Source organism: Rhodamnia argentea, chromosome 1 (assembly GCF_020921035.1).
Source record: "Rhodamnia argentea isolate NSW1041297 chromosome 1, ASM2092103v1, whole genome shotgun sequence".
Lineage (NCBI taxonomy): Eukaryota > Viridiplantae > Streptophyta > Magnoliopsida > Myrtales > Myrtaceae > Rhodamnia > Rhodamnia argentea.
In genome coordinates, this window is record NC_063150.1 from 26547630 (window position 1) to 27060689 (window position 513060).

Consider the following 513060-nt stretch of genomic DNA (forward strand, 5'->3'; position numbering starts at 1 on the left):
GATGGACTGTATTGGCACAAATGCAAAATGTTTAAAATGAATTGACGCAAATACAAAAGGTTTAGAACTGAAATAACAAAATAAGAAATTTAAGATTGAATTGACGTAATTGCAATATGCTTAGAACTTTTTTGATAATTTTTCTCATTAAGGTTTTCGTACAATACCTTGTGACTAAGAAAAATGGAAATTTGAAGGTACAAAAAAAAAAAAACACCCACCATGTGCATGGCGTAGTTGGTGAGAATTAAATCCTTTGGCATTGGTGTAAGCCATAGTCAGGAATTCGAATCTCTCTCAACTTGTTCCGCAGACTTAAGTGGGGGGCCCTTGTTGGTGGGGTGCGGGGCCAGAGCCCCTCCACGTATAGTCGCCTTCGTCCCTTTCGAAGGGTGGTTGGTGAGTTGGCGGATCCTGGATTATAAAAAAAAAAAAAAACAGAAGTTCATGTGATAATCCGTAGTATGTACCTATTAGTAGAGGTTTATAAAAATAGGTTAAGAGTAAAAATGAATAGAAGTCAACAGGGGCCACGTATGGGGAGCAATAATGCGCTTGCATAACCGACTTTCGTCTCGGCATGTGAGAAAAAAGACATGGAGGTGGGGAAAACAAGGATAAGCTTTCCGATTTATCCGCAACTTCGTTGATTAGATCTAACAAAGAGCCATCATTTGGTTTTAGTTGATGAGATTGATGACATGGACGCGGCCATATGACTAAATCAGCATATCAATTTCTTTAAATTTTTCTAATCTTTCTTAATTATTTCTGTTTTTCGTTTTTTTTCCTCTTTTACTGTTAAAGACCGGCAGGGGCCACTTGCCACCAACCGAGGCCCAATGACCTGTCTTTTCTTTTTGGTATTCACCATTATGATTGATTCCTTGAGATTATTCCCAGATAAGCATCGCATTGACTCGAGGTGGAGGTCCAGGAGAAGGCAAACGACTATAACGCATCCTCACCGCTCCCGGTCAACAAAATAATAATAATTATTATTTTTTTGTGGGAACAAAATAAGTAATATTTTTTTTTTGGTCGGATGAACAAAATAATTAGATTTTTTTTTGGTCGAAGAAAAAAAAATAATTAGTTGATTAGTGGACATCTGCGTACGAAGAACAGTTTAATCAAAGATAAATGCCACTATGTCATATCGCCAAAGTTTCAGTAGACACCGAAAATGCGAGGACCGTCAGATCAAAAGGGGAGTAGATCTCATCTTCTGATATCTCATCTTTTGATGTCATGAGATTTGCAACCACGGGCTCCCTATAGATTAGTCCATTGACAAGTGCTTAACCATTACTTCGTCTACACTCCCCCACTAACCATCGCACAAAGAGTGCATCAGGTCGCCATAGGCAATTCTTTCTTACACCAACACCACATGCTTATTTTGATAATTTATCAATTTAGCCATGTTTCAATTTAGTCATAAATTTATTGACGTTTTGTCGATTTAGTCTTAAATCATTTCATGGTTTTTCAATTTGATTGTTCTGGCAAAAAATTACTGACATGAATGTGCTATGTGGACGTCGGCATAAAAGTACGACCACCGTATGGAAGATAACATATTTTCTAGACCATCAGCTATAAACGGCTTATTATCTTTCAAATAACAACTGTCAGTTCCCTACCATGTAAAGAATCACAAAAGTGACTTTGATTATTCTTCCCTTTTCAATATCTCCATACAGATTTCAGCTGCAAACCAATAAAGATTAAAAAAAAAATTGAGATAAACCTTCCTCGGGGTTTTAAATTATCACACCATCTACTCTTTCTTTGGACAACCCCGTCTCTCTGAATTTCCCGTGTCTTTGTCGACTTGTAAAGTAGGCCACCTATGTAGCATCATTCTGGATGAATTTCAAATACGAGCAAATGCAAACGTTAAGGATGTGGATAGCAATACTTCTGTTTTAGAAATTAACTTTTATTTAAAAGTTAATTTCTAATCAAAGAAAAATATTTGATAACAGGATAAAATTTCTACTTTTGGAACATAAATTCGTTTGGTAACTATAGAAAACTTCTACTTCTAGAACATTATTAATACAAAATCTTCTACGAAAAATTATTATCGGCGGCCAAAAATATACACTTCATTTTTGAATTTTTTAAAATTTCTTTTAAAAAATAAGTGTTATTATTAAAAAAATTGTTATTTACTTTTTAAAAATACAAGATTATTATTTATTTTTTACTCCGATGGTCGAAGATAGCTACCCGGTGGCAGCAGAGTGCGGTGATCGGTGGGGGGTGGCAGTGGTTGGGATGACGGACGGCTACGGAGGGTGGTTGGTGAGGGGCGGCAATGGGTGGCCACCGCCGGCGATGATCACGACGGCGGTGGACAGGGGCTGCGATAGGCGATGATTGACATCGGTCGGCAGGGGGTGGCGGCGAGCGGCGGTGGGTGGCCGCGATCGGTAGTAGTCACTACGACGGTCGGTGGCGGTCGGCGAGGGACGACAATGGGCTGTGGTGGGCGGCGATGGGAGGCAACGACGGAGGCGTAGTTGGGAGAGAGAGAAACGTTGAAAATGAAAAGAGACCGAAGTGAGAGAAATATTGATGTTGAGAAATTTCAGCTTCCGAAAGAGAAGTAACTTTTTTTAACTTTTGGAATTGGCTCAAAAACAACTTCAGAAGTAAAAATTACTTCAGAAGTAGAAATATAATATTGCGTAACCAAACGAATTTTTGCTTTAGAAGTTGCACTACCAAATGTATTTACGCTTCCGAAACACTTCTGGATCATAGAAATTCACTTTTAGAAATGTTATCATGCACGCTCTAAAATAGTCCGCAGAGGTTACATCACATATAAAAAAAAAAGTAATTTCGAAGGACAATTTGGAATTTTACAGAGTGAATTGTCACATCAAAAATAGCAACCACTCCCTCATGCCAAGTCCACAAACATGATAAATGATATCACTTGTAGTGCGATTAGGGGCAAGCATGGTTTCAAAGTAGAATTTGAAGTTCAGAACAAGACTAGTGGGAAACTGGTTTGGTTCCAAGTTCCATATAATGCAAGGTAGGTTTCAAATTCTAAGAATTGGATAACATATTCCAATATGTAGGTTCTAGGTTCTAAAAATTGAAAAATCTATTCTGATTGGTAGGTTTTAGGTTCTAGATAGGTGGAATTTGAAATAAGTTTTTATGTTTTTCTTAGTATATGTTTCTATGCGATCTTGCGGTACTTTATGACATCCGATGATGAGTGCATAATTGGAAACAACTAGTCCGAGTTTTCATATGTAACGATATTTACGATAGAGACTTTATATATATATATATATATATATATATATATATATATATATATATGGGGAATTTGAGTAGATCTTGAAACCTACAACAGAGTAAATTTTAAATTTAAAAAAACGAGAAACTTATTTCGATGGATATATTTCAAATTTCAAATAAAATCTATACGAAATCTGGCATCGCTCATCTCTAGCGCGGTTGTGGGGTGACATGCCCTCAACTATAGGATGAACCTTGGGCGTGGCCGTGCAACGACATCCCATTTATCTTCTTGCAACGTTACATCCGGACCAGTTGCCTGTCCCGACGTGTCGATGGACTGTACTCGAACGTAAAGGGGAGGGAAATTCAAAAGTACGTCCCGTGTCTCTGGTCGAATTTGTCAAGAAAGCTTTCGAACTTATTGGAAAGCCACCTAACGATAGCTTGGAAATTAGCGGCCCCTCCCCCCAAATCATTGAATAAAGAAAGACTTCAATTTGGTCAAGTCGTTGCAGCGGGTCAAGATAATTAATTCCTTTGCTTTCCGAGTACAGTAATATAATACGTGCAACGCCAGATTTCATGCGCCAACGTGCTTTTCATAAGATACAGTTGAACTCCCAATGACTTTATTTTTAGATTATTATGTCATCATTTTGCCTATTCATTTGAAATATTGTTGAATCGGCGAATGTTGCCGGAAAAAAAAAACTTCATGGTATCACATAATAATTTTTCCAGTAACTATCTCGTGACAATAATCGTCTTAACCTGATAATTGGATGACAATTCCCATTGTCAAGATAATGACTTTTTAAATAGCATGGTTGGCCGTCTGACCACCACACACACACACACACCCCCCACCCCCACACCCACCCCACCCCCCTAAAAAAAAAAGTATGGTTAGCCGACCAATAAAATTGCTAGAGGTCAATGTAACCTCCATTCATCTGTCTTTCTCCAATTACATCTTGGATTTTTCGTGAGGACAACACATTAACATCCTATATTAATATTTGATTTGGTTTATGCAGAGTGAATACCGAGAGAAGATATTTAGGATACGAGCGATAACCGTTTGTTTCTCTATTTCTGTTTCAAACTTGTTTCTGATAGATTTGGAACGGCAATCCGCTTGGCAATGCAATTTCATTTTTCTATTTCTAGAATAAAAATTTGTTCCGTAAATAGGTTTGGAACAGAAATGAGAATTTAAAATTTTCAGCATTTACGTTTCTGGAACATAAATAAGAATTTTTCTCATTGCTCACTCCAACTCTCTCGTTCCCCATTGACGGTCACAAGCCACCATCCTCCAGCCTGCCATCTGCCGATCATCGATCCACCGTTCCTCTAGTCGCCGTCCACCCGTTTGTCGTCCGCGAGTCATGAGCTCTTTGGTTGCCCATCCACGAGCCCATCGATTGTCGGCAACCTAGAAAGTTTATAATGTTATCAAACGAATTTCTATTTCAATAGTAAAATTTTGATTATTAAATGCGTTTATCTGCTCAAAAACTCATCCATAATAGAAAGACAAAAAATTAATTCAAGTAACAGAATAGTTATCATTCGCACTTTTAGCATTCTTTGCGAAATTTTGGGAAATATCATGCGGCATAAAGCGAGCTCTCTCTATGTCTCTCTCATACTATATTTGCCTCCTCTTTCTTACGCTTGAATTCTCCGCTACGGATATAGTGAAACCGATGATTCTTTCATTCTAAATGTTTCAAAATCATCTTGGCAATACTTATTTGAACAGATGAAATGCATATTTCACTTGTCGGTTTACTCCCGCTCTGCATTTATCTTTGGCGACTTCTCCTTCGAGAGATTGAAGCAATCTCCTAAAGGAGTGTTTTTGGGCTTTGCATTCTACATTCTAAATCTGTCCAATGCCATGTCAATGTACTTCTTTTGAGACAATTTTACCAGTTTCTTATTATCTATCTCTCGTGATACTCACCCAAGAATCTGGTTTGCTGCTCCCAAGTCCCTCATTTCCCTTTAATAACATGAGTTTGCTTTTGAGGTAGTAATAGTAAATTATTACTGAGGTTCGACTTACGACTTAATGTGATGGCATGTTACAACTGAAAGTAAAAATATAGCTCCGCTTTTAAGCTAACAATAATAAATTATTACTTGACAAAGTAATTTACAATGCGACTTACCATGCTAATGTAATATTCATGAAGCTTTTTTTTTATGAACTTACTAATCAAAACTAAATCCTAGCGATGTAAATAGTAAATTGCCACTGAAGTCAATAACTTACCAACATCGCTATGCTTTTAAGTCAATGTGATAGAAACTTATGAAACCTTTCCTAAGTTTACTAGTCAAAACTGAATCTTAGCGGTGTCATAGGAAGTACCATTGAATTCAATAACTTACCAACATAGCTTTGCTTAAAGTAATAATATTAAGTTATCACTAGAGTAACTAATTTATGATTCAATGACGACATCAATGTAATACTAACTCATGCATCTTTTGTCATATATATTTACCTACTCAAAACTAAAGTTCAGCGGCGTGAATAGTAAGTACTGAAATTAGTAACTTATCAACATAGCTTCGCTTTTGAGATTATAATATGGAGTTAAATCTAGAGTGATTGATTCACCATTCAACTTACGATGTAATAGTAACCGTAACATTTGAAGCTTTTCATAAGTTTACTAGTAAAAGCTAAATCGTAGCAGCAGAGTACCAAGTTACTACCAAAATTATTAACTTCTCAATGTATTTCCACTTTTGAGGTAGTAAGTTATCTCTACGGACCAGGGGAATTAGTAACTTTACCGGACCAGTGTATGCTAGCAATGTCTAATTGCATGGTGAGTTATCAAGCTGTGTAGAAATTTGGCACTAATATTAAAATCGTACCTTATTAGGACAAGAACAAGATATAGCAAAGTGAATAAATAAAACAAATTTAAAAAAGGACAGGCAGAGTATCCCCATCGCTTTGTTGACGGGCAAACAAATACATAAAATCGATCCACCTAAATATGTACCCACTTGACAGTTCCATATAAGATGTTGGTACGTTCCTAACAAATAAACGTTCATACGAAACGATGCTAATAATCTATAAAGCTGTGATTTAGCTATTGCTTTCGAAAGTTACTACCGTTAACCGATTTACTAGAAAAATATATAACCAACACATAATCTACTAACGTTCATTCACTTCTAAAAGTAAATGATTATTGTAATCTTCAAGAATACTTAGCACGATAAATCGATTATTTTGTTAGTACGTAATCGATAAATAAACATTGCTACTCGTACAATTGAAACAGATTTAACAATCTACTAAGAATTCATAGCGGGAATCCTTACCAAAAAAAAAAAAGAATTCATAGCGGGAAAAGAGTCATTTCGTCCATGAGTTATAGTTGTTAACCGAGACTACATAAACGTAAGCACCTCGTAATGTCCTAGACAAAATACTCGTTCCCTTATAAAAGCAAATGTTTGGTCCAAAGAGCGAGAGTCGATTTACTTAAGTCCCTTGTTCCTCGGTAGTTCGGTAGTAGAACGATCGACCGTTAACCGATTGGGTGAGGTTCAAATCATACTTGGGGAGATTTGTTACTTATCGCTTTTTTGACCTAGCGACCCCTGTCCTTTTCCTTAGTTTCTAAACTAGCAGAATTGTGGGACATCCAAAGTGAGAAGTTGATTGTTGTTGTTGTTTTTTTTTTTTTACTCTCTCGTATAGGTGAACTTGGTTCGTTCAATTCTTAGGGAGAAGAAAGATTCACTAGGAATGAATGGGAAGACTGGAGTAGTATCTTCATTAGCCGGAAGGAATTTCTCTCTATTAGAGTCAATCGAAGAAGGAACAAGAACAATGTTAATATTTACTTAAGACTTTATAGTGGTAAAATAGTAACGATGGTTAGTCAAGGCTACTCATTCACTACTTCAATTTACACTATGCGGATCAAAACTCGATTTTGGTGAATGAAACTTTAGAAATGTGCAAGATCTCAAATTATGAATATCCCGTAAAACAAGTAAATTTTAATCTTCTAAGAATTAATATCATGAAAAAAAATCCAAAATCTATATAATTACGACAAATTTATCCTAAACTAATTTTTGAGTTACAAAAACTCCAAACTAGCACCCCCTGATAAATTTACCTAAAATTGATATGAATTTACACATGGACTTGCCATGTTAATTGAGATTGCTATCGGAGATGGCAAAACGGGTCAAGAACCCATATTTTAACTCATATTTAAGAGTGCGAGTCAAAATAGTTGCTTAATAAACTCAAATGGATCATAAATGGGTCACTAACATCTTAATGGGTCTTAAATAGATTTTAAATGGATCATAAATGAGCTGGCTAACTATCTTATAAAATTAATATTTTATTTTATTTTTTAATTATAACATTGTCAACAATGCTTTAGTAATATAATATTTTTTTTAACAATTCTTGAGTTTTGCTAAATTAAATTATATATGGAAGTATTTTAGTAATATGAGTTGGGTTGAGTATGTGTCGGGTATGAGTCGTTAAATTAGTATTATATGAAAATAGGTAAAAAAGAATTGAACCATATTTGACCCGATTAAAACCCAACTTAATTCACTTGTTTGACACTTCTAATTGCTATCTATCATCCAGTCCAACCATTTCATGGTAAATATTGACGGATGTATCATGTCTATTGTAGTTTGGAGTTTTGGGTGACCAAAAAAATTAATTTTAGATAAATATATTATAAATGCATCACTTTAAGGTCAAATTTATCGTAAAATATATGGTTAATGCCATGGACAATTCAAAACTAGTACGCCTATAATAAATTTACTTCAAATTATTTTTTTCCATAAAAAATCATAAATTATTATACTTATGACAAATTTATCCCAAACCGATATATCCGTGACAAATTTACCCTCCGTTAGTTTCGTTAAATCTAACTATTAAAGTGTTAAGTTGTATGACACGTGGCAATTGACGGGTGTATCGGTTTGAGATTTTTACCCTCTATTTATCGTATGTGTATCCGCTTGAAATTTTTCGTGATATTAATCAAATTTAACGGAAGGTAAATTTGTCACGTGTACATCACTTTGAGATTTTTTGTGCTCAAAAAAATTAATTTAGGATAAATTTAGGATAGATATATTAGTTTAAGATTTTTGATGATAAAAAAATAATTTAATATAAATTTATCACAATTATATCAGTTTAAAATTTTTCGTGATAAAAAAATGTTTTCATGGTATAAATATTCAAATATATGGGCAGGGAGTATTAACTTTTCTTATTCGATATAGGGAAAGGGAAGGCTCATATCTCGAGAATTGACGTCAGGAAAAAAATAAGTTTATGTTCTCGAGATTCGGAAAGAGTCGGAACTTTTCTTTTCAAAAGCAAAAGCAAAAGCAAAACCCTGTAACGTGCTACGTCAAATTAAACACGCTGCCGGTCTCCCGTCGACGTTTGAAACACCCCGGCGATAATTTATAGACAAAAATATTGGCGGTCTAGTAGTACCAACAGGGCGTACCCAATCCATTAATCAGTCGACACGTTTCAGAGTGGGACCCACTATTCAGAAACTCATTTCCCTTCTCTTTCTCGCTGCAGCAGACTGGGTCCCATCCTCTGAAACGCATCATTGCAGTTCCCACTACATCTGTCTCTTTCCTTTCAACTTCTTCCTCGTTCAGACAATCCGCATCAAATTCGAGAACTTGAAGCGGTTGTCTCTCCCAAATTTTTAGCAACCCTTTTGTGTGGATTTCTTCAATTCGAGATGAAAAATCTCAGCTCCTTTTCCATTTCCGTTTAGTTTCTCTAAGGAGTGTCCTGGTCCTGACCCAAAAACAAACGTTGGAGCTGAGCAGGGGGAGACCTGTTTCGGAGTCGAAGCAAATCAAGTTCTGGTTTCAAAACCGAAGGACCCAGATGAAGGTGAACCCATATTTTTTAAGTCTCAATCAGTCTTTTTTGTCTTTAGGAAAAAAGAACTGCTTTCTAGGAATTTGACTGAGATGTGTTGTTGGTGATTTGAACCAGACTCAAACGGTAGCGCCGGGAGAATATATAATGCTTGTATTTGACAGCCTGGAAGCAACGAGTCGTTTTTATTGATCAGTTCTAGCAACCTGGCCTGACGACTCGTTGCATATTTAGCCAATTGCTGGCTTCTTCACGACTTCCAGAGATCTCCATTTCTAACTATGGCTTCTGAACTTTTTCCATCGCTGGCTGCCACTGCTTTTGCCGCTATATTATTCAATTTTCTTTTGAAGAGAAGGTCAAGTCAGATCAGGGCAGCTGCAAATGATGCGATGCACCGAGTTGCTGCTTCAGGATATGACTACGAAGTATTCTTGAGCTTCAGACGACCTGATACTCGAGCAGGTTTCACGGACCTCCTTTATACCAGTCTGGTAGATGCAGGAATCCGCACATTTAAGGACCTCCTTTACACCAGTCTGGTAGATGCAGGAATCCGCACATTTAAGGACGATGAAGGCCTCCGCAGGGGGGAAGAGTTCAGCCCAGAACTTCTCCAAGCAATTAAGCGGTCGAAGATCTCAATACCTATATTTTCCAAAGGTCATGCCTCTAGCGCACGGTGTCTCAAGGAACTGGCCCAAATGGTGGAGTGCAAGAAAACTGGGGGACAGACGATCATGCCCATTTTTTATGATGTGGCACCCTCAGAGGTTCGACACCAAACTGGGGTATATGGAAAGGCATTTCGTTCACTTGTAAGTAAGCGGCGTTCACTTGTAGGTAAGCGGCGATATGACGAAGAGACAATACATGAGTGGAAGGCTGCTCTCGAACAAGTATCGTTTCTAGACGGATGGGACCTGCATAGCATGCCCAACAGGTGACTGCTTTTAGCATTCCATCTTATGTGCCTTGGATTATTGAAACTCGTTGCATTTCATATGGTTTCGTCTCTAGATTTGTGTTAGCCTTGTTGAAATTGAATTCTGTGTTATTGAAGTTATTCTTCTCTAGATCTGTGTTAGCCTTGTTTAAATTGAATTCTGTGGCATTGAAGTTATACTGTAGAAAACGCGCTCAGTAATGGCACAATCCCGATTTTGTCCATTCTTATTCCAAGCAACGCTTTTTTCCGGTTCAGTTCATTCATTTACTCTAAGTACTAATCCATCTGCAATGGAAAAAATCCTTGAAGAACACACTTCGAATTCATCCTGTCAGAGCATAGTTCAAGTCAACACAGTTTTCTAACTCATTGTCTTTTGCCTCCAACAAACACTAGGCGAGAAGGTGAGTTCGCAAGAAAACTTACCCAGAAGGTTTTCAATAAGTTGAAAAAGGCTTTTCTGGTGGTATCAGATTGCTTGGTCAATGTCGACAACCATGTGGATGCAATCATGGAAATGATAGGTGCTCGGACAAGTGAAACACGGATTATAGGAATCCACGGGATGGGTGGCATCGGAAAAACGACTATTGCCAAAATTATCTACAATAAGCTTTCACACGACTTTGAGAATTGTTGCTTTCTTTGCGATATTCGAGAAAGGTCAGAAACTAATGGCATTCGATGCTTGCAGAATCAGCTCATCTCTGACATCCTCGAAAGGGAATGCATTGATATAAAAGATATTGATGGAGGGATACAGACAATTAAAGACAGGTTGTCTAATAAAAGAGTCCTCCTCCTCCTTGATGATGTGGATAAAGGGAATCATATTGATGCACTTGTAGGTAAGTGTGATTGGTTAGGAAGAGGGAGCAAAATTATTATTACTACAAGAAACAAAGATATTCTTGGTTTTCCCGAAGTGGACCTTAGGTATGAGCTTAGCGGCATGGATCATGATCAATCTCTTCAACTATTCAGCAGACATGCCTTCAGAACAGATTATCCTTCGTATGTGTACATCGACCAATCCAAGAGAGCGATAGAAATTGCTAGAGGTCTTCCGCTAGCTCTTGAGGTCATAGGATCACTTTTATGTCGCACTAAAAAGGAGAAGTGGGATCTCACATTGAAGAAGTTGGAAAATGTTCCACATGCAGTAATTCAGAGTGAGTTGAAAATAAGCTATGATGCATTAGATGTTCAGCAACAACATATATTCCTCGATATCGCTTGTCTTTTTATTGGATATGACAAAGATATTCTGGCCCATTTTTGGGATGAATCTAATTTTTTTATGGAAGATGCCATGGAAGTTTTGCAGAACATGTCTTTGATTAAGATTACAGAGGATAATAAAGTGTGGATGCACGACCAAGTCAGAGACTTCGGAAGAGAAATGGTTCGTGAAGAAAGTAACATGAAAATAAAGAAGCAAAGTAGGGTGTGGGATCATAAGGAAGGATTGGATTTGCTGAGGAAATATAAGGTAAAATACCTTGTGCAATAAATCTCCAAGTTACTTATGGACATTTTCTTTTCAAAAAAAGGCAGTGACCTTTTGTGTTCTGTACTACCATTGTGATCTACTCAACCAATATTTTTGCTCTTTTATGATTAAAGGAATGATGATACTCAACTCAACCCCTTAAAATGGCGGACTTGAATAAATGGGTTTCCCTTTGGCTTTTTTTGTTTTGAAATGTTTCCTTTGGGCAGGGAAACAAAGAAGTTGAAGCTCTTCGTCTCAAGTTTGACCATGAGAGGCACTACTTTTTTACCTGTGAGGGCTTTATGGGACTATCAAATCTAAGGTTTCTTGAAGTTGACGGTTCGCTGGAAAACTTTCATGCAGAAAAGAGGCTTCTTTGGGACGAATTGCCATCAAATGTTCTTCCAATTAATGAGAATTCAGATCTCCTTCCACGATTACGATGGCTTTCTTGGCATAAAATTCCCCCAACATTTAATATTACAAATTTTTCCATGGAGGATGTGGTCATTCTTGATCTATCCGAGAGTGAAATTACGCATGATTGGGAGGGGTGGAGCCACATGAAGGTGTGTTTATATGCTAGACAACACTTATTATTCCGTCTTATTTGATGCAAAAGTAATCTTTGCATGAATTTTGTTTTACAGGTGATGAAAAATTTAAAAGTTCTGAATTTGACCGATTGCCATTTATTGGAGAGAACTCCCAACTTCTCTGCTCATGTAGGTTTAGAATGTTTGATCCTACGGGGCTGCAGCGAATTAGTTGAAATCGATCGGTCGATTTGTCAATTGAAAGGCTTAAATTCCTTAGATTTAAGGTATTGTAGGCGTCTTTGGAGGCTGCCGGAAGAGTTTGGTGAACTTGAAGCTCTGAAAGAACTTCAGATTGATCACACTGCAATTGAGGAAATCCCTAATTGTCAAGGAATCAAGAATTTAAGGATTTTCAGTGCATCTTTCTGTGAGCAAATTGCACTTCCCCCCACAATCGGAGATCTTGCAAGCCTTGAATACCTATCTCTAGTAGGATGCAGATCGTTGGAGAAACTTCCGGATACATTCGGGAATTTGGAATCGCTGATTGAGTTGGATATATCTAGCACGGGCATCAAAGAACTACCTGATTCTATCGGAATGTTGAAAAATTTGAAAGTAGTGAAGATGTGGAATAGTGACATAAGGAAAATACCTGATGCCTTTTGGACGATTAAGAAGCTCGAAAAAATAGAAGGCGAACGTACAACATTGCCTGGAGTCCATGTGATAATTGGCAATTGCATCTATAGGAATCAATCCCTGAGGAGCTTGAGATTGAAGGGGGTGGATATACACGCACTGCCGAGGCTTCCTGAAAGTCTTATCACTCTGGAATTGTCTAGGCTGTTCACGCACACATTTCCAGATCTCTCAAACCTTGCTAATTTAAAGGAATTATATCTGTGGTTTGGCCGACCTGTTTATGATGTGAAATCTGATGAGCCTGTAGAAGAAGATCCGATGCCACGGTGGATTGGGAATTTAAGCAAACTAGAGACTCTGGACCTGACCACTGATTACATGACCACCTTACCGACAGATATTAGTAGTCTCCTCCCTCGACTCCAAAAACTTGCCCTCAACTGCCGTAATTTGCATTGCCTCCCAAGCCTTCCCTCAAGTTTATTATCCTTAAGTTTGAATTCTTGCAAGTCATTTTGTTCCATGGATCTATCGAATTTAAAGAAACTATCATCTCTTGTGATTTGGTGTTCTGCAATTTCAGTGATTCCAGGCCTTGATCTTTTGGAGAACCTACAAGAATTGAAGCTTGGGAACCTTCAGCGGGTGGAGATATTACCTGATCTCAGTAATTTCAACAAACTAAGAAGTATTCAAGTACATGATTGTGACAATCTGATTGAGATACAAGGCAAACTACCACAATCTTTGGAAGGATTGGAGATTTCTTCCTGTGGATCTTTACAAAAGTTGCCTAATTTGTCAAGCTTGAAGGGACTGCAAAGGTTTGAATTACATAAATGTGGATCCAACTTGAACTACCACAATCTTTGAAAGAATTGTGGATTAATTCCTTTGGATCTTTACAGAAATTGCCTCATTTGTTAAGCTTGAAGGGACTGCAAAAGATTGTCATAAGTAAATGTTGTAATCTGGTTGAAATTCAATGGGAACTGTCACAATATTTGGAAGAATTGGGGATCTCTTCCTGTGTGTTGTTACACAAGTTGCCTGATCTGTCAAGCTTGAAGGGACTGCGAGATGTTAACATAAATCGTTGTGGGAAATTGAATGTGGAGGCCATTTCTTGGCTTTTTTCAGAGAAGTGAGTCAAATCTGAGGGAGAAGATGACGAATGGTAATCTGAATCTGAGGGAGAAGACAACGAATGGCAGGGTGAAGATGAGGAATAAGTGCACGTTCTTTTGAAAGCTTCTTGATCCACGACCACAAATTGTTCCGCTGTGTTCATACTTCAAAAAAATTGAGGTAACTTATTTCATCTGACAGCCAATGTTTCCCTTTTTAACAATTAAACTCTTTTCACAGATATGAACAGAGAAGTTTCTGCACTTTTTATTAACCTTTTTATGAGTTGATGTCTGAAAATCTAATGAAGGTGTTGGAACTATGGTACCTCCGTATAACCAGACTGTTCTTAATTTTGTAAAAATATTTGTTTTCTTTTAAAGTTTGGTTTGGCTTTTTCAGCTATATTTTCTTTGGATGGTTTCCCCTTGCTTTTATGTTTCCCAGCTGGAGGTAAGCATGTTGATCGCATCATTTTTTTCTATTATGTGACAACCTATTAGAGATCCCAGTCGATTTGCGGCTTCACATATTTTGAAGTCGATAACCTCGCTTCGCATTGGAGATGACTTCGTTATACTGTAAACAATTAGATGGAATGTGTGTTGGAAGGTCATAGCACTAAGGTTCTCATCCTGGAACTTTGCGGCATAATCAACAGATTGTTGCAACTATGAAGACAGATACTATGTATCAATATGCTTATGTTCAGAGCATTTTCCAGGAAAGTTGTGCTTCTTAGTGTGATTTACATATGTTAAGGAGAAGTTATAAAATGGAGAAAGAGGAATTTCACTTGGGTAGCAGCATCAATAGTTGGTGCAGCAAAACTTCCATCTCCAAGGTATCATAAATCATCTTATAGTCAAGGTTAAGTTTAGTAATATTGGTGCCTAGGACATATCATAAGTCTCACTTGGGGTCTGAAATAATGTAAATCGACCCTCGTGCGATCTCCGTTATTGCCTCCATTTTCTCCAAAAGGTTATGCCTAGGTGGTTATCTGCAATAGAAGACCTTTCATTCACCTCAAGTTATACTAGATGACTCTTTTAGGTGAATGGATTGACAAGAAGTGCTAAGGGAGACATCTCAAACACCAGCTTTTGCCGGTTTCTAACGTTGACGAATTAAGGTTTAAGAAACTTACAAAAAACTTTCTGTGCAGGAAGCTGTGGCTAATTGGGAAGGTGTATAGATGGAGACTGAAGAAAGGCATGAATGATGAAATTTGATGTTGACCGTTTTCCCTCACAATCTTGGGGCGGTAAACCCTGTATTCGTTTGATGCGAAAATGGTGTTCAAGGTAATCTTACTCATGAGCGTGATAGGCACTCAAACACAAGAAACAATCATTGTCGGAATTCATGTATACGTGTCCCACATTTTGATGCTGTACTCTGGCTTTAACTGTAACGTACAAACGCCAGCTTATTATACAGTGTCAAGGACTTAGCTGGTCTCTTGCACAATGAGATTTGAATGCTTGTAATTGCCAGTCTATGCTTTAAAATGACGAAGGAATTTCAGTTTTTCAAGTTTCCGCTAATGTTGATTCCTGCATGTCAGAAATAGAAGGTAAAAGCTTACAGCTTTCGTTTCCAAGACATTCAGATCATTCTAACATCTCTATGCCAAGATGACATGAAATTATTTACCTCTTAAAAGTTGAAATTCATCAGAGGTTGCCAATTGAAATGACACAAAGTTCGGACAAGATCATCATTTGTTTCCAAGATGGCTTGATTTAACTGTTAATCTGCATAATTTCCTGCCAGGGGACGGTTGAAGAGCTTGGTTGCGCTGAGAAATCTCTTATGTGCCAATGAGCCGGCAGTAGAAGGTAGGGTCACCGATTGAAAAGTGGTCTCCCTAGACGGTCTCTGTTTGAACCCGTTAATTGCCAAACCGTGCAAGCCTTACAGGTCCAGAATTCACGCACAGCTGCTAAATATGTGCAGTTCAACACGAGTTCAACCCCCAAAAATGTATAAAAAAATGAAGGAAAAAAGCAGCGTGATTCAGCTATGGATGCCTTAGCTCAGCATTGCATCCACACATCCTTGTTAGGTTTTATCAAGTCTGGTAAACAAAGCCACGGGCCCCAAATTAGATTGACAGGTAAACTTGCGAGCACATTCATTCAATAGGTGTCACAGAGTTTTATTTGCAAGGACGATATATTCAACTTCATGCTATTTGCATTCCAAGTGAATTTCAGTAGAGATCCTATGCATCTTGTGGTGGACACGGTAAACAGATTGATAGAATGTGTTACGTGGTCCAGAGCTACCTAATGATCTTCGAGATATTAGCTGCTGACTTAGGAGCATTGTACTTTAAGTTGCTCTTGGCATCGGACTCTTAACGCAGCCTCAATGCAGAAGCAGAAGAATTCCTGGAAAGTATAAGATTTACTTTTGTCTTCGCTTCCGTATTCCTTCAATAATGTGTCCATGACGACTGTGCACAATCTGCATGTCTCCGCCATTAATTCCATACCATAGTAGACTAATGGTCTGCGAGGCTGTTACCATTTCCCAATTTGCAGAAACACACTGATCTTAACAAATCCACAAAGTAATTGCTTGTAACGGGCTGCTACGACTGAAACTACCGCCTTACCTGCTGCACGTTGGATCTTCTGCAGATCCATCACAAACATCCTCAACCTGACATTTCACATAAAGAAGGTTAACAATAAAACAGCCCTTTGTCTCCATGAGGGTTGAAGGTCTAGCGTCCCTCTGTCAAGATCCCGTCCATAACTTCCCCAAAACCAAACCCCACAGCCACAACAAAACCAACCCCACCCTCACCCCCAAGAAAAGGTGTTAATAATATGGAATGGTGGGATTGGGGCTGAATTTACAACCAGGGCACATTTTAATTCTTCCAGGAGAAGAATTTTGGATGTTGGTGGGATGAATCACATCCTGCTAATGACATTAACGAAAAATTCCAGGTTCATGGTGAAATTGCCCCTTGAACCCCAAAATTCATTAATAGCGAAGGAGAAACTAAATCATAAAAAGAGCCACGACTCATGGGCATGATGTCACAATCGGCTCAGGACATTTTTCAGCAAGAAACCAACAAACAAAAATGACATTTTAAATCACCCAAGTGTTCAGACAAGATGTCAGAGTTGCTATTGATACCGTAGGCCACTTGAATGTCTGTATAATCTGAGTCCAAGACAAAGTTAGACCACCAAAAATCACGACTTGTCATGGAGAAGAGAATCAATAGGACATGACTTTGGGGTGGTACCATTTCTGGTACCAGTTCCACAACAGGTGCCTAGAAAACTCTGCACCACTCTGTCCAGCTAAGACAAAAAGCATAATTTAGACATTTTAGAATTGGCTACAGCCTACAACATATCTGGCCTCGTAGGATCAATATACCTGTTTCAAATGCATTAGTACTTCAAGATTAGATGCCATAAAATTTGAGCTTCAAGTGCTTGCAAATGAAAGTATCACTAATCCCATAAAGTTTCCAGCAAGTGAACTTCGTAATGCTTAGCTGGAAGTCTTTATCCACTATATGTAGTTATCCAACCAACTTGAACCTCCATGGCTTAACACGTAACAGTCAATTCACACAATTAAATACATCAACCATAGGTGGTTCAGGTAAAGGGTTGTTTGCAACCCATTCTGCTTGTGCTTGGTTTGCAGGGGGATTTACCAGAAAAGAGAAAAAAGGATGCTGACCAACTGTAAATATAAATATGAAGCCATAGGAAGTTCAAGATATTCAGAGTCTCCAGAGTCTAGACTCTTCAAGGCAGAGTTGTCAGAGAATTCCAGTTAACTCTTGATAGACCAAAACTGAATAAATGGAAGATCTCAATAGAGAAGCACCAATATCCGAACCACGATTGGAGATAGACGGTTTAGCGGGTCTGAATCGCTTAGCCTTGCTTCTTTTGTTACGCATAAATATTGAGGCTATATACGGTGAAAACCCTAGAGACACCTCATAGAATTAAGAAAGTCTTATTCCGAAGGAGAAAAATACAGAGAATCGTTCTTTATTCTTAGATCTTTGTGAGAGTCTCAAAGATCAAAGGCAATCAAGCAAGATGAGCTTTAAGATCCGTAAGCTAGCACTTGGATCGTTAGAGATTTCAGTTCATGTGTGTGGATACCAATAGAGGTGCAACACTTGGGGCGCTAATTCGGACATAACCGATTGTCAATTTATCTTCGATTCGCAAAAGGTACGTCTTGAACTTCTATTGATTTTAATAGACGTATGGATCTTGTCTAGAGTTTTGGTTTATAAATATATTCCGTTGCGTTTTAACAATCCTAAAACCCCCACACCTCGAGCAGAAAAAGACCATCATCCAATCTCCTTTTCCGTTACTAGATCCTGGAAAACACAATAAGAAGGAAAAAAAGGTTACTTTACAATTTAAGTCTTAAGTCAGACTACTAATAGAAAGGAGATTAGTAGGGAATGATGGGATATGTAAAACAAAAGACAACGGAAGAGTGGAGGAACAATGGATGACCCCTATTCTAGCAATGGAAGGGGGGTTCCATCAGCTACGCGAACTTTGTCTCTATCGAAAGTGGGGTTATCTTGATGAAAGAGACTAGAAGAACCTGTCATGTGATCCGTAGCCCCCGTATCAATGATCCATGGGTTGGAAACAATAGATGTATTAAACCTCCCGAATAAGATATCTAAAGTGGCTAGGTTTGAAGCAAAAGGAGAAGACGAATTGGCAACCGTGGAGGAGGCAGCAGCAGTAGAAGCTTTCGGTAGACGTCGAAATGCCCGAAGTTTTTCTTGGGATAAATTGATATCGGTAGTAGGTGCAGCACGGACAATTTCAATATGATTTGCTTTGTTTTTTGCCTTTCTTTGTACTCATTTTTGCCTCAAAATTTGCGGGTTTTCCATGTAACTTCTAGCGGGTAGCCTTAGTATGATACGGCCTATGACAATGTTCACACTTCACCACCTCTTCAGAGGCAACATCCGCCACGCCTCGATCCTCGCGCACACGGCATTCCTACCGGCTCGTTCCTTAGGTTGTAAAGGATAGCGTTGCAAGCATGCTACCGACCTACGATCTTGTACTAAGCATGTAGAAACATAAAATACTCCCGGACAACAACATAAGACGGGGATAGAAAAACAAGAAATCACATCAACTCAGAAACATCGTTTCAATTATAGATACGTCTTAACCCAATAGAAATACTATGCTAATCAGCTCCATACTTCGGAGCGAGGTAGGGTTAACCTCATCTCTACTTCAAATAAGGGATTACGTCACTCTCGCCTTTGAACATCAACTCCAAAGAATTACTAGCTCCTTTATCTTGAACATGAAATGGTTTAACGACGGGGTGAGAAATAAATCTCGGCGAGTCAACGCCTAAGCTCGGCTAGGGCGTTAATTCGCGCATAATACCGTACCAAGCAATCACACTCACTAAATATATGTCTCAATCACGAGCAAACTTACCATCGAGAACTACACATAATGCGAGGCGTAACATGACATGACGGTCATATCAATCAATTCCTGGTAAGGCACAACATGACATGATAGTCATAATGATCAAACCACTGGCAATGCATAACAATCGATATGCATACTCAAGACACCACACGAAATCCATTTATTAACGTTGGCCCACGCATCTAGCGTGATACCGACTCACATGACTGGTGTGGTCCCACACTACGACCGGTAGTGTCGTCCGGCAAGACCGGGCATCGTCTCATAGCCTCTTGGCGATAGCGATTGAAAGCTATGTATCTAGCGCGACTAGAGCGGCATAAGAGAAAGGCATTCCAATAAGGAGCATCGATCCATCACAGTCTGCGACCGGCATCCGATAATTTCTTAAATCCGTACGACCGGCACGGGGTATGGATTGTCGTGCATTTGACAAGTCGTGTGGATTCGTGCTATAGGCACGGTCCGGACTTGGTACAAATTTTTCAGGAATCCCAAATCCATTTCGTCATATGATCACTCAACTCATCCGACAATCAATCAATTCTTATCTTTACGTACGGTCGGATGCTCACGCAATCGTGCCTAAAGACTCGGCTCTCGGCCATTTTCATGCTAAAATATGCGGTTGAACTTACACGCGGTCATATGAATGCAAAATATTATCAACCGGACTTTGAAAGCAATTCATAGCGATTAACTCCCAATTGAGCATCCAATCGATCAATGGTCAACCAAATTGTTCAATCGGATAATCGATATAGACGATTGAGTCTAACAAACAAATCAATTCAATCACAAACATTTGATTGGATTATGCGCATTTAAATTTAATTCAAGTGACGATTCAATAATAGTCAAGCTAATTACTCAATCGATCGTACGCTTGTCTCTAGCTCATCGCTCGCTCGTGATCAAGCAATAACAATCATTCAATCAATCAATCCAATCCAAGTAGTCACAGAATCCTGGTTAATCAAACTAACTTAGCCAATTAGAGCCATTAAATCTAAACCAAGTTTCTAACCTAAGCCGGCCCTAATCGAACTACCTAAACACTTGTTAATCTCAATAAACTAATCCAAACATAATCGGCAACCTAACCAAGGATTAGAGGTCGACTCACAGTTAACAACACGAGACAAGTACGACAATGGTCCACGGAAGCTTTGGCTCAGGCAAGGCTCTCGGACACGTCCGGACACGAACTGGGACACAGCCGGGCGCGGACTAGGATACGGCCCGATCACACGGGCCAAATTTCTCGGACATGGCCTGGCGCACGGCCTAGGCTCCCAGCCAATTCACCCAGACAAGGCCCAAGATAGGCTAGGACATGGCCCGGGCTAAAATGGGCCACAACCTAGTAAGTTGGCCCACGAATCAGGCTCGAACAGGGCACTCACAGACAGAACATGGCAAGCATGGGCAGGAGGCTGAGGCGGTTGTTCTTGGGCCCAACGGACGGTGGGCAGCTCCTGAGTCAACGCTGAAGGTTTGAGGGGATGTCGGAGGACCTATGGGTGGTCGGAGTAGCGACAGTAAGGGTGGGATAGCAAGCCTAAAAGCAGAACAGGGAGTCGGGCAGAATAGGGGAGGCGGCACAGCTTAGGTTTGATGGCTGTTCAGGGTTCCAATGGTGTCGGGGCTTCGTGGTGTTGTCAGTGGAGGTCCGAAAGGGTGTTGGGGAGTGTGTGGTGGTCGGAGGTGGGCGGAGAAGTGAGCTGGAGGCAGCGCAAGGCACTGGTTCGAAGCAGAGCAGGGGAGGAAGTAGAGTCGGGGGCAGAGCAGGGGCTGTCGTGGGACTTTCGGGCTCCGGGGCTGCTCGAGCTGGCCCACGATGGTCGGAGGGAATCAGAAAGGAGGTGTGGTGGTGGATGAGGCGGCGCTGGTGGTTGGGCGCCTCTACAAGGGCAGAAATCCGAGCAGGACAGAGGTAGGCGCAGAATAGGGGAACAGGGGGTTCCCGGCTGCTGTTCTGCTTCTTGCGGCGGCGTACCGTGGTGGTAGAGGTTTGACGGAGTTGTGGATTAGCGAAGGAGGTGAAGGCGATGGTCTATGGGTGAAGTTGGCGCACAAAATGAAGAAGAAAGGAGGAGAAGAGTCAGTGAAGTGCTGCAACAAAAAAAAAAAAAAAAAAACAGAACAAGAAATGGTAGGGGGAAAAGTTGGCGTGAAAGTTGAGGAGAGAGAGAGAGAGAAGATAGGGTTGGCCGACTGACTTTTGGGGCTAAAGAGGTAAGGTGGGTCCCACTTTAATAATTTTTCTTATCTCGTGCTTATAAAAACCCTAGGAGCAAAATTGTAATTTCACAATTAGGTTAGGGGCATTTTGGTAATTTTGCATTAAAGGGCAATTCGGACATTTGGCAAGTCAATAGAGGGCATTCTAGTCTAATCTCAAGTCGATTCGATCGGAACGAGGCTCGTACTCGAGAATTTTCAATTCTAAAACAAAGCGACCAATCGATTGAAACTTAAACTAATTCGATTGACGACTTAGGAATATCCAATTTCTAACACCTAATTCCTTCAAATCCAATTCTAAGCAACAAATAAGAATTCACAATCACCTTATAAATTGAATTCCCCTCTTTCACAGTAGCCGAGTTTCCAAGGAGTTACATCATTAGAATGAAAGGATGAACTTGATTTGGCTATAGTGCCAACATTGGTTTGTAGAGCAGATCGATCATAGTAAAGGGATGAAGCATTGCTGTTCTACGGCTTTCTTCAATAGAGTAGGGAATGGGGACCGGTTAAGGACTTGAACACGTATTTGATCATATTCAACATTTAATCTTGCCAGGAAATCATAAACGCCGATCTTGTCCACATGCCTCTTGTAGGCAACAACATCTGCATCATTGGTTGGGTGATAATCAGCATAATGATCTAGATCTTGCCACAAACTCCGAAGCTTAGCATAATATTGAATATAGTTTTCTCCTTTTGAGTGGTGTCATGAATCCTTTTCCGAAGTTCATACACCTATGCATCATTCCGGAGTTGACCATAAGTATCCTTGCGGCCGTCCAAATTTGTGCCGTAGTATCAAGAAGCAAATATCTATTTGCTATTTGTGGTCGCATTGAGTTAAGCATAAAGGACATTATCAAAGAGTCATTCGAGATCCACTTTTCCTGAATAAAACCCGATGTAGTCGGCATCGCAGAAATGCAGTTGATATGTCCCGTAAGCCCACCGCCGGCAATGGTCAAGAATGTTGATCGAGACCATATCAAATAATTTGTGCCGTCAAGCTTCACGAGGATTGCGGTAAAAGTAATATAGTGCGTACGACCATCTTTAGTATGTGTAGAGCCCAAACCCTCAAACATTGTGTCTTAGAAGTCAACTTAAAAAGTGTGAAAGGAATAATCAAACCACCAAAATCTTGCCAGAAAAGGCCAAAAACTTGGAACAAAGTCCTTTGGTAGTAGTCCGAATCTGTCATCCAAAACTCAGCCAAATCTGATCAAGCGAAGGCAAAAAATCGATTTTTTTTCAAGGTTTTGAAAACCCGAAAAAGAAATCGATAATCTTGATTTTTCGCACATAATCTGTAAAAAATATGGTAATCCACGAACTGCAGTACTTTGGTCTCACACACGAGATAATTCTAGGCCGGCGACAAGGCAGAAACAATCTTAAATAAGAATATCCAAAAAATCGTGGACTGCAAAAAAGCTTTAATTTATCTCATAGAGGTGAGATTTAGGGCAAACACTAAATTCAAAGAATCACCTCATAAGTGCTACCGTACATTGTGAAAGAGAGCAAATAAGAAGGTGAGATGGAACTGCGGTGAGAGAGAGAGAGAGAGAGAGAGAGAGAGAGAGAGAAGCGCTTGTGTAGAGAAGAGATTAGGGTTAGGGTTTCGGTTCAGCCCTTGCCCCGATACTATGTTAAGAGAAAAAAAACTGAACTGAATGCTTAGTTAGGTCAATATGACCCTAAGCTATCTATTTATAATAAAGCCAAAAGGTCAAGAATTACAATATTGCCCTTATTGCTGCTATTCAGAAAATAATAAAGAAAATAGGCAAATATGCCCCCACCGGCCAAATACTCTCAACATTTTGGCTTTCTCAACTGTATTTTGTTTGGATGATTCTCCTTGCTTTTATGTTTCCCAGCTGGAGGTATGCATGTCGATTGAATCGTTATTTTTTGTGTTATGACATTTCATTAGAGATCCTCGTCGATCAGCGGCTTCACATATTCCGAGGTCAATACTCTCTGCTTCGCATTGGAGATAACTTTGCTATACTGTAAACAATTAGATGGAATGTGTGTTGGAAGGTTATAGCAGTATGGCTCTCATCCTGGAATTTTACAGCATCATCAACTCATTGTTGCGATTGTGAGAAGACAGATTCTGTATTGATATGCTTATGTTCAGTTTATTTTCCATGAAAGATGCGCTTCTTAGTGGGATTTCCAAATGTTATGGAGAAGTTATAAACTGAAGAAGTAGGAATTTCATTTGGGTGGCGGCACCAAAAGTTGATGCATCAAAGCTTCCATCTGTGACAGGAGAGGAGAGCTATTAGCTTCTCCGAGGTATCATAAACCATCTTATAAACAAGGCCAAATTTTAGTATTATGGGTGCATGGGACATGTGATAAGCCTCACTTGGGGCCTGAAATCATGTAAATCGACCCTCGTGTGATCTCCACTATTGCCCGCACTTTCTCGAAATGGCTATGCCTAGGTGGTCATCTGTAATAGAAGCCCTTCCATTCACCTAAAGTTATACTAGATGACTCTTTTAGGTTTTAAGATTGACAAGAAGTGCTAAGGGAGACATCTCAAACGACTGTCTTTTTGCTGGTTTCTAATGTTGCTGTGAGGAATTGAAGTTTAAGAAACTTACAAAAATCTTTCTGTGCTGTGAGCTATGGCTAATTGGGCAGCTGTTTAGATGGAGACCAAAGAATGGAAGATGAGGGTTGAAATTCGATGTTGATCCTATTCGCTCTCACAATCTTGGGGTGGTAAACTCTGTTCATCTGTTTTGGGGGGTAAGGGGGCAAACTTAAAAGATTTAAGGCTGGATTGACAAAAGTGTGAAAGGATTAGAACTTTTTTGACAATTTTCCTGCTCCAACCACATCCATGGAACCAACAGTAGAGATCAAACAAATAAATCAAAATCCTCAGCCAAAAACGGATAAGAGCGGAAGAAATCATGGGGCTCCACCAAATGGTAGTGACGGAGAGAGATGCACATCTAGCCGATTTCTTAAGCAAAGAGAAAGGCACACTGAAATACACCTGAAGTCACACACAGAGAGAGACAGAGAGAAGGGAAGAAAAGAAGGCACTTCAAAGATTGGAGCTAGAAGAATGTCCGTGACCAAACTCCATTATGTCTTTAGAGAAAAACGGGGAAATTTGTCAAGAAAGTCCTAAATTTATTGCACTTTTGTCGATTCGGTTTTAAACTTTTCAATTTTGCCAATTCAGTTCTAAACCTTTTCATATTTTGCCAATTCGGTCATAAACTTTTCAATTTTGCTGATTCAGTTCTAAATCTTTTCGCCTTTTCTTGATTCAGTTTTCCGGCCAATTTAGCTCCCAGAAAATGCTTATATGGATTCCTAGTTAGCACGGGCCGTCCCACGTGACCGGTTCGGCACCGACATGGGCGGCGAAAAAGGAAAACGATGACATTTTTCTTTAATTGGGTAAATTGACCAAATCAAAACACGCCCAAATTCAAAAGCCTAAAGCCCTTGACTCCTCGACGCTAAAGCCCCTCACTCCCCCATGACGGAGAGACAGGCAACGGCCGTTGGATGCTCGACGGCGTTCCTCCCTTCACGGCGATTCTTTTTGGCGGTAGCCCCCGACTCCTCAACGACGGGTGATGGGCGACGACTCTCGACGATGTACCGGGGATATTCGCGAGTAGTTCATAGGGACATCGATGACGACGACTTGGCGGAGAGGATGAGCCTCGGTCGCACGATTCATTGAGACCCGATTCATCCATACCCAGTTCCTGGCGAGTTTTTGTCACTTGGCCTTAAGGCAATCTATTTTGCTCTGGTTGTTCTTCTCTCGTTCTTTGACCCAAGAGAGTTATCATATGTGAATTTTCAAAAAGAAAGTGTTTGCTCCATGTTTCTCTTCCTTCCGTTTCTCCGGTTGTTACATGTGAAATGTGTATTATTGGATCTTTCATTTGAGTTTTTAGGTATCAATTGTCCTTTGGGATTGTCAAGCAATTGTTGTAGGATGGAGAACTCAAATGATTTAATTTGTTATCTTGCAAAATAAAGCTTCGGTAAAGTTAGGGGCTACCGCCGACGAGAGTCGCCATGAAGGGGAGGAGCCTTGTCAAGCATCCGACGGCCTTTGCCCGTCGCTCGCTCATGGAGGAGCAAGGGGCTTTAGTGTTGAGGAGTTAGGGGCTTTAGGGTTTTGAATTTGGACATGTTTTGATTTGGGCAATTTACCCGGGAAAAAAAATAAAAACGTCATCGTTTTCCTATTCCGGCACCCAAGTCGGTGCCGGACCGGCAATGTAGGATGGCCGGCGCTGATTAGGAATCCACGTAAGTATTTTTTGGGAGCTAAATTGGCCGGAAGACTTAATCGACAAAAGACGAAAATGTTTAGAACTGAATTGGCAAAATTAAAAGGTTTAAGATTGAATCGGTAAAAATGCAATAGGTTTAGGATTTTTTCGATAATTTTCTCGAGAAAAATGATTTTCAGTTTTAATTCGGAGGTCATTTTCAAAGTAATCGAACTAAAGTTTTTCGCCCAGCGATATCTCTTTCCCGGATGAATTTATTTCACACCAAACAAACAAAAGAAATGAAAATAATTCTTCGTGAATTTTTTTCGAAACAAATGAAGCCGTTCCATTATGAAGTGGAGGGCCCCCATCTCTGGAACCAACATCAGAAAGAGCCAATTGAACGGCCTTAGATACCGGAGGAGTCGTTTCTTTTGTCCTTGTCAAAGTGTATGAGCTTGGAGGCCTGTGCTAATACGTTTTTAAGAATCATTCCCCTTGGACATCTTTATTTCTGAGATGCCCGACGGACAATGTGGGTTTGTGCCTATCCTAATTTTGATATGTTAATTATGTAGAAAGCTGATGTTTTTGTGTCCATTCTTCCCCGGATAGAACGGACTCACAATCACAGCGATTAGATTATTGAAAAAGTAAGTTATATCGGAAGCATCCATGAAATTGTTGATGAACCTTGGTCTATGCATTAGATGCTGAATAATACAAAACGACGCTACTTTTTTTGCGCAATGAAGACGATGGAAAGAGTTTTCTATGCATTATTGACTTGAAAAATGCTTGCATAACTGTCCATTGCTCAATGACGATGTGACGGTGCTATGCAAGCCACAATTGGCTTGCATAGCACCGTCACACTTGTCCCTTTTGTTTATTTATATATTGTAGCTTGCATAGCACCGTCACACTGTCATTGAGAGAGAGAGAGAGAGAGAGAGAGAGAGAGAGAGAGAGAGAGAGAGAGAGAGAGAGAGAGAGAGAGAGAGAGAGAGAGAGAGATTGCCTATTTCATCTCTTTATGCATTTACATTCTAAAAGGAAAACTTTTTATTTAACGAATTTGAAATTTAACTATGGTTGTTATTTCATTGCTTCAACTAGTCCCCGTGTTCTTTGAATGGATCTCTTAATTCTTGAGAGGGTTGCCCAAAAGCAGTATATATGGGGTACCCAATAAAACTTACAAGTAAACCGGATATACAGATGACGACTAGGTTTGCTGTTTCCATTATTACATGAGGCGAACCCAGTAAAACTTACAAAATATGTTCATGAACATCGGTAATAGCACTTGATGAAAATGGATATGAGGCAACAGCACGTGCTTTCAAATAGATACACATACATGGAACAATCGATCAAAGGCATGGTTGGAGCAATTACGGAAAGAATTCCTAGTTGATTTGGGTGCAAGTGATTTCAATGCATTTCGATATCAGTTAAATTTTACATGCGAGCCATACCTCTAGCTTGTAATCCCCCAAGTAAAGACGTGGTTGATGTCCAATTAGGAAAGTGCACGCATCTAGAGATAAAAGATGAAAGACAGCCTGTACATGGCACTGCTCCAAGTCAACTACTTTCAATATTGGAAGACTCGTTCACTAAATATTTTGCATTGGGGAATCTTTCATAAAGATATGCCTTTCACCTAGAAAGCGTGTGCCAAAGCGGGAACCGGTTCAGAGTGATAGAACCGGACCGAACTGGGAAAACCCTAATGATCTAATCTCTCTCCTGCTCTGCTGCCCGTCGCCTGTTTACTTTCTCTCTCCTGTACTTCGATCTATTCAGCCTCCATTCGAGCGACGACTCTCTGTCGAAGTCTCTTTCTCTCTCGTTCGTTTCTCGCTCTTCCCCAGTCTCCTCCTCTCCGGCGACTCACTCCCTCCGGCAACGGGGACTCACTCTGATAGGTAAGCTCAAGTATTTTTGTCGAGTCTGAGAGCTCTGCTTCGTGTTTCTTTGTTTGATTGACTCGCAAATCGCAGTTTCTGCATCACGATAAAGTTCTCTTAATTTCAACGTGTAAGCTCAACAGGGTCTCTCTCGTTTGTTCGTTTGTTTGTCGAGGCTGAGCTCTCTCTCTCTCTCTCTCTCTGTCTCTCTCTGTCTCTCTCTCAATTTGAACGTTTTTTGCTTGGCTTTTAACTATCGGTCCCGGGGGATTTATGTGGAAATGACCTCGATCCAGTTTAGAGAGCAGCTTTGTGAAAGGCTGAAAGCATAATTCAAAACGGTCGCTTAAAATTAAGAAAGATCATTTTGACTATAGGATGAATTGACTCCCAGGTCATGCCATCTAGTGGAAGTTTGCTTTACTAGCTTTGTACTGCATCGCAGTGTTTGTGTTCTTGCTTTAATGTTTCTGGCTTCTTTGAATCCGTTTCACAGAGAACAGTGACAGATTGTAATCTAGAAGCTATGGCTTGGTCCATTTAATTTCTTAGAACCTTTCTGCCCTTTAAAAGTTGAATGTAACTAACAGGAAAATTTTGTCCTTTGAAGGAATAAAAGAATGAAACACTCACAAAAATAAGAAAGAAGGAATCAGCCGGTTCTCGGGTAGACTCTTGAGCCAGACCCGATGGATAGAATCGGTTCCAGAGATACTACAGGGTAGTTTTCAGATTTCAAAAATTGAGAATTGGTCCTGAGAGGATAGATTTCAGGTTTCACGTATGGAGCTTACCCAATTTGGAATCGATCACCCTAGAAGATATCTTCTATTCATTAAACATTTTGTCTTCGGAATCACTTAGAAAACATGTGCTCTTCACCCAGAAAGCATGTGCTCTCCATCCAACCTTTTCATTTGTTTATCTACATCTTTTTTGTGCAGTAGGAAGGCATCCTCTTTTCATCTTTGCCTACCATATTAACATGGAGAAAGGAAAAGGCCGGGGCAAGGCAAACAAGGGAATGCACTGTCTCGTTTCAGGTCGTTCGTTTGCGGTAATTGTTGCGCCAATTCTTCTGACTATGTTTGTAATCAATCATCTCATGAAGAAGAAAAAGAGTGCAACAAAAGAGATCAGGGAGCGAGCATCTGCTCCTTCTTTCAGCACTGAGGGTGAATACGATGTATTCTTAAGCTTCAGAGGCTCAGATACCCGTAAGGGATTTACTGATAACCTCTGCCAGAGACTTCTGGCAGAGGGTCTTTGCCAATACACGTGTTCAGGGACGATGATAGCCTCTCAATTGGCGAGGAATTTAGTTCACAGCTCCTCAACGCCATTACACGGTCTAAGATTTCGATCCCTATCATCTCCGAAAATTATGCTTCGAGCAAATGGTGCCTCCGTGAGCTCATTCATATGATGGACTGCAAGAAGAGCACGTCACACATTGTGTTGCCCATTTTTTACAAAGTGGATCCATCGCATGTGCGGCATTTGAGCGGAAATTTTGGGAAGGCCTTTGATTCACGTAAGAAGCGTTTTGATGAGGAGGATATTCAGGAAGGGCGACGAGCACTTGAAGACGTGAGTTACTTAAATGGATGGGAATCTGAGAAAATTGCCAACGGGTACTTGCTTTCCACCTTTTTTTTTTATTTTATAAAAAAAGTAAGTTCTCTTATCAATGCAAAAATGATGAAATGTGGCTGACTTACTTCCATAACAAGCTCAGGAATTTCCAAACCAATGAGCAACCATAATGCCCCAAAGACAACATACGCTCCCCAACCTGTCCCCACTACTAAAACCAACGTATCCCTGAGCCCGAAAACTTTACAATTGTCCCAAGTACAGGGCCAAAAACAAAGAAACGACAACCCCCTCCAGCCAATAGTATTGATCACGAACAATATGCCTCTCCAATGCTCAGTTCTCCAGAGCTTGATCATCACCAAATAAATTATCCTCCTATTGCCAACGGTGGTTAGCTCAGTTGATATGGATCAGACATTTTGCATTGACCATGTCTAGGTTCGATCCTTGCTGCCAATGACTCCCCATTGGTAAGCGTCTGTAACTTTTAAGCCCTCAATATAAGCCTGTGGGATGCCCAACCTTAGAGTAGGGTAATCTTCCCTCCTCCTTTCTGAAAACAACCCCCACCCAAACACCCCAAAAAGAAATAAGAATAAAAAAAAAACCTCCTACCCTTCAACTAGCAGCGACCTTGAGCCTTGTAATAGTTGATATACTTCCAAAGACACTTAATGAGCCAGGTGCACCACCTTACTTTTTTTCATCAAGATCTATCTAATGGCATAAAAGGAAGAGGCGAAAAAATGAAATGACTGCTGCACCATCATCCTCCATTCTTATTAATAAAACCAAAACATTAGGTGGTGTCATTTGACGAGATTAAGTATAATCACAAGTTTATCATGAGTTTTGTTGTTCGACAGGCATGAAGGAGAATTAGTGGAAAGAGTTATCAAAACAGTTCTGGGCACATTCCACGACTCAGTAGCCATTCGGAGGGATGAATCCAGCCAAGCCGAGATGAACTGGAGGTTTGAGAATGCGGCAGAGCCTGCGAGCTCTGGAGGCGGCCTGCATAGCTTCGACGCGATCGAATCACGAGCCGCCGACGAGTTCTCGAGCCCTAAGGTTCCCCGTCGTTGCTGACCGAGGTTTTTGGCTGCTCAGGGCTTTTCGAGGAGGGAGAAGAAATGCGGTAATGTTCTCCTGCGGCAGCGTCCACGGCCACTTACGGTGTGGAACTGCAAAATTCTTAAATGTTTAGAAATGCTTCATTTTTTTAAGCAAAATAATTAATCCTTTCCATTTTCATTTATATAAATGTAATTTCCTACAAGATTATGTGTAAACAATTCCACGTTTGATAACCATATAAAAATATTGGTTCACGAGATAGATTGATACTGGGAAAATATCAAAAACAGGTCTAACTTTTTTTGCCGGACAACTTGTTACATATCTCATATTTTGAAAATATCAAATATAGACCACTTGCACTCTCGCATCAATTAGTCTCATGTTCCTATTTGTGAAACGAAATGTCATTTTCTCTGTAATGATATCTATCACCGAATCCTAAATATTTATGCCAATCGAAAAAATGCTAAAAACCAGGAAAATTAAATCACCCAAAAGTGGAGCGAGAGGTTAAAACGATTTTTCAAGGAGGGACGATTTGGTCTTTTCGCTATTAGGTTTTGCTTAGAGATGTATGCGAATGTTAATTGTTAAAAAGAGAGGTGAAAACGGTCATCAGACGAATAGTTTTATGAATCTTAAGTAAGTTTTCAATCAATTCAAATTTTGAGAGGAGGAAAATTTTGGGAGGAAATTTTTTTTTGATCGATGCGATTGATTATTGACCGTCCGATGGGAAATAAACGGCCCGATGGGAGGTTATGTCACCTCTAACATGGCCCCCTAATGTTAGGGGATCCGAATCAATGTCGTTTTCTAGATTCAGAGGCCCCCCTTTTTAACTGAAGCTGCAACTGTCTCCTCTCCACCCTCAATCCACAACAGAAAGAAAAACTCCTCCCTTTTTGTCAACCGCTGAGCAAACCGCTTAAGCAAACAGAAAAACAAACCCGCTTAAGCAAATCAAACACTCCAACAGACGTAAGAAAACAAAAGCCGAAACTTCATTACAATAGCGCATAAAGGGAGAGAGAATCAATCCTTCGATCTAATTCCTTTCGATCGACAGTCCTTTCTATAACGAAAATGGGTTGCCGGAAGTCGAAGCATGCTGTCGCCACCAAAAACACCATTACCAAAAGCAGGAGTTCAAGCTCCAATCCTGAGACGAAAAGCGCCAATCCTGAGGAGAACAAAGGAGTAGCACGAAAAGTTCCTCAGATGGAAGCAATTGGGAATGGCACGGCATTACTTGTGCTGCAAGAAATCAACCAGGAGGTGAGCCAGGATCCGGGAGCTGCAGCTGATGTCAAGGACATAAGAGAACATCCCGAGCCCGAACAAGAAGAAGACAACGACGAAGAAGAAACAAAAGCCAAGGATGAAAACAGGGAGGAAGAGCAGCATGTGGAGGAAGAAAATGGGGTCGAGCTGGAGCAGGAGCTAGAGCCGGAGACGGAACCAGTAGTAGAAGAGGAAGAGGCAGAGGCAGAGCCCAGGAGATTCATATCCCATGACTCACCAGTTCATTACTTCTCTGACGAGGAATTACTGGAAGGGATCTTGTCCGAGGGGCTCTCCTCCGAGTACAACTCTCCCAGGCATGAACCGGTCAAGGAGGCCGAGCACGGTGAAGCGGTGGTGGAAGAGAAGAATGCAAGTGGACTGGCAAAGGCAGAGGAATTGAGGGAGAAGGAAAATGACCCTGCTCCTGATGAGGTACTTGAATGAATCTTTTACTGAGAATTTTGCTGCTGAGTTCTGACAATAGCGACGTGTATTCAGGATCATAAGATCACGCGTGCAGGTTCCGAGACATATGTCTTGAGGCCACGCTAATCCACACAACCCGTCCTTTTCCCTTGATTTTGCCACATTTACTATGCATTTGAACATTGACGAGAAGACCAAGAAGTACAAACATCTCGGACTGACTGTTTGAGCTTGTTTTCTGATTGAGATGGTTAACTCTTCCCAAAGTTGACAGAACTATGTTTCTGTGCAGGAAGTTGCCGCTCATTTAGCAACTAGAGAAGTAGCGAAGAGCAACTGAATCGAAGAAGCAGGATCGCAGCCTTTTATGCCTTAGTTACTTAAAATTACAGTGATGCAGTTCCGTTCTCGACGCCAAGAATTGTCGAACAGAGAACAGACTCAAGGGTTGGAGCCTCGGTCGTAATGTATAGGATTTAATAGTGTGCATTGGGGTTGAAGAGATGATCAGTATTCCTATATATCACTCCTCGAATTGCTGTCACCTTGCGGTTTTACACTCTATCAGAAGAAGTAGTTGAAAATAAAAGGATCCTTGAATCACATAAGGTGATCAAATCATAATCAGTCATGGAGGCTAGATTTAAAGTGCTAGAAAAATACCCTTGTGCAAATGCAATTTAAACGTGGAGCTAAACTTGAGATAATAGCAGTGTACCTTGTCAACAGATAGTGAGGCAACGAAATCTGAATAAATACCTATAGCTCTTATCGGTGGAAGGATAGAGATGGAAACAAATAACTCTCGTGGCCCAAAATGCAAAAAAATGAGAGTATGGAACATTAAGTTACTTGTATCCATAGGTCATTCTGCGTAACCTAGATAACAAATAAATAGTAGTTAATGTCATTGCAATTGCCATTACAAAGGATTCTTGTAGACTAATGGTCTTACATGTCTGCAACTCTTGGCAGAGAAAATTAAGGTTGGTAGTTTCTAGGAAAGTGGAGGGCCGCACATCTCCAGAACCAACATCAGAAAGAAACAAATTTCGTGCTTAGATATGAGAGGAGCCATTTGTTTTTCTTAATCGTAGTCTATGAGCTTGGAGCCCAGAGCTATTACTTTTTTCGGAATCATTCAATGTGGGCATGTTCATCTTTAAGATGCCTAACAATGTTACCATGTGTCTGTCCTAATTTTGATAGGTTAATTGCATGGGAAGCTGATGTTTTGTGTCCATTCGTCCCCGGATAGAGGGGATTCACAATCACCGCGATCGGATTTTCAAAAAAGAAATTATATTGGGGATTCACAATCACCGCGATCGGATTTTCAAAAAAGAAATTATATTGGGATCATCCATGAAATCGCTGATGAGCCTCGTATTATGCATTAGATGCTTAAAAACACAAGACTACATTGGAAAAGAATGGAGTGTGCATACTGTGCATTGTTGACTTTGTCACAATCAACTAACGTTGCAATATTCTATTGAAACAGTATCAGCGATTCAGCGTGTGTAGCAAACTAGCTTCTAATTGGTCATATCTGGTGATTTTCTGCTCATCTTTTCAAGGATTTCTCCAGGAGAAGACTTTGAGTAGGAATCACCAAAGATGATGCTACTTACAAATGAAGCAGCTGCAAACAATGGAACAGTAGACCCGGCTACATGCATATACACTCGAAAAGAATTCAGGAAATGACGGTTTCATCAGGATTTTTTTGACTACGAGGTGTTCTTGAGCTTTAGAGAACTGGATAATTGAGCAGGTATTACCAACTTCCTTTATATCAGCCTGATGTAAGCGGGAATCTGTGCTTACAGAGATGATGGAAGAGATGTGCATTGGGGAAGAGATTGGCCCAGAGCTTCTCCAAACAATCAAACAGTCATGTATCTCCATACCCATCTTCTCAAAACAACTTATGCCTTTAGGAAAGGTGTCTCAAGGAGTTGGTCTCATGCTAGAGTGCAAGAAAACCAAGGGCAAGAAGATCATGCCCGTTTTCTATGACATGGGGCCTTACGAGGTTTGGTACTGCTGATACGAAAAAAAGTTTGTGGAAAAAGTACACTAGAAGTGCCATAACTTTTGTATAGCGTTCACTTGAGTGCCATAACTTTCAAAACGTTCACTTTAAGTGTCATAACTTTCAAAAATCGTTCACTTAAATGCTATGTTGACATAGATGCCAAAAAAGCTGACGTGGCAGCCGGAAAGCTAACGTGGCACGCCGGAAAAGTTACTGCAGCACTCAAGTGAATGATTTTGCTCTAACGTAGCACTCAAGACAAATACTAGAGCGGGGGTAGGACACAAGTGTGGCCCGTCGGGACTATCATATAGTTATCAACCTATGGAAGATGCTCGTGGCCACGTCGACGATGGCATCTATTAATGCCACGTGTCCAGTCCTCGAAATACGGCGATGAAATTGAAATAGTTGTGGATTCCAACGCCAAAAGCATGTGATGCTGCCAAGAATTTGAAACATCTCTTGAGGTACGCCGCCAAGAATTTGCAATACACATACAATATGCTAGTCATTACTACACATATAAATTAGGTTATAAAAGGATTTATATTATCATAAATATTTGTAAGTAAACACTGTAATATGCAGCTAACTTGTGATATACCTACGATGTGCTAGTCATTCCTACATATATAAAGCAGGTTATAACAGCGTTTATATTGCATTAGGTGTAGAACTACTTCACAAAGCAAGTTTCTCGTAATATATGAACTGATTGATTTTGATTATTGACATCCGGCGGAAGGATGACCATCAACTTTTATATAAGGCCCCTATACTGCCGCATGAAGACCTGCTTGGGAATCGTAATGAGTGAGAGACGTAGAAGTGATTGATAAAAGGCCAAAAAAGAGAAGGTTCGAGTTGCTCCAAGCCATGAGAGGGTTATCGAAGGTTACATGACCATTATATACGGTAGAAATAACTGCCCAAGGACGTGGTCAAGCAGTTCATGAAAAATTGCAAATACTGAAACTTTCGGATTCTCGTCGTCGAGTCAAACTCTGGCGTTTATTTTTATCCTAGACATTCTGACGTTGAGTCAAACTCCAGTATAGTGTTGAAGCGTTCTCAGGCCTTGTTGTTGAGTCAAATTCTGTAAAAGCTTGTTTACATTGGTTCATTTGTAAAAAATTGTACTTTCTGAGCCTTTTCGTCAAGTTAAACTCCGGTTCGATTTACGTTTGTAAAATTTTAGTAAGGTTTCTTTCATTGATTTCTTATTTTTGTGGATCACCCCTGTCAGGAATCGCTACAGTACCCTTCTCACACATTTAAAAATCAAAGAACTACTTTTGATAAAAGGTATTTCGACATGATAGAAATTCCGGCGAATCAGGTACCAAACGGGCGGATATGGACAGGCCTTCCTCGAGCACGAAAACAAGAGGCAATACAACCATGGAACCATCAGCGAGTGGAAGGCCACTCTCGGCGAAGTCGGAGCCCTAAAGGATGGGACCTACGAAGCATGCCCGGCGGGTGATTACTTCTAATATTAGGACTATTGCAATAGCCTGTATCCTCACGATACAACTTAGTTCTGATTGCGTCCAAGCTGAATTTGTGTTGTTGCGAGTATTGAAGCTGAATGTATTTCTAGAGAAATTAGAAATCATCCATAAATCATGAAAAGTGGCATTGTTCACCAGGATTTAACTTTTTCTAAGCTTAATTATATGTTGTAAGTCCATTTTCATCATTTTCTTGTCGAAATAGTTATTTCTAGAAAAATGCTGATAACATCATTCATTGTCTATGAAACAAACGAAATCCAAATGCGCCTTATAAGATCAACATATTGGTTTGAGGGAAACAATTTCCTTCTTGCTAAAGAGAAAATCGTTTTCCTCAGTCTAAACTTGTATCTTTCAGCCTATGGGAAAACATTTTTCATTGCTTGAGTAGTTTTCTGTCATTCAAATGCTAGAAAGTCCAAAAACAATACCCTAAAAATGACTCTTGGTCAATCGAGACTCTAAAAATAATTCCATGTAAACATCTTTATTTTTGAGATGCCGACGATGTTGCCATGTGCCTACCATCATGAATAAATTATTGATATAGAATTATATGGGAATCATCCGGGAAATTGCTGATCAACGTTATACAATGCAGCTTTAGTTTAGCTTTGGAAGACAATGGAGAGTGCGTACTTTTCTTTTTAACAAGAAAACTCGGCAGTGTGCTATGTAAGATGGGAACACATGCACGTTCTCCCCTTGAGATTCAATTTTTGGTCGAACTTAGGCAAGTAGTTTTGCCTATATTAGAGGATCTCCAGCTATGATATTATGAAATATTTGATGAGACCACAATCAACTGTTCTAAAAGCTTAAGTTATTAGATGAAAGCGTGGTTTAAGATTTAATTACTCTAACGTATGCATATAAACTCAAAAAAGAAGAGTGGCAGGTCAAATCTACGGAACCAAACTTAGAAAGGGACGATTTTTGTTCAAGAGATCTGAGAAGAGACAACGTTCAATCGAAGCGCATGTGCTTGGTTGGTCTTGGAGACCAACTTATGCATCACAGCTCGTGAGATGTTGCTAATTGTGAACTTTGTTTAGGAAATGCCAGATGAAGGACAGTGGCCTTTTCCAATTTCGACAGAATATTCTTTCAGAAGCTTTTATGAAATTGCAGTTGAATGTTATCAACTTAAAAGGCATTCCGAGGGGAAAACATGTAGCAGCAAAATTCAATATGGCGATAATATAAATGTCGTGAACAGTATACAAATTGATAACGTAGTAAAATTGAAATTAGAACAGTACAATCACGGAACCGGAAACAAATGGAATTGCAATAATAATATTGAAAAGAAACGGTGTCGATACAAATAATACCGAGGCCCGTGTTTGACACGGTTTCCTTAAAACAGATTCGTCCCCTCTATTACGTGCTCGAGGTTTGTGAACGTCTGTCTCCCAGGATACAACGGCTGGCGGCGAAGAAGCAAGCACGCACTTCAAGGCTATCGGCGAACCTGAACAAAACGAAACCGAACACTATCGAAAACAATGCAAATGCTGAGAGCAGAGAAAGAGAGAGGATTTTTTCGGACGAGACAAAATTTTGGATGGGAAGCCACCTACTTCTAGGGTCAGCGGGGGACGTTTCGGAAATTGAACTATATAACGGCCAATTAAATCTGCCGTTACATAATAACGACAGAATCAATTCAGCAACCGGCCAATTAAATCTGCCGTTATTATGTAACGACATAATCAATTATAACGGCTGATGAATTAAATATGCCGTTATTAGCAACCGTTTTCAACATTAACTTGCTAATGAATTATAACGGCTGATTGAATCCGCCGTTATAATATCGATTTCGGCAACCGTTACAAAAAAAAATTGTAACAATTTTGAGTTGGAAAAATAAACCGAATGCCAAAATTGGGCCTTCCGCGAGGCCCACCTCTCGGTCTTGCATTCGTGTACGCAGGTCGTGCGCTCGCGCCCAAGTTTCAACTCGTTGGGCCTCCGTCGGGGCCTGGGATTTGCACCCCCCTGCGCCCGTGCGCGAGGCATAGTACTTGTGTTGTGACAGTTACCACTCAAAAGGAGCGTAACTATCTATAAAGCACTCTAAAGCCTTCTTCATTTTCAATGTGGGACTAGTGTTTTTCCACTTCCCACTTCCAACTCAAGGGTGTTCTTTGAGCATCAATTTCTCATTCATCCACCCTTCAATTTGTCCCATATTTCCAACAAAACAAATAGTGTCACAACACTTGCACATTCACTCCTTGAGTTTTGAAACTGCCTGAGCTTCTTGTACTTACTCCATACTGATCATAAGTGCTGCCTCTCATCTCTGCTGTTCCACTATTCGCCTGTATATCAAACTTAAATCCTTCTCGTTGCCAACTCTACAAAATGTTTTGAGTACTTGTGGTTGCCCTGTATGGTGACAGTTGCTGCCCTCACTCTCTCAGCTATCCTGTTCAAAGAACTCCTGAAGAAAAGAGCAGGTCAGATCGCTGTGGAGGGCACTGCAGATGATGATTCAGCTATAAAGAATGGAACCCTAGAGCGGGCTGCTCATACTTGCACTTCGCCACGAGTTAACGAAACGACATCTGCAGGATATGAATCCAGCAAACACCACCATCTGGGCGAGGGCTGTGAGCCTCGCGGGTGGCCTCCTGCCGGTCCTAAACCAAAAAAAGAAAAGCAAAGGAAAAAGAACACAAAAAAATAAAATAAAAATTCTAAAAGTATTAAACTATTATCATATATTTGCCACATTAGCGCTAGCCAGCAAAATGCACCGAATTGACACAATTACAAAATGTTTTAATATTCAATTGACAAAAAAAAAAAAAAAGAACTGAATTGGCACAATTGCAGTAGGTTTAAGATTTTTTTGGTAATTTTGGGTAGTTCATTTTTATTTCAACCCATTAAATGAATAGTGGGAAAAGTGTCAAAAAAGTCATAAACCTATTGCATTGGTTATAATTCAGTTCTAAATCTTTTGTTGGTGCCAATTCAGTCCTAAACCTTTTATTGATGCCAATTCGGTCCTAAACCTTTTGCATTGCTAATTTAGTCCTAAACTTTTTGCATTTATGTTAATTGAATCCGGCCAATTTTGACCCGAAATTCACTAATGTGGACGTTGTTGACATATGTGGCGTGGCATGGCCGGCAATGTGGATATTTTTCTTCCTTTTCTTTTCTCACTCATTAAAAAAATTAAAAAAATTATTTACAAATATAAAAATAATATTCAATAATATTAAGACAATCCACCACGACCACGACTACCACCACTAGCCACAAGTGCTGAATTGTCTTTAGATAATGTAGAAGATGGAGGGACAATGCGTTGAATCCGACAAAAAGTTTCATTCATAGAAAGAACTTTCTCTCTGGCAAGAAGTAGGCTCTTGACAGGATGCAAGTCAACATTCAACACATATAAAAACTTGGCCACTTGAAATTCATCTCGTTTCGACCAAAAAAAAAATTCATCTCGTTGTGTCTTTAGTCTCTCAAAATCAGTAGTTGTGTGTTGATAAAGATTGAGTTCTTCCCACATGCCTTTCAAAGCACTATAATACTCTCCAAGAGAGTTGTCCCCCTGTTTAAAATTAAAGATCTTCTCGTATAATTCATAAACTCTGGACATGTTTTTATCTTATGAGTAGCTCTCCATAAGATCATCACACACTCCTTGGCAATTGTGTGGAACATGACACTAGCAGCAATAGATGGTTCAATGCTATTCCATAAACACACCAAAAGTGTGTCATTATCTCTCATCCAGTCACCATATTCTTTAGCATTTGCATGAGTGGGTCAGTTGTAAGATAATTGAGCTTCCCATTAGCATTAATATAGACTTTGATAGCTTGAGTACATAACAAGTAATTAGAGGCCCCATTTAATTTAATAGAGGTAATATGAACATTAACACTATCTGTAGAAGACTTACTAGTACTCATGGTGATAATCTCGAAATAATGCATATCTACCACAAATCATGAAGACTGAAACTTCAACACAAGAAATAAAATAGCCCTTTGCTTGATATAATCAACACCAACAGTAATGTATTTTTGATGAAACTCATACAATACTAGTCAACCATAATCAACCAAATATTCTGATCCTTGAATCCGTTGATTTGTAAGTGTTGCAATCGACAAACAAATCCATAGCTGCAAAGAGAACCGGATGAATTTGATTTCTCTTGGTCTTATACGAATTAAGACTAGGAGAGAAAATAGATAGAAATTGCAGCTTCAAGTGATTGCACACCGGAGAAGGAAAAGAGGTATTAGGGGACTCTCAAACTACCAATAGGATCAAAGAATCGGGTAGTCAAATCTGCTCCGATACCATGTCATAAAGCTGATTAGAGAATCTATGATAAATAGGCAAGATAGAAGAAGGAAAAGAGGAGAAGAAGAGAGGAAAAAATAAACGTAAAGCCAAAAAACGGCTCTATGTTTCCATGAATTCTTTACTCTACACCTATCTCAATATATTATAAAATTATACAATGACCATAATGCACCCATGTATGTAGAAAGACATAAAACCTAGAAAACTATTGCACTTTTGTTGATTCAGTTTTAAACCTTTCAATTTTGTCAATTCAATTCTAAACCTTTTCATATTTTGACAATTCAGTTTTAAACTTTTCAATTTTGCTGATTCGGTTCTAAACCTTTTCGCCTTTTGCCGATTCGGTCTTCCGACCAATTTAGCTCCCGGAAAATGCTTATATGGTTTCCTAGTTAGCACCGACCGTCCCACATGAGCGGTCCGACACCGATGTGGCCGCCGGAAAAGGAAAACGATGACATTTTTCTTTTATTGGGTAAATTGCCCAAATCAAAACACGCCCAAATTCAAAAGCCTAAAACCCTTGACTCCTCGACGCTAAAGCCCCTCACTCCTCCACAACGGAGCGACAGGCAACGGCCGTCGGATGCTCGACGGCGTTCCTCCCTTCACGGCGACTCTTTTGGCGGTAGCCCCTAACTCCTCAACGACAGGTGATGGGTGACGACTCTCGACGATATACCGGGGATATTCGCAAGCGGTTTGTAGGGACATCGATGACGATGACTTGGTGGAGAGGACGAGCCTCGGTCGAAGGATTCATCGAGACCCAATTCATCCATACCCGGTCCCCGACGGGTTTTTGTCACTTGGCCTTAGGGCAATCTATTTTGCTCTGGTTGTCCTTCTCTCGTTCTTTGATCCAAGAGAGTTATCATATGTGAATTTTAAAAAAGAAAGTGTTTGCTCCATGTTTCTCTTCCTTCCGTTTCTGTGGTTGTTACATGTGAAATGTGTATTATCGGATCTTTCATTTGAGTTTTTAGGTATCAATTGTCTGCTGGGATTGTCAAGCAATTGTTGCAGGATGGAGAACTCAAATGATTTAATTTGTTATCTTGCAAAATAAAGCTTGAGTAAATTTAGGGGCTACCGCCGACGAGAGTCGCCATGAAGGGGAGGAGCCTTGTCAAGCATCCGACGGCCGTTGCCCGTCGCTCGGTCGTGGAGGAGTGAGGGGCTTTAGTGTCGAGGAGTTACAGGCTTTAGGGTTTTGAATTTGGACATGTTTTGATTTGGGCAATTTACCCTGAAAAAAAGAAAAACGTCATTGTTTTCCTATTCCGGCACCCACGTTAGTGCCGGACCGGCAATGTAGGATGGCTGGCGCCGACTAGGAATCCACTTCAGTATTTTTTGGGAGCTAAATTGGCCGGAAGACTTAATCGACAAAAAGTGAAAATGTTTAAGATTGAATTGGCAAAATTAAAAGGTTTAAGATTGAATCGATAAAAATGCAATAGGTTTAGGACTTTTTCGATAATTTTCTCGAGAAAAATGATTTTCAGTTTTAATTCGGAGGTCATTTTCAAAGTAACTGAACTAAAGTTTTCCGCCCAATGATATCTCTTTCCTGGATAAATTTATTTCACACCAAACAAATAAAAGAAATGAAAATAATTCTTCGTGAATTTTCTTCGAAACAAATGAAGCCGTTCTATTATAAAGAGGAGGGCCCCCATCTCTGGAACCAGCATCAGAAAGAGCCAATTAAACGGCCTTAGATGCCAGAGGCGTCGTTTCTTTTGTCCTAGTCAAAGTGTATGAGCTTGGAGGCCTGTGCTAATACGTTTTTAAGAATCATTCCTCTTGGACATCTTTATTTTTGAGATGCCCGACGGACATCGTGGGTTTGTGCCTATCCTAATTTTGATATGTTAATTATATAGAAAGCTGATGTTTTTGTGTCCATTCTTCCCCGGATAGAACGGACTCACAATCACCGCGATTAGATTATTGAACAAGTAAGTTATATAGGAGGCATCCGTGAAATTGTCGATGAACCTTGGTCTATGCATTAGATGCTGAATAATACAAAACGACACTATTGTTTTTGCGCATTGAATACGATGGAAAGAGTTTTCTATGCATTATTGACTTGAAAAATGCTTGCATAACTGTCTACGGCTCAATGACAGTGTGACGGTGCTATGGTCCTTTTCTGTTTACTTATATATTGTGGCTTGCATAGCACCGTCACACTGTCATTGAGCAATGAACGGTTGTGCTAGCCATTGAGAGAGAGAGAGAGAGAGAGAGAGAGAGAGAGAGAGAGAGAGATTGCCTTTTTTATCTCTTTATGCATTTACATTCTAAAAGGAAAACCTTTTATTTAACAAATTTGAAATTTAACTATGGTTGTTATTTCACTACTTCAACTAGTCCCCGTGTTCTTTGAATGGATCTCTTAATTGCTGAGAGGGTTGCCCAAAAGCAATATATATATGGGGTACCCAGTAAAACTTATAAGTAAACCGGATATACGGATGACGACTAGGGTTGCTGTTTCAATTATTATAGGAGGCGTACCCAATAAAACTTAGGAAATATGTTCATGAACATCGGTAATAACACTTGATAAAAATGGATATGAGGCAACATCACGTGCTTTCAAATAGATACACATACATGGAACAATCGATCAAAGACATGATTGGAGCAAATGTGAAAAGAATTCTCAAACGATTTGGGTGCAAGTGATTTCAATGCATTTCGATATCAGTTAAATTTTACATGCGAGCCATACCTTTAGCTTGTAATCCCCTAAGTAAAGGCGCGGTTGATGTCCAATTAGGAAAGTGCACGCATCTAGAGATAAAAGATGAAAGACAACATGTACATTGCACTGCTCCAAGTCCAACTTTCAATATTGGAAGACTCGTTCATTAAACATTTTGCATTGGGGAATCTTTCATAAAGATATGCCTTTCCCCTAGAAAGCGCGTGCCAAAGCGGGAACCGGTTCAGAGTGATAGAACCGGACCGAACTGGGAAAACCCTAATGATCTAATCTCTCTTCTGCTCTGCTGCCCGTCGCTTGTTTACTTTCTCTCTCCTGTACTTCGATCTGTCCAGCCTCCACTCGAGCAACGACTCTCTGTCGAAGTCTCTTTCTCTCTCGTTCGTTTCTCGCTCTTCCCCAATCTCCTCCTCTCCGGCGACTCACTCCCTCCGGCAACGGGGACTCACTCTGATAGGTAAGCTCAAGTATTTTTGTCGAGTCTGAGAGCTGTGCTTCGTGTTTCTTTGTTTGATTGACTCGCAAATCGCAGTTCTGCATCACGATAAAGTTCTCTTAATTTCAACATGTAAGCTCAACAGGGTCTCTCTCGTTTGTTCCTTCGTTTGTCGAGGCTGAGCTCTGCTTCTCTCTCTCTCTCTCTCTCTCTCTCTCTCTCTCTCAATCAATTTGAACGTTTTTTGCTTGGCTTTTAACTATCGGTCCCGGGGGATTTATGTGGAAATGACCTCGATCCAGCTTAGAGAGCAGCTCTGTGAAAGGCTGAAAGCATAATTCAAAACAGTCGCTTAAAATTAAGCAAGATCATTTTGACTATAGGATGAATTGACTCCCAGGTCATGCCATCTAGTGGAAGTTTGCTTTACTAGCTTTGTACTGCATTGCTGTGTGCCAGTGTTGCATTCTATCGTCAGACCATTTCAAGATATGGTTCTTGCAGGGTTTGTATTCTTGCTTTAATGTTTCTGGCTTCTTTGAATCCGTTTCACAGAGAACAGTGACAGATTGTAATCTAGAAGCTATGGCTGGGTCCATTTAATTTCTTAGAACCTTTTTACCCTTTAAAACTTGAATGTAACTAACAGGAAAATTTTGCCCTTTGAAGGAATAAAAGAATGAAACACGCACAAAAATAAGAAAGAAGGAATCAGCCGGTTCTCGGGTAGACTCTAGAGCCAGACCCGATGAATAGAATCGGTTCCAGGTTCTACAGGGTAGGTTTTAGATTTCAAAAATTAAGAATTGGTCCTGAGAGGATAGATTTCACGTTTCACGTATGGAGCCTACCCAATTTGGAATCGATCACCCTAGAAGACATCTTCTATTCATTAAACATTTTGTCTTCGGAATCATTCAGAAAACATGTGCTTTTCACCCAGAAAGCATGTGCTCTCCATCCAACCTTTTCATTTGTTTATCTACATCTTTTTGTGCAGTAGGAAGGCATCCTCTTTTCATCTTTGCCTGCCATATTAACATGGAGAATGGAAAAAGCCAGGGCAAGGCAAACAAGGGAATGCACCGTCTCATTTCAGGTCGTTCGTTTGCGGTACTTGTTGCGCCAATTCTTCTGTCTATGTTTGTAATCAATCATCTCAAGAAGAAGAAAAAGAGTGCAACGAAAGAGATCACGGAGGGAGCATCTGCTCCTTTTTTCAGCACTGAGGGTGAATACGATGTATTCTTGAGCTTCAGAGGCTCAGATACCCGTAAGGGATTTACTGATAACCTCTGCCAGAGACTTCGCAGCATAGGGTCTATGCCAATACACGTGTTCAGGGATGATGATAGCCTCTCAATTGGCGAGGAATTTAGTTCACAGCTTCTCAACGCCATTACACGGTCTAAGATTTCGATCCCTATCATCTCCGAAAATTATGCTTCGAGCAAATGGTGCCTCCGTGAGCTCATTCATATGATGGACTGCCAGAAGGGCACGTCACACATAGTGATGCCCATTTTTTACAAAGTGGATCCATCAGATGTGCGGTATTTGAAAGGAAATTTTGGGAAGGCCTTTGATTCACGTAAGAAGCGTTTTGATGAGAAGGATATTCAGAAAGGGCGACAAGCACTTGAAGACGTGAGTAACTTAAGTGGATGGGAATCTGAGAAAATTGCCAACGGGTACTTGCTTTCCACCCCTTTTTTTTTTATATAAAAAAAGTAAGTTCTCTTATCAATGCAAAAATGATGAAATGTGGCTGACTTACTTCCATAACAAGCTCAGGAATTTCCAAACCAATGAGCAACCATAATGCCCCAAAGACAACATACGCTCCCCAACATGTCCCCACAACTAAAACCAACGTATCCCTGAGCCCCGAAAACTTTACAATTGTCTCAAGTACAGAGCCAAAAACAAAGAAACGACAACCCCCTCCAGCCAATAGTATTGATCACGAACAATATGCCTCTCCAATGCTCAGTTCTCCAGAGCTTGATCATCACCAAATAAATTATCCTCCTATTGCCAACGGTGGTTAGCTCACTTGATATTGATCAGACATGTTGCATTGACCATGTCTAGGTTCGATTCTTGCTGCCAATGACTCCCCATTGGTAAGCGTCTATAACTTTTAAGTCCTCAATATAAGCCTGTGGGATGCCTGACCTTAGAGTAGGGTAATCTTCCCTCCTCCTTTCTGAAAACAACCCCCACCCAAACACCCGAAAAAGAAAAAAGGAAAAAAAAAAAAAGACCTCCTACCCTTCAACTAGCAGCGACCTTGAGCCTTGTAATAGTTGATATACTTCCAAAGACACATAATGAGCCAGGTGCACCACCTTACTTTCTTTCATCAAGATCTATCTAATGGCATAAAAGGAAGAGGGGAAAAACTGAAATGACTGCTGCACCATCATCCTCCATTCTTATTAATAAAACCAAAACATTAGGTGGTGTCATTTGACGAGATTAAGTATAATCACAAGTTTATCATGAGTTTTGTTGTTCGACAGGCATGAAGGAGAATTAGTGGAAAGTGTTATCAAAACAGTTCTGAACACATTCCACGACTCGGTAGCCATTCGGAGGGATGAATCCAGCCGAGCCGAGATGAACCGGAGGTTTGAGAATGCGGCAGAGCCTGCGAACTCTCGAGGCGGCCTGCATAGCTCCGACGCGATCGAATCACGAGCCGCTGACGAGTTCTCGAGCCCGAAGGTTCCCCGTTGTTGCTGACCGAGGTTTTTGGCTGCTCAGGGTTTTTCGAGGAGGGAGAAGAAATGCGGTAATGTTCTCCTGCGGCAGCGTCCACGGCCACTTACGGTGTGGAACTGCGAAATTCTTAAATGTTTAGAAATGCTTCTTTTTTTTTTAGCAAAATAATTAATCCTTTCCATTTTCTCTGCAATGATATCTGTCACCGAATCCTAAATATTTATGCCAATCGAAAAAATGCTAAAAACCAGGAAAATTAAATCAACCAAAAGTGGAGCGAGAGGTTAAAACGATTTTTCAAGGAGGGACGATTTGGTCTTTTCGTTGTTAGGTTTTGCTTAGAGATGTATGCGAATGTTAATTGTTAAAAAGAGAGGTGAAAACGGTCATTAGACGAATAGTTTTATGAATCTTAAGTAAGTTTTCAATCAATTCAAATTTTGAGAGGAGGAAAATTTTGGAGGGAATTTTTTTTTTTGATTGACGCGATTGATTGTTGACCGTCCGATGGGAAATAAACGGCCCGATGGGGGGTTATGTCACCCCTAACATGGCCCCCTAATGTTAGGGGATCCGAATCGATGTCGTTTTCTAGATTCAGAGGCCCCCCTTTTTAACTGAAGCTGCAACTGTCTCCTCTCCACCCTCAATCCACAACAGAAAGAAAAACTCCTCCCTTTCTGTCAACCGCTGAGCAAACCGCTTAAGCAAAAAGAAAAACAAACCCGCTTAAGCAAATCAAAAACTCCAACAGACATAAGAAAACAAAAGCCGAAACTTCATTACAATAGCGCATAAAGGGAGAGAGAATCAATCCTTCGATCTAATGCCTTTCGATCGACAGTCCTTTCTATAACGAAAATGGGTTGCCGGAAGTAGAAGCATGCTGTTGCCACCGAAAACACCATTGCCAAAAGCAGGAGTTCAAGCGCCAATCCCGAGATGAAAAGCGCCAATCCTGAGGAGAACAAAGGAGTAGCACGAAAAGTTCCTCAGATGGAAGCAGTTGGGAATGGCACGGCATTACTTGTGCTGCAAGAAATCAACCATGAGGTGAGCCAGGATCCGGGAGCTGCAGCTGATGTCAAGGACATAAGAGAACATCCCGAGCCCGAACAAGAAGAAGACAACGACAAAGAAGAAACAAAAGCGAAGGATGAAAACGGGGAGGAAGAGAACATGTGGAGGAAGAAAATGGGGTCGAGCTGGAGCAGGAGCTAGAGCCGGAGACGGAACCAGTAGTAGAAGAGGAACAGGCAGAGCCAGAGCCTGGGAGATTCATATCCCATGACTCACCAGTTCATTACTTCTCGGACGAGGAAGCACTGGAAGGGATCTTGTCCGAGGGGCTCTCCTCGGAGTACAACTCTCCCTGGCATGAACCAGTCAACGAGGGCGACCACGGTGAAGCGGTGGTGGAAGAGAAGAATGCAACTGGACTGGCAAAGGCAGAGGAATTGAGGGACAAGGAAAATGACTCTGCTCCTGATGAGGTACTTGAATGAATCTTTTACTGAGAATTTTGCTGCTGAGTTCTGACAATAGCGACATGTATTCAGGATCATAAGATCACGCGTGCAGGTTCCGAGACATATGTCTCGAGGCCACGCTAATCCACAGAACCCGTCCTTTTCCCTTGATTTTGATACATTTACTATGCATTTGAACATTGACGAGAAGACCAAGAAGTACAAACATCTCGGACTGACTGTTTCAGCTTGTTTTCTGATTGAGGTGGTTAACTCTTCCCAAAGTCGACAGAACTATGTTTCTGTGCCGGAAGTTGCCGCTCATTTAGCAACTGGAGAAGTAGCGAAGAGCAACTGAATCGAAGAAGCAGGATCGCAGCCTTTTAGGCCTTAGTTACTTAAAATTACAGTGATGCAGTTCTGTTCTCGACGTCAAGAATTGTCGAACAGAGAGCAGACTCAAGTGTTGGAGCCTCGGTCGAAATGTATAGGATTTAATAGTGTGCATTGGGGTTGAAGAGATGATCAGTATTCCTATATATCACTCCTCGAATTGCTGTCACCTTGCGGTTTTACACTCTATCAGAAGGAGGAGTTGAAAATAAAAGGATCCTTGAATCACATAAGGTGATCAAATCATAATCAGAGTCATGGAGGCTAGATTTAAAGTACTAGAAAAATACCCTTGTGCAAATGCAATTTAAACGTGGAGCTAAACTTGAGATAATAGCAGTGTACCTTGTCAACAGATAGTGAGACAACGAAATCTGAATAAATACCTGTAGCTCTTATTGGTAGAAGGATAGAGATGGAAACAAATAACTCTCGTCGCCCCAAAATGCAAAAAAATAAGAGTATGGAACATTAAGTTACTTGTATCCATAGGTCATTCCGCGTAACCTAGATAATAAATAAATAGGAGTTAATGTCATTGCAATTGCCATTACAAAGGTATTTTATTCTGCATGGAATTCTTGTAGACTAATGGTCTTACATGTCTGCAACTCTTGGCAGGGAAAATTGAGGTTGTTAGTTTCTAGGAAAGTGGAAGGCCGCACATCTCCAGAACCAACATCAGAAAGAAACAAATTTCGTGCTTAGATATGAGAGGAGCCATTTGTTTTTCTTAATCGTAGTCTATGAGCTTGGAGCCTAGTGCTATTACTTTTTTCGGAATCATTCAATGTGGGCATCTTCATCTTTGAGATGCCTAACAATGTTACCATGTGCTTGTCCTAATTTTGATAGGTTAATTGCACAGGAAGCTGATGTTTTGTGTCCATTCGTCCCCGGATAGAGGGGATTCACAATCACCGCGATCAGATTTTCAAAAAAGGATTATATTGGGATCATCCATGAAATCGCTGATGAGCCTCGTATTATGCATTAGATGCTTAAAAACACAAGACTACATTGGAAAAGAATGGAGTGTGCATAGTGTGCATTGTTGACTTTGTCACAATCAACTAACGTTGCAATATTCAATTGAAACAGTATCAGCGATTCAGCGTGTGTAGCAAACTAGCTTCTAATTGCTCATATCTGGTGATTTTCTGCTCATCTTTTCAAGGATTTCTCCAGGAGAAGACTTTGAGTGGGAATCACCAAAGATGGTGCCACTTAAAAATGAAGCAGCTGCAAACAATGGAACAGTAGACCCGGCTACATGCATATACACTTGAAAAGAATTCAGGAAATGACGGTTTCATCAGGATTTTTTTTACTACGAGGTGTTCTTGAGCTTTAGAGAACCGGATTATTGAGCAGGTATTACCAACTTCCTTTATATCAGTCTGATGTAAGCGGGAATCTGTGCTTACGGAAATGATGAAGAGATGTGCATTGGGGAAGAGATTGGCCCAGAGCTTCTCCAAACAATCAAACAGTCATGTATCTCCATACCCATCTTCTCAAAACAATTTATGCCTTTAGGGAAGGTGTCTCAAGGAGTTGGTCTCATGCTAGAGTGCAAGAAAACCAAGGGCAAGAAGATCATGCCCGTTTCCTATGACGTGGGGCCTTACGAGGTTTGGTACTGCTGATACGAAAAAAGGTTTGTCCATCGACACACGTGCTTGAGGCACGAGAGAAGAAGTCAAGGCAAATACTAGAGCGTGGGTAGGACACGAGTATGGCACGTGGGGACTATCATATAGTTATCAACCTATGGAAGATGCTCGCGGCCCTGTCGACCATGGCATCTATTAATGCCACATGTCCAGTCCTCGAAATACGACGATGAAATCGAAATAGTTGTGGATTCCAACGCCAAAAGCATGTGATGCTGCCAAGAATTTGAAACATCTCTTGAGGTACGCCACCAAGAATCTGTAATACACATACATTATACTAGTCATTACTACACATATAAATTAGGTTATAAAAGGATTTATATTATCATAAATATTTGTAAGTAAACACTGTAATATGCAGCTAACTTGTGATATACCTACAATGTGCTAGTCATTCCTACATATATAAAGCAGGTTATAACAGCGTTTATATTGCATTAGGTGTAGAACTACTTCACAAAGCAAGTTTCTCGTAATATATGAACTGATTGATTTTGATTATTGACATCCGGCGGAAGGATGACCATCAACTTTTATATAAGCCCCTATACTGCCGCATGAAGACCTGCTTGGGAATCGTAATGAGTGAGAGACGTAGAAGTGATTGATAAAAGGCAAAAAGGAGAAGGTTCGAGTTGCTGCAGGCCATAAGAGGGTTATCGAAGGTTACATGACCATTATATACGGTAGAAATAACTGCCCAAGGACGTGGTCAAGCAGTTCATGAAAAATTGCAAATATTGATACTTTCAGATTTTCGTCGTCGAGTCAAACTCTGGCGTTTATTTTTATCCTAGACATTCTGACGTTGAGTCAAACTCCAGTATAGTGTTGAAGCGTTCTCAGGCCTTGTTGTTGAGTCAAATTCTGTAAAAGCTTGTTTACATTGGTTCATTTGTAAAAAATTGTACTTTCTAAGCCTTTTCGTCAAGTTAAACTCCGGTTCGATTTACGTTTGTAAAATTTTAGTGAGGTTTCGTTCGTTGATTTCTTGTTTTTGTGGATTGTAAAATTTTAGTAAGGTTTCGCTCGTTGATTTCTTGTTTTTGTGGATCACCCCTGTCCGGAATCGCCATAGTACCCTTCTCACACATTTAAAAATCAAAGAACTACTTTTGATAAAAAGTATTTCGTCGTGATAGAAATTCTGGCGAATCAGGTACCAAATGGGCGGGTGTGGACAGGCCTTCCTCGAGCACGAAAACAAGAGGCAATACAACCATGGAACCATTAGCGAGTGGAAGGCCACTCTCGGCGAAGTCGGAGCCCTAAAGGATGGGACCTACGAAGCATGCCCAACGGGTGATTGCTTCTAATATTAGGACTATTGCAATAGCCTGTATCCTCACGATACAACTTAGTTCTGATTGCGTCGAAGCTGAATTTGTGTTGTTTCGAGTATTGAAGCTGAATGTATTTCTAGAGAAATTAGAAATCATTCATAAATCATGAAAAGTGGCATTGTTCACCAGGATTTAACTTTTTCTAGGCTTAATTATATGTTCTAAGTCCATTTTCATCCTTTTCTCGTCGAATATCGTTATTTCTAGAAAAATGCTGATAACATCACTCATTGTGTATGAAACAAACGAAATCCAAATGCGCCTTGTAAGATCAACATATTGGTTTGAGGGAAACAATTTCCTTCTCGCTAAAGGGAAAATCGTTTTCCTCAGTCTAAACTTGTATCTTTCAGCCTATGGGAAAACATTTTTCATTGCTTGAGTAGTTTTCTGTCATTCAAATGCTAGAAAGTCCGAAAACAATACCCTAAAAATGACTCTCGGTCAATCAAGACTCTAAAAATAATTCCATGTGAACATTTTTTTTTTTTTGGAGATGCTGACGATGTTGCCATGTGCCTACCACCATGAATAAATTATTGATATAGAATTATATGGGAAGCATCCGGGAAATTGCTGATGAACGTTATACAATGCATCTTTAGTTTAGCTTTGGAAAACAATGGAGAGTGTGTACTTTTCTTTTTAACAAGAGAACTCGGCATTGTGCTATGTAAGATGGGAACACATGCACGTTCTCCCCTTGAGATTCAATTTTTGCTCGAACTTAGGCAAGTAGTTTTGCCTATATTAGTGGATCTCCAGCTCTGATATCATGAAATATTTGATAGGACCGCAGCCAACTGTTCTAAAAACTTAAGCTATTAGATGAAAGTGTAGTTTAAAATTTAATTACTCTAACGTATACATATAAACTCAAAAAGAAGAGTGGAGGGCCAAATCTACGGAACCAAACTTAGAAAGGGACGATTTTTGTTCAAGAGATCCGAGAAGAGACAACGTTCAATCGAAGCACATGTGCTTGGCTGGTCTTGGAGACCAACTTATGCATCACAGCTCGTGAGATGTTGCTAATTGGGAACATTGTTTAGGAAATCCCAGATGAAGGACAGTGGCCTTTTCCAATTTCGACAGAATATTCTTTCAGAAGCTTTTATGAAATTGCAGTTGAATGTTATCAACATAAAAGGCATTCCGAGGGGAAAACAAATAGTGTCACAACACTTGCCCATTCACTCCTTGAGTTTTGAGACTGCCTTAGCTTCTTGTACTTACTCCATACTGATTATAAGTGGTACCTGTCATCTCTGCTGTTCCACTATTCGCTGTATATCAAACTTAAATCCTTCTCGTTGCCAACTCTACAAAATGTTTTGAGTACTTGTGGTTGCCCTGTATGGTGACAGTTGCTGCCGTCACTCTCTCAGCTATCCTGTTCAAAGAACTCCTGAAGAAATGAGAGGTCAGATCGCTGTGGAGGGCACTGCAGATGATGATTCAGCTATAAAGAATGGAACCCTAGAGCAGGCTGCTCATACTTGCACTTCGCCACGAGTTAACGAAACGACATCTGCAGGATATGAATCCAGCAAACACCATCATCCGGGCGAGGGCTGTGAGCCTCGCCGGTGGCCTCCTGCCGGTCCTAAATCAAAAAAAGAAAAGAAAAGAAAAGAAAAGAAAAAAGAACAAAAAAAAAAATAAAAAAATTTAAAAATTCTAAAAGTATTAAACTATTATCATATATTTGCCACATTAGCGCTAGTCAGCAAAATGCACTGAATTGATACAATTGCAGAATGTTTTAACACTCAATTGGCAAAAAAAAAAAAATTAGAACTGAATTGGCATAATTGCAATAGGTTTATGATTTTTTGGGTAATTTTGGGTATTCATTTTTATTTCAACCCATCAAATGAATAGCGGGAAAAATGTCAAAAAAGTCCTAAACCTATTGCATTGGTACCAATTCTGTCCTAAATCTTTTGTTGGTGCCAATTCAGTCCTAAACCTTTTATTGATGTCAATTCAGTTCTAAACCTTTTGCATTGCCAATTCAGTCATAAACTTTTTGCATTTATGTTAATTGGATTTGGCCAATTTTGATCGAAAATTCACCGATGCGGACATCGTTGTCATATGTGGCATGGCTGGCACCGATGTGGATATTTTTCTTCCTTTTCTTTTCTCACTCATTAAAAAAAATTTTAAAAAATTAATTACAAATATTAAAATAATATTCAACAATATTAAGACAATCTACCACGACCACGACTACCACTACTAGCCGCAAGTGCTAAATTATCTTTAAATGATGTAGAAGATTGAGGGACAATGTGTTGAATTCGACAAAAAGTTTCATTCATAGAAAGAACTTTCTCTCTGGCAAGAAGTAGGCTCTTGACGGGATGCAAGTCAGCAATCAACAAATATAAAAACTTGGCCACTTGAAATTCATCTCGTTTCGACCAAAAAAAAAATCATCTCGTTGTGTCTTTAGTCTCTCAAAATCAGTAGTTATGTGTTGATAAAGATTGAGTTCTTCCCACATGCCTTTCAAAGCACTATAATACTCTTCAAGAGGGTTGTCCTCCTGTTTAAAATTAAGATCTTCTCGCATAATTCATAAACTTTGGACATGTTTTTATCTTGTGAGTAGCTCTCCATAAGATTGTCACACTCCTTGGCAATTGTGTGGAACATGACATTAGCAGCAATAGATGGTTCAATGCTGTTCCATAATCACACCAAATCCAATCACCATATTCTTTAGCATTTGTATGAGGGGGGTCAGTTGTAAGATAATTGAGCTTCCCATTAGCATTAATATGGAATTCGATAGCTTGAGTACATAACAAGTGATTAGAGGCCCCATTTAATTTAATAGAGGTAATATGAACATTAACACTCTCTATAGAAGACTTACTAGTACTCATGGTGATAATCTCGAAATAAATGCATATCTACCACAAATCATGAAGACTGAAACTTCAACACAAGAAATAAAATAGCCCTTTGCTTGATATAATCCACACCAACAGTAATGTATTTTTGATGAAAATCATACAATACCAATCGACCATAATCAACGAAATATTCTGATCCCTGAATCTATTGATTTGTAAGTGTTGCAATCCATAGCGACAAACAAATCCATAGCTACAAAGAGAACCAGATGAATTTGATTTCTTCTGGTCTTATATGAATTGAGATTGGGAGAGAAAATAGATAGAAATTGCAGCTTCAAGTGATTGCGCACCAGAGAAGGAAAAAGGGTATTAGGGGACTCTCAAACTAGCAATAGGATCAAAGAATCGGGTAGTCAAATCTGCTCTGATACCATGTCATAAAGCTGATTAGAGAATCTATGATAAATAGGCAAGACAGAAGAAGGAAAAGAGGAGAAAACGAGAGGAGAAGAAGAGAGGAAAACATAAACGTAAAGCCAAAAAACGGATCTATGTTTCTGTGTATTCTTTACCCTAGACCTATCTCAATATGTTATAAAATTATACAATGACCATAATGCACCCATGTATGTAGAAAGACATAAAACCTAGAAAAAACTCAAGTAACATAACAAGTACTACGAACTTCCAGATAATGCAACTTGGTTCAGATTGAGTCCTAGCTGAATTTGTGCTGTTTCGCGCATTGAAGCTGAATGCATTTCTAGGAAAGTTAGAAATCATTCATAAATCATGCAAAGTGGCATTGTTCACAATAGAATTTAACTTTTTCTAAGCTTAACAAGATGTTGTAAGTCCATTTTCATCACTTACTCGTCGAATAGCATTGTTGACTTCGTATAATTTTAGATGTATTAAATTTCCTAATTTGGTTTGCCCTGACCATTTGTTTTTCAATCGAAATTTCTAATTCCACGCATTTTTCATACTCTAAAAACAGCAGGCAAGAAGGTGACTTCGTGAAAAAAGTCATCAAGAATATATGTTGTAAGTCCATTTTCCTCTTTTACTTGTCAAATAACGTTATTGGCTTTTGTACAATTTCAACAAGGCATTGTCCACACAGGGTGTTAAATTTTCTAATTTGTTTCGGCCTGACCATTTGTTTTTCAATCCAAATTTCTAAATCTATGTGCTTTTTAACTCCCAAAACATCAGGCAGGGAGGTGACTTCGTGAAAATAGTCATCAAGAAGGTTTTTAGAGTGGCATTGTTCACTAGAATTTAACTTTTTCTAACCTTAACTATGTTTTGTAAGTCCATATTCATCATTTTTTTCTCGAACAGCATTATTGACTTCGTATGATTTCAACAAGGCATTGTCGTTAAATTCCCTAATTTGGTTTGTCCGGACCATTTGTTTTTCAATCGAATTTTCTAATTCCATGTGCTTTTCAACTCCCAAAACATCAGACAGGAAGGTGACTTCGTGAAAGCAATGTTCAAGATGGCTCTTAAAGTTAGTTTTTTTAAGCTTAACTATTGTTGTAAGTCCATATTCGTCCTTTTCTTCGCAAATAGCATTATTGACTTCGTATTATATTAATATATCACTTCCCGAATTGCTGTCACCTTATGGTTTCACACTCTATCAGAAGATGAATTAGAAAACAAACGGATCCTTGACTCACATAAGGTGATTGAATCATAATGACACAGTCATGGAGGCCATTTTTAAGTCACTTAAATAACTACACTTGTTCAAATGCAATTTTGGACGTCGAGCTAACTTGAAATAATAACTAGAACATTGGCACTTCATTTTTATTTTGACACACCAAATGAATGTTGCCGAAAAGAGTTTCTTAGCCGATGGAAGACTCACTAATGATATCGTAGCGCTTTTGCGAGAACTTGGATTGGTATTTTATTCTGAATCAGAGTTCCTATGGACTAGGTCTCACAATGCCTGCAAGTCCTTGTCAGAGAAAAACTCGAGACATTTCTATTTCTTTGAAAGATAAAATGACAGCAATCAGAAAAATTTCTAGCAAGTCATTTTTATGGAAAATGGTCATGTTTTCCTATGTTTGGCGAAAACTCAATAATAAGTTGGAAAATGATTTTCGCTGTTCGAAATACAAAACCAAATTTGTGTTTTTCGTTAGGGAATGAAATATCTTTTCTGGTGCACTGAGTTGCATTGCTTGATTTTTATGCTGCGTTTGATAGTTGTGTGTTGAACTTATGCGTCTCCAATTTATAGGAATAACTATTTTAGCAAGGTCACCATGATTGTAAGTGAGAGTTCCTTGAAATTTTTTCACAAGCAGTTGGTGGGCTTGTTATAACAACCATCCCAAGTCCAATTTGATCTTCCTGCTCCAACCAGGAAAATTGTCAAAAAAGTTCCAAATCTTTCACATTTTACCATTTCAGTCCTAAACCTTCTAAGTTTACCTATCCAGTCCTAAACCTTTTCACCTTTTACCGATTGAGTCCTATTGGCCGAAAATTAATGACGTTGATGTTAATCGTCTTACATGGCACCGCCAAGATTGACATAGATCATCTTTAATGATATTTTAACAAATTTATGAGAAGATTTTCATTTTTTTTTTGTCTAGAGATCGGCGGCAAACTTAAGAGATTTAAGGCTGGATTGACAAAAGTGTGAAAGGATTAGAACTTTTTTGACAATTTTCCTGCTCCAACCACATCCATGGATCCAACCACATCCATGGAACCAACAGTAGAGATCACACAAATAAATCAAAATCCTCAGCCAAAAACGGATAAGAGCAGAAGAAATCATGGGGCTCCACCAAATGGTAGTGACGGAGAAAGATGCACATCTAGCCGATTTCTTAAGCAACGAGCAAGGCACACTTAAATACACCTGAAGTCACATACGGAGAGAGAGACAGAGAGAAGGGAAGAAAAGAAGGCACTTCGGGAAAAGTACATTAGAAGTGCCATAACTTTTGTACGACGTTTACTTGAGTGACATAACTTTCAAAACGTTCACTTAAGTACTATAACTTTCAAAAATCGTTCACCGGAGTGTCACATTGATATGGACGCCGGAAAAGCCGACGTGGCAGCCGGAAAGCTGACGTGGCACGTCGGAAAGCCGACGTGGCTGGCCGGAAAAGTTACTGTAGCACTTAAGTGAACGATTTTGCTCCGACGTGACACTTAAGTGAACTATTTTTGAAAGTTATGGCACCTAAGTGAACGTTTTGAAAATTATGGTACTCAAGTGAACACCGTACACAAGTTATGGTACTCATGATGTACTTATCCTAGGCACTTGGGAGATTGGAGTTAGAAGAATGTCCGTAACCAAACTCCATTATGTGTCTTTAGAGAAAAGCGGGGAAATTTGTCAAGAAAGTCCTATATCTATTGCACTTTTGTCGATTTAGTTTTAAGCTTTTCAATTTTGCCAATTTAGTTCTAAACCTTTTCATATTTTGCCAATTCGGTTCTAAATTTTTCAATTTTGTTGATTCAGTTCTAAACCTTTTCGTCTTTTACCGATTCGGTCTTCCCGCCAATTTAGCTCCCGGAAAATGCTTATAGGGATTCCTAGTTAGCATCGACCGTCCCACGTGGCCGATCTGGCATTGACGTGGGCGCCGAAAAAGGAAAACGACAACATTTTTCTTTTATTGGGTAAATTGCCCAAATCAAAACACGCCCAAATTCAAAAGCCTAAAACCCTTGACTCCTCGACGCTAAAGCCCCTTAGTCCTCCATGACGGAGCGATAGGCAACGGCCGTTGGATGCTCTACGGTGTTCCTCCCTTCACGGCAACTCTTTTTGGTAGTAGCCCCTGACTCCTCAACAATGGGTGATGGGCGACGACCGTCGATGATGTATCGGGGATATGCGCGAGCGGTTCGTAGGGAGATCGATGATGACGACTTGGTGGAGAGGATGAGCCTCTGTCGCACGATTCATCGAGACCCGATTCATCCATACCCGGTTCCTGGCGAGTTTTTGTCACTTGGCCTTAGGGCAATCTATTTTGCTCAGGTTATCCTTCTCTCGTTTTTTGATCCAAGAGAGTTATCATATGTGAATTTTCAAAAAGAAAGTGTTTGCTCCATGTTTCTCTTCCTTCCATTTCTCTGGTTGTTACATGTGAAACGTGTATTATCGGATCTTTCATTTGAGCTTTTAGGTATCAATTGTCCGCTGGGATTGCCAAGCAATTGTTCCAAGATGGAGAACTCAAATGATTTAATTTGTTATCTTGCAAAGTAAAGCTTCAGTAAAGTTAGGGGCTACCGCCGACGAGAGTCGCCATGAAGGGGAGGAGCCTTGTCGGGCATCCGACGGCCGTTGCCCGTCACTCGGTCGTGGAGGAGTGAGGGGCATTAGTGTTGAGGACTCAAGGACTTTAGGGTTTTGAATTTGGACATGTTTCGATTTGGGCAATTTACCCCGAAAAAAAAAGTGATTGTTTTCCTATTTCGACACCCACGTCAATGCCGGATCGGCAAAGTAGGATGGCCAGCACTGACTAGGAATCCACGTAAGCATTTTTCGGGAGGTAAATTAGCCAGAAGACTTAATCAACAAAGGTGAAAATGTTTAGGACTGAATTAGTAAAATTAAAAGGTTTAGGATTAAATCGGCAAAAATGCAATAGGTTTAGGACTTTGTTGATAATTTTCTTGAGAAAAATGATTTCCAGTTTTAACTCGGAGGTCATTTTCTAAGTAACTGAACTAAAGTTTTACGTCCAGCGATATCTCTTTCTCGGATGAATTTATTTCACACCGAACAAACCAAAGAAATGAAAGTAATTCTTCGTGAATTTTCTTCCAAACAAATGAAGCCGTTCTATTACAAAGTAGAGGGCCCCCATCTCTGGAACCAACATCAGAAAGAGCCAATTAAACGGCCTTAGATGCCGGAGGAGTCGTTTCTTTTGTCCTAGTCAAAGTGTATGAGCTTGGAGGCCTGTGCTAATACGTTTTTAAGAATCATTCCTCTTTGACATCTTTATTTCTGAGATGCCCGACAGACAATGTGGGTTTGTGCCTATCCTAATTTTGATATGTTAATTATATAGAAAGCTGATGTTTTTGTGCCCATTCTTCCCCGGATTGAACGGACTCACAATCACCGCGATTAGATTATTGAAAAAGTAAGTTATATTGAAAGCATCCGTGAAATTATCGATGAACCTTGGTCTATGCATTAGATGCTGAATAATACAAAACCACGCTACTTGTTTTTGCTGTGCACTATCCATTATTGACTTGAAAAATGCTTGCATAGCACCGTCACGCTGTCATTGAGCAGTGAACGGTTGTGCTAGCCCTAGAGAGAGAGAGAGAGAGAGAGAGAGAGAGAGAGTTTGCCTTTTTCATCTCTTTATGCATTTACATTCTAAAAGGAAAACTTTTTATTTAACGAACCCGTGTTCTTTGAATGGATCTCTCAATTGCTGAGAGGATTGCCCAAAAGCAATATATATGGGGTACCCAGTAAAACTTACAAGTAAAACAGATATACAGGTGACGACTAGAGTTGTTGTTTCCATTATTATATGAGGCGTACCCAGTAAAACTTACGAAATAAGTTCATGAACATCAGTAATAGCACTTGATCAAAATGGATATGAGGCAATAGCACGTGCTTTCAAATAGATACACATATATGGAACAATCGATCAAAGGCATGGTTGGAGCAAATACAGAAAGAATTCCTAGATGATTTGGGTGCAAGTGATTTCAATGCATTTCCATATCGGTCAAATTTTACATGCGAGCCATACCTTTAGCTTGTAATCCCCTAACTAAAGACGTGGCTGATGTCCAATTAGGAAAGTGCACGCATCTAGAGATAAAAGATGAAAGACAACATGTACATGGCACTGCTCCAAGTCAACTACTTTCAATATTGGAAGACTCGTTCACTAAATATTTTGCATTGGGGAATCTTTCATAAAGATATGCCTTTCACCTAGAAAGCGTGTGCCAAAGCGGGAACCGGTTCAGAGTGATAGAACCGGACCGAACTGGGAAAACCCTAATGATCTAATCTCTCTTCTGCTCTGCTGCCCGTCGCCTGTTTACTTTCTCTCTCCTGTACTTCGATCTATTCAGCCTCCATTCGAGCGACGACTCTCTGTCGAAGTCTCTTTCTCTCTCGTTCGTTTCTCGCTCTTCCCCAGTCTCCTCCTCTCCGGCGACTCACTCCCTCCGGCAACGGGGACTCACTCTGATAGGTAAGCTCAAGTATTTTTGTCGAGTCTGAGAGCTGTGCTTCGTGTTTCTTTGTTTGATTGACTCGCAAATCGCAGTTCTGCATCACGATAAAGTTCTCTTAATTTCAACATGTAAGCTCAACAGGGTCTCTCTCGTTTGTTCGTTCGTTTGTCGAGGCTGAGCTCTGCTTCTCTCTCTCTCTCTCTCTCTCTCTCTCTCTCTCTCTCTCAATTTGAACGTTTTTTGCTTGGCTTTTAACTATCGGTCCCGGGGGATTTATGTGGAAATGACCTCGATCCAGTTTAGAGAGCAGCTCTGTGAAAGGCTGAAAGCATAATTCAAAACAGTCGCTTAAAATTAAGCAAGATCATTTTGACTATAGGATGAATGTCCCAGGTCATGCCATCTAGTGGAAGTTTGCTTTACTAGCTTTGTACTGCATTGCAGTGTGCCAGTGTTGCATTCTATCGTCAGGCCATTTCAAGATATGGTTCTTGCAGGGTTTGTATTCTTGCTTTAATGTTTCTGGCTTCTTTGAATCCGTTTCACAGAGAACAGTGACAGATTGTAATCTAGAAGCTATGGCTGGGTCCATTTAATTTCTTAGAACCTTTCTACCCTTTAAAACTTGAATGTAACTAACAGGAAAATTTTGTCCTTTGAAGGAATAAAAGAATGAAACGCGCACAAAAATAAGAAAGAAGGAATCAGCCGGTTCTCGGGTAGACTCTAGAGCCAGACCCGATGAATAGAATCGGTTCCAGGTTCTACAGGGTAGGTTTTAGATTTCAAAAATTGAGAATTGGTCCTGAGAGGATAGATTTCACGATTCACATATGGAGCCTACCTAATTTGGAATCGATCACCCTAGAAGACATCTTCTATTCATTAAACATTTTGTCTTCGGAATCATTCAGAAAACATGTGCTCTTCACCCAGAAAGCATGTGCTCTCCATCCAACCTTTTCATTTGTTTATCTACATCTTTTTGTGCAGTAGGAAGGCATCCTCTTTTCATCTTTGCCTGCCATATTAACACGGAGAAAGGAAAAAGCCAGGGCAAGGCAAACAAGGGAATGCACTGTCTCGTTTCAGGTCGTTCGTTTGCGGTAATTGTTGCGCCAATTCTTCTGTCTATATTTGTAATCAATCATCTCAAGAAGAAGAAAAAGAGTGCAACAAAAGAGATCACGGAGGGAGCATCTGCTCCTTTTTTCAGCACTGAGGGTGAATACGATGTATTCTTGAGCTTCAGAGGCTCAGACACCCGTAAGGGATTTACTGATAACCTCTGCCACGGACTTCGCAACATAGGGTCCATGCCGATACACGTGTTCAGAGACGATGATAGCCTCTCCATTGGCGAGGAATTTAGTTCACAGCTTCGCCACGCCATTACACAGTCTAAGATTTCGATCCCTATCATCTCCGAAAATTATGCTTCGAGCAAATGGTGCCTCCGTGAACTCATTCATATGATGGACTGCAAGAAGAGCAAGTCACACATAGTATTGCCCATTTTTTACAAAGTGGATCCATCGCATGTGCGGTATTTGAGAGGAAATTTTGGGAAGGCCTTTGATTCACGTAAGAAGCGTTTTGATGAGGAGGATATTCAGGAAGGGCGACGAGCACTTGAAGACGTGAGTTACTTAAATGGATGGGAATCTGAGAAAATTGCCAACGGGTACTTGCTTTCCACCTTTTATTTTATTTTATTTTATAAAAAAAGTAAGTTCTCTTATCAATGCAAAAATGATGAAATGTGGCTGACTTTCTTCCATAACAAGCTCAGGAATTTCCAAACCAAAGAGCAACCATAATGCCCCAAAGACAACATACGCTCCCCAACATGTCCCCACAACTAAAACCAACGTATCCCTGAGCCCGAAAACTTTACAATTGTCTCAAGTACAGGGCCAAAAACAAAGAAACGACAACCCCCTCCAGCCAATAGTATTGATCACGAACAATTTGCCTCTCCAATGCTCAGTTCTCCAGAGCTTGATCATCACCAAATAAATTATCCTCCTATTGCCAACGGTGGTTAGCTCACTTGATATGGCTCAGACATTTTGCATTGACCATGTCTAGGTACGATCCTTGCTGCCAATGACTCCCCATTGGTAAGCGTCTATAGCTTTTTAAGTCCTCAATATAGGCCTGTGGGATGCCTGACCTTAGAGTAGGGTAATCTTCCCCCCTCCTTTTTGAAAACAACCCCCACCCAAAAAAGAAAAAAGAAAAAGAAAAAAAAAAAAAGACCTCCTACCCTTCAACTAGCAGCGACCTTGAGCCTTGTAATAGTTGATATACTTCCAAAGACACTTAATGAGCCAGGTGCACCACCTTACTTTCTTTCATCAAGATCTATCTAATGGCATAAAAGGAAGAGGGGAAAAAAATGACTGCTGCACCATCATCCTCCATTCTTATTAATAAAACCAAAACGTTAGGTGGTGTCATTTGATGAGATTAAGTATACTCACAAGTTTATCATGAGTTTTGTTGTTCGACAGGCATGAAGGAGTATTAGTGGAAAGAGTTATCAAAACAGTTCTGAGCATGTTGCGACCTGATTTTCATCTTGATGTTACCAAGCACTTAGTTGGATTTGGTGATCATGTGAAAAAAATTAAGAGTTTGGTAGACGCTTCTACTAGTGATGCTCAAATGATTGGAATCTATGGCATGGGAGGGATCGGTAAAACAACTCTTGCCAAGATTATCTACAATGAGTTGTCAAATGACTTTGTGCATTGTAGATTCCTTCCGGATATTCGAGAAACAGCTCACCACGGGGGTATCACTTATCTACAAAAGCAACTAATTAAGGGAATACTGTCAATCGAAGATGAAGTTTCGAATGTTGATGATGGAATTAGATTGATCAAAACTAGATTCAAAAGAAGAAAGGTTCTCATTCTTTTGGATGATATAGATAAGAAGGATCACCTAAATGCTTTGGCTAAACAATGCGATTGGTTCACTTCAGGAAGTATCATCATTGTTACCACTAGAAATAGAGCCATTCTTGATCAATCTGAATTCAAGGTAATCCACAAGCATGAATTGAATAAAATAGATGAGGAGCATTCCCTGATTTTATTTAAGAAACTTGCATTTCGTGAGGGCGATTCTTTGATGGGCTTTAAGGGTATCTCTCATAAGATCGTATCCACTGCGGGTGGACTTCCCTTGGCTATTGAGGTTATAGGTTCGTACTTGTGTGGAAAAAGTCAAGATGTATGGGATGATATGCCGAAGCAATTAGAAGCACAACAACAAGATCAAGTCCAGGAACATGTCCAAAAAATATTGCAAATAAGTTATGATGGATTAAACGATTATCAGAAGGAGATTTTTGTTGATATTGCTCGTTTCTTCATTGGCAAAGATAGCAAATTCGCCATTTGCATGTGGAAGGACCATCGGTTTGGTGCAAATCAAGCAATTGAAGAGTTGAAATTGAGGTGCTTAATAAAAATCGTAGATGATGGTATGATATGGATGCATGATCAACTCGGAGATCTTGGAAGGAGCAAATGGCAAGAAAAGGAAGCCTCCAAAGTGCTAATTGAACAAAAAGGTAATATATGGCACTCCCTTTTCTTTCCCTCCCCCTCATATTTTCATAAATTTCATCTGGTCTATTTTAACAATTATCTTGTATGAACAGATGCCCCTACTTTTCAGGAAAAGATCTATTTAAAAATCCACGCATGCCCATACTGGATTAAGTGTGACAGCTAATTAAATTATAAATATTCCACGGATGAAGAAGTTGTACTATTTAATTCAAGTTGTTTGATATAAATTACATTTGTCAAAAATCTAATTCACAATCAATTTAAGATCCTTTAACTATGATTTTGCACTAAAAACTTAGTTGAGAAGACTAAAGATGAAGTGTAAACATCGTAGATAGACAAATGAATACATCTTTGTTAAAAAATAGATAATATTTGCCAATTGTAATATTAATAATTTCCCTGAACAGTAACATTGAAAGAAAATTTTACACTTGTCACGTGTGATTGCTTCTAGTACGGCCGAATGTATCGTGGACCTTGTGGTGCTCCTGTGATTTACGAAACCAGTGTTTGATATGTTTATTTCTCCACTTTGATTTTGAAGATATCGGGCCTCCTATTATAGTTATATGTATGTGTTTTCATTAGTCTTTCTGGTTAATAGATACGGTAGCAAAAACACCCTTAACAATTTTATTCGAAATATTTACTATTTTTTTTAAAGATTGTATCATGTCAACCTTGTTCATCTCATGGATTAAGTTAGGTGTATGATAAAGAGTGGGTTTTCTCATTTTCCCTTCATTGCCGTTGTCTTTTCCTTTTCAACATCTCTCAATAAACATTTCGTTCCTCTCCAAGTTGTTTTATAGTGTGTTTATATTTTGGGCTAATACCCTTTGATGCCAAAAGCCACTGGACAAACTTGACTATTTAGAGGAAATTACGCGCTTATTATCATATCGATACCTTTTTATTTGTTGTATAATCTTCAGCGTGAAGTCAATTTTTTTTTAAGTTTATGTTTTACTTAAATTGTCATTGTACATAGTCCATTTGGGGAAGCCTCATTGTTTCATGACTAATCAATGGAGAGGAACTAACCTAGCAATTAACCAAGAGATGTGGGGAAAGCAAAACGCTTTATATTCTTGATTTTATCCGAAATAGTACATTTCACAAGATTCGATATCACACTCTTTCGTTGATTCAGTAACTACCATAAACATTAGCAAAAACAGCACATCATATGGGTGCTTAAAATATGAAAAAAAAGTTAAATCTGTTTGAACAAAGATAAGTGTTGGAAGATGCTAACTAGTTTAGGAAACAATTTATATGATTGCAAGATTGAGATATTACGATTCAATTATGGAAAATAAAAATTTTTTGGGACTGATTTCCAATTATCTTGACTTTTAAAACTATGTTTATGCGTATTTTGTTTTATCTTACGTCTACAGTACATTTTGGTAAATTATATGCTCATTGATGTGGAAACTTTTGACGAAAGAGTGAGGTTTGAAATCCCCTTTCAATATAGTAGAGTTTTTTTTTTCCATGTAATATACTCCAGAGATCAATGTACATTGAAAAATAATCAAAGACAGCGTGAGATGATTATTACAGCACGATTTAGTGACTTTTCCTACAAATGAGCTTGAGGGTATGTTCGATCTAAAAACTTAAGGATGCGTTTGTTTGGGAAAAAATAAAAACTCCATTGGAAAAGGAAAATGATTATCGAAAAATTATTTTTCAGACAAATGGTTTGTCTTTCTTTATTTAGTAATTTGTGACCAAAAACATTTTTTGGTTTTCAAACCTTACTTGAAAAATGATTTCAACGAGGCTAAAAATAAATCAAATTTTTAACTAGTTAACTTATTTTTTATTATATTATTACTATTTTTTCGACCAAAAAAAATATTATTACTATTTTTTTTTCTTTTTCTTTGTTTCTTTGGCGACTAGCCACACGATGATCGAGCTTGCCAAGCATGCCAGGCCTCGACGATGGTCGGCAATTGACCACATGAGGTGGAGCCTCGTCGGGATCCGGCGAGCTCGAGCTCATTGGATAAGGTGAGACTCGACCACATGTGGCCAATTGCCGGCCATTGCCAAGGCCCAGTGACCGGCGTAGGAAGAAGAAAAAAAATAAAAAATTAAAGATTAAAAAGTTCGAGATGAGTAGTTCTAGAAAGTGTTTTCATTTCTTTGGATTTAGGAATTTTTTTTCTAAAGTCTAAAAAATCAATTTCTGAAAAACTCTTTCACTTAAACAAATGCAGAGAGATTATTCGGGCAGATTTTTGCCTAGTTAATATTTGAAGTACAGATAACGCGGAACGAGTCAAACCACAAAATTGAACCAAGAAAAAAAAAATCATCTTTGGTTTCACAACGGTCTGTAGAGTTCATATTTCGCAAGACAAACCTGTGATTTGGTGGTTCTCTGTTCTCAATATTCCCAAGAAACTAACGAAAAAAGATGCACTTTTAAGTTATGTTGATAGTTAGACCAAAAACAGAAAAGTTCTGCGGATGGATCGATAATTTTAGCTTTTTCTTTTTTACTATATATCTCCTGCCCATTGTCTCTTTTCTTCTCTTTTATGATTGCATTCGGCTGATAAAAAGCATTCTAAGAATGGGAAACAAAAGAAATCTTTATCCTATTTTAAAAAAAAAAGGGATAATTCTTTCAATTTGGAGGCTATATTGTCCTACCAAAAGTTAACGTGAAAGTTAGAAAGAGTTAGAAGTGTTGTGAAATAAGGATCAAATAGTCGTGAACCCGTGCTATGTTAGACACCAAAACTAGAAATGAATAAAATTAGGCACAAAGATATTAATATAGTATCCGAATCTATCTTTGTTATGCACATATCTATAGACAAATATCATTTTCTTTGGAAAGATAGTTATAAATTGACACTTCTTAATCTTTTATAATGGAAAAATTCAGAGAGTAAGCAGCATTCGAAAGACATTCCTATTTTTTGCATAATAACGCATACGAGTGAAACTGATTTGTGGATTCCCACACCATAACCAATTAGACAAAAAGGCCAAAAATGATCAACTAAGCAAGAGAGACGACAAAGGATATTATAAATGAGAAAATTACTGTTGAACAAACTACTTAGTGAATGATGATACCTGGACATAGTTTACTTTAGAAAGAAAACAGTATTCTTATTTCTTTCAAATAACTGACATGTCCTTTTTTTTTCAGGAGTCTCGAGTTCCTCAAACAATTGTTTGACTACTCAATACTCATGGCATTTAGAGGATATAAAGTTCATTATGGCATTCAAGAGATCCACTTAAGAGTTATTGGGTTAGGATTAGTTAATGCGCTAACATGAAAACAAACCAAATGGAACTAAGATAATATTATATGACAGTCTTTCCTTTGCGTTAGATAATCACACTAATTAGACAAAAAAGGGAGAAATGGGAGAACCATTTCACCTTAAACAGAAATGCAACAATGTAGCTAGTGTTGTGTTCTCTAACTTTCAATTACACATATCATTCTTACATGAAAACTAGGTCGACCGACTGCGCCGAACTTTAGGCGATTGGAGAGAGTGACCCAGATCGCTCCATGGTTCCTCAATGGAGCGCAAATTCCATGACCGGGGGCTTGGGTGGAGGGCAAATTCTATGAAACTAAGTGTAGCAAAAAGATAAATGCATTGAAATTGAACTGTAAGGAATTGAAAAGACATGAAAAAAATTTGCGACGACACGGAAACTTACAAGTAAAGTGGGAGATAGACTTTGGTGTGTTTTACGTTTTTTATTTTGCCTTTAAACGCCCCTTTCATGTTAATGCCTATTGTGGACAGTACTGGTTTTCTTGTAAAACTGCCCATGGATAAGGCTTGCTCCACTTTCCGAGAACTCCTACTTTGTTGGCTATAACTTATAAGCTCCACTTTGAGACGTTTCAAACTTCCACATGCATCATCTGTCACATGCATCAATTGTCTCCTTTGTTATTTGCCACATATATTCTATGACTCTTGTCTATGCTATTTTTTAAGGGAGATTTTGCTTTAAGTCTTTCATTCTAAATTACATCAAAATCAATTTAATAATTAATTGAATTAATTTTGAGGAGAAATAATACTAATGGTATCTAAACTCTGGCGCATTGTGTAATGTCATCCTTGAACTCTTAATTAGTTCAATGTGGTGCTTGTGCTTGAACTAATCCTAAATGTCCAATCTAGTTCCTGAATTTTTAATTGATAGCACCAATAATCTCAATAGTTTCTCGATTGCCATAATAAAGTCAAATCAGTCATTCAACAATATTCACTACTGTAAGTAGGCCTAGATTTTAGATTAAATTTTCATTGCAAAATCCATATACCAAATTAACTGAAAATATGCTATCTCTTTTATTAGTTTTTTTTTATACATTTTTTGGTATTTAAAATTGCTACGATAGTTCCATTTAGGATATAGTCCTTCGACAATATTCTCAAGTCCTTTGATGACGTCAAGTCATCATGCCCTTACGTGCTGGGCAAAACAAGTGCTAGAGGAATATCGTATTTCGATATTGCTTTCATTTTAAGAATTATGTGCTTTCAGAAGGATAACTAAGAACGATTTTACTTCATCTATAAATATTAGCACTTATATCAATCAAAATCTTGTTCCTATTATTTTATAATAAATAAAACCTTCAAGTTTTTATGTTTCATGTTTTCTTAATTTTAATTTCGTTAAATCTATAAATTGGAAATCAAAATAGCAGGAATATCAACACGATACAACCTGAGATAAGGTTCTACTCTTACTATTATAATACATAAATGGAACTATTGGATATAATACATAAATGGAACTATCGGATTATTTACAAAAATCAGAGAGTTAGAAGATGATAAAATATATCATTATATTTATTGAATGGATTGTAATGAAAATATATTCCGGGAGTAGTGTAATTATGAAAACTTGCAAATAGAAAGGACTGATTTGACTTTGTTTTGGAAGTCGAGGGACTAAACTGAATAAATTAAAAGTTTATGGACTAGGTTGAATATTTACGAATAGTTCAAGAGCAACGTTAAAATGAATTAAAAGTTCAAGGATAATTGTACATTGGGCCAAAGCGTGGGGACTAGTAGTGTGAAAATTCCCTAATTTTAAATGAATACACGGCCTATTTTCGTCATTTAGCTCTTAAGCCTTCAATCTTTGAAATTGGCTCAAGTTAAGTGCATACTTTAAAAGAAAATTTTCTGTTTCAAAGCAATGATTAAACACTCAACAAATAAATTGCAAACGAGGTGCTTCCTTAACTACTTAACGAGTAAAAGGTAAAAACATTGAGGAGCGCATCTTTTAGATTTTCTAAAGCAAGAAGCACTTTTCTTTACATTTTCATGTCAAAACTTACTATATTGTTGAAATTTCAAAAGATTATCATTAAATTAAATGTAAGTTTGAACATTTACATATGGCAAGGGTAGAAAGATGACAATTGTGTGAGTTCAAGATAAAGAAAGCAAAAACTAAAAGTTTAAAAGTCGATTTAGACGTTCAGTTGATTAATTTGATATAGAGGGAACTGAAAAAATCCAGCTAATTTGTCTCAACCACTACACAGATGGACAGTTTATGAACTTACAGAGCTCTGGGTTCCTTCAATTGAGAGGACCGGCTTCAAGTGGAGACTCTGACAAACTGTATTCTGAATTGAGATGGCTTCAGTGGCTTGACATTGACCCCGATTTGTCTTCTTGGACAACCAATTTGCGTCTATCGACATTATTGGTGCTGCAGTTGTCATGCAACCGGATAACAGAGGATTGGAGTGGATGGACTTTAATCATGGTAAGATGCGAAAAGACATCCTCTGTGATTTTTTGTTTGTTTTGTGCTGTCAATCAACTCATTTTTTGACAGCTCATTCTCCTTTGTATAGGCAGAGCGGCTAAAAGTTCTCGATCTTGCATGTTGCGAATATCTGACATGCACTCCTGATCTCTCAGTTTTCACAAAGTTGGAAATTCTCGTCTTGAAAGGATGTCAGAGGCTGGAGCAAGTCCACCCTTCTATTGGCAATGTTAAGAGCCTCGTTTCCTTGGACCTGAGTGGATGTGGTAGTCTCAATGAGTTACCAGGAGAATTGGGCCAATTAGAAGAACTGAAAGAACTTATTTTAGATTATGCTGGTATTACAAAGATTCCTACGTCAATCGGTTCTCTGAGGAAGCTGAAGAAACTGAGTGCCCGAGCTTGTCAGTCATTGAGAGAAATCCCTAGCTCAATTTGGGATTTACAGAGTTTACAATGTCTTGATTTTAGTAAATCTGCAATTGAAGGGTTACCTGCTGTTGAAATGTTGAAAGAACCCGTTCTCACAGCTTTCACAGAGTTGGAGATTATCATCTTGAAAGACTGCTACAGACTAAAGCAAGTCCACCATTCTATTGGCAAAGTCAAGAGCCTCGTTTCCTTGGACCTGAGTGGCTGTGGTAGTCTCGAGGAGTTACCAGGAGAATTGGGCCAGTTAGAAGAACTGAAAGAACTTATTTTAGATTCTGCTGGTATTACAAAGATTCCTACGTCAATCGGTTTTCTGCGGAAGCTGGAGAAACTGAGTGCCCGAGCTTGTCGGTCATTGAGACAAGTCCCTAGCTCAATTGGGGATTTAGAGAATTTGCAACATCTGGACATTAGTGATTCTGCGATTGAAGAGTTACCCAGTGCAATTGGAAAGTTGAAAAAACTACGGAGGCTAAGTCTTGAGTCCTGCAGCAGTCTTGAAGGGGAAATTCCAAGGGAAATCGGTAATTTGTCTTCACTTGAGATTCTCCAACTCACTGGAACACCAATACTTGACCTGCCAGAAACCATCACGAATCTTTCCTCTCTCAAACATCTTAGCCTAGAGGAATGTCACAAGCTCAGGTCGCTCCCAGAGCTTCCTTCTGGCTTAAAAGTTCTGAGGATCTCTAGTCGGAGTCCCATGTTGCCACAGGGTTGTTGCCCAATGCACCTAGAAACACTTCATGTTTCATGGACGCGATCGTCATCTTCTTAAATACATCCCAGAGCTTCCCTCAAGGTCCTTGAAACTTTGTGGTGCCTTAACTCATTCATATATGCGGCAAAGCGGCAATTATAAGGTATTTGTCGATCAACTCATTTGTTGACAGCTTATTCTCCTTTGTATAGGCTGCATTCAGTTCTCTGAGGAAGTTGGAGAAACTGAGTGCCAGATTTGTTGGTGATTGAGAGAAATCCCTAGCTCAATTGGGGATTTATGGAATTTGCAACATCTGAACTTATTGAATTCCTCTTTACCCATTGGACCAAAAAAAAAAAAGAATTCCTCTTTACCCTAAAAAAAAAAAAACTTGTTGAATTCCTGGAACTCTTTAACGTGTCAAATTTGACTTATGCCAGATATTCTGACGAGCAAACACCTTTATAATTCTCCGTGACGATTGTGAACCCTGTCAAGTTTCTTTTTGTTCCCTCGAGCATGAATCCCCAGTAAGTAAGAGAGCCGAGCTAAAATGAAAATCAAGGTTCAAGTCTTTCTGGTGGGTGTGACTAAATAAAATGGAAAGTGGTTCTGGCTAGTCTGTCATATATGTGTAGACCAGCTTTCTAAAACGAGTAGTCAGACTGTCGTTTTGAAAGATCAGGTGAGGTAAAACGGTGGTGCGTTTGTGACAGGTCTGGTTGGTCTATGTAATGATCAAGGCTTACTTTTGGAGTTCAATTCACCGAGCTGTATCGATGACCTGTTGCGTAATTTGCAAAGCTGGGGCGAGGAGCTCAGGAATTTGCTCATTAGTTTGCTTCCCTTTTGATCCTTGTCATGGAATCATTGCATCACGTGATTGATCTAAGTGCAGCTAACTTGGCTGAGGAGCTTCAAATTCCGTACCAAAGACCGATCAAAATGAAAGAGGGCCATCTTGCATGCAAATTTTGAAGAGGCTGGTAGGCCAACTGAAGTGTCCTGAGGAAGTTTTGATGCTTGTGAAGATCCAAACACTTGATCTGGTCTCACCAGCACATACTTGAATGGCAGAGGAACTGCCAGTTGTTACATAACTATGAAAGCGTGACTTGTGTGAATTTCAAGGATGCAATAATGCACGAGGACAACCTCCTCAATTGCTATCTGTTTGTTAATGTGATGATATATCCTTTGAGTGTTATCGTTTAGGTTTCTGATCTTTTTTTTTAATTATCGAAAAACTGAGAATTTTATTAATTCAAAGTAAGTTTGTCAACCTCAGGAATTAAAATATCCAACATAGGTTTCTGATCTGATAAGCTCAGTTCTCATGCGTGTGTTGTGCCACCAGAGGGTAACTGAAATTCCCGAGTGGTTCGGACGGACTGTGGTGCTTACTCTTGGCACGTGCTCTCCAAGCCTTTACTAGAACTTGATTTTCTCATTAATTTTTTCATATGACTTTAAAAGCTGGCACTAATCTATTATGGGTTGGTTAGAGGTCAAATAAAAACGCAAGAGTTAATTTTACTTTCATGAAGCAGAGATTTGGGCATTCAGACATAGTTGTTGTTGACACTAAAATGTTCGCTCAAGAATCTTTTTATTTAGGATCAGGACTTTACCCAAAACAAAAATATTTATATGACATGTTATTGCATTATAACTTTTTTTTAGGCATTAGAATTAACGCATTTGCGTTGAGCAGGAGGCACAATTCTTAGATGAGATGAGGGAACTGGGATTTGAGTGTCATGAGACCACTTAGTGAGTAGCGACTCAAAGGAACAGGGAGCGCTGGATGGTCAAGATCATATCATCCAAATTGGCACCACTTTGGTCAAAGATAGATAGAGGAGGATTAGGGCTTGTTTGATAACACTCTTGTTCCTCTGATTTCTGTTCTTTTAGTTTCGGGAACAGAAAAAGAACATAAATCAGTTTGGTAATGTCAGTTAACTTTTATGTTTCGGAAACAGAGTAAGTAGCTACTCAAAGGAATAAGGAGCGCTGGATGGTCGAGATCATATCATCCAAATTGGCGCCACTTTGGTCAAAGATAGATGAGGAGGATTAGGGCTTGTTTGATAACACTCTTGTTCCTCCGATTTCTGTTCTTTTAGTTTCGGGAACAGAAAAAGACATAAATCAGTTTGGTAACGTCGGTTAACTTTTATGTTCTGGAAATAGATTAATGGCCAAGGAACATATTTGAAACAGAAATGAGAAGCAAAAAAAAATTCTATTTCTCTATTCCCGGAACGGAATTAGAATTACAAGTTTTCTTGAGAACAGAATTGTTGCCAAATAGGCTCTTAAAGAAGTCATTGGATTTATTTTTGTGGATCATTCAATCAAGATTGGAAAACCGAGTTGGAATTGTATTAGGATACAAATATGAGTTGTATTAAAAAAATCCAACATTGAAAATTAGTGTGGTGTTTAGCAGTCAATAATTGAGTTATAACTCATTGGCTTAAGTTTTTCAAGTGAAGGTGGATCAAATTGGTTGATGTGCTCAAAATTGGATTCTCCCTTGGCGATTTTCTCATATGAAGATATTGGGCTTCTTCTGCACACTCCAACAAATGGTGTTAGATCTCTCATGGTTTGGGTGAGCGTCGGCCGTGCTACGTAGGATGACTTGCACCGATTGGATAGTTGGAAAGACTAAATTGGCAAACCTAAAAAGATTTAGGATTAAGGTGGTACAATTTAAAGTTTTATGACTAAATTGGCAAGTCCTAAAAAAATTTAGAAAATTAGCACAACCGAAAGATTTAGTATTTAATTGGCCACTGTCTAATATGTTTACAACTTTGAACATGGATAGTTGGAAAGACTAAATTGGCAAACCTAAAAAGATTTAGGATTAAGGTGCTACAATTTAAAGTTTTATAACTAAATTGGCAAGTCCTAAAAAAATTTAGGAAATTAGCACAACCGAAAGATTTAGTACTTAATTGGCCACTGTCTAATATGTTTACAACTTTGAACAATTTTATTATTTATAGGCACTTGCATAGGGAGAATTAAAGGATTAGACAGAGGTAGGCTCAGAGTCAATTTATTATTTCATCTTTGAACGCGTTAAGATGTCCATATCTTTAAGACCGGGAGAATTATTGAAAAAGTCCTTAATCTATTAGTCATATTTTTTTTTTTTGTGGCCAATTCAATCCTAAAATTTTTTCATTTGTACCAATTCAATCCATCATGTCAATTTTGGCATAGAATTGCTTTTTTCGTGGCAATGCCAACACCGAAGAGGGATTTTATTATAATATTTTGATATATATTTTCAAAATTTGTGGGATTGAATTGGCAAACAAAAAAGTTTTAAGATTGAATTGGCAAAAAGAAAAGTTTAGGATGGCGAGTCGCTTGCCCTCGCCTGCGGTCGATCACCGGACCTCGGTGACCGGCTAGAGGTTGAAGAAGATAGGAAAAAAAAAAAAGAAGGAAAAGAAATTTGAAAAAAAAATTAAAAAATCGCCACATCAACGATTTTCGGCTAAGTTGATCGGATGGACTGTATTGGCACAAATGCAAAATGTTTAAAAATGAATTGACACAAATATGAAATGTTTAGAACTGAAATAACAAAAGAAGAAATTTAAGACTGAATTGACGTAATTGCAATATGATTAGAACTTTTTTGGTAATTTTTCCATTAAGGTTTTAGTACACTACCTTGTGACTAAGAAAAATAGAAATTTGAAGGTACAAAAAAAAAAAAAACAGATGTTCATATGATAATCCGTAGTATGTACCTATTAGTGGAGGTTTATAAAAATAGGTTAAGAGTAAGAATGAATAGAAGTCAACAGGGGCGACGTATGGGGAGCAATAATGCGCTTGCATCACCTACTTTCGTCTCGGCATGTGAGAAAAAGACATGGAGGTGGGGAAAACAACGACAAGCTTTCTGATTTATCCGCAACTTCGTTGATTGGATCTAACAAAGAGCATCGTTTGGTTTTAGTTGACGAAATTGATGATATGGACGCCCGCTGTCTTATATGACTAAATCAACATATGAATTTTTTTACATTTTTTTAATCTTTCTTAATTATTTCTTTTTTTCGTTTGTTTTTATCCTCTTTTATTGTTAAAGAACGGCAGGGACCACTTGCCACCAACCGAGGGCCAATGACCTGTCTTTTCTTTTTGGTATTCACCATTATGCTTGATTCCTTGAGATTATTCCCATATAAGCATCGCATTGACTCGAGAAGAAGGCAAACGACTATAACGCATGCTCACCGCTCCCTGTCAACAAAATAATTAGTTTTTTTTTTTTTGGTCGGAACAAAATAATAATTATTATTTTTAGGTCGGATGAACAAAATAATTAGTTTTTTCTTTTTTGGTCGGAACAAAATAAGTACTATTTTTTTTTTGGTCGGATGAACAAAATAATTAGTTGATTAGTGGACATCTGCGTACGAAGAACAGTTTAATCAAAGATAAATGCCACTATGTCATATCGCCAAAGTTTCAGTAGACACCGAAAATGCGAGGACCGTCGGATCAAAAGGGGAGTAGATCTCATCTTTTGATGTCATGAGATTTGCAACCACGGGCTTACTATAGATTAGTCCATTGACAAGTGCTTAACCAATACTTCGTCTACACTCCCTCACTAACCATCGCACAAAGAGTGCATAAGGCCGCCATAGGCAATTCTTTCTTACACCGACACCGGATGCTTATTTTGATAATTTATCAATTTAACCATGTTTCAATTTAGTCATAAATTTATTGACGTTTTGTCGATTTAGTCTTAAATCATTTCATGGTTTTTCAATTTAATTGTTTTGGCAAAAAAATTACTGACATGAATGTGCTATGTAGACGTCGGCACAAAAGTACGACCACCATATGGAAGATAACATATTTTCTAGACAATCAGCTATAAACGGCTTATTATCTTTCAAATAACGACTCTCAGTTCCCTACCATGTAAAGAATCACAAAAGTAACTTTGATTATTCTTCCCTTTTCAATATCTCCATACAGATTTCAGCTGCAAACCAATAAAGACAAAAAAAAAAAAATAGATAAACCTTCCTCGGGGTTTTAAATTATCATACCATCTACTCTTTCTTTGGACAACCCCATCTCTCTGAATTTCCCGCGTCTTTGTCGACTTGTAAAGCAGGCCACCTATGCGGCATCATTCTGGATGAATTCCAAATACGAGCAAATGCAAATGTTAAGGGCGCGGATGGCAACACTTTTGCTTTAGAAATCAACTTTTATTTCAAAAGTTGATTTCTGATTAAAGAAAAGTATTTGATAACGGGACAAAATTTCTACTTCTGAAGCACGAATTCGTTTGGTAATCGTAGAAAATTTATATTTGTAGAACATTATTAATACAAAATCTTCTACAAAAAATTACCATCAGTGGCCAAAAATTTCTACTTCATTTTTAAATTTTTTAAAATTTCTTTAAAAAAAAACTATTATTAAAAAAAAATTTATTTACTTTTTAAAAATACAAGATTATTATTTATTTTTTATTTCGGTGGTCGAAGATGGCTACCCGGTGGCGGTGGAGTGCGGCAGTGGTTGGGATGACGGAACACTACGGAGGGTGGCCGGCGAGGGGCGGTAATGGGTGGCCACCGCCAGCAATGATCACGACGGCGGTGGGCGGCGGCCGTGACGGGCGATGGTTGACAGAGGTCGGCAAGGGGTGGCAGCCAACGGTAGTGGGCCACCGCGACCAACGATAGTCACTACAACGGTCGGTGACCGTCGGCAAGGGGTGACAAGCGGCTACGGTGGGCGGCGATGGGAGGCGACGACAGAGGCGTAATTGTGAGAGAGAGAGAGAGACGTTGAAAATGAAAAGAAGCTAAAGTGAGAGAAATATTAATGTTGAGGAATTTCAACTTCTGAAAGAGAAGTAACTTTTTTTAACTTCTAGAATTTGTTCAAAAATAACTTCAAAGTAAAAATTGCTTCGTAAGTAGAAATATAATGTTGCGTAACCAAACGGATTTTTGCTTCAGAAGTTGCATTACCAAATAGATTTTCGCTTCAAAAACACTTTTGGAGCATAGAAATTCACTTTCAGAAGTTTTATCATGCCCGCTCTAAATAGTCCGCAGAAGTTACATCACATATTAAAGAAAAGCAGTTTCGAAGGACGATTTGGAATTTTATAGAGTGAATGGCCACATCAAAAATTGCAGCCACTCCCTCATGCCAAGTCCACAAACATGATAAATGGTATCACTTGTAGTGCGGTTTAGGGGCGAGCATGGTTTCAACGTAGAACTTGAAGTTCGGAACAGGACTAGTGGGAAACCGGTCCGGTTCCGGGTTCCATATAATGCAAGGTAGGTTTCAAATTCTAAGAATTGGATAACATATTCCGACATGTAGGTTCCAAGTTCTAAAAATTGAAAAATCTATTTTGATGGGTAGGTTTTAAGTTCCGGATAGGTGGAACCCGAAACAAATTTTTGTGTTTTTCTTAGTATATGTTTTTGTGCGATCTTGCGATACTCCATGATGTCTGATGATGAGTGCATAATTGAAAACAACTAGTCTGAGCTTTCATTTCTGACGATATTTATGCTAGAGACTTTTACTTTGTTAATGTTTCATAAATATTTGTGCGTCTAAATATGAGTTGTCAAGTAAAGGTTCACTACAATCGTTTAATTACATATATATATATATGTGTGTGTGTGTGTGTGTGTGTGTGTGTGTGTGTGTGTGTGTGTGTGTGTGTGTGTGTGGAATCTGAGTAGATCTTGAAACCTACAATATGGTAAATTTCAGATTTCAAAAAATAAGGAACTTGTTCCGATGAATATATTACAAATTTCAAATAAAAGCTATACGAAATCTGGCATCGCACACCTCTAGTGTGGCTGAGGGGTGACATGCCCTCAACTATAGGACGGACCTCAGGCGAGGCTGTCCAACGACATTACATTTATCTTCTTGCAACGTTACATCCGGACCAGTTGCCTGTCCCGACGTGTCGATGAACTGTACTCGAACGAAAAGGGGAGGGAAATTCAAAAGTACGTCCCGTGTCTCTGGTCGAATTTGTCAAGAAAGCTTTCGAACTTATTGGAAAGCCACCTAACGATAGCTTGGAAATTAGCGGCCCCTCCCCCCAAATCATTGAATAAAGAAAGACTTCAATTTGGTCAAGTCGTTGCAGCGGGTCAAGATAATTAATTCCTTTGCTTTCCTAGTACAGTAATATAATACGTGCAACGCAAGATTTCATGCGCCAACGTGCTTTTCTTATGATACACTTGAACTCCCAATGACTTTATTTTTAGATTATCATGTCATCATTTTGCCTATTCATTTGAAATATTGTTGGATTGGTGAATGTTGCCGGACAAAAAAACTTGATGGCATCACATAATAATTTTTCCAGTAACTATCTCGTGACAATAATCGTCTTAACCTGATAATTGGATGACAATTCCCATTGTCAAGATAATGACTTTTTAAATAGCATGGTTGGCCGTCTGTACCCCGCCTCCATCTCCCCCCCCAAACAAAAAAAAGTATGGTTAGCCGACCAATAAAATTGCTAGAGGTCAATGTAGCCTCCATTGGATTCGTCTGTCTTTCTCCAATTACATCTCGGATTCTTTGTGAGGACAACACATAACATCCTATATTAATATTTGATTTGGTTTATGCGGAGTGAATACCGAGAGAAGATATTTAGGGTACGAACGATAACCATTTGTTTCTCTATTTCTGTTTCAAACCTGTTTCTGATAGGTTTGGAACAGAAATTTGTTTGACGATGCAATTTCATTTTTCTATTTCTAGAATAAAACTTTGTTCCATAAATAGATTTGGAATAGAAATGAGAATTTAAAATTTTCAGCATTTATGTTTCTGGAATAGAAATAAGAATTTTTCTCATTGCTCACTCCAACTCTCTCGGTCCCCATCGCCGGTCGCAAGCCCCCATCCGCCAGCCGCCATCCGCCGGTCATCGCTCCATCGTTCCTCTTGTCGCCGTCCGCTCATATGTTGTCCGCCGGTCATGGGCTCTCGGGCTGCCCGTCTGCCGGTCCATCGATTGTCGGCAACCTAGAAAGTTTATGATGTTATCAAACGAATTTTTGTTTCAAAAGTAAAATTTTGATTATTAAATGTGTTTATCTACTCAAAAACTCGTCCGGAATAGAAAGACCAAAAATTAATTCAAGTAACATAATGGTTATCATTCGCACTTTTAGCATTCTCTGCAAAATTTTGGGAAATATCGTGCAGCATAAAGCAAGCTCTCTCAATGTCTCTCTCGTACTATATTTGCCTCCTCTTTCTTATGCTTGAATTCTCCGCTACGGATATAGTGAAACCGATGATTCTTGTGCTTTCATTCTAAATGTTTCAAAATCATCTTGGCAATACTTATTTGAACAGATGAAATGCATATTTCACTTGTCGGTTTACTCCCGCTCTGCATTTATCTTTGGCGACTTCTCCTTCGAGAGCTTGAAGCAATCTCCTAAAGGAGTGTTTTTGGGCTTAGCGTTCTAAATTCTAAATCTGTCCAATACCATGTCAATGTACTTCTTTTGAGACAATTTTACCAGTTTCTTATTATCCATCTCTCGTGATACTCACCCGAGAATCTGGTTTGCTGCTCCCAAGTCCCTCATTTCCCTTTAATAACATGAGTTTGCTTTTGAGGTAGTAATAGTAAATTATTACCGAGGTTCGACTTACGACTTAATGTGATGGCATGTTACAACTGAAAGTAAAAATATAGCTCCGCTTTTAAGCTAACAATAATAAATTATTACTTGACAAAGTAATTTACAATGCGACTTACCATGCTAATGTAATATTCATGAAGCTTTTTTTTATGAACTTACTAATCAAAAGTAAATCCTAGCGATGCAAATAGTAAATTGCCACTGAAGTCAATAACTTACCAACATCGCTATGCTTTTAAGTCAATGTGAAACCTATGAAACTTATGAAACCTTTCCTTCGTTTACTAGTCAAAACTGAATCTCAGCGGTGTCATAGGAAGTACCACTGAGTTCAATAACTTACCAACATAGCTTTGCTTAAAGTAATAATATTAAGTTATCACTAGAGTAACTAATTTATGATTCAATGACGACATCAATGTAATACTAACTCATGCAACTTTTGTCATATATATATATTTATTTACCTACTCAATACTAAAGTTCAGCGGTGTAAATAGTAAGAACTGAAATTAATAACTTATCAACATAGCTTCGCTTTTGAGATTATAATATGGAGTTATATCTAGAGTGATTGATTCATCATTCAACTTACAATGTAATAGTAACTGCAACATTTGAAGCTTTTCATAAGTTTACTAGTAAAAGCTAAATCGTAGCAGCAGAGTACCAAGTTACTACCAAAATTATTAACTTTATCAATGTATTTCCACTTTTGAGGTAGTAAGTTATCTCTACGGACCAGGGGAATTAGTAACTTTACCGGACCAGTGTATGCTAGCAATGTCTAATTGCATGGTGAGTTATCAAGCTGTGTAGAAATTTGGCACTAATATTAAAATCGTACCTTATTAGGACAAGAACAAGATATAGCAAAGTGAATAAATAAAACAAATTTAAAAAAGGACAGGCAGAGTATCCCCATCGCTTTGTTGACGGGCAAACAAATACATAAAATCGATCCACCTAAATATGTACCCACTTGACAGTTCCATATAAGATGTTGGTACGTTACTAACAAATAAACGTTCATACGAAACGATGCTAATAATCTATAAAGCTGTGATTTGGCTATTGCTTTCGAAAGTTACTACCGTTAACTGGTTTACTAGAAAATTATATAACCAACACATAATCTACTAGCGTTCATCCACTTCTAAAAGTAAATGATTATTGTAATCTTCAAGAATACTTAGCCCGATAAATTGATTATTTAGTTAGTACGTAATCGATAAATAAACATTGCTACTCGTACAATTGAAACATATTTAACAACAATCTACTAAGAATTCATAGCGGGAAAGAGTCATTTCGTCCATGAGTTATAGTTGTTATCCGAGACTACATAAATGTAAGCACCTCATAATGTCCTAGACAAAATACTCGTTCCCTTATAAAAGCAAATGTTTGGTCCAAAGAGCGAGAGTCAGCTTACTTAAGTCCCTTGTTCCTCAATAGTTCAGTAGTAGAGCGATCGATCGTTAACCGATCGGATGAGGTTCAAATCATACTTGGGGAGATTTGTTACTTACCGCTTTTTTGATCTAGCGACCCTTGTCCTTCTCCTTAGTTTCTAAACTAGTAGAATCGTGGGACATCCAAAGTGAGAAGTTGATTGTTGTTGCTGTTTTTTTTTTTTACTCTCTCGTATAGGTGAACTTGGTTCGTTCAATTCTTAGGGAGAAGAAAGATTCACTAGGAATGAATGGGAAGACTGGAGTAGTATCTTCATTAGCCCGAAGGAATTTCTCTCTACTAGAGTCATTCGAAGAAGGAACAAGAACAATGTTAATATTTACTTGAAACTGTATAGTGGTAAAATAGTAACGATGGTTAGTCGAGGCTACTCATTCACTACTTCAATTTACACTATGCATATCAAAACTCAATTTTGGTGAATGAAACTTTAGAAACATGCAAGATTTCAAATTATGAATATCCCATAAAACAAGTAAATTTTAATCTTCTAAGAATTAATATCATGAGAAAAATCCAAAATCTATATAATTACGACAAATTTATCCTAAACTAATTTTTGAGTTACAAAAACTCCAAACTAGCACCCCCCGATAAATTTACCTAAAATCGATATGAATTTACACGTGGACTTGCCATGTTAATTGAGATTGCTATTAGAGGTGGCAAAACGGGTCAAGAACCCATATTTTAACTCGTATTTAAGAGTGCGAGTCAAAATAGTTGCTTAATAAACTTAAATGGATCATAAATGGGTCACTAACATCTTAATGGGTCTTAAATAGATTAAATGGGCATAAATGAGCTAGCTAACTATCTTAAAAATTAATTTTTTATTTTATTTTTTAATTATAACATTGTCAACAATGCTTTAGTAATATAATTTTTTTTAATAATTCTTGAGTTTTGCTAAATTATATTATATATGAAAGTATTTTAGTAATATGAGTTGGGTTGAGTATGTGTCGGGTATGAGTCGTTAGATTAGTATTATATGAAAATAGGTGAAAATGAGTCGGATCATATTTGACTCGATTAAAACCCGACTTAATTCATCCGTTTGATACTTCTAATTGCTATCTATCATCCAGTCCAGCCATTTCATGGTGAATTTTGACGGATGTATCATGTTTATTGTAGTTTGGAGTTTTGGGTGACTAAAAAATTTAATTTTAGATAAATATATTATAAATGCATCACTTTAAGGTCAAATTTATCGTAAAATATAGGGTTAACGTCACGGAAAACTCCAAATTGGTATACCTATAATAAATTTACCTCAAATTATTTTTTTATCCACAAAGAACAGTAAATTACTATACTTGTGACAAATTTATCCCAAAATGATACATTTGTGACAAATTTACTCTCCGTTAGTTTCGTTAAATCTAACCATTAAAGTATTAAGTTGTATGACACGTGGCAATTGATGGGCGTATTGGTTTGGGATTTTTACCCTTTATTTGTTACATGTGTATCTGCTTAAAATTTAATGAAGGGTAACTTTGTCACGGGTACATTACTTTGAGTTTTTCGTGCTAAAAAAAAATTAATTTAGGATAAATTTATGACAAGCATATCAATTTAAGATTTTTGATGGTCAAAAAATAATTTTATATAAATTTATCAAAATTGTATCGGTCCGAAATTTTTTGTGATAAAAAAATATTTTGATGATATTAATTTTAAAATATATGGGTAGGGAGTGTGAACTTTTCTTATTCGATGCAGGGAAAGAGGAGGCTCAAAACTCGAGAATTGACGTCAGGAAAAAATTAACTTTGTGTTCTCGAGATTCGGAAAGAGTCGGAACTTTTCTTTACCCTGCACTGTGCTACGTCAATTTAAACACGCTGCCGGTCTCCCGTCGACGTTTGAAACACCCGGGCGATAATTTATAGACAAAAATATTGGGGGTCTAGTAGTACCAACAGGGCGTACCCAATCCATTAACCAGTTGACACGTTTCAGAGTGGGACCCACTATTCAGAAACTCATTTCCCTTCTCTTTCTCGCTGCAGCAGATTGGGTCCCATCCTCTGAAACGCATCATTGCAGTTCCCACTACATCTCTCTCTTTCCTTTCAACTTCTTCCTTATTCAGACAATCCGCATCAAATTCGAGAACTTGAACCGGTTGTCTCTCCCAAATTTTTAGCAACCCTTTTGTGTGAATTTCTTCAATTCGAAATGAAAAATCTCAGCTCCTTTTCCATTTCCGTTTAGTTTCTGTGAGGAGTGTCCTGGTCCTGACCCAAAAACAAACGTTGGAGCTGAGCAGGGGGAGGCCTAGTTCGGAGTCGAAGCAAATCAAGTTCTGGTTTCAAAACCTAAGGACCCAGATGAAGGTGAACCCCATATTTTTTAAGTCTCAATCAGTCTTTTTTGTCTTTAGGAAAAAAGAACTGCTTTCTAGGAATTTGACTGAGATGTGTTGTTGGTGATTTGAACCAGACTCAAACGGTAGCGCCGGGAGAATATAATGCTTGTATTTGACAGCCTGGAAGCAACGAGTCGTTTTTATTGATCAGTTCTAGCAAAACTGGCCCGACGACTCTTTGCCTATTTAGCCAATTGACGACTTCCAGAGATCTCCATTTCTAACTATGACTTCTAAACATTTTCCACCGCTGGCTGCCACTGCTTTTGCTGCTATATTTTTCCATTTTCTTTGGAAGAGAAGGTCAAGTCAGATCACGGCAGCTGCAAATGATGCGAGTCGACGGGTTGCTGATTCTGGTTATGACTACGAAGTATTCTTGAGTTTCAGAGGACCAGATACTCGATCAGGTTTTACCGACTTGCTTTACACTAGTTTTTGTAGAGCAGGAATCCGCACATTTAAGGACGATGAAGAGCTCCGCGTTGGGGAAGAGTTTGACCCAAGACTTCTCCAAGCAATTAATCAATCAAAGATCTCAATTCCTATCTTTTCGAAAGGTTATGCCTCTAGCGTATGGTGTCTCAAGGAGGTAGCCCAAATGGTCGAGTGCCAGAAAATCAGTGGACAAAAGATCATACCCATTTTTTATGATGTGGAACCTTCAGAGGTTCGGCATCAAACTGATGGTTATGGTGAGGCCTTTCGTTCACATAGAAACACGCAGCGATACGACGAAAACGATATATGTCAATGGAAGGCTGCTCTCACTGCAGTTGGGGCAATAAACGGTTGGGACCTGCATAGCAAGGGGGAGAACAGGTGACTGTTTTTGGCATTTCATCTGATGTGGCTTATATCTTTACAATTATATGCATTTCAATTGCTTTCTTTTTCTACATATGTGTTAGATCGGTTGAAATTGATTTTTTTTTTCTTTTAAAGATTATGTTGCAGAAATCACGCTAAATAATCGCACAGTCCTGAATTTGTCCCTTTTTCATTTCAAACGACATATTTTTAGTTTACGTCACTCATTAACCCATAGTACCAGCGCTAATTCATGCACAATAAAAAATAAATCCTCGAAAAGCACGTGTCGGATAGGTCTGTAATTTTCAATTTGGTCTTGTCAGAATATAGGATGGTTGAACCCAATTTTCTAACTCGGTACCTTTTGACGTCATACAAACACCAGGCGAGAAGGAGAGTTTGCAAAAGAACTCACCGATGAGGTTTTCAAAGAATTGAAAAAGGATTATTTGGCGGTATCATATTACTTGGTCAGTGTCGACGACCACGTGGATGCAATCATGGAAATGATGGGTGCTCAGACAAGTGAAACACGGATTATAGGAATCCATGGGATGGGTGGTATCGGAAAGACAACTGTCGCCAAAATCATCTACAATAAGCTTTCAGACAAGTTTAAGAACTGCTGCTTTCTTGGCAATATTCGAGAAAAGTCAAAAGTTAAAGGCATTCAATTCTTACAGGAACAGCTCATCCGTGATATCCTCAAAAACCAAGAGGTATGCGTGGATATAAAAGACATTGATGAAGGGATTCAGACAATTAAAGAAAAGTTGTCTAATAAAATGGTCCTTCTTCTTCTCGATGATGCCGAAGAAGAGAATCATATATCCGCACTTATAGGTAAGCGTGATTGGTTTGGCAAAGGGACCAAAATTATTATTACTACAAGAAACAAAGGTATTCTTGATGTTCCCGAGGTGGACAACAGATATGAGCTTAGCATTATGGATCCCGCTCGATCTCTTCAACTTTTTAGCAAACATGCCTTCAGAAGAGATTCTCCTTTGGACGATTATATCGACCAATCCAACAGGGCAGTAAGCATTGCTGGAGGTCTTCCACTTGCTCTTGAGGTCATTGGTTCACTTTTATATCGCACTAAAAAGGATAAGTGGGACAACAAATTGAAGATGCTTGAAAGAGTTCCTGATGATATAGTTCAGAGTAAACTGAAAATAAGCTATGATGCATTAGATTTTCGGCAAAAGCGTATATTCCTCGATATAGCTTGTCTTTTCATTGGATATGATAAAGACATTCTGGTTCATTTTTGGGATGAATCTAGTCTTTTGCTGGAAGATGCCATGGAAGTTTTGCAAAACACGTCAATGACCAAAATTACAGAGGACAACAAAGTGTGGATGCACAAACAGTTCAGAGACCTCGGAAGAAAAATAGTTCATCAAAGAAGTGACATGCGAATAGAGAAGCAAAGTAGGGTGTGGGATCCTAAGCAAGGATTGGATTTGCTGACGAGACATAAGGTAAAATCCAACCCAATATAAATTGTCAGTATTTATGGATTTGTTTTTTTTTAAAAGCTAGTTACTTTTTTCTGTTGTCTAGCACCATTACGACTTCCTTAACCTAAATTTGTACTTTTCCAAGATTACATGAATAATAGTACTGAACTCAATCGCTTAATATAGTGGGCTTGAATAATTGTGTTTCCCTTAAACTTTTATTTTTTTTTAAATTTTCATTGGTGCAGGAAGGAAAGGAAGTGGAAGCTCTTCGTCTCAAGTTTGACCAGGGGAGACAGTACTGTTTTACCTATGAGGGCTTCGTGGGACTATCAAATCTAAGGTTCCTTGAAGTTGACGGTTCAATGGAAAATTTCCATGTAGAAGAGAGGCTTCTTTGGGACAAATCACCGTCAAATTTTGTTCAAACTAAAGTTTTCCAAGAGAATTCACATCTCCTTCCACGATTACGATGGCTTTCTTGGCATAAAATTCCCACGACACTCAATATTACAAATTTTTCCATGGTGGATATGGTTATTCTTGATGTATCTGAGAGTGAAATTAGGCATGATTGGAAGGGGTGGAGACACATAGAGGTATGATATTATCGTTGCCATTATTTATTATTCGGTCTTATCGGATTTAAAAGTAATTTTTGCATGATTTTTCTTTTACAGTTGGCGAAGAACTTGAAAATTCTAAATTTGACCGATTGCCATTTGTTGGAGAGAACTCCCAGCTTCTTTGCTCATGTAAAGTTAGAACGTTTGATCCTACGGGGCTGTAGTGAATTAGTTGAAATCGATGGGTCGATTTGTCAGTTGAAAGGCTTAGTTTCCTTGGATGTAAGGTATTGTCGGCGTCTTAGGAGGCTGCCAGAAGAGTTCGGTGGGCTAGTAGCTTTGGAAGAACTCCAGATTGATCACACTGCAATCGAGAAAATCCCTAATTTACAAGATATGAGGAATTTAAGGATTTTCACTGCATCTTTCCGTGAGAAATCTTATGGGCCTGTGGAAGAAGATTCGATACCACAGTGGATTGGGAATTTAAGCAAGCTGGAGACTCTGGACCTGACGTCTGATTATCTGACCGCCTTACCAAAAGATATTAGTAGCCTCCTTCCTCGACTCCAAAAACTTGCCCTCGACTGCCGTAATCTGCGTTGCCTCCCGAGCCTTCCCTCGAGTTTATTATCCTTAAGTTTGAATGCTTGCAAGTCATTTTGTTCCATGGATCTATCGAATTTAAAGAAACTATCATCTCTTGTGATTTGGCACCCTGCAATTTCAGAGATTCCAGGCCTTGAACGTTTGGAGAACCTACAAGAATTGGAGCTGGGGAACCTTCAATTGATGGAGAAATTACCTGATCTAAGTAATCTCAACAAACTAAGAAGTCTTCAAGTACATGATTGTGGTAATCTGGTTGAGATCCAAGGCGAACTAAGCCTTCCCTCGAGTTTATTATCCTTAAGTTTGAATGCTTGCAAGTCATTTTGTTCCATGGATCTATCAAATTTAAAGAAGCTATCGTCTCTTGTGATTTGGCACTCTGCAATTTCAGAGATTCCAGGCCTTGAACGTTTGGAGAACTTACAAGAATTGGAGATCGGGAACCTTCAACTGATGGAGAAATTACCTGATCTAAGTAATCTCAACAAACTAAGAAGTCTTCAAGTACATGATTGTGGTAATCTGGTTGAGATCCAAGGCGAACTAAGCCTTCCCTTGAGTTTATTATCCTTAAGTTTGAATGCTTGCAAGTCATTTTGTTCCATGGATCTATCGAATTTAAAGAAACTATCGTCTCTTGTGATTTGGCACTCTGCAATTTCAGAGATTCCAGGCCTTGAACGTTTGGAGAACCTACAAGAATTGGAGCTCGGGAACCTTCAACTGATGAAGAAATTACCTGATCTAAGTAATCTCAACAAACTAAGAAGTCTTCAAGTACATGATTGTGGTAATCTGGTTGAGATCCAAGGCGAACTACCTCAATCTTTGGAAGGATTGGAAATTTATTCCTGCGGATCTTTACAGAGGTTGCCTAGTCCGTCAAGCCTGAAGCGACTGCGAAAGTTTGAACTACATAAATGTGGATCCAACTTGAACTACCATAATGTTTGAAAGAATTGTGGATTAATTCCAATGGATCCTTTCAAAAGTTGCCCGATCTGTCAAGCTTGAAGGGCAAGGGACTGCAAAAGCTTGTCATCAGTACATGTGATAATCTGGTTCAAATTCAAGACAAACTACCACAATCTTTGTGTGAATTGGGATTTCTTCCTGTGAATCTTTATGGAAGTTGTCCGATTTGTGAAGCTTGAAGGGACTGCGAGAGTTTAAAATAAATCATTGCAGGAAATTAAATGTGGAGGCAATTTCTTGGCTTTACTCAAAGAAGTCAGTCAAATTCGCGGGAGAAGATGGTGAATCTGAATCTGATGGAGAAGACAGACGAATGGGAATCTGAATCTGACGGAGAATACAACAAATGGGAGGGAGAAGACAGGAATAAGCGCATGTTCTCTTGAAAGCTTCTTGATCCACGACTACAAATTGTTCCCTCCTGTTCAAACTTCAAACAAATTGAGGTAACTAATTTCATGTGACAGCCAATGTTTCGCCTTTTTGCAGTCAAACTCTTACACAGTTATGAACGGAGAAGTTTTTACGTGCACTGTCCAATTACCTTTTTTGCATGGTGATAATTGAGAATCTGATGAAGGTATTGAAATTATGGTACCTCCGTACAACCAGAGGGTTCTTAAGATTGTTTGACTGTTTTTTCTTTTGCAGTTTGGTTTGGCTTTTTAAGCTATATTCTGTGTGGATGGTTTCTCCTTGCTTTTATTTCCCCGGCTGGAGGTATGCATGTTGATTGCATTGTTTTTATTTTTATTAGAAATCCTTGTCGATCTGCTGCTTCACATATTTCGAAGTTGATAGCCTCGCTTCACTTTGGAGATAACTTTGTTATACTGTAAACAGTTTGATGAATGTGTGTTGGAAGGTCATGGTTGTCATCCTGGAACTTTACTGCATAGTCAACTCATTGTTGCAACTGTGAAGAAGACAGGCACTCTGTATTGATGTGCTTAAAATTTAAGAAACTCATTTTTTGCCGGTTTCTGAGGAATAAAAGTTAAAGAAACTCACAAGAAAATTTCTGTGCAGGGAGCTGTGGCTAATTGGGCAGCTATACAGATGGAGACCAAAGAAAGACAGATGAAGGATGAAATTTAATGTTGACCGTATTCCGTCGCACAATCTTGGGGTGGTAAACCCTGTATTCATCTGTTTTGGGGGATGATAGGAATGTTTGGCAAACCGGATTGTGTTTTTTCCCCCTTTGTGGTGGGCCTACAAAAATGATTTTTAATTTCGTGAAATGTGTGCTCTCTTCATTGTTATGCGACAGAACTTGCTTATCAGTTCAGATGCTCTTTTACTAGGAAATACTGGAATGGTTTGTCTAGACCTGGAGAAAAATGTTGTATGCTTAAAGTGGTGCTCCACTCCTGCCAAAACCAGTTCATGGACCTCTCCATTTGAAAATGACGTTGTTCATTTTATGTGGTTCTCTTACTTTTGACACAACCAGTTCATTCTCCTGCTCAAGGTGGTTCTCTTACTTTTATCAACCGTACACATTGGTCACTTATGTGAGATCCTCGGAGCTGCTGGTCTGTACTTTAAATTTGAAACTTATAACCGTGCCCTGTAAAACTTAACTTTGTTTTATGTTACACAATGAGGCATATAGTCAAATGTGTAGGTTTTAATTCGTGACATAAGCTCTCGTTCACTTTTTGGTCATCCTAGGAACGGAACTTTAGGTTTCAACATTGATTAAGGATAATCGCTAAACGACAAAAGAGTCCCATATGACAGTTTGAGCTCTTTCTTTCGGTAGTAAATAAGCAAGACTCTCGGGGTTCTTTTTGTAAAGGTAAGTTGTGGTTAGCTAAGTTAATGCGTAAAATTCATGACAATATATCTTTCCCAACGTTTTGGTGCTATACTCTTACTTGTAATGTACAAACTCCAGCTTAGCTGGTCTCTTGTACAATGTGCTTTGAATGGTCATAATTGGTAACTCATGCTTTGAAATGATGAAGGAATTTCTGTTTTTCGGGTTTACGCTAATGTTAATTCCTGCATATCAGAAATGGAAGGTAAAAGCTTACAGCTCTCGTTCCAAAGGCCAATCAGATCATTCTTACATGTCTAAGCCGAGATGATATAAATTGTTCTGCTCCTAAAATTCGATATTCAGCAGAATTGCCAATTGAAATGGTGCAAACTTCAGACAAGATCATCATTTCTTTGGAAAATGGCCTGATTTAAGTGTTAATCTGTACAATTTCCTGCCAGGGAACACTTGAAGTACTAGGTTGCGCCGATAAAACTTTTATGTGCCAATGAGCCAGTAATAGATGGTAAGGTCACCGAATGAAAGTGGTCTCCCTAGACTGTCATTGTTTGGGAAAATTATCCAAAGAATCCTAAACCTATTGCACTTATGTTGATTCAACCCTAAACCTTTTAGTTATACCAATTTAGCCATAAACTGTTTGACAACTTGCCAAACTAGTCCTAAATCTTTTAACGAATGATCAATTTAAACCTTCTTGTCAATACTCAAATAATAGGTTTAGGACTAAAATGACAAAACTTCAAAAAATTTAGAACTACGGTGAAGCTATATATATGTTTGGTCTCAATCGGTCTTTCCCTCAAGAAAAAACAAGCGCCTTCTAGGAATTTGACCGAGATGTGTTATTGCTGATTTAAACCGGACTCAGATAGTCATGGCCACGGGCCGGGAATCGGCGGTTCCATTTCCAATTTAGGGGGAACCGAAACCGAGCCCTTAAGTGGCAGTTTCAATTCCGATTTTGAACCGGCGGTTCCGAGCCGATTTTGAGCCTCATTGCGGTTCAAAACCGAAAATGGAACCTCTGGTTTCGGTTTTTGAGTTTAAGAATTAAATTGTAATGAATTTGTAATAAAATTGTAATCAAATTATCAAATAATGAATTATGAAATAAAATAAAATAACGAATTATGAAATAATGAATTATCAAATATAAATTGTAATCAAATTTGGGGGAAAAAAAGGGGGGGGGGAGGGGCTTGAACTTAATGAATTATTATTAAGCGTCTACATATCTTCTTGGGGATAAAAAAATCAAAGCCCATGTAGTTCTCTTACCTTTGATAATCCTATACTTACCTCATCTTCAATTATCGCTGTCCGTTTTGATAATGGTACCGGTGCCGATGGTATCTCCATCATCAAAGAATTTGGCTTCATTATTGTGATCTATTTCTTGTTGTCTATATTGAGCCTTTGTCCAATCATCAACACAAGCTTGAGCCTCCACCGAATCGAGAGTTAATCTTGAACGTTGTTCATCCAAAATATTGCTTCCAACGCTAAATGCTTGTTCTACCGTAATCGTCGAGCGAGGGGTTGCTAAAATTTATGTTGCAATTAGAGCAAGAATTGGGTAATGGGTGGAATGCCTTTTCCATCAATCCAATATTGTGAAATCTGTGTTGCCTTCATATTCATCAAACTCAAAAGAAACGGTTAGATAGCTCTCTATTTCAGAATTACTTCCTATTGCTCCCTTTTGCTTTTTTTGCTTATGCAATAGAAGTTGGTGCCTTCTACTAATTTACCTATGTTCTCACTTTGTATTTCATTAGATTGAGAAGATCCACTATCACCTAAATTATATGTACTACAAAATTCATTATATAATTCTATTATTATGTTTTTAACCCTTGTTTGTATAGTTCTAATATTTACCACATCAATTAAATGTAAACATTCATAATACATATTCAAATAATCAACTATACCATCTAATTTACAGCGTGGATAAAAAACACAAGCAACTAAATAAATAATAGGAATTTTCCTATAATAATGTAGCCATTATGTTCGCATTGCTATAATAGTGTCACTTAATTTATCATTATTTTCATTTTCTTCAAAAATTCCAACAATATTAATACATTCTATTAAAAATAAATACGTAGTAGGATAATAAATACCGAACAAAGTATAAGTTGCATCATTAAAAACTTTTAAAAGATCTATTTTTTTTTGGGAAATATCCCATTCTTGTGGGTATAAATTAATTTGAGTTATATTATTTGAAATAAATGTACATAATAAATTTTTATAAGCAAAAGATTCATTAAGCAACTCGTAAGTAGAATTCCAACGATTTGAAACATCTATTGGAAATCTTTTTGGTTTTTTTCCATTTGCTCTACAAAATTTTTACCATTCTTTCATTTTTTGAGAATGTTTTCATAAAAATTGAATTGCTATTTTTATTGGGCCGAGAAAAATATCAAGAGTTTTTAAATCATCTTATACACATAAATTTAAAACATGACAAGCATATCTAATGTGAAAAAATTATCCACCAAAAACGGGTTTACAAATCTTTTCTAATTCAACAATTGAAGCGGTATTTGTAGCAGTATTATCAAAACTAATCGAAAAAATTTTATTAAGCAAAAAATTTCTATCAAAGAAAAATGAGAGAGAGAATTTTTCGAGCAAGTGTTTTTGAACCAACCCTTTGAAGACTATTTATATTAGTATAGAAATGAACGTCGATGAAGAGTCACGAATCTGTACGGTTTCGTTAATGAAGGATTACGAACCTTCACAAATCCGTACGATTTTGTTGATGAAGGATCACGAACCTTAATGAAGGAACACGAACCGAACAGCTCTATTTTTTCGAACAAACATGTTCGTTCAATCAAAGAAAAAATTTCCGACCAAATATACTTGTTCGGACATGTCCATTCGAATTGTGTCCGTTTGGTTTTAAAAAAATAGAATAAATAAAACTGATGGGTATATAAAAAAAATAGGAACGTGCGGGCCCGAGCTGAGCTGCCGGCGGCGGCCCGTGTACATGTGGGCCGACCTAGTTTTGCGTAGGTCCTCTCCCTTCCACACAAGTAGAGTGCCCCTTGGGGCTCAAACCGATTTGTGAGGTTCCAATATTTAAACCCATCTCTCATATACTCTTTTTCTAATGTGGGACTTTTCATCATTCATTTCTCATTCAACTTTTTATGGGACTTTGAAACCAAAATCCCAACATAAACTTCTCGAGGAGTCTCTGAAAAATACAATCATTGGACGAATGATAACGAAATTGAATCGAAGGATAGTTGAGTTCCTGAATTCTGATCAAGGACTCGGAGCAAGAAAGCAAAATAAGAGAGCGAATGGGACCATACCTGCGAAGAAGATGAAGAAGAAGAAGTGCCGTCCAAAGGAAGACGGGGATCAAAGAGAAGAAGTGGGTGGAGCCTGAGCAAAACAGAGACTTCGTCGTCTATGTCACGCTCGCACTTGCAGTCCGATTTGAGCAATGATCCTGATAGAATAAATGATCCCGGGAAGACAGCCGAGTATGGTCAGCAGAAGGCAGATCCAGAACTCAATTTGTCGACCATCACAACCCACTAAACCAGTTAGTGCTTTCACCACACAAAAAGGAAAAAAGAGAGAAAGAAAACCAAAGTGGGTACAAAACATGTAATTTCCTAAATATGGAAATTGTCTCCTGCCCATCATAGTTTGCTTAAAGAGACAGAGGCAAACGTGCTTACTAATTGATTGCAAAAATGCAGTTTTTCACTTTTCTTAAGCTACCCTTCATACAAATAATCCCAAACTTATCAAATCTATTAGTTATTAATAATTCATGATGGTATTTCAAACGCACAATGATATTTCAGGTACAGCAAGTGAGGATATTTCAAAAGCAAAATGATATTTCCAGTACCGCGAAGTAGCAAATCAACCGAATTACTCGCAAGCAAACACATTGTCAATTGACCGCCCTCCATTTGACCAGATGGAAAACCAATTTGTGAAGAAGGGTTTGCTCGAACCAGCAAATTGGATGATTTCGAGTTTCTGGAAACTCTGCATGAAACAAGGCCACTTGGATTTTAATCATGAGGATTAGCTTGGATGAAAACATCAATCTCGGTACATCCGCAAAGCGACTTAAACTTAGCGCAACATCCACTTTCTAAAAGTCAGAACTCTAAATGAATGTGTTAAGTCACGTGGCCTTTTCCCCTCTCTTTCTTTTATTTTATTTATTATTTTATGGTCGTTTATTGGTATTTTGGGCTTGGCCCATCTAATGTAATAAGCTATTATCTGTTATAAAAAAACAAGCTATGTAACCAATCTAGGTACACACGGTTTTCTCCTCATTCTCTCTCTATCGTCGCTCTGTCTTCTCTCTCTCTTGTCCGCCAATTTCATGGTATCGGAGCGGGGATTTGTTTCATCCCTTGTTTTGATCGGCCCTCACCCTCTTCTCCTCCTCCTTTTCATTTTCTCTTTTCTTCTATAACGGGCACACATCAGCATGACTTCGAAGCCATAGATTTCTTGCCAAGCCCGCCTGGCGGTGTAGGCTGGTCTTCCGCTTTCAGTCCTAAGGTGCTGGTATTGTTATCTTCTTGTTCTGGTCCGGAGGTGCTGGTTTCTTCGTGTAGAGACCTAGCAGGTGTCTCCCTCTTTTTTTTTTTTTTTTTTGGCAACAACAATGGCAAGAGATGATCCATAGAAGGAGGTAATCACGCTTGATGGTTTTGGAGTAGCGCAGGCTGCGGGTTTTGTGGGCTCTAACAGTATCGAGGGTGTTGTCTCTTTCCCAACGAGACTGTCTGATGAAAAATTGGAAGGAGCCATAAATTTTCAGATTTGGCGAAAGACTACTCTTATATGTTTAAAAGGTATGGGTAAGGCTAAATACTTGACTGATTTGCCTCCTAAGTCTACCGATCCTAATTATTTGAGTTGGGAGATTGAAGAGAACCGTATCTTCGGACTTCTCTTAAATTCCATGGATCACAAAGTTAAGGTTATGATTGCTAATTGTCCAACGGCTCGAGATGTGTGGAATCATTTGACTATGTTATATTCAAACACCAACAACAAATCTCATGTGTGTGATGTGTTGAAGAGATTATTTCAACTTAATTAGGAGGAGCGGTCTATTCAACAGTTTTATGCTAAGTTTTAGGCCCTGTTTGATGAACTTGATTTGTTGTGGCCGATTCCAATTAGTCCCGATGAGATGATTGCACAAAGGGAGCAACTCGGTGTTATGTGTTTCTTGTTGGGTCTTCATCCCGATCTTGAGTTAATTAAAAATCAGCTCCTCTCCGAGAGCGTTCCCATATCTATTCCCAAGGTCCGTAATCGGCTAAGTAGCATTACCATTGGGGCTCATACTCCATATGTGCAACTAGAATCTAGTGACAAGTCTACTTTATTCTCTTCTTTTGGGAGTGGTAGATCACGTGGTGGTCGTGTATGCCGAGGTGGCCGTGGAGATCGTGGTGGTAGTAAGGACCAGCGTGTTTGTCATCATTGTGGTATTCCTGGTCATCTAATGAGCAACTATTATAAGTTGCACGGTTATCCAAGTAGTAACAAAGTGGCCAATGCCTCGATACCTGCATCTTCTGAAATTCGGGAGACTTCTCCTACTTATGGGAGGAGAATTATTGCGATGATCGATGAGGAGTTTGCACAGTATACTCAATTTTAGGTAGACGGGTAGGCTTCTCTACGCTACCTATGCACATATAGGTAATCATACGACACATGTTTCCACGTGTTGTGGCAAATGGGTTGTTGATTCTAGTGCTTCAGATCACTTAACAGGGACAATAGGTAATCTCACAACCTATTCGTCTTCATCACATGTTAGTGCTATTACTATGGCGGATGGCCCTTCAGCAATTGTAAAAGGGAGTGGGAATTCCTATTTTACATCGAATTTAACATTGTCTTCTATGCTTTATGTTCCGAATTCACCTTTTAATCTACAATCGGTTAGTTAGATCACAAAACAATTGAATTGTTCAGTCTCTTTTTTCCTTGATGGTTGTGTTTTTTAGGATCTTTTGACGAGGAAGGCCATTGGTAAAGGAAGGCTCGAAGGAGGAGTCTATGTTATTGAAGCTACACCACCGTCGGTAGCCTATTTCGCCACATCCCCAGTCCATATGAGATTCACTGTCGTCTCAACCATCCAGCTTCTACCACCCTCCATAAGTTATATCCTCATTTTAAGAATGTTTCCTTTGAATGTGAGTCATGTCGGTTTGCTATGCATCATCGTGTGCCTTATTTTTCTAGAGTCAATAAAAGAGTATTAACTCCATTTGAGTTATCTCATTCGGACGTATGGGTCCTTGTCATGTCGTATCAAAGCTTGGTTTCAAGTATGATGTAACCTTTGTTGATGACCATTCACCGATGATATGGGTTTATTTAATGAAAAATCGTTCTGAGGTATTTCAAATTTTTTGTGAATTTTTTGCTAAAGTTCGAACTCAATTCTCCACTTATGTTAAATGTTTGCGCAGTGATAATGGTCGGGAATATTTATCCTCTCAATTCATGTCCTTTCTTTCCCGTAATGGTGTTGTCCATCAAACTTCTTGCCCCGACACACCTCAACAAAATGGTGTAGGAAACGCAAGGATATGCATCTGTTAGAGGTTGCTCGTGCTCTCTTGTTCCAGCACAATGTTCGAGTCATTCCGGGCGGATGCGGTTTTGACCGCTTGTTATCTTATCAATCATCTTCCCTATGTTATTCTCAATGGAGAAATCCCTTCCCGTGTGTTGTTCCCTATTAAATCTCTATTCCCTCTCTCTCCCAAGATATTTGGGGGGTGTGTGTTTCGTTCATGATACACAACCTCGGGTTTCTAAACTCGACCATAAGTCTCTTCATTGAATTTTTCTATGTTATGCTTGGCATCAGAAAGGTTATTGCTGTTTTTCTCCTAATTTAGGTTGCCACGTTGTCTCTGCAGACGTTACCTTCCATGAGTCTCAATCCTATGGCACTTATAATGATTCTTCATCTACTTTCTTGGAGGATGTCCTAGTCCATCTCCTTTGTCCGATCTTACCTACGGGATACCATCTACACCCACAACCTAATCCACTGACGTGTGGTATGGTTGTGTGTATCATCGCCGGCCGGTTCTTGTGATTTCTTTGACCCTGTCCAATGTGCCTTCTAATGACTCATTAGATCCTCCTCCGGATGCATCTTTGCTAGTGCTACCTCCATTAAATACCTCTCCATTAGTGCCGGATCTCCCCTCAAATGATGAGCCTATTGCTCTCCCTAAATGTATTCGTGCTTGTCGTGATAGACCCGTTTATATTGACTCTTATAAGGGTTTATCTATTCAGATACAAGCGTTGATTCCCACTTTGGATTCCATCTCTGTTCCATGGTCGGTTTCTGATGCCTTGGCTCATTCCGGTTGGCGTGTTGCTGTGGTGGATGAGTTGTAGGCCTTGGTTTAGAGTGAGACACGGGAACTTGTTCCTCTTCCCATAGGTAAGCAAGCTATTGGTTGTAAATGAGTTTATACTATCAAGGTTAACCTGGATGGCTCGCTTGCTAGCTTGAAAGCTCGTCTTGTTGCTAAGGGATATGCTCAAGAATATGGTGTTGATTATTTTGAGACCATCTCCCCGGTGGCTAAAATAGCGTTTGTTCGGTTATTTATTTCTCTAGCAACCTCCCATGATTGGATCCTCCATCCGCTTGATGGCAAGAATGCTTTCTTGAATGGCTATCTTGACGAGGAGTTGTATATGGAGCAACCTCTCGGGTTTGCTGCTTAGAGAGAGTCTTGTAAGGTCCGTCGCCTTCATCGCTCTTTATATGGTTTTAAGTAGTCACCTTGTGCATGGTTTAGCAAGTTTACTATAGCTGTTGTATGGGATTTTGGCATGAAGCATAGTATTAAGGATAGTTCTGTTTTCTATTATACTTCTCCTGCGGGTTGTATCTATATGGTTATATATATGGATGATATTGTGATCACTGCTAGTGATTAGCAGGCATCTCCAGGCTCAAGGAGTTCTTGCGCAGTCAATTTCAGATCGAGGATCTTGGTCTTTTGGGATACTTTCTTGATATTGAGGTTTCTAAATGTAAGAATGGTGTTTTTCTATCTCGGAGGAAATATGTCTTAGATTTATTACGGGATACATGGCTTTTTGGGGCAAAATATTGTGAGTCCCCCATGATTCCTAGTGTAAGCTCATGTTGCAAGAAGGGCCCCCGATTCCAGAGCCCGAGAGGTATCGTAGATTAGTAGGAAAACTCAATTATCTCACCGTAACCGGACCCGATGTTGCCTTTCCGGTCGGTGTTGTTAGTCGGTTTATAGCCGACCCTCGTGTTCCTCATTGCAAAGCTGCTCTGTGCATTGTAAAGTATCTGAAGAAGGACCCCGAGAAGGGTGTTATCTATCAAAATCACAAACATTCTCTCATCGAAGCATTCCGTGATGTTGATTGGGCTAGATCTCCCGTTGATAGGCGATGTACATCTGGTTTTACTATATTTATGGGTGGTAATCTAGTCTCATGAAAGAGTAAGAAGCAAGATGTGGTTGCTTGGTCTAGTTGCAGAGTAGAGTATCGCTCAATGGCAAGTACCACCGCTGAGATTATGTGGTTGCAGCAACTTTTGACAGAGATAGGCTATTCTATTGATTATCCTTCTAAATTATAGTGTGATAATCAGTCAACCCTACATATTAGAGATAATTTAGTTTTTCATGAGAGGACTAAACACATCGAAGTTGATTATCACTTTGTTAGAGATTCTTTGCTCGGAAATGTCGTCGAGTTCGAATATATTCGGACCGGTGATCAACTTACAAACATCCTTACAAAATCTACTATTGGAAAGAGGATAGAGTTCATTTGTAACAAGCTGGAGATGATGAATATCTATGCTCCAGCTTGAGGGGGAGTGCTAAGTCACGTGGTATTTTCCCCTCTCTCTTTCTTTTATTTATTTATTTATTTTATAATTGTTTATTGGTGGTTTGGGCTTGGCCCATCTAATGTAATAAGCTATTATCTATTATAAATACAAGTTATGTGACCAACCTAAATACACATTAGGGGTGAGCATGGGCCGGGTCTAGACCAAGACCCTAAAACCGACTCTGTTATAACCGGTTCCCAGTTTTTGGAACCGAGAACCAACCCTATTTGTCTTGGAACCTGTTTTGGAACCAACCCTGTTTTTCGGTCCGGTTTCGGGGTCTACCCGAAAACTTGTTTTCCTTTTTTTTCATCAAAATAATATGAGCATCGATGAAATGAGCAACAAAAATTATGATACACCAAAAGAAACAATCCAAAAAATAATAATAAATAATAGCATGATCCACCAAAAGCAACAAACCCCGATATAAAAAATAAAAGTTACAATCCATCAAAAGCAACAATGATCCTCCGTAACGCTGAATTAACATAGTGCAAGAATCACACTTCAATTTTCGTTGTACCCATTAAAAAAGAACTGAAATTGTAAGATCCAAATAACATGCTAAAAGACACCACATTAAGCGCGCATGAATCAGCACTAGAAAAATTCAAACACCACGAGCATAAAACCAAACTCATAGTTATTTGGACACTGCATTAGGGTTTTTTTTTTTTTAAAGTAACTAAAAATCGGTTCTAAAACCGCTCTAGGTGGGTCTTCACCTAAAACCGAGAACCGGACCGGTTTCAACCGGTTCCTAAAAATTGGAACCGAAACCCGGACCGGTTTGAGCAAGAACCGATTCCCGACCCTGTTTTTCGGGTGGGCCGATCCGGGTCCGGGTAAACCCGGTCCAGTTGCACACCCCTAGTACACATGGTTTTCTCCTCATTCTCTCTCTAATGCCGCTCTTTCTTCTCTCCCTCTTCTCTACCAATTTCGGAAGGAATCAGGTCGATCATTTCAAACAACTAGTCGGGAGCATTCGATATCCGGAGAAGTACCCAATATAGATGCCTACCGGAGATCACACATCACCACACGCACATTTGTCTTCTCTGGTCATAGCACTCGTTTCACACAAGGGACTTAAGCCCTACGCGCTCCCTCACCCCCAAAGAAAAGATTAAAAATGAACCTCCAGCTCGTCATATAAACAAACACTCGAGCAAACTCTAGACGAAGCCAACAAAGCTAAATAGGAAATCGGAGATCGGCTTCGAGGCACGCGGGACAACGTCGATTACCGTAAGAAATCCTAACCGAGATGCAATCGGCGCGGGGCGTTGAGAACCGAGGGGCCCGAGTAGGTCTAATGGCACCAGCCCTTATTGGAACATAACCAAGGTCCAGCCCGAAAATTCTCTAAATTTTAGAGCCAGGCTAGGTGGGGCTGGGTCGAGTCGTGTTGGGCCTTTTTAACACCCCTAATTGAAGTTATGCCGCGAGAATCATGCTAAAAAATGGCACAAACCAAAATTGTCCTTTTTCATTTCAAACAACATATTTTTCCACTTTAGGTCATTCATTAACCCCGAGTACCGACGCTAATTCATGCACAATTAAACAAATCCTCAAAGAACACATGTCGGGTAGGTCCGTAGTTGTCAATTTGGTCTTGTCAAAACATTTTATGGTTCAACAAAATTTCTAACTCATTTCCTTTTTACCTCCAACAAACACTAGGCGAGCAGGTGAATTTGCAAAAAACTCACCGTGGAGGTTTTCAGAGAATTGAAAAAGGCTTATTTGGTATAATCGTCTTCCTTGCTCAGTGTCGACAACCATGTCAACCATGTGGATGCAATCATGGGGATGCTAGGTGCTCAAACAAGTGAAACACGGACTATAGGAATCCATGGGATGAGTGGCATTGGAAAGACGATTATCGTAAAAATCATCTACAATGAACTTTCAAACAATTTCAATCATTGTTGTTTTCTGTCCAACATCTGTGAAATGCCATAACACAAGGGCATTGAATGATTGCAGAATCAGCTCATCTCTAACATCCTCAAAGTTGAATGCTCGGGAATAAGAAACATTCATGATGGTATTAAAATCATCAAAGATAGGTTGTCTAATAAAAAAGTAGACCTGTCAAAACGGGTGAGTTGGGTGGAGTTTGGGTCGGGTCATAAATGGTCCGACCCAAATTGACCCATCAACCCATTTGTGACCCATAGTCAGTACAACGCATGAATCTATGTCTAGCTGCAATGCTTTGTGATGGGCAATTTATAGACACTAATCAAGGTTAAATGCAATGGATGGTCCATCCCGAAATAAACGTGATTCTTTCTATATTCGATCGATGGCTATGTAAGTGCTTCGACGAAGATCAAGCCCAATTTGGGATTCCAGCCCAATTATTCCACCAGGCTTTGTGTTTCAGAGTTAATTCGGGCCTGGGCCTGATCAGGCCATTAAACTGGACCGCCTAGAGTTTTGTTTTTTTGGGGAGTCGAAGACTGCCCGGAGTTCACCTCCCCGAAGATAGGGGAAAAAAACTTAGATAATAACCTGTATCCGTAGAACATTTGGCATGACATAGACAATAAATAAAGAGGAGTTAATATTGTTCCAATTTCCATTACAAAGGTATTTTATCCTGCATGGAATTCTTATAGACTAATGGTCTTACATGTGCAAGTCTTGGCAGAGAAAATTGAGGTTGTTAGTTTCTCGGAAAGTGGAGGGCCACATCTCCAGAACCAACATGAGAGGAGCCATTTCTTTTTCTTAATCGTAGTCTATTAGCTTGTAGCCTAGTGCTAATACCTTTTTAAGGAATCATTCAATACGCATATCTTCATCTTTGAGATGCCTGACAATGTTACCATGTGCCTGTCCTAATTTTGATAGATTAATTGCGTAGGAAGCTGATGTTTTGTGTCCATTCGTCCCTAGATACAGGGAGTCACAATCGCCTAGATTATATTTTCGAAGAAGAATTATATCGGAATCATCCGCGAAATCGCTGGTGGACCTCGTATTATACATTAGATGCTGAAGAACACAAGACTAACACTGCCATTTGGCTGTACATTGGAAAAGAATGGAGCGTATACTGTGCATTGTTGACTTAGTCACAGTCAAATTACGTTGCAATAATATTCTATGGAAACTGTATCACCCCGTCTGGCAAACGAGCTTCTAATTGGTCATATCTGGTGATTTTCTGCTGATCTCTTCAAGGATTTCTCCAAGAGAAGACTTTGAGTAGGAATCACCTAAGAAGCACGGACGTGTGAAGAAGGCATCCGGGTCTGTGTGGAACACGTGTCGCATACCGACACGCGTTCGACACACTCTGACACGCGGTCAACGCGTGTCGGGAATTTGACACTTGGTCAACAGCCGTCGACACGCGTGTTGGGTACGTCGGACACGTAGAATGCGGACGGTGCAGAGGAAGATGATGGAGATGGCGGCGGGGAGCCACGCGATAAGGAGGAGGAGGGGCTCGGAGCGCTCGCCGTAGGAGGCGTGGTAAAGCTGGGCCAGTATGGTGTCACTCAGGTTGACGAAGCCCTTGAGGAGGTTGTTCTCTGGAAGAGGGAGAGAGATAATTGTAATGAACAACTCTTCCCGTCAGCTGAAAGTCGCCGGCCTCCGAACTTGGGCCACGGCTGCCTCTTCGCGAGAGAGAGAGAAAGCGGAAGAGGAAGTGATGATAGAAAGACGAAGTTTGAGAGAGAGAAAAAGGAGGAAGCCCAGTGCTGATTGGGGTTCGGAGCGGGAAGGGAAAGGGGAAGGGGTGCGTGTGTGGTGGGGTTCAATGGAAAAAACCTTTGGGAATAAAAGAAACTCTCGGGAGTTGTAACTTGGAAGAGTAACTTGACGTTGACAAGACTCCGTGGAGGTGAAAAAACCACTTTGAAGATAAAGAGACGGAGAGGAGAAATAATGAATATTTTTCATTTAAAATTTTAAAAAACAAAACAATTTCGCTTAAAAATGAGGTTTTTTTTTTTTAACACTATTCTAAAATCTTTGCATACCTAACAAAATAATTTTTTGTAGACATGTATATATAAAAATATATATTTAAAATACAACATGTCTCAACGTGTCAAAATTTTTTATTTTTTAGAAATAACGTATCGACGTTTCGTGTCGTGTCGTGTCGCGTGTCTCGTGTCCGCGTTTGTGCTACTTAGAGAATCACTAAAGCTGGTGCTATTGAAAAATGACGTAGCTGCAAACAATGGAACAGTAGACCACGCTACATGCATATACACTTGAAAAAAATTCAAGAAATGACGGTTTCATCAATTTTTGTGACTACGAGGTGTTATTGAGCTTTAGAGAAACGGATAATCGAGCAGGTATTTCCGGCTTCCTTTATATTAGCCTGATCTATGCGGGAATTCATGCTTACAGAGATGATCAAGAGGTGTGCATCGGGGAAGAGATTGGCCCAGAGCTTCTCCAAGCAATCAAACAGTCAAGTATCTCCATACTCATCTTCTCAAAACAACTTATGACTTTAGAGAAAGGTGTCTCGAGGATTTGGTCTCGTGCTAGAGTGCAAGAAAACCAAGGGCAAGAAGATCATGCCCATTTTCTACGACCTGGAGCCTTATGAGGTTTGGTACTGTTAATATCAAATATAGTTTGTCCATCGATACACGTGCTTTAAGGCAAATACCAGAGCGTGGGTAGGTCATGTGTGTGGCACGTGGGGGCTATCATTTAGTGATCAACCTACTGGAAGGTGTTCACGCCCCTGCCGACGATGGCATCTATTAACGCCACGTGTCCAGTCCTCCAAAGACGACGATGGAATTGAAATAGTTGTGGACTCTGACGCCAACAAAGCCAAGAATTTGTAAGATACATACAATATGCTAGTAATTACCACACATATAAATTAGGTTATGAAAGGATTTTTGTATCACAAATATTTGTAAGTAAACACTATAATATGCAGCTAACTTGTAATATACCTACAATGTGCTAGTCATTTCTACATTTATAAAGTAGGTTATAACAGAGTTTATATTGAATTAGGTGTAGAACTGTTTCACAAAGCAAGTTTCTCTTAACATATAAATTGATTGATGTTGATTTTTAACGTCTAGCGGAAGAATGACCATCAACAGTTATATAAGCCCCAATATAGCTGCAGGAAGAAAAGCAAATATGGAAGCAATCGATAAGGATCCTTTGAAGCTGCAACTGTTAAAGAGTAGTGAGCTATTCAACCATTATAAATACCACCAAGAATCTAACAGGAAGGCCCTCGATAAATCAAATAGATTTATTTTTGTCTTTACTTCCCGTGATGCACTTTAAATTCCTTACCTATAGCTTTCAGTTATTTGTCGTCGAGTCAAACTTTGACATTTATCTTATCCTAGACATTCTACCGTTGAGTCAAACTCCAATATAGTGTCGAACCCTTCTCAGCTCTTGTTTTTTTTTTTTTTTTTTTTGGTAATCCAGGATCCGCCGGTCGTAATCGGGTCAACTCACCACCACCCAAAGGGCCTTCTCGGCTCTTGTTGTTGAGTCAAACTCCGTAAAAGCTTGTTTACATTGGTTCATTAGTAAAAATTGTACTTTATAAGCCTTCTCGTCACGTTAAACTCCGGTTCGATTTACGTTTGTATATTTTTTTAAGATTTTGTCTGTTGATCCTATTTTCGTGGATCACCCATGTTTAGAATTGCCACAGGACCCTTCTCACACATTTAAAAATAAAAAAAATACTTTCGGTAAAAAGTATTTCGTGGTGAGAGAAATTCCGGCGAAACGGATACCAAATAGGCGGGTATGGACAGGCCTTCATCGAACACAAAAACAAGAGGCGATGCAACATGTAACCGTTAGCGAGTGGAAGGCCACTCTCAGTGAAGTCGGAGCACTAAATTGTGGGACGTAAAACGCATGCCCAATGGGTGATTACTTCTAAGATTAGGACCATTGCAATAGCTTGTATCCTCATAATACAAGTTAACTCTGATCGAGTCCAAGCTGAATCTGTGTTGTTTCAAGTATTGAAGCTGAATGTATTTCTAGAAAATTTAGAAATCATTCATAAATCATGAAAATTGGCATTGTTCACCAGAATTTAACTTTTTCTAAGCTTAAACTATATGTTGTAAGTCCATTTTCATCCTTTTTCTCGTCGAATATCATTATTTTTAGAAAAATACTGATAACATCATTCATTGTCTATGAAACAAATGAAACTCAAATTCAGCTTGTAATGTCAACAAATTGGTTTGAGGAAAACAATATCCTTCTTGCTAAAGAGAAAATCGTTTTCCTCAGTCTAAACTTGTTTCTTTCAGCCTATGGGAAAACGTTTTTCATCGCTTGAGTAGTTTTCTGTCATTCAAATTCTAGAAAGTCTGAAAACAATATCCTAAAAATGACTTTTGGTCAATCGAGACTCTAAAAGTCATTCCATGTCAACATTTTTATTGTTGAGATGCTAACGATGTTGCCATGTGCCTACCACCATGAATATTGATATAAAATTATATGGGAAGCATCCGTGAAATTGCTGATGAACGTTATACAATGCATTAGATGCCGAAACACACAAAACCACGCTTTCGTTTAGCTTTGGAAAACAATGGAGAGTGTGTACTTTTCTTTTTAACAAGAAAACTCGGCATTGTGCTGTGTAAGATGCATGGGAACACATGCCCGGTCTCCCCTTGAGACTCAAAACTCCTCGAGAAAATTTATGTTCTTGAGAAATGAGAAAAGTTGAACTTGGCCCTAAGTATCCTATAAGTGCCAAAATTTATGTACGGCGCTCACTTTAGTACTAAAACTTTCAAAACGATCACTTAAGTGCCAAATTTTTTAAAAAACGATTACTTCAAGTGTCAAAACTTTCAAAATGATCACTTATGTGCCATTTTTTTTGAAAAACGCTTACCTTAGTACCAACTCCGGCGAGCCACATTAGCTCAAATATTAATAAAAAATAGGCCACATCGGATTTCCGGAGAGCCATGTTAGCTTAAATCGGATTTGGTGTTGAAATGAACGTTTTTAAAAAAAAATTGGCACTTAAATGATCATTTTGAAAGTTTTAGCACTAAAGTGAGCATCGTACACAAAGTTTTGACACTTGTAGTGTAGTTTAGCTGTTGAACTTGCCTTATTAAAGGAAAACACTGCTAGCAAAGTACCTGTCGCGACCTAAAAGAAATTTTTAGCCTAATGGATTATCATGTTAATTTAATGACTAACCTAATACGGACTCTCCCATGTCCTACCAACTCGTAACTTTGGTTAATTCAAATGATTTTAACATTGGAGTCGCCGCTAATCATTTTGGGTAGGTTGATTAGAAATCTAAATAAAAATAACGGTAGAATTGGCAACCAGCTCACTAAGTAAAGGAAGACGTGAATGGGAGACGACAATATATCTTTCCCCACGCTTTCGTGTTGTACTCTGGCTTTTACCATAACGTACGAACTCTTAACTTATCATGCGGTGTCAAGACTGAGTTGGTCTCTTGCACAATGTGCTTTGAATGATCATAATTAGCAATATATCCTCTGAAATGACGAAGAAGATTTAGATTTTCAGGTTTCCACTAATGTTTTTTTTTTTTTTAATGATCGAGGTTCCGCGAAGCCGGCGAGCTTCGTTCAACACAGCGGTGGAGCACGACTAGTCCTCGGGAGGGGCTAGCGCAGGAGCCAACCACCACGACCCCCCACTTAAGACATCTAGGCCGAGGAGTTTTGAACCCGGAACCTCTTGTGAAAGGAACTAAACTCAAACCAACTCGGCCACCGATCGGTGGGTAGGTTTCCACTAATGTTAATTCCTGTATATCAGTAAAAAGAAGGTAAAAAGTTTACGACACTCGTTGCAAATGCTGATCAGGGTTACATGTCAAAGCCAAGAGGAAATGATGCAAGACAAGGTCATCATCTGTTTCCAAGATGCTTGATTTAACAGTTAATCTGCACAAGTCCCTGCCACGAAGCGGTTGAAGTACTTGTGCAGCCAGCACTAACGCCAATAACACTCTGTCACCTTAATACTCACACTTGCTAGAAAGCTCAACCAAAATACCTATTAAGTATTGAGGTGTGATTCGTATTTCTCTGCGACAAGAAAGCATGTGCGTCCCGCTCTGGCGGGGGTCTCAAGAGAGCAGCACCCCCTGGACACCAGAGGATTTTTACAATTTAAATCCGTAATTTTTCATTAGAAATTTGAGTTTAGGCTAATGAATAGCTATTGCTATATATTCTCTTTTTCGCTTGTAAAGTAAGGGCCTGCGTGACAACTATTCTGATTCGAAAAAGTGATTATGATTAGAATTGGTTTTTCTAATTCTATTACGTGGATGAGTTTTAGAGAATCAGAATGTGTTTGGTAATTGTATAAAATTTCTGTTCTCAGAGCAAAAACGCGTTTGGTAATCGTACAAAATTTTTGTTCTCGAAAATAATTTCTCTTCCCAAATTTTTGTCATTTAAGTAAAATAATTACGTAGTTACTTCGTGAAATTTAATCCTACATTTCGAATTAATTGAAAATTAATTCATAGTGATTCTTTTATATAACGTATCGCATATTGCATATAATATTTTTTCGTGCTATTCCGTCTAATTATCGTGTCATAACGATTCATTTTAAGCTTAAAAAAAGGGATAGACCGCGTTGAGTTAGTGTGTGATTTCAGATTAGCTTGGGCCTTTGCAGGCCTATACCAAATCACAATGAAGGAATATCAAATTCAATCTTAGAGTGATCGATAGCATCTATATGTGTACATGCAAATGGAGTCGCACCGGTCTTTAAGGAAGGTAAATCGGAAACCTTATCGAACGGTCGGGAGAAACTGTTCGATTCTACGCAACCAAAGAAATCTAGGGTCCGGGGACTTGGTCATGTCGGTGTTCCCACCGACGGCCTTTCAGCACCGAAGTTGAGTTTTTTCTAAATGTTTTTCATACAAAATTTTAATTAATTTTTAAACCTATGAGGTAAGCTAATGCTAAGTGTTCACGCCGGTTGTTTTTGTCTTTTTCCAAATTTTATAAAACTAGACTAAGTCTAAAGTACAACCAATGAAGTCAAGTGCGCAATCAAGGAATCATGACATTGATAAATTGCATCATAAAATCCTAATGAAACCCTATCGGCTTAGAGAAATGTGATTCGGGTTTAATTTCAAAATATTTATGATTTTCCTAAAAAAAATAAAATCTATGAAATCTAGGGAATCTAGGCCCAAATTCATGAAAATAAGATCAAATTAGCTTAATCTAAGCTTCTTCTATTTTTAGGGATTTTTTGAAATTTTTATGATTTTTTAGAATTTTTTTAGAATTTTTTATTTTTATTTTATTTTTTATGATCTTAAATATTTTTCTTTGAAAATGAGAGCTCGTTATATTTGGGTAGAGTGAAAAGTGATGAGAGAAGCGAAAGGGAAAAGTGAGAGATGTTGGACTTCATTCTATTTTATGATTCTCAAAAGTGATTTTTTTTCTAGAATCAACTTTATTTTGGTCTTGTTTTTGCTCCAAAACTATTGATGGGAATAGAATCAACAACAAAATCATTTACGTTACCAAACATGATTCTCATCCTTTTTTATTTCGGGGAATAGAATCAGAGAACCATAATCGTTGCCATGCAAGCCCTAAGTGATGTAACGAGAGGTGCGAGGTACTAATTATAGTGGAATCCTCTCTCGAACGAAGCCATAGTTTAATGGTGAATCGGGATAAAATCTCGTGTCTCAATTTTTTCATTCTCGCTCGTTTTACTTCGTTGCGATTGCGCGCCGAATCCTAACATTAAGTACATTGGTTTTCTGGTGATTTGAAAACCTTGGGCAAGAATTCAAACAGCCACCGTAGTGCAGATTGTAATTCTAATTTTTCCTATCTAGTGAAAAGGAGACTGAAGGGCCAAATCTCCAAAACCAACCTTAGAAAGGGGTAACTTTCGTTCTCGAGATGTGAGAAGAGTCGACCTTTTATTGAAGCGGACGAGCTCGATCGGTCTTGGAGACCGACTAACGCATCACAGCACGTGAAACGTTGGTAGTACCAATACTAACTTTTCTACCGAAAGCTAGTGTCAGTGCGAAAATTGTTTAGGGGAGCGGAGTAATTGTTCTTTCCTAACCGTAGTTCAGATGAGTTTGGAGCCTAGTGCTACTACTTTTTCAAAGATCGTTTCATGTGTACATCTTTATTTCTGGGATGCTTGACAATGTCGGCATGTGCATGACCTGATATTGATAGATTAATTATACAGGAAATTGACTTTCGTGTCCATTCCTCCCGGGATAGATTAATTGCATTTTGAAGAATCATTCCATGTGAAGATGGCTGACAAAGTTGGCATGTGCCTACCCACCGCGATTGAATTATTGAGCAAAAAGTTATATAGGAAGCATCCAATGAAATTGCCGATGAATCTTATATAATGCATTAGATGCTGAAACACACAAAACCACACTACTGTTTAGCTGTACATTGGGAAACAATGGAAGGTTGTACGGTGCATTGTTGATTTTGTCAACGTCTAATTACCACGCAATTTCATACTGAATTCACCAACATCCCAATTGAGTGGTTAATTACCAGCTCTTGTTATTGGTATCGTAAATAAGTTGCCAGCACGTTCAAGAATTTAACGCCATTTTTGATGAATTAGTAAATTAACATATCCCTAGAACCAACTGTAGAGTGATCAAACAAACTAATAAAAAAAATTCATATATAAATTGTCCTCGACCAAAAATGGTCAAAAAATTTAAAACCGAAAGCACTTGAGTGCTCCCATCCTTTTAATATTTTACTTTAGCCACCGAAAGCAGTCGATTGCTCCCATCTTTTTAGAATTTCACTAGTTTATTTACACAGACACACACACACACACACACACACACACCCCCCAACCCCCTTTTTTTTTTTTTTTTTTACAATTGTGTTATGACGGTGAAGATAAGGGATAAGGATTGATCGAGTTGGAAGGGACCACTTTCGGTGTTAAACTTTGACTTTGACAGGCTGTACTGGATCATTGACCAATTCTAGCAAAACTGGCCCTCGACCCTCTGCAAATTGAGCCAATCCTGTCTTCTGCGGTTTACGACCCACAGAGATCTCCATTTGTGGTTCTCGTACACACACTTGTGATCATGGTTTCCCAACTTTTTTCATCTCTTGCTGCCCCTGCTTTTGCTGCTCTGCTGTTCCTTTACTTCTTGTATAGAAGATCAAGGGAGATCAATGCAGCTGCAAATGATGGAACTGCAAGAGGCGATTCTGGCACTCCGACTCCAACAGGAGTATCTGAAATGGCTACTTCATCAGGACCAGCTAAGGATGCAGCTGCAAACGACGGAACGGCAGGAGGCGATTTTGGTGCTCACACTTCAATGGCTACTTCATCAGGAGCAAATAAGGATGCAGCTGCAAACCATGGAATGGAAAGTGGCGATTCTGGTACTCATACTTCAACAGAAGTACCTGAAATAGATACTTCGTCGAAATATGACTATGAAGTTTTCTTGAGCTTTAGAGGACCGGACATTCGAGCAACTTTTACTGACCACCTTTACACTAGACTTACAGAGGCAGGAATCCGCACATTTAAAGACGATGAAAGTCTCCGCATGGGGGAAGAGTTTGCACCAGAACTTCTCCAAGCAATTAAGCAGTCGAAGATCTTAATACCTATCTTCTCGAAAAATTATGCCTCGAGTCCCTGGTGTCTCAAGGAGTTAGCCCAAATGGTCAAGTGCAAGAAGAATAATGGGGGACATAAGATCATCCCCATTTTTTATGATGTGGAGCCTGCAGAGGTTAAGCACCAAATTGGGGATTATGGACAGGCCTTTCGTTTACATGAAAGCAAGAAGCGACATGACGAAAAGATTATCACAGAGTGGAGGGCTGCTCTCAGAGCAGTTGGGGAAATAAACGGACACGACATTCGAAACAGGTGACTGCTTTCAACGGTCCATCTCATATGCCTTGTATCATTAAACTCAATGCATTTCAATCGGTTTCTCTTATAGATTTGTGTTAGTTTTGTGGAAATTGAATTGTATGCAATTAAAGTTATACTGCAAAATCACACTAAATAATGGCACAATCCCAATTTTGTCCCATTTCATTCCCAGCAACATTTAAAGTCAGTTCAGGCCATTCATTAACCCCAAGTTCCACCGCTAATTCCTCTAAATGGAATAAATTGTTGAAGAACACGTTTATAATAGGTCTGTAGTTTTCAATGTGGTCTTGTCAGAGCATAGTTTTTTTCAACTCAGGTTTCTAACTCGTTGCCCTTTTGACCTCTAACAAACACTAGGCGAGAAGGTGAGTTTGTGAAAACATTCACGCAGGAGGTTTTCAATGAGTTGAAAAAGGCTTCTCTAGGAGTATCAGGCTACTTGGTTAGTGTCGACAACCATGTGGATGCTATCATGGAAATGATAGGTGCTGAGACAAGTGAAACACGGATTATAGGAATCCACGGGATGGGTGGCATTGGAAAGACAACTACGGCCAAAATCATCTACAATCAGCTTTCAGAAAATTTTGAGAATTGTTGCTTTCTGTCCAACATCCGTGAAATGTCAAAAACCAAGGGCATTGAATACTTACAGAATCAGCTCATCTCAAACATCGTCAAAAACAAATGCATAGATATAAGAAGCTTAGATGATGGGATTGAGCTCATCAAAGACAGGTTGTCTAATAAAAGAGTCCTCCTACTTCTCGATGATGTGGAAGAAGAGAATCATATTCATGCGCTTGTATGTAACCGTGAATGGTTAGGCAAAGGGAGCAAAATTATTATTACTACCAGAAGGATAGATGTTCTTGATGTTCCAGAAGTGGACTATAAGTATAAGCTTACAAGCATGAATCCCGATCAATCTCTTCAACTTTTTAGCAAACATGCCTTCGGAAGAGGTTCCCCTTTAGAAAATTATATCGACCAATCCAACAGAGCGATAGACATTGCTGGAGGTCTTCCGCTCGCTCTTGAGGTCATAGGTTCACTTTTATGTCGTACTAAAAAGGAAATGTGGGATGCCACATTGAAGATGCTAGAAAGTATTCCTCATGATAAAATTCAAAGTAAGCTGAAAATAAGCTATGATGCATTAAATTTTCGCCAACAACATATGTTCCTCGATATAGCTTGTCTTTTTGTTGGGTATGACAAAGACATTACGGTTCATTTCTGGAGTAAATCTGATTTTTTCCCGGAGGTAGCTATGGAAGTTTTGCGGAATATGTCTTTGGTGAACATTAGTGAGGATAATAAATTATGTATGCACGATCAACTCAGAGACCTTGGAAGAGAAATGGTTCGTGAAGAAAGTGGCATGCAGATGGAGAAGCAGAGTAGAGTGTGGGATCCTAAGGTAGGGTCAGATTTGCTGAGGAAACATAAGGTAAATCCGCCCCGATATAAATTCTCAGTATTTATGGGCATATTTTTTTGAAAAAAGCCAGTTACTTTTTGTTTTGTCTTATACCATTAGTACTTCCTTGACTTATATTTTTGCTCTTTCAAGATTAAAGGAATGATAGTACTGAACTCAACCACTTAATATAGTGGACTTGATAAATGCGTTCCCCTTTGATTTTTTTTTTTTTTTGTTTTAAACTTTTCCTTTGGACAGGGAAAAAAAGAAGCCGAAGCTCTTCGTCTAGACTTGGACCATCTGAAGCAGTATCGTTTTACCTATGAGGACTTTGAGAGCATAGCAGATCTACGGTTCCTTCAATTGCACGGTTCAATGAAAAATTTTCATGTAGAAGAGAGGCTTCTTTGGCGCGAATCGCCATCAAATGTTCTTCCGATTAGCGAGCATTCAAGGCTCCTCCCAAAATTACGATGGATTTCATGGCCTGGTATCCCCCCAACACTTAACATTACAAAATTCTCCATGGAGGATGTAGTTATTCTAAATCTATCTAAGAGTGAAATTACGGATGATTGGAAAGGGTGGAGCCACATGAAGGTATGTCATATGCTAGACAACACTTAATATTCTGTATTGTTAGATTCAAAAGTAATCTCGACATGATTTTCCTTTTACAGGTGATGAAGAGATTGAAAGTTCCGGATCTGTTCAAATGTCGGAATCTTCAAAGGCTGCCAGACGAGTTGGGTAGAGATTTTGCAGACCTTGAATACCTATCTGTAAGCCAATGTGATTCGTTGGATAGGCTTCCGGATTCATTCGGAAATTTGAAATCGCTGATTGAGTTGGATATATCCTTCACACGCATCAAAGAACTACCAGATTCCATCGGAAATTTGGAAAATTTGAAAGTAGTGAATATGTATGGTACTAACATAAGCGACATACCCGACGCCCTTTGGACGATTGGGAAGCTCGAAGAAATAAGAGCCAGCAAAACAGGTCTTAGCCAGTATCTACATGGGAACATTGGCAATTGCATCTACCGGAATAAATCCCTGAGGATCTTGAGATTGACGAGTGCAGAAATATTCGTGCTACCGAGGCTTCCTGAAAGTCTCATCGAATTAGAACTGGAGAAGTTGTGCATGGACACATTTCCAGATCTCTCAAACCTCACTAATTTAAAGGAATTGGATCTGTGGTTTTGCGACCGTGATTCTAATGGGCTTGTGGAATGTCCGTTGCCCCAGTGGATTGAGAAGTTAAGCAAACTGGAGTCTCTGCGCCTCACCTCTGACTGTGTGACTACCTCCTCACCAGCAGACCTGATCCTCCCTCGGCAACTCAAGTCACTTCGCCTCTGGTGCCCTAATCTGCGTTGCCTCCCGAGGCTTCCCTCTAGTTTATCCTCCTTCCATTTGGACCGTTGCAGCTCACTTTGCACGATGGAAGATCTGTCCCATTTGAAGAAACTATCATCTCTCCGGATTGGGAATGCTGCAATTGCAGAGATTCAAGGCCTTGGTTGCTTGGAGAACCTCCGAGTTTTGCACATGTCTGACCTTGGACAGGTGAAGATACTACCTGATATGAGCAAGTTAGACAAACTGAGGAGTCTTCAAGTGTGGCATTGTGCTAATCTGGTTGAGATTGAGGGCGAGCTACCACGGTCTTTGGATGAATTGAAAATTCGTGTCTGTCGTTCGTTAGAGAAGTTGCCAGATCTATCAAGCGTGATGGGTAAGGACATAGCCGGTTGCGATAAATTAAACCTGGAGGCAGTTGTTGGATACGCTCGAAAGAATCCACGAGAATTGCGGCTTAGACACATTGAACAGCTGCGGATGCTACCTGATCTATGTACTCTAAGAAACTCAAGCGAACTTAGAGTACTTCACGTAGCAAATTGTGGTAATCTGGTTGAGATTCAAGGCCCACTACCACAATGTTTGGAAGGATTGACGATTTTTTCCTGTGAATCTTTGCGGAAGTTGCCAGATCTGTCCGGCTCGATGGGACTGCGACAGGTTGTCATACATGACTGTGGTAATCTGGTTGAGATTCCAGGTAAACTACCACGATCTTTGGAAGAATTGACTATTTGGTCCTGTGAATCTCTAAAAAGGTTTCCTGATCTATCCAGCTTGATAGGACTGAGAAAAGTTTCCATACTTAAATGTGCTAATTTGGTTGAGATTCCAGGCGAACTACCACCATCTTTGCAAGAATTGACTATTTGTTCCTGCAAATCTTTACAGAAGTTGCCTGATATGTCAAGCTCGATGGGACTGCAAAAGATTCGCCTAGGTGAATGTGATAATCTGGTTGAGATTCAAGGCCAACTACCACAATCATTGGAAAATTTGAGGATTTCTTCCTGTAAATTTTTACAGGAGTTGCCTAATCTGTTGAGCTTGAAGGGACTGCGAAAGGTTGAAATAAATCGTTGCAAGAAATTAAATGTGGAGGCAATTTCTTCGCTTTGCTCGGCGAAGTCAATCGAATTTGTGGGAGAAGTGGACAAATCTGAATCTGAATTTGAGAGAGAAGAGGATGAATTTATATCTGAAACGGAGGGAGAAGATGAAGAATCTGAGGTAAAAGACGAGGAATAATCGCACATTCTCTTGAAAGCTTCTTGAAGCTTCTTGATACACGACCACTAATTGTTTCCTTGTGCTCAGACTTTAAACAAATTGAGGTAACTTATTTCATCTGACAATCAATGTTTTCCCTTTTCTACAATCAAATTCTTTCACGGATATGAACAGAGAAGTTTCGCATGCACTTTTTATTTACCTTTTCAATAGTTGATGACTGAAAATCTGATGGAGGTAAAGAGATTATGATTCCTCTGTACAACCAGAGGGTTCTTAATTATGTAGAAATATTCGTTCTCTTTTCCTAGTGTTGGTTCGGCTTTTTCGGCTATAATTTCTTTGGATGGTTTTTCTTTACTTTTATGTTTCCCAGCTGGAGGTATGCATGTCGATTTTCTGCTGCACATATTTCGAAGTTGATATCCTTGCTTCGCAATGGAGATAACTTCGTTATGCTGTGAACAATTAGATGGAAGGTCATATAACTATGGTTCTCATCCTGGAACTTAACAGCATAATCAACTCATAGATGCAACTGTGAAGAAGACACAGTGTATTGAAATATGCTTTTGTTCAGTTTATGTTCCAGGAAAGGTGTCTTTCTTACTGGGATTTGCAAATGTTATGGAGAAGTTATGAAATGAAGAAAGATGAATTTCACTTGGCTAGCAGCGTCAATAGTTAGTGCAGCAAAACTTCCAATGTGACAGGAGAGACGCGCTACTTAGCTTCTCTGAGGTATCATAAATCATCTTTCAGTCAAAGGTTCATATTTCAGTATTGCCTGTGAGTAGGACATATCAGAAGTCTCACTGGGGTCAGAAATCATGTAAATGGACTATTGTGTGATCTCCATTATCCCCTACCTTTCCATTCACCTCGAGAGATGCTAGAGTACTCATAGGTTTTAAGATTGACAATAAGTGCTAAGGGAGACATCTGAAATGAGCGGCTTTTTGCCAGTTGGTTTCTAATGTTGCTGAGAGGAATTAGAGTTCGACAAACTTACAGAAATCTTTTTGTGCAGGGAGCTGTGGCTAATTGGGCAGCTACACAAATGGAGACCGAATAAAGGGAAATGGAGATGACATTTAATCTTGACTAAATTCTCTTTCACAATATTGGGGTGGTGAACTGTTAATTCATCTGTTGAGAGAAATGAAGATTAGTGAGGGAAGGCGTTGCCTATTGATGAAATTGTTAAATCTGTTGACCTCAATGTGAAGTTTCAGTTGAATGTTTGGCCCTTTTGTTCCAGAGAAGAGAAATCATTAGAGCAGGGCAGAGGGATTCGTTGTGCAATTTGGGGCATCATGTAATGTTTTGGGGGGGTAAAATTGCCATTTAAGCAAACCTGATAGTTTATGAATCTTTTATTTTGGGGCCGTAAGAATGAATATTGCACTTCATCTGCTTGTGTGTTCTCTTCATTGATAGGCAATAGAACTTGCTTATCTGTTATCCAAATATTCCTTTACGAGGAAACACTTGAAGGGATTGTCTGGACGGGGAGATAAATTGTGTGCTTATAGAGATGTTCACTTGTTCTAGTTGCTCCTGCCAAAACCAGTTCATGGACCTTTCGATGGGAAAATGGTGTTCAAGCTAGTCCTACTCATGTGCATGATAGGCACTCAGAACACTAGAAACACGAATTGTTGGGATTCTATTGAATGGGCGGTGTTTCAAAGTCCCCTCTAGCCAAAATTATCTACAAACATATTTCAGCCAAAATTATGTACGATGATAATTCAGAGCTCAAGGGCATTCAGTACTTGTAGAATCTCTTCCTTTTCATGATGTTGACTAGAAGAAACAATTAAATGCGCTCGTGGGAAATATTTATGATATTCAGGCATTACTGAATTCTTCAATGCTAACAATGAAGAGTTGAAGGATCTTGAAATTCTTTGTGTACTCCGCACTGTTCGTCATTGAAGATAATCTCTTCCGATGGTCATTTGACATCTCTACCAAGGCTATTGTGATGCCCTGAAAATTCAACTTAGAATTGCTCTAAGTTGCAAAATGACCAAATTGCCCCCAGCGAAAATGCGAAATGGGCTTTATTGATGCCAAGACGAGGAATTATGACCATGGGACCCACGTCATCTCATCCCCTCCTAAGTCAAAGTCGGCAACCCCTCCCCTCCTCCCCTCCCCCCCGCGCCCCTCTCTCTCTCTCTCTCTCTCTCTCATTTTGGACGTCCACCGCCTCTCCTCTTCTCCTTTTCTTCTTTTTTTTATCTCTTCTTGGGTTTCGCTCGTTGCTTTCTTTCATCACCCGAACACCTCCACCTCCTCCTTGCTCCGTCCACCACCATGTCGGGCCACCATCATCGTCACAATAGCCCCGGGAAACTCGAACAGCCCCTGCTCGCTAGTCCCCTGTCCTCTGCTGCCCGACGTTACTGCTGCTGCCTCTCGTTGCAGCCACTACTCGGCCACCTGCCCCGGCCTTCCTCAGCTACCACACCACCGGTATGACCCCTTTCGACCACCGTATGTCGCCATACGGCCGCCAGCAGCTGCCGAGGGAGCTGCGAAGTCCAGCGCCTCCCCTGCTCTGTTTTCCGACTCTGTTTCTACCCTTTCGCTTCTGTTTGGCCTCTGTCCAGCCCCCTCTGCCGCCTCCAGCTCGCTGTCCCGACCACCTCCGACCACTCTGCACCGCCATATAGCCATCCAAAGCCCCAAGACCCCGCAGACCAGCCCCGCAAGTCACAAAACTTCCTGTTCTGTTCACCGACTGCCCCGTTCTTCCTCCACCAGCCCTGTTTTATTCTGGTTGTTGTTGCCCGAGCTTCCTCCGACCACCCTAGACGACCTCAAACGACCCCAGCCCTTCCTGGTCGAAGTTCAGCCATCCCAGCACCTGTCCGAACACCCTCAGCCCCAAGAACAGCCGCCTCAGCCCCGACGCCCTGCTGCCTCTGTTCTTTTCTTGGTGTGCCCCGTTTCGCGCGGGCTGTGGCCTATCCGAGACCGGGCCGTGCCCTGTTTTGACTCGGCCCATGCGCCTGTGAGCCTGGGCTGTGTGCCAGTTCGTCCCGGGCCGTGTCCTAGCCTGTCCACGGCCATGTCCGGGAAAGTTGGCCGAGTGTCAAGGCCCGTGTGCCGAGATCGCAGGCCAAGTGTCCGAGAATTGGAGCCCAAGTGTCCGGTCCCGTGTGCCAGTTTCCTGGGCCGTGTGCCGAGTTCGTGGGCCAAGTAGGCCGAGATTTTGGGCCGAGCGGCCAAGCCCGTGGGCCAAGTTTCCAAGTCCGTGCCGAGAAATTTTCAAGGACCGCCATCGCACTTACCTTGCCTATTTGACGGTGAGTCGACCTCTAATTTTTGGTTAGGTCATTAATTACGTTTGGATTAGTTTATTTAGATTATTAGGTGTTTAGATAACTCGATTAGGGTTGGTTTAGGTTAGAAACTTGGTTTAAGTTCAATGTCCCTAATTGGTTAAGTTAGTCTAATTAGCTAGGATTTTTATGACTAATTGAATAAGATTGATTGATTGAATGATCGTTATTGATTGATCGGGGGTGAGCGATGGATCGTAGACGCGCATACGATCGATTGACTAATCTAATCGGCTAATTTTAAATTGTCTCTTGAATTGAGCTTAAATGTGCATAATCCGATCAGATATTCGTGATTGAATTGATTGACCTGCTTGAATCGATCGCTTGTACCAATTGTCCGATTGAATACTTTGATTGGCCATTGACGGATTGGATGTTCGATTTGGGGGAAAATTACCCCGTGATGCCTGCAGAGTTCAGTACATGATTTCGTTCATCCGTATGACCACATTTGGCGTCAATTGCACATATTGGCATGAAAACGGCCTTGGGCCAAGTCACAAACATATCATGTGAACATATGGCTAAAAATGAAATTATGAATTGATGGATTGCCAAGTGTGCTTGAATGGTCATATAATGGATATTCCCCGACAATGTCGTGCCGTGTTGATTGGAATTCCACAACTTATTAGATGCACGCCTTTCCGTGTCGTCGGATTGAGCGGATGCCTGTCCCGGCTTGTGACGGACCGAAGCCTTTACGGGGATTTCTAGTAGTTCTATGCCGTGTCGATCGGAATTACACGGACTATTAGATGCCGTCGCCGGAAGTAAGGGACGATGCCTAGTTCTGCCGGAAGAGCACCAACTGTCTAGTGTGCAAGGCTAAACGGCCCTTAACAATTAAACCGTATGCAATTGTGATGTGTTCATGGATGAGTATGTGTGCATCTTGATTATGAAATCTGGTATGGGACGGATTGAGTAGAACGATAGAGACACATATTCGCACATGTCCGAGTTATCATTGTATTTTATGTGATATCCTAGCGGATAAGTTGCATGTGGTTGACATATCTACATTGAGACGCGTGATTTATTGATAAGACGTTCGGGACGAGTTGATGTGATGCCTGGCTTGTGAGTTGATTGATATGATTGTCACGTCATATTTTGTATTATATTAGATGTGGCTTCTATCGGATAAGCCTGCATGTGACCGAAAGATTTACACCATGAAACCGTGACTATTTAGTAGGGGTCCTGAGTGAATCAATGCCCTATCCGGGCTTAAGCGTTGACTCATTGATATTTATATCTCATCCCGTCGTGGTTACTACTTTCAGGTTATAACTAATGAAGCTAATAGTTCTTCGAGAAGGCGATGAGGATGAGGGTGACGTAGCCTTATTTGGAGTAGATACAAAGTTGATCTTACCCCGCCCCGAAGTATGGGGCCAATTAGTGTGTCACCTCGGTTGGCTTATGACGTGTCCGTAATTGAAATCATGATTTTGAATTGATGCGTTTTCCTACTTGCCTATCCCTTTCCCATATTATTGTTCGGGAGAATTATACGTTTCCGCATGTGCGGTTAATCTCAAGGGTTGGTAGCGTGCTTGGGACACTATTCTTTTAACCCGAGGGACAAGTAGGCAAGGATGCCACGTGCTCAAGGATTGAGGCGTGATAACTATCTTTCAGAAGCACCATAATTGCACAACTTCCCTGTCGATTGGAGCTCTTCAAGCCTTGAATACTCATCTTTGAAGAAGAATGTAGATGTACACAGAGGCTTCTGAACTCGATTGGCAATTTGCAATCACTACTTGAGTTCGATATCTCCTACACGTGCATTAAAGAGCTACCCGACTCAATGAGAAACATGAAAAGTTTGGAATTGGTGATGGCGAATAATTGTTCCATTAGAAAAATCCTAATGTCTTATGGTTGCTGTAAAAGCTTGAAGAAATAAATGCAGCACTCGTTGAAAGCTTGCAACTTGCAAATATAAATGACACTTGCATATATTGTCTTGAAATTGACTCTAATTGAAGCATGCCGAAGTACCAAGGCCTCCAGAAAGTCTCGTCAATTTACACATTGATACATCCATGACAACATTTCCAGATTTCTCAAACCCGACAAGTTTGATTAACTTGTATTTGGCCATTTGACTAGATGCTTACCCCGTGATCAATTGCCATAGTGCATTGTGATATTAAATAAATTGGAGTCTTTGACTTTGTTGTCTGCTGTTGCAACTACCTTATTAACAGATATTGATTAGCTTTCTCAACAAAAAAGACTAAAACTCCGGTGCGCTAATTTGTTGTGCCTCCCAAAGCTTCCCTCGAGTTTTTCTGTTGAATCTTGCTGGTGGATGAGAACAGTGATGGATCTCTCAAACTTGAAAAGACCGTCAGAATCGAGAATGGAGAACTTTGCAATAGCAAAGATTTAAGGCCTTGATTGTTTGGAGAATCTATGAATTCTGGAGCTCTTCAATCTTGAAACTCATTTGAAAAAGTTGGAAGTTAGTTGCACTAGATTATTGTCGTAATGTGGATTTTGCTCGTCGCAAACTACTAGAATCTCTGGAAGAATTGTTGATTGGCAATCTGCAATCGCTACTTGAGTTCAACGTCTCCTCCAGGACCTCGCTTGCCGGTAGGGGTTCGCCGGCCCCCGCTTGGGGCCGGGCAACCCCTTTTGACCATACCCCACCACCGCTAGCCATTGCCGGCACCGGTTACAAGCCCTTGCTGCTTGGTAACCCAGAAGGTTTTTTTTTTTTTTTTAATTTTCAGATTGTTTGTTAAATTTTAAGCTTATTTTAAAATTTATTTTAAATTAAATCTATATTTAAAAGAATTTTTTTAGCTAATTTTTAAATTTGAATTTATTTTTTTAATTTATTTTAAAGTGTAAAATCCACATGGACTTATTATTATTTTTAAATGCTATTTTTCATTAAAAAATAATTATTAATGACACGTGGCAATCTTGGCAGGAAATTCTCGCCGAAGGTACTAAAGTGATCCTTTTCTCCGACTTGGTATTAAAGTGATCCGATTGAAACTTTTGACACCAAAGTGATCTTCGTATACAACTTTTGACACTAAAAGTGTCCTTTTGCCCAGATTTGGCAAGTTGACTTGAAACTTGGACCTTGTCTAGTTAGTTACTGGCCGTTTTTGCAACCACTTTCTACCTTAAGATGGGTGGCTATAAACTGCTTATGAAATGGGACTATGATATCTTTTGATCTATTCAAAAGCACGATTTGCTTTGGAAATATTCTCTTTTGATGGTTTTGGTTGGTGAATTAAGTTTCTCACAAATAAAAAAGGGTCAAATTGATGCTAGTTGTACTACATTCAAGTGCATTAATTTTGTCAATTTACGCGTTGGTCTTTTAAGTAAGATCCTCGACACTTGCTGGGTTGTACTTTAAATTTGAAGCTGATATCCATGCCTTGTAAATATTAAATTGCTGGGTTGTAAACCTTAACAATGAAGGTCATATTCATATATGAAGGCTTTAATCGGGGACAGAAACTCTGTCATTCACCTTTTGGTTATCCTAGGAATGGACCTTTAGGTTTAAACATTGATAAGAAGAATCGCTCCCTGACAAAAGTCCTATATGACAGCCTGGGCTTTTCATCTCGATAACAAGAAAGAGAATTTATGGGATCTTAATCTGCAGGTTGTTTTTTTTTTTTTTTTGGTAAAGTCTTTATGTGCGGGTTGTTAATACGTACAATTTACAACCAACTCATCAAGTAGAGGAAGATATAAATGACGACAATATATCTTTCCCCAACACTTTGGTGTTGTACTCTGGCTTTTACCTTAACATGCAAACTCTAACTTATCATACGATGTCAAGGACTTGGTTGGTCTCTTGCACAATGTGCTTTTTTTATTTTATTTTTTGTCAAAGCACAATGTGCTTTGAATGGTAATAATTACCAATATATCTTTTGAAATGACGAAGGAAATTTAGTATTTCAGGTTTCACTGATACTAATTCATGCATATCAGGAAAAAAGACGGTAAATACTTACAACTTTCATTCCAAAGGCTGATCAGTGTTACATGTCAAAGCCAAGATGACATCAATTGTTTACCTCCTAAAAGTTGAGATTTAGCAAAGGTTGTCAGTGGAAATGATGCAAGACAAGGTCGTCATCTGTTTCCAAGATGACTTGATCTAACAGTAAATGCACATAACTCCCTGACAGGAAACAGTTTGTGGAGGGTAAGGTTACAGATTGAATAGTGGTCCCCCAAGGCACTCTTTGTTTCACCTTATAAAAAACTGGTTAATTGCATAACCGTGCAGCTCTCACAGTTTTGAAGTTCACGCATCTGCCAATTTTGTGAAGTTCAGTACGAGTTCAATCCCCCAAAAAGAAAAAAAATAAAGAAAAGGAAAGTAACCGGTGATTCAACTCTGATATCTCAACTCAGCATCCACATCCTTCTTAGGTTTTATCAAGTCTGGTAAATAAAGCCACAGGCCCAAGACTAGATTGACAGGCAAACTAGTGAACGCATTCACTCAATAGAAATCCTGGAGTTGTATTTACAAGGATGACATATTCCACTTCATGCTATTTACATTCAGAGTGAATTTGAGTAGAGAGCTCTTATGCATCTTGTGATGGATATGGACAACACATTGATGGAATGCATTTTATGACTGTCACACAGAGGTCCCTGAAGATCTTTGAGAGACCAGGTGCTGACCCAGGATCAGTTTAACTGAAGTTGCTCTTGGCATCGGAGTCTGAGGCAGCCTCAATGCAGAAGCAGAAGGATTCCTCGAAAGCATAAGATTTCCTTTGACATCTTTGCCTCCATATTCCTTCAATCGTGTGGCCATGATGATTTCGCACAATCCCCATGTCTCAGTCATTAACCCCAAACCATAGTAGACTTTCTTTGAGGTATCATAAATCATCTTATAGTCAAAGGCTAATTTATGAGTATTACTGGAGCAGAGGACATATGATAAGTCTCACTGGGGTTAGAAATATTGTAAATGGACTCTTGTGTGATCTCCATTATCACCTGCATCTGCTAGAAATTGTTAAGCCTGGGTGATTATCTACAATAGAAGCCCTTTCATTCACCTCAAGTTGTACCAGAGGATTCTTTTAGGTTTTAAGATTGACAAGAAGTGCTAAGGGAGACATCTCAAACGACTGGCTTTTTGCCTGTTTCTATTGTTGCTGAGAGGAATAGAAAGTTAGTGACACTTACAGAAATCTTTCTGCGCAGGGAGATGTGGCTAATTGGGCAGCTGTTCAAACGAAGACCGAATAAAGGAAAATGAAGATGACATTCAATGTTGACTAAATTTCCTCTCACAGTCTTGGGGTTGTGCATTCATCTGTTGAGAGACAGACACATGAAGATTAGTGAAGAGAAGTCGTTGCTTATTGATGAAATCATTAAATCTGGTGAAATCGATGTGAAGTTTCAGTTGGATTGTTCGCCCTTTTGTAAGAGAAATCATTAGAGCAGGCAAGAGGAATTCAATTTGCAATTTGGGGCATCGTATGTAAGCAAACCTGATTGTTTGCTATTTTTTTTTTTTTTGGTGGGGCCATAAATCTGAATACTGTATTTCATGTAAATGCTTGTTCTCTTCATTGACATGCAATGGAACTTGCTTTCTTTTACGAGGAAACACTTGAAGGGCTTGTCTGGACGGGGAGAAAAACCGTGTGCTTAAGGTGGTGTTCAAGGTACTCTTAGTTGCAACTGCCAAAACCAGTTCATGGACCTTTCCATGTGAAAATGGTGTTCAAGGCAGTCTTAATCATGAGTACGATAGGCACTCACAACGAGGAAACACGAATTGTTGGAATTCATGGAACATCCAGCGTTGCGGATGATCTACAATCAGCTTTCGCATGGTTTTGAGCACTGTTACTTAGGAACATCGGTGAAACTTCAGAGCTCAAGGGCATACGGCACTCGCAAAATGAACTCATTTCTGATGTCCCCAAAATAAAATTGACAGAGAAAAGTAATGTTGAAGTGAAGCGATCGAGACAACAAAAGATGGGCCGTCCGTACGAGAGTACTCGTCCTTTTTTATGATGCTCACCGGAAGAATTAATTGACTGCACTCATGGTAACATCAATGATGTTCCGGCAATACTGAACTCTTTAGTGCAGAACATCAAGCAACGAAGAATCTCGAAATTCTCGGTGCTTCTCATTGTTCATCATTGAAAATAATATTTTCCATTGGTCATATCGAGTCTCTCTCTCAGAAGCACCATAATTACATAATTTGCCGTCAATTGGAGCTCTTACAAGATTTGAATACTTGTCTTTGATAGAATGTATAGTGAGGCGTCTTAATTCAATTGGGAATCAGCAATTGCTCGCTCGAGTTGGATATCTCCTACATTGCATGAAAGAGCTACCCGATTCAATTGAAAATAGTCACAATCGGCTCAGAACAATTTACAACAAGAAACCAGAAAAAAAGAGAGTAGAATTTAAATTAGTTAAGTGTTGGCACAAGATGTTGTACTTGCTACTAACACTTCGAGAAAAGGTATAGTCAAAAGTTCATCCAACCCATGATCCTATCATTACGCTTGTATAATCAGATTCGGGATAAGTACACTATGAGTGCCATAACTTGTGTACGGCGTTCACTTGAGTGCCATAACTTTCAAAACGTTCACTTAAGTGCCATAACTTTCAAAAATCGTTCACTTGAGTGCCGCGTCGGAGCAAAATCGTTCACTTGAGTGCTACATCAACTTTTCCCACGTGCCACGTCGCCTTTCCGGCGTGCCCCGTCAGCTTTTCGGCATTCACGTCGCCTTGACACTCAAGTGAATGATTTTTGAAAGTTATGGCACTTAAGTGAACGTTTTGAAAGTTGTGGCACTCAAGTGAACGCCGTACAAAAGTTATGGCACTTTTAATATACTTTTCCCATCACATTCCAAGATAAAGTTTTGATCTAAAAACTCACCACTTGTCATGGAGAAGAGTATCAATGGAACAAGATCAAGTCCGCAAAGGGATGCCATAGCCCCTCCCATACAATGCCCTGTCACCGTGATATTGATGTCTCCATATAAATCCTCGGCTTTTATAACCACATCCAAAATACGAGGTCGAATTATCGTATTGTGTTAAGCATAATAAAGTCCATGATGAACCTAAGCAATAATCAATAGAGTAACTTTGTCCGAATCAGAAGTATTTACAGCTTGCAAGAGGCTTATCATCTCTAGAACTCACCATGGCCACAGGCATGCCAGGCTAGTTCGTGTCAAGCTGTTTCCAGTAGAGATCTTCAACTCAATTCTGTATGCTGCAGACGTAAATAGAAGTGACCACTAACTGGAAAGCTTAAACAATAGAAAGATGACATAATTTCACAGAACAAAATTAGTGAAGAATGTGTTCACCTCATGACTCCATCTAAAATTACAAGCCCATAACTTTCGTACCTTGGTGGACACGATTTACCCTTCTCCCTTCTTATGGACAGCGGACCCATTTGCCTTATGTACGAGTTCAACGGAGGCTGCTCTTCTTAGCCTGAATTTTCATCAAGTCCTTTGCATGTCAAATGTTGGGGTAGAATTGCTTAAGTAAACACACGTACCTATGTGCTTGAGTACCTCTGAAAGCTATAACCACGGCATTAAGGTCTTTGGCAACCCCAACATGTGCCTACAAACATATATATACAAATATATAAAGGCGTCACAAGCATCGCAAATTGGTAAGTAGCAGGGATGTCAACGGGCCAGGTCGGGCCGAGTCTCGGCCCAGGCTGACCCGGCACGAACCCTCTTCGGGTCGGGTTCAGTTTCTTTTTTATTTTTTTAATTTTTTTGAATCAAAATCACTTGACATGTCCATCGAATGAAAGAATATAAAAAATAAAAATGAAAATAAGATAAATTAAAAAGAAAATGTGGGTGAAAAAAAAAATGCGAGAACCGGGCCGGCCCGATCCTAACAGTACCAAGCCGGCCCGAAAGGCCCGAAAATTAGGGTGAATTTTTGGGCCGGGACGAGTCGGGGCACGGGCTTTTTTGACCCCAAGTAAGCAGTAAGTGCAAAAAAGTGCAGATTTTTTTTACTAAGGTAGTTATGACGCCCTGGATTTTTTACCACCGCAAGATATCTGAATACAATAAAGGATTTGATATTGAATATCAGTTCGTCACGAAATATTGGATTTTAAAGAATTAAGTGACGATATTTGGATGTTTCTCGAGGTGATGATCGAAATAGTTTAGGTTTCGATCGTTTAGTCATCGCGCCTTAGAATTGAAACCGTAGCACTCGAGCTTCGTTATGATCAAACCAGCCCGAGATTGGACTAAATTACCCTTCGTCGGATAGTCGAATATCGGAATTACCCTTGGTTGCAAAAGTACCAAAATAACCTCGGCCAAAGTTGGAAATTACGAAAATACCCCTAGGATTTTATTTGCTAGAAGACAAGGAAAATTATGAAAGTGGGCCCCATCTTATCAATAAGCCCTCCAAGTCAAACATCCTTTTTATATATATATATATATATATATATATATATATATATATCTCTCTCTCTCTCTCTCTCTCTCTCTCTCTCTCTCTCTCACGACCGACTCTCTCTCCCTCCTCTTCTTCTTGTCTTCCTTTTTCATGTTGGTTCTGTTGTTGGTCGAGCCAAACCCCCATGCCTCACCACAGCCACCACCACTAGCAGCTACCCGCTTAGCCTCTATCCACCGCTCAAGACCACCACTTTGACATTCTAAATTTCCCGCCATTTCGATACTAAGGAATGAGAAGTTATCTAACGATGTATTTCGGTCTTATCTTGCTCGGACCCGATCGGTCTTGAGTTAAGTTATCATGAAATGGGATCTCAAAATTGGATAATCGACAATGAAGCATGTCAACATTTGACACGAATTGGATGTCATCTCATCGAGGGTAATTTCTATTGGAAAAGCGAAAAATATGGACTATCGGTGCGAAATTACCATTTTGCCCCTGGGAGGTATAATTTGGTATTAAGAAAGGATGAAGGGCAATTTAGTCATTTACAATTTCAGCATGTGGTGGCCGAAATTATGGGAGTATTATGGTCATTTTGCATGGATAATTATGAAGAGAAGCCAAGTGCCAATTATTGGAAATTAGCCAAAATTGACCAAAATTGACCCATTTTGAATTACTATTCACTCTTTGACCACACCAATAATAGGTGGATTAACACTTTCTCTCTCGTCACTTCAGCTGAACATGCTCTCTCTCTCTTACTCTCCACGTTCTCTCCTCCTTTTTCTTCAATTTCCTCACGAACAGAATCTGTTCTGCTCGACCAGCCGCTGCCTGCCCCGATGCCCTTTACTGTTCCAGCCATAACTTCTTCGTCCGACGTCGCCTTGAGGTAAGACTACCACTATTTGAAAGGTTATCGTCTTATCTTTCTAGGGACATATTATAAGCTCGATTTGGCTCCGTATTTTTTCCCATAGGTCTTTTTGAATTGACAAAGGTCTAGACGAGGCAGAATCTGACCCGGTTTGAGAGAGAGCCTTCTTGCATCGGTTTCTAGAGCTCATTTGGCTTCCAACTTGTGGTGAAACCTTCCATACATGTTGTACTTGAGTTTGATGAGTTAGGATTGCAAGTTTAGTTGAGATTTGAAGAATTTTCATGGCTGATTTGAGGTGAATTCTGGAGGACAGAATCTGACCATTTGCGTGCCTAAAGAAATCGGACTGATTGGAGGCCTTAAAGGCATCATTTTGACTTCAAATTTTCGGTGAGACCTCTATAATCATAAATTGAGAGGTTAGCAAGAAGATTATGGGATAATTTGAAGTTTAGAGGAAGTTTAATTGCTGATTTAAGTTGGTTGTTATAAGAACAGTTTCTGGTTAGCTGTTGCCCTGTTCGGGTTGAAGCTGTTGGAGGCTATTTAAGGTGTAAATTGTCTTTGAAATTCTTGGTAAGAAACCTTAGGATATAGTATAATGTGTTATTATGGAGTACACGAATTGGATTGGAGTTTTGAAGTGGTTTCATGGATGATTTATGTAATTGAACTCAAACCATATACTACCCTATTTTTGGACAGAATCGAAGTTGGACCTTGAGGCTTTATTTGGTGGATTGAGCTAGTCCAATTTGCTTTGTAAGTGACCCTTAACCCTTTATTAGGAAGTTAGTGTACTAATGAAGGAATTTGACCTTCAATTGATTGATTTTATAAGGTGAAATGTACTTGCAATGAGCGAGGTCCAATGTGGTTTATGATTGCCGAACAATGTGTGTTTACCTTAGAGTAAAATTGTGTTTTCATGGCCATATGATATTTGATTGCCATAATGTGTAAACTGTTTGCCATGCAATGAAAGTGTTTGGCCATGGTGTTTCTCATGTTAATAGCATTGTTGATTGCTTGAGTTTGATATACTCGATCATGAAGTCTGTGAAAAGATAAGAACGGCTCGTGAGCCCTTGATAATGAGATACATAACATGAATTGGCTAGTGGATGGAAACGAGATATGTGAAATCCTGGGACTTGGCCATGTGGGGACGAGTTTATTCTGGGACTTGTGCCATGCGGGGAGAAAGAAAACGAGATATGTTAAACCTTGGGACTTGGCCATGTGGGGACGAGTTTACCCTGGGGCTTGTGCCATACGGGGAGAAGCTATAGCCCGAGTCTTGGTCATACGGGGTAAGTTTGATGCGTGTCGACATGGGCCATTGAGATGGCATTGGGAACTTGATGCGTTGAAACGCGGGTCCCGGAAATTGTTATAGCATGAGGTGTAATTTTACTAGGGCATGGCCGTGGAATTGAGATTGAATGGTGAGCCCGAGGCGTATTTACACGGGCCAATTCACCGAGTTGAGAAATTATGGTAAAATGAGAATTAAACTATGATATATGAAATTGTTTTCATGCTAGTACGTAAAACTTGGTCATCCGATGAGCTATGCCTTGAAACCGTGATTGTTATGACATGCATGTTGGCATGCGTTGCTATTTCATGCTACGTGCTTTGTTTATTGGTTTATTATAAAAATAAAATAAATAATAATGTCTCTAGAGGTACTAGTTGCCCGATCTAGGTTTAGGGTTAGCTTACCGAGATGTAAATCTCACCCTGTCATGGGATTAACATTTTTAGGTCCCAAGTGATGGATCATGTGATTACCATGGAGTGATATTGGAAGGCATCATTGGGAAGACTTAGATATTAAGCTCTATTCGGATGTAACCCTTTGTAGCCTTAAGAAATTGATAATTTTGTATTGTCCGCTTTGACTATGTAGCTAGTTTGGTGAATACTAAAAAAAGTACCATCCTTCGTCCTAAGTCAGAATTGGTGATTAATGAAAAGGAGTTGTTTGCTCGCTTCCTCAAGTTGAATTCATTTGTTTGAACTTATAACTTGATGGCCAAGGAATCCTAGGAGACTAAAGAAAGTCAAATGGCTTGATGGGATGTTTGCGTGCCTGCTGGGTTCGGGGCGTGACAACCACCACCGCCACCGTTGTCGCTGCAGCAGCGCATAACAACCGGGAACTTCGGTCTCCTCTGTCTTGCACCTATTTCGGGGCCCCGAGGCTACCGCTTCGGTTTGCTCGAGCCAGCCCCTCCACCACCTCCACCTTGCTCCATCGCCTCCGTCCCGACGCGCACAACCTCCTCCGATGTCATTCCTCCTCCTACAGCTGCCGCGAAGCCACAGGAGAGCCCCGAATAGCCCCAAACTCTATACTCTGCTCTACCTCCCCTATTTCACTCCCGAGGCTTGTTTGGCTGCTGTCCCACCTCTTCACAGCTTCTTCCAACCACCACGGCCTCCCTCGGACCACTTCGACTACTTTGAATCGCTACTAGCGGTTCCACGAAGCCCCGACGTCGCTGGAGCCCCGGAATAGCCTCGAACCAGCCTCCCTTGCTTTCGGTTCCCCTATTTTTCCCCTACTACAGCCTTCGTTTACTGCTGCACGAGCTCTCTCTGGCCACCGCGAGCCACTTCTGACCACCCACACCTCCTTCGACATCCCCTTAAACCGCCACCGTTGACCCCGGAGCCATTCACCGCTCATAGTCCGTTGAAACAGCCAACATAGCCCCCGATTCTACCCTGCCGTGCCTGCCCTATTTCTTGCATGAGCCCCCTGTTCATGGGCCAATTTCTCCAGCTGTGTCTTGGGTCGTTGGGTCGTGAGCCCATGTGTCCGGGCCTATCTACCACTATTTTGGCCCTTGCGCCGGGCCCGTGGGCCAAGTTGGCCTAGAGTTTTGGGTCCTTAGGTTGAGGAATTGGGCCAAATTGCCCGAGAATTGGAGCCCGTGATCCGGTTAAGTCCAAGTTCGTGTTCGAAGGATTTTCAAAAATCGCCGTCGCACTCGCCTTGAGCAATTGATGGTGAGTTGACATCTAATCCTTGGTTAGGACACTAATTACGTTCGGATTAGTTTACTCAAATTATTAGGTGTTTAGGTAGCTCGATTAGGGCTGGTTTAGGTTAGAAACTTGGTTTAAGTTCAATGACCGTAATTGGTTAAGTTAGTCTAATTAGCTAGGATTTTATGGCTAATTGGATGAGATTGATTGATTGAATGATTGTTATTGTTTAATCGGGAGCGAACGATAGACTAGAGACAAGCATACGATTGATTGACTAATTGAATATGCTAATATTAAATTGTCTCTTGAATTGAGCTTAAATGTACATAATTCGATCAAACATTCATGATTAAATTAATTGGTTTGCTTGAATCGATCGTCTATGTCGATTGTCCGATTGAATGCTTTGATTGGCCATTGATGGATTGTATGTTCGATTTAAGGGTAAATTACCCCGTTATGCATGCAAAGTTTAGTGCATGATTTCATGCATTCGTACGACTATTGGCATCAATTGCATGTATTGACGTGAAAACGGCCTTGGGTCGAGTTTTTGTATACGTCTGTGCGAGCATTCGCCTATAAGGAAAGTTGATAAACTAGCTTGATCGATTGGCATGCTTATGTGGCTATATGATGGTTATCGTCGGCCCGAGGATACTAGGAGACGATACATAACATATCTAATGTATCGGTCTCAAGGGTACCAGGGGAATCATTATCGTTGGCCCGGGGATACTAGGGGACGATACCTAATATATCTATTATATCCATCCAAGGGGTACCAAGGAGATTATGATTGTCGGCTCGGGGGTACTAGGGGACGATGTCAGACATGTCCGTCCGGGGGGTACTAGGGGGACTATCGGCTGCCATGACCGAAGAAATGGAACGATGTCTTGTCCCGCTAGAAAGAACACCTACCGACTAGCGTGCCCGATCGAATGGCCTTGATTGTTAATGACCGAACTACGTGTCGTGTTCTATGAATGCAAATTGATACGGCACCTTATTTGTGAGTGATTGATGTGACTATCATGTAGAGTCATCGTTGCATTTATATGGTATTCTGGCGGGTAAGTTGCATATGGTTGAGATATCTATATTGTAGTATGTGATTGATTGATAGGACGTTCTGGATGAATCAACGCCCTAACCGGGCTTAGGTATTGGCTCACCGAGATTTATATCTCACCCCCTCGTTCTTAAATATTTTCGGGCTCGAAGTGATGGAGTTTAAGTCTCGTTTGGGGTTGATGCTGAAAGCTGTGTTGGCATAGCCCCTTACCTAGAGTATATACAAGTTGACCCTACCTTGCTCCGAAGTATGAAGCTAAATAGTGTATTGTCCTTATTGGGATAAGATGGGTCTGTCAATGAAATGATGTTTTTAAAGTTGAAATGTTTTCCTACTTTTCTATTCTTATCTTATGTTAATGTTTGGGAGTATTATACGTTTTTGCATGCGTAGTTAATCTCGAGGGTCGATAGCGTGCCCGAGATGCTATCCTTTACGACTCGAGAGACGAGTTGGTAGGGGTGTCGCGTGCTTGAGGATTGGGGCGTGATAGTAGTCGGTGCAGAAAAGTATGAATGATGTACAACTAAGTTGGTTCTAAAGAAGCATGGGAAGTATTCACCAAGTGGGAGAATTTTGGAGTGTGGTTCATACTCTTCTGCGACGGGAAAGCATGTGGGTCCCACTCCAAGCCGAGCGGGCGGGGGTCCGAAGGAGGTGTGAATAGCTACTACTACTCTCTCTCTCTCTCTCTCTCTCTCTCTCTCTCTCTCTCTCTCTCTCTATATATATATATATATATATACATACTTTTTTTGTTTGCATTTGAGTAATGTAACAATAGGTGAGAGGTGTTAATTATAATAAAATCCTCTGCTGGACGTAGCCCTATTTTAAAGGTAAATCAGGATAAAATCTTGTGTTTCGACTTCTCTTTCTCGCTTTACGTTCTACTTCCATTTGATTGTGCGCCGAATCCTAACAAGCGGTGCTGAACATCAACTAACAGTTCAATGGCTTTGAACTGTACTTTCAGATCAAAAGCCATTGATAATCAGTTCGGAAGCTGCTAAGAGCAGGTAGCATATGCCCATAAAACCTCATCTCAACAATTGGCCATTTAGTACTGAGGATCTATTCTTAACACAGTTCATGCAACCTTAGCAAAAATGTCATACTAAAACATATTAAATTACCTTGGTCTTTCCCTCACATCTAGGACATGCCCAGCGAAAAAGTTCTATCAAATCTGACATGTAAAAATGCAAAATACAAGCCCCGCATCAAATTACAATTTTATTTTTCTGAAATTCTGAAACGTGAAGGTAATGAAGACAACAAGCTCTAGGTAAGTGCAAAAATCTTTATAAAGAGCACTTACGGCAGATGCATACTCCACCAGTATCGTCGCAAGAGTGTGGTTGTAAACAGCTTTACGAGCCTTGGGCCTCACTCTATGTTTTGCATTTACTAGTTGAGAAATTTTGAGATTGAAAATGCAGTCACAAGCTCGTTCAATTTCGAGCAACGAAGCAAGTCTCTTATGTCTCTTGCAAGCTATTTCGACAAACCAAATTGAGGGGATCACTTTGAGGAAACATCAACTCAAAACAATATTTCAGTACATTTGCGCCTTCCTTCTCCGTGAACTTGAAGAACTATATGCACAACGCAATGTGACGGAAGGGGAGTAAGTAAACAACAGAGGGATCATTCAGCTGTAATTTTGCGCAGGCACTATGATTTCCCCCCAACCCTGAAATGCCTGATTCCCCAAATTCACAATACATATCTCGCTGTCCGAGTACAGGTCTGGCATACTCAATCCTAGAGCCTGTTTATCTTAAACTCCCATCCGAATCAAGTCAGAGGATCAGAGAATCAATTGATTGAACTACTCAATCCTAGAGCCTGTTTATTTTCACTACTGCACAGACCACTAATTACAAGTTATGATCATGTGGGATAAGGATGATCGTAGACCAATGATAGTTCAATCGAGATCAAGAGGTTGTAAAAAATATACATTTGGCTTGTTCAATATGGTGTTGCTTTCTAAATCACATATTTCCTTGACAATACTATAGTTGAAGAGGCTTTTAAGTTCCTTGATGACTAGCCTCTTTCATCTTTTGTTGCGTGGCATGGTGAGGCAACCTCCAGCTCGGCGGGAGAGAGTAACTACCGGAGAGGGTGACTAATACTTACTGAAGAAGTCAAGAACTATTTGGACCAACGGTTGTCGATTCCAGTCCAGTCTTGCAATTATGTACGAGGAAACAAGGTGCTTTTCTTTCAGCAGCTCACTACTCCATTCTCTCTCTTTTCAGTTCCATTCTTCAATCCATTATAGCAGCACTGCAACAACGGCAAAAGGCCTGTTTGACTTTAAAAGAAAACTGTTTCCTGTAACATATGCCTACTTTATCTCAATTTGGCTTGACAAACAGTGGAAGGGGAGAGCTCGATTGAACCAAAGTAGTTGTGCCTTCAGATTATAGAACCATTAGTCACCCCGGATGTAGAGACATGTCGAGTTTGATTAAAAATGTGGTTCTTAAACAAAGTTTCTGAATATGCAGGTGAGGACTGTTGGCGTGAAGGATGAGAAATTACACGAAATGGAAAAAGAGGCTTCTACGGTGGCGGAAGCAATAGCAATGTTGATCCTCAAGATGTACTTGAATCTAGGAAATGTTTGCGAGTCTGAAATGGCAGGGGATGCAGAAGGGAATGATAAGATCCGGATTGGGGCTCAGGACCATTGTTATAGGGATTCCATTATGCTAATCTTCATTAATTCCTGTTTCTCCAAAGAAATGCACCCTGCCTAGGTGATTGTCGATGAATTAACACATTTCATAATTCATGTCAAGTCAATGCAAAGACTCTGAGTCATACATTAGTGTTGTAACTGTAAAACGAGACGTTCCTAGATGATTTTCTGGTGAACTAGAAGCTCCTCCAGTGAATATTGATAGAAGCATGTGTATGTGCAGGAGGTTGTAGCTCATTCTGAAGCTGAAGTAATTAGAAGAGTGATAAATTGAAGAGTCAAGATCGGATTGGATCTTTTCTTACATAATCATAAGGAGTCTCTCGGGTGCTGTCAATCTAGTGTCTCGTTCTCTTCTCAGCACCTAACTTGTTGAACGGCATTATGTGTCGGATATTTCGATTCATCCAGCATATGAAATTCATGGAATTCGCCAATCCAGAAATAAGGATCCAGTCGTTCCCCTGGTCGCCTAAAAAATGAATCTGGTAAAAAGTGCATTCTTTTCAATGATCAGATGAGCAAATAATAGTTTATACACAAGATTTAAACGAGGCTTAAAGCATGGGTTGGGCTAGTCAATCAAGTTGTACAAATGTCGCTGCAGATTCGGCCCACAAACATGTTTTATTTTCTCATGTAAGCAATCTCAAGTTTAAACATTCTACTTGAAATTATCTTGCATTGTCCATTCACCACTCCATCCCTAGTCCGGCGCACACTCGACAGATTCCTGAATTGAGTCCAAAACCATGTTAGTAAAGTACATGGAAAAGAGAAACCACCCCAGAACCGGCCCACAAACCAAATGCGCTTGTTCTGACATTAAATTAATGTTAGCTGAATCTGAAAAATGACCCAAAACATTAAATTTCAAATGAAAAGAAGTGGAGCAAGTTCTTTTCTTTTCGCCTTGTTTTTTCCTTTGTAGTATATATTCGAGTGAATTAACCATTGGAACGAGAGCTGCATCTTTGAAAAAAAATCATCTAAAGGAGAGAATTTTCGTACTTGAGATCCGTCAGGAATCAAGTCTGCTATCAATCAAAGTCTGTAAGCTTAGACCCTTGTGCTAATGCTCTTTTTAAGACTTAAACTTATGCAATGTGAACAAATGTTTGAAAGAAATGCGCGACGATGTTGATCTGGGACTGTCCATATATTTTGATCGATTACATGGGGTCTCTCAACCACCGCGATTAGGATAGCAAAGGAAATCAAGGAAGCATCGTGGAATCACTGATGAACCTTATTTTATGAACCACTTGCTGAACAACTTGGAAGAATCCATCCATATTATTTCACTGATCAACCTTGTTTTGTCGATTAGGTGTTAAAAAAAGTGCATTATCAACTTTGACAGGCTGGAGTGATGTTGCAATGTTTTTAGTGGCCAATCCTAGCAAACTAGTCCACGACTCTCTTTATTCAATTCCAAATTTCCTTGTATCTTCACATTTGCATCCCATTCTTGTTCCCTAGCTATTGTCGCAAACATAAAAGCTGTCCACGAGTGGAAGGCTTCTGTGCAATATCTATGGAATGAATGGTGTTGGACGGACAGCTATTACCAAAATCATTTACAATTGGCTTTCACATGATTGAACATTGTTGGTTTCTCTTCCAATATCCGAGAAACTGCAAAAATCAAGGGCGTCGAGGGCTTGCAAAATCATTTCATCTCTATCATCCTTATAAAAGAAATTAACATGTATAATGAATATTAATGAAGGGGTTAAAAACTAAAAATAGGTTGTCTATGAGTGGGGAGCCGCATCTTTGAAAACGTCATCTGAAAGAGAGAAGAACTTCATGAGATTCGATAGGAATCAAGTCTTTTTTTAATCAAAGTCCATGAGCTTGGGGCCGTGTGAACAAACATTAGAAAAGAAATGCCCAACGATGTTGATTTAGGACTGTCCAAAAATATTGATAGATTACATGGGAAGCATCTTGCAATTGGGATGAACCTTATTCTATTCATTAGGTGTTGAAAAACTTGCAAGAATCCATCCATATTATTGCACTGATGAACCTTATTTTATGCATTAGGTGTTGAAAAACTTGCAAGAATCCATCCATATTATTGCATTGATGAACCTTATTTTATGCATTAGGTGTTGAAAAACTTGCAAGAATCCATCCATACTTTGACAGGCTGGAGTGATGTTGCCATGTTCTTATTGACCAATTCTCTGCATATTTAGCCAATCCTGACTTTCCTTGTATCTTCTTATTTGAATCCCATTCTTATTCCCATGGTATTGTTGCAATAATGTAAATTAATATAGAGCTATCCACGAGGGCAAGGCCTCTCTAGAATATCCTTGGAATGTGTGGCATTTGGACACATGGCTATTGCCAAAATTATCTTTAATCAGCTTTCACACGATTGAGCGTTGTTGCTTTCTTTTCCCATATCTGAGAAACTTCAAAAATACAGGGCATCGAGTGCTTGCAAAATCATTTCATCTCTCGCATCTTTAAAACGGAAATTTGCAGATATCATGGTTATTAATTAAGGGATTAACAATTAAAGACAGGCTGTCTAATAAAAGAGTTCTCTTTTTCTCGAGAATGTGGATGAAAAGAATCATATGAATGCACTTGAGATTAGGTACAGGGAGAAAATTACTTTACTACTATCACTTGAAACAAAGATGTTCTCAATGCTTCTGAATTAGATTGCAGAATAAACTCAATGGCATTAATCCTGAGCAGACTATTCTTCAACTCTTATTGGGAAGCTGTAGAAATGAAAACTGTATAAAGGAAAATGAAGGATAAGTCTGACTCTAGTCGATTTCACAATCTTGGGGTGGTAAACCGTGTATTCATCTGACTCTAGTCGATTTCGCAATCTTGGGGGGGTAAACCGTGTATTCATCTGTTGAGAGCCAGAAACTTGAAAGACTAGGGAGGGGGAATCTGTTGGAAATTGATTTGAAGTTTCAGTTGAATGGTTTGCCTTTTAAGAATTTATTTTGCAATTTGAGGGGAAAAGTGTCAGTAAAGTCCTAAATCTATTGTATTGGTATCTTTTGAGTCCTAAACCTTTTACCTAGAGCCAATTTAGTCCTTCAGGCTAATTTTGACCGAATATTGATGACGTGGACGCCGGACGGCTTACATGGCACGGTCTACGCTGATGTGGATATTTTTAATAATATTTTGTCAATTCTCAGATACAAGAGTTGTCGATATTTTGTTTTGAAGTTATACGGCGAAAATTTTCAGAGTTTGCAAGGATTTGGACAAAAGAGTGGCGAGCCACACGCCGAAAACATCATCTGAAACACTTTCTTAGTTGAGATACAAGAGGTGTCGATATTTTGTTGATCATCCTAGTCATTGAAGCGGCTTTGCTGAACTTTTGCAGAATCATTGGAGTGGGTTCCTCGTTTGATTGGTGAGGATGAATCAGAGTTCGGTGCGTCTTGGTTGAGGGAGAAGCTCGAAGAAGATATATTTGGAAGTGGAAGTACCAAATTGACGGTGCTCGAAATATAATATTTAGTTTTCAAAATATAATGTTTAAGGAAACACATTCGTAAAACTCAGATTAAATATATTTTAGTTATAAAATTAGGTTAATAATTAAAGTTGGAATTTGAAGTTCGCGTTGGTGGAAGCCGGGTGCCAAAGAAAAACTCAAATTAAAATAATCTTTGCTGGAAATGGCGTGCAAAGTATAAAATGTGTTAAGATAAAATAAAACAATATTAGACCATCTTTCAAATATTTATGTCAATAAGAGAACGCAAAATGGTCATACGTTTTCAAAGACTTACATATAAGCTGCCCACAAGTGGAAGGCCTTTCTGTAATATCCGCATAATGGATGGGTTTGGATAGATGACTATTGCCAAAATCATCTGCAATCAGCTTTCACAAAATTGAGCATTGCTACTTTGTTTGCCTATATCCAAGAAAGTTCAACCATCAAGGGCGTCGAGTACTTGCAAAATCATTTCATCTAGAACATCATTATAAAGGAAATTGACAGGTATATTGTATGTTAATGAAAGGGATAACAATAAAAAATAGGTAGCCTAATTAAAGAGTTCTCCTTCTTATAATGTGGACGAAAAGGATCATATGAATGCACTTGTGAGTACACATGATTGGCTGGGTACACTATCCAAATGCGCTTGCCCTGACATCAGCAAATGTTGAGCTAAATCTGAAAAATGACCCAAATCATTTAATTTCAAATGAGTAGAAGCGTGGCAATGTGACATCCACGTTTTTCCTATATGATGCACTTAAAAATGAGTCAATTTGCCTATGTTATTTTTTCTTGAATAAATCTTGTCTAGGAAGCCTCCCTCAAGCTTGTCTAAGAAGCTCTCCCTCAAGCTTAACCACGAAGGCACCTTCTAGCTTATCCTACAAAGCACCCTTTGATGATTGATAAGATTAACTCTCATCCATTCATTTTACATGGCCTACAAGAAGCCATTTTTCATTTGAATCAAAATATATATTATGGAACCACGAGTTTCAGACATTTGTAACATTTTTATTTGACCACATCTCCTTAAAATTTTCACCACATGTTTTTAACTCAAAGTCATGATTACATTTAACCCTTGGTCAGTTGATCTTATTCTTTAGCCATCATTGCCTTGATGACGTCAATGCTATTGCATCACCATGTATTACATCATCACCCTGATCATTGGCTAGTCATTAATACAAGTGATGACTCATGCACTACTTGGCCGATGGAGAAGGCTTCTCCCAAAATTTCATTGCTCTTGGCCAATATCATTTAGCCACAGGTGCCCTAGTTATTAAGATAGGGCCATATGAAGCAATTATAACTTTAACTCTATGAAAATTATTACTTTAAATCTAGTTAAAGCTAATCATTACCATCCCTTTTCACCTCCTATATAAACCGATCGGAGGACCATTTGAGGGACCACAAGGCCCCACTTCACTATCTTCAACCCCAAGTTTCTCTCTCCAACTTTCACATTAAGACCAAGAATGAAAGCGAAGGTCAAAATCTCTCGAGTCAGATGAGGTGGTTTAAAGATTTACGTTACCTAATTTTTCTGCAATAAGTGAAAACTCTAGATGCTAAGTTAGAATAATCTACTTAGTACTCTTGACTTGGATGTTTGATGGTCATTGATTTTAGTTTAAACTTTGATGATTAAGTGGGGAAAAGTTATGATGATTGCATGTTGTTGTGTTCATTTGACTTGAATCAATGAATTTCTGCATGTCGAGGTTGTGAATAATCGACTCCAATGTGATTTGGTAGTATAAGAATTGGAAATGATGAAATTAGACTAGAAGAAGATATTTTGTTATCCGACTAAGTTACCGAATTATTAGCTAAGTTCTACGGATGTTCACGTTGTTGATTCTTTGAGTTGTTGATTATTTGAGTTATCGACGTTGACATTGTTAGTTGTTTGGGTAATTGATGCGAGCATGGAAAGAGGTAAATACACTATTACTTATGAAGATGATATTGGCATTTAGTATCGTTACAAAGATAACTATGTGATTATCATGTTTTGCATGCGTGCTTTTATAATTAAAATGAGAAAAGTAAGTTCCATTCTCCGTATAAAATCAGCGACGATGCCTCGGGAGATTCGGGATGCCCCTGCTGTGTGATCTGCGATGTCCCGTGGAGTTTATGGGATGCCTCGGGAGTTTCGGGATGCCCATATTGTGTGATCTTGGATGCCCTGTGTATCGGAATGCCCCAGGAGTTTCGTGATGTGGAATAATAAAGAAACAATGCATGTACTTCTATGTATATACTTACCTATTCACATAACACTAGGTGATATTTTTGCATCATAATGTGTGCAACGCATGATGTCTTCCACCAATCAACGAGAAGGTAAATGCATGTGATATCATTATCGGTGTGTGAGACTTTGCAACTATGCATGCACAGATATACTTGTCCACGTTGTAATGCCTATTTGCATACTAGGTTGAGTGGTAAGATGATCTTCTACCTTAAATTTGGAGATTTTGTTTACTGGGCTTGGGCTCAACCTTTATTTTTATCTTTTCAGATTTGTAGGATGGATCACTTGAAGTTTCTAGTACTTTGAATGTGAATGGCCAGATGAGCTTGTACACGAATCAACTGTCGTATATACTAGGTGCAGTTCCATTGTTAGGATCGACAGGGAGTTGTTGGACCACTTAGGGGTATCAGCGGTATGGATGATCCCCTTGGTTTCGACAGACATGGCTTGTCAATGTGTAAGGATGTTGATCTATAGAGAATAATGGTGATAGGATACCCTAACCCTTTCCTAGGTGTTATATATTGTGTGTTTTATTTGAAATCTATGTTGTAAAACATATGTTTAATATTGTAAAGCATCATATGCATATTAGTAAACTCATGCGTTATTTGTTAGGGATATTGCGAAAATTTTTATTGTGCTTCCGAATGCATAACTTATTCGAAAGCATTCGTTAATAGAGTTGAGAGACACATCTTATGAAAGAGAGAACTTCATGAGATTCGATAGGAATCAAGTCTTTTTTTAAATCAAATCCTATGAGCTGAGAGCCTTTTGCTGATGTTTTTTTGAAGACTTAGATTTTATGCCATGTGAACAAACACTAGAAACAAATGTGCAACGATGTTGATTTAGGACTGTCCCAACATTTTGATCAATCACATGGGGGCTCTCTACAACCGTGATTAGGACAGCAAAAGAAATCAAGGAAGCATATTGGAATCGCTGATGAACCTTATTATATGCATTAGGTGTTGAAAAACTTGGAAGAATCCATCCATATTATTATTGCAGCGATGAACCTTATTTTATGCATTAGGTGTTGAAAAATCTGCATTATCAACTTTGACAGGCTGGAGTGATGTTGCCATCTTCTTAGGGCCTACATGGCCATGATTATGATTCTTTGATTCTGTTTCCCAGAACAAAAAAGGACAAGAAATATGTTTGGTAATGTAAATTATTTTCATTCTGATTCTATTCCCGAGAACAGTTTTGAAACAAAAATAAGAATTAAAAAATAGTTGATTCTTTAAAAACGAATTACTTTTCAGAAACACAAAATAGTATGAAGTCTCACATCTCTTACTTGTCCTTTTCAGTTCTCTTATCACTTTTCCTCGACCTAAAATAGAATGAGATCTCAGTTCACTTCCTCATTCGCCGCTCCCGTGACCTGCCAGCTCCCCTAGTGCCATCGCCGTCCTCGTTGCACAACTATGGTGAGTTTTGCGTGACTCGGTTATGTCCCTCATCTCCTTGAACGAGCCTGATTAGGGCAGTCCTCGCCCACATCAGCGAGGAAAATTAGATGGAATACAACGAAAAAATGTTGTATGCAATATGGTATATAAGAAAATCAATATGCATTAATTGAGGATGAAATTTCACAAAGTAACTATGTAATTATTTGACTTAAATAAAAAAAATTGAGAAGAGAAATTGTTCTAGGGAATATAAATTTTATGTAGTCACCAAACACATTTCTATTCCAGGAACAGAAATTTTGTGCAATTACCAAACATGTTCTGATTCTCTAAAACTCATCTAGGTGAGAGAATCCGAAAAAATCATTTCTAATTAGAATTACTTTTTTGGATCAGAATTGTTGCGGGGCTTTATTGACTAATTCTTTGCATATTTAGCCAATGCCGACTTTCCTTGTTTCTGCTTATTTGTATCACATTCTTATTCCCTTAGTATTATCGCACACATATAAATTAATAGATTAATGCCACGAAAAATCCTAAACTGTTATACTTGTGATAAATTTACCCGAAACTATTTTCTTGACCAACCAAAATTACAAATTGATGTGCCTTTAACAAATTTACTCAAACCGATACACCTATAATAAATTTACCCTCCATTAACTTTCTTTAAATTTTGTTGTCTAATTGCTAAGTTGGTTGACATGTGGCAATTGCGGGATGTACACGTTTGGGGTTTTTACCTTCGTTTGTCACGAGATGTATTAATTTGAAATTTTTCGTGATATTAACCCAATGTAACAAAAACTAATGGATAGTAAATTTGCCACATATATACCAGTTTGGGATTTTTGGTATAAAAAAAATTAATTTAGCATAAATTTGTCATAAATGTACCAGTTTGAAATTTTTGGTGGTTGAAAAAAAAGTTTGGGCTAAATTTATCACAAATATACTAATTCGAGATTTTTCATGTTGTTAACCCTAATTTAATATAGAACCATGTAGAAGGGGAAGGCTTCTCCACAATATCCTTGGAATGTGTGGTATTGGATGGACAGAATTGCCAAAATTATCTTTAATCTACTTTCACACGATTTAGCATTGATGCTTTCTTTTCCAATATCCAAGAAACTTCAAAAATCAAGGGCGTCGAGTGCATGCAACATTATTTCATCTTTTACATCCTTAAAAAGGAAATTTGCAGATGTAATGATTATTAATGAAGGGATTAACAATTAGAGATAGGCCGTCTCAAAAAAACAATTTTCCTTTTTCTCGAGAATGTGGATGAAAAGAATCGTATGAATGCACTTGTGATGAGGTACAGGGAGCAAATTACTTATCATTACTTGTCCTTCAACAAAAGCATAGGTGAAAATATATAGGGAAAATTACCAAAAAAGTCATAAACTTATTGCAATTATGTCAATTCAGTCTTAAAATTTGACATAAGCTAATGGAGGGTGAATGTGTTACGCATCTACTAGTTTGGAGCTTTTAGTTGCTCAAAAATTAGTTTGGGGTAAATTTGTCACAATTGTATCAGTTTGAAATTTTTGGTGATATTAACCCATATACGAAATTTGGATTTGATTACCAATTAACGTTGAATTTAAATCCACATTGGTGGAAAGCGGAACTCAAATTAAAATTATCTCCGCTAGAAATGGTGTGCAAAGCATAAAACGTGTCAAGATAGAATAAAACGATAGTCTAATTTGAAAATTAAAATTTTTTCCAGGAATTGGCATTGGACAATCGTTCAAATAATTTATGCCAATAAGAGAAAGCAAAGGCGCGTACGTCTTCAATGACTTACATTGACCAAATGCAATACGATCAAATAATTTGCAGGCTTTTGAGCTTTTTGTTCGAAACTGTGGTTCAATTGCAATAAGATAAAGCTAACGTTTGAAAGAAATGCCAAAAGATGTTGATCGAGGATCGTTCTAATGTATTGGTTAATTAGATGGGGAGGTCTCAACCACCGCGATTAGGATAGCGAAAGAAATCAGGGAAGCATCTTGGGATCGCCTGATGAACCTTATTTTATGAGGTAGGTGTTAAAAAAGGGCCAATGTCCACTTTGACAGGCAGGAGTGATGTTGTAATGAATCGTTCTTAATGACCAACTGTAGCAAACTGGACCACGACGCTCTGCATGTTTAGCCAATTCTGGCTGCCAAGTTTAATGACCTGCAGATTGTGCCTTGGGTTTTTCCTATTGAATTAAGACCCCATAAGTCTCGCTGAAAAAGCTAAGAAGTCTTCAACTAGGTACAAAGGCTTTTATCAATAATTGAATGCAATTATTTAGGAAATTCATTTCGCATGAGTTTGCAGTTTCTGGTCATGTTGGAACATAGTTTGGTTCAACACAATCTTTTAATTCAGGAATAAATAAAAATTTTATTTTTCTTGTTTGATTTTCCTTTTATCATTAGAATTCAAATATGATTCATATTTAATTGTTATTTTAGTTTATTACATGAGAAGTTTGTTATTTGAGAAAAAAATTATATCATAAACATAAGAAATCCTATCCATCTTTATCTCACATTCCCCATGGGATAATTTTATCCATGCTATATCCCATTTATATCCCACTTTATCCTATCCTGGGCGGGAGTCAAACATGGGATAGGATATAATTAATCCTATCCTGATTTTTATCGTGACTACTAAACGCAGCCTATTAGTCTTACTCATTGTTTTGCACCATTAATTTTAGGGACAAGTGCTCTAGAGCTCCTAAAACTTGTCATGAAAGTGTAATCGTGTTTTAAAACTTTAAAAAATAAGCAATCAAGTCCTAAAACTTGTCACAAAAGTGCAACTGAGTATTAAAACTTTTAAAAAGTGCAATCAAGTCTTAAACTTTTCACAAAAGTGCAGCCGAGTCTTAAAACTTTCAAAAATTGCAATCAATGAAAGGATTTGACTGCATCAATTTGACAAGTTTTAGGATTTGATTGCACTTTTTGAAAGTTTTAGGACTCGATTGCATCTTTTAACAAGTTTTAGGACTCAATTGCATTTTTAAAAGTTTTAGGACTCAGTTGTACTTTCGTGATAAGTTTTAGAACTTCCAACACTCTTATCCTTAATTTAGTAGAGTCATATGACTGCTCACTGAACAGGAGCATCATGTCTTTTGTTCTATCTCCTAGTTTTGTCTTGTTGTAGTTATTCTCTTTGATGGTTTTGCACTTCGCTAATTTACTAGTTTTGTCTTGTTGTAGGACTTAATTGCATTATTGTTTTTTTTTTCCAATTTTACTACGTGGTGCTTTATTCGAGTTCATTGTAAATTGTTTCCTGTATATAATTTGAAGCTGTGACACCTATGCTTTGAGCAGGGTAAAATTCTAAACTTAAAAACTGGAAAATTCCCCTGCTGATGTAATTTCAAAGTTGCTGGTAATTATTCAATTTTATCGATAAATAAAATATCACCAGTAACTTGCTTGTCGTGTAAACCCCTAATGAATTACCAACACTATTAGAATTTTGTCCACAGTCTAATGGAGTAGCAAATCACCGTGAAATCTTATCATTGCCGTAAGTAAATTAATGGCAATAATAAGAACTTATCAACAGTCCGATGAAGTCATGAATTACTAAATAAATTACCATTTTTATCAGGAGCTAAAACCACTATTATTGTATAACATGATACTTCCCAAAAGTAGAAATGATTGGTCACCGAAGGAACAATATCACTAATTTTGTTCAAAATTTAGCAACATTCCAATGAAATAGTAAATTAGCCACTCATCTTGAAATTTACCATCATTCTAATAAAGTAATAAATTACCAACTCTTACGAAATTTTATTAACGTGGTAGGTAAATTACCAACGCTATCGAGAATTTACTGACATTCCAATGAAGCAATGAAGTACTATTTTCCTCTGAAACTTTTACCAGTGCCATAAGTGAATTGCCATCAGAGGACCAGGTTGTCTATGACCCACCATGCTAATACCTGATAATCTTGAAAGGGGTTCTCAAAAATGGAAAAGGAAGCATCGAGGAAACGGCTGATGGAACCTTATTCTATACAATAAACTACATTTTTATCACGTCTCATCGATGAAAATTTATGCCATAAATTACGTGCTCAACCGATTTACCATTAAAAAGAATTAGCTTCCTGCGATGAGGGCATTGGACTAATTGATGATTAACAGATTTCAGAAAACGACGTGGTTTTGGCCATTTGGGTTGGGTGTGTGCGTGTGCAGGGGACCAAAAACGTCATATCACACCCCACCCCGCGATTATAATTTTTTTTTTCCTATTTGCATTAGGGCAGTGGAGATAAAAGAGAAAGGATTGAGTTGGGAGTGGCCACTTTGGTGTTAAAAAAACCTGCGTTTGTCAACTTTGACAGGCTGTAATGAATCATTCTTATTGACCAATTCGAGCGAACTGCCCACGACTCTCAGCATATTAAGCCAATCCTCGTTTCCAAGTTTAATGACCTACAGAGAGATCTCCATTTGTTAGTTTTGGCATCTAAACTATACTTGGATTTCGCAATGTGCTGTACTGAGTTTGCTGCTATCCTGTTCAATTTTTTCTTCAAGGGAAGATCAAGAGAGATCGATGGAGGGGAGACAACTGACGATGCAGCTGCAAATGATGAAACAGCAAGAGGCGCTTCTTCTACTCACACTTCAACCGAAGGTCAAGGAATGGCTACTTCATCGGGATATGACTATGAAGTATTCTTGAGTTTCAGAGGACCAGATACTCGATCAGGTTTTACCGACTTCCTTTACACTAGTCTTGATAATGCAATAATCCGCACATTTAGGGACAACGAAGAGCTCCGCGTTGGGGAAGAGTTTGCCCCAGAACTTCTCCAAGCAATTAATCAATCAAAGATCTCAATACCTATCTTTTCGAGGGGTTATGCCTCTAGCGTATGGTGTCTCAAGGAGGTAGCGCAGATGGTCAAGTGCTGGAAAGCTGGAAAACAAAAGATCATGCCCATTTTTTATGATGTGGCACCTTCAGAGGTTCGACACCAAACTGGGGGCTATGGAGAGGCATTTCGTTTACATAAAAACAAGAAGCGATACGACGAAAAAGATATATGTCAATGGAAGAAAGATCTCACTGCAGTTGGGGCATTAAACGGATGGGACCTGCATAGCAAGGGGGAGAACAGGTGACTGCTCTTAGCGTTCCATCTCCAGTGCCTTGTATGATTAAAAATGGATGCATATCAATCGGTTTCTTATTCAGATTTGTGTGTCTTGTTAAAATTGAATTTTATGCTATTGAAGTTATCCCGCAGAATCCCGTTAAATAATGACGCACTCCCAATTTTGTCCTATTTCAATCCAAACAACATTTTTTCTGTTCAGGTCCTTCATTAACCAACTGTACCTACGCTAATTCATCTACAATGGAATAAATACTTGAAGAACGCAATATGAATATCTCTAGTTTCAATTTGGTCTTGTCTTGTCAGAACATAATTTGGTTCTGCACATTTTTCTAACTCATTGCCTTTTGATCTCCAACACTAGGCAAGAAGGAAAGTTCGCCGACACAGTTACCCAGGAGGTTTTCAATAACTTGAAAAAGGCTTACCTGCAGGTATCAGACTCCTTGGTCAGCGTCGACCACCATGTCGATGAAATCATGAAAATGATAGTAGGTCAGACGAGTAAAACACGGATTATAGGAATCCATGGGATAGGTGGCGAAAAGTTGACTGATGCCAAAATCATGAAAATGATAGGTGGTCAGACAAGTGAAACACGGATTATAGGAATTCATGGGATAGGTGGCGTTGGAAAGTCGACTATTGCCAAAACCATCTACAATCAGCTTTCAAACATTTTCAAGGATTGTTGCTTTCTATCCAACATCCGTGAAATGTCAAAAAGCAAGGGCATGCAATGGTTGCAACATCAACTCATCTCTGACATCCTCAAATTGGAGTGGATAGATATAAAAAACATAGATGAAGGGACTCAGACAATTAAAGACAGGTTGTCTACTAAAAAAGTCCTCCTCCTTCTCGATGATGTGGATGACAAGAAACATATGGATGCACTCTTAGGTAAACGTAATTGGTTTGGTGAAGGGAGCAAAGTGATTATTACTACTAGAAACAAAGAGGTTCTCAAGGTTCCCGAAGTGGATGATTGTTATGAAGTTAATTGCATGGATTCCATTCAATCTCTTCAGCTTTTTAGTAAACATGCCTTCAGAAGTGATTCTCCTTTAAACGAGTATATCCACCAATCCAACCGGGTGATAGGCATTGCTGGAGGTCTTCCACTAGCTCTGGAGGTCATAGGCTCGCTTTTATCTCTCACTAAAAAGGAAATGTGGGATGAGACATTGGACAAGCTGGCAAATGTTCCTCATGCCGATGTTCAAAGAAAGCTGAAAATAAGTTTTGATAATTTAGACGGCCAGGAACAACGTATATTCCTTGATATAGCTTGTCTTTTCATTGGATACAACAAAGACATTGTGGTTCATTTTTGGGAAAAAATTAAATTTTTTCCCGAAGTAGCCATGGAAGTCCTGCAGAACATGTCTTTGATAAAGATTACGGAGAATAAAGAAGTGTGGATGCATGATCAACTCAGAGATCTTGGAAGAGAAATAGTTCGCAAAAAAAGTGAGATGGAAATAGAGAAGCAAAGTAGGGTGTGGAATCCTGAGGAAGCATTGGACTTGCTGACGAGACATGAGGTAAAGCCCCCAACAACAATATTTCCAGTTCATTATGGATATAATCTGTCCAAAAAACCCAGTTACTTTTTGTGTTCTGTACCACCGTTGTGACATACTCAATCAATAATTTTACGATTTTAAGATTAAAGGAACGATGGTGCTCAACTCAACCTCCTAAAATAGTGAACTTTAATGAATGTGCAGGGAAACAAAGTGGAAGCTCTTCGTCTCAAGTTTGACCATGAGGGGCCGTACTGTTTTACCTATGAGCACTTTAGGAGACTATCAAATCTAAGGTTCCTTGCAGTTGACGGTTCGAAGGAAAAATTTGATGCAGAAGAGAGGCTTATTTGGCGTGAATCGCCATTGAGTGTTTCTTCAACTAACGAGAATTCATATCTCCTTCCCCGATTACGATGGCTTTCCTGGTGCGATATTCCCCTTACATTCAACATTACAAATTTCTCCATGAAAGATGTGGTTATTCTTGATCTATCCGGGAGTGAAATTACGCATAATTGGAAGGGGTGGAGCCACTTGAAGGTATCTTATATACTAGACAACATTTATCATTTCGTCTAATTAGATTCCAAAGTAATTTTTGGAAGATTTTTCTCTTACAGGTGATAAAGAATTTGAAAGTTCTGAATTTGACCGGTTGCCGTTTCTTGAAGAGAACTCCCAACTTCTCTGCTCATGTAAACTTAGAACATTTGATCCTACGGGACTGTGGTGAATTAGTCAAAATTGACGGGTCCATTTGTCAGTTGATATGCTTAGTCTCTTTAGATGTGAGGGGATGTCAGAGTCTTCGGAGGCTGCCAGAAGATCTTGGTGGACTAAAAGCTTTGAAAGAACTTCGGATTGATGGCACTAGCATCAAGAAAATCCCTAATTGTCAAGGAATGGGGAATTTGAGGATTTTCACTGCATCTTCATGTGAGAGAATTGAGCTTCCCCCCACTATCGAATATCTTGCAAGCCTTGAATACCTATCTCTAGAACACTGCTCACACTTGGAGAGTCTTCCGGATTCAATCGGGAAGTTGGAATCGCTGATTGAGTTGGATCTACGCGGTTCGAGCATTAGAGAACTACCTGATTCCATTGGAAACTTGAAAAATTTGAAAGTAGTGAAGATGCCCTCCGAGCCCACAAGCAAAATACCCGATTCCTTTTGGACGATTGAGAAGCTCGAAGAAATAGAAGTCACAGAACTATGGCAACGGCGTATCGCTATCATGGAACGCTGGGTAGAGGGTGGTGGTTTCCATGTGAAAATTGGCAATTGTATCTACAGAAATCAATCCCTAAGGATATTGAGATTGCGTGGGTCTGAAATACAAGCAGTACCGATGCTCCCTGAAAGTCTTGTCGAGCTAGAATTGGAAAGATTGGAGATGAAGACGTTTCCAGATCTTGGAAATTTGACTAATTTAAAGACATTGCGACTGGTTTTTGGGGGATCTGATGGGCCTGTGGAAGGAGATCCGATGCCACGGTGGATTGGGAATTTAAGCAAACTCGAGACTCTGGAGCTGGACTCTGCTTACGTGACCACCTTGCCTGAAGATATTATTCTCCTTGATCGACTCCAAAAACTTGACCTCCAATGCTCCAATCTGCGTTGCCTCCCGAGCCTTCCCCCTAATTTGTCATCCTTGCGTTTGACCCCTTGCGAGTCATTTTGTTCCATGGATGTATCAAACTTGAAGAAACTATCGACTCTTGTGATTGTTGGCTGCGCAATCTCAGAGATTCGGGGTCATGATCGTTTGGAGAACCTACGAAATTTGGAGCTTTGGTGCCTTCAACAGATGACGATACTACCTGATCTAAGCAATCTCAGCAAACTAAGACGTCTTGAAGTAGAGGGTTGTGGTGAGCTGGTTGAGATTCAAGGCAAACTACCGCAATCTTTGGAACATTTGGTGGTTATTTCCTGTGGATCTTTACCACAGTTGCCTGATCTGTCAAGTTTGAAGAGACTGCAATATATTTACGTAGGCAAATGTGGTGAACTGGTTGAGATTCAAGGCGAACTACCACAATCTTTGGAAGAATTGAATATGTCTTGCTGTGAATCTTTAAAGAACTTACCTGCTCTGTCAAGCTTGAAGGGACTGCGAAAGGTTGCAATAACTGGTTGCGGAAAATTAGATGTGGAGGCAATTTCTTCGCTTTGCTTAGAGAACTCAGTCCAATTTGAATTTAAATCTGAATCTGAGGAAGAAGACGAATGGAATGGAGAAGACGACGAATCTGAGGGAGAAGAAGACGACGAATCTGAGGGAGAAGACGACGAATGGAATGGAGAAGACGACGAATCTGAATCTGAGGGAGAAGATGAGGAATAAGTGAAAGTCGCACTTGAAAGCTTCTTGATCCATGACCACGAATTGTTTCCTTGTGTTCAAACTTTAAACGAATTGAGGTAACTTATTTCATCTGACCACCAATGTTTTGCCAATTCCACAACCAAATTCCTTCACGGAAATGAACATAGAAGATTCACATGCACTTTTTAATTACCTTTTCCTGTGCTGATGACTGAAAATCTGATCATGGTATTGAAATTATGATACCTCCGTACAACCAGAGGTTTCTTAATTATGTACAAATATTTGTTCTCTTTTCCTAGTTTTGGTTTGGCTTTTTTATCTACAATTTCTTTGGATGGTTTCTCTCTGCTTTTATGTTTCCCAGGTATGCATGTGGATTGCATTGCTTTTATTTGATATGTAACAAATTATTAGAGATTCTTGTCGATTTTCTGCTTCACATATTTCGAAGTAGATAACCTCGTTTTGCATTGGAAATAACTTCGTTATGCTGTAATCAATTAGATGGAATTTGTGTTGGAAGGTCATATAACATGATTCTCATCCTGGAACTTTACAGCATAATCAACTTGTTGTCGCAAGGAGACAGACACTCTGTATTGATGTGCTCGTATTCCTTTTATTTTCCAGGAAAGGTGCGCTTCCCAGTGGGATTTGCAAATGTTATGGAGAAAGTCGAATTTCACCTGGGAAGCGGCATGAATAGTTGGTGCAGCAGAACTTCCATCTGTGACAGGAGGGAACCATTCAAAGGCATGCTTTTCCATGGTATCATAAATCATCTTATAGTTAAAGCTAAATTTCAGTAATATCAGTGCCTACCACCTGGGACATATGATAAGTCTCACTGGGGTGAAATCATGTAGATGGACTCTTGTGTGATCTCCATTAATGCCTACATTTTCTAAAAAGGGTTTTGCCTAGGTTTTAAGCTTGACAAGAAGTGCTAAGGGAGACATTTCAAACAAAACTACCTTTTTTCTGGTTCCTAATGTTGCTGAGAGGAATTAGAGTTTGAGAAACTTACAGAAATATTTCTGTGCAGAGAGCTGTGGCTAATTGGGCAGCTGCACAAATGAAGACCGAATAAAGGAAAATGAAGATGACATTTTGTGTTGACTAACTTCCCTTTCACAATCTTGGGGTGGTAAACTGTGCATTCATCTGTTAAGAGACAGAAACTTGAAGATTAGTGAGGGAAGGCGTGCCTATTGATGAAATTGTTAAATCTGTTGAACTCAAAGTGAACTTTCAGTTGAATGTTTGGCCCTTTTTCCAGAGAAATCATTAGAGCAGGGCAGAGGGATTCATGGTGCTATTTAACCAAACCTGATTGTTTATTAATCTTTTTTGTGGGGCCATAAGAATGAATGTTGCACTGCATCTGCATGTGTGTTCTCTTCATTGACATACAATAGAACTTGCTTACAAATATTCCTTTACGAGGAAACAATTAAAGTGCTTGTCTGGACAGAAAGAAATATTGCGTGCGCTTAAAGAGGTGTTCACGGTAGTCTTAGTTGCGCCTGCCAAAACCAGTTCATGGAACCTTCGATGTGAAAATGGTTTTCAAGGTAGTCTTACTCGTGAGTTTGATAGGCACTCACAACACGGAAACATAAATTGTTGGAATTCATGGAATGGGTGGTGTAGTGAATTTGAATCTCGCCAAAATTATCTACAATCAATTTTCACATGGTTTTGAGCATTATTGTTTTGTTTCTGGCAATCCTGATACTTCAGAGCTCAAGGGCATTCAGTACTTGCAGGATCATCTCATCTCCTATGTCCATAAAAGGGAATTGACTGAAATAAGTAATGTTGATGAAGGGATCAAGACAATTAAAGATAGGCTATCTAGTAATAGAGTTCCCAGGCTCGTGGGAAATATCTATGGCATTCGGACAACACTGAATTCTTCAATGCTGTATATCAAGCATTGAAGGATCTCGAAATTCTTAGTGCTTCGCATTGTTCATCATTGAAGATAATCTCTTCCATTTGTCACTTGACATCGCTATGGACGCTATCTTTCAGAAGCACCATAAATATGCGACTTCCCCTGACAAAGGGAGCTTTTACAAGTCTTGAATACTTGTCTTTGAAAGAATGTAGATGTATAGGGAGGCTTCTGGACTCGAATTGCAGTGTCAGGGGAGCTTTTACAAGCCTCGAATACTTGCCTTTGAAAGAATGTAGATGTATAGAGAGGCTTCTGGACTCGATCTGCAATCGCTACTTGAGTTCAATATCTCTTACATATGCATTAAAGAGCTTGCCTGACTCAACGGGAAACACGAAAAGTTTGAAAGTAGCGAGGAGGAATAATTTTGTTCCAATTGAAGATACCCAGTGCCTTATGGTTGCTGTAAAAGCTTGAAGAAATAGATGCAGCACATGGTGGAAGCTTGCAACTGGAAATTCCAAAAGATTTGTATTTGAGGATCTTGAAATTGACAAAGATTGAAACATGCCAAGTACCAAGGCTTCCAGAAAGTCTCGTCAGTTTACACATCGCACATCCGTGGCGACATTTGCAGATTTCTCAAATCTGACAAGTTTAAATGATTTGTATCTGGCCATTTGACCAGATACTTACCCCGTGGAAGATCCAATGCCATGGTGCATTGTGAGATTTAATTAAACTGGAGTCTTTGACCTTTGTCGTCTGCTGTCGTAACCACCTTATCAACAGATACTGGTTAGCTTTCTTAACTCAAAAGACGAACTCCGGTGTGCTAATTTGCTGTGCGACCCAAAGCTTCCCTCGAATTTATCTTTTTTATGTTTTGAATCTAGCTGGTGGATGAGAACAGCGTGGATCTCTCAAATTTGAAGAGACTGTCAGAACTGAGAATGGAGAACTCCGCAATAACAGAAATTCAAGGCCTTGACTGTTCAGAGAATCTACAACATCTGGAGCTCTTTGATCTTTGTCGGTGCTTGAAACAATTTTGTCTTCTCATTATTATGGAAATGTGGATTTTGCTCATCGCAAACTGTCTGGATTTCTGGAAGAATTGTTGATTGAAGTCCCTGCCATCCTTGATGTAAGTTGATCGGGTCATATACTACACAGAGAGGGGCTAACATGTGTGAGGCCTTTGACCGTTTCAACTTGAAGAGCTTCAAATGATGATATGTCAGGCAGTGCCTAGGAGATTTGCCCATTTCTTGAAAAATTTAGAAGTCATGCTCAGCAATGTTTAATAAAAAGTGCATGTCGTTCTTGAAAGGTCCTGCATCCACAACCAGGTCTGTTGTCAAGGAACAGCCCTTTCTGGCCACAAGGGTTGATGGTCAAGCCTTCCTCTGTCAAGATCGCAACCATAACTTTCCAGACCAATTGTTGATGTACCTAGGCATGCGAATTGAGTCTTCAATGTAAGCTATGGAGCTTCAAGTTGGTTGATACCTAATAACTGGCCATTGTAAGATTTAGTTTCTCCTTCGCTACTTATGACAGCAAGTTTTGGAATTCAAGGAGCATTTCACAAGCACTTTCCCTGTCCCCACGCAAGAGTCGGCTTGATTTACCCAAAAAGAAAGAAACATGATGCTGTCTATGCCGAATTATAAATACAACTATCAGAGCCATGGAAATGTTTAAGATATCCACATGAAGAGTCTAGACTTTGCAAGGGAGATATGGCAGAGAATTCCAGATAATTCTTAAAGAGATTATAAAATCAATAGTTGGAAGAACACAATCGAACGAAAAAAAAAAAAAACCAATAATATTCACAACTTCCGACCATAACAGTTCTTTAACTATCTTACCACAAGATCAAGTCCACAAAAGGATGCCATAGCCCCTCCCATGGAATGTCCTGTCACCATAACATTGATGCCTTGTTATAAATCCTTGGCTCTCATAACAGCATCCAAAATACCAGGCCAAATTTTCGTATTGTAATAAGCATAATAAAATCCATGATGAACAAAAACAAAGATCAATAGACTAAGACTGTAACTCAATCCACATCGTAAACATGCACTGCTTGGAAGAGGCTTGTCATCTCTAGAACTCACCATGGCACCAGGCATGCCAGGGTTGTTTATGTCGAGCTGTTTCCAGTGGAGATATTTAACCCAATTATGTATGCTGTAGACATAAATAGAAGTAAACAGTGACTCAAAAGCTCAAACAACAAAGAGAGTTGACTGAATTTTTTGCATAATGAAATTAATGAAGTATGTGATCCCCTCATGACTCCATCTAAAATTACAAGCCCATAACTGATTTCTCTCGGTGGAACTGATTAGCTCCTCCCTTCTTATGGACAGCAGACCCATGTCCCTTGTGTACGCATTCAACGGCTGCTCTTCTTAGCTTAAATTTTCATTAAATCCTTCGCATGTCAATTGTAAGGGGAAGAACTTATAAAATTAACATGCATATTTATGTTCTTCAGTACCTCCGAAATCTATATATCGAGTCAACTGGTAGAGTCTCAATCTATAATGTCATATGTCGTATATTGCGTATTCAATTCAATTAAGAAGCCCGAAAAAGATAGCCCTTATCAACCAATGTTGCCTGAGTGCTCAAAATCTTTGCTTTCTCCCAGGCTGGGGCTGCTTGCTAATTTTGTTGAGTGATCGCCAGGCCGGTGGCAGCCATTTTCCTAAAGAGTCCAGTCCTATCAAGTCTCCTGCTCGATCAAACTACCATTCTCTCTGACGGCCAGGTCACATGACCTGCACTAAGTTGGTGGCTGTCTGGGTTTAGGGCTCATCTCATATGTCTGATTCAGGTATCCATCTATCTTATTGACTTACAGCACTTTTTCACTAAAGGCTAGCGCGCAATGTAACCTTTTAGCCCTTTGATCGAATAGACAAGATCGGGGCTCGAGTGAGCCTAGAGTAGACGAAGACTCCCTATTCAACTCTCACCTTAAAAAAAGGAATAGGTTTGTAAAACCTTTTAATAAAGAGTCCATATGCTAGTCTCTTCAATCGGAGGTCATTGCAGAGCAGAGCCATCTACTTCTCTCACATACCCATAAAAAGATCATGTTCAGAGAATAAGAGGACCCTTTCTAGTCTAGTTGGGACCTAGCTGCTAGTGAATTCTTTTCTGGGTCTTCAAAAGTCCATTATTTCTATTGTATTCGTTTGAGGGGTAGGGTATATAAGTTATGATGATACCCTTGCCTCATAAAACTTTGTTACACCTTAAATAATGAAGGATATATATGAATGTGTAGGTTTTAATCAGTGACACAAGCTCTTTCACTCACCTTTTTGTTATCCTTAGAATGGAGAATCGCTGACCCAAAAATAAAAAAAAAAGTCCTATGTGAGTAAGGTGGCTAACTCCGTAAATGCATAGATTTTTACGGGATCTTTTTCTCTCAATAATAAACAAAGAAATTTACAGGGTCTTTTTCTGCAAGTAAGATGTGGCTAACTCCGTAAATGCATAGAATTGACGGCAAAGTGACAATGTAAAGGCAGATATGAGTGAGATGACAATATCTCTTTCCCAATGATTTGCTTTTACCATAGTGTAAAAACTCTTGCTTATCCTACAGTGTCAGGGACTTAGCTGATCTTTTGCATGATGTCTTTGAATGGTCATAATTGGTAATTTATGCGTTGAAACGCTGCAGGAATTTCAGTTTTTCAGGTTTCCGGTAATGTTGATTCCTGCATATCAAACAGAAGTAAAAGCTTACAACGTTAACTCTCATCCAAAGGCTGATCAGATCATCCTTACATGTCGAAGCCAGGATGATAATAATTGCTTACCACAAGCTGAAATTTAGCAGAGGCTGCCAGCGCAAACGATGCAAATTTCAAAAAATATATTCATACTCATAGCATTATCCGCATGCAAATGTCCGGGAGCAACTCTACAGTGATCCTCATGCAAATGCAGAGAAGAAATTGTAACAGTGAAGAAATATGATTTGCAATTGACAGGTCCTGAAGCATATGTTCCTGCTGCAACAGGAGAGCAGAACCATTTAGCTTCTCAAAAGGTACTTTCAATTTTCTGAGGAAGTTAATCCTAGAGTTTAGTGCTCTACATGCAAATGGACATTATAAGATCCAAACTGATGTTTGAAAATTATAGAAACGATTTGACTGTGATTATATACCGAATTGCATGGTTTTCAAGCATTTGGGTATGCCTAGTTGACCATCTCTCTGTAATAGTAGCCCCTTCATTCACCTGTAGTAATCCAAGAGACTGGACTTCCTGCAACAGGATTTTACACTTAAAATGATAGCACAAAAACTTAACCAGCAACTAGAAACCATCCGAAAAAGATATAGCTAAACCGAACCAAGCCAGGAAGATTAAGCAAAGGAGCAATCCTAGTACCAAACTTAAAAGCAAAAGAGGGGTGCAAACCAGCAAATAAGATGGGTAACTCCATCAGATAATCAGACCTCGACTCTCAAAAGTGTGATCTAAAGGCACTCATGAACCATTTCTGTTCATATCTGTATTGCAGAGGTTAAAACAAGGAATAAATTGGTTGTCAGATGGAATAGTTTACAATGATTGGTTAAGCGATTCAAAACGAGGGAACCATTGCTGTCACGGATGAAGAAGCTCCAAAGGACAACAATCGCCTCTTCTCCGATAAATTTTAAGATATTTACTCTTTTGGCATAGCCCGGAATTGCCTCCACATTTAATTTCACGCAAGTGTATATTTCAACCCTTTCCAGCCCTCCAAGCTTGACAGATCAGGCAACATCTCCAAGGACTTGCACTTCTCAACTGTCAATACTTCAGAGATGCCAGTATTTTCATTGAATCTCAACAAGACACTCACATTTTTCTTATACGAAGTTCCCTTAGTCTCTTTAAATTATTCGAATCAGGTAATACCTCCACAGATCCAATGTAAAGCAAAACAACAAAGTTCGGCGAATGTGGCGAAGGTAATTGTAAGTTTCGGTAGTTTCTTCAAATTTGATAGATCTATCTCATGGATCGACATGCAATCCCGGAGATTTGAGGATGATGAACTCGAGGGAAGCCTCGGGAGGTAATGTAGATTCTGGAAATGGAGTTCAAGTGTCATGAGCACGTGTCATTTTCAAGATCCTCTGAGATAAACTTCTGTAGATGTCATTTGTTTCGACCTCCTTGTAGGATCAAATGTTCTAAGTTTGCCCGTTCAGACAAACTAGGGAATTTCTTCTAGCAATAGCAGCCGGTCAGATTTAAAATTTTTAAATTCTTTACCTGTAAACACTATGCATTTTCGATTTAAGAAAACCGGGTGATGTCCTCCTGCATAATAACTTTAGCTTCTTGTAGCTCCACCCCTTGCTAATCATGCATAATTCCACGTCAAGAAAGATTGAGAATGACTAGACTGAGCGAGGGAAAATTATCTATGCTAAGCATTTGGGGGCAATTATTCAGAGAAAGCCAGCAGAACTTTGGAAAGAGAATGCAAAATACTTCCGTGGCAGCACTGTCGGGGATGGTACACGGGAGTTGGTACTCAAATAATCGTTTTTAAAAAAAATGGCACTTAAGTGATAAAAAAAATACTAGCGCTAAAGTAAGCGCTGTATACAAATATTGACACTCGAGATATCATTTTACCGATTTTACTTGATAACGCTTTTATCTTAATTGCTAGCAATATGTGGATTTTTTTTTTTCAATCTTGTTCTCCATCATTTAAAATTTAGCGGATATATCATGGTTATTCATGACTATGGGTAATAAGTATACTAAAACTGATATATTAAGTGGTATGATCATATTATAATTAACATTTAGAGTGAATAAATAGATTTATGAAAATAGAAAATCTGGACACTTCTCATTTTAAAAAATCATTTTTGGAAAAAGTGAATTTTCCTAGTCTCTTTAGCCTTACATTCTAGAGAATTTTGAACTTCCCACTTGCTGTTGAAAATGTCCTGAACAACTTTATCATGGAGACAATAAAGTTTCAGTTTTCTATTAAGATTTGAAGAAATCTTAATTTTCATCGGGAATGTCCGGTTAATTCAGATATTGCAGGAGGATGTCTATGACAAATAAGTTCAGTAGATAAATTCGGAATTTATATCTTGGTCCCTCGGCTGACATATACAATAATTCTGAGATGACTATAAGCGCTATCAATGAGTTACCAATTTAAATCTTAGCATGATAATTTTGAATTATTGGGTGCAATTCTGGTTGCTAACTGCTTCAATAAGATAAATCAAACTACTAAAGAAAGACTTGCCATGCCTAGACAATGAGGTCTTCTAATCGACACCAGCAATTTCCTTTTTCTATTTTGGTGGGCCATAGGAACAAGACCCAATTTACTTAGGGCATGTGGTAACACTTTTGCTTGAGAAACAATTAACTTCTTGTTAGAAGTTGATTTTTTTACTTCTACTCTAGAAATTGATTTTTGATCGGAGAAATTCGTTTGGTAGCGATTAAAAATTTCTACTTCTGGAACATTATAAACACAAAATATTCTACAAAAAATTATTGTCGACGGTCGAAAAATTTCTACTTCATTTTTAAATTTATTTAAAAATTAATTTTTATTATTAAAAAACGTATTCACTTTTTAAAAATAAAAATTTATTATTTAATTTTTGCTCCGGTGGCCGGAGACGACGACTTTGTGGTTGGTAGTTGGTGGCGGCGACGGCTAGCGACAGAGGGCGGCTAGCAAGCGTTGACGAGCGGTGGTGGCCGCAACGCCGTAGCTATGGTAGACAGCAACAGCGGTTTGCGGTTAGCAGAGGGGGCAGCAGTAGCAGCAAGGGCGGTGGTTCATGATGGGCAATGCCCGGCAGCGGCGGTGGACAAAGGTCGAGGTTGGGCGGCGATAGTGGAGGCGTGGTTGAGAGAGAGGTGCTGAAAATGAAAAGAGGTCGAAGTGAGAAAAATATGGATGTTGAGAGATTTCCACTTTTTAAGGAGGAGTAACTTCTTTAAACTTCTAGATTTAGCTATAAACAACTTCAAAAGTAGAAATTTACTTTAGAAGTAGAAATGTAATGTTGCGTAATCAAACAGAAATTTACTTTAAAAGTTACGTTATTAAATGGATTTCTACTTCATGAGCACTTTTGGAGCAGAACTTCATTTTCAAAAGTGTTACTATGTGCGCTAATACTTTTGAAAATGGCTATTTCCACAACCAAAACTGATCCGACCGTAGCATTTTCGTTGAAAAGACAAGACTTCCGTAGTACGAAAAACCCTTATTGTTGCAACTCATCCTTTTAGATATAGAAAACTACAAGAAATTTCTGAATTATTTGAAATGAAAGTAGTTTTTAGAATCATAGCAATTTGAAGGATTAATTGGGCGATTATTGGTACTAAATAGATAAGAATGTAGCTTTTGCAAACGTCTAGAATTAAAATTCTGGAATTTCTATGGTTCAAAAAAGTTCTATAGAAGTGCTAAAAGTTATCTATTTATATAAATGTAAAGCCAAAAGCTTGATTAAGGTGTCCTATCTTGACCAATACTATTCTCTTTAGGAAAAAAAAAATTACAAAACGCCCCAACCTATACCCACTGACACATTTATTTCGAATTTTATTTATGACATCAAAAACTCTAAATTATGCCCACCATAGCACGTTTACCCTCAATGTTTTCTAATGACATAAAAAACCTCAAACTTCTACGTATATGACACATTTATCATCCATCAAGGTCCCATTAGATAATCTTTCAATGAAAACAACATCATTTTTATTTCACTTAAGCCGCATGGGCGCCAAGTCAATACTATTTTCTTATGGCATCCATGTAGGTAGATTTTTAACATTCTCATTAACCGAACTTTGACAAAGAGTAAATGTGTCACACATATGCAAGTTTGGAATTTTGGTGTCCACAAAAAATTAAGGTACATGTTTACAATGAGCATATTTTAGGATTTTTTGTGGCATTTACCATTCTCTTTGATGAGTAAGACGAAGTAAAAACATTATAATGGATAGATGAAAAGAAGACCTATCAAAATGGGTCCAAAACCCCTTCATGAACCCACATTCATTGAAATGGTTTAAAATGGGTCATATAAAATCTAGCTAATTATAAATGGGTTCTAAATGAAAGGGCTAAAATAAATGGGTTATAAATGGGTCATGCTATTATCCCATTTAAGACCAATTTAATCATTTCCATAGAAGGCCATGCTCTACCCATTTAATCTCTTCTTCTGCAGGCACTTCTTCTTCTTCTTCTTCTTCTTCTTCATCGACTGAAACCTATGTAGCACCGACATAATATGACACGCCAACACATTTGGGCATGTTATATATTAAATGTATATCCTTATACACATGATAAATTATCAGCGATGAGTTTTTTTTTTTCTTTTTCTTCCGTTAGGGATTCACGATTAGATTTTTTTTTTGCTGGCTAGGTATATTAATTTTGAGATGACTGGATATATGATTTAAGTATAAATATTTTTTGATAAATTTACATTTTGACCTTTCATTTATTGAAAATATTTAAAATTGATCCCATGCGTGTCGAAGTGGCATGTCCGGAGTCACAGGTTGCTGGCATGTCTGCAGTCTTGAACACGTGTTGATAGTGTGTCGGAGAGTGTCAAAGAGTGTCCGACACGACACAACACGATACGTAAGCTCTCAGAGAAGCTTGTGCTTCCCAAACTAAAACTAGATATGGAAATCAATCGAACTTCTGACAATCGTTTTCTATATTCTCTTATTCTATCTGGAACTTGATCGAATTTCGTTTCTCCATCGCCGATTTTGCATTGTTGTATCTTTTCGTTTCGACCAATCTCAAGCCGCTTTGGCCTTTATGGATCAACGAGACTTGGGGTTCTTCGATGGATGCGGGCTCTCCACCACTTCGTCCCCGACGTTGAAGACCACGTATCTTATAAAGCTTCTTAACTGCGAAAGCGATTGGAATGTTGGGACTAGCAAATGCACATGCGCCTCCGGGGACGTCGGGGGTCCAGATTCGCGATGCCTGAACTATCCAGGCATGATTTCAGTTGGCTTGAGCATCTTCACCCGTGCGTTGAAGCCCTTAAAGTGCCTCCTGATCGTAAGGGAACTCGCCGATGACAATCTCTCGATCGGCGAGTTCATTAAGTCCCGCTTTTTTTTGGGTGATCCGCGACTGTTTCATCTTTCCGGGATTCCCGGAAAGTGACTCTGTCGTTGCAGAATTTAATGTTCAGGGGTCTCTGCGATCATGAGTTGTATGCACAAGTAACGTTGGTTTATGGCAAATGTCAAAGTTTCGGTTGCCCATCGGACAACTTCGCTCTTTCTCTTGTGCTCAAGGCTTGTTCCGCTCTTGGCGCCCTTGATGTTGGAAAGGAGTTACAATGTGTTGCTTTGAGAGCTGGGTTCAAGGCCAATGTCGTGGTACGACTGCGTTGTTGGATTTCCACGCAAAAACTGATCGTCTGGAGGTTGCAGCCAAGCTGATTGATTTAATTCCTGAGCCAGACTTGGTTTCTTGGATTGCCCTGATTTTGCTGGATTACGTAAGAAAAGAAAAGGCCAAGGGAAGAAAGAGAAAGAAAAAAGAAAAATAAAATTATAACAAAAAAGGAAAATAAAAAATGATTAATTATTTTTTAAAAAAAAATTATAAAACTTGTCACTAAATTTGTATTGTATGGAATTGTTTTAGTAATATATTTTTTTTCAAAAATTATAAAAAGCGAGTTTTCTTATAATGAGATAAATATGAAAGTGTATTAGCAAATATAGATTGAGTTGGATATGAGCCAAGAAATTTGCACTACTAATAAATGAATCATAAGCTTATTAATGGATCAATTTGGATCGGACTATTTATGATCCCGACCCATCCATTTGAAAAGCATTTTCTGTATTTTTTGCGCACCAATACGATTGAAGATGGGCAGAGGAAATAGAAGGAACTAATGACAACACCTCTAAACGTGGGAGTGGAAGATGTGAATCACAGGTTGCTGCAAAAGCAAAAACAACTCAGATTCCTCGTAAGGATGCGCATGGCGCACGAGGCGCTCCTCTTTTACGGTTCCTCAAATATTCTATGGGGAAGGAATAAAGGTTTTGGTCGTGGGACCCGCATCTATACAAAAAAGTCCCGTCTTCCCCTTAAAAAAAACTCTGCAACGAGACTTCTGGACTTTCGATTACTGAAACGAAAGTTCAGTGGAGTATAATGAAAGCAAAGCTACTGGGAATTTTTTTTTTTTTTTTTTATCTTTCACTGGTCCCAATTCAAGAGTCTTTTTGACTGATCGAGTCATCTCAATCTTATTATCATTTTTTTCTTCGCGTTAGGGTCTATGTCTAAAAAGACTAAAGAATTTATGAGTTCCAAGATGGAACTGAACATTTGTACACCTACGGATCTAGCAAGATTTTATTTTTTCTCCTTAGTTCCCACGAAATGCGCTTCATATTGTCCTTCCTTAGTATCTGTAGTTTCGCATTAATCAACATCGTTACCGATCGATATCCGAAGGTGTCACTGGTGTTGGCGCATTCATCGCTCATGCACTCGCCGGCAACTTTGAGGAGGTCAGCTCATCAGCCACCGAGAATGACCTTGGGCATGGGGTTAGGGTTTTGGAGGCGTGGAAGCAGAGTACATTGTGTATCTTTTGGTCTATCCTATTGATTGATAGAAATGTGAGTGCTGACTAGTCCCACAACATGCTATATTTTTCTTGCACTCTTATAAGTCAGCCATCTCATGTTTGAACTCTCTACTTGAATTTGTCTTGCAATCTAGTCTATTTCCCCGTACATTGGGCTAATTCGCTAGAAAATCCAAACTTTAGATTCAATCCTAATTATGTCCGAACTTTTTTTCAAAAAAAAAAATCACAACTTCCGCTCTAGTTTCAAATCTGGCCATGCATGCAAAAATTGCCATTGATTTCCTCATGATAATCAAAACTAAGAGGATGTTGTTATTCCATACAAAGGTGGAGATATTGATGACGATGCGTCTTCTAATAATGAACTTCTAATTGGCTCTGATGCTAATAATTTTGAAGAAACGAATACCGATTTTTTGATGCACGGTTAGATTTGAAACTAGAGCGAAAGTTGGGGTTTTTTAGGGATAGATTGGGATTAGACAAAAAATTGCGGGTTTTTATAGGGAATTAGGCCCCAATGCATTACTCATCCCTCACACAGTCGAGAAAATTTTTGAGCTTACTATGGAAAAATGACCCAAATCATGTAATTTCCAATAAAAAAGAGCGTAGCAAGTTATCTTCTTTTTTGCCTTTTTGTCCTATACATAATAGATATCCGAAAGCATTAGCCAAACGAGTGAAGAGCTGCATCTTTTGAAAACATCATCCAAAAGAGAGAGCTTTCATACTTGAGATCGGTTAGGAATCAAATTTTTTATTAATCAAAGTCTATGAGCATAGAGCCTTGTGATAATGTATTTTTTTTTTTTTGGAACTTAAACTTTATGCTCTGTGAACAAATCGTTAGAAAGAAATGCCTAAATATATTGATTAGCCACTGTCCTAATACTTTAAAGGATCACATGGGGGCTCTCAAGCACCGCGATTAGGATAGCAAAGGAAATCGAGGAAGCATATTGGAATCGCTAGAAGAATCCAACCATATTAATTAACTAATGAACCTTACTTATTGCATTAGGTGTTAAAAAACGTGCATTTGTCAACTTTCACAGGCTGGAATGTACCAATAAACACAGAGATGCTCATTCACAAGCTCTGTATTTGTGCTAATTCAGTCCTTTCCGACAACTTTGGCCTACCAGGTGACATATTTGTTGTGTCTATCTAGTGGTATAGGCAGCACAATTCATTTCGTGTTCGCCCAGTGAAACAGGTGACATGATCTCTCTCATCTGTTTTCCTAGTGGAATAAGTGACATATTTCTTGTGTCTACCCAGTTGAACAGGTAACACAATCCATTTCGTGTTCGCCCAGGCAAACCTTTCGATGTGCAAATTGTGCTGTTATGTGCAATATTCAGTCACTTACTTACTTTTGCCAGCCTTGGTCCGTTCACTGGTTAACCTTCCGCTAACATCCCGCCACTTTAATACTCACACTGGCTAGGAAGCACAGCTGAAGTACTTATTAGGTACTTTTATTTTTTGGTAATATGAAAACCTTGGGCAAGAATTCAAACAGCCACCGAAATGCAGGATTCCCATTCTAATTTTACCCATCCAAGTAAAAAGGCTGTGTCAGTAATCAAATATGAAGTCAAAAAGGAGAGTGGAGGGCCAAAACTCCAGAACCAACCCTAGAAAGGGGCAATTTTCATTCTTGAGATCTGAGAAAAGACAACCTTTTATCCAAACGGAAAACCTTGGCCGGTCTTGGAGACCATCACAGCACGTGAAACGTTGCTAACTCTCTCTCTTTTTTTGCCCCCTTCCCCAAAGCTAGCGCAGCGTGGACATTGTTTAGGACATTGCTAATCCTTGAGATTTGAGACTAGCTTCTTCTATAGGTATTAACTCCATGCTAATCTTGCGCGCTACCCTCAATCTCTGCTATTGCGCCATTCGCGCGCGTGTTTCAAGCTTGAAACCTGCTGGTTCCTAACTCACAAAGTATTTGTAAATGAAAAAAATCACCAAAAATCCTAAATTATGCCCACTCTGACACATTTACCATATAAAAAAACTCAAACTTATACCAATGTGATGCATTTACCTCAAACTTTGACACCAAAAACCCTAAACTTATACTCGTGCGTCACATTTACTCTAAGTTTTTTTTTTGTGACACAAAATTCCCAAATTTGTGGGCATGTGACACATTTAGCCCAAAGTTTAGGATTTTTAGTGTCACAGAAAAAAAATTTGAGATAAATGTATCATATGGATGCAAGTTTGAGGGCTTTTATGCCACCAAAAAATGTTTGAGACAAATGTGTTACAATGGGTATAGTTAAGATTTCTAAGGTCTTTTTCCCATTTGTAAATTACCAATTCTTCTGAAATTCTATTGACGCAGTAAGCAAATCATGAAAATTTTACCAACATTCCACTAAAGTAGTACATTAACTCATTTGAAATTTTACCAGTTCTGTAAGTAAATTATCGCCATAGCTAGAAATTTACCAACATACTGGTAAAGTAGTAAATTACTGACTCCTACAAAATTTTACGAGTGTGGTTAGTATATTGTCAACATTTCATTGAAGTATTACATATGCCAACTCTGAAATTTTACCAGTGTGTGAAGTAAATTACCAGCACTATCAAGAATTCACCAACATATCAATTAAGAGGTTAATTACCAACTCTTAATACCATTATCGTAAATAAATTACCAGCACTACCAAGAATTTGCCAACATTCTAATGAATTAGTAAATTAACATATCCGCGGAACCAACAGGAGAGATAAAAAAAATTAATAAGAAAATCTATGTATCTTGTCCTCAACCAAAATTGGATACGAGCGTAAGAAAAATCATGGGGCTCAACTCAATCGGCTAATTTGTCAAGCAAAGAGGAAGGCACACTGAAAAATTCTTATCGCTGAAAATGTTTTCAAGAAAATTCAATTTTAAAGAAAGCAAACCATTTTTCAGTGTTTTCTTGTGCCGAAAAACAAGTTGAAAAACTTGGTTTCATGTAATTGATAATAAGCGAATCTACCACCGTGCTAGTTAAGTACATGGAAAATAGAAAACTCCAATGATGGAAATATAATCCGGAATGGGAAGAAATGGAATGACATCTTGAGGTGTTGTAACACTCTTTTAAGGAATTATTTACCCCACAATATTGCTAATGTTTGCTAGAAAAAAATCCTTCAAGATATAACGGAGTCTCGACATGAGAATATTAAATATAATTCTCCAAAAACTCTCGAAGGGAAATAATTAGAAAGAAATGAAAACCGACGTTGTTTACCGAACAAAAGGTCGAAACGCGAATATCAGATATAATTCTCCAAAAACTCTCAAAGGGAAACAATTGAAAAGAAGCCGTATCTCTCTATGAAAGAAATGAAAATGGGCGTTATTTATTGAACAAAAGGGTTGAGTAATTAATATTGAAAACACACCATTTCAAAAGTTGTAATTAACATTTGGAATAAATAATGATATAATAATTGCAACTTTTTTATGAACGGTCACATTGTTTCAACAAGACACAACAGTTATTTTAAAATTTTAATAAAACATGTAAACGTATTTATTGTAAGGTTTAGTTCACTAACCCATTATCTTCGTTCGTGAGAGAAGAGGACCTTTACACTTATAAGGTGACCCACACACTCCCATCTTTTCTACGTGGGATAAAGAAAGGCACCACTTGGCTTTACAGAAAAAGTCATCCGACAACCAACACCGGCCCAGTTAACAAATATGGTTTCATACTTGATATTAGACTGGAATCAAGTCTTTTTTTAATCCAAGTCTGTCAACTTTAGAGCCCTGTGCTAATGCTTCTTTTAAGACTCAGGCTTTATGCTATGTGAACAATCGTTAATGAAAGAGATGCCTAACAATGTTGACCTAGGACCTGCCCTACTACTTTGATAGATTACGCGGGGGCTCTCAGCCACCGGGATTAAGGATAGCAAAGGAAATTAAGGAAGCATCTTGGAATCTCTGATGAACCTTCTCTTATGCATTAGGCGTTTGAAAAATTGGAAGAATCCGACCATATTATTTCTCCGACGACTCTTATTTTGTGCGTTGGGTGTTAAGAAAAGTGCATTTGTCAACTTTGATAGGTTGGAGTGATGTTGCAATAATTTTTTTTATTTATTATTGACCGATTGTCGTGGACTGGACCACGACTCTCTGCATGTTTAGCCAATTCGAAGTTTAATGACCTACAGAGTGTGCCTTGGGTTATTCTATTGAATTAAGACCTCATAAATCACGCTGAAAGAGCAGCACGGTTTGATCTTAATTCGAGTTCTTCACAAGTCCACGTTGAACCTTTGCATTCCAAACCACATTTTTCTAGTACAGGTCCATTCATTAGCATTCGGTACAAAGGCCAATTCATCTATAACTGAATTGAAATATTTTCAAAAATTCATTTCACGTATGTTCGCAGTTTCTAATTTGATCTCGTAGGAACATAATTTGGTTCAACACAATCTTTTATTTTTCTTTTTACCTCCAATAAACACTAGGCAAAAAAGGTGAGTTCGCAAAACAAAATTGCCCGAATGGTTTTCAATGAGTTGAAAAAGGCTTATCTTGCTAGTAACAGATTACTTGGTCAGTGTCGACCAATTCGTGGCTGTGATCATGGAAACGATAGGCGCTCCGACAAGTGAAATATGGATTGTTGGATTTCGTGAGATGGGTGGCATTGCAAACAAACTATTGCTGTCTACAATCAGTTTTCACACGATCATGAGGATTTTCACTTTCATTCGAAAACATTCGAGAAACTTCAAAACTCAAGGGCATTGATTGCTTGGGAAAGATGGAAACCGGAGTCCAAAGCTGTCCTCTGCTTTCGTGACGGCCTTATTATCCTTTCTCGACTCAAGGCCTTTATTGTTTGGAGAAGCAGGGAGAGTTGTGGCTTCGGGACCATCCATGGGGGGAGATATTACCTAATCTAAGTAAGTTGAACAAGCTAAGAAGTCTTAAACTAGGAAATTATCATAATCTGGTTGAAATCCACGGCCAACTACCTAAATCATTGCAAGAAGTGGAGATTTTGTACAGCGAGTCTTTGGTAAAGTTGCATAATCGGATTTAAATGACATTTAGACAAATCATTGTGATGTGGAGGCGATTTTTGAATTAGATGCTCCGATATTCGAGTAAGATAAATCATTGCGAATTTGCAATGTGAATCGCACCTTTATGGATATGAACTACGAAAAGTTGTATAGGTAAACTTTATTTGTCTAGCCTTTATACACTGTTAGTCTTGCTCGCTGTTTTGCACCATTAATTTTGTAAGGGCCATATGACTGCTCACTGAACGAGAACATGTTGTCTTTTGTTCTATCTCCTAGTTTTGCTTTGTCACATTTATTCTCTTTGATGGTTTTGCACTTCGCTAATTTACCCACCAAAAGACTAGTCAAACCAATTTCAAGGACATTACTGTTTTCTCCAATCTTGCTAAGTGGTGCTTTATTCGAGATCCTTGTAAATTGTTGTTTCCTGTATGATATCTGAAGCTGGGCACTTATTTGCTATGAGCAGGGCAAAATTCGACACTGAAAAACTGGAAATTTCCTTGTTGATACAATTTCACTGTTGCTGGTAATTATTCAATTGTATCGATAAAGAGAATATCTACAATAACTTGCTTTTCGGGTGAGCCCCTAATGAATTACCTACACTAAATGATGAACTCGTGTAAAATTTTATCGGTGCCGTAAGTAAATAACTGGCGATATTAAAAACTTATCAACAGTCCAATGGAGTCATAAATTACTAAATAAATTACCACCATTATCAGGAATTGAAACCACTATTATTGGATTACAATGATACTTCCTGAAAATAGAAATGATTGATCGGCGAAGGAACAATATTACTATTTATGTTCAAACTTCAACGACATTCCAATGAAATAGTAAATTAGCAACTCCTCGCGAATTTTACCAATGTAGTGAGCAAATTACTATCACTATTAGTGATTTTCCAGCATTCTAATAAATTAGTAGACTACCAATGTGAAAAGTAAATTATCAACGCTATCAAGAATTTACCTACATTCTATTGATTCCAATGGAGTAACGAAGTACCAACTCCTTTGAAATTTTTACCAACGCCTTAAGCAAATTACCATCATAGGACCACTGACAAGGCTGCGACCCATCATTTTAAGAAATACCTGAAGATGTATTAGGATAGGTCGAAAGGGATACTCGAGAAAGTCAAAGGAAGCATCAACGAAACCGCTGATGAGCTTTATTTTATAAAATATGGTTTTAGTGCGTGTCATCAATCAAATTTCTTGCCATAAATTACATGCTCAACCAACTTATCATTAATTAATTTTGAGCAAAAAAAAAACAAACTTATCATTAATAGAAAAAATTAACCTCCTGCCATGAGGGCATTTGAGTAATTTGGCAGCAGCAAAATAGACATAGGATAGATGATGATGATGGACGGATTCTAGAAAATGACGGGGTTTTGGCCATTTGTGGGGTGCTCGTTCGCTTGTCGGAGCCCAAAACGTTAAGTCAAGTAAATATGAGTATAAATGGATAAATAGGCTTTGTTAACATAATTTTTTTTGTTGCAAGAATAACAGCATATTATGGATCATAAATTCTTAAAAGATTCGACCGTATAATAATTTTTATTTTTTATTTTATTTTTTATGGCTTATAATATGTTATCAATCTCACGGTAAAGAAAAACCTATCATATAAGCATATTATTAGATAAATTTCGAAAGCTATGACCCAAAAAAAAAAAACAAAAGATAAATCTCGAAATGTGGAGTGGCATGACTCAGAAGTCTTGACATACCCCCTTGTTCCTCCCCCTGCATGAAAACCACTCGCCCACTCTCCACTCCTCTTCCAGACACCCAAATCGTCCTCTGCTCTCGGTGGCCGCCCACCACCACCACTCTAACTCTTAAACCCTAACCTCCTCCTCGCGCCTAACCACCAAACGATGGCATCGTCTGCTCCTCCCTCCGATGTGACCGCCAGCCCCACCCTCAGCATCATCAACCAGCGCCTCCGCGCCCTCCGCAAGAAGCACAACCGCATCGTCCGGATGGAGGAGTCCATCGCCCAGGGAAAGCCCATCAACAAGCAGCAGGAGAGTGTCCTCCACTCCAAGCCCTCCGTTCTCGCCACCATCGAGGAGCTCGAGAAGCTCCGCCCCCAGCTCTCCTCCGCCCTCCAGGAGGAGCTCTCCCTTGCTGCCCAGCGCCTTCCCCACGACGATGCCGCCCCCGCCGCCCCCAAGAAGCCACAGCAACAGCAGGAGCTGGGGGACGGCCACGATCTGGTTGTGAAGGATGTGCTGAACCTGCTCTACTTTGGGTCGATGTTCGCCGTAAGCTCTCAGAGCGATTACACTCCCATGATGCTGACGACGAGGCACGAGCGGGGTTGCTGCTTGACTGGTGACCACGTGACAGACGAGGCCACCGATCTGTTAAAAGAGCGGGACTTGGACTTGGTTGCGACTTTGAGCAGCCTCTTGATCTCTAGGTCTGCTGACTCCAGCTTGTGGCACAAGGACGCTCTGCAGAAGTGGGTGCACCACGCCAAACAATGGATCTCCAATTCCAATGAGCCGATCGAGCCCAACTCTTCTGTTACTTGTACATCTTTTTGGCCTAATTGTATCTTTGATCATGAGTTTATCGCGTTTTTGTTTTTGTGTATCTTATCAGTGAAGTTTGAATTACAGATGCGTTATTGAGGGAGTGTTTGAATAAGATAATGGCCTCCGGTTACTCCACGACGACACTAGAGATGAAAGCTCTGGTCGATATGGCTGCTGCTGCTGCTGCTGCTGCTGATTCTGGAAATGACGTGCCTTTTCAGGTCCCAGTCACAGTGTCTGTCCAGGTAGAAAGTGAAGAGCCTCTGTACGAGCAGAAGGTAAATGCATCCTTGGAAAGAAGATCAAGCGAGAACAGCCGAGGGGAGGCAAACAACAATGAAGCTGCAAACGATGGAGCAGCAGGAGGCGCTTCTTCTACTCACACTTCAACAGACGGTCAAGGAATGGCTACTTTATCGGGATACAACTATGAAGTATTCTTGAGCTTCAGAGGACCAGATACACGATCAGGTTTTACTGACTACCTTTACACTAGTCTTAAAGATGCAGGAATCCGCACATTTAAGGATGATGAAGATCTCCGCAAAGGAGAAGACTTTGCTCCAGAACTTCTCCAAGCAATTAAGCAGTCGAAGATCTTAGTACCCATCTTTTCCAAAGGTTATGCCTCTAGTGTATGGTGTCTCAAGGAGATATTTGAAATGGTTGAGTCCAAGAAAACTGGGGGGCAAAAGATCGTACCCATCTTTTATGATGTGGCGCCTACAGAGGTTCGTCGCCAAAATGGGGTTTATGGAAAGGCCCTTCTTTTACATGAGAAGAAGATGCGATATGACCAGAAGACTATCGGAGAGTGGAAGGCTGCTCTCACTACGGTTGCGGGAGTGAATGGATGGGACCTACAAAGCATGCCCAACAGGTCACTGTTTTTAGCAGTCCATCTCATGCACCTTGTATCTTTAAACTCGATGCTATTCAATTGGTTTCTTTTCTAGATTTGTGTTAGTTTTGTTGAAATTTGACTGTATGCAATTTGAAGTTATAACATAAAATCCAGCTAAATGATGGCAGAATCCAAATTTTGTCCCATTTCGTTCCCAGCAACATTTTTTGTAAGTTTTAACCATAAGGTTCTACCGCTAATTAATCTAAATGGAATAAATCATTGAAGAACACATTTAGAATAGGTTTTTAGTTTTCAATTTGGTCTTGTCAGAACATTGTTTGTTTTGACTCTGTTCTCTGACTCATTTGCCACTTCGACCTCCAACAAACACTAGGCGAGAAGGTGTGTTCGTGAAAAAATTCACACAGATGGTTTTCAATGAGTTGAATGCTTCTCTAGTAGTATCAGACTACTTGGTTGGTGTCGATGACGATGTGGATTCAATCATGGAACTGATATGTGCTGGGACAAGTGAAACACGGACTATAGGAATCTATGGGATGGGTGGCATCGGAAAGACGACTATTGCCAAAATCATCTACAAGAAGCTTTCTCCCGACTTTGAGGATTGTTGCTTTCTTCGTGATATTCAAGAGAAGTCAAAAAGTAACGGCATTCAATATTTACAGAATCAGCTCATCTCCGACATCCTCAAAATGAAATGCACGGATATAGAAGACACCGTTATGGGAACTCAGATAATTAAAGAAAGGTTGTCTAATAAAAGAGTCCTCCTCCTTCTCGATGATGTGGAAGAAAAGGCTCATATTGATGCACTTGTAGGTAAGTGTGATTGGTTAGGTAGAGGGAGCAAAATTATTATTACTACGAGAAACAAAGCTGCTCTTTATGTTCCCGAAGAGGACGTGTATGAGCTTGAGCGCTTGGATCGCGGTCGATCTCTTGAACTTTTTAGCAAACATGCCTTCGGAAGAGATTCTCCTTTAGACGAGTATATCAAACAAACCAACATGGCGATAAGCATTGCTGATGGTCTTCCACTAACACTTGAAGTCATAGGTTCACTTTTATATTGCACTGAAAAGGAGTACTGGAATAACACATTGAAGATGCTAGAAAGTGTTCCGCATGATAAAGTGAAGAGTAAACTAAAAATAAGCTATGATGCATTAGGTATTCGGCAAAAGCATATATTCCTCGATATAGCTTGTCTTTTCGCTGGATATGACAAAGAAATTGTGGTTCATTTCTGGGAGGAATCTGATTTTTTTCCGGAAGTAGCCATGAAAGTTTTGCAGAACATGTCCTTGATAAAGATTAATGAGGATAATGAAGTGTGGATGCACGACCAACTCCGAGAGCTTGGAAGAGAAATAGTTCTTGAAGAATGTGACATGCAAATGAAGAAGCAAACAAGGGTATGGGATCCTAAAAAAGGGTTGGATTTGCTGAGGAGACATAAGGTAAAATTCGCCCCCATATAATTCCCAGTATTTATGGAAAAAAAATTTCTAAAAATGAAAAGCCCGTTACTTTTTGTGTTCTTTAGCACCACTACGATTTGGTTAACCTATATTTTTGCTCTTTTAAGATCATAGGAACGATAGCATGAACTCAACCGCTTAATAGTAGACTTGTACATGCGTTTCCCTTTAACTTCTTTGTTTATAAAATTTTACTTTGGGCAGGGAAATAAAGAAGTTGAAGCTCTTCGTCTCAACTTTGACCATCGACCGAAGTATCGTTTTAACTATGAGGGCTTTGAGAGTCTATCAAATCTAAGGTTCCTTGGAGTGGGTGGTTCGAAGGGAAATTTTCTTGCAGAACCGAAGCTTCTTTGGCATGAATCTCCATCAAATGCTCCTCCAACTAATGAGAATTCAGATCTCCTTCTACAATTACGATGGCTTTCATGGGTTGATATTCCCCTAACATTTAACATTAAAAATTTCTCTATGGAGGATGTGGTTATACTTGATCTATCTGGGAGTGAAATTACGGGTGATTGGGAGGGCTGGAGCCACATGAAGGTATCTTATATACTAGACAAAACTTATGATTCCGTCATATTGTAATTGAAATTAATCTTTGCATGGTTTTTCTTTTACAGACGATGGAGAATTTGAAAGTTATGGATTTGTCCAATTGCCAACGCTTGAAGAGAACCCCCGAATTCTCTGCTATTTCAAATTTAGAACGTTTGATCCTACGGGGCTGTAGCGAATTAGTCGAAATCCATGGGTCGATTTCTCATTTGAAAAGCTTAGTTTCCTTAGATGTAAGGGAATGTATGAGTCTTGAGAGGCTGCCAAAAGCTCTTGGTGAACTAAAAGACTTGAAAGAACTCCGGATTGATGTCACTAGGATCCAGGAAATCCCTAATATTGGAGGAATGAGGAATTTAAGGATTTTCACGGCATCTTACTGCCGAGGACTTGCACTTCCCCCCACAATCGGAGATCTTGCGAGCCTTGAATACCTATGTCTGACAGAGTGCAGCTCTTTGGAGCGGCTTCCGGATACCATTGGGAATTTGGAATCGCTCATTAAGTTGGATATATACCCGTCCAACATCAGAGAACTACCCGATTCCATCGGAAGATTGAAAAATTTGAAAGTAGTGAAGATGATGAGCGATTCCACAAGCAAAATACCTGATTCCTTTTGGGAGATTGAGAAGCTCGAAGAAATACAAGTCACGCATCCAGGGGGTAGCGAGTCCGCCCTTGCTGAAATTGACAATTGCCTTGACAGAAGGACGATGGAGATTGTCAAAATAGCACTATCCTCGGATATAGAGGTTGGCGAGGGATTCCGTGTTAAAATTGGCAGTCCCATCTACAGGAATCAATCCCTGAGGATATTGAGATTGAGTGGTGCTAAAATAGAAGCGCTACCGAAGCTTCCTGAAAGTCTTGTTGCTCTAGAATTGGATAAATTGCATATGAAGACGTTTCCAGGTCTGTCAAACCTGACTAACTTGAAGGAATTGCGGCTGCGGTTTGGCCCGTGCGACGATGATGGGGGGTCTGCAGCGCCTGTGGAAGAAGATCCGGGGCTTGGGAATTTACGCAAACTGGAGTCTCTGAGCCTGACCTCTGATTATGTGACCACCTTACCCACAGGTATTAGTCTCCTTCCTCGACTCCGAAAGCTTGAGATCCGCTGCCGCAATCTGCATTGCCTCCCGAGCCTTCCCTCCAGTTTGTTATCCTTGTTTTTGGAGTCCGAATGCTTGACCACCTTACCCACAGATATTAGTAGTCTCCTTCCTCGACTCCAAACACTTGACCTCAAATGCCCTGATCTGCGTCGCCTCCCAAGCCTTCCCTCCAGTTTATTATCCTTAAGTTTGACCCCTCACAAGTCATTTTGTTCCCTGGACCTATCGAATTCGAAGAAACTGTCAAATCTTCGGGTTGCTGACTGTGCAATCTCAGAGATTCGAGGCCTTGATCATCTGCAGAACCTACAAGATTTGCATCTTAAGGAACTCAAACAGGTGAAGATGTTACCAGCTCTAAGTAATTTTAACAAGCTAAGTTCTCTTACAGTACACGATTGTCGTAACCTGGTTGAGATTCAAGGTGAACTACCACCATCTTTGGCAACTTTGGAAATTTCTGGATGCCGATCTTTACGGACGTTGCCCGATCTGTCGAGCCTGATGGGACTGCTACTGGTTGAAATAAAACGTTGCCGGAGTTTAAATGTGGAGGCAATTTCTTCGCTTTGCTCGAAGAAGGACGTCACATTTCTGGGAGATGAGGACGACGAATTGGGATTCCCATTTGAATATGAATCTGAGGGAGAAGACGACGAAGGGTTCGGAGATATGAACAGAGAAGCCATACAGGCATATTTTAATGACCTTTTTGCGAGTTTTGGGCTGCAAAACTGATGCAGGTACTGAAATTAGGATACCTCCATACAACCAGAGCGTTCTTATCTACATATATTGCTTCTCTTTTCCTAGTTTGGCTTTTTCAGCAATATTCTCTTCGGATGGTTTCTCCTTGCTTTTATGTTTCCCAGCTGGAGGCATGTATGTTGATTGCTTCGTTTTTATTTGATAGGTAACAAATTGTTAGAGATCCATGTCCATTTGCTGCTTCACATATTTCAAAGTTGATACCCTCTGCTTCGCATTGGAGATAACTTTGCTATACTGTAAACAATTACTAGATGGAAGGTGTGTTAAAGTCATATGACTATGGTTCTCATCCTCGAACTTTACAATATAATCTACTCATTGTTGCAACTGTGAAGAAAACAGAACCTCTGTATTGATATGATTAAGTTCAGTTTATTTTCCAGGAAAGGCGTGCCTCCTAGTGGGATTTGTGAATGTTACGGTGAAGTTATCAAATAAAAGAGGAATTGCACTTGGGTAATGGCATCAATAGTTGGTGCAGAAAAACTTTTCCAAGGTCATTTGACCAGTCTCCGGGGTCAGAAATAATGTAAATGGACACTTCTGTGATCTTGATGATTGCCTAAATTTTTCTAGAAATGGTTCTGCCTAGGTGATTATCTGTAATAGAAGCCCTTCCATTCACCTCAAGTAATACTAGAGGATTCTTTTAGGTTTCAAGATTGACAAGAAGTGCGCAGGGAGACATCTCAAACCTCTGCCCATTCGCCGGTTACTGATGTTGCTGAGAGGAATTGAAGTTAGAGAAAACTTATGGAACTATCTGTGTGCAGGCAGCTGTGGCTACTTGGGCAACTGTGCAAATGAAGGCCGAATGAAGGATGAAGGATGATATATTTAATGTGGCTGTAATCCCTTTCACAATCTTGGGGTGGTAAACTGTGTATTCATCTATTGAGAGTCAGAAACCTGAAGATAAGTGAGGGAAGTCGTTAGCATTTTAGGTCTGAAGTTTCAGTTGGATCGTTCGCCCTTTGTACAGGGAAATCGTTGGAGCGGGTCGGAGGGATTTATTTTGCAGCTTGGGGCATCATAGGTATAATGTTTTGGAGGCAAACCAGATTGTTTATTAATCTGTTGTGTGGGGCCATAAGAATGAACGTTGCATTTCATCTAATTGTGTGTTCTCTTCATTGATATGCAGTAGAACTTGCTTATCAGTACCCAAATGTTCTTTTACGATTAAACACTCGAAAGGCTTGTCTGGACAGGGAGAAAAACTGGTGTGCGCTTAAAACGGAGTTCAAGGTAGCCTTGGTTTGCACCTGCCAGAGCCAATTATAAGAACCTTTCGCTGTGAAAATGGTGCCAAAACCATTTTTAGGTGGCTTGGTGATGATTTACTTTCGCCTGAGAAAGTTAAGAGCGTGAATCGCTCTGTATAGGCCCAGGGTCCCATTGACTAGTCATATGACTGTCCACGTGAACTCTGCTTCTGAGAGTTTTGGCTAATTTTCTAGCGTCCGTCTCATTATTTCTGTTCTGTTTCGGGCATGCGGAAGCGACAGAGAGGTTGGAATTGCACTTGTGCCGATCCGGAAAGCATGCCCGACAGATAATTGCAACTTGTTGCTGTTGAATGTGTTCATCTAAGGTTGAAATTCAACTTATTATTATGTCTAGGCCCCGTAACAGATGATACACAAAGTGGAATGATTTGCCTAGCCTTCAGCTTAGATGTTTTACCTCTGTCCATGCACAATTGATTTATTTATTTGTTTAAGCACATATATACTTTTCTCTCTCTCTGATCTAGGATTAAGTGACTGTTAAAATTACACACGCCAAGTAAAATTGTTCGATATGATAGTCGGAGTTCATCTAGAATAGAGTTAAGCGGAAAAGAAATGAGAATACCCTAGTTAATACTCAGAGCGCATGCACGAGGTCAAGGTGCATGATTTCTCTTCCCATGTCTGTGTAGAGACTCTCACCGAGAGAGAGATCCATTACTCCCGAAATTGATTCTCCTTGGAAGTTTGTGAAAATAAGATGGTTCTCCCTATTGTGTCCACAGATTTTGAAAATTTTCGCTAATGAATAAAACTATCATTAAAAATATTTTTAAGTTCGTTGATTACTATGCCTCTTTTCATCTTTTGTTGCCTAGCATGGCGATGCCACCTTAAGCGCGGTCGAAGAGAGTAACTGCGGGAGAGGTCGATTGAACAGCGGCACGGTGGTGGCAGAAGGGAGGGGCGGAGACAAAGGGGATTACGGTTATTTGTCAGTTTTGAGGGGTACATATTTTCCTAATTATCATGGTCTTATTATTATTATTATTATTATTATTATTATTATTATTATTATTATTATTATTATACTGTTGGTGAAATTGCTCAAAAAGCTTTTCATGTTTGCTGGGCTGGGGATAATGGCATCAAGTCGGAGAAGCCCATTAAGTGACGGGCTTGAGATCCGCAATAACCAATGAAGTCGAGAGCCGCATCCTTGAAAACATCGTCTGAAGGAGAAAATTTTCGTACTTGAGATCCGACAGGAACCGAGCCTTCTATTAATCAAAGTTATAAAGTTAGAGCCTTGTGTTAATGCTTCTTTGAAGACTTAGGCTTTATGCTATGTGAACAACTTGGAAGAAATGGCCAACGGTGTTGATCATGGACTTCCCAAATAATTTGATAGCTTACATGGGCGCTTTCAACCACAGCGATTAGGACAGCAAAGGAAAGAAAGGAAGCATTTCGGAATCACTGATGGACCTTATTTTATGCATTAGCTGTTGAAAAACTTGGAATCAATCCATATTATTCCACTGATGAACCTTACTTTATGAAATAGGTTTTAAAAAATCTGCATTATCAACATTGCCAGGCTGGAGTGATGTTTGCAGTGTTGTTAATGACCAGTTCTAGCAAACTGGTCCACGACTCTTTGCATTTTGAGTTAACTCATTGAAGAACTAATACTTACTGAAGAATTCAGGTGACCATTTCTGTGTGCATCTTTTCATGCACCAGAGCCTCTTGGTGAATCCCAATTTGAATGCCCATCCATAATCCATGATATGTTTCCCTTATTTATTCAAGAGACGGGCTCCAAAAATAAAATAAAAACGCTGAGGGTTGTAAGCTGCGATTTATACCCTTATGCAGCGATCTAAAATAATCACGTTTAGATACACGAATCATAGATTCATAGAGTTAAAGCGTTGACGCACCTTGTTTTGGATCCATCGTTCTTGATGCGGAATTTGCGACGATCCGTTGCTCAAGAGTTTCTCCTCTATGAACCCCCTTTCACACTGGCTTCAATGAGACAGCCCCTCACGTATCGTTACCGACGACTCTTGATGTGAGGTTGTGTGGACATCGGGGTTTAGAGGAGGGACTTGAGCTCTATTTATAGAGATTGAAACCTTATCCTCTCATTATAGATAAAGCTTATCTCGGCCCATATTTATCCAGTCCCATATCAAATTTGAATTAGGATTTATCTATCTTTATTAGACCAAATTATATTCACAATAACAATTAATAAAGCCCATATTGAATATTTGAAATATATTCTAACATTCTCCCACTTGGGCTAAATTAATTGAAATTGTACTGTATATGCGCATCTTTATATTGGTCTAGAGATAATACCCAATAGTCAATCCGATCCCATAAAGTCTTAAGCACCGAATCATAGCAAGAATCGCATCAAAAGACACAGAGCTATCCATGGTCACAAATGCTCTTAACTTTACTGATATGGATTTGATATGGTAGTATGGCAAACGGATAACATCTCAAAAGAGACACCTTATATGTTATCCTCTTTGTCAGTCACCATTCTCTTACTTTATGTGTCACGAAACCCGATGTGTCACAAGAGAACATCCTTATGGTTCCAACGAACCCACATATATCTTACCTTTATAGTTAACTATACTTTATGTGTAACAAGACATATGCACATGGCCAAAAATAAATGCCCCAGCCATTACTCAAGGTGTACACAATACCTTGAGATTTTAACGAATATGTATTCAATAACACATTCATAAATACTCAATTGAATGTAAAAGAATCAATACATATCAAAACAGTTACTAAAAGTAACATAATACAAATGCAAACTTTATTAGAGCAAAAATAGAAAGCTCCCACTAAACAATGGCATCCCACGATGCTTCTAAGCCCATGCTAATAACATGTCGTTCAAATACGCAAGGACGTAGACCTTTAGTTAGTGGATCGGCAATCATAGCATCCGTAGTAATATGCTCTACTGCAACGTCACCATTCTATACGGATTCCTTTATGGTCAAAAACTTGACCTCCATATGCTTAGACCCCTTGAGACCTCTGTTGTTGTTAATGAACAACACCGCAGAGTTATTGTCATAATACAACTGTATGGGTCTATCAACAAAATCAAACACGGTCAACTCCCTAATGAGATTCCGGAGCCAAATAGCCCGAGTAGCAGCTGAAAAACATGCTATAAACTCCGCTTGCATAGTAGAGGATGATATCGTTTTCTGTTTCTCACTTTTCCATGATACTGCACCACCCGCTAGCATAAAAACGTACCCCGTTGTCGACTTCTTGTCATCCCGACAACCAGCATAATCCGAATCTGAATAGCCTATTAGCTGCAAGTTTTGAACATGTCTATAAATTAGCATATAGTCTCCGGTCCTCTTTAAGTACCTCAAAACCTTCTTGGCAACAACCCGGTGATCGTGTCCTGGATTTGACCGATATCCGCCTAGAAGTCCCGTTGCAAAAGCAATATCCGGTCTAGTACAAACCTGTACATACATGATACTACCAAGTGCACTAGCATAAGGTACATTCTTCATCTGTGCTTTCTCAATATCTGAATGAGGACATTGTGAAAGACTCAATTTATCACCGTTGCACACAGGAGCAATTCCTGGTTTGCACCGTTGCATATTGAATCTCTCCAAAATACGATCAATGTATGCCCTCCGAGATAAGCCTAATATACGACGAGAACGATCCCTATGGATCTCAATTCCAAGAACAAAAGACGCTTCTCCAAGATCCTTCATATCAAAGTTCTATGACAACATTCTCTTTGTCTCATGCGGTAATTCAATGTCGGTGCTAGCAAGCAAGATGTCATCAACATAAAGAACGAGAAAAATAAATTTCCTCCCACCGACCTTGCAGTAAATGCACTGATCTAACTTGTTCTCAATGAACCCAAAAGAAGTAACAACACTATGAAACTTCAAGTACCATTGTCTAGAAGCTTGCTTCAAACCATAGATAAACTTTTTCAATCTACAAACTAAATTACCAGTATCATCTGCTGCAAAACCTTCAGGTTGTGCCATATAAACTTGTTCATCAAGGTCTACATTCGTAAAAGCGGTTTTAACGTCCATCCGGTGAAGCTCCATATCAAAATGAGCTACTAAAGCCATGATTACTCTAAACGAATCTTTAGAAGAGACTGGAGAAAAAGTTGCTTCATAATCTACTCCTTCTCTCTGAGTGAATCCCTTAGCTACTAATCTGGCTTTAAATTTTTCAATCTTTCCTGTGGAGTCTTTCTTAGTCTTGAATACCCACTTGCAACCGACGGGTTTATATCCTTCGGGTAATTCAACAAGCTCCCAAACACCATTATGTTTCATAGATAACATCTCATCTTTCATCGCATCTAACCATAAATCAGGCTGAGGACAAGAAATATCTTACGCATAGGTCACCGGATCAGCAACACAACCGATATCATAATCTTGCTCACCTAAATAAACTATGTAGTCTGGCGGTATAGCTGATCGTCTTTGTCTAACAGATCTCCTTAGAGGAGCATCTTCAACCTCATTCTGTTCTTGAGAGGCTTGAGGAATTTCATCAGAACCGCTTGCAATGTGAGGTTCTTGAGCCTCAACGGGTTCGGTTTGTGGAGTAGGAACTTCCACAATTGTCTGCATAGGTATAGAAAACGACATAGAAGTACTCACCGTACCACTGTCTTCAATAGTCTGCGAACAATCACATTTTTCTACCACATCAAGCTCTAAAAACTTCATTTGTCGTGAATCTACAATTCGTATTCCTCCATTGGGATTATAAAATCGATACCCCTTTGAATGATCGGGATAAGACACGAAATAACATCGAGTGGTCTTGGAATCCAACTTGCTCAAAGTCGGATTATACAATTTTACTTCTACGGGGCATCCCCAAACTTTCAGGTGATTCAAGCTAGGTTTCCGTCCAGTCCATAACTGGAATGGAGTAAGAGGCGCAGATTTCGTAGGAACACGATTCAAAATATAAAGCGCCGTTTTCAAAGCTTCACCCCACAAAAAATCAGGTAAATTAGTGCTGCTAATCATACATCTCACCATATCCATAAGTGTACGATTACGCCTTTCTGCTACACCGTTACGTTCGGGACTACCGAGCATAGTAAACCGAGCCACAATCCCGGAATCCTCTAAGTACTTGGCGAATGGCCCTTTAAGCTGTCCAGCATCGCCATGTCGACCATAATACTCACCTCCACGGTCAGATCTAACAATTTTTATGACTTTTCCCAGTTGTTTCTCGACTTGATCCAGGAAAATCTTGAACTTATCAAGAGATTCAGACTTTTCCTTAATCAAATACAGATAACCATATCGGGAATAATCATCTATGAATGTGATGAAATAAAAATTTCTACACAATGTTGCTGTATAGGGTCCACTTATATCCGTATGGATGATCTCTAATAAATGAGAACTACGGATTGTAGTTTTCTTCTTTATTTTGGTCATCTTACCCCTACGGCGATCTACGCATGCGTCTAGATCACTTTTGAGAGTGGGCGGAATGTACGCCTTTATTAGTCTTTCCACTCTTTCCTTAGAGATGTGACCAAGACGTTTATGCCATAATGCGTAAGACTGTTCCTTAGGTAGAGGTCTTTTAGAAACAACATTTTCAACTGTATAAGCGACGTATATTTCGTTGGGAGACAAACATAATCTGTACAATCCATTGGACATAGTGCAATACCCAACTTTATTTGAATTAAAAGAAATAGAAATTGCATTGTTTGAAATCTCAAAAGAGTAACCACATATGTCCAAACTTGATACGAAAATTAAATTCCGTCTAAAGGAAGGTACATAAAATGTATTCCTTAACATCAAATTAAAACCAGAATCTAAAATTAAAATGACATCTCCCACGAACTCGACGTCAACTTTCTTGTTGTTTCCTACGGTGAGCTTTGATTCTTCCTTATTTGGCTTCCTCCGGTTTATGAATCCCTGTATGGTAAACGCAACATGATTAGTTGCACCGCTATCTAGCCACCACGACCAAGATGGGGCTTCTGACGGATTAGATTCACAAACCGGTGCCAAAGAATCATTACCTTTAGGCTCACGCTTAGACAACCAATTTTTATACTTAGCGCAGTATTTCTTTACGTGTCCTCCCTTTTTACGGAAGAAGCGGAGACCATCCTTACCAGCTTTACCGTCCCTTTTAAAGGTCGGCTTCTTTGAACCCAAGTTGTCGGATGCACCAGCAGATGAATGAGTTTCTTTGTGAGCACGATTTTTGTGTCCCCTACCCTTTTTGACACCAGAACTAGAAGCAGCGTACATAGTAATATATGCTTTACTTTTCTTCAGCTTAGTCTCCTCTGACACTACCCTTGCAATCAAGTCATTGATTGTCCATGGTTGATCAGCCGTATTGTATTGTGTTTGGATGATGCCAAATTCAGGTGAAAGGGAGTTAAGTGCAAGATGCACAATACAAGCATCGGGGATAGCAACATTAAGAGCCTTAAGCTTTGATTGCAGATCAACCATCCTTAGGACGTAATCCCTAACACCAGCAGAACCATCATACTTCAAACTGAATAATCCCGACATATGTGTGCCTACTTCAGCATTAGGCGAGTCACGATTTCTAGCCACCAAGGCCTCCATCATCTCCCTAGCGGTGATGTCGGCATCAAAATCACTTCTAAGATGTTCCTGTATGGATCGCTTCATCGACAGTAAGCAAATCCTATTGCTCTTTTCCCAAGCAGCAAACCGTGCTTTACGGGCATCCGTACTAGCATCGGTGGGAGCTATCGGTCTATCCTCATTAAGAGCGACATGAACATCCGCTAATTCCATACCAAACAGAAAATCCTCTCTCCACTTCTTAAAATTAGAACCAGTAAGAATCTCAATAGCTATGGAGTTGCCGTTCATAGAAAAGGTGACTGAAAAAATCAATATTTATAATTAGCATAATGTGAAAATTTACCTTGAGAGTTTCATACATCATCATATAATCACCTTTGGGCAGAAGACATGATATGCCGTTGTATACTCTCCGCATTACAGCAGCCATGAGAATTTATTCTAATCTTCGTTAATCACCACCTTTGGGTGTATGAAATCACTTAGACCAACCAATTCTCAACCATATGCTGTACATGCAATCCTCCATGCAACAACACGCAATTACCTCATTTGGGAGTATAACTATGCGTTAAAGCGGGAGACATCCCAATACTTTATAAACCTTTATTTATTTAAATCCAATCAAGTGTGCCACTTTGGCGATCACAACCCAATTAGATTTTTTTTCTGAAATTGGGACATAATCTTTATATTTCACATTAACCGTATGCATGTAGTTTCTGAAAATGGGGGCAATCATCCATAAAATTACATGCCGTGCTAATTCACTCAGCAATACATGTTAAACTATATACATGTAATTGATAAATTATGCTCCACATATCTGTATGTGGTACTTACATGTGAGATTACACCTGTATTTCACGAAACCATATAGAAATACATTGAAATATGCCAAAAATACCCCAAACAATACACGTATTTGGGATTCTATAGGTATTTTTTATTCATAAAAACATCAAACATGTAAAATAAATATACCACAATGTAGAGCATGAGAATACGAGCACGTCGGTACCTGGAACACCTGAATCGGACCTCTCACGCTCCCTCACGCGCCGCCTGAAGCTTCGGCGCGTGAGGCCCACGCGCCGACACGTGCGAGTCACGTGTTCTGTATCTCGGCCGGTTCTGAAACCGGTCCGACCGGTTTGTCCGGTCCGACCGCTCGCCTAACCGAACCGGCGAACCCGGTCGGTCTTAACCCGGTCTGACCGGTCAACGACCGGTTCGACCGGGAAGTCCGAGTCAACGGTCAACCGGAGCGGGTCGGGTCCCGGGTCGGGTCGGGTCGGATCTGCCCCCCGCCGAGGTGACGTCCGGTGACGTCGGCCTCGCACGTGCCGAGCACGTGCGGGGCCGTGGTCGGCGCGTGGCGCGTGGCCGTGCGTGGCAACGCGTGCGGCGGTCTCCGGCGACGATCTTTATATGGTTTTTCTCGTCTCGTTGTGTAGGTTCCAAATATATAATTTTCTTTCAATTTTGACGAAAATAAAATTTCGAAAATACACCGGAACATAATTCGAGATCTAGAACGAGTTGGCTACGATACCACATGTAAGCTGCGATTTATACCCTTATGCAGCGATCTAAAATAATCACGTTTAGATACATGAATCATAGATTCATAGAGTTAAAGCGTTGACGCACCTTGTTTTGGATCCATCGTTCTTGATGCGGAATTTGCGACGATCCGTTGCTCAAGAGCTTCTCCTCTATGAACCCCCTTTCACACCGGCTTCAATGAGACAGCCCCTCACGTATCGTTACTAACGACTCTTGATGTGAGGTTGTGTGGACATCAGGGTTTAGAGGAGGGACTTGAGCTCTATTTATAGAGATTGAAACCTTATCCTCTCATTATAGATAAAGCTTATCTCGGCCCATACTTATCCAGTCCCATATCAAATTTGAATTAGGATTTATCTATCTTTATTAGACCAAATTATATTCACAATAACAATTAATAAAGCCCATATTGAATATTTGAAATATATTCTAACAAGGGTATGTACAGTGATCGATATGGTGAGTTTGGTGGTAGAAACGTATAATGACTTTACCTCTATTAACAGTTTTCGTTGTGCCCAGTTTGCACATAACCGCTTAAGCACAAATCAGAAAATGTCTGGCTTGGAAGAAAGCGAAAGTCCATTCATCTACCATCCTTTGTATCCCGACGACTCCCACCTTTCTTCATTTATATAAGCAATCCTAACTGGACTAGCGGATATCGATTCCAGTCCAATCTCGTCGATGGTTTTGCTTGCATGGTCAAGGCATCCTCTACTTTGCAAACCAAAGTGTCTGCTTTACTGGAAACGCTAGAATGCTCTGATATGGTGCCCAACTAGAGCATTTCCGCCCTTTTAGGAGGTAAGTCTACTTAGCAAGAAAGCCTAAGCATAGTTGAGTCGCTTTTCAGATTTAAGAGTGGCCTATCGTATCAGAGAAGCAAATAACGTGACGGACTGAGTTGCCAAAGCCCATCGTAGAAAAGCCTTCCTTGTAATGGATTTCATATCCCCTTCAAGTCCTTTGGCTCTTTTTTGTTGTGAAGTTCCACATATGTGTGGTCAGACAATTTCTTACTGAATGGATGTTATTTAAAAAAAAAAAAAACCAAGGTCGTTTTCTTTCACAGACTCACCATTCCATTCTCTCTCTCTCTATTTAGTTCCTCTTCAATCCATTGCAGAAGCACTGTAACATTGGTGAAATGCCTATTCGACTTTAAAAGACAAACGTTTTCGGAATCCAAGACAGATTCTTGCATAAGAGTCCGTAAGCGTGCTAGCTATGTACATGAAAAAGAGAAACGCCTTGAACCTGTGCAGTTACCAAATGCTTGTTTTGACATCGGCTAATGTTGAGCTAATTCTGAAAAATGACCCAAATCATTTAATTTCAAAAGTAGCAAGTTCTTGGGCTTTTTTTCAAATTGCATGCAAAAATATTTTTATTTACCATTTTAGGGGAGAGAAAACATAATTGCCGTTTTGGGGTCTGCTCGGCATTTATAGTGCCGAGCAGAGCTGCTGCTTTTTGCAGAGCAACAGCTTTGCTCTGCTCGCCACGGTGGCGAGCAGTCCTTGCTCGGCACTCACAGTGCCGAGCAAGGACCTCTATGCAGCGTGCTTTTTGCACGCTGCAGAGAATTTGTGGCTCCCCTACCCGCTCGGCATTTAAACTGCTGAGCGGGTAGGGGCCCCCTCCCTTGCCGGCGCCTTTACTCGGGCGCTGGCGGGCGACGTGAAAGGTGCTGCAGGCACCTTTCACGCGCACTACTGAGCCTTCGGCTCCGCTTAAAGCAAAGCCGAAGGCTCTCCCCTCACAGAAGCTTTGGCCATTTCCTTATTTCACTTCACAGAGGCTCTCTTTCGACCTTCATCCACAGAAGCTCAAGTCTTTCGCCCCTCCTCCACAGAAGCTCAAGCCTTTCGCCCCTCCTCCATAGAAGCTCTTCTTCCGTTCGTATTGCGCTTCCATCCTCTGTAGAAACTCTTCTTCTGATTTTAAGTGATCTGGATATTAAGTGAACAGAGTGTGGAGTCCATTGGGAGCCCTCCCCTCGCTTTGATTAACTTCGGCGAGATTTGTTCTTAATATCCCGACCAAGTTTTAATCGGACTCTCCTCTTATACTGACATAGCTCGGGAAGATTTTTTCATATCCTCCTCTCCTCGGGTGCCTTTATTGATGTTAGTGTTTTTATTTTATTACAAATATTTTCGTCATGTTTTAATTAAATTGTGACTTTTTTATTTTTGCGGGAGTTGAGACAAAAGTAAAGCCGACCTTCTTACTCGGTGCTTCCTCTTGATAGTTCGAGCTCTACATTCGGTGCATGATTACGCTCAATAGTTTGAGGTAAACCTCGTTATAGCTATTTTTTGCGGTTTCGTAAGTATTGTTTTATTTATTTGATTATTATTTGTACACTGAATAGTTATAATGTTTACGAGTTGCGGTAAAAAAAAATTACCATAATAATACTTACAATATAGATATGGTTACGATAGTCAAACCATTGACAGAGTTTTAGATGTTACATTTAAAACCATTATATGTCATGTTTTTAATAATTCCAAAATTCGAGTAATAGAAAATTAGAAAATACAAAATTGATAAAAAAAAATGATAGAGACTTCCAAAAAAATGAAGGAAAAATATTAAGAAATTTGGAAAAATAGGAAAATAGCCACAATGAACTCGTAGAAGACTATTTTGGTCGGTGACTTAAAAAAATGACGATTTAGCCCTTCGGGCAAATTATATCCAATTTTTTTTTTAAGAAATCCTAAAAATTATGAAATGGCCACAATCAAGCGGCCATGGACAATTCAGGGTATTTTGGCCGACAAATTATAAAAAATGACGATTATGCCCTTCTGGCAAATTGTCTCCCAAAAAAATTTTAAAAAATTCCAAAAATTAGGAAATGGCCACAATCAATCGGCCATGGACGATTCAAGGTATTTTTGCGGACGAATTTTAAAAAATGACGATTTTGCCCTTCTGGCAAATTGTCTCCCAAAATTTTTTTAAAAAATCCCAAAAATTAGAAAATGGCCACAATCAAGCGGCCATGGACGATTCGGGGTATTTTGGCCGACAAATTATAAAAAATGACGATTTTGCCCTTCCGGCAAATTGTCTCCCAAAAAATTTTTAAAAAATCCCAAAAATTAGGAAATGGCCAATATCAATCGGCCATGGACGATTCAGGGTATTTTGGCCAACGAATTTTAAGAAATGACGATTTTGCCCTTCTGGCAAATTGTCTCCCAAATTTTTTTTTAAAAATCCCAAAAATTAGAAAATGGCCACAATCAATCGGCCATGGCCGATTCAAGGTATTTTGGCCAACGAATTTTAAGAAATGACGATTTTGCCCTTCTGGCAAATTTTCTCCCAAAATTTTTTTTTAAAAATCCCAAAAATTAGAAAATGGCCACAATCAATCGGCCATGGGCGATTCAAGGTATTTTGGCCAACGAATTTTAAGAAATGACGATTTTTCCCTTCTGGCAAATTGTCTCCAAATTTTTTTTAAAAAAATCCCAAAAATTAGAAAATGGCCACAATCAAGCGCCCTTCTATTACGGGAGCCGCAATGGGTTCAATGGTTCGTGCAAATACTTTCAATTTAATTCATTAACTATATTTTTACTAACATAAGTTATTGTAATTTTATAACATTTGTTGCTTGTCATATCATTACCGGGGTGATGGCATGGAACAAATCTTACGTATATTAAATTCACGTCCATCTCGTCGGACTTTGGGAGATGTGGGGAGGATAGCTAAGGCAATGCTATACGCCCAGCATGAGGAGAGGCGTCTCACGATGATGCCACCACCCCAACTAGCAACTACGGCGGCAACCGTTGGCCCTCACGATGACGATCCGCCTGAGCCTGTTCGGTCGACCCGGAGGACTCCTCGAGGTCATGTAGTTGGCGATGCCGTCCCTTACACCTTCAAGTATCATACGACGGATTTCGCTCCGGGTTTCACTTGAGGATTAGACCAGACGGGTTTCAATGCTGGATTCACCCATTTTGCCGCCCCATTTCCCGAGGGATCTACTTTTGCATTTCCCGATCCGCAGACTCCAGCTCCTTCTCCTACTTCGTATGTACCCGATTTCCCTCCTTTTTATTCAAGCTTCTCTCTGAGATATGTACCGTCCGGGCGGGGCATATTTTCACAAGATATGCCTTCATCATCTACACATCCTCCTCGGTCGGATCCTCCTCCTCGGCCTCCTCCTCGTCCGTACAATACTAGAGCGGCCGAGCACCGAAGAGAGCCACGTTGCGGAACGGAGGTCATGTAGGAATACGACATCGTTAGTACATGTAATTGCGACAGTCCGATTATTATCTATTATGAAAATAGCATGTTTTTCATATATCTCAACACTTTCATTTTATCAATATTCTGAATTAATTACACTAATAAAATAAGCTTCAAAAGAAACAATTTATAAATAAAATAATAATTATTAAAAACTTAACAAAAATAATGATTTCCTTTTTAAAAAAACTCCGAGCGGAACAAAACGCCCTGAATCGTCCATGGCCAGTTGATTGTGGCAATTTTCTTTTTACAATTTTTTTGGGAGACAATTTTTTGGAAGGGAAAAATCGTCATTTTCTAAAAGTCGTCGGCCAAAATACCCTCAATCGTCCATGGCCAGTTGATTATGGTCATTTACTAATTTTTGAGATTTTTTACAATTTTTTTGAAAGACAAATTGCCGGAAGAGAAAAACCGTCATTTTCTAAAAGTCGTCGGCCAAAATAACCCGAATCGTCCATGGCCGATCGATTATGGTCATTTACTAATTTTTTAGATTTTTTATAATTTTTTTGAAAGACAAATTGCCAGAAGGGCAAAACCATCATTTTCTAAAAGTCGTCGGCCAAAATACCCCCAATCGTCCATGGCCAGTTGATTATGGTCATTTACTAATTTTTGAGAGTTTTTATAATTTTTTTAAAAGACAATTTGCCAGAAGGGCAAATTCGTCATTTTCAAAAGTCGTCGGCCAAAATCCCCCAATCGTCCATGCCAGTTGATTATGGTCATTTACTAATTTTTGAGATTTTTTATAATTTTTTTAAAATACAATTTGCCAAAAGGGCAAAATCGTCATTTTCAAAAGTCGTCGGCCAAAATACCATAAATCGTCTATGGCCAGTTGATTGTGGCTATTTACTAATTTTTAAGATTTTTTACAATTTTTTTGGAAGACAATTTGCCACAAGGGCAAAATCGTCATTTTCTAAAAGTCATCGGCCAAAATACCCCGCATCATCTATGGCCAGTTGATTGTGGTCATTTATTAATTTTTGAGATTTTTTACAATTTTTTTGCAGACAATTTTCCAGAATGGTAAAACTGTTATTTTCTAAAAGTCGTTGGTCAAAATACCCCGAATCGTGCATGACATGTTCATTATGGCCATTTTTTACATTTTTTACAATTTTTTTCGAAGACAATTTGCCAGAAGGGCAAAATCGTCATTTTCAAAAGTCGTCGGCGAAAATACCCTGAATTGTCTATGGCTAGTTGATTGTTGCCATTTACTAATTTTTGTGAGCTTTTATAATTTTTTTAGAAGATAATTTCATACTAGGACGAAATCGTCGGGCCGGGGTCGGGGCCGGTGGTGGGGAGGGGCGGCAGGGGAGGGGGGGGTGGCGGGGCCGGCGGTGGGGGTGGGCCCCGCTCGGCGTTATGACTGCCGAGCGGGTTCCGCTCGGCGATAAGATTGCCGAGCGGACCCCAAAACGGCAATTATGTTTTCTCTCCCCTAAAATGGTAAATAATTTTTTTTTTTTGTATGCAATTTGAAAAAAAGCCCCAAGTTCTTTTCTGTTCGCCTTCTTTTGCCCTTTATAATGCATATCCAAAAGCAATAACCAATGAAGTCGAGAGCCGTATCTTTGAAAACATCATCTGAAGGGGAAAATTTTCTTACTTGAGATGCAACAAGGAATCGAGTCTTCTATTTATTAATCAAAGTTATGAACTTAGAGCCTTGTGTTAATTTTTTTTGTTTTTGTTTTGAAGACTTAGACTTTATGCCATGTGAACAAACCCTGAAAGAAATGCCCAACGATGTTGATCTTGGACTGTCCAAATAATTTGATGGGTTACATGGATACTTTTAACCTCCGCGATTAGGACAGCAAAGGAAAGCAAGGATGCATTTTGGAATCGCTGATGGAATTTATTTTATGAAATAGGTGTTGAAAAACGTGGAATCAATCCAAATTATTTCACCAATGAACCTTATTTTATGTATTAGGAGTTATAAAAAAAAAAAACCGATTATCAACTTTGACAGGCTAGAGTGATGTTGCAATGTTGTTATTGACCAATTCTAGAAAACTGGTATTTGACTCTGCATTTTTAGCCGATCCCAATTTTCCTTGTAACTTCTCATTTATATTGCCCTCTCGTCCCCTCGGTATTCTTTCGAACATATAGATTTATATAAGTGGAAGTCTATCCACGACTAGAAGGCTTCTCTACAATATTCATAGAATGGATGGCACTGCACGGACGGCTATTGCCAAAATCGTCTACAACCTGCTTTCACACGATTGAACATTGTTGATTTCTTTTCCAATATCCGAGAAACTTCAAAAAGCAAGGGCGTTGCGTGCTTACAAAATCATTTCATCTCTGTCATCCTTAAAAAGGAAATCGACGGGTATAATAAGATTAAGGATTAGCAATTAAAAACAGGCCGTCTAATAAAAGAGCTCTGCTTCTTCTCGATAATGTGGACGAAAAGAATCATAGGGATGCACCAGTGAGTACACACGATTAGTTGGGTACAGTGACCAAATGCGCTTGTTCTGACATCAGCTAATGTCTAGCTAAATCTTAAAAATGACCCTAATCATTTAATTTCAAATGAATAGACTTGGAGCAAGTTCTTTTCTTTTCGCCTTTATGGTACATAATGAAAGCATTAACCAATAGAGTCGAGAGCCGCATCCTTGAAAACATCACCTGTAAGGAAAAAACTTTATGAGATTTGGTAGGAATCAAGTCTTTTTTTAATCAAAGTCTATGAGCAGGCAGCCTTCTGCTAATGCCTTTTTTAAGACCTAGACTTTATGCCAGTTCGGACTTTCCTAGTTTCTTCTTATTTGTATCACATTCTTATTCCCTCGGTGTTGTCGCAAACATATCAACTAATACAGGACCAACCATAATTGGAAGGCTTCTCCACAATATCCTTGGCATTGGAAGAACAACTATTGCCAAAATTATCTTTAATCAGCTTTCACACGATTAATTGTTGTTGCTTTCTTTTCCAATATCCGAGAAACTTAAAAATTAAGGGCATTGAGTGCTTGCAAAATCACTTCATCGCTTACATCCTTAGAAAGGAAATTGGCAGATATAATGATTATTAGTGAAGGGATTACCAATTGAAGATAGGCTGTCTAACAAAAGAGTTCTCCTTTTTCTCGAGAATGTGGATGAAAAGAATCATATTGTTGCAATTGTGATGAGCTACAGGGAGCAAATTACTTATTATTGCTACTATAGACGAAGATGTTCTCAATACTGCCAAATTAGATTGCAGTAATGTTATGTTAAAACGTAGACAAATTACGTTGGTCTTTCCATAGCATAGAGGACATGTCCAACTAAAAAGTTCAGTCAAATCTGACATGTAAATTGCAATGTTATTGTATAGGAATGGTGAAAACTGATGTGTAACAACAACAAGCTCTAGGTAAATGTGAATTTCTTTTTGAAGAACACTAATCGTAAATGCATGCTCCACCAATATCGTGGCAAGAGTGTGATAGTAAACAGCTTTATGTGCCTCGGACCTTACTCTAAGTTCTGCATTTGCCAGTAGAGAAAAATTTTCAGATTCGAATGCGGTCACAACCTCATTCAATTGCAAGCCTCAACTTTCCCACAAAGCTACTCCGCTAAAACTGACAGGCTTTTCAGCTCATTGCCCAACTGGAGAAAAGCTGAATCACCGATATTCAATCACTGTGGGCACTCAACAAATTATATGCCCAAAGTAGAAACAGCAGAATTTGAGACTTGTATCGAACAAATATAAGGAAATTCGATCAATCTGACCAGATTCCGGGTGTCGCATTGATCCAAACTCGGCAATGTCTTGTGCTGTATTTTAGCCTTGATAGAATGAGATGTGCTTTTGGACAAATTTGGGTTCTATCTTCTCCAAGATTAGCATTTTGTCTCGGACTGGTTCAAGAATTGTGAGAGCTACTGGTGTGAACTCCAGACTAATTGGTAAGCGGTGCATAATTCTGGGGAAAGTTATGTCAACTACCTTGCCTGACATTGACTTTGTTTGATTAGCATGCTGGTTTTAGCGGACAAACATCAAGATGGAAGGGAAAAGTGGACATGAATTTCTTCCTTGAAAGGGTTTGCAGTTTGGCCTCAATTCATTTAGATCAGGTGGACCTTTCGATGTGAAAATGGTGCTGTTAGATGCTAGGTTTCATTTGAGGTACATGTGAATATAGAAAGATTGATCCTAGAGAAATGCAAATTCTTGGTCCAGATTGATAGGTCTATCGGTCAGTTATGGCACTTGGTATTGTTAAATTTCAAGCATTGAAGAGTCTACGAGTTCTCAGAGCTTGCCATTTTTCCTCGCTGACGCTAAATCCTTCAATCAGTCACCTAACTTCCCTATCGAGGCTTTCTCTGCCAAGGACAGCTGGGATCATGGAGCTTCCCAACTCAATTGGATCCCTCGTGAGCCTTGAACACTAGTCTTTGAGAAACTGAAAATCGATGAAGACGCCACCAGACTCAAATCAGGAATTTGGAATCACTTGATGAGTTGGATATGTCGAACGAGGACATAGAAGAGCTGCCTGGTTCAGTCGGGAACATGAAGCATTTGAAAGTACTGAACATGAGCTTCTCTGCTATAAGCACGATCTAGAGTGCATTATGGAAACTGGAAAACGTAGAAGAAATAGATGCGGAGCTTAGTGAGAATTTGCCAATAAACTTAAGATATCTAGAGATATTCATCTTGTCCGATCTTAAAAATTATTATGTCAGAGATACACCAAGTACCTGGGCTATCAGAAAGTCTTCTCTGTCAGCATATTCATAACTAGTAAATGATGGCCTATTTGGTCTCTCAGACTTTAAAAGCTCGAGAGATTTGTCCTGGGAAAGCCAAAACTCTCTTAACCAAGTTGTCCCGGAATTTGAAAATCTTGTGAAAGATCCTAGGTGCATCGATAGGTTAAACAAACTGGAGTCTTTGGAGTTGTCCTCTCCGATGATGGCCACCTTATCACCAGATATTGCGCAGCTTTCTCATCCCAAGGGACTTGAACTCTCTAGTGAATGTCTGTGGTGCCTCCCAAGGCTTCCCTCAAGTTTACCGTCCACATGTATCGGACATTTTCCGTCAATGCATACATCGATAGACCTATCAAAGTTGTGAAAAAGTATGAGAACTTCTAATTGAGTATCACGCAGTTACAGAGATTTGAGGCCTTGAAAGTTCAGAGAATTTGGAGCCGAACGAACTCAACCGACTGGACAGATTGGCCAGACTGGGTGGCTTGAAGAAACTAATGGCTTTTCATTTGCATCATCGTGGTAATCTGGTCGACCGGAATCCCCAGACAATTTGCCTATCTTCTCCAGCAACTTTATCCTGAAGTTTCTAATGTATCAATGCGGATGAAATTAAAATGAATAGGCATTCGCCACAGTAGATCTGGAAACTGAGCACATCAAGGAGTTGCTTGATCAAACTTGGCAATTTTCTGCGAACCGAACAGGAATGGACACCTGTTCTGTTAAGACCTTTTTTTTTTTTTTTTGTGATAAGAGGTGCTTCCTATTCTGTTATACATACGAATTACAAAGATGTTTATGTGAATCTTCTTCTTACGTGCACTTTGCATGTGGACTAGTGATATAGTTCTGCAAGGACCCATGTTCATGATATATTTAGAGAAGTGAATAATGGAATGCTTAATTTACAATTAGGCACAAGGCCAATATAAGTATACATACAAAGAAGGTTATAAACGTAAATGCATACACTAAAGGAAAAACCCTAGTCCTAATATATACAATATATCTAACAGATCCCCCCTCAAACTAAAGGTGGGTCAACCAACGAGAGTTTGGAAAGAAGAGCAGCAAATCGTTGTGACGTAAGAGATTTGGTGAATAAGTCGGCAAGTTGGCTGCAGATGCTACAAAGGGAAGAGAAATGATACGTGCTTGGAGCTGATGATGCGTGATATGACAATCAATGTCGATGTGTTTGGTACGCTCAAGAAAGACCAGATTTGTAGCAATGTGAATAACATTCTTGTTGTCACAATGAAGAGGAATAGGATTAGAGGAGGAAACACCAAGATCAGCAAGGAGACAACGAAGCCAAATAATCTCAACTGTAGTGTTAGCCATAGCACTATACTCAAACTCAGTAGAAGAGAGAGACACGACAGGTTGCTTCTTGGCAAGCCAAGAAATTAGAGAATCACCTAGAAAGACACAAAATCCCATAATGGACTTGCGGTCAGAAACATCCGAAACCCAATCAGCATTAGAGTAAGCATGAAGAGCAAGTGAGGAAGTTGATGGGAGAAAAACTAAGCGCGTCAGAGTACCACGAAGATATCACAGAATCTAGAGTACAACAGCATAATGAACTGTACGAGGAACCGCTAAAAACTGACTAACAAGATGAACATCATGGGCGATATTAGGACGAGTAGTCGAAAGATAGACAAGACTGCCAACAAGAGCCCAATAGCGAGTGACATTAGACAGAGGCTCGCCATCATCCGGACGAAGCTGTAAATGAAGTTCAACGGGAGTACCCGCAATATGAGTATCAAATAACTCAGCACGAGCTAGAATGTCAGCGATGTACTTCTGCTAGGAAAGAAGAATACCACGTCGATCGCGAGCAACCACAATACCGAGAAAATAATGTAAGAAACCCGGATCATTCATAGCAAACTAACGATGAATATGTTGCTTAGTATAAGCAATATGCGTAGAGTCATCCCCAATAATAATCATATCATCAACATAGAGTAGCAGAATAGTACAACCAGCGGGAGAAGTGTGAGTAAACATAGCATGGTCATTCTCACTCTAAACAAAACCAGCTGACCGAACAACATCTGCAAAACGTTCAAACCAAGTTCGAGGAGGCTGTTTGAGACCATAAAGGGCCCGATGAAGACGACAAACCTGACCAAGAGAATGAGCCGGACCAGGAGGTGGTTTCATATAGAGTTCCTCCTAAAGGACCCCATGAAGAAAAGTATTCTTCACATCAAGCTGAAAAAGAGGCCAATTACGATTGCAAGAAAAGTACGAACGGAAGCCATTTTGGCAACAGGAGCAAAGGTCTCCTCATAATCAATCCCATACCCCTAATCAAAATCACATGCAACGAGACGCGCTTTATAGCGCTCAATACTTCCATTAGAGTGAATCTTGATTTTATTGATCCAACGACAAGATATCAAGAACTTCCCTAGTGGAAGAGGCACAAGATCCCACGTACTAGTGCGCTCAAGAGTAGACAATTCCTTAGACATACCATGACGCCATTCGGCATATTGTACGGCCATACAATAATGTGATGGTTCCTACAACGTGTAGACAGCAGCCATAAAGGAACCAAACTCATCGGAATAACTTGTAGCAGCCACGTACCTAGCCGGAGGACGGTGATCTCGCAAAGGATTCCTCCAAGGGGACGGTGGGCAAGAATCGTCAAGAAACATTAAAGTGGCAGGTGCAGAAGACGAGGAAGGAGGCATGACGGGAGAAGGTGGTGGCACCGGGTCTGATCGAAAAGATATAATAGGAGGAACAAGAGATGAATCAAGAGGAAAATCCATAAAAAAAGATGGAGAGGATTGTGAAGAAGTAGAGGCGGCGGAAAAGAACGGTAGGTGCTCAAAGAATTAAATACTACGAGAGATATGAATACATCGTGAATAAGGATCACAGCACCTGTAGCCTTTATGTTACGTGTTGTAGCCCAAGAAAGCACACCGAACCGACCTTGCAGAGAGTTTGGTATGCTCGTGAGGTGGAAGAAGCACATAACACGTACAGCCAAAAACACGAAGTTGGTGATAAGTGGATGGTTTCGAGAAAAGACGTTGGTGAGGGGTGACTTTGGAGAGGACAAGAGAAGGAAGTTGATTTATGAGATAGACAGCAGTAGAAAATGCTTCAGCCCAAAATTCAGTAGGAACAGAATTGGACAACAAGAGAGAACGAGTAGTATCTAGAATATGACGATGTTTTCGCTCAGCAAAACCATTTTGAGCAGGAACACTGGGACAGGACAACTAAGGTAAGGTTCCCCGAGAAGTTAAGAAAGAACGAAAAGATGTAGAAAGATACTCCCCACCCGAATCAGAACGAAAAACTTTAATAGTTATAGAGAATTGAGTAGAGATCATGGTTGTAAAGTTTTTATAGATAGAGAGAAATTCATCATGAGAGCGCATGAAATGAACCTAGGTATAACAAGAATAATCATCAATAAACGATACATAATACTTGAAGCCACTTTTAGAAATTGGGGGGCGGGACCCCAAACATCCGAATGTACTAAATCAAAATAAGAAGTGAAAACAGAAGAACTAATAGGAAAAGGACGTGCATATTGTTTAGCTAAAGGGCAATTAGTATAAGGATGCATAACAGTAGATGAAATAGGCCCAAGTACACCCTGGCGACACGGAAAAGACAAACGGGAAGCTGATATATGACCTAGACGCTGGTGCCAAGAGTCAAGGTCGAAGATAGCGAGAACATGTTGAGGTGAGGGAAGCTGGAGACGCTGCATCGTATACAATCCTCCATGTCTACTACCCCTACCAATTGTCCGGCCACTTGTACGATCATGTACAACACAAGAATCAACAGTAAATGTCACCATACAACCCATATCAACAAGTTGCCCAACGGATAAAAGATTCGGGGCCAAATTCGGCATATGCAACACATTAGGCACATTAAAGCTGCCAAGGATAGTAAGATGGCCTCGCATAGTAGTAGTAATGGAGGAATGCATCAGCTGTAAAGAACCCTTATGGATTTTTTAGTGTAGTCTGCTAAGTGAGATGATGAGCAGAGGCGATCATGTGATGAGCTAGGGATGGCCGATTCGACGGAACCGCCGGTTCCGGTTCAAGAACCGGCGGTTCCGGTTCCGGGTTTGGAACCGCCGGTTCCAAAGCCCAATTGTTCTTTTCACCCAACTTACTTCCTTTTTTTTTTTTTTATAAAACCGGGTTGGAACCGGCCCGGAACCGGTTCCAAAGCCCAATTGTTCTTTTCACCCAACTTACTTCCTTTTTTTTTTTTTATAAAACCGGGTTGGAACCAGCCCGGAACCGCCGGTTCCGGGCCGGTTCCAACAATTTACAAACCGGAACCGGCCCTTGAGGGCCGGTTCCGGTTCCGGGTTGGAACCGTGGGCCCGGTCAACGGGCTGGTTCCGGGCCCACGGGTCCATTTGGCCACCTCTATGATGAGCAGCCCAAGAGTCAAGAATCCAAAAAGAACTATCACTTGAGGATTGCGTAGCACTGCATGTAGAGCGAGTAGAGGATGCACTAGAAGAACCAAGATGAAGCCGACCTAAACGACAAAACTAAGACACAATATTAGCAAGACTATTATCTAAAGACGAGGATGGAGTGGCACGATCCGCGGATGGAGAAGAGACAGGTGCAAGCGAGCGCAAGGGTGCATTAGGAAGATCACGCATCTTTTGAAAACATCGATCCTCGGTATGTCTATTTTGCTTACAAAAGTTACAATAAAAACATGAACCTCGGCGAGAAGAGGCACGCTGGGAGCCACGCACAAAACCGCGCCGAGAACCACGTTGAGAACTATGCTGAGAATAGCAAGCCCGAAAACCACGTTGAGAGGAGGCGGACCGGAAACCAAATTGAGAGGAGCCAGGCTGGAAATCGGGCCGTGGGATGGCTAATACTGCAGAGGGATCTAGAGATGGAGGAGCACCAAGAATTCCTTGTCCGGTTTCCTCAGGCTGAAGTTCTTTGACCGCATCAGAAAGAGATGACGCAGGATAACGATAGAGAATCTGACTTCGAACTCCCTCAAAATCTGGTGAGAGTTGCATCAAGAATTCGTAAAGACGATTCTTGTTTCGATCTTCAAGTTTAAATGCAGCACAAGTAATACAACCAGCACACGTGGGACATGCTGGACGAGCCAATACATCAAGTTGGGACCAAAGAGATGTCATATAATTATAAAATTCACGAATTGATCGTGTACCCCGAGTGGCACGACGAAGTTCCTGCATAAGCCGATAAATACGAATAGAACTTGTTTGTGTAAACATCTCGGTAATTTGATCCCTTAACTGTTTTGCACCTACAATCCGAGTAAATTGGGGGCGAAGATCGGGGCTAATAGAACCAAATAATATTAACCATGCTTTCCGATCAGCAACATGCCAAGCCCTAATTTCATATTCGTGTCGCATAATCCGATCCGTACTAGGTTTAGGATCAGCAATATCGGACAAAGATGTAGGACAAGAATGAGTACCATCAACATGCTCATATAAATCACGATAAACAAGAGCAGCCATCACCGAGGGTTTTCAAATAACATAATTAATGCCATCCAACTTAACATCAATGCGATCAATCTAATCAAACATCAATGCGATCAATCCAATCACTATCAATCATTAATTCTGATATCAATAAATCAAAGTGGAAGCAAATATATATATGAGTGAAGAAGATAGAACCCTAGGTCAATCGCGAGAACAAGGTGAAAGACGAAGAAGATCGGGCGAGACAAAGTCGGACAATTGCGAAGTCAGATCGATGAAGACAACGTCGGGTGGCCCGTGCTAAAACGAAGGCGCAATGAAGAAGATGAGCAAAAAAAAATTTCTTGGGGGCGCTGCCCCGGAACCCCTAGCCTGCTCACCAGCAAGCGGGACCGCCGTAGTCGTAGGTTAGTGTACAGTACTCACAAGAAAGCAAACCCTAGCTCTGATACCATGATAGATTTAGAGAAGTGAATAATGGAATGCTTAATTTACAATTAGGCATAAGACCGATATAAGTATACATACAAAGAAGGGTATAAAAATAAATACATACACTAAAGGAAAAACCTAGTCCTATTATATACAATATATCTAACAATTCAGATCTTCTCTGTTTTAATTTGGTTTGGTTTATATACATTCCCAAGTGCATTATTTTATCGATTGTCACTATGTGGTGATTTATGTGAAATAGCTTATAAATTACTGAATTTGAACAGGTCGTTGTGTTAGAACCAAAACAATAGTAATTACTTTGGAAATTTTGGAACAACAGACACAAATGCAGATTGGAGGGAGAAAATATTCTTAGAATGCTTTCTGATGGGTTCTTACTACAGTACTCAATCTCTAGTCCTCATGTAAAAACCGAACATGTGAAAATAGATTCGATGAAGACACATTTGTTGACACTACGTTTAATGAGGATATGCGTAGAAATCTTCTGAGCACTAAAGTCCACAAGGAACACAAAAAATCCACAAAATTGAAAAACATCTTTTGACAAAAACTAAATGCACTAAAGTCACGCGTAGCAATCCAGGAGGGAGAGGTCGTTTGTCTTCAGGCTTCTTCAGTCTCCTTCATTAAATGCTTGTGGTTCCTTTTGGTATTCAAAGGCCTATCATGCATCGAGCTCAACCGATTCGTTTTTATTCTGCCTATGACACCCACCATAAATCAAGGCATGTCTCAACCAACGTGCTCAAATATTTAGCAATCAATTTTTATATTATTCAAACACGATTGCCATGCTTTTCGTTGGAGAAGGTTAACTTTCATCATACCGTATTCGTTAAAGCAGCTCTTACGATGTGCATGAAAGTATCTTCGCGCTTATTGCATCACCTCTACGGCTCTACGGCAATAACCGACACAAAATTGTGGCATGAAAAAAAAAATACTTTACATCTTTAAACGCATGTCTAGTTACGTCCAGTTGTTTTTCCGGCCGGGTAAAGCATGGCTCTTAAGTTGGATTCCCAGGAGTTGAAGAGAAGGCGTTAATTAAGAAATGTTGCAGTTGCAAATGGACTTGGTCTGACATTATCTAATATTGAGGTAAATCTCAAATAATGAGCCACACCGTTTAGTTTCAATTGAATAGTAAGTGTGGCAAAAAGTTCTCCAATTCTAAAGGTTTAACGTGGAAGAGTCCTGCGCTTTGCAAGTTCAGCTTGATTAAGATATGGGAAACGAACTTGGTTGGAAGTTTGATGTCGCCATTGTTGACTTGACTCCACATTGAGTTGGGGGCAAAAGTTGATTCTAATCCCAAAATTTCTGCACCACATGTCCGTTGATTTTCCGTGCTGAGAAACGCGATAATTGTCAACTTTGATAGGCTGGAGTGGGGCTGCAAGGAAGCATCCTTATTGAGCAATTTTGCATCAAAACTGGCCCACGACTCTCGGGAAAAAAAAAAGGTAAGAGAGAAAAAAAAGGAAAAGGAAAAGGAAAAACGAAAAAATGAGAAAGCCTTTTTATGACTCACTTAAAATAATAAGGTAATCTATTTAGGACTCATTTAAGCTCTCTTATGTTGTTAAGCGACTCGTTTATGACTCACTTAAATTTGTTAAGCATTCAATTTATGACTTACTCTTAAATGTGGGTTTTTTTTTAATCAAATTCTTAAATGTGGATTAAAATATTAGTTTTTGACCCATTTTGCCACCTCTATCAAATAATCAACATATGTACATATCGAAATCTGCAGGTCTTGCTGGCGTTGACGCTTTCATCACTCATGCACTTGCCGGCAACTTTGAGGAGGTCAACTCATCAGCCACCAGGAATGAGCATGGGCATGGGGTTTAGGGTTTTGGATGGTGCGAGCAGAGCAGTGGTAACGAGGGAGGATCAACGATTTGGAGCAAAGGAAGAAATGTGCAAAGGTCAAGGTAGGATCTGGAAGAAGTTGTCGTGGAGTTTAAACGAAGTTTACCTAGAAAAGAAAGTAGATTAAAGGAAAGACATAAATTCTAAACCTGGGTATGTTGAATTTTTTTGGTCTCTCCGTCCAAATAAAGAGATCAATAGATTCTTTCTCGTCCGGAAAAGGAGTGACACCAAAAGTGAAATGCTAAAAGGAAGGTGGACGAATGTAAAAGTCTCAAGCGCGTACCGGAAAAGGGTAAAAAAGCAAAGCAAGAGTATGTTCCATTCCAGTTTTGTTATGAGTTAAAATTGCAGCTCTTCTACATTTTGAGCTTCAAATAAGCTCGTTTTATGGATCATTTCACTTTTAGGACTCTAGAAATTGCTGTGTCCATGAAAGTCACGATCGACGGAGGTCGCTAGTCTCGCACGGCCACATATCTATTATTGCATGGCCACTGTGTCCAGGCTTGAGTCAATTCATTCACGCGAGTTTTTGAATAACGAAGAGAGGCTCTCATACATGTTTACCATTACAGTCAAGAGATAACACGACGAAAAATCTCAAATCTATACATATATAATAAATTTATCCAAAATTAATTTTCTGGCAATCAAAAACTCCAAACTGGTATAAATGTGATAAATTTACTCTATGTCAATTTCCATTAAATTGGATTGATACCATGAAAAATTCTAAACCGGTACACTTGTGACAAAGAAATGGCAAAACCCTAAACTGTACATTGACACGTGTCATCCAACTCAATAATTTGACAGTAAAATGTAACGGCGAAGGGTAAATTTGTTTAGTGGTAAAAAATTCAAGATAAACTTTGTCATGTATACTGATTTAAAATTTTTCGCAATATTAACTTTAAAATCAATACCAGAAAAGAGGGAAAAAAATCCTTGCATGAGGGCATTTGGGTATTTTGGCAGCGGCAAAAGACAGAATGCAATTGATAGGGAAGAGAGGAGCAGAGGAACAGGACGCGTCGTGAATCTCGAGAATATGGTCGGTGGAGCACGAGCTGTCAGCCATGGTTAGATGGGAGGGTGCTGAGGGGTCATGATTGCTGATTACGGATGGAGCGCGTGCTGTCACCTGTCCGTGGTCACATGGAGGAGCGGTGACATCATATGTCCGGGCTCACGAATAAAAATGGATGAATTCACCTAATTTATTGGTGAGTGTGAACTCAATCACATGAAAATTAAAAAGATTGATATGTCACAAAAAATCTCAAATTAATACGTTAATGGTTTATTTATCTCAAATTAATATTTTGACCATTAAAAATTTTAAACTGATATATTTGTGATAAGTTTATCCTAAATTAATTTTTGAACACCAAAAACTCTAAATTTATACAGTTGTTATAAATTTTTCCTCCCTTACTATCCGTTAAATTACGGACCCCAAACTAAGATAAAACTGCAAACCGGTACACCCGTCAGCTGTCACGTATTACCAAACTCGGTAATTTAACGGTAAAATTTAACTTAAATTAATAAGTGGTAAATTTATCATAAGTGTATCGGTTTGAAATTTTTTCATGGTTAAAAAAATTTATCACGGTTATATCAGATTGAGATTTTTTGTGTTAAAAAATTAATTAGAATAAATTTATCGCATCTTTACCAGCTTAGAATTTTTCACTATATTAACTTTAATTAAAATTCCATAATACAAAAAGAACGAGCAAGAAAAGAAATTCAGATGGGTTACGATGGTTCAGAGAAAAGAGAAGAATGGGGTTGGGAAGGGCCCACTCTGTCTTTTTGCTGTGTTGAAAAACCTGCATTTTGCCAACTTTGACAGGCTGCAATCAATCTTTCTTATTGAACAATTCGAGCAAACTGGCCCTCGACTCTCTGCAATTTTTTAGCCATTCCTCGTTTCCAAGTTTAGTGACCTACAGAGAGACCTCGATTTGTTAGTTTTGGCATCTAAACTTTTGCATCTCTGGCTCCCGCTTTTTTTGCTGCTGTCTTGTTCAATTTTTCTCTTGAAGGGGAGATCGAGTGAGATCAATGGAGGGAAGTACAAAAAAACGACGCATCTGTGAATACTATGGAACAACAACAAGCTCTTCTTGTAGTCACGGAATGGCTGCTTCATCCGGATATGACTATGAAGTATTCTTGAGTTTCAGAGGACCAGATACTCGATCAGGTTTTACCGACTTCCTTTACACTAGTCTTGATAGTGCAGGAATCCGCACATTTAAGGACGATGAAGATCTCCGTGTTGGGGAAGAGTTTCCCCCAAAACTTCTCCAAGCAATTAATCAATCAAAGATCTCAATACCTATATTTTCGAGGGGTTATGCCTCTAGCGTATGGTGCCTCAAGGAGGTAGCCCAGATGGTCGAGTGCCGGAAAGCTGGAAAACAAAAGATCATGCCCATTTTTTATGATGTGGAACCTTCAGAAGTTCGATACCAAACAGAGGGTTATGGAGAGGCCCTTCGTTCACATGAAGAGACTGAGCGATATGACAAAGAGACTGTACGTCAGTGGAAGGCTGCTCTCAATGCAGTTGGCGATATAAGCGGATGGGACCTGCACAACATGTCTAACAGGTAACTGCTTTTAGCGTTCCATCTCGTGTGCCTTATATCTTTACAATTATATGCATTTCAATTGCTTTCTTTTCTACATGTGTTAGACCAGTTGAAATTAAATTTTTTTCTGCTAAAGTTATGCTGAATAATCGCACAATCCTGAATTTGTCCTTTTTCATTTTGAATGACGTAGTTTTAGCTTAGGTCACTCATTAACCCATAGTACAAAAACTAATTTATGCACAATAAAAAATAAATCCTCGAAGAGCACTTGTCGGAAAGGTATGTAATTTTCAATTTGGTCTCGTCAGAATATAGGATGATGGAACACAATTTTCTAATGCGTTGCCTTTTGACCTCATACAAACATCAGGCGAGAAGGAGAGTTCACAAAAAAACTCACCGAGGAGGTTTTCAAGGAATTGAAAAAGGCTTATCTAGAGGTATCGGATTACTTGGTCAGTGTCGACAACCATGTGGATGCTATCATGGAAATGATAGGTGCTCGGACAAGGGAAACACGAATTATAGGAATCCACGGGATGGGTGGCATCGGGAAAACGACTATTGCCAAGTTGATCTACAATAGGCTTTCACACGACTTTAAGGATTGTTGCTTTCTTGGTGATATTCGAGAAACGTCAAAAAGTAAAGGCATTCAATTCTTACAAAATCAGCTCATCTATGATATCCTCAAAATCGAATGCACAGATATAAGAAACTCTGGTGATGGGATTAAGATCATCAAAGAAAGATTGTCTAATAAAAGAGTCCTCCTTCTTGATGATGTGGAAGAGGAGAATCATACTGATGCACTTGTAGGTAAGCGTGATTGGTTAGGTAGAGGGAGCAAAATTATTATTACTACAAGAAACAAAGATATTCTTGATGTTCCCGAAGTGGACCACAGTTATGAGCTCAGCGTTATGGATCCCATTCGTTCTCTTCAACTTTTTAGCAAACATGCCTTCGGAAGAGATTCTCCTTTAGACGATTATATCGAGCAATCCAATAGGGCGATAGGCATTGCTGGAGGTCTTCCGCTTGCTCTTGAGGTCATCGGTTCACTTTTATGTCGTACTAAAAAGGAAATGTGGGATGCCACATTGAAGATGCTAGAAAGCGTTCCTCATGATAAAGTTCAGAGTAAACTGAAAATAAGCTATGATGCATTAGATTTTCGGCAAAAGCTTATATTCCTCGATATAGCTTGTGTTTTCATTGGATATGACAAAGACATTCTGGTTCATTTCTGGGATGAATCTCGTTTTTTTCCAGAAGTAACCATGAAAGTTCTGCAGAACATGTCTTTGATAAAGATTAATAAGCATAATGAAGTATGAATGCACGACCAACTCGGAGACCTTGGAAGAGAAATGGTCCGTCAAAAAAGTGACGCTCGGATGGAGAAGCAAAGTAGAGTGTGGGATCCCAAGGAAGGATTGGATTTGCTCACGAGACATAAGGTAAAATCATTCCCCTCCCCCACATAAAAGTTTATGGATAATTTTTTTCGAATAAAAAGGGCAGTTCCTTGTGATATTGTCTAGCACCATTACGACTTCCTCAATTTTTTTTTTTTTTTGCTCTTTTAAAACTATGGGAATAATAGCACTGAACTCAATCGATTAATATAGTGGACTTAAATAAATGTGTTTCCCTTCAACTTTTTTGTCTTTTAAATATTTCCTTTGGGCAGGGAAAAAAAAGTGTGAAAGCTCTTCGTCTCAAGCTTGACCATGAGTGGCAATACTGTGTTACCTACGACGACTTTAAGACACTATCAAATCTAAGGTTCCTTGAACTTGGCGATTCGAAGGAACATTTTTGTGTAGAAGAGAGGCTTCTCTGGAACGAATCGGCATCAAATGTTCTTCTAACTAATGATTTCCCCGAGAATTCAAATCTCCTTCCACAATTACGATGGCTTGCTTGGCATGATATTCCCCCAACATTTAAGATTACAACTTTCTCCATGAAGGATGTGGTCATTCTTGACCTATCTGATAGTACGATTACACATAATTGGAAGGGATGGAGCCACATAAAGGTATGTTATATGCTAGACAACACTAATTATTCTGTCTTATTAGATTCAAAAGTAATCTTTGCATGATTTTTCTTTTACAGGTGATGAGGAATTTGAAAGTTCTGGATTTAGCCCGTTGCCTACACTTGGAGAGAACCCCCATCTTCTCTCCTCCTTCAAATTTGGAACGTTTGATCTTAAGGTACTGCAGGTCATTAATCGAAATTGATACATCGATTTGTCATTTGAAAAGCTTAGTTTCCCTAGATATAAGCTATTGTGAGAATCTTCAGAGTTTGCCAGATGAGCTGGGTAGAGGACTTGCAAGCCTTGAGTACCTGTGTCTAAATTACTGCAAATCGTTGATGAGGCTTCCAGATTCAATTGGAAATTTGGAATCACTGATTGAGTTGCATATGTCCCACACATCGTTCAAAGAACTACCTCATTCCATCGGAAATCTGAAGAATTTAAAAGTAGTGAATATGTGGGGTTGCAGAATAAGCGAAACACCCAAGGCCCTTTGGACAATTGGGAAGCTTGAGGAAGTAGAAGGCTTATTTTTTCCTGAAAGCCATGTGAAAATTGGCAATTGCATCTACAAGAATCAATGCCTGAGGATCTTGAGATTGAATGTTGCGCATGTATACGCGCTTCCGAGGCTTCCTGAAAGCCTTGTCACTCTAGATTTGGAGTGGTTGGACATGGACAGGTTACCGGATCTTTCAAACCTCGCTAATTTGAAGGAATTGCATCTGAGCTTTGACCCACCACCTGGTTATGATTGGAAATCTGATGGGCTTGTGGAATATCCGATACCACCTTGGATTGAGAACTTAACCAAACTGGAGTCTCTGCATCTGAAATGTCATTTTATGACCACCTCACCAACAGATCTTAGCCTACCTCCTCAACTCAAGTCACTTTATCTCCGGTGCTCTAATTTGCGTCGTCTCCCGAGGCTTCCCTCAAGATTAACCTCCTTGAATTTGGATGAGTGCTACTCACTTTGCTCAATCGAGGATCTTTCGAATTTGAAGAATCTGTCATATCTCTCGATTTGGTCCACTGCAATTATGGAGATTCAAGGCCTTGGTTGTTTGGAGAACCTACAAGATTTGCGGCTTTGTAGCCTTGGACACGTAAAGATACTACCTGTTCTAAGCAATTTAAACAAACTAAACAGTCTTCGAGTAAGAGGTTGAAATAAACTGATTAAGATCCAAGGCGAACTACCACAATCTGTGAAATACTTGGAGATTCGTTCCTGTAAATCCTTACATAAGTTGCCTTATCTGTCGAGCTCGATGGGGCTGCAAGATGTTGTCATAAGTGAATGTGGTAATCTCGTCGAGATTCAAGGCCAATTACCACAATCTTTGAAAACATTGCAGATTTCTTCCTGTAAATCTTTACAGAAGTTGCCTTATCTGTCAAGCTCCATGGGGCTGCAAAATGTTTGGATAGATAATTGTGGTAACCTGGTTGAGATTCAAGGCGAATTACCACAATCATTGGTAGCATTGTCGATTCTTTCATGTGAATCTTTACAGAAGTTGCCTAATCTGTCAAGCTTGAAGGGACTGCAAACGGTTGAAGTAAATCATTGCAGGAAATTAAATGTGGAGGCAATTTCTTCGCTTTGCTTGGAGAAGTCAATTGAATTTGTGGGAGAAGTCTGACCAACCTCAATCTGAATCTGAGGGAGAAGAGAGAGGAATTTTAGTCTGAACCGGAGGGAGAAGCATACGAACCTCAATATGAATCTGAGGGAGGAGTCGAGGAATAATTGCATATTCTCCTGAAAGCTTCTTTATCCACGACCACAAATTGTTTCCTTGTGCTCAAACTTTAAACAAACTGAGGTAACTTATTTCATCTCATAGCCAATGTTTTCCCCTTCTTTCACGGATATGAATAGAGAAGTTTCAGATCCACTTTTCAATTACCTTTTCATGAGTTGATGACTGAAAATCTGATCCCGATGAAGGTATTGAAATTATGATAGCTCTGTACAACCATAGGTTCTTAAATATGCACAAATATTCGTCCTGTTTCCCTAGTTTGGTTTTTTCTTTTTTAGCTATATTTTCTTTGGATGGTTTCTCCTTGCTTTTATGTTTCCCAGCTGGAGGTATGCATGTCGATTGCATTTTTCTATTTGATATTTAACAAATCATTAGAGATCATTGTCAATTTGCTGCTTCACATATTTCGAAGTACCTTGCTTAGCATTGGAGATAACTTCATTACACGGCAAACAATTAGATGGAATGTGTGTTGGAAGGCCATATAACTATGGTACTTATCCCGGAACTTTACAGCATAATTAACTCATCGATATTTAGACCAAAAAAAAGACAAATTCATTGATGCAACTGCGAAGAAGCAGACACTCTGTATTGATATGCTTATGTTCAGTTCATTTTCCAGGAAAGGTGTGCTTCTTACTGGGATTTGCAAATGTTAGGGAGAAGTTATAAAATGAAGAAAGGCGAATTTCACTTCGGTAGCGGCATCAATAGTTGCCGCAGCAAAACTTCCAACTGTGACAAGAGAGAGGAGCTACCTAGCTTCTCCAAGGTATCATAAATCATCTCACAGTCAAAGGCTAATATTTCAGTATTACTGGTGAGTAGGACATATGATAAGACTCATCTCCATCATGGCCTACATCTTCTAGAAATGGTTATGCCTAGGTCATTATCAGAAATAGAAGCCCTTCCATTCACCTAAAGCTATACTAGAGGAATCTTTTAGGTTTTAAGATTGACAAGAAGTGCTATGGGAGATATCTCAAATGACCAGCCTTTTTGCTGGTTGGTTTCTAATGTTGCCGAGAGGAATTAGAGTTCGAGAAACTTAAAGAAATCTTTCTGTGCAGGGAGCTGTGGCTCATTGGGCAGCTGCACAAACGAAGACTGAATAAAGGGAAATGAAGATGACATTTAATGTCGACTAAATTCCCTTTCACAATCTTGGGGGTGGTAAACTGTGGATTCATCTGTTGAGACAGAAACGTGAAGATTAGTGAGAGAAGTCATTGCCTGTGGATGAAATTGTTAAATCTGTTGAGCTTGATGTGAAGTTTCAGTTGAATGTTTTGCCCTTCTTTTCCAGAGAAGAGAAACCATTAGCGCAGGGCAGAGGGACTCGTCGTGCAATTTGGGGCATCAGGTAATGTTTTTGGGGGTCAAAGGGCTATTTAAGCAAAACTGATTGTTGATTAATCTTTTTTGTGGGGCCATAAGAATGAACATTGCACTTCATCTGCACGTGTGTTCTCTTCATTGATATTCAATAGAACTTTCTTATCAGTTCCCAAATATTCTTTAACCAGGAAAAACTTGAAGGTCTTGTCTGGATGGGGAGAAAAATTTGTGTGTGCTTGAAGAAGTGTATAGAGAGAGGCTTATCAGTTCCCATATGTTCTTTGTTGCGCCTGCTAAAACCAGTTCATGGACCTTTCCATGTGAAAATGGTTCTCAAGGTAGTCTTACTCATGAGCATGATAGGCACAAATTGTTGTAAAGTCGACCATCGCCAAAATTATCTACAATCAATTTTCACATTTTGAGCACTGTTGCTTTGTTTCTAACAATTTGATACTTTAGAGCTCAAGGGCATTCAGTACTTGCAGAATCAACTCATCTCCTATCTCCAGAAAAGGAAATTGACTGAACAAGTAATGTTAATGAAGGGATCAATTTGACCAAACAAAAAAATGAGGGGTTCAAGACAATTAAAGAGAGACTATCTAGTAAAAGTGTTCTCTTCCATTTCATGATTTAGACCAGAAGAAACAATTGAATGCACTCGTGGGAAATATCTATGATATTCAGGCACACTGAATTCTTCAATGCTAAATATTGATCACTAAAGGATCTCAAAATTCTTAGTGCTTCACATTGTTCATCGATGAAGATAATCTGTTCCATTTGTCATTTGACATCTCTACCAAGGCCATCTTTCAGAAGCACCATAATACACAACTTTCCTTGTTGACTGGAGCCCTTACAAGCCTTGAATACTTGTCTTTGAAGACAAATGTAGATGTGCACAGAGGAATCCTGACTCGATTGGCAATCTGCAATTGCTACTAGCGTTCGATGTCTCCTGCACGTGCATTAAAGAGCTACCTGACTCAATGGGAAACATGAAAAGTTAGAAACAAGTGAGGGCGAATAACTGTTCCAATGGAAGGATACCTAGTGCCTTATGGTTGCTTTAAAAGCTTGGAGAACTAAATGCAGCACACATTGAAAGCTTGCACTTGAAATTATACATGACATTTGCAGATTCTGCCTTGAAATTGACTCTGATCGAAACATACCGAAGTGCCATGGCTTCCAGAAAGTCTCGTCGGTTTACACATTGATACATCCATGACAACATTTCCAGATTTCTCAAACCCGACAAGTTTGAATAACTTGTATTTGGCCATTCAACCGGATCCTTACCTGTTGAACAATTGCCATGGTGCATTGTCATATCAAATAAATATGGTGCATTGTCATATCAAATAAACTGGAGTCTTTGACTTTGTTGTCTACTATTGCGACCACCTTATCAATAGATATTGATCAGCTTTCTCAACTCAAAAGACAAGAACTCCAATGCGCTAATTTGTTGTGCCTCCCAAAGTTTCCCTCAAGTTTTTCTGTTGAATCTTGCTGGTGGATGAGAACAGTGATGGATCTCTCAAACTTGAAAAGATTGTCAGAACTAAGAGTGGAGAACTTTGCAATAGTAGAGATTATTGTAGTAATGTGGATTTTGGGGAATCTATAAATTCTGGAGCTCTTCAATCCCGAAAAAGGGTGATTTTCCCCGATCCAACTCGTTTGAAAAAGTTGGAAGTCGGTTGTACTAGATTATTGTAGTAATGAGGTTTGCTCATCGCAAACTACCGGAATCTCTGGAAGAATTGTTGATCGAAGGCCTTCACATCCTCAATGTAAGTTGATCGGGTTGGAGTACTTAGTAGAGAGAGTATAACACGTGTGAGGCCCGACTGTTTCAACTTGAAGAGGTTCAAATGATGCGATGTCCGGCATTGCCTAGGAGAATCAACCATTTCTCAAAAAATTTAAGATGACAAGCTCTGCAGAGGAGTGCAATTTCAAATAAGAAGTGCATGCGATTCTTAAAAGGTCCTGCATTTACAACCAGATATGTTATCTAGGAAGCTTTGAGACTTAAAAAAATTGCTTATTGCCCTATGTCATTTCAGCAGACATTCGTTATTGCCATTCCTGGAATCCTTTTTTTTTTTTAATACTAAATTAGAATCACAATTTGGTAGGTCAACTTGAGACTTGAACCCTTGCATAGTTAGTTACTCACCATGTTTGCAACCACTTTCTACCTTAAGATGGATGGCTGTAAACTACTCATGAAATGGGATCATGGTTTCTTTCGATCTATTTCATGAGCTCGATGTGCTTTAGGTATATTCTCTTTTGATGGTTTTGGTTGGCGAATTAAGTTGCCGACATATTTAAAAAAAAAAAAAGGTCAAATTGATGCTAGTTTTACTACATTCAAGTGCATTAATTTTGTCAATTTCCATGTTGATCTTTTATGTGAGATCCTCGGAATCTGCTGGGTTGTACTGTAAATTTGAAGCTGATATACATACCCCGTTAAATTTGTTACGCCTTAAACAACGAAGGGCATACTCAAATGAGTAGGCTTTAATCGGGGACAGTAGCTCTATCATTCACCTTTTGGTTATCCTAAGAATGGAGCTTTAGGAAGAAAAATCTCTCCCTGGCAAAAGTACTATGTGATGACTTGAGCTTTTCCTTTCGATAAAAAGAAAGAGAAATTTACACGATCTTTACATGCGGGTAAACTGTGGCTAACTCAGTTAATGTGTAGAATTGACAACCAAACTCATCAAGTAAAAGAAAATATATAAATGTGACGACAATATATCTTTTTCCAACACTTTGGTTTTGTACTCTAGCTTTTTTACCTTGACGTACGAACTCTTTAACTTATCATAAGGTGTCGAGGGCTTAGCTGCTCTCTTGCACAATGTGCTTTGAATGGTAACAGTTACTAGCAATATATCTTTTGAAATGATGAAGGGAATTTAGTTTTTCAGGTTTCTACTAATGCTAATTCCTGTATGTCAGAAAAAAATAGGTAAAAACTTACAACTCTCGTCCCAAAGGCTGATCAGTGGAAATGATGCGAGACAAGGTCATCGGCTGTTCCCAAGATGGCTTGATTTAATGGTTAATCTGCATGACTCCCTTCTCTCAAATGAAACCACCCACGACGAGAGCACTACCAATGCACGCAATGACTAACCATGTTCGATCTGACGAGGTCCTGCTTCGTCGCTCTTTCACGACTCGTGCCCCTCGATCGAACGCCATCATCATCGTCCGTCGGACCAATGCTAGACGAGATGAGACCCGCGATCGTCGAGGACGTCATCGATCAGGTTGTGCCAATAAACAACACCGCTCCACCGCGGCAACGAGAAAACAAACACAAATGAAATGAAACTGTACAGCCCCGTGGAATACAGATGCGGCCCATGTACGAGAGAAGCTGGACTTATGGAGCAAAGACAAAAACCAGCATGAGGCGCGACGCACGTTGGGACAGAAAATTGACTCCTCCGTACGTTTATGTGGGTTTGATTCAGCATCTAAAATGAGTTGTGGAGAAATACAAATACATTCGATCTAAAGGAATTTAGGAAAATACTAATTGTATTTGGTAAGATCACATTTGAAAATGAGCTTTGGGCTAAATGACGTTTGGTAAAAACAACATTCCAAAAGGACTTTAAATGTAATTTTTTAACTTTCAATTAAAAAATTACCCATACCAAATAAGAAGATAAACAGTGAAAAGGGAGGCAAAATCGAAAAATATGGAATTTTTTTTTTGGTCAGATAAAAATATAAGGAATTGATGAGGTTAGTTTTGAAAGGAAAAAAAACTTTTAGCATTTGGTCAAATCTTGGCTTAAAGCTGAACCAAATACTTCAACATTCTTTTAAGGGGCTTCGGGGGTAAAAGCCCTTTAGGATTGCTAAATCAAAGCCACTGAACAAGCCAGCATCTGTATTCCATGTGGGGGCGGGCGGAGGGAGGTAGAGATGGGGGCGGTCAAGTGCCGATGGAGGGCGGTAGTGGCGGGCAAGCGACCGGAGGCGAGTAATAATAAGAAGTTTTTTTTGTGAAAAAATTGATTCTTTTAGAAAAATTTAAAAAAATTAATTGCTTATTTCAGTAATATCATTTTTCTTAATAAATTATAAGAAACAAGTATTCCATGATTTGATTAAATATAAAAACATTTAAGTAATGTAGATCGAGTCGGATATAGATCGTTAAACTTATACTATATGAAAATGGGTCAAAACGGATTAAATGGATCAATGTAGAACGACCCATATTCGACCCGTCCCAAATCTGACCCGACCCACCCGTTTAACACCTCTAGATTTTATCGAGTCTGGTGAGCAAAACTACAGGCCTAAGATTAGATTGACAGATAAAGTTGTGAACGCATTCATTCAACAGAAATCACAAAGTTGTATTTACAAGTACTACTCGTTCAACTTCGCGCTATTTACATTGAGAGTGAATTTGAGTAGAGAGCTCTTATGCATCTTGTGATGGATATGGACAACAGATCGATTGAATGCATTTCACGGCCGTCATCACAGAGGTCCCTGATGATCTTTGAGAAACCAGGTGCTGACCCAGGAGCATTTTAACTGAAGTTGCTGTTGGCATCGGAGTCTGAAGGCAGCCTCAATGCAGCAGCAGAAGGATTCCTGGAAAGCATTAGATTTCCATTGACATCTTCACCTCCATATTCCTTCAATCGTGGGTCCGTGACGATTTTGCACGATCTCCACGTTTCAGCCATTAATCCCACACCATAGTAGACTACATGGTCCGCGATGCTGTTGCCAGTTACCGATCTGCAGGGACGCGCGCGCACTCATCAGTCATCAATATATTCCTGGTAACAAAGGACTGATATTCTCAAAAACAAGCCGGTCTGTCTCATGGCTTATTGCTGCTTAGAATGACAAATCTACAAACTAATTGCTTGAACGAGTAGCTTCAACTGAAACTACCTCATTACCTGCTGCATGATGGATCTTCTCCAGAGCTATCACAAACTTTCTCAACCTGATAAACCAGACTACCAAATCCTATATTGTACAGCCATACCTACAACAAAGGGGACAGTCGAATTACATGTGAACACAGCAAAGATTATGACTAGTCATCAGAGAAGCATGTGGAATCAAATCATTTTCTCATTATCACACATCAATATGTTTATCCGCAGATGTCTTTGAGCTAGTCACCAATAATCATAAGCATTAGTAGACTTACAATATTTGAAACGTGTATAATTGACAGACCTTAAGACTAGGTCATCAGAGAGAGAGAGAGAGAATATAGCAAACATTATTACGCGTCTCAAACTTTGCAATCACGAAAGTACTCATGATTGCTCTTGCAGGAATGAGAATATCTGAAAAGTCATGAGTACTACGAACTACCTTGCTTTGCTAAGAAGATAAAAAACAAGACAGTTACATTTGATAGGCTGAACAAAGAGAGAGTACATACATTGTTGAAATAAATGAGAATTCACCGGTTAGATAGGTTGAAAGAAATGAAAGCAATCGTTAAATTCAGTCAGCGACAATTCCCCGTAATTTACATGATATTCCGTCAAGATCAAAGCCCCACCTCTCTAGGGAAGTGATGGTAGGTCTTCTGTGGGAACCGAGGATAGTATGGAGGCAAATGAGGCACAATATCATGTCCATTAGTAATACGTATTGAATGTGGCACGAGGTCACTGTAGTAAGACGCAAATGCTGCATTGCCAATACGAGGTTGTCCAAATGTTAAAACCTGACCATTTCGGGCTTCATGATTGACCTGGAAATGAAGTGTCCCCAGTTATATAAGCAAATCAAGCGAATGCTAGAACTGAAAAAACAGACTCAGCACACAAAATTAGACAGCCATATAACTTGAATGTTAATACATCAATAGCCCTTTCTGGACCATAAAAGAACACCACGCATCAATAACGACATATCGCATATCTCATACAATGGCGATAAATAGAACGGTCCTTTCTTACCATGAGGGTCGAAGGTCTAGTCTTATTCTGTCAAGAACCCATCCATAAGTTTCCCAACACCAAACCCCACACACACGCTAAAGCCAACCCACCCTCAGCCCCAAGAAAAGGTGCCAATAATATGGAATAGTGCGATTGGGGGTGAATTTACAAACGAGGCACATTTAAATGAGGCCACAAGAAGCAATTGGATATTGGTGGCATGAGTCACATCCTGCTAATGACATAAACAAAAATTCCAGGTTCATGGTCAACATGCCCCTTGAACTCCAAAACTTACTGTCGTAAATAGCGAAGAAGAAACTAAATTGAAAATAGGGCTACCACGACGCATGGGCATGATGTCACAATCAGCTAAGAACAAATTTTAACAAGAAACCCGAAAACAAAAGTGAAATGTTAAATCATTGGTGTTAGGATGATATATACCTGCTACTAATACTGCGAGAAAAGGTATGGTCTAAAGTTTACGCAACCTATGATCCTATCACTGGCCACATGAAAGCTTGACTCTAAAAAAATCACCACTTGTCATGGAGAGAGAACCAATGGGACATGACTTTGAGGTGGGTACCCTTTCTGGTACCAGTTCATCACTGGACTATTCTATATGATACAGCTGAGACAAAGGCATAGTTTGGACATACTGGAATTGGCTCCAGCCAACCAATAACATATATGGCTCAGTAGTGCGACTGAAGAGGAGCTGCTTCATTTGATTAGAGAGAGACAAACAGAAAGAGAACTCAAAACACAATTTAGGATTGATATATAATCTATTTTAAAATGTATTAGCACTTTAAGATTACGTGACTTAAATTTGTGCTTCAAGTGCCTAAAAAAGTTATATGTCCGCACAATAAACATATCAACAATCCCATAGATTTTCCAGCAAGTAGAAATTGTAATGAATATTTGGATATCTTTACCCACTAAATTTAATTATTCAATCAAATCAAAGCTCCAAAGCTTAACATGTACGACTCAATTCGCACAACTGATACTTCTATGATAGGTTGTTTGCGTAAAGGACTGTTAGTACCCCATTCTGCTTGTGTTTTGTCTATGGGGGAATTTGCCAAAAATTTAAGAATACAAGATGCTAAGTATGACGAGTTGTAAATATAAATATGAGAGCCATAGAGAGTTCAAGATCCACATAAAGAGTCTAGACTCCTAACAGACCAAAACTGAACAGTTGGAAGAACACGATAGAAAAGAAACCAATGAAATGCCATCCATAAGAAATTTTTTTTCAATTTATCTTACCACAAGATCAAGTCCGCAGAAGGATGCCATAGCCCCTCCCATAGAATGCCCTGTCACCATAACGTTGATGTCTCCATATAAATCCTTGGCTCTCATAACAGCATCCAAAATACCAGGTCGAATTGTCGTATTGTGATAAGCATAATAAAATCCATGATGAACCTAAGCAACAATCGATAGAGTGAGACTGTAACTCAATCCAAATCAGAAGTATCCAGAGGTTGCAAGAGGCTTATCATCTCCGGAACTCACCATGGCACCAGGCATGCCAGGGTAATTTATGTCAAGCTGCTTCCAATAGAGATCTTCAACCCAATTCTGTATGCTGTAGACATAAGTACAAGTAATCACTGACGGAAAAGCTCAAATGATAAAGAGACACGACAAAGTTTTTCACAAAACAAAATAAGTGAAGTATGTGATCTCATAGTGACTCCATCTAAAATTACAAGAAAGTAACTTTAGTTTCTTGGTGGGAATGATTCATCCTTTTTCCATTCGAATGGATAGCGGACCCATGTGCCTTGTGTACACATTCATTGAGGCTTCTCTTGTTAGCTTAAATTTTCATGAAATCCTTTGCATGTCAGTTGTAAGGGGAAGTATTGCTAAAGTGAACATGCATACCTATGTTCTTGAGTTCCTCTGAAAGCTATAACCATAGCATTAAGGTCCTTGGCCACCCCAACATATGCCTACAGGTATATATTCATGGTTTAGATTAGAGAACAATTAGATGCAATTCAAACATAGAGGTATCACAAGCATCCAAATTGATAGGCCATTGTAACATGAACTATATACCTGTAAGCAGTGCTGAACATCAACTATCAGTTCAATGACTTCGAACCCCTGCTTTCAGATCAAGAAGGCATTAATAACCAGTTCAGAAGCTCCTAAGACAAGCCAGCATATGCACACAAAAATCTCATCTCAAGAATTGGCTCTTTAATATGGAGGATCCATTCTTTACGTAACTTTAGCAACAATGCTACATTAAAATGTAGTCAAATTACCTTGGTCTTTCCATCACATCTAGAACATGTCCAACTAATGAGTTCCGTCAAATCTGACATGTAAACCTGCAATATAAAGCTTTGCATTAAATTTCAATTTTATTGTATTGAAATGGTGAAACCTGATGCGACAACAATAGGCTCTTGGTAAATGTGAATTTTTTTTCAAAAAATACTTACAGCAGATGCATATTCCACCAATATCGTGGCAAGAGTGTGATTGTAAACAGCTTTATAAGCCTTGGACCTCACTCTAAGTTCTGCATTTACCAGTAGAGAAAATGTCATATTGAAATGGGATCACAAACTCATTCAATACAAGCAATGAAGCAAGTCTTTGTGTCTATTTCAAGCTATTTTAACAAATCAAGTGAGGGGAACACTTTCTGGAAACATCAACTGAAAACAATATTCTGTACAATATTCAGTACATTTTTGCAGTCCTTCTCCGTAAACAGAAACAATTATTTACACAATCCAATACTATGAAAGGTGGAAAAGTAAACAACATAAGGCCCCCCTTTCCCACAAAGCTACTCCACGGGCCACAGTCCACTACTCAACTCGACTAAAGCTGAATAGCCGCTATTCGATCACTGTGAGCAATCAACAGATTTTATCCCCAAAGTAGGAACAGCAGAAGGAGATTTCCATCAAACAAATATAAGGAAATTCTATCAATCTGACCATATTTCAGGCGTAGAATTGCTCCAAACTCGGTAAACTAAGAGTTTAACAAAACCAACCAAATATAACACAGCGCTCGAAACAGTTATTTGCTCGGAAACAATTCAACTGCACACCCGAGGGATCGTTCAGCCATAGTTTGCCCCATTCAAACAGGACTACAGCTCCACGACACAGTCAACGATTCCCCCCAACCCTGCAATACCTAATCCGCCAAATTCACAATACAATTCTCACTGTCCAAGCTCAAAACCAGCGTACTCAATCCTAGAGCCTGTCTATTGGCACCTTATCACTATCAAAACTCCCAATCCGAATTGACTCAAGAGGATCAGAGCCAGTAACTGATGCATGGACGCCAATTGCAATTTACCTCTCGCCCCGCTTGCGGCAATCAAGCATGCCAGAACCATCACCCTCAACCACGACCCGTTCCGCTCCATACTCTGCAAGAGAAACGGATCGAACAGCGTCATCGAGGGGGAAAAAAAAAACGAAATCGCGCCAGAAAAAAAAAAACTCAATCTCTGTACCTTTCATATACGCAAACGCTTACAAGCAATCAAATGGCGCGATCGCCCGCCGAGATAGAGAGAGAGATTGATTGCGAATACGTTCGAATTCAATCTCGATTCTGGTCTCCCCGGTTCGTGGATTTTATGGCGATTTTGGCGATGGATGGGTGATAGAAAGCTACGGCGATTTGGGGCAAACCAAGCGGACGACGACGAGTTTACATATTTCCTGATTTGCCCTGCGGATCTTCTCCCGTTGGCGGGCATATTCGGCATCGCATTTGGTTATTTCATCGTTTGCGTGAGGGCAATGAAGGAAGTTCACCCAAAATGGGGACGTTGAGGAAGACGGCGCGGCCATTTCTTCTGTCGTATTTTAGCCCCGAGAGGAGGACACGTGCTTTTGGACAAATTTGGGTTTCCCTTGATGTCCCCATGTTAGTAATTTGACTCGGCTTTTGGTTCATTTAGTTGGTTCAAACTAGAATCCCATAAAATACACAAAAATTAATTTTAATATCCGTGGAGGTATATGAAAATGCAAATACTATTTCAATCAAATATTTTTCGAATTCAAGCTCGAATTGATCTAATGACTCAAATTATTCAAATTTGAAAAGAATGTAATTAAACTCGGATAACTAGTGAGTGGAGCTTAATTGGGAATTATGGCGGGGGCAAGCACTTCGGACCGATCGGATCGGGAACTGCCCGGACCGGATCCAATCGGTGATCCGATTTCTAGTTCCAAAGGGCGATAGTCCGGTTCTTGGTTCTTAAAAATGGAATCGGTGGTCGGGCAATCCGGTTCCCTGTTCCTCGGGAATAGGACTGGACCGGACGGGTCGATTTTAATTATTTTTTTAAAAAAATTAAACGTATCCTAGATCAATAGATCTTATCTAATGTTTCCCGTGGCCTCTCCCTCTGTCGCGTCTCGGCCTCGCCTTCCTTAGCATTTCGCCCTCTTTCTTGGTTGATCTGTGCCTTTCGAGATGATCTGTACTTCGAGACAAAGAACCGCTTTTAGAGTCCAAGCACGAGCATCGTCAATGCAAGTTTTTTCTTATGCCTCTGTGGGTCTTGAGAGAACTTTCTTTTATCTCGTGCTGGATCTTATCTGCACTTTGCATGTGATGTATCTTGGATTGCTTATGTGAATTTGCAAAGGATGCATCAACGAGAATGCTAGGTCGATAGTGAGTTTCGATGGGTCACTCCTTAAGCTTCAAGTCACTTTTCCAGCAAACATCTTTCTTGATTTCTTTACTGCCCAAGTACTGATCCAGATTCAAGTTCTCAAAATCTCATGTTTATGCTACCAATGACAACGAATGGAAGCATGGAGATCATAGCAAAAGGCAGAGGAGAGAGGTGTACTATGGATCACCATCCAACTTACTAGGATTCGGGAGTGAAAGAGACTGAATGAAATTCTATAGTTTATTACCGGTCCTATTAGACCGCTCGTGAACCGGATCGGACCAATGGTCCTGGGAAGATTCCCGGAACCATCGGTCCGGTCTCCGGTTTCTAATTCTTGAGAGGAAACGGATTGGATCGAGAACTGCTCACCTCTGATTTAGAACCGATAATCGCCTTCATAATAGCGGCATTGTCATATCCCATAATTGATCGATATTATATACGAGTTGTGCGAACATCGAGATTGAGTACTAAACACGTAATAGAATACAAAAAAAAAAACATAAAAATGTCCATCAACTTTGAGAAAGTAATATGATGTTTTCACTTGGCTATCGTGATGTAAAAAGAGTTTGCAACCTCCAAAAATAAGTCATGAAATGTACATTTTAAGAAGGCAAAGAGTGTGAATGAATTTTTTCTTTTTATATATCGCATTTAACTTGCACCAATGCCATAAATAAGAACATTAACGTGTGTGCGGCGTGTGCTATATTCGGAGGTTGTCACGAAATTACATTGTTAGCGGAGTATTTATAAAACTACAGAGAAAATAATGCACAAAACAACAATTGGAAGTTAAAGGATAAGCTGAGATTCTAGAAAAATGATTGTCAAGAGTAAAAACGATCGATTTTGTAAAGACCAATCTTCAAAGTTTTTCTCTATGTGTAGTATAGACAAATCATTTGCTCACCTAAATTAAGCCAAACTTCATAAGCACATCTCATTCTCTTTAAAAGGAAAAAAAAAAGTAAACATGGAAAAATCGCGACCCACCCTCGAGAATGGTAACCCAATGATAGGGGGGGTCGCACGGTCTCTCGCGAGTTCATAAATCCGAGTTACATCATAAGCAAACTTTCGGCTTGTTAGTCAAGCATTCCGGACTTCTACCATGTCAATGAAAGCTACAACAACAAACACGTACACATATATGAATAGATCGGCTAATTATGGCTCAAACTGAATTTGTTGTAACGGTTACACGACACGACTCTTATGATAACATCAAGACTGGACAATCATATTAATCATCCGTTCTTACTCTTTATATATATATATATATATATATATATATATATATATATAAACAAAAAAAACATGCGATCCGTCATGACATGGGCGGGGCCGAGCCGGACCACCCCCGGTCCTCGAGCTGCGGGGGGAAGGTCCATGTCCCGCGTGAGCCGACGCTGGCTTCGGTTCCCACGGCGGGAAACGAAAACACATTCCCCCAACTCTCCGACTGGCGGGAAACTTTCGCACCACTCGCATCAAACTAAAAAAAATGAAAAGAGATGACCGAAATAAAAAGAAATAATAATAATAAAAGCGGAAAACTATTTAAAACAAAATTACGAAAAAAAGCAAACCCTCCTCTCGCTTCCTCCATTTTTGGGGACGACTCGGATCAAACGGGGACTCCGACTCTCTCCTCCTCCTCCTCCCTCTTTTTAATTCAGATCGTCAGTGCGGAGTCCGATTCGGCCTCTCTCTCTCTCTCTCTCTAGAGAACAATCAAGCGACGACCTCGATCGATTTGTCGATCTCCGGCGAAACAGGTCTTCAGCACCGCCATGGCGAGGCCCTCGAGGCAGCAGGCGTCGTCCGATGAGGGCCTGTCCGACGGGTACGAGGAGGAGGAGCAGCAGCAGCTCAACGAGCCGGTCAACGAGGAGGACGAGGAGGAGCTCGAGGCCGTCGCCCGCTCCGCCAGCTCCGCCAGCTCCGCCGACGAGGACGACTCCCCTCCGGCCGCCGACGCCGACGCCGACGAGAATGGCGAGGCCGAGGAGGAGGAGGACGATGAGGTTCCATGTTTGCCTGCGCCGCTTTTTTATTACTGGATTAGTTGGAATTTTTTGGCGCCGGATCTCTTGCTTGCTCTCTAGGGTTTTGCGGGGGTCGGTGCGGTTATAGGTCTCTCTGGTGTTTTGCGCTAGGAAGTGGATGGGTGCTTCGTGTTTGAATGCAAGTTTTTCAGAAGTTTCAGAATGAGCGTTGGATTTCGATCGAGGATGTTGAGTTGGGACACTCGAGACAAGTTGCTGTTCTACTGGTTTCTCGTGATTCTTTTACTGCATTCGGTTCTGCAGACTGGCGCTTGCTATGTTGATCCTCCGTTTTACTAATGTGTCGCGCATAATGAAGTCTAAAATTACACAAGTATATACATACAGAACTTGTTCTGTAAGGTTAAAATTAGCACAAGAGTTGAAGCATTTTCAAGGTGAACTGTTTTCTTGCTCTTTTTTCGGGGTTTTCTATTTCCTGGTGTAATCTTGGTTGGATAAAGAAGAGTAGAAGTTAAGAATTTCCTGGCTTGGAGTGTAGGTATGGTATTCAACCTTAATATTATGCTTGCCAAAAATTATGCCTTCTTTGGGAGGGATTTCTGCTTACTTTCTTCTTCTTCTTTTTCTAGTTGGTTGGTTTTGTATCTCCATGGCTAGAGGACTCAAGCAGAACTGCAACTTTTCGTTTTTCTTATATTTGAAACTGATGACTGGGATTTTCCCTTTTTGTTTTGACATTTCCTTGTGATTGACGCTTCATCAATTACCTCACCATATACAAAGTGGGCGGCAGTGGCAAACAAACTCGTCTATCTTGCTTTGTTTTTGTCTTTACATACCCATTACTTCTTAAGTTGGCAAGTGCTTCCATACGTCTGAAATGTTGTAGTTAGACTTGTAAGTATGACTCAGTGATGATGAGAAGCGTTGCCACTCTTTATTTACATAATTGACAACGAGCTCACCAAGTAAAGGGAGATAAAAACAAGACGACAATATATATTTCCCAAAGCTTTGGTGGAGTACCCCTGGCTTTTACCGTAAGGTACAAACTCTTAACTTATCCTACGATCTCAAGGACTTGGTTCCACAATGTGCTTTGAATGGCCATAATTTGCAATAATATCATTTGAAATGATGAAGGAAATTTAGTTTTCCAGGTTTCCACTGATGTTAATTCCTGCATATGAGAAAAAAGAAGGTAAAAGCTTTGAACTCTCGTTCCAAAGGCTGATCAGTGTTACATGTCAAAAGCCAATATGATACATAAGTTGTTTACCTCCTAAAAGTTAAGATTTATCTAAGGTGGCCAGTGGAAACGATGCAAGACAAGGTCATCATCTGTTTCCAAGATGGCTTTATGGAACAGTTAATCTGCATAACTCCCTGCCAGGACACAGTTCAAGTACTTATGCCAAGAAGTCTTTTGTTACAATGTGCCTAGAGTAGAAGGTAAGGTCACAGATTGAGTGGTGGTCTCCCAAGGCACTCTTTGGTTCACCTTATAGAGCAGGTTAATTGCCTAAACATGCAAGTGTCACAGTTCCAAAGTTCACACGTCTGCTAATTTTGTGAAGTTCGATACGAGTTTTTTTTTTTTTTTGGCTGTCGAAGTTCGACCAAGTTCAACTCCCCATCCTCCCCCGCCAACAACCCCCCCCCCCCACAACCTCCCAACCCACCCAAAAAAAAGGACAAAAAAAGGAAAATAACTGCGTGAGTAAACTATAAATAGCTCAGCTAAGCATCCACGCATCCTTATTAGGTTTTATCATATCTGGTAAACAAAGCTGCAGGCCTAAGATTAGATTGACAGGTAAAGTTGCAAACGCATTCATTCAATAGAAATCACGGAGTTGTACTTACAAGTATGACACTTGCTATGTACATTCAGAGTGAATTTGAGGAGAGCTCCTATGCATCTTGTGATGGATATGGACAACAGACTGATTGACTGCACTTCATGACCACCATCACAGAGGTCCCTGATGATCTTTGAGAAACTAGGTGCTGACCCAGGAGCATTTTAACTGAAGTTGCTCTTGGCATCGTCGACTGAAGGCAGACTCAATGCAGACGCAAAAGGATTCTTGGTAAGCATGGGATTTCCTTTGCCATCTTCACCTCCATATTCCTTCAATTGTGTGTCCATGACGATTTTGCACGGTCTCCATGTTTCAGCCATTAATCCCACACCATACTAGACTGAATGGTGCGCAATGCCGTTGCCAGTCACTGATTTGCGAACACACTCTCATCAGTCGTCCACATATAATCCTGGTGACAAAGGACTGACAATCTCTAGAAAAAGCTGATCTATCACGTGACTTATTACATCTAGCACGACAGGTCCCCAAACTAATTGCTCAAACAAGTGGCTACAACCGAAACTACCTCATTATCTGCTGCATGATGGATCTGCTCAAAGCTATCACAAACTTTCTCAACCCGATAAACCAGGCGACCAAATCGTATATTATACAGCCATGCCTGCAACGGAGGGAACATTCCAATTACATGTGAACCCCGACATAGAAAAGATTATGATTAGTCACCAGAGAAGCGGGTGGTATCAAATCATTTTCAGTCTCTCACATCAATATGTTTGCCCGTGGATGTCTTTGAGCTAGTTGCCTGTAATTATAAGCATTGATAGACATACATTTATCAAAATGCGTATAATTGCATAGAGCTTAGGACTAGGTTATCAGCCATTAGAGGGAGAGAGAGTATATAGCAGACCAAATTACGCATCTTAAATTTCAGAATTGGTACGACAAAACTCATGATGGCTCTTGCAGCAATGAGAGTAACTCAAATATTTCTGAAAAGTCATACTAGTACTATGGACTTCCCTGCTGTACTAAGAAGATACAAACAAGGCAGTTATATTATATACGCTGCAAAAAGAGAAAGTACATACATTGTTAGAATAAATGAGACTTCACCAATTAGATAGGTCCAAATAAATGCAAAGCAGATGTCAAATTCAGTCAGCAACAATTCCCCATAGTTTACATGATATTCCGTCAAGATGACAGCCTACCTTTCTAGGGAAGTGATGGTAAGTCTTATCTGGGAACCAAGAATAGTACGGAGGCAAATGAGGCATAATATCATGTCCATTAATAATACGAATTGCATTTGGCGCGCGGTCACTGTAGTAAGATGCAAACACTTCATTGCCACTACAAGGTTGTCCAAATGTTAAAACCTGAACATTCTGTGCTTCACGATTGACCTGGAAATGAAGTGTCCCCAGTGCAATAAGTAAATCAAGCGAATGCTAGTCTGGAAAAACCAGCTTCAGCACACATAATTAGACCTGGAAATAACTTGAATGTTAATGCAGCAATTGCCCTTTCAGGACGGGGAAAAAACAAAAACACTCTGCATCAATAACCATATATTGCGTTTCGCATACAATGGTGAACAATAGAACAGCCCTTTGTCTCCATGAGGATTGAAGGTCTAGCGTAACTCTGCCAATATCCCATTCATAATTTCCCTAACACCAAACCACACACCCACAATAAAACCAACCCCACGGTCGGCCCCAAGAAAAGGTGTTGAATTTACAAACGAGGCTGCCATAAGAAGCATTGGATGTTGGTGGGTGAGTCCCATCCTGCCAATGACATAAATAAACGGGATAAGTGTACTGAAAATCATAAAATTTGTCACGAAAGCGCAATACTTTTCAAAAATGCAATCCAGTTCTAAAACGTGTCGGGAAAGTACAATTGAATCTTAAAACTTTCAAAAAGTGCAATCAAGTCCCAAAATTTATCAAGTTGGTGCAATCGGTCTTTTCATTAATTCCGTCCAACTAGACTAACAAAAAATGCTAGTAAGTTTTAGGACTTGATTGAATTTTTATGATAAGTTTTATAATTTGATTGTAATTTTTGAAAGTTTTGAGACTCAATTATACTTGACAAGTTTTATGACTTTTAATGCCCTTATTCCTAAACATAAAATACTAGGTTCATGGTGAAAATGACCCTTGAACTCCAAAACTTACCGTCATAAATAACGAGTGAGAAACTAAATCAAAAAGAGGGCCACAACGAATGGGCATGATGTCACAATTGGCTAAGAACAAATTTCATCAAGAAACCAGAAAACAAAAGTAAAATTCTCAATCATCTGTGTTAGGAGAAGATGTTCTCCTTGCTACGAATTCTTCGAGAAAAGCTATAGTCTAAAGTTCATGCAACCTATGATCCTATCATGGGCCACATAAATGTCTGGCTCTGAAAGAATTACCACTTGGCATGGAGAGAGAAGCAATGGGACGACTTTGGGTAGGTTACCATTTTTGGTACCTGTCGCGACCTAAAAAATAAACGAGTTAATTTTCGGGCTAATGGATTATCGGGTTAATTAATTAACTAACCTAACTCGGACTCTCCCAAGTCCATACCAAATCACAACTTAATGTTCAAATAATTAACATGCAACGTATTTTGAATTTGGAGTCGCCACTAATCATTTTCGGTAGGTTGATTAGAAACCTAAATAAAATAGCGGGAGAAAACTATCTTATTTCCGCGAACCGGAGATTTTGAATTCGGGGATTTGGTTACGCTAGATTACTCTAACGCCCTTTCGGTACCATTTTCATGAAAAATATTTGATTTGGCAATTTTGATGGATTTTACTTGAAATTCAAAGATGCAATTTTTTTGGTTTTTTCTTCTTTTATATGGGGATGTAAAACATTGAACTTTGTACGATATACACCATGGGTGATTTAGAAAGAAAGAAAACGCAGCCAATCACGAGTATTTATAAAAATAAATTAACATGTAATAATGCTAAAATTTGGAACACGTGGCATGTCTAAAATAAACAAACAAATGTTCAAACCAAACGATTACATTTTTGTAGATCGAGATGGAAAGGATTACCTTCTATTACACAAAATCTTACTCACATACACGTTATAGTTCCCTTCAAGATCTCGGAGTTGGAAGAACGCGGTTGTCGTCGAAAATGGCAAGCAATGGCGTTGTTGAGTTGCGCGGGGCGAAATATGTGTCGGGACTCGTCGAAGATGACGCTCGACTAAAACTCTTTTCTTCACTCTCGAATTTTCTTTTCTGATTTTTCTCAAGAACTCTCTTTTTCCTCTCTAAAAATTCATCTCAAAAACTCTCTCAAAACTCTCTCAATTCTCTTCCACTCCCCCCTAAAAAAACTCTCTCAATTCTCTTCTACTCTCTCTCTCAATTCTCTTCCACCTCCCCCTTCTTTTATAGCCAAATTTCTCCACCCTTCATTCTTCATCTTCATTTCTTCACCTTCCATTTTCATCTTCCCTTCTTCATCTTCATTTCTTCACCTTCCATTTTCATCTTCCCTTCTTCATCTTCATTTCTTCACCTTCCATTTCTATCTTCCCTTCATCACCTTCCCTTCATCATCTTCCCTTCTTCATCTTCTTTTGGTATTTGCAATACAGTCCCCGAAGTTCCAAGTATTTGCAATGCGGTCCCTGAAATTTTAAGTATTTGCAATACGGTCCCTGAAGTTTCAAATCTTCTCGGTGTATTTTTCCATCCCGTGCCTAGTCTAGACGCATGCCAATTTAAGTGTTCTGCTTGCCCTATTATATGCCAATGCAATGTACACTAAAAATAAATATGTGAGATGATTTTTTATAATTTTTATGCAAAAAATAAATTAGTCAAAATTTAGGCGTCAACAGTACCCATTTCACAACAAGTCCCTAGAAAAGAACACTGGACCACTCTATTTTAAAGCAGAGACAAAAAGCATAATTTAGACATCTTAGAATTGGCTCCAACCAACAACTTAATTCACACAACTAGAGACTTCAATAATTGGTGGTTCGCGTAGAGAGCTGTTTGCACCCCATTCTTCTTGTGTTTTGTCCATGGGTTGATTTACCACAAACGTAAGAAAACAAGATGCTACGCATGACGAATTGTAAATATAAATATGAGAGCCATAGAAAGGTCAAGATCCACATAAAGAGTCTGGACTCTTCAAGGTAGAGTTTGGTAGAGAATTCAAAATAACTCCTAGCAGACCAAACTGAACGGTTGGAAAAACTCGATAGAAAGAAAAGAAAAGAAAAACCAATAAAATTCACAAGTCCCAGCCATGATAATTTTATAATTTATCTTACTACAAGATCAAGTCCGGAAAAGGATGCCATAGCCCCTCCCGTAGAATGCCCTGTCGCCATGACGTTGTTGTCTCCATATAAATCATATGGCTCTTATGACAGCATCCAAAATACCAGGTCAAATTGTCATACTGTGATAAGCATGATAAAATACATGATGAACCTAGGCAACAATTAATAGAGTCAGAGAGGCTTATCATCTCTAGAACTCACCATCGCACCAGGCATGCCAGGGTAGTTTATGTCGAGCTATTTCCGGTGGAGATCTTGAATCCAATTTTGTATGTTGTAGACATAAATAGAAGTAATCACTAACTGAAAAGCAAAAAATGAAGAAAGAGGCAAGACAGAATTTTTCAGAGTATGTGATCTTCTCATGACTGTATCTAAAATTACAAGAAAGTTACTTTGGCGTCTTGGTGGAACTAATTCACCCTTTTTTTCCGTTCGTATGGACAGCAGAACCATGTGCCTTGTGTACGAATTCACTGAGGCTGCTCTTCTTAGCTTAAATTTTCATCAAATCCTTTGCATGCCAATTGTAAGGGAAAGAATTGCTAAGGTTAACATGAATTCTGTTGTTCTTGAGTACCTCTGAAAGCTGTAACCATAGCATTAAGGTCCTTGGCCACCCCAACATATGCCTACAAACAATACATATATATGGTTTAGAAATAGAGGCAAACGATTAGATGCAATTCAACAAAGAGGCATCACAACTATCGCAAATTGGCAGGCAACTACTACACGAATTATGTAACTGTAAGCAATTCTGAACGTCAGCTATCTGTTCGACGGCTTTGAACCCCTCCTTTCAAATCAAAAGGCATTAATAACTAGTTCAGAAGCTACTAATAGGAGGCAGCATATGCCCACAAAATCTCATTTCAAGAACTGCCCATTTAGTACTGACTACTGAGTTTCTATTCTTCAAGCCACCTCAGCAACAATGTCATACTAAAACATATTAAACTACCTTAGTCTTTCCATTCACATCTAGGACATGTCCGACTAAAAAGTTCTGTCAAATCTGACATGTAAACCTGCAAAATAAAAAGCTTTGAATCTAGTTAAGATATTTTTGTATTGAAATGGTGAAACCTGAAGGGTAATAACAACAAGCTCTAGGTACAGGCAAAACTTCTTCATAAAGAGCACTTATGGCAGATGCATAATCCCCCAATATTGTGGCAAGAATGTGATTGTAAACAGCTTCATGAGCCTTGAGCCTCACTCTAAGTTCTGCATCTACCAGTTGCGAAAATTTCAGATTGAAAATGCCGTCACAAGCTCATTTAATTACAAGCAATGAAGCAAGTTTCTTATGTCTCTTGCAAACTATTTGACAAATCAAGTAACGGGGACACTATGAGGAAACATCGACCCAAAACAATATTTCAGTGCACTTTTGGCTTCCTTCTTCGTGAACTTAACGAGCTATATACACAATGCAATGCGAGGAAAGGGTATTAAGTAGACAACATGAGGCTACAGTGCTAATAGACTGGAGAAAAAGCTGCTTAGTTGATGTTCAATCATTGAAACACTGAACAAATTTTATCTCCAAACTAGAAACAGCAGAATAAGATTGGTTTTGAACAAATATAAGGGAATTTAAGAGCTTAACAAGTCCAACCGATTATAACACAATGCTCGTCAGTTGTATGTTCTGAAAACAGCCAATTGTACACCACAGGGATCATTCAGCCATAGTTTTTCCCCCATTCAAACGGGCACTACAGCTCCACAACCCAGTCAAGAATTCGCCCCGACCTGGAAATACATGATCCTCCATATTCACAATAAAAATCTCACTGTCCAACCACCACCTATGCCGCTCCATATTCTTTATGATCTTTCCTAATTTGGCCTGGAGCGCTTATTCTGTTGGCAAGCATATTCGGTGTCACATTTGGTGATTTTGTCATTTGCGTGAAGGCACTGAAGGAAGTTTTGCTTAAAATAGGGACGTTTAGAAAGGCTGCAACAGCAATGTCTTCCGTTGTACTTTCGCCGAGAGAACGAGGCGTGCTTTTGGGACAAATGTGTGTTCTATGGTTCAATTAAATGGTTCAAACTATACACTAAAATTAATGTTGATATCATTCGTTTGTTTATTTTTATTATTGGAGGTATATGAAAGTGCAATTACTCCATTACGATGGCAAGTTTCCGAAGTCAAATATTTTCAAATTCAATCTCAAATTTTAATAATTCGTGTTATTCAAACTTGAAGCAAAACTAATTGAACTTGACTGACGGGAAAATTGAGCTTGGGTGCGATTCATAGAACCGATTCCTTTGTGAATGAGACAGGACTGGGAATGCGACTTACTATGACATATCGATTCTCAAATAATTTGTAGAATACTCACCTTGTATAGGATGCAACAGCTTTTGTTTTTTCTTTTAGTTAAACATACTTATCAAATTTTGACTTCAGTCAATTTGTCTAAATTTTATGAATTATTTATAATATGAGTACATTTGGAACTGATGGCTATCTTAAAAATCATGACATCATCATCCCATAATTGCTCGATCCGAGCGCAGGAGCCGTACGATCATCGGGAATTGGATCATTGGGAATTGAATATTGTATGTGTAAAGAATATGATATAAAAGAAAAGAGTTAATACTACGAAAAACCCCAAATTAGTACACATGTGACAAATTTACATCAAACTATTTTTTTAACCACAAAAAAAATTTCAAAATGATATACCTGTGATAAATTTATGGACCACCAAAAATTTCAAACTGGTACATCCGAGATAAATTTATCCAAAACTAATTATTTTGATCACCAAAAATCTCAATCTGGTACATATGTGACAAATTTACCCTAAACTATTTTTTCAACCACCAAAAATTTTAAACTAGTACATCCGTGACAAATTTACCTCAAACAAATTATTTTGATCATCAAAAATCTCAAACCGGCACACATGCAAAAAATTTACCTTCCGTTAGTTCTCGCAAAATTGGATTAATGTCACGAAAACCCCAAATTAACACACCTATGACAAATAAAAGGTAAAAACCCTAAACGTATTCATCCGACAATTGCTATGTGTCATCCAACTCAGCAATTTGACGATATAATTTAACGAAAACTAGCGAAGGATAAATTTATCATATATGTACAGGTTTGGGATAAATTTATCAAAAGGATACCAGTTTATGGTAAATTTGTCAAAGGTGCATCAGTTTAGGGTTTTTGATGGTTAAAAAAAATAATTTGCGATAAATTTATCACAAGTGTACCTGTTTTAGGTTTTCTGTGGTATTAACCCAAAAGAAAAGGTGGAACAAAATTGTTAGACCTTTTCGTCAACTACGTGCGGAGAAGAAAGATTTCGTAACTTAGACAACAACTGTCACAAATTTACTTTTCAAGAATGCAAAGGCTGTCCTAGTAAGAGCTTAGTAAACACGAGTCATCAGCTCGCGTTGACTAGGAATTCCTTGTTGAAGACCAACATTGCAATTGTTGGTCTTCAGCAAGTGATTTTTTATTTATTTTATTTTCTTTATTTTTTATTTTTTATTTTTTTTCCTTCCCTTGCTTCTTCCTCTCTCCGATCGCCGAACCTCGGCAATGAGCTAGAGACGAGGGCGGACGAGGCTCGCCTCCACTAGTTGCCGACGAAGAAAAAAGATAAATTAATAAAAAAAAGTATTAGTAAAATTTATCCATGTCAACGCTTGCCAACCAAAGTTTGGCCGAATAAAATGAATTGGCATAAATACAAAATGTTTAAGAATCAATAGGCCAAAAAAAATTTAGGATTGAATTAACACATTTGCAATAAATTTAAAATTTTTTTGGTAATTATCTCATCACATATTCGCGGTTCATTACCAAGACCATAACTTATCAGTATTTATACTACACCAGCAATTGCACATTGAAATTTTCTTTGTCCCTCAAAATCTGAATTTGACTCTTCGTACTTGTGCATTACATTTCTTTGGCTTTGAACAAAGTTTGCAACAGACTTGAACCTCGACATTTTAACTTTTACCTAGCATGTACATTAACAAATTATAACCTAAGAATGGTAATTGGACTCGAGCCCGTGAGAGGCCATGCTAGACCAGGCCTGTTAGCAATAAGGGGCTCCACCAATGCCTGGGCAAAGAGCATAGGGCTATTTTTTTAGGTTAATACCGAAAAATATCAAACTAGTACATATGTATCGAATTTATTATTTTTTAACTTTTATTAAATTTTACTATCAAATTATTGAATTAGATTACACGTGGTGATTGATAGGTACCAGTTTGAAGTTTTTATTTCCAATCATCACATGTGTACTTGTTTGGATTTTTACATGGTATTAACTCAATTTGTCGATAATTAACATACGGCAAATTTGTCACGGGCGCATTAATTTTTTTTTTTGTTATTCAAAAAATTAATTTGAGATAAATTTATTATAAGTATATCAATATTTTTTGTAATTAAAAAATTAATTTGAAATGATTTTTTTATAAATATATCGGAATTTTCGTGATATTTACTCTCCCTTTTTCGAGGGTGATTTAGTAAAAAAAAAAATAAATCTAGCGACAGTAACTAAATGATGAATCTTTGTCTTTGCGCGTTTCTGTTGACTAAAATCTTGGGAACAGCACGAAAGGCATGCTAAAGCACTGGGGGCTCTCCTTTTCCACGTTAGGGTGGACCCCATCTTCTTTTTCCTTTGCTTTATTGCTTTGTACCTTTCCACTGTCACTTTGCTTTTAACAAGATCTTTCCTCGGATTCTCTGGGCAATTTCGCCCTTAACGACGGATGAGGTCTCAGAATAAATGGCTTCAAGCTAACAATTATGGATTTCTTTTCCAATTTTGTTCGAGAAGATGTGCACTTTTACACGCTCTCCATTATTTGAAGTTTTACAAATAAGTATAGGTTATATTAATTGATATGATCAAACCTTAATTTAGAATTTAGCAAGTGAATAAACAAATCTATGAACCTAGCTATCATAAAAGCGTGAAAATCCGAATAGTTTTCTTTTTCTTTATAAAAAAAGAGATTAATACCACGAAAAATTTTAAACTACCTATGACAAATTTACTATAAATTATTTTTTATCATAAAAAATTTTAAAACTAGTACATTTGTGATAAATTTACCTAAACTAATACACATATGACAAATTTATCCTCTATTAGTCTTCGTTAAATTTAACACTCAAATTGCAAAGTTAGATGGCACGTGGCAGCTCATAAGTGTACCGATTTACGTTTTTTTTACCCTTTATTTATCACAGGTGTATCAATTTGAGATTTTTGTGGTATTAATCCAATTTAACGAATGGTAAATTTATCACAAGTGTCCTAGTTTGAAATTTATCATGGTAAAAAAATTAGTTTAATGTAAATTTGCTACAAGTGTACCAGTTTAGGATTTTTTATGGTAAAAAAAATAGTTTAAGATAAATTTATAATAAATGTACTAATTTGTGATTTTTCACGATCAAAAAATAATTTGAGATAAATTTATGATAAATGTACCAATTTAGGGTTTTCGTCGTATTAATCCTCAAAAAGAAAAATCACTTTTGGAAGAAGTGAAACTTTTCCAGATCGCATTAGCCTAATGTTCTAGAGAATCTTGAACTTTCCACTTGCTTCTAAAATTGTCCTAAACATTCGATGTTAAGTTAGTTTAGATATTATACGAGGATGTCCATAAGGTAGATTTGCAAATAATTTCAATAGATCCATTTAGAATGTCTGACCTATGACAGCACTTGTCCTTTTTCTTTCATTTCTTTTTATTGCTTCTGGGATGACTCTAAATGCACAGATACTGATCCTGGAAAATGAGGTATCAATTTATATTTGGCATTTGCATTGTTGGTGCGATTGCGGTCAAACCATTAAAAAAAGACTTGCTTAGATAATAAGGTCTTCTAAGGGCCTATTCGGCAACGGGAGAAAGATTTAAACTCGGAATCTCGTTATCTGATATCATGTAATATTTCAAAAGCTTAAACTTATAGATGAATACGCTGTTTAATATATATTCTTTAATAAGATGCATTTTTTAGTTCCTTAATATTTCTATGGTGTTAGACCAAAGAAGAAAATTGTGTGGTGAAAGAACAAAGGTCTTGATAGCGGGACCCACATCAATACAAAAGGTCTTAAGCCTTAATAAGATGCATTGAATTTTTTATAAATTCCTTAATATTTCTGTGGTGGAGGAGCAAAGGTAATCCGAAAGTTTTCTTTTTTTTTCCTTTGAAAGAGTAGGAGTTTGGCAGTGGATTCCACCTAGTTTCCTTTATTTTTTTCCCAGAGCTTTCGAGGTAAATAGAGGAAAGCTCAATTTCAATTCGAATGGAAGAAGTCTGATTCCAAAATATCTACAACGAGACTTTTGAACTTTTGTTCACCAAAACAAAAGTTCGCTGGAGTATCATCAAAGCTAAAGCTATTGGAGAAAAAAATTTGATCTTTCACTGTATCTCAATTTAAGAAATTTGATACTTTACATGAGTATTTTTTTTCCTTACTGATAGCGCCATCGTCGTTAATAACTCAAATCTTAAAATTTCCATACTGTGATTAACCAAATACAAAGACAGACAGGATGAGTGTTAGGGTGGGGACCCACGGCTATTCACCGAGACCTCTTGTTGTGGTCCACTTGTACGAAGTCGTACTGCCATAAGGTTGACAAACGACGAAACATAATAATTGCCACCTCACCGTCCAAAAACAAAAGGACAGATAGGACAAGTACGGTACTGACCCACGGCTATTCCCCACCGAGGACTGATATTCAAAGTGGTCCTGCATCATCTGGAGCATAATAATTATCACGTGACAGACACGGCCAAAAGCATAATAATTATCACGTGACAGACACGGCCAAAAGCAAAACTAAACTCTACCATGGTTATATGAATGTGTCTACTGGCCAACCAGCCACCTCTCATCCATCACATACGACTTAATACAGACACCCATCTCATTTATTGTGCGAAAACCCTCTTTTTTTTTTTTTTTAGGACAAAAATAATAGAAAGTAAAAACACATTTACATAACAAACACCAATTGCAAAACGCATAAATAAAATAAGAGAGACAAGTATTTTTTTTCCTTACTGGTTGTCCTCCACGGAGCTCTCTGCTTAACTGCAAATGAAATGTATCATTCAGCATTTCCATATATCATTGGCACTGCCTAATCCTTGTACAGTTGAGAAAACAAGTTCTTCTTTGAAATTATAAGGCTACATCTTCCATAAAGTGGGAAAGGAAACAAGAGACGCTGAAAAGAAGCGTGCTGGTTTTCGCGAAATACAGTTTTCTGTACTCGCCTGATCATATTTCATGAGTTCATCCCACTGTTCCTTAGCAACAAACTTTCTTACTTCCGCATCCAACATACTGAGACGGTAATTCAAATCTCCGAACCAGAATACCTGACTGTTTACAGAACAATCCAAATGGATCAATTTTTGACAGACATGATCTAAACTCGTTAAGTAAGGCTCGGACAGATTAACAGTTTTTCAATTCTAATGAGGCAACCTGCGGACATTTTCAACTCAAGTCTCGTAGAAGCCTGCACTGACGCCCTAACAGTGTTCCATGTTAAACTAGCCTTAGGATCTTTATCTCCAATAATCACTCTCTCGGGGATTTATTATAGTGCTCTTCTGTTGCAATCCAATGACTGCTTTGGTTGTCATGAATCATTTTCTGCAGAGATGCTTCTGTAATCTTGCCAAAGCTCACATTTTCTGCAGAGATGCTTCTAGAACTCGCGAATCTCTTTCTTAGATTTGTACTGCATAATCAACAAGCTTTAAGGAATTTTTCTGCATATAGTGACACTTGCGGGATCATAAAAGCTCTCTGCTTTGGTTGGGTGATGTGAGTCTCATTTGTCGAGCATCATCTTCGGCAGAGGAATTTCTTTCCCCTGCCGAATCCCAGTTGAACGTTAGGTTGCTCATGCTAATGTCTTCACCTGGATTTCAACCCTATTCTATTTTTCCCTCCTCACCTATATATCATTTTGAAGAAAAGGGTCAGCTTAAGAATTTATGAGTTCCAAAGTGGAACAATTTTTTTTTTCGATCCCAAAAAAAAAAAAATGGAACATTTTTATGGATCTAGAAAGTTTTTTTTTTTTAAATTCTTCTTGGCTGCCCCACCATGTGCTTCCTCTTCCGCGTTGTTTTGTCCTTATCAATTATCAATCGGTTCGAAATTTGAAGGTCTGGTCCAGCTGGTGTCGGAGCATTCACATCGCTCATGCCCTTGCCAGCAACTTTGAGGAGGTCAGCTCATCCATCAGCCTTGGACTATGCTAAACTCACTTCATCCGCTTTAGCTCTATCTATCCGCGGTTGCTCGTCCATGCCATGACATTAGATTTTACCAGTCTCTTAGTTGAAGCTGTGATCGACGATGCTTCTTGATAGCTTAGGTCTGAATAAGTCTTTAAACTGTTTCATCTAAACTATAAAACGTAAAATTCGGAACACTCTCTTAAAAATGAAAGGAAAAAAAAATACTTTTTCTTAGCTTGGGAGATGACCGACGATTTTTTTTTCAGCCCCTTGTCCATCGTTAAACTCAATACCGCAAAAGAAAAAGAGAATAATTCCTCTCATGAGGGCATTTAGATAATTTTGGCTGTAGCAAAAGACAAAGGCGACTGGTACGAGAGGGAGGAGCAGAGGAACGGACGGGGGTCGTGATCACTGGTTACGAATGGAGGCCCTCAGCTCTGTTTACCATTTAAAATCAATACCAGAAAAAGCGGAGGAAAAAAGAAGTCCTCGCCGTGAGAGCATTTGGGTATTTGGCATCAGCAAAAGACAGAATGCAATTGATAAGGAAAGAGAAGAGCCGAGGAAAAGGATGGGCGCGCGCAATTATGGCGGTGGATGCAGTGCGAGCTGTCAGTCGTCGTCAATTAGATTAGAGAGCGATGATATTACTAAATGTTACTTCCTTAAAATTTAATTCAGCGTATAATATAATGGCCAAATTTTAAATTTATTCAATATAATCTGTGAACTATTTGTGCATTATCAATTTAGTCAATATTAAGCACTTTTATATAGTTCATGAATTACATTGAACATGTATCAAAAGTCCTGACATCATTATATTGAGCATATTAAACATTATGGTAAAGTACATTCTGACTTTTTTTTTTGTCAAATCCAAAGTTCCTAAATCTCTACCGACACTTCAAATATCGATTTACATAAATACTCAAACAAGATTATTCCAAATAGAAGGATGGATTTCCAGCCCAAGTCGAGATTGAAATTGTCATATTATTCCAAACTTGCATGGATGGCAATTTCATAGAATCGGACAGCGCAAAAAAAGAATAAATTGAAGGCGGTTTTCCCCAAAATGGGCCCGACTGGAAGGAAGGGACAGTACAATTATGCACGGGCAAAGAAGCAAGCGAGCCTCGCGCAAAGTCATCCCTGCAATTTGCGATAAGTCCGAGTGCGAAGTAGCCGCACAAATTTGACCAATAAAAAGTATAAGACTGAAAGAGAAGAATTGCAATTGCGTTGTGATGGTGCAGAGAAAAGAGAGGAGTTGGGTTCGTGGCGAAAAACCTGCATTTGTCAACTTCGACAGGCTGCAGTGATCTTGCAATTAATCATGTTTATTGACCAATTGTAGCAAATTCGATTCTCTGCATGTTTAGTCAATTCTGGGGAGGTGACACTGTCTTTAGGAGCCCCTGTTAAGAAGCCTTTTTTTAGGGGCAAGGCGTCTAGCTGTGCAAGCAGAGGCTAGCGACCGACCAGCATCACTGGATCAGATCAGCACCCCACCAGTTCCCACCCTATATTTTTCATCCCGGGTAGGAGGGATTACCCTCTCCTCTCAAACGTTAGAAAGAAATGCCCAACGATGTCGATCTAGGACTGTCCAAATATGCATAAGGTGTTGAAAAGCATGGAAGAACCCGTCCATATTGTTGCACAAATGAACCTTAGTTCATTCCTCAGGTGTTAAACAAAGTGCATTTGTGAAAAAAAAAAAAAAGTATGGAACATTTTTGCGGATCTAGCAAGAATTTTTTTTTTTTTGTTTAGCCTCCTTGGCTTGGTTGCCCCACCATGTGCTTCCTCTTCCTTGTTGTTGTCCTGTCCTTGTCAAGTATCAATCGGTTCTTTCAATCAACATCTGTACCGAATCAAAATCTGAAGGTCTAGTCTGGCTGGTGTTGGCGCATTCACATCGCTCATGCACTTGCCGGCAACTTTGAGGTCTGCTCATCCATCCGTCACCAGGATTATCTCGCTTCTACATCTCTAAAATTTGCTCAAGTCTTCCAGGAAAATACAAAAAACTAAACTTTGATAATTTGTCTATAGTCACTTTGGACTATGCCAAACTCACATCACATCCACGTTAGCTCTATTTATCCGCGGTTGTTCATGCATGCCGCGAAATTAGATTTTACCAGTCTCTTAGACGAAATTGTGTGAGAGCTTGGATTTGAGTAAGTTCCTAAATTGCTTCTTCTAAACTATGAGACATAAAATTTGGAGCACTCCCTTAAAACGAAGGAAAGAGAAAAAAAAAAAAAAAATTTGTTAACTTGAGGGATGACCGATGATTTTTTTGCAGCCCTATTCATCGTTGAACTCAATGCCGAAGGAGAAAAATAGACTAATTCTTCTCATGAGGGTGTTTGGGTAATTTTCCTGTAGCAAAAGACAAATGCGACTGATAGGGGAGGGAGGAGCAGTGGAAAGGATAGGGGCCGTGATCAGCCGTCGGGAGCGCTGATATTGTGCGTCCAGGCTGACGAATACCAATGGATGAGGTGGACCCGACTGATAATTCACCTAATATGTCGGTGCATGCGAACTCAATCACACGATAATTAAAATGATTGATATACCATGCAATTTTTCAAATCGGTACGTTAAATATAAATTTATTTAAAATTAATTTTTTATTATAAAAAATTTTAAATTAATGTATTTGTTATAAATTTATTTTAAATTAATTTTTGTTACCAAAATCCCATATCATTTTCTCTCCCTTACTTGTGATGGTGCAGAGAAAAGAAAAAGGCTTGGTTGGGAAGGGCCCCACTCTGTCTTTATTGATGTGTTAAAAAAACCTGCATTTGTCAACTTTTCACAGGCTGCAATGAATCAAATCGTTCTTATTTGACCAACTCGGGCAATCCCAACACTTGCCCATTCATTGCTCCTTGAGATCTGAAACTGCCTTGGCTTCCTGTACTATTTACACATGTTTAATTTTAGTCAAATGAGCTCGTGTAGAGCTCGTAACCTATGTCCATGGAAGTCGCGACGGACGGTGGTCGCTAGCCTTTAAGCGGCCACAAATTTGTTACCGCATGGCCCCCGAGTCGAGGCTCGACTCGGTTTTTTTTTTTTTTTGGGTCAAATGACTCAGTTCATTCGCTCGAACTTTTGAACAGCAGAGAGAGGCCCTCAGCCCTGTTTACCATTTAAAATCAATACCAGAAAAGGGGGAAAAAAAAAACAGAGTCCTCGCCATGTGGGCATTTGGGTATTTTTGGCAGCAGCAAAAGATAGAATTCAATTATTAGGGAAGAGAGGAGCAGAGGAAAAGAATGAGTCGTGGGTGATTATGGCAGATGTAGTGTGAGCTGCCAGCCATTTTCGGTTATATGAGAGAGAGAGATGATATTAATAAATGATACTTAAAATTTAATTCGGGATATAATGTAATCGTTGAATTATTAATTTATTTAATATAATCTATGAACTATTTATACATTATCAATTTAGTTAATATTATGAATCTTTATACTTGCGCGTTTCTTAAAGAAACTTTCTTTTGACTAAAATGTTGGGGACAGCACAAAGGGCACGCGAAAGTACTGGTGGCTCTCCTTTTCCACGTTAGGATGTCCCATCTTCTTTTTCCTTTGCTTTATTGCTTTGTACCTTTCCACTATCACTTTTGCTTTTAACAAGATCTTTCCTCGGGATTCTCTGGGGCAATTTCGCCGTGAACGACGGTTGAGGTCTCCCAATAAATGGCTTCAAGCTAACAATTATGGATTTCTTTTCCAATTTTGTTCGAGAAGATGTGCACTTTTCCACGCTCTCCATCATTTGAAGTTTGACAGATAAGTATACGTTATATTAATTGATATGATCAAACCTTAATTTAGAATTTAGCAAGTAAATATAGAAATCTATTATAAAAGCGTGAAAATCTGGATAGTTTTCTTTTTCTTTATAAAAAAAGAGATTAATACCACCAAGTAGGGGTGTGCAACCGGACCGGGTTTACCCGGAACCCGGATCGGCCCACCCGAAAAACAGGGTCGGGAATTGGTTCTTGCTCAAATCGGTCCGGGTTTCGGTTCCAATTTTTGGGAACCGGTTGAAACCGGTCCGGTTCCCAGTTCTAGGTGAAGACCCACCCGGACCGGTTTTAGAACCGGTTTTTAGTTATTTAAAAAAAAAAAGAAACCCTAATGTAGTGTCCAAATAACTATGATTTTGGTTTTATGCTCGTGGTGTTTGAGTTTTTCTGGTGCTGATTCATGCGCGCTTAATGCGGTGTCTTTTAGCATGTTATTTGGATCCTACAATTTCAGTTCTTTTTTAATAGGTACAACGAAAATTGAAGTGTGATAAAAAGACTTGCACTATGTTAATTCAGCGTTACGGAGGATCATTATTGCTTTTCGTGAATTGCAACTTTTATTTTTTATATCGGGGTTTGTTGCTTTTGGTGGATCATACTATTATTTATTATTATTTTTTGGATTGTTACTTTTGGTGTATTATAATTTTTGTTGCTCATTTCATCAATGCTCATATTATTTTGATGAAAAAAAAAAGGAAAACAGGTTCTCGAGTAGACCCCGAAACCGGACCGAAAAATAGGGTTGGTTTCAAAACAGGTTCCAAGACAAACAAGGTCGGTTCTCGGTTCCAAAAACTGGGAACCGGTAATAACGAGGTCGGTTTCGGGGTCTAGGTCTAGACCCGGCCCACCCGGCCCATGCTCATCCCTACCACCAAGAATCCTAAACTACCTATGACAAATTTACTCTAAATTATTTTCTATCATAAAAACTTTAAATTGGTACATTTATGATAATTTTACCTAAATTGATACATTTATGACAAATTTATCCCGTTAGTCTTCGTTAAATTTAACAGTCCAATTGCTAAGTTAGATAGCATGTGGCAGGTCATGAGTGTACCGATTTATGTTTTTTACCCTATGTTTATCACATGTATATCAATTTGAGATTTTCGTAATATTAACCCAATTTGACGAATGGTAAATTTTCCATAGGTATTCCAGTTTGAAATTTTTCATGGTCAAAAAATTAGTTTAGGGTAAATTTGCTGTAGGTGTACCAGTTTAGGATTTTTTATGGTCAAAAAAATAGTTTAAGATAAATTTATAATAAATGTACTAGTTTGAGATTTTTCATGATCAAAAAATAGTTTGGAATAAATTTATCATAAATATATCAATTTGGGGTTTTCATCGTATTAATACTTAAAAAAAATCACTTTTGGAAGAAGTGAAACTTTTCCGAATCGCATTAGCCTAATGTTCTAGAGAATCTTGGACTTTCCACTTGCTTCTAAAATTTTCCTAAACATTCGATGTCATCACGAAGAATATAAGCTTTTAGTTAATATTATGTGATGAAATCTTAATTTTCTTTAAAAATCTCATAACATTTTAACTTTTTCAAGTTAGTTTAGATATTACGGAAGGATGTCTACAAGGTAGATTTGACAAATAATTTCAATAGATCGATTCGGAAGGTCCGACCTAGAGGGGGCCGGTTCGACGGAACCGCCGGTTCCGGTTCGAGAACCGGCGGTTCCGGTTCCGGGTTTGGAACCGTCGATTCCGGGCCGGTTCCGGTTCCGGTTCGAAACCGCCGGTTCCAAAGCTCAATTACTCTTTTTATCAAACCTACTCTCTTTTTTTGTAAAAAAAAAAAAATCGGGTTGGAACCGTGGGCCCGGTCAACGGGCCGGTTCCGGGCCCATGGGTCCATTTGGCATTGTCTAGTCTGACCTATAACAACACTTGTCCTTTTTCTTTCATTTCTTTTTATTGCTTTTGGGATGACTCTAAACGCGTGGATACTGATCCTGGACAATGAGGTATCAATTTATATATGGCGTTTGCATTATTGGTGCGATTATGGCTGCTAACTGCTTCAATTAGATAAATCAAACCATTAAAAAAAGACTTACTTAGATAATAAGGTCTTTTAAGGGCCTGCTCGGCAACGGTGGAAAGATTTAAACTCGGAATCTCGTTATTTGATATCATGTAATATTTCAAAAGCTTAAACTTATAGATGAATACGCTGTTTAATATATATATTCTTTAAAAAGATGCATTTTTTTGTTCCTTAATATTTCTATGGTGCTAGACCAAAGAAGAAAATTGTGTGGTGAAAGAACAAAGGTCTTGATTGCGGGACCCACATCAATACAAAAGGTCTTAAGCCTTAATAAGATGCATTGAATTTTTTATAAGTTCCTTAATATTTCTCTGGTGGAGGAGCAAAGGTAATCCGAAAGTTTTCTCTTTTTTTCGTTTGAAAGAGTAGGAGTTTGGCAGTGGATTCCACCTAGTTTCCTTTATTTTTTTCCCAGAGCTTTCGAGGTAAACGGAGGAAAGCTCAATTTCAATTCGAATGGAAGAAGTCTGATTCCAAAATATCTGCAACGATACTTTTGGACTTTTGATCACCAAAACAAAAGTGGGTTTTTTTCCAAAATAATTTTTTTAAAATAAATATTTACAAAATTATTTTTTAAAAATAAATATTTACTGATTTGGGCCTCGCTCGGCAATTCAACCGCCGAACGAGGCCCGCTCAGCAGTGGGCCTGCCGAGCAAGAGCTGCTCGGCAGCCCAGCTGCCGAGCAAGGGCTGGGGTGGGCCCAAGCCGCCCAACCCCTTGCTCGGCAGGCCCACTGCCGAGCAAGCCCTAGCCTACATTCTTTTTTTTTTATTTTGTAATTTTTTTAATTATTGATACTTAGAATATTTATTTTATTTAAAATTTTTTTTATTGTGAAGCTTATGTTTATAACATTATTAGCAATAATTAATATAAATATTTATTAAGATATATAATTAATAAATAATGTTGTGATATAATGTAATATAGCGCTAGGAATATATTGGAAACCACAATAATAGATAGATGGAAAACCGCAGCAAAAGAGTTAAAAACCACATGAAAAGATTAAAAACCACAGCAAAAGAGTGGAAACGAGTAAATAAAGGGCAAAACTTTGGAAGAGCATATCTCGTCGCTCGGGCGTCCGTTTGAGACGAATTTTTTTTTGATTTCACGTAATTTTTCGAGATGAATCCATTGGCAAACCGCCAAAGGCGGTTTGGCCCACCTTTTTCCCCAAAAAACGCCGTTTTCCTTGTCAATTTTGCATTTTCTCCCTTCGGTGTTATTTTTCGATATCGAACGAACCCTTGATACATCACCATTTCGCCTTCCGATTGGATTTATGTCTGTCCAATAGATGAATATATCATAAAAATCTCATTTTTTTCATTTATCTTACTAATTTTATTTTATGAATATTTTAATTAATTACATAATTACAGCATTATTTATTACTTATAGATCTTAATAAATTTTTACATTAATTATTGCTAATTATGTTATAAAGAGAAGCTTTACAAGAAAAAAATTATAAATAAAATAAATATAAACATGTTAAAAAATACGAAATAAAATAAATATTATAAATATAAAAAAAATAAGAAATATAAATAAATATTATGAAATAAAAAAAAAGGAAGCTCCCCTGCTCGGCAGCTGGGCTGCCGAGCAAGTGGGCTACTCGGCAGCCCAGTTGCCGAGCAAGTGGGCTGCTCGGCAGTTGGGCTGCCGAGCATATGGAACCGGGCCCAGCAGGGCCTGCTCGGCAGCCCAATTGCCGAGCGAGGCCCAAATCAGTAAATATTTATTTTTAAAAAATAATTTTGTAAATATTTATTTTAAAAAAATTATTTTGGAAAAAAACCCAACAAAAGTTCACTAGAGTATCATCAAAGCTAAAGCTATTGGAGAAAAAAATTTGGTCTTTCACTGGTCTCAGTTTAAGAAATTTGATACTTTACGTGAGTATTTTTATTCCTTACTGGTTGCGCCATCGTCATTAATAACTCAAATCTTAAAATTTCCATACTGTGATTAACCAAATACAAAGACAGACAGGATGAGTGTTAGGGTGGGGACCGACGGCCATTCACCGAGACCTCTTATTGTGGTCCACTTGTACGAAGTCGTACTGCCATAAGGTTGGCAAACGACGAAACATAATAATTGCCACCTCACCGTCCAAAAAACAAAAGGACAGATAGGACCAGTACGGTACTGACCCACGACTATTCCCCACCGAGGACTGATATTCAAAGTGGTCCTGCATCATCTGGAGCATGAGGTTGACAGAAAGAGGAAGCATAATAATTATCACGTGACAGACACGGCCAAAAGCAAAACTAAACTCTACCATGGTTATATGAATATGTCTACTGGCCAACCCCCTCTCATCCATCACATACGACTTAATACAGACACCCACCTCATTTATTGTGCGAAAACCCTCTTAAAGACGACATCATTGTACAAAAATAATAGAAAGTAAAAACACATTTACATAACAAACACCAATTGCAAAACCCATAAATAAAACAAGAGAGACAAGTATTTTTTTTCCTTACTGGTTGTCCTCCACGGAGCTCTCTGCTTAACTGCAAATGAAATGTATCATTCAGCATTTCCATAGATCATTGGCACTGCCTAATCCTTGTACAGTTGAGATAGCCGGTGGGAAAACAAGTTCTTCTTTGAAATTACAAGGCTACATCTTCCATAAAGTGGGAAAGGAAACAAGAGACGCTGAAAAGAAGCGTGTTGGTTTTCGCGAAATACAGTTTTCTGTACTCGCCTGATCATAGTTCATGAGTTCATCCCACTGTTCCTTAGCAACAAGCTTTCTTACTTCCGCATCCAACATACTGAGACGGTAATTCAAGTCTCCGAACCAGAATACCTGACTGTTTACGGAACAATCCAAATGGATCAATTTTTGGCAGACATGATCTAAACTCGTTAAGTAAGGCTCGGACAGATTAACAGTTTTTCAATTCTAATAAGGCAACCTGCGGACATTTTCAACTCAAGTCTCATAGAAGCCTGCACTGAAGCCCTAACAGCGTTCCATGTTAAACACGCCTTAGGATCTTTATCTCCAATAATCACTCTCTCGGGGATTTATTATAGTGCTCTTCTGTTGCAATCCAATGACTGCTTTGGTTGTCATGAATCATTTTCTGCAGAGATGCTTCTGTAATCTTGCCAAAGCTCACATTTACTAACACTCAGGACTTCTAGAAGTCGCGAATCTCTTTCTTAGATTTGTACTGCATAATCAACAAGCTTTAAGGAATTTTTCTGCATATAGTGACACTTGCGGGATCATAAAAGCTCTCTGCTTTGGTTGGGTGATGTGAGTCTCATTTGTCGAGCATTATCTTCGGCAGAGGAATTTCTTTCCCCTGCCGAATCCTAGTTGAACGTTAGGTTGCTCATGCTAATGTCTTCACCTGGATTTCAACCCTATTCTATTTTTCCCTCCTCACCTATATATCATTTTGAAGAAAAGGGTCAGCTTAAGAATTTATGAGTTCCAAAGTGGAACATTTTTTTTTTCGACCCACAAAAAAAAAAAGGAACATTTTTACGGATCTAGAAAGATTTTTTTTATTTTAATCTTCTTGGCTGCCCCACCATGTGCTTCCTCTTCCGTGTTGTCCTGTCCTTATCAATTATCAATCGGTTCGAAATTTGAAGGTCTGGTCCAGCTGGTGTCGGAGCATTCACATCGGTCATGCCCTTGCCAGCAACTTTGAAGAGGTCAGCTCATCCGTCAGCCTTGGACTATGCTAAACTCACATCATCCGCGTTGGCTCTATTTATCCGCGGTTGTTCGTCCATCGCGTGACATTAGATTTTACCAGTCTCTTAGTTGAAGCTGTGATCGACGATATTTTGTCTAAACTATGAAACGTAAAATTCGGAGCATTCTCTTAAAAATGAAAGAAAGAAAAAATACTTTCTCTTAACTTGGGAGATGACCGACGATTTTTTTTTTCAGCCCCTTGTCCATCGTTAAACTCAATACCGAAAGAGAAAAAGAGAATAATTCCTCTCATGAGGGCATTTGGGTAATTTTGGCTGTAGCGAAAGACGAATGCTACTCATAGGAGAGGGAGGAGCAGAGGACCGGACGGGGGTCGTGATCACTGGTTACGGATGAAGCGCGTGCAGTCACCTATCCGTGGTCAGTGGTCGGGAGCGGTGATATCGTATGTCTGGGCTCACGTATACATAGATGAGGTGGATCCGATAGATAATTCGCCTAATCTATGCATGATATCAATCACATGATAATCAAAATAATTGATATATCACGAAATTTCTCAAATTAGTAAATTAATAATAAATTTATTTAAATTATTTTTTTTATCACGAAAAAATTTTAAATTCATACGTTAACTCTAAATTTATTTTAAATTAATTTTTTAATGCCAAAAATCCCAAATCATTTTCTCTCCCTTACTCATGGTGGTGCAGAGAAAAGAGCAGAGTTGGGTTGGGAAGGGCCCCACTCTGGTGTCGAAAAACGTGCATTTATCAACTTTGACAGGCTGCAATGAATCAGATCGTTCTTGTTTGACCAGCTCGAGCAATCACAACACTTTACCCATCCATCGCTCCTTGAGATCTGAAACTGCATCGGCTTCTTGTGCTATTTGTTCATGCTTAGTTTAGTCGAATGAGCTCGTGTAGAGCTCATAACATATGTCCATGGAAGTCGCAACCGGCAGTGGTCGCTAGCCTTTGCACGGTCACAAATTTGTTACAGTATGGCCATGGAGTTGGGGATCGACTAAGGGTTTTTTTTTTTTTTGAATAGCGAAGAGAGGCCCTCAGCCCTGGTTACCATTTAAAATCAATACCAGAAAAAGGGAGAACAAAAAGAGTCCTCGCCATGAGGGCATTTGGGTATTTTGGCAGCATCAAAAGACAGAATGCAATTGATAAGGAAAGAGAAGAGCTGAGTAAAAGGATGGGTGCGCGTGATTACGGCGGTGGATGCAGTCCGAGCGGTCAGCCGTCGTCGGTTAGATGAGAGAGTGATGATATAACTAAATGATACTTACTTAAAATTTAATTCGGGATATAATGTAATCGCTGAATTTCAAATTGATTCAATATAATTTCTAAACTATTTACACATTATCAATTTAGTCAATATTGAACACGTTTTATGTAGTACATGAATTGCATTGAACGTGTATCAAAAGTCCCGACGTCATTATATTGAGCACATTAAACATTGTGGTAAAGTACATTCTGGCTTTTTTTTTTTTCAAATCCAAAGTTCCTAAATCTCTACCAACACTTTAAATATCGATTTACATAACTACTCAAACAAGATTATTCCAAATAGAAGGATGGATTTCCAGCCCAAGTCGGGATTGAAATTGTCATGTTATTCCAAACTTGCATGGATGGCAATTTCATAGAATCGGACAGCGCAAAAAAAAGAGCAAATTGAAGGCGGTTTTCCCCAAAACAGGCCCGACTGGAAGGAAGTGACGATACAATTATGCACAGGCAACGAAGCAAGCGTGCCTCGTGCAGAGTCATCCCTGCAATCTGCGATAAGTCCGAGTGCGAAGTAGCCACACAAATTTGACCAATAAAAAGTATAAGGCCAAAGGAGAAGAATTGCAATTGCGTTATGACGGTGCAGAGAAAAGAGAGGAGTTGGGTTCATCCCGAAAATTTGCTCAAGTCAAGTCCTACAGAAAAAAAAAAAAAAAGGAATGGAACGTTTTTGCGGATCTAGCAAGATATTTTTTTTTTTGGTTTAATCTCCTTGGTTGCCCCACCATGTGCTTCCTCTTCCGTGTTGTTGTCCTGTCCTTATCAAGTATCAATCGATTCGTTCAATCAACATCTGTACCGAATCGAAATATGAAGGTCTAGTCTGCTGGTGTTGGCGCATTCACATCGCTCATGCACTTGCCGGCAACTTTGAGGAGGTCTGCTCGTCCATCCGTCACCGGGATTATCTCGCTTCTACATCTCTAAAAGTTGCTCAAGTCAAGTCATCCAGGAAAAAACAAAAAAATTAAACTTTGACCGCGAGAGTCGTCTTCTATGACTTCATCACTTTTTTTCTTTCCACGCGGAGCTCGGGGACCTATGTCCATAGGAGTTGCGATCGACGGAGCTCACTGGCCTCGCACGGCCACAAGAACTTTCCGCCCAGTCTCCTCCTCCTGCTGCATTACTAATTAATCTCTTTAACAACATAACATAATATCCCTGGATACTTCGGAACCATGCATCTTCTGCTATTTTTTCCCCCTTCTTTTTTATAGAAAAATAGCACAGTATTATGAAAAATCCTAAATCGACACGTCCGTGACAAATTTATCCCAAACTATTTTTTTTATCACGAAAAATCTCAAAATAGTATACCTAAGACAAATTTACCCTAAACGATTTTTTTATCATAAAAAATCCTAAACTGGTATAGCTGTAAAAAATTTACTCCAAATTAATTTTTTTACCACGAAAAATCTCGAATTGATACACATGTGACAAATTAAAAATTTACCCGTCGTTAAAATGAATTAATATAATGAAAAATCCCAAAGTGATACATTTGTGACAAACGAAGGGTAAAAACCCTAGAGTAGTACACTAATAAACTGTCACGTGATATCTAACTTAGCAATTTGATGATTAAATTTAAAAAAATTAATGAAGTGTAAATTCATCACAGATGTATTAATTTGGAATAAATTTATTATATGTATACTAATTTGAGATTTTTTATGATCAAAAAAATAATTTAAAATAAATTTATTATAGGTATATCAATTTAAGATTTTTTGTGATATTAATGTTAATTACATGGGAGGTTCGAATTTCTCTTCATATGGGGTGTGAGGGGAGAGCAGGGGGGGTGGGTGGTGGGGGTCAGGGGTGGTTTGCATTCAATGAAGGGTGTAGAAAGTAAATGAGCCACACAAGGTGCCGCGTCTCGACTCAATTAATTCGCTCGGATTTTTTTTCTTTTTTAAGCAACGGAGAGCGACCTTCAGCCCTGTTTATCGTCTAACTCAAAGCCGGAAGAGAAAAAAGATAAATAATTCCAACTCTCATGAGGGCATTTGGGTAATTTCGACCATAGCTAAAGACAAATGCGACTGATTGGTGAGGAAGGAGCAGAGGAAAGAACAGGGGTCATGGTCACGGATGGAAAGCGCGTGCTGTCACTTGTCTGTCGGTGGTCACATGGCCATGTGGGAGCGGTGATATTGTGTTGTCTGGGCTCATGCACACAGATAAATGAGGTGGGACCCGACGAACAATTCACCCCTAATCGGTGCATGTGAACTCAATCACATCTTCCGACCAAAAAAAAAAAAAAAACTCAATCACATCCGACAAAAAAATGGAAAACTCAATCACATGATAATTAATATGTTGATATATCGTGAAAAATCTTAAATTAATATATTAATAATAAGTTTATTTCAAATTAATTTTTTGATTTTGAAAAATTTTAAAATGATACGTTTGTGTCAAATTTATTGTAAATTAATTTTTGAACACTAAAAACTTCAAATTAGTATAGTTGTTACAAATTTTTCCTCCCCTATTGCACGTTAAATTGCGGATCTTAAACTGGTAAACTCGTAACAAACATAAGATGAAAACTCCAAACTAGTACGTCTGTCAACTTCTATATGTCATTCTACTCAAGAATTTTACAGTAAAATTTAAGATAAAATAATGAATAGTGAGTTTGTCACAAATATGCTAATTTAGGATTTTACATGATTAAAAAAATTTATCATGAATACATCAGTTTGATATTTTTTATGATTAAAAAATTAATTTAGAATAAATTTATTTATCAGTTCAGAATTTTTCATTATATTAACGTTAATTAAAATTCTATAATACAAAATGAACGAGCAACAAAAGAATTTCAGTTGGGTCACGATGGCGCAGAGAAAAGAGAAGAGTTGGGTTGGGAAGGGCCCCACTCTGGTGTAGAAAAACCTGCATTTCAGGCTGCAATGAAACCTTCCTATTTGACCAATTCGAGCAATCACAACGCTTTCCCCTTCATTGCTGCCTGAGATCTGATCTCAAGTGCTACCTCTCATCTCTGCTATTCCACCATCCGCCCGTGTTTCCAACTCAAAGATGTTTGAGTACTTGTGGTTGGCCTGTATGGCGACGGTTGCTGCCATCCTGTTCAAAGTATTCCTGAAGAAGAAAAGAGCAGGTCAGATCGCCGTGGAGAGTGCTGCTCCTCCTTCCACTTTGCCACCAGCCAGCGAAACGGCGGCATCTTCAGGACACGATTATGAAGTGTTCTTGAGTTTCAGAGGATCAGATACTCGATCAGGTTTTACCGACTTTCTTTACACTAGTCTTGACAGGGCAGGAATCCGCACATTTAAGGACGACAAAAAGCTCCCCGTTGGAGAAGAGTTTCCCTCAGAACTTCTCCAAGCAATTGATCAATCAAAGATCTCAATACCTATCTTTTCGAAGAATTATGCCTCTAGCGTATGGTGTCTCAAGGAGGTAGCCCGGATGGTCGAGCGCCAGAAAACTGGAAGACAAAAGATCATGCCCATTTTTTATGACGTGGCCCCTTCAGAGGTTCGACATCAAACCGAGGGTTATGGAAAGGCATTTCGTTCACATGAAAAGAAGGGACGATACGACAAAAAAGATATATGTCAATGGAAGGCTGCTCTCACTGCAGTTGGGGCAATAAACGGTTGGGACCTGCATAGAATAGGGGAGGAAAGGTGACTGTTTTTGGGATTTCATCTGATGTGGCTTATATCTTTACAATTATATGCATTTCAATTGCTTTCTTTTTCTACATATGTGTTAGATCGGTTGAAATTGAATTTTTTTTCTTTTAAAGATTATGTTGCAGAAATCACGCTAAATAATCGGACAGTCCTGAATTTGTCCCCTTTTTCATTTCAAACGACATATTTTTAGTTTACGTCACTCATTAACCCATAGTACCAACGCTAATTCATGCACAATAAAAAATAAATCCTCGAAGAGCACGTGTCGGATAGGTCTGTAATTTTCAATTTGGTCTTGTCAGAATATAGGATGGTTGAACCCAATTTTCTAACTCTTTGCCTTTTGACCTCATACAAACACCAGGCGAGAAGGAGAGTTTGCAAAAGAACTCACCGAGGAGGTTTTCAAAGAATTGAAAAAGGCTTATTTGGAGGTATCAGATCACTTGGTCAGTGTCGACAACCACGTGGATGCAATCATGGAAATGATGGGTGCCCAGACAAGTGAAACACGGATTATAGGAATTCATGGGATGGGTGGCATCGGGAAGACCACTATTGCCAAATTGATCTACAATAAGCTTTTGCCCGACTTTGAGTATCGTTGCTTTCTTGGTGATATTCGAGAAACGTCAAAAGTTAAAGGCATTCAATTCTTACAGGAACAGCTCATCCGTGATACCCTCAAAATTGAACGCACAAATATAGGAAACTCTTGTGATGGGATTAGGATCATCAAAGAAAGGTTGTATGATAAAAGAGTCCTCCTTCTTCTCGATGATGTGGATCACAGGGACCATATGAATGCGCTTGCAGGAAACCATGGTTGGTTTGGTAAAGGAAGTAAACTTATTATTACAACACGAAACAAAGAGGTTCTCAACGTTCTCAAAGAGGACAACCTTTACGAGGTTAGCCTCATGGATTCCTATCAATCTCTTCAACTTTTTAGCAAACATGCTTTCGGAAGAGATTCTCCTTTGGACGATTATATCAACCAATCCAAGAGGGCGGTAGAAATTGCTGGAGGTCTTCCGCTTGCTCTTGAGGTCATCGGTTCACTTTTATGTCGCACTGAAAAGGAAATGTGGGATGACACATTGAAGATGCTAGAAAGTGTTCCTAATAATGATGTTCAGAGTAAATTGAAAATAAGCTATGATGCATTAGATTGTCGGCAAAAACTTATATTCCTCGATATAGCTTGTCTTTTCATTGGATATGACAAAGACATTCTAGTTCATTTTTGGGATGAATCTAATTTTTTCCCAAAAGTAGCCATGGACGTTTTGCAGAACATGTCTCTGATAAAGATCAACGAGCATAATAAAGTGTGGATGCACGACCAACTTAGAGACCTTGGAAGAGAAATGGTTCGTGAAAAAAGTGGCATGCAGATGGAGAAGCAGAGTAGAGTGTGGGATCCCAAAGAAGGATTGGATTTGCTTACAGGACATAAGGTAAAATCATCCCCCTCCCCCGTATAAAAGTTTATGTTTTTTTTTTTTGGAATAAAAAGGCAGTTCCTTGTTGTATTGTGTAGCACCATTACGACTTCCTCAATCTTTTTTCCCCCGCCTTCTTTTTTGCTCTTTTAAGATTATATGAATAATAGCACTGAACTCAATCGCTTAATAGAGTGGACTTGAATAAATGCGTTTCCCTTCAACTTTTTTGTTTTTAAATTATCCCTTCGGACAAGGTGAAAAAGAATGATAGTACCAAACACAGCTGCCTAATATAGTGGATTTGAATACATGCGTTCCCCTTCGACTTTTTTTTTTTTGTTATTAAAATTTTCCTTTGGGCAGGGATGTAAAGAAGTTCAAGCTCTTCGTCTCAAGTTGGACCATGAGCGGCTGCGTCGTTTTACGTACGAGGGCTTTGAGAGCCTATCAATGCTAAGATTCCTTGAAGTGGACTGTCGGGAAGAAAGTTTTCGTGCAGAAGATAAGCTTCTTTGGCACGAAACCCCATCAAATGGTCTTGAGGAGTCGGTTCTCGTCCCTCAACTACGATGGCTTTCATGGCGCAATATTCCCCCAACATTTAACATTGCAAATTTCTCCATGGAAAATGTGGTTATTCTTAATCTATCGGGGAGTACTATTACGCATGATTGGAAAGGGTGGAGCCACATGCGGGTATGTCACGTATTAGACGACACTTATTATTTCGTCTTATTGGATTCAAACGTAACCTTTGCATGATTTTTCTTTTACGGACGTTGAAGAGATTGAAAGTTCTGGATCTGTCCTCCTGTGCGAGGCTTGAGAGTCTACCAAACGATCCGGGTAGAGGTCTTGTAAGCCTTGAATACTTATATCCGAAATGGTGTAAATCGTTGGAGAGCCTTCCAAATTCAATCGGAGAATTGACGTCGCTGATTGAGTTGGATATATCCGGCACGCGGATCGAAGAACTACCCCGTTCCATCGGAGAGTTGAGGAATTTGAAAGTGGTGAAGATGCCGTGCACTCGCATAAGCAAAATACCCGATGCATTTTGGAATATTGGGAAGCTCGAACAAGTAGAAGCCTCCGGACGTTTCAACCGTTTACATGGAAACATAGGTCGTGGCATCGGCGAGAATAAATCCCTGAGCATCTTGAAATTGGGGGGGGCGGATATATACAAACTACCGCCGCTTCCCGAAAGTCTTACTATTCTTCATTTGGATGAATTGCGGATGGAGACGTTTCCAGATATCTCGAACCTCACTGATTTAAAGGAATTGGACCTGACATTCGCCCTATCTGGTGATGGTGGGAAATTAAATGGGCTTGGGGAAGAGTGGATACCACGGTGGATTGTGGACTTGACCAAACTGGAGTCCTTGAGCCTGAACTCTCATTACGTGGCCACCGTCGTATCAACAGACCTTAGCCTCCCTCCTCATCTCAAGTACCTTCACCTCTCCTGCCCTAATCTCGGTCGCCTCCCGAGGCTTCCCTCAAGTTTATCCTCCTTAAGTTTGGAGCAATGCGAGTCACTTCGCTTGATGGAGGATCTATCGAATTTGAAGAATTTATCCTCCTTAAGTTTGACGCAATGCTACTCACTTCACTCGATGGATCTATCGGGTTTGAATAAACTATCATCTCTCAAGATTATCTACTCTGGAATTGCGGAAATTCAAGGCCTTGGTTGTTTGGAGAACCTACGAGAATTGGTGCTTCTTGGCCTTAAACAGTTGAAGGTACTGCCTGATCTACGCAATTCAAACAAACTGAGGAGTCTTGACGTAGAACATTGTGGTTTTCTGGTCGTGATTGAAGGCGAAGTACCGCTATCTTTGGATGAACTTAGTATTCATACCTGTCGTTCGTTAGTGGAGGTGCCCGATCTGTCAAGCTTGAAGAAACTGCAAAAGTTTAACGTAGCACATTGGTGGAATGAGCCAATTCCCGACTCTGCTCGGAGAAGTCGGGTGAATCTTTGGGAGAAACTACGAAATTTGCAGATTTGTGGCCTTGGACAGGTGGAGATACTCCCTGATCTAAGCAATTTAAATGAACTGAGGAGTCTTTATGTAGATCATTGTGCTAATCTGGTTGAGATTCAAGGCGAGCTACCACAATCATTGGAAGAATTGGAGATTTCTGACTGTCAATCATTACTGAAGTTGCCCGATCTGTCAAGCTTGAAGGAACTGCAAAAGGTTGGCATAGCACATTGTCGGAAATCAAAGCGCGAGGCAATTCTTGGCTCTGCTCGGAGAAGTCAGGTGAATTTGTGGGAGAACATTAACAGTTGCATCTATAGGAATAAATCCCTGAGGATCTTGAACTTGAGGTGGATGGATATATATGCACTACTGAGGCTTCCCGAAAGTCTTATCAAATTACAACTGTCTGAGTTGTACATGGACACGTTTCCGGATCTCTCAAACCTCGCTAATTTGAAGGAGTTGGATTTGGAGTTTCACTCACGCGATTCTGATGGGGAGTCTGATGGGCTTGTGGAATATCCGATACCACAGTGGATTGGGAACTTAAGCAAGCTGGAGTCTCTAGTCCTGCGCTGTCATTTTGTGACCACTTCACTGACAGACCTTAGCCTCCCTCCTCATCTCAAGGCACTTCACCTCAAGTGCCCTAATCTGCGTTGCCTCCCAAGGCTTCCCTCAAGATTATCCTCATTACATTTGGAATGTTGCTTATCGCTTTGCTTGATGGAGGATCTATCAAATTTGAAGAAACTATCATTTCTCGAGATTTGGCAGGGTGCAATCATTGAGATCCCGGGGCTTGGTTGTTTGGAGAACCTACGAGATTTGATGCTTTGTGGGCTTGGACAGGTGGAGAGATTACCTGATCTAAGCAGTTTAAACAAACTGAGGAGTCTTCAAGTAAGATGTTGTGATAATCTCGTTGAGATTCAAGGCGAACTACCAGAGTCTTTGGGTACATTAGTAATTCAAAGCTGTCGTTCGTTACGGAAGTTGCCCAATACGTCAAGCTTGATGGATAAGCAAGTGCTTGAAATAAGCAATTGCAATGCATTAAATGTGGAGGCAATTCTTGAATGTGCTCGGAAGAATCCACGAGATTTGCAGATCGTAGGCTTTGACCAGCTGCAGATCCTATCTGATCTAAGTAATCTTGGAAAGTCAAATGAACTAAGACGTCTTCAAGTAGCCTACTGTGGTAATCTGGTTGAGATTCGAGGCAAACTACCGGAGTCTTTGGAAATATTGGAGATTGATACTTGTGAATCTTTACGGAAGTTGCCTGATCTATCAAGATTGATGGAGCTGCGAGAGGTTTGCATAGGTGAATGTGGCAGTCTGATTGAGATTCAATGCGAACTACCAAAGTCTTTGGAAAAATTGGAGATTTATTTCTGCAAATCTTTACAGAAGTTGCCTGATCTGTCAAGCTTGATGGGGCTGCGAGAGGTTTGCATAGGTGAATGTGGTAATCTTGTTGAGATCCAAGGTGAATTACCAGAGTCTTTGGAAGAATTGAAGATTTCTTTCTGTGAATCATTACAGAAGTTGCCTAATATGTCAAGCCTGATGGGGCTGCGAGAGTTTTGCGTAGGTGAATGTGGTAGTCTGGTTGAGATTCAAGGCGAACTACCACAATCATTGGAAAATTTGGAGATTCGATCTTGTAAATCTTTACAGAAGTTGCCTGATCTGTCGGGCTTGCTGGGGCTGCGAGAGGTTTGCATAGAAAAATGTGGTAATTTGGTTGAGATTCAAGGTGAATTACCACAATCTTTGGAAGAATTGAAGATTTCTTTTTGTAAATCTTTACAGAAGTTGCCTAATCTGTCAAGCTTGAAGGAACTGCGAAGGGTTGAAATAGATCGTTGCAGGAAATTGAACATGGAGGCAATTTCTTCGCTTTGCTTGGAGAAGTCAGTTGAATTTGTGGGAGAAGATGCCAAATCTGAATCTGAACAGGAGGGAGAAGACGAGGAATCTGAATCTGAGGGAGAAGATGCCAAACCTGAAACTGAATATGAGGGAGAAGACGAGGAATAAGTGCACATTGCTCTCGATCTCTTTGGATGGTTTCTCCTTGCTTTTATGTTTCCTGCTGGAAGTATGCATGTCGATTGCATTGTTTTTATTTGGTATGCAACTAATTATTAGAGATCCTTCTCGATTCGCTGCTTCACATATTTCAAAGTTGATAACCTTGCTTCATATAGGAGATAACTTCCTCGTACTGTAAACAATTAGATGGAATGTGTGTCAGAAGGTCATATAACTATGGTTCTTATCCTGGAACGTTACAGCGTAATCAACTCATTGTTGCAACTGTAAAGAAGACAGATACTTTGTATTGATATGCTTGCTTCTTAGTGGAATTTGTAAATGTTACAGGGAAGTTATAAAATGAAGAAAGAGGAATTTCACTTGGTTAGCAGTGTCAATAGTTGGTGCAGCAAAACTTCCATCTCGAAGGTATCTTAAATGATCTTATAGTTAAAGGCTAAATTCAGTAATATTGGTGCCTAGGATGTATGATAAGTCTCACCTGGGGTTAGATATTATGTAAATGAAACTCTTGTCTGAGAAATGGTTATGCTAGGTGATTATCTGTCTTAGAAGCCCTTCCATCCACCTCAAGTTGTACAAGAAGATTCTTTTAGGTTTTAAGATTGATAAGAAGTGCTAAGGGAGACGTATCAAACAACCAGCGTTTTGCTGGTTCCTAATTTTGCAGAGAGAAACTAAAGTTACATAAACATACAAAAATCCTTCTGCGTAGGGAGCTATGGCTAATTGGGAGCTGAACAAATGAAGACCAAATAAAGGAAAATGAAGATGACATTCAAACTGAAGTTTTGCGTCCACTTTTTAATTCCTTTTTGTGAGTTGATGCCTGGAAACCTGAAGAAGGTATTGAAATTATGGTACCTCCATGCAACCAAAGGGTTCTTAATTACGTATGTTTTCTTTTCCTAGTTTGGTTTGGCTTTTTAGCTATGTTCTCTTTGGATGGTTTCTCCTTGCTTTTATGTTTCCCTGCTGGAAGTATGCATGTCGATTGCATCGTTATTGTTTGATTTATGACAATTCATTAGAGATCCTCATCGATTTGCTGCTTCACATATTTGGAAGTTGATACCCTGCTTCGCATTGAAGATAACTCTGCTATACTGTAAACAATGAGATGGAATGTGGTGGAAGGTCATGGCACTATGGTTCTCATCCTGGAATTTTACAGCCTAATCAACTCATTGTTGCAATTGTAAAGGAAAAAGATGGACTCTGTATTGATGTGCTTATGTTCAGTTTATTTTCCAGGAAAGGTGTGCTTCTTAGTGGGACTTGCAAATGTTATGGACAAGTTACAAAATGAAGGAGGAGGAACTTCACTTGGGCAGCGGCTTTAATTGTTGGTGCAGCAAAGCTTCCATCTGTGACAGGAGAGGAGAACTATTTAGCTTCTCCAAGGTACAATAAATCATCTTATAGTTAAGATTAAATTTCAGTATCATCGGTGTATAGGACGTATGAGAAGTCTCACTTGGGTTCTGAAAGTGATCTCCATTATTGCCTACATTTTCTCGCAATGGTTTTGTCTAGGTGGTTATCTACAATAGAAGCCCTTTAATTGACCTCAAGTTATACTAGAAGACTCTTTTAGGTTTTTTGATTGACAAGAAGTGCGAAGGGTGACATCCCAAATGGCCGGCTTTTTGCCAGTTTCTAATGTTGCTGAGAGGAATTAAATTTCAAGAAACTAACAAAAATCTCTGTGCAGGGAGCTATGGCTAGTTGGGAAGCTGTATAGATGGAGACTGAATAAAGGCGGATGAAGGATGAACTTTGATGTTAACCGTATTCCCTCTCACAATCTTGGGGTGCAAACCCCGTCTTCGTCTGTTTTGGGGGCTAAAAGGGCTATTTAGGCAAATCTGATTGTTTTTCCCATTTATTGTGGGCCCACAAAAATGATCATTAGATTTCATCTGAACGTGTGTTCTCTTCATTGTTAAGCAACATAACTTGCTTATCAATTCCCAGATATTCTTTTATGAGGAAACACTCGGAAGGGCTTGTCTGGACCCGGAGAGAAATTGTGTGTGCTTGAAGTGGTGCTCGACGTAGTCTTAGACTCTTAGTTGCTCCTGTCAAAACCAGTTTGTGGACCTCTCGATGGGAAAATGGTGTTCAAGGTAGTCATGAGTATGATAGGCACTCGCAACACAAGAAACACGAATTATTGGAATTCATGGAATGGGCCGTGTTGGAGAGACGACTCCTGTGACATCTGAGCTTTTGACCACTCGACCATGAATGGATCGTGGATCAACTGTGGGTTGATAAGGGGCCGATCATGAATCAGCTGCGACCAAGGATTGATCGCAAATCAACCACCGGATTGACCATGAATCATGGATCGGTCATAAATTAGTCAGGGATCAATTGAAAAAATCGGCTATGGATCGAATGAGGACCGAGCAGGGATCGGCCTGGTGCGGTGCATGTTCAGCCAGCACTTGGCCAGGGAAGTGTACGCCTAGCTAGCACGCAGCCATGGCGATGCATGCCCAGCCAGGGCAGTCTGCTCCTGGCCAACATATCCGGCCAGGGGTGGTACCGCTCGACCAGCGATCACGATCGACCGCGACTTGGTCATAATCATGCTGTCCGCACATGGTTGGCCGCTAATTTGACCTTTGACGATCATAAATAATCCTCATTGATGACATCAGCACTTCAATCATCTTCTTACATCATCAAGCCTTAATGCTGAAGCCATTGAGTTGTTATCGCGCTTGACGGCCAATTAGAAAATCTCATCCATTAAGCCATCATTTTTCATTATTACTATGACGAGTTGCCATCACACTTGGAGACAAAGGAGACTTTTTCTAAGATATTTAGCTCGCAATTGTTAAGCAATCATTACATTAGATGTATAATCATTAAACCTAAGCTAGCTACCTTAAGGGACATATAAGCCTTTACAATTATAACCTAAAGACACTTCATCAACTAGCCTTGTATATCTAGATCTTAGCTAAACCAAGTTGTCCAATCAAAGGAGACCACTTAACCTAGGATGATTTAAGCCTAGGGACACATAAATTAGGCAAGGGGACACTTAAGCCTATTTAGATTTGCCACCACTAAAGTCTAGCTAGCCTACATCATCATAGCCTTAAGACACCAAAAATTATAGGGGGCCACACCACTAAGGTTAGCCTAGGATAGATAGACCAATTAAAAAGGGCCACCTAACATGTATCGTTGAAGGTCATTTAACGAGTGGCCTTGAGGGATGACTATAAATAGAATCTTTCCCTCAATTCCTCGTCACCTCAACCCACTCTCCTCTTTCTGCCTCTCCCACTGAACTCTCTCTCTTGGCTTCATGCCGCCCATCCTTACCCTCTCTCTCTCTGTTGGTTGCTCGCACGCTCTCTCACCCGCCGACCATAATTCTCGTCGATTGTAGAGTAAGTAAATACTTTAGATACTAAGTTAGGTTGATCCCCTGAGGCTCTTAGCTTGGATTGCATTAAGGCCCGATTGACGTTAATTTCGGTGTTTGGATGATGTTTGATGTTCTCATTCTGGGCCACGAGCGGATTAAGGCACGGATTGGCCAGCCATGGACCATACCCATGCCGACCTCGGCCATAGATTATGCTCTGTGCCCAGCCATGTAAATATGTCATTCGTGTTAAGGATCACGCATCATGACACTTGATTATATGGCACGCCCTCAGGCTCTATGTTATGCCGGCTAAGTTGAAGATGATAAACTGGTGTTTGTGCTGTGATGCCCTTATGTGTGAACACTTAAAGAAAAATAAGATCCGTCGTCACTTGATGGTGGTGACAACGCCTCGTTTGATGATGGGATGCCACGGGGAGAGTTTCGGGATGGCATAGAAGAGGTGATGCCCCGTTTGATGACGGGAGGACCCCAAGAAGTGTGTATTCGGGATGCTGCGGCATGCAATGCCGAGTTGATGCTAGATGCCCCATTTGATGACGGGATACATGATGATGAAAGAAACGTTGTGCATGACTAAGTTCCTTAGTGTGTACTCACATGCATGTAGCTAGTTACTGGTAATAACTTTGCTATCGGTTTGCCATCGTTTCATAACCGGTAAGTTTTGCCCCTCTCCCGTGTTCTTATGTCAGGGGAACAGTAAGCAGACCTCCTTTGTTAGAGCTAGTGATTTCACTTACTGCGCTATGTCTCACCCCTGTTATTTTCACAGACGTATAGGATGGCTGCCACCGTACCCCCTCAGTATGGAGTACCTATGGATTTAGAGTTCTGACTCGCAGATATAGTAGATGTAGAGGAAGATGTGATGTACCGCCAGAGTGACTCGACCGTATGGGTCCAGATGGGACCCACCGAGATGATCCACGAGTAGGCGACTCGTACGATGAGGGAACCAATTTTGGCTGCGGTTGAACTAGCGGAGCTATGTTTCCCCAAGCTACCTCGGATAATAATGTGTGTTGTAAATATAGGAACGCTTCAAAAGTTGAGAATATAGTAAGAAAGCATGAGCAGGCGACTTCCCGAGTCTAACAGCCCTCCCGGGTACAACGGCGGAGGCTCGATCAAAGAGTAGGTGGCTCATACGATGAGGGAACCGACTTTGGCCGCGGTTGAACTAGCAGAGCTAGGTTTCCCCCAAGCGACCTCGGATAATAATATGTGTTATAAATATTGGCTCGCTGCAAAAAGTTAAGAATGTAGTAAGGGAGCATGAGCAATACTATGATGCATAATAGTTGAGGTAGTGTTATGTGTATCCTTGTTGGTGTGTGATTTACTCTCAGCACGCTTCTGCATGATAATAAAGTGAAAACGAAAAGCGAAATAAATAGGACGCGATAATAGGTGACTAGCTTGGGGCGTTACATCCCCCTCCTGTTTTGATATCGAGCTGGGGTTTTACCCGAAGTGATAAGGTGCGGTAGAATCATAAAATCCTAGGTTACGCGAGTAGAGAAGACCAAGTGCATGTGATTGCTTGATTGATTTGTTAACATCAATAAACCACTAATCTCTAGTCGTAGTTTTAGATTTTTGATATGTGTTAAGAGAGTATGGGTAAAAGGGGAAATCAAAACAAGATCCACGACTAGATGGAATCATGCAAGCTCTTTCGAGTATTGGAAGCCCGATGGAGTGACGGGTGCAACAGCAAGCCGCCCTCGCCTCGGGAAATGCATCCTCTTTAGGATATGCTTCTGCCTCAAGAAATGGAAATGGCGAATGCCATATGCAAGGCTTGATTGAGCAGTTCCTAAAGTTAAGGTCACCGAAATTTGCTGGGATGGGAATCTAGAAGAAACAGTCATGGGTCGTTAAGTTTGAGAAAATTTTTACTTTCCTAAGATGCGGCGATGAAGATAAGGTAGCCCTGGCAGAGTACCAACTTCAAGGTAACGCCAGCTATTAGTGGAAAGCGACAAAGAGAACCATATTTCCAGCTTAGTCCGCCATAACCTGGAGCGGCTTCGTCAAGGCGTTCTTTGATAAGTAATTCTCAGAATGTGCCCAGGATAGAAAGATGATGGAATTCATGCAACTTCACCAAGATGACATGACAGTGGTTCAGTATGATATATTACATCATCCAAATGGCCAGAAAATTGATTGGATCATTCATGAGGATTCTCAATCTTGAGAATCAATCAAGGATGCGAATTAAGGGAGTCAAGCACCACTTACCAAATGAAGAGCTCAATCTACGGAAACCCAAGATCACGATTTTAAGGGCGATTTGAACCAACGGGGGATTCTTTCCTTTGTCGACCTCAATGACTACGAGATCTTTTTTTTTTTATATAGTCTGGTTCAAACGAGAAGTTCGAAGAGCGATTCTTGGATATCTTGCAATGGGTAGTTGGAGGTGGAGGAGTATAAAAGAAATTCCAAAGTCGAAAAGGCGAGAGCGCAAGAGAGCAGAATTCTAAATTCCAAAATCAAAAGAGCTTCACATTCGTTACATATATTGATCCAAACACCGTATTATTTACGGATGTGCATTTTAGTGTGAGCGTTAGGCGGTAAGTCTTTCGACTTGAGAGTTATGACTAAGTTGTAACTTCCGAGCCATTTACTAGTGAAATCTAGTCGATTGGTTACCGGTATGAAGAAGTGGACATATGGTTGAACTAAAGCTAAACCACTATATATCCTTTGTGTCGTTTCTCTATCTCTCAATCTCTCTATTTAAATTCTGTGATAAGAAGAATTGTGCTCATTGTTACAATGAGGGTATCTCGGATCTTACTTGTTGATCATCCGAGAGATAAGTTCTAAGCTTATTCATTTATATTTCCGCATTGATTTATAAAATCCTTTAAAATCACCTATTTACCCTCTAGGTGACACCGCTAGCTACAATAATTGATATCAGAGGTTGATGCTCATATATTTGTTGAAGTATAATTACTTCTAAGCTAACGATCTTTATGGCTAGCAACTTTGTTCCAAGATGGATTGAGGGAGGTAGCAACAACAGGCCACCCTACTTCGATGGGAAGGATTATAATAATTGGTAACATAAATTCAAGGTATTCATCGGATGCCAAGATCCACAAATTGAAGATGTTGTCCAAAGAGATGTTGATCCTACTGTAAATACAACAACCATTGAAAATTCAAATGCATGGGATAACAACACCAATAACAACAACAACATTGCTCCCACTGCAACACTATCTGCAACTAAATTAGCGAAGAAAGATGCAATTGATGCCAAAGCTATTTATACGTTTTATAGTGTGTCGCGATCTGCCTTAAATCTCTCCCGAGGGTCCGACGGGTTTAGAGGTATTGCTATAGGTCAATGGCGTGAACTCTCCCAAGTCCTAGCTCACGTGACATTGTATTTCTTTTTCTTGATTAACAAACTAAAATGCTACTAAGAGTCGCCATTAGCCTATTGGGGTCGGCTAGAAATCAATCAATATACGAGAGTATTATCTCGATTCCTACGTAATCAGAACTTCTAGGTTCGGGGACTTATTTACGCTAATTAGATAATTAGCGCTCTTATGGTACGTAACCAGTTAATATTCCCTAAGGTGACCATACATGCTGCACATCATTTTAAGCTTGCCAAGTATCTAACCAATACTAGATGATCACGTATAATGATTTTCTGTCATTTCGTGCAATTATCTATTTATCCTTAACCTAGCATCTAGAAAAAGCGATCGACATGCAATTTTTCAAAAGACAATGTTATAATAAATATTCAATTAGGTAAATATGCGAAATACCAAATTGGAATGAACACATGCAAATCAAATCTATAATGATGATATTTAAAGATAAACTTTGATACAAAGATCGGGTGCATAAAAGTGGACCGAATTGGACATTGGTCTTCATCACAAAGCCTCAATGGGCTACATCTCCATGGGCATCACCGTGGGTCGCCACATTGGAATATCAATATGATGCATCAAGCATTTGGAACACGCACTCAAAGCAGGTGGTTAACAAAGTTCAATCAATTAAAGGATAAAACAAGCATCTCGAATTAAACTCTAATTACCATGCTAATTTATCTACTTAGATATACATTACGGAATGAATTATAGTCGGACATTCATATGCAAATTTTAAACTAAACAAACAATATTCTGACATAAAAAAGACTAATTTAGATAACATAGGCAAATAGAGGCATATTCTTACCTATTTCCTATTTTTGGCATTTTTTATTATTCTTAAATTTGTATTCACTTTTATTATTTTATTAGTAATAAAAATAGATCCGGGTCGGTCTCCGACTCGACCCGGAAGGGCCTAGACTAAGGCCTCCACGGCCTGCCTGGGCCACAGACAAGGCTCCACGCCCGGACTGGGTTCAATCCTAAGCCCAGTTCGGGTTAAAGCACAAAATAGGGTTAAAAAAGAAGAAGAAGAAAATAGGCCCAACTCTATTTCCTATTCTTAGCTCACATGCCCCAAAAAGACTGGGTCTGCTCTAAACCAAAAGCCCAACCCGTTCTTCTTTTCTTCTCTTTTAACATGGGCCCAAACTTAACTAAAACAAAATAGGCCCAGGCTAAGTTTACAAATAAACTAACCTAGCGTAAAAGGAGTCCAGACCACCCCTCTCCTTCCTCTTTTTCCCACGACATCCTCTTCGACGTTTTATTTATTTCTTATTTTTTTATTTTTTTGTCCTCTCTATGCAACTCCTTAGAAAACGAGGACTCCAACGCCGAAGCCAACCAAAGCTCCAAACACGACTCCATCAATGCTACCAAAACGGGGATCCTTCATCACCGTACCACACATATCGTCACGTGGCCATCTCGTCGGAATATGCTCGTCGCTTGCGAATGATCCGGCGTGCCACCGCAGGTCCCAGCTGTCGCGTCGCCTTTGGTCTGAGCCGTGGCGCTGCCTCAGGCCATGCTTGCTTTGCCGCCTGCAGTCCATTCGCTTCGCCGCCACCGTCTGGCTCGGCTGGGACGAGACACGGTAGGGACCCTTACACCTGCCCGACCATACCTCGACTCTGACGGTACCCGACCCAACTGACCTGGCATCCTCCTTTTCATGAACTCTTCTTCCCTGATGGTTCCCCAAGAGCCATGATGCAGACTTCGTTGCTCAGCGACCAGACGCCATGAAATGCCACGTCGTCCCATGCAAACATGGACCGCCGAGCGGACACCATCCAAGCTTCCGCCATGCCGAACTTAGAACATCAGCCCCGTGGATGGCCTTCAGCTTTTTCTTTATCGCGAGACGAGCTCCCAAGCTCGTCCTTTTTCGTACACCCGAACGCCCTTCGGATCTGGGATGGGCGTACCCCTGACGCCGGCAGATGGCTCACGCCGTCTGCCTACCAACGCCACGAACGAACTGAGTTGGGCGAGAGAATGGCGGCCATGGATGATGGTCATCGGAGATGGTTGTATGCGCTGATCGGATGAACTCCAAGTTTCTCGCTCTCATTCTGTCGAGGCCCCTCCGTGTTTCTGCAGTCTCGGCTGAGCTCTTCTCAGCACATCTTTTGCTTTGTCCTCATCTCAAAAACGTACCACCCCACGCTTTTTTTTTTTTTTTTTTTCTGAGCTCACCAAGAGTTTCCAGAAGATAGCTCTACTGCTCTTTTCCTTCCTTTGCTCTCAAGGACCACCCACAAAAGGAATTCCCCCCGAAAACCAACTCCCTCTCCTTCAACTCTGTTTCTTTTTTCCCCTTCTGCTCTCAAAGTTTGAGAGCCCCTCTTTTTTTTTTTTGCTGGGTTGAGCTCCCGAGAGCTCCTTCTGCCTTGCCCTTGCATCCCTCTCTTTTCTTTGCTTTCTGAGTTCTCTCTTAGATAGACTTCTGCCCAACTTGTGCCCCAAGTTTCAGCGTGTGGAGGAGAAAGGGACATGAGGTCAGCTTCCGTGCAGATGGGTGGAGCCATTGTGTCCAAGAGCTGAGGGGGACTGTGACGTGAGTTGGGAGACATAAAATGACGTGAGGTGAGGGTGATTGTGGGCTTGGCAAGAGGGCCAAAAAGGAACAATTAGGCTGATTATGCAAACGGAGGGGGAATAAGTGACTGGGGCCAGTTTTAGCTGAAAAAAGTAAAAAGGCCCAGCTGGGCAGGGTCTCGCCCAAGTGGGCTCGAGTTGACTCGGCCCCACCCATTTTTTTTGCAATTTTTTGTTTTATATTTTTTCGTACTTTTCTATTTTGCAATAAAACGAGAAAATATGCATAATTAACAAATTAGACAATATTCTATTTTAAAAAGAAACTAAAATATAGGATTGCCAAAATTAGGTGTCAACATAGTGCATTGTCTTCTACTGAATATAAACGCATTGTAGATTGTCTTTTCTCAAAAACAATTTGGGACAAACTTTGTGTAATCTATGAGGAAACAAATAGAGTCAATGAGACAAAGATCAACATTCTTCTCGACCAGCACGAGGCATTCAAAATGAAGCTCAACGAAAGCATGAAAGAAATGTTTGATAGATTCACTGAAATAGTGAATGGTCTCACCTATCATGAGCAACCAGTTTTAGGCCCAACGAGGATCAACAAACTTCCGAGAGGTCTCACAAAGGATTGGAACGATATTAAGATGTGCATCCTAGAGACTCAGAGGATCATGCCACTGTCAATAGATGAACTCATTAGAACACTTCAATCTTATGAAGATGAATGAATGAATGAAGAATAGGAACTTCTTTTTGGCCTTCGGGGATTTCTGATCACACCCCCATGATTATTAAAATAATGGCCCCTCCTAACTCTAGGCAGCCATTCAAGTTCTTCAATTTTTGGACATCTCACCAGTCTTTCTTGCCTGTGGTCAGTTAGGTATGGGATATTGACATTTATGGGACTCCTCTGTTCCAGATTTGCAAAAAGCTCAAGATACTAAAAGGCCATCTTAAGCAACTTAACAAGGATTCATCCTCTGATATATTGGCCCGCACCTCTGATGCTAGGGTTGCTTTAATATCTATCCGGGACTTTCTTATTTAGAATCCTTTTAATCAGGGATTAGCCAATAAACAAAGGGATTGTCGCCAGACTTTCTCATTTCTTCATCTCCAAGAGGAAGCCTTTTATAGGCAAAAGTCTCTAGTCCAATGGCTTAAGGATGAGGACCTTAACACCAAGTATTTTCATTATTCTGTGAACAAAAGGCAGCATCGCAATAGATACCTTTTTGTTGTTGACATCTCTGGAGTTCTTTTGGGTGACCCACCCTCTGTCCAGCGGTGCATAGTCTCCTATTTTGAATACTTGCTTACTCCCTCGTGTCTAGTCACTCTGCCATCTATCCAAAATATCAGGTCAGTTATTGAACACACTCTTGATCGTATTCAGTGTCGATATCTGTCTTGGCCGAATGCCACTGATATGAGTCACTTTAGGCCTATTGCTTGTTGCAATACCATCTACAAATGCATTACAAAGATTATGGAAAATAGGATCTCCGGTGTCCTTCCTTCTCTCATTGGCCATCCTCAAAATGCCTTTGTTAAAGGGTGGCGCATTAGCAACAACATCCTTCTTGCTCAGGAGTTGCTGTGTGGATTTCACTGTGGGCCTTTTCTGCCAAAGTGTGCTATCAAAGTTGACTTTCAAAAGGCCTACGATACCATAAATTGGGACTTTTTGCTGATGGTTTTGCAAGCCTTTGGATTCCCCGAGACGTTCTTGAAGCTTGTTATGAGCTGCGTTCGAACTCCAAAGTTCTATATCTCTATTAATGGGAAACTTCATGGGTTTCTCTAGTGGAAGAGGCATCCGCCAAAGCGATCCTATGTCGTCTTATCTATATACCCTGGTTATGGAGATCTTCTCAGGCATCGTTAATATTGAAACACGGCAACAGGGATTCAAGTTTTATTGGAGATGCAATTAGCTTTCCCATCTCTTCTTCACAAATGATGTCCTTATCTTTCTCGATGCCAACCTTGTTTCTATCTCCTTGTTGAAAGTGGGTCTTGATAAATTCTCTAGCTGGTTGGGGCTTAAACTTAATATGACCAAGAGCTCGGGGGGCTCGGATGAGCTTCAACAGCAACTCCTCTCTTATCTTGGATTCCAAGAATGCTCCTGACTGGTGCGGTATCTTGGAGTTTCCATAATTCCTCTAGGCTTTGCAAGGTGGACTGTAACTCGTTGGTTTACTCAATCACCGCTAGAGCCCAATCCTGGTCCCAACGGTTTCTATCCTTCGCTTGTCGCTTGCAACTGATTAAGTCGGTTCTTCATGCTATCCATGTCTTCTGGCTAAGTGTGTTTATACTTCTAAATCTGTTCTATCTCGTATTAAGCAGATTCTCAGGCAATTCTTATGAAAAGGCTTGGACCTAGGCATTGGTGGCGTCAAAGTCTCTTAGGACAATACGCGCCTCCCGAAGGAAGAAGGTGGGCTTGGTATTCGCAGGCTTTTGGATTGAAACCAGGCGGTTATACTCAAACATATCTGATCCTCTTTACGGATATAGAATCCATATGGTGCAAATAGATCCATACAACCTTTCCGAATAATAGGAACTTCTGGGTCGCCACTAAATCGACCTCTTGTTCTTGGAACTAGAAGAAAATTCTGGACCTTCGCCGGAATTTTCATAATCTTGTCCATTAGCAGGTTGGAATGGTAGTACCATTTTCTTTTGGTTTGATTTCTAGCACCCGAAAAGGCCTCTTTACAAGATCTTCTCTGATATGGATATTTATCACTTCGGCATTTCTCGAAAGGCGACGATGCTTGATTTTTTTTATCCACAACTCCTCATCCTTCTCACGTGACGGCCACCATTGGCTCTCGGTTAGAACCTCTTCCATCTCTTGTCCCTGAGAGTAGTGATGTTCTTCTCTAGCTCATCACTCGGGAGTTTTTTCCATTGTTGCGGCTTGGGATATTATTCGCGTCAAAGGCAAGTTGTGCCTTGGCGCTCATTTATTTGGGATCATCATATCGCCCCTCGACACTCCTTTTATCTCTGGCTTACCACCCTTAACAGGCTGCCAACTCAGGTTGTATTGCTCAACTACCATAGAATGCCGGATGGAGTCTATGCCTTTGTGAATGCCGCCAGACTTTATTAATTACCTCTTCTTTGGCTGCCTCTTTACGGCTATCCTTGCTCTATTATGGGCTGCCAAAACGCTACATGGCACATTAAACCTTCACTGGGCGATGCCAAAACTCTATCAGAGTGTCGCTAGATTCTCTTTTGGTGCTCTGTGCCATATGATCTGGACCGAAAGGAACTGCATTCTCTTCCGCAACAAGAGATTTATCATGCCAGCCCTTAAGCTGCATCTTGAGAAGGTTGTCAAGGATAAGGCATTCACATTCACACATGTTGAGGACTCGCCCCGAAATCGTAGGATGCATGGCAGGTGGGACATCACTACATCAATCTTTGACTGACAATCGGCTATTGTTTTTGACCTGTTTATTCTTGTTTGTTGGCTGCCTATTTGGATTTTTATTCTGTGGCGTCACTACATCAGTTTCTGACTAATATTTAGTTGCTGTATTCGACCTTGCTTGTCTTTATTATCTGGCTGCTTGTTTGGCCTCTTTTTTCCTTGTGAATATTTATATTCTCACCCGAGCTGCCCTTGCGCTAATAGCGGCACGTTGTGGTTTATGGTGGCGGTTTGTTTTGTTATTTGCACAATTCTTGATTAATATACTTCTTACCTTACCCTCCTCCTCCCCCCCAAAAAAGAGTGAACGAAGAAGCTCGCTCGAAAGGTAAAAAATCTATTGCTTTGAAATCTAATGTTGATTCTGATGTATCAGATTCTAAAGATGAAGATGATGAGGAGCTAGCACTCATGGTCAGAAGATTCAGAAAAATGGCTAAAAAGGGTAGATATTTGAACGGAAAAAGGGATCTCGGACGATATGATGAAAATAGTTCATATGAGACCAAAGAAGATAGTAGAGACATAATCTACTTTGAGCACAAGAAGAAAGGGCATATCAAGCCTCATTATCCTTTCCTAAAGAAGAAAGGAATGGATGAAAAATATAAGAAAGCTCTAAAGGCTGAAAACTGCAGCAATACAGAATGCGAAAATGATGAGGAATATGCCAATATTTGCTTGATGGCTAACTCAGACTACGAGGTAAGTAATTCTGAAATTCCTTTTGAGGTATTTGAATATATTGAGGAATTGTGCTTAGATTATATAAGTACTCTCAAAAGAATTTCTGAGTTGAAAAATGAAGTCTCGTGTTTAAAACAAAACGATATTTTTTAAAAGGATAAAATAAATTTTCTTCAAAATGAGTTTTCTCAAAATAAGGAAAAATCCTATTCAATTTCAAAGAAAAATGAAACCTTACAAATTGAGAACGATTCTTTGAAAAAGGAAAATGTCTCTCTAAAAAAGGAAGTTTCAAATATCAATAAGAAGTTTTCCTTGGGCTCAAAAAACTTTAGAGCATATTCTTTCCATACAAGTTCCATACTAAATAAGTTTGGGCTTGGTCTTCAAAAAGAAAGTGATTTGAAAAATGATTTTCCTAAAGTAAAAGAAAGACTCAAGAGAAGACCTTGAAAACACGCTTATAAATCTCATTTCCAAAAACAGTTTATAAGATTTGAGGGATAGAATCTTTAGAAATCTTCGAATTGTGGTAATCCTAATCACTCTATAAATTATTGTCCTAAAGTCTGGAGGAACACAAGAGATATATTGTGATATAAAAATTCCTCTAACCCAAAAGGACCCAAACAGATTTGGGTACCAAAGAAAGCTTGAATGCTTTTGATGTTTGCAGGTACCAACGAGAAAAAGAAATAAATGGTACCTCAATAGTGATTGTTCGAGACATATGATAGGGGATTCAAAAGGATTCATAACCCTTCCAAATTTTGATGGAGAAAGTATTTCCTTTGGCAGCAACAATAAAGGAAAGATCATAGGCAAAAGAACTATGAAAATTGGCAACCTCTTCATCAACGATGTGTCCTTGGTTAAGGGTTTGATTTTCAATCTCATAAGTATAAGCCAATTATGTGATATTGGATACAAAATCTCTTTTGTGGAAGATAAGTGTTCGAGAACTAGCAAGGAAAAAAAGCACTCCTTCACATGAGGAAGACATGGATGCATGCATTTTTTGGACACATCATATGAGGATATCCAATGTATAGTATCCATCAAAGATGACTCAGACCTTTGGCATAGAAAGCTAGGACACATAAGCTACAAGAAAATATCAAATCTTTCAACCAAAAAGCTTGTAAAAGGACTCCCAAATGTTAGATACGAGAAAACTTACTTGTGTGATGCTTGCATACTTGGAAAACAGGTCAAAAACTCTTACAGATTTGTAAATCAAGTTTCCACTAATCACGCTTTGCAGCTTTTACACATGGATGTCTTTGGACCCACTTGAACCCAAGGCATTGGAGTTAAAAAGTAATTTCTGGTAATAGTATATGATTATACTGGATTTACCTAGTGTTCTTTTTTGCTCACAAAATGATGCATTCTCACATTTTGGAAGTTTTTACAAAGAAAGCTCAAAATGAAAAAGGCTATTCCATTTCATGCATCCAAATAGATCATGGGAGAGAATTTGAAAATCAAATCTTTGGAGATTTCTGTGTTCAAAATGGTTTTCAGCATTACTTCTCTTCTCCTTATAGTCTTCAATAAAATGGGGTAGTAAAAAAGGAAAAATCGGTCTTTACAAGAAATGGCTTGAACTCTTTTAATTGAAAGCAAAGCCCTTTCTTATTTTTGGGCTGAAGCCATTTCAACCGCATGTTATATCATAAATCGTGTTGATTTCCTAAGACCATTGCTTGAGAAAATTCCCTATGAACTTTAAAAAGGCAGAAAACCTAACATTTCATACTTTCATGTATTTGGCTGGAAATGTTTTATTCTAAAAAATTCAAATGATCATCCAGGTAAAGTTTGATGAAAGATCAAATGAAGGAATATTTCTTGAATATTCCACTTCAAGCAAAGCATATAGAGTTTTCAAGAAGAATTCAGGAACAATTTAAGAATAAATGAAAGTGAGATTTGAATATGGATATGAAGCTTAGAAGTTAGGTGCTGAAATCACCATTTCATCTGAGCAAAGTCCAATATCTGTGGACAAAACATCATCTAAGGCTACTTAGAGCAATAACGCTACCCAGAGAATTGAATCTTCTGAGGATGTAAACCAGGATGCTTCTCCAAAGGATATATAAGAAGAAAAATTCAATAAAAATTGAAAGTTAAAATCTAGTCATCCAATAGATCGTCATTGGAAATACAGAAGACGGTGTCATGACCAGATCAAAATTCAAGAATGCAAAAAATGCCTTTGCACTTGTATCTGAGATTGAACCAAAATGAAATGAAGAAGATCTTACGAGCGAAAGCTGGGTAGAAGCAATGCAACAACGGCTATATCAATTCAAACTTAGTGAAGTTTGGGAATTAGTACCTTGACCTAAAGATCATCCAATTATTGAAACCAATAGGGGTTCAGAAACAAATTGGATGATAAGGGCAAGGTAACATGATAAGGGCAAGGTAACAAGAAACAAGGCAAGATTCATAGCAAAAGGATACCTCTAGAAGAGGGGATCGACTATGGTGAAACATATGCTCCGCGTAGCAGGGCCGGAATCAATGAGATTACTCCTAGCCTATGCGTGCTACAGCGACTTCAAGTTATATCGGATGGATGTCAAGACCGCATTCTTGTATGGCTACATCAAAGAAGAAGTATATGTGGAACAATCCCAGGATTTGAAGATCCAAAGAGCTCATAACATGTCTCCAAACTCAAAAAAGCTCTATACGGACTTAAGCAAGCTCCACAAGCATGGTATGAAAGGTTAAGTAATTTTCTTGTCAAAAAAGGGTTTGAAAAAGTTAAGGTAGACAGAACCTTATTAATCAAAAAGGAAGGTAAAGATATTTTACTCATTCAAATATATGTTGATGATATCAAATTTGGCTCTTATGACGAACAACTTTGTAAGAATTTCTCTCTGATTATGCAGAGTGAATTCGAAATGAGTATGATGGGAGAACTCACCTTCTTCCTTGGACTTCAAGTGAATCAAACCGATCAAGGAGTCTTTATACATCGGGAGAAATATGCCAAGGAAATCGTGAAGAAATTTAGTTAGGAAAATTGTAAGAAAACTATATCATCAATGTCTTGATCATTCAAGCTAGACAAGGATGAACCGGGTAAACATGTTGATCAGAAGCTTTATAGAAGCATAATTGGTTCATTATTGTATCTAACTACTTCTAGACTTGACATTATTTTTAGTGTTTGTATGTGTGCGAGATTTCAATCGGATCCTAAAGAATCACACCTCTCAGCAGTAAATAGGATTACTAAATATATTGGAACCAATCCTAACCTAGGATTATGGTATCCAAAGACCTTAGACTTTACTTTATGTGGCTACTCGGATGCTGATCTTGCGGGATGTAAGTTAGACAGGAAAAGTACCTTGGGAATATGTCAACTTCTAGTATTTATACTAGTGTCTTGGCACTTAAAGAAGCAAAACATTGTAGCATTATCAACCGCGGAAGCTGAATATGTAGCCTTGGGAAGTTTCTAGGCTCAGATCTTGTGGATGAAGTAATAACTAAGGGACTTTGGTGTTGAAAAGGAAAACATTGAAATCAAGTGCGATACCTCCAGTGCAATCAACCTCACAAATAATCCAATTCTACACTCTCGAGCTAAGCATATTGGAATTAAGCATCATTTCATTCGTGATCATGTGCATAATGGTGATGTTAATATTCAATTTCTTGACTCAAAGCATGAGTTAGCTGACATATTCAAGAAGCCATTAGAAAAGGATTCTTTTGAATGTATTAGACAAGAACTAAATATTACTACTATGCCTCGTTGCACAACTTCGAAGATTATATTTGCTTCAAAGAGCAAAAGAATCATCTAAGGGGACGCAAATGCTTAAATGAAATCTCTAAACTAGAGCATCATCTAAAGGATATCTACATCAAGTTTGATCTTTCAAACTTTTAGTGCGTAAGTAGTTATTTTTGATAAGCAATAAGGTACGCGCAATCTCAATCTTTTTAAAATTCTATGAAATATTGTGATCGTTGTGATTGCTTCATTTAAAACTGGTTGAATATTTCTTTTCCAAAAATAATTTGTCATATCTTTTCAAAATGTCTTATTCTTGGAAATCAAATCTCAAATCTTTTAAGTGTCAATAGCGGTTTCCAATTTTGGTTTAGACAAAGGGCACATACCGAACCGTCGCACCTTCTTAAAACCCTTTCACGAAGCAAAAACTCTTTATGCTTAAAACATTCTTTCAATCTCTCTCTCTCTCTCTCTCTCTCTCTCTCTCTCTCTCTCTCTCTCAAACACTCGTCTGCGATTATATCTTGAACCCCTTCTTCCTTTAGAAATCTCCCTATTTTCACTCCAAAATCCTCATTGGCATCCAAAAATTCCTTTATCGCGAAGAAACTCGCAATTGGAACTCGTTGATCGGGGAGACTGGAACTCTAAGGACCTAGGGCTCCTATTGGCACCCCCATACAGTTCAATCCGTCAAGTTTCTCGGAAGAAGGAGGTGAAGAATAGAGGACTGTGGAAACAAGCAATGTTTCTCAATCAATCCCTGATGATGAAATCCCTGCCATGGCTAAGGCAAGGAAGATGCAGGAACTGAAGGATCATCTATCGAAAAGAGGAGTAAGTACTCTTGCTCAAAATGCTGCACTTCCTATAGATTCTAGAATTAGGTTAGCAAGACATACTACAAATCTGATTAGGGGACTAAGAATGCATGGTAGAGATGAAAAGTTTATTAGAGATTTAGTGCTTGAGAAAGGATTCTTCAATGAAGGAGAAATGCAAGGATTTAGTTCGATGTTGCCTCAAAAAGAAATTAGGCAGGCTAGAAAACTAGCTGATCAAGTTGAAGTGGAAAGACAATCCGAGCCATCTAGGAAAGGAAAAGAGAAGGTTGGTGAACCTTCCGGGACTAAGGAAAATGTCGAGATAGAGGCTAGATTTTAGGGTGAGAAAACCGAACATCCGAGAGAGGATGATGATGAGGCGTTATATTCCTACTTCAGAAGTATAGAGATGAGGTTTATGACAAAGGGAGGATAGAAGGGTGATTTGTTCGGATCGGATGATCATCCGGAACACTTTAAACAGGTTGCTTAGCGAGCTATGATGAATAGTAGAGTTGTTGATTTTGAGTATTTTGAAAAGGTTGATTTGCAGATTCTATCTTTGTTGTCTAATCTATACTTGCAAAATCTTTGTTCCTTGAAACCCCTTGCTTTCTTGAACTTACTGCTTATTTCTACTCTAACTTCTCCATGCCTTCACTAGACATGATTTAGTTCTCTTTGTTTGATCAAAAGATTCTCTTGAGTGTCTCAAAACTTGCATAAATTCTAAGTTCTGAACTTTATGCCTTCACTCTTATCCCAATCTCGGATGATGATGCATATGAAGTTCTTTCTGGCTATTCAACCCTTTCCCGAACAAGCAAACCTCATATCAAACACAATCATTTCCCTCTAAAATGCATTATTCTGCATAAGTTAGTCATAAACCGCCTTAGACCCAAAGCTTCATCCAAAACAGATGTATCCATATGAAGCCAATATCATCTGGGCCATTCTCAATGGCAAGCCTTTCTCTGTTCCTTATATCATATTTCTACATATGTTTTGAACGGCAAGGAAGAATAAAGGACAACTACCATATGGGTCACCGATCACCAAGATCTTTGAGCATCCGAAGTTGGACATACTAGAGAGACTCGGATCCTTGCAACTACCTCGGGGTGTAACCGGTGAATCCATAATGGTCAAGATGACTATAAGTTTGCGGATGGGCAACGGTGAGATAGGAAGAAAAATGTGGTATTGATGGATCTTCCTATAGCAGAAACAACAAAGGCAACTCAGTCAGAACCTTCACCCGCAAAACCCTCAATAGCGTAAACATCACTAGTTCAACCTTCCGAATCCACAAGGAAGAGGCAGATGAAAATTCTTGCTCACAAGTCCACAAAACCTGCGCAGAAAAAGAGGAAACAAGCTTAGAGGTTACTTGATAGGATCCTCAAGGAACAATAAATGGAAACATCTAATGGTTCCCTAGCAAGTGATAAGGAGATAGAAGAAGTCATCTCGACTATTGTAAGGACTTTCGTAAAGGATGAAATTGCATCTCGGATGGAGTAGCAAGAGAAGGTGATTGAAGAGAAAGAATGAGGGAAGCATGAGAAGGAAGAAGACGAAATTCTACAGGGTGTAGAAGAAAAAAATGTGGAAGTTGAAACTATCCTATTGAGGACACAGAGTTGGTGAACAACTCGAGTTCCCGGAGTGGACTCTGATGGTGGATCGAGTGGTAACTTAGCGAGATGTTGATATGAAAGCACATATTAATAGGGAGCACACTAAATAAGCCAGTACTCTAGAGGTTAATCTGTAGGACAAAGCCGAAGAAGATATTCGGAAGGAAGCACAATCTTAGGGGGAGCATACTAAAAATGAAAGCCCACGGAAAATGTGTCACGCCTCTATCCTCAAGTACGCGGCATCTCTGCCAACTCATTCATCGAGTCATAAAGGATAGTGCCCCGTGTACGCTACCGACTTACGACACTCTACTAAGCATGCGAAAATGTATAATATTCCCAGATAACAACATAATACGGGGATAGAAAAGTAGGAAAACACATCAGCTCGAAACATCATTTCAATTACGAGACACGACTTAACGCCACAGAGATACTAGGCTAATATGCCCCATACTTCGGAGTGGGGTAGGGTCAACCTCGCCTCTACTCCAAATAAGGGATTACATCACCCTCGCCTTTCAACATCAACTCCAAAAAATTACTAGCTCCTTTATCTTGAACCCGAAATAGTTTAATGACGGGGTGAGAAATAAATCTCGGTGAGTCAACACCTAAGCCCGGCTAGGGCGTTAATTCACTTGGAGTACCCTACCAAGCAATCACACTTACTAACTATCTATCTTAATCACAAGCAAACTTACCATCGAGAACCACACATATATAATGCGTAACATGACATGACAGTCATATCCATCAATTCCTGGCAAGGCATAACATGACACGATAGTCATAATGATCGAACCACCGGCAATGCATAACAATCAATATGCATACTCAAGACATCACATGAAGTCTACTTAGTAATGTTAGCCCACGCGTTTGGCATGACATAGACTCATACGACTGGTGTGTTCCCACACTACAACCGGCAGTGTCGTCCAGCGGGACTAAGCATTGTTCCATATCCTCTCGGCGACAGCGATTGAAAGCTATGTATTCGGTGCGACCGGTACGACATAGCATACATAATTCTAATAAAGAGCATCGGCCCCTCACAAGCTGCGATCGGCATATGACAATCCTTAAATCCGTACGACCGGCATAGGGCATAGATTGTCGTGCATCCGACAAGTCTTGTGGTTTCGTGCAATAGGCACCGTATGGACTTGATATGAACTTGTCGGGAATCCTAACACCATTCCATTATATGACTACTCAACTCATCCGACAATCAATCAATTCTTATCTTCATGTACAATCGGATGCTTATGCAATCGTGCCCAAAGACTTAGTCCTCGGCCATTTTCATGCTAAAATATGCAATTGAGTTTACACGCGGTCATATGAATGTACAATATTGTCAATCATGCTTTGAAAGCGATTTAGGGCGATTAACCCCCAATTGAGCATCCAATTGATCAATAGCCAACCAAATCATTTGATCAGACGATCGAGTCTAACAAACCAATCAATTCAATCTAGAACATTTGATTAGATTATACTCATTTAATTTAATTCAAGAGACGATTCAATAATAGCCGGCCCGATTAGTCAAGCGGTCGTACGCTCGTCTCTAGCCTATCGCTCGCTCGCAACTAAGCAATAACAATCATTGAATCAATCAATCCACTCAAATTAGTCATGGAATCCTAGCTAATTAGACTAAATTAACTAATTAGGACCATTGAACCTGAACCAAGTTTCTAATCTAAACCGGTCCTAATCAAGCTACCTAAACACCTAATAATCTAAATAAGCTAATTTGAACGTAATTAGTTGTCTAAATAAGAATTAGAGGTCATCTCACCATCAATTACTCGAGATGAGTGCGATGGCGATCCTTGAAAATCCTTCGAACATGAACTTGGATTCAATCGGATCACGGGCTTCAATTCTCGGACAATTTGGCCTAATTCCTCGGCCACGAACTCGGTCACTTGGGTTCACGGGCTCGGCCAATTGGTACACTTGTCGGGACACACAGGCACAATTTCTCGGTCTACTTGGTCGGCGGACTTGATACATGGCCCAAGCTCTCGACCAATTTGCTCGGCACACGGCCTAGCTCAACTGGGCACGGCCCGGGACAAATATAGGCCACGACCTAGCTCACGAGCCTGTGGAACATGGCACTTGGGTGAGCTGGAACAGGGCAATCGGGAGCATGGCATAACTGAGGCTGATTTACGGGGTCCTGGAGCCTTGGCTAGTCGTGTAGTGACGTAAGGTGGTGTAGGATGATTGGAGGTGGTTGGTAGCCGGTTGGGGTGGCCGGAATAGCGGTAGGCAGCCACGAACAGCAACAAACAGAAGTAGAACAGGGAAGGCAGGGCAGAACCGAAGCAGGCTGAGTGTCGTGGTTTGGTGAAGGCTGCAGCGGCTATGGGATTTGACAGTGGACAGCTGGAGGGGTCAGAGCAGGGCCAAGAAGCATTGGCAGCAGCTGGCAGCAGCTACAACCAGAAGCAGTAGTTGCAGTAGCCCAAAACAGGGATTGAAGAACAGAACAGGGTTGGCTGGGGCTCTCCGGGGTCTAAAAGGGTAACGATCGGTCGACGGCGAACTTGATTGGCATCAAGGGTCAAGGACAGTCGTTGGTGGTGGTCGGCTTATTGCGAAGCTAGCTGGAGGAGGCCGAAACAGGAGTTGCGTCCCAGAGACACCGAAACAGGGGTGTCGGGCCTGTAGAGCAACTTCACAGTTTCGGGGCTGTTTGACCAGTGTGAAGCGGCTAGAGATGATGGCTAGAGGCATGAGGAGGTCATTCGGGCAGCGGCAACGTAGGACCGAGGTAGCAGCAGCAGCTGAAGCAAGCAGAAGCACCAGCACACGACAGTTGCAGAAACAGGGCTTGCCAAGTCCTAGGCTGTTGACAGTGGTCCGGTAGGGACGTGCGCCGGCTGCTGGTGTTGGGGTGGGGTTGTGAGATGGCAGTGGCTATGGTGGCTCGGGTTGAGGGTTGGCTAGCATGAAAAGAAGGAAGAAAGGGAGGAAGAGAGCAGCAGCAGAACATGGAAGTGGGAGAGGCGGTGGGCGTGATAGGGACGGAGAGAGAGAAAGAAAAAGAAAGAGCGAGGAGAAAGAGATAGGGCTGGCCAGCTGACTTTTGGGCTAAAGAGGTAATGTGGGTCCCACTAATAATTTTCTTTTTCTTGTGCTCATAAAAATCCTAGGGGCAAAATCGTGATTTCACCATTAGGCTAGGGGCATTTTGGTAATTTTACAGCCAAGGGTAATTTAGACATTCAGCTTTCCGACGAAGGGTAATTTAATTCAATCTCAGGTCGCTTTGGTCAGAACGAGGCTCGGGCGAGAGAATTCTAATTCTAAGGCACGACGACCAAACGATCGGAACCTAAACTAATTCGATCGTCGATTTAGGAAATATCCAATTTTCGACTCCTAATTTCTTGAAATCCAATTCCAAGCAACAAATTGGAATTCACAGTTGTCGCGACCTAAAAAATAAATTTTTAGGCAAATGGATTATCGGGTTAATTATTTAACTAACCTAATACGGACTCTCCCAAGCCCTACCAAATCGCAACATTAGTTAACTCAAATGATTTCAAATTCGGAGTCGCCACTAACCATTTACGGAAGGTTGATTAGAAACCTTAATAAAATAGAGGGAGAACTATTTTATTTTCGCGCACTGGAGAAAAATGGGTTCGGGGATTTGGTTACATTAACTAATTAAAGCTAATGCCCTTTCGGTACCTTAATTCCATGAGATGTCCTAAATCGACGACTCAAGCTTGATTGAATTTAGGCTCGAACGAGGTGTTTTTATGTTTTCATTTATTTAGAATGGATGCAATGCATGACATGCAAGACTAACCTATATACAAAAATTAACTAATCAATTAAAGCATGCAAGATGACATGGCATTAATCCGTATATGTCGTAAAACGCAAGGCAATCTACTCTAACTATGCATGACATGGATAACGTGGGTGGCATAAGAACGAATATGCAATCAATTAGATTCAACATGCAAGAACCATATGCGAAAGTTCATGCTTAATTTAAAAGACATGCAATTTAAATTAAATGACCCATGCAATAAAATTAATTAGCCTAAGATGAACGAATCCAAACATGTTTTCTATATGACGTGCGAATGACTATGGCATATTAAAAAAAATGATATAAAAATGTACGGCAAGCAAATATGACATAGAAAGTGAACATGCGACATGCGAATAGATATGATATGTAGATGTGCAAAATGTTATTTTTAGAACATGGAAGACAACCAATGGGATATACAAAAGTATGAATGCATGGATGATATATGCTAATTTCCAAAAATATGGATGAAGGACTAAATGGTATACGAAAATATGATGCGATCAAAAGATAAAGCAATATCTCAAACGAGCAGATTTTTATTTTTTGGAAACACAACTTAAAGATATGCAAGTGATATTTCAAAAATATGGAATGCAATATATGATACTCGAAAATATATGAAGTGAATTTGGCTAGATAAATGAAATAATGCAGAATAGATATGCATGGAACGTGAGATATGTGAAAAAAAACATGTAGATATGCAATGAGAGATTTGAACCAGATTAAGAATATTCTGATTTGATTCTCTTGATTTGAATTTTCAAAATAAACTTAATGAGATAAAGTTTTTAAGAAACTTTATCTTCCTAAAGATTTAATCAGACATGGCTTATAAGAAACCATATCTCACTAATTTTTTAGGATTTTTTTTAAAGTTTATTAGGAAATTTAAATCGGACAAGATCTCAATCAATTGCAGAATATCAATCCAATCAGATAATTCAAGATAGCAATCCGGATAAGTCGAAACGAATCAAACCCCATCCTCTTGCATTTTTTTTCAAAAAAAGATATTCCTAAATCTAAATTCGGCTTTTTGAAGATAGCAAATCGGATCTAAACGGTGATAGATCGGATTAACTAAATTCCCATCTTTACTAAGTTGGAGGGTCGTATCCGAACGGCGACGGACAAGTTTATCCAACTTAACATAGATGTTACCTATTAGGGAATAAAATTCCCTAATTTAGATTTAGGATTTTTTATTCTGAAAACATGTCCAATGAGTCCAATTAAAATCCAATTTTCAAAATTTGTGATAAAAATTAGGGTTTTGATATGCGAAAATTGTTCTTTGAGTTTCTTCAAAACGATTCGATTTCTTAGTCAAAGAAACCAGCAAACAAGCAGCAATTAATTCATGCCAAATCAGTAATAAAATAGTCAAAAGACTTACCTTTAAGCTTGGTGAGATTCTGCATGATTAGGGACACGTATGATGCAAAACAAAGGACAATTCCAAAAAAAACAGCACTTTCACAGCACTTATACAGCATCTAAGGCATGTCAAACAGCGTGTTTTCTATCCCAAATCCGCAGCAAATCAACGTTGATAAATGTGAGAGAGTTACCTTGATATGTTGCGCTAAAATTCTGCACACCGTGGGCTCGTATTGCCAATTCAAACTCGACGCCACCAGTCCGCGGATGGGAGTTCGCGGGATCGACGCACGTACAACTTGGAGGTTCACACTTGTGTGAGACTTCGGACTATGAAACGCCTCGTCGCGGCCGGCTTAGGATGCTCACGAACAACGAGGGAGTTGCTCGCAAACAATGCTAGATCAGCCCTAATATCGCAACACTATCTTTTCCGAATTTGGATCTGCCGATCTTGGGACTGAAACTAATTTTTTGGACCGAACGTCTTCTCGCTTTCGGCCACCGAACAAGAGAAGGATAATTGCAATCCACTGCAAAAGAACCTCTTGAAGATAGAAAGACGTCAGCCTCTTTCTACTGGGCACCAATGGGTTGTTCAAGAAAGCTTTTTGGCCAAAGCTTTTGCTCTATCTCCTCTCACGTGTAATCTGATTTTTCTGAATGAATTCTGGATGCCTCCTCCTGTTCACCTAGGTTTAGGGTTCTATTTATAGAGAGCTTAATTATTCTAAACCTAGTGGAGATAGGATTGAATGTTGGCTATTAGATTGGGAGTCCTAGTTAGACTTTGACTAGTTTTTAAACCCTTGGATTAAAAAAAAAAATCTGCACTTTGAGGAGTCTCACTTGGTTTGCATTCCTTTGCTTTTGGCGCAAGTTGTGGACAGCTGCAAATTTTTATGATATGGGCTCAATGGATGGATTAATGACTAGTCCATGTTTTTCCCCCAATTTAAACGTGAGTGGGTTAAATTTGAAGCCCAAGGGCAGCTCCCTTCACCTAATTAATTTTTTTTAGCACGCCTTTTATGTGGATTGAACTGGCCGAACACTGCATCCAACCATGGACTCATCCACAACTTTTGTGCTTATGAATTTTGGCACATATATCCTTGAATTGCCAACAAGTTTCTTGTCCCTTTGAATTCAAACCACCTAAGCTCAGTCTTGCACTAATAAATGCTAATCCAATGCACAAAAATATAACATGTCACGCATCAAAATTATTTTTGGCGAGAACTAACGTTAATTCTCAATTTTATGAAATATGACTGATTTAAAGAAAATTAAAATTTAGGTGTCAACAGCTGCCCCTCTTTGAGTGGAAGCTCGTAGAGGTTTCGCTCAAAGACCAAAGATTGAAACCTAAATTTTGCAAATGCAAGTGATAGTAATTTTTGGCGGGATTGAATCCCATTTTATGTGAAATAAATGATGCATAAAATGCGAGATCAGTAAATAACATGCGCCAAAGCCCCCTTCCTCCATAAATGGATTAAAGAAAACTGCACATGGGTCGCACATGAAAATACCTGTTTTACCAAATACCTCATAATGCTGATGGTTTCCTCAATCTCCAAGCTTCTAATGCAAGGATTTCAAGGTACTAGGCCTATCATTTACTAGAGACTTCTCCCTAATGCGAGACAGCGCAAGATATGTGTAATGTTGAAAAAATGTGTTTTCCGAGATCACGAGAGCTACGTCATCGTGAATCGAAAAAAAAGGACCAAGATCACAAGAGGATCTTAAGGTACTAGGGCCTTATCCGTTACCAAAGGTTCCACCCTCCGACGCAGGACGGCGCAAGATATACGTAGAGTTAAAATGTGCTTCGAGATCACAAGAGCTACGTCGTTGTGAGTCGAAAGAAGTGAAATCAACTTCACAAGAGCTACGTCATTGTGAGTTGATAAAATGTCAAAATCGCCAGTGCATATGTCTTCACGATTTGACAAAGAGGAACCAAAATCATAAGAGCTACGTCGTTATGATTAGGTTTGGATCAAAATCATGGGTGCTTATGTCGTCATGATTTGATAAAAGGGCTGAGAATCATAAGAGCTATGTCATTATGAGCCGACTAAAGGTCAAGATCACCAGTGCATATGTCTACGTGATTCGAGACCGAAACCATAAGAGCTACGTCGTTATGATTTAATAAGATGTCAAGATCGCCGGTGCATATGTCTACACGATTCGACGAGAGAGGCATATTGCCCGATTTGAACAATATTTGAGAGGAGTACCACCGAATGGAATCGATAAGTACGAAAGAGGCATATTGCTCGAATTGGATCATAACAACTATCATCAGAAGAGTTGTTAATTTGAAAAGGGGTTCGGAAAACTTACCTGGGTTCTCCGAACGGATAATCACGAAACGAGGTAGATTGCTTGTATCATACCTGTTTAATCACTTGAGATGAACATGATCAATTGTTAACATAACATGACACGTCCACAAATTCTTGAATTTTTTTTTTTTTGCAAAGCTCCATGGGGATTTGTCAATAAGGAAATAAGTCGATCCTTTTGACGAGTTTGATCAAATCGAATGAGGAGAACCTAGTCAAAAAGGACTTCCGCTCACTCTCATGAAAAAGGTTTTGAAACCCGACCATTGATACGGGTAAGAGAAAACACTCGGAACTGTCATCATCACACTTGACAAGGGTCCGGATATTCTCGCAATCCGTATGACCGGACCAATCTATGAGGTCTTTTGCAAGGACCGTAATTCGAGTTCGGTCAAAAGGTTTATCAAAGGGGACTCGTATGAGTCATTTTTTGCTTTGAAATGAAATGAAATTCTTGTCGGTGCATCGGGTTTACAAGTCGGGAACCCCGCAAAATGAAGTAAAAATGATCTTGCCCACACTTCTTCGAGCGATATTTATAAGCAATTAAAAATCCTACATTAACCCAAGTGCCCTAATCTGAAGAGACTTTTGGTAACGGTTGTAATGTAGGTTCAGTGGTAGGCCTAGAAATGAAGGGCTTATTTGCAACAAAGGGTGCATGATGATGAGACTCGGTGACCATCTCTTTGCTTAGAATGGTATTCTTGCGAGACTCCACGAGGAACATTTGAATGCGTCCAACCGAGACACCCTTTCATTCCGAGAGATTTTCCCGGGAGTTTTTCCTCTTTTCTTTTACAGGAAATGGCCCCCTTTTCTTTTTTTTTTTGGACCGCATTTCTCATTTTTTTCTTTCTCTTTTTTCTATTTTTTGGGATTTTTGGATGCTCAAAATTTTTCCACTGTTTTCATTTCCTTTTTGAGCGGTAAGCCTTTGCTTTTCTCTTTTTTTGATTTTTTTTTTTCAAAAGGAAAGAAGGGGTCTCGTCGGATCCCGCATATTTTCTTTGGCAAATCTTTCGAGTTCGAGTTTGCCCCAAGGCATTTTGCTCATTTGCCGGATGATCCGAAATGATTCCTTCTTTGGGATGATCACCAATTGGGTTACGAGAAATGAATCCACCGCTCAAATTGGGTTTGCAAAGGGATAAATGTGTATGATGTAGAGAATGAAATGCTCTTCGTCATGTCTAAGGCACTTGGACTAATACAGAATTCGTATGCAATAAATACACTCAAAGATTGATGCAAGTGAGAGCAAGAAAATTTTACTCATTCCTTGATCTGAGAATTGCCCCGGTGTGGGGTTGTTCCTGACAGGGGTATGAAATGAATCGCCGTTCAAAGGGGTTAAGCAAAGGGCAACTTGTAGTGTTTGGATGGAGGAAATGAATGCCTCGTATCATTTTGGTTGTCATACTTCTCGCGAGATAACCCTTTACCTTGTCGGTATGGAAACTCTCTCTTTTCACAGGGGGTTATGATATAGACGTGTATAGGAAATGGCTTGCCTTTCATCGTCCTGAAATTCCTCATTCAAAATGATCAATTCAGCAGAATCAAAGGAATTTCCTCATTGAAAACTCCCACATTGAAGATTAACAATGCGAACAGGAACAATTCAAATGCATGTGAACTCATTTGATGAATTAAAATGTCAAAGCACATCAAGCATAATATTTCTTTACAGCATCGGAATTGACGGGGTTGGTAAAAACACGACCATCCATCTCGGTCAAAATCAAAGCGCCTCCCGGGAGTACCTTCTTCACAACATACGGGCCACCATAGTTTGGAGCGAACTTCCCTTCCGGAAGTGGAACAATGGGCAATAATTTTCTCGGGACAAGGTCGCCAACCTGGAAATGTCGAGGCCGAACCTTTTTGTTGAAGGATTTAGCAACCCTTTGCTGATAGCATCGGCCGTGACATACGGCCCTAAGCCGTTTTTCATCGATCAAATTTAATTGGTCCATCCTCTGTTGGACACAATCAGCCTCAGCCGGCTTGACTTGAGATAGGACCCGCAAAGAAGGAATCTCCACCTCGACCGGTAACACTGCTTCCATCCCGTATACAAGAGAGTACGGGGTTGCCCCGGTAGATGTTCGAATCGAAGTCCGATACGCCATGAGGGCAAACGGCAACCTTTCATGCCGGTCGCGATAATTCTCATTTGTCTTAGCTAAGATCTTCTTAATATTCTTGTTGGCTGCTTCCACCGCCCCGTTCATCCGGGGACGGTATGGAGAAGAGTTCAGATGCTTGATCTTGAATTCCTTGACCGGATCATCGACCCGCTTGTTGTTCGAGTTTGAACCATTGTCGGTAATTATGGCTTCAGGCGAACCGTATCGTGCGATAATGTCTCGACGGATGAATTTCCACGACATTCGAATTGTGATCGCCAAGTATGATGTAGCTTCAATCCATTTAGAAAAATAGTCAATGGCCACCAGAATGAAACGATGCCCATTGGAGGCCTTAGGATTAATAGGACCGATCACGTCAATGCCCCACATAGAGAATGGCCATGGTTCGGACAACCGATGCGGCTCGTGCGGAGGAACGTTAATCCTGTCACCATGAATCTGGCATTTGTGACAACTCCGGACATGTTGAATACAATCGCTCTCTAAGGTAAGCCGGTAATAGCCCAACCTCATGATCTTCTTGGCTAGCATGTGTCCGTTCATGTGCGGACCACAAACTCCTTCGTGCACCTCCACCATCAGGCGGATCGCTTCGGTGGAATCTATACACCTTAGAAGGACCGAATCGAACGACCGTTTGTATAAACTCTCTCCGCTCGGGAAAAATTTCGAGGCCATCTTCTTTATGTACCTTTGGTCGGACGTGGTACTTTTCTCGGGAAACTCCCGCTTCTGAAGGTAAGTCTTGATATCGTGGTACCATGGCTTGCCGTCGGGTTCATCGGTCATAGCCATGCAATATGCTGGCTTCCTTAGTACCTCGATCTTCAACGGCTCAACCTCAAGTCCATTAGTGACTTGTAACATTGAGGACAAGGTTGCCAATGCATCGGCGAACCGATTGTGGGTTCCGGATAAATATTCAAATGAAATATCATCAAATTCCTCCACCAACTCATCCAGATACTCATGGTAGGGTAACAATTTGGCATCTCGTGTTTTCCATTTTCCAACAATCTGAAGGATAATCAAGGCGGAATCTCCGAATACCTTAAGCCGGGTTATACCCATTTCAATTGCTGCCCGCAAGCCGAGAATGCATGCTTCGTATTCTGCTATGTTATTTGTGCAAGGAAATATCAACTTTGTTGCCACAGGATAGTGCTGGCCACCAGGGGATATTAGAACCGCTCCAGTTCCTGATCCGGACAAATTTACAGCTCCGTCAAAATACATGATCCAGATATAATCATCCATTGCCATGATTCGATCCTCGGGATGATAGGTGTCATTATCCCGCCCGGACTTTCAGCTAGGACATCGCCTACGGCCCGTCCCTTGACCGATTTTTGAGACAAATATCGAACATCAAATTCAGAAATGAGGACCCGCCATTTGGCAAGTCTACCAATCAAGGCGGGTTGATTCAGCGGGTATTTGATAGGATCGCACTCTGTCACCAGAAGCACCTGGTAATTCAAGGTATATTGCCGAAGCCTGTGTAGTACCCAGACTAACGCCGCACATGTTTTCTCTGCTTCGGAGTACTTCATTTCCGAAGCTGTGAATTTCTTGCTCGGATAATAAATGGCTTGTTCTTTTCCATCCTCCTGCCTTTCTTGGGCTAACATAGCGCCCAAAGACTCACTATGGATTGTGAGGTAGAGGATTAAAGGTTGCCCCGGCGTTGGAGGAACAAGCACGGGTGGATTCATGAGATGCTGCTTCAGCTTCTCAAAAGCTTCCTCACATTCGCTATCCCATTCGACTAACGCATTCTTCTTTAATAGCTTGAGGAACGGCTTAGCGGTTTCTGATAACCGAGAGATGAATCGAGCAATATAGTTTAGCCTACCCATCAAACTTCGCACTTCTTTAACCGTCGTCGGCGGCTTAAGCTCACGAATAGCCTTGACTTTAGAAGGGTCAACTTCAATACCCTTGCTGCTTATCACGAATCCGAGCAGCTTGCCCGAGCTGGTCCCAAAGACACACTTGGCGGGGTTGAGGCGTAACTTGAACTTTCGGAGCCTGTTGAACAATTTCTTCAGCGTTTCGACGTGATCTTCTCCATGCCTTGTCTTCGCTATCATGTCATCGACGTAAACCTCAATCTCATTATGCATCATGTCGTGGAAAAGGGCAACCATGGCTCGTTGGTAAGTAGCTCCAGCGTTCCTAAGACCGAATGGCATCACCCGGTAATGGAACATTCCCCATGGCGTGGTGAAAGTGGTTTTCAACTTGTCATTGACATTCATCAAGATCTGATTGTACCCGGAGAAACCATCCATGAATGAAAACAATTCAAATCCTGCAAGATCGTCAACGAGTACGTCGATATGCGGGAGGGGAAAATCATCTTTAGGATTGGCCTTGTTCAAGTCTCGATAATCGACACAAACCCGAATGCGGCCGTCTTTCTTCATGACGGGGACTATGTTAGCGACCCAATCGGAATATTCTGTAGTCTCAATGAATCCTACGTCGAGAAGCTTCATGACCTCCTCTTTGATCTTCGCACTAATTGGTGCGGCCCTCCTTGATTTTTGCACTACCGGCTTAGCCGAAGGATCGATCGGCAAACAATGTTCGACAATGGAACGGTCAAGACCGGGCATATCTGCATAGGACCATGCGAAAATGTCCCGGTAATCCTTCAAAAGCTTGATCAAGCGCTCGGACATTTCCGGGGAAAGGTTCGCCCCTATCTTAATCTCTTTAGGATTTTCCTCATCGCCTAAGTTGATTGATATAGTCTCATCGCTAGTTAGAGGTTTAAACGTCTCGTGTTGCTCGAAGTCTTGACGTATTTCCTCGTAGTCAGGAGTGAACTCGTCCAAGTCGTATACTCCCGAATCCACTGGGTCTCCCTCTTCCCATTTACCCTCTGAAACCAATCCCTCCAGCGGATCGTCTAACGTGGCGTTGACGGATAGCCTCGGGAGTTCACGTGCTATATCGGGCTCCTCTTCAAATGTGTCATCAAACTCTGTGGTCTCTTCCAATACGCAGCAATAGTCGGATTATCGAACCAATCGGCAAGGTCGAGGTCCTCATCCTCTTTGTTTAGCATGATCGGATCAGCATCTTGGCATTCTGGGAACACTATTCCCGGATCATCCTCAAACCGGCTCAGCTCATCGTAACCGCCGGTCACTTCACCCAACCGGAAGGTAGTGTACGTGGGCGGTGGCAAAGGATCGCGCTCTTCCTTGCTCCGACCCGGTTGTATATTGCTTGTCACGTTTAGGGCGGGTATACCTCGATATCCCAAACCACCCGTGTGGGACTGCTCTTTAAGTTTGATCGGTGTGCGGATCCCTTGGCCGTGCCGACCTAAACCCATGCCGGGCTCGAAACCACAACCGACCATTACTTTTGCCACCATAAGAGATGCAGATGACACTTCCGGAATGGGTAAAGGGTTCTCCGGAGATGCATGGATGGTGTGTACTATCTCAAAAGCATGGTAAGAATCTTCTTCATCATGCGCCGGCTCGATGTAAGGGATAGCTGTTTCATTGAAAATCCGGTAATCTTCCTCTCCGTGGACAATCACCAACTTCGCTCGACCACGAACTTAATTTTTTGATGAAGGCTTGACGGGATCGCCCCGGCGTTGTGAATCCAAGGACGGCCTAGGAGAAGGTTAAAGGCCGAAGGAATATCCGAACACTGGAAGAGAACGTCGAACAAAGAAGGCCCGATCTGAATCTCCAAGTTGATTTGCCCCAAAGACATCCTTCTTCACGCCATCGAACGACCGGACGGAAGTCTTGGCCGTCCGCAACTTAGCCAAGTCGATTCCAAGACGATTCAATGTGGCTAATGGGCAAATATTCGGTGCCGACCCGTTGTCAATAAGTACCCGAGCCACGTGAGTTTGCTTGTGTTTGATCGTTATGTGTAAAGCTTTGTTATGACCCCGCCCCTCGAGCGGAATCTCATCGTCGGCGAACGCGACTTGATCCTTTAGAAGGATCGTCCCTACAAAGTTCTCCGGTTTGTCCCGCTCAATATTCTCGAGTACGTGAATTTGATTGAGTACCTTCATTAAGGACTCCCGATGCTTCTCGGATGATTGCAGAAGTTCAAGTAGGGACACTCGAGCCGGTGACTTCCGCAACCGATCGACAATGCTATACTCACTCGCTTTGATCACGGCTAAGAATTCCTTAGCATCCTTCTCAGCAACTTGCTTAGTTGGCTGGTCGTCGTTATAAGCACGTCCCGATCTTGTTATCGGGGCAAGATCGTAGGACCAAGGAACCGCCTTGTCGCTAACATACGGAAAAGGCTGGGGCGAGGTAATGACGATTCCGAATTCATCATCCACTGCATCTTCCAAGGCGGGCATATCTCGCCACTCCGGGTCATTCTTGATTAAGTCGGTCACATCAGCATCTTCTACCCGAGACTCTCGAAAGGTCTCGGGTTGGGTCAAAGCTGCAAGCTCCCGATACCAGTCAATGACGATCCGGGATATGGTGGCCACCGTCCCGGCTTGACCTGTCCAAACTATGAATCCGTTCTTCATGAGACCGGAGACCTTTTCCTTCAACTGATCGAGTGATATCAGCTCACCGACCTTATAATATCCTGCCCCGATTAGAGCGTCGAGGATATCGGCTACTTCAACCTTAACAACACCAACCTGTTCGATTCCTAACCCAAATACAGCATTAACTTTATTTGAATGATCCGGCAAAGGATTATTACGGACGTTCGGCTGTTTGCTGCCCCGGAACGAGAATGCCTTGGAATCGAGTAGATCTTGAATTCGATGCTTCAGTACAAAACAGCCGTCGGTATCATGTCCAAGCTCCCCACAATGGTAATCACATTTCTTTGATGGATCGTATCTCGGCGAGCTCGTGTTCTTGGGTCGCAGAGGCTCGGAAGTCGATAAGCCTCTCTTACGTAGAACCGCGAGTACCTGCGACGGGGTTCCTGGTAGAGGGGTAAACCGCCGAGGGGACCTTAGATTCCCTCTTTGTCGTTGCGCGCTGAAATTAGCCTGCTGCTGATTAGGAATCTGTACGACCGGCGTCCGGGTCATGGGCTTTTGGCCGTAGGTCATGTTGACCTGTGGGGCCGGCTCCTTGTCTTTCTTATCTGTAAACCTTTTGGTTGTCGTGGCGGTATCACCGTACCAACCTTTCTTCATGCCACTCTCGACTTCTTCAGCCATTGCAATGAGATGGCTGAATGACGTGGCAACGGATCCCAAAACTCGAGTTCTCATAACTTGTGGTAGGGTGGAAACAAACAATTTCATGAGCTCTCTTTCGGGAGGGACCGGTTTTAGCCGAGATGCCACGTTCCTCCACCCGGTGGCATACTGCTTGATCGTTTCTCCTTTCTTCATCTCAAGCTGCTCAAGATCTTCTCCGGTGGTGAGCACGTCCAAGTTAAAGCTAAAATGTTTGACGAAAGCATTAGCTGCCTTCTCCCAATCATCCATCCGATAGATCTCATAGTCCGTGTACCATCTCATGGCAGCTTCCTTTAGACTAGCCTGGAAAGTCTGAACCATTAGGGGGCCGTTGGTTGCATGCTTGTTCATTCTTGCCTGATACATCTGGACATGCTGGACCGGGTTGGAAGTCCCATCATACTTCTCGAAATCGGGCATCTTGAACTTCTCCGGCACTGTGACCTTTGAAAAGACAGACAAGTCAATCTGGGGTATGTTGTGCGTTCCTTCCATCTCGCGGATCCGCTGCTCCATTTGGGCTAATAACTTGGCCATTTCATTAGACGATCCCATAGCCACGGGGCTGGCTTGGGAGACGAGAGCTGGTGATGGGGCGCTTGAGCTAGCGCCGGTAATGACAACATCCTCTAGTGGCATGGTGAAACCGGGGACATGCTCGGAAGCCTTCTCGGGATTGCGTGCGGGAGGGGTCGGAGAGACGTCGTTCTGAGATGTTGGAGCGGTCGGGTGTTTAGCAGAAGCAACAGTAACAGCCATCATACGTTCCATCATTTGGCTCATCATACCCTCAAACCTCTGGTTCATAGCTTCGAATTGCTCCCGCTGAGCTTCCTGGACCGCATTGTTGATTTCAGCTTTGTCCGCCATTTTCTTAGCCACCGATCGGGTAATGTGCGGAGGATCCGTGATAAATTACTGTTCAAAAGTAACAAGCGAAGATAAGTATAATGAGCAAGAATAGCGAGTCGGTCCATGACGTCCCTCTAGACTCAATGAATGAAATAGGTATGGACAAAAAACTGAATCAGGCAGTTTTCAATTTCGTCAGCTCTTACGAAGAAATTCATCTTAATTCACACTTTCACCAGGATGATGCAAAACTTTACGAGCTGATAGATGAGATAACGATGAACAACTTTCGTGTTTGGCGCTAAGGTGGGTTTCGCATGGATCAATGCAGTTTAATACTTCTTCGAGAAATTTCAGCCTAGAAAGCTGCTTCGTCGGATCCCCATAAAAAGAACGAAAGACTACTTAAAAATGTGATCCAAGGTCTGAAATTTTGCAGGATGCTAGTTAAAAGACCACTCTACAACTTTCATTTTTCGTGATTTAGCAAAGGAACTCATCCAGTGGTGGTAATTAGCGAAACAAGATTTGTGCCAGTAAAGCTGTCAAAATTCCTGCGACATTGTCCTCAATGGAAAAATCACTATTAAATGGAAAATGCATTGGATCATTCTCAAAATTTTACACGTGATAGCTCAAGACGTTCTGAGCACTTTCCATTCAAATGTCCGAATTAAAAAATGACCAGAAGAAGCTCGAAAAAATAAGACCATGCAGAGAGGTCACCTAGAAACAGTAACATCCAGAATACATCCTAACAGAAACAATGACCATAACTTGTAAATAAAGACTCTAGCTAGCTCGAGCTATAGACTTTTGGGGGATAAGGCGAGCCTTGAGCTTCTTGTACTTTTCCTCGCTCTTCTCGGCTTCTTCCTTTGCTTTAGCAAGCTTACGCTTGAGACGATTGATCTCGAACTGCTTCGTGTCTTGTAGGGCCGCTCGAGGTATAACCGGAAGCCACTCCTTTGGGATAACATGCCCTTGAATGTAGCTCACCGAGGCATGATATGTCTTGACCTCCCCAATAAGAATTCCCTTGGGGAACACTAGCTTGGTTGACCGGCACCGCTCCCACATAGCATGAGCAAGAGCGACATGCTCCTCAAATCTTCGACTCTTCAGGTCGAAGTCAATGCGAACCTCCACGCTTTTCAGGTTCGGAGGAATCAACTGTATCACACCATACTGTCGGACTACCCTCATCGGGTAGTACTCCGTAATGCCAGAAACTCCCAAAAGAGGGACTGGTGCTCCATCTCTACCTGTAAGCCTAGCCTCCTCCACTCTGAACCAAGGAGCATTCCATAGGAAAGTCACGGGACTCGGGCTTCCTAATAAGACTAGCCATTGGGAGTAATGATATTCGGGAACGCGGTCTTGCTCATTTTTAAACATCAAAAGAGGGTGCTCAAATTCAGAGATTTTCAAAATTTCAAGAAGGCTCCCAAATTTGGAAAAGTGGGAAAGGAACCAAACTTGAAGAAGCTCGGGTGAAGCGCGAAATGCTCTATCTTGGCTTGTTTTGAACTTTGTAAGGGAGATGAAGGTTTCCGCCAAAATGGCATTGACAAAATTTTTTCCATTATTTACTTGTCGGGCAAAAACGCAATCATGGGGTCAATTGCATTTTGTTTATGCGGAAAAATGATTGAGCCGAAGAATAGTAGTATGAAAATCTTAGCTTTATCATATTCGAAGGGAGCTTTTGCAAAACATGAGTCCAAAAATGACATGGAGCAACTTCCTCGGTTTGCTTTCAAAACGTTAGCTACTTCATCTCGATTAACATTCAGATATTCCGATAGAACCAAGACCGGATCCTCCCCAATTGACGGAGTAATCAACCCAGAGTCAAGTGACTTTCCAACGAGAATGCCATACTCTTCTAAAGTTGGAGTTAGCTCATGCTTACCGAATATGAAAGTAGCGGGCTTCGGGCTCCGGAAATGCGCCAGTGCATGGATGAGACCAAATCGAAGTCGAATATGAATCAAGGGGAGCATTCGGCCAATGCGAAATCTAACGGTCTCTCGGCCACCCTCGGGCAATTCGCACCACCATCGCTTCGGTTGATCTTTCGCCGGAGTTATGACTCGTACTTCCCCCATGATGTATAGCTCGAGACTATGACTCTCCTAAAGAATTGTCATGGACCGACCCAAAAATATAAGTAAGTTGGAGAAAAGGGTTCGAGAGAATACCGCCTTTGAATGCCCAAAATAAACAAGCACATAGACATACGCATGAAAATGCTCGTGAGGTTCGATTTCTATCTAACATGGCTTGGCAAAGGTGGAGCCCCGGGGATATCCAGACTAAATCACCTTAGCTTGTGATTGAACCAAGATCCCCCGCAGACATCCGGCTCGGCCAAGTAACGACCCGCATCACACGGCGAATGATGGAGGTGTTAACTCTTGGCACCGATTTGAAAAGGTTCGGGACTCGAGAAGAGCGACTCGGGCCAGACGGCGATGGCCGAAGTATCCCTAATCAAGTACCATCCTAAGCCTAGCCATTCGGGTCCAATGGCGGGTTGTGTGTGCTAAGTGTGATGCGAAAACAATAAGGACATGCACAACAGTTTAAGCACTCAACACTCCAATATAAATCCTATACAATCTCCTTCAATCTGCACAAAAAGGTTAGCAAACACCCTCCCCTTATCACTCCTATCTGCAAGAACATTTAACACCTTCGGATGTGAGTTCCAATCAAGATCGCCAAAAGCAAGACATCCATGGAATTTTGTAGGCCTAAATCCACTAAAATTTTAATTTTCCAAAAGATTCAAGTGAACCAGTTAAGTCTTGAATTTTTTTTGAAAAATTAAATTCAGTCCCCAGATGAGTCGCTAAGTTGTCGCGACCTAAAAAATAAATTTTTAGGCAAATGGATTATCAGGTTAATTATTTAACTAACCTAATACGGACTCTCCCAAGCCCTACCAAATCGCAACATTAGTTAACTCAAATGATTTCAAATTCGGAGTCGCCACTAACCATTTACGGAAGGTTGATTAGAAACCTTAATAAAATAGAGGGAGAACTATTTTATTTCTGCGCACTGCAGAAAAATGGGTTCGGGGATTTGGTTACATTAACTAATTAAAGCTAATGCCCTTTCGGTACCTTAATTCCATGAGATGTCCTAAATCGACGACTCAAGCTTGATTGAATTTAGGCTCGAACGAGGTGTTTTTATGTTTTCATTTATTTAGAATGGATGCAATGCATGACATGCAAGACTAACCTATATACAAAAATTAACTAATCAATTAAAGCATGCAAGATGACATGGCATTAATCCGTATATGTCGTAAAAACGCAAGGCAATCTACTCTAACTATGCATGACATGGATAACGTGGGTGGCATAAGAACGAATATGCAATCAATTAGATTCAACATGCAAGAACCATATGCGAAAGTTCATGCTTAATTTAAAAGACATGCAATTTAAATTAAATGACCCATGCAATAAAATTAATTAGCCTAAGATGAACGAATCCAAACATGTTTTCTATATGACGTGCGAATGACTATGGCATATTAAAAAAAATGATATAAAAATGTACGGCAAGCAAATATGACATAGAAAGTGAACATGCGACATGCGAATAGATATGATATGTAGATGTGCAAAATGTTATTTTTAGAACATGGAAGACAACCAATGGGATATACAAAAGTATGAATGCATGGATGATATATGCTAATTTCCAAAAATATGGATGAAGGACTAAATGGTATACGAAAATATGATGCGATCAAAAGATAAAGCAATATCTCAAACGAGCAGATTTTTATTTTTTGGAAACACAACTTAAAGATATGCAAGTGATATTTCAAAAATATGGAATGCAATATATGATACTCGAAAATATATGAAGTGAATTTGGCTAGATAAATGAAATAATGCAGAATAGATATGCATGGAACGTGAGATATGTGAAAAAAAACATGTAGATATGCAATGAGAGATTTGAACCAGATTAAGAATATTCTGATTTGATTCTCTTGATTTGAATTTTCAAAATAAACTTAATGAGATAAAGTTTTTAAGAAACTTTATCTTCCTAAAGATTTAATCAGACATGGCTTATAAGAAACCATATCTCACTAATTTTTTAGGATTTTTTTTAAAGTTTATTAGGAAATTTAAATCGGACAAGATCTCAATCAATTGCGAATATCAATCCAATCGAGATAATTCAAGATAGCAATCCGGTATAAGTCGAAACGAATCAAACCCCATCCTCTTGCATTTTTTTTCAAAAAAAGATATTCCTAAATCTAAATTCGGCTTTTTGAAGATAGCAAATCGGATCTAAACGGTGATAGATCGATTAACTAAATTCCCATCTTTACTAAGTTGGAGGGTCGTATCCGAACGGCGACGGACAAGTTTATCCAACTTAACATAGATGTTACCTATTAGGGAATAAAATTCCCTAATTTAGATTTAGGATTTTTTATTCTGAAAACATGTCCAATGAGTCCAATTAAAATCCAATTTTCAAAATTTGTGATAAAAATTAGGGTTTTGATATGCGAAAATTGTTCTTTGAGTTTCTTCAAAACGATTCGATTTCTTAGTCAAAGAAACCAGCAAACAAGCAGCAATTAATTCATGCCAAATCAGTAATAAAATAGTCAAAAGACTTACCTTTAAGCTTGGTGAGATTCTGCATGATTAGGGACACGTATGATGCAAAACAAAGGACAATTCCAAAAAAAACAGCACTTTCACAGCACTTATACAGCATCTAAGGCATGTCAAACAGCGTGTTTTCTATCCCAAATCCGCAGCAAATCAACGTTGATAAATGTGAGAGAGTTACCTTGATATGTTGCGCTAAAATTCTGCACACCGTGGGCTCGTATTGCCAATTCAAACTCGACGCCACCAGTCCGCGGATGGGAGTTCGCGGGATCGACGCACGTACAACTTGGAGGTTCACACTTGTGTGAGACTTCGGACTATGAAACGCCTCGTCGCGGCCGGCTTAGGATGCTCACGAACAACGAGGGAGTTGCTCGCAAACAATGCTAGATCAGCCCTAATATCGCAACACTATCTTTTCCGAATTTGGATCTGCCGATCTTGGGACTGAAACTAATTTTTTGGACCGAACGTCTTCTCGCTTTCGGCCACCGAACAAGAGAAGGATAATTGCAATCCACTGCAAAAGAACCTCTTGAAGATAGAAAGACGTCAGCCTCTTTCTACTGGGCACCAATGGGTTGTTCAAGAAAGCTTTTTGGCCAAAGCTTTTGCTCTATCTCCTCTCACGTGTAATCTGATTTTTCTGAATGAATTCTGGATGCCTCCTCCTGTTCACCTAGGTTTAGGGTTCTATTTATAGAGAGCTTAAGTATTCTAAACCTAGTGGAGATAGGATTGAATGTTGGCTATTAGATTGGGAGTCCTAGTTAGACTTTGACTAGTTTTTAAACCCTTGGATTAAAAAAAAAATCTGCACTTTGAGGAGTCTCACTTGGTTTGCATTCCTTTGCTTTTGGCGCAAGTTGTGGACAGCTGCAAATTTTTATGATATGGGCTCAATGGATGGATTAATGACTAGTCCATGTTTTTCCCCCAATTTAAACGTGAGTGGGTTAAATTTGAAGCCCAAGGGCAGCTCCCTTCACCTAATTAATTTTTTTTAGCACGCCTTTTATGTGGATTGAACTGGCCGAACACTGCATCCAACCATGGACTCATCCACAACTTTTGTGCTTATGAATTTTGGCACATATATCCTTGAATTGCCAACAAGTTTCTTGTCCCTTTGAATTCAAACCACCTAAGCTCAGTCTTGCACTAATAAATGCTAATCCAATGCACAAAAATATAACATGTCACGCATCAAAATTATTTTTGGCGAGAACTAACGTTAATTCTCAATTTTATGAAATATGACTGATTTAAAGAAAATTAAAATTTAGGTGTCAACAACAGTTACTCTATAAATTGAATTCTACTATTTTACAGATGCCGAATTCCAGGACGTCACAAAAATGGACAATGATACTGCTGGCATAGTAGATATAGCTCCAAGCAAAGCTACCTCAGATCTTTCACTCTGGACACTCCAATTTCATCGATTAAGAGACATGATAAGACTCTAGGGGAGCCATCTAGTGTTGGTGTCCAGACGGAAGATGAAATAGGTGAAGAATCAAACTCTGAACTGCTCCGAGATATTCAATATAGACAAGGGGAACTGACCAACTTGATCAAGGATATGTAGACATCAGTTGATGTGGAGGTGGATGAGATGAAAGACCGAATGGCATTTGAACTTTAGAAGCTAAGGAGAGAAATGTCCTCCAACAACAGCCTGGCCTTCATTGAGATGGAGCACATCGGCTGGAATATGGACAATATGAGAGTAGCTATAGATATGAAGCTAGAACAGTTGTCCAAATTCACTCTAGTTCAACGTCCTTCAGACTTTGTGCCTTCCACATCCACTCAAGCCCCTTCAACATCAACTCTAGCCCCCGATCCTCCCAATTAAAACTCTTTTTCATTCGTTTAAATTTGTAGATTTTGGGTCTGTTTTTGATGTTGAATGATTTTAAATTTCAATGTTTTTAAGTTTGGATGTTAATATTTTCTTCTTAAGTTTTGCTTTGATTGAACCAATTTGGACTTTATATTGAATATATATTAACTAGTTTGATCTGTCCTTTTGTGTTGATGACTAAAAGGGAGAGAAATCATATCCCTTGATTTCTGCAAAAGGAAAAATGATGATTTGCAGGAACATGCATCAAAGCTATATTCTGAAGCAAATAGGTTCTACTCAAAACAAGTTCTGAGAATGACACAAAAACAAGTTGTTCTGTGTATAGATTTTCATAGAAATAGGTTCTGAGAATGACATAGAAACAAGTTGTTCTGTGTATACAAGCTCTAAAAATGGCAAATCTATAGTTTGTGCTTTGAACCTATACATTGCTATGCGTTGAACATACATTTATGCTCTAAACCTATACACTTTTACGCTCTGAATATATACAAGCCTTAATTACTTTGATGCAAGCTAAGCATTGCTCTAACAAAGGATATTGAGTTTCTTAGAATGAAATAGAATAAAATTTCTTGAATCTAGATGATCAAACTCTGAGAAATGAGTTGGACTTCATAAACTATGATACAGGATTCGGAAGTTCTAAAGGCAAAACCAAACTATGTTTTGAGAATGAATTCAAACACTAAATTCATTTTTTTTTTTTGGCTAAAAGCATTATACAATATATCATTAAATAGAAAAATTTCACTGAGCAGCAAACCATCACGTGACTTAAATTTTTATACAACAATTGGTATATTTATGTAGATAGTTTTGTCATCATCAAAAAGGGGGGAGATAGTTGAGAAAAACCCTTGATTGATTTTGAAGTTAACAAAACAATCCATGATCTCTTATATATGGGATAATGCGATGGAATACTTGTTGTGCATAATATCCAAAGGTGTGGGTTACATAGGATTTAATCCGGTAGAAAAGGCTCAAACGATGTTTTGAAGGATTCAAAGGTTGAATAGAGCTCAAACGTTGGAAAGAAGCTCAAGTTCTGAGAGAGTATTTCATGTATAACGACCAGAATATGTAGAGATATTTTAGAGATGGTTTAATTGACTTATTAAATCATCACAATGGCCAGAAAATCGAGCTGGATCATTCTTGAGGATCTCAATCTTGAAGATCAATCAAGGATGAGGAATAAGGGAGTTAAGCATCACTTATCAAATGAAGAACTCAATCTATGGAAACCCAATATCACAATTGCATGGGCGATTTGATCCAGTGAGGGATTCTTTCCTTTGTTAGGCTACGAGAACTTTCTTCTTAATACAGTCTGTGTGACGTCCCAGGGCGCTACCATATACTAATTACACAATATGCTTTAATCTGATATTACATATAATATAGAGGGCACATGTGGAAGCAATCATAACGCAGGCGAGGTCGACATACAAGTGCATGCATAAGGGTAGGCACGCCTAAAGGGGTGCAGCCTTTTAGGGTTCACTATAGCTCACAATAATTACTAAGAACACTGCAAGTTGGAAAATACATAGTTTCACATATAAAGCGTTGTTTAGTACATCACTTCGAACAAAAGAGAAACAACCTACAGGGAAACAATAAAAAAGGTACTCTGCTCCCTCTCTAAACCATCCATGTTGGCACTACATCTCATCGATAAACCGTAGGCTACTCACGGCTACAACAAAAAGGGACAGTTGTGTCCTTATCGCCCAAAAACCTACTTGAACTTCTCAAGTCCAACTCCATCGTGCTCTATTGGGACCGCTACCTGCGGGGATGAAATGTGTGACATCTTATATTCCGACTCACTTTCGAAGCTCCAAATGAATGAAATGTCTCATTGATGTATTTTAGTCAAATCTCGCTCAAAATTGATCCCTTTTGAGAAGACTAACCAAATGGGAACGGCTAGCTAGGAAAATCAAGTACGTGGACCTAAGAACTTAAGCCTAGATTGACTCTTTGGCCATGAAAATTGTCAAGGGAATATTTTGGATCAATATAGGCCGATCCTAGAATGGTTAAGGAACGATTTGGGTAATACCCTACGCAGAACTAGAAGAAACCTCTCAAAACATGGAAAATACTCCGCAAAGTACATCGACCGAAGATTCAAATGACGAAAATATCACCGAGACCGAACGTGACAAATCGAATAGGAGCTGGAAATACAGATCCAGTCATCCAACAAATCAGGTCATTGGAAATATAGATGAAGGAGTCAAAACCGGATCCAGACTCAAGGATACAATAAATGCCTTTGCTCTAGTTTCTGAAATCGAACCCAAAAGAATCGAAGAAGCTCTTGAAGATGAAAGCTGGATCAAAGCTATGCAACAAGAGTTACTGCAATTCAAACCGAATGAAGTTTGGGAACTTGTACCCAAACCAAAGAATCATCTTGTTATTGGAACCAAATGGGTCTTCCGGAATAAGTTGGATGACCAAGGAAAAGTAATCACGAACAAAGTAAGGCTAGTTGCAAAATGCTACTCACAAGAAGAAGGGATTGATTACGATGAAACCTATGCACTAGTAGCAAGACTAGAGTCTATCAGATTGCTACTTGCTTACGCTTGCCATCATGACTTCAAGTTGTATCATATGGATGTTAAAAGCGCATTTCTCAATGGATATATCAAGGAGGAAGTTTATGTCAAACAACCTCCAGGCTTTGAAGATCCAAAGAACTCATATCATGTGTACAAGTTGAAGAAGGCTCTATACGGACTGAAGCAAGCACCTCGAGCCTGGTATGAAAGGTTAAGTAATTTCCTTACTGAAAAAGGTTTCGAAAAAAGGTAAGGTTGATACAACTCTATTCATCGGGAGGGAAGGTAAAGACATTTTGCTCGTCCAAATATATGTTGATGATATTATATTTGGCTCGTCTAACCAACATCTTTGTAAGAACTTCTCTCGGACCATGTAGAATGAGTTCGAGATGAGCATGATGGGAGAACTTAAATTCTTCCTAGGACTACAAGTAAATCGGACTCATCAGAGCACATTCATACATCAAGAAAAATATGCCTTGGAACTAATGAAGAAGTTTGGTCAAAATAAGCGCAAGAAAACAGAATCGCCAATGTCTACCTCATCCAAATTAGATAAGGATGAACAAGGCAAACAAGGTTGATCGAAGCTATACGGGAGCATGATTGGTTCCTTGTTATACCTTACTACTTCGACTTGATATTATATTCGGTGTGTGTATGTGTGCGAGATTTCAATCTGATCCTAAAGAATCTCATATGATCGCTGTCAAAAGAATCATCAAGTATATAGGAACTAATCCAAATCTAGGATTATGGTATCCCAAAACATCGGATCTTGTATTACATGGCTATTCGGATGTTGATCTTGCAGGCTGTAAGATGGATAGAAAAACTACTTCGGGTACATGTCAACTTCGGGATCAATGCTTGGTGTCTTGGTTCTCCAAGAAACATAACACTGTAGCTCTATCAACTGCAGAAGCTGAATATGTAGCATTAGGAAGCTGTTGCGCTCAAATCCTATGGATGAAGCAACAAGCGAAGGACTTTGGTGTTGAAGATCACAACGTGGAAATCAAATGTGACAACATAAGTGCTATCAACCTCAAAAAGAATCCAGGTTCGCACTCGCGAGCTAAGCATATTGAAATCAAGCATCATCTTATTCGTGATCATGTGCATAATCGTAATGTTAACATTCAATTTGTTGATTCCAAACATCAATTAGCTGACATATTCACTAAAACACTTGACAAGAATACATTTAAGTACATTAGATAAGAATTGGGTATAACCATGATTCCCATTTGAGCTGAGATCTAGACAGGAGAAATTTCCTCAGAACTTGAAAGTATCATCTAAAGACCTTCAAGCAGCTTCGAGCTTGAAAGCATCTTCTAAAGGAACTTAAGGATCTCGGAACTTAGAGAATCATCTGAAGATAACATCTTCTGAGCAGATACGACAAAAGATTTGATCGTTCGAAATCTTGGCGTGTAAGTTGTTTTTATCTTTGGCAACAAATAAGGTACGCATCAACACAATCCTCCTAAATATTCGGCAAATATTATGTGATTGTGTTGATTGTTTTGATTGAATATTTGATTGCCTTGATTGAAATTAAATTGATTGAGTTAAAATATTCTCAAAATAATTTTCAAAAGAATTTCCTATTTTATCAAAATTAGGATAATCTCTTACGGAATCTTTCTTTCTTTCTAAATCGAAGTCATCTCTTCAACTTTAAAAAGAGGTGGTTCAACTTTAAAAAGAGGTGGTCTTCACACTTATTTTCCTCCAAAGCCTTCTATAGTCTTCCATAATCCTAGATTCCTAAAACTGTCAACGCCCTTCAATCCTCATGGACCTCAAAAACATCTCATTCTCAACAAAACACCCCGATCTTTCTCAAAGTGATCTATAGAATGACGATCATCTTTCCCTCAACGAGTTCGTTGAAAAAGTCAGAAAAGAAAGAACGGCAATCATAAAGGCAAAACGAGGAATGCTGGTAGAAAAAGACATCTATCATAAAGAGATGTTGGCAGAATACCATAACGCTCTGGATGAGAATCACGAAGAAGAAATTGATGATCCAATGCAACTAACGTAAAGCCAAGAAGAAAAATCTCAAGGAGAGGACATGGAAACAGAACCGGGCATAGAGGAAGAAGAAATGAGTCAGAATCATGACTCTGACTCGTTGGAAAATATCCCGTACTACCAGGTCGAGATGAAGCACCAAATCATTGGAATGTACAATTTGCTCCTTTAGGAGACAGGAGAAATGAGAGAAAGGCTGATGGAAGAGTTCGGTGCACCGGCACAGGGTCTTTCGTAAAAGCAAAACAAATCCTCTTCAAAATTGACAGATTAACCAAGACGATGGATACACTTCGGGACTCCATCAACCAAAAGATGGAAGAATTCTCAAAACTGGTGCCGATGAAATTCCCATAAGACTTCATACTATCCACAGCACCATAGAGCCATTCACAACCAACAAGGAAGGAATCTGACCAGCATTCTGGACTGGTAAGATTTCTCATTGCTAAAAGGGCTGCTTTTTATCTTGAAAGGAAAATAAGGCTGGCCAAAGTTGTTAGGAAGACAATTCTTAAGGCTCGATAGAAAGAAGATGATGAGGAAACTGTGAAAGCTTTGATAAAGCACAATGGGTTCGTCCCCGAGCAAGAAGTGATCGAATATGCAAGGAGTTCAAACCGATAACGAGTTGAATCTGAATGATTTCCACATTCATTATCTTCTTTACTTCTACAAGGAAAATGAGCAAGACTTTGCTCGAGCAGAATGTGCAAGAGCAGTGGTGGAAGAACGCAAATTGGATCCAAGCTACATCTTGACTGGAATACGTGCTCTTGAAAAGCTATCTATGGAAATGAACAGGGATATCGTCCGGAAGATTCAACAAGATAAACATGATCACACTTAGGGAGATTGGTATCACCGCTGGGAAACAAAGAAACCAGAAATCTCCGATATAGACAAACTATGGGATATTCTGTTTAAACAGAGTAAATACAAAGATAATCCGAGGAAGTTCAGCACAGAATTCAACGTTTTGAAAGGTATGGCACTCAAGTGAACGCCGTACACAAGTTATGACACTTCTAGTGTACTTTTTCCCAATCAAAAGCAGCCACAAAATTCCAAATCAATAACATGATAATCAAGATCAAAATATCAACATTACTTCTTCAATTTTTTTGAAAAAAGATATCCATAAATCCGGGAAAAGTATACTAGAAGTGTCATAACTTGTGTACGGTGTTCACTTGAGTGCCATAACTTTCAAAACGTTCACTTAAGTGCCATAACTTTAAAAAATCGTTCACTTGAGTGCTACGTCGGAGAAAAATTGTTCATTTGAGTGCTGCAAGAACTTTTCCGACGTGCCACGTTAGCTTTCCGGCGTGCTACAGTAACTTTTCCAACGTGCTACGTCGGCTTTCCGGCATGCCACATCAGCTTTTCCGACGTCCACGTCAACCTGGCACTCAAGTGCATGATTTTGAAAGTTATGGTACTCAAGTGAACGCCGTACAAAAGTTATGGCACTTCTAGTGTACTTTTCTCCCACAATTCCAAGATTGGCTTATGGAGATAGTGAATCGAATTTAAATGGTTTTAGATCGGATTGGCTAAATTTCTTATTTACACCAAACTGGAGGATCGTACCTAAATAGTCACGTATAGGACAAGTCCAATTTAGGAAATTCATTGCATATTAGGAAAGAAACTTTCCTAATTTAGATTTAAGATTTTTTATTCAGAAAATTATGCCTAAAAAGATAAATCAATTCAATCCAAACAAAGCTTTTTCCCGAAAATTTCAAAAAAAATCATAACTTTGGTAATCGAACTTGCAAACATTGTCTTTTGATCATCGAAAATTAAGGTTCAATGCTTGTTTGGTAAAAAAAAAGGCTCACACTTCAATCTTTAACAGCAAAAAACATGTCAATTCAAGAGGGATCTCGAACTCATGCAAGCTCAACTCAATAGACTACATGTTTGCAAATTAAAGCCAAGAAAATTACTTTGGTTTTGCTCCCAAAAGAAATGCACGTGTACAAGCTGATTCCCAACTAAAAAAAGCTCTGTTTAGCCTTGGTTTGCAGCGAAAAGGACCCCTAAAACCTGTAAAAATCAAGCTTTGAGTGATGAACAAAACAGGAGCTCATCAACCAGCAAGCCGGGGCTGATCGGCAGTTGACGAGCGGCGGAGCGTAACCGGCTTGGCAGAGTTGTGGTGGAGGTGCGGAGTAGGTCCGACGGTCGCGAGTTGCAGCGGCATCAATGGGACAGCGACAGTGGCGGAGCGGTGATAGGATGCGTCGAGTCTACATCGCAGCGCAGGAGCTCGGTAGACAAGGGGGCCGAGTGGTTACCGAGTTGCACCTTTGGTTTTGCTCTTTCTATTTGCTCTGAAAAAATTCTAAATGCCTCCCCTTGACTTAGGCTATAGTGTTCAATTTATAAGGATTAAGTTTCCTAAACCTAACACGAGTAGGATTGACTTCTAGCCATTAGATCAGAAAAAGTAATTGAGGTAGGATTGACTTCCGGCCGTTGGATTTAAAAATCTGACCTTCGAAGAGTCCAATTCCTTTAAAATTCCTCTAAATTTTTGGCAATAACATGTGCATATTAAGGGCAGCCGAATTTTCCATGGCATGCGGGCTCATCGCGCATCTTCGGGGTCAAATTGGGCTTTAACTAATCGAATGAATAAATTAATTAAATGCCTTTAGCATAAAACAACGAAAAAAAAGGCCAAATTAAATTTGAAAATAAGCTCAAAGCCTCTTAATAAAATTCGGCACCCCATCACAAGCTTGGCCAAATTTTTCACCTAATGCCTGGTCCGATTACTCATCAATTTAAGCTCAAATCTCCACTGTCGGTGCAACCGATGAAGATGCAATGCATGTTGATGACTAGTGATTTCACCTAGAGGGGGGGTGAATAGGTGATAGAGTGTGATTTTTAAGAATTTATTGCGGAATTTTGATCACACGGCGTAAAACAGAGATCTCGGATTATGGAACTAGAGTATATCGCAACGAGCAAGTAATTCAATTGATGCAAGATATATAATGTGATCGATGCTCGCTGTTCGTGTGCAGTTTAGCTATCACAAAATATTTAGAGAATCAGAGTAGGAGATAAGGAAAATCGCACATAGGGATTATAGTGGTTCGGCTTCGGTTAAGCCTACGTCCACTTCTTCGGCTGACAGCCAATCGGCTAGATTCCACTAGTAAGTTGCTCGGAGGTTATAGATCCGTGATCTCCTTAACACGCAGGACTTCACACCTAGCGCTCAACACTTGTGTGTACACCTCCTCACAATTACAATGGATGGATCAAGAAGTGTATTGAAAATGGAGTTCACTCTATCTAAGAATTATGAACACTTTTCCCTCTTAATGCCGATCTCTTTTCCCTTCGTCTTCGAGATGTCCTTCCGTACTCCTCCGCCTCCAATCTAGCCGTTGCAAGGCATCCGGAAGAGATCTCTCCAATGTCGCGACCCTCCGTCGGCGATTTTTTTTTTATAATCGAGGCGAAGAGCGAGGTTAACGAGCCGCGCTTCTGACCCGGTTGGGAAGTGGATCTTGGCATGCGGGTCCCTCCCGAGACCCATTACTCGAATCGCGATGTGAAGAAGATTTTTCGATATCGAGATCGACCTTGGTGTGGTCGGGTGACATGTGCATAATGTACATGCATATGGAGACGCCACCGATCAATTTTTGGAGGGTATGACTGGGAACCCTATCGAGCGGTCGGGAGAAACCGTTTGATTCTACGAGAACCAGAGATTTGGGTCCGGGGACGTGGTTACGCCGAGATTCGAATCGACACCCTTTCGGTTACCGAAGTTGAGTGATTTTTCTAACCTAGAAATTCATGCAGATGAAATTTAGGGCGATGTAGGCTCTAACGATCTAGGATATCATGCAAACGGGGATTTGCTAACCTATCAATCACAATCAAGAATATAAAGGAGCAATTAAAATAATCCCAATCAATCAATCAAACATGGCATATCTAATACGGCCCATAGAAAGACCTATTCGAGTTTCGGGATTGTTCGGAAAAATTTTGGGGCGGAAGGCCCGGAAGGGTAAAACGATCATTTGGGAGGTTCGGGACCCAAAAATCACAAAATAGGGTCGGGCCAGTTGAATGTGGCCATTTTCCATTTTTTGTGATTTTTCAGAATTTTTTGTAATTTTTGTAATTTTTTTGGATTTTTGTTTATTTTCTAAAAAATGGAAATTTTCTGGATCAATGTAAATCAACCCTCGAAATCTCGAAAATTCTCGATCTAGACTATAAGAGTCCTGAATCGACCTAAACATTTTTTAGAAAATTTTTGAGAAAATCTGGAAATTTTTATGAATTTTAAAGATTTTTTTGGATTTTTAGAAAAATTTTATGATTTTTATTAATTTTTTATTAATATTTCAGATAGGGTCAACCCGATCAACGCTCGGTCAACCCGACCCTAACCCGGCTCAGACCCGCTTAACACTAAAAACGACGACGTATCTATTTATTCTATTTTTTTTTGTTTTCTAAAATTAATTTCTAATATCTGAAAATATAGAAAATAAACGGACAATTAAGATTTATCCTAGAAGAGATCTCGACCGTTGGTTCACTCGCGCCCACATGCGCCCGATCGCACCGGATCACATCCGCCCTGTGTACTAAAACGACGCCGCGTTATGACTAAAGGGATGGCCACGATCTAATCCTAGATCTAATCTCGACCGTCGACTCGTTCTTAATCAAAACGACGACGCATCGGACTCTTTGCTCTAAACAACACCGCATCACGCCTAAGAGGGACGGTCACGATTTAAACCTAGACTCAATCCGAGCCGTTGGTTCACCTAATTTACAAAACGACGCCGCATCTACCTCGGCTATCAAACGACGTCGCCCACGACTTATACAAAACGACACCGTTTCAACATTTTTTATTTTTCTAACTAATAAACGAATTATCGGAACTCACGAAGGGAAAGGGTTCGAAACCCAGAGCGATCATTAGGGATCTTAAGCGTGGCGTCGGGGTGGTAGGTCCTCTGCTAGCGTCACCCCAGGATTTACTCCCCGATTGTCGGCCGTGCGGGGGTTCCCCGGGTTACCAAAAAAAAATGAATTATCAGAAAATACAAAAAATCTAATATAACAGTCCTAAATCAAACTCAGCTATTTATCCTAACCGTCGGATCAGATCTGAATCGGTTTGCTCGCGCCAACGGCCGAGCCGACCGGGCGATACCCTGGACCTATGGCTATTCGACACCTCGGATCGTTGACTCGCCGACTAAGCCACGTTAGCTCGTCTTCAACCTCTCACCAGCGAGCAAATGGACGGCCGAGACTCCTCCGGCGAGATCTAATGGTGAGATCTCGCCGAAATGACATGAAACCAACACCAATCGACTCACCTAAACTTCCTCTACAACATATCCTAAGATCATACAATTTCATCGGCTAAATCGCGAGATAGACACTACGCACGATCAACCATCGCCGAGTTCAAACATACGGATTAAGGCCAAATCAAAGCAATTAATCCATACGCAAGCATCATAGAAGGTTCGGGAGACTTACCTCGAGCTCTGATCGAGCTCGCAGTGGCAAGAAAAACCTGGCCGATGCTCGACCATACCGCGATAGGTGGAAGGTTCAACTCGGGTGATTCGGGCAAAATCGATGCAAAAACAAGATGCGATCGTGGTTAGTGATGTTCCAGAAGTAAAACGCACACACTAATTGAGAGAATTATGCTCGTGATAGTATGATGCCATGATTGAACAGAATGAAGCTTGAGAGGTCAACTCACCGATTTAGGAGGTTTCTGACCAATTGAGCTGGTGCGAACACTTCCTCCTAGCTCAAGCGATCTTCCGGCGATGATCCGCCACCTCGATTTGGCCTAGATTGGCGGGGCTAAAGTCGCGAAGTCTCGGTCCGGAGCTCTGGTAATGGCGTTGCGCGAGAGCTTCTCTCTCTATTTCTCTATTTCTCTCTCTATTTTGGTATCTTCGACGAGCACAAATGAGCCTCTCGTCTTGATTCGCGAAGCTTCTTGCCCTTGTATACTCGTTTCAAATTTTGGTGCGTCGGGGAAGCTTCGCCGAGCTTCTCACACATGCGTTCACGTGCGATTGGGTCTTTGGACGGCGACGGAATCAAATGTGATTCCGTCCAAGTCCGTTAGGTCCTCCGTTGAGCCAAAGCGAGCGCGAATTCCACTCTGGTTTGAAAATGTTGACTTTTCCTGCACCGGGGCTTTGACCGCCGATTCCAACCACCTCTAGCGACCATTGGCCGTGATGCTGGTGGCGATCGACGCATCCCGACTTGAGGAACAAAATGCCCAAGGTAATTGATTCAATTAGCATCGATCGGCCTATCAATTTGGTCGTTGAATCTTGGCCTTCAAACCTGCAAAATGGTGAGTGCTCACGAGGAAGATGACACTCTTCTCGACCGGTTCGACCGGTCCAACCGACGGTCAGACCGGTCCGAACCGACTCAGACGTGTAGTTTTTAAAATTAATCAAAATTTATGGGGAATTTTTGCAATTAAACCTCAAAATTGAACTTAGGGGCTCGAATTCTATCTAGAAATGTGATTTTGCCCAAAAGTTTGCTTCAATTTCTACAAAAACCCCAAATTTTTCTAAAATTGCAAATTGGAGAAAAGTTCAATTGAGTGCCTAATTGATCAAATTGGATCAAATTACCCCCGCCAACCGATTCCGAACATATGAAAACCTTAGGAGGCAGTCTAATTTTACCACAAGAGTCCCTTAATTAGAAGTAATTTCAAAAATTGGAAATTCTAGTGACTAAATTGCAAAGATTTTGGGGATTTTTACCCATTTCGTGCAATTCGCGCAATTGAGAATGCAATTGGTCAAATTGAAGTTGCAGAGGACTAAAATTGAATGTCTAGACTCTAGATGTGTAAAAATTGCAAATAAAAAGACTCAAATCGCATTTTTTAGAAGAATTCAACCCTTGGTATTGTGAAGAAACACCTAAAATTGAATTCAAATTTTGATTTTTATTGAGGTCAATATCAAGAGGGAATTAAAATAAAAATATGGAACATTTTTCTATATTTTTGTGACCTCGGGAAGTATTTTTTATGAATTTTCTTGTATTTTCCTATTTTTTGAAAATATATAAAAATGCGAAAAATATGAGAAAACTATTTTTTTGCTAAAAAATGGTTCCTTATGCTTAGCCAAGGCTACCAAATTTGATTTTTCAATTTTTTGATTTTTTATGAATTTTTGTGAATTTTTGCAAATATAAAAATAGGAAATACTTTATCAAAAGTCAGGTGTCAACATCCAAATCTACTCTTTTGGATGAAATGATTACCAAAAGAAGATCTCTTAGCCGTTGGAGATCGCCAAAGGAAAGTCTTCCCCGCTTGGATCAAATCGCCCATATAATTATGATCCCGGGTTTCCATAGATGGTTTCTTCCATTTGAAAAGTTTTCGTTTGTCTTCTTGGATCCACATCCTTGATTGATCTCTGTCACAAAGAATCTTCAAGAATGATCTAGCTCGATGAAGTTCGTTGATATGCATCAATTCAGCTCAATTTGCATTTCTCTTGAGGTTCTGATCACTGCTCGTGAAATACTTCTCTCAGAGCTTGAGCATCATTCCAACGTTTGAGCCATCCCCACTCATCGTCCGAGCTCAAACCAGCGTCTGAGACTCTCAGAAACAACGTCCGAGCCAAATTCTTTTGCCATATTCAATCCCGTGCATCCCCGCACCAAAGGATAATCTGCAAAACAAGTAAATCACGGCATTATCTCAAAACACAAGAGTACTTGGATTGTTTTCTCAACTTCAAAACCGTCTAGGGATTTTTCTCAACAATCTCCCCCTTTTTGATGATGACAAAACGATCCACTATAGTAATGAGTAATTGAGTTTAGAAAAGGTGAGCAACTTCAGCAAAGTTACTCTAGTGAGAATCTTGCTAAGGAATAAATTTAGCGGTTCGTTCCTTGTACTTTTAGTAAGATTAAGTTCTGAAAAAGAATGCATTTATATACTATGATGAGCAGTCTCGGAACTTGTGCCATCTCAATCGATGAGTTTGTATTCTAAGTGTGAGTACTTTTTGAGATGTGTGATAGTTTCAAATGTGATGCGAGTACGAAAATTGTAACTCCTCAGAGCATCTCGTTTTGTCAGATGCTCAGAGCTTGTCCTGCTCGACTTAGGAGAAGGTACTCCTTCTCGGATGGTGTTTCCACAGATTATGCTTCCCGGATGATGTTTCTGTATTCCAAGCTTAACCCGAGATCCTGTATTTGAAGGATTCTTGCCAGAATACGCACGCATATCACAGATTGATTTCACATGATTTATTCACATAATTTTTGAGTCATATTTCGCACATATCACATCATGACATCACAAGTTATAACACTTATAATACAATTATATCACACGACGTTTCTCACAATATACCATTCTCCCCCTTTTTGTCATCAACAAAAGGGAGTAACCTCGCATAATCGATATAAATTGTAGAGATAAAACATTGCTCCCCATGAATTCAATGCCTATTCAGGTCATCTATGCAGTATACTCAAATCAAACATGCTAACATTCAGATATGGAATATAGCAGAGAATAATGAATCATTCAATCAAACAAATCGGACGAGAAAAGAATAGAGTTCAGAGTGAGACAGATAAGGATCTTATTCAAGGCAACAAGGTCAAGATGAAGTCTAGGCTAAGGAATTTTTGGTGTTTGGAGAGTCCTTTAGTAGATCCGAAACACGACAGCTTGTGTCATTTTAGACAACTTTTCATTGACTTCAGTTGCTATCTTGTGCGGATTCTTTTCAGCCTGTTTGAGCTCGAGGCCCGTGAGATAGTATTTATTGTTCATATCTTCTTTGAGGGTCTGTCCCTTCAAACTCAGCTATTCTTTGATCGCAGTCATTTCAATGTTAAATTCTGTGCTGAACTTCCTCAGGTTATCTTTGCATTTACCCCGCTTGAACAGAATATCCCATAGTTTGTCCGTGTTAGAGATTTCTAGTTTCTTTGTTTCCCAGTAGTGACACCATTCTCCCCGAGTGTGATCATATTTGTCTTGTTGAATCTTCTGGACGATATCCCTATTCATCTCGGTAGATAGCTTTTCAAGAGCATGTATTCCTGTCAAGATGTAGCTTGGATCCAATTTGCGTTCTTCCACCACTGCTCTTGCATATTCCACTCGAGCAAAGTCTTGCTCATTTTCCTTGCAGAAGTGAAGGAGATCATGAATGTGAAAATCATTCAGATCCAGTTCGTTATCAGTTTGAGTTCCTTGCGGTGAGGCCTTCCTCAATTCTTCCTCGGTTAGCTTGGTTGCATATTTAGTCACTTCTTGTTCTGAGAAGAACCCGTTGTGCTCTATCAAAGCTTTCACGGTTTTCTCATCGTCTCCTTTACGTCGAGCTACAAGAATTGTCTTCCTAACAACTTTGGCCAGCCTTATTTTCCTTTCAAGATAAAAGGCAGCCCTTTTAGCGATGAGAGATCTTACCAGTTCAGAATGCTGGTCAGATTCCTTCCCTGTTGGTTGTGAGGAGCTCTATGGTGCTGTGGATAGTATGAAGTCTTGTGGGAATTTCATCAGCACCAGTTTTGAGAATTCTTCCAGCCTTTGGTTGATTGAGTCCCGAAGTGTATCCACCGTCTTGGTTACTCCGTCGGTTTTGAAGAGGGTTTGTCTTGTTTTTTCGAAAGGTCCCGTGTCGAGTGCACCGAACTCTTCCATCAGCCTTTCTCTCATTTCTCCTATTTCCCGAAAGAGCAAATTATACATTCCGGTGATTTGGTGCTTCATCTCGATCCGGTAGTACAGGATATCCTCCAACAGAGTCATTATTCTGACTCATTTCTTCTTCCTCAATGCCCGGTTCTGTTTCCATGTCCTCCCCCTGAGATTTTTCTCCTTGGTTTTCAGTGAGTTGCGTTGGATCATCGGTTTCTTCTTTGCGATTTTCAACTAGAGCGTCTTGGTATTCTGCTAACATCTCTTTATGATAGATGTCTTCTTCTTCCATCATTTTATGTTTTGCTTTTATGACTGCCGTTCTTTCTTTTTCGACTTTTTCAACGAACTCGTTGAGGGAAAGGTGATCGTCATTCTCTAGATCACTTTGAGAAAGATCGGGGTATTTTGTTAAGAATGGGATGTTTTTGGGGTCCATGAAGAATGAAGGGTGTTACTAGTTTTAGGAATCTGAGGTTATGAAAGACCATAGAGGGCTTAGGAAGAAAATGAGTATGAAAGCCAGCTTTTTAAAGTTGGAGAGATTACTTCGATTTAGAAAGAAAGAGAGATTCCGTAAGAGATGATCCTGATTTTGATAAAAGAGGAAATTCTTTTGAAAATATTTTGAGAATATTTCAACTCAATCAATTTAATTTCAGTCAAGGCAATCAAATATTCAATCAGAATAATCAGCACAATCATATAATATTTACCGAATATTTAAGAAGATTGTGTTAATATGTACCTTATTTGTTGCCAAAAATAAAAACGACTTACGCGTCAAGATTTCGAACTATCAAATCTTTTTGTCGTATCTGCTCGTAAGATGTTGTCTTTTGATGATTCTCTAAGTTCCGAGATCCTTAAGTTCCTTCAAAAGATGCTTTCAAGCTCTGGAGCTGCTGAAGGTCTTCAGATAATACTTTCAAGTTCCGAGGTAATTTCTCCCGTCTAGATCTCAGCTCAAATGGAAATCATGGTAATTCCCAATTCTTGTCTAATGTACTCAAATGTATTTTTGTCAAGTGCCTTAGTGAATATGCTAGCTAATTGATGTTTAGAATCAACAAATTGAATGTTAACATCACAGTTGTGCACATGATCACGAATAAAATGATGCTTGATTTCAATATGCTTAGCTCGCGACTCGTGAACCGGATTCTTTGTGAGGTTGATAGCACTTGTGTTGTCACATTTGATTTCCACGTTGTGAACTTCAACACCAAAGTCCTTCAGTTGTTGCTTCATATATAGGATTTGAGCGCAATAGCTTCCTAGTGCTACATACTCAGCTTCTGCAGTAGATAGAGCTACGGTGTTCTGTTTCTTGGAGAACCAAGACACCAGCATTGATCCCGTAAGTTGACATGTGCCTGAAGTACTTTTTCTATCCAACTTACAACCTGCAAGATCAGCATCCGAATATCCATGTAATACAATATCTGATGTTTTGGAATACCATAATCCTAGGTTTAGATTAGTTCCTATATACTTGATGATTCTTTTAACATCGGACATATAAGATTCTTTAGGATCAGATTGAAATCTCGCACACATGCATACACCGAATATAATATCAAGTCGAGAAGCAGTAAGGTATAACAAAGAACCAATCATGCTCTTGTATAGCTTCTGATCAACCTATTTCCCTTGTTCATCCTTATCCAATTTGGATGAGGTAGACATCGGCGATTCTGTTTTCTTGCGGTTATTTTGACCAAACTTCTTCACTAGTTCCAAGGCATATTTTTCTTGATGTATGAATGTGCCCCGATTAGTCTGATTTACTTGTAGTCCTAGGAAGAATTTGAGTTCTCCCATCATGCTCATCTCGAACTCATTCTAGATGGTCCGAGAGAAGTTCTTACAAAGATGTTGGTTAGACGAGCCAAATATAATATCATTAACATATATTTGGATAAGAAAAATGTCTTTACCTTCCCTTCTGATAAATAGAGTTGTATCGACTTTACCTTTTTCAAAGCCTTTTTCAGTAAGGAAATTGTTTAACCTTTCATACCAGGCTCGGGGTGCTTGCTTTGATCCGTAGAGAGCTTTCTTCAACTTGTACACATGATTCGAGTTCTTTGGATCTTCAAAGCCTGGAGGTTGTTTGACATAAACTTCCTCCTTGATATATCCATTGAGAAATGTGCTTTTAACATCCATCTAGTACAACTTGAAGTCATGGTGGCAGGCATAAGCGAGTAGCAATCTAATAGATTCCGGTCTTGCTACTGGTCCATAGGTTTCATCATAATCAATCCTTTCTTCCTAAGAGTAGCCTTTTGCAATAAGCCTTGCTTTATTCCCAATTACTTTTTCTTTGTCATCCAGCTTATTTCGGAAGACCCATTTGGTTCCAATAACAGGATGATTCTTTGGTTCGAGTACAAGTTTCCAAACTTCATTCGGTCTGAATTGTTGCAACTCTTGTTGCGTAGCTTCGATCCAGCTTTCATCTTCAAGAGCTTCTTTGATTCTTTTGGATTCAACTTCGGAAACTAGAGCAAAGGCATTTATCGTATCCTTGAGTTTGGATCCGGTTCTGACTCCTTCATCTATATTCCCAATGACCCGATTTGCGGGGTAACTAGATTTGTATTTCCAGCTCCTATTTGATTTGTCGTTCAGTGTCGGTGAGGTCTTCATCATTTGAATCTTCGGATGATGTGCCTTGCGGAGTATTTTCCATGTTCTGAGAGGTTTCATCTGGTTCTGTCTCTTCGGATGATGATTTTTCCTTCTCGGATGATGATTTCTGATTCTCGGAACTTATTGTTTCTTCAGCATCTATCATCCGAGTAGTCCGCTCATCTTCAAATTTCACATTCATTGATTCTTCAACTGTTTGAGAGTTCTTGTTGAAGACTCGATACGCTTTACTTGTTGTGGAGTAACCCCAGAATACACCTTCATCCGATCTCTCATCAAACTTACCAATCTTATCACTTGCATTCTTAAAAATATAACATCTACAACCAAACACATGAAAATATGAAATATTTGGTTTCCTTCCCTTGTAGAGTTCATAGGGAGTTTTCTCAATCAATGGTCCGAGGAAAACACGATTGATAATGTAACAGACGGTTGAAACGACTTCAGCCAAGAAATGGGGTGGAGCTTTGCTTTCAATTAAAAAAGTTCGTGTATTTCTTGCAAGGATCTATTTTTGTTTTCAACAACTCCATTTTGTTGGGAAGTATATGGGAAGGAAAAATTGTGTTGAAAACCATTTTGATCACTGAATTCTACAAAGTAATGATTTTCAAATTCACCTCCGTGATCGGTTTTGATGCTTGTGATTGAATAACCTTTTTCATTTTGAACTTTTTTAGAAAAGGTTTTAAAGAATAAGAATGCATTACTTTTGTGAGTGAGAAAGAATACCCATGTGAATCTAGTATAGTCATCCACAATAACAAGATAATATTTTTTACCTCCAATATTTTGTGTTCTAGTAGATCCAAAGATATCCATGTGCAACAAAGCTGCAGTATGGGTAGTGATGACTTCATTTATGGGTTTGTAGGAATTTCTTACTTGCTTTCCAAGCGTGCATGCTTCGCAAAGTTTTGTCTTTTCGAATATGGCATTTGGAAGTCCTCTCACAAGCTTCCTTTTTGAAAGTTTGTTGATTTGCTTGAAGCTTATGTGTCCTAACATCCCGTGCCAAAGTTCTAGATCGTCTTTGATGGATAGAAGACATTTTTCATTCTCGGATGATGTGTCCGGAAGGTACATGTTGCCATATCTTCGTCCGGTAAATGATAACTTGTTGTCTTGGCTTGTACCTAAGCACTTATTTTCTGCAAAAGAGACTTTGTATCCAATATCGCATAGTTGACTAATACTAACAAGATTGAAGTTCAAACCCTTGATTAATGAAACATCTTTGATGAGTAGATTGCCAATCTTCACAGTTCCTTTGCCGATAATCATTCCTTTGTTGTTGCCTCCAAAGGAAACGTTTCCTCCATCAAGTTTTTCGAAATTAATGAACATGGATGAGTCGCCGATTATATGTCTAGAGCACCCGCTATCAAGGTACCATTTGTTTCTTCTTTTGTTCGGTACCTGCAATGATAAAAGATTCTTACTTTTTCTTTGGTACCCAAATTTGTTTGGGTCCTTTGAGGTTAGCAATATAAGTGTATCTAAGAATGTTACGAGTCGGTCGATTGATCTTCGAGCAGTAGCTCATGGAGTGTTTCGAATCATCACAATTTGAACATCCCGAGAGATGTTTTCCTTCAAATCTTAAAACTATTTTCTAAAGTGACTCTCGTAGGCGTGTTTAGAAGGTTGCTGCTTAAGCCTTTCCTTTCCTGTCGGAAAATAATTCTTCTCATCACTTTGCTTATGAAAACCAAGTCCCGACTTGTTATACTAGGGAACTTGTATAGAAAGTATATGTTGCAAAATTTTTGAACCGGATGAGAATTTTTTGTGTATCTCCAAAACTTCCTTTCTCAAAATGGAGTTTTCTTTTTCGAAAAGATCTTTTTCCTTTTTCGGAGAAACATTTTCGTCTTCTAAAGGATTTCTTTCCTTTTTCAAGAAATCGTTTTCCTTTTCGAGAGCTTCTACCCTTGATTTCAATTGCCCGTTTTCGCAAGATATGGAATCGGATTTCTCATTTAGTTGACAGAATTCTTTTTCGAGAAAACTGATTTTATCTTTTTGCGAAATATCCTTTTGTTTAAAAACAGTTACTTCCTTTTTCAGTTCGGAAAGTCTCTTGAGAGTAGCCTTGCATTCTAAACACAGCTCATCTATATACGAAGATACTTCGGGAGAGATGTTTGAATGAGTTACCTCAAGGTCATCATCCGAGTCCGCCATTAGACAGACATTTGCATATTCTTCATCACTTTCACATTCGGTGTCACTCCAAGTTTCTGCTTTCAATGCTTTCTTGGATCCTTGCCTTTCTTCTTTAATAGTGGGCGGTTGGGTTTGATGTGGCCTCTTTTCTTACATTCGTAACATATGACTTCTTGACTTCCATTTTTGGTCTCAAATGATCTTTTCTGATTATATCGTCCGAGATCCATTCTGTCTTTGAAGTTCCTACCTTGTTTAGCCATTCTTCTGAATCTTTTGACCATGAACGCTAGTTCTTCATCATCTTCGTCTTGGGAATCTCAAACATCAGAATCAACATTAGATTTCAACGCAATTGACTTCTTACCTCTAGTTGTGATTTCATCATTGATTCTTTCTTCTTTATAAGATTGAAGAGTTCCAATGAGCTCGTCCATTGACAAGGGAGATATTCTTTGAGTCTCTCGAATGGAAGTTTTAACGTTGTCACATTCCTTTGTAAGAGCTCGGAGTAGCTTGTTAATTCTCATCGATCCGTAAACCGGTTGCTCGTGATATGTGAGACCATTTACTATTTCGGTGAATCCGTCAAACATTTCTTTCACTATCTCTTCAGGCTTCATTTTGAATGCTTCACATTGTCCGAGTAGAAAATTGACTTTCGTCTCTTTTACTCTGTCTGTTCCTTCATAGGTGACGTGAAGTTTATCCCATATTTCTTTTGACGAGGAGCAATCTGCAATACGTCTATATTCAGTATGAGATAATGCACTATAAAATGAGTAAATAGCCTTTGCATGAAGAACATCTCTTTTGGTTATCTCGGTTGTAGATAAAGCAGCCGTCGGCATTGTGTTGTCCCCCGCACTTGTAGTCTCCGTCGTTGGTGTTACTCCTTTTTGTACTACGTCCTAGATTTGGGGATCCCGGCATCCGAGAAATGCTTTAAATTTGTTCTGCCGATCGCTATAATCTTTTCCTCCAAAGTATGGTGGCCTGTTATTACTTCCACCTTCGATCCAAGAAGGAGAGAAATTGCTAGCCATAAAGATCGTTAGCTCAGAAGTAAGAACACTTCACAAAGTATGAGCACCAGTGCTCGATACCAATTGTTGATGGCTAGTGATTTCACCTAGAGGGGGGTGAATAGGTGATAGAGTGTGATTTTTAAGAATTTGTTGCGGAATGTTGATCACACAGCGAAAAAAGTAGATCTCAAATGATGGAACCAGAGTATATCGCAACGAGCAAGTAATTCAATTGATGCGGGATATGTAATGTGATCGATGCTCGCTGTTCGTGTGCGGTTTAGCTATCACAAAATATTTAGAGAATCAGAGTAGGAGATAAGGAAAACTGCACGGAGGGATTATAGTGGTTCGGCTTTGGTGAAGCCTACGTCCACTTCTTCGGCCGACAGCCAATCGGCTAGATTCCACTAGTAAGTTGCTCGGAGGTTACATATCCGTGATCTCCTTGACACGCAGGACTTCACACCTAGCGCTCAACACTCGTGTGTACACCTCCTCACAATTACAATGGATGGATCAAGAAGTGTATTGAAAATGGAGTTCACTCTATCTAAGAATTATGAACACTTTCCCCTCTTAACGCCTATCTCTTTTCCCTTCGTCTTCAAGATGTCCTTTTGTACTCTTCTGCCTCCAATCTAGCCGTTGCAAGGCATCCGGAAGAGATCTCTCCAAATCTACCCTTTTGGACGAGATGATTACCAAAAGAAGATCTCTTAGCCGTTGGGGATCGCCAAAGGAAAGTCTTCCCCACTTGGACCAAATCGCCCATACAATTATGATCCCGGGTTTCCATAGATGGTTTCTTCCATTTGGAAAGTTTCTGTTTGTTTTATTGGTTCCGCATCCTTAATTGATCTCGATCACAAAGAATCTTCAAGGATGATCCAGCTCGATGACGTCCGTTAATATGCATCAATTAAGCTCAATTTGTATTTCTCTTGAGGTTCTGATTACTGCTCATGAAGTACTTCTCTCAAAGCTTGAGCGTCATTCCAATGTCTGAGCCATCCCCGCTCATCGTCCGAGCTCGAACCAACATCCGAGACTTTCAGAAACAACATCCGAGCCAAATCCTTTTGCCGGATTCAATCCCGCGCATCCCCGCACCAAAGGATAATCTACAAAACAAGTAAATCACGGCATTATCTCAAAACACAAGAGTACTTGGATTGTTTTGTCAACTTCAAAACCATCTAGGGATTTTTCTCAACAATGCATGAAAAAATTAATTATTTTTGGCGAGAATTAAAACTAACTCTCATTTCCATGTAGGATAAAATCAAAATAGAAAAATCAAAATTTAGGTGTCAACAAATATTATGGTCCCTTATTTCAAGAGAGTAGCTATACATGTCTAGACATAGTATGAAAACTAAGTTCTGTTTGAAGGAAGCTACATAAAATGTGTTTTTTAACATCAAATCAAATCTAGACTCTAGGATTAAAATGACATCTCCCACGAACTCAATGTCGACTTCACTAGTGTTCCCTACTATAAGCTTTGATTCATCATGATTTGGCTACCTTTGATTCACAAATCCCTGTATGATGAACGCAACATGATTGGTTGTATTGCTTTCTAGGCACCACGAATTGAACGGGGTTTGTTATAGGTTGGATTCATTAACTAATGTCAAAGGATCATTTCTTGTACCCTCACGCTTAGATAACCAAGTTTAAAATTTGTCATAGTCTTTCTTGATATGACCTTTCTTATTACAAAAGATGCAACGATCACCATCCTTCTTAAAGATGATTTCTTATGACCCAAACCGCGGGAATGACTAGTGGTTTCATGAGTTCCTTTATGAGTATGATTTTTAGATCTCTTACTCTACCAATTACCGTGGCCTAAAAATTCAGGAAATTTTTAGGCTAATGGATTATTAAGTTGATTATTTAACTAACCTAACTTGTACTCTCCCAAGTTCATACCAAATCGCAACTTAAGGTTCAATTGATTAACATGTAATGATTTTAAAATGAAGTCGCTACTAATCATTTTTGGTAGGTCGATTAGAAACCTATGTAAATTAGCGGGAGAACTAAATTACTTCTACGAACCAGAAATTAAGAGTTCGGGGACTTGATTACGCTAGATTACTCTAACGCATTTTCAGTACCATTTTATTTCATGAAAAATCATTTGAGAAGGCAACATTAATTGATTTTAACCTAAGTCACCAACAAAGATTTCATTCGGGTGTACAATCAATTAATGAACATCCAGAGTCAATATAATCATGGGAGCATGCACCATGCAAGATAGTTCTTTTTTAATTTTTTATTTTTATATGAATGCATGAAAGACTACACTATATGCAACGGCATGGATTAAATGCAAGCCTAAACTAGATTACATGCAAACTAAACGAATGCACAAGTAGGACCATGATTAAATTAACTACGTGACATGTGTATTAATTAAAACGAAGACATGCAATTCTAATATGCAATTTAAGCTAAAATGTAACTAGTATGACATGGCAAGGATGACATGGTAAAGATGACGTGGCATAGATAACGTGGCAATGATGACATGGCATAGATGACGTGGCATCAATGCCGTGGAAAAGATGAATATTTATTATTATTATTTTCGGATGAATTTTTCCTTGAAATAGAACTATGCCAAAACAATATTTATCTTGCATATTTTAGAGTTTAAATTGACCTAAACCCTAATATATTAAGATAGATTATTTTAACCATAAAATTCTATTTAAACATGCAATCTCTATCCTAAAATGCAATCTAATCTAATTATTTACAAAAAGGATTGGATATGCAATTATCTACATGATGCTATTTTTGAGATATGCAATTTTCGAATATGGAAAGTGAATAAATGCAAATCTTTTAGAATTTTCGAGATTAGATCACACGACGGATATATTCTAAAAACTATGACAATCAAACAATTCAAATAAAATTAGGAAAGTGAATACGTCAATCAACGTCAATCAAGAAAGTGGATTTATCAATCAAGTTTTGAAATACTTCGCGAATACTTGAGTCAATCTTTAATTCATAATCCTACGATTAACGATTGAACCCAAATCCTTGCCTAATCGAGTATTCCATCAATAATCTTAAAGATGGACATTCTCGATCGTGCGACAAGTTACAAATTAGGAAAGAAAATTTTCGTAATCAACCTGAATTTTAAAAAAAAAATGTCCACTTTTATGCAAGATATGCAAATATGATGTGCAATATGTGATATGCAAATATGACAAAAAAAGCCAATTGAATACTGAATTTCAAGATTAGGAATTATACTCTGAATATTGCAAGATTGCCATTTCAAGTTTGAATTAGCCCGAAACTTGAGCACTAAGCTCCGAGATTGGACCGATTCTGCTTGAGGATTGCATCGGTGGCCAATGGTGGTGGACTCTCGGCGGTTCACGGACGGCTACGGAGCTTTCATGGCCAGGGAACTCTTGATGCTCGGTGGTTAGTCCGGAAGATAATAACCCATGAACTCTAGCAGGGATGGTCTTGGACCTTTCAATAATAAAGACTATGACCAAAGCAGGAAGCTTTGACCGCATCACTTTACTAAATTCATTTATTAAACAACACTGGACGACCCATGTAGAGACACTGCCAGGGGTTGCTTGAATTCACGAAGATTTGTGGCCTTCTCTAGACAACCTGCAAGAAAACCAAATTTTTATGCGAAAATAACGGCTGAGGTTGTAAGCTTCGTCACCACTGGGGCTCGAGAAGGGCCATGCGACGGGCGATGGTATGGCTTCTTGGACTGTGTTTCTCTATGAATCGGCTAGCAGACCATGATCTGTGGGCAAAGAGAGTTCGACGGTGGTGTCGAACAGCTCACGAGATGGCTTGATGATGTTCAACACGACCAAGGGGCTGCTGATCGTTCCAACAATGACTCGTGGTCAAGGATTGCCCAGCCCAACTGTGGACTCGACGATGCACGCGACAGTGGTCAGCTCGACGCTCGACTAAAAGCAATGAACTCAGATGTCATCAAGGGCTTGCAAGAATCCAACGAAATCGCTTGAATTGCGGCTGATCTGAAGCTCGTTTTAAAAGAAATCCACTAAGGCAGTTGATTTAAAGCTTGTAATATTGTAAAACTAAAGTAAAAGCTGTTGGGCGTGATGCGTGCCCTTTGTGTGGAATTCCAGAGAAAAGGAGGAGAGGATAATAGGATGTTAATGTAGAATTGTTATGAAGAACCGAAGAGCCCCTTTGGTATTGCTCGATGATTGCCTTGGTTGCCCCCTGATGTTGGTCTCCAATGTATCTCGTGGACCCCTCCAGGCCAAGACCACCACTTCTTCCTCGGTGGAGAACCTCAGTTCTCCTTTTTGTCGCCCTGAATCTCCATTGTCGATGAAGAGGGAGGGAGTTGCGCGTCTTCCACCTCGTTGCCCTCCAATATGCCGTATCTTTCAGTTGTGTGGCCTCCTCCATTTGTGAAGAATAATCATGCTTATGTATAGAGGCAGATTTAGGGTTACAAATTACTGAATTATTGCCCAAGGGGAAAAGTATACTAGAAGTGCCATAACTTTTGTACGGTGTTCAATTGAATGCTATAACTTTCAAAACGTTCTGTCACGCCCCGCACCCATCGGGCACATCAACATCCCTTCTCGGTCGTTACGTTTTGACGTCCCAAGACGCGTTACCGACCCATTTAAAATTTTATCTTTTAATTAAACGCATGTGGAACGTGCTACTTCCCCGGACAACATTTAAATGACAGTAGGGATAGCACAAGAGGCAGTCAAATCAATCAACATCAGCAAAGCAACACTTTTATTTATTTATGTCGTTAACCCTGGGAAGTACGTTTACAAATATAAGCCCCATTTCGGGGCTACTTCTTACAACCATCAAAAGATACTAGATCGGGGTTGGGGTTAATACTACTCCATGCTACTAAAAAAGGAACTAACGTTCACGTCTACCTCAGAACAAGCTCTTCATCGCTAGGATCCTGAAAAATGGTTAACAACAACGGGTGAGATATAAAATCTCCATGAGTCAACGCCTAAGTCCAAGTAGGACGCCGATTCGCTTAGGGCAGCCTATCTACATAGGACAACCGTCGATAACAGATCAATAGCGTGTGACTAGCGCCATGCTTTAACTATCACGTGATCGGGTGCAATTCAATAGTTAACCATCAATCACATGCCAGCTTATCCCTCCTTAGCTCACATATTATATAGTACTCAACATGGCATTGGACCACACACAAATCAATGCTCACAACCAGAATACTATCACAACTTTCATGCCAAATATGTAATAAATAAATTGCACGTGATCACCTACATACAATTCAATCAACATCCTTGAAAGTTGCCAATCAATTTATTACATAAGCCAATTTATATGGCTATTCCCATATCGATATCACAATTCAAGCATATAATGATCACATACGAGTATTAAAACTACACAATAATATTAGTAAAATAATAAATCGATAGCTTATCGTCCAAACCTCGACAACTTATCGTCAAAACCTCGAGAACTTATCATCCAAACCTCGATAGCTTATCGTCCAAACCTCCATAGCTTATCGTCAAAACCTTGATAACTTATCGCTCAAACCTCGATAGCTTATCGTCCAAAACCTTGATAGCTTATCACCCAAATCTTGATGGCTTATCGTCCAAACCGATAGCTTATCGACCAAGGTTAACTAACCCAACCATGGTTAACATAAAGTAACTACAGTTAATGAAAAATAACTATAGTTAATTAAAAGTAATCGCGGTCAATAAAAAGTTACTATAGTTAACTAAAAGTAACTACGGTTACTTTAACTAACTAGGATTGACTAACCCGACCGCGGTCAACTAACCCAACCATGGTCAGTTAACTTAATCCAACTATCATTAACTAAACTAATCCATAATTAACATAAAATAATATATTCCTAAATGTAATTAACGACCTAATTAGAGTTTAGGGGTTAACTCACCCGATTGTAAATCCGAGAACACCGGAGCGACGGCGGTGGCGAGGGCTACATGTGGCTTGGTCCAAAATCAACACGGAACCATCGAGGACCATCGAATAGCAGCTACACAAACCCGGTTATGCTGGTTTTGCTTGACGGAGCTCAAATCGAAGCAAGAACGGACCAGGTCTCACCAACCAGCTTCTGTTATGCCCAAATCCACAAAATTTCATCAACTTTCTAGACAATCAGCCCTCATATCCAAATAGCCGTTGATCTTATGGTTACGTAGGAGAAAACGTAGCTCAATTCGCCCTTCGGACCGGCTCAAACGAGCAATTTCTTCTCGGGCGCTCGCATAAATCCGAAAAGATGGTCTCTCGGGCGTGGAGGAGTTTTGGCCGAAAATTGCAAGAGAGAAATGAGAGTCACGGCCAAGCTTGGGGAAGAAGAAGAAAAGGTGGGGCCCACGAGTCAAATTCCCATAAATGAGTTTTGTCTTTTATGGATAATATTCGGGGGCAATTTGATAATTTCACAAGCAAGGATAGGTTAGTCATTTGGCATAAATGATTGAGGGTACTTTGGTAATTTAGCATCAAGGGTAAAATGGTAATTTTGCAAAGGGATAGAATGGTCATTTCAAGGCAAAAGGGAAAAATAGTAAATTTACCTTTAAGGGCAAAATGGTAAATTCACTTCTAAGGTTCGGGCGGGATTAGGCTCAAGTGCGAATTGTCTCGAAGCTTCGATTCGATGACTCAATTATCCCGGCTTGATTTTCCTTGTCCAATACCTTAAGGTTACCTAATACCCTTCTCGGTTCGATAAATCAACGTCCAACGATTGTCCCTTAATCCTCGAAAATCCAATATTATCAACCGGATCGCAATTCGTGGTTAAAATCCATCGAATTCATTTATCTTATAAACGTCGAATTTTTGGGATGTCATACGTTCACTTAAGTGCCAAAACTTTCAAAAAGCATTTACTTGAGTGCCATGTTGAAGTAGACGCCGGAAAAGCCGACGTGGCCTCCGGAAAGGCGATGTGGCACGCCGGAAAGTTGACGTGGCTGGTCGGAAAGATGACGTGGCATGCCGGAAAGCTAACGTGGCACGTCGGAAAAGTTACTATAGCACTCAAGTGAACGATTTTGCTCGGACATGGCACTCAAGTGAACAATTTTTGAAAGTTATGACACTCAAGTGAACGCCGTACACAAGTTATAGCACTCATGGTATACTTATCTCTTGCCCAAGTTTTCTTTTAATAAATCAATTTTCCTACTTGGCACTTTTATTACCAACTTTTGGGTCCCTCTTGATAGTTATGGACTTTGCCCGAATTTGGTCCTATTGTGGGCTCAATCCAAATAATCCAAATGATTCAATTAAGCCCAAAATCTCGAAATAAGTCCATCAACTGTGGATCCAATCAAATGCAAAATGTAATGAAATGGATGCTAAAAATAAACATGAAAGATGATTTTATTATTTTTATTTAGAACTAAAATTAGTTCTAATTTGTTATGCAGAAATGACTGAAAAAGATCAATCAAAATTTAGGTGTCAACACTAGTCTACCATCCTTTTGACGTAATCTCTAACTCCATTAGATCCATCAAAACTCATGTTGAAGAGTCCTTGCAAATGTATTCCAATCTCGGTATTAAACGAGACATGAATCCCGACCACCATGGCTTTCATCATTTTATCTAGCAAGTGTAATCATTGGCAAACTACTTTTCAAGTGTTCTTGAATGGACCACTTCATAAATAATAAGAAAATACAATTTCTCTTTTCCCAAGTAGCAAAGTGCGCATTATGAGGTTCCATAACGACCTCAATGAGATCAGCCGACTTTATTCTTAATAAGAGGAATATGAGCATCTGCTAGCTTTATCTCAAATAGGAAATCCTCTCTCTATTTCTTAAAGTTTGAAATAGGAAAAACCTCAATCCTAATGGAGTTGTCATTTATAGAAAAGGTGACTTGTAACAAGCAAAGTGTACAATTAGCATCATGTGATATCCTGAAAGTTACATACATCATCATATAATCATCTTTGGGTAAAATACATCACAATGTGGTTGTATACTCTGCATATAGCAACGCTCATGAGAATATATTCCAACCTTCGTGGACTCACCACCTTTTTGTGTATCAACCACTAGGATCAGACACTTCTCAAGCAAATGTTGTACATGCGTCCCTTTATTAAATAATACACAATCACCTCCTTTGTGAGTATGATCGGACATTACATTAGGAGACATCCCACCACATATGAGCCCAATATTTCTCAAAACCCAATCAACTTTGTCACTTTGACGGTCACTGCTCAATTGAATCTTTGAAACTCTCTCATACCAATGATATAAAGGCTGCGTTTGGAAAAGCTTTTGAGGAAAGCCTTTGGGAAAATGCAAGTGTCTTTGGGCTAAAGACATTTGGTGAAATGCAAATGTTGTTTGGTAAACTAAAATTGAAAAGTGCATTGAGATGTAACTTTGGGAAAAATGCTGTTTGATGAACTCACATTTAGAAAGTCCTTTGATGTGCTATTTATTTTTTTAACTTTAAATCGTTTAAAATTATGAAAAAATAATAACGGCAATTTTGATATGTTCACATTGAGAGTAACTTGCTTGCCATGATATGAAAAAAATAAAAATAAAAGACACATATTAACAAATTAATAAGATACAAAAGTTAAAATATAATTACTTGCGTGCATGATATGAAAAGATCATAATAATGAATACGATCACATGAATCATGAGGATGGAAATAAGTTCGCCTTAATATTACAAACTTCCTTAAATATTAATTTAACCCATAAATCATGATCAATTGAATATCCACACTTACAAGCATCCTTAACTATTTACTAAACTCATTGCTATTTGATCACGTAAACATTCCATGTCAGAAGACGAATTATCGGTTGAAGCACTAGTCCCCTCATTTGCATCGTTAAGGTTAACTGAATATCCATAATCGAGATCCAAATCAGCTACGGCAAAATGTCTATCATTGACGGCGTATCTCCGTATATAATTGTGCAAAGTCATTGCCGCTATCACAATTTTCACTTGCTTTTCAAACGGGTAACTTGGCATTTGCTTTAGAATCTTCCATTTCATTTTCAACACACCAAAGGCTCGCTCAATTTCTGATCGTAGAGAGGAATGAGCACGATTGAATACCTTCTGATAACCTGTAGGTCCGGGACCTTGTCGAAATTCTGGCAAATGATATCTAGCTTCTTTGTATGGCCCCAAATAACCTGTTCGATTTGGATATCCGACATCTACTAAATAATATTTACCTACACAAATATAATGTAAATTCAATCAACATAGACACATGTATACGTATTACTCTACAAAAATCAATAATTCACGAACCTGGAGGAGGATGAGGAAATTGTAAATCATGTCTCCCAATGGCTTCATAGAAGATACGAGTATCATGAGCTTGTTCTTCCCAACCAGCCCAAACATAAATAAATTCCATATTAAAATTACACACTGCCAATACATTTTGAGTCAATGTTCCTTTTCGACCAATAAAACGAATCTGATCGTGCGTATGTACCCTTTCTGGAATATGTGTGCCATCAATAGCCCCAATACAATCCGAACACAAAAATGAAAATATTATTGTATAATCAAAATATATATTTAGTGTTACATTTATATTGTATAAGCGGAACATACCTTAAAATAAGGATAAAATCTTTGATTATTCCTTATCTTCTCTTGAACTTCCCTAAATTGCCGATCGGATGGTTGGATCAAATCTTTTCCCAGTGCACATACTTTGTGTAATACTAAGCTAAAGTACCTACTTATGGTTTCCCCGGAGCGCCGAAAGCACTCTTGTACTAATCTATTGCCCACACCATGTCCTAAAATGAGAAGAAATATTGCAAGCATTTCTATTACATCAATAGTCCTACTTTCTTGAAGACCGTAGCTTAATACTAAATCATGCATTAAACTATTGAATACATTTCTATCCATTCTGAACATTTGATAGCACCTTATCGGATTAGCATCTTCGCCCATCAATTCTTTCAACCATTCATTTCCTATATATGAAGATGTCATATAGGGTTCTTTGTAATCGTATATTGCACGATAAGCCACTGCGGCCTGAGCGACTCCCACTATTTGCCAATATTCTTCTTCATCTTCGTCTTGATTTCCCCCTTCAAGAGAATCATCCATAACTGGTTAAAGTAACAAATATAAAGTTACGATCGGAAGATAGATGAATAATTGAAATCATCCACAAATAAAAATCATCCATCATATATATATGCGCAAACTCCACCCAATCAAAAGAATACCAAATGAAAATAGGTCTCACATTAGAACATAAATAGGAATAGAGTTCATACATAGTGCGAATAGAGTACGAATAGAGTGCAAATCATACCAACTGCATATAGGTCTCACATTACAACAATATAGTATACGAAAGAGCTCAAACAAGTAGCTAATGTCCTAGTGACGACTATTGTGCTCTTCCAACTTAAACTTGAGCCACTCGAGTTTTTCTTCATCTCCATCCAAGTTCATGAAAATCTGCCTGTTATCTTTCTTTTTAGCAAAGTGGGAGAGTGCAAAAAAGTATAACTTTTGGTCTTGCTTAATCTCGGGTATGGCTCTCAATGTTTGCATAATTTCCTTGTAAGGATCAAACTCCCTTGCAAGAGATGATACACTGCTCCTACTTTCAACAGCTGAAACAAGTCTGTCAATCTGCGATGCTAACTTAGCGAGTCCAGTCAACTTTTTTCCTTTCTCTCCTCCGGCTTGCCTTTGCGCCGCTCTTTTGTGGCTCTTACTTGGACTTGAGTGAACAACATCTTTAATCGCATTGCCCTCTAAATAATCATTAGTAGATCCTGCACCATCACCCATATCTTCTTGTGGGGCCTCAATATCATCATTATTGATTAAACCTTCTGCGGGGTTCCATGTGACACTTCCAGTTGCAAGCTGTACCATGAACATTCTATCCAATAAAACTTCAAGATCCGGATGTATGCCTTTCGTTCGAAAAGCCTTAAACTTAGGATCCTCCTGTTATAATGGAACATTTTTGTGAGTTCTATCATAAAAAGAAGAATCTAGAAAAAAAAGTAACAAGAAAAGAGATAAACACCTTAATTTTTCTCTCCCACCATTCATCAATTGCATCGATGGTCTTCTTCCTTGGATCCCATCTCGGTCCTATTTCATGTAGAAGCAATTTCCTCCATCTTTTGTATTCTTCCTTAAGATTATCCCATTTACTCTTCATTTGATTTTTGTCATACTTTTTGCCCCTTAGTTCCTCAAACTTGTTAATTATGACTGTCCACCCAACCTTTTTGTTATTTCCAGGACGATTGCCTATTTCAATTTGTTCAATGCACAATTTACAAAACGTTTCTACATCTTCCGGGCCCTAATATGCCTTTTCCTTCGATGAACTTGCCGCCATCTTCCAATAAAATGAAGACAAACATTTCAAAGATGCAAACAAATTACATTTCTAGTAGTGTGCTTTTAAAAAATGAACACAAAAATCAGCACCGAATGCATCAATTGAAATGTGCGTTAAACATTGCAATATCCAAGATATACCAACTGCATATAAGTCTATGAAGTACTATTCTGATCACCACTAACATGCACAACAACTAAAAGCAGCATGAGTCGCCCTTGGACTTAAGAGGGACAATAGGCCTGAAATTAATCTAGCATAAATTTGGTCTAAATAAACTTTAAAATATCCCAAAGGAAAAAGGCACTCAATTACTTTTCCCTTTCATTCATCTAAATTTCTCACTTCTCGAGTGCTACCATGTACAACAAGACTTTCGGTAACAAAATGAAACTAGTCCTTCCACAAATAGAAAAAGACAGAATCCTATTGCTATGGAAGCACCTTCCAGAATGCATATCCTCTTAAAATAAGCTTAACATCAAATTGTCGTCGGTTCAAGACCATTATCAATATTCCTACTTAACAGATAACCCAATGAACTAATGTTATGAAACTAAGTACATTCAAGTTCAACAACGTGCCCGACAAATCTCACATAGATAAGGTTTCTGAAGCATTTCTATCAGCAACACCGAAGCTACAATTAGAGCAGCCTATGCAATATGAATAGTTATGATTGTATTCACTAAAGAGTGGCAATCGCCTAAAGTTAGACCATCTCCAAAACCACAACTCCCAACACTTCCATCCTTAAAGAGCCGTGACTAACCTAAACCCTCCTAGAGCTGAATCGAAATGGGTCGAATGGCCAAACAACAAAAATGCGAAAAAAAAGCTCACGCTCATTTCGACGAAACAAAAGCTTCTCCGACACAAAAAAAAAAATCGACCTTGGCGAAATCGGGCTGGTGCCCGAGGTTGTCTTGCAACTCGGGCCAAATCTCGATGTTGGCCGACTCGTCGATGATTTCCTGTATCATGTTCTGGATGAACTCGTTGAAGGAGTTCAAGCTCGAGAGCGAGCTTCGGGATTCCAGAGAAAATCCAGGCAAAAAAGACACCAATAAAGGCCTAAAAGTGAAGTATTTCACTAATTGTGCCAGGAAATTGAAAGAATCTACTTCGAACGCTAAAGGGAAGCGGTGGCGACATGAGAGAAGATGAACTCACCGTGCGATTGCGTCGAAACGATGATCGCGAGGGCCAACGTAGTGGATCGAGAGAAGGAACGGATGGAGACCGACCTTCGTAGAGCCATCGTCGTCGAAGGTAATCACACAAAAGGAAAGAGTCGAGTATCCAGATATAGGGTTTTTGGTTGTCTTATTGCGATAGTCCTCTGAGAATCACACGAAGGAAAGAACGACAAAGCAAAGCTTCGTGGGTTTTTTTCCTATCTAAGGGCTAATTTTGGAATTACAATAAATATTGAGGACATTTGAGGAAATATAATAAAGGATATTGTGCATTCTCGGCAGCATGCCAAGAATGCTAGAAAGCCCAAGGCAACCTTGAGGCTGCCTTGGGCTTTCAGCCTTTTGGAAGCAACTTTTCACCAAGGCAAGTTTAAAAAATGTTTCTCAAACACCTAGGCTTTAGCCCAAGGGGGCTTCGGGTGTCCAAAGCCCCTTGGGAAAGCCACTTCCAAACGTAGCCAAATTTTATGTATTACATTTATGATATACATGTAATCTTAGACTAGATAAAAGGGGCAATTTGTCACTAAAATCACATGCGATGCCAATTACATTGCTCCATTTATTGATACATACTAAATCTTATACATGCCATCAATAAATCGCACTCCACACATATTGTATGTGGTCATAAACATGTGTGCTAGCATCACGTATTTCCGAAACCATATAGCAATACAAGGGAAAAAAATGCAAAAATACCCTTAAAAATAAACATATATAGGGTTTCGAACTTATTCTTCCATACTTAAAAGCATCAAACATATATTATGAATATTTCACAATGTATAGCAAGACCATACGAGCACACCGGCTTCAACCACACCGCAAAAGGGGCTGACACGCATCGCCTAAATGCTCGGTGTGTGAGACAAACGAGCGATGTCTCATCTAGTCAAAAAGGCTAGTCCGATTGGTTTGACTAGTCCGATCATTTAGCCCAGTCCAACCAACAATTGGATTAACCGATCAACGGCCAATACCAAGTCAGGTCAACGGTCAAGGATGGGCCAAGTCGGGTCAATCGAGGTCAAGGATGACATCAGCATGACAATCGAATGCAGATGACATCAGCATGATGGTTGGGTCAACCCACGATACGATATTCCTTTATGTGAGTACATTTGTGCATTAGAGAGTTAGAGGAAGGACTTGAGCAATATGTATAGAGTTTTCAGCTAGGGGTCTCTCATTACCGGCCGGGCCCAACTCGGGCGACACTATATTAAACTATTAAAGATGTATATATCTTTCATTAATAGACCAATCCCGTTAAACGGTAGATATTAATTTCAATTAATGTAAGTCCGCATTAGGAAAAATCTTACAATAAACTCTTATGAAATTTTACCAGTGTGCTAAGCAAATCACCAACGATATCAAGAAGTTACCAATATTCCAATAAAGTAGTAAATTACAAACTCTGAAATTTTGCCTGTGTCGTAAACAAATTACCAGCGCTATAAAGAATTCATTTAATAAACCAATGAAGTAGTTAACTAACTCCTATGAAATTTTACCAGTGTGGTAAGGAAATTACCAACTCCCAAGAATTGCTATCACCTTGTGGTGTTACTCTCTATCGGAAGACGAAGTCGAAAACAAAAGGCTCCTTGAATCACAAAAGGTGATCAAATAATAATGACAGAGTCATTGATGCGAGATTTAAAGTCCTTGAGAAATACACTTATTTATATGCAATTTGAACATCGAGCTAAACTTGAAATAACGACTACAATATTTATACTTTATTTTTATATTTATCACATCAAAAGAATAGCATCGCATGGGCAGTTTCTTCTGAACTCGGAATTCCTAAAAACCAATGGTCTCAAAGTGTCTGCAGGTCCTTGCAAAGAAAATTTCTATACCGTTAGTCTATTGGAAAGTGGAGGGTCACATCTCCTGAACCAAGATAAGAAAGAACCAATTTTTGTGCTTAGATACGAAAGTAATCATTTTTTTTTGGGATAATTATCCAAAAAGTTTTAAATCTATTGTATGACAGCTAATTTAGTCTTGAAATTTTCAATTGTACCAATTTAGTCCTAAACCTATTGCAAGGTGGCCAATTCAATCTTAATCCTTTCAGTCGTGTTAATTCAGTCCTAAATATTTTGATGATTTATCTATTTAGTCATAAAACTTTTTAATGATTTGCCATATAGTCCTTTCGTCCCGCAATCACCGACGGACTATATTGAGAAATCATTAAAACGTTTAAGATAATTGGCAAATCGTTAAAAAATTTAAGACTAAATTAGCATAATTGAATAATTTAGGACTGAATTGGCCATTGTACGATTGGAGCTTAGTGCTGATATTTTAAGAATCATCCAATGCAAACATCTTTATTTCTAGGAAAATTTTCAAATAAGGGCCTCTTTGTCTCAAAAAAGGGCCTGACTAAAAGGCATTTTCGTCTTTTAATGTATTAAACTTTCTTTCTTTTCTTATTTTTTTATTTTCTTGTCTTTCCTTTTTATTTTATTTTCTTTTTCTTTTTCCTTTTTCTTTCCCCTTCCCCAGCCAACGTCGGCCCGGGCGAGGGCGAGGGCGAGAGCAACCCCGGTGACCCTTGCCTTGGCCATCGTCACGCTCGCCTGGGCCGGCGTCGGAAATTCTTTGACAACACTTTTGGCCTCTCGACGCATCTCTTCAACCTCTCCTTCCTTCGCCCCTTCAATTTCAGGTGCAATTTCCTTTGCATGTTTCTGAGAATTTTGTAAGTGTTTGGGGGATTATCTGAATGACCCATTTCGCTTCTGCTCTTTTATTTGTTCAAATTCGACTCTTTCGAGCTTGGGGCTCATGAGATTTTAATGGGTCTATGGATTTTGTCCGTTTGGTTTTGAAATTCTCATTTGCTTTGCAGAATCATGGTAAGAAATGCTATGGAGGTATTGGGTTTCAGATCAAGAAAGGAAGGTCTCCGTAGCTTCTTGCCGTCTCCAATGTTGCAACTGATATCAACTATGTTGAGCAAGTCTGGTGAGGCAACCCTCGCCTAACGCCGACCCAAGCGAGAGCCACCCCCGCCCCATGACAGAGTGGATGGCCCTCTGCTTGAGGCTGGCCATGGCTGGGGGAGGAAAAAGAAAAAGGGAAAAAAGGAAATGAAAAAATAAAATAAAATAAAAATAGAAAAAAATGAAAAAGGTTTAAAATTGTAAAAGATGAAAATGTCCTTCAGTTAGGCCCCATTTTGAAACAAAGTCAACTTCAAACCCTTATTTGAGAAAATCATAGCATTTCGGGCCCTTAATTAAAATTTTCCCTTATTTCTAAAATGCCTGGCCATGTGGGCATGTGCCTATCCTAATTTTCGTGGATTAAATACATAGGAAGCTAATGTTTTGCGTCCATTCTTAGCGGACTCTTAAGTCTCAACTATCACAATTAGATTATGAATAAACCAAATCATATGGGAAGCATCCACGAAATTGCTGAGGAACCTTAACTTATGCATAAAAACACAAAACCACGTTACTCTTTGGCTGTACATTTGAAAAGAATGGAGAGCGTGCACTGTGCTATGTTGACTTGTCAGTCAAATTACGTTGCAATATAACACCGTGACGATTTATCCCCACGTAGAGATGTCGATTTTGAATATATTTTACACAGTGGCGTGCCTAGAAATGCTAGCAGCGGCAAGTGGGTGGAGATTTCTCTGCTTCTTTAATGCATCTTGGTCGCTTCTGGGTGGCTGTCAATGGAGTCTCCAGGAAGCTTCATGGCGACGGTGACGAAGGAGTGCTTGGCGGTTCGGAATACTATTTATAAGTTCTATGCAGAGCGACCAATTTACTGGTTTTCTTGACAGAGACTCGAACGTTGACCGGATGTGGAAAAAGAAAGTGATCACGTTCGTCCTGATTCATAACTCTGAACCCCTCGGAAGTAACTTGATCGATCAATTTTTCAGCTATGAATCAATTGCTTCCATTTATTAAAGGTCGGTTAGTCTGATGAAAGTCCATTTTCAGGAAATTGTTTTTCCTGACTTTTCGACGTTTAGATAAGGAAAAACTATCCGATCAATGGAAAACGATCTCCATGGATTGAAACCCCATGCTTGGCCCTTCTGGGAAGAAAGAATTCATTTTCTTTGATTTTTTATTTCCTATTTTCTCGGCTCTCTATCTCTCGTCCATATTTTTTCGATAAGTTTTCTAAGTGTGTGTTTACATAGATCTACAGTTTGGTGAATATACTTCCCCGATACTCATGTTCTTCAACATTTTCGAAAAATGCCACGTTTAATATCATACAAATATTAGTTCATAATCCTTTCCTAATTTCTTTGTAATATTTTGCGATTTTGATGGAATAATAATAATAAACAAAGAAGATGCAATCTCTCTGTATTCCCAAAATTGTGTTGACATGTGAAAAAAAAAAAACCTGTAAATGAGAGAAAATTGTGGACTTCGTACTACATGCACCAAAAAGGTGGCTCAAAATCGACCATATTAACACGTAGAAAGCTCCATCAACACAAATAACCATCAACATCACCAGCAATCATTTACATTCCATCGACTGGCGCACAAATGTACGTGCTTGAAAGTTCCACGAAAAATGTAGGTATGTTACTGACAAATAAGCGTTGGTACTTGTGAAAATCGAAATAAGGTAATTAATCTATTAAGATCTTATAGCGGTAAAATAGTTATTTTTCTTTTTGGGAAATTGCAAGCTTAAACGACATTACTAGTAAACTAAGCAACTCGTAATCCACTAGCAACAGAACACACCCACTTTGTAAAAGCAAGCGACTGCTTGTAATCTACAGATGTATTTCAGCCTAGTAAATCGGTTCTGTTGTTGGTATGTTACTTAACTACTCATAAAAAACAAAACAATGTTGATAATCTATTAAGGATTTATAGTGGTAAGAAGTTATTTATTTGTAAGTTACGCCCATTGACAAAGACTACTAACAAAGCATGTAAGCTACTCGTATTTGATCCAAAAAAAAAAAAGAAACCTACTCCTAATCTACTAGCAAAAATACTCACTCACTTATAAAAGCAAACAGTTGTTCGTAATCTACAAGAGTATTTCAATCTGGTAGATCGATTAGTTTAGTTCGTATGGCACTAACAAATAAACAAAGCAACTCGTAAATTCGGAATACATTAACAATCACTTGAAATTTGTAGTGGTAAAATAAACATTATGCTCGTAAATTACAAACGTTAACCTCGACTACTTGTAAAATATGTGAGCATTCATAACGTACTAGCGAAAATATGGGGAGAAGTACGCTATAAGTGTTATGAATTGTGTACAGCGCTCATTTCAGTATCAAAAGTTTCAAGACGATCACTTCGGTGTCAAAATTGAAAAAAAAAATAGTTACTTAAGTGCCAAATCGGAGAAATTCCTGTCAAATTAAATACGTGGCTTTTATAATTAAAAATTTTATCTTATGTGGCAAATTTTTTAAGAAACTCCCGTGACGTGGGCTTCTAAGCTAATTTTTTTTAAATAATAATAAATTAAATATAAAAATAAGCTAAAACCTAAGGAAAAAGTGGGGTGGGGCCTGTTTAGGCGAGGAGGGCTTGCAAAGCCCTCGCTGCAGCTGTCGGCAATGGCCGCGCGAGGGTGGAGGATGGTCAGAGAGGGTCGCCGAGCCCTGTCCAATGGCCGGCGACTCCAGTCGACCCCACGTGAGGCCTCATCATGGCGGGGGGAGGCCGACCTCCCGACTTCGGTTTAGGTAGTGTTCCATGAACGACACCAAAACCACGAACACATGCCATGAAAATAAGGATATCGGAGATGTCAGAAGCGATTAGAGATCAAACCCGATTTTCAACTTGAATTTTACACAACCGATCTCGATATATCATCTACGCAATTCATCAAACAATTGGCATGCGACTTAGGATATGAGCTTCAGACTTAATTTTATGGCAAATCTCGAGCTGATGATGACGTACAGAGATCTAGAACAAACTTAATCATCATTTATCAATTTCAGTTTCGTCAGGCCAAGCCATAATCCCAGCAAATCAGATTCAATTTTCTATGTCAAGCAATGATGAGAATATATCTCCGATGATGCTAACTGATTGAGATATGGAGAAACAACTGATAGACAATGGTAGAAATCGGTGACGAAGGACAGCAGAAGTGCTCCAATCCTGCTTCGTTGGCAGGAAGAAATTGCAAATCAGCCACAGTAGGGATGTCGGAGCTCCTGGGCGAGGTCGAGCCTCGCCAGCTATCAGTAGGGGTTGTCGGGCACTGGCTAGGGCTCCCTGATCCCTGCGGCCATCCCCCACCTCTCTGGCCATTGCGGGCGATGGTGGGCGGCGGCAAGCCAGAACATGCAGTCCCTTCTTCTCTTTTTTTTTTTTTTTTTTTTTTGAGGTTTTAGGTTATTTTTATATTTAATTATTTATTTTCTTAATTTTTACTTAATTCTTAAGTTTAAGTCCACTTAGACTTCTGGAGAGCCATGTCGGCTCATATTTTAACAAAAAAAGGCCAAGTCTGATTTCCATAAAGCATATCGGAGTTGGCATGTAAGTGGGAGTTTTTCATAAAAAAAAAATTGGCAATTTTTTTGTTTTTTTGACCAAAAAATGTTATCGTTTTGAAACTTTTGGCTCTAAAATGAGCGCCGTACACAACTTATGGCACTTGGTGTATACTGCTTCCTGAAAATATGCATCCATTTGTAGAATTTACAAAAATAAAAGGATAATCTACTATTTTGTCCGTGGATGAAAAAGTAGTTATTTCACTGACTATTTACTAATGGTTGACCGGAATAAAAAAATACCCCTTTTTTTACTTACCAGCAATTATTCAAATTTGTTGTTGATTAGGTACATTTATCACGCACAGAACAAAATTCCTTTTTGGCGAAATCAAATTTACAAATGTGCAAGATTTCAAATGAATAGCATTGGTTCATATTTTTATCCAATCTAGAGAGAGTGAAGAAGTGGCATTAAGAGGAAACAATTTATGTTTTTGAGATCAGAGAAGAGTGGAATTTTTATTTTAAAAATGAATGCTCTGAATTGGAAAGGACTATCGAAAAAGTCCTAAACCTATTGTATTTGTGCTAATTCAGTCAAGAACTTTTTATTGGTGTCAATTCAGTCCTAAATCTTTTGTATTTGTGCCAATTCAGTCCTAAACCTTTTATTAATGTCAATTTAATCATAAACTTTTTGCATTTGTACCAATTCAACTTTAAACATTGTCAATTGAGTCAATTCGGCCAATTAGAATATAATCTATGTCAAATGAGAACACATTCAAGTCTCCGCTAGGAAATAATCTATGTTATGGAGATTTGAGAAGAGTGAACTTTTCTTTTTTAAATGATAATTTTGCACTTTGCTGCTATGTTTACGTTCTCCCCTAGAGATTTGGAACTCCCAAGGTGTTTAAAACTCCCCTTGAGATTTAAACCCATATAGTCCCGTGCATTGTCAACTTTGACAAGCTGTATTGAATCGTTCTTATTGACCACTTCAAGCAAGCTAGACCTCGACTCTGCATAGTTAGCCAATCCCGTCTTCTAGTTTAGGCTGCGCATGGTAACTATTCCGATTCAGAAAACCGATTCTGGTTAAAATGGCTTTTTTTTATTCTGTTCCTAAATGAGTTTTAGATAACCGGAACGTGTTTGATAAATGCATAAAATTTATGTTTCAAAAAACTGCTTCTTTTCCTTTTTATCATTTAAGTCAAATAACTATGTAGTTAATTTATAAAATTTCATCCTAAATTAAAGACTAATTTCTAATGCACACTAAAATAATTTAAAATACATTATTTTTTAGCATGTCATAAATGAAATACAAATTTTAATATATAATGTTTGAAGTTCCATGAAGCATGGGTCAGATTCCCATATTAAGGACTCATTTTTTCTTTAAAAGTTGCATTGTCTAAATACATAAAAACATCTTGTGATTCACAGTTACGAGTATGCGTGTTGGATGTCCTCATCTTCTACAATATATTTTGTAGGAGAGTGAAATCTATGAAATTTGGGCCCAAATTTATGAAAATAAGGTCAAACTAGCATAATCTAAGCTTCTTCTATTTTTTGGGATTTTCTAAATTTTTTGTCATTTTTTAAAAAAATTCTATTTTTTATTTTTTAATTTTTTTATTAGTTAGAGGGGAAAGTGACGAGAAAATTAAATTGAAAAGGTGAGAAATGTGAGACTTCATTCAGTTTTGTTATTTTCAAAAGTGATTCTTTTTCCGGAATCAATTTTTTTTTGTTTTGAATTTTGCTCTAAAAGTGATTTTGATTCTCTAAAACTGATTTTGGGAACAAAATCAAAATCAGAACTATTTACGTTACCAAACAACATTCTCATCTTTTACTATTCCTGAGATGAGAATCAGAATAATTACTATGCAGGCCCTCAATGACCCATACAGATCCCCATTTGTTATTATCGTACACTTGTGAGCTCTACACGACCTCATTTGACTAAATTAAGCATGTGCAAATAGCACAAGAAGCCGATGCAGTTTCAAATCTCAAGGAGCAATGAATGGGCAAAGTGCTGTGATTGCTCGAGTTGGTCAACATAAGAACGATCTGATTCATTGCAGCCTGTCAAAGTTGACATATGTAGGTTATTCGACACCAGAGTGGGGCCCTTCCCAACCCAACTCTGGTCTTTTCCCTATGCCATCATAAGTAAGGGAGAGAAAGTCATTTGGGATTTTTGGCATTAAAAAACTAATTTAGAGTAAATTTAGAGTAAACGGATGAATTTAAAATCTTTCGTGATCAAAAAATTAATTTAAATAAATTTATTATTAATGTATTAATTTGAGAAATTTCGTGGTATATCAATCATTTTAATTATCATATGATTGAGTTTACATGTACCGATAAATTAGATGAATCATCCATTGGGTCCACCTCATCTATGTGTACATGAGCCCAGACACACGATATTATCGCTCCCGACCACTGACCACGGACAGGTGACTACACGCACTACATCCGTAACCAGTGATCACGACCCCGTCCTTTCCTCTGCTCTCCCTCTTCTATCAGTCGTATTTGTCTTTTGCTACAGCCAAAATTATCCAAATGCCCTCATGAGAGGAATTATTCCCTTTTTCTCTTTGGTATTGAGTTTGACGACGAATAGGGGCTGAAAAAAATCGTTGGTCATCCCCCAAGTTAAAAAAAAGTATTTTTTTTTCTTCCTTTCATTTTAAGAGATTGCTCCGAACTTTACGTCTCACAATTCAGATGAAACAATCGAGGATCTAACTAAGAAGCATCGTCAATCAATCACAGTTTCAACTAAGAGACTAGTAAAATCTAATGTCACAGCATGGACGAACAACAGCGGATAAATAGAGCTAACGCGGATGATGTGAGTTTGGCATAGTCCAAGGCTGATGGATGAGCTGACCTCCTCAAAGTTGCTGGCAAGGGCATGAGCGATGTGAATGCTCCGACACCAGCTGGACAAGACCTTCAAATTTCGAACCGATTGATAATTGATAAGGACAGAACAACACGGAAGAGGAAGCACATGGTGGGGGCAGCCAAGAAGATAAAAAAAAAATCTTTCTAGATCCGTAAAAATGTTCCATTTTTTTTTGGGGGGTCGAAAAAGAAAAGTGTTCCACTTTGGAACTCATAAGTTCTTAAGCCTTTTCAGGCGTGGATCCGAGTGTGACAAAAGAAATTTTAAGATTTGAGTTATTAATGACGATGGCGCAATCAGTAAGGGAAAAAAAAATACTCATGTAAAGTATCAAATTTCTTAAACTGAGATCAGTGAAAGATCAAATTTTTTCTCCAATAGCTTTAGCTTTGATGATACTCCGGTGAACTTTTGTTTTGGTGATCAAAAGTCCAAAAGTCTCGTTGCAGATATTTTGGAATCAGACTTCTTCCATTCGAATTGAAATTGAGCTTTCCTCCATTTACCTCGAAAGCTCTGGGAAATAAATAAAGGAAACTAGGTGGAATCCACTGCCAAACTCCTACTCTTTCAAAGGAAAAAAAAGAAAACTTTCGAATTACCTTTGCTCCTCCACCACAGAAATATTAAGGAATTTATAAAAAATTCAATGCATCTTATTAAGGCTTAAGACCTTTTGTATTGATGTGGGTCCCGCTATCAGGACCTTTGTTCTTTCACCACACAATTTTCTTCTTTGGTCTAACACCATAGAAATATTAAGGAACTAAAAAATGCATCGTATTAAAGAATATATATATTAAACAGCATATTCATTTATAAATTTAAGCTTTTGAAATATTACATGATATCAGATAATGAGATTCTGAGTTTAAATCTTTCCACCGTTGCCGAATAGGCCCTTAGAAGACCTTATTATCTAAGCAAGTCTTTTTTTAATGGTTTGACCGCAATCGCACCAACAATGCAAATGCCAGATATAAATTGATACCTCATTTTCCAGGATCAGTATCCATGAGTTTAGAGTCATCCCAGAAGCAATAAAAAGAAATGAAAGAAAAAGGACAAGTGCTGTCATAGGTCAGACATTCTAAATGGATCTATTGAAATTATTTGTCAAATCTACCTTATGGACATCCTCGTATAATATCTAAACTAACTTGAAAAAGTTAAAATGTCAGGAGATTTTTAAAGAAAATTAAGATTTCATCACATAATGTTAACTGAAAGCTTATATTCTTCTTGATAACATCGAATGTTTAGGACAATTTTAGAAGCAAGTGGAAAGTTCAAGATTCTCTAGAACATTAGGCTAATGCGATCCGGAAAAGTTTCACTTCTTCCAAAAGTGATTTTTCTTTTTTAGGATTAATACGACGAAAACCCTAAATTGGTACATTTATCATAAATTTATCTCAAATTATTTTTTGATCATGAAAAATCCCAAACTCGTACATTTATTATAAATTTATCTTAAACTATTTTTTTTTACCATAAAAAATCCTAGACCGGTACACTTGTAGTAAATTTACATTAAACTAATTTTTTTACCATGAGAAATTTCAAACTAGGACACCTGTGACAAATTTATCATTCGTTAAATTGAATTAATACCACAAAAATCTCAAATTGATACACCTGTGATAAACAGAGGGTAAAAAAACGTAAATCGGTACACTTATGAGCTGTCACGTGCCATCTAACTTTCTAATTTGAGTGTTAAATTTAACGAAGACTAATGGAGGATAAATTTGCCATATGTGTATTAGTTTAGGTAAATTTATCACAAATGTACTAGTTTTAAAATTTTTTATGATAAAAAATAATTTAGAGTAAATTTGTCATAGGTAGTTTAGAATTTTTCGTGGTATTAATCTTTTTTTTTTATAAAGAAAAAGAAAACTATTCGGATTTTCACGCTTTTATGATAGCTAGGTTCATAGATTTGTATATTCACTTGCTGAATTCTAAATTAAGGTTTAATCATATCAATTAATATAACCTATACTTATTTGTAAAACTTCAAATAATGGAGAGCGTGTAAAAGTGCACATCTTCTCGAACAAAATTGGAAAAGAAATCCATAATTGTTAGCTTGAAGCCATGTATTCTGAGACCTCATCCGTCGTTGAGGGCGAAATTGCCCAGAGAATCCGAGGAAAGATCGCGTTAAAAGCAAAGTGACAGTGGAACGGTACAAAGCAATAAAGCAAAGAAAAAAAAAGATGGGGTCCATCCTAACGTGGAAAAGGAGAGCCCCCGGTGCTTTAGCATGCCTTTTGTGCTCTTCCCAAGATTTTAGTCAAAAGAAACACGCAAGGACAAAGATTCATCGTTAAGTCACTGTCGCTATATTTATTTTTTTTTAACTAAATCACCCTCGAAAAAGGGAGAGTAAATATCACGAAAATTCCGATATATTTATAAAAAATTCATTTCAAATTAATTTTTTAATTACAAAAAATATTGATATACTTATAATAAATTTATCTTAAATTAATTTTTTGAATAACAAAAAAAAAAATTAATGCACCCGTGACAAATTTGCCATATGTTAATTATCGTCAAAGTTTAATTTTTTTTGTTTTTTCCTGGAAGACTTGACTCGAGCAAATTTTAGAGATGTAGAAGCCAGATAATCCCGGTGACGGATAGACGAGTAGACCTCCTCAAAGTTGCCGGCAAGTGCATGAGCGATGTGAATGCGCCAACACCAGCCAGACTAGACCTTCAGATTTCGATTCGGTACAGATGTTGATTGAACGAATCGATTGATACTTGATAAGGACAGGACAACAACACGGAAGAGGAAGCACATGGTGGGGCAACCAAGGAGATTAAACCAAAAAAAAAAAATCTTGCTAGATCCGCAAAAACGTTCCATTCCTTTTTTTTTTTGTTTTTTCCTGTAAGACTTGACTTGAGCAAATTTTCGGCACGAACCCAACTCCTCTCTTTTCTCTGCACCATCGTAACGCAATTGCAATTCTTCTCCTCCGGTCTTATACTTTTTATTGGTCAAATTTGTGCGGCTACTTCGCACTCAAGACTTATCCCAGATTGCAGGGATGACTTTGCACAAGGCACGCTTGCTTCTTTGCCCATGCATAATTGTACTGTCACTTCCTTCCAGTCGGGCGCGTTTTGGGGAAAACCGACATCAATTTGTTCTGTTTTTTGCGCTGTCCTATTCTATGAAATTGCCATCCATGCAAGTTTGGAATAACATTGCAATTTCAATCCCGACTTGGGCTGGAAATCCATCCTTCTATTTGGAATAATCTTGTTTGAGTATTTATGTAAATCGATATTTGAAGTGTCGGTAGAGATTTAGGAACTTTGGATTTGACAAAAAAAAAAGTCAAAATGTACTTTACCATAATGTTTAATATGCTCAATATAATGATGTCGGGACTTTTGATACATGTTCAATGTAATTCATGAACTACATAAAAGTACTTAATATTGACTAAATTGATAATGCGCAAATAATTAAGAGATTATATTGAATAAATTTAAAATTTGGTCATTATATTATAAGCCGAATTAAATTTTAAGGAAGTATCATTTAGTAATATCATCACTCTCTGATCTAATCAACGACGACTGATAGCTCGCACTGCATCCACCGCCGTAATCGCGCGGACCCATCCTTTTCCTCTTCTCTTCTCTTTCCTTATCAATTGCATTCTGTCTTTTGCTGCTGCCAAAATACCCAAATGCCCTCACGGCGAGGACTTCTTTTTTCCTCCGCTTTTTCTGGTATTGATTTTAAATGGTAAACAGAGCTGAGGGCCTCCATCCGTAACCAGTGATCACGACCCCCGTCCGTTCCTCTGCTCCTCCCTCTCGTACCAGTCGCATTTGTCTTTTGCTACAGCCAAAATTACCTAAATGCCCTCATGAGAGGAATTATTCTCTTTTTCTTTTGCGGTATTGAGTTTAACGATGGACAAGGGGCTGAAAAAAAAATCGTCGGTCATCTCCCAAGCTAAGAAAAAGTATTTTTTTTTCCTTTCATTTTTAAGAGAGTGTTCCGAATTTTACGTTTCATAGTTCAGATGAAACAGTTTAAAGACTTATTCAGACCTAAGCTATCAAGAAGCATCGTCGATCACAGCTTCAACTAAGAGACTGGTAAAATCTAATGTCACGGCATGGACGAACAACCGCGGATAGATAGAGCTAAAGCGGATGATGTGAGTTTAGCATAGTCCAAGGCTGATGGATGAGCTGACCTCCTCAAAGTTGCTGGCAAGGGCATGAGCGATGTGAATGCTCCGACACCAGCTGGACCAGACCTTCAAATTTCGAACCGATTGATAATTGATAAGGACAAAACAACGCGGAAGAGGAAGCACATGGTGGGGCAGCCAAGAAGAATTTAAAAAAAAAAAAACTTTCTAGATCCGTAAAAATGTTCCATTTTTTTTTTTGGGATCGAAAAAAAAAAAATGTTCCACTTTGGAACTCATAAATTCTTAAGCTGACCCTTTTCTTCAAAATGATATATAGGTGAGGAGGGAAAAATAGAATAGGGTTGAAATCCAGGCGAAGACATTAGCATGAGCAACCTAACGTTCAACTGGGATTCGGCAGGGGAAAGAAATTCCTCTGCCGAAGATGATGCTCGACAAATGAGACTCACATCACCCAACCAAAGCAGAGAGCTTTTATGATCCCACAAGTGTCACTATATGCAGAAAAATTCCTTAAAGCTTGTTGATTATGCAGTACAAATCTAAGAAAGAGATTCGCGACTTCTAGAAGTCCTGAGTGTTAGTAAATGTGAGCTTTGGCAAGATTACAGAAGCATCTCTGCAGAAAATGATTCATGACAACAAAAGCAGTCATTGGATTGCAACAGAAGAGCACTATAATAAATCCCCGAGAGAGTGATTATTGGAGATAAAGATCCTAAGGCTAGTTTAACATGGAACACTGTTAGGGCGTCAGTGCAGGCTTCTACGAGACTTGAGTTGAAAATGTCCGCAGGTTGCCTCATTAGAATTGAAAAACTGTTAATCTGTCCGAGCCTTACTTAACGAGTTTAGATCATGTCTGTCAAAAATTGATCCATTTGGATTGTTCTGTAAACAGTCAGGTATTCTGGTTCGGAGATTTGAATTACCGTCTCAGTATGTTGGATGCGGAAGTAAGAAAGTTTGTTGCTAAGGAACAGTGGGATGAACTCATGAAATATGATCAGGCGAGTACAGAAAACTGTATTTCGCGAAAACCAGCACGCTTCTTTTCAGCGTCTCTTGTTTCCTTTCCCACTTTATGGAAGATGTAGCCTTATAATTTCAAAGAAGAACTTGTTTTCCCAGCGGCTATCTCAACTGCACAAGGATTAGGCAGTGCCAATGATATATGGAAATGCTGAATGATACATTTCATTTGCAGTTAAGCAGAGAGCTCCGTGGAGGACAACCAGTAAGGAAAAAAAATACTTGTCTCTCTTATTTTATTTATGCGTTTTGCAATTGGTGTTTGTTATGTAAATGTGTTTTTACTTTCTATTATTTTTGTCCTAAAAAAAAAAAAAAAGAGGGTTTTCGCACAATAAATGAGATGGGTGTCTGTATTAAGTCGTATGTGATGGATGAGAGGTGGCTGGTTGGCCAGTAGACACATTCATATAACCATGGTAGAGTTTAGTTTTGCTTTTGGCCGTGTCTGTCACGTGATAATTATTATGCTTTTGGCCGTGTCTGTCACGTGATAATTATTATGCTCCAGATGATGCAGGACCACTTTGAATATCAGTCCTCGGTGGGGAATAGCCGTGGGTCAGTACCGTACTTGTCCTATCTGTCCTTTTGTTTTTGGACGGTGAGGTGGCAATTATTATGTTTCGTCGTTTGTCAACCTTATGGCAGTACGACTTCGTACAAGTGGACCACAACAAGAGGTCTCGGTGAATAGCCGTGGGTCCCCACCCTAACACTCATCTGGTCTGTCTTTGTATTTGGTTAATCACAGTATGGAAATTTTAAGATTTGAGTTATTAACGACGATGGCGCAATCAGTAAGGAAAAAAAATACTCATGTAAAGTATCAAATTTCTTAAATTGAGATCAGTGAAAGATCAAATTTTTTTCTCCAATAGCTTTAGCTTTGATGATACTCCGGTGAACTTTTGTTTTGGTGATCAAAAGTCCAAAAGTCTCGTTGCAGATAATTTGGGATCAGACTTCTTCCATTCGAATTGAAATTGAGCTTTCCTCCATTTACCTCGAAAGCTCTGGGAAAAAAATAAAGGAAACTAGGTGGAATCCACTGCCAAACTCCTACTCTTTCAAAGGAAAAAAAGAAAACTTTCGTATTGCCTTTGCTCCTCCACCACAGAAATATTAAGGAACTTAAAAAAAATTCAATGCATCTTATTAAGGCTTAAGACCTTTTGTATTGATGTGGGTCCCGCTATCAAGACCTTTGTTCTTTCACCACACAATTTTCTTCTTTGGTCTAACACCATAGACATATTAAGGAACTAAAAAATGCATCTTATTAAAGAATATATATATATATATATATATATATATATATATTAAACATCGTATTCATCTATAAGTTTAAGCTTTTGAAATATTACATGATATCAAATAACGAGATTTTGAGTTTAAATCTTTCCACCGTTGCCGAGCAGGCCCTTAGAAGACCTTATTATCTAAGTAAGTCTTTTTTTAATGGTTTGATTTATCTAATTGAAGTAGTTAGCAGCCATAATCGTACCAATAATGCAAACGCCAGATATAAATTGATGCCTCATTGTCCAGGATCAGTATCCACGCGTTTAGAGTCGTCCCAAAAGCAACAAAAAGAAATGAAAGAAAAAGGACAAGTGCTATTATAGGTTAGACGTTCTGAATCGATTTATTGAAATTATTTGTCAAATCTACCTTATAGACATCCTTCTGTAATATCTAAACTAACTTGAAAAAGTTAAAATGTCATGAGATTTTTAAAGAAAATTAAGATTTGATCACATAATATTAACTGAAACCTTATATTCTTCGTGATAACATCGAATGTTTAGGAAAATTTTAGAAGCAAGTGGAAAGTTCAAGATTCTCTAGAACATTAGGCTAATGCGATTCGGAAAAGTTTCACTTCTTCCAAAAGTGATTTTTTTTAAAGTATGAATACGATGAAAACCCCAAATTGATATATTTATGATAAATTTATCCCCAACTATTTTTTGATCGTGAAAAATCTCAAACTAGTACATTTATTATAAATTTATCTTAAACTATTTTTTTGATAATAAAAAAATCCTAAACTGGTACACCTGTAGCAAATTTACCCTAAACTAATTTTTTTACCATGAAAAATTTCAAACTGGAATACCTATGAAAAATTTACCATTCATCAAATTGGGTTAATACTACGAAAATCTCAAATTGATATACCTGTGATAAACATAAGGTAAAAAACCTAAATCGGTACACTCATGAGCTGCCACATGCTATCTAACTTAGCAATTTGACTGTTAAATTTAACGAAGACTAACGGAGGGTAAATTTGTCATAAGTGTATCAGTTTAGGTAAATTTATCATAAGTGTACCAATTTAAAGTTTTTATAATAAAAAATAATTTGGAGTAAATTTGTCATAAGTAATTTAGGATTTTTGGTGGTATTAATCTCTTTTTTTTTTTAAGAAAAAGAAAACTATCGAGATTTTCACACTTTTATAATAGATGTGTATATTGACTTGCTAAATTCTAAATTAAGGTATGATCATATCAATTAATCTAACCTATACTTATTTGTCAAACTTCAAATGATGGAAATCGTGTAAAAGTGCACATCTTCTCGAACAAAATTGGAAAAGAAATCCATAATTGTTAGCCTGAAGCCATTTATTGGGAGACCTCAACCGTCGTTCCCGGCAAAATTGCCCCAGAGAATCCGAGGAAAGATCTTGTTAAAAGCAAAAGTGATAGTGGAAAGGTACAAAGCAATAAAGCAAAGGAAAAAGAAGATGGGACATCCTAACGTGGAAAAGGAGAGCCACCAGTACTTTCGCGTGCCCTTTGTGCTGTCCCCAACATTTTAGTCAAAAGAAAGTTTCTTTGAGAAACGCACAAGTATAAAGATTCATAATTTTTTTTGGGGTCAGAAAAGGTTCATAATTAAAGTACTGTCTCTTTCTTCAATTTTATTTTTTGTTTTGACTAAATCACCCTCGAACAACGGCGATTTAATAGCACAAAAAATCGATATATTTATAATAAATTTATCTTAAATTAATTTTTTGATCACAAAAAGGAAAATACCATTGCGGGGTAAATAAACTAGTGGGAGTTTACAAACATCGTCAATTGGATCTTCTATTTTGCTGCTGTCAAATTCGAAGCAAATCGTCAAATTATCGATGGTGATAGAAATTTTCCAACTACATTTGTAAATTCGGAGAGGAGTTGCTAATTTACTATTTCATTGGGATGTTGCTAAATTTTGAACAAAAATGGTAATATTGTTCCGACTTTTATCAATCATTTCTATTTTTTAGGAATATCATGCATGATCATTCAATTATAATGCTTTCAAATTATTTTACAATTTATTTAGTAATTTCTGACTTCATTGGACTGTTGATAAGTTCTTAATATTGCCAGTAATTTACTTATGATAATGATAAATTGATAATTCAACGATTACATTATACTTCGAATTAAATTTTAGGTATCATTTTGTGATATCATCACCCCTCGTCTAACCACCGACGGCTGACAACTTGCACTCTATCCAACCATAATCACCTACGACTCATCCTTTTCCTCTGCTTCTCTCTTCCCTAACATTTGAATTCTGTCTTTTGCTGCTGCCAAAATACCCAAATGCCCTCATGGCGAGGACTCTTTTCTTTTCCCCCTTTTTCTGGCATTAGTTTTAAATGGTAAACAGGGGTGAGGGCCTCTCTCTGCTGTTCAAAAGTTCGAGCGAATGAACTGAGTCGTTTGACCCAAAAAAGAAAAAAAAAATTGAGTCGAGCCTCGACTCGACGGCCATGCTGTAACAAATTTGTGGCCGCGCAAAAGCTAGCGACCACCGTCCGTCGCGACTTCCATGGACATAGGTTGCGAGCTCTACACGAGCTCATTTGACTAAAATTAAACATGTGTAAATAGTACAGGAAGCCAAGGCAGTTTCAGATCTCAAGGAGCAATGAATGGGCAAGAGTTGGGATTGCCCGAGTTGGTCAAATAAGAACGATTTGATTCATTGCAGCCTGTGAAAAGTTGACAAATGCAAGTTTTTTTAACACATCGAAAAAGACAGAGTGGGGCCCTTCCCAACCAAGCCTTTTTCTTTTCTCTGCACCGTCACAAGTAAGGGAGAGAAAATGTATGGGATTTTTCGTAACAAAAATTAATTTAAAATAAATTTATAACAAATACAGTAATTTAATTTTTTTTGTAATGAAAAAGTTAATTTTAAATAAATTTATATTTAACGTACCAATTTGAAAAATTGCGTGGTATATCAATTATTTTAATTATCGTGTGATTGAGTTCGCATGCACCGACAGATTAGGTGAATTATCAGTCGGGTCCACCTCATCCATTGGTATTTGTCAGCTCGGACGCACAACATCAGCAGCGCTCCCGACCACTGATCACGGCCCCTATCCTTTCCCCTGCTCCTCCCTCCCCTATCAGTCGCATTTGTCTTTTGCTACGAGAAAATTACCCAAATGCCCTCATGAGAAGAATTGGTCTATTTTTCTCCTTCGGTATTCAGTTCAACGATGAATAGGGTTGCAAAAAAATCATCGGTCATCCCTCTAGTTAACAAAAAGTTTTTTTTCTCTTTCCTTCATTTTAAGGGAGTGCTCCAAATTTTATATCTCATAGTTTAGAAGAAGCAATTTAGGAACTTACTCAAATCCAAGCTCTCACACAATTTCGTCTAATTTCGCGGCATGCATGAACAACCGCCGATAAATAGAGCTAACGTGGATGTGATGTGAGATTGGCATAGTCCGAAGTGACTATAGACAAATTATCAAAGTTTAGTTTTTTGTTTTTTCCTGGAAGACTTGACTTGAGCAAATTTTAGAGATGTTGAAGCGAGATAATCCCGGTGACGGACGGATGAGCAGACCTCCTCAAAGTTGCCGGCAAGTGCATAAGCGATGTGAATGCGCCAACACCAGCCAGACTAGACCTTCATATTTCGATTCGGTACAGATGTTGATTGAAAGAACCGATTGATACTGGATAAGGACAGGACAACAACATGGAAGAGGAAGCAGATGGTGGGGCAACCAAGCCAAGGAGATTAAACAAAAAAAAAATTTCTTGCTAGATCCGCAAAAATGTTCCATTCTTTTTTCTTTTTTTTCACAAATGCACTTTGTTTAACACCTGAGGAATGAACTGAGGTTCATCTGTGCAACAATATGGACGGGTTCTTCCATGCTTTTCAACACCTTATGCATATTTGGACAGTCCTAGATCGACATCGTTGGGCATTTCTTTCTAACGTTTGAGAGGAGAGGGTAATCCCTCTTACCCGGGATGGAAAATATAGGGTGGGAATTGGTGGGGTGTTGATCCAGTGATGTTGGGCACGCCTTGCCCCTAAAAAAAGCTTCTTAACAAGGGCTTCCAAAGACAGTGTCACCTCTCCAGAATTGACTAAACATGCAGAGAATCGAATTTGCTACAATTGGTCAATAAAAATGATTAATTGCAACATCACTCCAGCCTGTCGAAGTTGACAAATTTTGGTTTTTCGCCACGAACCCAACTCTTCTCTTTTCTCTGCACCATCATAACGCAATTGCAATTCTTCTCCTTCTGTCTTATATTTTTTATTGGTCAAATTTGTGTGGCTACTTCGCACTCAAACTTATCGCAAATTGCAGGGATGACTCTACACGAGGCACGCTTGCTTCTTTGCCCGTGCATAATTGTATCGTCACTTCCTTCCAGTCGGGCCCGTTTTGGGGAAAACCGCCTTCAATTTGTTCTTTTTTGGCGTTGTCCGATTCTATGAAATTGCCATCCATGCAAGTTTGGAATAATATGGCAAATTTCAATCCGGGCGTGGGCTGGAAATCCATCCTTCTATTTGGAATAATCTTGTTTAAGTATTCATGTAAATCGATATTTGAAGTGTCGGTAGAGATTTAGGAACTTTGGATTTGAAAAAAAAAAAAGTCAGAATGTACTTTACCACAATATTTAAAGTGCTCAATATAATGATGTCGGGACTTTTGATACATGTTCAATGCAATGCATGAACTACATAAAAGTGTTTAATATTGACTAAATTGATAATGTGTAAATAGTTCATAGATTATATTGAATAAATTTGAAATTCGGTGATTATATTATACGCCGAATTAAATTTTAATTAAGTATCATTTAGTAAAATCATCACTCTCTCATCTAACCGACGGCGGCTGACCGCTCGAACTGCATCCACCACCATAATCACGCGCACCCATCCTTATCCTCTGCTCTTCTCTTTCCTTATCAATTGTATTCAATCTTTTGCTGCTGCCAAAATACCCAAATACCCAAATGGTAAACAGGGCTGAGGGCCTCTCTTCGCTTTTCAACAAAAAAAAAAAAAAAAACCCCGAGTCGATCCTCAACTCCACGGCCATACTGTAACAAATTTGTGACCGGGCAAAGGCTAGCGACCACTGCTGGTCGCAACTTCCATGGACATAGGTTGTGAGCTATACACGAGCTCATTTGACTAGATTAAGCATGTGCAAATAGCACAAGAAGCCGATGCAGTTTCAGATCTCAAGGAGTGATGGATGGGCAAAGTGTTGTGATTGCTCGAGCTGGTCAAATAAGAACGATCTGATTCATTGCAGCCTGTCAAAGTTGACAAATGCAGGTTTTTCGACACCAGAGTGGGGCCCTTCCCAACCCAACTCTACTCTTTTCTCTGCACCATCATGAGTAAGGGAGAGAAAATGATTTGGGATTTTTGGCATTAAAAAATTAATTTAAAATAAATTTAGTGTTAACGTATGAATTTAGATTTTTTTCGTGATAAAAAAATTAATTTAAATAAATTTATTATTAATATACTAATTTGAGAAATTTTGTGGTATATCAATCATTTTAATTATCATGTGATTGAGTTTACATGTACCGATAGATTAGATGAATCATCCATCGGGTCCACCTCAGCTGTGTATAGAATTATCATTGTTACACTTGTGATCATGGCATCCAAAATTTTTCCATTCTTGTTGTCACTGCTTTTGCTGCTATGCTGTTTAATTTTTTCTTGAATAAAGATCGAGGGAGATCAATGGAGGAGTGGTAAATGACAATGCAGCTGCAAATGATGGAATAGCAGGAGGCGCTTCTGGTGCTCACACTTCAACGGAAGAAAAGTACACTAAAAGTGTCATAATTTTTGTACGGCATTCACTTGAGTGTCATAACTTTTAAAACTTTCACTTAAGTGTCATAATTTTCAAAAATCGTTCATTTGAGTGCCATGTTGACGTGAACATCGAAAAAGTTGATGTGACACTTTGGAAAGCCGACGTGGCTCGTCGGAAAAATTGATGTAGCACTCAAGTGAACGATTTTGCTCCGATGTGACACTCAAATAAGCGATTTTTGAAAGTTATGGTACTTAAGTGAAAGTTTTGAAAACTATGGTACTTAAGTGAACGTCGTATATAAGTTATGGTACTTACGGTATACTTATCTCTTTCAACGGAATAGCGGAGTGGGCACTTTTTTGGGTCGGGGAAAAAAGCTAATTTTATTTAATAAAAAAGTACATAAGCAGCCCGAAGGGGCGTCCAAACAAAGTAAATTCCGTAGATTACGAGGATTAGCCACCCAATCCGCCGCTTGGTTGACAATTCTAGCTAGCCTTATGGAGCCGGCTAAGCCGCGAGCCTCCAATAAAAGTGCGTCGACTTCCCACAAGATTTGGTCTGAGTTGTTTATGGCGTTGACCCCTTCCAAGACTTCACTTCGTCTTCCTTGCACGTGCTTCAGTCCTTCAAGGAGAGCTAGGGCCTGTAAGTCTCTAACCGCATAATAGACGATGCTTGTATAGATCTGGCAAATCCTCCTTGAACAACCCCCAATTCGTCTCGGATAAGGCACGATAGGGCGCCTGTCGGAGACCCCCTCACATAAGCGCCGTCGGTGTTTATCTTCATAGCACTTTGCCTCGGTGGTGTCCAGACGAGCGGTGAATTCCTGTTCGCCGAGATAAAGTTCGTTCTTTAGGGGATCGACTTGCTGAAATTATTGAGTGTATTGAGGGCCGAATCAACTAGAGCATCTGGATTTGGAGGTTGACGCCGGAAAACGAAGTTGTTTCGGGCCTTCCATATGCACCAGAGAGTTGCTGCAACTGTATCAAGGGGAGGTAAGTGATTTTGTCTTTCAAGGAAGTTTAGAAGCCATTCCTCAATTCGTCAAATGCTATGACTTGTAATTTGGACTTGGATTGCAGGATTCATCCAGATCGATCTCATCCATGGACAAAGCAAAAAGAGGCGCTCGACCGTCTCAGCTGCTTGGTTGCAGAAAGGGCAGCCTGAGTCAGGTAGGATCCTTCGCCTGAATACATTATCTTTTGTGGGTAAAGCGTTTTGGCAAACGCTCCACAAAAAATTCTCACTTTGTGGGGTGTTTTCATTTTCCAAATTTGATGACATAATTTGCGGGGTGGCTGGAATGATGATGATGCTTGTGTTGTGGGTTGATTTCCTCTTTGTGCTCTAGTCCAGTTATAAGTACTCTTCATAGTGAACTCGCCTTAGTAACAGTCCATATCTGTTTGTGTAGAGTTTGTGCCTTTAAGGGCATTGATAAGATGTCATTTACAGTCTGCTTATCAAATAGTTGGTGAAGAGTCTGCTCATCCCATATATTTTCCTCATGTAGAATTAATTCAGCAACTTTAGTTGGTTCACTAAAATTGGCTGGTCCCCTATAGTACCTCTCTTCAGCCATCTATCCTCTCAAATATTGATGCTTTCTTCCGTTCCAACAGACCAATGGACAGAATTGGCTATTGTTTCTCTCCCTGCCAGTATGCTCTGCCATCCCCATGACGGGCGAGACTCTTTTTCTGCTTGCCAAAATGATCTTCTAGGAAAATACAGTCCTTTAAGGATTGGGGACCACGTCAAGGTTGGGTTTCGAGCCAGCCTCCAAGCTTGGTTCCCAAGCAGAGCTCGATTAAAGGAAACCAAATCCCCGAACCCCATTCCACCCTCATCTTTATGATTTTTCAGAACCTCCCAATTTCTCCAATGATGTCCAGCTCCTGATTCGCTGTTTTTCCCCCAAAAGTTTGCTACTTTCTTTTCAATTGCTTGACATATTGAACTTCATCAGGATATGACTTTGAAATTTCTTGAGCTTTCGGACCAGACACTCGAGAAGCCTTTACCGACTTCCTTTACACAAGTCTTAAAGGTACAGGAATCCTTACAGTTAAGGACGGCGGAGATCTCCGCGAATGTAGGAAAACCTGTAGATAGAAAAGAGTGCGGACTTCGTATTATCTGCACCAAATATGTGGCTTGCAATCGACCATTTTAACATGTAGAAAGCTCCACCGCTACAGATAACCATCAATATCACCAGAAAACAGATTTATAGAATTGACCAGCATACACATGTAGATACTCGATATCCCTATATAATGTTGGTGTGTTACTGATAAGTATATGTTGGTATCCGTAAAACATGTTCATAATCTGCTAAGAACTTACTGTGGTAATATAGCTAACTTTTTCGAAAGTTAACCTTAAGCAACATTTTTGGTAAAATATGTAAGCAACTCTCAATCTAATTGCTGAAAAACACACCCACTTGTTAAAGCAAACGACTATTAGTAATCTGCAAGAATAATTCGGCCTAGTAAATCAGTTGTTTCATTAGTATGTTACTGACAAATAAACATTGCTACTCATAAAATCGAAACTATGTATAGTCGTAAAGCAGTTATTTGTTCGTAAATTACAACGTTGAGCGTCAACCAAGGCGACAAACAAAGCATGTAAGCAACAAGTAATCTTCTAGCAAGAATACTTGCCCATTTATAAAAGCAACCGATTGTCCGTAAGCTACAAGAATATTTTTAAACTGGTGAATTAATTATTTCGTTTGTACGGTACTTACGAATAAACACTGCAATTCCTAAATTCAAAACAATGTTTACAACATACTTGGATTTACAGTGGCAACATCGTTGTATTGTTGGTAAATTAGAACCGTTAATCGAGACTAATAATACTTATGTATGCATTCGTAATCTATTCAAGATTAAAAAAAAAAAAAAAATCCACTAGTAAAACCTAAAAGCAACTATGGTTTGAGTATGAAAAAATGTTAGCATATTGATGACTTACTAAAAGTTGACCAAACTAATAAGTTATTTGTTAATTGTTACTTGCTGGTGATATTTCAAGTTTACTATTGGTTCTTTAAATTTACGATGCACGGAACAAAACTCCATTTTTGGCGAACGAATGTGTAACATTTCAAGTTACAAGTGTCCCATCAAATGAATAGCTCTGGTTAATCTTTTGACCCAATCTAGAGAGAGTGGAGGTTGTATCTGCAATAATGATATTAAAAGAAATAATTTATGCTCTCGATATCTAAGAAGAGTGGAACTTTTCTTTTTAAAAAGAATGCTCTCTGGATTGTGCTATGTCAATTGAGAACACATTCACGTTCTCCCCTTGAAATTTAGAACTCTTGGGGAATAATATATGTCTTGAGAAGGGTTTAACTCCTTTTTTAAAGTGAAAACTTTGCATTGTGCTATTTTCACGTTCTCCGCTAGAGATTTGAGACTCCTCTAAGGTGTTCATACTCTCCTTGAGATATAAAACTCCTATGTTCACGTGTATTGTCAACTTTGACAGGCTGGAGCGATGTTGCAATCAATCATTCTTATTAAATAATCATGGCACGCTGCTCGACGGCTCTCTGCATATTTAGCCAATCCTGGCTTCTAAGTTTCATGACCTACTGAGATCTCCATTTGTGATTCTCATACTCACATTTACGCTTGTGATCATGGCTTCCAAACCTTTTCCATCTCTTGCTGCCACTGCTTTTGCTGCTATGCGGTTCTATTTTTACTTGAAGAGAAGGTCAAAGGCAATCACTGGAGGGGAGGCAAATAGCAATGCAGCTGCAAACAACGGAATAGCAGGAGGAGCTTCTGGTGCTCACACTTCAACAGAAAGTGACGCAATGGGTACTTTTGCTGCTGTGCTGTTTAATTTTTTCTTGAAAAGAAGATCAAGGAAAATCAGTGGAGGGGAGGCAAGTAATAATGCAGCTGCAAATGATGGAATAGCAGGAGGCGCTTCTGATGTTCACACTTTAACAGAAAGTCACGGAACCGTTATTTTTGCTGCTATGCTGTTTAATTTTCTCTTGAAGAGAAGACCAAGGGAAATCTATGGAGGGGAGGCAAATGACAATGCAGCTGCAGACGACGGAATACCAGGAGGCGATTCTGGTGCTCACACTTCAACAGAAAGTCACACAATGGGTACTTTTGCTGCTATGCTATTTAATTTTTTCTTGAAAAGAAGGTTAAGGGAAATCAATGGAGGGGAGGCAAGTAATAATGCAGCTGCAAACGATGGAATAGCAGGAGGCGCTTCTAGTGTTCACACTTCAACAGAAAGTCACGGAACCATTATTTTTGCTGCTATGCTGTTTATTTTTCTCTTGAAGGAAAGACCAAGGGAAATCAATGGAGGGGAGGCAAATGACAATGCAGCTGCGGACGACGGAATAGTAGGAGGCGATTCTGGTGCTCACACTTCAATAGAAAGTCACGGAATGGGCACTTCGTCAGGATATGAATATGAAGTATTCTTGAGCTTCAGAGGACCAGACACTCGAGAACGTTTTACCGACTTCCTTTACACTAGTCTTGAACGTGCAGGAATCCACACATTTAAGGACGATGAAAACCTCCGCAAAGGGGAAGAGTTTGCCCCGGAACTGGTCCAAGCAATTAAGCAGTCGAAGATCTTAGTACCTATCTTTTCGAGAGATTATGCCTCTAGTGTATGGTGTCTCAAGGAGGTAGCCCAAATGGCTGAGTGCATGAAAACTAGGGAACAATATATCATCCCTATTTTTTATGATGTGGCACCTGAAGAGGTTCGGCACCAAAAAGGGGGCTATGGAGATGCCTTTCTTTCACATGAAAACAAGAAGCGATGTGACCAGGAGACTATCAGAGAATGGAAGCTTGCTCTCAATGCAGTCGGGAATATAACTGGATATGACCTGCAAAGCATGCCCAATAGGTGAGTGCTTTTAGCATTTCATCTCATGTGCCTTGTTCCATTTAAACTTTGATGCGTTTCAATTGGGTTATTTTCTAGATTTTTGTTAGCCTTGTTGAAATTGAATTTTATGCTATTGAAATTATACTGCAGAAATTACCCTAAGCAATGGCACTATCTCAATTTTGTCCTTTTTCATTCCAAACATCACTTTTTTTTCCAATTCAGATCATTTAACAACCATAAGTTGACGAACGCATTTTGCATAGGTCTGTAGTGTTCAATTTGGTCTTGTCAGAACAGAGTTCTGTTCAACACAGTTTTCTAACTCATTCCCTTTTGACCTTCAACAAACACTAGGCGAGAAGGTGAGCTCGTGAATCTGTTCGTGGAGCATGCTTTGAAATTGTTGGAAGTGGCTCCTCTGGTAGTATCAGACTACTTGATCGATGTCGATGACCATGTGGATAAAATCATGGAAATGAGAGGTGCTTCGACAAGTGAAACATGGATTATAGGAATCCATGGGATGGGTGGCATCGGAAAAACGACTATTGCCAAAGTCATCTACAATCGGCTTTTAAAAAATTTCAATAATTCTTGTTTTCTTCCCAACATCCGCGAAAAGTCAAAAACCCCCCTAGGCACTGAGTGCTTGCAGAACCAGCTCATCTTTGACATCCTCAAAAGGGAATGTACAAACATAAGAAACTCTGATAAAGGGATTCAGACAATTAGGGAAAGGTTGCGTGATAAAAAGGTCCTCATTCTTTTTGATGATGTGGATGACAAGAAAGATATGGATGCACTTATAGGAAACTGTGATTTTTTGTTTGGTAAAGGAAGCATACTTATTATTACTTCTAGAAACAAAGGGGTTCTCGAGGTTCTTGCACAAGACCTTTATGAGGTTAACATCATGGATCCCGAACAATCTCTTCAACTTTTTACGAGACATGTCTTCAGAAGAGATTATCCTTTGAATGAGAATATCAACGAATACAAAATGGCGGTAAAAATTGCTGGAGGTCTTCCCCTGGCTCTTGCAGCCATAGGTTCATGTTTAGCTCTCAAAGGAAAGGCAGAGTGGGATAACATACTGGAGATGTTGGAAAAATGTCCTCATAAGGAAGTCAAGAGTAAACTCAAAATAAGTTATGAAGCATTAGATCATCGGGAAAAGCATATATTCTGCGATATAGCTTGTCTTTTCAATGGATATGACAAAGACATTCTAGTTGATTTCTGGATACCTCAGCTACATCCGAAATGCACAATGAAAATGTTGGAGGATAAGTCTTTGATAAAGATTGAAGAGGATAATAAAGTGTCGATGCATGACCAACTCAGATACTTGGGAAGGGACATAGTTTGTGAAGAATGTAAAATGGATCCAATGGAGAAAAAAAGGTTGTGGGATCCCGAAGAAGTATTGGATTTGCTGAGTATACCTGAGGTAAAGTCCCCTGTGCAATAACTCTCCAATTTACTTATGGACATTTTCTTTTCAGAAAAAAGCGAGCTACTTTTTTGTTCTTTAGCACTATTGTGACCCACTCAACCTATATTTTTGCTCATTTAAGATTAAAGGAACGATAGTACTCAACTCGACCCCTTAAATAGTGAAGTTGAATAAATGCATTTCCCTTCAACTCTTTTGTTTTAAAATTTTTCCTTCGGGCAGGGAAATAAAAAAGTTGAAGCTCTCAAGTTTGATTGTGAGAAGCCGTACTGTTTTACCTATGAGGACTTTCAGAGACTTTCAAATCTAAAGTTCCTTGGAGTTGACGGTTCGTCGAGACCTATTACTGCAGAAGAGAGGCTTTATGTGGAACGGCCTTATGGGGAACGGCCATCAGTTGTTCCTCCAGCTAATATTTTCCGGAAGAATTCACCTCTCCTTCCACGAATGCGATGGCTTTCTTGGCATGATATTCCCTCAAGATTTAACATTGCAAGCTTCTCCATGCAAGATGTGATTATTCTTGATCTATCTCGGAGTAAACTTACGTATCAGTGGGAGGGGTGGAGCCACATGAAGGTATATTATATGCTAGACCACTTATTATTCCGTCTTACTAGATAAAGTAATCTTTGCATGATTTTTCTTTTATAGTTGATGAAGAAGTTGAAAGTTTTGGATCTGACTGGTTGCGATGGCTTGCTGCAAACTCCCATCTTCTCTGCTGATTCAAATTTAGAACGTTTGATCCTAGCGGGATGTAGTTTATTAATGGAAATTGCGGAGTCAATTTGTCGGTTGAAATGCTTGGTTTCCTTAGATGCAAGCTATTGTAAGTGTCTTCAGAGGCTGCCAGACAGGTTGGGTACAGATCTTGCAAGTCTGGAATACCTATCTCTAAAACACTGTGAATCGTTAGAGAGGCTTCCGAATTCAATTGAAAATTTGGAATCGCTGATTGAGTTGGATATATCCAACACGAGAATCAAAGAACTGCCCGATACCCTTTGGACAATGGCTAAGCTCACAGAAATAAAGGCCTCCACAACATATGGTGTCGAGCGTTTCCAGGTGAATATTGGAGATTGCATTTCCAGTAACAAATCCCTGAAGATCTTGAGATTGAGGTGTGCGAAAATATGCACACTACCGAAGCTTCCTGAAAGTCTTGTTGAATTACAACTGTCAGAGTTATACACGGACAGGTTTCCAGATCTCTCGAACCTCACGAATTTAAAGGAATTGAAGCTGCGGTTTGGCTCACCTGATTCTGATGGGAGATCTAATGGGCTTGTGGAATATCAGATACCACCACAGTGGATGGAGAAGTTAACCAAACTGGAGTCTCTGTCCCTAAGCTTTCGTTGTGTGGGCACCTCACCAACAGACCTTGGCCTCCCTCCTCAGCTCAAGTCACTTAACCTTGCTTGCCCTAATTTGCATCGCCTTCCCAGGCTTCCCTCAAGTTTATCCTCCTTACATTTGAAACGTTGCGAGTCACTTTGCTCGATGAAGGATCTATCAGATTTGAAAAACCTATCCACTCTCCAGATTGATGGCGCTGCAATTTCAGAGATTGAAGGCCTCGGTTGTTTGGAGAAGCTACGAGATTTGAGGCTTCTTGGACTTGGACAGTTACATGCACTTCCTGATCTACGCAATTTAAAAAAACTAAGAATTATTGATGTTATTCAATGTGGGAAGCTGGTTGAGATTCAAGGCGAACTACCAAAGTCTTTGGTGAAATTGTGTATTCGTTCTTGTAACAATTTGCGGGAGGTGCCCGGTTTGTCAAGCTTGAGGCGACAGCAAAAGGTTGAGACATTGGATTGCGAAAATTTACCTGAGAGAGAGGATTGCGAAAATTTATCTTAGGCAATTCTTGGATTTGCTCGGAACAGTCCATGAGACTTGCTTCTTGTAGGCTTTGAACAACTGCAGACCCTACCTCGTCAACATGTCTTTGAGTATGGAGTTGTTCAAAGCGAACTACCGCGATTTTTGGAAGAGTTAGAGATTGATTCCTGTGAATCTTTACTGAAGTTGCCTGATTTGTCGAGCTTGAAGGGACTGCGAAAGGTTGCAATAAATCGTTGTGGGCAATAAATCGTTGTGGGAAATTAAATGTGGAGGCAATTTCGTGGCTTTGATTGGAGAAGTCAGTCGAAATTGTGGGAGAAGATGACGAATATGAATATGAATCTGAGGGAGAATACGACAGATAATTGCATGTTGCTCTCGAAAGCTTCTTGATCCACGACCACAAATTGTTCCCTTGTGTTCAAACTTTAAACATGAGGTAACTCATTTCATCTGACAACCAATGTTTTCCCTTCTCTGCAATCAAATTATTTTACAGATATGAACAGAGAAGTTTCACATGCACTTCTTAATTACCTTTTCACGAATTGATTACTGAAAATCTGATGAAGGTTTTGAAATTATGATACCTCTGTACAACAAGAGGGTTCTTAGCTATATTTTCTTTGGATGGTTTCTCCTTGCTTTTTTGTTTCCCAGCTGGAGGTATGCATGTCGATTGCATCGTTTTTATTTGATATGTAACAAATTATTAGAGATCCTTGTTGATTTGCTGTTTCACATATTTAGAATGGATAACCTCGCATCGCTTTGGAAATAACTTCATTATGCTGTAAACACTTAGATGGAATGTGTATTGGATGGTCATATGACTATGGTTCTCATCCTGGAACTTTATAGCATAATCAACTCATCATTGCAACTATGAAGAAGATAGACCCTCTGTATTGATAGTTTGTGCATCAAAACTTCCGTCTGTGAAAGGAGACAGGAGCTAATTAGCTTCTCCGAGGTAACATAAGTCATCTTGTATTCAAAGGCTAGTATTTCACTATTGCTGGTGCGTAAGACATATGATAGGCTAGTATTTCACTATTGCTGGTGCATAAGACACATGATAAGTCTCACTGGGGTCTGAAATCATGTAAATGGACTCGTGTGATCTCCATTATCGCCTACATCTTCTAGAAATGGTTATGCCTAGGTGATTATCTGTAATAGAAGCCCTTCCATTCATCTCAAGCTATGCTAGAGGACTCTTTTAGGTTTTAAGATTGACAAAAAGTGCTAAGGGAGACATCCCAAACGACCAGCTTTTTGCCTGTGTCTAATGTTGCTAAGAGGAATTAGAGTTTGAGAAACTTACAGAAATCTTTCTGTGCAGGGAGCTGTGGCTGATTGGGCAGCTGCACAAATCTTGGGATGACATTCTATGTTGACTAACATCCCTTTCACAATCTTGGGATGGTAAACTGTGCATTTGTCTGTTGAGAGACGGAAACTTGGAGATTAGTGGGGGAAGACGTTGCCTATTGATGAAATTGTTAAATCTGTTGAATTTATGTGAAGTTTCAGCTGAATGTTTGGCCCTTTTTTCCTGAGAAATCATTAGAGCAGGGCAGAGGGATTCATTGTGCAATTCGGAGCATCATACATAATGTTTTTGGGGTTAAAATCTGATTGTTTGTTAATCTTTTTGTGGAGCCATAAGAATGAATATTGCACTTCATCTGCGTGTTTGTTCTCTTCATTGACATGTGATACAACTTGCTTATCAGTTCCCAAATATTCCTTTACGAGAAAACACTTGAAGATCCTGTCTGGACGGTAGTCTTAGTTGTGCCTGCCAAAACGAGTTCATGGACCCTTGGAGTGTTCAAGGTAGGTAGGCAATCACAACACAGGAAGCACGAATTGTTTGAATGGAAGGTGTTGTAAATTCGACTCTCCCCAAAATTATCTACAATCAGTTTTCACATGGTTTTGAGCACTGTTGCTTTCTTTCTAGCGAGTGATACTTCAGCTCAAGGGCATTCAATACTTGCAAAACCATCTCATCTCCTATGTCCAGAAAAGGAATTGGCTGAGTAAGTAATGTTAATGAAGGGATAAATTTGACCAAAAAAAATGAAGGGATCAAAGACAATTAAACATAGACTATCTAGTAAAAGAGTTCTCTTACTTTTTCATGATTTAGATCGGAAGAAATAATTAAATGTGCTCGTGGGAAATATCTATGATATTCAAGGATCACTGAATTCTTCAACGCTAAATATCTAGTGCTAAAGGATCTCAAAATTCTTAGTGCTTCACATTGTTCATCATTGAAGATAATCTCTTCCATTTGTCATTCGACATCTCTATCAAGGCTATCTTCCAGAAGAACCATAATTGCACAACTTTCCCTATCAATTGGAGCTCTTAGAAGCCTTGAATACTTGCCTTTGAAAGAATGTAAAACTATAGAGAGGCTTCCGGACTTGATTGGCAATCTGCAATTGCTACTTCAGTTTGATATTTCATGCAAGTGCATTAAAGAGCTACGTGACTCTATGGGAAGCAGGAAAAGTTTGGAAGTAGTGAGGATGAATAATTGTTTCATTGGAAAGATACCCAGTGCCTTTGGGTTGCTGTAAAAGCTTGAAGAAATAGATGCAGCACCTGGTGGGAGCTTGCAACTGGAAATTCCAAATGACATTTGCAGACATTCGTCTTTGAGGATCTTGAAATTGACTCTGATTGAAGCATGCCGAAGTATCAAGGCCTCTGGAAAGTCTTGTCAATTTACACATTGATACATCGATGACAACATTTCAAGATTTCTCAAACTTTGACAAGTTTAAATGATTTGTATTTGGCCATTCGACTGGATGCTTTCCTCGTGCATTGTGACAATAAATAAATTGGAGTCCTCGACCTTGTTGCCTATTGTTGTAACCACCTTATCAATGGTCAGTTTTCTCAACTCCAAAGACTAGAAGTCCGGTGTGCTAATTAATTTGTTTGTGCCTCCCAAGGCTTCCCTCGAGTTTATCTGTTAAATCTTGCTGGTGGATGAGAACAGCAATGGATATCTCAAACTTGAAGAGACCGTCTGAACTAAGAAGGGAGAACTCTGCAGTAACAGAGATTCAAGGCTTTGACTGTCTGGAGAATCTACGAATTCAAGACGTCTTCGATCTCGAAAAAGGGAGACTTTCCCTGATCCGACTCATTTGGAAAAGTTGAAGTTAGGTGCACTAGATTATTGTCGTAATGTGAATTTTGCTCATCGCAAAGTACCAGAAACTCTGGAGCAATTCTTGATTGAAGGCCCTGCCATCCCTGATGTAAGTTGATATGGTCAGTATACTTTTCAGAGAGAGGATAACATGTGTGCAGCCTGACTGGTTCAACTTGAAGAGTTTCAAATGATGCGATGTCTGGCATTGCTCAGGAGATTCTTCCATTTCTCAGAAAATTTAGAAGACATGCTCTGCCGAGGAGTACATTTTCCAATAAGAAGTGCATGCGACTCCCAAAAGGTCCTGCATTGACAACCAGATCTGTTGTTGAGGAAGCTTTGAAACTTAAACAAATTGCTTATTGCCCTATGTCATTCTAGCAGACTTTCGTTATTGTCTTTCCTGGAGTCGGGTTCTTTATACTAAATTAGAATCACAATTTGGCCAGTTGGCTTGATACTTGTACCCTCAGATGTTTAATTACTGGCCGTTTTGCAACCACTTTCTACCTTTGACATATGATGGCTGTAAATTGATCTATTTCGTGAGTTCGATTTGGCCTAGATATTTTCCTTTTTGACAGTTTTGGTTGGCCAATTTTACTTTATTTTTTTTAGGTAAAAGACATGTCGAATTGATGCTAGTTTCCTACAGCAGAGCATTAATATTGTCGAAAATCTTGTCAATTTACATGCCGGTCTTTGATATGAGATCCTCGGAACATGCACTGTAAATATTAATTTTGTTACACCTTAAACAACGTAGGATATATTCATATGTGTAGGCATTAATAGGTGACAGAAGCTCTATCATTCACCTTTTAATTATCCTAGGAATGGAGCATTAGGTTTCAACATTGACAATAAGAACCGCTCCCCGACAAAAGTCCTATATGATAGCCTGAGCTTTTTCTCTTGGTAACGACTAAGAGAAATTTACAGGATCTTTCTGTGCAAATAAGCTGTGGCTAACTCAGTTTATGTGTAAAATTGGCAACCAGCTCACCAAGTAAGGGAAGATAAACAAGACAACAGTATTATCTTTCCCAAAGCTTTGGTGTAGTACCCCGGGCTTTTACCGTAAGGTACAAACTCTAACTTATCAGTGGAAACCTGGAAAACTAAATTTTCTTCGTCATTTCAAATGATGTTATTGCTAATTATGACCATTCAAACCACATAGTGCAAGAGACCAAACTGAGTCCTCTTTCCAAAGGCTGATCAGTGTTACATGTCAAAAGCCAAGATGATATATAAATTTTTGCCTCTGAAAATTTAGATTTACGTAAGGTTGCCTATGGAAATGTTGCAAGACAAGGTCATCGTCTGTTTCCAAGATGGCTTTATGTAACCCTTAATCTGCATAATTCTTTGCCAGGACACAGTTCAAGTACTTGTGCCAAGAAGTCTTTTGTTACAATGTGCCTATAGTAGAAGGTAAGGTCACAGATTGGGTGGTGGTCTCCCAAGGCACTCTTTGGTTCACCTTATAGAACAGGTTAATTGCCTAAACATGCAAGTCTCACAGTTCCAAAGTTCACACGTCTGCTAATTTTGTGAAGTTCGATACAAGGTTTTTTTGCTGTCGAAGTTCGGCCACAACCCCACACCACACCACCACCTCCCCCCCAAAAAAAAGGGAAATAGCTGAGTGAGTAAACTATGAATAGCTCAGCTAAACAAAGCCACAGGCCCAACATTAGATTGACAGGTAAAGTTGTGAACGTATTCATTCAATAGAAATCACGGAGTTGTATTTACAAGCATGACACATTCAACTTCGTGTTATTTACATTCAGAGTGAATTTGAGTAGAGCTCGTATGCATCTTGTGATGGATGTGGACAACAGATCGATTGACTGCATTTCATGACCACCATCACAGAGGTCCCTGATGTGATGATCTTTGAGAAACCAAGTGCTTTTCAAGGATAATGGCACAGATCAAGGAATCAAGATCAAATCAAATCATGCTGTTAAGAATAATGGCACAGATCGAGGAATCAAGATCAAATCAAATCACGTTAGTACAAGCAAGTGCCAAGATCAAGGGAATGTAAATTCAATTTGATTGATTCTAATGGCGTGTAATCTCTTGTATAAATACATGTACTCACACATGGAAAATGTATCGATTACAAAAGTTTTTTCCTTGGAATCCTTTCAATTCTCATAAACCTTTTATGGTATCGTAGCTTCTTCGCTCAATCGAGCCCTCGATCCCACTATGTCGAGTTCAACCGGTGACAACACCAACTCTTCCGCAACTAGTCTTATTACCATCGACAACACTGTCCCGCTTCCTATGAAGCTCACAAGCAGCAACTTTCCCTCTTGGCGAGCACAACTTCAAGCCATTTTAATTGGGCATGATATGCTCCGATTTGTTGATGGCACACACCCTTGTCCGTCACTTGATTCATTTGGATCAGCTAGTCTAGCACGCACATTGTGGATCCACCAAGATCGATTGTTGTTATCCGCCATTTTGACTCGGTTTCTGAACCTATTTTACTGCTGATTGCATTCAGCGGAACCTCTCAAGAGGCATTAAAAAAGCTCACCAACCTGTATGCCAACAAATCCCGTTCTCGAGTAATGTTTCTCAAGGACCAGTTGTCCATAATCCGGCATCAATCGAAGTCAGGTTCCGAATATCTTCAAGAATTAAAGGGTATTGCCGATGAACTCTCCATTATCGATACACCCCTTCAAGATGATGATATTGTTATTCATGCCTTATGTGGAATTGGCCATGAATTTAAAGAATTAGCGGCTGCAATTCGTGCTAGAGAAGATCCTATTTCATTTGAGGAATTACACGACAAACTTGTCGCTTATGAAACTTACCTTAAGCATGAAGAGAAAGCCGCAAAATTCATTCCTGTCATAGCTCAGTATACTGCCAAATCATACTCTAGTTCGTCCACTGCTCGTTGGAACGGTGCCCAAAACGGACGCGGTGCTTCTCATGGTGCTCACAACAACTATGGCAATCAACAGTCCCGTAGAAACCCTACCTAGCGGGGCAGCCCATCTCGGTCTCATGACTCTAGGCGTCTATATCAATTTTGCGATAAATAAGTGTCGCGACCTAGAAAAAAAAACAGGTTAAATTTCCGGGCTAATGGATTATCGGGTTAATTAATTAACTAACCTAACTCGGACTCTCCCAAGTCCATACCAAATCGCAACTTAAGGTTCAAATAATTAACATGCAATGTGATTTGAATTTGGAGTCGCCACTAATCATTTTCGGTAGGTTGATTAGAAACCTAAATAAAATAGCGGGAGAAAACTATCTTATTTCTGCGAACCGGAGATTTTGAATTCGGGGATTTGGTTACGTCAGATTTCTCTAACGCCCTTTCGGTACCATTTTCATGAAAAATATTTGATTTGGCAATTTTGATGGATTTTGCTTGAAATTCAAAGATGCAATTTTTTTGGTTTCTTCTTCTTTTTTATGAGAATGTAAAACATTGAACTTTGTGCGATATACACCATGGATGGTTTAGAAAGAAAGAAAACGCAATCAATCACGAGTATTTACAAAAATAAATTAACATGTACTAATGTTAAACTTTGGAACACGTGACATGTCTAAAATAGACAAACAAATATTCAAACCAAACGATTACATTTTTGTAGATCGAGATGGAAATGATTACCTTCTATTACACAAAATCTTAACTCACATACACGTTATAGTTCCCTTCAAGATCTCGGAGCTGGAAGAACGCGGCTGTCGTCGAAAATGGCAAGCAATGGCGTTGTTGGGTGGCGATGGGCGAAATATGTGTCGGGACTCGTCGAAGATGATGCTCGATTAAAACTCTTTTCTTCACTCTCGAATTTTCTCTTCTGATTTTTCTCAAGAACTCTCTTTTTCCTCTCTAAAAATTCCTCTCAAAAACTCTCTCAAAACCCTCTCAATTCTCTTCCACTCTCCCTAAAACTCTTCTCAAGAGCTCTCTCCCTTCTCTCTAAAAATTCCTCTCAAAAACTCTCTCAAAACTCTCTCAATTCTCTTCCACTCCTCCCTAAAACTCTTCTCAAGAGCTCTCTACATTCTCTATCACCAAAATTCTCCTCCTAAAACTCTTCTCAAGAGCTCTCTTTTATAGGCAAAGTTCTCCATCCTTCATTCTTCATCTTCACTTCTTCACCTTCCATTTTCATCTTCTCTTCTTCATCTTCATTTCTTCACCTTCCATTTTCATCTTCCCTTCTTCATCTTCCCTTCACCATCTTCCTTTCATTATCTTCTCTTCTTTATCTTCTTTTCACCATCTTCCTTTCATTATCTTCTCTTCACCATCTTCCTTTCTCCATCTTCTTTTGGTATTTGCAATGCAGTCCCTGAAGTTTCAAGTATTTGCAATACAGTCCCCGAAGTTTTAAGTATTTGCAATACAGTCCCTGAAGTTTCAAATCTTCTCGGTGTATTTTTCCATCCCGTGCCTAGTCTAGACGCATGCTAAATTAAGTGTTCTGCTTGCCCAATTATATGCCAATGCAATGTACGCTAAAAATGAATATGTGAGATGATTTTTATTTAGAACTAAAATTAGTTCTAATTTTTATGCAAAAAATAGATTAGTCAAAATTTAGGCGACATCGTCATGTTGTAGAAACGTGCTTAACTTTACTTCACAACATATCTCTTTCAACCTCATTTTGGTCCTATGCCTTTCAAACCGCTGCATATCTCATCAATTGACTACCCACCACAATCCTTCAAAATCAATCTCCATATAAAAAACTCTTCAATCGAAAGCCGAACTATCTCAAACTTCGCATTTTCGGATGCTTATGCTATCCGTGGCTCCACCCATATGCCCAAAACAAGCTTGATAACCGTTCTCGTCTGTGTATATTCCTTGGCTATTTGCTCTCTCAAAGCGCATACAAATGTTTCGAAGCCCAAACCAAACGCGTTTACACTTCTCGTTACGTTGTGTTCTACAAACACATGTTTCCATATATCACAACAAACTCCTCACCTCCAAGCCCATTATTACCTATGAATCTTACATGGATCCAATTTCCAATCACTACCCAACAAACGAGTTCAGCCTCGCCTTCCATCCTAACGCCGATCTAATCGCAAGATCCTACAACTACTGCCAATCCTATGCCTGCTCCCCACGCAACAACTGTTTCTGCAATTCGCAGCACCGACACCATCAACAACCATCCCCCGCCTGAATCACAATCCCAGCCATCGCTCAACCCACCCACAACTAACCCCTTACCCGAAACCCGGACCAACTCAAACCAAAATAACACACCACTATCTATCATAAATCTCACCCCCATCGGACCCACCTCTCTCATCCTCTAATCCACTACCCCGACAGGCCTTACCACCACCTCTACCAACCACAACCCGCAACCAGCCAATGATTACACGATCCAGAAATAACATCTTCAAACCCAAGCAAATTCATCACACTACTAAACATCCTCTACCCGACACCATCGAACCAACATGTGTTACTCAAGCCTTGCGAGATGCCAAATGACGACATGCCATGTCCGAGGAATTTAATGCACTGCTGCACAATGGAACATGGGAACTCACCTCTCACACAAATTCTAGTAATGTTGTTGGTTGTAGGTGGATATTCCGGATTAAACGCCGACTTGACGGCAGTATTAAGCGCTACAAAATGCATCTTGTTGCTAAAGGCTTCCACCAACGCCCCGGGAATGACTACAAGGACATCTTTACACCCGTTGTCAAACCGACCACCATTCGTGTTGTGCTTTCTATTGCATTGTGTCACGCCCCGACTCTCGAGCTCGCGACATCCCTACCTTGCTCGCCTCGGGTCATGAATGATAGCGTCCCAGGTAAGCTATCGACCTATGAATTTACGGCGCATGCGGAACGTGCAAATCTCCCGGACAACGGTATCGGCAAGGATAGAATAACAGGAAAATCAATACAATCAATTCATCAAAAACATAACTTCATTCAAAAGCCAAAGTCGACGAATCATAACCCTCTTGAGCTACGGTAAATATACACAACCCCATTTTTCGGGGCGGCTCACTAGGACCTCAAAAAGACACAAGGTTGGGTAAGGTTAATTCTTCGTATACTCCCAAAAATCCTACCATCATCGTCTCGGTTTAACGTCCACGGCTTCCGTCACTGCTCGAAAATTGTTAACCACGACGGGGTGAGAAATTAATCTCGGTGAGCTAACGCCTAAGCCCGGTTAGGACGTTGATTCGCTCAGACACCCTAAAAAGCAATCACATCGGCACAAAATAAATATTTCAATCACGGGCAACTTACCCTCCAAGCCACACGTAATGCAATGCAGACTCAACTCAACAGTCAATCAACCAAATCAATTCACCACTACAAAGCATCACAGCACTTGCATGCACAGGACACCACACGTAGTCCATTTATTATCGGATCCGACCCGTAGGTCCAGCACACTAGTCGGTTGGTGCTCTCCTGGCGAGACCAGGCATCGTCCCTTACTTTCGGCGACGGCGTCTGATAGTCCATGTGACTCCGCTCGATCAACCGGAAGATAATGATTGTCGACACGGCACGGAGCTAACGGGAATCCTTAAAAGGCTTCGGCCCATCACAAGCTGCGACCGGCAAACGTACTGCCAGAAGACAATGATCGACGCGCATCCAGCAACCGGAAGACAATGATTGCCGGGACCGAACGACCGGAAGACAATGATCGTCGGAATTATCCCATTATGTGACCACTCGGGCACTTCGACAACCAGCCAGTTCATTTCTTGGATTTAGGTCGAATGCTCATACTCGCATGTTCAAATACTTGGCCCAAGGCCGTTTTTGTGCAAAAACATGCAATTTTATCTCATATGTGGTCACATGAATGCGCAATTTATATTGAGTGACAGACCAAGCAATTTGGGGCGATTAACCTCTAATCGGACCCCCACGACAATCAACAGCCAAACCGGCACTCATGGCCAACAATTCAATAATTCAATTAGTCAATTGCAGCCGGTCAATTATTAATCCCAATTTCAATTCCAATTACGCACTCGTCTCTGACCTATCGCTCGCTCGCGATCAATCAATGCAAACAATCAAATCAATCAATTAATCTAATCTAATTTGGCATGAAATCCTAACTAATTAGACTAACTTAACCAATTAGGGCCATTGAACCTAAACCAAATTTCTAACCTAAACCGGCTCTAATCGAGCTACCTAAATACCTAATAATCTAATTAAACTAAACCGAACGCAATTAGCGTCCAAACCAAGAGTTAGGGGCTAACTCACAAATTTAATTGCTCGGGCGATCTCAACTCGAGCGGCGGCGACGCGAACTTGGCCCGGCCCGACGGCGACGACGAAACACGACCCGATCCACTTAACTCCGGGCTTCTAATTTGGTCAAAGGCGGGCAAAAACTTGGCGACAATTCGGGAAGGTGGCACGGGGCTCGAGGGTGGTTGCCGGTGGCCGGAGTTGGCCGGAACAATGGCCGGCTGGCGTGAACAGTGCCCGGCCAAAACAGGGGCAGCAGCAGAACAGAGGTGTCGGGGGCTATTTTGTGGGGTTTTGGGTTGTGCAAAGGCTGGGGGAAGCTCGGCCTGGGTCGGGTGGTGTCTGGGGTGACCGGAGGTGGTGCTGGTGGCGGCGGTAGGTGGCCGGAGACGGCCAAGCAGCGGCAACCAGCACTGCAGCAGAAAACAGGGGACGTCGGGCAAAACAGGGGAGGGTTTCCGAGGTTCAAATCGAGCTCCACAGGTGCCGATCGGTTGCGGGTGGCTTTGGGGGACGTCAAGGGATCGAGGACGACGAGTTGGGGTGGCCGGTGGCTGGTGGGTGCGGCCGAATCGCGGCGGAGGGCGGCGAACAGCAACTCGGTGCGAAACAGAGCAGGAGGGGCTTGGGTTCTGTTTCGGGGCTGATCGGCGGATCTGCGGTGGCACACAGCGGTAGGACAGCTTCTGGGGGTCGAGAGGGAGGTGGAGTGGTGGTGGGTAGCGGTCGGAAGCGGCTCGGGGCGGCCGAAGCAGCTCAAAACTCTCACGGACGCGAAACAGGGCAGGAGGCGTCGGGAGGCTTCTGTGGCGGTCCGGCGGGTTTGCGGCGGCCGGAAAGGTGGCGGTGGCGGCGAGCAGTGGCGGGTGAAGGTTGGGGGTGGTTGTCGCACAAAAACCACGGACAAATGAGGAAGATGATGGCTCGGTGAGTGAGGGAGGAGGGCTGGTCGTGCAAGTAACAGGAGGCAGGGGAGAGAGAGAGCAGACCAGCGAGAGAGAGAGAAAAGGGAGGAGAGAGAGTGGGTCACGTGGGCTTGACTGGAGGGGCTGGTTTGACTGAGGTGGGGCCCACCCATCTCTTCAATAATAATGATTTTTGTCCCATGTGCATAATATCTTAGGGTGTTTCTGTAATTTGACAAATCGGGACTGGTTGGATTTTTGGCTCAACCGATTGGGGATAAAATTAGGAATTTCACGGGCTAGGTTCGGTCCGGAAAATTTTAGACGCGAGGATTAAAAATCCTAAGTCGCGGCGACCACGGTTTCGAGACCCAATCGAAACCGAACAAAATTTCGAGATTAGTCCAAATTCGTCACTTTCTACCTTTCGATCCAAAAATTTGCACCGACTAAAATTCAATTATCTTCCTTTTTTTGAATTCGGGCAAATTTACAACTTCGAATTTCCCGGGCGTCACACATTGAACCGAGGATGGCTACTTCGACAACTTGATGTCAACAATGCATTCCTACAAGGGGATCTCACGGATGAAGTGTACATGACTCAACCTCCGGGGTTTATTGATCCGGCTCGACGGAACCATGTATGCAAATTGAGAAAAACTATTTATGGATTAAAATAAACCGCCAAGGGCATGGTACACTGCATTGAGTAAATTCCCACACACTCACGGCTTTTGCAACTCTTGCTCCGATCTATCCCTGTTCATTTATACCATGGGTCCAATTACAACATTCTTCCTTGTCTACGTTGACGATCTCATCATCACATGCAATGACACCTCTTTCATCGCCAACTTTATTGAAGCATTGTCTACGCATTTCTCTGTGAAAGATTTGGGATTACTTCATTACTTCCTTGGCATTGAAGTGGTTCCAACCAAGACAGGTATACTTCTCTCTCAACATAAGTATATTCGTGAGATTCTCCAAAAACACAAAATGGATGAGGCCAATAAGGTAGTGTTGACACCTAATTTTGGTGATATCGTATTTTGTTTTGTTTTATCTTATTTTATTTTGTTCCATTAGAATATTGTCTAATGGGTTAATTATGCGTTTTTTTTATGTGTTATATATATATATATACATATATGTGTTCTCTTGTTTTTATTCCCAAAATGGAAAAGAAAAAAATATATATAAATCTTACAAAAAAGTTAATTTAAAAAAAAACTATTTGAAAAAAAAAAAAAAAAAGAAAGAAAAGAAATAATATATATATATATATGGTCAGCCTTGACTGGACCCGCTCGAGCGAGACCCGGCCCACGCTTTCTCTTCCTCTCGCTCGGAGCAAGCCTAGGCTGGCCGGCCCAAATGGGCTTTTTTTCCCCTAAGCGGACGGCCCACCTTTTCCTCTTATTTCCTCGGAGGCCCAAGCTTCTCTTCCTTTTATTTTCCCGCAGGGACCCAAGCAAATGGCCCACTTCTCCTTTTATTTCTCTTCAGCCCACATCTCTCGTTTTTGTTTTTTTTATCCGAACACCCCACATTCATCCCCCTACATCACTCTGCACCATCACTACTCACGTCACTCACTGCATGCCTCACGTAGTCTCTCATTAAACCCTGTCTACATCAACCGGAATTCACGCCCGTCCGCATAATGAAACTTGGGGAATGAGGCAAGCCTAGCATAAAAGAAGGAGAGGAGGACAGGCTCAAGGTTGGTTCGGGCATTCCGTTTGACGACCAAAAAATGGAAGGAAAATAGAGAGAAGGGAGAGAGCTGGAGAGGTTCGTTGGGCAGGGGGCAAAAAAAAAGGGGGGGAGAAGGAAAAGTAGGCGTAGAGAGAGTTGGAGACCGACGAAACCTTCTTCACGAGCCACCGCCCGTCGCACCCGAACAGTCACCTCGTTCGGCCACCGATGCTACATCTACATTCAGCCCGGTAAACCTCGGTTGCCTCGTCCCGTCCTATTTCAGCATGAACAGGGACAATAGCATGTCCTCTTACCCGTCGTTCGTCCGCTATGTTGTTTGTCATGTGTTTCGTAACCTATATATTAACTCGAGTTATGCTTAGAATCTGCGATCTCCCTTAGCCAAATGCACGTCACCTATCTCTTGAAGAGTTTGAGTCGGTTCTTCCATAACTCGTTTGTGGTAGAGTTGTCGGTCTGGTAGTGGTCGAAGAGGAATGTCGGGAGCGATCGGCGTAGTTGATCGGCGACGCATATGTCCAGCGATTGGTGATAGTTTGAAACTCGTTTTTTTTTAAACGTTTTTTCCTCGAGTACGTGGCGTGGTGATTAGAAGCAACGTGCGCTCGTACCGGCGGTTACGCGTGCGCAAGCGACGCGACGTAGGACCTTCGGCCAGCAACAACGTGAGCGCGAGTAGAGGAAACGCGAGTTCGTATTAGTGGCGATGCGAACGTGAGTGAAAGCAGAACGCGAGCAACTCTGAACTACCGGTCACACGTGAAGGTGTAGAAATGACTCGAACTCGGGTTGAAGCAACGCGAACTCGGATCCGTGGCAACGCGTGTATGAGCGGCACGACACTCGAACTCGAGCCCACGACGACGCCAGCGTGAACAAAAGGAGGCGCGTGGCCGAGACCAGCGACTGTCCGAGGAGATGATAGCGTGCCCGGCGGTGATGCGGTGAACCGGTCCCTGCGGTGCGGCAGCCCGACGTGGCGATGAACGTGGTCAGACGCGAGGTGGACAGAGCCGGTTGCATTCGGGAGGAGGTCCGGCGGGCGTGACCTGGCATCGACGCGATGAACGGACCTCGGTGGTGTAGTAGCGGTTCGAGCAGAGTTTGATGGTCTTGGGAGTACACTAGGGGTGTGCATGGTCCGGGCCGGTCCGGTCCCGGCATGGAACCGGGGACCGGACCGTAGTCCCGGTCCCCATATTTTCGGGACCAAGGACCGGGCCGGGACCGCCGGTCCTGGTCCGGGCCGGTCACGGTCCGGTCTCGGTCCCGGCCCAATAGGACCGCTAACTATTGAAAATCTAGTCAAATTAATAAATTATACCATGGTAAAAACATAGCGACTCGCTATAACTTTTATGATCGACGAACTTGACCAAAATGTTCGAATTCAATACCAAATCCAGCCATTACATGATAAAAACATCACCAACCGTACTCAAAAAAGTCTGTAGGGAGAAAAGATGACCAAAAACAAGATGGAAAATAAGACTAAAAAGAGAGTTTTGAGGAAGAGAGTGCAACCGTGCAAGGTTGGGAAAAAAATGGGCAATGGACTTTTATTATTATGTTTTGTTTTCAATTTTTTTTGCAATTGTATATATTTATATATAAATAATTATATATTATTGGCCGGTCGGTCCGGGCCGGGCCGGTCCGGTCCCAATGCAAGAAACCCGAGGACCGGGACCGCCGGCCACCGGTCCCATTTATTGGGACCGGGGACCGGACCATCCACCTCAAGGACCGGACCAACCCGGCCGGTCCGGGCCGGTCCCGGGTTGGTCCGGCCCGGTCCGGTCCGATTTGCACACCCCTAGAGTACACTGTCACCGTCGGACGTGGCGGAGGAAAACGTCTCAACGTGAAGAAGATGGTGAACAGAAGAAGACGAGAGGTTGGGTTGGGTCTTGGTTTTTGTTAGGGCCTGTTTTGTTTATTTGGTTGAGATTTGGCCCGAATTGAGGACCGAAGGAGGGCTTGTGGGCTGCTCGCATGGGCTGGTGAAGAGAAGAAGAAGAGGAGACTAGGTTGGTCGGATGGGCTGGTGAAGAATGAAGAAAAGAAAATATTTTGGGCCCGATTTGTGTTGCTTCTCGAGTGGGGTGGCATGGGTGAAATGAAGAGTGGGCTGGCGTGGCCGAAATGAAAAGGGGACTTGGGCTAGGAGAGATCATACGCCCGGTTCATTTAAAACTAAAAGCAAAATGGGCCTCAACTCATTTGTGTCAACCAAGGCCCGGTTCGGCCCTCTCTCTCGGGCCTAATCGGGTCCGACGGCTCGATCCAGGCCCGGGTCCGAGAACCCAACCTGGACGCGGCTCCCTTTAATTAAAATAATAACAAATAAAAAAATAAAAAATTCAAAAAATAATAAAAAAATTCAAAAAAATCAGGAAAATTTCAGAAAATTAGAAAATTGGTTTCTTTGACCTTTTTACCTCTAATGTGAATTTTCAAGCCTAAAATTGGTGTTGATTGAAGACCGATGTCCAGTCCGATCCGATAATCGTTGTAATTCGACCTTCGCGTCGAAGTTGTTTGTTTAAATATTGCCATCATAGATTTGGTCTGCATGTGCTTATCATAATCTTTATTTGGCATATTTATTTGATTGAGTATTTACATACACTGTCTTTTGAAAAATTACCCGTTAATCGCTTTTCCTATATTGTTAGGTTAAGGATAAAGAGGTAATTGCACGAAATGACAAAAAAAAGATTGTGCATGATCATTTAGTATTGGTTAGATACCCGATAAGTTTAAAATAAAATGCTGAATGTGTGGTCACCTTAGGGAATGTTAACTGGTTAGGTACCGAAAGGGCGCTAATTATCTAGTTAGCGTAAACAAGTCCCCCGAACCTAGAAGCTCGGTTGCGTAGGAATCGAGATAACACTCCCGTGTCTTGATTGGTTTCTAGCTGACCCCAATAGGCTAGTGACGACTTTTAATAACATTTTAATTTGTTAATCGGTAAAAAGAAATCCAATGTCACGCGAGGTAGGACTTGGGAGAGTTCACGCCATTGATCTATGGCAATACCTCTAAACCCGCCGGATTTCTCACGGGAGGCTCAAGGCGTGTCGCGACGGCTTGGCGACTCCACCGGGGAATGCTTAGGGTTAAAAATCTCTGTAGACTTAGGCCGTAATAACCAGTTGATTATTTCCTAACTTGATCATCATTTTGCTGTGTTGGTAGAAATATCAGGTTAATCCGCTAATTTTGTGATAAGATGTTGTCACGCCCCAACTCTCGAGCCCGCATCCCTACCAAATCGCCACGAGGTCATGAAGGATAACGTCCTAGGCACGTTATCGACCTATCAACTATATACGCATGCGGAAACGGTTTACTCCCGGACAACATGTAAACAAACGGGGATAACATAGCGGGAGATACATACCAATGCGGATAATCAAAAGGTAACATATACGGTCACCGGACAAGAGATGAGTCTTAACCCTACCGAGCTACAGAAATATATATAACCCCATACTTCGGGGCAGCTCATTAAGACCTTAAAAGGTTACTAGGTCGGAGAAGGTTAACTTCTCATCTACTCCAAAAGACTACCCTCATAACTTGGCCTTGGTATCCGTAAAGCTCCATCACTTGGGATCCGAAAATGGTTCCCATAACGGGGTGAGATATAAATCTCGGTGAATCAAACCTAAGCTCGGTTAGGACACCGATTCGCATATAACATCCTAAACACAAGGATTATAAAACCACGATATATACATATATCCAACAATCATATCACATGGCAATAATCACCTACATGCATACTTACCAGCCTTCAGCCAAACATAATGCAATGCTTGACTCAACTCAACGGTTATATCGGACAACCAACCGAACAAGCACCACACTCACAAGTATGCACTGGACACCACACAAGTCCATTTATTAACGATGATCGCGCCCTTGGCGCTACAATGATGAGGATCTACGCGATTGGCGTGATCGACTCTCACAATTAATGCAATCCCGCACTCTTCCGACGGGACCGGGCTACGTTTCTTTTCCCTCTCGGTAACGGCTACTACAAGTAGTGTATCCAGTGCACCATGCACGGCACGGCAAGTAGGCATCTCTATACGGGGCTTTGGTCCATCACAAGCTGCGACCGGCATCCGATAATCCCTTAAAACCGTACGTACCATACGGGGCATGAATTATCGTACTTCCGGCAAGTCGTGTGGTTCCATAAAAAATGGAACGATGTGTACTATGTGTACAGTGCGAACTTGCCAGGAAAACCCATAATCGTTCCTTCATATGACCATACAGCACACCCGATACATCAATCAATTTATTCTCTTTGATTTAGGCCGGATGCTCACACAGACGTGCTCAAAGACTCGGCCCAAGGCCATTTTCATGCTAAAATATGTCCTTGATCTTGTACACGGTCATATGCATATGCAGACTACCAAATAGACACCGTAAAGACACATGGGACGATTAATTACCAAGCAAACGCCAATTCACTCAACGAACATTCAAGGTACTCAAATCAATATTTCAACATGGCGATTCGCCCAAACAAAGTCATCAATTCAACACGAATTAACCAATTCGATTAGGCCACATAAAGGCTCAATTTCGTGCCAGAGTCATTAATTAGGCAATTTGATTTATAGTCGCCAATCAATCGCTTGCCTTAACCTATCGCTTGCTCGCGATCAAATCACAACATACCGTCAAATTCGTCTAACATAAATTAGCCACAGACAATTCTAATTTAATCGATTATGGCCATTTACCCTAAACCGGGTTTCTAACTAATCCGACCATAATCAAATCTACCTAAATTCCTTAGCGACTAGCTAACTAATCCTAGGCGCAATTAGTGTCCTAACCAAGGATTAGGGTCAACTCACCAAAAACGGTGGTCGAGGTCGGGTCGGGCACGATTTTTGAGACCGGGGCCTAAAATCACTATTCACGCGTGAAAAACACTGTTCACGCCGGAAATATTGTTCACCGGCGGCATTGTTCCGGAGACACTGTTCACGGCAGAAACAATGACGAGTTCGGTGGTGAAATCGCTGCAAACGGTAGCGGCTCGGCGATTGGAGGTCCGGCGAGCGACGGAAGCTGAAAAACAGAATTAACTGAGGTAAAACAGGGGAAACCGGGCTGAATTGAGGGAAAAAATGATCTCACGGATCGAGACGAGGTTGGGGAAGGCTGGGGGACTCACCTATAGGTCGAGGACGACCTTTGGGACCAGCTTAGGGCGGCCGGAGGCGGCCGAACAGCAGCTGTGCGTAAACCGGCGTAAAACCGGGGAAAAACGGCAGAACAGGGGAGGTCCGATCGGGGCTCAAATCGGGCTCTACGAGTGGCGATCGGCTTCCGGCGACTTCGTGGGGTTGTGAGAGGTCGAGGGTGACTGTTTAGGGTGGTCGGCGGGTCACGGCGAAGGAGGTCGAAATAGCGGCGCGAACCGGCGGCGCGAAAACAGAGGAAGAGAAGCGTCGGTTCTGTTTCGGGGCCGATCACGGGGGTCCGACGGGGTACGGGCAGCGGGACAAGGTTGAGAGGGCTGTGGGTAGGGTGAACGACAACGGCTTGGTGGTTGGAGGCGGTCGGAAGTGGCCGCAAGGGCGGTCGGAGCTCCGAACAGCCTACGGATGCCGAAAATGAGCAGGCGCGCAATCGGGCTGTTCCACGGCTGTCCGGCGTCTCGCGGCTGTCGAAAAGGTGGTGGAGTGGCGGAGCAGTGGCGGACGAAGGTTGGGGGTGGGTCGTCGCACAAAAACTTGGATGAAGGAGAAGGATGGCGTTCGGTTCGGCGTGGGGGAAAGGAGGTTGCGTGAAAACAGAGGAGAAGAAAACCAGCGAGAGAGAGAAGAGGGAGGAGAGAGAGAAAAAGTCACGTGGGTTTTGAATGGGGGGCTGGTTTGACTGGAAGTGGGGCCCACTAGTCATTCAAAAATTAAACAATTTCGTCCCATATGCATAATATCAAAGGGCGATTTCGTAATTTGACAAATCGGGACAGGTTGGATTTTTGGCTCAGCCGATTGGGAATAAAAATTTGGAATTTTCTCGGCTAGGTTCGGTTCGGAAAATTTTGGGCGCGAGGATTAAAAATCCTAAGTCGCGGCGACCACGGTTTCGAGACCCAATCGAAACCGAACAAAATTTCAAGAGTCGTCCAAATTCATCACTTAATTCCTTACGATCCAAAATTTGCACCGACTAAAATTCAATTCTCCCTTTTTATTGAATTCGGGCAAATTTACATAGTTTGAATTTCCCGGGCGTCACGGATGTTCTTGCGGATTGGGAGTTATAAGGGGCGGCGTGATTGTTGACATATCTGTTTTGCGGGGAGTCGTAGGAATGTATGTTTTTTGGATGTATATAGAAGCGGTGTTTGAATATACCCCGCTATGCATGTTTTTCGTACACTACACTTTTTGCACACACATCCAGTGGTCAAACTCGGACTGCGACCCTAGGAAACCCTTAGGCGGTATCAGAAATAGATTGGGCCATACGCAAGTCCGCAAATGGCATGATCATTTTTTATCCCGCTTATCATCTCAAAATATGTGCCCCGACCCGATTATGCTGTCAGCATTTTTGGGGGCGGTACATCATTCCGTTGTGATGGGAGCCGTTAGCCATTAGTTTACCCTATCCCTTATGTGTCAAACCTCACTATTAGCATGCGTGTGTTTATGCCATTAACGGATACCATCCATCAACCACTGTAAGTATAATCTCTACTTTGTCCTAATTTTTCCTATGTCTCTTTCAGTTATGTCTTTGTTACGTCCGTTGACCGACTGAAATACTTATATATAATATAGACTCGATGGGAAAGCATGATATCACTATTATCCCTATCCCCGAAATACTTTTGTTGACATGGTGGGAGGGTATGGATCATCACAATTAGCGATATGTCAAAGAACGGGTTGGCTACCTCATACATATACTCTGGGTTCGTTGTCGGGCCCATGCCATTCAAGCCATGGCACATTTTTGGAATCCGATCACATCCACCTTCATCTTCAATGGCCATGAATTAACCCCCACCATCGAAGAGTACTACCTCATCATTGGCGTCTGTCCGTAAGAAAGACCGATTGAGCCGCCTTTAGGTCGTGATCCCGCGAGCACCCTCGCTGAATTCCTCGATACACCCAAAGTCGAGATCACCAAAGTGCTCAAAAGCAATGCTGGCCGTTGCCCTCCGACCTTTTTATTTGGGAAATTCTCGAAGCTACCAAAAAAAGATGGCACCAAATCCGCCCGAGCTTTTCTTTTAGCATTTTTTGGTTTTATAATTTTTCCTGTGTCTACGGTCTCTATGAACCCTCTTCTTGCCCACGTTGTGAGACAAGTCTGTATTAAATGGGACTTCATCCCTATGATCCTCGCTGAATCTTTCTTGTCTCTCAACAATTTTAAAGCTGATACCAATGGGAAGAAAGTGTTTCATGCGCTTGCTGGACTTTTATATACCTGGTTTATCTCTCATATTCATGAAACATCCTTCCACATGATATATTCTGATCTCAAGCATCGCACTCACCCACTTGAAAAGATTATACAATTGCAGATGCAACCTTATACACGGTCATATCGCACTTGGTTTTATTTTTTGAGGAGCTTAGCACCGCACCAAATCCGGTGGAAATTCAGGGGTTCCCAATTCCAAAACATCCGCCTCGTTGCCGCGAACCCCGACCCCATACCCTTGTTGGGATTTATTGGCGCCACTACCTGTTACCCATTGAGGACGTTCAAACAATATGGGGCTCTTTAGGATATCCCACCGCCTTTGAGAGAGCAATTATTCAGGTTCAATCTCCCGCACAAGCGGATGGATGAGCAGGAAATCGCCCTTCGACAAGTGGATATTGACAATATCAAGAATGCCTGGGAGAGTTGCTTTAAGCGGACCATTGTTCAAGCTCCCGAACTAGAGGGTGAGATGGGACTCCATCAAGCATCATTGGCGTACATTCACCGCCCCGTGGATCCTAATTGCCGAATCGTTTTGCCTGTCATCCCCACGGAAGTCATTCATCCTGGGCCACGGCGAGAAGATGGTCAATAAGCTAAGAAACGGGGATAGGTTGCCCGAAACTCCCATTTTGTGGTCAAGGGAGCGGGCATTTTGATATCGATGGAACCGTTACCCATCGAGTTTATGTCATATTTTGGTGTTTTTCAAGCTGGTGTTTTTGTAATCTGTTGTGAAAACCCTTCTTAAGCTTATTATATGAAGCCTTTATTTCCTTATCGACATTCTTATTAATTTAATTATTACGTGTTTTTCCGTTTGAGAATGTATTCTTTTCTAAACGACCCGTGATAGAGTTCATTCTCTCAATTTAGATTTGCTGGAGAATTTACATGTCCCGAGTTCGTTGCAAAAGTTTATATTTTCAAAGGAAATCGCGTACATTTTTATTCGAAGTCACCGATGAATTTCACTTTCTACGGGTAGATATTGCGGGCTTTACGCATTCACCCATTTGCACTAGGTCTGTAACGGCACGTATGGAAGCCCATGTAGATGATGAAGCGCAGAATCGAAATGTAGGAGCCGCCGCCTTCGCGGAGATCCAAGATTTAAGGGTTATATTGATCCAGTTATCTACCGAAGTCAGAGCGCTTTCGATACAACGCAATCAGAATCAAGTGCAGCTTTCGCCACCGGTTGAGATGCCTGGTCTTGTTGATGACCTCCTAGCAAATCCAGTTGTTGAAGAGGCGGTAACTCAAGTCCTTATGCCCGCTCCTCTTGATCCCATTTCGGCAGCCATCTCGGCTTGATTAGAGGAGGAAACTAAAAAGCGATTTGCTGATCCGGAGCAACAGCTCAAGGATAAACATGGAATCGAAAATGTCGGGGATCTGTCCCGATACAACAAGATCGACTTTCCCGATAAGTTTAAAGTTCCATACTTCATGAAGTATTCTGGCAAGGGCGATCCGAGGGCACACTTAGTTTATTACACCAATCGGATGGGTCGGTACGTCAAGAATGTTCCTTTGCTGATACGTACTTTCCGGAACAGTTTGGAGGTGCGGCGCTTCCCTGGTTCTTGGATCTAAAGCCGGATAAAGTTACAAGATGGGAAGATTTGGCTAAGGCATTCGTAGAACAATACCAATACAACACCGAGATGGCCCCAACAAGGGAAGTGTTGTCCCGTACGATTAAGAAGAGAGATGAGTCATTTAGGGTTTTTGCACATAGATGGCACGCTTTGGCTGCTGAAGTTTGCCCACCTCTCGAGGAACCCGAGATGATCAGCATGTTTGTAAAAACTCTTCCAAATGAGTTTTATCAAAAGCTCTTTGGAGCAGGATTTCAGAATTTTCCCTTGCTCGTCGAAGCCGGGGAGAGAATTGAGGGTGGAATGCACGAAGGAAGAATAGCGGAAGGTACCAGCAGAAGGACACCAATCATAAAGAAAAAGGAGGTCGAAGTATCCTTTGTTCAAGCTCCAGTTACCCGATCGACGCCTACTTCCCAACCTGCCCCTAATCGGATGGCGTCCGCATCCAGAGGTTATCAGAATAGTGGATATCAAAATACTCGGCTCAGAAAGCCAAGACAGTTTACTCCTTTGCCGAGGCCATTATCACAACTTTTACCCGCTTTGTTAGGCAAACGACTTGTGACTAAAGAAGCTGCTCGAGCTAACCCCCCGAAGTATCGTGGGTTCGACCTTTCCAAATCCTATGCTTTCCATACGGGAGAAAGAGGGCACGACGTTGACGGTTGCTACGTCCTCAAGCATAAAGTCCAAGATCTTCTAGAGGGAAATCGTTTGTCGTTTAAGAACTTCGAGCTGAATGTGCAGAGGAACCTGTTATCGGGCCATACCCCAAATGTGGCGATCATTGAAGAGGTGAGGAACGTCACCAAGAAGAGATTCCGAATAGATGTCGTGGAAATGTATCGGGCACTCGTTTCGTTTGGACACTACGGCAGTACGGATTTAATCCCCATCCAAGAGAAGCGTGTGCGCATCACTAAGATGGTTCAAACCGGAGTAATTCGGGCTACCCCAAATGAAGTCATTGGCTCTTCACCCCCTCATATGGTTGGTATTCCCGAAACCGTCCTCGTTGAGCCAAAATCGGAGACGGCCGCAATCGAGCCCGAAAACGCCTTTGTCGAGCTAGAAAACGTGAACGTACCCGAGGTGGCGTTGGCGCAGCCTGATGAGAATCACGATCTAATAGCCGATGCCTCGTACAACTCACACTACTGGGATCAAGAATTCCTTCGAAGCGCATATGCGGCAGGAGAGATCGTTGATACTTTGGGACAGCCCAGTGGTGGATATGATTTTCTAGTAAAATATTCACCACCGTCTTGGTTCTTTGAGAAGCCTGTCCTTGAGACACGAACCTATTGGAATGAGTGGGGGGACGAGTTCGATGCACCGGAGCCTACCGACAAAGCGGTCGCGCTAATTGAAGCGAGAAAGTGTGTCGGCACGGAAGAGGCTGCTCTTGATGATACGGTTGCCCCTGAAATAGTGCCGGATTTGAATGAGACACTCATCGCTATGGTAGAGCCCGTGGTAATAGACCTCACTGTCATAGAGGATCTATACGATTATGAACTTGAAGATGAGGGCCATATGGTTATTGATCTCACTTCCGAAGAATTCATCCGTATGGAGGCTCAGTTGGATACTAGCTTGGGTAACGTGGGAAGCGGCTTATGCCCAATCACGGTTGATACACCATCGGCGGTTGCGAGTGAAGGCGCACCTGTTGCCATCGATAATAACGAAGTGGCTTGGGAGTATGGGACCGAGGCGGTTGATTCGGTCACCCGGACGGGTCGTTCTTATGCACCTCCAGAGCCGTCTCGGAAGAAATCCGTGACGGAAGCGGAGGCCGAACATCTTCTATCCGTTGTAAAAACTAGTGAATTCTCTGTGGTGGATCGGCTTAGAAAAATGCCGGCCCTGATTTCCATCCTCGAGTTATTCCAATCGTCGGAAAAGCATAAAGAAGCCCTTCTAAAGGTGCTCAACGAGGTGCATGTTCCCGATACTCTCGGCGCACTCCGGTTGGAGGAATTCGTTGGCTCTATTCTGCTAAATGATCAAATATCATTTTCTGATGAGGATCTTCCGTCTGGTGGTCCTTCGCATTGCAATGCTCTCCACATCTCCATTAAGTGCCGAAGCGGAATGATTTCACGAGTCCTTATTGACAATGGGTCTGCTGTGAACATTTGCCCCCCGAGTACATACCGTCTACTGGGATTTGAAGAGTAGCAGATGCATCCATCTAGGTCAAATGCGAGGGCTTTCGATGGTATGAGCAAGAATGTCCTCGGAGAGGCTAAACTGGAAGTGTTAATTGGGCCTTCCAAGTTCTCAATGACGTTTCAAATTCTGGACATTCCATCTTCCTTCAACATGCTCTTGGGTAGACCATAGATTCATATGGCTAGGGCCGTCCCTTCAAGCCTCCATCAGAAGGTTCGATTTATTGATAACGGTCAAATGATAACGGTTAATGGAGAAATGGACATGCGACTTCCCGAGGGAGTAGTCGTCTCATACATTCCGCCTAGGGCTGAAGAAGAAGCCAGTTATCATACATTCGAACCGGTATCAACAATACATGTCCCGTAAGATGCTGTTACTCAACCCTCGTCGCTATCCGGCCCCGCCCTTATGTCTAGCAGAGTGTTGCTTCAATACGGGCATATCCCCGGAGAAGGTTTGTGATTGTTTGGTCGGGGCATCACCGAACCCATTCGCGCAGAACCGGATAATGGTCCTTTCGGACTTGGTTATTCGGGAAGCCGTAATCGATCCGACGGCTCCACGGCTCGTCTGTTTCGACGTAGGTGTCGTAATGCAGCTAATCCTTACCCATCTCCCACCCGGTGTAGTCGCTATGGTTGAGGAAGTTAGGGCAACCATGAAGGTCACATGGATAATGTTGCTCGCGTGGTGGTGAGTGAGAGTTCTGGTAGCTAGCCCATTGGAAATCCCCTCAAGTTGTTTTTTCCCCATCCGCCCAAAATGTTAGATGACACAAGCCTCTCTAACTTGGAAGGGATAGCACAACTGTTCGAAGAACATGGTACCGACAACGTCATCACACCTGCTGATGTTGACACCTTCTTTGAAGAACAGACTCCCAAGGGTGAGCCTACCGATTCTTAGAAGATTATTCCGGATGAGCTTCCGGCATCCGAGGAGGTGGAGTCGTTAGGCGGTTCCCCCAACTCTCCAGAGTAGGATCATGGGTTTGTCTTTTTTTGTCATGTATATATGTTTTTCCTGCTCCTACCAAGGACTGTGTTTCTGATGTGCTAACCGTTTTTTGGATACCTCCTAGTCTCGAGCCGTTGGCTTGGGGGAAGTACATGTTGTAATACGGCTCCCAGTTAAATAAAACGAGCACATGTTTATTAAGGACGTGTGAAAGTATACTGCCGGTCCCATGACGATGCGATTATGAGCCTAAGTATAAGCCTGATGACCGGACTTTCACACGTTTCCTAGTTTTCGCTTTTTCAAAAAATCCGGATGACCCGATGATATGAGGGTATTTCTCGGAGCTTACCCATTTGAAAAATGTTGTTGCAAATCTATTTTCAAAAACACACTTTTTTGCTCTTTGTTTATATATTACTGAAATGAATTGACCTTTTCGCATCGTGTCTCGGGCAGCATTCATCACATTCATGATAAGAGTGCATGTGACTCGGATTCGCCGGGCGAGGATTCTTCAGATTCGGGCAGCGATAGTGACGATCTAAAAGGGATTGAGATTGAATGGAGTCGCCACGAGGAGTCAAAGCCGTTGACATTTGAACCGACCGTCACAATAAATTTGGGTACCGATGACAATATCCGAGAGACCAAAATCGGGGCGGGGTTACAAGAAGCAGAAGCCACCGGATTGGTCCATCTTCTTCAAGAGTTTCGGGATGTATTCGTCTGGTCGTACACCGACATGCCGGGATTGGATCCGGATATTGTGCAACATGCACTACCGACTAACCCAGATATACCACCGAAGAAACAACGGTTGAGAAGGACAAAGCCCGAGTTGTCTAAAAAGATTGAGGAGGAAGTAATGAAGCTCCCGAAAGTCGATTTCATTGAAGTCGCTCATTATCCGGATTGGATAGCGAATATCGTCCCGGTGATGAAGAAAGACGGGAGAGTCGGGGTGTGCGTTGACTACCGTGATCCGAATAAGGCCGGCTCCAAAGATGACTTCCCGCTCCCGCATATTGACGTGCTAGTTGACAGTGCGGCGGGGTTCGAGCTTTTCTCCTTCATGGATGGTTTTTCCGGTTATAACCAGATTCGGATGAAAGAAGAAGACAAAAGAAAAACTTCCTTTATAACCCCATGGGGAACTTTTTGCTATAGAGTCATGCCTTTCGGCCCGAAAAATGCGAGTGCCACGTATCAAAGAGCCATGGTGGCCTTGTTCCATGATATGATGCACAATGAAATTGAAGTATACGTTGATGACATGATCGCGAAATCAAGATTAGGCGAAGACCATGTTGCGATTCTCCACAAGCTATTTGAGCACCTATGTAAATACCGATTACGTCTCAATCCCGCAAAGTGTGTATTTGGGCCAAGGTCCGGGAAATTATTGGGCTTCATGGTCGGTAGTAGGGGCATCGAGATTGATCCGTCCAAGGTGAAGGTCATATGCGAACTGCGACCCCGTCTTTCGTGAAAGAAGTTCGCGGTCTTTCGGGGAGATTGAACTATGTGGCAAGATTCATATCTCGATTGTCGGAGACTACCAAGCCATTTTTCAAACTTCTCAAAAAGAATGCGAAGATTATGTGGGATATTGAATGTCAAACCGCTTTCTTGAAGATCCAGCATTATCTGACTCATTCCCTTGTTCTAGTTCCACCTGTTCCCGGGGTACCTCTAATCCTTTATCCGACTATCTACAAGGAGTCCTTGGGAGTTGTATTGGTACATAAAAGACCATCGGATGGAAAGGAATGCGCGATATACTATCTCAGCAAGAAATTCTCTGATTCTCAAGCTAATTACTCGGAGGTCGAGAAGACTTGCGTAGCTTTAGTTTGGGTATTACATGCATCGCGGCAAGATACCCTTCACCATCAGATCATGTTAACCACCGAATGTGATCCCATCAAGTATCTCATTCGGATGAAATAGACCCTTGGCCAATTTGCCGGCGTTGGTTGGCAAATTGGCCAAGTGACAGATTCTTATTTCTGAGTTCAATGTGCGGACCTTGACACGGAAGTCGGTGAAAGGTCGAGCAATAGCAGACATGTTAGCAGAGAATGCTGCGGGACCGCGAGCGGGAGATGAAATAGACCCTCTTGATGATCGTGTTTTACCGGTTACTACAGAAAAGTGGATCATGTACTTCGACGGAGCCGTTAACTTATCCGGATCCGGTACAGGGGCAATCCTTATCTCCCCGGATGACCAGCACTATCCAGTAGCCGCCAAGTTATTGTTTCCGTTCACCAATAACATCGTTGAATACGAGGCCTGCATTCTCGGGCCACAAGCTGCCGTGGAGATGGAAATTTGGAGATTGCAAGTTTATGGCGACTCTGCCCTCATTATCCTTCAAACAAAAGGCAAGTGGAAGACTCGTGACTCGAATTTAATCCCATATCACGAATTTTTGGAAGATATAATTGAAAAGTTCAATGAGATAGCATTCGAGTATCTTCCCGGAGCCCAAAACCAATTCGCAGACGCGTTGGCCACCCTATCCTCAATGTTCCAAGTGACTGCAGGTTCGGACATCGAGCCATTGAGAATTGAAATCTTGAAGCATTCTGCTTACTCCATGCTAATAGAAGAAGAGGCAGATGGAGAGCCCCGGTATCAAGATATTAAGGTTTACCTGCAGACCGGAGAGTTTCCCGAAGGTAGTGAAGTAGCCGACAGGAAATATCCGATGAAACTGTCTTCAAAGTTTTTCCTCAAGGGCGATACGTTGTACAAGAGATCATATGACTCCGTTCTCCCGAGGTGCGTTGATGCTAAAGAAGCCAATCGGTTGATGAATGAAATCCATAAAGGTGAATGTGGTCCCCACATGAATGGCCACCTGCCGAGTAAGAAGATCATGAGATTGGGATATTACTAGCTCACTTTGGAAGCCGATTGTATTCAGCATGTTCGTTCCTTCCATCAGTATCAGGTCTATGGAGATAGAATCACCGCTCCTCCCAATGAGTTGTACCGGATGTCCGAGGCGTGGCCTTTCTCAATGTGGGGGATCGACGTCATAGGGCCAATTAATCCCAAAGCTTCAAACGGACATCGTTTTATACTTGTGGCAATTGACTACTTCTCGAAGTGGATTGAAGCGAGTTCGTACGCCAATGTTACAGCCAAGAACGTAGCCAGGTTTTTGCGTCGAGATATCTTTGCTCGATATGGAGTGCCGGAGGCTATAATCACCGACAACGGCTCAAACCTCAACAATAAGGTGGTTGATGAGGTTCTTGGTGAGTTCCACGTTCGGTATTTGAATTCTTCGCCTTACCGCCCACGGATGAATGGTGCGGTAGAAGCAGTGAACAAGAACATCAAGAAGATTATGTCCAAGACAGCAAAGAACTATCGGGATTGGCATGAAAGGCTCCCCTATGCATTGATGGCATACCGGACGTCGATCCATACTTCAACCGGGGCAACTCCTTTCTCATTGGTATATGGTATGGAAGCGGTGCTACCAGTGGAAATAGAGATTCCATCACTCGGGATTCTATCACGGTTGAAACTATCAGAAGCCGAATGGATTCAACAGAGATATGACCCGTTGAATATGATCGACGAGAAAAGATCAAGGGCTATCTGTCATGGTCGGTGTTACCGTAAGCGTGTGGCGAAGTCGTTCAACCGTAAAGTTCGTCCCCGGTTTTTCGAGATTGGTGACTTGGTGCTGAAGAAGAGATTGGCATTTATACCGCACCTTGGAGGTAGGTTCACACCAAACTATGAAGGGCCATATCCGATCAAGAAATTCTTCCCTGGTGGCGCATTGATTTTAGTTGAAATGGATGGCCGTGTCTGGTCGAGCCCCGTAAATGCCGATATGGTGAAGAAATATTTCCCATGAATAAAATTAGAGGCTCTGATGGCTTTTTCCAGTGCAGATCCGAGTCACTCTACTTGTAAACATCATGCATATCATGCATACATGCATATCACATTTGTGTTGTAGATCTAGGTGTGATGCTCAACGAACCCGAGCCAAAATGACTGGATTAACTTAATTTGGAGTGCCTTAGGTAAAGGAAGCCGGCAAGTGACCGACACCCGAGGCCGCATGGAAAGCCGTGCCCCGCCTCGGTGGGATCGCTTAAATAAAAGCAAAACCCCCACACGACGCCAACAGCGCCGTAGCCTGGTGGTTGGGGAATGAAGGCGGTCCGGACGCGACCGGGGTTCGAACCCCGGAGATGGCATCCCGGTGCGCCCCATTGTAAAAATTGGGGGGGCTCCCTTGTAAATAAAATAAAAAAAGAAAAAAAAAAAAAAAAAAACTTTTTGCACTCACTTCATTTTTTGCAATAATAAAAAAAATTTGCACCTCTTTTATTTTTTGCAAGAAGAGGGCAGCATTTCTCCCGGAATGAAATCGGGATGACTGGAGCAACAAGGAACCGTGTCGCTATCCATCTTGAGAAGTGTTCTTGCCACATCAATTACTACACTGATGCACCAAACTCATTTGATAACTTCTAGGAATGGGATAGTTTGTAAAATTCCAAGATGCTCTATCAGTACAGATCCTCGGAAGAGTGAACACAAAGGGTCAATTGGTTTTTGCAACCCAGGTAAGTATCCCTCTCCCGTAACTTCTGTAGAATGCATGATTGCTCAAATGTTTCGTCCCTAGCTAGGTCATAATAAATGTTCAATTTGTAAATCATAAAAAAAAAAAAAATCATTCTTGGTAGAGTTGGAGTTCATGCTTCAACTCATTAAAAAAAATCACGTTCACCGAATTGGTGCGTCCATTTATGCATACATGCATCTTGCTTTGAAATTTCCTGCAGGTTCATTTGATGAAATGATTTTACTAAATGAAGTGGAGATATTGAGTTTGCCAGGTAAGAGTGCTTAAGATGAGTGGCAAACCCCACCTAAACACACTCCCGATACAATTTGAGATTGAGTAAAGTGAGAATAAGATTTGTGTCTTGGGATAGAAGATCCATTCGCAATGTATACATGGGTCGAAGTGACAAAAGGCAATTCCTTCTTTTCCCCATACACAATATATCCCTTGCTAGCCACTTTGAGCTTGAGAAAGGAAAAATTCAAAATACCCCTGTCAAGAACCACCCCACACCGGGGCAAATGCAGGAGATTGGAGTTGAAAATCAACGGAGAAAAATGTAAGGAAGATTTAATTGCTTCACTTGCATTAACCTTTGTGTGGCAACTTCAAGTGAATCTTTATAGAGCCTCGAAGCGTCCCAAAGTGAAGAAGAGCATTTCTTTCTCTACCCAAACACCAATATCCTTTGCCGCCCAAGTTGAGCCTGAAATCTTTCATTTCTAAACTAGAGGGGTGATCATCTCCCCAAATTGGGGCAAAACAAATGATCTACTAGAAAAATTGGCATCAATGAGAAATGTCTCGAGAGTCCAGAGAGCTCATGAAAATAGCAAAGAAGAGAAGAAAAAAGGAAAATGAAAATCAAAGGGCTAAAAAAGCAAAGTGCCTAGTAAAAGCAACGCCAAAGCCCAGACAGGAAAAAGCCAAATGCAGAAAAGCATTGAGCTTACCTCGAACAGAAACAAATGCAAAAAATAGAGAAAAACTCTTTTCTTGCCAAGCAAAGACAGACAGTTGATTGGACTCTCGAGGCATGTTGTAATCCCCAGAGTCAGATTCTTTCCCCGGATGGAGCGAGATTGGTAAAAACGCCAAGATGGTCACCAGCTCATAAATCCCATAAAAAAAAATCAGAGCCTATAAGCCTTCCCAAATCGACATTACGACCCATCCGAAGACTCTTCCGATTGGGATGTTTTGAGTTGACATGAAGACTTTACAAAGAAGTGGCCTCTTGAAGGAGTGGAGTCAATCATTTCTTGTCTTATCTTCCAGGTTCTTAACTTGTAAACCCGATGAAGGTAGTAATTTCAAATATTTCCCCAATGTGGCCTCAAAGCAGGAGAAGCCCCATGTGTAACCCCATGACCAAGCCAACATTACGGTCCCCGAAAGAGATTTCAGATTGATCAATAATGTATGCATTACGAATATGTCTGAAACCTTAGGCATGAAAAGAGTGCGAGGTCTCGAGAACGTTTATCCTAGAACTCTCAAGTGAGCGATTGGGATCAACAAAATATTCCCCAGTGAGAGTGTGTGAGAAGCCCTTTCAAACTAAGGATTTTGGCTTGGCATGCTCAATAAATCCTTTTCATGAAGCAAAATTGTTGTCTTTCCTGAATCAAGGTTTTCATCCAAAAAAAAAAAAAAACAACAACAACAAAAATCATTTTCGGGAACAACGTTCTCCCATTAATTAATTTTCCCTATGGAGTCTAAAGGTCGGCGATATCGGCTAACCGAGAGAGAAGTTTTCGGTATCACATTATGCAAAGTAATTTCCCTAGCAAGTAGACTTAACTCTATTTGCTCATGCATTTAATGACATCTACTCATCATTCCAATTATGTTTCATAAGTCCCGAGTTATGCGGGGACCCAGGTTGGGCGATTCAGGTGTATGCAGCAGGTTTTGAATTGTGAGCGAACATATCACAAATGTTCATTGGTGTTAGTATTTGTTCTAGCTAACCTTGTTTGGGCAGATATGATGCCAAGCGCTCATCGAGAGCCAAGTCACGCGAGTGTAAGTCGCGGTAGCAGAGTTCGTTAACAATATTTCCACCTCATTCAGAGTTCCGATCAACATGCAAGTGCTAAGGTCGAGAGCTTGTCTCATGCAGTCCATAGAATGTACTCCAAAGGCTGAAGTGTAAGGTGAACTTTAGCTTCCCGAAGCCTGTTCCATAAACAGGTTCCTCACTCGGGTAAGCAGATACAATGCTGAGGGGAATTGAGTCCTTTTAAAATAGCCTTTTCACGGGTCAAAACAGCATCCGAGACTCTCAGAAACAATATTTGAGCCAAATCCTTTTGCCGATTCAATCCTCGTGCATCCCCGCACCAAAGGATAATCAGAAAAACAAGTAAATCACTGCATTATCTCAAAATACAAGAGTACCATGATTGTTTTGTCAACTTCAAAACTGTCTAGAGATTTTTCTCAACACGGGTTTGATGAAAGCCCCGTCGAATATGTACGAGAAGCCCTCTGCGATCAATAAGGTCTATTTGATGCGGCGTCTATTTAATTTAAAGATGAGTGAAGGTGCGTCTGTTGCTAATTATATCAATGAATTCAATGTGATCGTTAGTCAATTGAGTTTAGTTGATATTGACTTTGAAGATGAGGTATGTGCTTTGATTCTATTATCCTCATTGCCCGATAGTTAGAATACTACTATTATTGCTGTTAGTAATTCCTCCGGGTCAACAAGTTTGACGTTTGATGGTATTCGAGATTTGATTTTAAGTGAGGACATCCGTAGAAGAGAATCTGGCGAATATGTATCTACCGCTTTAGTAGGTGAAAATAGAGGAAGGACTGATACTCGTGGTAGTAGAAGTAGCATGAACTCGAATAGACGCAATCGTCTAGGGCCCGGTGGTGCTGTCTATTGGAACTGTGGCAAGAGAGGGTATCTTAGAAGGAATTGCTTAAAGCTGAAAAATGAGAAAAGTAAGGAAATTAGAGTTGAATCTATGGATGATATTGCACTGTAGCGAGAAAATTCTGATGGTGTCGATAGTGTCTTGTCTATCACCGAGAATTCGTCATTTGACGGATGGGTTATGGATTCCGGTAGTTCTTTTCATGCTACACCAAATAGAAACTGGTTTGCTACTTATCGGTGCACGGATAGTAGTAAAGTGCGGTTGGGGAACAACGCCGAATGCGATGTTGTGGGTGTTGGTGATGTTAAAATCGGGATGCATGATGGTATTGTGAGGACATTGACCGGAGTAAGACACGTTCTAGAATTGAAAAAGAACTTAATTTTCTTGGGTGCTCTAGATTCAGCTAGATGCAGGTATTCTTCACGAGATGGAGTTCTAAAGATTGTTCGAGGTGCCCTGGTGATAATGAAAGGAATCAAGCATGATGGCCTGTATAAACTTCAAGGTGAGACATTGACGGGTTTCACTTCGGAGACGTCGGCATCTGTTTGAGAGTCAAATGATTGCTCAAGGAAGACCTGGGTGTTTGTGCCGAGGCACAAGTTTGATGTTGCTGTCGGGAATACGCGGTCGAGAGCTTTGATCGAGACGGAGACCGGTAAGTTGATCAAGCATGTGCGAACCGACAGTAGCATGGAGTCCCGCTTGAAGCTGGTAAATAAATTCCGCATGATAAAGGGCATAGTGAAACATCGCACTAGTGCCAGTAGACCACAACGGTTTGCAGAATTGATGAGCGGAACATTACTAGAGATGGCTCGTAAAATGATCTCTAGTGCTGGTATGGCTAGAAGAGTTCTAGCGGATGCGCTTAGTATGGTGAGCTACCCGGTGAACGGATCTCCATCGATTGCGATCGGATATCGGACTCCCGAAAAAGTGTGGTCGAGCAACGTTGCTGATTATTCTATTTTTAGAATGTTTGGTTGCCCGTGTTACTATCGAGTAAGTGATGGTAAGCTCGATGTGAGGGCAAGGTGCATATTCCATGGCTATGCACGAGGTGAGTGGGGTTATCGGTTGTGGTGCTCAAATATAAATTCACATGTTTGCAGCAAAAAAGTTACCTTTGACGAGTCTCCAGCACTTTAAGCTAGGGGTGTTTGTGGTAGTATTCAAACAGATTTGAACGGTGTTCAACTTGAGGTGGAGTTGCAACCGTAAACTCCCGAGGTAACGGATACTAGCGTGGTAATTGACATAGATGGTGCTTGTAGCGAGGTGGAGCCTGTAGAGCCAATGATTCTTGTAATCGCTAATATTGATAAGGTAGGTGTTCAATCTCCTAACGTATATGGATGCAACGGTGGTTTTGCTTTATCTGCAATTAAGGAGCTTGTGTCAGACTGTCCTTGTGGAGCAGTTAAAGGTGCATATGGAGTTGGTATTCTGATGAGGTCTACGATTACGGTGAAGTTCAAGCGCGACTTGGACTTGGATGATGTCTGTGGCGGTTGAGCCCATTGGGGCTGTTGGGAGAGTAGTAGCGATGCGGTTCGGATTATAGCGAAGCGATTGTGACTTGGCTCAAATCTCGAGCCAAGGTGGAGATTGTTGAAATTATGTCTCGAATTTGAGCTCATTAGATAAAACCCGACTCAAGATAAGTTGGAATGATTTGCGAGCGTCCTCCAAAGAAATCCAAGTCTGAGATTTTTTAAATCAAAGGGATTCTGTTGGATAAGGACTTGAAACAAATCGGAAAAAGGAGATATATGAAAACTTAATATCCTATTGCGCGTTGGAGTTGCACTCAAGAAAAGGAAGTCAAACTTTGACTGGATCTTGGGTATAACCACTTTCCTATTTACGTGCTGGAGTCAAACTTCTATGGGCATGCAAATATATAGTGATTGAGTGAGCTTCGTAAGAAGGGTGTTGAAAAACTGTGGGTGGCTCTTGAAGCATCGCCAAGGTGAGTGCTTGTACGTGAGTCCTCGTGCCGTTCATCCGACGAGTGAAGTTTACTTTGCGAATTACATTCAAGAAGAATTTGTGTTCTAGCTAAGAAATTCTTGTGGTAAGAATTTGTATTTAATTCCTTTAAAAGATTGAGAGATTATTTCGTTAGGAATTGGGGGCTAAACACCGTGTGCGTTCTTGGATGTAATTGGGGCTTGGGAAACACTGTGGGCATTTGAGAAACTCGAGTGTGATCTGTAATCTCCGTGTATCGCTCGTTCTATAGTGAAATTCGTTGCTGCTCTTCCCGTGGACGTAGGTCTCTACGACCGAACCACGTACATCTGGTGTCCGATTTATTTTTCTTGTTCTGTCTATTTTATTGTTCGATCGCTTGGTTCCGCGCAACAGTATCAATGCGGATGAAATTAAAATGAATAGGCATTCGCCACAGGAGATCTGGAAACTGAGCACAACAAGAAGTTGCTTGATCAAACTTGGCAATTTTCTGCGAACGGAAAAGGAATGGGCACCTGTTCTGTTAAATACTTTTTTTTTTTTTTTGTGATAAGAAGTGCTTCCTATTCTGTTATACTTACGAATTACAAAGAGGTTTACGTGAATCTTCTTCTTTTGTGCACTTTGCATGTTGACTAGTGATAATAGTTCTGCAAGTACCCTTGTTCAGATCTTCTCTGTTTTTAATTGGTTTGGTTTATATACATTCCCAAGTGCATTATTTTGTCGATTTTCACTATGTGGTCATTTATGTAAAATAGCTTATAAATTACTGAATTTGAACAGGTCGATGTGTTGGAACCAAAACAATAGTAATTACTTTGGAAATTTTGGAACAAAAGACACAAATGCAGATTGGAGGGAGAAAATATTCTTAGAATGCTTTCTGATGGGTTCTTACTACAGTACTCAATCTCTAGTCCTCATGTAAAAACCGAACATGTGAAAATAGATTTGATGAAGACACATTTGTTGACACTACGTTTAATGAGGATATGCGTAGAAATCTTCTGAGCACTAAAGTCCACAAGGAACACAAAAAATCCACAAAGTTGAAAAACATCTTTTGACAAAAACTAAATGCACTAAAGTCACGCGTAGCAATCCAGGAGGGAGAGGTCGTTTGTCTTCAGGCTTCTTAAGTCTCCTTCATTAAATGCTTGTGGTTCCTTTTGGTCTTCAAAGGCCCATCATGCATCGAGCTCAACCGATTCGTTTTTATTCTGCCTATGACACCCACCATAAATCAAGGCATGTCTCAACCAACGTGCTCAAATATTTAGCAATCAATTTTTATATTATTCAAACACGATGTAAAAAAATCATGATCCACCCAAACTGGACTGTTAAAGTTGGAGAAGGTTAACTTCATTATACCGTATTCGTTAAAGTTGCCCTTACGATGTGTACGAAAGTATCTCCGCGCTTATTGCATCACCTCTATGGCGATAACCAACACAAAATTGTGACATGAAAACAATAAATACTCTACATTTATAAACGCATGTCCAGTTATGTCCAGTTTGTTTTGAAAGGTAAAGCATGGCTCTGAAGTTGGATTCACAGGGGTTGAAGAGAAGGCGTTAATTAACAAATGTTGCAGCTGCAAATGGACTTGGTCTGACATTATCTAATATTGAGGTAAATCTCAAATAATGAGCCAAACCGTTTAGTTTCAAATGAATAAAAGTGTGGAAAAAAATTTTCCAATTCTAAAGGTTTAACAAATAATCTACAGGCATTAACCAAGAGAGTGAAGAGTAGGGGTGAGCAAAAAAAATCATGATCCACCCAAACCGGACTGGACCGTAACCAACCAGCCGATTTTGGATGGTTGCCGGCGGGTATGGTCTGGATTCCGCTTCCAATTTTACGGAACCGGCGAGGACCGGTTCGGTTTTCGATTTCGAGTGAGAACCATCCAACATGCCCAACCGGACCGGTCCTTTTATATAATACAAATATATATTCTTTTGAAACAACTTTTGCAAATATTACAATGCTTGTTATCTTGCATATTGAAATTTTTTCATGTGGCAATGGTACTAAATAGTTGTCCCCATTGTTATATTGCATTATTGAAATTTTTCCTCCTTCAATCGCTAGAGATTGGTTCCTTTTTCTTTTTTTAATTGATGTTGGTGCTCGGTAAAACCGTAACCGGGAACCAACCGGGAACTGGACCGGATCGGTAGTTCAATTTTTTGGTGGATCTAGGAAACGAGCATATGGTTCATGGTTCACATTTTGCGGAACCGATCCCTAATGGACGATTCTCGGTTCTAGGGTGGAAACCATCCATCCTAAAATCGATCACCCCTAATGAATAGCCACACCGCCGAAAACATCATCTAAAAAAAAAAGAACTTTTATATTTGAGATGGGAGGAGTCAATATTTGTGACATCCTGAATTCCGACCCACTTTCAAAACTATGAATGACTGAAATATCTCATAAATGTATTTCAGCTAAATCTCACTCGGAATTGATCCCTCTCGAGTAGACTAACCAATTGGGAATGGTTAGCTAGAAAAATCAAGTACGTGGACTTAAGAACTTGATCCCGTATTGACTCTTTGGCCATGAAAATTGTCGAGGGAATATTCTGGACCAATATAGGCCGATCCTAGAATGATTAAGGAACGATTTGGATAATACCCTAAGCTTGGATCACGGGTGACTCCGTTTGACCTCGTATGGGTTCCGAACGTCCCTAAAATTATTTTCTAATTTTCGTGTCCATCGAGACTAGTGATTGACCCTCGCAATTGAATGACAACCAAAGTCGCCATGGCTCGAGAAATTCTTAAACGTGATATAAATCACTGGTCAATACGCCTAACTCCTAAAAACCGCCCGTTAGTTTGAGATACGCTGAAATTACAATTGATCGAGATTGATCGCAAATCGAGCTTCGGAATTTGACGTTGGACCTTCAGGGGTTTCAATAATTAAATTTTGGATGTTTCCTCATCTAGAGTGCGATTTCTTCGCGGTTCGCCCCAAAGGGTTCGGGAAAAATAAAATTTGGACTAGAAATGGGAAAAGACCCACTTACCCTTGGAGAATACCCAGTTTCTCACTTGGATCGAAGGGTATTTTGGTCATCACCCTCTTGGCCGAAATTTTGAATAGTCAAGGGTGAAGAAATTACCATTCTACCCTTCTTGACTTTGAAGACCCAAAATATCTTTGCCCAAAAATTATCCTACCCTTTTATTATTAAGTTTTGATCTTCTTCTTCTCCAAAATTTCAAGACAACTTTCTCTCTCTACCCTATTCCCTCTCTTGGCCGAAAATCCTCTCTCCCTCACTCTCCCTCACCGAAATTTTTCCAAGCCGCCGCCGGTGTTGCCTTGAATCGCCGGAGCTCGACTACCGCCGTGCACTACCGGGAACCGCCGGATCTTGTGGGTTTTAGCCGATCAAAGGGAGTCGTCGGAGCCGCCGGATTGGGGTCAAAATTTCTCTCGATTTCTCGCCGGAAAACTTGCTAAAATTGTGGTAAGTTGGTTCCTAAGCATAGATTAGGTATCTATGAGGCTAATGGACTTCATATTGAGTAGATTTAGGTGAAAAATGGGTTAGTTTTGTTCAATATCATGCCTTGGCCGAAAATGAGATGGGGGAGGAGAGAGAAAGGTGTTCTTGAGTGAATAGTGAAATGCAATGAGTAGAAATGGATGGCTAGGATTTAATCTAGCTAGATCTTGCTTTATTTGGATGACTCACGCTGAATCTTGCCTCGGGAAGATTAATCGACGGCTGGGATTAAATCATGCTATATTGTAGATATATTGTGTGGTGGAGATTAATTGTATGTTAGTATAGTATAATTGTATAGTACGTATTAAATGCCACGTTAGTACAATATAATTATACGGTACGTATTGATTGCTACGTTGGTATTATTTCGATCGTGTGGTGTAGATTACTTTTTGTAATGACAAAAATTAATCATGTGGTCCGATTGGCCGATGTTTCGAGTGTGATTTAATCGGGTGGTCCCGATTAATTGTTTGTTCAACATGAGTGGATCACGTGGTCCCGATCGAAGATTTATCCAGTATAATTTAAATCGTGTGGCCCCGATCTTTATTTGGAGAAAAATGGGAAGGATCGTGTGGTCTGGATCTGCTAATCGAGATGTTTAGTGAGATCGTGTGGTATCGGATGAGCAATCGAGGAATTAATGTTGATATATGGTCTTAAGTGGAATAATTGGGAGGAAGTGTGGAAATATACCCTAAGGCGTTATTACGCGGGGTTCGTAATTGTAAGACCATATTCAGCCCGAGGTGTTATGACGCGGGCTCTGTTATTATTAATTTACCCCGATGCATTAAACGCGGGGTTCGGTGTACTATTTTATTCTGAGGCGTTAAACGCGGGATATTAACATGATGAGTTATTACGCGGCTTACAGTGACCTGATGCGTTATTACGCGGGTCCGTCCGGTTATAATATAGCATGATGTGTTAAACGCGAGCTCTGGACTAACGTGGAATTTTATATAATAGTCTGAGGCGTTATTACGTGGGTCTGTCCAGTTATAATATAGTCTGATGCGTTAAACGTGGGCTCTGGACTAATGTGAAATTTTATATGCTGGCTCGAGGCATTATTACACGAGTCCGTCCGGTTATATGATAGCCTGATGTGTTAAACGCGGGCTCTGGACCAACGTGAAATTTTATATGATAGTCTGATGTGTTAAACGTGGGCTTTGGATCCACGTGAAAGATTGATATTATAGCTTGAGGTGTTAAAAGCGAGCTGTGGAATAACGTGGAATATTTTATTTACAGTTTGAGACATGGAACGCCGATATGGGAGTAACGTAGAATATTTGGGAAGGTGTGGCAATTTTTGGAGAAATAATGGAATATTCTGGAATTTATTTGTGAAATTTTTGACTGAAGAAGGATTTGTTGGAAATTGCTCACCTAGGACGTGTCTCGGGGCACTAGAGCCCTAACCTAGGGTTAGGGACTTTCTTACCGAGATTTATTCTCACCCTGTTGTGGGATTAACATTTTCAGGTCTCAAGTGACGGATCGGGTGATTGCCATGGAGTGACATCGGAAGCCATCTTTGGGAGGATTTAGATATTTAGCTATATTCGGATGTAACCTTTTGTAGCCTTAAGAAATTGATAATTTTGTATTGTTTGCTTTGACTATGCAGCTAGTTTGGTGAATACTAAGAGAGGTACCATCTTTCGTCCCAAGTCATCTCTATTTATAATGAGAGGAGTTTTGCATTCGTTTCTGCATGTGCATTTCTTTTGCAATAAGCTTGAACTGGATGGCCGAGGGATCCTGAGAGACTAAAGGAAGTCAAATGGCCTGGTCGGATGTTCGCGTGCCTACTGGGTTCGGGGCATGTCAATATTCTTTGTAATCATTATTGTCATTGGAGAGGCTTCACTGAACTTTTGCCGGTCATTGGAGAGGCTTCCGAGTTCGATCAGGAATTTAGAAGTTCTAGTTGAGTTAAATTACAGATGGGATCCAATAGGATACTCATGAAACGAGCTTGGTTGGAATTTTGATGTCGCCTTTGTTAACTTCACTCCACATTGAGTTGGGGGCAAAAGTTGATTCTAATCCCAAAATTTCTGCACCGCATGTTCGTTGATTTTCCGTGCTGAGAAACGTCATAATTGTCAACTTTGATAGGCTGGAGTGGGGCTGCAAGGAAGCATCCTTATTGACCAATTTTGCATCAAAACTAGCCCACGATTCTCCGCATATTCAGCCAATCCTGGTTTCTAAGTTCAATGACCTGCAAAAAGTCCTCTCAAAACATCTTTCTTTTAGTTCCTTAGTTGAGTATAATCCAATCTAAAGCTATCGGACAACAAATTTGATCTTTCATGAGTCTCGATTCAAGTAATTTGATGCTTCTCAAGAGCCTTTTTTTCGGCCATCGAGTCATCGTGGTTAGTGACTTGAATCTAAAATTTTTTGGTCACACTTGGATCTATGTCTGAAAAGACTTAAGAACTTTATGAAAACCGAAATGGAACTTTTCTACAATTCTGAATGTAGCTATTGGCTCCCCCACCATGTGCTTCCTCCTCCATGCTGTCCTTATCAAATACTAGACCTGTTAAACGAGTGAGTTGAGTCGGGTTATAAATGGTCCTACCGAAATTCGCCCATTTATGACCCATTTGTAATACAAATTTTTCGACCCATACATGGCCCAATACATATTACTAAAACACTTGCATATTTAATTCAAATTAGCCAAGCTTATAAATTGTTAAAAAAAATTATTGCTAAAATATTGTGGACAATTTTTATAATTTTTTTCAAAAATGAACTGTAAAAAATAACGTAATATAAAAATTCTAATTTTTTTTTATTTTTTCCTTTTCCTTTTTTTATTTTTCCTTTTTCTTTTTTTGCTTTCTTTTACTCTCTTTTTTTCCCGACGAGTCCGGGGAGGACCGCTGGCCAACCCTTGCCGGTCACGGGCGAGGGTCGCCGATCGGCCTTTGCCCAAATCTGGCGAGGGTTTCAAGGCCCCGTCTGTCTCTGGCTAGGGTCGTCCTCGCCGGACTCATTAGGAAAAAAAGTAATAGAAATAAAAAAAGGAAAAAGAAAATAAAAAAGGAAAATGAAAAAAATAGAAAACCTTTTTATGACTCACTTAAAATAATAAGGTAACCCATTTAGGACTCATTTAAGCGTCATTATATTGTTAAGTGACCCATTTATGACTCACTTAAATTTGTTAAGTAATCAATTTATGGCTCACACTCTTAAATATGATTTTTTTTGGTCGAATTTTTAAATGTGGGTTAAAATATTGGTTCTTGACCCTTTTTGCCACCTCTATCAAATAATCAACATATCTACATATCTAAATCTGAAGGTCTTGCTTGTGTTGATGCATCCGTCACTCATGCACTTGCTGGCAACTTTGAGGAGGTCAATTCATCAACCACCAGGAATGGGCATGGGCATGGGCATGGGCATGAGCATGAGCATGAGCATGGGCATGGGGTTTAGGGTTTTGGATGGTGCGAGCAGAGCAGTGGCAACGAGGGAGGATCAACGATTTGGAGCAAACGAAGAAATGTGCAAAGGTCAAGGTAGGATCTGGAAGAAGTTGTCGTGGAGTTTAAACGAAGTTTATCTAGAAAAGAAAGTAGATTAAAGGAAAGACATAAATTCTAAACCTGGGTATGTTGAATTTTTTTGGTCTCTCGTCCCGAAAAGGAGAACACCAAAAGGGAAATGCTAAAAGGAAGGTGGACGAATGTAAAAGTCTCAAGCGCGTACAAGAAAAGGGTAAAAAAGCAAAGCTAGAGTATGTTCCATTCCAGTTTTGTTAAGAGTTAAAATGTAGCTCTTCTACATTTTGAGCTTCAAATAAGCTCGTTTTATGGATTATTTCACTTTTAGGACTCTAGAAATTGCTATGTCCAGCTCTTTTACAAAACTTAAACTTCGACAAGTTGTCTAAATTCACATTAGCTCTATTTACCTAGCGTTGTTCATACATGCCGCCACATCGAATTTTTGCCGGTTGTCTTACATGAAACTATGACGGAAAGAATTTTTTGGTCACTAGTACAATAGGGATGTTAGTAACCTATGTCCATGGAAGTCGTCTTCTACACATTCATCTCTTTTTCTTTCCGTGCTGAGCTCGTAACCTGTGTCCATGAAAGTCGCAATCGAAGGAGGTCGCTATTCTCGAACAACCACATATTTGTTATTGCATGACCGCGGTGTCGAGGCTCGACTCAATTCATTCACTCGAGTTTTTGAATAACGGAGAGAGGCCCTCATACTTGTTTACCATTACGGTCAAGGGATAATACAACGAAAAATCTCACATTGATACACATATGAGAAATTTATCCAAAATTAATTTTATGGCAATCGAAAACTCCAAACTAGTACGAATGTGACAAATTTACTCCCTGTGAATTTCCATTAAATTGGATTGATACCATGAAAAACTCTAAACCGGTACACTTGTGACAAACAAATGGCAAAACCCCAAACGTACAATCGATACGTATCATCCAACTCAACAATTTAATAGTAAAATTTAACGGCGAAGGGTAAATTTATTTAGTGGTAAAAAATTCAAGATAAACTTTGTCATATATACTGATTTAAAATTTTTTGCAATATTAACTTTAAAATCGATACCAAAAAAGAGGGAAAAAATCCTTGCATGAGGGCATTTGAGTATTTTGGCAGCAGCAAAAGAGGAGCAGAGGAAAAGGACGGTTCGTGACTCTCGTGACTATGGTCGATAGAGCACGAGCTGTCGATTGTGATTAGATGGGAGGGCAATGAGGGATCGCGACTTGCGATTATGGATGGAGCGCGTGCTGTCACCTGTTGATGATCACATGGAGGAACGGAGATACCGTATGTCCGGGCTCACGAATACAGACGGATGAATTCACCTAATTTATCGGTGCAAGTGAACTCAATCACATGATAATTAAAAGGGTTGATATGTCACGAAAAATCTCAAATTAATACATTAGTGGTTTATTTATCTCAAATTAATATTTTGACCATTAAAAATTTTAAACTGTTACACTTGTGACAAGTTTATCCTAAATTAACTTTTAAACTCCAAAAACTCCAAATTTATACAGTTGTTATAAATTTTTCCTCCCTTACTATCCGTTAAATTGCGGACCTCAAACTAATATACTTGTAATAAACGGAAACTTAAAACTCCAAACTGGTACACCCGTCGGCTGTCACGTGTTATCCAACTCAGCAATTTAACGGTAAAATTTAACATAAACTAATGGGTGGTAAATTTGTCACAAGTGTATCGGTTTGAGATTTTTTCTTGGTTAAAAAAATTGATCACGGTTATATCGGATTGAGATTTTTTGCGTTAACAAAATTAATTAGGATAAATTTATCGCATATATACAAGCTTAGAATTTTTCATTATATTAACTTTAATTAAAATTCCATAATACAAAAAGAACGAGCAAGAAAAGATTTTCAGTTGGGTTACGATGGTTCAGAGAAAAGAGAAGAATGGGGTTGGGAAGGGCCCACTCTGTCTTTTTGCTTTTTTTTTGGTCGAAAGTCTTTTTGCTGTGTTGAAAACCTGCATTTCGCCAACTTTGACAGGCTGCAGTCAATCTTTCTCATTGACCAATTCGAGCAAACTGGCCCTCGACTCTCTGCATTTTTTAGCCAATCCTCGTTTCCAAGTTTAGTGACCTACAGAGAGACCTTGATTTGTTAGTTTTGGCATCTAAACTTTTCCATCTCTGGCACCCGCTTTTTTTGCTGCTATCTTGTTCATTTTTTCTCTTGAAGGGGAGATCACGTGAGATCAATGGAGGGAAGTGCAAAAAAACGACGCATCTGTGAATACGATGGAACAACGACAAGCCCTTCTTGTAGTCACGGAATGGCTACTTCATCCGGATATGACTATGAAGTATTCTTGAGTTTTAAAGGAGCAGACACTCGATCAGGTTTTACCGACTTCCTTTACACTAGTCTTGATAATGCAGGAATCCGCACATTCAAGGACGACGAAGAGCTCCGCGTTGGGGAAGAGTTTGCCCCAAAACTTCTCCAAGCAATTAATCAGTCAAAGATCTCAATACCTATCTTTTCAAAGGGTTATGCATCTAGCGTATGGTGTCTGAAGGAGGTAGCCCAAATGGTCGAGCGCCAAAAAACTGGAAAACAAAAGATCTTGCCCATTTTTTATGATGTGGCACCTTCAGAGGTTCGACACCAAACTGGAGGCTATGGAGAGGCATTTCGTTCACATAAAAACAAGAAGCGGCATGACGAAGAAACTATGCAAGAGTGGAAGAATGCTCTCAATGTAGTTGGGGCAATAAACGGTTGGAACCTGCACAGCATGTCCAACAGGTGACTGCTCTTCGTGTTCCGTCTCATGTGCCTTATATCTTTACAATTACATGCATTTCAATTGCTTTCTTTTCTACACGTGTTAGACCGGTCGAAATTGAATTTTTTTTTCTGTTAAAATTAAGGCGCAAAATCACGCCAAATAATTGCACAATCCCAAATTTGTACTTTTTCATTTCAAACAGCATATTTTTAGTTTAGGTCACTCATTAGCCCATAGTACTAACGTTGATTCATGCACAATAAAAAATAAATCCTCGAAGAACACATGTTGGATAGGTCCGTAATTTTCAATTTGGTCTTGTCAGAACATAGCATGGTTGAACACAGTTTTCTAACTCGTTGCCTTTTGATCTCATACAAACACTAGGCGAGAAGGAGAGTTTGCAAAAGAACTCACCGAGGAGGTTTACAAAGAATTGAAAAAGGCCTATTTGGTCATATCAGATTACTTGGTCGGTGTCGACAATCATGTGGATGCTATCATGGAAATGATAGGTGCTCGGACTAGTGAAACACGGATTATAGGAATTCACGGGATGGGTGGCATCGGAAAAACGACTATTGCCAAAATGATCTACAATAGGCTTTCACACAACATTGAGAATTGTTGTTTTCTTCACGATATTCGAGAAACGTCAAAAGGTAAAGGCATTCAATTCTTACAGAATCAACTCATCTTTGACATCCTCAAAATAAAATGCATGGATATAAAAGACACTAATGAAGGAACTCAGACAATTAAAGACATGTTGTCTAATAAAAGAGTCCTCCTCCTTCTCGATGATGTGGAAGAAGAGAATCATACTAATGCGCTTGTAGGTAAGCGTGATTGGTTAGGCAAAGGGAGCAAAATTATTATTACTACAAGGAACAAAGGCATTCTTGATATTCCCGAAGTGGACCACAGTTATGAGCTTAGCATTATGGATCCCGTTCGATCTCTTCAACTTTTTAGCAAATATGCCTTCGGAAGAGATTCTCCGTTAGAAGATTATATCGAGCAATCCAACAGGGCGATATGCATTGCTGGAGGTCTTCCGCTTGCTCTTGAGGTCATCGGTTCACTTTTATGTCGCACTAAAAAGGAAATGTGGGATGCCACATTGAAGATGCTTGAAAGAGTTCCTCATGATAAAGTTCAGAGTAAACTGAAAATAAGTTATGATGCATTAGATTTTCGGCAAAAGCTTATATTCCTCGATATAGCTTGTCTTTTTATTGGATATGACAAAGACATTCTGGTTCATTTCTGGGATGAATCTTATTTTTTCCCAAAAGTAACCATGAAAGTTTTGCAGAACATGTCTTTGATAAAGATTAATGAGGATAATAAAGTGTTGATGCACGATCAACTCAGAGACCTTGGACGAGAAATAGTCCGTCAAAAAAGTGACATGCGGATGGAGAAGCAAAGTAGAGTGTGGGATCTCAAGGAAGGATTAGATTTGCTCATGAGATATAAGGTAAAATTATAACCCTCCCCATAGAAAAGTTTATGGATTATTTTTTTTTTTTAACAAAAAAGGCAGTTCCTCGTTGTATTGCCTAGCATCATTACGACTTTCTCAAATTTTTTTTTTTGTTTTTTTGTTTTTGCCCTTTTAAGATTATAGGAACAATAGCACTGAACTCAATCGCTTAATATAGTGGACTCGAATAAATGCGTTTCCCTTCCAACATTTTTGTTCTTGCAGGGAAATAAAAAAGTGGAAGCTCTTCGTCTCAAGCTTGACCATGAGTGGCAGCACTGTATTACCTACGACAACTTTAAGACATTATCAAATCTAAGGTTCCTTGAAGTTGGCGGTTCGAAGGAACATTTTCGTGTAGAAGAGAGGCTTCTCTGGGGCGAATTGCCATCAAATGTTCTTCCAACCAATGATTTCCTGCAGAATTCAGACCTCCTTCCACAGTTACGATGGCTTTCTTGGCATGATATTCTCCCAACATTTAAGATAACAGCTTTCTCCATGAAGGATGTAGTCATTCTTGACCTATCTGAGAGTACAATTACACATAATTGGAAAGGATGGAGCCACATAAAGGTATGTTATATGCTAAACAACACTAATTATTTCGTCTTATTAAATTCAATAGTTACCTTTGCATGATTTTTCTTTTACAGGTTATGAGGAATTTGAAAGTTTTGAATTTGGCCCGTTGCCTACACTTGGAGAGAACCCCCGTCTTCTCTCCTTGTTCGAATTTAGAGCGTTTGATCTTAGAGAGCTGTATATTATTAAGAGAAATTGATACGTCGATTTGTCATTTGAAAAGCTTAGTTTTCTTAGATGTAAGCTATTGTGAGAATCTTCAGAGTTTGCCAGACGAGCTGGGTAGAGATCTTGCAAGACTTGAGTACCTATCTCTAAATTACTGCAAATTGTTAGTGAGGCTTCCGGATTCCATTGGAAATTTGGAATCACTGATTGAGTTGGATATGTCCTACACGTCGATCAAAGAACTGCCTCAGTCCATCGGAAATCTGAAGAATTTGAAAGTAGTGAAGATGTGGGACAGCGAAATAAGCGAAATACCAGAGGCCCTTTGGACGATTGGGAAGCTCGAAGAAATAGAAGGCTTAAATAGTTTTGGAATCCATGTGAGAATTGGCAATTGCATCTACGAGAATCAATCCCTGAGGATCTTGAGATTGGTTGGTGCGCGTATACACGCGCTTCCCAGGCTTCCTGAAAGCCTTGTCACTCTAGATTTGCATTCGCTGTACATGGACAGGTTACCGGATCTCTCAAACCTCGCTAATTTGAAGGAACTGCATCTGAGCTTTGGCCCACCACCTGATTATGGTTGGAAATCTGATGGGCTTGTGGAATATCCGATGCCACGGTGGATTGAGAACTTAACCAAACTGGAGTCTCTGATACTGGACTCTGAGCATGTGACTACCTCGCCAACAGACCTTACCCTCCCTCCTCAACTCAAGAAGCTTGACCTCAAGTGCCCTAATCTGCGTCGCCTCCCGAGGCTTCCCTCAAGATTATCCTTCTTGAATTTGCACGAGTGCTACTCACTTTGCTGGATGGAGGATCTTTCGAATTTGAAGAATCTATCTTCTCTAAGGATTTCGCACGCTGCAATCGCAGAGGTTCGAGGCCTTGATTGTTTGGAGAACCTACGACATGTGGAGCTTTGGTACCTTGGACAGTTGGAGATACTACCTGATCTAAGCAATTTAAACAAGCTAAGCCGTCTTCGAGTAGCAGCTTGTCATGAGCTGGTCGAGATTCAAGGCGAACTGCCACAATCTTTGGAAGAACTAGAGATTATTTACTGTGGATCTTTACAGAAGGTGCCTAATATGTCAAGCTCGATGAGACTGCGAAAGGTTGAAGTAAATCACTGCAGGGAATTAAATGTGGAGGAAATTTCTTCGCTTTGCTCGGAGAAGTCAATTGAATTTGTGGGAGAAGTCTGACCAACCTGAATATGAATCTGAGGGAGAAGAGAGAGGAATTTGAATCTGAACTGAACACAGAAGCGGACGAACCTGAACATGAATCTGAGAGAGACGACCACAAATTTTTTCCTTGTGCTCAAACTTTAAATAAATTGTGGTAACTTATTTCATCTCACCATCATTGTTTTCCCTTCTTTCATGGATATGAAAAGAGAAGTTTCAGATCCACTTTTCAATTACCTTTTCATGAATTGATGACTGAAAATCCGATACCGATGAAGGTATTGAAATTATGATAGCTCTGTACAGCCACAGGTAAATTTACAAATATTCGTTCTGTTTTCCTAGTTTGGTTTTGGCTTTTTTAGCTATATTTTCTTTGGATGGATTCTCCTTGTCTTTATGTTTCCCAGCTGGAGGTATGCATGTCGATTGCATTGTTTCTATTTGATATGCAACAAATTATTAGAGATCATTGTCAATTTGCTGCTTCCCATATTTCAAAGTTGATAAACTTGCTTAGCATTGGAGATAACTTCATTACACGGTAAATAATGGAGAACTTTGCAATAGTAGAGATTCAAGGCCTTGACTATTTGGGTAATCTATGAATTCTGGAGCTCTTTAATCTTGAAACTCATTTGAAAATTTTGGAAGTCAGTTGCACTAGATTCTTCTAGTAATGTGGATTTTGCTCATTGCAAACTACCAGAATCTCTGGAAGAATTGTTGATTGAAGGCCTTGACATCCTCAATGTAAGTTGATCGGGCTGAAGTACTTAGCAGAGAGGGTACAACATGGGAGAGGCCTGACTGTTTCAACTTGAAGAGGTTCCAATGACGCGATGTCTGGCATTGCTTAGGAGAATCGTGTTTTTTATTCTAAATTAGAATCACAAATTTGGCAAGTCGACTTGAAACTTGGACCCTTGTATGGTTAGATACCGGCCCTTTTGCAACCACTCTCTACCTTAAGATGGATGGCTATAAACTACTCATGAAATGGGATCGTGATTTCTTTCGATCTATTTCATGAGCTCGATGTGCTTCAGGCATATTCTCTTTTGATGGTTTTGGTTGGCGAATCAAGTTTCTCACAAATAAAGAAAGGTCAAATTGATGCTAGTTGTGCTACCTTCAAGTGCATTAATTTTGTCAATTTACGCATTGGTCCTTTATATGAGATCCTCGAAACTTATTGGGTTGTACTTTAAATTTGAAGCCGATATCCATGCCTTATAAATATTAACTTGCTGGGTTGTAAACCTTAACAATGAAGGACATATTCATTTGTGTAGGCTTTAATCAGTGACATAAACTGTCATTCACCTTTTGGTTATCCTTGGAATGGAGCTTTAGGTTTCAACATTGACAAGAAGCATCAATCCCCGACAAAAGTCCTCCATGGCGGGTTGAGTTTTTCATCTCGATAACAAGAAAGAGAAATTTATGGGATCTGTATGTGCAGGTTGTTAATGCGTACAATTTACATCCAACTCATCAAGTAGAGGAAGATATAAATGTGACGACAATATATCTTTCCCAGCACTTTTGGTGTTGTACTCTGACTTTTACGTTAACGTACAAACTCTAACTCATTATACGGTGTCAAGGACTTGATTGGTCTCTTGCACAATGTGCTTTGAATGGTAATAATTAGCAATAATATCTTTTAAAATGATGAAGGAAATTTAGTATTTCATGTTTCCACTGATACTAATTCATGCATATCAGGAAAAAAGACGGTAAAAACTTACAACTTTCATTCCAAAGGCTGATCAGTGTTACATGTCAAAGCCAAGATGATATAAATTGCTTACCTCCTAAAAGTTGAGATTTAGCAAAGTTTGCCAGTGGAAATGATGCAAGACAAGGTCGTCATCTGTTTCCAAGATGACTTGATCTAACAGTTAATGCGCATAACTCCCTGCCAGGAAGGAGTTTGCAGAGGGTAAGGTTATTAGATTGAGCAGTGGTCCCCCAAGGCACCCTTTGTTTCACCTTATCAAATTGGTTAATTGCCTGACCGTGCAACTCTCACAGTTCTGAAGTTCACACATCTGCCAATTTTGTGAAGTTCAGTACGAGTTCAACCCCAAAAAAATAATAATAATAATAAAGAAAAGGAAAATAACCGGCGATTCAACTCTGATAGCTCAACTCAGCATCCACACATACTTATTAGGTCTTATCAAGTCTGGTAAACAAAGCCACACGCCCAAGATTAGATTGACTGGTAAATTTGTGAACTCATGCACTAGAAATTCTGGAGTTGTATTTACGAGGATGACACATTCGATTTCGCTCTATTTACGTTCAGAGCGAATTTTAGAAGAGCTCTTACGCATCTTGTGATGGATATGGACAACAGATCAATGGAATGCATTTCATGACCGTCCCATAGAGGTCCCTAACGATCTTTGAGAAACCAGGTACCGATCCAGGACCAGTTTAGCTGAAGTTGTTCTTGGCATCGGAGTCCGAGGCAGCCTCAATGCAGAAGCAGAAGGATTCCTGGAAAGCATATGATTTCCTTTGATATCTTTGCCTATATATTCCTTCAATTGTGCGTCCATGATGATTTTGCACGATCCCCATGTCTCAGCCATTAACTCCAAACCATACTAGACTAAATGGTCCGCGATACTTTTAGCAGTTACCAATCAACAGATACACACTCCCATCGGTCATCCACATATATTCCTAGCAGCAAAGGACTGATATTATCTAGAAGAAGCTAGTCTGTCACATGACTTGTTGCATCTACATGTCAAGTCCACAAGCTAATCTCTTGAACAAGTAGCAATGACTGAAACTACCTCATTACCTACTGCATGATGGATCTTCTCCAGAGCTATCACAAACATTCTCAACCTGATAAACCAGACTACCAAATCCTATATTATACAGCCATACATGCAACAAAGGGAAAATTCCAATTACATGTGAACACTGGCATAGAAAAGATTATGATTAGTCGCCAGAGAAGCACGGGGAATGAAATCATTTTCCCATTATCTGACAGCAATATGTTTATCTGTGGCTGTCTTCGAGCTAGTTGCCAATAATTATAAGCATTAGTAAACTTAGAATAATTAGAAGCTCCAAAGCTTAACATGTACAACTCAATTCACGCAACTAGATACTTCAATAATGGGTGGTTCGCGTAAAGTGCTGTTTGCACCCCATTCTGCTTGTGTTTTATCTATGGTTTGATTTACCAAAAACGTTAGAAAACAAGATCCTATGTATGACAAATTGTGAATATAAATATGACAGCCATAGAAAGTTCAAGATCCACATAACGAGTCCAGACCCTTCACGGTAGAGCTGGGCAGAGAATTCCAGATAACTCTTAACAGACCAAAACTGAACAGGTGGAAGAACTCGATAAAACAAAAAGGCAAATAAAGTTCACAAGTCCCAACCATAACAATTTTATAGTTTATCTTACCACAAGATCAAGTCTGCAAAAGGATGCCATAGCCCCTCCCATAGAATGCCCTGTCACCATGACGTTGATGTCTCCATACAAATCCTTGGCTATTATAACAACATCCAAAATACCAGGTTGAATTATCGTACTGTGAAAAGCATAATGTAATCCATGATGAATCTAAGCAACAATCAATAGAGTAAGACGGTAACTCAATCCAAATCAGAAGTATCCAAATGTCGCAAGAGGCATATCATATCTAGAACTCACCATGGCATCAGGCATGTCAGGGTAGTTTATGTCAAGCTGTTTTCAGTAGAGATCTTGAACCCAATTCTGTGTGGTAGATATAAATAGAAGTACTCACTAACTAGAAAGCTCAAGTGAATAAAATGACGCGACAGAATTTTTCACAGAACAAAATAAGTGAAGTTCGTGATCTCCTCTTGACTCCATCTAAAATTACAAGAAAGTAACTTTGGTGTCTCGGTGGAAATGATTCACCCATTTTTCGTTAGTATGGACAGCAGACCCAGGTGCCTTGCGTGTGCATTCACTGAGGCTGCTCTTCTGAGCTTAAATTTTCATCAAATCCTTTTCCTGTCGATCATAAGGAGAAGAATTTCTAAAGTTAACATGCATACCTATGTTCTTGAGTACCTCCGAAAGCTACAACCATTGCATTAAGGTCCTTGGCCCCTACCGTTACTTATGTATGTACTATTGGTTTAGATATAAGAACAAACAATTGGATGCAATTAAAACATAGAGGCATCACAAGCATCCAAATTGATAACGCACTTAAAGAAGAATTATATACCTGTAAGCAGTGCTGACTGTCAACTATCAGTTCAATGACATCGAACCCCTGCTTTCAGATCGAAAAAGGTGTTAATAACCAGTTTAGAAGCTCATAAGACAAGGCAGCATACGCCCACAAAATCTCCCCATATCATCAATTTGCTATTTAGTATTGAGGATCCCTTCTTCGCGCAACCTCAGCAACAACGTTCTATTAAAAGGTTGTCAAATTAACTTGCTCTTTCCATCACAATTAGGACATGTCCAGCTAAAGTTCTGTCAAATCTGACATGTAAACCTGCAATAGTAAGCTTTGCATCAGTCCATAATTTTATTGTACTGAAATGGTGAAACCTGCTGCGTAACAACAACAACTACTCTAGGTAAACGTGAAAACTTTTTTAAAATTTCCGATTGAAATTTGGTCACAAGCCCATTCAATTGCAAGCTCCCACTTTCCCACAAAACTGCTCCACTAAAACCTACAGGCTTCAGCCCATTACTCAACAGGAGAAAAGCTGAATATGAGCAATACCCAAATTATATCCCAAAGTAGAAACAGCAGAATTTGAGATTTTTATCTAACAGATATAAGGAAATTCGATCAATGTGACCATATTCTGGGTGTTGCATTGATCCAAACTTCGTAATCTATGGGCTTAACTGGACCAACCAGGTACAACACGAGGCTCATCAGTTATATGCTCTGAACAAAATCCAATTGTACTCCAGAGGGATCATTCACTGTGAACTTTGTTCCTATTGCTCGAATTCAATCTACAGCAATGGATGGCAATTGAACGCTACTGGTTAATAAAGGAAGGAGGGGACAAAAAAATTAAGATCTTTCCTGAATTGCCCTAGATCATCTTTTGTTGGCGGCTCATTCGGTGTCAGATTCAGTGATTTCATCATTTGCTTGAGGACACTGAAGAAAGTTTGGCTAAGATGGCAACGTTCAGAACGACTGCACGGCGATGCCTTGTGTTGTATTATAGCCTTGATAGAATGAGACGTGCTTTTGGACAAATTTGGGTCCTATCTTCTTTTTTGGAGCTTGTCTCCACATTAGCATTTTGGCTCGGACTGGTTCAGGCATTGTAAGAGCTACTGGTGTGAATTTCAGACTAACTGGTGAGCGGTGCATGATTTTGGGGAAAGTTATGTTGACAATCTTGCCTGAAATTGGCTTTGTTCGATTCGCATGCAGGTTTTAGCGGACAGACATCAAGATGAAAGGGAAAAGTGGACATGAATTTCTGCCTTGAAAGGGATTGTTGTATGGCCTCAATTCAGTAATATCAGGTGGACCTTTCGTTGTCCAAACGGTGCTGTTAGATGCCAGATTTCAGGTACCCGTGAATTTAGGAAGATTGATCCTAGAGAAATGCAAAATCTTGGTCCAGATCGATAGGTCTATCAGTCAGTTACAGCGCTTCGTCTTATTGAATTTGAATTTCTGTAGGACTCTCCACGACCTCCCTGAGGAGCCTGGCAAAATGGAATGTTTTAAATGCTTGAATTTCAAGGATTGAAGAGTCCACCAATTCTCAGTGCTTGCCATTGTTCCTCACTGACTATAAAACCTTCAATCAGTCACCTGACGTCCCTATCTATGCTATCTCTGCAAGGAGCTTGGATCATGGAGCTTCCCAACTCGATTGAGTCCCTTGTAAGCCTTGAACACTAGTCTTTGAGAGACTGCAAATGGATAGATGCTACCAAACTCAATCTGGAATTTGGAATCACTTGATGAGTTGGATATGTCGACCATGGACATAGAAGAGCTGCCTGATTCGTTCGGGAGCATGAAGCATTTGAAAGTGCTGAAAATGAGCTTCTCTGCCATAAGATCGATATGTACTGCAGTATGGAACCTGGAAAGGCTAGAAGATGCAGAGCTAAGTGAAAATTTGCTAATATAAATTCCGATATTTATTGAGATATTCATCTTACGAGATCTAAAAAGTTGACATGTACTAAGATACACCAAGTACCAAGGCTCCCAGAAAGTCTTATCTGTCTGTATATTTATACCGAGTGGATGGCATTTCTGGTCACTCGCACTTGAGAAGCTCGAGAGATTCGTCCTGGGAAAGCCGAAGCTCTCTTCACCCTGTTGACCCGGAAGGGCTGGAGCTTGAAAAGCTTGTGCAAGATTCTATCCCCAGTGGATTGGTAGGTTAAACGAAATGGAGTCTTTAGAGATGTCCTCTTCGATAATGACCACCTTATCACTAGATATTGCGCAACTTTCTCAACTCAAGAGACTTGAACTCTCTACTGAATGTCTACGCCAGCCAATAACCAACACTGCGAAGAAAATAAATACTCCACAGCGATAAAAGCATGTCTAGCTTGTTTTTCCGGTTAAAGCACGGCTGTTAAGTTGGATTCATAGGAGTTCAAGAGGAGCTGTTACAATTCTTAATTAAATTAAGAACTGGCTGTTTCCAGTTGCGAATGGACTCGGTATGATATTATCAAGCATTGAGGTAAATCTGAAATAACGAGCCACGTTTAGTTCCAGATGAATAGAAGTGTCGCATAAAATTTCCCAATTCTAAAAGTCTGACATGAACTAGTCTGGCACTGTCTGCAAGTTCTTATCTTTTGTAATGGATAATCTACAAGCATTAACAGAGAGAGTGAAGAGCCACACCTTCGAAAACATCATCTGAAACAAAGAACTTTCATACTTGAGATCAGGAGGAATCGATATCTTCTCCTTTTTTTTTTTTTTGTTCGTTATAACCTCGTTAGTCATTGGAGAGGCTTCCTAGTTCGATGAGGGATTTCGAAATGATAATTGAGTTGGACTGCAAATGGTATCTAATCTAATAGGTCACGTCACGGTACTCATGAATATTTTTTCTCGAGATAAGTATAGTACAAGTGTCATAACTTGAGTACAACGCTTATTTGAGTGCCGTAATTTTTTTTTTTCCGACTATTTGGGCGCCATAACTTCTAGAAAACGTTCCTTTGAGTGCCGTAACTTTCAATCGATCACTTAAGTACCAATTTATGTTTTAAAATGTTCACTCAAGTGCCATAAATCCTATGTTCCATAATACTTGCGGTGAATTTTTTAAAAAAAGTGATGGCACTTATGGTGTCCTTATCCCCTTTTTTCCATTCACGTTGACACAAGACTGTGCTTTTGTGTTCTCTATTTTAATCATTATTTTGTACAATCATCGGCACAAAGCATGGATTTACGTCCGACTGGAACGCTTTGCGATGAGCAATTTATTGACACCAACGAGGGGTTAAATGCGAAACATGGTTCGCCCCGAAATGAACTTAATCTTTTCTTAATTTGATTGATCGCTAGGAAAGTGCTTTGACGAAGAGCAAGTGCAAGGAATCATCCTTATTGACCAAATTTTGCAGCAAAACTGGCCCCACGACTCTATGCATATTCACCCCAGTCCTGGCTTCTAAGTTCAATGACAAACCGGAAAGTCATACCAAAAGTCTTCCTAAAGAAGAGTATGAGTTAGGCAGTGGATCCAACCTATTTTTACTCTTTTTCCGCGAGCTTTCGAGGTAATGGAGGAAGAAGCTCAATGTTCATTCCAATGGAAGAAGTCAGGTTTAAAGAATGTGCAATGAGACTTTTGGACTTTCAATTTACTAGAACAAAAGGTTTAGTGGAGTATAATCAAAGCTAAAGTTATCGGAGAATAAATTTGATCCACCTGTGGGTGCCCTTCCGGGGCTCCCGGATCTTCGGCTACCCACTTGTACCATCTCCGCTGCCGCACCCCCTGTAACGGGGCTTATTGTCGTCGGGGCCTCCTTTGCCCTTGCACTTCCTTGTGCTGGTGGTGGTGGTGGTGATAGAGGAGGAGCTGTCGCTGGTGGTGGAAATGGTAGTGGTGGGGTTTTCTTGGGTTGTGGCGGCGGCGGCGACGGAGTGAGTGATGTTGTCCATTATTCAAGAGAGGGAGAGGGAACGCACCTCGGAGAGTGTTGGGGCTGCGGTGGAGGGAGCACAAAGGGCAAAAGCAAAGCAAGAATATAGTGCATTCCACTTTTCTTAGGGCTTTTTTCGAAAATATGATTAAAAAAAATATCAATTTAAGTGTTTTTTAAAAAAAATTATAGATTTAGGGCATGTGCGATGCCCAGGCCGGCCAGGCGCCTCATTTAAATTTTTTTATTTTCATTTTCTTTTTGTAGCCGCACATTTTATTTTTTTATTTTTTGATATTTATAATAACGTTTATTTATAACATTTATATTTATACAATACTCGGCGACCATTAGGATGACGATGATACGGCGACAACTCGCAGGCGTGGAGGCGGCACAGGGCTCGCGGGTTTGCGGCGCACGTGGGTCCTCAAGCGGTGGGTCAGTAGAGGGAGCCGTGGCATCGCAGAGGGGCTGGGGGTTGCAAGTTCGCGAATCTCGGGTCAACACGGCTCACGGGCAGAAGGACCGCTAGTGATTCGCTGCTGGGTGGCGATGACGAGGATGAATGGCGGTTGACTCGAGCGGTCAAATGGAGGGGTGGCACGGTACCCCGAGTTGTCGTTGTGTCGTCATCGTCAACGTCGTCGTCCGAGCCCGCAAGAGACTTGAACTTCAACATTTTTACTTTTCCCTAGCTTGTACATTAACAACGGGGCCTTGTTAGCAATAAGGGGTTGTGCCAATGCCTAAGCAAAGAGCATAGGGCTATTTTTTTCAGGTCAATACCAAAAAATCTCAAATTAGTACACCTACATTAAATTTATCATTTGTTAGCTTTCATTACATTTTACCATCATATTATTAAATTAGATTACACGTGGCAATTGACAGATATCAATTTGAAGTTTTTATTTTTCGTTTGTCACATGCGTACTAATTTGGATTTTTACAATGTATTAACTCAATTAGACGATAATTAACATATGGTAAATTTGTCACATGTGTATTGATTTAGGTTTTTTGTTGCTCGAAAAATTAATTTGAGATAAATTTATCATAAATATATCAGTTCGGTATTTTTTGTGATTGAAAAATTAATTTGAGATAATTTATCATAAACATACTGGAATTTTCGTGGTGTTTTACTCGCCCTTTTTCAAGGGTGATTTAGTTAATTATGAATCTTTATCCTTGCGCGTTTCTTTTGACCAAAATCTTGGGAACAGCACAAACAGGCTGCTAAATCACTGGCGGCTCTTCTCTTCCACACTAGGATGGACCCCATCTTCCTTTTTCTTTGCTTTATTGCTTTGGACCTTTCCGCTGTCGCTTTGCTTTTAACAATATCTATCCTCGGATTCTCTGGGGCAGTTTCGCCGTGAACGACGGTTGAGGTCTCCCAGTAAATGGCTTCAAGCTAACAATTATGGGTTTCTTTTCCAATTTTGTTCGAAAAGAATGTGCACTTTTACACGGTACGCACTTCCTCTCCATCATTTGAAGTTTGACAAATGAATATAGGTTATATTAATTGATATGATCAAATCTCTATTTAGAATTTAGAAAGTGAATATACAGATCTATGAACTTAGATATTATAAAAGCGTGAAAATCTGGATAGTTTTTATTTTTTTTTATAAAAAAAATGATTGATACCACGAAAAATTCTAAATCGATATATCCTATGACAAATTTATTCCAAACTATTTTTTTTACCATAAAAAACTTCAAACCGGTAGACATGTGACAAATTTACCTAAATCGATATACTTGTGATAAATTTACCGTCCGTTGGCCTTCGTTAAATTTAACAGTCAAATTGATAAGTTAGATGGCACGTGACTGCTCATGAGTGTTTTGCCCTCTGTTTATCACAAATATATCAATTTGAGATTTTCGTGATATTAACCCAATTTAATGAACAACAAATTTGTCATAGGTGTTCCAGTTTGAGATTTTTTATGGTCAAAAAATTAGTTTAAGATACATTTGTTATAGGTGTACCGGTTTATGATTTTTTATGATAAAAAAATTAGTTTAAGATAAATTTGTAATAAGTTTTCTAGTTTGAGATTTTTTGTAATCAAAAAAATAGTTTGTAGTAAATTTATCATAAATGTATGAATTTGAGGTTTTCGTCATATTAATCCTTAAAAAAAAAATCGCTTTTGGAAGAAGTGAAATTTTTCCATATCGCATTAGCCTAATATTCTAGAGAATCTTAAACTTTCCACTTGCTACTAAAACTGCCTTGAACATTCGATGTTATTACGGAGAATATAAGCTTTCAATTAATATTACCCGATAAAATCTAATTTTCTCTAAAAATATCCTGACATTTCAATTTTTCCAAGTTAGTTTAGATATTGCAAGAGGACGTCCATAAGGTAGATTTGACAAATAATTTCAATAGATCAATTCAGAATGTTTGACCTATGACAGCACTTGTCCCTTTTTTTGTTTTTTCTATTTGTTGCTTTTGGGACGACTCGAAGTGAGTGGATACTGATCCTGGACAATGAAGTACCAATTTATATATGGCGTTTGCATTATTGGTGTGATCATGGTTGCCAACTACATCAATTAGATAAATCAAACCATTAAACAAAGACTTACTTAAACAACAAGGTCTTCCAAGGGCCTGTTTGGTAACGGTGGAAAGATTTGAACTTAAAATCTCGTTCTCCGATATCATATAATATTTTAAGAGCTTAAATTAGGAGATGAATATGTTATTTAATATATATCTATATTCTTTAATAAGATGCATGTTTTAGTTCTTTAATTTTTCTATGGTGTTAGACCCAAAAAAAAAAAAATTCTGTGGTGAAAGAACAAAGGTCTTGATGGTGGACCCCGCATCAATCCCAAGAGGTTTGTTTGTTTCCTTTTTTGCCCTTATGAAAGAGGAGGAGTTAGGGAGTGGAGTCCACCGAGTTTCTCTTTTCCCCCGGAGCTTTCGTGCTGAACGGAGGAAAGCTCAATTTCGATTCAAATGGAACAAGTCTGATTTAAAAAAATCTGCAACGAGACTTTCGGACTTTGACTACTAAAACAAAAAATTCAGTGGAGAACAACCAAGGCTAGAGCTACCGGAGAATAAATTTGATCTTTCAATTGTCTCAATTCAAGAAATTTGATACTTTACTCATTATGCCATCGCCATTAATTATATCTTAAATCTCAAAATTTATTTTGTCACCCTCGGATCTACGCCTGAAAAGGCTTAAGAACTTATGAGTTCCAAAGTGGAACATTTTTTTTTTACCGAAAAAAAAAGAATGGAACATTTTTACGGATCTAACAAGATTTTTTTTTTTTAATCTCCTTGGCTCCCCCACCTCATTCTTCCTCTCCGGTGTTGTCCTGTCCCTATCAAATGTCAATCGGTTCATTCAATCAACTTCTATACCGAATCGAAATCTGAAGGTCAGGTCTAGCCGGTGTTGGTGCATTCACATCGCTCGTGCATGTGCCGGCAACTTTGAGGATGTCAGCTCATCCATCACCGGTATTATATCACTTCTAGATCTCTGACAAGTTGTCTATAGTCACTTTGGAATATGCTAAACTCACACCATCCGCATTAGGTCTATTTATCCACGGTTGTTCATGCATGCCACGGCATTAGATTTTACCAGTCTCTTAGACGAAATTGTGACTGACAATGCTTCTTGGTAGCTTGGACCCTAGAAAGTCCCTAAATTGCTTTTTCCGAACTTTAACACGGAAAATTCAAGGGCACTTCCTTGAGATGAAGTGAAGAAAAAATATTTTTTTTCTCAATTTAGGGATAGCAATGAGGAAGATGGACTCAACGCAATCTTCGGATGATTATTCTTGGGTAAATTTGTATGGTAGCAACCTGTGCCTGCGGTGAGTTAACGGAGCTTTGGCTCCCGTGTTGTCGGCCCGTGCCTCACATAGTACTTGTTAACCAGCTTGACAACAATGTATTCTCGATTAGCAAATACCGTGACAGACGATACTTCTTGATCACTTATACAAACACAAAAATTGGAAAACAATAGGTGTCGCGTTGGCATAATTTTATGGATTTTTTTTCAAGTAACGTCAAATAAATGTCAGATTTTTGAACTCGTCATAGTCCAAATAAGCTGCCACATGGGATTTTCAAAGTATGTCTTGGATCATCGTACAAGTTATGGATAATTGATCCCACACTAGATATGCAGGGAAACGCTACTCGCTATTGTCAAATTGCCGCCAGCCCATTGCATTCACGAGCCCTCACATTTGTGTGTCAATCCACCGGGGAGCGAACTCCTCGACCGCTTGAGTCATCTTCCACGATTTCGTCACTTATTTTCTTTCCGCAAGGAACAAAACACGAAAAAAGAAAAACATGAGACAAGAAAGTTGATAAACTCTGTAACAAGGGATAAGGTGGAAGATCTTTCAAGAGGTTTTACGTGTAATTTAATTTGACCAAAATGCGCAGCATGCAAATATAGTCCAACATACTTGGAATCGAACAAAATCTTGTTCACTGACCAAAATTGATAGGGCAAAACTCCATTTTTCGCTTATAGAAAGGAGATCCACATCCAAGTATTGGCTTCTTTATGTTTAATCACAAAATCGAAAAATCATTATCATGTTGAAGTGTCTTTAACATTTATGTCGGTAGTAATTTGCAAAAGCAAATAACTACATCGGACCGTCACTCGGATTCTGTCGCGGCAATGTGTATCCTATGGCACTCAAATGGGGAACGAAACTAATCGTCAGACAAACAACACAACAATTGAAGACTCAACAACAGAAGTTCTACTAGTAATGACAATAACACGACAAAACCACAAGCCAGACAACCAACACCTTAAATCGTGATTGATGCCTCGCCCAATTTTGCGAGAATCGCATCTCTCAGGCTCTCCTCGGTCGCCATACCAGTCGGAGTCCGAACCACCACAGCCTGAAGCATCATGTCCTTCACGCTCGCATGGTGGACTTCGAGCTTCAGCTCCTTGAGCGCGCCCATCAGCCTTGCGGTTGGGTGGTCCAGGTTCGGGCTCCACACCTGATTCACATAGCCCGCTGGCCTCGCACGGCCACAGAACTGTGGTTTTATGGCCGCGGTGGCAGTGCCGTGGCTCAACTCAGCTAATTAGCTCGATTTTTTTTTTTTTTTTGTAAGCGACGAAGAGGGGCCTTCAGCCCTGTACATAGTTAAACTCCATATCGAAAGAGAAAAAGAGAACAATTCCTCTCATGAGAACATTTGGGTAATTTTAGGCTGTAGCAAAAGACAAATGCGCTGATAGGGAAAGGAGGAGCAAAGGAAAGGATGTGATCACTGATTAGGGATGGAGCGCATGCTGTAGTCGGGAGCGGCGATATCATGTGTCCATGCTCACGTATATCTATGGATGAGGTTGACCCGACAAATAATTCATCTAATCTATCGATGTGCGTGAACTCAATCACATGATAATTAAATTGTTAATATATCACGAAATTTTTCAAATTGGTAATGACAAATTTATTTTAAATTAATTTTTTATCACGAAAAATTATAAAATGATATAATTTAATTTAAATTAATTTTAAATACTAAAAATCTCAAATCGGTACCGTGGTTATAAATTTTCTCTCCCTTGTGTTAGTTGCATTATGGTGGTGCAGAGAAAAGAGAAGAGTCGGGTTGGGAAGGGCCCCACACTGGTGTTGAAAAACCTGCATTTGTCAACTTTGACAGGCTGCAGTGAATCCTTCCTATTTGACCAATTCGAGCAATCACAACGCTTTCCCCTTGATTGCTGCCTGAGATCTGATCTCAAGTGCTACCTCTCATCTCTGCTGTTCCACCGTCCGCCCGTGTTTCCAACTCAAAGATGTTTGAGTACTTGTGGTTGGCCTGTATGGCGACGGTTGCTGCCATCCTGTTCAAAGTATTCCTGAAGAAGAAAAGAGCAGGTCAGATCGCCGTGGAGAGTGCTGCTCCTCCTTCCACTTTGCCACCAGCCAGCGAAACGGCGGCATCTTCAGGACACGATTATGAAGTGTTCTTGAGTTTCAGAGGATCAGATACTCGATCAGGTTTTACCGACTTTCTTTACACTAGTCTTGATAGTGCAGGAATCCGCACATTTAAGGACGACAAAAAGCTCCCGGTTGGAGAAGAGTTTCCCTCGGAACTTCTCCAAGCAATTGATCAATCAAAGATCTCAATACCTATCTTTTCGAAGAATTATGCCTCTAGCGTATGGTGTCTCAAGGAGGTAGCCCGGATGGTCGAGCGCCAGAAAACTGGAAGACAAAAGATCATGCCCATTTTTTATGACGTGGCCCCTTCAGAGGTTCGACATCAAACCGAGGGTTATGGAAAGGCATTTCGTTCACATGAAAAGAAGGGACGATACGACAAAAAGGATATATGTCAATGGGAGGCTGCTCTCACTGCAGTTGGGGCAATAAACGGATGGGACCTGCATAGCAAGGGGGAGAACAGGTGACTGTTTTTGGCATTTCATCTGATGTGGCTTATATCTTTACAATTATATGCATTTCAATTGCTTTCTTTTTCTACATATGTGTTAGATCGGTTGAAATTGAATTTTTTTTTTCGTTAAAGATTATGTTGCAGAAATCACGATAAATAATCGTACAGTCCTGAATTTGTCCCTTTTTCATTTCAAACGACATATTTTTAGTTTACGTCACTCATTAACCCATAGTACCAACGCTAATTCATGCACAATAAAAAAAAAAAAAAAATCCTCGAAGGGCACATGTCGGATAGGTCTGTAATTTTCAATTTGGTCTTGTCAGAATATACGATGGTTGAACCCAATTTTCTAACTCGGCACCTTTTGACATCATACAAACGCCAGGCGAGAAGGACAGTTTGCAAAAGAACTCACCGAGGAGGTTTTCAAAGAATTGAAAAAGGATTATTTGGCGGTATCGGATGACTTGGTCAGTGTCGACGACCACGTGGATGCAATCATGAAAATGATAGGTGCTGAGACAAGTGAAACATGGATTATAGGAATCCATGGGATGGGTGGCATCGGAAAGACAACAATCGCCAAAATTATCTACAATGAGCTTTCGAGCAACTTTAAGAACTGCTGCTTTCTTCGCGATATTCGAGAAACGTAAAAAAGTAAGGGCATTCAACGCTTGCAGGAATAGCTCATCTCTGACATCCTCAAAGAGAAATGTGTGGTTATAAAAGACATTGATGAAGGGATTCGGACAATTAAAGAAAGGTTGTCCAATAAAATGGTCCTCCTCCTTCTCGATGATGCCGAAGAAGGGAATCATATATCCGCACTTATAGGTAAGCGTGATTGGTTTGGCAAAGGGACCAAAATTATTATTACTACAAGAAACAAAGGTATTCTTGATGTTCCCGAGGTGGACAAGAGTTATGAGCTTAGCCTTATGAATCCCACTCGATCTCTTGAACTTTTTAGCCAACATGCTTTCGGAAGAGATACTCCTTGGGACGATTATATCGGCCGATCCAAGAAGGCGGTAGAAATTGCTGGAGGTCTTCCGCTTGCTCTTGAGGTCATTGGTTCACGTTTAGGTCGCACTGGAAAGGATAAGAAAATGTGGGACGCTGAATTGGAGAAGCTTGAAAGAGTTCCTCGCGATGAAGTTCAGAGTAAACCGAAAATAAGCTTTGATGCATTAGATTTTCGGCAACAACATATGTTCCTCGATATAGCTTGTCTTTTCATCGGATATGACAAAGACATTCGGGTTCATTTCTGGGATGAATCTAAGTTTTACCCGAAAGCAGACATGAAAGTTTTGCGGAACATGTCTTTGATAAAGATTAATGAGGATAATGAAGTGTGGATGCACGACCAACTCGTAGACCTTGGAAGAGAAATAATTCTTAAAAAAAGTGGCATGCGTAAGGAAAAGCAGAGTAGAGTGTGGGATCCCGAGGAAGGATTGGATTTGCTCACGGGACATAAGGTAAAATCATCCCCCTCCCCCGTATAAACGTTTATGTTTTTTTTTTTGGAATAAAAAGGCAGTTCCTTGTTGTATTGTGTAGCACCATTACGACTTCCTCAATCTTTTTTTCCCCCGCCTTCTTTTTTGCTCTTTTAAGATTATATGAATAATAGCACCGAACTCAATCGCTTAATAGAGTAGACTTGAATAAATGCGTTTCCCTTCAACTTTTTTGTTTTTAAATTTTCCCTTCGGACAGGGAGAAAAAGAATGATAGTACTAAACACAGCTACCTAATATCGTGGATTTGAATAAATGCGTTCCCCTTCGATTTTTTTTTTTTTTTGTTATTAAATTTTTCCTTTGGGCGGGGATGTAAAGAAGTTCAAGCTCTTCGTATCAAGTTGCACGATGACCGGCGGCGTTGTCTTACATACGAGGGCTTTGAGAGCCTATCAATGCTAAAATTCCTTGAAGTGGACGGTTGGGAAGGAAGTTTTCGTGCAGAAGACAAGCTTCTTTGGCACGGAACCCCATCAAATGGTCTTGAGGAGTCGGTTCTCGTCCCTCAACTACGATGGCTTTCGTGGCGCCATATTCCCCCAACATTTAACATTGCAAATTTCTCCATGAAAAATGTGGTTATTCTTAATCTATCATATAGTACTATTACGCATGATTGGAAAGGGTGGAGCCACATGCGGGTATGTCACATACTAGACGACACTTATTATTTCGTTTTATTGGATTAAAAAGTAGCCTTTGCATGATTTTTCTTTTACAGGCGATAAAGAGATTGAAAGTTCTGGATTTGTCCAAATGTAAGAGGCTTGAGAGACTACCAAACGATCCGGGTAGAGGTCTTACACGCCTGGAATACCTATCTCCGGAACAGTGCTACTGGTTGACGAGGCTTCCGAAATCAATCGGAGAATTGACGTCGCCGATTGAGTTGGATATATCCATCACGGCGATCGAAGAACTACCCCGTTCCATCGGAGAGTTGAGGAATTTGAAAGTGGTGAAGATGCAGTTCACTGACATAAGCAAAATACCCGATGCATTTTGGAATATTGGGAAGCTCGAACAAGTAGAAGCCTACGGAGGAACTGACAAGCGTTTACATGGAAACATAGGTCGTGGCATCAACGAGAATAAATCCCTGAGCATCTTGAAATTGAAGAGGGCGGATATATACAAACTACCGCAGCTTCCTGAAAGTCTTACTATTCTTCATTTGCATGAATTGTGCATGGAGACGTTTCCAAATATCTCGAACCTCACTGATTTAAAGGAATTGGATCTGACATTCGCCCGACCTGGTGATGGTGGGAAATCTAATGGGCTTGGGGAAGATTGGATACCACGGTGGATTGTGGACTTGACCAAACTGGAGACCCTGCGCTTGGACTCTCATTACGTGCCCACCGTGTCAGCAGACCTTAGCCTCCTTCCCCATCTCGAGTCCCTTCACCTCTCATGCCCTAATCTCGGTCGCGTCCCGAGGCTTCCCTCAAGTTTATCCTCCTTACGTTTGGAGCAATGCGAGTCACTTCGCTCGATGAATCTATCGGGTTTGAAGAAACTATCATCTCTCGAGATTTTCTACTCTGGAATTGCGGAGATTCAAGGCCTTGGTGGTTTGGAGAACCTACGAGAATTGTCGCTTGATGGCCTTGAACAGTTGAAGGTACTACCTGATCTACACAATTCAAACAAACTGAGGAGTCTTGACGTAAGAGAGTGTGGTAATCTGGTTGAGATTGAAGGCGAACTACCGCTGTCTTTGGATACACTTAGAATTCATACCTGTCCTTCGTTAGTGAAGTTGCCCGATCTGTTCAACTTCGTGGGTAAGGATGTGATTTGTATATACGAATGCGAAAAATTAAATGTTGATGCAATTCTTGCAATTGCTCGGAAGTATCCAGGAGTGTTGCATATTGAAGGATTTCAACAGCTGCGGTTCCTGCCTGATCTAAGTGATCTGACAAATTCGAGCGAAATAACAAGTCTTCAGGTAAGAAGATGTGGCGATCTAGCCGAGATTCGAGGCAAACTACCGGAGTCTCTGGAAAAATTGAAGATTTATGACTGTAAATCTTTACGGGAGCTCCCCGATCTGTCGAGCTCGACGAGGCTGCGAGAGGTTTCCATAGGTCACTGTGATGATCTGGGTGAGATTCCAGGCAAACTACCGGGGTCTTTGGAAAAATTGAATATTTCTTCATGGACATCTTTACGGAAGTTGCCTAATATGTCAAGCTTGATGAGATTGGAAGAGGTTTCAATAGATGGATGTGGTAATCTGATTGAGATTGGAGGCGAATTACCACAATCTTTGAAAATTTTGAAGATTCGTTCCTGTGGATCTTTACAGAAGTTGTTCAATATGTCGAGCTTAATAAAACTGCAAGAGGTTTCAATAAATGAATGTGGTGATCTGATTGAGATTCAAGACAAACTACCACAATCTTTGGAAATATTGAAGATTTCTGGCTGTGGATCTTTACAGAAATTGCCTGATCTATCGAGCTCAATGGGGCTCCGAAAGGTTTGCATATATTACTGTCAATCTCTGGTTCAGATTCAAGGCGAACTACCAGAGTCTTTGGAAGAATTGCATATTTCTTCCTGCAAATCTTTACAGGAGTTTCCTAATATGTTGAGCTCGATGGGGCTGCGAGAGCTTTCCATACATCACTGCAATGACATGGTTCAGATTCATGGCGAAGTACCAGAGTCTTTGGAAAAATTGTGTATTTTTTCCTGCGAATCTTTACAGAAGTTGCCCAGTATGTCGATCTCGATGGGGCTCCAAGAGGTTTCCATATGTAGATGTGGTGATCTGATTGAAATTCAAGGAGAACTACCACAATCGTTGGAAAAGTTGAAGATTAATCCTTGTGGATCTTTACAGAAGTTCCCTGATTTGTCGAGCTTGATAGGGCTGCGAGAGTTTTCCCTAGATGAATGTGGTGATCTGGTTGAGATTCAACGCAAACTACCACAATCATTGGAAAAATTGCAGATTCGATCTTGTGGATCTTTACAGAAGCTCCCTGATTTGGTGAGCTTGACAGGGCTGCGAGAGGTTTGCATAGAAAAATGTGGTGATCTGGTTGAGATTCAACGCAAACTACCACAATCATTGGAAAAATTGGAGATTCAATATTGTGGATATTTACAGAAGTTCCCTGATTTGTCGAGCTTGATAGGGCTGCGAGAGTTTTCCCTAGATGAATGTGGTGATCTGGTTGAGATTCAACGCAAACTACCACAATCATTGGAAAAATTGCAGATTCGATCTTGTGGATCTTTACAGAAGCTCCCTGATTTGGCGAGCTTGACAGGGCTGCAAGAGGTTTGCATAGAAAAATGTGGTGATCTGGTTGAGATTCAACGCAAACTACCACAATCATTGGAAAAATTGGAGATTCAATATTGTGGATCTTTACAGAAGTTCCCTGATTTGTCGAGCTTGACAGGGCTGCGAGAGGTTTGCACAGTAGGCTGTGCTGATCTGGTCGAGATTCAAGGCGAACTACCACAGTCATTGGAAAAATTGAAGATTCAATCTTGTAGATCTTTACAAAAGTTCCCTGATTTGTCGAGCTTGACAGGGTTGCGAGAGGTTTGCATAGTAAACTGTGCTAATCTGGTCGAGATTCAAGGCGAACTACCACAATCATTCGAAAAATTGACGATTTCTTCCTGTGAATCTTTACTGGAGTTGCCTATTCTGTCGAGCTTGGAGGGCCTGCGAAAGGTTGAAATATATGGTTGCAAGAAATTAAATATGAAGGCTATTTTTTTGCTTTGCTCAAAGAATTCAGTCGAATTCGTTTTGAAAGGCTGACAAATGTGACAGAGAAGACTCGAACCTGAAGCTGAGGGAGGATACGTAATCTTAATCTGAATATGAGGGAGAAGATAAGGAATAAGTGCACATTGCTCTTGAAAGCTTCTTGATCCACGACCACAAATTGTTCTCTTGTCTTCTAACTTTAAACAAATTGAGGTAATTTATTTTATCTGACAACCAATGTTTTGCCTATTCTGCAGTCAAATTCTCTCACGGGTATGAACAGAGAAGTTCCACATGCACTTTTTAATTACCTTTTCACGAGTTGATTACTGAAAATCTGATGAAAGACTTGATATTATAATACTTCCGTACAACCAGAGGGTTCTTAATTATGTACAAATATCCGTTCTCTTTTCCTAGTTTGGTTTGGCTCTTTAAGCTATATTTTCTTTGTATGGTTTCTCCTTGCTTTATGTGTCCCAGCTGGAGGTATGCATGTCGATTGCATCGTTTTTATTTGATATGTAACAAATTGTTAGAGATCCTTGTTGTTTTGCTGCTTCACATATTTCGAAGTTGATAACCTTGCTTCGCATTGGAGATAACTTCGTTGTGCTGCAAAACAATTAGATGGAATGTGTGTTGGAAGGTCTTATATCTATGGTTCTCATCCTGGAACTTCACAGCATAATCCTCGTTGTTGCAACTGTGAAGAACACAGACCCTCTATATTGATATGCTTATGTTCAGTTTATTTCCCATGAAAGGTGTGCTTCTTACTGGGATTTGCAAATGTTAGGGAGAAGTTATAAAATGAAGAAAGACGAATTTCACTTGGGTGGAGGCATCAATAGTTGGCACAGCAGAACTTCCATCAGTGACAGGAGAGAGGAGCTATTTTGCTTGTCCGAGGTATAATATTATCTTATAGACTGGTGCGTGGGACATATGATAAGTATCACTGGGGTAAGAAATTGTGTAAATGGACTATTGTGTGATCTTCATTATCACCATCTTCTAGAAATGGTAATGCCTAGGTGATTATCAGTAATAGAACCCCTTCCATTCACCTCAAGCTATACTAGAGGACTCTTTTAGGTTTAAAGATTGACAAGAAGTGCTAAGAGAGACATCTCAAACGACCGACTTTCAGCTGGTTTCTAGTGCTGCTTAGGGATTTAGATTTGCGAAACTTACAGAAACCTGTCTGTGCAGGGAGCTGCGGCTAATTGGGAAGCTGTACAAATGAAGACCGTACAAAGGAAATGAAGATGACATCCAATTTCTTTTCGCAATCTTGGGTTGGTAAGCTGTGCATTCATCTGCTCGGAAACAGAAACTTGGAGATTAGTGAGGGAAGTCATTGCCTATTGATGAAATCGTTAAATATGTTAAACTTGATGTGAAGTTTCAGTTAAAGGGTTCACCCTTTTCTCAGAGAAATCATTAGAGCAAGGCAGAGGGATTCATTGTGCAATTTGGGGCACGATACGTAATGTAATTGGGCATAAGGGAGCTATTTATGCAAACCTGATTGTGTTGTTTTTTTTTTCCTTTTCGTAGGGCCATACAAATGAACATTGCATTTCATCTAGAAGTGTGTACTTTTCATTGACAAGCAATAGAACTTGCTTATCACTACTCTAGTATTCTTTTCCGAGGGAACACTTGAAGGGCTTGTCGGAGAGGAGAAGAATTGCGTCTGCTTAAAGTGGTGTTTCAGGTAGTGTTTTTGGCACCTGCCAAAACCAGTTCATGGACCTTTTGATGTTTCTAGGCTGTCTCTCAGAAGCACCGTAATTACACAACTTCCCATCGATTGGAGCTCTTACAAGCCTTGAATACTCGATGTACAGAGAGGCTTCAGAACTCAATTGGCAATATGCAATCACTACCTGGGTTGGATTTCTCCTAGACGTGCATTAAAGAGTTACTTGACTCAATGGGAAACATGAAAAGTTTGAAAATGGCAAGGATGAATAATTGTTCCATTGGAAAAATCCTACTACCTCATAAATGTTGTAAAAGCTTGAAGAAATAGATATAGCCCATGGTGAGAAATTGCAACTGGAAATTTCAAATGATATTTGGATATATTCATCTTTGAGGATCTTGAAGGTGACATTGATTTAAAAATGCCAAGTGCCAAGGCTTCCACAAAGTGTCATCAGTATACACATTGATACATCGATGACGGTATTTTCAGATTTCTTAAACCAGATTTCTCAAACCTGACAGGTTTAAATGATTTGTGTTTGGCCATTCAACCAGATGCTTAACCGTGGATAATGTCAACTTTTGGAAGATCCAAGGCCACGGTGCATTGTCAGATTAAATAAAGTGGAGTCTTTGATCTTGTTGTCTGCTGTTGAAACCATCTTATCAAGTGGATATTGGTCAGCTTTCTCAACTCAAAAGATGAGAACTCCAGTGCCTGCGGTTCTTGAAAGGTCCTGCATTTACAACCAGATCTATTGTCAAGGAAGCTTTGAAACTTGAACAAATAGCTTACCGCCCTAGTTATTTCAGCAGCCATTGGCTATTTCTTTCCTGAATCGTGTTCTTTATATTAAATTAGAATCACAACTTGGCACGTTGACGTTTTTTTTTTTGTGGGGGTCGATTTGGCAAGTTGACTTGACATATGATGTTCTTGTACCCTTTTATAGTTAAACTACTCGCCGTTTTTGCATCCACTTTCTACCTTGAGATGGATGGGGTAAACCTCATGAAATCGGACCATGGTTTCTTTCTATCTCTCTCATGAGTTCGATTTGATTTAGATATACATGTCAAATTGATGCTAGTTAAACTACATTGAAATGCATTAATTTTGTTCTGACAAAAAAAAAGTGCATTAGTTTTTTGTCAATTTTTTTTTGTCAAAATTTTTCGTCAATTTACACGGTGGTTCATGTGATGTCCTGGCACTTTTTGGGTTGTTCTTTAAATTTGAAGCTGATATCCTTTCCTTGTAGAAATTAACTTTGTTACACCTCAAACAATGGAGGGTATATTCAAAGTCTGTAGGTCTTAATTGGTGATAGAAGCTCTTTCATTCGCATTTTGGTTGTCCTAGCAATGGAGCTTCAGGTTTCAACATTGATAAGGAGAACCGCACCCCAACAAAATTCTTATATGACAGTTTGAGCTCTTTCTCTAAGCGACAAAGAGGAGAAATTGCGGGGTCTTTCTGTGCAGGTAAGCTATGGCTAACTCAGTTAATGTGTAGAATTGACAACTAGCTCACCAAGTAAAAGGAAGATGTGAATCTTTCCCAACGCTTTGGTGTTTTACCCTGGCTTTTACAGTAATGCACGAACTCTGCCTTATCATACGTGTCAAGATTTAGTTGATCTCTTCACAATGCGCTTTGAATGGTCATAAATGGCAATATGTGCTCTGATACGATGAAGGAATTCTAGTTTTTCAGGTTTCTACTAATGTTTTTTTTTTTTATATAGTCTAGGATCCACCGGCTCCACCGGGCTTCGCTCAGTGTCTGGCCCGAGGGCCAACCAGTGACTATACCTGGAAGGGGACTGGCCCAGCAACCCATTGCCGGGTTTCTACTAATGTTGATTCCTGCATATCAGAAAAAGAAATAATAGCTAGCTTACAACCCACGTTCCAAGGCTGATCCAAATTGTATGGTCATAATCTGTTTCCATGCTTAATTTAACAGTTTATCTGCATATTGAAGTACTTACGAGTGCTAGGAAGTCTTATGTGCCTGAAGTAGAAGGTAAGGTCACAGATTGAGAAGTAGTCTCCCAAGTCACTCTTTGTCTCACCTTAAAATGCAGTTACTTTCCTAACCGTGCAAGTCTCACAAGTCCAATATTCACATAGCTGCAGATTTTGTGAAGTTCAACACGAGTTCAACCCCCAAAAAAGAAAAAAAGAAAAAAAAAAGGAAAATAGCTGATGATTCAGCTGCCAATAGCTCATCTCAGCATCCACACATCTTTATCAGGTTTTCTCAAGTCTGGTAAACAAAGCCACATGCCCAAGATAAAATTGACAGATAAACTGGCAAGCGCATTGATTAAATAGAAATCACGCCGTACTTACAACGATGACACATTCAACTTCGTGCTATTTGCAGGGATGATGATACATTCAACTTCGTGCTACTTACACTCTGAGTGAATTTCAGTGGAGCTCCTCCGCATCCTGTGATGGACATTGACAACTGATCGATGGAATGCATCTGGTGAACAAACTTCATCGGAGTCTGAAGTTAGCATCACAGCAGAAATGGAAGGATTCCTGTAAAGCACAAGATTTCTCTGACTTCTTCGCTTCCATAGTCCTTCAATCGTTCATCCATGACGATTTTGCACGATCCCCATGTCTCAACCATTAATTCCATGCCATAGTAGACTAAATAGTCCATAATGTTGTTACAAGTTACCAATCTGCAGAACCGGTCTCATAAGTCGTCCACAAATATTCTTGATAATAAAGGATTGACATTCTCTAGAACAAGATGGTCTGTCACATGACTTACTACGTTTAGCATGATAAATCCACCAAATTGCTTGAACAAGAAGCTACGGCTGAGATTACGACAGAGGGAGGATTTCAATTACATGTGAACACTAAAATAGAAAGATACCATTAGCTACCAGGGAATCAGGTGGAATCAAATCATTTCCATATTACTTCACATCAATATTTTTATCCGTGGCTGTCTTTGAGCTAGTTGCCAATAATTAGACGCATTAGTGGACATACATAATTTAAATCAAGCTGACAAACTTAACAACAGCTACTTTGACCACTCTAGAGGATCCTTCCCAGCATGTGGAAGATCAAGCCTCGTGGTTGATCAGGAGGGAGGTTAATCAAGCTGGACTCTTTGAGGTTGTACTATTCGATGACAACCACTTATCAATAGATATCGGTCGGCTTTCTCGACTCAGGATACTTGTGCTCTCGTGCCCGAATTCGCAGTGCCTCACAAGTCCTTCCTCAAGGTTATCATCCTTGAGTGTCATTGCTTGTCGATGTGTGTAACAATGGACCTATCGATTGAAGAGACTGTCAAAATTTAGAATTAACTCTTCTGCAGTAACATAGATTCAAAGCCTTGATTGTTTGGAGATTTTAGGAACTTTGAATCTCTCTGGCCTTAACCGACTGGAGAGATTATGTGATCTGACTAACTTGAAGAAACTAATGTTGTTTGGGCTAGATGACTGAAAATCCAGTTAAGGTTCAGGGGAAACTATCCGAATCTCTGGAAAAATACTCGCATGTCCTTAGCGAAGTTGTCAGATCTATCGAGCTCGAAGAAACTGATAGATGTTACCCTGAAGAACTGCAAGAAATTACAGGTGGAGGGCCTTAACGGAGATTCAAATGAAGCAATTTGTGGCGCTGCTTAGAAAATTTGGCTAACTTGTGTTGATAGTACGACTGCTTAAGAAACAGGACCACAGTGTCATTGCTTCATTTTTCTATCCTGTTAGTGCAGACATAAATCCTTCTGACAGTTTCGGATTGCTGAACGACTTGAAATTTAAGACAAGCTGAATCAATAGTATTTTAACTTTCAAGTGCTTTCTTTTGTCAATTTGTCGGTGATAAGCATACATCTTTGAGATTGCTACTTCAAATATTTAATTGAAGCTGATACCCATGTTTTAGACTGGAGAAATGACTTCACTATGCTGTAAACAATCAAGCACTTGTTCAAATGTCTGTGTACATCGTAGTATTCATGATGTTCATACCAGACCATTGCAGCATAATCAACCCGAGGGCAGTAACTTTGAAGAAATGACTCTGCATTGATATATTTCTGTTTTCTTTCTCTTCTCCTTGGGGGGAATCTTACAACAATTGGTTGAGAGTTGTAAAACAAGGGAACCGTTGCGCTGGTGGATGAAGAAGCTTCGGAGGACAACCAACGATCAGAAATTCACTGTTTTAGCATAGCCAGGAATCGCCTCCACATTTAAATTACTCTCATCTACGGTCAATACTTCTAGAGACGCCGGTATTCCACTAGTCCGCCTTGAATCTCAGCCAGACACTCACATTTTTCTTATACGAATTCCCCTCAGTCTCTTTAATTTACTCAAACCAGGTAATGTCTCTAGATATCCAAGGTAAACCAAACCACAAAATATGAAGACTTGCCCAAACTGTTGGGGTTTGGTTCATATTCCACGTCGATACAAAAGCACTGGTCCCACTTCCTGGTGGGCTGCCCCGATTGGCACATCTCGGGCACCAGCTCCAAAACACTAGAGGGTTTTTATAGTTATAGCCCGTATTTTATTGATAGTTCGAGTTTGGCCTATGAATAGTTACTACTATATACTATATTTTTTACTTATAATTGAGCAACATAACATAGAAGTGAGATGTTAATAATAACAGCATCTGTCCTGGATGTAGCCTTAGTTTAAAGGCTAACCAGGATTAACCATGTGTGTCGATTTCTATTTCTCACATTTACTCTCATTTTCGTTATGATTGTTTGCTGAACTCGAGTCTCTGTAATTGCAACGTTTCGGTAGTTTCTTCAACTTCGATAGATCTATCGCATGGATCGACATGCAGTCCTGGAGACTCAAGGATAATGAACTTGAGACAAGCCTTAGGAGGTAATGCAGATTCTTGAAACGCAATTCAGAGTGTCTTGAGTCGAGAAGGGAGACCCATCTCTGTTGATAAGGTAATTGGAATTTAAGAGAACAAATTCCAGGGACTCCAGTTTGCTCATCGAATTTTCTACAAAGGCCCACACTCAACCCTCTTAAATTTAATCAGATTGGAGAGGTCTGGAAGTCGTCTTCATGTTCAATTTTGACAACTGCAAGTCTTTGAAGACTTTCCGGAAGCGTATTCGAGCACGTGTCAACTTCACGAAGAGATGAAGTTCTGTAGATGCCGTTTGGTATTCCGCTAAGCGCTTTAAATGACTACAGATTTACCATTTTCCACTCTATTTGGACGTTCTTGTAAAGAAATTCTTTGCCTGTAAATTATATGCATGGTCGATCCAATAAAACGGGGTGATCATAAATTTCCCCTTTCATGTGGCTCCACCCCTTACTAATTACCTTACTAATTATGTGTAATTTCACTTCAAGATAGATAGACAATAACTAGATTCACCAAGGGAAAATTCGTTACGTTAAGCATTCGACGGAATTCATTCAGAGCAAGCCAGCAAAACTTTGGAAGGAGAATTGACATCTTCCGATGAACATTGTTCGGGAGAATCGTTCTTCACTTGCGTGTAGACATTTTCCACAACTTTATCTTTCAGGTTTTGCTATGTCAACTTCAAGGAACCTCGAATTTGGTATTTTTCCTGCCAAAAGGGTAACAAATTACTTCTAGTATCTGTGAGGTTTAATTGCTATCTAAGAGAACTAAACTGTTGGTTAGTTCACAAGGTGAGCACGGAGTCTTGAATCGAAAATATATTGCAAGGAAAATTACCTTATGAATATCTATTCAGTTGTCTCAGTTGTCTAAATTGAATACTTTAAAGTACTGCCACACTTAAAATTTTGATATTTAAGTAGAGTTTGCAATTATTCCATTGATGGACCATCGGAGGAAAATTACTTTAAAGTACTGCCACACTGATGTTAATTCCTGTATATGAGAAAAAAGAAGGTAAAAGCTTTGAACTCTCGTTCCAAAGGCTGATCAGTGTTCCGTGTCAAAAGCCAAGATGATATATAAATTTTTACCTCTAAAGTTAGATCTATCTAAGGTTGCCTATGGAAGTGATGCAAGACAAGGTCATCATCTGTTTCCAAGATGGCCTTATGTAACTGTTAATCTGCATGACTCCCTGCCTGGACACAGTTCAAGTACTTGTGCCAAGAAGTCTTGTTACAATGTGCCTACAGTAGAAGGTAAGGTCACAGATTGAGTGGTGGTCTCCCAAGGCACTCTTTGTTTCACCTTATAGAACAGGATAATTGCCTAAACATGCAAGTCGTGCAGTTCCAAAATTCACACCTCTGCTAATTTGTGAAGTTCGATACAATTTTTTTTTTCTGTCTAAGTTCGACCAAGTTCAGATCTCCCCCCCCCCCAAAAAAAAAACCAACAAAAAAAGACAAAAAAAAAAGGAAAATAACTGCGTGAGTAAACTATGACTAGCTCAGCTAAGCATCCACACATCCTTATTAGGTTTTATCAAATATGGTAAACAAAGCCACACGCCCAAGATTAGATTGACAGGTAAAGTTGGGAACGCAGTCATTCAATAGAAATCACGGAGTTGCATTTTCAAGCATGACACATTCAACTTCGTGCTATTTACATTCAGAGTGAATTTGAGTAGAGCTCCTATGCATCTTGTGATGGATATGGACAACTGATCGATTGACTGCATTTCATGACCACCATCACAGAGGTCCCTGATGTGATGATCTTTGAGAAACCAGGTGCTGACCCAGGAGCATTTCAACTGAAGTTGCTCTTGGCATTGTAGTCTGAAGGCAGACGCAATGCAGACGCAGAAGGATTCCTGGAAAGCATAAGATTTCCTTCGCCTTCTTTACCTCCTATTCCTTCAATTGTGTGTCCATGACGATTAATCCCACACCATAGTACTAAATGGTCCGCGAGGCTGTTGCCAGTTACCGAGTGTCGCGACCTTCAAAAAATAAACGAGTTAATTTTCGGGCTAATGGATTATTAGGTTAATTAATTAACTAACCTAACTCGGACTCTCCCAAGTCCATACCAAATCACAACTTAAGGTTCAAATAATTAACATGCAACGTGTTTTAAATTTGGAGTCGCCACTAATCATTTTCGGTAGGTTGATTAGAAACCTAAATAAAATAGCGGGAGAAAACTATCTTATTTCCGCGAACCGGAGATTTTAAATTCGGGGATTTGGTTACGTCAGATTTCTCTAACGCCCTTTCGGTACCATTTTCATGAAAAATATTTGATTTTGCAATTTTGATGGATTTTACTTGAAATTCAAAGATGCAATTTTTTGGTTTTTTATCTTCTTTTTATGAGAATGCAAAATATTGAACTTTGTGCGATATACACCATGGATGATTTAGAAAGAAAGAAAACGTAGCTAATCACGAGTATTTACAAAAATAAATTAACAAGTAATAATGCTAAATTTTGGAACACGTGGCATATCTAAAATAAACAAACAAATGTTCAAACAAACGATTACATTTTTGTAGATCGAGATGGAAATGATTACCTTCTATTACACAAAATCTTACTCACATACACGTTATAGTTCCCTTCAAGATCTCGGAGTTGGAAGAACGCGGCTGTCGTCGAAAATGGCAAGCAATGGCGTTGTTGGGTGGCGAGAGGCGAAATATGTGTCGGGACTCGTCGAAGATGATGCTTGACTAAAACTCTTTTCTTCACTCTGGAATTCTTCTGATTTTTCTCAAGAACTCTCTTTTTCCTCTCTAAAAATTCATCTCAAAAACTCTCTCAAAACTCTCTCAATTCTCTTCTACTTCCCCTCTTCAAATTTTCTCTCTAAAACTCCTCTCAAGAGCTCTCTAAATGCTCTATCACAAAAATTCTCCCCCCCAATTCTCAAGAACTCTCCCTCTTTTATAGCCAAATTTCTCCACCCTTCATTCTTCATCTTCATTTCTTCACTTTCCATTTTCATCTTCCCTTCTTCATCTTCATTTCTTCACCTTCCATTTTCATCTTCCCTTCTTCATCTTCATTTCTTCACCTTCCATTTTCATCTTCCCTTCATCACCTTCCCTTCATCATCTTCCCTTCTTCATCTTCCCTTCTTCATCTTCTTTTGGTATTTGCAATACAGTCCACGAAGTTCCAAGTATTTGCAATGCAGTCCCTGAAATTTTAAGTATTTGCAATGCAGTCCCTGAAATTTTAAGTATTTGCAATACAGTCCCTGAAGTTTCAAATCTTCTCGGTGTATTTTTCCATCCCGTGCCTAGTCTAGACGCATGCTAAATTAAGTGTTACGCTTTGCCCAATTATATGCCAATGCAATGTACGCTAAAAATAAATATGTGAGATGATTTTTATTTAGAACTAAAATTAGTTCTAATTTTTATGCAAAAAATAGATTAGTCAAAATTTAGGCGTCAACAGCTGCCCCTCTTTGAGTGGAAGCTCGTAGAGGTTCCGCTCAAAGACAAAATTGAATCCTAAATTTTGACAGTGCAAATTATGGATGAACTTTTTGGCGGGAGTTTTAATCCCATTTTTTATGTAATGAAGTGATGCATGATATGCAAGACCGTAAATAACATGTGTCATAATTTCCCTTTTTCATGTTAGAGAAACTCGCACATGGATCGCATACAAGAATACCTGTTTTACCAAATTTCTCGTAAGCTAATGGTTCTCTTAATTTCCAAGCTTCTTTTTGCGGATGCAAGGATTTTAAGGTATTTGGCCTATCTCGTTATCGAGACTTCTCCCTAATGCAAGACAGCGCAAGATATGTGTGTCGTTTGAGATCACAAGAGCTACGTCGTTGTGAGTCGAAAGAAATGAAATCAAGTTCACAAGAGCTACGTCGTTGTGAGTTGATTAAATGTCGAAATCGCCGGTGCATATGTCTTCACGATTCGATAAAGGGGAACCAAAATCATAAGAGCTACGTCGTTATGATTTGGTTTGGATCAAAATCATGGGTGCTTATGTCTTCATGATTTGATAAAGGAGCCGAAAATCATAAGAGCTATGTCATTATGAGCCGACTAAAGGTCAAGATCCCCAGTGCATACGTCTTCGTAATCTGAAACCGAAATCATAAGAGCTACGTCGTTATGATTTGATAAGATGTCAAGATCGCCGGTGCATATGTCTTCACGACCGACAGAAGAGGAAACAAAATCATAAGAGCTACGTCATTATGATTTGGTAAGATGTCAAGATCGCCGGTGCATATGTTTACACGACCTGACAGGAGAGGCATATTGCCTAATTTGAACAATATTTGATAGGAGCACCATCGAATGGAATCGATAAGTACAAAATGGGCATATTGCCTAAATTGAATCATAACAACTATTATCAGAAGAGTTGTTAATTTGAAAAGGGGTTCGGAAAACTTACCCGGGTTCTCCAAACGATTAATCAAGGAACAAAACAGATTGCTCGTATCGTCACGGTAGGCATTTGCCCAAAGCAAAACTTGCTCATTCAATAATCCTTGGATGAATTTCGAGACCTTGGGAGGGAACTCGAACATCGGGAATGTATTACCTATCATAGAATGTCAGAGGTAACACACACAAACATATTCAACAATGAGTATAATGCAATCACTCATACTATGGTTCATGCATAACCATTCTGTCAAGTTTGCATTACCAATTTTGTCCAGGGAGGTTCTCACATTACGAATACCTCGAATGTGAGCTGAATGGGGGGACTTCGGTCCGAAAGGGCTTTCTCTCACTCTCGAGAAAAGCTATTTATCCTGTCTGCAGGATTCAAGAGAAATCACTCAATCTTTCCATCATCGCATTCGATAAGGATCCAAGTAATCTCGCAATTGATACGACCGAGCCGATCGGGAGGTCTTGATTAGGACCGTAATGAGAGCTAGGTCAAAGGTTTACAAAGGGGACTCTAGTTGAGTCAAGGCGGCTGAAATGAATTTCTTCATCATCTGCTCCAGATTTAGAAGTCAAGAGCCCCGCAAAAATGAGAGCGAAATAATCTTGCTCGAACTTCTTCGAGTGATGCTTAAAATCATTTAACTCTACGTTAACTCAAGTGCCCTAATCAAAAGAGACTTTGGAGGGTTATAACGTAGGTTAAGATTGGGGACCGAGGAACGAAAAGGCTCGTTTTGGCTCAGAAATTAAATGAGAAGGGGCTTGACGTTGGTGATCATCGTCGACTAGTCACCGATCTTGGTCTTCCGGAAATGTCTTCTTAAAGAATACCATCATTGAATGAGGGATGGTAGTTTTCTACTGAAAATTGCACTTTGCAAACTGATTTCTTGGGGAGTCTTCTTCACAACAAGTGTCCGTCAAGGATTTGCAAGAGACACAATGCAAACATGTACATGGAATTTACAACTTAACATGCAAAAATGTACATTCAAAATTCAGAAGTACTTTGCAAATGAATGTGCATTGGCCTTACTTTTGGTAGGCACTTTGCTTTTCCTATGCTTGAAATTTTCATATGAGATCGGCCTTTGCTTTTCTTACTCCCGACTCTCATTTTTCTTTTTTCTTCTTTTTTTTTTCGAGAAGAAATTTCTTTTCCTTTTTCTTTGAGAGTTCTTCGACATCTCTTTATTTTGCTTTTTTTTTTTCGAGAGCGGGCCCTTCTCCTTTAAGCTGAGTTTGCCTCTCCTTTTTTTACAATCCCATGATTTTGAACTAGGAATTACAACAAACATAAACATTTACAAAGAAAAATTATGTAAACATAAAAAAATCTAGCATACAAGAAATGAGTCCATTCGGGAATTCTCTGTTGACCCGACCATCTCCAATTCTAATCCTTGGGAAAATGCTATCTTCGTCTTTGGAATGAGCAAATGATCACCAACAGGGGTTTAAGAAATGAATTTGCGGGCTCAAGTGGGCTATGCAAAGAATGAAGTGTATAGGATAGAGAAATGAATGCTCTTCATCATCCTAAGGCACTTGAATTAAAATTCGAGTATAAATGCAAAGAAACACCCGAAGATTAATGTTAGTCCGAGCAAGAAAATTTCTAACCATTTACCTCGTGTTGCTGCTAGAATTAACCCGTCTGGACCTCGATGTGGGGTGGTTCTTGGCAGGGGTAAAGAAATGAAACCACCGCTCAAAAGGGGTAATCAATGGATAACTTGTAGTGTTTAGGATAGAGAAATGAACGCCTCCGTCACTTCGGTTATCGTACCTTTTGCGAGAAAACCTTTTACCTTGTGAAATGCGGAACTTAGCCACCGTTCAACTCTCCTGAAAAAATGGGACGTGTTTGGGAAAGGATTGCCTTTCATCATCCTGCCCTGCCCCATTCCATACATTCGATGTATCTTATGTAGTTCATGTTCCTTATTCAGAGTTGGTAAATTAAACATGAGGAGCAGTCATGCGCAAACTATGCAATGTATGAGTGTTTTTAAGCATATAAAATGCAGCAACTTTTTATCTTGGTGGACAGAATTCGCAAGCACATAAGAAACTTCTTAGGGGCATGGATTGGGAGTTGCCCCTGCTCATGCAAATGATTTGCAAAACTTCATTATCTGGTTCGAGACATGAGATTGTCAAAGGCTCCAGGAATTTCTTATTTCATTAATTTTTCGGGGAGAATGGATACTTCCCTATCTGGAAAGGCAGTGACCCCTGTAAAAATCAAAAGGGAAAGCGTCAATGTACGTTCTCATGTTCTAAACGAGTTGAAACGATACCGCTTTACCCTTGTACGAATTTCTTGTGAACTTTGAATTGAAAAGATCAACTCATCTGGATCGGATTGTATGTCCGGGATGTTATTTCTCCAGGTTACGTAACCATCCGGGCCAAAACTTCAACCGATACTGGATCGCCAAGCAAAAAAAGTTTTTTTATTAGTCTTTATACATTGATGCCAAATCCCGGGATCGAACCTGGGACGCCTCGGACCACTGTCATTCCCCCAACCACCAGGCTGTGGTGTTGTTGGCGTCCACGGTTGGTTCGCTTTTTGCTATATTGTTCTCAAAACAGTTGGCAATCCCCTGTCGAGAATAAAATAAGCATAATTTAGAGTTTGAAATGACCGAGAGCCAATTGGGACGATACGGAGTTACCCATCTTTGAGCCCGCTTGGCCTTTTACTCGTATTCTCCCAAGTAAGGCTATTTGGAATCTCTCTTTACGGGAGTTCAGGGGCGTCGTCCACAAATTGATTTGCTACAGGCCTAGCTTAACAAGGAACTCACGCATTTGATAAGGGAGGAGAAAATTCGCCCTTTAACTCTAGGCAAATTCTAGACAGCTAGAAAGTAAAAAAATATCCCACGCAGGGGAATTATACATGGAATTAAAGGAGTATTCATGCAAGATTGGTTCCACCTCTTTTGCTGGCCATTCCAATGATCGATCGATTTTGTCTTGGATCATACACCAACGATCGTTGTTTGAGGATCCATAATCACTTGCTTCGGATCACAACTCCGGAGGTCCTTCGACTCCGAACCGGCTAATCAAGGTGGTGAGCTCATCATCAAAGTAATCTTTCGATTTTTCGAGCAATTGATACTCGAATTGGGCATTGTTACTTGCTAATACCGGCGACTGATTTCCCACTTTGTTTTCGCCGTGAGCGGTCTGACTCATTGAGTTTGAGCTTCCGCCGTTGCTCGGAAATTTGTAGGGATGATCAACTGGTCTGCTGCTAGAACCACCAGCGGAAGGTTGGTATGGCCTGTATTCTTGATTGGGAAGTGGCCGGATACCTTTTGCTCAGTAGGTTTTCCCGGTATTGATCTTCCAGTCAACTTTGGTCCGGTCGCCTTGATTCCAAGCCGCATCGTGCTTCCTCGCCTTACCTCTAAACCTTTGAAGGTGATTCGTGACACTTTGCATGGTGAGTCCGTCTATATTCATTATTTTGAGTACAACCATTGGTCGTGCTGAATTGATTCCTAACTGTCGAACCGCCTCAACGAATATAGAATGAAGCTCGATGGACCAAAGGGGCCTTTTCTTTTCGACAAAATCGTTGTCATCAACTTGGTCGCATCACCATTCAATCCGGGAGCCACGGGGCTGGCTTGAGGGATTGGGACTACGGGTGGCATGCTCGAGTTCATGCCCGTGATGATCACATCTTCTAGCGGTATTATCTGATAGGGAGCGGCTTCCGGGGCTTTACTGGAGTTATCCGCAGGAGGAACTAGAGCAGGAAGCGGCGGGCTGGCGGCGGATGATTGAAGTTTGGCGGTGAAGGCAGCCATCATTTCTTCCATCTTTCGGGACATCATCCCTTCAAAGCGCTCGGTCAAGGAGCCAAGTTTCTCGTCTAGGGCAGCACTAACGACGGCGTTAATGTCGGCCATCCTCTTTGCGACCGATCGAGTAATATGTGGAGGATCCGTGATAAATTACCTGTACACAGTAACAAACCCAAAATTAGTACGGGGAGCAAGAATAGCGAGCCGGCCCATGGCATCCCTCTAGACTCAAATGAACAAAGTGATTATGACCAAAGGATTGAAACATGTAATTTTCAGTTTGTCCGCTTTTACGAAAAAATCCGTATCAATTTGCACGTTGATCAAAACATGTCCAAATTTTACGAGCTTATAGTTGAGAAGATGATGAACAACTTTTATGTTGGCCAATCGGACTAGAAATTCACGGATCAAAGCAGTTTAATGTGTCTTTTCAAAAAATCACGTTCAGAAAACTGTTATAACCGCATGTTGTTGAAAAAACGAAGGGCCATCTTAAATTATGAATTTAATTCTGAAATTTTGTAAGATATTAGTTGAAACATAGGTCTACAACTTTCATGTTTGGCACTTACTCAAAGCTCGATCGTAGAATTTAGTAAAAATCGCACAACAAGAATAAGCCAAATCGGAATTGAGGACAGCTGATGAAATTGTAAAAGCTACGGAAGCAAAGTGCGAAATTGGAAATAAGACAATGAAACTTCTAAACAATCAACCTAAACCATGGACCGGCCCAAAATAAAAATGAGATAACATGGTACAAGAGACAAGAAATTACCTCTCATACGAAGAAAATGTCAATCACAAAGACATGCGCATGAATTGTGAGTTTAAATCTTATTCTATCTATCCAAAAGGCTTTTGCAAAGTGAAATGATGGACGAAATGACATGTCGCAGCCTCGCGCGCAATCATCATGACTAGTCGCAACCTCGCGTACAATAGTCATGACTAGTCGGGTCCAATCACTTCGGCTTGATTCGGTCGACAAGGGCAATTCTCATGCATCGTAGCCTCACGTGTATGAGAACGACCCTTGAGCCATTTTTTGGAAAAATTTTCGGGATCCGGATGGGATAACCTTTAGCGAAACCTTACCACCAAGGTTAAAGAACCATCTAAATACCATCTTAAAACTATTAATGTGACCCAGGTCCGGTCACGGGTTATGTGCAGTGTAGTGCAAATACGATAAATCATGCACAACAATTAAAGGCAAACACCGCTTCAATGATTCAAAAGTTAAATCACAATTCCAATTCACCAAGCCTGCAAAACAAAGGGTTAGCCGACCACTCCTCCCCTTATAACTCCCAATCTGCAAAAACATTTAACACCTAAGAATGAGAATTCAACCAAAGTTTACCAAATCAAGTGATTTCTTTTTCATGAAATTATCTGGCCTAAGTCCTCTTCAATTCCCCAGCAGAGTCGCCAAGCTGTCGCGACCTTCAAAAAATAAACGAGTTAATTTTCGGGCTAATGGATTATCAGGTTAATTAATTAACTAACCTAACTCGGACTCTCCCAAGTCCATACCAAATCGCAACTTAAGGTTCAAATAATTAACATGCAACGTGTTTTAAATTTGGAGTCGCCACTAATCATTTTCGGTAGGTTGATTAGAAACCTAAATAAAATAGCGGGAGAAAACTATCTTATTTCCGCGAACCGGAGATTTTGAATTCGGGAATTTGGTTACGTCAGATTTCTCTAACGCCCTTTCGGTACCATTTTCATGAAAAATATTTGATTTTGCAATTTTGATGGATTTTACTTGAAATTCAAAGATGCAATTTTTTGGTTTTTTATCTTCTTTTTATGAGAATGCAAAATATTGAACTTTGTGCGATATACACCATGGATGATTTAGAAAGAAAGAAAACGTAGCTAATCACGAGTATTTACAAAAATAAATTAACAAGTAACAATGCTAAATTTTGGAACACGTGGCATATCTAAAATAAACAAACAAATGTTCAAACAAACGATTACATTTTTGTAGATCGAGATGGAAATGATTACCTTCTATTACACAAAATCTTACTCACATACACGTTATAGTTCCCTTCAAGATCTCGGAGCTGGAAGAACGCGGCTGTCGTCGAAAATGGCAAGCAATGGCGTTGTTGGGTGGCGAGAGGCGAAATATGTGTCGGGACTCGTCGAAGATGATGCTCGACTAAAACTCTTTTCTTCACTCTGGAATTCTTCTGATTTTTCTTAAGAACTCTCTTTTTCCTCTCTAAAAATTCATCTCAAAAACTCTCTCAAAACTCTCTCAATTCTCTTCTACTTCCCCTCTTCAAATTTTCTCTCTAAAACTCCTCTCAAGAGCTCTCTAAATGCTCTATCACAAAAATTCTCACCCCCAATTCTCAAGAACTCTCCCTCTTTTATAGCCAAATTTCTCCACCCTTCATTCTTCATCTTCATTTCTTCACCTTCCATTTTCATCTTCCCTTCTTCATCTTCATTTCTTCACCTTCCATTTTCATCTTCCCTTCTTCATCTTCATTTCTTCACCTTCCATTTTCATCTTCCCTTCATCACCTTCCCTTCATCATCTTCCCTTCTTCATCTTCCCTTCTTCATCTTCTTTTGGTATTTGCAATACAGTCCCTGAAGTTCCAAGTATTTGCAATGCGGTCCCCGAAATTTTAAGTATTTGCAATGCAGTCCCTGAAATTTTAAGTATTTGCAATACAGTCCCTGAAGTTTCAAATCTTCTCGGTGTATTTTTCCATCCCGTGCCTAGTCTAGACGCATGCTAAATTAAGTGTTACGCTTGCCCAATTATATGCCAATGCAATGTACGCTAAAAATAAATATGTGAGATGATTTTTATTTAGAACTAAAATTAGTTCTAATTTTTATGCAAAAAATAGATTAGTCAAAATTTAGGCGTCAACACCGAGCTGCAGATACACACTCTCATCATTCGTCCACATATATTCCTAGTAACAAACGACTGACATTCTCTAGAACAAGCTGGTCTATCACATGACTTATTGCGTCTAGCATGACAGATCCACACACTAATTTCTTGAACAAGTAGCTACAACGGAAACCGCCTCATTACCTGCTATCACAAACTTTCTCAACCCGATAAATCGGACTACCAAATCCTATATTATACAACCATACCTGCAACAAAGGGAACGTTCCAGTAGCATGTGAACACCGACAATGAATAGATTATGATTAGTCACCAGAGAAGCAGGTGGAATGAAATCATTTTCAAATTATCTCCCATCAATATGTTTATCCGTGGCTGCCTTTGAGCTAGTCGCCAATAATTACAAGCATTCGGTAGACATACAATAATTAAAACAATGGCATAACAACTTTATGTCACAAAAAGGTAACCCTAGTTAATATATAACTAACCATGGTTCAAAAATTAACTAGAGTCAAATACTAACCTAACCATGATTAATAAATAGCATAAAGTAACTCTAGTTATGGCATAAAGTAACCATAATTAAACTTTGACCACTATTATCTTCTTGACTTTACTATTCATGCAAGAACCAAGCTTTCTCTCTTCTCCTCCATGGAATTTTCGGCCAACCCCTCCTCAAGCTCAAATCCAACAATTTTCTTCATCAAAAATTCACAATTTCATGGTCTTTTAGCAACCTAACCACCTAATTTAGGTTTAGAAACAATCTTACCTCAAAAACTCGCAAAACGTCCGTTGAACGGTTGAGGAAAAGATCGAACCAAGCGGCGGTTCCGGCGATCCTTGCACGGCCGGCGACTCGTCGACGATCTAGCAACTTCAAGTGGTCCAAAGCGACTCCGGTGAGAGCTTGAAGAATTTTCGGCAATGGAGGATGAGAGGGAGAGTGTTCGGTCAAGTGAGGGAGAGGGAGAGAGAGAGAGTGAGGTAGAGAGAGAGTGGTTCTTGGATAATGAAGAAGAAGAGGGCCAATATAATAATTAATATAGCTTAATAATAATTATTTATGCCCACAAAATCAAGAGAAAAAAAATAATTATCTCCCCTCATTGACTAGTCAATCTCGGCTAAAAGGGGAAATGACCAAAATACCCTTCGTTCCAAGTGAAAAATGGGGTATTTTTCGAGGGCAAATGGGTCCTTTCCCATACCCGGTCCAAATCTACTTTTCCTGAACCTCTTTGGGGCGAACCGAGAAGGAATTTCACACGGGATGAGGAAACGTCCAAAATTTTATTTATTAAAACCCCTAAAGGTCCGACGTCAAATTCTGAAGCTTGATTCGCGATCAATCTCGATCAATAGAATTTTCAGCGTATCTCAAACTAACGGGCGGCTTTTAGGAGTTACGCGTATCGACCCGTGATTAAAATCACGTTTAAGAATTAGTCGAGCCATGGCGACCTTGGTTGTCATTCAATTGCGAGGGTCAATCACTAGTCCCGATGGACACGATCATTAGAAAATAATTCGGGGACGTTCAAAACCCATACGAGGTCGAACGGAATCACCCGTGATCTAAGTGTAGGGTATTACCCAAATCGTTCCTTAATTATTCTAGGATCGGCCTATATTGGTCTAAAATATTCCCTCGATAATTTTCATGGCCAAAGAGTTGGTTCGGGATTAAGTTCTTAGGTCCACGTACTTGATTTTCTTAGTTAGCCATTCTCATTTGGTTAGTCTGCTCGAGAGGGATCAATTCCGAGTGAGATTCGACCGAAATACATCGATGAGACTTTTCATTTATTCAAAACTTCAAAATGAGCCGGATTACGGGATGTCACAATTCTTCCCCCCTAACAAAAATTTCGTCCTCGAAATTTACAACAAAACTTATCTATTCAAACAAATAGGGGTGCAGTTGCCTCATCGTTTCTTCATTTTCCCAGGTTGCCCCTTCCATTCCATGATGTTCCCATACGACCTTCACCGGTAGAATTGTCTTGTTCCTCGGAACATGTTCCTTTCTGTCTTCTATTCTCACTAGCCTCTCCACGTAGGATACTCTTTCATCCACTTCCACAACTTCATGATCCGGGACGTGCGTTGGGTCCGGTTCGTATTTCCTCAACATAGACACGTGGAAAACATTATGGACTTGGGACAAGTTTGGTGGCAAGGCAAGTCGATAAGCTAACGTCCCAATCCGTTCCAGGATTTCAAATGGGCCTACGTACCTCGGACTCAATTTCCCTTTCTTCCCAAACCGAGATAAGCCTCTCATCGACGACACCTTAAGGAAGACATGATCTCCCACCCGAAACTCCAACGGTCTACGTCGTCTATCCGCATAACTCTTCTGACGACTCTAGGCAGTCTTTAGCCTTTCTCTGATCACTTTCACCGCCTCAACGGATTGCTGAACCAGCTCTGGTCCCGTTATGTTTCTCTCGCCAACTTCATCCCAACATACTGGAGTTCTGCAAGCTCTGCCATACAACGCTTCAAACGGTGTCATTCCAATACTCTGCTGGAAGCTATTGTTGTAGGCAAATTCTAATAAATACAGCTGTTCCTCCCAACCCCTTTTAAAATCTACCACGCATGCTCTCAACATATCTTGAAGAGTCTGAATTGTCTTTTTCGATTGTACGTCTGTCTGAGGGTGATAGGTGGTGCTAAACCGTACTTGAGTTCCCATGGCACTTTGAAGACTTTTCCGTAAAGTCGCAATAAACTTAGGATCTCTATCCGACGTAATGGTTCTTGACACTCCATGCGGGCGAACTATTTGGCGCATATATAACTCAGCATACTTTTCCATTGCAAAATCCTTTCGCACCGCCGTAAAATGTGCCAACTTAGTCAATCTATCGACTATTACCCAAATCGAATCGTGCCCTCTCTGGCTCCTCGGTAATCCCATAACGAAGTCCATAGTAACGTGTTCCCATTTCCACTCGGGAATCTCTAACGGTCGAAGTAGTCCTCCAGGCTTACAATGTTGTGCCTTCACTTGCCGGCACGTCAAACACTTAGCCACATGCTTGGCCATGTCGACTTTCATTCCATTCTACTAGTAATGTTGGCACAAATTCTGATACATTTTAGTACCGCCTGGATGCACACTATAACTGCTCCGATGTGCTTTTGACAAAATCTTTTCCTTGAGCTCCTCATCGTTAGGGACACACAGACGTCCACGGAATTTCAAGATTCCGTCCTCGGCCATTTGAAACTCGGGTTTCCTGTTGGTGGCATCCATCTCTAGAATTTTCTGAATATCGGGATCCATTGACCGCAATGCTTTAATCCTCGCTTGAATCTCTGGCTCAATCCTCAGAGTTGCCGGTAGACTTGTGAGATTGCCAACTTCCAACTTAAACTCCGAATCTCTCAACTCTTCCAATAAAGTCCATTCTTTCACCATCAAATGCGCCATGCTCGACTTTCGACTCAGAGCATCCACTACTTTATTCGCTTTTCCAGGGTGATATAAAATATCACAATCGTAGTCTTTCAATAACTCCATCCAACGGCGCTGCCTCATATTCATCTCTTTACGGGAGAATAAATACTTTAAACTCTGATGATTCGTATAAATCTGAAACTTTTCTCCCCACAGATAATGCCTCCATATCTTCAACGCAAAAACAATTGCCGCAAGTTCTAGATCATGCGTTGGATAGTTCAGCTCATGAGGCCTCAATCATTACGACGCATACGCGACCACCCCGCCATGTTTCATTAATACACATCTGAGTCCTTTTAGCGAAGCATCGCTATAAATTTCAAATCCTCCAGGACCCGATCGTATCGTCAAAACTGGTGCCGTCGTCAACCTATGTTTCAGTTCTTGGAAACTCCTCTCACATTTATTTGTCCATTCAAAGCGAGTTTCCTTCTTCGTTAGCTGCGTCAACGGTATAGCTATCGAAGAGAACTTTTCTACGAATCGGCGATAATACCCCGCCAAGCCTAGAAAACTTCGAACCTCCGTGACAAACGTCGGTCTTGGCCAATTCACCACGGTCTCAATTTTCGTCGGGTCTACCGAGATTCCATTACTCGAGACGATGTGTCCAAGAAATGCTACCTGATCGAGCCAAAATTCACACTTGCTAAATTTGGCATAAAGAGCGTATTCCCTTAAGGTCCGTAGAATGATGTTCAGGTGGTGTTCATGTTACTCCAAGCTCCTCGAGTACACCAAAATATCATCGATAAACACAATGACAAATTGATCCAAGAATTCTCTGAACACCCAATGCATCATATCCATAAAGGCAGCCAGGGCATTGGTCAATCCAAAAGGCATGACCGTGAACTCATAATGCCCATATCTAGTGCGGAAAGCGGTCTTCGGTATGTCCTCCTTCTTGATCCTCAACCGGCAGTAGCCCGTCCTCAAATCAATCTTAGAAAATATTGAAGCACATTGCAGTTGATCGAACAAGTCATCTATCCTTGGCAATGGATACTTGTTCTTAATGGTCACTTGATTCAACTGCCGGTAGTCAATGCATAATCGCAATGACCCGTCCTTTTTCCTTACAAACAACACCGGCGCTCCCCAAGGCGATGCATCGGGACGGATAAATTCTTTATCCAGCAATTCTTGCATCTGAACCTTCAATTCCTTCAACTCTGAGAGGGACATTCTTAGGGGCGCCTTGGAAATCGGTTCTGTCCCCGGTGCTAACTCAATCACAAATTCCACTTCTCTTTCAGGTGGCAATCCCGTCAATTCTTGAGGAAAGACATCGGGATAATCGCGCACCACGGCTATATCCTCTAGCCTCGATCCTTCAATCGACAAATCCACCACTGCAGCCAAATATCCTTGGCATCCTTCATTTAACAACTTAGTCACTTCCAGTGACGAGATCAGGGGAATCGAGATTTCTCCTCGACTTCCCACAAACTCAAATCTAGGATGACCGATAGGATTAAATTGGATCACCCCGCTACCACGGTCAAAAATAGCTCTTTGCTTTCCCAACCAATCCATTCTGATTATCACGTCATAATCATGCATAGTCAAAACTGCTAGGTCTATTAATTCTTCTCTACCGCCAATGACTATCTTACATCTAGTACACCCTAAGGTAACCAATACTTTATCATTTAAGGGCGTAGTTATGTGCAACATTACTTCTAGCAGTTTTAACTCAATCCCGACTAACTCCACAAATTGAGCAGATACAAATGAATGGGATGCTCCGGAATCAAATAAAGCATATGCAGCATGATCACATAAGGAGACCGTACCTGTGATCACGCCGGACGCATTCTACGCCTCATTGCGCGCCACTGCATGCACTCTCCCTTGCGTTGGCGGTCTGTTCTGGTTATTCCGTGGAGCGGCTCTAATCTGAGGCCTTGCCTGGGGTCGTTGGGGCTGAAATCGCTGTTTTGGGGCTAGCTCTGGGCAACTCCTTACATGATGATCAAATTTTCCACATTTGAAGCATGCCCCTGTCCTACTTAGGCAAGGTCCATTCTCGTGCCTCCCGCCACAAAATCGGCGATTCTGATTGGACCGATATACCGGTTTTCCATTATTCCTCCCGATTGGAGGGACAAAACGCCTATTTCCCATCATTGGCCTTTTACCAAAGCGGCGGTTGTCCCTGGCTAGCATGAACCGCGATCCGGATGCGGCAGCCCTCTCTTTCATGTCTCGCTCCACCATCTGACCCCGCTCATATAACTCATCATAATCCCTCGGGTTCAGCAGGATCAATCGATCGCGAAGCTCCGGCCTCAATCCGTCACAAAACCTTCTCGCTCTATCCAGTGGATTCTCTACCATCCTCGGTGCATACTTCGACAATCTCGAGAATTCAGCCTCATACCGATCTATCGTCATATGGTTCTCGCGAAGCTGCTGAAATTCTAACATCTTACGCTCCTGAGCAGTCTCTGAAAAGTATTTCCCATTGAAGACTTCGGTGAAGATAGGCCAATTCGATCTTGTACCCTCCGGGAAAACTCTTCCCCTGGTGGCCTTCCACCAATCACCGGCCGTGTCTTGAAGGCGATACACTGCCGGGGTAACTTTCTCCTCCTCGGTGCAACCCAAAACCTCAAATGCCTTCTCCGGATCTACTATCCAATGAGGTGCAGCTTACGGGTCACCTTTCCCGGTAAACTTCGCCGGTTTCAATTTTAAAAACTGCTCTACCAACTGATGCATTTGTCTATTCCCATTATCATTCCCCCGATTAACATTGCCCCCATGGGCAACAACGGAAGCAGCGGTAGCAACAGCGGCCTCGGCGGCTTGGGCAATAGCGGCAGCTCATTCCCGAGTTTGCCTACCCAAGAGATTTCCTATTTCCTCAAGAGCCCTAAGGACTCCATCCACTCTCGGATCTTCTCTAACTATAGTTCTTGAACTAGAGGCTCCCCTAGAACCTCCCCTAGATGCTCCTCTAGAACTTCTACCTTGATTTTCCATTTCCATCAACTTTCTTCACAACACCACAACCAAAATAATTCTGCCAAGGAATTAGAGGCCTAAACCACCCACTTGAGTCTAGCGGTCTCACATCGCTTAACACAGCAATTAGCTCAAGGCTAATAATCGTTTCTGGTAAACGATTCAACAAACAACACCAAAATTTAGCACGAAAACAATCAATCAAGCAAATCACAGGCGCATTTTCAAATGCCCCGCATAACGCGATTAGCTCGAGTAGACACCTAAGTTCTCTTTGCCTAACCATCCCAAAGTTATCGCTCCTTATCACTCCATAACTCTTCCAAACTTGGATCGAGCTGACCTTGCTACGATACCACTCCGAACGGGGATGTCACGACCCGAACCCTACGAACCGTCGACATCCCACCTGGCCTCGCTTGCGTACGGTTCTCCAGGATTCTCAAGCCAACAATATTATACAACTCATTCGGAAGCAACAAAATCTCCGTACAGAAAACCAACAAAACTACAATAACTTGGGATGGTAAAAACACACATATGTACATATATATACATAGTTGTTACAAACTGCCAAACCTAGGGCTTCAAGGAGCCACTGTACAAGCCCGTGACCACCTATAACAAAAGACACGTGGTTGAAGCCCGCCACACAACCAAAATACAATACTCCACAAATACTGAGAGGCCAACTATCCTAAGCCTCATCATACTCTGGAGGCTACTCCGCATCGGAAGGCTCCACAACTTCTCCTAGCGTCTCGATCTCCGGGTCGGATCATTGCGGCGGAGGGTCTGAAAAATAACGAACCCACGACGGGTGAGATAAAATCTCAGTAGGAAAATCTCTAACCCTAGATTAGGTCGCTAGTGCCTCCGGACACATTTTCATTTTAAAATTTCCGACAATCCCTCTTCCTTACCCAAAAATTCACAATTAAAATCTAGAAAATTCCATTCTTTCTCCGAAAATTCTCACACCTTCTCAAATATTCTACATTACTCCCGTCTCGGCGTTCCATGCCTCACTCTGACAATAAAATATTCTACGTGCTCCAGGGGCCGCGTTTAACGCATCGGGCCATAATATACATGTCCACATTACTCCGAAAAATTCCACATGACTCAAAAAATATTCCACGTTACTCCGAAAGTATTCCACGCTACTATAGAATATTCCACGTTACTCCAAAAATATTCCACGTCACCCCAGAATATTCTACGTTACTCCAAAATATTCCACGTTACTCCAGAAATATTCCACGTTACTCCAAAATATTCCACGTTACCCCAGAATATTCCATGTTACTCCAGAAATATTCCATGTTACTCCAAAATATTCCACGTTACTTCAGAAATATTCCACGTTACCCCAGAATATTCCACGTTACTCCAAAAATATTCCACGTTACTCCAGAAATATTCTACGTTACTCCACCGCCATCATATAAGTTCATAACACTGAGCCTCGGACCTTTATGGAACACGGTTATATATATATATATATATATATATATATATATATATCGGGTCTCGAGACACATAGGAATACGACCCACGGATCTCGGTCTCGGACACATAGGAGCACGACCGGATCAAGTCTCGGACAATTAGTCGAACACGACTCACTTTGGTCTCGGACGACTTAATTGAACATGACTTTCTTACTTTCTCGGTATCAGACAATCGGACGAATACGGCTCACTTTGGCCTCAAACGACTTAATTGAATACGACCATCACATTTTCTCGGTCTCAAACAATCAGAGGAATACGGCTCTTTTTGGCCTCGGACGACTTGATTGAATACGACCATCACATTTTCTCGGTCTTAGACAATCGGACGAATACGGCTTACTTTGGCCTCGGACGACTTGATTGAATATGACCTTCATATTTTATTAGAATCGTTCGGGACCACGTGATTCACTCACGTTAGAGAATTAATAATTCGGGATCACCCGATTAATTCACACTAATCCAAATATTAATTCAGACTACCCAATCAATTAATGCTACCATAGTATCCAATCCACATTATGCGACCATATTATGCTAGCGTAGCAATTTATAAATCACGTGCCATTACAATTATACTAACGTGGAAATTTATCACAGCCAAACAATAATAATTTTCTAACATATAATTAATTTACGACTATAGTACTAAACTATAGTAATCATGCCACATTTAATTGGTACCATGGCATAACAACTTTATGTCACAAAAAGGTAACCCTAGTTAATATATAACTAACCATGGTTCAAAATTAACTAGAGTCAAATACTAATCTAACCATGATTAATAAATAGCATAAAGTAACTCTAGTTAGGGCATAAAGTAACCATAGCTAAACTTTGACCACTATTATCTTCTTGACTTTACTATTCATGCAAGAACCACGCTTTCTCTCTTCTCCTCCATGGAATTTTCGGCCAACCCCTTTTCAAGCTCAAATCCAACAATTTTCTTCATAAAAAATTCACAATTTCATGGTCTTTTAGCAACCTAACCACCTAATTTAGGTTTAGAAATAATCCTACCTCAAAAAATCGCAAAACGTCCGTTGAACGGTTGAGGAAAAAATCGAACCAAGCGGCGGTTCCGGCGATCCTTGCACGGCCGGCGACTCGTCGACGATCTAGCAACTTCAAGTGGTCCAAAGCGACTCCGGTGAGAGCTCGAAGAATTTTCGGCAATGGAGGATGAGAGGGAGAGTGTTCGGTCAAGTGAGGGAGAGGGAGAGAGAGAGAGAGTGAGGTAGAGAGAAAGTGAGCTAGAGAGAGAGTGGTTCTTGGATAATGAAGAAGAAGAGGGCCAATATAATAATTAATATAGCTTAATAATAATTATTTATGCCCACAAAATCAAGAGAAAAAAAATAATTATCTCCCCTCATTGACTAGTCAATCTCGGCTAAAAGGGGAAATGACCAAAATACCCTTCGTTCCAAGTGAAAAATGGGGTATTTTTCGAGGGCAAATGGGTCCTTTCCCATACCCAGTCCAAATCTACTTTTCCCGAACCTCTTTGGGGCGAACCGCGAAGGAATTTTACACAGGATGAGGAAACGTCCAAAATTTTATTTATTAAAACCCCTAAAAGTCCGACGTCAAATTCCGAAGCTTGATTCGCGATCAATCTCGATCAATAGAATTTTCAGCGTATCTCAAACTAACGGGCGGCTTTTAGAAGTTACGCGTATCGACCCGTGATTAAAATCACGTTTAAGAATTACTCGAGCCATGGCGACCTTGGTTGTCATTCAATTGCGAGGGTCAATCACTAGTCCCGATGGACACGATCATTAGAAAATAATTCGGGGACGTTCAAAACCCATACGAGGTCGAACGGAATCACCCGTGATCCAAGTGTAGGGTGTTACCCAAATCGTTCCTTAATTATTCTAGGATCGGCCTATATTGGTTCAAAATATTCCCTCGATAATTTTCATGGCCAAAGAGTAGGTCCAGGATCAAGTTCTTAGGTCAACGTACTTGATTTTCCTAGTTAACCATTCCCATTTGATTAGTCTGCTCGAGAGGGATCAATTCCGAGTGAGATTCGACTGAAATACATCGATGAGACTTTTCATTTATTCAAGGCTTCAAAATGAGCCGAATTACAGGATGTCACATTAAGATTGCAAGAAAAAAAATTTGAGACTCAATTGCCTAAAAAAGTTAAATGTCCGGAACATAAACAGGCGAAAAATCTCATAAAGTTTCCAGCGAGCAAACTCTGTAATGAATAGCTGGGTGTCTTTACCCACTAGAAGAGCTTAAAATGTACGAGTCAATTCACCCGACTAGAGACTTCAATAATTGGTGGTTCGTGTAAAGAGCTGTTTGCACCCCATTCTGCCCGTGTTTTGTCTAAGGGTTGATTTACCAAAAACGATAACAAGATGCTAAGTATGATGAATTGTCAATATAAATATGAGAGCCATAGAAAGTCCAATATCCGCATAAAGAGTCTACGCTCTTCAAGGTAGAGTTGGCAGAGAATTCAAAATAACTCCTAACAAGATCAAGGCCGCAAAAGGATGCCATAGGAAACACACCCACCCCCCACCCCCCCCGCTAGAATGGCCTGTCACCACGACGTTGATGTCTCCATATAGACCCTCGGCTCTTATAACAGCATCCAAAATACCAGGTCTAATTGTCGTGTTGTGATAACCATAATGAAATCCATGATGAACCTAAGGAACGATCAATATAGTAAGATTGTAAATCAATCTCTTGAACTCACAATGGCACCGGGCATGCCAGGGTAATTTATCTCAAGCTGTTTCCAGTAGAGATGTTCACCCCAATTCTGTATGCCATTACTAAAAGTAACAGCGAACCGAAAAGCTCAAATGATATAGAAACGGGGACGGAATTTTTCACAGAGCAAAATTAGTGAAATATGTGATCTCCCCGACTCCATCTAAAATTACAAGAAAGTAACTGTCGTCTCTTGGTGAAAATGATTCAACTGCCAGTTCAATGACTTCGAACCCCTGCTTTCAGATCAAAAAGGCATTAATAGCCAGTTCAGAAGTTCATAAGCAAGGCAGCACATGACCCTAAAATCTCCTCATCACAAGAATGGGCTATTTAGTATTGAGGATCCACTCTTCACGCAACCTTAGCAACGACGTTATACTAACACGTAATCAAATTACCTTGGCCTTTCCATCACATCTAGGACATGTCCAGCTGAAGAGTTCTGTCAAGGGTGACATGTAAACTTCCAATAATAAGCTTGGCATTAAATTACAAATTTGTTTGTTTAAATGGTGAAACCTGATCCGTAACGACAACAAGATCTAGTGAATGTGAATTTTTCCTTTTTTCAAAGAACACTTACGGCGGATGCATTGTCTACCAGTATTGTGGCGAGAGTGCGATTTTGAACAGCTTTATGAGCCTTGGACCTCACTCCTAAGTTCTGCATTTACCAGTAGAGAAAATTTTCAGATTGAAATGCGGTCACGAGCTCATCCAATCACAAGCAATGAGGCACGTAATCTTATGTCTCTTACAAGCTATTTTGACAAATCAAGTGAGGGAAACACTTTAAGGAAGCATTAACTCAAAACAATATTCGATTTACGTTTGCAGTCCTTCGTGAACTTGAAGAACTATTTACACAAGACAATCCCACGCGACGAAAGGGTAAAACATGAGTCTCCACTTTCCCAAAAAGCTACTCCACTATAACCCTCAGGCAACGGTCCATTGCTCAACTGGAGAAAAGCTGAACAGCCGATATTTAATCACCGTGAGACGCTCAACAAATTTTATCCCCAGAAGTAGAAACAGCAGAATGAGAACAAATGTAAGGAAATTCGATCGATCTGACTCTATTATGGGTTTAACAGAACCAACCAGATACAACGCAATGCTCATCAGCTATATGCTCTGAAAAAGTCCAATCGTGCACCAGAGGGATCATTCGCTACTATCTCTGTTCGCATTGCTCAAATTCAATCCACAGCGATGGATGACGATTGAAAGCCACGGCAACTTGGGGCAAACGAAGGAGGGGATGAAGAATTTAGGATCTTTCCTGATTTTCTAAGTCTTGAACTCTCTAGTGAATGTCTGCGGGGCCTCCCAAGGCTTCCCTCAAGTTTACTGTCCGTATGTATCTTATATTTTCCGTCAATGCCTACATTGATATACCTATCAAAGTTGAAAAAACTATCAGAATCAGAACTTCTAATTGAGAATCACGCAGTTACAGAGATTCGAAGCCTTGAAAGTTCAGAGAATTTGGAGCCGAACGAACTCAACCAACTGGACAGATTGGCCAGGCTGAGTGGCTTGAAGAAACTAATGGCTTTTCATTTGCATCATTGTGGTAATCTGGTCGACCGGAATCCCAGGAAAATCGTTTATCTTCTCCAGCAACTTTATCCTGAAGTTTCTAATGTATCAATGCGGATGAAATTACAATGAATAGGCATTCGCCACGGGAGATCTGGAAACTGAGCATATCAAGGAGCTGCTTGATCAAACTGGCAATTTTCCGCGAACGGAACAGGAATGTGCACCTGTTCTGTTAAGTACTTTTTTTTTTTTTTTTTTGTGATAAGAAGTGCTTCCTATTCTGTTATACATACGAATTGTTGCGCGGAAAAAGCGATCGAACAATAAAATAGATAGAACAAGAAAATAAATCGGACACCGGATGTACGTGATTCGGTCGTAGAGACTTACGTCCACGGGGAGAGCAGCAACGAATTTCACTATAGAACAAGCGATACACGGAGATTACAGATCACACTCGAGTCACTCAAACACTCTCAGTGTTTCCAACCCCAATTACAGCCAAGAACGCACACAATGTTTAGCCCCCAATTCCAAACGAAATAATCACTCAATTTCACAAAAGAATTACGCAAATCTAACTTCAAGATTTAATTGGTTTCGACACTTGAATTCTTGATGCAATTCTGCGAATAAAACCCACGAAGAAAACCCTTGCCAAGCACTCGATCATAAACCGGCGCTTCGAGACTTCATTCTTCCTGACGTTGTTACTCTCACATATATACATGCATGATAGGCACAAAAAAGACGAATCCATCATTATCCTTAGCCACCGTGCATTTATATCAATATTTGAACTTCGAGCGTGAACAGGATACTCCATGCACAGGATATCTATTAGAATTCTGCCAATAAAAAACCAAAATCCTTTGTTGCTTTTATTTCCTCTTATTCTTTTATTTCGTTTCCTTTTATTGGATACGCATGTTGATTGAGTCCGAGTGCTACGCATGTTGATAGAGTCCAAGTGCATATCAAAGTCCATGTTCAAATTTCCCGTTTCAGTAGCCAAATCCTCCAACGCAGCTTTGGATTATATTTTGCTGGATTCGGACATCCGTAAACTATTTGATTCGAAACATTCAGCTTTAGCTTCGGGCTCAAACTCGAGGCATAATTTCAACAATCTCCACCTTGACTCGACGTTTGAGTCAAGTCACAATCGCTTTGCTAGTATTCGAACTCCATTGCCACTACTCTCCCAACAGCCCCAATGGGCTAAACCGCCACAAACATCATCCACGTCCAAGTCGTGCTTGAACTTTGCCATAACCGTGGACCTCATCAGAATACCAACTCCATATGCACCTTTAACTGCTCCACAAGGACTTTCGATAAGTTCCTTAACCACGAGATAAAGCAAAACCTTTATTGCATCCATATACGTCGGGAGATCGAACACGTATATTATCAATATTAGCGATTACAGCAACTATTAGCTCCATAGGCTCTACCTGGCTACAAACACCATCTATGTCGATTCACGCACTAATATCCGCTACCTCGGGAGTTTCTGGTTGCAACTCCACCTCAAGCTGAACATCGTCAGATCCGTATTAACACCGCCACAAACACTCCTAGCCCGAAGTCTTGGAGACTTGTCAAAGGTAACTTTTCTACTGCAAATAGGTGAATTTATATTTGAGCACCACAACTAATAGTCCTGTTCACTTCGTGCATAGCCATGGAATATGCACCTTGCCCTCACATCGAGCTTACCATCACTTACTCGATAATAACACGGGCAACCAAACATTCTAAAAGTAGAATAATCAACAACGTTACCCGATCACACTTCTTCGAGAGTCCGATATCCGATTGCAATCGATGGAGATCTGTTCACCAGATAGCTCACCATACTAAGCGCATCCGCTAGAACTCTTCTATTATACCAACACTAGAGATCATTTTAGGGGCCATCTCTAGTAATGTTCTGCTCATCAATTCTACAAACTGTTGTGGTCTACTGGCACTAGTGCGGTGTTTCACTATGCCCTTTATCATGTAGAATTTATTTACCAGCTTCGAGCAGGACTCCATGTTATTGTTAGTTCGCACATGCTTGATCAACTTAGCGGTCTCCGCCTCGATCGAAGCTCTCGACTGCATATTCCCGACAACGACATCAAACTTGTGCACCGGCACATACACCCGTGTCTTCCTTGAGCAATCGTTAGACTCTCGAACGGATGTCGACGTCTTTGGAGCAAAACCTATCAATGTCTCCCCTTGAAGTTCATACAGGCCACCATGCTTGATTCCTTTCATTATCACCAAGGCACCTCGAACAACCTTCAGAACTCCACTTTGTGAAGAATACCTACATCCAGCTGAATCTAGGGCACCCAAGAAAATTAAGTTCTTTTTCAATTCTGGAACACGTCTTACTCCAATCGATGTCCTCACAATATCATCATGTATCTTGATTTTAACATCACCAACACCCACAACATCGCATTCAGCATTGTTCCCCAACCGCACTTTACTACTATCCGTGCACCGATAAGTAGCAAACCAGTTCTTATTTAGTGTAGCATGAAAAGAACAACCAAAATCCATAATCCATCCGTCAAATGACGAATTCTCGCAATGAGACAAGACACTATCAACACCATCAGAATTTTATGCTACGGTTGCAATATCATCCCCAGATTCAACTCTAATTTCCTTACCCTTCTCGTTTTTTAGCTTTAAGCAATTCCTTCTAAGATGCCCCCTCTTGCCACAGTTCAAACAAACAGCACCGGCAATCAGAGACCGATCGCATCTATTTGAGTTCATACTATTTCTACTACCACGAGTATCGGTTCTTCCTCTATTTTCACCTACTAAAGCGGTAGATACATATTCGCCAGATTCTTTTCTACGGATGTCCTCACTTAAAATCAAATCAAGAATACCATCAAATGTCAAACTTCTTGACTCAAAGGAATTACTAACAGCAGTAACAATTGTATTCCAACTATCGGGTAATGAGGATAATAGAATCAAAGCACATACCTCATCTTCAAAGTCAACATCAACTTAACCCAATTGACTAACGATTACATTGAATTCATTGATATGATTAGTAAGCGACGCACCTTCGCTCATCTTCAAATTAAACAGACGTCTCATCAAATAGACCTTGTTAATCGTAGAGGCCTTTTATCAAACCCGCAGTGGTCTTCTCTTTAACGATATTAAACGCGACGTTACGAGCCAACGTCGGTCAAATAACACCTAGCGCTCGTCTATCTAGCAATTCTCAATCGGCTTGCTTCATCTGATACAGATAGTCTTCAATCTGCATCTTCCAGAAACCAAATTCCTTCCCCTCAAATCTATCGATTTTTACTTTTACTTTTTCTGTCGCCATCGATTCGTTTCAACTCGATAAACTTGGCTCTGATACCAATTGTTGTACGGAACAAGCGATCGAATAATAAAATAGACAGAACAAGAAAATAAATCGGACACCGGATATACGTCGTTCGGTTTTAGATACCTACGTCCACGGGGAGAGCAGCAACGAATTTCACTAATAAAACGATTGATACACGGAAATTACATATCACACTTGAGTCACTCAAACACTCTCGGTATTTCCAGCCCCAATTACATCCAAGAATGCACACAGTGTTTAGCCCCTAATTCCAAACGAAATAATCTCTCAATCTCGCAAAGGAATTACACAAATCTAACCTCAAGATTTAATCGGTTTCGACACTTGAATTTTTGATGTAATTTTGCGAACAAAACCCATGAAAAAAACCCTTGCCAAGCACTCGATCATAAACCGGCGCTTCAAGACTTCATTCTTGCTGACAATGTTACTCTCATATATATACACCTGCATGATAGCCACAAAAAAGACAAATCCATCATTTTCCTTAGCCACCGTGCATTTATATCAAAATTTGAACTTCGAGCGTGAACAGGATACTCCATCCATAGGATAACTATTAGAATTCTGCCAATAAAAAACCAAGATCTTTTTTTGCTTTTATTTCGTTTCCTTTTATTGGATCACGCATGTTGATTGAGTCCGAGTGCATATCAAAGTCCATGTTCAAATTTCCCGTTTCAGTAGCCAAATCCTCCAACGCAGCTTTGGATTATATTTTGCTGGATTTGGATATCCGTAAAATATCTGATTCGAAACATTCAGATTTAGCTTCGGGCTCAAACTCGAGGCATAATTTCAACAAATTACAAAGAGGTTTACGTGAATCTTCTTCTTATGTGCACTTTGCATCTTGACTGGTGATATAGTTCTGCAAGTACCCTTGTTCAGATCTTCTCTGTTTTAATTTGGTTTGGTTTATATAAATCCCAAGTGCATTATTCTGCCGATTTTCCCAAGTCACTCTAAAGCAGCTCATACTAGTTAAGTCTAGATAAGTTAGAAAAGGAGGGATCACTGAACCTCGAGTTAGAAATAGCTTTGGGACCGGACGTGTAATTCAGCTCGACTAAATTACTTTGGAAATTTTGGAACAAAGACACAAATGCAGATTGGAGGGAAAAAATATTCTTAGAATGCTTTCTGATGGGTTCTTACTAGAGTACTCAATCTCTAGTCCTCATGTAAGAACCGAACATGTGAAAACAGATTTGAAGAAGACACATTTGTTGGCAGTACGTTTAATGAGGATATGCGTAGGAATCTTCTGAGCACTAAAGTCCACAAGGAACACAAAAAATCCACAAAGTTGAAAAGCATCTTTTGACAAAAACTAAATGCACTAAAGTCACGCGTGGCAATCCAGGAGGAAGAAGTCCTTTGTCTTCAGGCATCTTAAGTCTCCTTCCTTAAATGCTTGTGGTTCCTTTTGGTCTTCAAAGGCCTATCATGCATTGAGCTCAACCGATTCCTTTTTATTCTGACTATGACACCCACCATAAATCAAGGCATGTCTCAACCAACGTTCTCAAATATTTAGCAATCAATTTTTATATTATTCAAACACGATTGCCATGCTTTTCGTTGGAGAAGGTTACCTTCATCATACCGTATTCGTTAAAGCAGCTCTTACGATGTGCATGAAAGTATCTCCGCACTTATCGCATCACCTCTACGGCTCTACGGCAATAACCAACACAAAATTGTGGCATGAAAAAAATAAATACTCTTCATTTATAAACGCATGTCCAGTTATGTCCAGTTTGTTTTTCCTAGTAAAGCATGGCTCTTCAGTTGGATTCACAGGAGTTGAAGAGAAGGCGTTAATTAAGAAATGTTGCAGCTGCAAATGGACTTGGTCTGACATTATCTAATATTGAGGTAAATCATAAATAATGAGCCAAACCGTTTAGTTTAAAATCAAACATGGAAGAGTCCTGCGCTTTGCAAGTTCACCTTGATTAAGATATGGGAAACGAACTTGGTTGGAAGTTTGATGTCGCCTTTGTTGACTTGACTCCACATTGAGTTGGGGGCAAAAGTTGATTCGAATCCCAAAATTTCTGCACCACATGTCCGTTGATTTTCCGTGCTGAGAAACGTCATAATTGTCAACTTTGATAGGCTGGAGTGGGGCTGCAAGGATCGAAGCATCCTTATTGACCAATTTTGCATCAAAACTGGCCCACAACTCCCTGCGTGTTCAGCCAATCCTGGCTTCTAAGTTCAATGACCTACGAAAAGACCTATCAAAAGGTCTTCCTTTTTTTTTTTTTTGTGTAAAATGTAAGTACCGTTTATAAGTTGACGTACAAAAGCTTAGGAGCATACCCCAGCATTGCAAGTATAACTAAGAACGTGAATAAATGGAGTGGGCAAAACATCTTCCTTTTAGTTCCTTAGTGGAGTATAATCCAAGCTAAAGCTATCGGAGAACAAATTTGATCTTTCATGAGTCTCGATTCAAGAAATTTGATACTTCCCAAGAGCCTTTTTTTCAATCATCGAGTCATCGTGATTAATGACTTGAATTTTAAATTTTTTGGTCACACTCGGACCTATGTCTGAAGAGACTTAAGAACTTATGAATACCGAAATGGAACTTTTCTACAATTCCGAATGTAGCAATTGGCTTCCCCACCATGTTCTTCCTCCTCCATGTTGTCCTGACCCATTAAATTGGTGGATTGGGTTGGGTTATAAATGGTCCTACCAAAATTCACCCATTTATGACCCATTTGTAATGCAAATTTTTCGATCCATACATGACACGATCCATATTACTAAAACCCTTGCATATTTAATTCAAATTAGCCAAGCTTCTAAATTGTTAAGAAAAATTATTGCTAAAATATTGTGGACAATTTTTATAATTTTTTTAAAAAATGAACAATGTAAAATAATATAATACAAAATTTCTGAATTTTTTTTATTTTTCCTTTTCCTTTTTAGTTTCTTGTTCTTTTTTATTTCTTTCTTTTACTTTTTTTTTTTCCCGACGAGTCCATTGAGGGTCGCCGGCCAACCCTTGTCGGTCATAGGCAAGGGTCGCCGACCGACCGTTGCCCGGATTTGGCAAGGGTTTCGAAGCCCCGCTGGTCTCTAGCTAAGGCCGTGGTCCTCGCCGGACTCATCGGAAAAAAAGTAAGAGAAATTTAAAAAAAAAGGAAAAGGAAAAAGTAAAATGAAAAAATCAGAAACCTTTCTATGACTCACTTAAAATAATAAGGTAACCCGTTTAGAACTCATTTAAACTTCATTATGTTGATAAGCGACCCATTTATGACTCACTTAAATTTGTTAAGCAACCAATTTATGACTCACACTCTTAAATGTGGTTTTTTTTTTTGGGTCGAATTCTTAAATATGGGTTAAAATATTGGTTTTTAACCCATTTTGCCACCTCTATGAAATAATCAACATATGTACATATCGAAATCTGCAGGTCTGGCTGGTGTTGACGCATTCATCACTCATGCACTTGCCGGCAACTTTGAGGAGGTCAACTCATCAGCCACCAGGCATAGGCATGGGCATGGGCATGGGGTTTAGGGTTTTGGATGGTGTGAGCAGAGCAGTGGCAACGAGGGAAGATCAACGATTTGGAGCAAAGGAAGAAATGCGCAAAGGTCAAGGTAGGATCTGGAAGGAGTTGTCGTGGAGTTTAAACAAAGTTTACCTAGAAAAGAAAGTAGATTAAAGGAAAGACATAAATTCTAAACCTGGGTATGTTGAATTTTTTTGGTCTCTCCGTCCAAATAAAGAGATCCATAGATTCTTTCTCGTCCCGAAAAGGAGTGACACCAAAAGTGAAATGCTAAAAGGAAGGTGGACGAATGTAAAAGTCTCAAGCGCGTACCGGAAAAGGGTAAAAAAGCAAAGCAAGAATATGTTCCATTCCAGCTTTGTTAAGAGTTAAAATTGCAGCTCTTCTACATTTTGAGCTTCAAATAAGCTCGTTTTATGGACTATTTCATTTTTAGGACTCTAGATCAAATTAATTGCTATGTCCAGTTGTTTTACAAAACTTAAACTTCGACAAGTTGTCTAAATTCACTTTGGACTGTACTAAAGTAACCTCGGATCCACATTTGCTCTATTTACCTGGCGTTGTTCATACATGCCGCCACATCGAATTTTTGCCAATCGTCTTAGATGAAACTGTGACGGAAAGAATTTTGTGGTCACTAGTAGAAATTGGGATATTAGTAACCTATGTCCATGGAAGTTGTCTTCTACACATTCATCTCTTTTTCTTTCCGTGCAGAGCTCGTAATTAGTCACCAGAGAAGCGGGTGGAACGAAATCATTTTCAAATTATCTCCTATCAATATGTTTTTCCGTGGCTGTCTTTGAGCTAGCCGCCAATAATTACAAGCATTTAGTAGACATACAATAATTAAAATGTGTATAATTGCACGGGGCTTAAGACTAGGTTATCAGCAATCGGAGAGAGAGAGTATATAGTAAACATTATTGCGAATCTTAAATTCAAGAACTGCTACGACAAAACTCATGATGGCTCTTGCGGCGGATCCGGATCCCCTACCATAAAGGTAGGGGTGACATTGATGAATCTGAGCTGTTCATTTCAAAATGAACGGCCCGGATTCATCCACATCATCTTTTAAAAGGGGGAGAAATTTTTGGCGGGAAATTTTAAAATTTTAAAAAAAGTGATGTGGATCAATCCGGGCCATCCATTTTTTATTTGGACAGCCCAGATCTATCATGTCACCCCTAACATTGCTTGGCAATGAGAGTAACTCAAATATTGCTAAAAGTCGTTAAGAAGATAAACACAAGACAGTTATATTATATACGCTGCAAAAAGAGAGAGTACATACATTGTTGGAATAAATGAGACTTCACCAGTTAGATAGGTTGAAAGAAATGCAAAGCAGATGTCAAATTCATTCAGCGACAATTCCCCATAATTTACATGATATTCCGTCAAGATGAAAGCCTTACCTCTCTAGGGAAGTGATGGTAAGTCTTCTGTGGGACCCGAGAATAGTGTGGAGGCAAATGAGGCACAATATCATGTCCATTAGTAATACCAATTGTATTTGGCACGCGTAGCAAGACACAAACGCTGCATTGCCAATACGAGGTCGTACACAAGAGGGATCATTCGCTAGTATCTCTGTTCGCATTGCTCGAATTCAATCTACAGCGATGGATGACAATTGAAAGCCACGGCAACTCGGGGCAAACGAAGGAGGGGACGAAGCATTTACGGTCTTTCCTGATTTTCTAAGGCTTGAACTCTCTAGTAAATGTCTGCGGGGCCTCCCAAGGCTTCCCTCAAGTTTACTGTCCGTATGTATCTTATATTTTCCGTCAATGCCTACATTGATATACCTATCAAAGTTGAAAAAACTATCAGAATCAGAACTTCTAATTGAGAATCACAAAGTTACAGAGATTTGAGGCCTTGAAAGTTCAGAGAATTTGGAGCCGAACGAACTCAACCGACTGGACAGATTGGCCAGGCTGAGTGGCTTAAGAAACTAATGGCTTTTCATTTGCATCATTGTGATAATCTAGCCGCCCGGAATCACCATACAATTTGCCTATCTTCTCCAGCAACTTTGTCCTGAAGTTTCCAATGCATCAATGCGGCTGAAATTAAAAAGAATAGGCATTCGCCACGGGAGATTTGGAAACTAAGCACATCAAGAAGCTGCTTGATCAAACTGGACAATGACGAGATGTAGTCCTCTCTCTGTGATGCAACTATGAAATTTTTTTAAATAATGACCTAAAGTATCTTTATTTTCCTCAAATAAATGCCTAAAATAGAGCGATCTGATCAAGGGCGTTTTCATCATTTCTTATTTTCATTTGCTTTTCATTTTTTCCTTCTTTTTTCTCATTTCTTTTTTTTTTCTTTTTTTTTTGCCCCTTTCCTAGCCGGCCACTAGCAAGAAGGAACGGAAAAAAAAAAGGAAAAAAAAAAGGAAACAAATAACAATAAAAAATGATAAAAATGCTCTTGGTCATGCATTTTTTTAAAAATAATAATGATACTTTGAGCTTTTATTTGAAATAACATCTGTTATAGATTCTTATTTGAGAATATGAAGATTCTTTATGCTGTCATTTGAAATTTTCCCGGCAACTAATAACTTAAATAGTTCGTACAAAATTTCCTCCAGAAAGAAGTATATTAGGCGCTCATGACAGGTGGAAACACAACCAAGAAAGTGGCCGCACGACATAACACGAATCATCAATTGGCTTTTTCTTTTTCTATTTTTCTTATTTTGTCTTTTGAAGTCTGAATATTCTCCGTAGACATAGTTTCCATTTTGTTAAAATTTTCTCCTTTTGCGTGCATTTTTAATGGAGAATATTATAAATTTTTCTCTGTACCGTTTAATAAACTCTTCGCCGAAAGTCGAAATCACCCCATGATAAAGATAATTGTACACATAATTGCTGCGAATCATTTTATGTGGAGCATGGGCCCCTTTTGCCCCAAATTTTTTTTTTTTACCTCAAAATTTCTGTTGTCATACTCGGATCTACGCCTGAAAGGCTTAGGAACTTATGAGTTCCAAAGTGGAACTTTTTTTTTCGACCTAAAAAAAATGGAAGAATGGAACATTTTTACGGATCTAGCAAGATTTTTTTTCTTTTTTTATCTTCTTGGCTGCCCCACCATGTGCTTCCTCTTCCACGTTGTCCTGTCCTTATCAAGTGTCAATCGGTTCTTTCAATCAACATATGTACCCAATCAAAATCTTAAGTCTGGTCTTGCTAGCGTTGGCGCGTTCACATCAAGAGTGAGCAAATCAGACCATCTGGACCGAAACCGTTCAGATCGGGTCGAGACCGATGGTCCGATTTCCTATTTTAGGGTCCTCCAAGACCGAACCGCCCGGACCAAATTGATCAAATTTTTTTTAATTTTTTATTTTAAGTTCGGTGCATATCATCAAGGGAAAACCCGAAGTTGGCTTCGGACCCCAGACAAAGAAGGTTTGGGAAATAAACAAACCAATAAAACGCAAAGAAAACATAATGGAGATGGTCCAAAGCTAATTTCACAAACTTGTGCCATGTTTGAGGCACTAAGACAACTAAAAGAATAATCCTTATGGAGTAGCAAGGGATTCTCGTATCACATATGGACAAAATCTAATTTAAACAAATCTCTGTGTACGTCAACAATGAAGTAACTCATCTCTCCACAATCAATCGTGGTAAAGCATGAAGGATGTTTCCGTTTGTCAATCAAAAGCTTCAGACGACCCACTTAATGAAGCTACTGTAGAGGATAGAGAACAATTTAATAAAACAGAAAAAAGAAACTTATCCTGCAAATAATACTTATAAAGAGTCCAGTCGGAACTAAACCATTCATACAAAGTGTACTTGTCCAGATAGTCGGTCAAGCTCGTGTGCTCCATGTTAGAAATGGTGCATATATATATATATATATATATGTATCCGGTCCAATGGAACTGTTCGGGAATCTGATTGGATCGGTGGTCCGGTTCCAAGTTTCAAAAAATTGAGAATCGGGACCATCGATCTAGTTCTCGATTCTTGAGGAGAACCGGGATCACTGGTCCAGTTCTTGATTCTTGAGGAGAACTAGGACCACCGGTCTAGTTCTTGATTCTTAAGGAGAATCGGACCGGACCGAAAACCGATCACTCCTAATTCACATCGCTCATCCACTTGCCGGCAACTTTGAGTTGGTGAGCTCATCCATCAGCTTTGGACTATGCTAAACCCACATCATCCATGTTACCTCTATTTATCCGCAATTGTTCATGCATGCCGCGACAGATTTTACCGGTCTCTTAGAAGAAATTGTGATCGACGATGCTTCTTGATAGCTTAGGTCTGAATAAGTTCCTAAACTGTTTCGTCTGAACTATGAAATGCAAAATTTGGGGCACTCTCTTAAAAATGAAAGGAAGAAAAAAAAATACTTTTTCTTAACTTGGGAGATGACCGACAATTTTTTTTCAGCCCCTATCCGTCGTTAAACTCAATACCGAAAGAGAAAAAGAGAATAATTCCTCTCATGAGGGCATTTCGATAATTTTGGCTGTAGTAAAAGACAAATACGACTGATAGGAGAGGGAGGAGCAGAGGAAAGGACGGGAATCGTGATAACTGGTTACGGATGGAGCGCGTGCAGTCACCAATCGATGGTTAGTGGTCGGGAGCGGTAATATCGTGTGTCTGGACTCACGTATACATAGATGAGGTGGACCCGATGGATAATTCACCTAATCTATTGGTGCATGTGAACTCAATCACATGATAATTAAAATGATTGATATATCATGAAATTTCTCAAACTAGTACATTAATAATAAATTTATTTAAATTAATTTTTTGATCACAAAAAATTTTAAATTGATATTTATGGTAAATTTGTTTTAAATTAATTTTTTAATACCCAAAATCCCAAATCATTTTCTCCCCCTTACTCATGATGGTGTAGAGAATAGAGAAGAGTTGGGTTGGGACGGGCCCCACTCTGGTGTCCAAAAACCTGCATTTGTCAACTTTTCACAGGCTGCAATGAATCAAATTGTTCATATGCTGACCAACTCCAGCAATCACAGCACTTTGCCCATTCAGTGCTCCTCGAGATCTGAAACTGCATCGGCTTCTTGTGCTGTTTGCACATGCTTAATTTAGTCAAAGGGGTCGTGTAGAGCTCACAACCTATGTCCATGGAAGTCGCGACCGGCAGTGGTCGCTAGCCTTTGCACGGTCACAAATTTGTTACAGTATGGCCATGGAGTTGAGGCTCGACTAAGGCCTTTCTTTTTTTTTTCCCTTGTGGGTCAAATGACTCAGTTCATTAGCTCGAATTTTTTAACAGCGGAGAGAGGCCCTAAGCCCTGTTTACCATTTAAAATCAATACCAGAAAAAAGGGAAAAAAAAAGAGTCCTCGCCATGAGGGTATTTGGGTATTTTGGCAGCAGCAAAAGACTGAATGCAATTGATAAGGAAATATAAGATCGGAGGAAAAAAGATGGGTGCGCGTGATTACGGTAGATGCAGTGCGAAATGTCAGCCGTCGTCGGTTAGATGAGAGAGTGATGATATTACTAAATGATACTTAAAATTTAATTCGACGTATAATATAATAGCCGAATTTTAAATTTATTCAATATAATCTCCGAACTATTTACACATTAACAATTTAGTCAATAATGAACACTTTTATGTAGTTCATAGATTACATTAAACAAATATCAAAAGTCCCGACATCATTATATTGAGCACATTAAACATTCTGGCAAAGTACATTTTGACTTTTTTTTTTCAAATCCAAAGTTCCTAAATCTCTACCGACACTTCAAATATCGATTTACATGAATACTTAAACAAGATTATTCCAAATAGAAGGATGCATTTCTAGCCCATGTCGGGATTGAAATTGCCATATTATTCCAAACTTGTATTGCAATTTCACAGAATCGGACAGGGCAAAAAAAAATAAATTTGGAGGCGGTTTTCCCCAAACACAGGCTCAACTGGAAGGAAGTGACGATAGAATTATGCACAGGCAAAGAAGCAAGCGTGCCTCTTGCAAAGTCATCCCCGCAATCTGCGATAAGTTTGAGTGCGAAGTAGCCGCACAAATTTGACTAATAAAAAAGTATAAGACCGAAGGAGAAGAATTGAAATTGCGTTATGAATCTTATGATGGTGCAGAGAAAAGAGAAGAGTTGGGTTCGTGTCAAAAAACCTGCATTTGTCAACTTCGACCGGCTGGAGTGATGTTGCAATTAATCATTTTTATTGACCAATTGTGGCAAGTTCGATTCTTTGCATGTTTAGTCAATTCTGCATTATAAGTTAAATAAGGAGCTGCATGATAACACTTCTACTTCTGGATTTCTCTATCAGAAGTCAATCTGGCAGGGAAATCCATTTGGTAAAAACCTTACCGAAGTAGAAATCTGTTTGGTAAAAAAAATTGACTTATTGTAGGATTTTTAACTTATGGTAAGATTTTCAACTTCCGGAAGGTTTTTGGCCAACTTTGAGAAGTTAAAAATTTTTACTTCTCTACTTTAGAATCACTTCTTCGACCACACCGACCTCCGCTTACCACCGCCGGCCGCTGATCGCCGAAGATTTTGTTAATAATATTTCAAAAGTAGAAATTTTCAACAGTTATCAAACAAATTTCTCTTATCATAAATCAATTTGGAGTAGAAGTAGAAAAATCAACTTTCGCTTTTGAGGAAAAATAGAAAAATCAACTTCACGGTCGAAATTAATTTTTGGTAGATAAGTGTTACCATGCGGGCCCTTAATGGCGTGCATTGTGTGCCTTGTTTCACTAAAATTCAATGCGTTTCAATTGAACATTTTCCAGGTTTTTGTGTTAGTTCGTTAAAATTTGGGCTTTGTCTATGGAAGTAAGATACCTTAAAGCATGCTGAAAAAGAAGCACGGATTGATCTTAATTCAAACCGCATTTTTCAGTACATGTCCTTTTTCATTAACTCTCGCTACAAAAGCTAATTCATCTGTGACTGAGTTGTTTTATGTAGGAAATTCATTTCGTCTAGGCTTGCGGTTTCTCGTTTGGTCATGTCGGGACATAGTTTGGTTAAACACAATCTTTTAATTCATTTTTCCTTTTAGCTCTGGTAGACACTAGGCGAGAAGGCGGGTTCGGAAACAGATTTGCCAAAAGGATTTCAATAAGTTCGAGACAGGCTTATCTCGCTAGTAACAGGCTACTTGGTCGGTGTCGACCAACATGTGGATGTGATCATGGAAACAATAGGCTCTATTGTTGGATTCCTTGAGATGGGTAGCATTGAAAAGACAACTATTGCCAAAACCATCTACATTCTGTCGTATGATTATGAGGATTGTCGCTTTTGTTCGAAAACATTCGAGAAACTTCAAAACTCAAGGGCTTTGAGTACTTATGAAAGCAAGCCGGTGTCCAAAGCCTTCCTCTGCTTTACTGATAAAGAAAATGTCACCAACAACTTGCTTGCCGAGCGAAGCCCTAGTGAATTACCAACACTATTAGATATTTGTCTACATTCCTGTGAAGTAACAAATTACCAAATCTTTCGAGATTTTATCATTGTCGTAAGTAAATTACTCGCAATATTAAGAGCTTATCAATAGTCCAATGAAGTCGTAAATTACTGAATAAATTGTAAAAAATTTGAAAGCATTAAAATCGAATAATCATGATACTTCTAAAAAATAGAAATGATTGGTAAGAGTGGGAACAATATTACCATTTTTGTTCAAAATTTAGCAACATCCCAATGAATCCGTAAATTAGCCAACTCCTCTCTGAATTTACCAATGTAGTAGGAAAATTTCCATCACCATCGGTAATTCGACGATTTGCTTCGAATTTGACAGCAGCAAAATAGAAGATCCAATTGACGATGTTTGTAGAATCCCACTAGTTTATTTACCCAGTAATTGTATTTTTATTTTTTTTATCAAAAAATTAATTTAAGATAAATTTATTATAAATATACGGCTTTTTTGTGATATTAAATCTCCCTTGTTCGAAGATGATTTAGTCAAAGCAAAAAAAAAAAATGAAGAAAGAGACAGTACTTTAATTATGAATCTTTATCCTTGTGCGTTTCTTAAAGAAACTTTCTTTTGACTAAAATGTTGGGGATAGCCCGAAGGGCACGCTCAAGCGGTGGTGGCTCTTCTTTTCCACATTGGGATGTCCCATCTTCTTTTTTCTTTGCTTTGTACCTTTTTCCACTATCACTTTTGCTTTTAACAACATCGTTCCTTGGATTCTCTGGGGCAATTTCGCCGTGAACGACGGTCGAGGGAGGTCTCCCAAGAAATGGCTCCAAGCCAACAATTATGGATTTCTTTTCCAATTTTGTTCGAGAAGATGCGGCCTTTTACACGGTACGCACTTGCTCTCCATCATTTGAAGTTTGACAAATAAGTTTTGGTCATTAACGAGTAATGTTAATTAGTATGCTAAAAGTGATATATTAATTGATATGATGAAATCTTAATTTATAATTTAGCAAGTGAATATATAGATCTATGAACCTAGATATTATAAAAGCATGAAAATCTGGACAGTTTTCATTTCCTTTATTAAAAAAAAAACACAAATCACTTTTGGAAGAAGTGAAACTTTCCCAGATCTCATTAGCCTAACATTTTAGAGAATCTTGAACTTTCCACTTGCTATTAAAAGTGTCATGGACATTCGATGTTATCACGAGAGAATGTGAGCTTCCAATTAATATTTTGTGCTGAAATCTTAATTGTCTTTAAAAATCTCATGACATTTTAACTTTTTCAAGTTAGCTTAGATATTGCAGGAAGATATTCATAACGTAGACTTGACAAATAAGTTCAATAGATCAATCTATAATAGCACTTGTCCTTTGTTTTTTTTAATTTCTTTTTGTTGCTTCTGGGACAACTCTAAGCGCATGGATACTGATCCTGGACAGTGAAGTATCAATTTATATCTGCGCATTTGCATTATTGGTGCGATTATGGTTGCCAGCTGTTTCAATTAGGTAAATCAAACCATTAAAGAAAAAATTACTTAGATAATAAGGTCTTTTAAGAGCATGTTTGACAATAGTGAAAAGATTTGGACTCGTAATCCCGTGCTCTGATATCATGTGAAATTTTAAGAACTTAAATTTGAAAATAAATGCGCGATTTAATATATATATTCTTTAATATGATGCGATGTTAGACCAAAAAAAAATTATGTGGTGAAAGAATAAAAGTCTTGATGGCGGGACCCGCATCAATACGAAATGTCTTAAACCTTAATAAGATGCATTAAATTTTTGGATTAAAATTGAATTTTTTTTATCAGAATCGTTACCGAACAAACATTTAATAAGGTGCAATTTTTTAAGTTCTTTAATATTTCTGGGGTGAAGTAACAGAGGTCTTGATAGCGGGCCCTGCATCAATCCCAAAGGTTTTTTTGCTTTCCCACTTTGAAAGAGGTGGAGTTAGGGAGTGGAGTCAACCTAGTTTCTCTTTTTCCCCGGAGCTTTTTGAGCTAAATGGAGGACAGCTCAATTTCAATTCAAATCGAAGAAGTCTGATTTAAAAATATCTGCAACGAGACTTTTGGACTTTTGATTACTAAAACAAAAGGTTCAGTGGAGCATAATCAAAGATAAAGCTATGCGAGAGCAAATTTAATCTTTCACTAATCTCAATTCATGAAATTTGATATTTTACGAGAGTTTTTTTTTTTTACCTCATTGCGCCATCGTCATTAATAACTCAAATCTTAAAAAAGGCTTAAGAACCTATGAGCTCCAAAGTGGAATATTTTTTTGACCCAAAAAAAGAAGAAGAGAGAATAGAACATTTTTACGGATCTAGCAAGATTTCTCTTTTTTGTTTGGCTTAATCTTCTTGGCTGCCCACCATGTGCTTCCTCTTCCGTGTTGTCTTGTCCTTATCAAGTGTGAATCGGTTCGTTCAATCAAACATCTGTACCGAATCGAAATCTGAAGGTGTGGTCTCACTGGCGTTGGCGCGTTCACACCGCTCATGCACTTGCGTGCCAACTTTGAGGATCTTAGCTCATCCATCCATCCATCACCGGTATTATCTCATTTCTACATCTCTAAGATTTGCTTAAGTCAAGTCTTCCAGGAAAGAACAAAAAAATTAAACTTTGACCGCTAGAGTCGTCTTCTATGACTTCACCACTTTTTTTCTTTGTGCGCGGAGCTCACGACCTATGTCCATAGAAGAGTTGCGATCGGCAGAGTTCGCTGGCCTCGCACGGCCACAGAACTGTGTTTGCATGGCCGCAGTGGCAGCGTTGCGGCTCGAGTCAGTTAATTCGCTCAATTTTTTTTTTAAAGCGACGGAGAGGGGCCTTCAGCCCTGTTCATCGTTAAACTCAATACCCGAAGAGAAAAAAGATAATAATTCCAACTCTCATGAGGGCATTGAGTAATTTCGACCATAGCTAAAGACAAATGCAACTGATGGGGGACGAAGGAGCAGAGGGAAGAGCAGGGGTCATGGTCACTGATTACGAATGGAGCGCGTGCTGTCAGCTGTCTATCAGTGGTCACACGGCCATGGGGGAGCGGTAATATCGCATTTCCGAGCTCACGTATACCGATGGATCGGGTAGACCCGATAGATAATTCACCTAATGTATTGATTCATGTGAACTCAATCACAAAATAATTATAAGGGTTGATATATCATCAAAAATCTCAAAGTAATACATTAATAATAAATTTATCTCAAATTTATTCTTTGATCACAAAAAAATTTAAATTAATACACTTGCGATAAATTTATTTTAAATTAATTTTTAAATACCAAAAACTTCAAATTGGTACAGTTGCTACAAATTTTCCATTCCCTATTGTACGTTAAATTGCGGACCCTAAACTGGTATATTTGTAACACATATAAGACAAAAAATCTAAATTAGTTCGTCCATCAACCGTCACGTGTCATCCAATTCAACAATTTAAAATAGAATTTAACGTGAACTAATAGACGGTAAATTTATCACAAGTATATCAATTTGAGATTTTTTGTGATTAAAAAAATTTATCAGGGGAATATGGATTCTTCATGATTAAAAAATTAATTTAAAATAAATTTAAATCATATTTACTAGTTTAGAATTTTTTATTATATTAACTTTAATTAGAATTCTATAATTCAAAAAGAACGAGCAAGAAAAGAATCTACGATGGTGCAGAGAAAAGAGAAGAATTGGGCTGGGAAGGGCCCCACTCTTGTCTTTTTTAATGTGTTGAAAAACCTGCATTTCGCCAAACTTTCACAGGCTGCAATCAACCTTTCTTATTTGACCAATTCGAGCAAACTGGCCCTCGACTCTCTGCATTTTTTGAGCCACTCCTCGTTTCCAAGTTTGCTGACCTACAGAGAGATCTCCATTTTTTAGTTTCGGCTTCCAAACTTGCTTTGGATTTCGCAATGTGCTGTACTGAGTTTGCTGCTATGTTGTTCAATTTTTTCTTCAAGGGAAGATCAAGAGAGATCGATGGAGTGGAGGCGAATGACGATGCAGCTGCAAATGATGAAACAACAAGAGGCGCTTCTTCTGCTCACACTTCAACAGAAGGTCAAGGATTGGCTCCTTCGTCCGGATATGACTATGAAGTATTTTTGAGCTTCAGAGGACCAGATACTCGAGCAGCTTTTACCGACTTCCTCTACACTCGTATGAAAGATGCAGGAATCCGCGTTTATAAGGACGATGAAGAGCTCCGCGTTGGGGAAGAGTTTGCCCCAGAACTTCTCCAAGCAGTTAATCAATCAAAGATCTCAATTCCTATCTTTTCGAAAGGTTATCCCTCCAGCGTATGGTGTCTCAAGGAGGTAGCCCAGATGGTCGAGTGCCAGAAAATTAGTGGACAAAAGATCATGCCCATTTTTTATGATGTGGCACCTTCAGAGGTTCGACATCAAACTGGGGGCTATGGAGAGGCCTTTCGTTCACATAAAAACAAGAAGCGGCATGATGAAAAAACTATGCAAGAGTGGAAGGATGCTCTCACTGCAGTTGGGGCAATAAACGGATGGAACCTGCATGGCAAGTGGGAGAACAGGTGATTGTTTTTGGCATTTCGTCTGATGTGGCTTCTTTCTTTACAATTATATGCATTTCAATTGCTTTCTTTTTCTACATATGTGTTAGATCGGTTGAAATTGAATTTTTTTTTTTCTGTTAAAGATTATGTTGCAGAAATCATGCTAAATAATCGCACAGTCCTGAATTTGTCCCTTTTTCATTTCAAACGACATATTTTTAGTTTAGGCCACTCATTAACCCATAGTACCGACGCTAATTCATGCACAATAAAAAATAAATCCTCGAAGAGCACGTGTCGGATAGGTCTGTAATTTTCAATTTGGTCTTGTCAGAATATAGGATGGTTGAACCCAATTTTCTAACTCGGTACCTTTTGACGTCATACAAACACCAGGCGAGAAGGAGAGTTTGCAAAAGCACTCACCGAGGAGGTTTTCCAAAAATTGAAAAAGGCTTATTTGGCGGTATCAGATCACTTGGTCAGTGTCGACAATCACGTGGATGCAATCATGATAATGATGGGTGCTCAGACAAGTGAAACACGGATTATAGGAATCCATGGGATGGGTGGCATCGGGAAGACCACTATTGCCAAATTGATCTACAATAAGCTTTTACTCGACTTTGAGTATCGTTGCTTTCTTGGCGATATTCGAGAAACGTCAAAACGTCAAGGCATTCAATTCTTACAGAAACAGCTCATCCGTGATATCCTCAAAATTGATGGGATTAAGATCATCAAAGAAATGTTGTCTGATAAAAGAGTCCTCCTCCTTCTCGATGATGTGGATCGCACGGAACATATGGATGCGCTTGTAGGAAACCATGGTTGGTTTGGCAAAGGAAGTAAACTTATTATTACAACACGAAACAAACAGGTTCTCAACGTTCCCGAAGAGGATCTTTATGAGGTTGGCCTCATGGATCCCTATCAATCTCTTCAACTTTTTAGCAAACATGCTTTCAGAAGAGATTCTCCTTTGGATGAGTACATCAACCAATCCAAGAGAGCGGTAGAAATTGCTGGAGGTCTTCCGCTTGCTCTTGAGGTCATTGGTTCACATTTAGGTCGCGTTGGACAGGATAAGGATATGTGGGACGCTGAATTGGAGAAGCTTGAAAGAGTTCCTCATGATAAAGTTCAGAGTAAACTGAAAATAAGCTTTGATGCATTAGATTTTCGACAACAACATATGTTCTTCGATATAGCTTGTCTTTTCATTGAATATGACAAAAACATTCTGGTTCATTTCTGGGATGAATCTAATTTTTACCCGAAAGTAGACATGAAAGTTTTGCGGAACATGTCTTTGATAAAGATCAACGAGTATAATGAAGTGTGGATGCACGACCAACTCAGAGACCTTGGAAGAGAAATAATTCTTAAAAAAAGTGGCATGCAGAAGGAGAAGCAGAGTAGAGTGTGGGATCCCGAAGAAGGATTGGATTTGCTCACGAGACATAACGTAAAATCATCCCCCTCCCCCGTATAAAAGTTTATGTTTCCTTTTTTTTTGGAATAAAAAGGCAGTTCCTTGTTGTATTGTGTAGCACCATTACGACTTCCTCAATCGTTTTTCCCCCCGCCTTCTTTTTTGCTCTTTTAAGATTATATGAATAATAGCACCGAACTCAATCGCTTAATAGAGTGGACTTGAATAAATGCGTTTCCCTTCAACTTTTTTGTTTTTAAATTTTCCCTTCGGACGGGGACAAAAAGAATGATAGTACCAAACACAGCTGCCTAATATAGTGGATTTGAATACATGCGTTCCCCTTCATTTTTTTTTTTTTTGGTTATTAAATTTTTCCTTTGGGCGGGGACGTAAAGAAGTTCAAGCTCTTCGTCTCAAGTTGGACCAGCAGCGTCGTTTTACCTACGAGGACTTTGAGAGCCTACCAGAGCTGAAATTCCTTGAAGTGGACGGTCGGAAAGAAGATTTTCGTGCCGAAGACAAGCTTCTTTGGCACGGAACCCCATCAAATGGTCTTGAGAAGTCATATCTCGTCCCTAAACTACGATGGCTTTCATGGCGCAATATTCCCCCAACATTTAACATTGCAAATTTCTCCATGAAAAATGTGGTTATTCTTAATCTATCACAGAGTACTATTATGCATGATTGGAAAGGATGGAGCCACATTCAAGTATGTCATATTTTAGACGACACTTATTATTTCGTCTTATTGGATTCAAAAGTAAACCTTTGCATGATTTTTCTTTTACGGGCGATGGAGAAATTGAAAGTTCCGGATCTATCCTACTGTTATAGGCTTGAGAGTCTACCGGACAATCTGGGTAAAGGTCTTGCGGGCCTGGAATACCTATCTACGAACCGGTGCGGATCATTGAAGACGCTTCCGGAATCAATCGGAGAATTGACGTCATTGATTGAGTTGGATATATCCCACACGTTGATCGAAGAACTACCTCGTTCCATCGGAGAGTTGAGGAATTTGAAAGCGGTGAAGATGTGGGACACTAAGATAAGCAAAATACCCGAGGAATTTTGGAAGATTGGGAAGCTCGAAAAAGTACAAGCCGTCGGACGTGTCGGGCGTTTACATGGAAACATAAGTGGTAGCATCTACGAGAATAAATCCCTGAGCATCTTGAAATTGAGGGAGGCGGTTATAAACGAACTACCGCCGCTTCCTGAAAGTCTTACTATTCTTCATTTGGATAAATTGTGCGTGGAGACGTTTCCAGATATCAAGAACCTCACTCATTTAAAGGAATTGGATCTGACATTCGCCCGACCTGGTGATGGTGGGAAATTAAATGGGCTTGGGGAAGATTGGATACCACGGTGGATTGTGGACTTGACCAAACTGGAGTCCCTGAGACTGGATTTTGATTATATGGTCACCGTATCAACAGACCTTAGCCTCCCTCCTCATCTCAAGTCCCTTAACCTCCGCTGCCCTAATCTCCGTCGCCTCCGGAGGCTTCCCTCAAGTTTATCCTCCGTACGTTTGGAGCAATGCTACTTACTTCGCTCGATGGAGGATCTATCGAATTTGAAGAATCTATCCTCCTTAAGTTTGAGGCAATGCTACTCACTTCGCTCGATGGATCTATCGGGTTTGAAGAAACTATCATCTCTCAAGATTGTCAACTCTGGAATTGCAGAGATTCAAGGCCTTGGTTGTTTGGAGAACCTACGAGATTTGTCGCTTGATAACCTTGAACGGTTGAAGGTACTACTTGATCTACGCAATTCAAACAAACTGAGGTGGCTTCACGTATTAAATTGCGATAATCTGGTTGAGATTGAAGGCGAACTACCACTGTCTTTGGATAAACTTAGTATTTTTGCCTGTCCTTCGTTAGTGAAGTTGCCCGATCTGTCCAACTTCGTGGGTAAGCATGTGATTTGGATACACGAATGCGAAAAATTAAATGTTGATGCAATTCTTGCAATTGCTCGAAACTATCCAGGAGTGTTGCATATTGAAGGATTTCAACAGCTACAGTTCCTGCCTGATCTAAGTGATCTGACAAATTCGAGCGAAATAACAAGTCTTCAGGTAAGAAGATGTGGCGATCTGGCCGAGATTCGAGGCAAACTACCGGAGTCTCTGGAAAAATTGGGGATTTATGACTGTAAATCTTTACGGGAGCTCCCCGATCTATCGAGCTCGACGAGGCTGCGAGAGGTTTCCATAGGTCACTGTGATGATCTGGGTGAGATTCAAGGCAAACTACCAGGGCCTTTGGAAAAATTGAAAATTTCTTCATGGAGATCTTTACGAAAGTTGCCTAATATGTCAAGCTTGATGAGACTGGAAGAGGTTTCAATATATAGATGTGGTAATCTGATTGAGATTGGAGGCGAATTACCACAATCTTTGAAAATTTTGAAGATTCGTTCCTGTGGATCTTTACAGGAGTTCCCTAATTTGTCGAGCTTGACAGGGCTGCAAGAGTTTTCCCTAGGTGAATGTGGTGATCTGGATAAGATTCTATGCAAACTACCAGTCATTGGAAAAATTGGAGATTCAATCTTGTGGATCTTTACAGAAGTTCCCTGATTTGTCGAGCTTGACAGTGCTGCGAGAGTTTTCCCTAGGTGAATGTGGTAATCTGGTTGAGATTCAAGGCGAACTTCCAGAGTCTTTGGAAATTTTGGAGATTCGATCTTGTGGATCTTTACAGAAGTTCCCTGATTTGTCGAGCTTGACAGGGCTGCGAGAGGTTTGCATGGTCAGATGTGGTAATCTGGTTGAGATTCAAGGCGAACTTCCAGAGTCTTTGGAAAAATTGGAGATTCAATCTTGTGGATCTTTACAGAAGTTACCTGATTTGTCGAGCTTGACAGGACTACGAATGGTTGTAGTGAATCATTGCTGGAAATTAAATGTGGAGGAAATTTCTTCTCTTTGCTCGGAGAAGTCGATCAAATTTTATGAGGACAGTCTGACCGACCTGAATCTGAATCTGGGGAACAAGAGAGAGGAATTTGAATCTGAAACTGAGGGAGAAGACGACGAGGAATAATTGCATATTCTCTTGAAAGCTTCTTGATGCACGACCACAAATTGTTTCCTTGTGCGCAAACTTTAAACAAATTGAGGCAACTTATTTCATCTGACCATCAATGTTTTCCCTTTTCTGCAATCAAATTTTTTCACATATATGAACAGAGAAGTTTCAGATGCACTTTTCAATTACCTTTTCACGAGTTGATGACTGAAAATCTGATGAAGGTATTGAAATTATGATAGCTCTGTACAACCATAGGTTCTTAAATATGCACAAATATTCTTCCTGTTTCCCTAGTTTGGTTTTTTTCTTTTTAGCTATATTTTCTTTGGATGGTTTCTCCTTGCTTTTATGTTTCCCAGCTGGAGGCATGCATGTCGATTGCTTCTTTTCTATTTGATATGTAACAAATCATTAGAGATCATTGTCAATTTGCCGCTTCACATATTTCAAAGTTGATAACCTTGCTTAGCATTGGAGATAACTTCATTACACGGCAAACAATTAGATGGAATGTGTGTTGGAAGGCCATATAACTATGGTTCTTATCCTGGAACTTTACAGCATAATTAACTCATCGATATTTAGACCAAAAAAAAGACAAATTCATTGATGCAACTGTGAAGAAGCAGACACTCTGTATTGATATACTTATGTTCAGTTCATTTTCCAGGAAAGGTGTGCTTCTTACTGGGATTTGCAAATGTTAGGGAGGAGTTATAAAATGAAGAAAGGCGAATTTCACTTCGGTAGCGGCATCAATAGTTGGCGCAGCAAAACTTCCATCTGTGACAAGAGAGAGGAGCTACCTAGCTTCTCCAAGGTATCATAAATCATCTCACAGTCAAAGGCTAGTATTTCAGTATGACTGGTGAGTAGGACATATGATAAGACTCTTCTCCATTATGGCCTACAACTTCTAGAAATGGTTATGCCTAGGTGATTATCAGAAACAGAAACCCTTCCATTCACCTAAAGCTATACTAGAGGAATCTTTTAGGTTTTAAGATGGACAAGAAGTGCTATGGGAGATATCTCAAATGACCAGCCTTTTTGCTGGTTGGTTTCTAATGTTGCCGAGAGGAATTAGAGTTCGAGAAACTTAAAGAAATCTTTCTGTGCAGGGAGCTGTGGCTCATTGGGCAGCTGCACAAACGAAGACTGCATAAAGGGAAATGAAGATGACATTTAATGTCGACTAAATTCCCGTTCACAATCTTGGGGGTGGTAAACTGTGGATTCATCTGTTGAGACAGAAACGTGAAGATTAGTGAGCGAAGTCATTGCCTGCGGATGAAATTGTTAAATCTGTTGAGCTTGATGTGAAGTTTCAGTTGAATGTTTTGCCTTTCTTTTCCAGAGAAGAGAAACCATTAGGGCAGGGCAGAGGGACTCGTCGTGCAATCTGGGGCATCATGTAATGTTTTGGGGGGTCAAAGGGCTATTTAAGCAAAACTGATTGTTGATTAATCTTTTTTTGTGGAGCCATAAGAATGAACATTGCACTTCATCTGCACGTGTGTTCTCTTCATTGATATTCAATAGAACTTTCTTATCAGTTCCCAAATATTCTTTAACCAGGAAAAACTTGAAGGTCTTGTCTGGATGGGGAGAAAAATTTGTGTGTGCTTGAAGAAGTGTATAGAGAGAGGCTGATCAGTTCCCATATGGTCTTAGTTGCGCCTGCTAAAACCAGTTCATGGACCTTTCCATGTGAAAATGGTACTCACGGTAGTATTGCTCATTTGCATGATAGGCACAAATTGTTGTAAAGTCGACCATCGCCAAAATTATCTACAATCAGTTTTCACATTTTGAGCACTGTTGCTTTGTTTCTAACAATTTGATACTTTAGAGTTCGAGGGTATTCAGTACTTGCAGAATCAACTCATCTCCTATCTCCAGAAAAGGAAATTTACTGAACAAGCAATGTTAATGAAGGGATCAATTTGACCAAACAAAAAAATGAGGGGATCAAGACAATTAAACGGAGACTATCTAGTAAAAGAGTTCTCTTCCATTTCATGATTTAGACCAGAAGAAACAATTGAATGCACTCGTGGGAAATATCTATGATATTCAGGCACACTGAATTCTTCAATGCTAAATATTGATCACTAAAGGATCTCAAAATTCTTAGTGCTTCGCATTGTTCATCGATGAGGATAATCTCTTCCATTTGTCGTTTGACATCTCTACCAAGGCCATCTTTCAGAAGCACCATAATATACAACTTTCCCTGTCGACTGGAGCCCTTACAAGCCATGGATACTTGTCTTTGAAGACAAATGTAGATGTGCACAGAGCCATCCTGACTCAATTGGCAATCTGCAATCGCTACTAGAGTTAGATGTCTCCTACACGTGCATTAAAGAGCTACCTGACTCAATGGGAAACATGAAAAGTTAGAAACAAGTGAGGGCGAATAACCGTTCCAATGGAAAGATACCTAGTGCCTTGTGGTTGCTTTAAAAGCTTGGAGAACTAAATGCAGCACACGCTGAAAGCTTGCCACTTGAAATTATAAATGACATTTGCAGATTCTACCTTGAAATTGACTCTGATCGAAACATACCGAAGTGCCATGGCTTCCAGAAAGTCTTGTCGGTTTACATATTGATACATCCATGACAACATTTTCAGATTTCTCAAACCCGACAAGTTTGAATAGCTTGTATTTGGCCATTCGACCGGATCCTTACCCGTTGAACAATTGCCATGGTGCATTGTCATATCAAATAAACTGGAGTCTTTGACTTTGTTGTCTGCTGTTGCGACCACCTTATCAATAGATATTGATCAGCTTTCTCAACTCAAAAGACGAGAATGCCGGTGCGCTAATTTGTTGTGCCTCCCAAAGCTTCCCTCGACTTTTTCTGTTGAATCTTGCTGGTGGATGAGAACAGTGATGGATCTCTCAAGCTTGAAAAGATTGTTAGAACTAAGAATGGAGAACTTTGCAATAGCAGAGATTATTGTAGTAATGTGGATTTTGGGGAATCTATGAATTCTGGAGCTCTTCAATCCCGAAAAAGGGTGATTTTCCTTGAGCCAACTCGTTTGAAAAAGTTGGAAGTCGGTTGCACTAGAATATTGTAGTAATGTGGATTTTGCTCATCGCAAACTACCGGAATCTCTGGAAGAATTGTTGATTGAAGGCCTTGACATCCTCAATGTGAGTTGATGGGGTTGGAGTACTTACCGGAGACAGTATAACACGTGTGAGGCCCGATTGTTTCAACTTGAAGAGATTCAAATGATGGGATGTCCGGCATTGCTTAGGAGAATCAACCATTTCTCGAAAAATTTAAGATGACAAGCTCTGCAGAGGAGTGCAATTTCAAATAAGAAGTGCATGCGATTCTTGAAAGGTCCTGCAGTTACAACCAGATATGTTATCTAGGAAGCTTTGAGACTTAAAAAAATTGCTTATTGCCCTATGTCATTTCAGCAGACATTCATTATTGCCATTCCTGGAATCGTTTTTTTTTTTTTAATATTAAATTAGAATCACAATTTGGTAAGTCAACTTGAGACTTGAACCCTTGCATAGTTAGTTACACGCCATGTTTGCAACCACTTTCTACCTTAAGATGGATGGCTGTAAACTACTCATGAAATGGGATCATGGTTTCTTTCGATCTATTTCATGAGCTCGATATGCTTTAGGTATATTCTCTTTTGATGGTTTTGGTTGGCGAATTAAGTTGCCAACATATTTAAAAAAAAAAGGTCAAATTGATGCTAGTTTTACTACATTCAAGTACATTAATTTTGTCAATTTGCACGTTGATCTTTTATGTGAGATCCTCGAAATCTGTTGGGTTGTACTGTAAATTTGAAGCTAATATCCATACCCCGTTAAATTTGTTACACCTTGAACAACGAAGGGCATACTCAAATGTGTAGGCTTTAATCGGGGACAGAAGCTCTGTCATTCACCTTCTGGTTATCCTAAGAATGGAGCTTCAGGAAGAAAAATCTCTCCCTGACGAAAGTACTATATGATGACTTGAGCTTTTCCTCTCGATAACAACAAAGAAAAATTTACATGATCTTTATGTGCAGGTAAACTGTGGCTAAGTCAGTTAATGCGTAGAATTGACAACCAAACTCAATCAAGTAAAAAAATATATAGATGTGAGGACAATATATCTTTTTCCAGCACTTCGGTTTTGTACTCTAGCTTTTTTACCTTGACGTACAGACTCTTTTTAACTAATCATAAGGTGTCGAGGGCTTAGCTGGTCTCTTGCACAATGTGCTTTGGATGGTAATAGTTACTAGCAATATATCTTTTGAAATGATGAAGGGAATTTAGTTTTTTTTTCAGGTTTCCACTGATTCTAATTCCTGTATGTCAGAAAAAAAAGAGGGTAAAAACTTACAACTTTCGTCCCAAAGGCTGATCAGTGGAAATGATGCAAGACAAGGTCATCGTCTGTTCCCAAGGTGGCTTGATTTAACAGTTAATCTGCATGACTCCCTTCTCTCGAATGAAACCACCCACGACAAGAGCACTACCAATGCACGCAATAACTAACCGTGTTCGAGCTCACGTGGTCCTGCTTCGTCGCTCTTTCACGGCTCGGGCCCCTCGATCGAACGCCATCATCATCGTCTGCCGGACTGATGCTAGGCGAGACGAGATCCGCGATCGTCGAGGACGTCATCGATCAGGTTGTGCCAAGAAACAACACCGCTCCACCGCGGCAACGAGAAAACAAACACAAATGAAATGAAACTGTACAGCCCCGTGGAATACAGATGCGGCCCATGTACGAGAGAAGCTGGACTTATGGAGCAAAGACAAAAACCAGCATGAGGCGCGACGCACATTGGGACAGAAAATTGGCTCCTCCGTACGTTTAGATGGGTTTGATTCAGTATCTGAAATGAGCTTTGAAAAAATACAAATACCTTCTATCTAAAGGAATTTAGGAAAATACTAATTGTGTTTGGGAAGATCACATTTGAAAATGGGCTTTGGATTGAATGGCGTTTAGTAAAAATAAGATTTCAAAAGGGCTTTAAATGCAATTTTTTAACTTTTAATTAAAAAATTTCCCATAGCTGCGAAGAAGATAAACAATAAAAAGGGAGGCAAAATCGAAAATATAGGAAATTGATGAGGTTAGTTTTGGAAGGAAAAAAATCTTGTAGCATTTGGCGAAATGCTGAAAGCCAATGCCAATTCCATTAGCATTGGGCTTTCGGCTTTTACAACGCTAGCATTTGGTCAAATGCTGGTTTAAAGCTGAACCAAATACTTCAACATTCTTTTAATGGGCTTCGAGGGTGAAAGCCCCTTGCGATTGTTAAATCAAACCCACTGAACAAGCCGGCATCTGTATTCTATGTGGAGGTAGGCGGAGGCAAGTAGAGATGGGGGTGGGCAGGTAGAGATGGGGGTGATCAAGCGGCAATGGCGGGCGGCAATGGCGGGCAAGCGGCTGGCGGGGCTGGCGGCGAGTAATAATAAGAAATTTCTTTGTAAAAAAATTGATTTTTTAAGAAAAATTTTAAAAAATTAATTGCTTGTTTTAGTAATATCACTTTTCTTAATAAATTATAAGAAACAAGTATTCTATGATTTGGTTAGATATAAAAGTATTTAAGTAATGCGAATCGGGTCGGATATAGATCATTAAACTTGTACTATATGAAAATAAGTCAAAACAGATTAAATGGGTTAATATGGATCGAATCATATTCAACCCATCCCAAATCTGATCCGACCCACTCATTTGACATCTTTAGATTTTATCAAGTCTGGTAAACCAAACTACAGGCCCAAGATTAGATTGACAGGTAAAGTTATGAACGCATTCATTCAACAGAAATCATGAAGTTGTATTTACAAGTACGACTCGTTCAACTTCGCCCAATTTACATTCAGAGTGAATTTGAGTAGAGAGCTCCTATGCGTCTTGTGATGGATATGGACAACAGATCGATTGAATGCATTTCACGGCCGTCATCACAGAGGTCCCTGATGATCTTTGAGAAACCAGGTGCTGACCCAGGAGCATTTTAACTCAAGTTGTTCTTGGCATCGGAGTCCGAAGGCAGCCTCAATGCAGCAGCAGAAGGATTCCTGGAAAGCATTAGATTTCCATTGACATCTTCACCTCCATATTCCTTCAATCGTGGGTCCATGACGATTTTGCACGATCTCCATGTTTCAGCCATTAATCCCACACCATAGTAGACTACATGGTCCGCGATGCTGTTGCCAGTTACCGATCTGCAGAGACGCGCACTCTCATCAGTCATCAATATATTCCTGGAAACAAAGGACTGATATTCTCGAAAACAAGCCTGTCTGTCTCATGACTTATTGCTGCTAGAATGACAAATCTACAAACTAATTGCTTGAACGAGTAGCTTCAACTGAAACTACCTCATTACCTGCTGCATGATGGATCTTCGCCAGAGCTATCGCAAACTTTCTCAACCTGATAAACCAGACTACCAAATCCTATATTGTACAGCCATACCTACAACAAACGGGACAGTCGAATTGCATGTGAACACAGCAAAGATTATGACTAGTCATCAGAGAAGCATGTGGAATCAAATCATTTTCTCATTATCACACATCAATATGTTTATCCGCGGCTATCTTTGAGCTAGTCACCAATAATCATAAGCATTAGTAGACATACAATATTTGAAACGTGTATAATTGACAGACCTTAAGACTAGGTCATCAGAGAGAGAGAGAGAGAGAGAGAGAGAGAGAGAGAGTATATAGCAAACATTATTATGCGTCTCAAACTTTGCAATCACGAAAGTACTCATGATTGCTCTTGCAGGAATGAGAGTTACTCAAGTATATCTGAAAAGTCATGAGTACTACGAACTACCTTGCTTTGCTAAGAAGATAAAAAACAAGACAGTTACATTTGATAGGCTGAACAAAGAGAGAGTACATACATTGTTGAAATAAATGAGAATTCACCGGTTAGATTGGTTGAAAGAAATGAAAGCAATCGTTAAATTCAGTCAGCGACAATTCCCCATAATTTGCATGATATTCCGTCAAGATCAAAGCCTTACCTCTCTAGGGAAGTGATGGTAGGTCTTCTGTGGGAACCGAGAATAGTACGGAGGCAAATGAGGCACAATATCATGTCCATTAGTAATACGTATTGAATGTGGCACGCAGTCACTGTAGTAAGACGCAAATGCTGCATTGCCAATACGAGGTTGTCCAAATGTTAAAACCTGAACATTTCGTGCTTCATGATTGACCTGGAAATGAAGTGTCCCCAGTTATATAAGCAAATCAAGCAAATGCTAGAACTGAAAAAACAGACTCAGCACACAAAATTAGACAGCCATATAACTTGAATGTTAATACATCAATAGCCCTTTCTGGACCGTAAAAGAACACTACGCAGCAATAACGATATATCGCATATCTCATACAACGGTGAAAAATAGAACGGTCCTTTTTTACCATGAGGGTCGAAGGTCTAGTCTTATTCTGTCAAGAACCCATCCATAAGTTTCCCAACACCAAACCCCACACACACGCCAAAGCCAACCCACCCTCAGCCCCAAGAAAAGGTGCCAACAATATGGAATAGTGGGATTGGGGGCGAATTTACAAACGAGGCACATTTAAATGAGGCCACAAGAAGCAATTGGATATTGGTGGCATGAGTCACATCCTGCTAATGACATAAACAAAAATTCCAGGTTCATGGTCAACATGCCCCTTGAACTCCAAAACTTGCTGTCGTAAATAGCGAAGAAGAAACTAAATCGAAAATAGGGCCACGACGCATGGGCATGATGTCACAATCAGCTAAGAACAAATTTTAGCGAGAAACCCGAAAACAAAAGTGAAATGTTAAATCATTGGTGTTAGGATGATATATACCTGCTACTAATACTGCGAGAAAAGGTATAGTCTAAAGTTTACGCAACCTATGATCCTACCACTGGCCACATGAAAGTTTGACTCTAAAAAAATCACCACTTGTCGTGGAGAGAGAACCAATGGGACAAGACTTTGGGGTGGGTACCCTTTTCTGGTACCAGTTCAGCAACAGGTGCCTACAAAAGTCACTGGACTATTCTATATAATACAGCTGAGACAAAGGCATAGTTTGGACATACTGGAATCGGCTCCAGCCAACCAATAACATATATGGCCCAGTAGTGCGACTGAAGAGGAGCTGCTTCATTTGATTAGAGAGAGACAAACAGAAAGAGCGCTCAAAACACAATTTAGGATTGATATATAATCTATCTTAAGATGTATTAGCACTTTAAGATTACATGACTTAAATTTGTGCTTCAAGTGCCTAAAAAAGTTATATGTCCGCACAATAAACATATCAACAATCCCATAGATTTTCCAGCAAGTAGAAATTGTAATGAATATTTGGATATCTTTACCCACTACATTTAATTATTCAATCAAATCAAAGCTCCAAAGCCTAACATGTACGACTCAATTCGCACAACTGATGCTTCTATGATAGGTTGTTTGCGTAAAGGACTGTCAGTACCCCATTCTGCTTGTGTTTTGTCTATGGGTTGAATTTGCCAAAAATGTAAGAATACAAGATGCTAAGTATGACGAGTTGTAAATATAAATAAGAGAGCCATAGAAAGTTCAAGATCCACATAAAGAGTCTAGACTCCTAACAGACCAAAACTGAACAGTTGGAAGAACACGATAGAAAAGAAACCAATGAAATGCCATCCATAAGAATTTTTTTTTCAATTTATCTTACCACAAGATCAAGTCCGCAGAAGGATGCCATAGCCCCTCCCATAGAATGCCCCGTCACCATAACGTTGATGTCTCCATATAAATCCTTGGCTCTCATAACAGCATCCAAAATACCAGGTCGAATTGTCGTATTGTGATAAGCATAATAAAATCCATGATGAACCTAAGCAACAATCGATAGAGTGACACTGTAACTCAATCCAAATCAGAAGTATCCAGAGGTTGCAAGAGGCTTATCATCTCCGGAACTCACCATGGCACCAGGCATGCCAGGGTAATTTATGTCAAGCTGTTTCCAATAGAGATCTTCAACCCAATTCTGTATGCTGTAGACATAAGTACAAGTAATCACTGACGGAAAAGCTCAAATGATAAAGAGACATGACAAAGTTTTTCACAAAACAAAATAAGTGAAGTATGTGATCTCCTAGTGAGTTCATCTAAAATTACAAGAAAGTAACTTTAGTTTCTTGGTGGGAATGATTCATCCTTGTTTCCATTCGAATGGATAGTGGACCCATGTGCCTTGTGTACGCATTCATTGAGGCTTCTCTCGTTAGCTTAAATTTTCATGAAATCCTTTGCATGTCAGTTGTAAGGGGAAGGATTGCTAAAGTGAACATGCATACCTATGTTCTTGAGTTCCTCTGAAAGCTATAACCATAGCATTAAGGTCCTTGGCCACCCCAACATATGCCTACAGGTATATATTCATGGTTTAGATTAGAGAACAATTAGATGCAATTCAAACATAGAGGTATCACAAGCATCGAAATTGATAGGCCATTGTAACATGAACCATATACCTGTAAGCAGTGCTGAACATCAACTATCAGTTCAATGACTTCGAACCCCTGCTTTCAAATCAAAAAGGCATTAATAACCAGTTCAGAAGTTCCTAAGACAAGCCAGCATATGCACACAAAAATCTCATCTCAAGAATTGGCTCTTTAATACGGAGGATCCATTCTTTACGTAACTTTAGCAACAATGCTACATTAAAATGTAGTCAAATTACCTTGGTTTTTCCATCACATCTAGAACATGTCCAACTAATAAGTTCCGTCAAATCTGACATGTAAACCTGCAACATAAAGCTTTGCATTAAATTTAAATTTTATTGTATTGAAATGGTGAAACCTGATGCAACAACAACAAGCTCTTGGTAAATGTTAATTTTTTTTCAAAAAATACTTACGGCAGAGGCATATTCCACCAATATCGTGGCAAGAGTGTGATTGTAAACAGCTTTATGAGCCTTGGACCTCACTCTAAGTTCTGCATTTACCAGTAGAGAAAATGTCGCATTGAAATGGGGTCACAAACTCATTCAATACGAGCAATGAAGCAACGTCCTTGTGTCTATTTCAAGCTATTTTAACAAATCAAGTGAGAGGAACACTTTCCAGAAACATTAAATGAAAACAATATTCAGTACATTTTTGCAGTCCTTCTCTGTGAACAGAAACAATTATTTACACAATCCAATACTATGAAAGGTGGATAAGTAAACAACATAAGGCCCCCCTTTCCCACAAAGCTACTCCACTAAAACCTAGAGGCCACAGTCCACTGCTCGACTGGACTAAAGCTGAATAGCCGCTATTCGATCACTGTGAGCAATCAACAGATTTTATCCCCAAAGTAGGAACAGCAGAAGGAGATTTCCATCAAACAAATATAAGGAAATTCTGTCAATCTGACCATATTTCAGGTGTAGAATTGCCCCGAACTCGGTAAACTAAGAGTTTAACAAAACCAACCAAATACAACACAGCGCTCGAAACAGTTATATGCTCGGAAAACATTCAACTGCCCACCCGAGGGATCGTTCAGCCATAGTTTGCCCCATTCAAACAGGCACCACAGCTCCACGACACAGTCAACGATTCCCCCCAACCCTGCAATACCTAATCCGCCAAATTCACAATACAATTCTCACTGTCCAAGCTCAAAACCAGCGTACTCAATCCTAGAGCCTGTCTATTGGCACCTTATCGCTATCAAAACTCCCAATCCGAATTGACTCGAGAGGATCAGAGCCAGTAACTGATGCATGGACGCCAATTGCAATTTACCTCTCGCCCCACTTGCGGCAATCAAGCACGCCAGAACCATCAACCTCAACCACGACCCGCTCCGCTCCATACTCTGCAAGAGAAACGGATCGAACAGCGTCATCGAGGGGGGGAAAAAAAAGACAAAATCGCGCCAGAAAAAAAAAAAAAAACTCAATCTCAGTACCTTTCATATACGCAAACGCTTACAAGCAATCAAATGGCGCGATCGCCCGCCGAGATAGAGAGAGATTGATTGCGAATACGTTCGAATTCAATCTCGATTATGGTCTCCCCGGTTCGTGGAATTTATGGCGATTTGGGTGATGGATGGGTGATAGAAAGCTACGGCGATTTGGGCCAAACCCAGCGGACGACGACGAGTTTGCATATTTCCTGATTTGCCCTGCGGATCTTCTCCCGTTGGCGGCAATATAGGGCGTCGCGTTCGGTGATTTCGTCGTTTGCGTGAGGGCAATGAAGGAAGTTTGGCTAAAATCGGGCCGTTGAGGAAGACGGCGCGGCGATTTCTTCTGTCGTATTTTAGCCCCCCCGAGAGAAGGACACGTGCTTTCAGACAAGTTTGGGTTTCCCTTGATGTCTCCATGTTAGCAATTTGACTCGGCTTTTGGTTCATTTAGTTGGTTCAAACTAGAATTCCATAAAATACACAAAAATTAATTTAATATCCGTGGAGGTATATGAAAAATGCAAATACTACTTCAATTAGATATTTTTCGAATTCAAGCTTTAATTGATCTAATAACCCAAATTATTTAAATTTGAAAAGAATGTAATTAAACTCGGATAACTACCGAGTGGAGCTTAATTGGGAATTATGGTAGAGGCAAAACCACTTCGGACTGATCGGATCGGGAACAGCCCAGACCGGACCCAATCGGTGGTCCGATTTTCGGTTCCGGAAGGTGGTAGTTCGGTTTTCGGTCCTTAAAAATGGAATTGGTGGCCGGGCGATATGGTTCCCCGATCATGCAATACAAGGCTGGATCGGGCCAAGTCAATTTTAATTATTTTAAAAAAAAAAATTAAACGTATCCTAAATCTTATCTAATGTTTCCCGTGGCCTCTCCCCTTCTCGCATCTCGGCCTCGCCTTCCTTAGCATTTCGCCCTCTTTCTTGGTTGATCCGTGCCTTTTGAGATGATCTGTTCTTCAAGACGGCAAACCGCTTTTAGAGTCCAAGCACGAGCATCGTCAATGCAAGTTTTTTCTTATGCCACTGTGGGTCTTGAGAGAACTTTCTTTTATCCCGTGCTGGATCTTATCTGCACTTTGCATGTGATCTCTACTGGATTGCTTATGTGAATTTGCAAATGATGCATCAACGAGAATGCTGGGTCGATAGTGAGTTTTGATGGGTCACTCCTTAAACTTCAAGTCACTCTTGCTGCAAACATCTTTCTTGACTTCTTTACTGCCCAAGTACTGATCCAGATTCAAGTTCTCAAAATCTCATATTTATGCTACCAATGACAACGGACCGAAGCATGGAGATCATAGCAAAATGCAGAGGAGAGAGGTGTACTCCGGATCACCATCCAACTTACAAGGATTTGGGAGTGAAAGAGACAAAATAAAATTCTATAGTTTATTACCGGTCCCATTGGACCGCCCGGAATCGAACCGTATCGACAATCTGGTCCGATTCCCGGTTCTTGAGGAGAATCGGACCGGACCGAGAACCACTCACCCCTAAATTATGGAACCTACTCCTCTGGATTTGAGAGAGAGCTTGAGAATGCGACTTGCTATTACGGATCGATTCTTGAATATTCCCGATGTACTTATGTTGAACCCGATACAATAATTTCTGGTTTTCCAAGATATACCTACTTATAGAATTTGATGTCGAGTCATTTTGTCTCGAATGTGCGAACTATTTGTAATTGCCCTGTATTTGGAACTGATAACTGCCTTCAAAATCGCGGCACATACTTGATCAATATTATATACGAGTTGCACAAACATAACACGTAATAGAATACAAAAAAAAAAAAAACATAAAAATGTCCATCAACTTTGAGAAAGTAATAGGATGTTTTCACTGGCTATATAGATGTAAAAAGAGTTTGTGACCTCCAAAAATAAGTCATAAAATGTACATTTTAAGAAGGCAAAGAGCGTGAATGAATTTTTTTTTCTTTTTATGTATCGCATTTAACGCGCACCGATGCCATAAATAAGAACATTAACGTGCGTGCAACGTGTGCTATATTCGGGGGCTGTCACGAAATTATATTGTTAGCCGAGTATTTATAAAACTACAGAGAAAATAGTGCACAAAACGACAATCGGAAGTTAAAGATAAGCAGAGATTCTAGAAAAATGATTGTCGGGAGTAAAATGATCGATTTTGTAAAGACCAATCTCAAAGTTTTTCCTCTACGTGTAGTATAGACAAACCATTTGCTCACCTAAATTAAGCCAAACTTCATAAGCACATCTCATTCACTTGAAAAGGAAAAAAAAAAGTAAACATGGAAAAATCGCGACCCACCCTCCAGAACGGTAACCCAATGATAGGGGGGGTCGCACGGTCTATCACGAGTTCATAAATCTGAGTTATATCATAAGCAAACTTCCGGCTTGTTAGTCGGGCATTCCGGACTTCTACCATGTCAATGAAAGCTACAACAGCAAACACGTACACATATATGAATAGATCGGCTAATTATGGCTCAAACTAAATTTATTGTAACGGTGACACGACACGACTCTTATGATAACATCAAGACTGGATAATCGTACTAATCATCCATTCTTACTCTTTATATATATACAAAAAAAAAATAAAAACTATGCAATCCATCACGACTTGGGCGGGGCCGAGCCGGACCACCACCGGTCCTCGAGCTGTGGGGGGGAAGGTCCATGTCCCGCGTGAGCCGACGCTGGCTTCGGTTCCCACGGCGGGAAACGAAAACACGTTCCCCCAACTACTCTCCGACTGGCGGGAAACTTTCGCACCACTCGCATTAAACTTAAAAAATGAAAAGAGATGACCGAAATAAAAAGAAATAATAATAATAATAATGAAAACGGAAAACTATTTAAAACAAAATTACGAAAAAAAGCAAACCCTCCTCTCGCTTCCTCCATTTTTGGGGACACCGACTCGGATCAAACGGGACTCCGACTCTCCTCCTCCTCCTCCCTCTCTTTAATTCAGATCGTCACTTCTGATTCCGATTCGGCCTCTCACTCTCTCTCTGGAGAACAAGCAAGCGACGACCTCGATCGATTTGTCGATCTCCGGCGAAACAGGTCTTCAGCACCGCCATGGCGAGGCCCTCGAAGCAGCAGGCGTCGTCCGATGAGGGCCTGTCCGACGGGTACGAGGAGGAGGAGCAGCAGCAGCTCAACGAGCCCGTCAACGAGGAGGACGAGGAGGAGCTCGAGGCCGTCGCCCGCTCCGCCAGCTCCGCCGACGAGGACGACTCCCCTTCGGCCGCCGACGCCGACGAGAATGGGGAGGCCGAGGAGGAGGAGGACGATGAGGTTCCATGTTTGCCTGCGCCGCTTTTCTTTTTTTCACTGGATTAGTTGGAATCTTTTGGCGCCGGATCTCTTGCTTGCTTTCTATGGTTTTGCGGGGGTCGTTGCGGTTATAGGTCTCTCTGGTGTTTTGCGCTAGGAAGTGGATGGGTGCTTCGTGTTTGAATGCAAGTTTTTCAGAAGTTTCAGAATGAGCGTTGGATTTCGATCGAGGATGTTGAGTTAGGACACTCGATACAAGTTGCTGTTCTACTGGTTTCTCGTGATTCTTTTACTGCATTCGGTTCTGCAGACTGGCGCTTGCTATGTTGATCCTCCGTTTTACTAATGTGTCGCGCATAATGAAGTCTAAAATTACACAAGTATATACATACAGAACTTGTTCTGTAAGGCTAAAATTAGCACAAGAGTCGAAGCATTTTCAAGGCGAACTGTTTTCTTGCTCTTTTTTCGGGGTTTTCTATTTCCTGGCGTAATCTTGGTTGGATAAAGAAGAGTTGAAGTTAGGAATTTCCTTGCTTGGAGTGTAGGTATGGTATTCAACCTTAATATTATGCTTGCCAAAAATTATGCCTTCTTTGGGAGGGATGTCTGTTTACTTTCTTCTTCTTCTTTTTCTAGTTGGTTGGTTTTGTATCTCCATGGCTAGAGGACTCAAGCAGAACTGCAACTTTTCGTTTTTCTTATATTTCAAACTGATGACTGGGATTTTCCCTTTTTGTTTTGACATTTCCTTGTGATTGACGACGCTTCATCAATTACCTCACCAGATACAAAGTGGGCGACAGTGGCAAACAAAACTCGTTTATCTTGCTTTGTTTTTGTCTTTACATACCCATTACTTCTTAAGTTGGCAAGTGCTTCCATACGTCTGAAATGTTGTAGTTAGACTTGTAAGTGTGACTCAGTGATGATGAGAAGCGTTGCCACTCTTTATTTACATAATTGACAACGAGCTCACCAAGGTAAGGGAGATAAAAACAAGACGACAATATATATTTCCCAAAGCTTTGGTGGAGTACCCCTGGCTTTTACCGTAAGGTACAAACTCTTAACTTATCCTACGATCTCAAGGACTTGGTTCCACAATGTGCTTTGAATGGCCATAATTTGCAATAATATCATTTGAAATGATGAAGGAAATTTAGTTTTCCAGGTTTCCACTGATGTTAATTCCTGCATATGAGAAAAAAGAAGGTAAAAGCTTTGAACTCTCGTTCCAAAGGCTGATCAGTGTTACATGTCAAAAGCCAATATGATACATAAGTTGTTTACCTCCTAAAAGTTAAGATTAAGGTTGCCAGTGGAAACGATGCAAGACAAGGTCATCATCTGTTTCCAAGATGGCTTTATGGAACAGTTAATCTGCATAACTCCCTGCCAGGACACAGTTCAAGTACTTGTGCCAAGAAGTCTTTTGTTACAATGTGCCTATAGTAGAAGGTAAGGTCACAGATTGAGTGGTGGTCTCCCAAGGCACTCTTTGGTTCACCTTATAGAGCAGGTTAATTGCCTAAACATGCAAGTGTCACAGTTCCAAAGTTCACACGTCTGCTAATTTTGTGAAGTTCGATACGAGTTATGTTTTTTTTTTTTTTTGGGCTGTCGAAGTTCGACCAAGTTCAACACCCCATCCTCCTCCTCCCCCGCCAACAACAACCGCCCCCCACCCCCCCCCCCCACACACACACACACACACACACACACACACACACACACACACACACACACACACACACACACACACACACACACACACACACAACCTCCCAACCCACCCAAAAAAACAACAGGACAAAAAAAGGAAAATAGCTGCGTGAGTAAACTATAAATAGCTCAGCTAAGCATCCACGCATCCTTAGGTTTTATCATATCTGGTAAACAAAGCTGCAGGCCCAAGATTAGATTGACAGGTAAAGTTGCAAACGCATTCATTCAATAGAAATCACGGAGTTGTACTTACAAGTATGACACTTGCTATGTACATTCAGAGTGAATTTGAGGAGAGCTCTTATGCATCTTGTGATGGATATGGACAACAGATTGATTGACTGCACTTCATGACCACCATCACAGAGGTCCCTGATGATCTTTGAGAAACCAGGTGCTGACCCAGGAGCATTTTAACTGAAGTTGCTCTTGGCATCGTCAACTGAAGGCAGACTCAATGCAGACGCAAAAGAATTCTTGGTAAGCATGAGATTTCCTTTGCCATCTTCACCTCCATATTCCTTCAATTGTGTGTCCATGACGAATTTGCACGATCTTCATGTTTCAGCCATTAATCCCACACCATACTAGACTGAATGGTGCGCGATGCTGTTGCCAGATTCTGATCTGCAAACACACTCTCATCGATCGTCCACATATAATCCTGGTGACAAAGGACTGACATTCTCTAGAAAAAGCTGATCTATCACGTGACTTATTACATCTAGCACGACAGGTCCCAAAACTAATTGCTTAAACAAGTAGCTACAACTGAAACTCCCTCATTACCTGCTGCATGATGGATCTTCTCAAAGCTATCACAAACTTTCTCAACCCGATAAACCAGGCTACCTAATCGTATATTATACCGCCATGCTCGCAACGGAGGGAACGTTCCAATTACATGTGAACCCTGAAATAGAAAAGATTATGATTAGTCACCAGAGAAGCAGGTGGAATCAAATCATTTTCAGTCTCTCACATCAATATGTTTGCCCGTGGATGTCTTTGAGCTAGTTGCCTGTAATTACAAGCGTTGATAGACATACATTTATCAAAATGCGTATAATTGCACTGAGCTTAGGACTAGGTTATCGGCCATTAGAGGGAGAGAGAGTACATAGCAGACCAAATTACGCATCTTAAATTTCAGAATTGGTACGACAAAACTCATGATGGCTCTTGCAGCAATGAGAGTAACTCAAATATTTACGAAAAGTCATACAAGTACTATGAACTACCCCGCTTTACTAAGAAGACACAAACAAGGCAGTTATATTCTATACGCTGCAAAAAGAGAAAGTACATACATTGTTAGAATAAATGAGACTTCACCAATTAGATAGGTCCAAAGAAATGCAAAGCAAATGTCAAATTCAGGCAACAACAATTCCCCATAATGTACATGATATTCCGTCAAAATGATGACCTACCTTTCTAGGGAAGTGATGGTAAGTCTTATCCGGGAACCGAGAATAGTACGGAGGCAAATGAGACACAATATCATGTCCATTAGTAATACGAATTGCATTTGGCGCGCGGTCACTGTAGTAAGAGGCAAACACTTCATTGCCACTACAAGGTTGTCCAAATGTTAAAACCTGAACATTCTGTTGTCGCGACCCTCCTCCGGAAATTTCTTTCCGGGGTGGAATAGGGCTAACGAGCCGATCCCTCCTCTTATAGACATATATATGGGGGATCGCGAGTCTCTCCCAAGACCCATTACTCGAATCGCGATGTCGGGTAAAATTTATCAAATATCGAAATTGACCTTGTGTGGTCGGGTGGCATGTGCAAGGTGTACATGCGGTTCGGAGTCGCCACCGATCGATTTATTGGAAGGTACGATCGGAAAACCTTACCGAGCGGTCGGGAGAAACCGTTCGGTTCCGCGAAAACCAGAGATTTTGGGTCCGGGGACTTGGTTACGCCAAGTTTCAAATTTGACGCCCTTTCGGTTACCGATGTTGATTGTTTTTCTAATCTAAGATTTCATGCAGATACGATATCGGATGAGGTAGGTCCTAAAAAAAATCTGAGTATTCATGCGGATGAGAATTTTCTATCCTAATCAATCACAATCGGAGGAATTAATGCGCAATCAAAATCATTACAAGCAATCAAATCAATCAATCAAGGTTTGATATGTCTAAAATGGCCCTATCGGCCCACACAAAAATCAATTTTGGGTATCGGGGTGATTTGGTAAAAATTTGGGGCGGAAGGCCCGGAAGGGTAGAATGGTCATTTTTGGGAGTTCGGGACCCAAAAATCACAAAATTAGGATCGGGCCAGTTGAATGTGGCCATTTCCCATTTTTTGTGATTTTATGGAATTTTTCTAATTTTTTCTATTTTTTGGAATTTTCATTTATTTTTCAAAAATATTGGAAATTTTCCGGATCGAAATTAATCAACCCTCGTAGTTTCAAAAATTTTCGATCCAGACTTTATGAGTCCCGAATCGATCTACAAATTTTAGAAATTTTTTATGAAAATCCGGGAATTTTTATGAATTTTCTAAGTATTTTTACAATTTTTTGGATTTTTGGAAATTTCTTTTTCTTTTTATATTATTTTTTTATTAATAGACCGGACCGGTCAATCCGGTCAACGACCGGGTCAATCCGGTCAACGACCGGGTCAACCCGGTCGGACCGCTCACGGACCCACTCGTGAACCAACCGCACACTAAACGGTGCCGTATCTATTTTTCTATATTATTTTTTTTGAATTTCTAATACTAATTTCTAATATTCGGAATAAAAGAAAATGGATGGACAATGAGATCAATCTGCAGATCCGATCTCGGCCATTAACTCGCGCCCTGGCAAAAACGACGACGTCTCGGCCCTCGCTTACAAAAACGACGTCGCACTTGACCTATTCAAACGGACGGTCACGATCTAACTTCGATCTAATCTAAGCCGTTCATCTCTCCCTTAGTCAAAACGACGCCGGATCGATTAAATGCATGGACGGCCACGATCAATCCTAGACTTAATCCGGACCGTCAAACCTATCTAAAGACAAAACGACGCCGCATATCCCCGAGCTAAACGACACCGTTTATGAATTTTTTTAATAAACGAATATATATAAAACGATCCAACGGCTGAGAATCAAATTCATCGATTAATCTCGGCCGTTGGATCGGATCTGAGTCGGCCCGCTCGCGCCAACGGCCGAGCCGACTCGAATCCTAGCCGGCCCTATCACACGACGACACCTAGGCCGGTTGACCGTTGACTATGCCACGCGTCGGTCGTCTTCTTCGCGGCGACGACACGCAACGGACGGCCGAGGTTTCCCGGCGAGATCCAACGGTGAAACCTCGGCCGATCGACCCCGAACCAACGCCAAAATACTCAACTCAACGTCCGGATTAACATATTCGAAGATCAAGCAATTTCACCAAACCAATTGCTAGAATCAAAGCATATACGATCGCGGCATCACAGATCTCAATCAAGCAATACAGATCATAACTATCGAATCAAAGCTTCAGGCACACTCAAGACGAGTTCGGGACACTTACCTCGAGTCCCGATTGGACTCGCGATGGCTAGGAAGGTCTGGCCGGTGTTCGGCCAAACCGAGTTGCAATGGAGGTTCGACTCGAGGTTTTCACGCAAAATCAATACACAAACAAGATGCGATCATGGTTAGTGGAGTTCAAAGAGTAAAACGCACACAACAATTTCAAGGAAAATGCTCGAGACCGTATGATGCCATCGTCGCACGGTCTGAAGCTCGAGAAGTGAACTCACCGATTTGGAGGATTTCTTGACAATCCAAGTGGTGCGATTGACTCTCTCAAGCTCGGGCGAGCTTCTAAACTTGATCGCGCGCTTTGGTTTGCTCTGGATCGGCCGGACGAAGTACTTGCGGACTTGCTCGAAGCTCCGGCGATGGAAGTCACTCGAGAGCTTCTCTCTCTATCTATCTCACTCTCTCTCTATTACGGTAGTCCGGCGAGCACAAAATGAGCCTCCTCTTTCTAGAATCCTCTCTTGGCTATTTATACTCGGATTTCAAAATGGGCGCGCGCGGGTGAAGCTTGGCCGAGGCCCTCACGTGCCATTCACACGAGTCTAGGCTCGCCGGACGGTGACGGAATCGTTAGGATTCCGTCCCGGTCCGTTAGCCACGCCGTCGAGCTAAAATGAGCACATATTTACACGATTTGGCACTATGTTGACTTTTTGCTCCACCGTGCCTTTGACCAGCTATTCCGGCCACCTCCGGCGGCCATTGACCGGGCCGCCGGTGGCGAGTGACTGAGCATGACCCGCACACGCAAACCCCCACACCAATTAGCTTAATCATACACGAATTGGCCTTCAATTTGGCCATTGAAATTGACCATCCAAACCTGCAAATCGCGCGAGTCGTCTGAGGAAGACGACACTGTTTGGACCGGTTCGACCGGTCCGGCCGTGATCGAGGCCCAGTCGGTCTCGAAGGTTCAGGCAGTGTTCTTTGCAAAATTTTCAAAATTAGTTGAAATTGAGTGGGGATTTTTGCAATTAAACTTCAAAATTGGACTTAGGGGCCTGAATCCTATATAAAAATGTGATTTTGCCCAAAATTTCATGTCAATTTCAACAAAAACCCCAAATTTTCGTAAATGCCCAAATTAGGGAAATGTTCAATTGAGTGTCAATTTGATAAAATTGGACAATGAGACCTATGCCAATCAATTTGAAATGTATGAAAATATAGGGTAACAGTTCAATTTTACCAAGATAGTCCCTCAATTAAAAGTAATTTCGAAAATTGGCCAATTGAGGGACTAAATTGCAAATAATTTGGGGATTTGGACTAATTCGTGCAATTGGCGCAATTATGTGTGCAATTGATCAAATTGAAGTTCAAAGGGACCACAATTGAATGTATAGACTCCAAATGTGCAAAAATTGCAAATAAAGAGACTCAATTGGTATTTTTTTGTGCAAATTCAACCTTAGGCATTGTGAAGAAACACCTAAAATTGAACTCAATTTTTGATTTTTCTTGAGGTCAATATGAAAAGGGAATTAAAAGAAAAATATTGAACATTTTTGTGTATTTTTGTGACCTCGAAAAGTATTTTTTATGAATTTTGAAGTATTTTCCTATTTTTCGAAAATATTAAAAAAAATGTGAAAAATACGAAAAATTATTTTTTGTTCCAAATTGGTTCCTTATGCTTGGCCAAGGCTTCCAATGTTGATCTTTCAATTTTTATTTTTTTGTGAATTTTTAATGAATTTTGGAAAATAAAACTAAAGAAAACCGACTAAAAATTCGGGTGTCAACATCTGTGCTTCACGATTGACCTGGAAATGAAGTGTCCCCAGTGCTACAAGTAAATCAAGCGAATGCTGGTCTGGAAAAACCAGCTTCAGCACACATAATTAGACCTGGAAATAACTTGAATGTTAATGCAGCAATCGCCCTTTCAGGACGGGGAAAAAACAAAAACACTCTGCATTAATAACCATATATTGCATTTCGCATACAATGGTGAACAATAGAACAGCCCTCTGTCTCCATGAGGGTTGAAGGTCTAGCGTTACTCTGTCAATACCCCATTCATAATTTCCCTAACACCAAACCACACACCCACAAAAAAACCAAGCCCACCGTCAGCCCCAAGAAAAGGTGTTGAATTTACAAACGAGGCTGCCACAAGAAGCATTGGATGGTGGTGGGTGAGTCACATCCTGCTAATGACATAAACAGACGGGATAAGTGTACTGAAAATCATAAAACTTATCATGAAAGAGCAATTTAGTAGTAAAACTTTTTAAAAGTGCAATCAAGTTTTAAAACGTGTCAGGAAATTACAATTGAATCATAAAACTTTCAAAAAAATGCAATCAAGTCCCAAAGCTTGTCAAGTTGGTACAATTAGTCTTTTCATTAACTCTGTCCAACTAGACTAACGGAAAATGCCAACAAGTTTTAGGATTTGATTGAACTTTTATGACAAGTTTTAGGACTTGATTACACTTTTTTAAAGTTTTGGGACTCAATTGCACTTGATAAGTTTTAGGACTTTTAGTGCACTTATCCCTAAACATAAAATGCCAGGTTTATGGTGAAAATGACCCTTGAACTCCAAAATTTACTGTCATAAATAACGAATGAGAAACTAAATCAAAAAGAGGGCCACGACGAATGGCCATGATGTCACAATTGGCTAAGAACAATTTTCATCAAGAAACCAGAAAACAAAAGTAAAATTCTAGATCATCTGTGTTAGGACAAGATGTTCTACTTGCTACTAATTCTTTGAGAAAAGCAATAGTCTAAAGTTCATGCAACCTATGATCGTGTCATGGGCCACATAAATGTCTGGCTCTGAAAGAATTACCACTTGTCATGGAGAGAGAAGCAATGGGACGACTTTGGGTAGGGTACCATTTTTGGTACCCATTCCGCAACAAGTCCCTTGAAAAGTACACTGGACCACTCTATTTATTAAAGCAGAGCCAAAAAGCATAATTTAGACATCTTAGAATTGGCTCCAACCAACAACTTATCTTACCCAGTTGTCCGATTGAAGAGGAGCTGCCTCATTTGATTAGAGAGAGACAGGCAGAAACAACACACAAACATGAATTTAACAAGTACGACTCAATTCACACATCTAGAGACTTCAATAATTGGTGGTTCGCGTAAAGAGCTGTTTGCACCCCATTCTTCTTGTGTTTTGTCCATGGGTTGATTTACCACAAACGTAAGAAAACAAGATGCTACGCATGACGAATTGTAAATATAAATATGAGAGCCATAGAAAGTTCAAGATCCACATAAAGAGTCTGGACTTTTCAAGGTAGAGTTTGGTAGAGAATTCAAAATAACTCCTAGCAGACCAAAACTGAACGGTTGGAAAAACTCGATAGAAAGAAAAGGAAAAAAAAAACCAATAAAATTCACAAGTCCCAGCCATGATAATTTTATAATTTATCTTACTACAAGATCAAGTCTGGAAAAGGATGCCATAGCCCCTCCCGTAGAATGCCCTATCGCCATGACGTTGTTGTCTCCATATAAATCATCGGCTCTTACGACAGCATCCAAAATACCAGGTCGAATTGTCATACTGTGATAAGCATGATAAAATACATGATGAACCTAGGCAACAATTAATAGAGTCAGAGAGGCTTATCATCTCTAGAACTCACCGTTGCACCAGGCATGCCAGGGTAGTTTATGTCAAGCTATTTCCGGTGGAGATCTTGAATCCAATTTTGTATGTTGTAGACATAAATAGAAGTAATCACTAACTGAAAAGCTCAAATGATAAAGAGGCAAGACAGAATTTTTCAGAGTATGTGATCTTCTCATGACTGTATCTAAAATTACAAGAAAGTTACTTAGGTGTCTTGGTGGAACTAATTCACCCTTTTTTTCCGTTCGTATGGACAGCAGAACCATGTGCCTTGTGTACGAATTCACTGAGGCTGCTCTTCTTAGCTTAAATTTTCATCAAATCCTTTGCATGTCAATTGTAAGGGAAAGAATTGCTAAGGTTAACATGCATTATGATGTTCTTGAGTACCTCTGAAAGCTGTAACCATAGCATTAAGGTCCTTGGCCACCGCAACACATGCCTACAAACAATACATATATATGGTTTAGAAATAGAGACAAACGATTAGATGCAATTCAATAAAGAGGCATCACAACTATCACAAATTGGCAGGCAACTACTACACGAATTATATAAGCGTAAGCGGTTACGAACGTCAGCTATCGGTTCAACGACTTTGAACCCCTCCTTTCGGATCAAAAGGCATTAATAACTAGTTCAGAAGCTACTAATAGGAGGCAGCATATGCCCACAAAATCTGATTTCAAGAATTGCCCATTTAGTACTGACTACTGAGTTTCTATTCTTCAAGCCACCTCAGCAACAATGTCACACTAAAACATATTAAATTACCTTAGTCTTTCCATTCACATCTAGGGCATGTCCGAATAAAAAGTTCTGTCAAATCTGACATGTAAACCTGCAAAATAAAAAGCTTTGAATCTAGTTAAGATGTTTTTGTATTGAAATGGTGAAACCTGAAGGGTAATAACAACAAGCTCTAGGTACATGCAAAAATTCTTCATAAAGAGCACTTATGGCAGATGCATAATCCCCCAATATTGAGGCAAGAATGTGATTGTAAACAGCTTTATGAGCCTTGAGCCTCACTCTAAGTTCTGCATCTACCGGTTGCGAAAATTTCAGATTGAAAATGCCATCACAAGCTCATTTAATTACAAGCAATGAAGCAGGTTTCTTATGTCTCTTGCAAACTAATCGACAAATCAAGTAACGGGGACACTATGAGGAAACATCGACCCAAAACAATATTTCAGTGCACTTTTGGCTTCCTTCTTCGTGAACTTAACGAACTATATACACAATGCAATGCGAGGAAAGGGTATTAAGTAGACAACATGAGGCTACAGTGCTAATAGACTGGAGAAAAAGCTGCTTAGTTGATGTTCAATCATTGAGACACTGAACAAATTTTATCTCCAAACTAGAAACAGCAGAATAAGATTTGTTTCAAACAAATATAAGGGAATTTAAGAGCTTAACAAGTCCAACCAATTATAACACAATGCTCGTCAGATGTATGCTCTGAAAACAGCCAATTGTACACCACAGGGATCATTCAGCCGTAGTTTTCCCCCCATTCAAACGGGCACTACAGCTCCACAACCCAGTCAAGAATTCGCCCGGACCTGGAAATACATAATCCTCCATATTCACAATAAAAATCTCACTGTCCAACCACCACCTGTGCCGCTCCATATTCTTTATGATCTTTTCTAATTTGGCCTGGAGCGCTTATCCTGTTGGCAAGCATATTCGGTGTCACATTTGGTGATTTTGTCATTTGCGTGAGGGCACCGAAGGAAGTTTTGCTTAAAATGGGGACGTTTAGAAAGGCTGCAACGGCAATGTCTTCCATTGTACTTTTCGCCGAGAGAATGAGGCGTGCTTTTGGGACAAATGTGTGTTCTATTGTTCAATTAATTGGTTCAAACTATACACTAAAATTAATGTTGATATCATTCATTTGTTTATTTATATTAGTGGAGGTATATGAAAGTGCAATTACTCCATTACGGTGGCAAGGTTCCTAAGTCAAATATTTTCAAATTCAATCCCAAATTTTAATAATTCGTGTTATTCAAACTTGAAGCAAAACTAATTGAACTTGAGTGACGGGCAAATTGAGTTTAGGTGCGATTCATAGAACCGATTCCTTTGTGGCTGAGATAGGGATGGGAATGCGACTTACTATGACATATCGATTCTCAAATAATTTGTAGAATACTCATCTTGTATAGGATGCAACAGCTTTTGTTTTTTCTTTTAGTTAAACATACTTATCAAATTTTGACTTCAGTCAATTTGTCTAAATTTTATGAAATATTATATTATGAGTACATTCGGAACTGATGGCTATCTTAAAAATCATGACATCATCATCCCATAATTGCTCGATCCGAGCGCAGGAGCCATACAATCATCGGGAATTGGATCATCGGGAATTGAATATTGTATGTGTAAAGAATATGATATAAAAGAAAAGAGTTAATACTACGAAAAACCTCAAACTAGTACACATGTGACAAATTTACTCCAAACTATTTTTTTAACCACAAAAAAAATTTCAAAATGATATACCTGTGATAAATTTATGCCAAATTATTTTTTCGACCACAAAAAATTTCAAACTGGTACATCTAAGATAAATTTACCCAAAACTAATTATTTTGATCACCAAAAATCTCAAACTAGTACACATGTGACAAATTTACCCCAAACTATTTTCTCAACCATAAAAAACTTTAAACTAGTACATCTGTGACAAATTTACCTCAAACAAATTATTTTGATCATAAAAAATCTCAAACTGGCACACATGCAAAAAATTGACCTTCCGTTAGTTCCCGCAAAATTGGATTAATATCACGAAAGCCCCAAATTGACACACCTATGACAAATAAAGGGTAAAAACCCTAAACGTATTCATCCGACAATTACTATGTGTCATCCAACTCAGCAATTTGACGATATAATTTAACGAAAACTAGCGAAGGATAAATTTATCATATATGTACCAGTTTGGTATAAATTTATCAAAGGTATACCAGTTTAGGGTAAATTTGTCAAAAGTGCATCGGTTTATGGTTTTTGGTAGTTAAAAAAAATAATTTGCGAGTAAATTTATCACAAGTGTACCTGTTTTGGGTTTTTTGTGGTATTAACCCAAAAGAAAAGGTGGAACAAAATCGTTAGACTTTTTGTCAACAATGTGCGGAGAAGAAAGATTTCGTAACTTAGACAACAACTGTCACAAATTTACTTTTCAAGAATACAAAGGCTGTCCTAGTAAGAGCTTAGTAAGCGCGAGTCATCAGCTCGTGTTGACTAGGAATTCCTTGTTGAAGACCAACATTGCAATTGTTGGTCTTCAGCAAGTGATTTATTTATTTTATTTTCTTGAATTTTTTATTTTTATTTTTTTCCTTCCCTTGCTTCTTCCTCTCTCCGATCATCGAACCTCGGCGACGAGCTAGAGACGAGGGCGGACGAGGCTCGCCTCCACTAGTTGCCGGCGAAGCCACACCTCTAGCCGGCCACCGAGGTTTGGTGATCGGCTAGCGGAATAAGGAAGGCAAAAAAAAGAATGAAAGAAAAAGATAAATTAATAAAAAAAAAAAGTATTAGTAAAATTTATCCACGTCGCTTGCCAACCAAAGTTTGGCCGAATAGAATGAATTGGCATAAATACAAAATGTTTAAGACTCAATATGCCAAAAAAAAAAAACTTTAGGATTAAATTGACACATTTGTAATAAGTTTAGAATTTTTTTGGTAGTTATCCTATCACATATTCGTGATTCATTACCAAGACCATAACTTATCAGTATTTATACTACACCAGCAACTGCACATTGAAAGTTTCTTTCTCCCTCAAAATCTGAATTTGACTCGTCGTACTCGTGCATTACATTTCTTTGGCTTTGAACAAAGTTTGCAACAGACTTGAACCTCGACATTTTTACTTTTCTCTAGCATGTACATTAACAAATTATAACCTAAGAATGGTAATTGGGCCATGCCAGCCCAAATCTAGCATAGGTTGGACTCGAGCCCGTGAGAGGCCATGCTAGACCAGGCCTGTTAGCAATAACGGGCTCCACCAATGCCTGGGCAAAGAGCATAGGGCTATTTTTTTAGGTTAATACCGAAAAATATCAAACTAGTACATATGTGTCAAATTTATTATTTTTTAACTTTCATTAAATTTTACTATCAAATTATTGAATTAGATTACACGTGGTAATTGATAGGTACCGGTTTAAAGTTTTTATTTTCGATCATCACATGTGTACTAGTTTGAAATTTTACATGGTATTAACTTAATTGGACGACAATTAACATATGGTAAATTTGTCACAGGCGTATTAATTTATTTATTTTTTGTTGTTCAAAAAATTAATTTAAAGTAAATTTATTATAAATATATCGATATTTTTTGTAATGAAAAAATTAATTTAAAATAAATTTTTCGTAAACATCTCGAAATTTTCGTGATATTTACTCGCCCTTTTTCGAGGGTGATTTAGTAGGAAAAAAAAAATTGAAGATAGCGACAGTAACTTAACGATGAATCTTTGTCCTTGCGTGATTCTTTTGACTAAAATGTTGGGGACAGCACAAAGGGCACGCTAAAGAACTGGCGGCTCTTCTCTTCCACATTAGGATGGACCCCATCTTCTTTTTTCTTTGCTTTATTGCTGTGTACCGTTCCACTGTCACTTTGCTATTAACGCGATCTTTCCTCGGATTCTCTGGGCAATTTCGCCCTCAACGACGGTTGAGGTCTCAGAATAAATGGCTTCAAGCTAGCAATTATGGATTTCTTTTCCAATTTTGTTCGAGAAGATGTGCACTTTTACACGCTCTCCATTATTTGAAGTTTTACAAATAAGTATAGGTTATATTAATTGATATGATCAAACCTTAATTTAGAATTTAGCAAGTGAATATACAAATCTATGAACCTAGCTATCATAAAAGCGTGAAAATCCAAATAGTTTTCTTTTTCTTTATAAAAAAAGAGATTAATACCACGAAAAATTTTAAACTACCTATGACAAATTTACTCTAAATTATTTTTTATCATAAAAAATTTTAAAACTAGTACATTTGTGATAAATTTACCTAAACTAATACACATATGACAAATTTATCCTCCATTAGTCTTCGTTAAATTTAACACTCAAATTGCAAAGTTAGATGGCACATGGCAGCTCATAAGTGTACCGATTTACGTTTTTTTACCCTATGTTTATCACAGGTGTATCAATTTGAGATTTTTGTGGTATTAATCCAATTTAACGAATGGTAAATTTGTCACAGGTGTCCTAGTTTGAAATTTCTCATGGTAAAAAAATAAGTTTAATGTAAATTTGCTACAAGTGTACCAGTTTAGGATTTTTTATGGTAAAAAAAAATAGTTTAAGATAAATTTATAATAAATGTACTAGTTTGGGATTTTTCACGATCAAAAAATAATTTGAGATAAATTTATCATAAATATACCAATTTAGAGTTTTCGTCGTATTAATCCTAAAAAAGAAAAATCACTTTTGGAAGAAGTGAAACTTTTCCGGATCGCATTAGCCTAATGTTCTAGAGAATCTTGAACTTTCCACTTGCTTCTAAAATTGTCCTAAACATTCGATGTTATCAAGAAGAATATAAGCTTTCAGTTAACATTATGTGATGAAATCTTAATTTTCTTTAAAAATCTCCTGACATTTTAACTTTTTCAAGTTAGTTTAGATATTATACGAGGATGTCCATAAGGTAGATTTGACAAATAATTTCAATAGATCCATTTAGAATGTTTGACTTATGACAGCACTTGTCCTTTTTCTTTCATTTCTTTTTATTACTTCTGGGATGACTCTAAACGCATGGATATTGATCCTGGAAAATGAGGTATCAATTTATATCTGGCATTTGCATTGTTGGTGCGATTGCGGTCAAACCATTAAAAAAAGACTTGCTTAGATAATAAGGTCTTCTAAGGGCCTATTCGGCAACGGGAGAAAGATTTAAACTCAGAATCTCGTTATCTGATATCATGTAATATTTCAAAAGTTTAAACTTATAGATGAATACGATGTTTAATATATATATTCTTTAATAAGATGCATTTTTTAGTCCCTTAATATTTCCATGGTGTTAGACCAAAGAAGAAAATTGTGTGGTGAAAGAACAAAGGTCTTGATAGCGGGACCCACATCAATACAAAAGGTCTTAAGCCTTAATAAGATGCATTGAATTTTTTATAAATGCCTTAATATTTCTGTGGTGGAGGAGCAAAGGTAATCCGAAAGTTTTCTTTTTTTTTTCCTTTGAAAGAGTAGGAGTT

At 39.8% G+C, this 513060-nt stretch overlaps 10 protein-coding genes, 5 long non-coding RNA genes and 2 pseudogenes across 23 annotated transcripts; 9 read left to right on the forward strand and 8 right to left on the reverse strand.

Annotated features, from left to right (window-relative positions):
- Positions 1-10071: 10071 nt before the first annotated feature.
- Positions 10072-430158, forward strand: LOC115753688 (disease resistance protein L6-like). The gene is made up of 8 exons (XM_048273242.1): positions 10072-10163; positions 10566-11661; positions 11892-12233; positions 148496-148522; positions 165430-165438; positions 206586-207485; positions 255927-256790; positions 430072-430158. Exons 1-8 carry the CDS (start codon positions 10153-10155, stop codon positions 430120-430122), a joined length of 3300 nt encoding a protein of 1099 aa, XP_048129199.1. The 5' UTR covers positions 10072-10152; the 3' UTR covers positions 430123-430158.
- Positions 14715-123120, reverse strand: LOC125313590. Its single transcript, XR_007197253.1, has 4 exons — positions 122984-123120; positions 115123-115147; positions 106140-106146; positions 14715-14813 (listed from the first exon to the last, which is right to left on the reverse strand). It is a non-coding gene; the product is annotated as an uncharacterized LOC125313590 (long non-coding RNA).
- Positions 61160-70968, forward strand: LOC115731880 (disease resistance protein RUN1-like). Its single transcript, XM_048273264.1, has 4 exons — positions 61160-61795; positions 69280-69506; positions 69598-69944; positions 70389-70968. The coding sequence occupies exons 1-4, from the start codon at positions 61765-61767 to the stop codon at positions 70717-70719; spliced, it is 936 nt and encodes a 311-aa protein (XP_048129221.1). The 5' UTR covers positions 61160-61764; the 3' UTR covers positions 70720-70968.
- LOC125313588 lies at positions 71554-87477 on the reverse strand. The gene is made up of 3 exons (XR_007197251.1): positions 87468-87477; positions 75287-75291; positions 71554-71709 (listed from the first exon to the last, which is right to left on the reverse strand). It is a non-coding gene; the product is annotated as an uncharacterized LOC125313588 (long non-coding RNA).
- Positions 92116-92939, reverse strand: LOC125313586. Its single transcript, XR_007197248.1, has 4 exons — positions 92798-92939; positions 92657-92676; positions 92269-92275; positions 92116-92128 (listed from the first exon to the last, which is right to left on the reverse strand). It is a non-coding gene; the product is annotated as an uncharacterized LOC125313586 (long non-coding RNA).
- LOC125313584 (disease resistance protein L6-like) lies at positions 109437-112751 on the forward strand. Its single transcript, XM_048273265.1, has 4 exons — positions 109437-109694; positions 109806-110370; positions 112067-112408; positions 112489-112751. Exons 1-3 carry the CDS (start codon positions 109565-109567, stop codon positions 112095-112097), a joined length of 726 nt encoding a protein of 241 aa, XP_048129222.1. The 5' UTR covers positions 109437-109564; the 3' UTR covers positions 112098-112408; positions 112489-112751.
- On the forward strand, positions 172487-176206 carry LOC115753655 (disease resistance protein RPV1-like). Its single transcript, XM_048273246.1, has 4 exons — positions 172487-172799; positions 173025-173368; positions 173449-175242; positions 176044-176206. Exons 1-3 carry the CDS (start codon positions 172620-172622, stop codon positions 175235-175237), a joined length of 2313 nt encoding a protein of 770 aa, XP_048129203.1. The 5' UTR covers positions 172487-172619; the 3' UTR covers positions 175238-175242; positions 176044-176206.
- Positions 213873-219208, reverse strand: LOC125313583 (lipase-like). 7 transcript variants are annotated; one of them, XM_048273258.1, is made up of 11 exons: positions 218984-219208; positions 218801-218873; positions 217921-218000; positions 217741-217806; positions 217529-217576; positions 217352-217419; positions 216977-217049; positions 216725-216886; positions 215053-215247; positions 214433-214521; positions 213873-214265 (listed from the first exon to the last, which is right to left on the reverse strand). In XM_048273258.1, the coding sequence occupies exons 2-11, from the start codon at positions 218868-218870 to the stop codon at positions 214052-214054; spliced, it is 1065 nt and encodes a 354-aa protein (XP_048129215.1). In that variant the 5' UTR covers positions 218871-218873; positions 218984-219208; the 3' UTR covers positions 213873-214051. The 7 variants fall into 7 exon arrangements, with proteins under 7 accessions (XP_048129215.1, XP_048129216.1, XP_048129214.1 ...); XM_048273259.1 differs by having other exon boundaries at positions 215053-215220; positions 218961-219206; XM_048273257.1 differs by having other exon boundaries at positions 218961-219206.
- On the forward strand, positions 221769-222344 carry LOC125313585 (ISWI chromatin-remodeling complex ATPase CHR17-like). The gene is made up of 2 exons (XM_048273268.1): positions 221769-222090; positions 222133-222344. Exons 1-2 carry the CDS (start codon positions 221948-221950, stop codon positions 222260-222262), a joined length of 273 nt encoding a protein of 90 aa, XP_048129225.1. The 5' UTR covers positions 221769-221947; the 3' UTR covers positions 222263-222344.
- Positions 225156-230166, reverse strand: LOC125313573 (annotated as a pseudogene).
- LOC125313592 lies at positions 344896-362734 on the forward strand. Its single transcript, XR_007197255.1, has 3 exons — positions 344896-344908; positions 361217-361222; positions 362395-362734. It is a non-coding gene; the product is annotated as an uncharacterized LOC125313592 (long non-coding RNA).
- LOC125313589 lies at positions 361548-409696 on the reverse strand. The gene is made up of 3 exons (XR_007197252.1): positions 409620-409696; positions 396302-396306; positions 361548-361613 (listed from the first exon to the last, which is right to left on the reverse strand). It is a non-coding gene; the product is annotated as an uncharacterized LOC125313589 (long non-coding RNA).
- Positions 406069-430216, forward strand: LOC115753652 (disease resistance protein RUN1-like). 2 transcript variants are annotated; one of them, XM_048273243.1, is made up of 7 exons: positions 406069-406691; positions 407062-408157; positions 408389-408739; positions 408820-409532; positions 409575-410158; positions 420086-420091; positions 430119-430216. In XM_048273243.1, exons 1-5 carry the CDS (start codon positions 406141-406143, stop codon positions 410128-410130), a joined length of 3267 nt encoding a protein of 1088 aa, XP_048129200.1. In that variant the 5' UTR covers positions 406069-406140; the 3' UTR covers positions 410131-410158; positions 420086-420091; positions 430119-430216. The 2 variants fall into 2 exon arrangements, 1 of the variants encoding a protein (XP_048129200.1); XR_007197244.1 differs by lacking the exon at positions 420086-420091 and having other exon boundaries at positions 409575-410211; positions 430127-430211.
- Positions 430217-477491: 47275 nt separating this feature from the next.
- LOC125314787 (disease resistance protein L6-like) lies at positions 477492-480579 on the forward strand. Its single transcript, XM_048277915.1, has 3 exons — positions 477492-477598; positions 478521-479102; positions 479481-480579. Exons 1-3 carry the CDS (start codon positions 477492-477494, stop codon positions 480577-480579), a joined length of 1788 nt encoding a protein of 595 aa, XP_048133872.1.
- Positions 480580-481318: 739 nt separating this feature from the next.
- Positions 481319-483587, forward strand: LOC115731903 (disease resistance protein L6-like). The gene is made up of 2 exons (XM_048277920.1): positions 481319-483026; positions 483139-483587. The coding sequence occupies exons 1-2, from the start codon at positions 481319-481321 to the stop codon at positions 483585-483587; spliced, it is 2157 nt and encodes a 718-aa protein (XP_048133877.1).
- A 5958-nt stretch (positions 483588-489545) lies between these two features.
- On the reverse strand, positions 489546-494754 carry LOC125313582 (lipase-like). Of its 2 annotated transcripts, XM_048273255.1 has the most exons (12): positions 494569-494754; positions 494403-494475; positions 494145-494234; positions 493523-493602; positions 493343-493408; positions 493131-493178; positions 492954-493021; positions 492578-492650; positions 492326-492487; positions 490635-490829; positions 489984-490072; positions 489546-489819 (listed from the first exon to the last, which is right to left on the reverse strand). In XM_048273255.1, exons 2-12 carry the CDS (start codon positions 494470-494472, stop codon positions 489606-489608), a joined length of 1155 nt encoding a protein of 384 aa, XP_048129212.1. In that variant the 5' UTR covers positions 494473-494475; positions 494569-494754; the 3' UTR covers positions 489546-489605. The 2 variants fall into 2 exon arrangements, with proteins under 2 accessions (XP_048129212.1, XP_048129213.1); XM_048273256.1 differs by lacking the exon at positions 494145-494234.
- A 5115-nt stretch (positions 494755-499869) lies between these two features.
- Positions 499870-508412, reverse strand: LOC125314791 (annotated as a pseudogene).
- Between the last annotated feature and the right edge of the window lie 4648 nt (positions 508413-513060).

What these genes read in the sequence shown, in the direction of transcription:
- LOC125313584 (XM_048273265.1), top strand. Translation starts at nt 109,565, where the DNA reads ATGGTTTCCCAACTTTTTTCATCTCTTGCTGCCCCTGCTTTTGCTGCT. An exon ending in AACTGCAAGAGGCGATTCTG is followed by an intron (nt 109,695 to 109,805) that starts GCACTCCGACTC and finishes CTCACACTTCAA; the next exon opens with TGGCTACTTCATCAGGAGCA. An exon ending in GGACACGACATTCGAAACAG is followed by an intron (nt 110,371 to 112,066) that starts GTGACTGCTTTC and finishes TCCTTTGGACAG; the next exon opens with GGAAAAAAAGAAGCCGAAGC.
- LOC115753655 (XM_048273246.1), top strand. Translation starts at nt 172,620, where the DNA reads ATGAAAGTTTTGCAGAACATGTCCTTGATAAAGATTAATGAGGATAAT. An exon ending in ATTTGCTGAGGAGACATAAG is followed by an intron (nt 172,800 to 173,024) that starts GTAAAATTCGCC and finishes TACTTTGGGCAG; the next exon opens with GGAAATAAAGAAGTTGAAGC. An exon ending in GGCTGGAGCCACATGAAGGT is followed by an intron (nt 173,369 to 173,448) that starts ATCTTATATACT and finishes TCTTTTACAGAC; the next exon opens with GATGGAGAATTTGAAAGTTA.
- LOC115731880 (XM_048273264.1), top strand. Translation starts at nt 61,765, where the DNA reads ATGGATGGGAATCTGAGAAAATTGCCAACGG. An exon ending in TCTGAGAAAATTGCCAACGG is followed by an intron (nt 61,796 to 69,279) that starts GTACTTGCTTTC and finishes ACCACTACACAG; the next exon opens with ATGGACAGTTTATGAACTTA. An exon ending in GTGGATGGACTTTAATCATG is followed by an intron (nt 69,507 to 69,597) that starts GTAAGATGCGAA and finishes TCCTTTGTATAG; the next exon opens with GCAGAGCGGCTAAAAGTTCT.
- LOC125313582 (XM_048273255.1), bottom strand. Translation starts at nt 494,472, where the DNA reads ATGGAGCGGAGCGGGTCGTGGTTGAGGTTGATGGTTCTGGCGTGCTTG. An exon ending in GATGTGATGGAAAAACCAAG is followed by an intron (nt 493,179 to 493,342) that starts GTAATTTGACTA and finishes ATTTGAAAGCAG; the next exon opens with GGGTTCGAAGTCATTGAACT. An exon ending in CTGGCATGCCTGGTGCCATG is followed by an intron (nt 492,488 to 492,577) that starts GTGAGTTCCGGA and finishes ATTGTTGCTTAG; the next exon opens with GTTCATCATGGATTTTATTA.
- LOC125313585 (XM_048273268.1), top strand. Translation starts at nt 221,948, where the DNA reads ATGGCGAGGCCCTCGAGGCAGCAGGCGTCGTCCGATGAGGGCCTGTCC. An exon ending in GTCGCCCGCTCCGCCAGCTC is followed by an intron (nt 222,091 to 222,132) that starts CGCCAGCTCCGC and finishes TCCGGCCGCCGA; the next exon opens with CGCCGACGCCGACGAGAATG.
- LOC115753652 (XM_048273243.1), top strand. Translation starts at nt 406,141, where the DNA reads ATGGAGGGAAGTGCAAAAAAACGACGCATCTGTGAATACGATGGAACA. An exon ending in ATTTGCTCATGAGATATAAG is followed by an intron (nt 408,158 to 408,388) that starts GTAAAATTATAA and finishes TTGTTCTTGCAG; the next exon opens with GGAAATAAAAAAGTGGAAGC. An exon ending in GATGGGCTTGTGGAATATCC is followed by an intron (nt 409,533 to 409,574) that starts GATGCCACGGTG and finishes ACTGGAGTCTCT; the next exon opens with GATACTGGACTCTGAGCATG.
- LOC115753688 (XM_048273242.1), top strand. An exon ending in ATTTGCTGAGGAAATATAAG is followed by an intron (nt 11,662 to 11,891) that starts GTAAAATACCTT and finishes TCCTTTGGGCAG; the next exon opens with GGAAACAAAGAAGTTGAAGC. An exon ending in TTCTAAGCAATTTAAACAAA is followed by an intron (nt 207,486 to 255,926) that starts CTAAACAGTCTT and finishes AAGTCAAATGAA; the next exon opens with CTAAGACGTCTTCAAGTAGC.
- LOC115731903 (XM_048277920.1), top strand. Translation starts at nt 481,319, where the DNA reads ATGGAGAAATTGAAAGTTCCGGATCTATCCTACTGTTATAGGCTTGAG. An exon ending in GCTGCAAGAGTTTTCCCTAG is followed by an intron (nt 483,027 to 483,138) that starts GTGAATGTGGTG and finishes CGAGCTTGACAG; the next exon opens with TGCTGCGAGAGTTTTCCCTA.
- LOC125314787 (XM_048277915.1), top strand. Translation starts at nt 477,492, where the DNA reads ATGGGGGACGAAGGAGCAGAGGGAAGAGCAGGGGTCATGGTCACTGAT. An exon ending in CACACGGCCATGGGGGAGCG is followed by an intron (nt 477,599 to 478,520) that starts GTAATATCGCAT and finishes CTTCAAGGGAAG; the next exon opens with ATCAAGAGAGATCGATGGAG. An exon ending in CATGGCAAGTGGGAGAACAG is followed by an intron (nt 479,103 to 479,480) that starts GTGATTGTTTTT and finishes TACAAACACCAG; the next exon opens with GCGAGAAGGAGAGTTTGCAA.
- LOC125313583 (XM_048273258.1), bottom strand. Translation starts at nt 218,870, where the DNA reads ATGGAGCGGAACGGGTCGTGGTTGAGGGTGATGGTTCTGGCATGCTTG. An exon ending in ATGTTCAGCACTGCTTACAG is followed by an intron (nt 217,420 to 217,528) that starts GTATATAGTTCA and finishes ATATACCTGTAG; the next exon opens with GCATATGTTGGGGTGGCCAA. An exon ending in GAAGATCCATCATGCAGCAG is followed by an intron (nt 214,266 to 214,432) that starts GTAATGAGGTAG and finishes GCGTCCCTGCAG; the next exon opens with ATCGGTAACTGGCAACAGCA.